General features: G+C 36.9%; 2 protein-coding genes across 2 annotated transcripts; both read right to left on the reverse strand.

Annotated features, from left to right (window-relative positions):
• Positions 1 to 69,706: 69,706 nt before the first annotated feature.
• Positions 69,707 to 166,281, reverse strand: ADGRB3 (adhesion G protein-coupled receptor B3). Its single transcript, XM_059842659.1, has 15 exons — positions 166,109 to 166,281; positions 164,383 to 164,486; positions 161,577 to 161,679; positions 112,730 to 112,880; positions 112,113 to 112,182; positions 107,195 to 107,261; positions 104,921 to 105,006; positions 101,335 to 101,433; positions 100,851 to 101,022; positions 95,095 to 95,190; positions 93,717 to 93,756; positions 90,548 to 91,191; positions 80,851 to 80,886; positions 72,441 to 72,545; positions 69,707 to 70,529 (listed from the first exon to the last, which is right to left on the reverse strand). Exons 2-15 carry the CDS (start codon positions 164,481 to 164,483, stop codon positions 70,341 to 70,343), a joined length of 1,959 nt encoding a protein of 652 aa, XP_059698642.1. The 5' UTR covers positions 164,484 to 164,486; positions 166,109 to 166,281; the 3' UTR covers positions 69,707 to 70,340.
• On the reverse strand, positions 166,108 to 321,476 carry LOC132325728 (adhesion G protein-coupled receptor B3-like). Its single transcript, XM_059843306.1, has 12 exons — positions 321,212 to 321,476; positions 320,166 to 320,330; positions 313,408 to 313,509; positions 312,740 to 312,846; positions 297,808 to 298,002; positions 291,364 to 291,432; positions 286,989 to 287,097; positions 259,461 to 259,607; positions 258,656 to 258,731; positions 249,768 to 249,870; positions 243,838 to 243,881; positions 166,108 to 166,507 (listed from the first exon to the last, which is right to left on the reverse strand). The coding sequence occupies exons 1-12, from the start codon at positions 321,474 to 321,476 to the stop codon at positions 166,108 to 166,110; spliced, it is 1,782 nt and encodes a 593-aa protein (XP_059699289.1).
• Positions 321,477 to 576,716: the final 255,240 nt, after the last annotated feature.

Genomic DNA, 576,716 nt, shown 5'->3' on the forward strand with positions numbered 1-576,716 from the left:
GCTGCAAAGATGCTTCCCGAGTGACTGGTTTTGTGCAGAGGTAGAGAATAAGGTGTTCATTGTCTTCCACTTCTTAAGAGGCTTGTCTCTTGGCAATAAATAAGGTAAAGCTGAACTGACTTCTTGCTAATCTGTTGTTTCAAATATGTGAAGCCTTTTCCAGAATCATCTGTCCATGAAGTTATAGCTCTCCATAGTTGTTATCCTTATGGTCGTTAGGCAACCAGGTAGGCTCTTGGAATAACTGTCAGTTACTCAGTCCTGTTTTAGTAGTTTTTGGTGGTGAATTCATGGGTGTTTCCTCTTCTGTTTGTAAAACCAACCTTGTTTACTCAACATACTGTCCTCTTATCATGCAGTCCCTTATAATATGCAGGGTAGGTTTGATTCAGGGCAGTCTCGCTCTCCCAGTCCTATGTTTCAGTTGTGCAGTAAGAAAACTTGGAGTGTTTCCTCTCCTGCCTATGTTGTTTTACCCTTATCTACTGAGGTGAGGCTGCAGTAAGAGAACCAATTCAAATCATCCTTTTCTTAGTGTCATTGATACCTCAATGAGCCTGTCTTCTCAGAGCTTTATTTCATTTTGCCCTTTTTCAGAACAAAATCTTAATGTAATTTGCTTCAAGATGTTTATTGCTTCTTGGAGATGGTAATAGAACCTCTGAAATGCTGAGCTAAAATGACTTGCTATTGTAAAGTGAGATGATGCTGGCATTGTTTCATGAATTGCATGGATTTGAATTATGACAGCACTTTCTCAATAAATGGTTTTGAATTCTTAACATGCTTCACTTGACGTTATTTTTGTCATCAAAATTAGAAATAATTAAACCCAAAGAAAATTCTTTTTCATTCAAGAGCTCTGTATATGTCCTTAGTCCTCACTCACTCACACTTCATCTAGAGTTGGTAACCACCCATAAAAGAATGAGTGAAATGTGGAAAATTAATTCCACAGAGCTTCCAAGGATGACTTTCATGCTGAGGTTAAGATACAGAAAACTATTTGCTGTCTCTATAGCAATCAGATAAATCCTGTGGAGTCTGGATACCCTGTTGGAGATACATCAAAAAGATGATGTACTTGCATGCTCCTCCAAGTGCTTCAGGGTAGCACTCAGCTCCCACTAATGTTCACAGAATATCCATTAGGCTTGCAGCCACTGAACCTGACTCTGTAACTAAATTTTACTCATCAATGCCTAAACTCTGGTACCTTCAAATCACTTAGTTTCTTTCATATAACAGTACTGGTAGAATTGACAAGACAGACATTTTCTTTTGGAACACAGAAGTCCCAATACATGTTTAGATGGCATTTAACGAGATTAAGTGTGTATCTTCCCCCCCCAACCTTCTTCTTTTAGAGACCATTGATTTAGGAATCAGGGACTATGAAGTTTTTCAACCAGTCCTTAAGTTTTATTGTCTTGTAATAAATCCACTTTGTACACACTACTTAAAAATTCATTAAGTGAAAGACAGAAAGCAGAAAAGGCTGGGGCTGTACAGGCCAGTAGTTAGACTACCTGCTAGGGAAGCAAAACAGCATCATTTGATTTCCTGCTCCAATGAATACTTAATATAAAATACTGAAATATTCATTGGTAAGTGGAAATGGTATCTGACCACATAAGAAGTAACATGAAGTTAAAATGAAGGCAATCCTACAAAGAGCCTGAGGGGGAAAAAAAAGGTCCAGCATCTGACATAGTGTATAATTAGCTGGTTGTTAGGGAGTATTGAAAGAAAACTTACTGACAATGCTATTGGGAAATGTTTTTATGGGCTTTTGTTGGGAGTTGAAAATAATGTATAATTGTTATAATGTAAGATATGTAACTTATTTATCTTCTATCAGGCCTGATGGGACCATACAAAATATTATCAAAAACAAAAACAAAACCCCACAAACAAACAAACAAAACAAAACCAAAAACACTAAACAAAATTCCAAAACAAACAAAAAAATCCCCAAATCCCCCCGTTTTCATTCAGAATAAATTTGCCCACACCAGAACTGTAAAAGGGCCTCTGCATATTAAATAGCAGATTAAATCTTCAAAAGGGAATAGGGACATTTGCAGTGTGCTGTGAAGTGATGATCACTAAACTAAGTTATTTTGGTGGGCAATTTGTTATACTGCACATTAATATTTTGCTCCATAAAGTACAGGACAGCAGGCTATATATTACAGTGAACTAGAGAAGTCCAGGCTTTCTGTGAGGGCTGCATAGGTTAACTCATAAAAATGTGTTCCTCAGAGCAATCCAGGTCCCAATAATGAAGTGGATATTTAGTTATTGGGAAGATGGAAGCGGTAGAAGGCTGTAGATGGATGGGCACGTCACAGAAAGTGCCACCAAAATTGCCATTAGATGGAAACCTTTGTTGGTAGCTTCAGCTGAAAGGTCAAATCCTAAATGGACAAAGAAATTAATCTGGTATTTCTTTTTTGCCTGCTGATAGTAATTAGTCTGATGGATCTATTTTGTCCCTTTACTGATCTGAGGTGTTTGAACTCTGTGGCATTTTAAAAGCTTCACATCCCCTGTAAATTCTCATATGTTTGGAGTAGAGGTAGGTGGTGCGTAGGTAAGGTGAGCAGCTCATCACTCATTGTGCACTTCTACCCATCAAACACATCTCCTACTTTTTCCTCAGTGCAGAACACTGGGTACAATTTTGATCCTCTGTAAAAAACACTGGGGGAATGTTTTTAATAGCACAGGTAGTTAGCCTTTAGACATTACACTCTTCTTTGAAAGGAAAGTAATCATTAACTAAACGTGTTTTCTTCTTTGCCAATAGCCTCTAAAAGTTTTAAAACAAAGGTACTTGTCTAAAACTTGATAAACATGCCTGAAACTGTTTTTTCAAGACTTTTTAAAGAGTTCTATATTCAGGTAATTATTGTTTATTGAGAAATAATTAATTAGGGGTTTTCTTAATCTCAGACAAAGTGATATAGAGGTAATGATCTATTTTGTCCTCACAGTTAAATTTGGTTACAAAATTAGCTTGTGTTTAGTTACCATGGTGATAAGATTTTTTTAATACAGCTTTGTTCTTTTTCCCTTTTATTCTTTTAACGAGCAAATGTAAGCTTTGAGACTTTTCTTAAGCCTTTACATGAACAAAAACTTGATGTATAAAATGTTCATAAATTCCAAATGAAATACTGTACCATTGAGGTCAAGAAGAAATATTTGCAGATGTATCTTTTTTCATATTTGAAAGTAGCCTCTTTTTAAGCAATTGATCTAGGCAATATATCTCTTAAAAAAGTGCCAAAATAAGCAATTCAATAAAATGTGGTGATTTTGGCTTCCTCTTTCAAATGAACTGAGTATTCAGTGCAAAACTGAATGCATGACCACAGAATGTATGCTGGAAGAAAACTTGAGGGGTTGTCTTATCTATCTTCTGCTTCAAGGGTCATATTATTTCCTAGAGATGTTTCCTGGTTTTGTTCTTGATGGCCTGTAGCCAAAACTTCACAGTTTCTTCTGGATAAGAAGAAATGGATGAAGTACATGAAAATGCTTGAAACTCAAATGTGGTAACCTCAGATTTATATTGTTTATCTTTGCAGGCATGTTAGAGAAACCAAACTGGTTGGACATTTCTGCAACAAATCCTGTGCTATATAACCCAGCTTCTGTAGAAACTGTGCATGAAAAGAGGTTCTCAGAGACACCATGACTTTTGTGACAGTTTTAGGGAGAAGAGAAAGGAAGAAGGGGCATTACTGATGGACACAAGTGTAGGAGTCTTCTCTCAGAGAAAAGTAATATTCTCTGTAAGACTCTTGCAGTCTTTTCTAGTGACACTAAAGAAAATTTGATTATATCTTTACTCTGTAGCTTGATTATAAGATCCAAAGATGACAAGATTAAGGAAAATTCATATTAAATTTTGAGTCTTCATGGATTTAAAACTTGAAGACATACATGGTACTACTAACAATGAATAAATTGATTGGAGATTTTCAGGAGGATTCAAAAGCAAGATGTGCAGCACGTAGGAGGTGAGTGGTGTGGACAGAAATAGGAAATGACAGGCAATGTAAAATTGTAGAAGTAAAAATATTTAATTGAATTTTTGTGATTTAAATAGCCTGTCACTGAATGCTGAGGCTTTGGTGCAGAAAAAAAAAGTATTTCCAGTAGAAATGGACGCTGGTCTGTTTTTCACTTTGGTCCACACTTTGGTCCAATAAAGAGATACCTTATTCTTAAATCCCTGGGTGTGGACAGCCTTCTTAATTTTGTTTTGATTTTTCTTTTCCCTATTATCTTAGAAATTAAAAAAAAAAAAGGCAGGTTGAAAGTTCTTCCTAAGGTAGTATTTAAAAATACCTACTGTGCTTTTTTGTTGAAACAGACAGTGTAGAAACATGACAGATGACACAATTTTTTCAAATTTGGAACATTTCACTTAATTTCTAAATTTTTTTTCTTTATGTTTTCTTATATTTAAAAAACTCATTGAAATTGTTTTTACAGTCTAATTGCTTCTTTAAACTTTGCAATGATTAATCTTCTCAGCTATATCTGCTTCACAACTTATACTTTTCCCAAAATAGTATTAATGCCAGTATTAATAATATTAGTTGAATTTAAATATTCAATTTATTTATTTCATTATCTAAATAACATCTTAGATTTCCAGAACCCTGCATGCAGCTGTTTTTTCACACCTATGCATTGCAATCCTGTAGACCTGGCTGTAAATTCTCTCTTTCAGGAACATAATGTGTTGCACAGATGCAGAAACCCACCTGTAATCTCTGCAAGCATGATTTTTTAATAACCTTTAATACTACTACTGTAGGAAGACTAGATTCCAAAGGGAAAGTAGCTTTGACTATGCCATGGAGATGGCCAAGAAATTCCCATGCATGCCAGAACCTCTTAGTTGAGAGACTCAAAGGCAGCAACTATATTAATGTTTGAGTCCAAACAAAGAACAGACTTTGGAAGTGAATCCAAATGTGTTAAGTTCCTACTTGCCAGGCTTGGAGTTGCACTGTGAAGTGCAACAGAAATGAAATCTAAGGTGTGCTCCAGCCACGAGGAAGTGTTCACCCTGTTGACCACATCAGAAACAGACTGAATCAAAACCTTCAAAATTCTGGTACTGGGAACAAGTATGTTCTCAGTGCCAAATAATTAAAATTATACAAATTTGAATTGTAGGGATTCTACAAATCCATCCTGTAGCACAGAGCTACTTTTCAATGTAGATATATCCTGCCAAATCTCTGTTTCTGTCTGATCTGTTTACGCACTGTTAAAGGAGGAATGAACACGGTAGGCATGATTCCTTTCTCCAAGCCATATTTGATTAGAACTAACCATTTTCCAGGTGTGCCTTTAAGAGTAAATCACAGCCTGTGCACCCCTGACTTCCTGAATACTGTGGTAAAGTTTAACAGCAAAACCTCACCTCATCCTTTACGATTTAACCTTGTCACAATCGTCACAATCACTTAGCACTTCAGGTAAGAAGAAGAGAAAAAATTGTTTAAAATTAACCTCATTCAAAATACATGAAGTCATCTTTTTAGTGATGCAAAGGAAGCAAAAAGGAGTCAGTGCTGCAGATTTTTCCTGTTATTCGCTGAATTTTTTTTGTCTTCTGTTACCACTTGGCCAAGTGGAAAAATGGCACTGTGATATATTAGTCCCTTAATGGATTTATTAGGGTGCTAATCAGATGTTTGAAGTGGACTTTATTAGAATACCTTTAATGATTGAGCCCCTTAGCAATAAGAAAATAATACAAGTATTATTTTGTTACCAAGCTTGCTTTCACCTTGCAAGCACAGGGAAAGCATTCTTCAGAGAAACTTTCCTGCTTTATGATGGCTTTTTCAGTGATTTTTCATTAACTCAGTCACACAAAGGGTGAAGAAGTTTAATTTGTTTCTAGTTCCTAATTCAAGTACTGCATATAGCAATATTGTCACTAACAATCCACAGCACCCTGCTGTAAAAAATGGACCCCTGCACCACTTAAAAGATGTCCTGAGGCTGGGATCCAGCATGAGACTAATGGCAAAAACTAATTTTTATTTTTCTTAAGAGAAAAAAGAGAAATAAACAAATAAAACCAACAAGAGTCCATCCCCCACCAACCTTGATGTACCTGGGGAAGAAAAAGGTGTTTTGCTTTTGCAGCCTGTTTAAAATGGGAATCCTAAGGAGGGAAGAGATAATATGTGTCTTTCTCCAGAACAGCTTGGGCCTTGCACTCAGGGAACATGCTGGGAGTGTAGGGCAGGATGGGCTGGGAAAACCTACATGAGGACCCTACAGTGTATGCTCTCCATAAAAATATGTTGTTGGCAGGAATACACTTGTTAACAGACTTAATAAAATCTTTTTTCCCTTCTCTAGGTGAATTTTTACTACTAATAATTACATAATATATTTTAATTGTCTCCTATTAAGGTTTTGAGTCTACAGGGGCACACAGTGGAAGAAAGGGCATAATTTCATTTCAAGTCTTTGCAGTATTGGGGCAGGGCCTTCAAGAGGCCAAAGTCCCCTCTATGTCCCCAGCCCTGAAGGAGGAAGATGATCCTTAAAGAAGGTATCTCCTTTTTTCCATCCTGTCTGCACATTTTTTGTTGGTATAGAGAAACTTAGGTTTGGAGCTTTTGTCCTGGCTCTTGTACACATCCAGTAATAACTGATGATTTCTTAGAAAACAGCAGAGGATGTAAAAGTTCCTTTATTGCAATAGCAACAGTCCTTTTGTTTCAGTTTGTGTTTTCTGAATCCTCAAACCACCAAGTAAGACAAGACTTTTGTAGCCAGAGGACAGAATGAACCACAGAAGTTATTTTTGTCTTAAGTGGTAAGTAGAAGTGAAAACACTTCGCTTATCCTGCTAACAGCAGACCTGAGTTTATGTCAGCAGAGCAGGACTGAAGTTCACTGTACAGTACCATGGGAACCCACATGAAAACTCTGAGAACTTCTTTCAAGCACTGACATCCAGACCTTGTGTGAACCTGATTCTGAGCTCCCTTGCACTGGCAGAGCTGTGTTTGAATCTGTGAGGATTTACGTGCGCTGCCTTTGGCTTTCTGCCTGAGCTGCTTTCAGCTGCTGTCCTTCCAGTCTTTGAGTGAGAATGTGCATAAGCAGCCAAAAGATGATGGCTGTACCCTCAAGGGTTACAGGGGCCAGAGGAACATACTGCTGCCTGTAATGGGGGCCTGTGCTAGAAAGTTTGGTAACAATTTCTCACCCTGTGTTAACCAGAATTGTCAATTCCACTTCTCCTGTTTGAGGCTGTGTCTTCTCAAGGGACACAGAGATGACACTGCATGGTTGAACCAAGGTCCCAGCTCAGCCAGCACACACAGTGTTTGGCACTGAAGGTGTTTGGAAACTTGCAGAAAGCAGAATAGGACCCACCTGTTTAATACCCTGTCAGGACTCAGAAAATTATGACATGAGGTTGGTGTTGAGTTATTTATGATGATATATTTAGATATGTCAGAATACATGCTCTCTGACTATATCCTTTTGACCCTTCTGCCTTTATGGTCCATTTTCAAGCTTCTCCCGATAAGCAGAAGGGTCAGGAATATAAAATCTGTTTGTTGGGTTTTTTCTTTTTTTTTTAGTTTGGTTTTTGTTTGTTTTTCCTTGGTTATTTTTGTTTTTGTTTATTTGTTGTTATTGTGGTTTTGGGGTTTTTTGTTTTTGTTTTTGTTTTTGGTTTTTTTTGCTTGATTGGTCTGTTTTGTTTTGTTATGTTTTTCCCCTGGCATTTATTTTTAAACTTAATTTAAATTGGTAGTAATCTTCTGGTGTCTTCAGACAGTAACAAATATAAAGTTTTAAGATAAAGCCCTATGATTAAAATCTATGAACTGGCAACACCAAAAATTGGATACAGACGTTGTAATTTAGTCTTATTTTAGATATAATTTATATGGATGTCCAATATAATTCTTATGTCTATAATCATGGTTCCTCTTAATTTACTGCTTAGCAAGTGATTATCCCAGTAATTCCTGGCCTTTAATATCTGTAATAAAATAATGTTTGCTTTCTCTTTTCTGAGATGTTCATTGGCTCCAGTAAGCGTGGCCAAAGTTTTCTCCACAGCACAGAAAAGCAGCTCTATCAGTGGAGATTTTGTACATAATTAGCAGACTGTGGTTAGAATTAAAAATTATTGATTTTCAGGGTAAATTATTATTTGAAGATTTATGCTTAGAGCCATACATTCAGTGTTTATATCTGATGCCAGATTGCAGAAAAATACTCCTGACAATGTTTTCCTCATGCCCCTTACTGACTGATTGAAATTTACAGCTGACCTCCCTGACAATAATTCTGTCAGAGGATCAGTCCTTCAGGCAAATTGCCAACTCAGACATGAAAGTCAGAAATGGAAGAATGCAGAAAGCCTTTTCCTTTAAAGGGAAAAGATGTAAAGTTTCTGTAGAGATGTAAATTTTCCCTGACAAAGCTGGCATTGTGGGCTTCTTCTGCAGCTTTCTCCTTTGTCATTTTTCTTCCAACTGAGGAGAGGAAAATGATATTTTTCTTCTTCCAGAGCCTATCCAATCATACTGAAATGCGGTTGTACTAAATGCCAAGGACTCATTACTGTTCTTGACAATTTGTCTCTGTAATGGAAATTTGTGGCCTCTGAGAAAGTTTCAGTTAGTTCCCAATTCCAGGTATCAAAATTACTTCAAAATGTCAAAATAGAAGAGTTTCATTATGAATTTATCTAAGGGAAAGATTATTTTCATTGTGGGGTTTTTCTGGTAGGTCACAGCCCTTAAGAGCTTTATGGCTATCAAGTACAATGTACTGTAAAAAGTCCCAGTGATTCATTAGGACACAGTTTTTTATTAACAAATTGATATATGGGACAATTTCACAGGCATGATGTTTCTGAAGGTGCTGTTTTTTAAGCTGGAAAATACATTCAGCCATGTAACTATGTTCTGCCTTATGATTCACTTACAGTGTTATTAACAATTTACTTCTTCACCCTAGTTCTGTGTCCAGACTGTTGCTGTGTCCTGTAGAATAAATACTGTGTATCAAAGATCAAGAAAATGAATGCAGAGTTTAATGAATAATTAACACACAGATTTCATAGGTAAAGTGCCTTGTGTCGGAACTCAGGACATCCCTCTGGGAGTCAGGAGTTGCCGGGACCCTTGCCAGGGGGCTCAGAGACCTTGGCACACAGCCCAGAACACCAGTGGGTTCGATTACAAACCATGGAGCAAATTGCCACCTTTACATGAAGAGATAAAAGCCACAGCAGTTTAAATACTGTAAGAATAAAGTACTCACAGGGTGTAAATATAGGTTTTAAGATTTTTTGTATGGGAGTTTTTGGGGACAAGATGGAGGGTTTTGGGTGTGTCTAGCCTTTCTTCTTCTTCTTCTCTATCTCCATCTTCACCGGTGATGTTGTCACTTTTAGATTGGTTTAGAGTAGAAGCTCACTGTCTAACATAGGTGATAGGTATTGGAAAATAACTGTAAACATGTTATACAGAGTATTTAGTATATAAAGGTAACACCACCCTGGGGGCAGGCAGAGTGCCTCTGGCTGTCCTGCTGAGCGGACCTCGGCTGGGCAGGAGGAAAATTTTATAGATAAGATACAATAAACAACCTTGAGACCAAAAAACTGAAGAGCTTTGACTGATCCTTTGAAAGTATGGGCTGAAACAGAGACTTTTAACAACAAATCGGGGTCCCAAACCTCACGGGACCCCACACCTTGGAAACCCCAGGGATGAAAAGTGCTATGGAGAAGTACTACTCTGACAGGGTCAATTTATGTTGAAAGCAGACATGATCTCAGTCCAATTCCTGCTTCTTTTGGACCCTTCCCAAGTAGTTACAGGTAATTTATTTAAACTCAGGTCTTTGTGTCTGGTCCCTGTAATAGACCACTGCCCTCATGAAGGTGTTTTTCACAGAAGCAGTCAGGAAGATGAAATAAGATCCCTTAGAAAGGCCAAAAAGCTAACAGAAAACTCCCCCAAGCAAGAAGCAGCAGATGATACACTCAAATTTATTTTTCTTTTTTACCAAAAGTGAAGACATAATACATGCATATATATGGAACTTAAAATTTATTTTGATGCTGGTGAATACTTTAACCAAAATATACCAAGCATGTGTTATTAGTCCAGCTGTAGGAATACCAACGCTCATTGTCCACATTGATTGAAAAAGTTGAAAAAGTTGAAAAAATGCTTTTTTAGCATACTTGCATAAGAAAAGCTTGAAAATGTAGATATTTTTCCTTGGGTATCCTGCTTATCCTTCCAATGCAGCTTGGCCAATGCAGGCTGACAGCTTCCTGCCTCCTGGAGCAGAGGGGCAGAACGCGTTGTGACAAAGCGCCAGCATCCTGCTGTCCTCAGCAGGAGGAGAGTGATAGTCATGGTGGGCCTTTCTTCTCTTCAGTGGTTTCCTTCTCCTGAGCTGCCAACTGCAGCCTGGCAGTGGCCCCCAGCCACACACAAATGGCTATGGCTTGTCAGGCAGTGGCTGGGGGGACAGAGGCTCTGTGTGTGTCACCTCCTCCACAGCAGGGCCATTGCCAGGGCTAAAGCTGGAGCTGGGGAGGCAGCAGCCCCTGCCCCCAGCCCAGGGCTTAAACCAGCAACACTGCTCAGGTTGTCCTCCTTTCTCTCTATTCTAGGTTACTCTCTAGTTAGCATTTTACTAGTAGACTTGGAAGTGAGCCACAGATTTGTGATTAAGTCAAGTTTTGCTGATCTAAGCTTATACTTCTGGCCAGTCTCTTGTTTGGCAGCAGGAATGTTTATTTCATTTGTCTGATTTAAATACCTGGCTTGAAAAGCACAAACACTGCTTAGGTATGTCAAAATATGTATGACAAGTGATAGCCATAACATAAAAACTAAAGATGACATTTCTAACAAGAACAGTTCAGTTCCTGTCACCTCAAAATGAAAGTTTTAATCACAGGTAGTGATAATGTCCTTCCTCTAGGGAAAACTTCAGTGGAATCCAGAACTCATCAGGAAGCTTTCATTTGACAGTGGGGTACTTACAGGGAGTCAGGCTGGACAGGAGACCACTAAAATAGCTGTAGAACCTCGAAACCTCACCTGTGCTTGCAGGAGGTCACACAAGGGAAAGGCCCTGGTTATCTTTGGGCTTTGCTGTCACAGTGCAAGAAAGCAAGATAGCAAGATGCTGCTGAGAACACTGGGCCTGATGAGATGTACTGGCCAGGGCTGCCCCTGAAGGTCTGTCCCAGGGTGGCTCCAGGGACACTATCAGATGGTCCTGCCAACAAGAATAAGATCACCTGATCTTACTCTTCTATCTGTTTTCTACAATAGGATTGACACAGTCCTTTATACCATATTAACATTCAAAATTATCTCCTTGTTTGCCCCTTCTAGCTTAAGGGAAAAAAACTTGGTTCCATATATAGGGTGTGTTTTCTTCTATCTTCAAGATTTTTGATGTAACTCTATGTATCTTAAATTGCCTTTCCTGGAAACTTCACTGACTTGGAAACTGTGTTCTGAAGAGAGGTGCTTAATTAGCTGCTTCCAAATAATGAAAATCAAATAATTTAAAGATTTGTCTGTTTCATGGCAGAGAAAGACCCAGCTAGGTTTCCTCCTTCATATGTTGCATGTAAGGCACTCATCCAGGACGCTGAAGACTTGGTTCTACTTTCTCAAGGAAAAAGATTTCAATTCTTCTCAGTCCCACCTCCTTGGAGAATGTTTCACTTTAGGGGCTGAGAAAAGGAATTCAATTCTCTGCCCCACTTATGTCACTGACATAAGTACTTGCATCCTTGTGCCTCCAAGTGTGGCACAGCTGTGTATCCTACCTGGTTTGCACAGCTCCCTCTGTGGGAGAAGTTCTAGCTTTGACTTCTGCAGCTGGGTGGATAAAGTATGTATAGAACATTCACCATGAAATTGATAGAGAGACCTACAGACACAAAAAGAGGTCTTTATTTTTCATATGCTTATTTGAAATATGTAATGAACATCAGAAATCACAAACCTGAATCAATGGAAATCAGTCATAGGGATATATATATATGTGGTGTAAAAACACCTCCATCCATTTTTCTTGATCTACATGATATCAAGTTCATAAAGTACATGTATTTTAGAGCAGTCTTCAATCAACAGTTTTATGTGACCAAATAAAAAGGGATTAAGCTGAAAAGAGATAATTTGATTTACTGATTTCTTTTCATTGTTAATCTTGCTATTGCAGATTAATCACTGCGGTAACTGGTAGAATGTTCTGAGCCCTGGAATTCTGCATTTTGGTGGAAAAAATACACTGATGGATATAAAAAAAAGAGTGAATCCTGAACAATCAAATGAGATTTAATAACAAAACTTGCTCATTTTCCTGTGCAAATAGTTCTATTGACTTTTGCAAGATTACTATGAAGTGAAACTAGTAATTATAGCTGTCAATTTCCAAAGGATTAATCTCTTCCTGCAATAGAGAACCTTCCTTTCTCCTCCTGTGTTATACAGTTAAATAACATCCATTTCTAATGGGATGTTTTTTCTGCAAAGGAGTATTTCTGACTCACTTGTACACTTAGAGGAGTATTCTAATAATAAGGGTAGGTTTAGGTGAGATATTAGGAAGAATTCTTTACTGGGAGGAGGGTGGGGCACTAGAACAGGTTGCCCACAGAAGTTGTGGATGCCTCATCCCTGAAAGTGTTCAAGGCCAGGTTGGATGGGGCTTTGAGCAACCCGGTCTAGTGGAAGGTGTCCCTGCCCACGGTAGGGGGGTTGGGACCAGTCTGTGAGGTCCCTTCCCACCCAAAGCATTCTGTTGTGTTCTGTTCACAGTGCTGATGCTCCGGGCTTACACACTGACGGTCTGTCCTAGCTTCTTAAGATAGTACCATGACAGATGTCTGAGCTCTGTAAGACTGTCCCCTTGTAAATGCTATTTCTGTCCCTTGTTGCTTACAGTTATTCCATAACTCTATCTTTTGTGCTTTTGAACTTCTATTCTTAAAGAAAGGAGAAACAAAATAACTAGACAACTACAAACCCTGATGTCTGGATTCAACAGTGTGCCACACTGTAGGAGTAATTCTGATGAAAACAAAAATTGAAAAGTTGGAGGTGAAAGGGGTAAAATCTAAAATTAGGGGCTGTGTTGGGGCCCCTGTGAGGAAAGACTGGAGCTGCTGGGCATGACTAAGCCTGAAACTGAGGTGCTGATGCCTTGAGGAAAACATACTAAAGAAAGGGCAAAAAGTGCCCCAGGGAAAGGAAGGGGGGAACATGAGGTCAGAGAAAGAGAAGGCGCTCCATGGCAGAGCAGTTATCCAGGCTGCAGCCCTTTGCCAAAGCAGGTGGATATGGCCTAAAGCAGGTGCCACCCACGCAAAGCCCACACTGGGGCAGAGAAAAGAGTAACAAGGAAGGAGTAGCTAAGAGGTGCTGTTAGGGTCTGACCCCCAGACATCATTCCCTGTCCTCCTGTGTGGTTTAGGGTGAAGGAAAGGTGGAAAGTTTGAGAGGGAAGGAGGTAGATGTGAAGCCAGCCTGGGAATGGGGGGCAAGGGGCTAGGCAGTGTTGTTTTAATGTTCTTATTTTCTCCCCAGTTCTGCTGACTGGAAGGGAAGCAGGAGGGTGAGAAGCTGGGTGGAGGTTTGGCTTAGCCAAGGCTAATCCACCACACAGTTTAATCTTATCCCTTCTCTAATAATACTTTCTTACCTTTAGTAGCTGGAGTCAGAATTTGATGTCCTGCAAAAGCTCTGTTAATCTTACCTCTCCATCAGTTTGTTATGACCGCATGTGGAAATCCAGTTTAAATTCTGAGCAGCGAGGGAGGAGGTTACTGAGACTTTTTTTCACAGGATCATAGGATGACTGAGATAGGAAGGGACCTCTGGAGGTCATCTTGTCCAACATCTCTGCTCAAGCAGCTTCCCCTACAGCTGCTTGCCCAGAACTGTATGCACACAACCTTTTAACATCTCCAAGTATGAGGAGATGCCACAACCTCATTGGGCAACCTGCTTTGTCACTCTCACAGCGGACTATTTTCCTTATGTCCAGACAGTATCTCCTGTGTTTCAGTTTGTGCCTATTGCCTCAGGTCCTGTCTCTGAGCACCACAGAAAAGAGCCTGGCTCATCTTCTGTACACTCTCCCTTCAGGCATTCATATTCACTGATGGGATTCCCTGCTGAGGCTCCTCTTCTCCAGGCTGAACATGCTCAGCTCCCTGCTTTTTCTCACAGAGGAGATGCTCCAGTCCCTTCATCATCTTTACAACCCTTTGCTAGACTTTCCATTGTGTCTCTTACGTGGAGGGCAGCCCACAATAAAGTATCTCAGGTCTTGCATCACCTGTGCTGAGTGGACCGGAAGGACCACCTCCAAGGACCTGCTGGTAGCACTCCTCCTGATGTTTCTCAGATGCCACCAGCCCTCTTTGCCACAAGGGTGCATTGCTGGTCTGTGTTCAGTAAGGTGTCCACCATGCCCTCCCGAGCCTTTCCTGCAAGGTGTTTTTCCTGATGGTGGTTCCCCAGCTTACACTGGTACCAGGGATTGCTTCTTCCCAGCTAGAGGATTTTGTATCTCCCTTTGCTCTTCATGTGGTGAGCTCTGTCAGCCCATTTCTCCTGCCTGTTTGGGTCCTTCTGGATGGCAGCACAAACCATTGGCACTTCTTTTGTGGAAAGAAAGAGGATCAAAGCCGCTGGAGCATTAAAGCCAACAGTTTTCACTGGAGAGGGAACTCTCCACTAGCCACAGATGGCACAAATCCCATTTGAAGTTCAGTTAGGTAAGGTTTAGAGAGTTTTGTAAGGCATTTGTTTTGCCTTTGGCGTAATAAAGTAGTTTTTGTTCATGCTGGTTATCAAAAGAATAAAATGTTCATCTGGCAAAGGGTCTATATCACAATTTGCCCAATTGAGTCAGGGAGCTTAAATGAGAAACTCAAGTCTTTACAGAAATGCAGCCAGAAAAAATGCAGACCTGAGAACCACACCTGATGTGAGTTGCATACTAAGTATGCTGAAACATAAGTCACCTTGTCTTCTAGAATAAGCTGGCAACTTTAGTTAAAGACAAATAAAACCAATATATTTGTATTTGATTTTTCAAGAATTGTTTGCATAGGGGGAAATTGCAAAGGGAATATTGACATGGCAACAAATTAATGTGTTGACACCAGCTTGGTGAAGACAATTTCCATAATTAATCATATAATTCTTATATTAACACATTAGGTAGGCAAATTAAAATTAAAAACTATGCAAAATGAAGTGGTTTTTAAGAGTTTTTCTATCATTAGTGCTCCTGATTGTTGTGAATTCTTTCTGCTAGAACATGTTAAGGTAAAATAGGGAGCCAGATCTAGACACTGAGCAGTAAATTAGGTTCTTGATTTCGTGCAGTGTTTGCAATAACTTTATTCTGCACCGTCAGTGACAATTCCATCTGGTGTAATTGATGTTGTGTGAGCCCTGTCTAACCCCATTCTAGTTGGAACACAGCACAGGGAGAGTCTCCTCCAGACCTAGGAACATCCTAGGTCTTGTAAGTAAATCTGTATTGCCAAAGCAGCTACAGGGTGGTGAGGGATTGAATGTGGGGGCAGCTCTGAGGGGCTGAACAGTGTACATATGGCTTGATCCAAGCAATCTCCTCGTTTAGGAAATTGAAGGCTGCCTAAAGGGGTGGACTTCTTGGAGGATGGACAAGGGCTGTGTTGTAGATAACTCCACTGACAAAGGTAAATCAAAGTCCTACGTAGTCATGGTTTGTGCTGATTTTGTTTTCAGAGGCAATCTTGAGGTAGTTTAACTGAGCCTTTTGTTGATGTCAACAGGATGCTTGCAAAGAATAGTTGTTTCAGCTTTACAATATGTAGAGTGGAGTTTCATGGAGTGAGTTAGAAATATGTGGAAGAAACATGATAATCTACAGTGGTGAAAGTAGTATCATAGATCTATACATCAGAAGTGATATTTCTGGACTTACGAGCCAAATTCAGAAATGATCTGCTAAAGTTTAAGTGGGGGAATTTATATCTTCATAATATTCTCTAGTATATGATCTGTATCTCTTAGGCTAGGTATATTACAACCTTGTTTTATACCATTTTTTATATTGGCTCATGGCTTGCACTAGAGTTTTAGAATTTATTTGTTCAGAGTCTAGCAGAATGGTGTGAAACAATTGAAGCAGAATAGCATCAATTTAAAGAATGGCCCTTGAGTCTCTTGTATTCTCCTTTAGCATGGGAACATATACACCAGCAGAGATAACTTTGTAGTAGGCCAAATTAAAAAGGTCAGGTTTAAAGGTTGCAGTGTAAATGAATCAGATTCTGCAGGAGTAGAGAAGAAATAAAAGCAATAACTCAGTCTCCCTTTCACCCATTTGCATTCACCTCTCTTTTAAGCTCAGTGAAGCTGGGTTTTTTAATGAACCATGCACTCTGGTTTTAAAACACTTATGTAAACTCTTCCAGGTTTGATTAGCAGAGCCAGCAAGGTATTAATTTTTTAATGGGATGTTCTGTGTGAGGAAGATTTCTGCCAAAGTGTATCTTGAAGTTCTACTTAAGATGGAAATCTAAACAAGGTGCCAAAGGAAAAAATGAAATAGAATTGTCAGCTAAATTTTACTAGACAAGATTATATAATGAAGACTGTAATATTACATTACAGTGGAGTTCTACTCTAAGAATTACTCATAAAAAACTGAAGCATTTATTAGGCTTAATTATGCATATCTGAAACCATTTTGTGGAGCTGTTCATTTAGCCACAGTTTTTAAATGAGTAAGATTGAACAGATGCATTAACTCCATTGTCCACTTCCCAAGCCTTTATTCCACCATTAGGTTTGCTAAACTGAAGTCCTCTGTGCTTATTCTACAAGCCTCCACTCAGAGGATGGCTTCAGAGTTGGATATGGGCACCTCTCAATCTGCACAAGGGCTTAGACAGCAGCAGCAGTGCCAGCATGACACACATGGGCTGTCCCCATGTTTTGTTTCGTGCACTGTTGGTTTGTCACAGGCTGTTTGCTCTGAGTCATTGCAGAGTTTAAGAAATGGATGGCTGTTTGAAACTCATTTGAAATTTAATGGTCACCATGACAGGGATTAACCTAAAGTAACTGCTATATTCTTGAGTATACTGAGGATCATATTTAGGAAGAGATTCAGTGTTTTGATAGAAGATGAATTTTTCCCCACACCAAGACAATCACATCTTGCACCTAAACAATCGCGTCTTAAGTCACAAGTTTGCCCTTGTTTTATTTATGATAAAGAATTTTCTTGTTGGTTCTTTTATGAAGATCACTATGTCTGATTCAGTTTAAAAATTCTTTAACAGTTTATAATTTGTAGCCATCTGTCAGTGGCCTGGTAATGCATAATAACTGTTTTTTGTTCTCAGGCATTAATAGATTACTCTGAAGCATCTTTCTCCTAAGCTATATAAGTCATTATAATTTACCCCACATCCATTATGCTTTAATTACCTTATCAGCTGTGCAGATTATGGTTCAGTTTTAAAAATAAAAGGGAGATTCACAATGTTTGTCAGAAGCAAGTGCCCTTTTCGCACCTTCACCTGCTGTTTATGTTTGCTCCAAATTAGGCTGAGGTTCATAATTGGAAAAATGAAAGAGGTTGTGTGGACTGAAAATCAATTTGGTGTGCAGAAACACATGGCACAAAGCGTGCTTTCTTATGAGACATGTTTGGGTTTTGCCTTTTTGTGTACCCATAATTATTTATACTAATTATAGCTAAAATACCTCTCCCTTACATGCCCATGAGGCTGGCAATTAGACATGACCTCCAAACCCAGAAATTTGTAAGAAACAAGTTAGAATTAGAATGCTGCATCCAGGTGCGCATTTGTCCTGGAGCAAAGGCAGTGTTCTCTCTCCACTATGCAGAAGCACAATTTCAATTTAGAGCAAAGGAATTGGCTCTTCTAGTTATGTGCTCTCGCGTTATATCATCAGAGGACATGTTTAAAACCCCATTTCAGTTGAATTTAAGCCAGATCCTTAGCTGGATAAATTGTCTTGCCTCTGAATCCAACGGAGCTATGTTCATGTACCAGCTGAAGGTCTTGATGGATTATGAGCAATTGAAAGTACCTGATTACCTAAACTGCAGGGTGGTGGCCCCTCTGTGGTATGGAACAGAGACTCCCGTTCCCACTGGTTGGGAGCCCTTCTCTCTCACTTCTGGATGGCAGACTTCCCTGTTTCCTCATTCCCCTGTTCCCTCTCTTTGCTTGGGAAGGCATCTCACCCTGAAGATTTGGCCTGTGTCCCTATTTGGTCAGAGAGTCAAGACCAACAGCATTTTAGTGCAAGGTTCTAGCAAAATTCCTGCCATGTGAGTTTGAATCCTGCATAGAAATATGCCTTAAAGACCATAATGACCTAGAAATAAAACAGCACACTTCTGAGGCAATATTAGTATAGGAGGTAATATAAAATCTGTTCACTATTTGGAGGCTTCCAGGGCCAGATATGGAAAAGTTCCTGCCCCACATAGGGCAAGTACAGTTTTATGAGTGTAGCAAATTAGCATAATTGACAAGAATTCCCAATTAGAAGCACAAGTAATGAGGTAATTCCCCTCCTTGGTTCCACCTCTTCTGGAACCCCCCCTTTCTTGCTACTACCTGTATTAGCTGTTCTTTGTTTATGAGAAAATATCTCAAGAAGCTGGTTTTTACCTTGGTTCCCAGAGGAGGCAAGATAGGGGAGGAGCCTTTGGAATGTGTTTTGTGTTTTTCTGCCTGTCAGGGTAGGAAAAGTACTGGAGTTAGCTAGTAGCTATATAACTATACAACAGTAGTTTACAGAGCTACAAATATGTATGAAGGAAATAGAAAAGCAAAAATCATTTTGGTGTCACTGCTGAGAAACAAAGGAGAACCTGCAGAATGGTATTCTTTACTACTTTATTTAGAAAACTAAGTCAATGAAAGTAACTAAGATAACATAGATAATTTTTTTTTTTTTTTTGCCTTGGGAAGTGGCAGACAGTACCAAAATTATGGTGTGTAATTAGGTAATGTTCTATTTGTGCAGCCCCCTCAGTAGTTTTCACTCAACTTTAGTTGATGGGGTAGAGATGCCAAAGAAGTACGGTAATATCAAGAAGGCAAATTATTATTTTCCCTGCAACATATGGAAGCTGCCTTTGACCTCCCAAGTCCTACACTTGAGGGGATGGATAGGTGTTAATTTTAAGATCTTTCCTGCTCCATATGCTGTTCACCTCATGCTGTGACAGTAACTGCTCTACAGCACATGCCCACTGTGTCATTGCTCACCACATTGTTGCATCTTTACCGTTCTAGTCCTGCATGTTTTTAGCATTGGTTTGTTGTTTTTTATTTTGTCTGTCACATGAGTTCTTGTGGATTGTATGGGCTAGATGTATCTTGATGCAAATGGGAGACAGGAAGGCCACAATCATATAATTTTATACAGATACCTTGTCAAACAAGACCTGTGGCACATTGTGTCTGGCAAAGGACTGAGGCAGGCCTGTGACATGAAGCTACTGGCACCAATTTTGATTGCCAATAGACTATTTTGGAGAAGAGCAGGATTGCTTGTAGGGCTTGTGACCAATCCTACAGATGTGCATAATGGCATATTTCTGATAATTTTCTTGGCTACAATGCTGTTAGTCTCATAAAATAATAGATTTGTAAGCATTTCAAGGTCTGAGGATCATATTACATGGATGAAATAGTTCCTTTGACTGTAATGATTGAGAAAACTTCACAGTCAAAAAAAATACTTGACAGTCTTTACCAGACTACCTGGAATGCTTCACATTTTCATGTAAAATCAAATTTTTCTTGTAAAGTTATATGGTGAGGAGAATGAGTTATATGGTGATCGGCCAATAGCTGGAGTTATGCAATAACTTCAGATCTTCTGTACTACTAAGTTAAAAAAAAGCACAAATGCATTTGCTTAATTAAAGATTGAAGTTTGTATGTACTATGGTAATGAGACATAAATATTCTTAAAATCGGGTATTCCAGCCCCACTATTCAAGATTATATGAATAGAATAACCTTTTGAAGTGCAGTAAAGGCAAATCCAAATTGGTACTGCAAGAGCCAGCTGGGATCTAGAAACTCTGTATGTCTTTTTTTGCACAATGGACATCCAAGCTGAGACTGCCTGTTGGTTTGGATAAAGTGTCAGATGGCTTATTCTATCTTCAGATCTTGGTTGGCTGTCCATATTATATTTAAATTGTACCATATAGGATGACAGCCTTTTTCTTCCTTGGTGCAGGGATTTTTGCATCCTCCTTCACAGATGAAAGCAAGTGAAATGTTTTTTACGTCTATGCATTGAGCAGTGTTAGCCTGACCTGGATTTCAAGGGAATAGATTCCAATCTCCTTTAAAATGAAGGAAGATTTCATGAAAGATGATTCTAGTTTTATCCCATCATATATATCTGACTTTGATGCATATTATTTTTGAGGTATTAATGAGGTGTAATGATATGGGTGATATTGAATATTAAAAAAGAGGTTTATATTTTTCCCTGGATTATATGCCTCCATATTGCATATTTGATCTTGCAGGTACACTTTAGATGAGGGACCTGTTACTAAGTGCCAGTTTGAAAGAAAGCAGACTTTAAGGTGTACTATAACAAACAGATCCAAAAAATGCTGTAAGAGGCTGAGTAATGTACTGAAGAATGAACAGTTGTTGGTATCATAAACATATAATTAATATAAATTATAATTCATAATATTCCATGATAGTCCTAAAAGACCATTTCCTGAGGAGAAATGAGTAAAATGAGAAGGTAAGCTTATGACTAGTTGCTTGGGAAGATTAAATAAATTAAGTGTAAAGAATGGAAACATAACTTTTATGAGCCTGACTTACACATAGTCCTATTTCTTCCTACAAAGATAAATAACCACAAAACCCCGTCCACAAACTTCCCTTTTAAAATCTTCACCAGTATCAAGAATTTGCCTCACCAATGACTTTGTGAGACTGAGTGTCCTAAACACTTTTGAAAACAGTATGCTGGAGATAATAAAAGAGTGACTCAGTGCTTTGGCACACTCCTGAAAATGTGAACAGTTGGGACCCCAGCTATCAGCAACAGATGGGAAGTGCTCAGGCTTTGAATGTTCAGTAGGAGACCACAGTAATTCTGTATGCATGCCAAGGAAAACATCGAGTTGTAAGAAACAATTATTAGATTTCTCTTCTGGCTCTTTAATCCTTAAACTTGATATTCAATGCTTTCCTTCATGTCCACCTAATTATTGGGCCTTCGTGACCTTTTCTTATGAAAAGCAGTGGCAAAACTCACACCAGAATGAGAAGTACATCTCAATTTCCTACATCCTTGAAGAATTTCCACTTATGTTGTCTTGTTTGGAGACCGGCTGAGGATGTTTCTTGTGGAACTTGCGGAGTGTATGGACAGTTTATTATTGACAATATTAAAATCATTTTACACGGCTGGTGATGCTTTTCTCACAGCACAGTTTAATAATGTCCCCAGCAGTTTCATTTATAATTTGCCCATTTCTACCAAGCTGTGTGCTGAACATCCCATCTCCCTGTTGGGCCACAAGGACAGGTAACAATGTGGAAAAAACTGCAGTGATTTTGGTCTACTGACACTCAGCTTTCTATCACCATGCCAACCTAAGAGACTAAATACTGAGGCCATTGTCCAGGGGTGATGGAGGCACATTTGGCAGCCAGCCAGGGAGGGACCGTACTGTGCTCATGCTAACGACTCGGACAAAGCATCGGTCAGGGAGAAGAGGCTGAGATGACACTTCTGACACCTTTTGGACAAGACTTGTGATTTGATGTTGCATGTTTGATTGTGGCTGCAATACTGAATCCTTATTTTCTCTTGGATAATAATTTTGTAGCACCCAGGGTAGGATTTTATGGGCACTATTCTGTTTTCTGTGTGTAGACCTTGCCCCTGAGCCATCAACCATTAACTCAACCATTTCAAGGCTTCATTAGCCCTGGAGGTGTAACTACAAGTTTAACTTTTTCAAAACATAAACAGCTATGACAGGTGCAGCTCACCCATGAAGCAGAACCTTGCAGTGCTGCTTATTACAAGGCTACCAAAACTGTTTGGTGGTTTCCAGGTGATTGCAAGATATCAGTTTTCTCTAACAGAACACACACTGTGTGTGAGTAGTCAACTGGAGATAAAAAAGGCAGGATTCTGGAAACCCAATCAGTACAGCTAACAAAGTTTGAAATGCAATTATCTCACCAAATTCAGATGTCTAAGTAATTTGAACTAATCCTGAGTCACCACTGACTCTACTGGATAGATCTTCCTTGACCATAGTAGGAACTTGGACACCTTGTGTACTTGTAGACAGTTGAGTACACATGTAAAGGTAGGTGGTTTAGTCTGATGTCTAACCATTGCTTTTTTGGGTCATGTACTGTTAGAGTACAGAGAGTAGAACAGAGATTAACCTTTAGCAAAAAAATAAAGGCTTTTAAGATAGAACTATTTTGCCTAAACTTAATTTCAGTTTCAGATTTAGAATAATCTGTGTCCTGTGAAATTTCATATGTTTTGTAAAGACATGTCCTTTAGTGGGCACCATAAGAAGATCAAGTAGTATTTCTGACTGCTTGTTTAACTGTGTGTGCTTGTATTCTTTAACTCAAATTGGAAAATTCTGAATTAAAGCTTAACTATTTGAGTAAGCAATCATTCATTTCAACTTGTGAAATTAAAAGCAAAAGTAAGCCTGCATTTGAGAAGCATATATGTATGCATACCTAACTCTAAATCTTTATATAATTTGGCATAGTTTCCTAATAACTAATCATTGTTATTTTTTTCAAATTGGTATTTTGGAAAAATATATTAGACTGACTTGTCACAATATAGAGAACAATAACTTCCCTGTAAGTCTCTTCGGTTTGCTGGTTAAGTGCTCCAACTGTCAGGAATATGTATGGACTCAGCTCCAAAATCTACCATAAGACAATGTAGTGAGGATTCTGGATATTGTGTTCCCCTTGTGATGGGCAGAGGGAGCACTACAAGCTATGTGTGCCTCCCTGGCAACTTAGTCCCTCCCTGCAGAGACATGCGCCGAGAGATGGAATAGTTTTTCCCTTGAGGTGCATGTGATAAATAGTCATGACAGCAGTCAAAGGAAGGAAGATATTTTTAACTTTTGCTCAGCTTAAGCAATCTTGTGCAAGATAACGGAGAAAATCTGTGGTAGAATGGGAAAATGACTTTTGATACCCTGAGTCACAGCTCAAGGCCTTGCCAAGAACATGCTTTCCCTTCAGGGAAACTTTCCTCTTTTTCCATAAGAATACTTGTCCTGTAAAAGTAGGATGATGTCGGTTCCCTGTTGCTTTTTAATACTCCTGCTATTATGCTACTGCTGGTCAGACAAAGAATATCAAATAAATAAAACCACCTCCACATGTCAGTAATGTACTCTTTTATTAATCATACTGAAGGTAATTATTTTAAATGAAATCTGAGGTGGTGCATTTTTCTAGCTTTCATAATGTGTGGGAAAAAATTATTAATTCCAGCACAGACAATAAGTTAAAGATAAAAATGATCTGAAATCTATGTATTCCACAAGGAATGAGAAAAATAAGCAAGAACCCTGCCAGTCTGTTAATGAGGCTGTGGGAGGTAAAAAATATCAATAGAGACCAAAAGAGCTGATCTAAGCAATGATCTAATGAGCTCCTAGCATGAAATTTTTTTCTTTTAAAGGGACAAAGTTAAATAAAAATAAATAATCTTAGGCATGATCTTGTTTTAAGGTCATTCTGATTTTGTGGAAATGTCCCTAGTTATGCAAGTAGTTTTTTTTTCCCTAAAATATTTCACTTTAGGAGAAAGATAATAACTGATAAGATAGTAACTGCTTATAGGCTGTAATGTCCTTATTTTCCCCCAGTTTTTGTGCAGGAGCCAAGAAGCCTTTCCATATGCTTTTTTTTTTCTCATTTAATCTTAGTAATGTCCTTATGATGAAACCAAATCAATTGCTTGTAATCAACTAGGAATTACATGCAATTCAAATTTAGTAATTTAAATGGGCCACAGATCTCTTTCTGAAGTTTGACTAATAAAGAAAGAGAGGGGCATTTCATCCAGATCCTCACAGGTCCCCAGACTTTCTTGCATCAGAAATATAATAACAAGGTAGTGATTATACTTTGATTTTCCTTTGTTTAGGGATTGCTACTGTGACATCTACCTAATGTTTTGAGGTGAAGTTCCACTTGTTTTCCCTAATACTTTCTCTCCATCTCTCCTTTTCCCTCTCCCTCTCTTTCTCTCTCCTTCCCTCTATTTTCCTCCTCACCCTCTTTGTTCAGCCAGTGCTTCCAAAGACCAGAATCCTATTTTGCAGCAAAGGGAGGAGGCAAAAAAAAGATGCCCAGAGAAAATATAATTTTCATTCCACCTCTCGCCCCTACTGCATGAACAGGTATGATTATTCCTGAAATCAGTTGCCAGTAGTTCCACATGCAGCTCTGCTTCCATCAACACTGCCTTATGAAAATCAGTCAGATGCTGCTTGCACACTGCGCAGTCTACAGAGTCAGTATAAGTCAACAACAAAAAAGGCTCAGCCTCTCTGAGGGAAGGTCAGCCCCATGTTGAAAAGGAAGGAAGCAAGGAAAACTTCTTCTTGTGCTACCAGAAGTGAGAGGTTTCTGGAAAGGAAGTAAGAAGTGAGAGCCTGGTAGGAACTCTGATGTGGTTGAAGGAGGAACAGTGCAAATGCAGTCACCAGATTTGAGGCAAGGCAGAATGGAAGTGGTCCGAGCTGAACCTTACTTGGACTCAGTAGCACCAATACCCTGCAGGCCCAAAGGGGCTCCCAGAGGTGCTCAGAGTCCAGGGGGATGGCTGAGACATGTTGTGAGTGAGAACAGGAGTCCCATTGCCATGAAAGGATGTAATGCACATGGTTGGTGCCCCGTTCTTTCTTTCTTACACTGACAAGTTCTACCCACATAGGCAAATAGGAGATGCAGATGGTTGCCTTGAGCTACCCTAACAGATCAGCAGAAACCTGCAGAGCTTTCCTGGCAGGAATAATACAGAACACACAAATTGCAAGTGGTGGCAAATCAATAGGAATCCTATCACTGTCATTCATGTGTGAAATCTTAAATTTCATGGTACCTTAAGTCACAGTTATGTGTCACATTAACCTACCTTTGAGAAAGCAGTAAGTTTCAAAGAGTAAGGGGTGTCTTTAAATGGAAAAATCTATCTTATAGTTGGCCAGCTATTAATCTGAACAGAGTTTAAGACTTTCAGACTTGTTGATTCATATATCAAAAGCAGGGCTGTGATGTAAAGGTTTATGGCTAAAGGCAAGGTAGGTTAATTACTAACCAATGGGCTGAATCCTAAGTACTCTGCAATGTGATTTAAGTTTTATATAATGGTGATTAATTAATGCACAGTGTGGATTAAGACCAGGTAAAGGAGAGAAAAATGCTGGTGGAACAATAAAGATGATAATTTACTGTGGTTATATAGAAATGTTCTGTTCTGTTTTTCTGAAGTGCCCAGTAAGTCCCTGAGAACCAGGGACTTTTTGTAAGTAAACAAACCATATTTCTACTGCCATTTTACGCATATGGCATATTTTCCAAGGTGTTTCAAGATAAGTCTCAGCCTATAAACATGAACTGTCTTCCTCAACTAGCTCTTAATTATAACAGATTTCTAACTGCAGCCTGTTAACTTATCTGTGTGTCTTTAGATTTCAAGGTCTTTCTTACAGAGGTATGTTACATTTGCCCCAGATTCTGCACAATGATCTCTAGATAAAATTAAGGGTATTAATGGAAATAAATCCTCATTTTCAGACCAAGAAGGGATTTTACTGCTGGTAATGTCTTTCAAATAACTTTGTTTTTCTCCATGAGCTTTCAACCAAAATGTCCTTCCTCTGCTCAGTTGAGGCTATGGGAAAACGCTGTGTAAACTCTGATGGTTAGTATTGAATCTTACCAGATTGATTCATGATATAGATTCCCTTCCCTTCCCTTCCCTTCCCTTCCCTTCCCTTCCCTTCCCTTCCCTTCCCTTCCCTTCCCTTCCCTTCCCTTCCCTTCCCTTCCCTTCCCTTCCCTTCCCTTCCCTTCCCTTCCCTTCCCTTCCCTTCCCTTCCCTTCCCTTCCCTTCCCTTCCCTTCCCTTCCCTTCCCTTCCCTTCCCTTCCCTTCCCTTCCCTTCCCTTCCCTTCCCTTCCCTTCCCTTCCCTTCCCTTCCCACAAAGCTACAGCTAAAGGAATTGACCCTTGAAGACCATATTGTCTATTTAAAATAACTTAAAAATTACCCTCTGCTCTTCAACAACACTTTATAAGTGCTATGTTTGTTCTTATTATTGCACTTTTAAATATCCTTAGGTTTTTTTTCCAAACAAATGCTGAATCTAATCTGGATTCCTTATCTTGACAGCATCTGCATCAGACCACTGCCTATTGTGAGGCCAGGCTAGTGAAACCAGGAACAGCACAACCAGAGGTCATTAACCCAGCAGGAAAATTATTTGCCTCATTGGCTATGGGTGAGAATAAATTGGTGAGATAGTGAGCACAGATTGTTCCTTGTGAGTGGCTGAAGCCACCCATTTCTAAAGAATTGCCAGCAGGTTGGATGCAGTCATTTTAAAAAAATGACTGACTGAGCTTTAATTTATAGAAACAACAAATGATCATTTCAGCGATGCCATAAGGAAGGTATTCTCTAGCATAGCTTTGGATTCACTGCCTACATTGTGATTTGTTTTTATTCTTATGAAGGCAATATCCATAAACATTGATAGAACATATCTGGTGATTTGAAAGCAATAACTGCAATCTTGGGTGAAAATTTGCATCTTTTAGTGCAGTTGAAATCTTGAGTAGCCATCAATAAATCAGTGCAAAAAAGGCCCTAAATCACTGTAGATATCTATAACTATTTCTTTCTGACTGCACTCTAATCTATATTAAGAATATAAATAATGACTTTTATGCTTTATGTGATAACCTCTCTTTTCTGAATTCAAGAAATATGATATACAAACACAAGTTAGATGAAGTAAAGCTGTAACTCACACTCTATGCAGGGTTGTTTTATATTGAACAGTCATTCAAGTTCTGGTCATTTAAATTCAAAGTGAATAAAGATGGAGTGCACACATTTTCCTTTGGATGTCATTTCCCAGCCAAATAGATGTCAGTGTCAGAGATATTTGCAGATTCCTTGATTTTTTCCCTCCTAATTGGATTCCATTTCTCCTAATTATATAGACTTTTACTATTCTAAAGGATTAATTTTCTTTTAAAGAATGTATATGGGCATTATTAGCAAATTTTTTTTCAAAAAATAAGCTATGCTGTGCCAGTTTCAAGTGGTTGTTCGGCTCAGTATACAAAGACTGACTAATTTAAAATGTCATGCCAAATATCTGCAATATTTGAAGAAAGAATTAAGAGTCTTGACTGTAGCAGTAGAATGTCTCACAAAACTTAAAAACAGAGAAAAAAATATAAATTCCAGATTATTAAAGGAACTTTCCTTTGTTGCTCTTAACCACCCTTAACCTCATTTTCAGTCCTCAGTGCTTCAGAGCTGAAATCCTATGCAATTTTGTCTGGGAACCATTTGATTTCTATGTTTACAGCAAGTTCAGGGGGCTCACACGGGGGACCTTTTTCCTGTCTTTATGTCAATTCACAGCCCATGATGCCTCCTGAAGCCCATTTCTTTTTTCTTATGACAGGCTGGTTTGTCCTGAACATTAATTTTCCTTGCATTCAGCATACCTGGTGGAGTGTATGCCCGGGGAGGCCATGGCTAGTTCCATATGGCTTGGCCACTGCTTGAAAGCACACACAGCGCCCCAAAACTGCAGCCAGTTGGAGCAGCGTGATCCTTAGGTGTGTCCAAGAAAGGCTGGGAGCTGACAGAGGCAAGAGATACCTGTGAAGTCACCTGAGGAGTTACATGAGGACACATCTGAGACACAGAAGGAGAGGTGCAGATGGGGACATTTGCTGGGGACACAGCTGGAGTTTCACTCACAGTGAGGAGTGCTTGGTGACTGAGCTAGGGTGCCTATGAGGGACTGTGGCCATGGGTGGCCCATGCCAGAGCAGGGACACTCCTGAGGGGCTCCAGTCATGGGTAAGCTCTGGATGAGTAGAGGGCCAGTCAGAAGAAAATGACTAAGAAGAAAGGAAGGGCAGGGAGAAGCCATTACATCCAGACTCCAGCCTCCTGCTCTGTCCATCCCCTCAATCAAGGCCTTAGGAGAGCTGGAGTGCAAGCATACTGAAAATGTGGGAGCTGGGATGAGTAAGGGGTGAAGAAGAGCTGCTGATGGGAGGAGAAATTTGGGCTGAAGCTGGGGAATGGAGAGGAAAATTGTTTCCACTGGTACATTGGCTTTTATTTATTAATTTACGTCTCTGAATCAATAGATAAAAGTTTATGTATGTTGCCAGAAGTAAACTAGGTACAATTTATGAGTCGAGATTGTTTTGCCTGCTTGGATAAGGCCCAGCTGTGCAGGGGCTCAGCCTCACTGTGGCCTGGGCTGGGTGTTGCTGGTTTAGACCCTGAGCTGGTGCTGGGGGCTGCTGTCTCCAGCTTCAGCTCTGGGGTGGCTCCTCCGCAGTGCCTGCCTGGCAAACCACTGCCCTTCGTGGGGGTGGGACTGGGGGGCCTGGGGGGCCACTGCTAAACAGCAGCTGGCAGTCTGGGAGCTGGGAAACAGGCCAGGACTAAGGGGAAAAGAGCCCTAGCAGGTGGGACTTGTTCCTCCCACTGAGGATGGCAGGGTGCTGGTGGTTTGTCTTAATGTCTCCTGCCTCTGCTTCTCAAGGGGCAGGAAACTGTTACTCTGCTTTCACTAGACGTTGCTGGAAGGACAAGCATGATACCCAGGCAGGAAAAGGGGTCTGTATTTCTAGGCTTTCCTGTATAACAATTTTAGAGGTATTAAATGGGCTTTTTAAAGTCGGTTTGGACAATAGGTGTTGGCATTCCTGAAACTGGGCTAATGCTAACAGCAATATTTTTATTTGACTGTTAAACCACTCACCAACTTTGCAGTACATTTTTAACTCCTCAAATATAGTTTTTTTCCCTTTTGCTCTTTAAATTTTTGAGAAGAGCAATGGAGGGCAGATAATAGGTGGACTTTCTGCTTGCATATTTTTCAGGTGGGGCCCTGAGGAACAGAGATCCACTTTTTTAGCTTGTATGTCTCCTGCAAGTCTGGGATTTAGTGACAGGATTGTCCTTTGTTTCATTTGACCTTGCTCAGTGAGTGCAGCACCACATCTTTAAACTGCCAATGAAAGGATGTGCTCATGGAAATGCAGTGTTGGAGAAGACCTCACAGAATTATCCAGCATAATCCTCTCTTCTGAAGCAGCTTAAGGATTCATTCAGAGATGAATATCAGAGGCATCAGAAGCTTTGAAAGGAAGCATTTCTACAACTTTCCTATGTAGCATTTCACTCTCTGCATCCATTAAAGAGTTTATCATAACAGTCAGAATATTTATTGCCTTTGAAATTTCTGGTTTTATACATTTTTCCAGGTTTTCTGGACTGTGGGCAGCTCTGACAGAGCAATGGGGCACTAGCTCCAGTACAGATCAGTTGCCAAATTCCAAACATCTTGAAAATGTAGGCACGGGACAATGTTACAATGGATTCCCACTTCACTACTGCTGCACAAACAAAAATGTATTTATGTACTCTCTAATTTACCAGTGCAGATTCCTAATTTATCTGTGCAGATTTCTAACCTAGAATCCACTGACCATATCTGCCTCTCCAGCTTGGTGTTCCCTACCTGGCCTTCTCCTATAGGTGAGTATTTAAATCGAGATCTTACTCGGATTTTTGACTGCTCCTGTTTCTTTTTATCATACTTCACTTCCCATTCCCCTTTCTTTCACTCACTTAAACCCCTCTGACCTCTGGGTATATCTTCTTTCTCACCCTGCTCTTGCAGCTAAGCCTGAAGTGCCATGTCTCACACCTCCTGCTTTTGGTGCCCCAGCAGCTGCTGCTGAGCGCAGCTTGGAAGCGGCCTGGGTAGCACTGCTGTTTGTGTTTATGGTGTCAGAACAATCCATCCAGGTCATATTTCTTCAGCCTTTTCAGAAGAATGTCTCCAGACAGTTTCTAAGTCCTTGCTAAAGCAAGATACATTACATCTACTGCTTCCCTTTAATCCATTATGGCAATTATATTGGCAGACAAGGACATCAGGTAGGTTTGACATCATCAGTTCTTAACACACTCAAGTGAGCTGTCTTTTATCATCTTACTGTCTTCTGCTGCTTTTGAATTGATTGGTTAAGAGTTTGTTCCAGAATCTTTCTGGGAATTGAAGTCAATTGCTCTGTAATTCTCTGGATCCTTCCCTTAACCCCTCTGCCCACCCACTCCACACCTTCCCATTTTCAAAGATTCCTATTTCTAGTCCTTTGGGACTTTTAAAACTCAGCAGACTTCTATAATGTTCTTAAATCCAAAGGGATGAAAATGGTTTGTCCTAATTCCTTCTCCCTTGTGCTTTTGGTGAGTATCATAAGACCCTGCTGAATTGAATACATTTGTTTACTAAATATTGAGCCTCTTTTTTTGGCTTAGTTTCCTGCTGGTTGTTAAATTTAATTTTATTAAGCCTCAGCACACTAATTTTGGGAGGAGTGAAGCCCAGAATATAAACATTTTCTGCATCACTTGCCATTGTTCTTTTTTTCTGGTCCTTTAACTTCTTGACAGCAAGGGAATTCCTTTAATATTTGTTGAAATGTATTTTTCTCATAGAAGAAATAAATCCTGTTTGACAGACTGTAATCTTCTTCATCCTTCCTCCTTACATGCCTAAATCTAAGCAGAGAAACAGTCCCTTAGAGATGCCTAAGACCTTACATTTGAATGAAGCAAGTGTCTAAATGTCTGGATTAAGAGAGATAATTATACAAACATGGGGGAAAACTACTATGTGGAGATTAGGAGCAGCATTGTCTGTTGGGCATAATCACTGGCTTCATGCCTCTTTAACACTAACTTTGGATCTCCTCTGTGGTTAGATTGCTTCCATCTTTGTACCTTTCAAACAAGCATAAACATAAAATCCATATACATACTTGGGTTATTTCAGTCGTATACCTGGGGGAGGGCTGAAACAGTACTAAAAATAATCTTCCAAGTGGAGAGCAAAAGTGCCGTGTATGAGTCAGAAAATATTTCTGTAGGAACTACTATTCCTCTAAAATATGAATTTATATTTATGTAGCACTTTCCACTGAAAGAATTCTGTATTTTTGGAAATGCTAGTTGACTCTCCTGTGGTGAATCCTAAGAACTAGGAAGGAAACACCTAAAGTTTAGATGAGGAGAATCAAGAAAAAAGCATTGTGAAAAACACCAATCACTTGTTTTTTTTAAAATTTTAAAGGTTTAATAGTAAAAAAATAGTTATAAAAATAGTAATACCATTAGAGTAAAAATAATTGAGACAATTTGAATTAAGACAATATGAGACAATAAAAACAAAGAATTACAGACATCTGGGTACCTTTTTCTGGGCAGCACAAGCCCAAAAAGGACACCCATTAAGAAAGGATTAGCCCTTAAAAACAACAGCCTGTTGCATATTCATACACTTCATACATGATGCATAAATTCCATTCAAACACAGGATTCGGCCTGGTCATCGTCAACTTCTTCCGCCTAATCCTAACAGTGCCTTTGAGGTGGGAAGAAGTTGTTTCTTCTGATAAGAGGGCAATAAATTCTTTTTCTCTGAAAGATTTAGGTGTCCTGTGGCTGCTATCTCACTGCAAGTCCCTTCTTCAAAAAAAGTATCCCACATAGCATGCTTTCTATTTTAACAATTTTTATAACCTAAAACTATATTTAACACACTACTGAAGAGAATTAATACAGCATTACTTTCTAACACAACACATATAATATTAATTTTAATATTTGCCAAAAGCCAATCATAAAATACGCATTTTTCACAGCATGAATCACTTACCTGATGTTACACAGAAAGCCTCTGATGGACCAGATTAAAAATCAGGTTCACAAGTCTTTGTCTTGTTAGCCTTTCCCAATATAAATAACTGCTTATAGTGAAATTACCTTTTTTGGAATGGAGTTAACTGCTTTGATCTAATCAAATTAGGAAACTAACTAATAATAATAATAATAGAGAAATCTCTTTAGTACCCATCTGTTGCAACTTCCTTTCAAGGACCTGGTCTACAGAGAAGCTTCACTGGACATGCAAGATTCCTTTCTTTTAATTAGAACATTGATATTCCCACTGTTTCCTTAGCTTCTAAAGCTAATGTCAATCCGTCCCCCTCCAGTCACTTGGCAAAGAATGTGATGAGAGTATCAGGGTGAAGTTCTTTATGCAGGGCTTTCCAAGTGACAAAACATAAGGCTGTGTTGTTATACCTGTCTTTTCTTTTTTTTTGTATAGCAGTACCCATGCAGACAAACTTCACGTTATCTCTGTACCACAGCAGGATTCATCTGCTTTGCTCCTTCACTCCCCTGAGCAACATTTTCCTGTATTTTGAACTGAAGTGAATTATGTAACTGAACGTGTGTTTAAAATGGCTGCAATATAACAAAAAGTTTGCCTCTCCTAATAACAATAACAACAACAACAACAATAATAAAAAGCCCTACCAATAAGCATGTTGCTTAGCAACCTGACACATGGAGCTGAAGGGACTGCTGGAGTCCATTGGAATTGACAAGGGATCTGCAGGTGAGGGAGCCACCCTAGCTGGCAGCTCTGTAAAGCAGATGGAAAATAAAAAGAATTACAAAACACAAAAATTACTGTTAGGAGAGGGTGAAATGAGCTTCATTATGAGAGGGATAGTGTAATACAACAAAAGAAAAGAAACAGTAGAATGTAAGGAAAAAAAGTGAAGAGGAAAAGTGAGATAGAGTAAAAAAATTACTAGGACTCCATCCAAGCAGTTGCTCTGGACAGAAAATATGATTAATGTTCATCCCTGAACAATTACAGGAAATAATTCCCGGTGGTAAGTGTGAAGTGCCATGAATAGGAAGATTTGGGTATGAACATTTTCACAACCCAAAGTCCAGTGATCCCTGCACTTGTTCACTCACACACTTCTCTGGACTTGAAAGGGAGCTGGGAGTCATTAGCTGGACATGCTTTAGTGACCTGTATCCCACTCCACTGCTTAGAGTGGCAAGAGCATAGAGGTAGTGAGACAGTGTAGGGATTGTTCCTCTGTGCTCTGTAAATTTGATGTGCTTGAATATTCATACTATTTGAATAAACATGAAAACAGAGGCCATATCAGTCATTGTCAGCGTGTGCACCTTTGAGATCACAAGTCAGTCATCACCTGCTTTAAACTGAGGAATGACTCCCAGATTTTCAGCTCCAGTTTAGATGCATACAGCCACCGAGGGTGGCTGAGCTGAGCCAGGTGTATGCTAGAGCAGGTGTGGGAGTACAAAGCATGTTTTCATTCCTCAGCATTTGAACTGGCTTGTGCTATGTCTCTCACAGGATCCAGTGTTCCCTTTCTACAGTCCTTTGCAGTTTTTCAGACTTTCTATGTGCGAAAGCGTGCACATCGATAACTGTTAATACGCTTTACATTTCTTTTATTACTTCTTACCTGAGGGCTTTCAAAATGCTTTAGAGTTTTAATAAAAATGAATATGCATTGTGCCCAAATTCTGCTTACTCTAATGCCAATTCATAACTGTGTTTACTTTAATGGTGGTGCCAGATTTACACCACAGGATGTAAGCTGCTGTGCCTGCACTGATAGCTTTGGATGTGCAAGAACACAACACAACACAACACATGGTTTCTCTCTATTCCCCTGAAAGATTATCACCTCAGGAGCACAATGTGGCACCTCTAACAAAAGCACGGTGGCTGTTCAAAATGCACTAATAATCTTTTGGGAAACAATAAAAAAAACCAGTATGATGGGTTGTATGACTTCAAGAAGTGTACAAATTATGTATTTGATTTCAGATGATTAATTATAGCAATCCATTTTGTACTACAAGGGAAAGACATTTTAAATCGCATTTTTTGTAATTTCTAAAACTGATATTTAGTATTTTGACACGATTCATTATTTAGGTACTGATATAAATTTATACATTTTTTTTCTAAATGACAGAGAATACCAAGTGTCTTTACATTCGTATGTTGTCAGCTACTGCATAAATATGTGAAAGTGAAAAAAAAGGGACTTTCCATTCAAAGCCACTAAATACCTCTAAGTCAATGCCATGTTCCGTTAGTTATCTCAGTAAACATGGGGCTTAGAGATGCTTTCTAAAAAATTTTTTGAAATATTTTGAGATATTATTGAATACTTTCTGCATTGAATGTAGTGAAAACGCATGCAGTACCAGTCTTGAGAAACAGGAAGAGAAGATAATCTTGCCAATTGCTATGCTGGTTATTCAAACTTAGATCTGTTAAACAGTGGATCCCTGACTGAGTTTCCTTTCTCTTCTGTGGCGCGTTGGGTATAATATTTGAATGTCATAGCCCATTTATTTCCTCCTCTGAGTATTCTGTCCTGGTAGGCTTTAGTCATGATGTTTCTGTCTGTGATTAAAGCTTTCAGCTTTAATCGCAGTGTATTCAACACCAGTATTCAGGAATTTCTCACAGATACAGAGCTCTGTGTATTCAGTAATGCATGTTATCAGTGTTGGGCCTAGAGACTTCTCCTAACGCTAAGTCAAGCTCAGTATCCTGATCCCTGCTTGCCCTTCTTGTTCTCAGCTCAGAGTTCCTACGGTTATGTCAGCATTGCACAGCAGAACTCTGTGCTGTGGTTTCACAGCTGGCACCAAAGCAGCTGGCAGAGGGGAGGAAAGTAGATGTGGAAATAGGACAGTATGTCCAAGATTACAGATTTCAGGATACCAGCAGAGGTGCTGACACTGGCATGGATGCATAGGAGCTCCTGCAGAGAGAGGCTTCACTGCTTTGCTCAAACACAGACTAAAACATCTCCTGCCAGTCTGTAAAAACCAACTTATTAGTACCCTTACCCGGGTAAAAGTGAACCAGTAACTCATCTGTTCAGTGGGTAAAGTTTTGAGGTTGCTTTGAGCAAAATCTGCCAGGAACAAGGAATCACCTTTATATCAACCACTTTAATGCTGCCAGTTTTCCAGGGAAAGTACATGGAATGTATATTTTTCTCAACAAAACCACTTCCAAAATCTGGCAATCTGTAGTCTATGTTTCCTGCCTCCCTCTTCAGAGAAATCAAGTAGAAGCTCCAACCTTGACCAAAATTACTTTTGTTACCTTGTGCACTGGTGGCTGGTATTAAATTCTGGGATAGCAAGAATGGGATAGGCATTTCTGTGGAACCAACAACCCCTGCTTGCAGGCAGCTCAGCTGTGTCAAGCCTGGCTGGCTCCTGCTTGTGTAGGCTGCTTCTGGGGCTGGTTTCACTACTGGTGTCACTGAGATTGATGATGTACTGTGGGATAACTTCTGTTTTCTTACTTAAAAACAGCTTGTGTGACATAATGTCTATGGTCATTTTACCTAGAAGTTACCAGTTTTTAACAGGTGGCAGCTGTCATCTCATGCTAGCTAAAATGGTTAATTTCAGAGTTTACTGCATTTCTAGTCAGATTTGAAGAGATGAGAGAATAGAATGTACTTCCTGTTTCTGGTCCTCTATTTTCTTTCCCCCTTGCTATGCTAGTTTAAGTGCCAAATACTGTGCCTTTCTCTTCAAATGCCAGTCTAAATCTGCTGCAGCCTAGGGTTGCTACATGTGTTGGTCTGACACTCTCTACCTCTTTGGGCCATGTCAGTGCCAAGAACTGTCATCTCTGCCTGTTGCATACACTGTGTTTGTTTCTCACAAGTCTTTAAGATAAATAAATGAAAGAATTTGTGTAGGTGTTTTGTTGGTTTCTTTTTTTTATTAGGCTGTTGGGGATTTTTTTAAACTCAGCTGTCACCTCCTTGTTAGAAATGTTCTGTTCTTGGTCTTGAGGGAGATCTTAAATCCAGATATGGTGGGTGGCCCAGATGGTGCCTCAGCTGAAGAAGGAGGTCTGGAATAGAGTGGAATATAGTACTCAGCAGTGTACAGACCACTGCTGCGTCTCTCAGGCGTTAAGGGTACAACACATTAGCCACCTCAGAACAAATGAGTAAATGAACAGAATTGCTGAGGAGAGGGCAGAGAGTGCATAATTGGCATCAACTGTGTTATCAGGACATGCTTCAGATAAGAGTTTTCAAAAGACATATGAGAAAATGACCTACTTAAAAAAGACATGAGAAAAAAGCCAAAACCAGGCTTGTGCCCATTTCTGGTGGTTATTCAAATGGAAATTTAAAGATCCCTCAGTGCTTTCTGAAGAGAAAGGAAATACAGCTTTTCTGGCCTGTAATCCATCAGCCAATAAAAGTGACTTTTAAATTAAAAACTTCATGTGAGTTACTGCCAGAGCCACAGTAGCTATTGCAATTGCCAAAAGAGGCATTTACAATTCTGGTATCTTACATATTTCTATGAATCCCCCTGAGATGAAGACAGCACTCCACATAACCCTAGTCTTTATTGGAAATTACATTTATAGATACACAGTTTTATGCAGTCTTTCTGTTTTGCCCCCACTGTGACACTCAACCTCTCCTTGTCATATCAGTCTCCTGCAGGAGTAGATAGAGATGTTTCTCTACTTCCTTCTGTACTCAGAAGAATGTTGTACCTATTAGCAGAGCTTCTGATAACCTGAAAACCCAACTGAAAGAAATTCTTCCATCCAAGAAATTTGCTCAGAATGGTTGAACTGAATTTCTCATGAAATATAACTCTTATTTTACTGTCCATCAATTTCCTAAGCTTTCTAAGCTTTCATAAATTAAATAACATTTATCAAAAAACCTCATAAGAATTCTTTAATACAGTGTGAAACAGGTAGATAGGGACACTTCTCTCTTTTCCACTCTGGGTTAAAAATAGAGACACAATTAAATGCTCTTGTATTTTTACATTACTTTCAGAGTATACTGGATAACATTTTCATCAGCCTGTACAACTATCATAACAATTTCAGGGGAGCACATGTGAGCACAGCAAGAACAGCTCTGTGCACCCTTCACCTCTCTAACTGTTAATTTGCTAATGAAAGTCTCTTCAGTGAAAATGAGGAGGACAGTCTCAATATGACAGTGGACCTGAACGGAAACTTGGCTATGTAGATTGGAATTTTCCCCATTTTCATTTGAAAACTAGCAATGTCAAGTACTGAAAATGCTCAGGTTTGTAAATGTTTCTTTATTCCCAGTTTTATGTGGCAGATAACACTTGGTGCAGTTTCCAAAGGAGCTGCTTACAGAGCTGGTATCTGGCATATGAACATCCTGTGGGCTGGTTTCTGATGAAGGATGCATTGTCAGCTGTGGGCAGCATTCCTGACTGGGCTTCAAGAGTTTTCACCCTGCATTTGCAGCACTCAACACAATCATCACCCCCTCTAGCCTTGCATTGTGTCAGCTGTCATCAGCTGGGATATTGGCACTAGGGAAAGCTGGGGAGTGAGTTTGGAGGTAACAGTGAAAATTGAGACTGAGCTGGGAGATGGGTTTGGGAAACCAAGAGGATCTGAAGTAAAAAGGAGAAATGTGAGGAAAAATGTTACTTCAGGTGGAACCTCATTGTGAAGAGGAGCTAATTGGCTTCTCCTGTATTGTTGAACTAGCTGGTGGCAAGGCTACCTGGCCCAAAAGAAACTATATCAGAGGCAGTTCTAACAATTTATGGGTGTGAAGTATGGATGAAAAATTCCTAGGATCAATGTCTAGTCTATTTACTAGTACAGACAAAATCTGAAATAATGCTAACTGGCTACTGCAGCCAGTTGTCCACTTCAGGCTGCCTATGTTTTTTGCATTACATAATAGTTTTCCTCTTGATTTATATGACAGAAAAGGCTTCATAATGAAAGATAAAAAAATATATTAGAAGAGTATTTTCAAGGCGGCAAAATCAACCTTTCAAAAATCTGGAAATACTTTGATGGATATACATTAGCATAGCCTCCAACCACATAAATGCATGCTGTTTTATCCCAGGACATTTTCCTCACTCAGTGGGTACAGTGGGTAGCCTTGTTTTTTTTAGTCATGGTATCTCCCAGTAAACAGCTTCTATTACAGTCCAGGTACATCAGGTTTTTTGCTGACCATCACGAAAACCATCCGAGAATGTAATTTGTTAGTTTGTGTGGGGAAACAGTATCAAAGCTCAAACAGAGGAAAAGGTTATATATTAAGGGAGAAAGAACAATCAGAGTTATACGAAGTATATTCATAAGGATGTGGTAGACACTGCTGTAGTCAGTGTGGTGTTCAGCTGGGTCAGACATTAGCTGGAAGCAGCAAGCCCATCTGGATGCAGGAGTGATCACTGGACAGTAAACCCAAAGTAGCTGTGGCTTGGTATCACCACAGACTTACAAGGGCAATGTGAATGTGAGGGGGGTTGTAGCTGTCCCTGTAGAAACATTCACAGTGCTCTGGGGGAAGCTGTCAGTGTGGGCTTGTCAATTCAGCAGCACAGCCATGCTCTGCTTGTGCTCCCCTCTTTTTTTTTCCTCCTTGTTGCTGGGGTGCTAAGAGGACAGAGTTGTGTGGCCTGCAAAGAGTCAGGCTGTCTTGCCTTAGAGTTTGCTATGAAGAAGAATTATAGCTAACACAGAGGTTTTTGTTCGTCCGTTCTTTTTTCTTTGTTAGTGTTACTATTATTCTGTATTATGCTATGAACATATTTTATTATTATTCACAGAATCACAGAATCAACTAGGTTGGAGAACACATTTGAGATCATTGAGGATTACCTATGGCTGAACATCAGCTTGTCAATTAGACCATGGCACTGAGTGCTACATCCAATCTATCTTTAAACCTCTTCAGGGATGGTGACTTCACCTTTTCCCTGGGCAGATCATTCCAATGCCCAGTCACCTGTTCTGTGAAGAACTTCTTCCTTATGTCCAACCTAAACCTCCCCTGGGGCAGTTTAAGACTGTGTCCTCTTGTCCTGTCACTGGTGGCCTGGGAGAAGAGACCGACCCCCACCTGGCTACAGCCTCCTGTCAGGGAGCTGTAGAGAGGGATAAGGTCTCCCTTGAGCCTTCTTTTCTCCAGGCTAAACAACCTCAGCTCCCTCAGATGCTCCTCACAGGACTTACCCTGTAGACTCTTCACCAGCCTCGCTGCCTTTCTCTGGACACATTTCAGCACCTCAACATCCTTCCAAAATTGAGGGACAGAGAACTGGACACTGCACTCAAGGTGCAGGCTCACCAGCGCTGGGTACAATCACAGCCCTGGCCCTGCTGGCCACACTGCTGCTGACACAGGCCAGGATGCCATTGGCCTTCTTGGCCTCCTGGGCACACGCTGGCTCACAGTGGTTCAGCTGCTGTCAACCAGCACGCCCAGGTCCCGTTTTGCCTGCCTGTTGTCCAGCCACCCTATTCCCAGCCTGTAATACTTCAGGGCATGGTCGTGGCCAAACTGCCAAAACTTGATCTTGTTAAACCTCATATCATTGGATTGGGCCCATTGGTCCAGCCTTTCCAGATTCCTCTGCAGAGCTCTCCTACCCTCCAGCAGATGAACACTCTCCCCCAGCTTGTTGTCATCTGCAAATCTGCTAATGGTAGAATCAATCCCCTCACCCAGATAATCAATAAAGACTTTAAACAGAACTGGAGACATCACTAATCCCTGGGGGACACCACCAGTGGCTGGCTGCCAAGTTAAAGAAGAGCCTCTATTTCTAGTATTTTTCTTCAGGGAGTTCCAGATGACATTTACTTATGGATAGAAGTATTGTCACCTCCTCTTTCATGGGCTGTACCAGCATTCAAAGATCATCTGGCAAATAGGGCTTATCCGTGACAGTACGGACGTTTGTTCCAGCTGCCAGTGGCTAATTCACTGGTACGTACTCTTTAGCCTATTGGATTCTGCTCACTCTTTTACCTGCACACTGGTCTCCAATTTAGTTAATTACTGACCAGTCCTAGCAGTATCTTTTACCCTATTAAATTAATCAACTGCCCTTTCTTCAAAGCTCAGCTGGCATTCTATAGAAATAAAGAGTTACTTAATTTAATCTGAGCCCTTTTACAGTGCTTATCACATTCAATCTCTCTACCAGACTGTCTGTGAAGTTGACCTGGCTTCTCAGAAAATATTTCCTCTTTCCTTGTAAGTGATTTCTTAAGTGATGCCCCATTTTTGAGGAGACAGCCTAATTCTCTAATGGCTCTTTAAGAAATTAGCCCTCTTCTTATGGAAGGGTTGAAGAAGTCTGGGCAGCAGCTTCTTTATCTGGCACACTTCCCTTCCCTGCAAATGGTAGCTCTCTCCTCAAGCACTGATTCCACTACTTTGATGACTGCAGTCTTGACCTTTTTATGAACTTTTCTTCCATCTCCAGGAAAGTGTGTTTGAAAATTGTTTCATTTAATAGTGCCTTGCTTGACTGTGCAAGGTTTTTTTTTCCTGACAAACACAGGGGTCAATTAAGTACACTGAGGGTCCTCTATTTGTCCTTCAGATTTGCATAAGAAATTTCAGTTTTGAAATAGAAATGGTTTTGAAGGAATATAACAGGTTAGAATTTTCAGGTACTAATTTTTACTATACCTCTAACAGAATTTGAGGAATGGTCTCTCTTCCTGAAAAGCATTTAGTCCTTAGCAGCCTGTTACCATAACTAGCCTTCAGTAAGAACAGTCCTTTAAACATAGTTCTTCTGGAGCCCTTCACAACTCTCTAAAGATTCCCCAATGGTGATCCTAAATTGAGGCAAACATTACTTTTGAGACAGCCAATACTTTGTATGCAAAACTTCCTGACTTTAATAATTCATACTGAGCAGCATTCAACTTAACGGTTTCTCATTTGGCTGAATAAACAACATGGGGTTGTTTATTACAGCATGGGTAGCTCAGCTGGAGTAAAAGAGTATAATGTTGTTTCAGTCACTAGAGTTACAGCAGTTTAGACCAGCATAGGCTTTTGTAATGTAATTTTATTTAGAACTTTTTTTCATTTACTCTGGCATTCTTAACTGTAGGAGATGGCAGCTGACATCATTCATTCATCCAGATAGTTCCCTTGGGAGCTATCCCCTAACTGGTCCCTTTGGAAAGTAGGGAGGTATGGTATTCATTTTGCAGATGATCAACTAAGGAACAAAGTGATGCTTTTTAAAGACATTGATATTTCTAAAATGTCCACTGTCTTGATGCTATAAAAAATTTGAATCATGGGATTGCACAATCATAGAAATATTGTTTGGAAATGACCTCTGAAAACCTTGAGTTTGTTCACCTACCCAAAACAGAACAGGTTTGCCATTGCTTTGTCCAATCAAGTCCTGAAAAGCTGCAAGCACAGAGTCCATAACCTCTCCATAAAACAGGAGTCAACAGTGAATTGACCTTTTCATGATTTTTTTCCCCCATCTATTATTTAATTTCAATTTCCTACACCACAATTTATGGTGGTTGCCAAGCTTTATATCACTTTAGCTCCAGAACTTTTGTAATTGTTTAATGCAGTCATAGGCAGGTAGTTAAATCCCCTTTTACCCACTTTTCTGTTGGATTAAATCAGCCCAACTCCTTCCAGGTGTCCTTGCAGGCCATGTACTCTCAACCTTTGGCTATCTCAGTAGCTCTATACTGGACCTTCTCCAGATGATTAATATTGGATTTATCCATTATATCCTGCCCTTTCTGTACCCTAATGTCTTTTAAAATTCATTCCAAATACAAATACTGATTAATTTTCTCAAAGCCAACCAAGATAACTATTAGTAATATTTTCTAAGGAATTTCAGAGCCAAAAAAGATAGATATGATATTAGAGATATTATAGTTATTTTCAAAATTACTCAGACATCCATCAGCTTCTTCAGAATAATCTTGGCCTGCTTCTTACTGACTCTCAGGCAGACTTTCACTTACTGGCCCCAGTGTAACTGCATATGAAGCAAAAAATGGGTGGATATAGATTAAAATCAAGATCAGGGCACTGTTTGTGGAGAAAGGATACCTACAAAGGTTTGTTTGGAATGGTTTACAATGACTGATGACCTCCCAAGTGTTGGATTCTTATTGAATCCACCAGAATTCATTTAACTATGCTTGCAAGTATTGCTTCAGTCTGGATATTTGTTGGTTTGCACACAGACTTTTAACATTCTGCACCTTTATCCCTGTAAATATCCCCAGAAATGAAACAGAGGTAGTGTATGATTGTTGGATATTGTTCAATCTCTAGAATGAAGTGACTAAGGTTAATAACATTGTTTAGTTTATTTATACTGCCATTGCCTCCAGGAGCTGTAATCGTTAACCAGAGGATCTACTTCAACTCCATGCATTTTGTTTAAATGGAGAACAAAAAAAAAATAATCCCTTTTCCAGCCTATATGCAGCATAAGCAGGAGGAAATAGGAAGCAGATGGGTATAAATGAAAAAGCAGGAAAATGACATTGGTCAGAAGGAAAAGCAGGACTCTGTAGCCTCTCTCCTGTGGCCGCGGGGGCTGTACGGGAGCCCGGCTGGGTGCCCCGGCCCGGCCGAAGATGGCCACACGAAGTGCCACTCCCGGATTCCCTCCGGAACCCTGGGTAGGGGTTACCGTCTGCGGCCTGAGTGGCACAGGCTGGATCTCGGCTACGAGGTACCGAAGAAAAGGAAGGAAGAGTGGATGCCCGTATAAATGCCAAGGATCTTTCAATCTTCCCCGCAGGGATCATGGACAGGCGACAAGGACGAGAGCTTTCGGTGGGGGCGCTGATAAAGGGAGCGGGTGTGATGGGAGGGGACACAAAGCTAACCAATAACGAGGACCCAGGGAGGAGCGTGGGTTACAGCTAAGGCACTGAGGATCACACAGGGGAGGGGAAAATCCCCAGGGGCAAATCACACATCGAATAAGGGATGACTGACACAGAGAATTCTCGAGATAAGGGGGTGGTTACCATGACAGGGGGTTGGGGGTGGGCAGCAACTCCAAAAGGGAGGAAATAGGGAGAAACCATTGTGAGGGAAGTACATGGGGGGAACCGAGGACCAAACCATTATTGAGTTACAAAAGGAATAACCGATTCTAAAAACACACAATGCCGCAGGACTCTCAGGGTACCGGAGGATATATGAATTTTTGTAGGCATCACAGTATTGGAAAAGGAGTGAGGTTCTCCTTTGTGAAAGAAAAAGGGGATTGAAGTAAGGTGTCTGAGAAGAAAGAATAAAGCTTTGCATCACATTTTTTGGCATAAACTGATGACAGAACATCTGTCACAGGACTCCTACGTGGCAGTGTAAGGTTTTAGTAAGGACACCGTAAAGAAGATAAAATTATCTTTTCTGTTTCCCTATTGTCTGGTGTAAACAGCTGCTGGGGGTGCAAGTACTTCTGGTTGGAAAGGTGGAAGCTGGGACTACCTGTGGATAACTGCTGTCTCTGAAAAAGAGAATGTATTAAAACTGTGGTAGATAGCAAAGAGCCAGGCATGTGAGCAATTAATCTAGGGCACTTTGTTTTAACCTAGGAAAAGGTAGGAAGCAGTGAGGACAACCATTTTGTAGAATACTGGGTTTGTCCCTCTTCTTTAAGTTGTAGCACTACTATAACTTCTCCCCTTGGGTGTGTTTGGCTATATCAGCTTGGCAATATTTCTCCTTCAACATAACAGAACAACAGAATCATGGAAATCATTAAGGCTGAAAGAGACCTTCAAAAGCATCCAGTTCAACCATGGACCCAGCACAACCATAATCACTCCTAAACCATATCTCCAAGTGCCACATAGAGACACCTCTTGAACACTTCCTGAGGCGATGATTCCACCACCTCCCTTAGCAACCTATTCCAATGACAAATCACTCTTTCAGTGAAAATTCTTTTTTCTAGTGTCAAATCTGAACCTCTCCTGGCACAACTTTAGGCCATTTTTTCTCATCCTTTCACTTGAGACATGGTGGAAGAGACAGATGCCCACCTCACCACAACCCCCTCAGGTAGTTGTAGAAAGGAGTGAAGTTCCCGCCAAGCTCTATCTGCCCCAGGTTAAACACCCCTGGCTCTCTCAGGTGCTCCTCATGGACTTGTGCTGCAGACCCTTCACCAGCTTTGTTGGCTTTCTCTGGGTTTGCTCCAGCACCTCAGTGTCCTTTTTGAAGTGAGAGGCAGGGCATGATCCCCTGGTTATCCTGCACATGCTGTGGTGGCACCCAGGATGACCTTCCGTGGTACTGAAGTCAGGCTGACAGTACTCTGGATAATATTTCCAACCTTTCTTGTAGATGGTGTTGCGTTTGCTAATTTCCAGATTACTGGGATTTCCCTGGTGAACCAGGACTGCTGCTAAATGCTTGAAAGTGGCTTGGCTCTTTTGCCAGCTCGCTCATTACTCTCAGGTGAATCCCATCTGGACCTGTAGACCTGTGGGTGTCCAGTTGGCATACCAGGCATTTTCTCCTGGATTATGGCATCTTCACTCATCTCCCAGTCACTAACTTCCAGCTCTGGGAACTGAATGTCCTGAGGGTAACTGGTTTTGATCTTGAGGACTAAGACAAAGAAGGCATTAAGTACTTCTGCCTGTCTCAGCTGTGTACATTCTGCAAGGACACAGAGTGAGTCCTGCAGCAGGCTGCCGTGCTCTGTAGTGCTGGTGGCATGCAATGATGGCAGTCACTCTCGTCCCTTTTGCTGGTGACTGCTGAGATGGCACCTAGTGCTCAGGAGCTGCAGTGAAATTTTGACCACCTGGATAAGTTTCTGTCTCATTAACCCCTTGCATTATTTCTCAGCTCTTAGCATCAGGAGGTGAGCAACAGGAAAATCACAGACAAAGCAGCCATTTAATTAACACATTAATGCACCATCTGCCATACCTTCCTGACTCATGAGAGAAGAGCTCTGCTCTTGCTGCTCTCACTCTCCTTACTATAAACTCTAGTAAGAGTTGAGAGATGGGGTATGTTAGGCATGAAATGCAGAAAAAACCAGAGAGGCTCTTATTATATAATGAATGGCATGCTGAAAGTGAGGTTATATCCTCATAAGGGGAGGAAATGGAAAACCAGGGAACAGATCTAGCGGAAGAGTGGTGGTTGTATGAGGGGGTAAGAGTTATCCACACTGATTAATGCCTCTCTCAGACTTATTACAAAAATCATTGTTTCTTTTGATATCAATTAGCAGGAAGTTGGGTTCCAGCTGGCCCTGGGTTTGCCTGTATGAAGTATCTTTGTTAATTGAACCACTGTGAGACAATGGAAGTATGTAGATTATTCTAATATGATAAACCTAGACATGTACAGCTGAGGTAAAAAGGGTTTTATTTCAAATTCTAAACATTCTTCTGAAACTCTGAGATGTGCCTAGAAAATTAAATATGTCTTCTTTCTGTGGGCAGCCTATATTTGAAAATTATTCTTGTGGAAATTAAAGTATAACTAAAGAATTTAAACCACACCTGTGAGGGTGGACCCTGTGCTAGCTATTGTATTGAGGGAGATTTACTTCTTAATGTTTTCTCTGGGAACATCAATAGCTTTTGAATCTCTGAAAGTGAGTTCTATCAGAATGTGTACATTAGAGAAAATGTAGTGTGAGAAGGAACAGAAGAAAGGGGCACAGTAGGAAGATGTTGGCCCACAGGAAAAAGGGGTCAGATATTTGGGCATTATCCGAGGACAAGTCTTTCAATGACATCCTCAATGACAGTGCCCTTTGAGTTTTGTGTGTATATCTGCTCTTTGCCTTTCTTACTATCCTGCTGGCTTTCGCTACTTTTGCAAATCCTTTTTCCCCTGAGATTTCCTGAGTTAAAGATGTTCTTGAGGTTCTTACTCTGGTACTGACAAGGCTGACCCTTCTTGTCTTCTTAGAGTGTTTTGCCTGACCCACAGTCCAGAAACCACTACTGTTAAGCCCAGGCACACCTACTACTCTTTTCTGTACAAAAGAATGACATGGAAACATATTACAAAAATGAAGAAAAATATATGACATACCATAACTGTGAAATAACATTTACCTGCAAAATCCTTCTAAACATACCAGAATCCTCTTTGCATAACCTCTATCTTTTGCAAACAACGTGGATGGCAAAATTAAAGAAAAAACACCTACAGTTAGCTTATATTATTTTAAAATAATTTTCATTTAAAAATGGTGTGAAATGCTTATGGTGATAAAGTCTAAAACTCTTTGATCTTGAATAAGATGTAAAAGATTTGAAAATAATATGCATATTAATATGTTATTCTTACAGGTCTTGTTGAACTCATGTAACTCCAGAATAAGACAAGCATTTATAGACAGGTTAAGTCACCTAGAATGTTTTTCTAGCTGAATAGTTAGTGTTTTGAAAGGTTATAGCAAATGAAGATTTCTTATTGTAAGCCAACTAGTTCTCCAAGGTGTGTGGCATTTCAAATAACTTTGTGGAACAAAAGAAAAGGAATTCTTATTGGATTTGTCTCAATTTTGTTGCTGAGTTTGAGGCAGAACTGTGTGACAAAGCTCTGAAACACACTTATATTTGTTCTTTAACCTCATCTGAAGATCTTAAGATTTTTTTCCTGCAGCTTGTCTTTCAGAAATTTCTTTCTAGACAGCCTCTTGTTTTCCCCTTCGATGTTATGCCTCTCACCCAGGCATCTAGCACAAAGCCTTAAGAAGTGTCACTTTAACACATGTAGTCCCTGCTCCAGCTCACCCTTTGCTTTCTAGCCAGGCTCAGGTTCTCCTACTGCTTGTATATAACATGATAGGGATAATCTTTGCTTGTCTGACCCTGACTATTTTATTCTCATCCTCCAGGCATTTTGTCTGATGTCTGATACTATCTGACATGACATTCTTTCAAGTCCCTAGAACCAATGTGCAGTTTTAGATACATTGCTCTGTCGTTTCATTTCACCTTACTTTGTCTAATTTCTTCTTTCTGTTCCTGAAAGCCTCTATTCTTACACTTGGTCTTACCTGCTAGAGGCTTATATTAGCATATCCTAATTTTCTACCTTAAAAAAACCCAAAAAAACCCCAACAAAACACTGTGTACTAAATCTACATATTGCTTTTCTGACATGAGTTTCTTACATCAACAAACAAATTATTTAAGGAGTCCAGTATTTAGATTTAGGAGCATATATTTCTTAAGTGTATCCTAGTTCCTCCTTCATCAAAAATGGAAAGGCACACTGTCACTTACATTCATATTTTAAAGCAGAAAGGTCAAGAAAAAAGTTTTTATTTTCCCACCTTGTCTAAGAATGACAGGTCTGGAAGTCTTCAAGGAGTTGAAGGTGTTCTTTATTAAAACTATTGGTTTTTTTCTGGGCAAAGCATAAAAAATTAGACTGACTATGCAGTGCTGCTTTTTATTTGCATGAAATAAGACAAAAATATTAACAGACCAGTTAGGCTGTCTTCCTGTAAAGTATTAGATGTATTAGTAGATTACTACTGATGCAGAGAGACGATTCCTCTTCTGTTTTTTATCAAATACTCTTCTCCTCTGTGTCTTTTAAAACCTCAGTTGTTTGCTAGAGCTGTACAGGAAGTCACTGCAAACTGTTGCTCTTGAATTACTAAACATTCAAAAGTATACTAATAAAACATTTTGTTATATTCCTGTAAAAGTCACCATGGCATAAAAAGTCAAACCCTTAAGCCATGTAGCACTTTTGAAAGACTATGGCCATACCTCAGGGAAGCAGCTCACACTGTTGCCAAGATGTTTATAATACATTACATTACATAATTACTGGAGATGTTTATAATAATTTATAATACAACATGTCAAGAACAGACAGGCCTTGCATTACAATTTTTGCATTGGGCTACATGCAGCAAGCAGTGCATAAGATTACTATAAAAGCACAGATATGTTGAAAGAATATTCATCTTTTTATTAATGGTCCTTTGAAGAGGCTTTCACATTCTTTCATGTATTTTCTTGCATAAACTGTCCACTTGATCTATTATATGCAATAAAGAGACCTTATTTGCATTGACAGCTGCAGTCTTGGGAACAGACAAATGGAAGCTCTCAAAATTAATGTATCAATAATGGTTATCTTTGTACTCTTAAGTTCTGGTGTGTCAGAATCCAACAACACAAATGGTTTTAACTAATCTGAGGGGAAACAGACTTTATTTTTGTTTCATATGGTATTACTGACACGCTCTGCATTGTAAAAAAGAAGTGAGCTGTTGCAAAGGGCTGAGTTCCGTGCCCTCCAAACCCAGGTTGTCAACCCTTCTGTGTCCTGGGGAGCAGCTGCTCACTGGAGTAGTCTCTGACTTCAGCCAGTGGTACTGAGCAGATAATTGGTGCCCACAAGTGACCAAGGACATGCGGACTTGAACCCAGGACATGAACTTGAGCCCAGGACATGAACTTTCTCCCGAGGAGCAATACTGTAAACAACTCAAAATACAATGCAAATCAGAAAGTCTCCTGACCATGAGCATGGTGTTTTATAAGAAGATTTTAAGTGGTGTTATTCTGCTCTGAGTCCAACAGCAGTGCAAGCTATTGGGTAAGCCTCTGGAGGTTACATGGGTTTCAGGTCTCTCTTACCTTAGACCTTGCATTGACCTTATCTCTTTAGGTCAAATTTTTAAATGCTGCCTTTATTTTATTGCCATCTTTTGCTTGTATATTTATGAGAATTTGAATCTTTTCAGAGCAGGGACCTCACATGGGGTACAGGTATTGTAGATGCATGACTTGCAGGTTTATTCTACTGTCAGATAAGCAATAGTAATTCAAATTATTCCCGATGTGCTTCATTTCAAGTAAGCACCAAGCCTTTTCACCCTAATGTAGCTCCTAGCAGATCTCTATCTGCTTATAAAGATATTTAGGCTGGGCAAGTACAAACGCTTATGCACACACAGTAATTCTTGAACAGTCTAAGTATGGGAGATTCATAGCTAATAATAAGTGACTGTGGAAAGGGATGCTTAGGGTCATTACAAAATTACAGACTGAGTCTGCCAGCTATTTGGTGGTTCTGATCAGTTCAAACATTTGGTGGTTTGTCTTCATTCAAATAAATGTGTTTATACATGCTGGTCCTGGCTGCCAGATGTCACCATAGATCTGAAACCTGAGGGAGGTTTTGATGCAGAAATGACTTTAGGGAGATGTGGTAGAGTGGCATGGAGTATTCATCATTGCAGTAATTAATGTAAGCAGTAATGACCTCCAGGTCAGGTAGATTCTTATACTTAATGACTGTCTGAGCAGTGAACACTGCCTCAGACCATTAGCTCCTCCAGACAGTCATTTAAGTGAGCCTTAACTGCCAGTCATTCTTGCTCAGCATTAACAATACTCATAACTAGTTTCCCAGACTTCCTTATCATTCAATGGTATCGGGTTCTACACCTTCTTCATCCACAGACAGTTTAAAAGCGTGCTATTTTACATAAAATTTCCTGAGAAAGTGATTATCTGGCTAATAGTTCTCAACTGACTTGTGCCGTAGTAGAGTGGATCAGATATTCACCATTTCCCAATACTTAATTTAATTTGATGAGAAAAAGCATTCTGAGACTAAATAATTTTGTGTGGAAATAATCTTCCTGGGACATTGTAGCATGGAAAACAGCGGCAAACAAAACTGCGTTATGATGATTCGCATCTATTCACATTTACCTGAGTACATAGCAGGTACATAAAGGTTGTTGTCTTACTGTTTGGAAACTAGTACTGCCTGAGCTCATTTAATTGCTGTTTTTAAAAGTGGACTCAGGTACTAGTTTCTTCTACTGTGAGGGTTTAAAGAACAGTTTAGCGTAGCATTTGTTCCATTACAATAACTCTGCACATCTTCCTAGAAGGTCCTGGATAGGTCCAGGATATATAAAAGAGCTGCAATCCTGAAAACGTCCAGGATATATGAAAGAGCTTCATTCCATTCTGCAGCAAACAAATTGAACTTATTTCAATGGATTCAAGATTAGATGTCAAGATAACATTTTCAAAGGTAATTCATGTTACCTGAAAAGGAAGAGTTTGCAACTTCCCTGATATTTCTCTTATTACTTTGCCAGTTCAGGGTCTACTTAAGGAGTCAGTTGTTGTCTGTGTTCCCAACTGAACTTTCTCTTCTGTGACAGTGTTCTTGTTTTTGAAGAGATCATGTTGGTCTTCTCATTTTGAGAGAATAACTAAATAAGCCTTTGGAGCTTATAATGTTATGACTAGCATAACATTCAGTTAGGTAGTTAGAAGGGAAATTTTCAATACCTGTTTCTAAATTTATTTTGGTGAGATCATTATCTAATGGTTTCACATCTTGGTGGGGGAATGGGTGTCATTGACATGTTTTATGAAAAATCCTTTCCTTAGGATTTTTTTCCTCCTGAGAAGCTGAGAGGCCTCAGGAACAAACTATAAACAATTCTTATCTGCCGCTGTGGAATGCACCAGGTGGATCTGTGATTGGTCTTATGTGGTTGTTTCTAATTAATGGCCAATCACAGTCCAGCTGTCCAGACTGTCTCAGTCAGAGACAAGCCTTTGTTATTCATTCCTTTTCTATTCTAAGCTAGCCTTCTGCTGAAATCCTTTCTTCCATTCTTTTAGTATAGTTTTTAACATAATATATATTCTAAAATAATAAATCAAACCTTCTGAACATGGAGTCAACTTTCTCATCTCTTCTCTCATCCTAAGACCCCTGTGAACATCGTCACAGAATGGGAATGGGAATCAGAACCAGTCATACTAACTGGGTGTTCCAATTCTGTTCTATTTTCCTTAAAAAAAAAAAAAATTGTTGTTGAATGGCTCATTTGCAATCTTAGGCTAGGTCAGAATTGATTAAAAATAATAGAAATGGACTGCAGAGGTTTTGGGAGTCTTCTGAGAAGATTCTGGGTGTTGACATATGAAAAGGTATTGAGGTAAAACCAAGTACTTGCATTACCGAAAACATAGATTTCTTTTATTTAGTGATGATTTTATGACAGGTGAAGCTGACAGTGAAACTATGTAATTTCTGGCTTGTAAAATATCATTATTAATATTACTGAAGATACTCTCTTTGCCCAAAGCAAAGTAACTAACTTTTTATTAACAAATAAATTAGTGGGAAACTTCATGTTCATTGAACTTTGTATACTTTGAATTATTTTTTCCATCAGTTTAAATAAATGAAAACAGTCCTGTTGAAGATATACTACTAAAAATTTTTAGTCACAATTCAGTAAAAAATAAAAAATTAAAATATTTTTAATATTATGTTAGATCTATGAAAATTCACTGATTTGGGAAAATGGAAGGATTTTCTGAATGTTACTGGCTTCAGATATAAATTGGAAATGCAAATCTATGGATTCTCTTATCTCCTTAAATTTTGTAAAATATATGTTCTACCACTATAGTTAAGGTACCAGGTGTTGTCAAAGGCTCATGTCTCTTATAAACGTATTTAGATGTTTTTTAGCATACTTGCTGCAGCAAATCATTCTGTAGTATGACTTATCTCCCTTCATGAATTACAGTTGTCTTCTATCATTTCTAAAAAGATTTAAAAACTCAGGGGAATGTAGTGGAAATCATAGTGCTTTGTTCAGGCGTGGTATCTCATCAACCCTTGCTCCTTTGTTTCACACAGGTTTGAAGCTTCTGACATTTTAGTCAAAATGTTAAATCAAACCCTTCTGGGTGAAAGTAGAAGTGCCTCTGGCCATTTATGCAATATCTTTCTGAACGCTTATTTTAAAGCACAACTTGCAATTATATTAGCTTTTAGGTGCCTATCTACTTCTGGGTTAAACAAATAACACTTTCATCACTAATTTAATTTTGGTTAAGGATTCCATTACAAAGAAATGCAAAGATGAACATTTTGAAGATGTCACTATTTCTACTTCTGCTTCTTTCCATTTCCAACTTCAACCCGTCATTAACTTTCATATTTACAGAAAACAGTGTTATTTTTTGTACTTCTTTGTAATGAACTTCTCTCTCTATTTAAGTTTCTTGGAGTTCATTTTGATTTTTCCTGAGATGATTTCCAGCTTTTTGATGACACTTTTCTTGCTCATAGAATATGTTTGACTTTTGACTTTATAGAATTTCTTACCATTTTTTAAACACCTAGGGGTTAAAGCTTTAATCCCAAATGCTTTTTGAAGCGTCTTTTGGTTCTAGTCAACATTTATTACACTCTCATCTTTATAAGCCCTTGTTTATCTATCAAAAAATGAAAAAATGAAACTATCCTCCCTGTCCTACAGTGCCCAATTTTCTCAAGAATCTCTTGCGATTCAGAAGCATCATGGATTGTACTTTTGTGAGATTGAAGGGAATGTTGGTAGGAGAGGATTTCTAGAGGTCATCTTCTACCATAGAGGTAGATCATATGCCCTAGAACTCTGAATGTCTTGGAGACTTTCTCCACTTTCTCCTAGACTTCTGAATGTCTTAGAAACCCTCTCTGCTTTCTCCAGATCCCTCTAGAACTGTGGGGGACCAAAAGTAGGCACTAAAAACTACTTCAGATGCATTTCAGCACTGCTGAGGAGATCGAATATAGTTTCCCTTTCGAGCCATGCTCCTGCAAATGCAACTTGCAATATGAACTGCTCTGTGGTGGGAGATCATCTTTTCACCTCAGTGCCCCCTCTCATCTCATCTTTGCAAAGGTTTTCAAAATACAGTCTTCTAAGTTTTTGCACTCAGAAGAGTAAAAGCAAGCACATGGGAAACAGATTTGGGGTATGATTAAATGGTGGGTCTGTACTCAAGGAGTCAGTCTTCTTTCTCTTGTGGGATGTTGAAAATTTGCTGAAAATAAACTAATTTGGCATGATGCCTTTTTCTCTGCTCTGTGTACATAAACAAAAGGTTGGGGTTTCTTTTCCTTAATTCCATGTGAATGACTTCCTTCATATGCATGTCTCAGCAGCAAGCCACATTTTTAAAACACTGTATTCAGTAATATCAGCCTGTTACCCTGACTTGTGTTCCCAAAGCATTCAAGGGCACTAATAGCCATAGCTGTCAGAAATCACATCACTCACAAATTGTGTGTAGATTTAGCACATCCATCTAAAATTATTGCTGCTAAACAAACCAGCCCCAGCAGATTTGTTAGGCAGTATTGTCTTGTTTTAAGTTTACCAAAAGTGCCTTTTTCTTCAGGCTGGAAATAAAGGGCATTGAAAAATATTATTCAGATAGGTGAACATCAGGCTAAGCCTTCTAAACCCCGGGTATTGGAAGATAGTTGGGGTCATCCAAAATAAGTCAATTTAACAAGAATTCATGTGTCATGAGTATTAACTCTAAGGGAGCTCGAGTAGCTGTTTTGCTGAAAGGGACTAATTATAAAATTGTATTGAATTGTGCTGTATTGTGCTAAGTGCCTAGTTTTTGTGCCCTCTGGTTCAAGAGTGATGCTGCATAACAAATGTCAGGCAAGTCATTCCCCCTATATCTGCAATTAATGTGCACACTCCACACAGATTATTCACAGCTCTGAGGTCCAGAGGGTGATAGAAATGTTTCTCAAGGTTGTGAATGACTTTTTTTATCTTCATAACTGTTCTTATCTTTCATTGTCTTCATCCTCATGGCTACTACAGACTTCTGAAAAGTTTTGAACTAGACCAGTGTTTCTGTGGCCTCATGGCAATATATTCTTATTGCTGTGAGTTTGGGAGGCAGGTCAAGAGCAAACAGAACTGTTTTTGGTAGGAGAGGCTGAAGGAAGTGACTTTCCACTTATTTGCAAAATCTCACTTTGAGCTTTTTTCCTTCCGATTTAGCTTCCAGTTGCCTTATTTGCATGGCAGCAAGTAATTTCTGGATCAGCCCAGCAGAATGTGAGTTACTTTATTCAGCTTTGAGGGACAGGCTGCTGTTATTTCAGGTCACTTGTGCCTGAGCATTACCTGATATGAGGGCTAGATATTGAGAAGGATATTGACTGCTTGTTGCCAAAGACTGCACTCACAGTTACCAGGAGTGAGCAGATAAGCCTGCGGAGATTTCAGGAACCAAGGTCTTCTACTGCCCATTTGAAAATTTTTAAGTCTTTATGCAGGGAACAACCTCTGTACCTTGAGATTTTGAGCTATAGGCTGTGGATCCCTCAGTGCAAACATTAGGTTGTCTCTTTCCCAATTAGCAGTCATGTAATTTCATAGCAAGTGTTGGGATTTATTTAATACATTTATATAACATTTTATTTTATTTTATTTTATCTTTTCTTTTCATGAAGTATTTTATAAAAATTCATGGTTTTCGTGGAGTCTCATCTGCTTTTAATAATTTTAAGATTTGGAGAAATATGTGTCATTGGGAATTTCAGAGATGAGTTGCAACAACAACCAGTGGAAACAAGCATTGTCACTTATGCTGCATGCTAGTCCTTTTCAGCTCTGTGACTGACAATATCTGTACTTCCACCTCACCTCTCTATTATTTTTGTGTTCACATCTTGCTCTGTTGTGTAGCTCCTCTACTATAACTTTTATCATGTTATCTTGCAGAGTGCCTGGCCTGGGATCACTCTCTTTTTATATTCTGTTGAGTCTCCCTGGCAGAACCACTCATTTGTTTTCTTGTCTGTATGTGCTATTCTCAGCCTACATCTTTTTATATTCATCTTCACTTAGTTGGATATTTTTTCCTTTTTCTCTTTTTTAAGAACCTCTATGCTTCTAATCCATAAGTCATTGCAGGAAGGACACACAGATTGAAAATCTCTCTCTCCAGGCAGAATGGTAAATTGCTTTTCATGATATGAGTCAGATTTCTTGAAGTCTTCAATTTTACCTAGATCCACTTTTATTGAAAAAACCACGACAACATCCACAGCCAAACAGACAAATCAAAAATACCTTTTGAGAATGATGTTGAAAGTAAATATTTTATTTTGCATATATTTAAGTGAAATTTATTGCAGGAGTGCAAAACTGTGATTTTTAAAGGCAGAGTAGATGTGTTTATTGCTAAAAACACCCTGATGATTTACTAGCATGGCAAAGAAAAATGCAGGGGAATTTCAGAAGTAGTATCTTGCATGGCAGCAGTAAGGATTGCGTCTTGCCTGGTGTTCACAGTTTTGCTTGCAGCAGTTTAGGAGTAGCTGGTTGTGGGATGCCTCATGCTCTTTTTTTTAACTTGATTTGGTGAAGAGCCAAAGGAAGAGCCCTGATGTCAGTGTACAGGAATATGACTTTCTGGAGTTATTTGTGGAGCAAAATTGTTCCTGCACAGATGCATTTCTTTTTTTGATTCCATTGGTCATGGACTAATGAATTTCTTTCAAAAGACCAACTCAGTTAGTCAGGACAAAGTTGAATTTTGATTTTGTAGATGAAAATTGAGGCATTTCTTAGCCATTGAAAACCATAATCTGTTTTTGAGGGTATGGAACAATGAAGCAAATAATGAAATTGTTGTCAGATATGGAAGAGGTAGGAAAGCACATTTTAGTATCTTCCCTAATGTCTTTCTGGAAAGAAATATGCTCACAAATTCATAAATACTTGTAAAGGTCAGGGAAAGCCTCCAGCAGCTGTGGAAGTTAATTTTGTTTCATTCTATTTTTAATTTTTTTTTTCAGTTTACTGCAATTCCTGAGCACTTGCCCTATCTGTGAGAAGCTCTAGGCAGAAAATAATTTCATAGCCTGGTACATTTCATACACCTATTGTACATTGTCTCCTGCCCTCATGCTTGTACCAATCTGTTAGGATGGCATAGTTTCAAGTTGGTCAGACTTACCCTAGGAAATTAAAGAATCTGCCAAAATTAGTATGAAGCAAAGAAGAGGATGCTAGTGACACTTTCCCCTCCTCAGAACATCTCAGATCTGCAGTATCAGTGCACTGGAGGCTCGTAGGGTTAAATTCTGTCCTGTGATTCTTCTGCAAAACAAGAGGAGCACATTACATGCTCCCTTCCAACTCTTCAGATTACACATGCACTGATCCAGGAGAACCTCAGCTTGAGCTAAAATCATCCAAACCTGGCATATAGCAAGTTTGACTCAAAGAAAGATGTCTCAAGTGTAGAGTTCAGGTGAAAAGCTGGGTTTTGTCTGCCTTTTCTCTGATCTTGAAAATCTAACGGGTTGAGGTCTGAGTGACTGTATTCAGGATCAGACTCTCCACATAAAATTGTTCTTACTTACTACAGGTTCACTTGTCTCGAAAAGCCTAATGCTTGACACTTAAAATAATAGCTTTGCTAGGCAGGAGGTGCTATTTTTCTGCTTCTAGATTTTAAAGACAGACTGAATGCACACAATAAAAAATTACACAGATGTGTATCTGTGACATAATGTATCTAGGAAACACTGCAATTATGAAAATCTAATGACTAGCTGTTAAAATTGTCAGAACCCTAACTGCAGGTAATATATTTATTTTTTTATGTTGCCCGAAAGGGAAGATTTTAGAAAAGTTCCAAACAAAACTGAAATTCTCAATGTTTCTAGAATGTTTCATATGGTATTTCGGACATCAGCAAGGATAGCTGGAGTTCAACTTCTGCCTCTTGCCAATGGATTGTCCTTGCCAGAGTCTTCCTTTAAAACAGGAAAAGGAAAACAAATGTATTGATGTATTTTCCTGATGTATGTGAGAGTACTATACATAAAGAGAGATTGATAGAACACATTTAATCACTTTATACACACATCAAATGTGAAAATCTCTGTTTACCCTACATGGGAAAAGAACTAACTAGACTTTTCTTGCTTTGCTTACACTTTTATGAATAAAAGACAGCTGTGATAAAACCTATGGATTTATTCCAGATTTATCTGGTATTATGAAGAACAAAACCTGTCCTAATTTGCATATCTCTTCAGGTAAGGTGATCTACCTGCAGTTCAAGTAATTTCATTTGCAAGCTTTCTCTTTTTTTGGAGCAAAATTGTTATGGTTCTTCTGTAAAAGAGAAGGATTTTCCAATACTCAGGAACTTGAAGCAATCAGTTTATGCATCTACAAGAATACTCTGCTGAAGTGTAAACCCTGAACCTGTGAATTTCAGAGAGTACCACAGCAAATGACACATCCCCTGCTGACCAGAGCAGACACTGCTGCTCCCCTGATTAAATGGGTTCCAAATTTTGATGCTTATACCTGCCTCTTGCATGTTGGAATTAATCCCCCATCTGACTGTAGTAGAGCTGACAGCCCTCTAGGCCCCTCCAGCTGTCACCAAAACAAATTCTTCACCAGCCTTCTTGCCTGTCCAGAATGCCTCAGGCAACAGGGCATGCATTTTTCTTGTTTGTGCCCATCTATGGTGACAGAGATGACAACGAGGCTGCAATAAAGCTGAAGCATTCCCTGGCAAGAAGAACTCTCTGGTTTCTTTTTCTCATGCAGGTTAATTTACTTTTCTTATTTGACTCTGATGCTGTGGATGTGTAGCATGAAGCTAAAAAGCCTTCTGGCTTCAAAAACAGATGCTGCTGGTTGCAGTCAGGGTTGCTGACTGGTGTTTCATAAACATCCACATCCTGGGGAGAACTGTGGGGTGATTTTATGAGCTTTGAAGTAGAAGTGGAACTAACTAGCACACCACTGTGTGTCAGTTCACGGAGAGGGCAGATAGACATCTGGGACACAAAAAACAGCTGCTGAGATGAGGCATCCCTTTGAAATGCTAGTAAACTTTGCAATAGTCACTTCTTGAACCAGGAAATCAGTGAATTGTAATAATTTCAATTTCTGATCATTGAAATTCCTTTGATGACTTTGATGAGTTGCTAAAGGTTTTTTTGGAGAGGCTCTTGAGATAAAAATGCCATTTAAACAGCCTTACTTAAGTCTTCCTGTCTTCAATCTATTTTAGACTCTCTTTCTCTTGTAGACCCCTTAATCTTTTCAATACTTTTCTTCAGGCAGCAGGCCAGAAAATAAGAGTCCACAACAAAGCTCTTAGTAATTCCATCATTCTTAATTCTTTAAAAAGAAGGATGGGATATTTGACTCCTTTTTTCCACTAAATGGCTGAGACAGTTCACTTTGTTTTCCCATCCTTCTTACATCTAGACAATCAGTTCTGCTGTCAAGAAGGTATGGCAGGAAGGTCAGTGGCAGAGGTGGAACCATCAATTTGCTTCTGCACATCCCAGATGTGTGCTGCACATCCCAAAAGGTGCCAGGCAGAGGTAATGGGAGCCCTTCAGCAGTTTTAGGCTGGAGAGAAGGATAGAGGATTAGAGCCTTCACTTCTCTCATGCTTTGTAATAAGGACTAGCACCAGCAGGATCTTCATGCTGGAGTGCAGCAAGGGTATCCAGTCATCTCCCCTCAGGGTCAGAAGGATGGGAGTGCATAATGGTAGGATATGCTGGTGCTGGGATTTTTTTCTCTTCTCTCATCTAAGTGTTGTTTATTGCCTCCCTTCCACACGGGCCAGCAGAAGAAGGAGATGGATTTAGGCCTGTCCCCACACCAGGGGCAGGAATTTCAATCTGGTGGTGAAAGAACTTCAGCGCAGGTGGAGAAGGACATGGTGACTAGCACCTCCTGGGCACACATCTGGCTGTATTCCTAGTGGAGTTTCAGTATGGGAGGGTGGCAGTGTACAGCTTCTCCGGAGCTGGGAGAAAGAATCAGTTTCTGTAAAAATGAACAAGCAACCTCCTGGTGACTGACAGGTTTGCTGCTGCTGGGCCATGCCTTCCGTGTGACACTGCTTCTGCCTTGGCCTTCCTTCCCTGCCTGGGCCTGGCAACCTGCTGGGATACAAAACCACACTGTGTGCTGTCCTCTGCTGTCATACAAGCAGCCAGCATCTTCCTGTGCCTTAGACCTACAGAGGCTTGATGAAGTGATGGACAGAGCATCACCTGAAGTGCACACCTGCTCCATCCTGGAACAAGCTCTGGGGACTTTGAGCAAAAACCTTCCTGCCCAGCCTTGGCACTTCCCACAGCAATCTAACTGCTAATAGCAATATGGTATATAACACAGTTATTGTGTCAAAATAAGATTCAAAAATATTCATCACACGTATTTGAAAATGGATATATTACCATCCTGAAATATTTTTCATACAGAGTTTTTTATCATTATTGGTTAGCATATTTTAAAAGAGATATTTTGGAAGAATGGAGAATTTATTAGTATTCACTTTCAAAAATATAAAAAATATATCTTTCTTAGTCAACAGTGTAATGAATGTTAAACCCTGTCATCTGTCTTGGATGGAAAATCTGGAAATTTGATAAAAGTGGTGACTGTATCAATATTTACCCTATAAAAGACTAGAATCAATATCTAAGTCACAGTACAGGTCACAAGTAGTCAAAATACAGTGATTAAAGAGAGATAAATACATCCTGTTGTCTTTGGTCTGTGTGATAAATTTGAATGTGGATTCAAAGCTGACAAACATTTCCTGATAGAGCAGCTGGTATGGCAGCAACTATTTAATTATCTGAAATACATATTTGCAATTAGACATGTTTCCTCAAATAATCTTGCTTGCTCAATATTTTTACCTGTTCAGTGGGTCTTCAAGCAATGTGTGAACTGCAGCCTGGTAAATTCCAAATATTATCTCAGGAGATCCATCCTTGCAGAAGGGAAATGGTTTGAAGATGTGACAGCTGTAGGCGCTGATTGTTTTTGTCTTATTTTTGGTAGTGATTACAGTTGAGCAATCTGGTCTAGTGGAAGGTGACCCTGCTCAAGGCAGGGGTGTTGGAACTAGATGATCTTATGGTGCCTTCCAGACCAGGACATTCCATGACTCTATAATTGTACCCAAGCAGAGATGCCAAGAGGATGGCAGTAAATGGATGGGAAGCCAGGCGGGTAAAAAAATTGTTGAACTCAGAGAGTTTGTGGGTTTAGAGGCAGATTGTAAATGCAGCTCTGCAGGGGTCTCTTTTGAGACCTGTCCAATTTGTCAAAGGTGCAAGGTAATGCATTCTTATCAGGTTGGCAGATGGCATCAAACTGGGGCAAGGCGCTGGTATGTCCAAGCAGGGCTGCCATGCAGAGAGATAGGAGGCATGGGACAAAAGCACTGTTCAGAAGAGATGTACACCAGGATCCTGGGCTTTTTTTTTTTTTTCCTTTAATAATATGCCTTTTATCACAAATTATTCAAAATCAGATAACATATCTTGAAAAAAATTATCTAAGCACTAGCTTTAGAAAATTACCCCTCTCCAAAATGTTATCTGCTTATGTCTTTGCTTGCTAATACAATGCCACAGAGCTGACCAAGACTGGAAGAAAATGTTCTGAACACAAAATTTCAAAATGGTAAAAAACATAAAAAATTACCTGAGAACCCAGGGTTTTGTTGTCAAGTACTTACCAGCTAATAACCCTTACAAAATGTGCTATTGATTTCCATACCTATTGTAAACTCTGTGGTGTCTTCAGATCATTGAAGTTTCCAAAGTTCTCCAGTGCTTCGTGATTTTAGGTGTACTGAAAATGGAAGAAATGACTGTCTAACAGAGGTCTTAACCTCCTATTTAGATGCAAAACCTGGATCCTGTCTTGGGAACTCATTCCAAACAAGATGAATAAAGGATGTTTTCTTTCTAACTTTTGGAGACTTTTTGCATCGAGTTCTTAAGAAGTTCTGATGCATACTTTGAAAGCTGTCATCCTCAAAGAGGGTTCTTTATCAAAATAGGAGACTTCTTGCTATGCAAATATTAATTGCTGAGAAAAGAATGATCTTTCCTTCTGTTATCAAAACTAATCAATTTCTTTACTGCCATCACAGTTTTAGAGAAACATAGGGTGTTAAGTGACCATTGTAAAGTAAACTAAAAAAATTACTTAAAGTCTTCTGTTAATTTAATACACGTCTTTGTAATGAGCTTTCTCAAAAAAATAAAAATTTCAGGTCAAAGTTAGTCTCTTCAATTTGAATATATGTATATGTTGTAATACCTTTTAATTGCCTGGATAATTGTCCCTGTTGTGGTTTAGCACCAGCCAGCTGCCAAGCACTGCACAGCTGCTCACTCTCTCCTGCACCAGTAGGATCCATCAGAGAGCTGGAAGGGTAAAGCTACAAAAATCATGGGTTGAGATAAAGACAATTTAAAAGGGAAAGCAAAAGCCATGCACATGAGTGAACCAAAACCAGGAATTAATTTACTGCTTCCTGTGGGCAGGCAGGTGTTCAGCCATCTCCAGGAGAGCAGGGCCCCATCACAGTAACAGTGACTTGGGAAAACAAACACCCTCACTCCAACCTTCCTCCTTCTCCCACCCACTGTACACACTGTGCATGATGTCCCATGGTCTGGAATATCCCTTAGGTCAGTTTGGGTCACCTGTCCTGGCTGTGTCTCCTCCCAGCCTCCCATGCAGCCCCAACATCCTCACCAGGCTGGCAGAACAAAGAGCTTTAAAGGCCTTGGCTCTGTGTAAGCCCTGCTCAGCAGTAACAAAAACATATCTATAATTGATCAACCCTGAGTTCAGCACAAATCCAAAACACAGCTTCATGCCAGCCACTGTGAATAAAGCTAACTCTACCTCAGCCCAAACCAGTGCAGCCCCAAAAGACAGCCATCATGTTATAACATGGTGCGGGGACAGACAATTTGGAACCTTTTTTCCTTGAAATTATGTATGATGAAATTATGTACAGTTATTTCAGACCAAGAATTAAGCATGTTTTAAAAGTTTATAATATTCTCTTATTTTCTTAGTTGAGAGATAATGATTTTTTAAAATATATTTTCCATATAAAACCTGAAAGTCACCATTTGTGGCACAGATTAGGGTTGGACTGTAATACAAAACACTATTTCCTCCTTTCTCATGCAATGATAATTGGAGGGTTTTTTGTGGTGTAAGAGATATTCCTTTTTACTTCTGTGTAATCTCTCTTGAGAACTGGCTGGTTTTAAACTAATTGGTTAAGGAAGCCCCTGAGAAACCATCCTTATGTTTTTGTGTCAATCACAGTGTGTAATTTTTTTCTCAGATGGCATGGCCTGAGTCTAATCACTAAATGCTAGTGGCTTTATCTGCTCTGAGGGGGGGCTTGCCTTTCCTTCTTTGCATAATTATTTGCTGGTCAGAAGTCAATATAAGGAAGCTGGAAGGCGTCCCCATTCTACTCTTCTGAGAAAGGCTTGAACCACCACCTTCTGAGTTTCAGGAAGGCATCACACAGGATCCCTGTTAAACATACTTGTCATCTCCTCCAATCTGGCCTCTGTGTCAACAGAAATAAGAGAATTGGAGGGCTAGAGACCAAAAAAAAGTAGCTTGACTGTTGCCCAATTGTTAGGAGGTTCTCACAGAGTGAAAAACCAGGACTGCCGTGCCAGGCAAGCATTCATATTCTAGCACACCATTTGTGGCTAAACAAAATCTAACATCAGCTCAAAGCATAACAATGTAATTTTCCTGGCTCTGTAATTCTGTCATGCCTGCCTGACCCATATTTAATCTTCCAGAATGCGCTTTTTTATAGCCTACTGATACTTGGCAGCCTAAATTTTCCTGGGCTGTGGTCCTTTGCCTCTCAGGAGGATGAGAATCTGGATAATCCACACAGGATTTAGAGGTGTAACAATAAAATTACAGAGAAAGTGATTGTTTAAAAGAGGGGCATGCAAGATAGATTCTGATTAAATAGTGGCACTATATGATAGTGAGGTAGCTCTGACATTCATAGGAAGTTGGGAAATCTGACATGGCACCTATAATCCCATGTCTTCCTTAATTTATAACTGGAAGCAGGATATCCTGGAGCATCTGAGAAAATCTTCCCCTGGAGTGGGACTCCCATGTTAAAACTAGTATAATTTTAGATGCAGGGTGAAGTTTCCATGTCAGTGTGCAGTCCCCATGTAAATATTTCACAAAATGTGGGCTATCTCATTTTAACTTCGCATCCTTCTTCTAGTAAGCTGAACTGCCTCTTAGACTCCATTGACTGTATTGACCTGTTCTCCAGTGATTATAATGGGAGTTTAGACTTTAGCTCACAAGTTAATGTCTAAATCCTACTAAATCTGGTGCTTAATTTAGAAGAATTTTATTGCCCTCATGAGGCTTTTAAATTCTTTGCAATCAATCTGTACTTAGAGAACTGGCTGAGTCTAGCTGGGCTTCAGAGGTGCTTCTCTTTTTCTACAGGTTGCAAAAATAACCTGGATAGCTACAACAGGCAGAGTTAGATTGCCCTGCAGAGTTCTGTGTCTGAAATATTGATAGGATGATGTTTTGGTTAGAATTCTAAATTAGATAGAAAGAAGTCTACCTATCTGTCTTTACAAACCATATATAATTCTTGTTTGATTTTGGAATCTAATTACTAAAAAGAGCTCTGAAAATCTTTTTCTAATACATAGCTCTTGAAAAGAACACAAAAGAAAGTAGTTGGTTCCAAGGAGACACCAAATAAGATGCTGAACATCTACATATATACATAGTAATCAAATCCAGTTTGGTTTTTTTTGTTGTTTTGTTTTGGTTTGGTTTTTTGTTTGATTTTTTTGTTTTGTTTTGTTTTTGTTTTAATACTGTGAGATCCTTCAGGCATCACTTTTTCTAATTTCCTGAATGATTAATTTAGGGACATAATTCAATAAATCATTCAACTGATAATAGCAATAAACACTGTTTTTATTTTTTTGCTGTTCTTAAAACTGGATTCTGAGAACCAGATTTTTAAAACATTTCAATTCTTAAGGATTTGATCCACAAAAGGATCCTGGAATTTTTGTTGGTCAGCATTGCAGTATGTAAGGTTTAGCTGCCTGTTTTCTATGCTTGCCTCCATGTGTTGAACAAGGCACATTATCTGCATATACAGTGCATACAAAGTAAACATCTCCAGCTGGGCTTCCCAACGGCTGCCCAAGATAATCAACAAGAACACAAACACTGAGGCTAGAGATGTTCCTTAAATCCCATCTCTGCTGAGGACCTTAAGTCACATGGATGAGCAGACACGAGCAGCAGATCCCAAGCCCTTCCCTGTCTTAGATGCCCATTCTATGTTTTCAAGAAGAGTCAGGAAGTGATGGGCATCACTCTGAGCACACAGCTGGAGGAAGGAGGTTCACCAAAACTGAAATACAAGCTGAGAATTCAGCTACTTCCAGGGTGTGGGAAACAGCTCCTACTCCATCTGAAAGGATTCACACAGTCCTTGCTCACTTTTGGACTGTCACCTAGTCAGTGGGCTGTAGGGATCTCTCTGTCAGTCTTGGCGTAACAGTGCAACTTAGGAAAGAGAGTCAGCCTTCATGTCACCAGGGAGGAGGAGCAGCAGAAAAAAATATTTCAGTGCACTCATCAAGAGAATTACTTAAGAGAAGCTGCTGATGCTCATTTTTTGCTCAAAGAGATGGTGATGCCTTTTCCATTAAATGGTTAGAAAAAAAGTAAAAGTTTAAGTATTTCTGAATTTTTGTTTTCTCCTACTGAATAAAAAAGAATTTTAGAAGCTTCCTCATTGAGGTTTTCCTTTTTCTGCATGAAACAAACAGAATACTCTAATGAGTTTTACTGAGAGAATACTCTAATAGATTTACTGAACTCATTTAAGAACTTAAGCAGACTTGAAAAAGCTGTAAAGAACACAGGGACAGCTGAAATCAGAGAAGGGTTTCTACATGGGAACTAACTGAGCATGGGTTTGTAATCCTGAAAAAAGAGGCAGCTGTGGGGCCAATTGCAGTAACTTATATAGTTGAAGGAGGAAGTTGAATTTGTTAGCTATTAACTGTTCCTCCTAAGAAGTAATGAGGTATGAAATGACACCAGTGAAGAACAAACAAGAGGATCAGTACTGTAGCATAGTTAATTGGAGTAACTCAGTGCCACAGGATGGTCCAATGCAGCTTAAGAGGCAATTTTGTCAACTCAAGATAAATGGCTCTTACTTTATCTTACAATTGTAATTAATGGACAAAACACTTCAGTGGGAGTGCTAGGGTTGGAAGTCATGCCTATCTTATCAGTAATTGAATTTCTCTTAGTGAGGCCACTTGTGCTTTCCTTGCAAAGAAAGATGTTTCTAAAAAAGTAAGTAGAAAATATTACAGCATTGCACCCTTTGATACCTGGCTAGAAATGAACCACAGCTCCCCAAGCACATATTCAGCTGGGTACCTCTCTGGATTCCTCCCTCAGCACATGAGAAGGGGTTGGATTGCACAAGTGAGCCCTATGACACTTTTTTGATAGAAGGAAATAAAGTTTGCTCCTACAAACTGCTTCTGGTGCCTTATCCAGAGATGCAGCACAGCCTGGAGCTAATGCCTGAGGAACTGAGTCTGCTATCAGTGCATGTCTCCATCTGGTGATTGCCAACAGAGATTTCCATATCCCCTGGTATAACCCCATGGAAGGCACACTCCTGATGCTGTGATGGATGCCTGCTTCCAAGGGGGAAGCAGGCCTTTTGTTAACCTGGTCTGGCAACTTTGGGAAACAGAGACAAGCCAAAGCATCAGAGAGCATTTTTCCTGATGCAGCTTGGGGCTTGGATTTTTTCTTGCTTCATTGTTTGTTTTTGTTTGTTTTTAAAAGAGATCATCCCTGTTAAATCCTGTGTAAAACAATATTAGATGATTTATGTCTTATCATCATGGAAATGAATGATGATCTCAGAGGAGGAGTGTCAGGACAACACTTCCAGGAGCACTGATACATTGTTAGAGAAGAACTCAGACTCAGGAGCTAATTAAATGGAAAAGATCTCTAGCTTTTTGTGTCTTTTGTCCCAAATCTTCATCATAAACAGTCATTAGCTACATCAGATATATGCCAACATTAAACCACTGGTACTCCAAAGAGGCGTCAGAATGGCATCAGAATGCTATCCTACCTATCATCCCTTGTAGCATCACTTACACTCTCCTCCCTTCTTATCTCCAAGAGATATTCTAGAGCTGAAGAGAGTTCTAGAGTTTCTAGAGTTTAATAGTGACTAATTCATAGTTTAAGTTTCTGGGTTAAATATCATCACTTTGGCAAAGGCCCATTTTGGTAGCAACACAAAACCCCTTTACACAGCCTTGGATTTGAAATCCTGGACATCTTGAACTCTTGTCTGAGTGATCTTTGGCTGCTTGGCTAGATTTCCTTTATGCATTGCTTCCCTACACTGAAAAGTCCAGGCCATATTTTGTCTAGTTAACTTGCCAGTTAAAAAAAACCAACTTTCCCTGAATATGCATGTAAGAAGGAGACAGAGGAACTGCACAGGGTTTCATAAAACTGTTAATGTGTATTTAAATGTTGAGAAAATGATGCCTTTATCAAAAAAGATTTTTGTCTCTTGTTTATACATCTAGGGAATATGTATTTTGAGTTGCTTCTGGGTAAACTCTGGGCTGAGCTCAGCTGCCTCAGTCTCCTGCAGTGCTAGTGACAGAAATATTGGCTGAGCCCTCAAACACCTGAACCACCCTCAAACACCTGAACCCTTCTGTAGCTGCAGCTGGACTCCAGCTGAGATAGCCAGGCCATGCAGAGTGGCACTAGCTGGCAGGCAGATTCAGGGCCCCCTGTCATGTCTGTGTCTAGTATGATTTAGGAAGCCCTGACTTAATTCTTATTTGCACATAATAAAATGCCAAACATCTGCTCAGTGCTTTATCAACATTAAACCCGGTGCATAAAAGTTTGTACTCTCCTGCTGGGCTCAGTCTGACATCCATCTTTTCAGAGACATTGAGCAGAAACTGCAAGTATGAGTGGCATCCTGCTTATGAGAAACAAACTCTGCTTTAATGGGAAGCAGTCAAATCAGTAGGTAAGTATACTGGGTTTCAGTTTTAATTTCTAAATGGGAAATATGTAAGAAAGTAAAAATGCCTAGAATTTTCTGCTCAGAGCAGCAGCAACTCTAAATAAAGAGGCACTGAATGTTGCTGCTCATACACTGAAAGCACATCTGTGACTGCTGTGTGATACACAAACACCCAGGCTAATGCTAAACCTGAACCCACTGGGTTATTAATAACAGCACAACTGGGTTAGCAGCACATTGAGTGCAAACTGATTTATCATGTTTCCTGGATAATTTTGCAGCCTACCCTGAGCTTTCTACAGTTGTAACTAGACCATCATTGAACTGGAGTTAGGTGATATAAAGATTATACAAATAATTTCTGCATTACAGTTATTGAAATACCAAGGTATTCAAGATTTGTATTATGTTTAGATCAGTCAAGGAGAATGCTAAGGCTTATATCTGGATTCAGGGGTCTAGGCTTCCTCATTTGGGCTCAAAAATCATAAATTTTGTAAAACATGGTCTGAGACTTCTTACCATATGGAATGAAATCCCTAAAAAATGTGCAGTTTCTGTTGTATATAGTGAGAGGTTTTTGGTGCACTATCTGATCTGAAAAGTTGGGAGGCTGCATAGCCAGCCTTGCCATCTGCCTCCTTCTGCATCAGCCTCTTGAAAAACGGCCAGTGCTGTTTGACTGATGTATCACAGTGTAGAATCATAGAAACATTAAGGTTGGAAAAGACCTTGAAGATCATTAAGTCCAACCTTGACTGAACACCACCCTGTCAATTAAACCACAGCACTAAGAGACACATCTAGTCGTTCCTTGAACACTCCAGAGATGGAGACTCCACTACATCCATGGGCAGCTCAGTCCAATGCTTAACCACCCTTTCCGTGAAGAAATTCTTCTTGATGTCCAACTTAAACCTCCCATGATGCAAGGGAGGCCACTTCCTCATCCTGTCACTGGTTGCCTGGGAGAAGAGACCGACCCCCACCTGGTTACAGCCTCCTTTCAGGGAGCTGTAGAGAGGGATAAGATCTCCCTCAAGCCTTCTTTTCTCCAGGCTAAACAACCCCAGCTCCCTCAGCTGCTCCTCTTGGGACTTATTCTCTAGATCCTTCTCTGGACATGATCCAGCATGGCAACATCCTTCCTAAATTGAGGGGCAGAGAACTGGACACAGCACTCCAGGTGTGGCCTCACCAGTGCAGAGGGACAACCACAGCCTGGTCCTGCTGGCCACTCTGTTGCTGACACAGGCCAAGATGCCATTGGCTTTCTTGGCCACCTGGGCACACACTGCCTCATGTTCAGCTGCTGCACCAGCACCCTCAAGTCCCTTTCTGCTGGGCAGTTTTCCAACCACTCTGTCCCCAGCCTGTAGCATTGCAGGGCGTTGTTGTGACCCAAGTGCAGGACTTGGCCCTTGGCCTTGTTGAACCTCACAGCTTTGGCCTCTGCCCATGGATCCAGTCTGTCCAGATCCCTCTGCACAGCCTGCCTGTCCTCCAGCAGATCAACACTCCTGCCCAATTTAGTGTTGTTTGCAAACTTACCCAGGGTGATACGACTACATCATCTAACCTCCAGGCATCTAAGCCAGTTACTAGACCAGTAATAGACTAAAGCCTGGTACCAGGCTGGTGGCTAGTTATTTCTTACTTGTTTAAAGATTTAGGCCCTGAGGCGTTAGATTAGAGAGGTCTTCACTCATCATGAGCTGCTTACTCAAAGCAGGCAAAGTCAGGCTCCCTTTTGTGACAAAAATATCTTATGGCCGGGAGAAAAAATTGTCAAACTGAAACAGTTTCTGAAGATTGGTCCTAAGGTAGATCCTAAGTACTTTTCTCTTAACAGATGGATGCTGATCTTCCTCTTCCAACTCTCTGGGTTAAGTTCCCACTGACACGCCTCTATTCTTATCTTTTCTCTTCCTAAGCAGATTGGTGGTCATGTTTTCTTCCTCTCCAAGATCTCTCCAGCTAGTAGGCTGCAGCATATTCACTTTTGTACAGCAAGAACCAAAATAGTTTTTGAAACTTTTTTCTAGAACTATGACTCTGAAGATTTGAGATATCCTTCCATCTCTGTCCCCCACAGCTATTCTGTAAATGAGATTTTTGAAGATCTGGTTTTGATTCTATGCATGGAAAAGAAGATTTAATCTTTCTATTCCTAATAGTTTAACTATATTTTCAATACAAAGAATAATCATATTCTGCTTGTGATTTATGATGAAACTGACTCAGTTTTTTGAGTTTGGTTCATTGTTTTGGTTTTTTTTTTAAATCTAAAATACTTAGGAACTTTTTTTATCTTGAGATCATTTTTTGTTATACAGCAAGAAGACCATGCACAAGATTCTAAATCAGTGGTTTTTTTGGGTGCTGTGCAATGAAACTTAACTTATTTTCCATTATTTGTCTTTCTACAACTAGACAAAAATTCTTATAAAACAGAAAAATTGTAATAGTAGATAAGTCCAGTTTATATGGTACATTGTTGGAAAAAAAAAAACCTAAGAAAACGCAGAATGGCTACAAGCCTACTAATATGATTTAAAAACTTTTTGCAAAAGCTACATACAACGCGCTATTAAAACTGCAAATACATATTCAATACTTGCATTTTATAGAAAATTGTATAAATATTTAAATTTAAGACAAACAATATGGAATAAAATGCACTAGGAAACTGATATGTAGACAAAGGTTTATTTACACCATACAACATTTTAAATATTTTATACACAGCTGCAGCAGAGAAAGCTATTCTGAGCTTTCCAGAGAAAACTGCAATAATAAAGATGTGAAATATATTATTCATATAAAAGTGAGATTATTACTTTATTGCATTTAAAGCAATGAAGAATGTAGCTCAACAGACATTCATTTAATGACAAAAACTTTGCTTTTATATTATAAAGTAAAAAGTGTAGTAATGGCCAAACAGACTGTTATAAACTTTAAAAACTGCATAAATATATACATTGTGCTTCATGGTGAAGTTTTTTGAAAACTAAACCAAATGAAGCTGTTACAACATGAATCGTTGCTTGAGGTTTATCTATAAAGATTACCTTACAAATCCATTCCACGGGTACTTACAACACACGATGGTAAGAATTGTACACCTGGTTCTCCACTAGCCGCACTAGTGGGAATATACTGTACGAAAAACCACTGACATTTGGCACAGGAAGAGCCTGACATAAAGGAGTTGCAATGTTCAGACAGGAGTGTCAGGATCGTCAGGATTCCCAAAGTCTTTTTATTGTCAGTGCAATGAATAATTTTTACTTTGTTTCTGTTTTGTTCAGTTCATTTTTGTTAAACTTCTGTTTGAAAGTCACCTTCTTGCACGTCTAAAGGCAAGTTCAGACACTTCTCCCATTCTGCTGGTCTGAGTTCTAAAGCATCTTTTGCCTCTGTGTCTAATACATTTATCGTTGTATAGTGTTGGTAGTCACCTGTGGTTTTGAAACTGTCCCATGGAGCCTTGCTCGGTCCTGAGTTCTCCTGAAGACCAAAGAAAGAAGAATTAAAATCAAGGATGAAATAATGCAGTTTCCATCTATGAGGCTGATTGCTGACGTGCTCTCATGAGACACAGAAGCTGGAGAGGGGAAATGGCTTTGCAGGGAGCCAGGCTGGCGGGTGCTCGGCACCGCTGCGACTCTTTCTCTGCGAACAATCAACACTTTGGCAGGCTCCTCACCTGAGCTGCCAGCTAAGCCCTTTCTTTCACAAGAACCAATGTGAGAGGAATGGGCTGAGAGATCCAGTACCAATAGACATCTTTCTAAGAGTGGGAGAAAAGTGGGAGAAGAGAAAGGATGGTAACAGAGAAGAGTTTGTGGCTTGAAATATGGAGTGGTTTGATACAGAGACTGCCAGCTGGATTTTAAATCGTGGCAGGTGCATGGCAGAATGACAGAAACCTTGAAAATGCTGTGAGAGCCACCTTGCCTTGCAGGTGGATGAGCTCACGTATATTAGGATTAACAGACTGAAAGGTGGTTATTTTCTACTGAATGATTTTTTATTTTTTTAATGCTACCTCTTATAAGGTAAAAGACTTTATGGACCAATTTAATTAGAGATTTCTGCTGTAACATGATGGGTGGGATTTAGTTGCTAAAATCCAATATATTTGCACCATCTAAGATGCCTTTGAACTTTCTGCTTGATCTCCAACTGTCTTTCACAAGAGGTGCAGATCTCCTTTGAGCCCTGTATCATTGCTGCCTGTACTGTGCTGTAAACCAAGACCTCTGTCTAAAATAGCCTGAGATGCCTATATTTAGGTACCTGGATCCCTCTCTGACTGTCTCACAAACAGACCATTCCTCTAGGCAGCTTTTATTAGCAGACTTTTCAAAAGCACAGCACCAATGTGAAACAGAGTAAACACAACTCTTCCACTGAGATTCCCTTTGAGATTTTGAATTAATTCAAGCTTTATGTGAATAGTAAATCTCAAGTAGGGAGACAAATGAAAATGTTACATGTCAGCTGATCTCAAAAGGGGGAGTGAGTCAGAACTTGATACAAAGTAACACATATCACAGATAAACGTTCATCAAAGAATCAGGGCTAAATTTCTGCTGGATTAAGATGATGTAAAAGATGTAAATCCACTGGCCTCACATCTGCTTAATACCTCTTCTTCATGTCTGAAAGCAGCTCTTCTGAAAAAGTTATAGAATACAATAATTCTAGCTCAGTTCCATTTAATATAAAAGTTTTGCATTATAAAATTATATAAAAATAATTACTAATCAAAATATTACTGATAAAAATATGTCAGACTAAATTAGCTGTTTTAATTAGGTAGAATAAACTATTTCCCTGCTCTCATTATCAGGTGTAGTCAGAGTGTTATGCATGTGTGTATAAGTGTGTGTGTATAAATTTGAATTATGATGATAGCAGCCTCAACTCAGGGTGATTTAATTTTTGCTTTTCCCATGGTAAATATTTATAAATCTATTTTGGTAAAGACATGGCATTACAGAGATCTTGTGAGATTTCTGGACAATTGCACATACAGGTAAACCCATCTGGACTTGTTTGCAGTATCGTACCTCCTTGCCTAGCTAGAGGAAAAGCCTTATTGGTCAAGTTATATCAGTGAGCTGCTTTCTCTGTATGAAGGCCCTTAGACACAGCAGGCACATACAGATTTGAAATGCATTCCCTACAGCTCAATTACTTGTCATCTATAATGATGTTAGTGAGTTAGTTATGGTCTAATTGTAGAATGTAATGAGTCTTGTCATAGGCTGGATTACTGAAAATAGCTTCGGTTCTCATTTCTGAGGTACCTAAAGGTGAGGTCTTCTTGGGAAATGCACTGGAGTCAAAAGGCTCTTGTTTCACTGTTGTTTAGGATCCACCATATTTTAAATATAATAGAAGGACACTTACCATACTGCCTGATTTTGGTACATCCCGAAATCTGTCCAGAGTCTGAAATTTCTGATTTAACTCTTGAAACAATTCCATATGCCTCTTTCTTGTATGCATGACCTTCTGCAAAATGGAATATACTTGCTTATATATATAATTGAATCTGGTTGTTTTGTTTTGTGTTTGGTTTTTTTTTTTTTTTTTTTTTTTTAAGAGAAGCATTACTTTTTCCAACATAATAAAGTAAATTGAATTTGGTGGGGTCATCTTTTCCCTATAGATTTGACCAATGGAAGTTAATTGCCCTGGCCATTCTCTCTCTGTGTTTAATGCTCCTCCTGTGTACAAGAGATTGTTTTACCCTACATTTATTGAGTTGCTGAAATTAGGGGCCTCTAATGTTAGCATGGAAGTATCTTGAAAGTAATGGCAATTTCTCAGAAGAATATTTCTCTTGCATATCAAGAATATTCTCTGGAACTTCTGTTTTCAGCATGGATGCTTAAATTTTAATTTCTATAGGAAAGCAATAGCACTTTTTAACGGTCCCTGTTGGAATAATTTTTATGAGAATGCTGAACTCAGAAATCTTGCCTCAAAATGGAAAGCCCCGAAATGTTATGTCTTTTTAATTAGAAATCTTCTTGGCATTCAAATCATCATAAAATGCAGTTGAAATTGCATTCATATTAAGAAAAGTAGGCACATTTTTTTCAATTTTACTTGCTTTCTTATTTCATGGACAAAGAAATTGGAAACTGCCCTTGCTCTAACCCATGCCGAGGGCACTCTTCCACAGAAACTAATTATTGGCATTCCTGTCGAAGAGGGGTGACCCCAAAGAGCCCCACAATGCACACCTCAGTGCACAGGCCTCAGCCATGTATCTGCCTGGGCAGCTACTTGAAGAGTGAAGCAATCTTGGCTGTTTTCAAGCCTAGATTGTAAGCTATGCTCATCAGAGCTGTTTTCAAAGGAATTCATACTCAGTTATGGATTCAGAGCAACCTCTGGAACCAAGCTGAAGGCTGCTTACTGTTTGACCAGTCTCATGGTTCTGTGGTCTGGATGGTCTGGGGATGCGAGGGTCTGAGGATGCTTCACCTCAGTCCAACAGTGGATGTGCTTGGCTTTGCTTTTCTTAAGCTTTGTAACTGCTTGAACTTGAATTACAGCCAGGGCAGCAGCCAGGAATGCTGACACACAAGGTGCAGGACACAGGCCTTTGTGCAAGTCCTGATTTTGTGTCAAGCCTGATTTTCCCTGGAGTTGTGAGTGAAACCCTGAAAACTTATGTATGTGGTGCTTGAGTGTGACCCTTTCCATCAAGCAACACCCCTGCCAAGCCTAGGTTAGTACCTTTTAAAATGGAGTGGCAATAGCTGACTCCCAATATTCCTTTATCAATGCCAACTTTGTCTTTCATTTGCATTATGTCTTTAGAGATTTCTTGAAATGTGGCTGCTCTTTTGGGCAGGAATTTCTGTGGCTATTCTCTAATACCTTTATTAACCTCAGTAAAGCCACACAGTAGCTTGAGAAGTTGTTCACTTCTGAGGAAAGAAGTTTGGCAATATGTCTCACAAAGAGACATGAGACATCAGCAATTAAAGACCTGTTAACTTGAGTTGTGGGGTGAATAAGGGAAAACCTTTTGCAGTATTTGGTAATCAACTCCTTGAAAAAGGTAATTTAACTAGACATAGCTATCAAATTTTATGAGGGGAGTTTTACTTAAGTGACTTCCTAGGGATTATTTTCAGATATTGCTGCTATGGTAGACAGGAGTGTATAGCAATTTTCATATACATAAAATTTTTCAAAAAGGGTTCTACCTCAAATATTATTATTGGTTTAAAAAAAGGAGACATGGTCATGGGAATAAAACAGTTTTGGTGGGTTAAAACACTAGCTCTAAAAAGCAGGAAATAACATAAGGCTGTGAAACAAGTATCTCCATTTGGAAACTTTTTAGTAGAAAGCTGGGAATATAGAGAATGCTACTTTCTGATATCTTTTCCTTAATCATGGACCCAAGATGTCATTAAACAGCAAACATGAATAATGCAAATGTCTTACTCAGTTCATTACATTATTCCTGAGGAGAAGCAGGTGGGAGGAGAAATAAAATACTTGCACCGGGAAGTCTGCCAGAAAAAAAAATCTTTACATTTTATTCTTAATAGCAGCATGACTGGTATGAACATGTACCCATGGATCTTTTGGTTACTTTGTGTTTTCCTGGCTTCCATTCCATAATTCCTACCCACTGACACCCACTCCCTCCCTATCGCTTATAAAGAACAATCTGAACTGAAGGTGCAGCAACTCAAATTTCCAACTTTAACGGTCAATTTCTAGACTTTTAAAAAATTTTTGGTTAGAAAGCACCATCTCATCTCCTTTCTAGAAAATATGCTTTCTTGGGTAACTTTTTCTCTTTTATGAGAAAACAACCTACAAAATATTTGTAGAGTGTTATTCTGTTTTCTCTGTTAAATGGGCTATGTGGACAACACCCTTTTATTAACCTTAGAAATACTAAGTTTTAACAATACAAAGCTGGCGATCTTGACCACTAATACTAGGATGACTGTAGTAGCATCAGGATCTGAAAAGGATTGGAAATGACCTTGTGCTGCCTTTTTTTCTTTAGGTGCAGCTGTGCAGTTGCCCATTGATGCTGCATCCCTGCCAGAAGCACCAGAGTCAGCCACCAGGCTGCAGACACACATCTTCTTGCGGTGCCTCCTGAAGGTTCCATAACTCTTGTGCCCACACCCTAAAGGGGGTCAAGCTGAATCGAGACTCCTTCCACATTTCTACCCCCACTCCTAAGTCAGATAGAGTGTGTGTTTTGAAGAGTCTACGCCTTACTCTGATGATTACCTACTCACAGAAAAGGATTCAGAGTGTGGATGGCTGTCAGCAAGATGGGGAGAACTTAGGACATAACTCTGTAACCCAGCTCCCTTTTTTATTTATGACAGGGCTTGAGCTGAATTCTAACTGAAGACAAATATACTCATGAATATTTATTGGCACCCCACCAGCAGTACCGTATTCAGCTTTGGGGTTCCCAACAAAATGTTCATGTTGGAATGAGTGTAGTGGAGGGTGACAAAGATGATCACAGGGCTGGATGACCTCTCCTATGAATTCAGACTGTGAGAATTGGGGCTGTTCATCTCTAATAGAGATGAGAAGGCTTTGTGGAGATCATACAGCAGCTTTGAAGTACCGAAGGGGGGCCTGCAAGAAAGCTGGAGAAGGACTTTTTATAAGAACATATAGTGACAGGACAAGTGGTGATGGCTTTCAGCTGAAAGAGGGTAGGTTTAGATTAGATATAGAAAAAAGACTTTTCTGATAAAGGTGATGAGACACTGGAACAGGTAGCCAGAGAAGTTGTCTATGGCCCATTACTGGAAGTGTTAAGAGCTGGGCTGGATGAGGATCAGCCTAGTCTAGTGGAAGGTGTTCCTGCCAGGGTCTCAGGCTTGGTTCTTGGTGACTTTAAAGGCCCCTTTCAACCTAAGCTATTCAGTGATTCTATGATTTCTGATCAATCTCATAAATAACAATATCATCATCATCATCATCATCATCATCATCATCATCATTATCATCATCATCATCATCACCACTACCAGGTAATTTAATTTGCCTTGGAGATTTTCTGCATTGTTGCAGTTAAAAATGTTCTCTCTCAAATCTTGTACAAAGCAGCTAAGTTGAAAGAACAGATGGGGCAATGCCTTCCCAGCCCTCTAATGGAAATGTGCTGTTGTTTCAAGATCTTATAGGTATGATCAGTTGCCAAACTTGAGAACTGGAAATAATTTTTACCTGCAGGCATATTTTTTTTTACATTTGCCTTAAAGAGATGTCTTCAGGTTGGTAAGAGAATGATTTTAAACTTTTGTGAGTTATAGTAGTATTATAATAAATAGCTATGGCAGGTGAAATTCTGAAAGAATGCAGCTCCACCAACCAGTGATCAAGTTAGCATTACTGTTGGTGCAAGTCTACTGATTTGTGGAAAGAAGGCAGTTTACTATTTACGTTTGCTCTCTGTATCCTTGCTATCCCTCAGAGTTAGAGATGACTTGAATCCTGGTGATCAGGGTAATAAGGCATTTTCTGAATTATTTGGTATAAATGTTGTTAACAGAGTAGATCCAATGAATGGCTGATAGAAATGAGAGAGTGGGGTGACTGGGGAAATCCAAAAGTCAGAGTTTCTCATAGAATGTAAAGGTAATTGTGATCTTGAATCCTAAAATGCATGCCAATCGTACTGTTTAGCTCTCCTGTATGTTTTTGTAACTGCCAGCATTCACCTATTATAAAGCCCTCCTGGGAATTTCTACAGCATCTGTATTTCTGTTCAACATAATTAGAATGAATTTTATTTGATCTGACAGCTAACTGTTAGTGCTGAGACTTAATGAAAAAGCTACCTGTCCAGCTGTAGAGAAAAAATGACAGAAGGTGGAGGGCACTTAGCTGGGGTTAGCACAGCCTGTGGCAGAGAGGATCCAAAATGTCCAGACCAATAATTTTGCTCATGTTTTGGACACCAGACTGCATGAATGAGTCCAAACTTATCTTTATTAATAGCAAGAAAAGAGCTGTAAGGTTGTTTTATGTTGACTGTTCATTTAGCAAACTCTGAAGTTCAACCAGATTAATCAGTGTTTTGCAAAATCTAACTGTGGACAGTATATTATGTAGCAGAAATACTTCCTGCTGACAGACTAAGCCCTGTTTGTTACACTCTGTCTTTTCTATTTTCTTTTTTTTTTCTTTTTCCTACATGAAAGGATCATTTAAGAATATAATGGCAAGCTATTTAAAAAGGGAGAACAAGATACAGGTGCCCAGTTTCGATACCCCCCTCTCTAACCACCTTGAGATCTATGGTAAGTGCGTGCCAGTTTTGATGCCCTCCTTTTCTCTCTCCTTTTCTTTTGACTGAGACACATTTTCTATAACAGAACCCACACAGTCATGGGACTTTCATTATTTATAATCCATTGCAAAGGCCCTTAAAACTACTCTGTATTTCTGCATGTATTGAGGATAACAGAGACAGAGAGTATTTTGTGATGTTATATAGTCTTAGTCTAGTTGTGTTCATATTGCATAGCAGATGGCTTTGTGTTTCTTCTGTGGCTCTTGGAGAAAAATGGCCTTTCTCATGGTTTTTTAAATGTAATTTTATTGCTTTTCTTTCAAATTATTTATATTAAGGTGAATGTTCCATTGGAAGCCACTAAAATAATCTTTTTTTTTTTTTTTTTTTTTTTTTTTTTTTTTTTTTTAAAGTATGAAACCATGAGTAAGTATATAGTAATAAGACAAATGTCCAAGACTATTTTCTGGAAACATCTAACATGGAATGGTGTCCATGAATACTAAACTCTATCAAATTCTCTTAGTCTAAAAGCAAATTGTGTATTGTGAATGGTACCCAGATTGAACTGAGTTCCTTATTGACACTCAAGAACTTCTTGGAGAGACAAGGGTGGTCCAGATGAAAATAGTGAAGGTCTTTCTAAAAACCAATCCATTTAAAAGCTGGCATTTTTGGCACACAGGAATATTCCCTCAAATGTCTAATTTATTAAGATAGACATAGCTGGAGTATTTGTCTTGAATGTATACAGAGACATGTGTGAAAGGTTGAGGGTGTAGAGACTGCAGAGAGCATTAAAAGGAAAAGGACAGAAATAGCCAAACTTGTCCCACCCTTGTCCACACCGCATACTTAACATTTGTTATCTTCAGAACCACACCCATGTCATTTTATGATTTGGAATCCTCAGAAATATGGAAGGGCATTGTCTCAGAGAGTGCCAGCTGGCACTGGTCACAGACAAAGCAGAGAAAGTGTTAAACATTTCAGTAGTATGTTCAATCCCTTTGGCTTGATCTTACCTCCATTTTGCAGTCAAGCTGCTTTGGGGTATCCAAAGAGCAGCATTTTGGCCACATTACATTATCTCAACGTTTTTTGGCTTTTTTATTTTATTTTACCTTAGACAGCCATGCTATGTGTAAGAATACAGAAAAGTCCACAGATTTAATCAGAAAACTCATAAAGCTCGGGGGTGAGATGGGGTTAGTCTGCATCAATACTTGTAAAACACAGTAGCAACTGGCACAGTATTGCTGATGCTCTCAGTTCCTCAGCACTCACTCCCAGTGGCCCCATCCTTTCCTTTTTACAAAAATGTATTTTCCTGCATTTTAATAGTAATTCTAAAAATACTAGGCCATTGAACAGCAATATTGCAAACGAGTTAATAAAAAGGTGTAAATAAACCGCAACACACAGCTGGGAGGAGGGGCTGATACCTCAGAGGGCTGTGCAGCCCTTCAGAAGGATGAGGAGACATTGGAGAGGTGGGCAGAGAACTGTCTGAAACTCAACAGAGGAAAATGCAGGATCCTGCACCTGGAGAAGAATAATCCCCTGCACCAGGACAGGCTGGGCGCTGACCTGCCGGAAAGCAGCTCTGCAGAGAAGAACCTGGGTGTCCATGGACAACATGGAGGAAGGAGCATGGATAACAAGTTCTCCATGAGCCAATAGTGCCCTTGTGGCCAAGAAGGCCAATGGTGTCCTGGGGTGCATTAGCAGAACATTGACAGCAGGTTGAGGGATGTGATCCTGCCCCTCTACTTGGCCCTGAAAGGTCACATTTGGAGTTCTGAGTCCAGTTCTGGGCTCCTTGGTAAAAGAGGGACATGAAGCTGCTGGAGCAGGTCCAGGGGAGGGCAACAAAGATGATTAAGGGATTGGAGCATCTATCTTTTGAGGAACTGGGCCTGATCAGCCTTGAAAACAGACAACTGAGAGTGGACCATATCACTGTCCATCAGTATCTAAAAAGTGGTGTTGAGGAGGTTTCCAGGCTCTTCCCAGTGGTGCCAAGCAACAGGTCAAGAGGCAATGGGCAGAAACTGATGCACAGGAAGTTCCACCTGATGATGAGGAAGAATATCTGTTGTGCAGGTGACTTTGCACCGGCACAGACTGCCCAGAGAGGGTGTGGAGTCACCCTCACTGGAGCTATTCAAGAATCATCTGGACACAATCCTGTGCTCTCGGATGACCCTGCCTGAGCAGTGAGGTTGGACCACATGACCCATTCTGTGATCCCTTCCAACATGACCCATTTTGTGAGTCTGTGAAACCATGTGAGTCGAGAGAAAATATAAAATGAGGAATCCTGTTTCCTGAGAGCAGAATGTGTACCACATCATTGGTGTTTGTTTGGTGTTGGATTATGCTCCTGAGTGACAGGAAGAATGTTTTAGTATCTGTTGCCACAGAGAATGCTCTCACTGTATTATTTCTACTTTTCAATGACAAAAACCACTAAAGTTTAGAATTCTTTATTTCACTACAGTTATAAAACTTCTGATTGAATTTAATTTTAGAGTTGCTTGCTCATCAGAATTTTGTTATTGTTTCTTGTATTTCTTCTTCCTTTCTATGCATTTATCCTAAAGCATATTTAGGGTAATTGCAAACAGGGGAGTTTTTGAGTTATGGTTGATATGTGCTGATCACAGCCTTTCAAATTTTAGCCCACAGTTTGTTCAGTTTCTTTGGAGACATACAAAATGTATTGTATCAAACTACTTCTATGCATGAATAGACAACCTATGTGAAAACCTCAAATTATGAACAGCCCCTTGAAAGCTAACTGCTGTATTCCTTCTGGTAGAAATCAGAGAAAACTTCAAACAAACCTCTAAGAGACTTAATCGTATTGACTGAGAACAAAATGGTCATTAATGAACACAACTAAACCTTCTCACTTGACAGGATCTAAGTCGGAAATTATGCATATCAAACCTAAAGAACCTTACATGAACTTAATTTTTTATATAACATGTGATCCATAAGCTTTGACACCTGCAGCACTACGTCATTCAAAATTTGACACATTCATAATCATTACTTGGATGTGAAAGTCGTATTTCAGTAAAGTAGTATTGAAGAAAGATGAAAGAAATTATTGACTATCTCTTGAGCAAAGCAAACTTCTGCTGTGATTTAGCCTGTCCTATAAAAGTGTCACGCTTTTTCAGTAAGTAGATAGCCAGCCAAAAAAAAGAGAAAAAAAAAATAAAAAAAAACAAACCCAGATGAAAATGAAAAGGCAAAGAATTTAAAAACTGAAATCATGATGGTTAATATTGCAATATGACAGTCTGATCTCAGAATATTTTGCAAACAAGTTGCACCAAAGTAGTTTTAATGAATTGTTCATCATGTTCTGTACAGTACCAATTGAACAACCCTATCGCATTTACTATGCCAGAAGGCTAAAATCTGCTAAAATGAACACTTCACATTTACTTTTAGGAAAATACTTTTAATATTCAGGAATAATTCAGTAAAACTTACTTCAAAGTCAAGGTCCGAATAACGTGATTTTCTTCTCTATTAAGCAGTAAAAAAAAAGAAAGAAGAGGTTTTATTAACAAGGGGACTATTCAAATCATATTAATGAGTCTAAATAACATTCTTTTTTTTCCTATCAGGTATATAGTAGGTATTTTGTAAGAAGATAGAGATTTTTATCTTGATAATTTGAGAGTAATGTGTGACTTTGCATAGTTTATTAGACCGTATCATCATATTTTCTCTGAAATAAACCTGAATGCATTTCAGTGGGATGCATAATGTGCATGTTATTTGCATGCAATTGAACCTGTTGGTGTATAAAATATTTCTATACTTTCTGTGGTATTTGAAAATTATCATCATATTTATACATTTTTACACAGGTACCTATACATATCTATGATTTAGACTTTTTATAGGTTTACAGAAATTGATTCTTTCCTACATCAGGCTTACATTGGTACAACTCCATTGATTTTAATGGAATAAATGACAGCAAAATCAAGCCGAAGCCATAGCTTCAGCTTGTTTGTTTGCAATGGCAATCTGAATGGAGAAAGCAATGACTTTGTTTTAAACTTATGACAAATCTGATTCAAAGCATCTGATATAAAGCAAGAATGATTTACTAGTGAAGTAATCACTTGTATAAAATGCAACAGAATATGATTGCTTAGACATGTTACGAATAATTTAGCACAGAATTTTTTAGATCCAAAATGAAATCAATTATAAAGTCAAATTATAACAAAAGGAAGCAGAAATATTATAAGGAAGAGATAAAAATATATTTTTTCTTTAAAGTTGAAAATTAAATGGCTTGCAATAGATTAAAGAGATGTAGAAAGAAGAAGCTAGGTTGTGAGAGCTGAAAAGAATGAAAAAAAATTTAGAATGAAAAAAAAGATACATTCATCTTCAGAAAGGAGGGTTAAAGAAGAAAAAAGTACTACCAAACCCAAAAAAGGCTTGCTGCTGAAGCTTAACCCTAATTTTTATGAAAGGTTATGATGGCTTTAAGTAACGGTGAAGGAACCTTTTCACACGGCATTTAATTTCTTCAGTGAAGAAGAATCAAACTCACTAAGTCAAGAGGAAGAATGTTTCTGATTTTGATTTTATTTGGTTTAACAAACCTGCAGGTTTTAGCAAGCTGCTTTGTTTTCCTGAAATTGAAAGGAACGTTTTTACAAGTCTTCCAGCTGTAAAAGTGGAAGATGTTTGGTCTCTGAGCCCTTGATTATACCACTTTGTGACATTTGTCTGGTTTTGTAGTAAAATTTTAATGCTCCAATCCACAATAATATAAGGAATATTACTGCAACACTGTTGGCACTCTGATGCCTAAAGGGTTCTGAGGCTCTATAAAATAACAGTCTAAGTTAAAACAACCAACAAAACAAGCTTTGGAGAAGCTATCTTTAATCACCAAGGCCTGATTTAAAGAGAATCTATGCATTTGTGATGAGGAATGATCTACTTTTAAGGTACAATTAGACTACATCTACCACTGAAAAGGCTCAGTGGCTACAAAATAAGAAACATGTACCACAGATAATGCAGTGAAATTTCCTGAAGTAACTTTGAAAAATGTTTGCAAAAGCTACTTTTAACTTAGAGTTCAGCAATAAACTGGATACCACTGAATCCTAAGTAAAAATATAGCCAGTTTAGGAAAAAAAAGTTCAGTTGGCTAGGTACTGTGATTTGTAATTTGTATATTTCTTTGAGTCCTTGACTGCAGTGAAAATATTCCTGGCATAGCTGGATTATTAGGTTTTGCACCCAGACAACTCTGTCACTGTCTACATGGTTAAAATACATAACTAACAGACTGCAAAATATTCAGTTGTGGTACTGTCAGAGAGAGGCAAATATTGCGATTTTGCTGTTAGTTCACACCAGTTTTGAGCAAACAGATCATATACCACAGATCATATACCACAGGTTTTTCTCAGTGAGATTTTTCTAGGGCTCAACAAGAACCTTTCACAAAAACATTGATTTTAAACTTAAATAGTAAGGAATGTCTGTTCTGTGCTTGTGTTTCATGTTTTTTGCGTGGCTGCACACAATGAAATACAGCACAAGTGCTGCCTGAGCATAAAACATAAAATGTGGGCAACTGGCACAGGAGCAGCAAAGTTCTGCAAGTTTTGAAAACCAAAGGATGCTGGTTATGAATGTGATCCTGAACCATGGAAAGTTCTTTGCAGTATTGTCACTGACACCACTAGGTACACAAGCAGGTCCTCCTGGCTGCTATGCCACTGTCCTGAAATGACAGCAGTGTTATTTTTTGAGAGGGGCAACGTATTCAGAAGCATGAAGTCATTGGGAAACTTACAAGGATGAAGGAGTTTCCCTTCAGCCTCAATTGGAAGTTGAAATTTTACTCAATTGTTCTAGTTCCTGTATGATGTATAACAGCTATTAAAATAATTGCATTAATTGTGACTGCACATATTCTTTTTCTCTTATATGAAGTTTGTTATGTCTTTTTTGGCTGATGAAAATGTTTTCCACACGTACCTAAATGCTTTCAGAAATCAACCATCTAGCTCATTCTACACATTAAACTGACAAAAGGCAACTGAGTGGAGTAAGGGGGAAATTTCCTTGTGTCAAATAAGCTGCTGAACTGGTCACACCAATATGTTTCTTTCCAAAAGTTGTTCCCTTTATGCACCTGCAAAACTGAGAATTATTTTAGTCACACAAGAATTACATTGGAAGTTGGTAGGTTTTTCCCAAGAATCAGTTGGAGATTCACTTGAGTATTAATGTTAAAAGAATACAAATAACAAAAAACTGTAAAGGATATTATCTATGGTTTGCCTCATTTAGTATTTTGTATTTGACCAGGTCCTGCTATGATGTTTCAGGAATGATATAGAGAAGGGCAAGGATAAAATCACATTTCTACCACAATAACTTCCGTAAGTCTACAGTAGTTTCAGATTTTCCTTGGGAGGAGCTTATTCTGAAATCTAAAATGTGCTGGGGTGGTGAATTCCACAGTTTAAATATGTAAAACATGACAAAGGAAATGATGTTGTTTATCCCTTTAACATTTCATTGATGTTCCTTTTTTTGATATTATAGGATATATGAATAACAGTTTCCTATTTGCTCCTTATTCATCTGTTCTCTAAGCTCAAGAGCCCCAAATGCTGGAGAACTGCAAAGGTCAGTAATAAAGGGAGTGTGTAGCATCCCTAGGAGTGTATAAAAACCTGAAGATCCATGCAATTATTCAGTGGCTGGGAGTTAGTTGGTATAATTCTGAAAAAAATGAGGGGTATGGGTAGGCTTTATCCCACGTACAATTACCAATGCTACAGAAAAGGGATAAATTTAGGCAGGCAAGGGTGTGATAGACCTCTCTGTCAACTCCAGTGACAGTTCTGCATTGCTGCTCTACACTATAAGCAGCCAAATCTTACCCATAAACTGGGGAAATTTCAGAGGAGACTAGCAGCAAAAAGTACTTTTAGGAGGAAAGGATAAAAGAGTGATGCAGATTTGTGTAACTTTGTCTCTGGAAGAAGCTTGTATGGAAACTTTAGAAAGATATAAACACTGATAAACAAAACTGGTATTGGAAAAACCTGGAAAAAATCAGAATTGGTATTGGGAAAAAAAGTAAGTTTATGTAACTATGCAATGATTACTAAGGGAAACAGTGGAAGCCCTTCACTGTAGTTTTGAAAGTGAAGTTTGACTATGTTTTAGAGAAATATATCATAGAGTGTTCTTGCATTGATAGAAAAGATGACCTGGCAAGATTTTTTCCATCTCTGATTTCTATGGCTCTTTATTCTTAATTGATAAAACCCATTTTATGTAGAAAACAACCCCTTACCCTTCATGCCAGAGCCAAAATAAAACTCTGTGAAAAGAGATTTGTGGTAGTAATTTATTTTAAATCAATTTTACTTTGTGCTGATCATGTATAGCTTCTCTGTGTAATTCCAGAACAACTTTAAACTCTGCTGAGGGACAAAAATAGAATTTGGAAGAATAATTTCCATACACCAGCACACACTAATCCACTGGCACCAGGAAAGAGCTGCTCCTGCTTAAAGACTAATAAAATCCCTCTCCATGTCTGTAAAATGACAAATGCCTGTTTTTCTCCTTATTCTACTCTGCATTACACCACCATCTGATTAATTACATCAGATACTCCTAAAGATATATTTCATTGTGCAAACCATAATTGAAACCAGAGATACCATATTATAGAGAGGGCTAGAACCATGCTTCCATTAATATAAAGTCTTATTATCAGCAGTTTATAATTTGCTCTGAGATGAGATTTGACGCACAAGATCTTAGCCTGAGGAGGATTTTTTCCCAGAACAAAAGTAAAGAGAAATCTTATTTGGCCCTCAGAAATATAAAGGTGGAACATGGAGAGATGTTTTTGATTTTAAATGCCTTTTGTGTATATAGAACTGAAAAACACTCTAGTTTTAGAATAGAAGATTGTTGGCTACTAGTTCATAACATGAGCTAGACATAAAGCCAGCAAATTTTAATGAAAAAAAGAATTTAATGTGGGAATTTTAAGTCCTTAAAACACACTAGCAAATTTAGTAAGCCAATACACAGCATAAACATAACTTCAGAGATCTCACTTTAAAAGTATTCTGACAAATAATTGTGGCCTGCTGCTCCCAGTTTTTATGGGGCAGCCTGCACATTTATTTACTCAATCAGCTAAGACCACTTGCTTTGTGTTTCTGAATGCTTTGAGAGAAAATGTAGCACTTGTTAAATAGGCAATAATAATATAAAGTCTGCAATATATGCTGCATTTTACAAGACTGACTAAAATTTCAGTCCTTCACATCTTCAGTTACTACAATAAACTCTGCCTGATTCTACCCCCACTTCTGTAAGATACCCTGAAAATAAGCTGCATCAGTTTCTGAAGTCAGAGGACTCTGGGACCTACACACTCAAGTGAAGGAAAGAGAGGGTTGTTATAGGGCTAGACTTCATTTTACTGAGAGTCACAAAATTGGCAAGAGCTGTCTCCACAGCTTATTGAAGAATGAAATGAAGAATGGGAGGGATAGAAATCTGAGATATAGAATGTCTGAAAATAAATGCAATGTGGAAAAATGATAAAGAAGAAATTCCTGTGGTGCTCATCTCTATATTTTTGTTCTTTTTTTTCACTTCTCATGTCAAAATGACTTCACAACATTTTGCTTTTTCTTTTCTGCCTGATGCTCTGGTACTTTATTGATGAGATTGACTATTTTAACTTTACATTTTTTCCCTTCTTTTCCTGGTGTGGGGATTTTATTTTTATTATTTTAGATCTTGTTCCTTCCCTGCTGTTTTTATCTCATTCTTCCTAATACCTTCATTTGTTTTTTCCTCATTTCTGCCCTATTTCCCACCTTTTTTTTAATGTATTTTTAACGTCTTTTTTCTGCTCTTTATCTTTACCTGTCTTTAATTTTTCTTTGCACTTCACTGTCTTAAACATATCCCTTTATTTTCTCAGCTGTAACAGTATTTTCTTCCTTAAATCCCTTGTCAGTGATTTGGCCAAGGACCTACAGAGTTGACTGCCTTTGAATGTATTAAGAGCTCTCATAAGTGAATACAGAAGGATTAATTTGGTCACAAAATCAACTTACTACACATAAAGATCTCACAGCAGAATATGAGACAGAAAAATAAAGAAGGTAAGAGTCTGGAAAGAGAATTCCAGTTTTTTATGTGACAATTTGTGAAGTCCTTTCCTTCCTGTTCTTGTAAAGCACATGACCTTTCTCCACCCCACCCCTTAATAAATGTTTCTATTGCCTGTGTTTGCATATTCTTAATTTTATAATTTTCTATAGTCTTTGTCTTCTTTCAGCTCCCTTCCATTTCGGCTCACACTACACTAACCATAGTTCCCTTCAAAGAACTGTTCATTCTTCTTCCACAAAGCTAACAATACAAGTCTCTTCACTGGTATCTACTTCTTCATCCATTTTTTTTTTTGCTCAATAAAAATACATTAATTACTTTTCCTGGAGATATGCTTCCCAGATCAGCTTCTTCCTCTACATTTAAACTTCCTAACTTTCCTCTGTATCTAAGTGTCTGGGAATGCAATACTTCACTTCAAAGTAATTTCATTTTAATGAGCACAACTCTCATGTACATTTTCAAAACAAAAACCATTCCAAAAGACTGTATTGAGTGTTCTCTTCATTAAAATCAAAACACTTTGAACTGAAGGAGCATACTACAAGCCACTTTGATGCCAAGGTAGCAAAGCCAGTTTTAATCCATGCATATAAGGAATGTTCAGGAGATTAACCAGATGTTTGATTAGTCCTCCTCAGAAACTCAGTGTTAAGCTAATATGCCTGCCTGTGCCTATAATCACATAAGTACTGTTGGGTGCATACCAAATAAAATGAAAATCACTTATTTGCACATTGTGAATCTGCACATCCTTAAATTTATACTTATCTGGGCAATACTTGTATGTAAATATTATGGCATTCTCAAACTATCTTTTGCAAACTAAAATTCCTCCAGATATAGTAAAGCATTTAATTGTTCACATCTAAGCACTTCCTTCAGGAAAAAAAAATGGATATAAAAGTTTTAGAAGAAAGTTTGTGACCAACAGTAGGATGCATCTGACTAAATTTAGGACATCAACATTTCTGATGCTCGTGTTTGAACTACTTATTCTGGCTTCCTCTATGGAATCTGAAAAGAGAAACATGCACTGAGGTATGTAATTTACTTCATCCTGGAGCAGATGTCTAAAAGTGGCCTAAAAATGGCTATTTGTCTCAATTGACTCTATAGGGGAGCCAAATGTGAAAAGCTCTTTTCCCATTTCAGAAGGGGAATGTCTACATTTAGATATTTAATGGTAGGGTTGGTGGATACTCCCTTCAGGGTTAGAAGTCAGGATATAAATTTTTTGTAGTGATATTGTAGCTGTGTTCCGACTACAAGCTGATAGGAGGGGGAAGCTTTCTGCTGCTCAGATCTTCTCCTTTAGTGCTGGTCTAATCATGCTCTGTCAAGAAAGAGGTGGGCAGGGTGATCTTGAATGTCCTGCTGCAGGTTTTACTGCTCCATAATGTCTGACAAAGCCCTGTCTTTTGAAAAGTCTTGCAATCCTCCAAAAACCAAATCCCTTGCCCTCCCATTTTTACTTTGTTTAAGGCAGCCACAAAAGTTAATCCAGCTGGTCAGTTTCAGCCAGTAACATTTGGGCTTTGCCTCAACCCTTGCTTCTTACACACCTGCACAGTAAAAACACAATCACATTCTTTATCTGGCTGGATCTGCTTATCAGGATCTGCTTGTGACTCTGATTTTCTTCTACAGACAATTTTCTTTCATGTTCCTATCTTCAGTTTAGTGCAGCACATCCTTATCTTCAGTTCAGTGCAGCACATCCTCATCAAGTAATGTCGGGAATCACAAAGGCAGACACAAAAGCCAGAACAGTTTCTTTCATTTCTGACCTAATATCTGTGCTTTTTTCCTAATACATGGGATTATGCTGGGTTTCGTGAGGTTTACAAACATAACTGGCTTTCTGGACCAAAATACAGCCTGCTAAACCTAGTATGCTTCCCAAGGTAGAAGAAGCTACATATTTACTATCTTGTAATATTTTACTGCATTTTCAACTACAAACTTAGTAGTCTCTCCTGAGTGTAAAAATGATATACAGAATGGTGACTGAGATTCCGTGTCTACATCCCATGTTAGAGGTAAAGTTAAAATATGATTCAAATACAGTTAGAGAAATAACTTTAAAGGAGCAGTACATTATACCGATCGATTTTCAGGCCTATATTCCAAAGTGGTGTCAGGAAATATACTTTTGTGTACTATTAAGTAACTATTGTCACAATTTTTACAACTTAACTAAGATCTGATTTTTTTAAAGGTGTTCTATATGAACTTTGTCACCAATGGAGGAATAGAGGCATCACCAGAAATTTATTTAGAGTGGGTTTGGTGGCATATATTTCCATCTTCTCAAAGAACTATGAATCTTCCTCACATATCCATATGTCTAATAGCTGGGCTGGATTTAAGCCTCTATATCTGAGAAAAATGATCTGAAAGATGGCATTGTAGATAGCTGGGAGAGGATACTGCTGGAAGGTGACCTTAGCTATTCTGCTTCTGGGGTTGCATTAAATTTGAGAACTCCTGTGCACCACCTAAGATCTATTAACTAATATACCTGAACTGAAGGCAATAATTTCTTTAACAATGCAGACTTGCTTTGAAAGAGCCTGTCTATCTGAGCATTGAAAGGGCAAGCACTTAAACTATCTTTTAGAAATAATTTTGAAAATTTGTTAAAGATTATATGTATTAACTTTAACAACAACCAAAACATGGATAATTTTTGATTCCTTGCAGATCCACACACGTCATTTTCTATTAATTTTTAAGTTAAATCAACTCTTGTAAAAACTTATTGTAGTACACACACAATATAAACAGCATGAAAAATATTTTGCTTTCAAAGCCTGTAAAGATATCTCTTAAAAAGAATCTAAATTCTGATCTTCTGCCCAAACTCTTCATAAAACTTCATCTTCATAAAACTTCAACTCCATTTTAAAAGAAACATCCGTAAGTATCCACCATTTATGAAGTATCAGCTACAGTTGCATCTAAAAAATTGAAAAATAAACCTGAGTCTCTGCTTCCCTACACAGACGGGTCTAAACATTGTAGAGTAATAGCTAATGGCTTCAAGTTTGCACAATAAAGTAGAATTTTTTCCATGCATAACTTCTTTCAGAGAACGAGTGAGTACCATGTTTTTCTCATTTGTCTTTCTCAGTCCCACAAAATGCCGTGTTTCACATTTGATGCGCTGGTGAAATGTATTCCCAGTTCTTAAGGAGGTCCAAGTATGAAATAAACTCCAGCTCACTCCTGGCTTTCACAGGTAAAAGCTTAATAAGAATGGCAGTATTTGATGCTTAGGTCTTAACCATTGATTTCAATAGTTTTCCCTTTGAAAGTGCTTAAATCCCACGGACAGATTGTAGTAATAACTGAAAGCCTTTAAAAGGCTTTTCAGTTCACTTTTGCAATCTGACTGGAAACTGTGATAGTCCACACGAAGCCCACCTGTACCTATTGCACACATCAGTTGTACCAATGCCTGCATGCACATGCAAACAAAGCTAAATCAGTAAATGGTGAACTATTGGATGGAAGAATCCAAGATTTACACCAATGAGAGCAGAACAGACCTATCATATCTGAGACAGATATGATTGTCAACAATAAAATGGCAAATATTTTCAACTGCATGTGCTTGCAGGTAGGGCCAATGATTAGCACTTGTATCTTGCAGGAATAGTTTTTCTTCTCATAGCAACACAGAATTTTCCAGTGGACTTTACCTGGTAGGTCACGAAATCCTCGGCAGTCGTGTGGAATGTTAAATCTCCAGAACTATATTGTTTCATACAGACTGGCTCTGAAACTTTAGTCTTGTTTTCTAGGTATAAACACTTCTGATAATAAGAGAAATATGAACAGCAGTGTATGATCCCAAACAATAATTTACACTGAATTAAAACATTAGCTTCACCCCTTAGACACAAGACACAATTTATTGACTTATCATGAAATTAGAACAACAGAGCATGCAATTTGTTTATGCACCACTGACCTCTAAAGAGCTCATTGATATTGTGGATCCAGTTTCACTTCTTGATAATCCTGCATTGTCATCCAGCTCTGAGGCAATGAAATTCTTCACTGCTGTGCGGGGCTCAAACGGCAAACTCTGCATATGTTCTTGGGTGGGAAGATGCTGGTCTAAATTGATGTTAAATTGGTCCATTACAGAGGGATTCATATTGAACTCGGGATTAACTTTGTAGTGCAACAGCCTTTCATGAGGCAAGGTATCCATGCCTATATTCATTTTGCTTTCATCTTTCAGGGATGGCTGGGTATTTACGGAGCCCCGGGGCATGACTATATAGTCGCTCTCTATCATCCGCTCTTGAGGATGGACTATGTCCATATCTGCACCTCTCAAATTATCATCAGTGCATAAATACACAGTCCTCCGCAGCTCGCTGTTGTCTTTTTTCAAGCACTGATTGGCCAGTTCACTCATACTCATAGGCATGTGGAGACCTGTGGGCTGCTGGATGATGACTTTGGAGATGATGTTTCCAGGCAAGGTTGAATAGCTCATTCCTTCTGGGTTTGGTCCCTTTTCCTCCTCTTCATCATTTAGTGAAATTCTAGAAAGTGTTCCTGTTATAGTGGCTGCTCTGCAAGGTCCAATGTCTTTATGCAGAACTGTGGGCCAGAGAACAGGATTCTTACAGCATGAAACCATATCAACCTAACACTGCTTTTTCTTGTGGCTTTATCTAGCAGTACTTCCTTTACCAGTGCATCTTCTAAAATATTTTCTTTCTACTTATTAACTTTCATGTTATACATATTGTTTTTGGAAAAGCTTTTCTGTGGAGTTGGGTTTTTTGTTCTCTTAATTTACTGTGTATAACTGACACTGATCTCTGACTAGCTTCAGTCATTTATATGAATTAAAACCACTTCATTTATTCCTACTGACTTCTATAGATTTTAGGTGACTTACAGTTTAAGCACAAGCCTGCCATGTGGAACTCATTAAGTTTTCCAAAAAAATACACTATGACATCCCTACTGCCATTATTAACTCCACATAACCTTCTGGAAAATGTCAAACAGATTGTAAGGCAGAATCATTTTGTCAATCCATTGTAATGACCTACCATAAGATTAAAACTATGAGCATGTGTTCCTAAACTCCTAAATGTTCCTTTTCACTGACTTTTAAAAACTCTTCTCTGTTAAATTATGTTTTAAGTAAAAGTGACAAAAGAATTACCGCGCTGGGAAAAATTTCATTGGTATCAGAAAAAATATTTTACTGTATCTAGAAAGGTTATAAAGAATAAAAACATGTTTTATAGCAGTCATAATCCACTTCTGTTCTAGGCCTAGACCTTCCTGGTCAAACTTGTAGCAACATTCAATGATTTTTTTGGGGGGCGAGGTTTACATGTAAAAGTTACTAATCCTGTTATAAAATTCAAAATTTCCAAAAGCATTGAAGAATGGCTTCAAAAACAAAGCATCTATTTAATCAAAATTATTCATATTACAAAAAATGAAAACAAAAGCAAAAAAAAAAAAAGAAGAAAAATGTAAGTCTATAATCCAAAATCTGTAATGAAGAAAAGAATTAAAGTAATCAATTACTGGGCTTATTCCTGCTGCCTACAGGGATTTTCTGGTCCTGGTTGAAAATATTTTCATTCACACCAGTGCTGTTTTATACAACAAAACCCAGCTCATGGGCTGAGACAGAAAGACAGACTCAAGTATCTAAGTTTTATGTTTGCATCTATTCTGGTTGCCCATGGGCTCTGGTGACCCAGATCCCCCAGTACCCGCCTGCCAGTTCGCTGCCTTTTTCCACAGCAAGCAGCTCATAGGACATCGGACTCTCCTTCCTCACACTAAACTAACTCTCATTTTTTTCCATTATGAAAATAATAATTTGCTTCTAAACAACAGTGCACAAATACCTGAATTCGGTGTCTGCTTCATTGTTTCCAGTGCCACTTGTTCAGACATTTCAAACAGTGAGCTATCCTTAAAATTTTCATTATCTAAAGTGAGTTCAAATGCTTATCAGGTAAAGCCTGTTCATAACAGCATTCAGAGTCAATCTCCTTTAGGACACCTCTGACAAGGCCCTCTGTACTGCAGAGCTATGTTATCAAAGTGGGAATTGCATGGGTCAGTGCTGGATTTTTGTCTGCAGTGGATGGTGACACACAGGCATTTGTGTTACAATGCCCTATTCTGATTCCTCAAAAATACATGTGTATATTAAAACTGATCTGTAGGGAATAACTAAGTCTATATAGCAAGAAACTCAACTGGCAGTTTTTTAAAGGTGGGTGACTGGAAACTCAAACTTCACCTTAATGAGATCAGCTTTCTTGGCTCTGCATTTAGCCAGTGAAGAGAAAGTGTCCTTCAGGTGGCTGATGCAGAATAGCTAAATCAGGCTTCTGCTCTGACTCACCCCATAGAGAGGACACACTCTCTCTTTCTCTTTCCCTTTATTGAAAACTGAGGGTGTTTAAGCAAGATTGTTTCCCTAGGAAAAACTGTCCTTTGGAAATATCTCCTAGATTAAAATATTTCTGTAGAGTTTAAATAGTAATTTATTTTATACTGCACTATTTAAACAAAGTTGGGAAATAAATAGCTGAAAATGTGTTGTCTTTAATATATGGAAACAAACATAGGCAACTGATTAAAGATCACACTACTGAAATATATTTTAAAAACCTGCAACTCTTCTCATTAAAGTGGAATAAAACTTAATTTGCCTAAACTATTGTTGATTTCACTTAGAATCCTAAAAAACATACCCTCTTTAAAATGAATGCAAATTGATGCATCCTTCATATACACAGCTGTCAAGATACACTATTTTTTTGTTGTTGTTGTTAAAGTAAAATGATGTTTTCACATTTGCTTGGGAAGGAGAGCTTAATGATTAAGAATTTTCTTCTTTCCACTACTATTTGCTTTCTAATAGACAGTCACATCTCTGACTGCTTTCCAAATGCTCAAGTTAATGGCCTTAGTAACACAATTAAATAATGTATTCACAAAGTGACATATTTTTTTACTTTTTTTTTGGTTTAAATTAATAAATATTTCCTACAAACAGCTAAACCCCAATATTTTTCTGGTTTTCACAAGGGACTTGTACAAGACTATTTGTTGGCTTAATACTCTCTCAATGTTCTTACCTGACCGACAAGCAATGTCTACATCCTTCTCAAAATCAGTCTGTAACAAGAAACAGTGAAACAGAACAGCCATTAATAATTCAAAAATAAATCACAATACCTTTCTGCCAACTAGCACTTCCAAAATGTCCTACTTACAGGGTCATAGTCTGTTAAAAGTGGTTTCTTGTTGCTGAGAAGGTGAAGTGTATTGTTTTACAACAGCAGAGCTTTATAAAGTTTCCTAAAGTATAACTGGGTGGTTTTCAAAGTATGCTGCCTGACCAGAAAAAATAAAATAAAATGGGTGGAAGGAGAGTATATAATTTTAATAAAATGATACAGTGTATAGTTTTTAAGATACATGGAAGAATAACTTCTACATCTCACCAAAGGATCTTCTTTAAGGAAGATTTTCATGGTAATGTCATGAAAAGAAGTATGAAAAATATCCTGCAATACAAATTACTGTGAATAAGTGTAATTCTAATAGTCCATCCTGTTTGAAACATCATTAATTTGTGTAAATGAAGTGGTTATGTTATGAAAAATTCTGTCATTTCTTTCTATTAATGTAGTCATATAACATTTTTGTACTCCATGAAAACAACTATTATTTATTTCATCATGCACAAAATAATTTTAACAGTTAGAAATCAAACCACACTTTTCCTAGTTAAAGAAAACTATTTATTCTGTTAGAGAATTTATTTACTTTTTCTTTTTATTTTCACAAGAAGTTTATTCCATGCTAAATGTTCAGTAAAACTGAACTCTTTCTTGCTTGTGAAGTCCAAACATTGAATTCTTTTTTTGAGTCATCATTTTGAAGGGCATCTGCTTGCTGTACCTTGCATTCTTGCTAAACCTTGCATGTATTTAGGGCCTGATTCTGACCCCATTATAGTCTATAACAAGCTGATGTTCAAAGTGAAGAGACCATTATGTTGTATTAATTCATTACCTAATAATATTAGCAAAATTCGCTATCTCTTAATTTAACACACTAAATAGATTCCCCCTGTAGAATTTCTATCACTTTCTCCTTATCTTGTTTGAGAACATTTTTCAAGACCTCATGAAGGGAAATGTATCAGTACTCCTTGCAGAACACTAGAAAAAGTCACAATATATTAAATTATTTTTTATTCCCTTATATAAGATTCCTTTGTCCTAAAGAACACTGATGGAAGATACTAACTCACTGTGCTCCACTAAATAATCACACCAATAATTTAAAGCTAGCTAAGATATTTAAGCAAGCAAGATGATAACCTAAACAGTCTTTTGCTTAGGTGTTAATATTTCAGCCATGCAAACTTGCCACATACAATACAATAAGTTTTTCTTTCTGTTAGGAACACTAAATTCATAGTCAAAGAAGAAAATAAAAGCTAACCATGATTTGAGCATGTCCATTAGGAAAAGAACTTGAAGAATCTGCATTGATTGGATCCTGGCAATTTCTTAGCCGACATCTGAATGCATCTTGAACCTGTGAAAAAAATATCTTATACTGATTCTTGTGAAACATCATAGACCCCTAGTAGAGATTAAATTAAATCATATGGAATATGATGCATGACTTTCCTTCAGCCCACTTCATAAATCAGAGGCAATAAACATAAATGCCTATTTCTGTCATTTCATACATTTTTTATACCTTGTGGCTGCTATAAATTTGTCAGTCTATCACATCATACCACAGAATTAGTTTTATGTATGGCCAGAATGAGCTACTATTTAAGCCACATTTGTCTTGGTGATAGTATTTGGCTTTGTTTTATTCACGTTGGTAGACGTCTGCTAACAGGATTAATAGATATACAGCTAACCATTGCAAGATACAGTGTATCTTCTTCTTGATAAATGTATGATTCTTGAAAGACAGTTCTGTACAGTTACTGTAATCAGTCTCTGAAATCAGTTCTTAACAATTATTGTAATCTCCTAATTGTACTTTAAAGAATAAGTCTATTTGAAAGATATTACTGATTCCAATAATAATCTTTAGCTCCGTGTACAGGGAATCTAATGCATCTCTTCTAGGAGTAAAATTCTCCAGATGAAAGAAGTATCTTCAATAAGAGCACATGAAGAAAAGTGGACTTTTTGCACTTAGACAGATTTCTTGAAAATATAAAAGCAAGATGTGACTTGGGAAACAGGAACTTGGTAGAGTGATCCAGTTTCTTGTTCAAATATAAAAGTACTATGAATGAAATGCCTATAAAAAACTGTGCTCCATTTATTATCTCTAAAAATTACTTGATGTCTTATTCAGAATAATCAAAAGGGATAAAATTGTCTTCTACTCAAGGACATTTTGTGAACAACAGAAGAGGATATTTCATCAATTGTTGCTGGTGAGAATCTGTCCCCTTTAAATGTATCATATTCTAATGTGAGTTGTTTAGAAGCTATCACAAAAGCAAAAATGAAATTTAAAAAAATTCTAAATAGAAAGCATTTTTTAAAGGGCTCAACCGTTAAATGAATAGGAGTGCTTTGCAGTCTTGATAAGTGACTGTTGCAGGAGGAGAGAGCCAAAAATAGGGCAAAAAGAAGAATGAAGCAAGGTGGGAAGGTTTGGATTGATTTCAAAACACCAAGACTTACCACACATTGTAATTTAAAATGTGCTGTATTGAAACTCAGATTGTGATTTTAGGTCACTACACTTGGTTTGGTTTTCCATGTTTCTGATGTTAATTTAATTTGGCATCTCCCAGTTGCTGCAAATTTAATCCAAGTCTTCTCTCAATTTGTCAATGCTGAAGTTAGGTCACACTTACGAGTTTTATACTCTTGGATAAGCACTGGCACAGTGATTTGACAAAAAATATAATAAAAAATGCCTCCTTCAAAGCATCCCCAGCTGTGCTGAATCTCATCTCCAGGTACATGATGCTTGACCCCAAAGCATCGTTACTTCAGAACAAACTGTTTATCTCACTCCACTCTGTACAGTGGGCCTCCTAATTTTTGGGACTCTTTGTTCATGGAGGTTCCCCAGTTCTAACAGGTCTAGAGATCTCAAGAATCTCATGTCATACTTTCAGTGCCTTCTATATTAAAGCAGTGAATCTTGATTTTAGGATCCTCTTAAATGTGCATGTTTCTTACAATGCTGCTGAAGTGCAAGCAGCATATGATCTGAACATGTTAACAGAATGTAAAAAGTAGCATTATTCAGGATACTGACATATGTTTCAATTTTTAGATGTCCTTACCCAAGTCAGAATCAAAATGGTTGAACTTTCTAAATACCAACTTGTTCTTCTAAACTGCTTGTTCAAAATTGTTTTTTGAGTATGTAAAGACTGTGCTGTCTTTACATTTTACTTTGAAACATAATCTTGTTTTCCCCCCTGCCTTTTAACATCAAGTTACAAGATTTTCTTAGAGCTGGGCAGAGAAGGAGAGACAGATGTGATGAACGTGCGGATACCAGGGAAGTGGTTTCCTTAGCAACAGTAACCAGCTCCAAGCTTTTATAACTTACCCTTGCCCTACTCATGTACTTTTTATTTTTCTCCTGCAATTCTGAAATGTGGGCTCTAGACGCCAACGATGAATTTAATCCAAATGCTTTCTACGCTGCAGAGAACAGCTAAAGAAAAAATTACATGTGGGTTCCTCCCATCACCAGTATTAACATAAGTTACTAAGTGTGATTCAAATCAGCTTTAAAGCATCTTGTGTTCAAGCAGATCAGGCAAACTGTTTTGCTGAGATAGATAAGCCTCAGTGCTGACCCCTTGTATCGTTCTGTGACATATCCATCACCATCTTCCAATGCCCAGTTAGTTGTTTAAACAGCAAGGGGAGGAAAAAAAAAAAGAACAACCCTAGGGTCTCTGGGCTAAGAAGGCCAAATGAAGCAATAATATCTAATTACTTTGCATTTTTCTTCCAAAATTTCCAAATAATCTATGAAAGGTCTTATGCTTAAAAAGCATCATATTCTTTTTAGAAGTCAGGAAATAGAAGTTTAGAAAGATGTAATGCCTGCCCAAAAGACACTGCATTGATGGTGGACAGAAATAGATGACACATCACTTAGTCCTCTTCCAGTTGTACATCTCAGTTGGGGAAAATCCCTGGCTTCCTAATGCAGCTTCTGCCACAAAAGGTCTTCAGTACAGTGCATTAGAGAAAGTAACAAATATTTCCATCATTTATCTTTATATCAATACAATAAAGAGAAAAAAAAAGGGGCGTTTAAATATAATTGTAGAAGTCTGTCTCTTTTTGTGATGTAATGACAATAAAGGCATAGTAAAGCAGGGCTGTCCTCTTTGTTTGAATTTTATGGAGATATATTCCTCCCCAAATTTTTTTCCCACTGACAGTCAGAATTATTGTTTTGCCTGTGCTGGCATGCTATAAATATTAGATCAATCTTATAGGCTATAACTGAGATAGCTTTCTAGCTGTCATCAAGAGTGACAAATATTCTGGCAGGATTTCCTTGACAGGCACTGGCAGAGCTAAATGCTTTTGCAAACAACCAGAAGTACCAGACTATTCTTTCAGCTGGGAGGCACCATGTGCAATGCAAAGATGGCATTGCCCACTCAGCATGATGGCCACTCTCTTGGTTTGTACTCACCTGAGGGTCTCTGGAGCTGGAAAGCCAGACTCCAGAGTCAGACTGAAACATATCTTACTGGATTTACATCTCTTTCTGTGTAGTAGACAACTATGACTTTGCTGCTACAAACTGAACCAACTGTTTGAAATTAAAAATTGATTCAAGAGCATCAACTTTTACTTCTTTGTGCCTCTTGAAGAAATTTCTATGAATTTTTTCTTTTCCCATATGAAAAACATCACCTTAATTAATTCCTCAAGTATTTTGACCAGTTTGCAATTTAACTCTGGAGGACTAAAGAAGATTGTGTTCTGTCAAATAGAGTTCAATTAGCAATATACTAGGCTTCCTTGTCTTCCACCAACACCATTACCATCATTTTGGCTGGAGATAATCTGCTGATTAGTGAATAAGTTGTCTCTGTACATTTACTTCTGCCTAAGTTGCCATGGCTGAAGAAGAAACACCTCCTCCATTTTAATAAAGCAGAACCTTATCAAACCTTGGCACTTTCTGGGCCTCACTGGGAAGTCTTCTCATGAGGTAATTTTTTAAAAACACCATGCAAATAGATTATTTAGCTACTTTATAAAATGCCTTTTTTCTAGCATTTCCATGTTAGAACTGTGATGTGTAACTGCTAAGACTGACTTGCTGGAGTAATTTCTTTTAGTTGTTAAACAGAGTAAAGATTCACTGCAGTTATTATAGATTCACTGCAGTTATTATATAGATATACATATATATGTATAGATATGTGTGTGTGTGTGTGTGTATATATATATATATACACACACATATATATACATGTGCGTGTGTGTGTGTGATTTGCTAAGCAAGCAGTGAACAAAATAAACCATAACTAGCTGATTTCCTACACATAAACCTAAAGAAAAGATTTCTTTTCTAAAGACAAAACCTAAACCTAAAGACAAAAATTTCACAGTGAAGAAAACCAGTATGAAACCACTATCCTTTCTACTAAAAATAGATGCAGTGTCTTACCATTATACTAAAAGAATATATGAAATGAGTGCTTTCAGATTTACAGACTACCCTCTTTCCCAGATGTAAATCATATTGGGAAAGAAATTGCTTAAGAAAATAAGGGGATTGCAAGACAGTTCTACATAAAATAGATTTTTCTGGAGAATTATCTCTGATTCTGCACATATTTTTATCCTAAATAAAAGGAAAAGTCAAAGGAAGAAAAAAGAAAATGTATTAAATGAGGTAAGCCCCTTCCAAGATGAGAGCTGATTAAACCAAGAAATACAAAAGTTCATTGCTCCTAACAGAGTGATTAAAGTGAGAAAGAATCAGCACAATATAAGGTGCTAATTTTTGCAAGACACTGATTTTTTCTTTAAAAATTGAAAACTTCATTATTTGATAAGATAATCACATATGCATACTCTGAAGGATAGTGATATAAACCTCATGCAAAGTGGCACAATGCTGAAAGAATTGAATAAATTATGTCACTCATAATTATTTTCATTAATATACCGAATTTCAGTGTTTCAAGGCTGTCAGTGCTGAAAAGGGAAACCCCTGTGTGAGATTCCTCACTCAGCATTGACAATAAACCTTTCTTGAAACATCTTCCTTGGTTATTTTTCAGTCCTGAAGTTTTCAAATAACTCTTGCCCATCCCAGGGAAATATGCTGGACATTATAATCTGGTTTACAGGTGTGGTAAGAATCCTGAAGTTGATAAATGACTAGCACATAGGTATGCCCATGGACCAGGAATTACTCTCTAGTCCAGCTCCACCTGCTCATTTTTGACGGAGAGCCCCATTACCACAGACCTGCCAACAAAGCTTTATGCTACTGCTCTCAAACCCATCTCAATAAAATGTGGGGTTAGTTAGCAGGTTAGGCAGGTTAGAGAAGCTGTCACCAGAGCCAGATTAAAGAGCACTTGTGTAGGAGCTTTGCCATCAGATTTCAGTGGTGATGAATCCTGTGACAGGTGGCACTGAGCTGTGAAGGGCATGCTAGGGTGCTGCTAGTCCTTGCTGATCTCACAGCACTCATCTGTCTTCATCCTTGCTGTCTCCATAACTTCAGTATGTACCTGAGTTTGTAGATCTGAAATGGTAGATCTTCAACATAACACATCATCTCCTTGTGCCCTCTTTCAGGGACAGCATAAGCTGAAAAAATGTTGCGTTTGATCCTGTTTTAGAGAGTGTAAAAATCTATAGCTTTTGATAGAGCTTCAGAAGGGCATTCATGTTCATCTTTTCCAAAACTTGTTGGGAAAAACTAACACTTTGAAATCCGCTGTACTTGGGATTGATTAAAAGACAACTTGAATTAAGTTGGTAAAGTTTTATACTGATATTTTGCACTTGGAATTAACTTATCTTCCCCCTCTCTTCCCCTTTTTCTCTTTTTCTCTTTCACTTGTTCCTATACATCTCACCATAAATTATTTTTCTCTTTCTATGAAATATATTTCTTCAGAGCAAGCTGTATATAACATTAAAGAGCAGTTGAGAGATTAACAGGAGCAAAGCCCTTTGGAAAACTGGGAAGCCATTTCTCACCTCCCTTCGGAGAATACAATGGACCATGACAATAACAAAGCCTTGTAATGAATCAAATACTGCAAAAAGTATCTGAAATAATATTGATCTTTTGTCTGTCATGGCCAGAACTGCAGACATCCAAGTCAGTGCTAGAAGTGGCAACACCACACAGGAGCTCCAAAGGGATGCCCTATTGAAAAAAAGAGAAAAGCAGCATATTGAAAAAGGATATTAAAAGCTCACCATTAAATAAAACATATTTAAGGATGTCACTTTATCAATTTAACTTGAAAATCATAGACAAGAATGTAACAGTTGTACTTTACGTTCTAAAGAATATCCTGTATTCAGTTAATAAACACATTTGAAATTTTTAAAAAAGTATTTAAATGTGCTTAGCACTTTATACAGTGTTAGCAAACACAGTTGTCATCATCAAACTATTGTCTCACATGCACTGTATAAGATTTGTAACAAGAAGATGTAAATGATCAGGACTAACATGGCATTACTGGCGGTGGTGGCTGACAAAGCTGTTGTTGAAACTACTCCACACTTGGCACATTTGAGCGTCAAACCGCTATGAGGCTCACTCATCTGACTGCAAACAAACAGAACACCCACAAAAAGAACAAAATATTGAATTGTCACCAAAAAACGTTGCTACTGAAATTTAGCTTTTAAATATGACGTCATGCAGAAAAAGTAAGTAGACTTATTCAAGATGAATGCTCTATATTGCTGCAAAACTGTATTTTGTACTTTACATTACTGTTAGCTTTACATGTTAATGTTACGGGGCTTTATTTCATGCAAACTCTATTTCTTCCACTTAATCTAAAAAAGGCCCCAAATATGATCAAAAACTGCTCAGTACACTGAAGTAAACATAAGCACGTGCTAGGATAGACACACAAAGTGAAATCCCTCTATTCAGACCTGATGAAAGACTGCTGCATCCCAACATGCTTGAGAAAGAGCACAGGTCACTTAAAAGAGAAGTGTGAACTACGGACCATTACAGAAAATTAATAGGGAAAGAAACCTGCAAAATTTATTCAAGCCTCAAATCAGTATGTCCATACTGTACAGACAGATTTTTACTAGTGATCTGCATGGCCCACTAATATCTGGAATGGTTTTATTCATGTCATGTGAAGGTCTGAATACAGGGCTTGAAACGTATGGAATCTGATGAAATAAGTATCAGTCGGTACTAAAAAAGGGTGACCTGTTTTGCCTTTTAATACAACACAGTACACAAGCATTAAGCTCAAAGCATTTTGTATAGACAATTGTACCTCTGCACCTGTCAGAAGAGTTAAAGGATAGAACCTGGAATTTAAGTTTTCCATACAGCATGTAATCAACTTCTCAAATCAACTAAATAAATATTTTTCCTATTCCTTCTCTTTCTGCTATCAGAAACAGGAGTAACCACAGCTGAATAAGATGTGACATAGCTGACAGGAAGGATGTTTTACTTATTCCCAGCTGGAAACTGGTCAATATGGTGACAATAAGTAACATTTTGGGGTTTTTCCCAGATATTTCAGCCAACTGAACTCTTTGCTATTGCCAAACCCAGCACTCACAAGATTTTTAACATACTGTCCAAAACAACATTGAATTTCAGTGTTCTCCACTTTGAAAAACAAAATGAAGATTTTCCATTAAAAAGTGCAAAGTGTATTTTCCATAAAAAGGCAGTTTCTTCTGTAAGAAAACAGTGAGAACCAAGATCTTTTATAAGATGGTTTTGGGCTGAGAAAATAATTCAGTGAATCCACATCAGTTGGTAACAATTAAAAATATAGATTAAAGAATGAACTAGAAAAATGTCTTAGGTAAGTATAAACTAAGCTTGTGAAAGTATTTTCTGTCTTTGCCTAGCTGTGCTTCAGCATTATTAGACTGGATTATTCTCTTCACCTCTACAAAACTGCTCTGGATCTTGCAAATAATAATAGAACCTAATGTGTGTATAAACCAAACGTAAATTTTCAGCCTGGGCATTTGCATATGCTTCCTCTTTTACCAGGAAAAGGATTGAGGTTGTGATTGAGATCCATCAACATATTTTTTCCCACTTGTTGATTTTCCATATGCTTATTAAGGTGATAAAAAGCATTTGGAGTTAGTGTATATTGCCCCCATTCACTTGTTTTAAACCCTAAGACTGAATATTTGACTGAACTTTCAACAAATATAAGTTGAATGTTTGCCAGGAAGAATGAAGTTGCTTTCCTGAGAGTGGCTGGCAAAAGATACTTGAGGAATGACTGACCATCACCTTTCTAGAGGAGATCAAATGATGAACCAATTTCTATGCCCCAAAGAATGACTCAAGAGATGTCATCTGCCAAGCAGTATCAAGGAATGCTGTTGCTAAGCCACCATCTCATAATATCACAGAAGTTAAGATTGTTTCTCATTAGGGTATCTGTATCTTTTCCCAAAATAGCTGGGTTGTTTCTAACAGAACAATCTGTAATTCTTTATCCATTTACTTTAAAGATAGATTATTTTAAAATAAAATATTTCTTTACTAAGTTGCACAATTAGAAAGCAAGTTATTTGTTTCATCAAGAAAATAAAGTATAAGCAAATAGGTTTCTATAGCCTACAACTGAGTAGCTGGGGAAAAAAACCCCAAAGCAGTTAAATCTAAGTTTGAATATCCCTACAAAATTTACAAAGCCAAACCTGTGGCTGTTCCAGCTCCTTTTATCACTGAAATTGAAGCATATGTGAATTTGAATTGGTGATTCCTAAGTCATTGCTACTTTTGAAATAATTTGGGTAGTTTTATAATAGTCTAGATTTCACTAGTGTTATTACAGAGCTCAGAATGTTGATGGAGCAATGTAGACAAAAGTAAGGTTATGAAATTAATGCTTTCTAATGAAAACAGATGAAAACAGAAGAAATAAAAATACAGGGTTTGGTACATGTTTGTCAAAATGATGGTGGAAGAACTGAAAACCAGAAACACTTGATTGCATTAATATGAAATGCAAATCACACCAGCTAAAGTATTTATTATAAGTGTACTCATCAAACTTATTAGGAATGCTGCTGTTAGTTACATGTAATAATGTAATCTGAAAATAAATAAAAGTGAATCTGCAATAACTTTGCCCATAGCAGTAATACACAGAAAAATGAAAATACCATCAGTTATCATTGTTAGAAACACAGATATTGATGGAGTAAACTACAACCTGGCCCAAAATACAATACTAGAAAATACAACTGTAACAAATCATTATTCAAAGTTTAAATACACTTTCATAAGCACTGGGAAGGTGATGATGCAGTTGTGAAATATTTTTCTTCAATATGCAATGAATCTAGGTTAGCTGCTGCAGTACTTCATTGTCACCCACTGTAGAACAGTTTCTGATACCACCACTGTCATAATCTTTTCTTCTCTTGATAAGAAACAGAATTTTTGTGTAAATACAAGTAAATAATCAATAAAACACTTTTACCTTTTTTTTCTCTTTTTTAACTCTTAAACGACAGGGATTTTTTTACTTTGATGTTCTTTTACACTAAATTAGAAAATACACCTATGTAGATATTATGTGATGCAAGAACAAAGGCAAATTCGTAATATTGTCAAAATGGCAGAATAACATTGACCTATGTAAGGGCTATATTGCTGTAAAACACATTTTATAACTATTAACACAAATAAATAACATTTCTTGCCATATTAATTAAATTTGACAGCTAGACAAAAATAATCAGTCCCTTCATTACACACAGTTCACAAAACTGTTATGCTAACTGCAACAGCTTTACACATGTAACCATCTTGTAAAACCTCTGTTCAGATTTGTAAATCCTTATTCTTATTAACTTAATACTGTTGTACCTGTGTTTTGTTATATTTAAATTTTTAGTCGCATTCCCTCAGGATAATGCAACAGCAGCTTTTGAGATTAATGGAATCTGTTAGAAACACTGTAACACTGATATAAAAGTTCACAGCATAATCAAATTAATTTTGTTGACTATCTGTAATTGAAAACTGGTGATAAAATTTTAATATGCTTTAAAATAACCCAGTTGTTGCTTACCCCGCTCTGTGTTTGAGTTTTTTATCTAGGATTCCATCTCTGGAAACAAGTTTATTAAATACCAAAATGCCAATCACCATATTGACCTGTCAAACAGAAAACAAACAGTTGATCTTTCAGTGCCTAAAATAAAATATTGTATCCTGGCTGTATTGTATCACAGGCCAGCAAAATGCCTCCTCTTACATTTCCGAGCATTCCTTCAAAAATTGTGTAGCAACATCCCTGAACACATCAAAAGGCTGTGACAAAAAGGTGACATACACACACAAACACACACACACACACATACACACACAAACACACACACACACACACACACACACACACACATTGCAACAGGCTCGTTTTGGGACCTTGAATTATGCCTGGTATCTATATATGTGTACATGTCTGATGGCCAGAAGCTTGAGTAATATAACTTTAATGTTTTGTCAGTTTTAATTGCACCAATATATATCCTGTTCCAGGAAAACTGCTGCAATTTGAGTTCTCTGCACAGGGAAGAGCTAGTCAGAGCACAGTTCCTTTTTAAACATTTATGGCCCATGTGGGTGTTCCCACTTATGCAGAACCTGCCTGTGGTTTTCCATATCTTTCTGCACCTAAATCACTATCTATGTCATTCACCATTCATTGCCTTTGAGCTTTGTTTGGCTGCAATTTACTATTTTTGTGGACCAGATAAATTCCTGGGATGTCTGTTTAGCCCCACTAAAGTAAATGGTGTTATGATCACATACATGGGTTGAAGATTTAACCTAAAAAAAAAATTCAAATGTTTTAGCTGTCGGACTTTGGCACTTAATGGACATATTAATGGCATTTAATGGACAACTTAATGACTGTTATTATCCATTTGTATTATTGAACTGAACTCTATTAACCCATCTCTGCATGGCCCTACAAATAGGTAATACCAATTTTTGAATCTATTAAATGAATGTTCCTTTTTTTTATTTATTAAAGAAAGACCTTCCCTTCAAACTGGTTTTTCAAAACCTGTGCCAAAATACCTAATTGTTGCTAGTCTGCCCTGCCAATTCTTTTTCAACTTTATTTTCAGCATTAACATTTTTCAGCTGGTGTTATATAATTCTTTGGCTTCAAACACTTAGGCTTAAGTGGCTGAATGGAACAGCTCCTTTCCACAGCTACCAGCTAATGGTAGCACAAACTGCGACTGTGAACTTCCAACATCTCCGAACAAAGACTTGCCAATTAAACAGAGAACATACAGTTACTTCCATGTGAAAATTATAACTGGCTTTTTGTAAACATCCTTGGCTCCTCTACCATGACAGGGACTGTGAGTTGTACAAAAGGATCCTGGCTTGACTCCAGGCAATGATGAGACAAACTCTTTGGGAGTAGTAAACATCCATTTCAGGAAAATTCACGTAGATGAATAGTTTTATCTTTGATGACTAATAAGACTGATTCTCTTTTACAAGAGAAAACCAGAAATAACCAGTGCTGATAGAGCTATCACAGTATAAAATTTCTGGAGTGGGAAGAGGAATTAGATTCAAAAGGGAAAAATGCTATATAAATTGTTGTAAAAAATCCATACAGGCTGCAGAGCAGATGTCTGATAGCCGATGGCACAGGTAGGATGTAATTCATCTTTCCTTGCAGAAGACAGCTGAAATACTTCTGATGGTTTGATCTCTAAAAGTATGTATTTTTCTTCACTGACAATGAAATATGCCTGGGATAACTGACTTAGATGCAGAAATCTACATTGCAGATAGCTATGATTAGGCAGAAATGAATCCTACACCTAATTGCATGTCCAGAGATATGGAAGAACAATACACAAACGAGTAACATTTCCCAGCTATGACAATTTTTTCTTTTCCTTCAAAAACAGTAGCCATGGAGAACTTGCTGGCAGGCTCCACTCCTTCTGTTGCTTTTGCTGGCACAGCAATCCACTGCCAAGCAGCACTCTATCAAGACTGTCACTGAGTTTTACAAGGCAGGGACAATTGCGTAGATGCTGCTGATAATAACTCAGTGATGCCTGTAACAAGTTTTCTGTGCCACTAATCAGTACATTACTCTTTCACAGCTTACCGTGTAAACACGGAGAGATAATTGAGTGATTGATTCAAATGAATCATGCATTCAAAATACTGAAGGTATGTTAAATAGCAATGATCTCAGTACTTACAGCAAAATGCAATGTTGCTGTATATCTAAGCTTTTATAATAGACATAGCACTTTCTATCATTTCATACAAAAATAGTGGGAATTATATTAATGTTTACCAGGACAACGGCAGCTGCAGGTCCAACGAAAGCATAAAGCAGCCCTCCTTCCAGAGACAGCCAGCAGCTGGAAAGAACATTAGAGAAGAACTAACACAAATTAAAAATAAGCATAACACACTGTCAAGACAGCATTAATATTTAATAGAGCATATTTTTCTGATGTATGAGATTCATGTGTACACACAAAAAAGAGCTGCTTTGTTGATATGAAGATGTAGAGGTAGTGAAAGATAGAAATGAAAGATATTTCCATTACCAGTGGTTAACATTTCAAAATCTTTAGCATGAGTTATACATAAACTGAAATGGCCAAAATGTATGAAGACCATAACAGAAAGTCCGTTTGCAAATATTTATTGAATCTCCTCTAATAATGTATGACGAGTTAACTGAACAGGCCTTGCCAAACAGGCATCTGAAAACATTTCTACCATACCATATTTCATACCATATCTCATAGTTCTATACTGAAAAGTGATGAAATGGTCAAGCACCCATAATACGGAACTTCAGAAAAAATCCGGTTTCTACATATCCTGTCATTTAATAATTGCTATTAGAACTACACCTTAAAGACAATATATCCATTAGAGAATAATAATATATGATATATGATCATAATATATGATATATGATCATAATATATGATATATGAATAATAATAATATATCATATATGATCTGTTCTGTATTCCCTCTAATATTTTGCAAACAATTTAAATGTATATTTTAAAGCATGTGAAAACTGTATTTTCTGGAGACCTCCTAATCTCAAAGAGTTTGTCATTCTGCATCAGGGCTTTCACTAAAAGCCATCAGATTTCCAAACACAGAGCACTTACAGAATCAAATTCTAAATATTTGATATGCTATGATGTAAAGCTTTTCATATCTGCAAAATAACAGGAGCTTCACACACTGAAGTAAATGCAGCTGTGCTATTTTCCCAGTGATTACACATTCAAAGAACAGCATGTTTATTTGAATGCATGATCACACCTACATATATGGAAACTCCAGCATATACATTCAAATAATTAACTTGGATTTCATATCCAGAAACATTCTCATCAGAATCAAGCATATCTTCTTTTCCAGTAATGCTTTTGTACTTTCCAAAACCAAGTAAAATAAATGCAAGCTCCTCATAATATTAATGGTCTGTTAGGGCTGGTATTCTCACTGCAAGGAACAAAAGCGTTTTCCATAGCAATGAAGTCACGTGAGAACTGTCACATGAATGCAATGGCACCAGTGTGCTAAATTCTGGAATGATAAAAGGATGCAAATAGTTCCTATCTGCTTCACAGTTAAAAAGGTAGTACATGCCAAGCTATTTTACATCCCGCTTCAAAAACCACCTACAACACTAATGTTCAATTTATTTTTGCAATGTCAGAGAAAAATGCTTTCAAAATTTTCTGCAATATTTTCCAAAAGCTAGGTTATTATTGTAAGTCTGGGACACAGACTTCTGAGAGGGGGAAATGCATTCATAGTGCACTTCCTTAGCAGTATGAACTTTCAAACGTAGTGAAGATAACCACTAAGAGGAAATAGGACTTGTAATTAAAATTTTCATGTTTATGGGAGACAGAAACAGCAGTTCATAAAAATAGTTGATGTATTGTAGTTTGAAAATAACTTCAGTTACCTGTGCTGAAAAAAGGGTCAAGAACAGTGTTTCCTAAATAAAAAAGTTTCTATCACAAAACACTTTGAGAGAAAGGAAAAATGTTTCCCTCTCTTTTCCATGTTATCAAGTAAAATGGCTGTTCAAAAGTGATTTCCACTTAGAGGCAGAGCTGCAAAAAAAAAAGTAGAAGTTGCCCTTTTTTTCACTTAACCTTGTTTTTACACTATCTGAATTTTCAACAGTCTGGATCTTCACCAGTGTGTGACATCATTATTGCAATGTATTCGACATTTCCTAGCTGATGACTGAAATTAAATTTTCCTCCATCTTCTTCTTTTGAAGACTGACTGCAGGCAGATTTTCAGGTGCCTTCCTACACCACGAGGCAATTCTTGATTTTTTACTAGTTTTCCTTCTCCTCTTTCTTTGCCCTGATAGTTTTTTCCCCCTGTGTTTTATAGTTGTTTTTATTTTGTTCTCATCTTCTCTTCTTTCTCCCTGATGTGCACATAGCAGAAAGCCATATAAATTGATTAGTGTTAAGAGCAGCCACTGGTGGCTTTATGGGGCCATGTTACTTGATCATAAAATTCTCTTGAATGATGAAGCATCTGTACACTTGCTTCTGTGTCCTGTACATTTTGTGAGATGTTTGATACTCTCCAGGAGATTGGTCCCTTCTCTTAAGAGAGCATAGCATGAGTATGACTATGACAGAATTTTAATTTTTCCTGATACAATAAATTCCTGGAATTTATCCGCACTGTATGTTAACATGAGCAGTTCACGCAGATTTATTAACTGTAACTTTTAGTAGTGATGCTTTCCTAGCTCTGATTATCTGAAAACAGATAGCAACAATATTACTAGATAAAAGGCTGGAAAAAGCTATTAAGCTTTCAAACACACTACTCTTTTCCAGATAACCTGAAATATCTAAAAACTTGCCTCTGTGGGTTTTTAAATTATTTTTAGGAAATCCCTTCAGCCTCTATCTCTATCCCTGTATCTTTACCACTACAAGTATCTGGGTGAAATATTTTTCTCATGTAGTTAAAAAAAGACAGAAATATAACTGCTAATAATTAGGACTCAGAAAAAAAGACAGAAATCAGAGATTGATGATCATCACAGAACTGGCTCCAGTGTGAACAATTTGAGCACTCTCATCATACATATACCATAGAGAACTGAGAGGAGCTGCAAAGATTCCTGGATCTTCCCCTTTTCCATGAATCTCTTCATGTGTGGAACTATGGAAGTGGAATAAATTCCTTAATTTTCACTTTAGATGTTCTCAAAAGGAACATCTTCAAGAGCATGAATAGTTTGCAACAGGGTTTGTTTTTGATAGCAGCATGCGTGTAATTGACTGCAACCAATTAGGCAAAATATAGTGCAAGCAATTAAAAAACTTACACAAGTGCTTTAGTTATGGTAGGAGGACCAGGACAGGAGCTCTGCTTTTACACTGCCCAACAGCTGTCATGAGACACAATTCTTTGCTCCCTTCTGGAGTGGGACAGCACATCAGCTGGTGATGGAGGAGGAATCTCCATTCTTTGTCTTCACTGTTTTCTTTATGTAATTCTGATGTTAAATTCCAAGAAAATATATTTGCAAATAAGACGAGAAAGCTGAATTATGGTTCTATTTGTCCCTTGTATGCCTTCATTTGGTCTTTTCTCCCATAGTACCATGTCAGCTGGATTTGGATCCTGGGAGAAAAACTGTTACATGTACAGGGACCTACTCTTTTTTACTTTCCAGGTTACTCTTAATGAATGATTTGTTGCTTTGTCTGAATATTTCAGAAAAGCCTCTTTTAAAAATGCATTCAGCCCAGGAAGGAAGCAGGAAGAAATGTTAACTAAAGCAAGTAGTCACACATGAATGATTTCAGTAGAGCAAATGTAATGGGATTAATCCTGCAAGGGACAGAGCTACATCCCCAGTGGGGGTCTAGACGTCCTTATTTAGTGATTTGTAATTCTCACAGCCCAAATGGTTTTCCAGTTGTGGTTCAAGGATTAAATAATAAAAAAAAGCCAGCAAGATGAGTACATAGTTAAAAAAAGAATTCAGTGGAGTAGGTTCTCAATATAACACTCATAAGGGGACTAAGACAATTGTTGCACTTGCCAGCTCTAAGTGTAATTAAGCATTTCAGTTACATAAGACATTCCTCATTAAAAAACACAAGATGCACGTTGTCACAGTTTATAACTGCAGAGCTTAGTGGTTGGAGCCAGAACTCAGGAGGAGGTTTGGTTTTGTATTCTTACCCACCCAGAGCTGGAGTGCCAAGATGGTGAGACATACAGGGAAGGGAGGGGGAATCCTGATCTCACTCAGTGATGATGCTAAGGAGAATAATCAAATATTCATTGAAGTGAGGACTTGACCTAACTCATCCACATCACTGATGAATGCCCTCATTACCAGTCTACAGAGTCATATTTCCTCTTTCTGTCCAGATGCACACTCAATTTCTTAGGCAACGTGAGGAGAGCTCCAAACAGGCTGACCAAAGGAAGCACACTCTTGCATACATAATGGTGGTTGGAGTGCTCCACTGGCAGGAGGAAGGCTCAGCTCCTTCTTCATCAGAAGATCAAAGGGCAGTCTCTCTGAGGAGTTAATTTTCCGAGGTGCTAAATACACACTGGAACCAGCCAGGTGGCTAAACTGGTACTGTATTAGTTGAATGTAAATGAAGCACACAAATTTGCTCCTTTCTGTCTCTCAAATACAGCACAGTCCAGGAAATGGGCTGGATCACGGTGTCCAGGAGAGAGGGGATGGATGGGAGAACTGTTTTGAGATGTTTGAAGGTCTTTGGCTCCAAGCTGTCTAGGGACACTAAATTTGGGGTACCTGCTTGGTGTGCAGAAACCTGACTGCCAAAGACACTCTTGCCAGTAGAGTTTTGGACATGTTTAAAGGTTGGCAGAGGCTACTCAGAACATTTAACATTCTCTTTTGTAAATCTATATAAATGTAAGGTGGGTGTTTACTTGAACCTAATGCTCAATGCTTCTTAAAAGCTTGCTATTTCAAAAACTCAAAGAAATATGGAATTCCTGGTGCTTTGCTGAGTTCAGTCCAAGACTGGCATGCTGTTTTCTCTTTGTTCTTATGTGGATCACTCAGTGACTCTTAGGGCAATTTCAGGTGTGAATGGATACCTGAAGAGGCTTTAGAGTGTGCTATGAAGTTCCTGATGGGTATGACAATCTTGGTAACTAAAAACATAGTTTATCATTTCAGATTGACTTACTAGTGAGCTGTTCCATATCCTTTTGTCTTGGTAAAGCCTATTGATATTGCAACCACTAATGCTGGCAGTCCTGAAAAAAAACCAAAACAATAATAATCAGCAGATGCTGAGTAAAATATTGCTGTTCTGTCTGGACGAAAAATGACAGGGCAAGCTAATGCAAAATGTGCAATTTTACATGGAATGAATTATTTAATGAAGCACATTGCTGTTGTAGGGTTTGTTTTTCTGAAGCACTGGCAGGGAGGAGGACACTGTTTTCTGCCCATGGTGTACTGCTTTGATGTAGCTAAATTGCTGGTACATTTGACAGGTCTTAACTAGAAAGGGGTTTCATGAATATTCAGGAGATGCTTCTTTCTTGTTTTGATTTCTTACCTTGCTGAAAATCTTCTAAAATTTTGTTAAAACATATTTAGAAAAGAATGCTACAATATACACCAGCATACCTTGGGCTTGAGATACAGTGGAAAGGCTTCTAACCTAGTTTTCCTTTTAGTAACATGCTGTCTACTGTCTTTCAGTTTTACTGAAGAAAATTCTTATATTCCTGACATTGCCACTGCATAAAATGTTTAATTCCAATGATTCTTAGGAAATTAATTTTACTGACTTACCCCATCCAAGGCACAGGAAACGCTTCCTTATGAGTCGTGTCCTAATTTTTCCAGTAACAGCCATATATGACTGCCACGCTTCTGTCAAAACCCAACAGAATGAAGCTAAGAAGAAGAAGTGTAAAAATGCGGTGGTTGTGGTGCAGATGCCCTGCAGGGAGCAAAGAGAAGCTCATGCTGAATACTGAGGGACACTCATTTCTGTTTTCAATTCAAAGAGTTGTCATATTCTATCATCTTGACCTTTATCCTTAGCATCAACTCTCCCTTTTCTCCCTTTATGATGTGGTGACCACAAAGAGCAAGAGAAAGAGAGAGAAATGTTGATGGGGATTAGGCAGAAGAGGTTTTGACTTGTTTTCTTAAACACTGAGTGTTCTGAGCAGGGACAGAAACACAAAATAAACCACTCCAGCAGATTTTTCTCTACACATTTACTTTGACCAGGGACCATCATAAAGCCATTCTGGTAAGCCAGTTACAAAATTATTGATTATAAAATCAAATAGAGCTGTACAGAGAAAATATGGGGATATAAATGCTTCTAATTACCAGTTACATTTTATTTCCCTCCATGAAGAAAGACCCTGATTATAAAATTTAAAGTTGATTTTTTTATTTTTTAAATTTAAATTTTATAGAACATTAGCTTTAGATATTTTTAAGCAGGTCTAAATATCATAACCTTTACAATTGCCCTGGATATCGTTTTTATGGGTATCAGTCATTTGTCATCTGAAAAGTATTTTGAGCACATGCAATTGGCTTTCTTTTGTCACAGTAGCCCTTAATTAAACTTGACATTGTAGCTTGCATAAATGAGCTTCTTGGCATAAATGATCTGTACTCCACTGTGTTGCTTAAAATGCCAGCAGCAGGCTATAAAATACAGTCTGCATAGTACCCCAGTACCAAGACCACACCAGTAATGTTGAGAATATCACTAGCACAATTTATCCTTAGCACAACTTAAAGTGTCCAAATTATGTTAAGATTAAAAGGAAGAACTGTTCACACCCCCAACATCAATGAGGTAAATTAATGAAAAAATGAAAGATATTACTTTATGATTATTTCTTTATGCATCATACACATCTAATAGCTACCTCACGCTTAGCCTTGTATTAAGGCTAGTCAAGAGCTTTTACTAAAATCCTAGTTGAGCAAATAATTTAGGGAGAGAATATGCACATCCCTACTTATATATTTCGGTGCTTGCATATATTGCTGATTCCAGGCTGATAGGAAGGATATGACATATATGACACCCATGTACTACACCATCCATGCTTTTCAGTTCTTTTTACATTCTTAATTACTTCCCAATATTGGAAGATTTGGGTTGAATTTTCTGTGATGTTAATTTTTCCAGATTCTTATCTGAAATCAGTGGTGCTGGTCAACTTCAAGAGTGTCTTAAATTAATAGCCGATATCAGTTGACATTAGCATTAGCTGATGTCTGAACTTTCAACATTTATGCACTTGAAGAGTCAAAATGTAATGCTTTCTTGCTTTGAATTTACAGATGTGACAAACACCTCATCTTCAACCCCTGAGTCAAATTGTCTATTTAAATCTAGAGGAAAGGGGTTCTGTATAATTATATACAACAGAACTGTTGTTAATTAAAAAAGCAAGAAACCAAGTAATGTAAACTGGAAAAAAACAACAGATCCTGAAATGGCAGTAGGTATTCCATCCTAGGCTTTGCCATTAATTCTTATGTTTAGATGTCCCTAAGGTATATGGATTCATAAAATCTATCCAGTTAAGTCTGACTATTAGCAGTATTTCCTGTATATGAAAAAAAATACTCCAAACCCCACTTATTTAAAATGAAAGTTCCACAATGAAACACCGAATAAATACAATAGAACATTCATAAATGTCCTTTCTTTAACTAGCTGGTTCATATGTTATGAATTCCTACTATGCAATTTTAATTTGCTTTCCTATCAATGCTCTTGCAAAAGCTAGACAGTAGTGTTGGAGCAAGAATTTGACAACAAAATTACTTTTGAGGAACAGTACAGAATCTTTTATGGAGGAGCTGCATAGGTAAAGACACACCCTAAAAAAGAAGGTGAATATAGTCTTTCCCTTATAAAAAATGTAAATACAAACAATCCTGATCTTTTTGGTGAAAATGCTGCTAGTTCTTATTGTCGACTTGAGTGCCCACTGTAAGATTTAATTCATAATTTATCCTCTATATTGAAAAAAAAGAGAAGATGATGATAATCTGAGACAAATGTGGACATGGCTACTGTGGAAGAAAGAGATGTGATGAAAATGTTAATGATAATGTTGAACAGAAAATGAGAAAGACAGAAGCAAGTTTTATGAGAAGCGATCTGTGCTCTAGCTGGAATATATGACTGCTGATTATATCTAACTCTTCTGAGCAGCAGACAGGTCTTTAATGAACAACAATGGTAAGTCTGTACCACTGATAGAACAGTGTATTTGCATCACATGCTATCAGAAATACGCAAATCAGCCTGCAAACATCACCAAACAACTGCTGTGGGGTTGTGATGACAGGTTTGTGTGCAGGCAGTGCTTGCAGTGAACTCAGCTTCCCTCCCTGCAAAAAGAGCAGTCCTGGCAAACAAACCTGCCCCCTCCCAGGCATAGCCATGGGCTCAGCACAGCTATCCAATACCCCACTGGAAATCTGGCTTTTATGTACTTCCTTATTCTTCCCCTTTGATAAATAAATAAGGAAACAATGCTGTTCTGTCTGGGAAAGCAAGGCATCTGGGAAGTCAATTTTCAAATAGAAACAAAAATCCATTTTCACTGAAGGTTGTTGTTAAATGAGCCCTTGGATATGTCTGATTTTAGAAATATATAGCATTATTTCTTTCTCACCAGGTTACGGACTACTGCCAATTGCTCCTTCCTCTCCTCTTCTTCCTTGGCCAGGGACCACCACCTCCCCTCACCTTCCTGCACAAGCAGCAGCCTCACTCAAACCTTGTGGCCCACCACTCACAGAAAGCTGCTGTGTGTCAGCCTGCCTGCACCAAGAGATAGTGGTACACATCTTCCCCATTGCTTTAGGAGGAGATGTTTCTCATTTTCTTCTAACTCTAGTTTATTAAAACTCACTGAATTAATCACCTGTGCTAAGGACCTGTCAACCTGCACTAAAATTAATTTTAATTTAATTTATTCACTATTTCTTCACGCTTCTGAAATTAAGTAAACTTTTACTCTAACCTCCCCTTCCTCCCATTGCTTTTTTCTTGGCTCCCCATATTTACTTATAAGAGAGGGGAAGGAGCTTTTCTGTCCTCAGAATGCACGGTTTCATGGACTTTAATTGAGTATCAGGTGTTAAGCTACCTGGAATATCTAAGAAAGACCATTCATCCCTTTTTTAATAAACAATATACTATTGAAAGCAAGAACACACATCAGGCATCAAATTATTTCCTTTTCTCATAATTGTAAGACACCTACTTCAAATGAGTGTATTGAAGCACAGCTGAGAAATCTAAAAAACAATGGAAATTCAAAGCTACATTTTCTAATGATTAATATTTTTATAAAATAATTACAAGTGAAGTAGAGAATACATCAATTTTTATGACCTGCAAAAGTAGGTCACAAATGTAACCTCAAAATAAGAAATTTTCAACATGTTTTGAGCATTTGGATGTTGTGTTTTGGGTTTTTTTTAAAGAACAACAGTATTTTTTTAATAGAAAAATATGTGTTTGTTTTTCTTAATTGCAGAGTCTTCTGCTATAGATTTTTCACACAAAGGCAAAGAGGGTTAAGTAAGAATACCTGATTTGTTTTCTGGCCCTGAAACCAGTTCTTTTTCCTTCAACAAACTTGTTGACTCTCTCTGGATTCTGATAAACAGTATAAAAATCAAAGCTATTTGAAGATGAACATGAAAAATGAAATCTGTATTGGTGGTAGCAAAATGAACAGGGCTAAAATTGACTCAGATTATTTAATGAAGAAGAAATAAGAGGTAGTAGAAAAGCATATAAATAATAAAATTTCTTAGAGATTGGAATCTTGCCTTTGACTTCTCTCTGCAGAGATAAGCCTAAGGAGATAAATTAAATGGGTGCAATTCTTATGATATTCTGATCATGCACTGAGTTCACAAAGAGCACCGAAAGACCAGAATTATGAATAAATGAAACAAAGAGCAAAAAAACCAAACATAAGATAATGCAAAGGACATAGTAAAAAAGCATAAAAGTAATTCTATGACAAAATTTGTATATTTTATTTCCTTTTAGTCACTCTTAAGCCATCTGCTCTCAAACACTGTATCTTTCCCTTTTTTAAATAAAAAAAATTTAATTTCATTTTTACATAGTAAGATACTGCTTATTATTCTGATTTTTATTTTTTTATTATCACCTATTTTTAAACTGATTTGGACAATACAGTATCTTTGCCTCAGGAGCAGGAGACTTCCAGAATACAGGGATACAGTATATTGGTAGAAAATATTGAAATATTAAATACTGATTTATGGAGTAAAGTGACATGTTAAAATAGACTTTCAGAGACTGTGGGACAAAGAAGTAAGAACTTTCTTTTCAGGAGTGGCTTTCTGGAAGAGAGACATGTTTGCAATGAGAAAAAATATGGCAAAAAGGCTGTTTCTTCAGTTGCAAATTTATTTGAAACTCTTAGGATCTTAAATATCTGAGAAATCATAGCTGAAGTCTTTCAGGTTTCTCTTCCAGAATCCCATGTTCCTTTCTTTTGACAGACTGTGCTGCTAACACCACTTGTTCTAATGAAGAACTCAGGAAATCAGATATACTGATATTGTAAATATCAATATAGTAGAAATAATTGTTCTGAAATAATGTTATTTGTGTTTTCAACCAACATCTATGAAAGAGTTTATTTTAATTAACACAAATGAAAACTTAGGGGTCTTCTAAAAGTCTTTTCTGGTGTCCTTAGCAGTTGAAGACTCAACTTGCGTTTGTGTGATGAGATATGCACAGTTAATTATTATACAGAAGGATTCTATATGCAGTACAAGGCAACACGAATGGGAGACTTTACTTGGATTCTTAAAGCAAGCTGTTTTTGCAGTGTAACAGCAGTAATCTTTGAACAATTAGGTGATCTGCCTTACAAAGATAATGAGAGATCACGAAGGACACTCAATTTTTTTTTCTCCTTCTACTCAATCATTTTGTTTACCCACAACAAGCAAGATGCCCTTCTAGGTTCTGAAAAAAAAAGCATATAAGCTGGCTGTAAATGACCCAACTCTTTCTGCAGTTCCTTTGATTTAGCTTACAGTTATGCTCCCATCTTTATCAACAGCATGGCAATCTCACAGCAAATGTTTTTCAATATCAAATTTAATTTTCTTTTCTTTTTTGGTATAATATGCAAATTACCACAATAGCTGCTAAACTCTGGGACCATTTTATGTGCCCAGTCTTAGGGTGCAATATAATTTGTTCAGCTACTTTGATTTAAGGTTTTTCTTCTCTTCTGGAATCTGTCCTTCTATCTGACAATGTAATCACAGTGTTTCTATTGCAACAGTATAAGTGTATCTGGAAGTAAACTTACACATTAAATTGTAATTTTTCTCTGCATTTGTGCTTTCAACATACACTTCTGATATCCTTTTTACTATTTTCTCCTAAAGTTTCCTCAGATTTTACTAATAAATTCAGTTCCTGTTCCTCTTTTACCAAGATTTACCTTGAAGGTATTTTTAAAAATCACCCCTCTATGAGTAAAGCATTTACAATCCCTTTTCACACTTACTTATGAAGACTAGTCAGAATGGCTCCTATTTTTCCCAGGTGCACAGTTCAACAGAAGTGTGGTTTATATGTGATCCACTAGAAGTCTATGGAGCCTTCTTTTTAACTTCTGCCCTTTGGAGTTACTTTTCTTCAAAGTTCTCCCTTGATAGCTGTCACCTCTACCACTCATATCAACAACCTCTGCATTTAAATTTTGTGTAGCATAGTTGTACTGCAGCATCAGTTATGTCCATGGAGAACTGCTGGCTTTTTTTCAAAATAATTCCTCTGCTAGCCACTCTTCTTCTCCAGATCTTATAATACATATAGTACAAAATAATACTATCAACTGGATATGAAGAGACAGTCTCCTGTCTTTTGAGGTAAAAAAGAATTTATTTAAGTTTCTAGCTGCAGGTGCAAACCTTTCTCACCCTGTCATGTGGCAGAATGTCTTCACAAGCCACTGCAAAGGTATCCTTTATGCACTGGCATGTGCATGAATTGTTAGTAAATTCCTTGGCATAGTTTTGACCTGGGCCAAAAATTGCTTTCCCAGCCCAGGCTGACACAGAGACTGAAGGAGAGCCTGAGCCAGGAACCCTTCCTGATGGTCAGCTTGCATTCAATGTCCTCCTGCACTGGAGGGCTCGGCTGTAAGGGATGGAAGCTGTCTTGTGCTAATTTGCCTTGGGGCTATAGAAATACTTGTGTCTCATTTTGGTGACTAGGAGGGACAGAGACAAGATGTCCAGCCGGATAATTCATATTATGCTGAGCTATGATAATATACAAGACAGTAAAATTCTTTCCATGTTGCTTGCAGCATTCTCTGGAGATTGTCAGTACAAAGCTCAGGCTTGTATTGTTTAAATCAGAATTGCTTTCTTGGTGACATGCCTACAGTAAATTGAAAGCCAGGTGGAAGACAATTCTCATACAATTTCCTTACACTCGTACTCATTTTAGTCCTCTGGTTTGGATTGTTATTGCCAGGTTCTATTTAAGCAAATGAGCTCTGCACAAGCAGTATCACAGAGCAGGTTACTCAGAAGCAATTTAATTTCTTCGATTACAAAATCTGGCAACAGAATCTCTTCCCCTTCTGCCTGTGTGCTGTGAAGATGTGTATTTTCCTGGGCAGGCAGGAAAGGAAGGAATAGGATCCTCTAATTGTTTGCAGGATTAATTCAGAAGTCAGCAGAAAGACTCCCATTTATTTATACTGGGTGTTACACCTATAGAATAAGGGATGAAATGTGCATGAGCAGAGGCTTGTGATCTCACTTCTTAAGTGCTTTAAATTTTTACAAAGTATTGGATGAGCATTTTTTTCTGGTAAGTGAATATGGCCTACTTCACATCATGAGTATGTGGTGTTGACTTTGATGTTAAACACTTTAAACAAGGTAAACATCAGCTCTGTCAGGACAAAAAAACTTAATATTTTAACTGTGACCTCAAATAAGTGTGTTTTGAAGTCTGTAAAGCTCAGAACAAGAGATTTACAGGCAGATGCAAAAGAAAATAAGAAGCCCTTTAAAATTCCAAAGCATAAAATAAATTTATATAAATTTTTTTTCAATTCTTGCTATCACAGTACTGTAGTAATGATGCTCCCTGTACCAGAGAAGACCCTTTTCGAAGTGTCTTCTTTTTCTTGGTGTCTTTCTTTTTTTGTTTGTTTGTTTGTTTGTTTGTTTGTTTGGTTTGGTTTTTTTTTTTTTTTTAACACTTCTTTTGAACTCAAAGTGATGATGCTCAGTTTAGGTAAAAAAGTGGAAATTGCTGGTATGCTTTCGTGAAACAACTTCTTCATTACTGAGCTGTTGAGGAATGAGAATTAAAAAATTAAATTGAAATTGATGGTATCTTGAAAAATTGCTCTATAAAAATAGCTTTGCAAGGTTTTGTATTATTAAGTCTGAAAGAATTATTTTTTAAAGAAGGATAAAATGTAGATTTGTGATTGTTTTTTGAATTGATGGGCAAGAAAATATAGATTGTTTTTTGAATTGATGGGCAAGAAAAATCAACCTGGTCTCTGAAAACCATTGAAAAATTAAGTTGTATATCATTGTGGGTAACATCAATACAGAAGCAGAACTGAAAGTTCAGTGTGAACAGAAGGGACTGGATTCATATGGATGGATGCGCAGTTTGACCTGAAAAGCCTCTGCAACTAGGGAACTAGTGACTCAGAGGAGAAAAGAGAATGCATGCTGGCTGTCAGAATGTTTCTACTGGGCTGTCAGAAAGACTTTTACTTACTTGGGAACTATGCAAACTAATGCATAGATTATGGATCAGTAATAAAAAAGCTTCACTGATGTTATTACACTTTGGTTTTTAGGACAGTTTTTTCTCAGGAACTGTTTTCAGGCTCTGAAAATTCCATATTGCTTTAATTTTAAAATATGGAATGTGTACTGTGCTCTCTTAAATGAAGAGAAATGCTCTTGGCAGATTTGAAGAGATAATGATGAGACAACTACGTTAACAGTGAAGAAAAAGCTGTTTTGCTGGAACATACGATGTGCTATATAATCATTTCAGCTTACTAGGTAAAGATATTCAGCGTTTTAAATCTCTCTTTGGATTGTTGCAAGTAATATTAAGTTATAAGAAATATTTGTTTACATTAGCTATATGGCTATACCTGTTTGGAGAACAGAGAACAGAAGAGCTAGCAGTCAATTAGCGTGATGACCAACCCATGTTCCAAAGGTCCTGAGTCTTCCCAACTTTAATTTATTTAAAAGTTCATGATGGGGGCTATGTGAGTAGCTAGGGGCAATGAGCCAGGATTGGTAATGAAGAGGTGGCTGAGCTAAGCACAAGGGTGACATGAGTCAGCAATGTCAGCAAAGAAAAGAGTGGTTCAGAGCACAGTTGAGAGGGATCTCCCTACAGAGTTCTGAGAAAAAAGAGGAGGAGGTGTCCAGGCACAGACAAAGGCAAGGAATTGAAGGAGCTTCTTTGAAAAGATGGCGTAATATAAGAGAGTAGTGGAATGGACATTGATATGCAGGACTTCAGAATCCTACATGAGGATCCAAATGAAGCCAGTGCAAACTGATGTTCTGGTGAAACAAATTACCAGGAAAAGCCACCATTAGGTAGGCAGAAAATACTGCCTTGTGTTGTCCCCCAGTGCAATACATTCTTCTAAAAGAATTTTTTCCTCTAAGAAAATGTTCTCATCACTTGAGTATCTCTAGTCTTAAATCAGATCATCTGTTTGCTCTATTTTAGATTTTGATGTTATTTTCTAACAATAAAATTGCTGTAATTTTAGGGAGTTTCCTCAGCAATCAAAATGATGCCTAGAATGAGAAGTTCAACAACAAAGCCTTCAGTTGTCTTTCAGTTAGTCTGACTGTGATGCTTATAATCCTGCCACATGAAAATAGTCCATCTTCCTGTCTGGGATACTGGTGTCAGCAAAGATTCCTTCTCTGCATATCTGTAAGAGTTTCATCCCTTTACATGATTGACTGAAACCATTGAAGCGATAGCTTTGCAATGCTATTACATCAGTGCTATATGTCACCTACCTTTATTCTTTTTCTCTTTTGGGTTTTTTTGTTTTTGTTTTCTTTTTTTAATCATAGTGTATACATATGTCAAAGTCTTTATATAAGAATAATAATGTGAAAAGGATGATTTTGCCCCTAAGAGCATCCTCAATTTCAAGCATGCTCAGTTTTCCTCCAAGGACAACGTCTTTTAAGATTAGCAGTATGGACACAGTAAGAAATGGTCTTTTTGAAAGAAGTAGTTTAAGTCCAAAATACAAAGAATCCAGGAAAGGGAGATAGTTTCTACATTATTGCAAACCAAAATCTTTTCATACCACATAACTTCTGTTTATTTTTCAAAAATAACAGATAAAGCAATTTTTTAAAATATATGCTATGGTTACATCTATTTGTACTTGCTAACAAAATGGATAAGAAAGCATTCACTCATCCTGCAGCTAGCTGGAATGGTACAGAAAATGTCTATGTTAGTAAATTTCTTTGTACTCCAAAATAAGGTGGCCACATCCAAACTGGTCTCTTGTCAGTTCCAACTATCCTGAGCTTGGGGATAATGCTAGCTAGTGTGGGACAAAATCATGCCAGGAGGCATGCTAATTATTCCAGAGTATGGATGACTTCATGCTAGTGCTTGGGGTCATGCCCACCTACAGAGGCAAGTAGAACATTTTGACTTTGTTCTCTTACCCAGTAAAACATGAAGTGGGCTGGAGCAAATGTGGTGGGCTGACCTGGGCCAGCAGCTAAGCACCTACCCAGTCACTTGATCACTCCCCCAGCAACATGGGGAGGAGTATCAGAACAGCAAAAGTGAGAAAAACCTGTGGGTCGAGATAAAGATGGTTTAATAAGTGAAGGGGAAAAAAGCCTGCACCAAGTGATGTAAAAGCAGTCACTCACCACCTCCCACCAGCAGACTGTTGCCCAGCCAGTCTCCAAGCAACAGCCACCTTTAAAAGACCAGTGCTGGTTTTATTGCTGAGCATGTTGTCATACAGTGTGGGATCACCTCTGGTCCTTTGGGGTCAGATGTCCTGGCTCTATTCCCTCCCTTCAAATTCTTGTCCACCTCAGCCAACTCACTGCCAGGGCAGCTGAGAAACAGTGAAGGTCTTGATGCTGTGTAATCACTGCTCAGCAATAGCAAAAACATCAGTGTGTTAGCAACACTCTTTTTATTCGGAAATCCAAACCATAATACCATGCAGGATTCTGTGAGGAAAATTAGCTCCATCTCAGCCAAACCCAGTACAGAAACCTAAAAAAGAACCCAAATGCAGTGTGTGTGTGTGTATGTGTGTGTCCCCACACATGCTTACGAACAAAAGGGAACGACGCTTTTGAACGTGTTCATAGAACATGTAGACATACACATACAAACAGGCACTTAAAAAAAATAATGCAAATGTTTCTGAAAGTTGTTTATGGGATACATATATGTATATATGTAGTTCAACAATTTCTATTATTTCTTTTAATTGGAAACCAAATTTTTTTTTTTTTTCAGATATATCTATTCTTTCCCTGTAGCTTTAAAATCACAGCACATTATCACACTAGAAAAGCAAGTGGAGGTAGAGTGACCTTTGGATGGATAATGCATTGCAAAACAATGTTCTCAGCAGACAGAAGACAGAGGAGACTGCTTTGCAGCTCTGTATCACATCTTGTCAACCTTGTATGTGACAGTGAATGCAGAGTGAGGAGAAAGAACAGAATCTCCACTTTGGGGAACTGGCAGTTTCAATGCAAACTTATTATACAATAGCATCATGAATCACATTAATTCCTCTTATGGTAATGATATTAATTTCTAATGCCTTTAATGCATTAGCCATGGGCTGTTTCAGAGCCCATCCACTTTTTGTTCATGCAGAGATACACATAATGCCAATGAAGCTGCCTCATCCTCAGGATTAAATTGCATCTGGAAGAAAGAAATTCCTAATAGAGGGCTTTATTTAATACAAAACACAGCTATAAATAGGTTATAAATTTAGAGTGCTTCTAAATACAGAAGAGGGAAAGCATTGAGTAATTATGTGTTTGTAATGATATTAATGAAATCAGTGATTTTCACATTGATGGAAGATTGTAGAGCTATGGATACCTATGCACACTGAGAAAATCAAAGAAGGCAGTTTCTTGTCATTTTTTACCATGGCTACTGGAATTAAACTAGGTAATTAAACTAGGTAATTCATGGAAGTTGAAAGATAAAAGCGATAAAAGCAATAAAAGTATCCACAACTAGAGAGAAGAGACTGTGACCACACATGTATATGGAAGTTTGATTGAGAATGGGAAGGAGGACAATAGGTTAAAAAGTCAGCTAATATTTTGACATTAGTTTCTATTCATTGCTTGCACAAGAAAGAAAAATGTCAAGAATTCTTTTCGTATAAAAGATGAAACCATTTATGCCATTAATGCCTTAGCATTGTCTTCCAGAAAGGAGGAAATTCTGTGTGGTATCACATTCATTCAATTCTCTTTATCTGCTATGTTAAACCAGTAGAATAAAAGGTTTAATATTTATGAAAAAGATATGGGAAAACTCTCACAGTGATTGCTTTAGCATGATTTTAAAAATCTGTAATGTTGTGATTATTAAAGAAGAAAACTATGACAACCTGGTTGTTTTAAAGGAATAAAGGACGAAATGGTTTTGTAGAACACTCATATGCAGCAGAAGTTGTAGCTAATAAAAGCTCCTCTATCATATTACTTCAAGCCAGGTTTTTTGAATAAGGGAAATAGCAGTCTTTTTATTGGCTCTGGCTTTCATGCCTATATTCCACTTCTCTCTGCTTCTTCTCACAGAGCTACAGAAAAGGTTTAGCTGAGGTAGTCTGTACCTATGATGTAAGGTAATATGTCAGCACAATCTGGAGGAGGAATCTGGGACATCATTACTTTTTGGATTGCACTGGTTCCTCATAGATACCAGTAGGAAGAATATTCTTCCTCCTGTTCTAAATACATTCTCCCTATGGAAGTCACTGTAAGGGGCCTTGTGAGGACCCAAAGCTCTCTGCAAGGCCTCATACCTACTGGTTTCACTTTTGTTTAACTCCCAGGGAGTCTAAGAACATAAGCTTCCTGCAGGGAACAAAAGAGGAAGGAAAAAATTTGTGGAGAGAGTGCGTAGAGATTTCAGCAAGATGATCTACAGAGAACTAGTGCCTAGCAACATGATAGCTTTCTTCAGGAGGGCATTATCTGTGCTCTTAGGTAATGCTTTCCAAGGAATTTGAAGAGCATGCCATTAAAGATGCCTACTGCAATAAAAGACTTACAGTGTCTCCATATTTCAGGAAGCAAGAGGAAACCAGAAAGTCTACAGGATCAATTTAATATAAATTAAATCCAATATAAATTTCTGAGAAGTGGACATCTAAACAGTGACAAGAGGAAGCAGGCAGTGTAAAAATTCCCCATTATGAACATTTGTTTAAAAGGTATTTTATTCTTATATCACATGAAAGAAGATGGTCTGAGATTCCCATAGTAACTTGAGCTATTTAATCTGCTGCTCCATTCAGCAGAACAGTGGCCACTTAAACACACACAGAGAGAAGATATTAATGTTTTATAACAAGGTGATTTGTAGTCTCTAATAATGTGCATGAGATCACTGTGTGAATGAACATATATTTTACCAGAGAGGATGGACTTACACAAGCCTACACCTTTATTTCTTTCACTTCAGTGTTGTGTACTGTGTATGCTCTGTGCCCAAGTCAGGCTGCAGTCTCCTTTAGAGAGAATGGCCTGGTGCTCTCCCTCTGTGTTGGTGCAAGACCCAGCATTCCAGGACACCTGATAAACATGATTGCCAATAACATATTCACCCAGTGCCTTGACAGAAGTTTAATTCCAGTAGTGTCTTTACCCCAGGGTATTTAATTTCACTTTTGACATAAATACATCAGTGAAAGTCAGGTAGGAAAAGAGCAAGTGCATTTCTTGAAGTCCAGTTTTACATATTAGTCAAAGAGCAAACAGAATTGATCAGTTCACAAAACTGCCAATTTGTCTTCAGCCCACATATCTGGAGAAGGACTGATTTTGCAGTGTTACTTACCCAAATCTATCACTGCTTAATAAATTACTCATGTGTGTCTGCCTGCCTCTTGTCATTGATTTTAGCTCTAGTCAGCTTTAAGTGTGCTGCTATTTCCTCATTCTTTCCTTCATTAATATTACCTTCTCAATCCATGCTAGCAATGTAGTTGCTAAAGATAAATTGTTTTCAGCCCTTGAAGGTGGCAATGCTGTGATGGCTTTATGGTAAGTGCTTGCTACTAATTACTTTAGAACTGCTGTTGAATAAACTTCATCCAGATGAAGTGGCTATTTAGTGGCTTTCTTTTCCTCCTCTCCTGTAAATAACTTTGCTAATTTTAGCAATTAAAATATTTTTTAAACTATTTTTTTACTATTTTATTCTACATTTAGTTGGCCAATTGTAAGCCAGCTTGCTGTATGTGGTACGAAAGGACTGGTTGATATTATTGACATTCTCTTTTAAAAAAAACTTTTCTGTTGAGAACACCCATTTTAATTACTCAATTGATCTCAGTAAACTACCACCAAGACATTTCATAACTTCCTCTTAGAGTTTCTCATTCTAAATCAAAAACTATCTAATATTAAATTTTCAATTAAATAAATTGCAGAGTTTATAGTATTTGTGAGAAAATTGCTGGTGCTTAAAAATATAAGCCCATTCTGATGAAGCTGAAATGATGACACTTTGGCTTGTATCACAGCACTCTGGGTTTTGCATGAAACATAACAGCCAACAGGATGTAGCCGATCAACTGCAATTTTGTCTGAGTGTTGGATACACATGAATCAGTCTCATCTGTGGTGCTTTTTAAAATTTACTTCCAGTTATTGTGAGTGACTGTAAAGACAAACAACTCTGCTCAGGATACAAGTGATGTAATTTGCATTCAAATAAAATTTTAAGTGTTAGAACTAGGATGCTCCTATTATTTGATTTTTATGTCATTGATACACAACAAAAATTGAAATGTGGAATCGCTGCTTTAGGATTTGAAGGTAGCCAAAGCGATAAATGAGTTTGAAGTGGATTAGAGAATAGCCTGACTGATGGATGCTTTGGATACAGTCCTGGCTCAGAAAATCTTTAAATTGCTGACTGCAAAAAGTCATGAAGTGGTATCGGAGATAGGATCATTCATGCTCTGTTTCTGTAGTCTTTCCTGTATGTCTGGTTAATGTAGACAGCACAGTGCATACGGCAGATCACCGAGCTGAGCTGATACTGCTGTTCTTACATTCTAAAGCTGGAAGGTAGCAAAATTATACCAGCCAATTTTAAAAATCAGGTCACTTCATGAAGGATAAGAATTCTTCCAGTGTGAAGAAAATCCCTTTCATCTGCATGGTGAAAATAAGCACTCCTCTGCTATCTGTTTCACCAAGGTCCAGATCCTCAGTAAAACTCTTCTGCAGGAAGCCCAGACCAGCACCAGCCACTTTCACTCCCATACTGCACAGGACTATCATCCCCACATCATTACAGCCAGCACTCTTCAGTTTATGCTTTTCTTCCTCCAATAAAAACCATACATTTCAGACTTACAATTCTTACATGAAACTTGGATTTATTATAGCTAAATAGGATTTAAAAAAAAAAATTTCCTCCACTTTCATAAAGATATCTTTTTCTCAGTGAATTTACCAGCCTTTTGAGACAGTCATTTTGTCAGTTCTTGGGGTATAGTCCTATTTCCTGCTTGTTTGTGAGCATTTTTCATACAACAGCAGAAGGGACAGGCAAGAATATAGTGAGCCACATATATAAACCTGCCAAATAAGGAGAGCTTAGGTACAAAGTGTAATATCAGAAACCACTTGTTAATGTACTGAGAATGTGTAAATCCGCTACTACAGTAAGTGAAACTGCTAGCTGGTTGGATGACCTGGGAAAACTATTTTATTTTCCTGCCTGTATTTGTCTGCCTCAACTGAAAAACAGCGATGATGACACACACACCACCCTCTTCAAGCACAAACCCAAAAATTTTTATGTCTATGCATGTTTAAAATAATTGGATTGCAAGTTGAATATATCTTTCTTTTTTCCTAGTCATTTTTTCTCAAAGAACGGGAAAGAAGTTTAGTGGGATCTTTGCAATATCTGTTTAAGCAAAAGGTCAAATGTGAAGCAAAAAGGTGCCTATTCTTCCAAACTCAACAGGTGTTTGCATGTGGACATTGTGTCTATCAGTATTTGTCACTCAACAGAATAGGAAGAAGGGAAAGAGAGAGACAGAGATTTAAAAAAATCTAAATAGGTTAAAAAATGTTGCCATAGAGACGGATTCAGACACCATAAAAATAGCTTCATGTACTGTTTATATTGTCCTTTTGCCTTCTGCTATTTTATCTGACTGAAGTAGACAGCCTCAGGAAGATGCCCAGAGTCATAAAAGGCAAAGTAAGGCAAAGTAAGGCAAAAAGGCAAAGTAAGAAGTCAATGAAGGATCTCCCAGGTTATTTTGGATCTGCATGGCTATCTGAAAATCTGGGTTTAATTACTTGATTCAAAGCCTAGTAACGGAAGACAGACTAAGAAATTTGGCTATTTATAGCTATTTTGTTTTATAGGAGCTTCCTGAAAATTCTATAAATTCTCTTCTTTTAAAATGAAAAACTGTGTGTACTTCTATTTTGGGGTTTGGTTTACTTTTCTGAGTTGAAAATATAAGTAGCATTCTTGAAATTGAGGGCTGGTGATATTTATCTCATAGTCTTCTTGCATACTTGTAGCCAGTCAAAGCTATTTGGAGGTTTGAGGGTTTTTTCCTTTGAGTTTTTTTTTCCTCTGGGTTTGATTTTTTAATTGTTGTTGTTTTGTTTTTGTTTATTTTTAGCAAAAGGACAAACTGATGATAAGAACATTAAATTTTCTGTTAACAGAAATACTGGGTTTCATACTCAATTTTCATACAAGAATTATTGCCTGGTCTTCCTTGAATGTGATAGACACACTTCTTGACACATTTTTCTACTTTAAAAATATATATTTCTTTGTATTTCATTTGTAAAGTAAGTTTTTAGGAAAGGAATGCTTGGGGCACTGAAACAGATGTCTTCAGAAAGAAATTATTCCACAAATAAAAAAGAAATGGATTGTATATGTTTCTAATAAAAATGCACAACTGAGAGTAGTAGCTGCACTGCTTCTCACTCCTCTTGTGGCTTAACCCCATTAACCAGGACCCAGCGAGCCTTGCACTTGTTTAGTTTATCCCAGCCATTGGACTGTTTGTTTCACCTTGTTGTAACCCCATTCTCTAGTCCCTGTTTTGAAATTGATATGACAGGCATATTTATACATCACTTTTTCCAGAGGTGAAGGATCTGAGAAATGTGCTATGATGTGTTAACAAAGCCACTAAAATTAATGGAATTATATCTGCCAAAACATGGTCATAAATTTTGAAGAAGTAATCTTCGTAGGGCAACTGAAATTGAATGGGCCAGATCTTTGCTCTCTCTGCATCTTTTTGTACTGGCAAGGGGATTGTTCACCACAGGATATTCCAAAGCCAGAATACTGGCAGATATTCCATCCTCTTTGCCTGTGGGGTTGAAATCTGGTGAAGGGAAGTTTGCAAGGCTCATCTGACCCTCACAGCTGGGCCTGGGTTAGAACTCCTGCCAGATACAGGTGAGTTTGAGTGCAAAGCTCACCCTGATCCACAGCTGTTGCCCATACTGTCTGCTCAAGAGATTTGTTTTGACTATTATTTCTGGTTTTGGAAAATTTCAGTTTGACCACTAGAAAGGAGCTGTGTCTTTGTATCCGCAGATGAAACAATGGGTTGGGCAGTGGTCAGTGCAATTTTTTAGAGGAGAGGACTCCAACCTGCAGAAGAATGAAGACAGTAAGCAGAAAGAAAGTCCATTTGAGAATTTTTTCAGTTGAAGCTCAAATATTAGGCATCTTTGTTATGTGGCCACCTACAGTGACACAAGAAGTGGAAAGAAGCTTGTTGTCCAAAGGAGGAATATAGAAAAAGAAACCTTGCAACAGCAGGGCAAAGATGAATGAAGGAAAAAGAGGAAACTTCTGAAAGAAACTCAACTCCACCTCCCTGCAGTAATGAAGCAAAGATTACAAATGTCTGTGTGATAAAGGCTACTGTGAGGGCCTTGCTCTGTCTAGAGAAATCAGCAGCATCAGGGGCTTGTAACATAATTGGCAATATCAGGAAAACATTCTGATCCATGACACAGGTGACATTGCTGAAGACCCTATATGTCCTTTCCTAGAGAGTCAATGGAAGAAAAGGATACAACAAAATACAAGGGATTTTTCATATTAATAGGCTAGGGAAAAAAAAAAAAAAAAAAAAGATAATGCCAAAATGCCAAATCTATTGGAGGGTTCCAGGAGTAAGAAAAGGGGAAAAAAAGAAACAGATTTTAGCTGCTGCAGTTCAGTCTTGCTGAACCCTGCAAAAACAGAATGTTAAAAGCAGACACTAATAAAAGACAAGATAGCTGTTAGCATCAGAGATGCTAGTTTGCCAGCACAGCTTTATTTAGACCCAGATCTCACACCAGGAAAAGTGAGGTCTCACGAAGCCTTAAAAAATAGCAACATAGTTTACATGTTAGCAGCAAAAGAGGGATTTTATCAGGCAATATTGAGGAAAAGAGAAAGTCACAACTGTGAAGAATTAACCAAAGCCCACCAGGGAAGTTGTGCCTTTATAAGGACACACAGACAAAACCATTTGCTGTCTGTAGTTCACTGGGCATTAAATTGAATGTCAGTGACCAAAGTGTTCTCACAGTCAGATGTTATTGTAGGTCCCTGGCAAATCCACCCAGCTAAAGAATTGCTGTACACCTGCAGGAAGGCCCTTATCAGGAAGCTGTGTATCTCATGGGTGTTGGTCATGGACCTTCACCACCTGAGCACCTCTGGAACCATCATTCAGACTGTCTAATTGCAGTGCTTGTCCACTCCCTGTAGGTAGAACTGGTTGTGGCTCAGACACAGCTCCATCTATAGCTCTCAATATCCAAATATATGACCAGAATATGTGCATTTACAGCAGAGTTGTTAAAAATATGGTACATTATTAAATACAGATTTGAGGTCCAAAAAATGGGTATCTTTCTGACTGGAAATATTCATTGGGAAATTCATAAGTGTGACATAAATAAATAGGAAATTCAGACAATTTTAGAAAAACCTTTACTATCAAGAGTATTTCTAATATAAGACAGTACCTGGCTATGATGAATAAAGGGAGAAGATTTCAAAAACTAGTTTTAATTCTTACATTTATACTCACACATGTGACTTAAAAAAGTTACAGAAAAAGATGAAAAGAACCATTTTAAGGCTATATTTTCTTACAGAGTTTTTCTATAATAGGAGCAATGTTGGGTACAGCATCTTGTAATCAGCATGCCATAGACAAACACATAGACAAAGTAGTTGGAAGAAGACCAATGAAGAGTTATGGCCACGAGAAAAGTCTTTCCAGAAAAGGACTGATGAAAGTGGAAATGGAGATACTAGCAGTTTGGGTTTTTTTTTTTTCTCCTATCACATTACGATGAAAAAAAAATTGAATGCTCAGTGGAATTCTCTGGTTCAAAATCTTTGCATCACATGCTACATCAGAGTTCAAGATTTTTACTGATTTTTTTTTAGCACTGAATGCAAAGGCAAAAATATTTATGACAGTGGCCACTATCCACTGCTTAAATTAAGCAGCTACCAACAAGGAGAAAAGGCTTTAAAGAAAGATTTTCAGGTCTACATTGACCTTCTCTTGGAAACAATCCCAGTATTTGACAGTTAATTTCAGCCAATTAAGAGATGAATAACTAATGGACTAGACTTGCGAGAAACCTGCCAAATTCTGCCAAAGATGAAAATATTAGTGAAGTCAGCACTTAACAAGCTTACTATTGTTTTGGAAAGATTGAATTGATTGCACAAAACTGATGGCCAAATATTGAAGAGACAGCACTATCTAATCCATATTGTACTTCAGGAAGAGATCTCTTCCAAAATTTGAGACATCTGGATCAAGCAGAGTCAGCACACTAAGAACAATAACCTATATGGTAGCTTGTTCTGATTGAGCTCAGACACTAGGAGAATAAGGTGATGGAAATAAGCAAAAAACCAAATATACCTTGTCAGATTCTAGAAAACTCTCTGGCAAGGGGCGTGGAGACTTTTTAGTGCTGTTTTTTTAGACTTTACTTTTGGACTTTTTTTTTTGTTTGTGGTTTTGTTTGTTTTGGCTTGTTTTTCCTACAAAGAACACAGGAAAATTCCTGGAGCAGTGACTTTGCTAGATATACACACTTGATTACAGTTTCATGACTTCATCACATGCACACAAATCAAGTTAATCAATATTTCCAAAATGGAGACCATGACTAGACTAACAAGCTAAGGAGGGAAAGGCTGTGAGTTCCAGTAGTATGGATAGGCAGGTGACTATCCACACTGGTGGAATCCTGGCATGATCTTTGCCATGGTCTCTGCCAAGCAGTATCACTCTGTGTGATACTCACCACACTCCACTGGACAGCATAGGCCAAAAGGCTGCACAGATACACCTTGCTTCTTCTGGAATGCAAGAGTTTTTATGGCAAGAGCCAGAGAAGAGCTCCTGGCTCATTTATTGATTGCAGATGTATAGGCAAAGCCAAAGTCTCTGAAACCCTTGTAAAAAAACATGGATCTTTTATCTTTCTGAAAACATTTGATTAATGCTTCTCCTACTGCCTCTAGGCTTAATTTGGAAGCCAAAATTTTCAGAAAGTTTTCTATCATTTCTTTTTGCTCAAACATGCCTGGGTACTTATTATATGAAATATAACTGATAGCGCCTCTCTCTCCCTGCATTTGCAAAGTGAGAAAAATAATATTTCCCTCCAAAAGTACTGTAAGGACAGATACAGTGATGAATGTGAAACTCCCAAACAATGAATTATGAGAACTACATACTTTTCTTTAAGTCAGAGGATTTTACAGAATTTTAAGACAAAACCCAAACAAATACTTTTATTAATTATCACTAGTATCTTAATGGAAAATGTTATAAAAACATACAGCTTGTTTTGTCCTCTTCCAGATACATGCTGTCAGGAAATAATCTATATTTCACTTACATACTAGTTACAATAGATATTTTTTGTAGCAAAATACTTATATTCTTTTCAGTATTTCCAGATTCCTCAATAATAACATTTGTACTTCTTCCCTTACCTTGACTTTGTATTACCCATGTATGGCTCAATTACAGCTGTAATCTTTTCAAAGTTTCTACTACTTGAACTTCTCTAGCCATTGCACATCTATGTACTTATCCTTTCTCTTGATGAATAAGCACTAGATGCCTCTGCATTTAAATACCTATATATATATATTTCTTAACTCTTGCTAATACGACTAAGAAGCAGAAATACTGTTCTTATTTGGTGGTACTTAGACCCACTTTGAACAACAATAAATGGTTATGTGGAATTTTTGGAAGTAAACAGTCAAGCCTTCTATTTAATTCTTCTGAATAACTCCTATTTTTCATAGTATAGCAGTTTTGGCTAAAACATTCTGGATGTCCACAATGCATGTGGCAAACCCGCATTTTTAAAACAAGACCTTTCTTTCATCCCTGTCCTGTTGTGTGAGGTTGCTACAGAATTAAATAGAGATTTGGAATATAGCAAACCTCACAGTCCAGATTCTTTCAGTTTATTGCCCTTCTTAACTGCTGATACTATTCAAGATGTATTACTCTACTAGTGCAGAATAATTAAACTGGAATATTATGCAAAAGCACTTTCACCTTTCCTAAAATATTAGTGATAAATTATTCTTTTTAGTCATTGTAGATGAAATAAAAAAATGAGGAAAGCAGGAAAAATTTAGTTCATCTAATAAGAAAAATCTTATACTCATGTATTTGCATTTACATTAGACAATAACAGAAGCATCAATATTAAAAGATAAATATTGTTTGTACAGGTGACAATATAATAAATATTGTTTGTACATTCAACACTAGTAAGGTAATTTGAAATGCAAAATGATGGATAATATGGTGTCAAACAAAAATCTGAAGAACTGCAATTAAAGGCTTATGTAAAGTGTTTGTAAAATGGTCTTAAATTCTGCAGTGCTCTCCTTGTTTGAAAACTGCTCTCTATTTGACATGGATGGCCAGTAGCAGTAGCAGTTCACAACAAACTAGAGAATAAGCAAGTCAAAGTAGAGATGAGAAGACCAAGTCTGCATCTATAGGCTGAACTTCTCACTGATGCACCTCTAGATGCCTAAGGACCTGCAATAATTTGGTCTTCCCTTTGGAAAACCCCTCCTGTATTACACAGGTAAATCCCCTTCTTTCTGGAGGGAGTGTGTGTGTAAGGGTGTGGGTGTTACTTTGCTTTTGCTACAAACTCATTTCTCATACTGGTGGATGGATGATGGTTGTGTCAGATGGCTTTTACAGAAGAAAAACAGGAACATTGTTTCTTCCTCTTCTACAGTAGTGGGCTTTGCTGGTCGAGCAACTTCACATTTCAAATTGTACTGTTCTCTGTTGATACAAAAGTCTACTGTACAGCAATGGAAAGCATCCTATTTATTACAAACAGGGGACAAGATAGTTTACTCAACCCTAAAAACTACCCTGGTCAAAGTCACTAGGCTATTATTGTTATTGTTACTGGCTATTTTATGCCAACACAGTTTCACTGCTGCTTCACTTCATATTTGTATATCTTATGTCTAGAATTTTATATTCTCTATTCTCCACTGAATAAAGAAAACTACAGGCTTGCCTCGAAGACAATAAATATTGATGTCTGGCTTTGCACAATTTTGATACTTGTATATTCCAAGGGTTTTAACAACAGTTTAAAGCAATAATAAAATTCTATGTGCCTTTTACATCAACATTAACTTTTTAATTGAACTTATGTTTTTTTTTTCTCTTTAAAAATGATTTTTCTTTTAGTCTTTCTAGGTTTTATTTAACCATTGTTATTCTATTCTTTCCTTAATTTCTGTTACAGCTATCAATCTCCTCTGAACAGTCTGTTCAGTACTGACATTCTCCTTCTCTCCTCTATTGTCCTTTTAGCCTCATTTGCCCCTGGCATACTTCTCTGTCATAAAAAAAAAAAAACCCAAAACACCCTTAGTATTTTTTACGGAAATCTCAGATTCTTAATCAGAGAGGGACACAGCAAAAGAAAAAGGGCATATTTATCTAAAGCTTCATTCAGGAAAGATGGGTTTGCAATTTATATCCTATAAAAAAAACCCTTATATTTTACCATATAGATGTGACCATAATCAATGAAGTCTTGCAATCATTAAAGAAGGACAATACCCCGTCATTCCAGAATTCTGACCTAAAAAGCCTGAGGTTTGCAAATTCTACTGCTAGCTCCTACTTGTTCTTTGTGTGTTATTGCATTTTCTCCAGAAACCAGATTTCATGACTGATGGATAACACATCACTGCACTGGGAGCCATAGCAGGTAGTCAATGGTTTGGTACTCATTCTCTATTAATGGTCCACCCACTTTACATCATCTTCTCCACTTTCATTTGAAATGATTGAGTGTCTCTCCTGCAGTGTCACTAAACAGATCTGTCCACTCCCTCCACAAATCAGGGGGCTGGGCACTCAGCAGCCATATGCTGTTCAACAAGGGAAAGTGTTGGATTCTGCACTTGGGCTGGGGCAACCCTGTATGTGCAGACAGACTGGGGAATGAGATGCTGGAAAGCTGTGCAACCAAAAAGAGACCTGGGGGTCCTGGTCAATGGCAAATTGAACATGAGCCAGCAGTCCCCTGGCAGCCAGGAGAGCCAACCCTGTCCTGGGGGCATCAGGCACAGCATCACCAGCTGGACAAGGGAGGGGATTGTCCTGCCCTGCTCTGCACTAGGGCAGCCTCACCTTGAGTGCTGGGGCAGTTTTGGCTGCCACAGCATATAAAATACATTAAGCTGTTGAAGAGTGTCCAGAAGAGGTCAATAAAGATGGTGAAGGGCCTTGAGGAGGCTATATGAGGAGTGACTGAGGTCACTTGGTCGGTTCAGCCTGGAGAAGAAGAGACTGAGGGGAGACCTCACTACAGTAACAAGTTCCATGTGAGAGGAAGAGAAGGGGCAGAGACTGATCTCCTCTCTGGTGACCAGTGACAAGATCCAATGGAATGGACTGGAGTGTTTTGTATGTTGGATTTTAGAGAAAGGCTCTTCCCCCAGAGGGTGGCTGGGCACTGAACAGGCTCCCCAGGGAAGTGGTCACAGCACCAGCCTGACAGAGTTCAAGATGCATTTGGACAATGGTCTCGGGCATGGCAAATTGAACATGAGTCAGCAGTGCTCTGGCAGCCAGGAGGGCCAACCCTGTTGGACATGGTGTGACTCCTGGGGCTTGCCCTGTGCCAGGCCAGAAGCTAGAGTGAAAGATCTTTGTGGTTTCCTTCCAACTCAGTGTATTCTGTGGTTCTGTCATTCTGGGATTGTGCCATATTAAACTTCTTTCAATTATTATGATAATCTTGCTGCTTAGGTAGGAATTTAGGACACCTTTGTTCATCTGGTTTTGGTTGTCTGGCTTGCCTTGTGGCATAAATGCTAATATATGTGATGTGCTTACATTGATCAAAAATAGGAAGAAAGCATTATGGAGCCCTGACCTTGTTTCACAGTTAGAGAACTTGCATAAGATAGTAGAAAACTTCACAGATATAAATGGACTTTTGTCTAATCATTTAATTAGAGAGTTCTGAGGTTAAGTTGCTTCTTTCTCTATTTGTGCAGTTTAATTGACAAATCTATACAAATATGAGAATCAGATTTTAATGGTTTTTCCAAAAGCTATCCTTGTCGAACTCTTTAGTGATATGGAATTATAATGAAATATTTAAAGAACTTCTTGGTTTTAAAAATGCAATACAAGTATGGCTTATTTCTTTAAAATGTTAAAAAAAAAGTTTCCTTATTGATCAGTTGGGTTCTTTTATACAACAGTCTTACAACATTTGGTAATGAGGTATTCAGGAAATGATGTAAATCATATTCTATAAGACAAATGGGTAAATGAGAAGAGAAAAAATTCAATCCATCATATCATACTCTCTGCACAGCAACTCAGCCAAGCATATGTGAACAGGTAGAAACCCCGTGTTTTACTTTCTATAAAGAAGGTGGGGGAATAGTGTTCGGACCTGTACAAGAAGGATAAATAATATTTCCCATGTTAAATTTTGGGTTTTGTGCTGTAAGGTCCTTCAGTTAGTCCTACCATTCAACTGATGACTCTTAAGACATTAACAGACATTAACATTATAGAACTTCAGGGGCAGCTATGATCAAGTCATTAAAATATTAACTGATTATGTCTTTTGCAAGTGTAAAAAAGAAAAATTTTGCTGCCTCCCTCCCTCTGAGAAAATTCACATTCACTCTTCAGATTTTATAAATAGTGAGCTATGAAGCTTACTTTCCCCTCACCAGATAAAACCTGAGCTAGTAAGACCAGCCCAGAAGATCTTTTTACATTTTAATTTTCAAAAGAGTGTACAGTTTTTTATTTTTATGTGTGTGAGTGATGCGAATTTTTGTAATGACAGAGCTACAAAGGATATTACTTGCACAGCATGTGTGGGCATGCAGAGAGAAAACTGCAGGTCTGATTCTTGGAATGGAAAAGCTTGTACAATATTGTCAAGATAAGGACAAAGACTGTTATAAGAAGGGATCTGTAGGTATGAGAGAACACAATATTCCCAGTATTGGCAGATGTTTCTCTCTGAGTCGCTGTCATTAGTCTGTAAGTATGTGAAAATAAAACTGTCATTCCCTACTTTGGAAAGGATGAGTTTGGTATTTGAAAAAAGCACAGCCAAGGTGATAGTGGGATCTCATCATTAAGCTATATAATGTATAATAAATTAATTTTGAAAAAAACATAAACTTAAGGCTTCAAGAAATTGTCAGTGCCTGATGTTTGTTCAGAGAGATTTGCTACGCAGTTTACTCTGCAAGCCTCAATACACTTCTGTTGCAATAAGTCTTCTTTGCAAGTTGATCAAAGAGAAAATTGAGAGAGAGTGGCTATAAAAAAAATTTGCCAGCAGTTGATGGAGTGTAATCGAGTGTAGCTGATAGAGTACCAATAGCTTGCTATGCATTCTTCCCTTAAAACAAGACACTGCTAACGATTCAGGCATAACAGGGAGGAGTTTCCAAACTTCATTTACCAGCAGACTGAGCCAGTAGCTTTATAAGCTAGTGTTCCTAGGTACTCTAGTGCTAGGATGGGGAATTTTATTGCACTTGGGTCTGAGGAGGCTCCCTATTCCCTGGAGGCTCTGTTGGGCAGGCTCTCTCAGACAAACTGCTCTTCCTCTGCCAGCATTATGGCCTTATGCTCAGCCTGCAGCTATGTGTCTTCAGGGAATATTTCACACCTGGGTCTTTTCTCAGTGGGGAAGACTGAAAATGGGTATTTTCGGAATGAAACATGAAAAGGTACTTCATTGCAGCAGATTAGCAGGATATACACTAGCAATAAATCTGTAAATCACTAAATAGCTGTTTCCACAAGGCTTTGTATGGTATCTCTTCTCATCAGGGCAGGACACTGAATGAGTTTCCCCATTTGACTTGACAAAGGATGAAGGTGGGGGAAAAAAGCTGAGTGAATGAAACAAGCAATGTACTACAGCCACACTTGTTGCATCCTGTTCTAATTGTGTTTGATAGGATGGAAAAGAAAGGTATCTCCTGCCATTGTAATGCTGAATTAGACAAACTGAGAGACCTTGCTGCCTATACACAGGTGGGTAATGACAACTGTCATTGCACAAGTCCATGCTGATATATTATGGTATCTGGCTGTGACTTTGCTATGTTCAGGTCTTCCATTTTTCTCAGTTAGTCAGGTAAAAATTAATAATTTCTCTCCATTATTGTGTTAGCCTGTATGCTAGAAGGGATGAATGGAAATAAATGCAGAAGTGGAAGCTTAATCAATTACTGAAGACTCAGTAAGGCTTTAAAGATGTGTAGAAGATACTGGAGAGTGTCCTGAAAGGAACATGTTGCCATTGATTTGATTTAGTCATAAACAGCTGTGAAGATTTGCAGTAAAGCAATATTCGTCTTACAATCTCAGTAGTTCATGCTCAGACTTGTCTTCAAGATATTTTAGAATAAACTTGACATTTATGGAAAATATTCTGGCAGTAACTGAATAATTTTGATTTTGAGAAACAGATCCTTTCAGAGTTTCCCCCTTTAAATGTCAGAATGTTTTAATCTTCATTATTTTTATACCTGGAAAGGATATAGGAAACCTCAAAGAACACCATGACTGATATTTTTACTGATCAAATGAGAGTGCAGGAAAACTTGAAATCAATGTGGAAATATAAAACAGGAGATATAATACTGTGCTACCTATGAGATGGTTTTCTAGTTTTACTTTTCTCTCACAAACTTTAATGACTTAAAACAAATTTTTAGTGCAACTTTTCTTGTTAATTGCTCTTGCAAGAGGATGACTGTTTCATTCTGCTGTGACTCCTGGGAGACTATCAGATATACTAACCAAGCCTTCCTAGCTCACCTTGGCAGGGAACTTGTTAGCTCTCTCCAAAGGAGGTAGGAAAAACAATTTCTTCAGATATCTGAGAATGCAGCCAAAGAAAGGGAGATGGAACAAGCTGGAGTTCATTGTTCATTTCTGATTAATTCTGTGCTAATACAAGTTTCCAGTAATGGGATGAATTCTGATCCAGAAAAGCCTGTGTTGAGACCTTAAAGACCTTCTGTTCAGAAATTATCACAGCCTTTAATATATATTTTTTATTTTTTAAAGACTTTAAATTATATTTTCCAAATAGATTAGGTGCCTTCTCTAAGGTTTTAACTCAGTAGTTTCCATTAATACTGAGGCACCAAAAAGTCAATAATAACCATAAAATGTACTATAATTTGTTCAAAATTCACACTCAAAATAAGAGACAAGAATGGTCCTGCACATTAATGAATTGTGTGCTGTTTGTACCTGCACAGTTCCGCTTCTCTGCTTGTCACTATGTTTTAAAAATATGCCCAGTGGTTTAATCTTATGGCCAACACATGAAGACCCATACTGGAACATCTGAGATTTACTAATTACATGCATAATAAACTAAAGGCTACTAAATATTCACAGAAGTCTAGTGACCAGTACCCTGATAATGCATGTCCTCTGCATCCTTATGTAATTACACACTTTGTAAACATTTTCCCACATTCTTTCACAAAAGGTGGAAAACTAGTGCGTGTTTTCTCTCTGTTTCAGGATTCTGCCTTGCTTTAAGAGCCACAGACTGGTCTGGCCTCAGCCTATGTATCTGTTTTGAAGTCAGAGGAGTGAGCTTATTCCATGAAAGTGTAAACTCCAGCACTGTGTTTTAATTCCACTGGTCACTAGACTTCTGTGAATATTTAGCAGCCTTTACTTTATTATGCATGCAGTTAGTAAATCTCAGATGTTCCAGGAAGGGTCTTCATGTGTGGTGACAGTGTAAAGAGCACAATTCAGGAACAAATACAACAGGAGCACACACAAAGAAGCCCTTTCCCTGTAATGAGTTTGTGCTAGTCTACACATGGCTGTTGTTGGAACATTCTTTGAATTGGTGTATCAGAAACAGGGCTGCTATGGTCCCACCTGGAGCCCTGGTCACTATGGGACAGGACAAAGGGAGGAATGGAGAAAAATGTCCCCTTTTTCTTATTCCTATAATCTTGGCTTTGAGATTGGTCTTATGCTACTGAAATAATACCACACTGGGCTGAGAAGATCATACTGAAATGATCCTACGAGGGGTGCTAGACATAGCCTTCTGGCCATTTTAACTCTGATGATAGAGAACTGCACCATTTCAGAAAAAAAAAAACCCAAAAACAAACAAAAAACTCAGCATGAGCAGCCGCCTTTAGTTACTAACCTAAAATTGTTAAATCAAAAGCAAATATGAAGACTGATGGGATGTTCTTTGTCAGATGAAATGATATAACCCAAGTCTGACACTACAGAAATTAGCCCAATGCTGGCAAAGTCAATGGAATTTAGCCTGCTTATTCCCATAATCTACTTGGCCCAGTGCCTTGTGGTCTTGCCTCATGAGGCACTCACAGCACAAAAAATGCTCCATTTTAAAGAACAGTGATCAAACATGCAAAAGTAGATGTGTATTGCTTAAAATATGTTGTCACCAAAAGGTGCAAAAAGCAGGAAAAAAAAAATATTTACAGTGCTTGGTGAGATCAAACAGAAAGGGTCAAGGCAATTAAAAGATTTCAGTGGATTAAAATTTTGTCACAGGATAACAGTCTCCCAGGGATAGATTCTGAGGATATTTACCTTCAAAATAAGAAATATTAAACAGCAGCAAAATACTTAAGCCATCAATTATTTTCTACTGTATTGAGGAATTAATCAATTAAAAAAGAAAGATAATAAATTATTGGTGGTGGATTGGTGGAGTTACCAATTAAATTAAAGATGATTGGCTAGGTTGAAAAATCATGTTTTGTCTAATTAGAACTCAAGACTCGCACACAGTCGTGACAAGGCAAGATGAGAGCTAGGGACAGAAATAAACATGTGTGTCTTGCTCCCCCCACAAAGTGGGAGGACTGACCTGAACTTGGAAAGGGTTCTTTATGATTTTAGAGCAAGTAGAAGTGCTAAGCTTGCAGTGGTGACCTGCAAACCTCTCCTCAATGCCTTCTCATCTTCCAGTTTAGACATTGCTGACTCAGCACACTGATATCTGTGCACACACTTTTTCAGGACTCCCAACAATTTATACAGTTTGAGCAGTGGAGTCTAGCCACCTTATGTAAGGGCACAGATGGCATGAGCTTCTATGGCTTTTCTGACTAAGAACTTCCATATTATACTGAATTAACACCGAAATTCTTGCTACAGATCACGGCCTGAAATAACATAGCTGGCTCAAACACTGCTTTATAGTTACAAAAGATATGGGATTTTAGAGTCATTAAACTTATTCAGTACAAATTAATATGCATAACATGAGAAAACATTATGCACATTACATTTTATTTGTGTATGTCTGTTGCTTTAAACCAGTTATTTTTCAGGTTGGTCATAATTTTAAATTCTTATGCAAGACAAAACTATTAAGAGGCCATATTTTTTAAAAGAGTATAATAGTTGGAATTATGTACGACTATATTCCTACTATATAAAGGGGATATATATATACATGGAAAACAACCTGGCAGAAATTTAAATAAAAATAATATTTTGGGTTTTTGATAACTCAGATACCATGTTCTAATGTAATGTATACAAAAGCAGTTTAAAATACACTTCTAAAAACTCTACAGAGATCTTTCCCCAATATCTTCCCACAGTGAAGAATAAAACTATGAGTAAGGTTCATAATAAAGTTCAGAGTCAGCAAAAACTTAGGCTCTCTAGAGTCTATTCTCTGTGCTGCTACTGCATTAACAATGGTATGCTCATTTAGCATTTAGCAGACGATTGTACTTGACATTATATACAAAAAGCTCTAATACTGAAAGCTTCAGTAATCTAAAACCCATCCCTGACAAGATTTCACTGCTGGAAGCCTAATTTCAAAATGTCAGCCAAGGCTGAGGAACCATATATTGCATGGTCATTAAATATAATAAATCCATTATAAAATTTTCCTGCAACCCTGGAATGGTTGTGAGACTGTTCAAAAATGAAAAAATGTTGCCTTTCATGCTATGTAATATATGAAAATTAGGCTATATAAGGCTAACTGCTTTCATTTGCTTAATTGTATAGGCTGTAGCCAAGGTTTATGTTTCTGTGAATTAAATAATACTTAACTATTTATGTGATTGGAAATCTTTAAAAGCTCTGGCTTAAAACAAAACTGTGAAAGTTCAAATTTTAAAAGTATATTTCTTTATCTCAGCGTCTATCATCACAAGAGAAAGACAGTAATGGTAAAAATCTAGAAAGAATCTGAATGTCAAGAGCTTTATCAGCTTGATTTCTTTTTCATTTAAATTAAACTTGACACTGAGACTAAGAATCTAAACAAATCCAACATAAATGTACCATTTCAACAGTCATATCTTGTCACAAAGTGTGTATAGAAACCAGTGTTAGAAAATAACACTGATGAGCACACAGACTGGTGTGAAAAACAGGATACACACAGTTAGTTCCCCCATGTGCCAGGGAGCAGTGCTGTGCACCAATCCCAAGGCATCCCTGGATGCAGCACTCCACCACTGGGGCCAGTAGGGTTGTGTACAAATCTTTGACCAAGGACCAGCCTAACTGCTGCTGAAGGAGTGCAGCTGATAGGTATTTAGGTAAGATTGAAAACTCTTTAAATATGATTAAATCCTATTGCAATCAACCAACAGCACATTCCTGTTACGGAAAGATAATTAATATCAACACTTCCATGCATAAATGCTTGGTATGTTATAATCCTTGTTTAAGAAGGTGTTACTGACAGGCAGTTTGGTTTCACACAAGTTCAGAAGAGAAAAACAGTTTTAAGAATTTAAATTATCTCAAGTTAGCATTTGAATTCCACAGATGATGCTCTGTATAAATTAGCCCTGAGTTTTATCTTCCAATGGTTTCAGAAAAGCAGGAGACTCCTAACTATATTTTAACATGAATACCTGTAGTACAAAACCTGACAGTGGGAAAATTTGAATTTTTCCCTTTAGCAAGAGCATAGCTTCAAGGGAGTCAAAAAAAAGCAGTGGTGGGGTTTTTTTGTTGGGAAGTTTGCCCTGTCACTGTAGAATTGGTGTGCTCTCAGAACACAGAAGAGGATGAGCCCTTCAGAGCTGGTGCTTCGGGAAAATCTGGTTTCTGTATCATACATGGGTTTGGAGGCAAGCAAAATGCTGACCAGTTCAACTCCATAGAGGGGGAACATTTTGAAGTAAGTCTGACATTGTAACCTGGAAGTCATGAGATATAAAAAAAATATATTCTTAAAAAAAAATAATTAAAGGTGTCTGGATTTAATTTCCAAATATAGTGCAGTAACCTCAAGTGTTTCAGTCCTTCCAGAAAGGACAAAGTCATGAAGCTCCTAGAGCTGGCACAGAATTTTTGCTAACTTCATTTAGTCTAGACTTCTGTAGTTCAAATGACATTTCACACATATCACGGGGGACGTGCCCTGTGGAATGTGCTTAATACTTAAAACACAAGCAATTTTAAAGCCCCTTGTCTATGTATCTTTTGCTACTACATGTTAAGCTGCCACAAGGTAAGTGGATTTCATTACTAGTATGCTTGAATATTAGTATTTACAAGAAAAGGGTAAGTTATGAATACTATCTTATTAAGAAAACCCAAGTTAAATGCTAAACACTCTACTAAACTCTCTAGTTAGATAAATAAATAAATAAATTCTTTCTACCCTAAAGACAGATAAGGTACTGAAAACCAGGCCAAAGTCCTCTATGTTACAAGAACTACTGGTGCTTATACATGGCAAGAGCAGTAACAGAAAAGCTGCAAACTCAAATCAGTTCAATAGTGGATTGCAAATCTATACTAATGTTTCTCTTGCTGAGATGGAGGAATCTAGAAACATAAAGAAAGTGGCACAGTCACTTAAGAGAGCCCAGCTTGTAATTTCTTTTTGTGAAAGGATTGGAACACCCACTGTCCCCTGGAGCCTTTAGGCAAATCAGCCCCACTAGCTGCTTAAAAATGTGAATATGGCAGCCCTGTCAGTATTGTGATTGCTCACAGAAAAATTTAATAGAAAGAGTAATAAATTCATCTGGATATAATGTCATGAATACTTAGCAAAAAACATGACTGGATTGTCAGATCACTGAAAAGCAACTGCATCACTGTGCAAAATAAGATCAATTCAAGCTGCTTGCCCACAGATCTGTAACATGTTCACAGTTTCTTATAGCCATAAAAATTCCTGAAAGTTCTAACAAAAACTAAAATTCCATGAATGTGAGACAAATGATATAGGAAAACACATGATGTATAGAACCAGGTGTCAAATATGTAGAAAGATATCAAGTGTGCTGTTAGAGTAAATATTTCACCTGTCACTGTCACCCTCTTTAAAAGTTGAAACATTATTTTTAACTCTGAAATATTTCTGAACTAGGGAGGGCTTATTATTAATTGAATTCTATTTGGTTGATACAAACCTCACATGATACTGAAGGGATATATAAATAATATTATGAAATCATATGCATTAGAATATTGCAATATAAAACAAATTTTTTGTGCTTTGATTTCAAAAGAAAACCATTTAAATTATTTTCAAACACATCTTCAAACAAAGGAAAAAAGCAAAAGAAAGCATACTACCTTTTTATTTAACAACATAGATAGTAGGTTCCCCATATCCCTGTGTTCTGACATTTTTGTGAATTGGTTATATGTATCTGGCACATTGTCTTTCTTTACATCATTTGCTCATATTGGAAATGCATCAATTAGCATTTTGACTTCAGGGTTCTGTGCCTGCTTGATCTAGTCACTAATTAATTGTATTCTCCTCTCACACTTGTACATCCAATAATAACCAAACAAAGTTGTTTATTTAAAAAAAAAATTATATGCCCGATTGCTATTTGGAAAATCCTATATATATCAGCATACACAGGCACACGTGTACACAGATATACATGCACAAAGAAATCTCCACAGGGTTTAATGGAGGATTTTTTTAGAATTTATTCCAAACTGCTCTGGAATTCTGTATTTTCAAGGGATGCACTGAATAGTCCCTAAAAATCTAAAACAACGATACAATATTTTTTAAAATATTTTTTTAAAGAATAATGGAAATATGAAATATTTACCCTTTTGAAAGAAATGTGCAAAATTTTCAAAAGGGTGTTAATTATGTGGACTGTGAATTACTGAGGAACAATGACTCAAAAACTAATTGGTTCACACAGCTGATGTGATAATGTTACTTTAGCTTTTTTTTACCCTGCCACAATCATTTCAACAAAAGACCTATCTTAAATGGAATTTTTGCACAGGTCCCCGAGCTTTGGTGGGGCAAGTATTTACTTCAGAATTATGGTCTGATTCAGTTGTAGGTGCTATTGACTATCACATTGTGTTGAATCAATGTCCTACGTACTATAGCTTTGTACAAATGGTTAGATCTTTTAATTTCAAATCCACTGTAACTCAGGATACAGAAAACTGTCCTATTAGAAAAGATGGCTTAAAAGAATTAAAAAACAAAAGGTATTGCTATATGCATTGCAAAGAAGAGCATCCCACTGGAAAACAAGTTAATACAATGCAAATATAAATTTTGCTTCTGTGTTGGATCTACCACAATTAGGTTTTTCTGACAGTTTGTAAAAGTATAGCAAATGTATGATATGCTGTTATTTTGGCAGGCATAGTCAATAAAAAATGGTGTTCCTTGAATGGGTCCTATCTGTAACACCTTAATCCTGTCCCAACAATATCTGTGAATCTCCTGGGCCTTTCGCCACTCTTGTTCCAACATTTTGCTAAATAAATAGCCATCATTTCCAAAGCACTGCAGGGTTTTCAAGTTAAATTTCAAAGCTCGGCAGGATTTCATGCTACACAGCCCCCATTATAATCTGGGGGTATTGTGCAACTTAGAAGGCACTGTATGGAAAATCTGCCCGTAAATGAAAGCTGGTAGGGAATAAATCCCATATTTGGAATTAGAGAAACCAAGGGAACAGCACCTATTCTATTACTCCTTGACAAGCAGCTAGAAGAAATGAAGAAGGATATACTTGCTAGTGTATTCAAGCTACTTTGTGCTGAACTCTTGAAACAAAGCAATTCTAAACTAACTGCTTAACTAGGCAGCAGAGGCTTCATGGCCTGTTTGCATTTTGAAAGGAATGCAAAGGAGTTGAATAAGACTTCAGGACTGATTTTCACCGTTTTTCATTTTACCTAGTGATTCATACTGATGTGTGCTGATTGTGATGGTTTTCAAGTAGTTCTGCTGTTACACTTTTCACATTTTGCAAGGCTTTACTGGCTGCAGGTATAAGTTAACAACCAGTCCTGTTCAATATTCTTCAACCAGCCCATAGTTTAACGTTGATTTTAAAAGGTAGACAGAGAAACATGGAAGTGACATCATGTTCTGAGCATCAATCTAATGTTTTCAATCTTTGATAACACAGAGATTAAAAAAAGGCCCAAGATTAGCCTGGAAAGTGGGTGTTTAATAAACAAGCTCTTTCTTTATTTACTGAGTTAAGTTTTGTCCCTTTCATTCTGTTAACAGGTTATAAAAAATCCCACAATTTTGTAAAAGTAGATTTGATTTTTAGAAGGTAGTATTGGCCATAAATTAAGCGAAGAATACCTGGCCTACTTTAGAATGTAACAGAGTACAGCAAGGGAGATAGTGGTGGTCAGCTTCCAAAAGAAATAAATGCTATAGTGTGATTTCCCATAATAGCATAAAGCTGCACAGGAACAGAACAGTCACATGTTAGAATGGATGGTTTCCTGAAGGGACTTCAGAACAGGCTCTTTTATCATTAGGTTATTTTGTACCTGTGCATGAGGCAGTTTCTCAGTCCTACTCTGTGCCAGGGGACTGCAAGAGTGTCAGTGATGCATTAGATTGCTGTCTGGCTTAGGACATAACCCCTAGCCAGGGCTACTTAATTTTGAGTGGAAGCCTCCTCAACAGATTCCACAATATGCAAAATCTACTATATATGACATCATTGCACACTACAATTCCATATTAAGTATAAATAGTGATATAATCTCTGCTCCCCACAGCCTTCTAAACTGTAGCTCAATAACAGAAAGAAGAACGAAACATTTCTTGTGAGAAGCACTGCAATGGAGAACTCCTTGCACACAATATACGTCCCACTGGCACATCAAAAGAGTCTTACTGAGATATCACATCTCATAACCACACGTTATTTCTCATTTTTCTATCTGTGAGGCAGAACTACTGCATTCAGTTTTTATAACCAAGCTTGAAATGTTCAACTTATCCTCACTGAGAAAGGGAATTTGATAATTTGAAAGCAACAACAGAAGAGGATAGCCATTACTCTAAAGAGATTATCTATTGAGAAGATTGACAGTTGAGTGAAAAATTGGACAAGAAATGTAGAGGGACAAAGTGAAGGAAGATCTCTGCCTCTTAACTTGGAAAATTAAAGAGAGGCAGAAAAAGGCGGTGGAAATAGAACAGAGAAGGAACTTTCCTTCTAACATATAAATCCTTAAGGATGTTGCTTCTGTCAGTGTCCAGGTTGGAGCATCCAACAGTCAGGAATGTGATGAGCTCCTCTATAATAAATTATCTAGAAACAAAACATGCTCAGTTGGCCAGAGCCATTAAGACTTGAATACTGTAGTTCAAGGCTGCTTCTCTTTCTTAGGAGTTTCAGTTCCTTGCTATCATCAGAAAAATTTTCCCCAATGAAATACAAATACTGAAAAAAACCTATATGATCAGAAAGTAAAGCTGGTACCCTGTAAACTGTCTTTCTATTTGAAAATGGAGAAGCCCTGTGTAGATCTCCATGAATTCCCAAATATTGGCTGTGATCATTATGTTGGATGACAAAGAACTGGCATGAAACAACAGAATGGATAAGAAAAGCCAGACCAAAAGCATAAGATCACAAATCATAAAAGCAAGGCAAGCAATTAATAAAGAAAAAAGATAAAAGAACTGAAGGGAAGAAAAGAAAAAGAAACCACAACTGATGAAATCAGAGTCTATACAATAATATTTTTTCTTTCTCAGTTTTTAATTTGAAAACAGATTATTTTTTCCACACACAAGTCTGAAAGAGAAATCTCCAGTCACTATGAACACTCCTTGCAAGAAGTTAGTAAGAATGGAAAATGCAACCTTTAAAACTAGGACCATGCTCCAGAGTAAAGGCAGTGTAAAGTGGTGCTTGGCTCCTACCAAGACAGGCTGGCTGAAAAATTCTCTCTCCTTTCTGACAGTCAGTGAAAGACATACACTTGCTCCTGCCCAATAATCATAAAATCATAGAATTGGTACAGTTGGACCTCTGAGATTATCAAGTCCAACTGTCAATTTAGCAGCACCACCATGCTCATCAGTTACCTACATTTTTCACACTAGGAAATGAACTAACTAGGAAATAAAATAATTTTACTGTGACTCCCTTCTCCTCAGAATCAGAAGTATCACAGTTCTGTATTCACAAGAAGGATTTTTTCTTGGAGCTCAAGAGGAGAGGAATGGGTGGCTGTCTTGTCTACTGAGCATGTTGATCAGCTCCTCTCCACTCAAACTGTCTATGGCCTGGAAGGCACTGCATACAACTGAAGACACAGTAACCGTATTGCTAGTAACACATTATCTTAGTTTCTAGTATTTTTCTTCCTAATTAGAAGTCATTAGCATATATAAACACTCTTTTTCTGAAATGCTTTGAGCTCTGTTCCAATTTAGATTCTGTTATTTTGAAAGGTAAATAACCATAAAAATATTAAGCAAAATGCAACAAGTCCCATAAAGCTCAAAGAAACGTAGATGTTTACCATAGAGCTTCAGATGGAAAGCAAATGCTTCTGTATTGTTTTGAGTGTGTGTGACTTCAAATTGTTCCTAAGTAGCAAAATTATCATTGACTCAGCCCAGGCATTTTATTATATACAAATTATGTCTTATTAAAGAATGCATTAGTAGCCTTTTAAAGGAAATACAATCTATTCATTTATTTTAAGTCATTAACCGCATGGCTAACCACATGATTAACCCCTGGCTCTATGTCTCACTGAGTCTTGTATTAAAAATTTCATGTATATGGGATGCAAACAGTTCTCATCTAAAACAATATGTACTAACAGACTATCTGCAGAAAAAAAATAGTGCCTCAGCAGGAAGAGATGTATTTTTATCTGGCACAGAGCTATCCATGTGGAATGCACTAAAATCAGAGAACATCTGAGAGCACGGAGTATCTTAGGGAAAGTAAGAAATGCACTCAACTCGTGACCAGACATGTGGCCTTCTAATTTGTCATTCTTAACTTTCTACTTGTAAATCCCTAAAAAGGTGTTTTCTGTCAGATTCCAGGCTGGAGCAACAGACAAACCCTACAAGAGTCCACGAACACGGTGGGCTCCTTTGTAAGAAATGCCCAGCTGGCAAGAGCCATTAGAGATTTGAGTACCATAGCTGGATGCTGCCTCTGTTTCTTATGACTTCCTATGCTTTACTGTCATCACAAAATAGTTCAATAGTGAAATTGAAATGCTGAAAAAATCCTAAAGATGGCATGCTGTAAGCTGTCTTCTTTATTTGAAAGTGGAAAAGGCCTCTGTAGAAGTCCCTGAATTACAAAATGTTGGCTTTTATCACAATATTGTCATTTGCAAGCATAAGTTTATAGACTAGAAGTTGTGACCTTTCTTCTCTCCCATGTGTTTCACTGGTATATCAGCTTTTGAGGCCTAAATATTTAACCACTCTAATCTGCTCTGCATGTGGAGTGCTCAGTGGGTGACACTTCCAGACCAGTTGGAAGCCTCTGCTAATGCAAAAAAAATAAAAATTAATTCTATGGTTCCACCCATGTGTGACTGTAATCAATAAGAGCAGAGTTTGTCCCCTTCACAGCACTACTGCTTCTAGTACAGCTTTTCCCTGTAGGTGACCCTACCCTCACTGCTGGGTGGAAAAGGAGCGTCTTTTTTGCACCATTTTATCTGTCAGAGTTTCACATCAGCCTTCTTCAAAACATCCACTGTTTCTGTGTATCAATCAACATTTCTGTGGTCAAAATCCTCATTAATGGAGAGAAAACAGTCTTAGTATAACTGAACTCTGTTTCTAAAGGAGAGCTGGCAGATCTCAATGTGATGACATTGAGAAAAGAGTGCAAGGCTGACACATTTACTCAAGCTTTTTCCTATGGGAGGGGCAAATATGAAATAAGTTGAGGTTCTGACCAGAGGGAAAAATAAAAGAAAAATGTTTATTTCTATTAATAAATCAAATGGAAAATTTGTTGATGTTGGAAATACTCTCAGAGCCTTAATGATAGGTTTATTTTTATCAACAACAACAATAATTAATAATTAATGCTTTATGTCTCTCAGATCCATCTTGGCAACTAAAATTAGCAAGTATAAAATGTAGCATTTTAGATTATATTCTTAGCAGGGATGTCTCCTACAAAATCTTGCAGACTTTATCCATGTCTTTCACATTCTGGATGACATGATATAGCCAAATTACCTCTGGAAAGTTTATTTGTATTCTCTCTGGTCCTCTGCAAAGAATTCCCTTACTGATGCTCTGTGACCTGCACAGATCAGATAACTCTGCCTGCAGAGCCAACTAAAATCAGTGCCATCCTCTGAACATGCTGGTACATACAGGTTTAGAGCAGTCTGGCTAATGTTTTATTATAGATCTATTCTCATATTTTAAAAGCTACAGAAAACAAAAGCCTCTCACAGACCATGGTGAGAGAACCAGAGTGCCACAGGGGACTATTGTACATCTGAGCCTAACAAGAAGTTTGGAGAAGAAGGAAGCTAGGGACTGCACTGGAGGGCTACTTGTTTTGTGCATTCATAATCATCCATTCCTTATTCCCTAGCTTTCAACACCATTTAGACAAATTCCTTCCAGAAGTTTAAGCTTTTGTAGCACACTGTCAGATTTCTGCCCATCAGTTTCTAAGGGAGGCAACTGAATCCAAGTGCCCTAAACCAGTTCTTCTAGATGACACATGATGACAGGTTTAAATATAGAGAACAGAAGGACCATGAGCTGAGATTAGAAAAGCCCATCTGAGTTATTATTATTTAACTCTAAGAGAGTGTCACTGACAGATACCAAGGTCTAGTTGCACCGAGTGTAGCATACACATACTTTGAATGGCAATTCTGCAAAAAATCCGGATTTGTTTCTTTGGCTCTGCTTTGCTCATCATACCTATCCACTGAAATATTGAAATTTCACTGAACTGAGATCTCCAGAGGCTCCAACACAAAATGAAGTCATCATGGCATAACGAGTGTCATATGCACTGTATCAATAACTTGTGTGCGTGCTCCTAGCCATGGCAACTGAAAGGCAACACAATTTGGCTTAGTTCTGATTCATTCCAGGCTTTGCATTTGCTACTGGAAAAATGTGTGCACTGGGACTAATGCCACAACTCGAAGTTTTGGACACTTCCTATTTGCAATCAGCAGGAAATTTCCTACAGTTAAAAAGATACGTTTGATTGTTTAATGCCTAATGTTAAACAAGGACAGATACATTCTTTAGGTATTCATGGACTATGATTGAGTCTTCTCATTAAAGTGTAAAAACCTCTCTAAAATATATTTCTACTAGAGTTAGGTATTATTGCTGAATCTTCTTTCCAAAAGGAAGAATCCTTTAGAAGTGAATGGAAGCAAACACTTGATCAGGTATGTCTTGTGTATTTTTTTTCTGCAGTGATTTTAGCAGCTGCAGTTTCTGAATGACTACAAGAGTCAAACTGAGTCTAACAACCGTTCTTGTCCATCATTAATGCTGTCTTGATACCAAGGTCTAACCATTATTCCTAGCAAAACCATTTTTCTTCCATTGTAGTACAACTGCAATGCCTTGTTGGATCATTCAGTTCAGTAAAATGTTATTACTATTCTGTATTTACTTTAAAAGATAAGCAGTGTCAAAATTAAGGTTTTATAGCAATAATTAAATTGCTAACACTCAAGCATGAATTCTGATTGATTTGACATAAGAGGATATACAGTAAAAGACAGAGACTTAAAAGCCCTCTTAAATATAAGAAGTGTAATATCTAAATGCAAATAACAATAGCTTTACAATTAATCCCATCTTTTTAAACCCCGAGTTTCAATACCTGTACATTCTGACAGATGAGGTTTTGTTGTCCTGTATGGCTCAGCTAAGCTTGTTAAGGAAGCCATTCTCTTTCTAATCTTTCACCTAACTTTAGGTGGTATTAGAAGAATAATACATCCATTTAGATTTCTAGCTTAAAGAAATTATTTAGCAAATATGTGATAGGTTGCAAATGCAATTTTTCATGAAATGGAAAGCAAAGAGCACAAATTATATGCCATGCCACTAATTAGAGACAGATATATAATCACTTACTAATGGAACAACATTTTGTGCCAAACTTATTCATACTTCCTTCCAACTGCTGGACTCCTTGTGCCAGATATATTTCCATTTTCTTCAGGAGAGATAGATACTAACATGTTTTCCATCCTGTTTTTAAACCCAGAAGTCCTAGTGCATACTGAACTTTCTTGACATTACAGGAATTCTATCAGTTTTAACAGCTTGAGGCCTTTTTATTACAAACATGTACACTTCCCTGCAGGGTTCTGGAAATCTCACAATTACATTCATTAAAAATGTCCATGATTATAGCCAAATGCATGTTTTGTAGATTTACCTTTACAGTTTCCTTTCAACAATTATTCTGAGCATAACTTTCTATTAAATTCCACAAAATACCTACTTATTCATCCAAAATGTCAGTTTGATATGAATTTTGACAAAACCATTAGAAGAGAAAAATACCAGAGCACATTTACTGTCAAATTTGTCAGTACCAGGCTTAATGTCTATGGTATGACTCACTGAGATTCAACAAAATAAGCATGTACGTCCATGAAAACAAGTATAAAAAGGTCATGTTTCAGCAGCAGTCTAAAATTAGAAGCATTACATGCCTTTTACATTAGTATCAAGAAAATCTCTAGGTCCATAATTTTGGCTTCCTGGTCATACCTAGTAGTCCATTTATTTAACAAGCTGAGCATCCCTCTCATGACAAAACCCTACTGTAATTCAGAGAGTCTACCAGTGCTGGTATTTCTCATGTCATAAATATGCTCAGATCACACTTGCTTAATGCTGACTTCATTGACTTGGGCACACAGTGACCACCCTTTCTTTCTCAGAAAGAAAAAGCAGAAAAAGTCAGAATTTGTGTGATCATTCTTGTCTTTCCATCTTATTGTTAGCCTCTGTCTAGAACAGAGATTTGCATACTGCTTGTCTCACTTCCCATGAAATTTCACTTAACATCACCTTAAAGAAAAGATAGAAAGTGGAAGTGAGAATAAAACTCGGATCCGACCAGTCAGAGAATCAGATCAATCCAATAGTTTTTTTCTGATAAAATGCTCTCATTGATGTGATTGCAAGATATAGGGCCTAAAAACTGTGACCTAGGAAAATAAAAGGAAAAAAAATGCAAAACTGTACAAATGAACTTCATAGTGCATGTCAAGGTTAAAGCATACCATATGTTCCTATAAATATGCAGACCCAACAGGGAGTTGTAGCGATGTATAAATAAAAATCAGTACAAGAGGTGGACAATCTTTTCCAAATTTACACTAGTATTTGTTAAACGATAGTCCTTTAAAAGTAACTTTGTTTTCTATCGTTTCATTCTCCTATACAGAAAGACTGATGATGTAATAATTACTGTTGTAGGGTGGAAGATTTATGTTGCATTTATCTCAGAGCTGTGATTTTTGGTGTATTATTTTACCAGGTATCAATTTAAAAAAATCTTACTGTGTTTCTGTATCTCTTTAGGTTTACGTGACAAAGGCTTTCTATGCCTAGATTCTTAGAAAGGGTAATTCACATATGAAAATCCATCGGAAGTTCAACTTTTGTATTACAATGAAAATAACCAAGTAACTTGGTTTTGATGTTGCTGTTGTTATCATACTTAATTAAACCCTTTAGTCTTGTGATGTTAATTGCCATGGTAACTCCATTATTAAAATAATTTTTTATTATTGCTTAGAATTGTCTATTGTTTCCTCTTTCTTAAAAGTAAGATCATGTAAGTGAAAGACATGAACATTTAACTGTTTGTAGATTGTTCTATTTCTCGTTGACTACCTTTCTATTTCTATTGAAATTCAAATAAATAGGCAAAAGAGAAGTGTGAAAAAGGTGTGCAGCCCAAAAATAGCTACTTGAGTCATCAACAGATTGTCTGAAATAATTCAGAAAGGTGTTTGTTAGAGAATGAGCTATTTTCCTTAGAGCTGTGGGGGTGAATTCTAGAATAGAAAAAACTACTCTAAACAGGTTGTGAAGATCAAGGAGGAAAAACCACACAATTCTGGAAAGAGTAGCAGCAGAGAGTTACCTCAGGAAAGTCTGAGCTAGCAGCATGTCAGAGCAGCCTGTCAGTGTCTATAGAATGGTCATTGACAACATGAAGCCAGGTTCTTCACAGAGATGTATAGTGGGATGACAATGGGCATAAAGAAACAAGAGGAGGTGCATGCCAGAGATATGGAAACACATTTTGACTGTGAGGACAGTCAAGCTGTGGATCAAACTTCCCAAGGAAGATGTGATGTTACCATGCCTGGAGGTTTTCAAGACTTTTCTGTTATATAAAGTCCTGAGCAACCCATTTTACCCTAACAGCTGACCCTGCCTTGAGAAAGAAGTTGGATACATTTTCCAACCTTAACAATTCTGGGATTCTAAAATAGTTCTAAGAGCTTTTTAAAAGGTTCTGGGGATAGGAGACAGAGAACACATGCTCCTAAAATCTAACCAATTTCTTCCCTGTAACCTGCTTACAATCAAAATGTCTGTTTTGTTTAGATACAGCAAAGTGAATGATGAAGTTGATGTATTTTGAGAAACAGTCTGACAGGCACTTTTGAGAAGAATGTTACCTTCTCCTCCGAGGCAGGTAACAGTAACATGAATGACAATGTGCAGTGATCTTGGGTAAGAAAGATCTGCTCCCAGAGGTTCTCTTGAGAATCTAAAAGCAGGTAGTTAATTCAGCTGATGTTAACAGGTTTTGTCAGAATTTGGCATGGTAAAACAGCATTGCTTAAACAGACCTACTCCTGTAATAGTTATTCAGCTAAATTTGCTTTTCTCCCTTTGGCTGTTTCTGAGTTTCGAAACACAGCAGACAGATGTGTGTGGTGCAGTGCACTCTGACTCCTGACCTATTGACTGCTGTGTTTCTGGGATGGATGACCCATACCAGAGACCCACTGGGTCAGCTGTTCAAAAAGCTGTTACATGCACAAAAATAGACGACAATCAGCAGAGTAGCTGTTAATTTGGAAGTCAGATATTGATAAAAATGGAAGGATATATTTTCCCAGGCTTCAGCTTCCTAAATGGAGGGTATTCCCTTGAAGTTCTACAGAAAGGCTTGAAATATGGAGTGCTACTGCTTGACATACTGTATTCCCTACTTCCTCATTGATTTTCTAAAACAACCTTAATGCTGTGTTAGCATCATTTCTCTGTTCATTCCATCTGCTCTGAGGTCTCCCCCGCTGTTTCCTAGGAGATATATTGCCACGATGCCTGCATCTGTAAGTCAGTGGCAGATATGGGGCAAGAGCCACGTGGCTAAAGGCAGCATTAGTATCACCTGAACATTTGCAGGTTTCTCAGGGGATCCCACCACCCACCATCTCTCAGAACCTGAGGGAGCTCTAGTTTTGCAGTCAGCTACTTCAGAGCACTATGGGAATGGGATGTTTGGCTTCTCAGCTTCTTTCCACTTCTACTTGTTTCTTTCAACATAACACCTCTATTAAAAAAATACTAAAAGTGGGTTATTTTTGTCCAGTCGGTCTATTTAGTGAACATTCTAATCTTATTATCTACACATTTTCATGGTGTTTTGCTTGTTTACAATGTCAGGCTACTGACAGTTTATGTTATTAGATCAGGACAAGCTTTTTTCATATCCTTTAAGGTATGGTCTAAGAGATGAACTTCAAAATACAATAGTAAGCATAATAAACTGGATATTGCAATTAAACATGAATGACACAGAATATCAGAGTTACTAAATCTCGCATTAACATCTTCCCTGTTTATTCCATACTAGGCACACAGAAGTCTGACTATGGATTAACAAATGCACTGTATCTTACAGCATTTTACAAGCATGTTTTAAAAATATTTTAAAATATGAGACTTTTTCACCAGTGACCCAAACATCAGAAATGAACCATTAATTATAGCCAGTATCAGATTATATAGAAAATAATTAACTTTTTCTCACATGTATAAGTAATTCTATTGTTTTTTTTCGAAATGTATTTAGCTTGGTTTACTTCACAGGAAAAATAAATATACAGGAATTGTTTATATCAAAAAGCAAATGTGTTTTTGTTTAGGCAAAACTGTGAACAGTGAACAAACCAAGATTTTTTCTGAACGTATACAAAAGGAAAGAGAATTTATGAAAAAAATCCACATAATACTAATCCATAACTTATGGGGGTAGAGAATCTATTCATTAAATGAGATCAGAAGCCTAGTAAAAGTTTATAGCTTAAATGTTAAAGGCCCACATGTAGAAGAAATACAGCCATTTTTCTAGATGGCAAGAAGAACATTAGGAAGCATAAGTTAGCAAGAGTTATGATACAGTGAAAGCTACAAATCACTGATTGATATTTCCTAAAAAATACCTGTCAGTCTATTCAAAGTAAATATTTTTACTTTGAAGTAATTGTAATCTATAAAGTAATGCTTTTGTAGATGTTAGGGACATCTCTCAGGTTTTGTGAAATAACAGATATTTGAGCAATTAGTTATAAATGAGAAGTTTTATCATTCCTTAATTCAGGAGACTTAATTTCAGAGTTAAAACTAAATTCAGTTGTTAAAGTGTAGCAATTGCATATTGTCAAGTTTAAATATGATTATGTGACTAACATTTAACAGTGGAAAGAAAATGAGACAGAAAGAAATACTAAAGTAAATTAATATGCTTCTCATGCACAGTATAACACCAACTATATTTAAACAAGATACATAATTAATTTAATAATATTTTTGTAATTTCAGCCTTCAGTGACCTGTATTTCAAAACAGGATCTGATGGAACAGAAATATTTTACACAGTCTGAAACATTAAGAAAGCTTTGAATAAAGTTCTGTTTTCAAAGATTTAGGGAAACATAATGAAAAAATCAGAACGTTTCTCATCTGTGCCCTTCAACAAAATGCAAAACATGTTTTGCAAAGAAGGAACTAAGGGGCAAAGCTTTTCTCTCCACAAAAGGCATTTTGCTATCCCAAGCAAAACCTTACAAGGGAAACTCTACTCCCCTCCATGACTTCCCTCACGAACTGCTCTAAAACAAGCTGAAATCACCCACGACCTCAACCTCTGTTCTACTGTTGGTATCCTCAGGTTACTTAAAATGGACTAAAAAAAATCACTTTTAAACAGGTAATATGTGAAATGGAAAATCTTTTGGAGTTTGAAAGAATACAAATCTCTTGTACATGTCCTCAGTAAATATTTTGTCAATTTCTGACCATGGGAGGTGATCTATTTTACTGAAAAAAAGGACACAACATAGTTGAACCAAAAAGAAAGCAATTTTCAAATTCACTTAGCTTTCATTTAAAGAAACTTTTGCAAAAACATTGATGATATAATCAGCTTTCAAAAAGCAGAGATAAACCTAACATTATAGAATATCTATGATTTTTTTAAACCAGAAAGAAAATAACAAAAAACCTGTGCTTATCTAAACCAAGACACTCAGTGTTTTTTGCTATGTCATAGATGTCAATGGGTGTAATTAAAACAAGCCACAGAAATTCCTTGGAGATTGAATAGCACTGAAGTAAATAAAAGTAGTTTGTGAAGTGCTTAATACAGATAAAAGAAACCACAAACTGCAAAGAAATCAACAATATGCCGTTTGCTATAATACATCTTTGGTATGCTTAATTTACATTCTGTTCAACTTTAAACTGGAATTCAGCTTTGATGACATTTACGAGGACCTACTCATAAAGGGAATATACACAAATAAAGAACTACAGAAAATTTAAATTCAGATCAAAACTAAAGCACAGAAAAATGGGATATGCTTCAGCACTGTGAATATTAACATCATCATGTGGATGTTAACTAGCTGCCCCAATAATATAAGAATAGTGTAAACAGAAGAATGCGAATGGAACACAGTAAACAAACTCAAACTTGGTATTTTGTGTTTCTCAAATGTTCTTCAATACATTAAAAAAAAGAGAAGAGCTCCTCTTGTTGCCATAAAATACTACTTCAGCATTTATTCATCAGTTTTTGCTGACTTGGATATTATATTGTCTTAATAAAATATTCCCAAGTTTTCTCACAAAATTTTCAAACACTAAAAACTCATATGGTTTCACTTCCAGTAAATAATAAAATCTCAGAAACAAATCTAGGATATTTTTAATCTTAAATCACAGGTCATGACCTGATTCCCTTTCTAAAGTTTTCATGTACGGATTGAATTTTCCAGCTCAGCAAAATGAAAATATAATTTTTCCTACAGTTGCCAGTACTGCAATTTAGATGTATGCACTAAAAATCAGATGCTTCTTGGGATCATATATGATCTTGAAAATGAAAAAAATCAGAACTTGAATTCAAATACATCTGATGCCTATACACATCCTTACTTACAAACAAAGTAAAGTCATACCCAGATATGATTGCTTTTATTTGAAAAAATCCTCACTAAACAGTGGTGTTAGCTGGCCATTTTTGTTGATGGTACATTCACAGGCCAGCCTCTTGGAGTTACGATATATTCATGTATCAGTCAACATTGTGATAAAAATAGTTTTGGTTTGTAATAAGGGATGTCTTGCTAGATATAACAGATGTATTTTGCCTTTGATCCATTAGAAGTGCTCCCTGGCTAGAAATTCCTGGTTGGTAGATATATCAAAAGCAAGATGTGGGCTCAAAAAGAAGACAAATGTAGCAAGAAGTGTTATTTTACAGTAATTTTTCAGACTGCATATTAAAAATACAAACCTTGTGAAGTGTTTTTTTCTGTCAATTATTTCTTTTGATATCTGCATTTTTGGATCTGTTGGTCTCAGAAATATCTCAGTGTAAAATCTCTGTTTTGAGAAGTTCAGGAAGCAGAAGTGAGGGAGCTCAAAGAGATTAAGATTAATAGAAAGCAACTGGATTAACGGTGTGTGTTAGTTCAGAGCTCCCTGAGTCAAGTATCAGAGGAAGGCTGCCAGCATACCTAGGAAATGTGTTCTCCAACACAGTTGCTCTGATGCCCTCAAACTCTGATTCCACAGTGGCAATGTACACAGGAACTCGCATCTACTGAAACACATCTATTCTTGAAATGCATAATAAAATAGAATATATGACTATGTACGAAATTCCAGGGAGGATTAATTCTGTACTCTGGTATACTGAAGCTGTTAGCACATTGCTTTTTCCCCCCTGAATAAAATCTGTGAGAGTTACATGTCTTTCTTCTGGAAATCCATATTTTGTTTATTTGTACCTTTACACACTTTCAAAACTTTAAAAGCATATTAATATCTTGACTTCAATAATTTTGTTATCATATGTGCTGGAAATTTCTATGCTTGGTTTGGATATGTTTTACAAAGTACAGCTATGTGACTTGCATTGAATTTATGAGAATTCTGGCAACTAAACTGCTAAGCACTTATTTGAACAGAAGTAATGATTAATTACTGGTGTGTTGTAGAAACATCAGTTCCTATAGCAGATGATGAACATTATTTCATTTGATATCAGAAAAATGAGCAGTGCATTAAGTAGTTTAACATGGTAGGAAAAAAAACTACTTTACAAGCATTTGCTTTCTCCAAAACTTCACAGCATTCTATCACATATTGCCCAGTTAACCAGCTTCATCCTATTTTCTATTCCAAGCAATCCTGTAGTTATGGTTGATTTCAAGCAACCACTTATTGACACTTGTTAAAGCTGTCTACCATCACCAGGCACTGGGTGATTCCTCAAAACACTGGCAAGCCTGCTGTTCTACAGGAGAGGCACAAATGACAATGATGTTCCAAGAACAGATTATTAATAATCAGCAATACATCACTAAGTAAGCCATGTAGGGTTATTACCTTCTTATAGCTACATCAGTCAGAGATCTAACTGTTCTATGGCTTGTTATGATGTCTGTTTCTGCACATTTTCAAGAATCGTACTCCAACTTCTAAGCAATTTCTACTTGCCTTTCGAGTACCAGTGTGTTAATAAAAAGACAAAAACACTGTAGCGCAATCCTATTACAACTATTATAATGAACCAGAATTTGTGCTTTTGATGTTGAGCCTTTGAACTTTTTTGCTTTGAAATTTAGTTATAAAACACACAAGTCTGCCACAGAGAACACAGCTTATCTAGAGGGAACAATACCAAAAGGGATTTTTGGAAGGGAAATAAAGACTATGCAAAATGGTAAATATTTTCCCTTGTCTCTTAATATTTTACCAAAACCACCAAGTCCTATGAGTATAGGACTAAATGGACATAATTATTTTAAGCTAAAAACAAATAAAACAATGGTATTAATCTTTAAGGGAAAATTTAATACAATCCATCTCATACCTTGTTATGTGTCTGAGTTTGTCCAACAAGGATAAGGATATTTGATGAGATAATTGACAGGCAGAAATTTATTAGAATTATGGACCTCTCAGATCTGATGTACCTGTTAAAAAAAGGAAAAAAAAAAAAAAGAGAGTACAAATTTTATAAAAGTGAAACAACTACTAAGTCACACAAGCTTTGATTTATTTCTTGCATTAAATATTGGAGATACTGGAGATACTCTGAAAGAGAGGTGTTCCCTTTCATGTGCTCAGAAAGAGTATTAGAGAGCTATAACAATACAAACATGAAAACCGTGATATTTTGATAGATATTGCAGAATTTCCTCTTAGCATCTTGATGCATTTTAAAAATAATCTGCCAATGATTCTTTTGAAAACTGCTGGCAATATGGTTCTAACACCATACTGACAATAATGGGCTTACATGCATTCATGTCAGGAACTTCTTATGCTCTCTGCTTGTCCCTGGGAATATCCACAGCTGGCACAGACCACTCATAATTACTAACATCAGCAAAAATATGGTGACTTATATAAACAGAAGATTTGATCCACGATGCATAAATAAGATGCGGTTTGGTGGATGATACTATGGCAATGAATTTTGAATTACATTATTTGGACAAGGATAACATTAATCTTGATATACCAGTAGTACTGTAATATAAGACTGAATGCCAAAAAATATCCAAATGTGTACAGAAAGATTAAATTACAGCAGTGAACATCACATTCACCCATGCAAACTTACTAATTTTACAAATATGTTTAAAATGAAAAAGTCAAAAAGCCTTATCACATATTTGATTTCAAGATGCATGTGTTCTCATTTTTCTGTATATAGCCTCTCTATATGCTACAGGACAAAAAGAGAATGATTATGGGTACAACGGAAGTACCTTTCTGACCTGATTTTTAGAGCTGTTAACAGTAAATGCTGACTACTAAAATAAATGAAAGTTAAGGGTGGTCAGTTCCTCTGAAGACCATGCCATATCTTTATATATGACTACTCCTATATGCTTCTCACTGGAGTTCAGTTAATATTGCTGTTCCTCCTGGGATGTACACCCATAGCTGACTCTGAGGAAGTAATAAAAAAGGCTGTTGAACCCACAAGAAATGCTGAGCTTTGGACATGAAATAATTATAGTCCTTCTTGCTGGCATATCAAGAGATAAAGATTTACATTTTTCTAGTTAGACAGAACAACCCTAATACCACAATCCACATTCTTCCTTAAAATATAGCAACATTATTAAGGCTAGTTCTATGTATTTGCAAACAAATACAAGAAGTCCAGTGCCTTTGTTCACACAGAGTGCACACTGCTACTTTCTAACTTGTTAACTATTGATTCACCTGGGCCAATTCCCAACACTGAGTGCCCATGGATTACAAAGGACCTTAGTGGTTGAGTAAATACAGAGCAAAGCATTGACTTAAGCCATAACACATAGCATTTTATCTCCACTTAGAAATTCACAGAATCATAGAATCATAGAATTTGTTGGGTTGGAAGAGAACTTAAAATCACCCAGTTACAACCCCCTGCCATGGGCAGGGACACATTCCACTGGACCAGGTTGCTCAAAACCCATGCAAACTGGCTTTCAACACTTCCAGGGATGGGGCACCCACAACTTCTATGGACAACCTGTTCCAGTGCCTCACTACCCTCACAGTGAAGAATTTCTTCCTTGTATCTAATTTAAATAATGGAGTAGACCAGTTACACTGAGCATGACAGTATTTCTATCCAAGTGCTAAATATATTAAGCAGTGCAAAAATAACACTATAATTCTTTAGATGGGAATTATATCCTGAAATACTCTCATTCTTAGTTTTGACAGACAAGAACTGATAATTTTTATAGTCTTTTATCATAACTTATGTAACTGGATATTCTTAATAATTATATATATATTTCTAGTCCTGAGTCTCTGTGGTACATAAGACTGATAGAGAAATGGGTGTAAAATTATCAAGCTGCTTCTAAAAGCAAAATTCTATTGGTTGATTTTATATTATTCTAGAATTTATTGTTTCATCCCCTTTTTTCCTATTACTTTCATAAGAATCTATTTTACTTTAATTATTGAAAAAAAGTGAAACCAGAATCCATGTTCACTTTTTAAAAGCATTTATTACTTTGCAGGACTTTTAATTTTATTTTTCTGCACTAAGACGTTATGCTATTTCTCATTACTTCTCAGATTAATTGACTCCGTAAGTATTTATTGCACTTTTAAGTCAATATAGTATTTTAATATTGCATACTCCGGACAGAAAGAAAAATCCATCACTGGGATGTACCATGACACTATTTAAGAGTATTTTATTATATAGTCTTCTTCCAAACTTATAACTGATGTGAACAAACTCAAAACCAGCTGACTGAATCTCCCTAAATGTGTCACTTCAATTTTATTTTATTTGTAAGTTTTGTTAAAAAACGTAAATGGGAGAAAAGCAGCTAAAGGTATAGGCCAGAAACCTCACATGAAATCTATCATATATAGGAACCCTGCATTTAGCACTATGAATACCCCACCAAATGAGGAATATCATTCCCACTGAAGTGGAGAAAGAGAAGAGTGGGGTCTACCATCATTAGCAGGCCAAAGCAGTAAAACTGATCAGTCTCTTTAACAAATGCATCAAAGTATACACTACATTTTCCTCTTTTTTCTTCCTCACTTTCCAAACAATAAATGTGGGCTCTAATGCTCTTTTTAAACTGCAATTCAAATAAATATAACAATGTATTTCCATTTAGCTTTCTCAACCCATTACATACCTCCATAATGCTGCATAGACAACTGCTAGAGTGATCAAGGCCAAGCAGGAAAGACCACTGCCTACTATTAAGGTCACTGAGGGTGTACCAGATGATTCCATGATCTGTAAGTTACAACAGGCAACCATGAAGAAAAAATATCCTCAGCACTTAAACCAACAAGTCAAATGAAAAAAAAACCCAAAAAGAGCAAAATTAAAAGCAGAAAAACTACCACAGATTATTTCAGTAATATTGATTATGAAGAAGAAATCAACTAATTTCCAAAACTGATCCCTACATAACTCTGAGATCTGCTTAATACATTCCTCAGAGGCCTCTGAGTTTTAAAATTCCTTGTAATACCTGCCAGATACTTTGAAAAATAAACTAGTAATATTACAGTGTAACAGGAGACTATGATGTTAGCACAAGTTTAAATGACTCTCCAGTTAACATCAATTAAAAGATATACTTCTCTTCAGAATTATAAATATTTATAATTGTGCATTAAACATACAGCTTGGTTTCACTCTAATATATTGAAGACCGTCCAGTAATTTGTCCCATAATTTGATTCAGGCTTGTTGCAGAATGACCAAACTTTCTGACTTTTAATAACTTTGACTTCAATCCACTGCTCTTACACGCTTAATTTACTTGGGCCTAGAAGGAATGGCAGGATATCTATGGCAACAGTATCACAATGCCTTCATTTTAAAAAGCTACAAATTTAGAATTATTTCATTTCTACTCTGTGTGTTAATAAAAAATGAAAATAAATTAATGACCTTGAAAACAAACTAGCTTTCCCTGCTCTAAGGGAAACTATTATCCTCAGATATCAGGTCAGTTTTTTCCTCTCTCTATATATGTGCTCATATTCTGAAATAGACATGGGTTTTACTAATAAATATGGAAAAAAAAATTAAATCTAAAAGTTCTAAAGGATATCATGCCTGGTTTATCTAAATGATTTGAAGCTTCAGGGACGTATTGTAAATTACATTTATCAAGATATCTTTTGCCACCCAAATAGGATATAAGACAGATGTACTTTTAGGCCAGATCTCAGGCAGAAAGTAGTATTTTATTTCAACCACTTTTTTTCCCAAATAGATTTACTTTGCTATTAAAAAGAGTCTGTTCGTATGTTTCCAAAACCAGGAAAATGAAATCATGCTTTAGCAAGATCACAAATATTTGCTTTCCAGCTATTTTTACATCCAATAATATTAGGAGTGTCTGCTCATACACTTAATGTCACCTCTTTCTCGTGAAAACTTGATTATTTTTCTTACATCATATCAACAGACTACACAGAAAATCTGTGCTGAAAATGCCCAATGCAGATCTGCAATCTGTTTAACTACAGTATCTAGGGTTTTCCTACCAAGAGCAATAATAGAGACCTGTTCGTTCCCTTAATCGTTCAATACAAAAGTTTTCTACACATTTGCACCACAATTACAAGGCTTTCTCTAAAAAATTTATAGAGTTCGAGAGCATGCAAATTTCACTAGGATTTAGTTGGATCACAGAATCTGGAATTCATGTATCTGAGACACTGAAGACACCAGGAGACTACCGTTTGACTACCTGCAATATTAAACAATTCCTCAATGCAACGTCTGCAATATACCTGAGAGGAAAGCTGGACCAGCTCCCCCCTCCCCCCCGCAGTTCCCCCCGCATTCCCTTTTGCATTAAAACTGGATTTCCCCCCCCCCCCCTCTTTGTTACTTACTATTTCTCTAGGTTGCTGAGCCAAAATGGCGAAGGTAGAGAGACGATCACATAAGCATTTCGTATGGGATGCATCGGTAAGCACAGTTTTACATCCCTGGGTGGACCAGGTTCCCAAAGAGTCGTTCCTGCAAAGGAGAGAGAGAGGAGGGGGTGGGGGAAACGGGGGTAATTACGCCTGTCGGCCGGTTCCGTGAGGAGACAATGCCGCGGGACCGCGAGGAGCGCGCCGCGGAGTTCCCGGACAGCGGCGGGGACTTGTTGTGGGGCAGGGCGGGCGCGGGCGCGGAGCTGTCCGGGCGGCGGTGCTGAGCGGCCGGGCGCTGCTGCGCGGAGCCCCGCCAGCCGCGGCAGCAGCCGCCCCCTGCGCTGCCAGCCACCTCCGAGCCTCACCAGAGCACTGCGAAAAACTCATCAGGGGAAGAGGGGGAGGCTTTGTTTCTCTCTCTCTCTCTCTCTTTTTTTTTTTCTTTCTTTTTTTTTTTTTTTTTCTTTCTCCTTTCCCTACCGGCTCTGTTTCTGGCCTTTTGTGAGAAATGTGATGTTCTGTAGTTGCGGTGTCTTTTTTGGTCCCTTTCTTTCTCCACTCCCCGCCCCCCCCCCCCCCCCCCCCCTTTCGTGTGTGTGGCTAGGTTAAAAGCATGTGGTTCTCAAACGTCTGCCTGGGTTATGCCAGTTGGACCGGGAGATGCCGGATCTTCTGTTCTAACTGCTATTTTTGCTAAGGATTTGTGATTTTTTTTGGTTGTTGTTTTTAGCTAGCAGCCTTAGAAATTTCACCCTGGAAACGGCAGCATCAGATGCCTCCAACTCTTGCCTTAGCTCCAGCAGAGGGGTGGATTTCAGTACAGCAGCACACATCACCAAAGAGACACACGAGTTCGCCCTCCAGACATCACTCAGCCAACTCGCCTCTCCCCGGCTCCCTCCCGCTTCTCGAGTCTTTTTCTTGGGGTGGCAGCACCAAGCTAACCCCAAGCCAAAGCAATCGTTTGGTGGCACCTTTCTCCAACCACCCCTAAACAAAACATGATGATTAACACAGCCCCCGAATTCAATTAGACATTCAATATGCTAATGCGAGGTCTGAAACCCACCCCAGCAGAACAATAAAAATGGTATCAACCCACGTTTTCTTTGTGCAAGCAAGGAGAAGGAGAGGGAGAGACAAAAAATCATCTCTCCTGTTCCCTGAACTGCAGTGGGGAGGGGGAAATATTTTCTACAGGAAGAAGGGGTTGGTTTCAACTGAAGCAAACATATTATCTTTACATGTGTTATATTTAGAGAACAACTGGGTTTCTTTCATCTTTTTTCCACTCCTTTCATGTCCAAGGAGCAACTGCAGTGACTCTGCTGCCAGCAGCAGCATGTGTGCTGTCAATTCCTGTCCATTTCACCTCAGGTCACTAAATGACTTTAAAAAAAAGAAAAATTAAGGTTGAAGAAAGCAGGAGGGGGAATAAAAATTTCCAGACCCTGTAACCACCCTTGTTACACCTCTTCTGCCTTGACAACACACCTCTGTAAGTCATTCTATATGCCAGGGCCCTCATGCAAAGGCAATTTGTTATCCCAAAGCCTGCTCTCAGAGTGCAGTTCACCCCAGGCCATCTCAGCATTTTGTGCCACTAGTTTTTGAACACACCAGATGTAACCCTTACACACTATTGTCTTCGAAACAGAATCCTGTAATAAACAAAACAAACAGTGACTGAGAGAAACAATTGAGAGAAAATCACCAATTCTTCAAGCCACTAAAGCAGTTTATTAGCTTTCCCTTGCAAATTGTGTTTTTCAGAGAGCCACAGCCTAAATCAACATCCACTTTGAAAAATTGAGTTACATATTTTAAACTCAAAAGTATTATCTTCTGGATAACATAAACAATTTATTTTATTAGCTTTCTTGTCTCTACTCTTATTGTGGCACACAGTTAAGACCAAATGAAATGCGTTTATCTTTTCTGATTAAATACTAAGGATTGATGGCTTAAGAGAAATTGACATATTTAAAAACAAAAGGGTGGTATTATTCATCCTGAGAATAAGATTTAATAAATTGAATTCACCCTATGCTGAAAAGCACTGGATGCACAATATATCCAGTTAGCACTAAATCCTTGCAGAGGGTGTCCAATGCACAAGAGTTAAAGAAGTTCTAATTATGAAATCACAGACACCACTTTAGTTTAAAACAAAGTATCTGTAAAAATTTTAATTATCTTTAAAGTACTAAAAATCATGGGCAGGCCAGCAGGTTTACACTGGTTCATTCAGTTCTTCAGGTCACTTGCACAAATAGAAATTTCCAGTCAAAGAGTAACTGAACCACAATTCAATACATATTTTGCAAAAATTTTTCAATACTACTGAAAATTTTGTTGAATTTCCAAAAGCAGTCTGAAATGAACAAAGCAGTCTAATTGGATTCCAAAATAAGACATCATGGCAGGAGCCAAGTCAGTCTAATATGGACGCTTTTTACATTTTATTGTTCATGTTTTTCAGTGGTACACTTCAATTTCTTGCTTAACAGCACTATGTTTTTATATGTTGCAGATCAAAATTCATTAAATAAGTCCCTTTTCTCTCTTCTAATCAGTGCAGTTAAAAAGGAAAAAAAGCCTCATTAATAAATATATTTGTAGTCTGTTGAAATTATGGCTAACAGAAGCTGCACAGAATGTTACACTAAGTCCATGAAAAAGACTGAGTAATGAAGAGGACCAGAAGAAAAGTATAACTGCAATTTGTTGCATGAGGCTTATGCCAGCAGAACAGCAAAAACATGATTACTAATTCCCTCAGAGATGCTGGTAATTTTTACTTGACATAAAGTAATGATTTGGTTTTAGGTGTAAGTAAATAAAGAATGGAAATACAGAATAAAAATGGATATATTGCATTTAGTACACCTCAATGCAACACTTTTTATGAGGTACTCCATCTATGATCTGTCTCTCTTGTAATGCAACTCTTCTGATATAACCAGAATCTATCTCACACTTAGAGGCCTCATTCCTCTTCAGTGTGATTTTCTTTGACTATGTGTCTAACATTTAGGGTTATCATATGAATATGCAAAAGGGCACCTATTATTCCTGTGGATCTTTCTTGTTATGCAGAAAGCTATAAAGGAGTGACAGGTACTATTAACACATGTTCTATTTATATCAAGGGAAATTATTGAATTGAAAATATCTAGCAAATATAGATGTAGGTTCATGCCCATTATTGGCAATTTTTGTACTCTTCTACTGAATTACAGATGATTTAATCAACTTGGCAGAAGTCCCATGATAGAAGCAAAGGAATTCCCAAGAAGCATAGATTCACCATTGCAGATCTTGTGTCATCCTGCAGTTGAGGCAGGGAAAAAAGCAGAGGAATAAGGGAAATAGGGGGGGGAAAGTCTAAATAGGATGTAATTTGAGCCTAAGGATTTATGGCTAATACCTCATATGGACCAAGAACACCCTCAGCTCCCACACTTATCTCTAACTGTGCCCTTCTCCAAGGAGTCTTGCAGCTAGTGGAATATGGGAGTGTCTTTTCAGTACCTTTTCAGAGTTTAAGGTGAACTTCCTAGTTCTATGCAACAAAAACGATGGCCAGATGATATACAGAAATTTATTTTAATAGCATATTACATGGAAGGGAAAAAAAGCAAGTTTTATTCACACAATGTATTACGCAATATGCTCAGTACTGAAAAAAACAGTATTACTATCTCAGATATCAAAATGGAAATGTTGTTTTAAGACAGGACCATCTTTTTAAAGCAAAAATTTCACTCATGACACAATTATTTATCTGACAATGACAATAAGGCCACATTTTATATTCTAGAAACTGTTTCCTTTATTTTGCAGTATTTGACTTGGTCTCATGATGGTTATTAACAACTTACTATTTTTTTATATAATTAATAATATACATATTTTACTAATTGCATTGGTTTGTTTACTTTAACTTCCTGATATGAAAAAAATCAGTTCTGACTTTGTTATCAGACACACTCACTTTATAAAGGACTTCACGTCATACCATAAACTGTCTACTTTATTAGTGTATTTTGAAGAAATATTTTTCAAATGAAAGATTTTAACTTTTTTATGGAGGTTCTGTGAGACAAAGGGGCTAACAACACCTAAGCAAACACTTTTCCCCAGACTAGCAACTAGTGATCCAAGTAGTTGCCTGGGTTTTGATAATCATAAACAAAGAGTTAACATCTTGCTATACCTCTAGGATAATAGCCTACTCCAGTAATTTCTTTGCTAATTGGTAACTGGTTAAATTAGGATAAGAAAGCTTTTTGTTATATTACTTAACAGCAAGGAGCTGTTATTTAATTATTTAATTACAGCTTTGTAGAAAGTAAACCACACAGAATTTAAGAAATTATAATATTATTTCCACTGAGATGATTTTAATTCTTCTTAATTCTTGTGTGTGTACATTTCTATAATTTTATTTTTCTGTTCAACTAGATGCTATTTTTCTTTTGGGACAGAGTTTGGTATTCCAACTTTATTCTCAGTAAAGAATGACATATAATGATAAGAAGCACATGGAAAATGCAAACATCAGAATTTTTTAGCCAGCAAATGGCAAGAAAAAGCTTGTGGCCCTTATGAATAGCAGGTTATAAATATCACTGGGCCTGTTCAGATGTTCTAGTTGGCATATTAGTGAAGATGAAGTCCTTCCCACACCTGCTTTCTTCTTTACACCTGGCCCTAAAATCCCAGGGAAGTCATAGAGAAGGCTCAGTGGCAGGAGTCGCCTTTCATTTGTGCATGTTCATACACCTGAGACATGACCTAACTCCTAGCATGCAAAATTTCTTCTGTGATCAGTCCTATTCCTACCAGCACTATATGGCAACATCTGGTTTATCACCACAGTCTTTCCTAAAGTAAAAAAGTAATATAAAGGAAAAAGAGAAAAAATGAAGACAAAGAATATGTGGATATGAACACACTTTCCTTAATAATGTCACACATAAAACTGAAGTTTATAAAAGTACTCTTTACCCTGAAACTGTTAATATGATTAACATTGGGTCATTATGACTTAGGGCTTTCTTTCTCATCACAGGAAAAAAAAAAAAAAAGGGCATGAAATTGTGGGAATATTAAAAAAAAAAAAGGTGAAAAAACCAACTGCCTTAAGACTACATGTCTAAAATACTGCAAAAGTCACAAAAAGGACGTCTATGTTTGGTGGTATCAGAAGAAAACTGGGAGATGACTATCTTGCAATTGGATTTCCAACCAGAATACTGTAGGGAGTTCATTTTCCCAAAGACTAAGGCCACTTTTCCAATTCAGACATTGAATTGTTTAATTTTGCTCAAAGACATACTTGTGAACATCTTTTTTGTCAAAGAAAACAGAAATCTTTGAAAATTTAATTTTCTCGTTGCTCTTTATATTAAGAGTAAATCCTATATAAATAATTGTTTTGTAAAACAAACATGCATCTGGGCTGAAAACCAAGTTTTATTTTAATATGATTTAAACTAGAGATATTAAACTGTAAAAAGTAGGATTTGCAACAGAGACACTGCAGTTATAAGCATATATTGTTAGATTACCTTTCTAATAATGTACAACTTAAAGAAAGTTCCATGGGAACGATCAAAAATTGGCTTGGTTATCTGTTTGGCTACAATAAATAAATGATTCATCAAAAGGAGAATTATGGAAGTGAGTATTAATGTTTGTGGTAATATCTTATTAATCACTATATTTCCCTGTCCATACAGTTTTTGGTATGATCTAGCACACAGTATGTTTGAACTGGGCTGTAATCAATTGTTGCTCTGCTAATAGCATATTGCCAAGTGTAGCAATGTGTAAAATGAAAAGAAATTCTAAATAAATTAAATGACAAAACCAGGATGAAATAAATACTAGAAGTTTCTTGCCTCCTATTGCATAGTTTTTGATTAGTGGTCCTCTGTACTACGGCTACTACGTAGACTTATCATTATTTGAGTTATGGGATTCATTCATGTTTTTGAACAACAATGGATAAACAACAGTCCTTCAGCTCTATTTCTGTGTCCTAACAAGCCTAGTGGATTGCATTTGAACAAGACCATTTTCCCCCTTTCTCAAAATTATAGAGAAAATCTCCTAAGAAGATGGGTATTGGTGCATCAAAAATTTGGATGGAAACCAATCACTTTCTGTAGCTTTACGTCTGTCTGACTCTGTAGATGGTCTCGGAGAAAGAACAATTGAAGTACTGTGTATACAATGCCAAAGGATGTTGGTGTCTATTTAGAATTTTTGAGAACTATGTCTTCTTTCCTCATGGACCTCCAGAATGACTGGTGCAGACAAGACCTCCCGGGTTATCTTGTCTCTTCCTATCTTATCTAGGAAATCTTGCTGAGTTCTTAGAAACTATGTGAAGCAAAGTTCTAATCAAACTAAAACAGACTTATTGTGTCAAATTGACAAATCATACTATTTGTGAATCTGTGTTCATGAAAGTTCCTTTTAAACTTCATGATCAGACTTCGTGTTTTACAAGTAAACCACATTATTTGTGAAACTGTGTTCATGGAAGTTCATATTGACCTGGACCAGATTTATAGTGTTGAACTGGTAAATCACAAAATTGATGAATCTGCAATTGAGAATGATTCCCACAGTACTGGTATATCTGAGATCTCATTGAATTCAATCAGACTTAAGAGTACTGAATTGGTTATAATCAGAAATTAAGCCTAGCTGTATCGAGCCCTTTTGATCTCTGAGGACTAGCTGGAAAGTAAAAGGGTTTTTTTTCCTCCCAACTTCTACACTCTTAATGCAACACACTCCTCACAAAATCAGTAAAATCTTTCATGTTCTTTTGTTTACCTACAGATATGTATGTAGCTTTATGATGAACTAAGGAAAAATTGTCGTATGGTGCTTTCCAGTTGATCAACCTAAAAAATCTTTTGTACTGTACTAGTATTGACATGTACTCCTAGCAAAAAGAAACCTTGTAAATTGTCTATGGCCAGAGGCTGGGAAAGGTTAGGGGCTCAGAAGTTTATCCTGGAAATTAAGAATGTCAAACTTGGTATCTTTTTTTAATGATTCTTCCAAAAGACACGCGATAATGCACAGTATCAGCAGCTCAAGTTTCAAGGCCAGCATGACCAGCAGGGAGAGGAACAGATGTGAAAAAACTGAGGGAAAGAGAAGAGATTGAGCTTCCATTAGTGTTGCTGTTACAACATCCTATGCTATCCTACATTATACGGGCAGACAAAACTAAAACCATTACATGTCCAACCTCCTCAAAGCACGCTTTGGATCAGGCTTCAGAGATACTGGCCATAATGTAGGAAAAAAGTTAAGACACATAATAAGAATGGTAGAAGAAAATATGTTAAGTGTTCAGACACTGAAATGATGCTCATTGTTGTGGTGATGCTTGTGAGAGCTGAGTTCTTCTTTGGGCTAGATATTTGCACACTACCTTTCAAAATCTTGAGTTAGGTTCAGCTCAAAGACAGTCAGTGGAGAGTCTCCCTTTTATCTCCCAGCTCAATGGTTCTGAAATGCGAGTTCAATTTCATACTGTTTCTGAGGGGTGTTGAAAGGATAAGGATTCGCAGCAGATGACCTAACCCCAAACTACAGCATATTCTGGAGTAAGAGTACCCTCACGCCTTCTTGTTGAAGTAGAATTCTTCATTGGGCCAGAAGGTAAAGCAAAGCATGGACTTTGTAGTCATAGTGCAAGGAGACAGGGTTTGGCATCTTCATTCTAGTTCCTGCCATATTCAACGTTACTTACTCTGCAGATTAAGCATTCAAATTTCAGTATTACATGTTCTCTGAAGATCCTCAGATTTCATATTTGTTCCTTCATATCTTAGCTGTATGACTAAGAACCCTCATAGTTGTCAGCATCTCCTCCCCTGTATCTTGTGATACCACCTGCTGCTCTTACACAATCCTACTGCATATCCTACAAATGTTATCCATGGGTTCTTTGAAGAACATGCTGTGGGCAATGGCAATTGGAGACAAAATATTGCCTTGTGTACAATTTTAAAGAAAGAAGTAAAGACCTTTTTCTGTCTCCTTATACTTCAAAAACAAACTTAACTTAAGCCAGATTTAGATAAACAACCAATCAAAAAATAGGAGACAGTTACAAATGTTTATAAGAAAAAAAAAGAAATGAAATAAACTGACATTTGCTCTACTGACATGGAGATTATGTCTTCCCTTTTATCCAGCTGTTGGTCTGCAAGATTTCTTAAAAATCCAGTTTACAAAGAGTTCTATCTCCTATATATGTAAGGCCTCAGGTTATGTCCTTTTTCTTGTGTAAGACACTTGCTTTTTATAAACAATCTTTTTTTTTGTAAGTCCTTCCCGGAAGCCTAAACAGATCTAATCTGTTTTTCTTCAAATGCATTGATTTCTTTCTTATTTGGGAGATTATCTGACCACCCCTTTTAATTAAAATGAGTATTCTTTGTCTTCCTTAGAGATGTCTCTTTTTTAGATGAGATGTTATCTTTTGTACCTGACTGGCCAATTAACAACTGCTTCAATAAAAGTAATCCTTATCTCCCTATTCTCTCTTTGATGAGTCAGCATACATCCTGGCTGAATCTGCACCAAATCTTTTACTGGTTATCAGGCTGCACATTATAAACACATTTGATACAAATACCTCAGTAGAAAAAAGGCATATAGCTTGCTATTGGCTCTTGGCTGAGATCAAACACATATTAATAAGCCAGTAACAAGGGATTGTAAGGATTGATGCTTTTCATCTTCAGTTAGGTATTTTCTCTTCTGCAAAAACCTTAACTATAGAATGTAAAACAGAGCAATCTTTCCCTTTCAGATAGTCAATATTTAGTTATAATAGGAAAGAATAAGATTACTGGTCAATAGAGGGAATTAGACTAGCCTCCTTACTCCAAAATTCCCTACAGCCTTACAATTTCATTCCTATAGCATGAAGATTTCGTTCTTGCAGCAGAGAGATTCACTCCTTTTGAAAGGGTCCTAAACCTCACAATGATAAGACCCCCACCTTGGGTCTCTCCCATCTTGGGTGAGCTTTCTAACTATTGAACTTCCAGACAAAAAGCCTACAGTACAGGGCTTCATATATGTGCTGTCCATGTTTTATGCATCAGCCAATTCACTGTTAATAAAGGCCACAGTCAAGACTGACAGAGAGATAACCTGCTTAAATACTTTGAGGAGAGTTGATGCTAAGGTTTTTCTGAGCATGTTAGAAGAAAGACTTGATGGCCAAAACAGCTTAATATAAAACACAAAAGATCCTCTGGATTTAAAATTCTCCAGATTTGTACAATGGCTGGAGAGGAAGTCTGGCAAAGCCCATTAAGGATTGAGTAGTGGGTGTCCCGTATCTCATATAATAACTCAGACTTAATTTAAATGGGGCAATGAAAAAACTCAGAGCAAGCAGTTGAGATGCACTGACTTTGTATATGCCCAGTAAATGCAATGCAATACAGCTAAACACAAAGCTTTTTCAGAGATTTTATGATCTGGTTAAAAACTGAAACTAAATAATCCAGATGTTGCTAAGCTGGTAGATGAAAGATGCATATTGAAAACTCTCTAATTCACAGAGCTAACTTCTATATCACTATAAAGTAATGTGTCTTTTTTGTCTTAATAATTTTCAGTTTTATTTTAAGATGTGGGAAAACCACTGTGGTTAGAGTTAAACAAAGTCAAGTACAGATTTAGGAAACGGAGGTTCTCTTGTTAAAAGAACAAGAAAATGCAAGAGACACCTCCTTAGTGAATTTTTTAGCCTCTTCTAAGTTAGTCTTAGCACTGACGTTCTTGTCTTTTGGTCAGGTTTATTACCTTGGGACTCATTAATGCGTCTACTTAGCTTCCAAACTCAAAGTAGCTTGAATGTACCCTCTTTGGACTCCAGCTATGTGAGGTACTGCTCATCTGAATCTTCCTGAGTGTTTGTATGTACAAACCAACTACCCAGAAAGGTAAATTACAGCTAAACAATGGTTTTAATACCTCTTCACACCTGTGTAATGGTAGCATTGCCTAAAAAAAAGCCAGCTGATGATGATAATGTCTGGAGATAATACCCAAAGTGTTTCAATGTGGTTTTGGCTAGGAGTGCATGGAAGAAGGATAGGTGCATCACACTGCACAAAACATGAAAATAGATGCTCTGGAAAGAGTGATGGTCTGCATTGTGCCATGTCTGAACAGTAAGCTTTATGTACTAGGGATTGTGACCACTCAATAGTAAAAGGGCATGTGTTGCAGAGGAGGCCACTGTGGTCTCAAGGCCCACAAGTGGATTCTGTGCACATGCTTCAAATCTGCACATGTACAATATGTTTGATGCATTCACTATGCAACAGGTAATTTGCATTTTTAATAACAATATATCTGGAAGTCTAAGAAAAATTTACTGCACTGAATAATACAGAATTTAAGTCATCTTACTCCTCTGGTAAATCCATTTCAGCTAGTCACATGCCAGCTAGAATGTTTAGACAAATGTGACTGCTGGCATTAAAAACTGAATAAATTGTTTAAGAGATTGGACAAGTGCTTTTTTTTCACAGTCTAAAAAAAGGGAAGAGAGGAGGTGTTGGGGAGTATGTGCCTTAAGTAGGTGCCAAGAAAGTGCCTGAACAAATGAGTAAAGATTACTAGCCTATCCACTTTGATCTCCTCAGAAATTTTTTGTTTGTGTGAGCCTTCCTGATGGAAAGCAGCACCAATACTCTGCAGGTACAAGAGTTGTAACAATGGGGTTATCTTCTATCCATTGACAAATTTGGTATAGTCTTCAGCCTTCAGATATGATAGAAAAGTACTGAAAAAGAGTCCTACAATAATCAGTGTTAGTACATTAATGATTATGTAGCTTTCATCTGAAAGCCTTGAAACAGACAGTGTCATATTAAATCTCAACATAAGGCAGAGATCACCTCTACAACTAAAGGCCAAAACCAAAATATGAAGATAAATTTCTTCTGTATTCAAAATACAGTGCTATACTTACTTCCTTCTAGTTTCACACAGAAGCAGAGATGCTTGCAGTACTTTTGATATTTATAACACTGTATCACTTAGGATATTGAAATTATATGTATCTAAAACATATGCAATAAAATTATTCAGTTAATATTGCATCTTTTTGTTCTCATTGGCATGAAAGGCATATCTCATCACGTCTGCTTGTCTGTGGTGTGTCACACAGATGTGGCATGCTTTAGCTGGAAACTCCCAAATCTGAAATGCCTCTCCCTTCAGTCAGACATAATATTGTAAAGAGAAACTGCTAGAGAGCCTTCTTGCCTTTTGAAGTAATTTACATTCTGTTATGTTCTCACACTACTTGATGTTTTAAAAGTGCAATAAAAAAGAAAACAATTAATTTGGATTATTCTACTTGATCTGAATTACACACAGACTACATAGTACATGAAATGTATTAGCTAGAATATATCTCCTAGAAATTACATAATGAGAGCAGTTGCAATTATTGTCTGTGCATGCGGTATTCAGGAAATGTCATGGATCCACCTCATCTCTGTGCATGCTGTATATTGATTGGACCTGTCAACTTCAATGGAATATCCTCAGTATAACTCACATCAGAACCTGGCACTATATTTTGATCTCTCAGACAGCTAAATGATATCTAAAATTACATATAAGCAAACATCTTTCTATTGACTATGCATTGGAGAAAACTCATGCGTATATTTTAATTCAAAGATGCTGGAGCATGTCAAGTGCATGATGTGTTCTTCAGTTATATTAGTTTTCAGCAGGGGTTTGGAAATAGCAAAACAGAAAATATGACTACGCCACTCTAAAAAAGTCTGCGTTATGCCCACATTTTGAATGCAGTACGCAGTTCTGATCTCTTCCTAACTCTAACAGATCCAGTTGAACTAGAGGGATCTCTGGAGAACATGGGACAGCTTCTATAAGGTAAGTCCCTCCAGTCTGGGTAGGAGGTGGTTGAGGGAGCTCTGATAATATTTGTAAGAGTGCCATGGTAAAAGTGAACCAGAAATTATTGTTATTTCTTGTAAAATATGATCTAAAGGCATTAAACGAAGCTATTAGGTTGTGTACTTAAAACCAACAATAGGAGGCACTTTTTTTTTCTCACAGGGCATAGTTAAATGATGGAAGTTGTCACCACAGGAGGTTATAAATGCCAGAAGATTATGTGGACTGAAAGAGCGATTAGATAAACTCACAGACAAAAAAAAAAAATCTTTTAAGGCTACAGCACACAAAGATAAATCTGACTGTACATCCCAAATGTGTCGGAATTTAAGATGCATACCAGGAGAATAGCTACAATAGCTACTAAATAAGTACCTTGCTATTAAGTACTCTTCCAGGCATTTGTTAACAGGCTCTGTAGCAGGCAGGATGCTGGGGCCAGACTAATCTTTTGCCTGTTCAGCCCAGCTTATGCTTAAATTATTATTCCTGATTTAAAGGATTTGCTTTCAAATGAATTGCATTTCAGTTTGCTGCTTGTTTCACACTGCATGTAAGTCATTGAGGGGAGCATATCCACTGCTGGCACAAATGGCAGTGGTGCTCTCTGGCACAGTGCACAATGGGGTTTCCCAAACCAGGGGAATATCAGGGGAGCTAAGAGAGCTGCCAGAAGCCTGCAGCTTGTGTGGTAGTGGCTGACAAGACCTGGGCAGGGCCAGAAGCAACAGTGAAAAAGCCCCCACCCTCCCCCCCCCCCCAAAAAAAAAAAAAAAAAGAAACCCTCAGTGCTCCCAGGGAGCACTACCAGTCAGGGCATGGCATGGCAATTGGTGCAGGGTATTCAGGAAGAGCACAAAACCCCCACAAGCTCAACCAGGAAGCAGTGGAATCCACCTAGCAAAAAGCTACAGCCTCTCTAAGCTCTGCACCCAGCATGACAGATGCAGCTGCCCACGGTGCTCCAGGGAACATGCTAACACTCAGGAGTCAGCTGCAGGGTGTGCTCTGCAGAATGGAGGAGTGAGCACACCCTGGGGTTCTGCCTGGGTGCACCCAGGTAGAGGAACTCCTCTGATTACTGACAGAGCATGAAAGAAAGAGAGACACACTGGATTTTCACCCTACTTTCCTTGTGACAGGCCTGACAGGCAGACAGGATGCACAATATGGAGGATTCCCTGTCCACTTTCACCAGGCAGAACACAGTTAATGTCGAGAACAGCAGACACATTTTCTCTGACTTTTCAGGTGCCCTGGCGTAATAGTGTGAGGCTTTGCAAGTGGACCTGAACAACAGCAAGGACAATGGTTCCTCTAGCTTGGAAGGGTCACCAAAGCCCTGAAGGGAAAAGGAGTCCAGGAAGACCAGACATTCCTCAAGAAGGAAATCTTAAAGATGGAGGAGCAGGCCATTACCAAATGCCAAAAGACAAACTAGAGCAAAAGACTGCTCTGTTTGAACAGAGAACTTTGGCTGGAACTCAGGGTAAAAAAAGGAGTGTATCACCTTTCAAAGAAGGGGCAGGCTACTCAGGAAGACAAGAATGCTATAAGGTTATATAAGGAGAAAATTAGAAGGGCCAAAGCCCAAGTAGAACTTAATCAGGCTAATGTTGTAAAGGAAAACTAAAAACCACATCAGCAACAGATGGAATCTACTAAAGGGTACTGAGGGAGCAGGTGAAAGTGTGCACCAATATATTTATCACCAATTTATACCAATCACTGATTATTTACCAGCACACCTAGCTAACCAGGGCAGTGTCAACTGACTGGAAGTTGGCAAATGTGACTTCCAGCTACAAGGTGAACCAGAAGGAGGATACAGAGAACCACAGGCCTGTTAGTGTCGCCTTGATGGAGCAGATCATGGAGCAGATCATCACCTTCCTTGATGGAAGGTTATGGAGCAGATCATCCTGAGGGCCATCACACAGCAAGTGCAGGGCAACCAGGCCCAGCCATCATGGGTTTAGGAAAGTCAGGTCCTGCCTAACCAACCTGTGACCTGCCTAGTGGCTAAGGGAAAGGCTACAGATGCAGTTTTCCTGGGTATTAGTAAAGCCTTTGACAATGCCTCCCACAGGATTGTCTTCAAGAAATTAACTACGTATGGCTTGGATGGATGGACTATTTGCTACATAAAAACTGGATGGCTGGGCCCAGAGAGAGGTGGTCAATGGAATCAAGTCCTGTTTGCAGATGGTCACTAGTGGAGTTTCTCAGTTCTCAGTATTGGGGCTGGTCCTGTTTAAAGTTTTTATCAATGTTCTGGATGAGGGAATTGAACTCAGTTCACAGATGACACCAGTTTGGGTGGGAGTGTTGATCTGCTGGAGGGTGGGAACGCTGTACAGAGAGATCTTGACAGACTGAATCGATGGGCTGAGAATGACAGCATGAGGTTCAACAAGGCAAAGTTCCAAATCCTGCACTGCAGTTACAACAAAGCAGCACCACAAGCTTAGGGTAGAGTGGCTGGAAAGCTGCTCAGCAGAAGAGGAGCTGGGATACCTGCTTGACAGCAGCTGAACATGAGCCAGCAGAGTGCCTGGACAGCCAAGAAGGCCAATGGCATCCTGGCCTGTATGAGCAATAGTGTCGCCAGCAGGGCCAGAGAAGTGTTTGTCCCTCTGTATTTGGCACTAGTGAGGCCAGACATTAAGTCCTGTGTCCAGTTCTGGGCCCCTCACTCTCAGAAGGACATTGAGGTGATGGAGTGAGTCCAGAGAAGGGCAACAAGGCTGGTGAAGAGTCTGCAGCACAAGTGCTGTGAGGAGTGGCTGAGGAAGCTGCAGCTGTTTAGCCTGGAAAAAGGAGCTGGTCTCTACAACTCTCTGAAAGAGGGTGTAGTGAAGTGGGAGTCAGTTTCTTTTCCCCAGTAAAAGTGACAGGACAAGAGGAAATGGCATGAAGTTGCACCAGGGGAGGTTCAGATTTGACATTAGGAAAGATTAGGCTAGTCAAGCAATGCAATAGGATGCCCAATGAAGTGATGGACTCACCCTTCCTGAACGTACTTAAAAGACTTGTGGACATGGCATTTAGGGACACGGTATAGTTGTGGACTTGGCAGTGATGGCTTGATAATTGAACCTGATGATTTTAGAGTTCTTTTCCAACCTCACTAATTCTGTGATTCTATAGGCATATTAAACCCAAAACATTGGGCTGAGACAGCAGTATCTTAGCTCATTATTATATTATCTCAATATAAAGTGAGGTGCTACGACATCCTAAACTTACAAATTTAATTTCTTGGCACCACATAAGTGGACATTGAACAGAATTTAATCTTTATTGCTTTGAATTAATGTTTTATCTCATATGAGAGAAAATATCTTATGTCCTTGAATTTATAGTGTAGACTTGGGATTTTACAAGTACATTCACATCCTGAAATGTATTATAGTATTCTATTAGGATATGTATTTGTATATATATATATATATATATATGTGTGTGTATATATATATATATATATATATATATATATATATATATATAAAGAATTACTTAATAGATGCTGCAGTAGGGATATTTGTTATTGTATCTTGTCTGATTTCAATATATTTCATAAAGTCTACTTTTAGTATACACTGTCAATGGCTTCACACTTTTTATTCTGTGCAGGAGCTTAACTGTTAAGCACTTACAAAAATATTTGCTACTTTTCTTCACAGCGTTGCCTTTTTCTCTATAAAATTATACCTCCTGACCCTTAGAATGGTCAAGTTTTAATCCCAAGCCAGTAGCATCTACTCTGTATTTAAAAATGTCACTGCTTTTAAGTTCAGTACCTACTAGTCCTGCAGGGCTAGAGGCAATAACTTGTAAAGGGAAAAATCCTCATCTTTGCAATTGGACTCACAGACCTTGCTTCTAACCTTGCAGTTTTGTCAGCTATCAAACTTTGAAGTCATGGCATTTTAAAGAAAATGTACAGAGGAGTTATTTTATAGGAACTGAAAAGCACTTTTAACTTACCTCAGAAAATTTTTATTGTTCTTTCTTGCCCTATACTTTCAATGAGTAAAATATCTAGTTTTACAGGTGGGTGCTCATGAAAATAGCACTAGTAAATGCTTTAAAGAGTAACTCATTCTAAAGGTTACATGCTAGAAAAAAATATGCAAACATGCTAGCACTTTTGGAAAAATGGAGGAATGAAACACTCACTCCAGGTCAGAAATACAGAAACAATGGCCTCAGCTATGACTTTTCTTGTGTTTTAATGTCTAATATCTTTTTATCTTTCAGGCCATCTAACGTTAAAACTAATTAAAATGATTGCAACATTAGTTGAATTAAACCATCCTTCATTTTCAATGGTATCCTTATTAATACTAATATATAGTACAATGCAAACTGTAATTTCCTGCAGATTTCTGTGGAAGAATTATAAGAATACTAGTACTAGTACTTTTTGATGAGATTGGGAAGAAAGTCTGCTTCAGAAAAATATTAATACAATCACTTTAAAATGTCAAATATTTGACAGCTCTATTTTTCTATGTTTCATAAATTTCCAGTTTTTAACTCAGTTGACAATAAAAAAAAAACAAAATGAGAAGATTTTAAACAGAAATAATTCCACTTTTACTGAACTTACTGTCTTCAAAGTCTGGGCTGTTTTTCATTTCATCAGTTTTAACTCTGGAATAACTTTCTGTGAGTAAAATTCAGATTTTTAGTTTAGGAAATAGAATTCAAAAATACCATAATCCATTACTTCTGTGAGACCACAGATCAGCATAATATTTAAATATGTCTATAACTTCATATACCAGTGATTTCAGCAGATTTCCTCATATAGTCAAAGGTATTAATATGCTCAAGTTCCATGTGAAATCATAGATATTTTCATCTTAGAATCACAAAATATCAATGGATTAAAATTCAAAAGTAAGGCTCAGTGGTCACATATTCTAGATGGCAAAATACTATGCTGCCGTACTTGATAATCAGAGCAGATAATTCTTGAATTTTAATCCTGATGACCTTTAAAAAAATGTAAATTCAAATAAATGATCTTTATAAAAATACTATAATTTTTATTAATAATATAAATTATTATTCATGATTAAACTCAGACTGCAGCAAATAATGTAAACAGATTTATGCTAATTTAATAGCTTCTTGCAACAATTTGCAGAATTAGCAATCAATTCCAACTTGATTGCAAATAATAATGAAAATCACTGAAACATGCCTCTCTATCAAAACCTGCTTTAAAGGCCCCTCTGTACATGTAATGCAATTCTTCTACCTTATCAGCCCCTCCTCACCAATTTCAAAAAGAAAAATGACTGATAATACATTCCAACCTGGTCATTTCCATGATCTAGAATATTTGTCTTTATGTTTCTCAAATGCTTCAGTTCCTAAGATAAGTCACTTGAAGTCCAGAATACCTATGCAAGATTGTTAGTATGACTTGTGCTGAACATTCAGGAAAAGACTCCCCACCTCATATATTTCTTGACAATATCAATAGGCAATTAAATATTTGCTAGTCGTTGCAAAAAATCTTCCTTTGTTAAGCAAAGTTCATGTTAACATTGTCTCATTTAATTGTCAGTCATTACTGTTCAATGTCATCGGGAAATGTACATTTCCTAGGAGAAATGCTGGTACAAGTCCTGGCAGAAGTCAGTAGATGGCAAGAGAGATCGTGCTGCTCTACTTTCTACCTGGACTCTTCCATGAGTGAAAGCATCTGAAACTCATGTAAAGTTTCACTGCTGACACGAAACGGTTTGAGCAGAGTCAGTTTCATGGAAGTTCCTATCAGAACAATAAACGCTTACACCTGAGGAAACAGTAGTATTGTATTATTGATGCAGCTGCCCTTGTGCTGTTCATAATGTTAAGTGAGAACTGTGGCAGGAAAGGGAGGCCTTATTGACAGAGCACAGCTAGGCATACAAGGATGGCAATGCAACTCGAGAAAGACCATGGCCTGGAGCAGCTCTGAGGAAAAGAAACACTGCACTGCTTGTGAGGGGTGTCAGGAAGAAGCAAAGCTTATTGCATAATGCCTCTGTGCATATTCCGTCCAAGAAATTCTTTTATGTCTGTACATAGCAGATGGCACTTTAATTAAAAGTTCTGCAAACTTTCCTAAAACATCTTTGTGATTTCTGTGTTCAGCATGTTTATGTACCTCCCCCAGCAAATTAACAGGTTTTCAAATATCTTATCCTCATTTAACAGTGATGTATGTGAACTGCTTCACGATGAAGGACCAATCCAGCACTATCTGCATGATGTTAAACTAAGTTTTGCTCAAGCCTGTGGTAAATGTGGTGTTTATGAAAGGTGATTGCAAAAGTGAAGAATGGGATAAGAACATGAGGGAAAATGGTCTTGGATACGAGGGATAAATATTTAAGAGTTTTGGACAAATGAATACCAATTAAATTATTGGCTAATACCAATTTATGTTTGTAACAGCATTAGAAGTTAATTAGAAAAAATAGGAAAATTGTATGAATGGATGTTCTGTCAAATAAGGGAAAACAGGTGTGTTTGTAGGCGCAGTATTTTTCTCAAAACACCTCATTTCTGATTTAAAAGTCAATTGATGTAATCTTTTAATCAACTTTGTAAAAATTACTTTAGAGATAAATGTAAAGACTAAAAAACAAGCTGCAACATTATATTTCATGAACTCTTCAAAAATAGTCCGCCATTAAATCTTGTTTTTCTCTTGAAATTAAATTGTTTACATAGTATTTTCATTCCTTTGAATTGAGAAGGGAAATCTTGATATACAGGAAACATCACCGTTCATATAACTAAGACTCTAAGCATTCACACAGTTGTCTATACAATGCTATACATGTAGATAATCCATCTTTACATACTTAAGTTCATGAAGAATCTGGTTCTTATGCTACCATGTATACAATGAAATGGTGTTTTTGAAATCTGAAATGCAAACAGCAGCAGCAACCTGATTGTTTGGTAATTCTGTGGATTGTGCCACAGAACTTAAGAATTTATGTGAGTATGTCCTAGTGTAGTCAGCACACAGTCTGCTTCTTTATCTGTATTCATGTTTAGAGATTTCCTGTGAAATTGCTGCCAGAACCTGCAAAGGTCACACTAAGGTTTTGTGAAGGTCTTTCTCGATGTGTTGCTTCTGTGTCTGTGAGGCAATTTATCAAACATAGCCATAAATGCATGTAATGTAGGCACTGCTTTCTGTGACAAGTGATCATATTAATGAAAGGAAGAGGCCTCCAGCTATTGTGTGACTCCAACATTTTTTGTTTTACCTTTGGGTCCTTTCACAAATGTACACCATGCATTATATGCAGAGAATTAGAATAATCGTTTTAACTGTTTATTTTTTATTTTGGGTAAATGAAAGGAGGTGCTCCATGAAAGAAAAGACAGCATATAAAAATACCAAAGCTTTATTTTGGAAAAGCAAATTCTTCACTAACTCCCAAGGGAATTGTGTGGAAAGCCCATGCACACACAAACAGAATGTGTATATATTTATGACTCAAGCTATGAAGGAACAGCAACATACTGTATTTCATTTTGTATTCACTATCTACCACAATTGCTTCTCTTTCCAGCTAATCTTTCATCTCTGCAGTTCCTCTTTGGAATCTCATTACCTTAACAGGTCACTAAAACATTGTTTGATCATATTATTCAACCACTTCAGCTTATGAGTCAACTCTGCAACATATGAAAGCCACATCATTTTTGCACTCATTTCCTGTAACATATTTTAAAAATTTAGAGCTAAGAAAAGATCTATTTCTTCCCACCTTCTCTTCTATGTCACAAGGTAGTAGGTATTTTAGTTCGAGACTAACATGAAAAATAGCCAATTACACAGAATACAAACTCATCTGACTGAAAGATGTGCAAAATCCAGCATATAGGAATATGCAGAATATCTGGAGGATATGCAGAAGAAATTAACTCTTGAAAGACAAGCAACAGCAGCATGAACTGGATACTGGAATCTTATGATGCCCAAGTAGACCTACATCAATAGCTGGCATTTGGCTATATATTGTTGACAAACTTTGTGATCTGATATTTGGTCTAACTATGTTCTATTCTGCTTAGTGTCCCAAGAAATGTGAGACATGAAATATTCCCCTTCCTTTGCAAGTCCAATGAAAATAGAAATATATATGTGTATAGAGAATATTTTGATAGTTTAATCCTCTACTGAAACCAAGCATCAGGGCAATGTCCAATTTAAGACACAATGCTTGATGAAAAGGTAAAACAATGGGAGAGAGCACAGAAGAGAGCAACAAAGAAGATAAAAGATCCAGAAAACATGACTATGAGAAAAACTGTAACAACTGGCATATTTAATTGAGAAAAAAGAAAACCTGAGAGGAAACATGACAACAGTTTTCTCATGTAAAAGAGGTTGCCAGGAAAAGAAAGTACTGTCCTGTTCTTTCTGCCAGAGACTGGAAAAGGGTGCTTAGACTGAAGTAGGAGTTCCTAAGGAAAACTTCCCAGCTGTAGACACAATGAAGCCTTGATCATACTGCCTTGGGGAGCTGCAGAATTGCCATCATCTCAAGTTTTTAAGCCTACAAAACATTCCACTGGGAATGGGTCAGAGGCAAAGGTAAATGATTTCTTGAGGAACCTCCTTTCAATATGTGCTACAAGCCAGTGATTTCTTCTAAAGGGAGCTGCACTACTGAAAGTGCTGAAGTGCCTTCCACTACTAATGACTGTAATAGGACTGTGCTGTAGCTGGTACATTTGAGCACAAACTTGGGAACTGGACAAGGTAAAACTTGGCAGTCTATCCTCATGGCTTAGAAAGCTGTATGACTTTTTTTTTTTTTTAATTGTTGTATGCTTGTCTCAGAATTTGCACAGATGTGACCTATTAGATTTCAGAACTGAGCTGAGCTGTTTTACAAATGCAAATGTAAGATCCAAAACCAGCTGAAGTAAGCAGAAGAGTTTCAGCTGGCTTTGATGGCTTTGGAGCAGGTTTGCAGTGCGTGTGTTCAAGGTCGTACATGGGCTTCTGTATGTGTGTGTGCTGGGGAAAGGAAGAAGGAAACATTTGTACAGCCACTTGCCCTGACTTTGAAGTGTTGGCTTTGTGTAATTGACTCAGGGGTGTATTTAAACTGCCTCATCCAGGAATTGAAATTACTGTGGCATTCTGGCTAGAAACAGAAAAATTGAAACAGCCTAATCTCTGGGGCGGACAGGCTCCCCATTTGCCAGTTAATAGACTTAATCTCTACGCTTATATGAAACACTTATCATAATCTGAATACATACTTTACAATCAAATTGAACATGTTTTTAAGCATTGGGCTTATCTTAAGGGTCTGAACAGTGCTTCAACAGGAATATAATATGGAACATAAACCAGAATATCATGACTCACAAAAAAGGGAAGTAAAATTTAAACATTTAAAAGGTCATATTTCATTTTTAGATGATGCAGAAACTATTTTATATGTTCATAACAATCAATTGGAAACAGTTGAATTTTTTAGTAATTTGTGAAGCTAATTAGTTGACACACTGAGAAACCCAAGCTATAAAGCATCAAATCAATGATAATAGGTATTTTTTTAGTTTTTTATTGTTCTACACAGGATCAAAATAATACTGCAGAAAATTGATTTTCTGTGGAAAAATTCTCTTGTTAAGCATTGTATTCATGATATTGAAAAACAATGAGATTTGTAAAACAGACTAATATCAAACAGTATTAGCAAAGTTCTTTCCACCAGAGATAAACTCAGTCTGTGAAACTGAATCATGAAGTAGGTCAGTGACCAAAATCCTAATTTTCTTACACAATGACCTCCTGTGAGGTACAATGTTCTCTGTGAAGTTCTTTAGAATTGACAAGCCGTATCACCTGTGGGAAAGTACATAAGGCTCTATATTGCACATTTTGTAATTCTGAAAAAACCTTTTATTTTTTTAAATCACTGACCTCTGCAAGCAACTCGTGAGTTAAATAGAAACTTTGTGGACCAAAGAAGATATATGCTAATATTGTAGTATATTACATATAAACAATTAAAAAAACCCAAAGCTAAAGAGATTGGCAATTACAAAGGACACTTTTATAAAAGTTGCATTTACTTAACAAGTGTCAGAGCCCTATATTCTCCCAATTTCACCATGATTATTCTGATGAATTTATAACTGTGTTTTTATACAAACCTCCTCTATGACCTTTTTTCTCCCAACACTTCCCAGAGGTTTGGCTTCCTGTGCTCAGGGTCACTTCTGTTCTGCCACAACTGTGTGTCTTTTTGACTGCTGCGAAAACACCTCTGCCTTAAGACAGAAGGTGTGAAAAGTAGGACCTCCCAGGACATGCTTCAGCTGTTGTCCCAGGGGCTGTGCTGAAGCCCAGGCCCCTGCCCTTGGTTCATGTCTGTGCTATGCTGCTGCTATGATGTGCTTAGCCTTGCACCATGCCAGTCCTGACCTCGCCTTGCTGACTTGACTTCCCAGCTTGATCTCAGACCTGTCACATCACTGCAAGCTGTCTGGTGATCAGTGGGGTATGGCTGAACCTGCACCTCTCATCAGTGGTTTTGCTGTCAGCTCCACCTTCCCTCATGGACCTCCCCACTCCTGATGCTCTCTGAAACATGCTGTACCATAATCCAAGTACATGTAGACAAGGGACATGTATAATAAGAATAAGAATTTTTTCTCATTTTTTGTCTTAATCCATTGAGGGCAATAAAAAAGCTTCATCACCTTTCTGAAGAGGCTGGGATCCTTATTAACCAGCTTTAGGAAAAACTGCATTATCCAGCACAATGAGCAATGTTATGCAAATTAATACAATACATTGAACAGGGAAGGACCTTGAGATGTCTTTTCCTATGGTATTGCAAGAATGGATTACAAAGGTCCATTAATTAATTATGCTATTCACAGCTTTTTTTTTTTTTTTTTTCCCTATATCACAGGAAACATTGAAGTTCTATTTGTTCCTCCATACTTTAAAATCTTGGCAAGGCAGCAGGATAGGGTGCTGTCACTCAAGGCTATTTAACAAAAGAAAATCCCTAGAGATTTGCATACTAACAGCACTATGATAATTTCCCAATGCATCCCATTCTATAAGCTGACCCCAGCATAACTGAAAGCTTCATTTGTACTAGTAAGATTTATTTTTGCTCATTTAAGAAGAATTTTCTCTATGACTCATACTCTACACATCTATCCTGAACTTTGGTTTAAGGCAGGTCCATAAACACAGGGCTCCATCATAATCCTATATACAATGAATCCCACAGATAGCTTCAGCATTAATAGGAAAGAACTACTTTCTTAATGGAGGTGAGATGAATATTGGAAAATTTCTCTTTTCTCACTTCTAAAACATGGTGGGAAGCAGTGTAGATGCAAGGCATCTCTGGTTTAACTTGTTGAGAATGATTGGAGAATGCTTAGCAACCTCAGTTTGCTGTGACAGACCTAAGGCTTTTCGGATGGGATGGGCCCTGGATGATGCAGGACTACTGGGTAGGCACTGTGTATTTATTTTGTGCTGATCTCCTTAGCACAGGAGGAAAATCAGGCACAGAAAGTCATAATTTTGTTGTGTGTGAGGGATGTGCCCTGAAATATTTGCACTGGCATTAGTACAAGGGGAAAAAAGTATTAAGACATCTATGTGTATTATAAAGGGGAGAGAAATTTCTCTTATTTTTGCTCTGTGTAGGGACTGAGTTACCTGTATCTCACCCTCCAGGATAGTGAGCCTAGTAGCACCAGGCTGCAAGTAGAGCCCCAGGCACATTTCAAGCTGAAATGAACCACAGACTGAACACAAGAATTATGGAACCAGTAAGTAAAGTAGAATATGATTGTCTGTAGAAAAGCAGGTATGCCCAATTCTTGCAATGTGAAACAGTCTTGGACTGTGGCCCGCTTTCAGGGCTATGTCAGAATTGCTGATGCAGAAGATACCCTGGATGTGAACATGATGCAAACGTGCCCAGAATCCAGAATTTTCCCCTCATTCTGTTTTCTTGGAAATCAATTTGGCTACAGAAAAAGAATTTATGTAATTTTATCCCTCTACTCCGATAAAAGCTATTTTTTTTTCAGAATGATTCAACTTCAACAACAGTAAATGTGGTTGTGGTTGAAACTTTTCTTTGAGAAGGAAGCTCCAGGCATTCAGAAGGAAAATGAGGAGAGAATTACAGCTTCAAAAGCAAATACTCTTGAAGGCCATCACAGAGTTCATCGTATAAAAGGCCATCATAAAAATCCATAATATAATAGATGTGTGCCTCATTGATCCTCCTTGATGAAAGCAACTAGACAATTGTCCATAAACATGTAATGTCATCTACGACTGTAAAGTATTGAATTAAGCTTCATTGAGATGTCTGATTCTCCATGTCTATTTCTACTTATGTACCCAATACTGAAAAGAAAAATGTTCCAGCTACTCTTCTTCAGATTCCATACTGTCTGATGTAGTCATCCCTCTGACCCCTGCATTGCCTATTACGAATCACATTATGAGACGACAGTTTTCCCCCTTCTCTGTTGATTTGGTTTTCATCCTGTTTTTTTTGTTTTGTTTCCTCATGTTGTTTTTGGGTTTGGTGTAGGATATTTTTTGTGGGTTTTTTGTTTGTTTGTTTGACAAAATAATTTCAATTTCTCTAACTTTTGCCTTAATCCTCATGTATGAGGCACTTGTTCTGGTTTTGCTCAATTGGAACAAAGCTGGTGAAGAATATTTCAAGTCTTCCTTGAAGTTCCTCCTAGCAGATAAAAAATGAAAAATGGTCTGCTGACAAACTGTGCCAAGAGTTTTCCTTTTCTTTCCTTTCTCTGTAAGTTTACTGCAACATTTGATATTACACACCGTGAAATTTTGTTTTCTACTCCTGAAACATGTCTGGTAATTACTGCATTACACTTGAATGCTTCTAATGGATTTAACACCCTACACACAACTTTTAATCATCCATGTGGAGTCAGACTTGAGGCATTCCCAGTCTTCAATAATCAGCCCTTTGTTATCTACTATCAATGTGTAACCACTGGATATTTATCAGGCATTACACTAATTACAGCATGGGAAAACGCTTTCACTTTTGGGCATACACTTACATGGATTGATTGATTCCTCTGCTGCTGTTGTAAAAACTTGAAGGTAACCTGGGAGTGCTTTCTAGCACCTGTGACAAATTTCTTTGATTTTCTTAGTAACAAAGTAACATGCTCTCAGATGCTCTCTATTTTTCTGGCTAGGATTTTGGTACTTTTTCTCTTCAAAATAGCAGGTGATCATGTCCTCATTACTCTTCATGTTTTCTCTATACCTTGTACTCAAGCTGATGGTTAAACTAAACAGTGTTTCAAACCCAAGGAGATATTCACTGTCAGGTCTTCTCAGAGAAACAGTTATCAATTTGATAGACCAGAAATCATGAAGCCAGCAGGACTAGGGAGTGATTGTCCTTATTGTTCTCTGCAACTGCATGAAAGGAGGGTATAGTGTGCTGAGATCCCATCTCTTTTTCTAAGTAACAAGTGACAGGGCAGAGGAAATGGGCTCAAATTGCATTAGGAGGGGTTTAGACTGGATACTAGGAAAAATTTCTTCACAGAAAGGATTGCAAGGCATTGGCATGGGCTACCAAGGGAAGTGGTTAAGTCAGTATACCTGAGGTATTTAAAAGATGTATAGAGGTAGCACTTAGGGACATGGTTTTGTGTTGGATTTGCCACTGTTACAGTAATGATTAGACCCAATGATCTTAGAGGTCTTTTGCAATCTAAATGATTCTAAGATTCTATGTGATCTGTTAATATCCTAACTTGGCTTCAGGAAAACTTACTCATACTCATGTTCATCACTGTAAAAATTTGTAAAGGACCCTAAAATTAATTTTAACTTTTATTTCTCTTATAATTGGATGATTTATTTGAGAATCTCGTATTTTTCTACTAGTTCTCTTGAACTGGTAGTTGTTTTATTTGCCTTCTGATAGGCACTTGTTCTTTTAGGATTATTTTGGTTTCAGATCACAATACATTACCAAGCTTTCATCATTACAGTCACCAGCAGTTCCTTGAGAATCTAAGCAGAATTTTTCCTAGTTAGCCTCCAACCTTTAATAGCTGTCTTTGACATAAGTAGATATTCAGTTCTTTTTAAGAGGTGCTTTGAAGTGTTATTTCTTGGTTCTACTTAATTCTATACAAATGAGATAGTCTTACCTCCTGTGGCTTGATCAGTTCCACAAAAATTTCTCTGCAAGTGTCACACTGGTTTCTCTCCTCAAGGCCCTGATTTTTAATCTCTACCTCGTTCTCTTTAATAATTTGATCTGTCAATGTTGGCCTAAATTTCATTTGTATGCTGCTGACAGACAGATTGATGTTATAAAATTAGCCCTAAATATTCCTACTCATCTGTGTTGCCTGCATGCCAAGCTGATTACAAGGTTTGGACATTTAGAAATTTTGTACAATTTATTGGCTCAGAAATATATGATACCTAGGGGGAGTAGACACCATTTAAAATCCTCATTCTTTTCTAAATCTGTCATTGTGGGCTCACTTTAAAGAATTCTGCAACAGTGAGGACCATGAATCAGATTTTACAGCACTAAAATCATATGTATCTTTTTATATATCACAAAGTGGTGGCAAATGTGTGGCACTAGAGTTCCAAACCAACATGGTACACACCCAATAACAGTAATCAGAATAGCCACTGGCAATTTTTAACTGAAGAAACTGAAATTAAATTCAAGAACTATTTTGGCACAATTTTCAAAGTATCTTTTAATTTTATTGAATTATAGATAGAGACTTTTGGATCATGTGTTTTAGAACTTATTTTGAGAGTTTCAGTGTTCTTAAAATGATTTTTACACAACAATTAGATTAATATTAGTAGATGGCATGAAACTCAGATGCAATTCAAGTGGACATACATCAAAGAGCGTGTACAAAATATAGTTTCTGGCAGAGCTCTTCTTGAAGAGGTTGCAGTAAAATCTGAAGCCAGATTAATGTTTTCTCGTTTTGTGCTTTATCTGAATATAAAACAAGAACTGTTGAGTTTTGCTTACTCAACAAATAGTCACTTAGTTCTAACAAAAAGCAGAGCCTACTTTTTCGATTAATTCATAGTTAAAACAATGGAACGTGCCAAAATCTGAGGAATTTTAGTCTAAAATTTGAAAATCAATGTTTCTTTCAATTGGGTCTGGAATTCAAGGCAGACTGAAAGTTTGCATAAAATTTACAGTCTTCATTTCCAGCTTTCTATCTCTTTACATGTGAAATAAATTTCTAAAGGGTCCCCAAACAAGCCCATTAAAGAAATCTCTTATCTCTAGATGTAAGGAGGTCAGCTGATTATAGGTTCTCCTCTCACATGTCAGAATAAGAACAGTATGTTCGGACAGTCTGCTATGAATAAATGCAACATGTATTTTTCATGTAACAAGTTTTTGTCATTCTCACATAAGGCTTACTGAATATGTAAGGTTCCCCCTGCAGATTTCTAGACAAGAAATTTTTAGGTATATTAAGTGATTCCCTCTTTTTCAGAATGACAGAGGAATTATTTTCCTTTCTTTTTCTGAAGCTTGGGTATTTAAGACCTAAAAATCCTGAATATTAACCAAAATTGGCCCAAAATTATCTAGTTATGGTGTTATTGATTTTTCTTAAACTCTATAAATTTGTAGAGAAAAATGAATTCAACCAATATTCCAAAATGAAAGCTTCTATCAACATGTCTTATGAGCAAATATTCTTATTGTGAGTAGTTCTTTCTCCTGCTGCACATCTGAATAATTTTGTCCCTTTTCTTAGTGCTTCTCTTTGTAACGGGGAATAGGGAAAAATGTCTGGAAAACATTGGGAAAAGAAATCCTAAAATAACTATACTGCTTGCATGTAATTTCTCACATCCTTTTGCCCACTGCATTGATTTTCTCTGTGTTAAAAGCAGGCTTTCCTGTTCAAACAGAGCTGATGGTGGCAGAGAGCCAACTTGCAGCTGGGCTGGGGACTCCCACAGGCAGGTCAGTGGAGTAGGAGAGTTTAAAACAATACATCACTGCAATGCCCTTCTTTTCCTGGTGATAACAATGGCAATGGGTTCAGGATCTCATAAGGAAGATTCTCTGGGTCAAATCCACAGCTACAACATGATCCTTAACTGTAAGATTTTGAGTTAAAGCCAGCAGGCAAAGTGAGTAATGTGGTTACTGACTGAAGCTAGACTCTCCAGAAAAGAGAAGAGGAACAAAGAATGTTGGGAACTAATTAATTTTATCTACTTACAGGCATCATGCAAAAAGACATCCATCTCCACTTCCAGGATAAAGTGTGAGCATTTTGGAGGCACCTTTGGTGGGAAGAAATGTCACTGGGTACTGAGTACATGCAAAAATATTGATCCTATGTAGTCAACCTAGGCCATGAAAACTGTACATTCATATGCCTGGATATTCTTGGAATTTATTCATAACAGCAGCCTGTACCATCTCTGGTATTGAAAAATATATCTTTACAGCAAGTTTTGTAATCCACAGTCTTAAATCAGCCTCAGGCAGTTCACAGCTACATGGAATTTAGGCTTGGAAGGGAGGGCAGACAGCTGAGAAAGGGGCTTTACCCCATTCTCTAAGATGAAAATATTTCGCTACATTTGTGTCCCTTATTCAGATAAAAAGTCTGAACTTTTGGTGTTTATGTTAACATATTCTTTTAAAGGTAATGGAAAGTATATATGGATATAAAAAAAAGCTTTAACAAGAATGAAGAATCACTCCCAATTACTTCTGGTTAAGAGAAGACATAGAAATCCATTTTTAGGCAGGGTCAAATAAAACTCAATACCACAATACCTGCATCTCCTCAATTTTGATGCTAGTTGCTTAGCTGTTAAACCTAATGCCTTTTCAATATTATTCATAATATATCGAGCCAGTTTCACTGGTGTGCTTTGCTTTGCTTGTTTGTACCTCTTCAGATATGCACAGCAGGCATGAACTGAGTTTATTTAGCTGATTAAGGTGATTGGCGTCAATGGAGCACTGTGAGACAGAATGTACCAGTAAGTGTGGCCCCTCTTTAAAAAATCAATGTCAAGTGTTGAGATCCCTTCTACCTCTTTAGCAGGCTAAGGAGGAATACATTGTTTTTTTATTTTACATATAAAGAAGGTCACATACTTGCTTACATTTTTCTGTGACAATGGCAATGTCTTGTAGTTGAGTGAAATTTTGGGCAATTTGACACATTTATGGGGAATGTCGTGTGTGTATATGGCAAATTCAAATGCTAACACATCAGCTCAACAAAGCATGCATTCAGATTTCACTCTTGTTCCCTCACATTTCTGAGCATTCAGTTGGTTTTATATGAAACTATAGAAGTGCTATGCATAAATTTTTGTGTTTGCATGGAATGCTGCTCCACACTCTACATTGCAAATGTCCAGAAAATTCTGGGTCAATGGTTTTACACAAAAAATATGCATAAAAGGGCTGAGCATCCAGCAGATTGTATCTGAATAGTGGAGAAACTGTTTTCTCTGATTATATTTGTTTTATGTATAAACACTGGTGCACTACGTAGTAGTCCTTCATAACTCAGGATAGGTTGTGGATGGACAGCAAAAATTATGCATATACATCACTAAAACTTGCATTGTAAAGCCTTCAAAGAAAAGCTTCAATATGCATTCTTGCTGTTGTGCAAGATAAAAGGAAGAACTGGGGAAAGACTTGGTTCTTCAAATGCTGATCAGCTCCTGCCTCTGGCTTTCCCAGCCTACCACAGGAGATCATCACATGGTTCTGTCAGCGGCAACTACAGATGAGTTTTTGTGGGCCACATATAGGAAAAACTTAATAACCTGCAAGTAGTCTGAGGTCTATACATATTGTGTGAGAGAAAATGAAGAAAATGTCCCTTTCAAAAAGACGTTAAAGAACTCAGCTTTCCCCAAAAATACTTTGACATTCACAATAATTAAACAGAAAGGTTTTAACATGAGTGTGAAAAATTCAAGAGCATCAGAAATTGAACATATGAGTTTATATTATGTAGTTGGTTCAGATCAGGATTTTTTAAATTACGGATTTAAAATAAAACTTAATTGTAATGCTAGTCATGTATCTGTAATTTAATTCAGAATTATTTCAGCAGTTTAAAAAGGTCTTCACTTTGGAAAGTTTAGGATTTGGATCTAGAGTACACAGCAGTTTAAAGTTATTGGAGTGCTTCACAAATTGGAATTCTAATTTGGAAGAATGAAGGTCTCCTAAAAATATGAAGCACACCAATAATTTTAAATTATTTTCTCATTTACAAGCCAAGAATCCCTACCATTTAAAAGAAAGTAATGTATTACAAAAAGTGAACTTCTGCAATAATTTCAAATCAGTGAGTATGGTGTAGAGCCATCCTGAGGCACTGAAGTGCACCACTTTTTTACGGAAGACATTCAATCTTTAAAAAAATCTAGAGTCTAAGAGTTTCTTCTTGACAGAACCAAAGACACAGTGAACCTGTTTGAGATAAGCAACATCCATAATACAAAGGAGTGAGCAAACATTTCAGATTGATTTCATATGGGTATCTGTGAATTCAGCTGATAGATTAGTTTTCATTATTTATAGGTGTGCTCATTTATCAGCAATTGTATTACATATAAAATCAGCAGATCAGCCTAATTTTTCATCCTCCACCCGATGTTTTTCTCTCTGTGTTAAACTGTCACTGTTTCCCTAGTTTTATAGTTTTGTAAACCATACATATCTGACATCATAACCTCCAATCTCTTCTTATGCAAAGCCAATGATCATGCTCCCTGTTCCCTGACTCGGTTTTACAACATAGATTCCTTGATGATTTTTAAACTTCAATTTCAGTTTTCACTCTGCTCAGAACATTTCTTTTACAGGTTCTTTAAGATCTATCATGTGATTCTGATTATAGCTTTCTGAGTTTTTTTTTCCTTCCACTGTGTGTGATCTCAATAGTATTGATCTTTCTTGAGGATCTCAAAAAGAAGGTCAATATCTACAGCTTTTTCATCTCTTTTGAGCCTCAGCAGCTAACTGTTCTTTAGGCAGCTTCTTTGGAGTTCCTGCTTTCTTTGCCCCATCAATTATGAAAAGTTTGAAAGCTCTCTTCTTTTTCTGCCATATGAGTAGCTCTAAATATCACATTCATTCAGGTCACACTGACTTTGCAACTTTTTCAAGTTTCTTTTGCCTTTACTGATTGTAAGAGAAATATTTGGAAAAAATAACAGGGATAAATCAGATAAAGTAGGCCAGAGAACAAAACTGACCTGAAGAAACTGATCACCTGATCACTGAGTGGAGTTAGTTTATAACTAATTAAATAAGTTTCTTTTAAAATGAATGAACTCATCACCAAAGTCACTAAAAATGAGGGAAAACTACAGAGTTGTACAACTTTGTATCTGAAAATAATTTTGTAAGTGAGGTCAACATTATTTTTATGTCAGATGTGATAAAGCTTTGGTACAGAAAAGAGAAGTCATTTTCCCAGAGTCATTGAATATTACTGGAATCTAAAGTGTGCTCCCAGCCAACCGACCTCTTTGCTTGGCAACTCTGCTACCAGTGCAATCTATCCATATCACCTGCAAAAGTACAAGCTTCAGAGGAAGCAGAGACAAGAAAAGAAAACACCATGAACAAGTATTCACTGTGTTATGAGTAATAAAGGGTTTACCCATTTTTTTAAAAAAGGTTGCAGAGTTACAAGTTGAGCTGGGAGCTAGTTGCTGGCAGAGATCTTCGTTAACTTCATGTTCCAATCACCTGTTATGAGTCGGTCGTTAACTCTCTATTGTTGAGAATTCCCCTTTTTGTCAGTATCACCCTGCCTGCTGCCAGGGGGATGGCCCTTCTTGGACAGTGAAAGGAGGGGACATGGAAGACATGCAAAATAACCTCAGACCCAGAATGCAATGAGAGAGGACTCCCACCACACTTACCGAAAAGACCCCAAAAACAACGAGCCAACCCAAAATTAAGAGATCAAAGTGATGTGTAGACTTAAGGAACAAAGTCCAGAGCCTGTAGAGACACTAAGACCCTTTTTTGTCCCTTGCCCTGGCCATGAGGCCATCAGCTGGAGCCAGGACCCTGGACTTCAAACCGGAAAAGGTGGGCAAGGAGTATGTCTAGTGCTCTTGTGAGGCCAGGACCCCCAGCTCTGCCTCTCAGTGGACAAAGCTGCACCTTCCTCTTCCTCTGAGCCGCTCCTGGGAGTGGCGATGGCGAAACAGTGGACCTGTCCTGCCTCCCAACCTGAGCTGATCCCTCTTAATACAGGCATTAAAAAGGAGAAAGATCTCTTGCCCTGTTCTTTTCAACTGCATTCAATAGTGAATCCCTGAGATACTCAAGAACTCCAGAGAGAAAGACCAAAACTGGAATGATAATGCTGGCTTCAGTTTTCATGTTGCTGGAGTGAACAGATTCAGGAAAGCACTGGAGTATATAAATGAAGAACCTGATAGGAACAATCAACTTTTCACTTTTGAGAAACTGTATAGCTCACTAACAAAGTTACTATAAAAAAAAAATCCATTAGATTTCACTTATGTGTATGTTACACTTTCAAAAGGGCAAAGGCTTAAGATTAGGCCAAAGTTTATAACTGTATTCTGTTTTGCTTCCTTTTCCTAATTCCACTTTCTAACTGAAACTTTCTAATTCCAGTTTCTACCAACAACGGCTAACTCTGACCTTGTTTTTCTCTCCCTCTGCCATTCATTTGATTAACACTTCTTTTCCAGGCCTGTCCTTTCTACATATCTCATCTCTAAGTAGGTGCTTAGAGATTGGTGGGGTAGAAGCCTTCACTTCTACCCCACCAATCTGTAAATGTTTCTTCATGTACTTTTAGTCACCTTAATTTCAAAGCCATGTCTCCTGTCTGTGACCCTTTGTACAACCTATACAAAGAAAAAAGTACATACTTGGAGCATCTCTTGAATATATTACCAAAGAAACTCTTGATGCTTCAGCAAGAAAAACAGTTCTGCTTCCAAAACCTTACGGTGTAAGAGAGAAAAAAACCCTATCAGTGGTTCAATGTCTTAAAGTAATTCAATTGATACAGTTTTAACTTTGCTTACAACATGTTAATTTGGGTGTCTAGCCAGCAGAGTCTGTTTTCCACAGAAGTTCACACTTTGTTTGAATATTTTCTTTTCCTGAATACTTTCCAGTTAATTACAGTATAAGACACTTCTCCCACAGAGACAGGTTCTCAGCCTTGCCTCTAGCACACATCAGTGTATCTTGTCAGCATTATGTTTGTTGTTTTCCATGCTGTGCCTGGAGCCAGTCCAGCCTATTGTCTTTCTCTGAGTCGGCTTTCAGCCTCACCCACCCTCTCTGTTCCTTTTGTCCCGTCTGTCTGCCACTTCGAGTTGTGCTTTTATTTCTACTGACCTAAATACTGATGACTCACCTTTTCCCCCTGAGTTGTTTCCCCTTAGCTCCCATAAAAAAACACCCTTGCTTTCTTTATAATGCATGCTATTTCTGTGTGCTGAAGATCTTTCTAAGAAGCACAACATGGATTACAAATCCAGTACTAATACAATAGAATAATAATAGTACAATAATAGAAGTAGTTAAAGATGCAGGTACAGTTTTGTCAAAGTTAATTAATTAACTTTTAAATTAATTGTCAATTAATTTTAAAAGTACAGGGAGTTTGACTACAAAGATAAAACACAGGCCTGACCTCTCTGAATTCAGGGATAGTAAGATCTGTATACCACAATCAGATCTTTGACCACCAGATTAGTACAATGAATTAGGTACTCTGACCTTCTTCACAAACTCCATTTCTGTTGGCTTTTGAGTGACCTGAAACTTGTACTTCACTGTGTTGGAGATGCCGATTACTGCTTTCGTGTTTCTACCCATTTGTCTAGTATTTCCTAAACAAAATTCTGAAGGAATAAACTAAGAATAATTTAATTTTCCTCATTTTTAGTGCAGATATACAAAATGGAATTTCAAGAATTCTTTTGACTTAACTTCTGGAATGCAAACACAAATTCTGCCTATCTCAAAGCTATTGTAAATTGAATTTACAAATGTATTGTAATACAAGGCAAGAAGAGCTGAACAAGATCGAACAGCAGCCAGCAGCAACTTTTCCATTTGTGTCTGTAAACACCCATTTATACATGCTGGTATAATGAAAACATGCCCTGAAGTATGAACAGTTCAGTACTCAAAAAAATAAGAGTTAATTTTTAAAATACATTTATTTATTTATTTATTTATTTATTTATTTATTTATTTATTTCAGTACAACTCCAGTTAGCTTTTGTTTGTTTAAATGAGACTCAACTTCATTTTATGTATAAAACCTTGCTAGAGAAGTACACAGGAGATCCTATTGAGCAATGGCCTAATCAAAGAGAATTCATTTACATAAGTCATTTTTTGTACGTATTTTGCCACCATTTTGCTACTTAAGTGAATAAATTTCTTTTAATTAAAAAAATTATTATTAAAAAATCTCCAAGAATTGTCTGTTGACTGAGGAAAAGTGTTATTCTTCTAGACATTTTGTGTCAGAGAAGTAGGTAATGAATCTCTTTGATCTATCTTTGGAGCACTCCAGAAAATGGCAAGCAGGTTGAGTCAGATGTCAGACAGATCAATAGCTTAGAGGTGATGGAGTCATTGGACAAGCTCAGCACTATCAGAAGGAAAGAAATGGTCACAGGGAATGTTTATGGGGAAACAGAAGTGATTTCAAAGTAACATAACAAAAGAAAATTAAAACTGCTGTTAAGGATAGATTCGGTAGAACTATAATGTACAGTCTCTCTCCAATGTAAACTAGGCTCCCACTAAAGATGCACAGTGATTTATATAAAACAGGGCTGTAAGTGAGGATCAGAAGCAGGTGATCAAAATAAAATATAGCAAACTGAGAGTGTTTGGAAAAAAATGAAAAGCTCACATGCTGTTCACCACCTTTTAGTATTAGTCTTTACATCTTTGTATTAACTATATTGAGGTTTCCTGGACCATCTCCAGCTAAAATATACTTTCTTAATAGTGAGCTGACCAAAATGATAAGTAATAAAGTAAAAGTCTTAGAACACCAAATGCTATGCAAACACTTGTTTAACTTGAAGTAGACTTTTCTCATGTGGCCACTCCTGTACTATCTGCAGAGTTTTGTGAAACAATTAGAGATAGGTTGTGATTAATGATGCTTGGAGATATGAACTTAGATTAATATGAACTTTTTTTTTCTTTCATTTTATGTTGAAGTGCCTATGAAAATATCCTGAAACTATTTGCAAATGCAGGTTGAATTTGCTGGGCAGATGTGTTTGGAAGAAGTATTGCAGAGAAAATTCACAAAATTTGTAGTTGAAGAGATGTAGCTCTCTTTTTTCCTATTCCCTGGGTTAAAGCACTGCCATAGGGTACAGAAAGCCTTGGGTCCCATTCCTCTGTATTTCTGGAGGAATCAGAATGCCCTACTTCTCAAAAGAATGTCCTACTGTTCTGAAAGAGAATTTTGGTGTAAAACCTCTTAGTGCCTCAGGCTGAAGCAGAAGACATCAGCAGTCACTGTAACAGAACAGGCATGTTTCACCAGCACTTTTACCTAGAAGTTAGGAGGTAGGTAATTTCCCATGTTAAAGGAGGGAGGTTTATAATCTATTCTCCTGTGAATCTCTAATTATAGGTATGAAACAGAGCTGTACCAATACTGACACTGAGATCATCTTCTCACTTTCATTAATTCAGCTCAGTAAGAGTTGTTTATAGTTTCAAACACATCTTTTTGCCCTTACTATTTACATAACTAGCTCTCTTCCCTTTCTCCATCCTCAAGACATATTCATGGTCCCAATTCAATTCCCCATTGTGTAATTGTGATGTAGAGCTTTTGGGAAACAGATTGCTGGGTTAGATCACCCACAAAGAGAGGTTATCTTAAATCCAAAGGTGCTTGTTAATTCCCAGCAGCATGTTTCCCTTCATGGTACTCCATTTCCAGACTTCTTTTTGGTTGTTTTTGTAGTTTTAAACCATGGTGAGACTTGTGAGCCTTTCTCCACTAGAAAGATAGTATGAAACTGAGTGAAACAATATAACTAAATAATCATGGCCTGATAGCTTGACATTGCAGTTCAACACTTCTAAATAGAACAGCACTGATACACAACAATTTTGTGATGCATCTATGGAACATTAAGATACGTTTATCAGTAAGTTGTAATTGGGTATCATTTCACCATGACTGGCTGCAATTTCATCCACTGAAAAAGTGGCTCTTTCACGGCTGTGAGTCTCAAGAATTCAAACTCAGTACAGCAGAATCCAACTTCCTGACAGTGATGTACACTCTACAGAGGACACAAAGGATTCCTTCATATAAAAGCAAAAAGAGCAAGCTATTTCAGTTTTTGTCAACAGGGAAATAGCACAGTTTAAAGATATCCATATCTAAAGATGCAAACTTGTACTGGTAAATTCACACAAGCTGTATTTGACCTTCTTTGTGTTGTTTTGTAACAGGAAGACAGCTTTTTATGAGTATAACCTGTCTTTAATTATAAACACTGCTACTGCATTTTATGCAAATTTTCTTGCATTCAGACTTTTTTCTTCTGTGCTCAGAATATGTTTACTGTAGCTTTCTTACCTTTGAGACCACACTTAATTTACTAGCTATAACCACACTGTGATCTGAATGAAACATTTGATCTCTCTGATGTCTCTAAGCGGGGCCACATAAGAATCAGTTAACAGAAATTATGAGTCTGAGACAATTTTTCTGCTCCTATGCAGCTGGAAGATCTTTGTCATCTCCTACAAGAGCTACTGATTACTAACTTAGTTTGAAACCTACACGGGGTTTGAGGGAGAACACAACAATACAAGTGTTGTAAGCATTCTTCCTGCTCCTAGTAATTGGAACACCAAATAAATGCTTTTTGCTGAAATACACTACAAACAGTTCTGCAGCAACAAATGGTTATATTTTTTAACCCTTCTTTTTTGTAATAATGTAATTATCAAAAAATATTTATGTAAATGTTGTATCCATTCCTAAATTGATACTTTGACAAATTTTTACTAGGAGATGTATTTTTAAGATTGACAGAATTCAGCAGGATTTGTCTTACTTTTAGGTTATCCTTCAATAACTTTGGGACAATTTAAACCAGCATCAGCTAAGTTTAACATGATTTCAGGGGAATTCACCATATTGTCTGGCAAAAAACCCCACTTACAGTTGAGGCAACTCCAGTGATGTGTGCATTTAGTGTAACTGTGCTGGCAAATTTAACTGAGGAATGTCTTACTTGCCCAAGTCATTGTGCCTGAGAGTTACTTTCCCTCTATAATAACTACACTCAGAAGCAGAGGAGCTAGTTAGGCATTTCCAAGGCTACTTCATACCATGCTCTCCATTGGGGAGGAACTTCAGTATGTGTCATTTCCTGAAATGCACAGGACTGGATAGCAGGAGGCCAGTTGCTGTTACGTGTTTTCAGGAGATAAAATTCAGAGCAATCTCTTCTCGAGGTCATTGGATGCCTTTAAAAACCAGAGTGGTTTCCATGCATCCCTGAGCATAAGGCCAACAACTTTGCTTGGATGTGACATGGAAATAAGTGTACTTCAGTACTGCAGTGGTTTGGAGCCAAACACAGTATCTACACTCGAAAAGCTGAAGTTGCTCTTCAGCATTTTAAAAATGCAAATGGTTGCTACTCAGGGCAAACCACATGAGATTCACTCCACCTGCTTTGCACAAATCTGACTGTACAATGCAGCTGGGCTTACAGATGTTCTCCATTGCTGAGACAATGCAGCACAGCCAGAGCACACCAGTGAACTGAACTCAGAAGGTAAAATTAGCATAAATAGTTCATGTGGGTTAAGGAAGTATTTTTTATGCTTGACACTTATTCTCTGGTTGGAAGAATGGACAATAATGGGGCACAACCCTTGCCTCACTAATTTTTTTAAGTCTGAAAAAACTATGGAGGACCCCTAACAACAAAACTTCTTTCACTATCACCAAGAATGTAACAGGTATTTGCTGCACTGGTTGTACAGACAGGGCTAAGTGGTTAAAATATTGCAGAGTAGCTTCCCTCCCTCCAAATTAAAACTATCATTGCTCTCAAAAATTAAATTATGAAGGAGTCAGCTTTTAAAAAATGCTTTCATGTCATTAGGACCAAGTAAAAGTCACTATTACCATAGTGGGAACTCCCCACTAGAATCTGTTTATTTGTTTGTTACCAAGACAAAGTAATTTTTAAGTGAAAGAAAAATGATCAAATACTGTAGACAGGAATCACTCTGAAATGAGTCTTTTACAACACTTGTAAGAACATGACTCTACACAGTAGAGCAGAAAAAGGTCTAATTTACCTCAGCATCCTTTCTGATGTGGAAGACAGAAACAAGGCAAGCCTATGGTGATATATCTCTGGACATCCTTTGAGATGTCAGGGACCTGGGGACTTGCTGACCTGGAGGTTCCTTTTGAATCCGCTGAACTTAATAGCATTTATAGACCTGACATCAGTGAACATGCCTAGGAGGTTTTGGAATTAATTTCGATTGTTGGCTTCTAGAACATCCAGCACATTCAGCTCCACAATTTAATTACACACTAAGTGAAAAAGTGCTTTGTTTATTTTAAACCTCTTATCTGATAATTTCATTAAGTGCCTACTCATCTTCCATTATTGTGTTTTCTGCCTTTGCAGTATTTCTAGTTATTCACAGTGCTCCAGAGCCACTGCCACCATCTCATTTGGTTAATTGACAATGTAACCTTAATGTCATATTCTTACTATTCAGGCATTAAAGCTCATTTCATAGAGACCCTATGTTCTGACATTTTGAATCAAACTTAACCCACTCTATGTTATACTTTAAGGTAATAGGGAACCCCACTATTACATTACCATTATCATTCACTCATAAAATTCCTTACATATTTATTATAAAGAAAGTTGCAACTCAATTCTTGCATCTTACTGCTTAGGCTCCCAATATATTTAAAAAAAATTACTGATACCACTGGTGTTTTGCTACCTTTTTAATTTAATATTTTTCATTGGAATTTTTTTTGGTAGTTCTTCACTGCTATTCTTTTTTTTCCTAAGAGAACTTTACCTTCACTTTTCAGGTATGTATCATTATTAAATAAATGCTGTTCTATACCTTCTTGTTCTTGTTACCTTGTTTAAAGGACTGATTCAGATCCAATGGATTCTGAGTATGGCCACAAAGGCTCTGAGTAAACTTCCCATGCAACTCAACCACTTATAGCCAGAAAAGAGGATTGCCAGACACAGTGTGACTGACTTTGAGGAAGAAAGTGTATATTAGGAAGAAATTAATATTCTTAGGGCTTCTTCACTACCAGAAGATATTCAGACATTTGTCTTTTCTCCTTGTATTTTTGGTTACAATTCCTCAATTCCAATAATTTTCACCAGTGGGCTTCCTTCAATCATATAAAAGTGTCAAGGAAAATGTTTACTTTTGAAAAGATCATTAAGGTTTTTTAGCTGGAAATTGAAACTAGAATATTTTTATTTAAAATTTACATGGAACCATATATGTTTATGAATTTAAAGCCACAGTCTTGTGAAAAGATGGCAATAGTCTCTTGTACTACAAATACATCGAATTCCTAGCTACTGCCACTTGCAATATACTACAATAATTACAAGAGAAACAAGAAAGATGAATATGAAGTCCAGTATTAAATAAAAAACCCTCAGAAATATGATATGTTCTTGAATTACTCTTTTTGACCAATGTGTATCTAGCAGTTAAAATAAGGCTAATATAATGAAATTTTAGAGATGCATGATGGACAAGAATGAGATGGTATATGTGGCCATTTGGCTTCCTCTTTCATTTTTGAAATTCACAACTTGTTGAGAATCCAAATTCCACTAGATAGTGCATGTGATTCAAAAAAGTAGTGAAGAGTCAAGTCCTGTGAAGCACCAGATCATAAATGATACTTAAGAGTGTCAGGTGAGAAAACATGGTTGTTTTCAGAGTCCATGAAAGTTGTTTTCCTTTTAGACAGTACCATTAAACTGACTGAATAAGATGGATAGAAACATCTCTACACTTACATGCCACTAATGTTTCAATTTTTCTTTTGCCTTTAGTGTTTTTTTCCTTAATAAAGTGACAGCTTACTGGTCTTTATTATGAGGATTTTATAAAGCACTTTCATAAAGCATCAGTTTTTTCATATATATAAAGCAGATACATTTATGGAACTTAGTGACAGCATCAGTTACCACATTATGCAAAGTTAAGAAAGCTCTCCAAGAAGTGCTGTCATTTAGTGTGTCAGGCAGAGCAAACAAACAGCATCTACCTGGTGACGCTGGCTGTGGTGTGTTAGACTGAAGTACAGAAAGCAAAATTTTGTGGTGATGCTATTTTTTGTGGTGATGCTATTTTTTCAGTAAATATGCCGTTATTATTTAAGGCCACAAGGTTTGCGTTAACCAGGCAATGTGAGGACTCAGGACAGGTCTCCCTATACTGACTTATTCCAGTTGTGAAAGCAGTTTTATAGCAGCCTAAATTTGCTTTTGCTTAGTTCACAGTAAATGCAGGTAATTATTTTGTGAAGTGAACTTCCTATGGAGACACTGGATAGCACCAGAATTCCCAAGAAATGCAAACTGCAGTTAATACAGCCATAAAACACAACAGTCAATTAGTGGTCACTACATGCTAGTGGCTTTGTAATCAAGTAAATCCAGAAGTGGAGGTTACAGAGGTAAGTGATTGATTGGGAACCAAAGAAAAGAAAGGGCATGTGAGCAGACTGTGTTAAAACACATATAAAAATAACACCAAGCATACTCAACACCAAGGAAGCAGCAGCTTCCTCCCTGAACATTGCACTTCTCCTGTTGATGCCCCAGAATACTGATATCTCACTGTAACCCTTCCCCCTGTTCTGCTTGAGGAATAGAAACAGCATCATCTTAGGACACAGAAATATTGTTCAGGGAGTCCAATACCAGAGAAAAGGTGCAGCTAGTATGAAATTTTCTATAACAATTTTATCTGTATTTCTAATGAAGTTTTTCTGCATTAGTTTGGTTTGTGATTGTTTGTAGCATTGTAGCCAAACTAATGACAGATTTTTGTCTTTTGGTAAGCCTCTTAAAATTTCAATTAGATTAACACCTTAGTTTTATATATACTTGTTACATTTTGCCTGCAACAAGATTTTGAGTGTTAAAATAGATACCAAAATGGGAATGGAAGATATTTCAAAAGTTTCACCTGGTGTTATCCACAGAGTAAATTTCAGATTATTAGTAGTACTTGCAGGGGAGAGGGATGATTCTAAGTAGCTGCCTGAATGTAATCCATACTTCTGAGTCAGTCACACAGTATAATTCTGTAGAAGATGCAGATGACAGTATGCTCTTCATTTGGATGGATGAACCTCAATTAATTTTTATTTTTTTGCAGCTATGCTATGTTTCTTTCTTAGAATGGGGCAGAACAGCTGGCAGAAATGTAACTTCTTGCTTTGTCTTAGCCATCAAAGTGGCAAGGGAGTCTCTGAAGAGAAGGCGGATCATTTATTGTCCAGCATCATTTGGGCACACACAGCTATATCTTCTAAAGGTGCAATAGAAAGTGTGACGGCTCAGACAACAGACTGCCTGGAACAAGATTTAAGGAATCTTGAAAAGACAAGAGCACACACACAGACTCTCAGGTGACATTTTAGAAAGAACTTTTCTAGGGACCCAGCAGGAACAATAGTTTGCTGTAATGCATCATTTGCCTTTAAAAAAAATATTTATTCATTATTTCTTGCATTACTTAATATCACATATGTTATTCCTCTTTTACTCTACTCTCCTTGGTGACGGGAGATATTTAAATTTATTTAAGCACAATATTCATACTTAATTCATAGTTGCATCTGCCTTTTTGAGATCTCATGTTTTCTAAGAACAACAAAACAGTCCCTACAATAATAAAATGTCCCCGGCAATATTCATTCAAGGGATGCTTTCATCACTGGAAAATATACAAAATGTGGTTTACCCTAAGTATGTTCTATCATCTTTTAGTTTGAAAACTCTTCAGTGAACCAGCTGAACTCTGATCTGGTTTAGTCATTGCTTGTACATTATTTGTCTTAGCTTCCTTATTTAGCCTTTCCCATGCAAGCACCTCTTTAACAATATGTCTTCCAGCCTAGTTGCCCCACCTGAATTGAAGCATGTTTTCATGCACATTTGGAGAAACTATTGTTCCTGTCCCATAAAGTCACAGTTATGGGTACCAATGGTAATACATCATGGAATTTTCTGAATTTACCTTCTTTTTAATAAATACCAATATCTTCCAAGATATCAGTGTTTCAGAATCTTACCTCAAGGGGAAGTGGCTTTCATATTTCTAAGATGAATAGCATTTTCCAGTTTTACTCAATCTGTAGATTCTCAAGTTCCTATTAATCTTTTTTCTTTAATTATCTGCACACTCCTTCAAATTTAATATCATCTTCAGATTTCATTAGAGTGCTCTTTTCTTTTTCTTTCAGACTACTAATATAGAAATTAAACAAATATAACTCTTGCCAACTCTTGCTAACAAATGCCAACTTTTAGATTCCTTTTCCTAATATGTTGCTGTGGAATATTTCTGGTTTATGTACTCACTTAGGCAGTTTATAGCCCGCATGGTTATGATCTTATTGAAGGCAGTACTGAATCAAATTTTAAAACTGGAAATTCTGAAGGTGCCATATCAAATGCCTCACTAGAATCCAAATGCATATGATCTACTTCATTACCATTGCCCATTAATTTTTTAATTGCATCAAAATAAGAAATGATGTTTGACTGATGAATTCTAATTTCTCACTGCCTACTGTTCATGGCTCTCTTTTCCCAGCCACTAATGATGGAATATTTATTTAATTGCTTTACAAAGCACTCATATAATATTTATGGCATCATAACTGTCAGTATCAATCATTTCTTTTCAGGAAATACTTACATTTATTTTTCTCAATCTATTCCACACATTTTCCTTCATCTATAAGTTTTTAGAAATGAACATTTGTAGGCTTACTGAAGTTAGTTATTCTTTTGGTCTAAAAGAAAGCATGTTCCTGCTTGTGCTTGGAGTATATCAACAACATCTTCATGAACAGAGCTTTTAGAGGGCCTTCTTCCACAAATATGTGAGATGCAGGATCAGCTGTGGTATAGAGAACATTAATCCATAGATACTGATCCTGTGTACAAATATATCAACACGCTCTTAAGAATAAATATGCCAATTTTCACTCTTAATTGCCACATAATCTCTAAAACTTGACAGCTCTTCCAGAACATAAGTGTAACCGAGCATTGGACCAGGCTGCTGGGAAAGGCTGCAGTTTCCATCCTTGTGACTATTCAGAACTTGACTGGACCTGAGCAACCTGCTTTAAGTGGAGCCATTCGAGCAGATTGAACTAGATGACCTACTGAGGTCTCTTTCAACTAACATGATTCTGTGATTTTATGAATTTAATTTCATGAAGGCCTAATTTTCAGTCTCAAATGTTAATGAACTTCCTGCAGTCATTCAATCCCATGTCAGTGTTACTTGTGCACACAATTCTATTCCTTTTCTGGCACTTAGTCCCCATTATAAATAAAAATATTATATATATATAATTCCAGCATTAGCATAATTATTAGCCTAATAAATCACAGCATATACTTTCTGTGATAACAGGTTTTTAAAAAGGTGCTTTTTGTTTTTTTAAGGTATTATTAATTTTGTCTTTTCCTAATGCCTTTTCCCCCTCAATATTTTTCTCTAAAAACCACTCTGCTAATCACTTTCAGTCACTGATATTTGACTCACTATCTAGGCTAAAAAGAATACAATATAAATGTAAGTATACATCATTCAAATGTAAATTGAAACTTGATGATATTTTATATTCCCATCTAATTTTGTGCATCATTATCCACTTAGCCATCTAATGTGTGCATAAATAAGATTTGAATATGCCAATTGTTTCTAAACCATGTATTTAACTATATTACACATTTCAGGACTTTGAATCAATAGCTGGCTCACATACTTATTTAGGGTGTGAGAACACACAATTTGTGGCATATTGGATCAGTTCTCAAATTAATATCTATCTAATGATTCTATATGATTTGATCCACAAATCAAGATTATGAGCTAGAAGAAAATCCTTTCAATAGTGAACCCTGCCCTGCTAAAGTGGAAGGAAGCTGCTCTTGTTTCCCAAGCTGACTGCACTGTAGATGTGTAAGGCAACCAAACTCTCTTATTCAACAGAAACAAAGTAAGACTTCTTTACACTGCACAATCTTAGTAAGTTCTACTGTCTTATGCTGTTGTTCCTAGCTAGATTGTACCACCAGACAGTGCAAAATTGTTCCAAATCTTTTCACTGAAACTGACACTGAACCAGCTCTCTACTTAATATCTTGACCCCTTCCTTAATAACTATTATTTTGGCCTATTAACATCTCTCAAAATCTAGACTACATTGCAATTAGAAAACTTCTCAAATAGGAAAAATTGGTTATCTCTGCCCTTTTTAATTTGTAATCAGCTCATATACGTATGCTATGCTGTCAACCCAGTCCTCTCACAGCTGAATCACTATAATCTGCAGGCTGACATCTCCTCACACTTCTTAACTGAAAACATATTGTGTAAATATAGGTCTCCATTTTTTTTTCTTCTTTGTGGAAGAATAGAGCTAAACAGTTGAAAACTATTGAGCTTGAGATTTGTGTATTGCAAGCATGCCCAGCTGATTGGAGGCACTTGCACAAATTTCGATCAGAGAAGAATGTAGCACTGTTAGCTCCATACCATGTACTCTGAAAGAAAGTCAGGCTTGCTGAAGCATAAATCAATTAATCTTTGAAGTTTGATATTCTATTACTTGTTTCAACAACAGCTACTTCCATCTTTCTATACTTAGCACACTTCCAAATATGTCTGTAGTTGTTTCCTTTATTTTGTGATACATTTATGAGATGTTCAAAGTTTGAAAGTAACTTTGAAATGTATGTTAGAAAAATATTTATTGCTAATCCTTTAGTACTGACTTCCAATTTGTACCTGCAAACATCTCTGAAACATTATTTTGTGCAACTCGTAAGTACAAACCATTGAATAAATATATATAATTGCTATGATTATTATAAAATTGCTCAAAATACTTTTCTAACCAGCCAGGTAGTTATGTAGCTCAGGTAGGGATTTGCAGACTGTTTAAAACTCAGCCACATAACTATGGATAAAAGAACATTTTAAAACAGCCCCAACTTTACTTATGTAGAGAATCTCTTTGTTTAACTTTCAGACATGCACTTACCATCAAACTTGTTTAAATTGGATATAAAAATTAAAAGCTAGTCCTAAGAGCTACAAAAAATGTTTGCTAGAATATTTAAAGAATAAAATGTGCTTTGGTTACATTCATTAGTGGCCAAATATTATTTGAAACAAAATTACAAGTCCGTTACATCAGGATTCACTTGATTCAGGGGAATATCACTGGAATTACAGTCATAAAAGGAAAAAGCATTAAGGGTATTGTAGTGACACAGAATCCCTGTAGCATGCCTTAAGGACTATGACAGCAGAACTATAGCTGAATATTTTCCCCAGTGCAATAATTAATTAACTGAATTCTACTGAGTCCTGTCTATTTTTGGAATTTTCATATGCCTTTTACTTAACAAGAACATAAATACTCATGATACTATCATCTGCAGAAACTTTAAGATCATTTGAAATTTATTTTAAAATTAAAAGAAAATAACCACTTTCTCCGTAAGATTATTTATCAGACCCTCTACTAGGCACAAGAAGTCACTGAACTTGCAGACTGAGCAAAGCTGACATGCTAGAAACAGACCTGAAACTCTACATTGTTCTACAAATTTATTTTACTTCTTTTCCACTGCTGTGCACTTTGTTACAGATGTAACTAACAGAAGTGCTTCTCTATATATACATTTTCAATACCTGCATGTGGAAAAAAAATATGCTCCTTCAAAGGCATAAGGAGGCTTAAAAGAATGAAGAAGAATTATGCCCAAAGATGGGCATAATTGTTTGTTATTAAAAAAAAAAACCTAATTTTTTTTTTCCAGGTAAACTTTCTATTACTCAACAATATCCCTTCTTAATTTACACCTAAACATAATTTCATTAAATCTGGGCAAAAGTACCAGTGCTGAGTTTTTTTGGACTTCTGTGGTGAAAATTTCTGAAAAATATATAGTGTGAGGTACATTTCAAAGGCAATATACTTCACACTGAAGGGTAATATTTCCTAGAAATTCATGTATGTATGTACAAAATAAATTAGGAAATCAAATTACCAAATGAATGTGCTGATAACAAAGTTCAGCTTAAAAGCCACTGATCTTTTTTAAATGAGACAAAAAATGAGTTCAGAACTATGAAATGACATTGTAGCACATAACAATTAGAAAATGTTCCCAACATTTAATCTCTTCTCTGCAGCTTTCAAAATACCTAAAATGTCCAAGAAGTGCATTCTTACAGTGACTTAAGCTATATTTAGTCCATTCTGCAAGAAAAATTAGCTACCTTAAGGCCCCAGAAGTTAAAAAAGAAGTTTTGAGACAGATTCTGGACATCCAATTTCTGAGAAAAATCCAGGTTGAGTCTCAGTGGTGAAGGCTGCACACATCTCACCTGGTTAAAGTACACAAGTTCTTGAATCAGCACTTGTGGAGGTGTGGAGGTGTTGGTTGTGGAGGTGTCTCTGCATAACTTGGTGCCCTGGCACCTTGATGATCCAGACTGGGAATCTACTGCTTGCACCATAGATAATTTCTGGAATTCATGTGCTTTTCACAGTGAGGAGCAGAGTTGGCCAGTGTACAAATGGTGTGAGGAGGGCCCTATTTGGCCTTGGATGTGGGACACAGGCTGGAAACATGCTTGAGAAACACTCCAGGAAACAGCTGGGAACTTATAAGGGGTACTGCCTGCTGCAAGATACCATGCCCCAAAAATGGTTTAGTAAATCCTGAGCAGAAGTCTGCTTAAATAAGCCTTACTACTTGGCAGTTTCCTTGGCTACAGAATAAAATCTAAGCAAAGCCATACCATTGGAATAGCTTGTGATCCTCAGAACCTTTAGTTTCTACAGAGGTCATGCTGCTAAAAAACCTTGTAAATAGATGCCTGCTCCCTGCCTCTCTCACACTAATTTTTTCTGTGCTCTGTGAATTTGAACTTGAATTTGAATTTTAACTGAAACTAACTGCAGCATCCCTGGTATATGCCTCTATTAGGAAATCAAGCCAAATTAGATGGCTTGACAACAATTAAATAAATAGGTTATTTAAAATATATGCATGTTTGACTGTAATTTGTTTTGTATTCTTTATTTTAAGGTTATTTCAATTTCTCTTAAAGATGTGTACCAATAATATTAAGAAGTGATTAAATACAGAATAAGAAGTTCAAAAAAGATCCTAATTTGGCACATAGTTATACACAATAAAAATTTTTTTAAGCATCCAAGGGGAATTCAGAAATAAGTCCAGAAGAAGGATGAGAGACAGGGAAGGAAGGGGATCAGGGATAACACAGGGCTCAGGCAAAAACCTTAAGCTTTGACCTGGCCAGGTATTACCACTACATTATAAGTTTAGGTGATAGGGTGCTGTGGAAAGTAAAAAGCACTGACTTTACTCAGGCAAGACTCATTCAAATTAATAAACTGGAGGTTTGAAAAAGGAGAATTTAGTTTCTTCTACCACCCTCTTCCTGCAAGGCTCCTACTCCACATTTCTAATTTCTGAGATAAGAGTCCTTTTAGTCTTCATACTCTGTTGACTCATTTCTTAAATGTTTTGGGAAGGGCTGGTAGTCCTGCTCTTTTTTTCTGCCCTTCTACTTAATATTTTTCAACAGTCTGTCTTCTCTTTTCTACCTTCAATTTCTCTTTCTTGACTCCCTTTGGATACCCCTTTTCCTCTTTTCTCCTTTTCTGGATTGCACTAAGCATATAATCTTTCAGTGTTTGCTAGTGTATTTAGTGATTTCATCTGCTCCTTGTTTGTTGTAATCTGCTTCACTTAGGCCAGTGAACACAGTAGAAAACCACACCTCTTGTTGGGTAACATTTACCCAAATGCTTCAGGAAGGAGGAATGCCTGAGTACTTGCAACAAAAGATGTGTAAAAGAGAAGGGGAGTGGAAAAAGAGGAAAGAAACCTGTGCAGAGCTGCAATTACTGGAAGTCTTTCTACTGATGTTGTTTGATGACAAATGTCTGAATCAGAGAGCCTTCACAGTAACAGGTGTGTAAAGCCACCTACGCAAAGTAACTCAGATTTTTTATGTCCTTCACAAATGCTCTCAAGCTGCACTATGGTTTGAACAACACTTACATTTACCTTTTGAAAAATGGTGTGAAGAAGAAGTATTGCCGCCACATTTACATTTTTATAGTATGGCTTGCTCTGAAACTGTTAGAGGAGATTTCCTGGCTTAAAGCCTGGCTCAATGATTCTTGGAGGATATTTTTTTCTGCAGTATCCAACTACCATATGGAGTGCCAAGAAGCATAAAAGAGATTTCAGAAGCAATTCCATGATTACAGTTACTATACATTAAAGGCACAGAAGAACTGTTGTAAATTATCTATATGGTTCTTGCATAATAAATTACTTTACTCACATCACAGGTGACAGGCTTCCATTACAGATCATTTTGTTTAAATGCACGGCAATCTTTTTAAACAAATGACTTCTAGCTTCAGAACTCCTGTGATTCTGACAGTATCTCATTCCAGACCTGCCATTAAATGTCTTCTGAGTGACCTTGAGCAAATTATTCTTCACCACACTGTCCTGGTTGTCTCACCTTCTGTGGTCTGCCTGTCTTAGGTATTCAGATAGGGACAATCTCTAGAGTAGAGAGATAATTTTATCTCTTTGTATATTCTTAATGTAATGGAGCCTATACTAGTCTGTAGGAGCTTCTGCAATAAATATTTAATAATGACAATTAATCATACTAATAGGATGAATTTTGGAACACGAGTTGCAAGAAAGAGTAAGAGTCAATTATTTCAAAGATTTGGACCAGAGGGTGAGTTGCAATGAGCAATGGTTGAGGACCATACAAGCAGCACCACCTGTGAAGGCTCTGATTGAAATGACTCAGCAGAGGGAGGACAGAGGGAGGATAAGAATCCTGTTTTCCATAGCAACCTTCAACTCTCTTAGATATGAAGCTATTCTTTTCTCTGCTGAAATTGTGTGATATTTTCTATGATCACTTTTTTGGCCATTGAAGGTATTTCTGGCCCCAACCATTACCCAGCTTCTGGGTAGCACTTACTGCTCCCCTTGGCAATCAGCAGACTATGTTCTATATCCTCCTCAGAGCCTCCTGGGTTTCTTTGCTTTCTATTTATAGTCTTTTGAACCCTTGCATTAATTGGACTTCTAGCTCTGTAAGTTCATGAAGTCTATAAGGATTTCAGACTTTTATTTAGGATAGCCCCAGTAAAAATGGACTCTCCAGTTTCTGGAAGAAGTGAAGTGATGTTCTAAACTTCTTGAGTAATTTGCAGAGGATGTGTACATACTGAGACAAGCAGGTGTCTTACAGCAAACAAGAAGTGCAAGATTATATAATTTAAAATTGCATCAAAGCACAAAATGACTGAATTAAGATTACACAGCTTCAATAGTGTCATTTTCCAACTGTCTAGAACTTAAGTGGTCACATGAATACTAGTTCTTTTACCTTAGGATTTTTTGGTTTTTTGGAGGTTCTTAGGTTTAAAAGATAAACAAGCAAGATTTCTCAACCTCTCTGTTTAAAATCCCCTTATACTTTACTGACAATCCTCTGAAATTTAGGAATTTTGGGTTTTTTTTTTCTCCCCATGTTCTGAGTGGACTCAGTATGAAGAGTCAGAGCCTTTTCACTTTACGGTGTATTTTCAGTGCACTTGTTTTTCATTTCTTCTTGTCCCCACTTCTGTTGCAGTCTCCCTTCCTTAAACACCTTTTACTCCCTCCCCCTCTACTGTGTTTCAAATCTGCCCACTTTGTTTCTCTTGCCAGTATCTCTCTCTCTCCTACTCATCATGCCAATATTCCTTCTTTACACACCCCCAAATCTTCCTCTTCACTCTCAGGCTTTGAAACTAGGCTGTTTTTCCCCTGTACATCAAGACACAAGAGGTTTCCTCTGTTGATTTTCTACAGCCAAGTTCCACACCAATATTTTGGTGCTTTCAGAAATCATTTTAAGAACATCAGTAATGCTTAGGACAGACTTGATCTTCAATCAGCTTAGCAATCAAACACTGATAAAACTCAACATGGTGTGTTTGGTTATTTTTCCCAAATTCTTATCTTGGCTTCATACAGTATAATGTTTTCAACTGAGGTGCCTACATGCATGTGTTTGACACTGCATATCCTATGCCACAGCATGTGAGACCTAAATCTTTTCAATGAGCTAAGTTTAGATACCAGGAAAAAAACCCAAAACCTCCTGTAAATTCTACACAAAGAAATGACTGATAATTTAGCTTAAATTTTACCCCCTTTACATTTTAGGCAGAGTAATAACTGACATACACATAATCAGTCCTGTCACACTTGGACAAAGTTGTAAAAAAATGAAAACTTGGTATTATATCAGAAACTAGAAGCTAATTTTAAAATCAATTAAATTTAGAATTGTGGGACTACCTGTGCCCCATAATGCTTAGATGTACACTCTAAGTGTTCATTCCTTCCCACACTGTGTTACCTTCTGTACTTGTCTGTGCAACTTTCCCTCCTGCCCCTGCCCAAGCACCTGAGAACTTTTAGGGAGTTGGAGGCTGAACTGCAGGTCAGCAGACCCTTCTCCTAAGTGTCTGCCAGCTATTGCAGTCTGCGGAGATATGGATTCCCATCTCTGAAGGTCTGACTTCTCTCCTTGCTGGAAAGAAACTGTATCTGAGGAACAGATGTGCTAAGAATCAGGGCCCCAAGGGCACTGCCAGGTCATTATGTCCCTGCCCTGCTACAGTCCTGGGCTTCCCCTCCACCTGCCCACATGCTCTCACCTGGGCCATCCACCTCTGCTCCAGTGACACCACAGCAGGGCTGGTGACCAGCCCCTCCTAGCCCTGCCCTGTCTGGCCTTGGCCATGATGAGCTGGGCTCTCCCCTGGGCTCACATCCTTGTCCCCAAGGAGGTACCAATGCCCACGGCTGGGGCTGCCCCTGACACCCCAGCTGCCCAGCTCCTGGCTTGGGCAGGAGGATGGGCCCTGGCTGCCAGACTTGACCCTGTGGGGACTCTTAGCTGCTCCTGGACTACAGCCCCAGGGAGCTGTGGGCTCCTGATGCACCCTGACACCATAAGCAGAACCCTGCCTTGTACTTTCATCTTGCTGATGAGAGTCTGAAACGTGAGGCAGCAGCAAGAGCAAACTTTAACACTGTTGGAAACAGTGTTAAAGTTTCTCAGTTTCTCAGTAAATCAGTTTCTCAGAAATGTAAGGAAAGCAATAGAAAAAGACAAAGTCTGCCTCATGATTTCATATGCTGAGGAATGGTTTAGGTGATGCAGAAATAATGAGTTTACTAGGCTTCAGTGATGAAAGGGAAATATTAGAAACTTGTAAGTGCAAGAAGTCATTGGAAAATTTCTTAGAGATAATTATTATGATGTCCTTGGACATGATACTTATTTTTCTGTTCCTGACATAAACAGAACATAATAAATAAAAAGGAGAAGGTCAATGCAATGCATCATTTATGTTGGTTTTAATATCTGGATTCAAGAAAAAAAAATAAAGTAGCTTTAAAGCAGCCTGAATATATGTGCATTTTATGGATCTTAGTCAAAAGGGTGAAATACACCCACATATTCACACATAACACAAACACAATTTTTTTCTAATTCCAGACTGACTTTTAAAGTACTTTCATTTTATTGGATGTAAAGGGTTTGGGCATTTTTTGTGACTTCTCAGGTATTCCTAAATTAATTTACTTGTTTTTCCTTCTAGATACACAACAGCATCTTCTAAATGGTAACACAGAGTATTTATTGCTTTCTGGACAGGGAGGGTAGTCATGATCCTAGGGATCCTCAGGAGGGAAGTTGGCAGTCAGCTGATGAATACATAGTGAATTATTTCCTGAAAAGTCAAGGGAACTTAAAAAAATTTTAGTTTTCAAGACTTCATGCCTAATATAAAAAACCGAAATAATCTAAGATGACTCTTGTCTGAATCACTGCAAAGAGTATGTATCTACTTTTTGTGACAAGGAAGATATATTTTGTATTTTTCTGTCTGCAGAATCTCACACAATTATTGTGGCAGAGAGAGAGAAATAGAAACTGAGAGAAAAGAATAGCTATTTTTTCAGCATTCTGGTTCTGTTGTCTTAGTGCTAAGTGGTGTAAGTAACTGGGATGAAGCTGTGAATTGCATTCATAAACACAGAGGATCTAGAACATCAGAACAGCAAGCATTTATCAGAGAAGAAGGACCAAATTAGAATTGCAGCTTGAAATATAATTTCCAAACAAGATTACAATTGCAGTCTTCAACATCCCCATGAGAGGAAGTGAAGAGGCAGGTACTGATCTCATTACTCTTGCAACCAGTGACACGACTTGAGGACATGGCATGAAGCTGAGTCAGGGGAGGTTTGGGCTGGATATCAGGGAAAGGCTCTTCACCCAATGTGTGGCTGGCCACTGGAAGAGACTCCCCAGGAAGTTGGTCACAGCACCAAGCCTGGCAGAGTTCATGAAGTATTTGGACAATGTTGTCAGGCACACAGTGTGATTCTTCAGGTGCCCTGTGCAGGGCCAGGAGTTGGACTCAGTGATCCTGGTGGGTTCTTCCCAGCTCAGCATGTGATATGGTTCCATTCTATGATTCAGTGAGAATTATCAGAATATGTCTGTCTTGCAACCATGAAGTAGCAGCCTATGCCAGCCATTATCTTACCCTCACTTACAAATATAACATGACTGCCAGTATGGTACCACTGCTTAAGAATAACTCCAGGCAGTTAAAGTGCCTCAAACTGCAACCTGCCATCACAGCCAGCTTATTGCTCATTTATGCAGGGCCACAGGAAAGTGCGGTATTTGCTCCTGTCTCTCAGTGCAGGCTGCTTTTGCTATGAGTGGCCAATGCCACACTTTCAAGCTCCTGATTGCAGTGGAAAGATGCCCATAATAAAGCGACAGTGGCAAAAGCAATAGAAATGCAACTTCCCCTTTGGAGAAACTGGGAGTGGAGAACAGAGTTTTGGATTGATCATTACTGACTTTTCTGAGCTAATGAATAAGGAGAAATAATTAAATCTATTTTTTTTTTTTTTTTTTGTAACTCAGGTTTCAACTGACAACTGAGAACCTCTAGGACATGAAGACAAATAGGCCACATATCTGTGAACTGAAGCAGTAAGGGCCTCATCTCAGAACACTGTAGTTAATAACACTCCTTCTGGTCTCAGAAAAAAACCCCAGAACCCAACAACTTAGGGACTTTTTCCTTCTACTCCCACTCCTATTCTCCACCTCCCACTCCTGACATATTATAAGAAAAATCTCAGACACATGATGGAACAGTTGATTTTTTTTTCTATGACCCACTCAATCAGAAATAAAAGAAGTGCCACTGGTAAAGCACCACAGTGTATCAGCACCAGAATAAACCTGAGTGTCTTTACCACAGTTGAGGGAGACACTGTAAATGAGCCTGTATCATCCTTCTTGTCATGTTGTAGATGCTACACAAAATTCTGAACTGAGAATTTGTTTTCTTGGATTTTGTGGAAAGTGGATAATAAAAATTATAGAAAAGTGGCCAGGAAGTGAATTTCACTTCCATGAAAAATGTAGAATATAAATGTCTCCTATCAAGTAGACAAAGTTAAGTCATCTTTCTTTCTGTCACTTTCTCACAACAAAATATGCAATAGAAAAAGAACATAAAAATTTCTCTTGTAGACAACTATGCAGAAATATTAAATAATTCACTAGATTGCTCCAGAAGACCAGCAGATGATGGAAAAAGAGAAATACCTTTGTATTTTCTCAGCGTGACTGGAAAGAAAAATATAATCCACTAAATCTGGACATAGCTCTGCTAATTTTTAAACAGGAAATGAGGAACAAGAATAAGAATTACTTTAGTAGCGCTCAAATATTTTGAGCATAGTTTATTACTTTGCTTATGTTAAAAGGTATCTATACCACTAGTGTTCCTCTAAATTAAATTTAAATCCTCATTGAACATGAAAAAAGCTGAGAAAGATAAAATGTCCTGGTCAGTCTCAGTCCACATACTTTAGAATTAATTGCCATTCATATGCAGTTTACTTAAGAGTGTAGCTCTAAATAATGGAAATTATGTAGGAAAAAACCCATCTATTCAATTTCATTATAAAAAGAAATTTGCATACATGCTGAGGATTTAATAGGACTTCAGTTCAAGAGAAATAAGTTCTAGGAGGTGATTCAAAACTGCCATAATTTTCAGGACGAGTTGCCACTGATAACTACTGAAGAAATGAGTCAATGATTGCTTAATGCTTTTATACTCAGGTCACGCTGTTTGATTTACTGGTTTGTTTCTCTTCCAACAATATAACTTTGCTGTCTAGGCAGAAACTCTTCAAGGGAGAGATCATCGTACTTGTGAAACATTGGATGTGTGTTTGTGCAGGTCCTACCACAAATCTCAATCCCTTCAGTTCCACCTAGAGGCACGAGTGCACAACAGCAGCAGGAATCAGCCAGCACGGACGGACGGACTTGTGCAGGGGAGGGGGGAAAAAAGAAACGACTAGACCACGAAAATATTATTTTTATGGATATGTGTCCTTTTGTCTCATTCTCAGACCCAGCTGAAGTTTTCTCTGTGTTAAAAACATTATAAGTCTGTTTCTGGGTAGAGCCTCTTGATGGGTGGAAGCATCAGAGCTGAAGGAGCCCCACTCTCATTACCCGGTCACTCAGTCACAGGGAGTGTGTAGGATGTGACCCAACTAGCTCGGGATGGGACACATCCAAGCACTTTCAGGTACATACTCGAGCAGAGAGGAAATCAGTATAACCACCACTTCGTGTGGCCAGTTTGGTCCATCTGAAAGGTCCATTTGTCACAGGAAGCAAAGACATTTTAAAAGGTCTGCTAAAATACACCTTCAGATTGATTTGGTTGAGGGTGTCTTTTGTTCTTTATGTACAGAGAACTCTGGAGTGCCTGATTAAGCTACTGGAAAGAAAAATGTTAAAATAATAAAGCATTTCTGTGATTTTTATGCCTGTGAAAAACACTAAATTTATGATTCCTAGTTTTCCTGTATTAATATCCAGACATACCATGACCACTATAATACCCTTTTGAATGTTGCCTTAATGATATACAATTAATGAGCTGCCAGATGTACTCGGAAATGAATACTGAAACCACACAGTGCTGAAGTTCACACATATTTGATTACACTTCAGACATACTCAGCACAGAGTTTACAGGTCACACTCCCATCTGATTTGGTCTGGTGTTACTTGGCAGATTTCAAGTTACACTTTATTATAGCAGATGAGAATGCTCCTCCATATCTATTAAAACTCATTAAGCCAAGCATTTTTACTGAAGCCTAGTCAATACATTTTAAAAAAGAGCAATTTCTGCATAAACTCACGTCGCTTATATTTGTAGTATTTCCTATCTCTTTTATTAGTCTTCTGTAGAGTTACTTCCTGTGGAAAATGGAAGGACAAGAGGTATTTCAATACTTTTAATACTTGACTCCTTGCATTTCAGTGTTTGTACCCTCAGCAGAAGTAAAACAGCTGCTCCAGAAGCTTCTCATACAAGGTTTCTCCCAGAGAAAATTCTTCACTTAAATCTGCACAGGTGAATCATCTTTTGGATCTGGTAAAAATTTTCCATATCTCCAGTTTCAACTGGAGATACTTTAGGAATTAAACAGTGTCTCTATTTATTTTTTTAAAATCAATGTATGATCACTAAATCCAAGGTTATTTCATGTAGGTAGCTGTTTTGCAATCAGTGTGCTTATTACTTGCCAAAATCAACTTTTGAAATGGCAACACACAGCATTTAGTTCATGAATATAAAAATTTCTATAAGCTCTGAAGTGTTGAAATAATGAAGTCCCACCATTTGTGCAGTACACTTCTAAGTCATATTTATCTCCCTGCTAACTTTAAAATAGCCTCATCGAAGGTCAAATCTGACATTTGTATTTAAGAAGCATATCTAATTCTATTTCATTAGAAGATCCTTTACCAGCTTTTTCCAAATCAATTTTGACTCAGATAGATTACCACTTAATTTTTTGTCCTCCTCCACATCATTAAAGTGCAATATTGAATCCATGTGTCCTACTTTTGTCACTCATGCTCAAGAACATGAATTCAGATTGAAAGTGCTGTGAAGAAAGGGTTACTCGATTTTCTCTGCCCTGACTATCTATTCTGAAAGAATTTCTAAATCTTTCAAAAGAGAGACTGAGAGATATTTGAGAACAGCAGGTATATTCACCGGAAGAATAATGACGGAAAAGAGTGGTTTAACCTGGATACTACCGGCACATAGACAAGTCACAGTCTAACAGGTTTTGTGATAGAGCTTTTATAACCAAACCTTATGATGTGATTGCCTGCCAAAGCTGCTTGCAGTGGTCCAGGAAGCCCTGTCCAATCCTGCTAGACACACAGTGAGAAAACAACATGACAGTGCTGCAATTAGACTCTTAGCGGTACCTTGAATTTCCACCCTCTCTTGCATTATTTTGTAAAGACAACAGTAGTACATGTTAATTCTTTTCTGGGTTTAATTTCTTCAAATATGAAAAATATTAATTAATGAACCATGTATACAGGAAACTTTTTAGCAACTTACTGCAGTAAAACAAATGTTAGGTGGTTCAAAGATGCATCTGTATTTCTGAAGAACAGTTAACTGAAAGTAAACTGGATTATGCTATTGCATATGACCTTAAAATCCAAATCAGCCCATCTTGAAGTTTCACCTCAATACAGGTAAGGTGAAAAGTTGTTTTGTCTCCTGCAAACATTTAACATAATAAATAAATTAAGTTTAAAGTGTGGTGAAATTTCTTAAATTTGAAATTAAATTTAGGAAGAAATATTGTACAGTTTAAAAATAATTTATCGTAGGGAAAGTCCATTATTGAAGAGACTCAGAAAGTCTGGATTCAAAATTATTCAAAACTCATTTCACTGACACCCTTGTAACAGAAATATATATGTTATAATTTAATGTTAGGACTGTTCTAACACCTGAAGGTGTGTGACATGCATATTTGCATAAAAGTGTATGAAAAAAATAAGAAGTGAAAGCTGAATATTTGTCCCAATGAAAAAATTTCTTTGGCTTCATTTTGGAACAGGTGTATATTTAATTAAAAGGTATTGTATGTACTTGTAAAATTCAAAGGGTAAGTGAGAAGAAAGTGGTACATGGAAGCATAATACTGGCTGAGTAATTCTGTAGCAGACAGTGCCAGAGGCAGTATTGTAAGTACCAGAACATCCACCAGAGGAGATAGCCACAGTACTGGATGTTTTCACAAGAGCTAGAAGAGACAAATTTTGAATTGTAGCCTTTGGGTCATGAATTTTCAGTCATGTACTCCATGTGGACTTTACACATGAAGAAGTTTTGGGGTAAGGAGGCAGTATAAAGGTCTGCTGTACAATTAAAAGTGTTAAAGCATATGATACAAGAAGGCAAATTTGGTTCTGCCTTTACTTGCCTGCTAGGTAGAGAAAAAATGCTTGTGTGTTTGGAAATTGGTTTAACTGCACTTAGGTGGCAATGAAGAAGGGATGGTCTACATGGAGATATCATTTGACTCTCCCAGCATGCACATGTGATGCACAGTTTTTCTACAATGTAGGTGGAAGTCACACAAGTCACAACTTAATGATGTTCAAATAAATATTTCCTAAGTCAAGTGCTTTTAGTACTTTTGTAAAGAGACTTAGAACTAAAATTAATAAGGAAAAAAAAAAAAAGAGGAGTAGAAAACTTTAGAGTAATCTAACTTCTTTGCATTTATCTGCTAACAATTTTCACTTTGGTAGTAACAGTCCAGATAATGGTCTATGATGCATGGAGAGCCAAAGATTTTTCAGAGTACCTCACATTAAAGGCTTCCATCCATTTCTTTCACCCTTCTGTTATGTAATAGATTTACATCTCATCTCTATATCTGAGGGTTTGGCATTTGAGGAGGATGGCTGAGTGGAAATATAATAAAATATTAGGAGAGAAATTATGCTATGCTACATAGACATGTGATTTAATAATTTGTGCATTTATAAATGGAGAATATTCCTTAACTCAAAATATGTACAGCGTACCTTAGATATTCCATCATTTATAGAAATAGTTATATTTATTTAACTCTACTCTTCTGAGTTGGGAATTATGCACTTTCTGCCTTTATGTTATAGGTCTACTCAACATCTTGGAAGTTGCAGTGACATTTCTGCATTTGGCTCTCTTCCTTCAATGCTCTCTCCCAATAACAAACTCCAAGCCCACCAGCATGATGAAGTATTTTGCCTGGTCATTTTTGATTTCTATACTAAGTTTCCATATGGCATAATAATAGGAAAAGAAAAGACATTCAGTATGATTGACAACCCCAAAAAGTCCTAGTTAGGAGAATATATTCAGCTATTGGAATCACTCAGAACTATATGAAACTTTATCCAAATGTTTTCATTGTGGTGTCTTTTACCCACCATAACAAATAGACATGATGTAGCCTTGCAAAAGGGAAGAGTGTATTTTTTAAGGTATTTATATATTTCAGAGGAAGTGACATTTAGATTAAATACATTGTTTATCAACATGAGAACATGATAGATGAATAATATACTTCTCTCAGATAATAAACGGACACAGTTTTCTGTAGCTTCTGGAACATTTCAGTATTTAAATAACTCTAATAATAGGAACCAGAGAATATTTGTTCTGAGCATCAGGGCACTCATGTTTAGCACTGTCTGGTTTACATTAACACATGCGTAAACTAGAAACATAGTTCAACTATTTGAATTCTCACAACATTATAAAAAAAAATACAAAGAATAAAAATAAGGATCCATATTCTACGAGTGAATATAGATGTAAGCTATAAAATTGCTACAGAAAAGTAAAGAAAGTGAGAAATACGAACTTTCCAAGGAAAAAGAAAATTACATGTAGCTACTTGAATTAAAGTCTTTGCTTGGATTTTTCTCATCCTTCCTTGAATGTACGATCAAAGAGATAAGAATTATCATTTTCATAATCTATTAGACTATATGGTGGACATCTATTGTATATTTCTAATGAATGAACCAGATTTTTAGGATGCCATGGGACAGGGAGAGAGAAAAATGGCAAGCGTTTCTCACAGCAGCTTGTGAGAAGTTTTTGGGAGTTGGAAAGATGTGATAACTGTTGACTATAAACAATTTGCAGGTGCTGTTTTTCTACTTTATTTTTCTGTTCCTCTCAAGGACAGTGCGTGAGAAAGATGTTTCTGTTAGTTAGCCACTAGAATAGAATCTATCGTACCACTCTATAAAAACTGCGCGGTTCTTTTGAATAAAGTCCTTCTTCGCCTTTGCTACAATCCTGCCTCTCACCTGTTCCTGCCTCAACCTTGGTGCAAGAGTGACAAGATTTAGTCTATTCATATACACAGTAGGGGAAAGAAGTGGCCTATGGCAATGCTCATTTTATATATGCCTAGCTGTATTTTTTTATAGGTTATGAATTTCAGTCAAACTGCAAAATTAAATTATAAAAACTGCTGGAGTATTGCAGGCTAAAATACGCATCTAGAAAAATGAGCAGATCTGAGTGTATTTTATAGCAGAGAGATAACATAATTTTCTTGATATTATAGATTTAAGATTTAAAAAATGCAACATGAATTGAAATATCAGGAAAAAAACTGCTTACAGGAACTTTTGCTGATCAGAAAAAGCAAAAGTATATTTAGTACAAGCAATGGACTTTAACAGATTACTTCTTACAGAACTGCTGACTCAAGAAGTTTTCTATGTTTCCTGCCTAAAAGTCCTTCTCTATAAAAACTCATCTGTCCAATCTAAGGGTTACTTTAGAGATTTTTTAAAATGTCCACAGTGTGAACATAGAAATAAACTCCAATATTAAAGCAACTTGCTTTTTTTAAACTTCCAAATTTCCCTCTGAAGTCACTGCTGGTACTCTGGAAAATATTTGCTCAAGATTTCCACTGATTTTATGTGGAAGACAGAGAAAAATCTCATGGTATAATAAATTTCTAACTTTTGGGTCCTAATTCACATCTTTCTATAAACTGCTTCCATTTCTGCTGCTCTGGATCAAAGACTAAAGGAAGGTAGGCAATTTCATGGTCCACATGCAGCATCTGCAGTCAGACTCCTCCTTTGGCAAGTCTCACTCCTGCATTTAAACACTGACCAGGACTATTGACTTTCTGACTGGGAGACCTCACTCTGAAACAAAAGAAAAAGCCCATGGAGACAAATACCAAATGTCCAACACGAGTGCAAAGTGTGTGCACACAAAAGCAGATAGTAAGTTATTTTAGCAGTACTTAGCAAAGTAAGTCACTATTCTTTCAGTGTTAAATACTGAATGAAATTAATTTCTTGAAATATATACTTAATATTATTCATATATCATAGTCTTAATCTAATATCATAAGCATATATAATTAAGAAATCACGATGGCCCCAAAAAGGGTATTATTACTTTAGTCTAAGAAAGAGTGTTCCTTTGCCACATTATAGCAAATACATAATGGCTCCCAAAAAAACTTTAGTTTACAGAATCAGAGAAAACTATGCTGCCTGTGCTGAGCTGTTTCTATCACAACTAGGCAGCTACCAGTATCCAAACCAGCAGCTGAAGGTAGTGTAGAATATATCAATTCCACACTGCAGTACACGGCAGTGACAAGATGTAGAAAAAGTTTATAATTATTAATTTTCCCTTTGCATCTAGATGTCTTGGGAGATAGCTGGCACCTGTAGTGATACTCAAAATATTGTGATCAATGTTACAGATCACTGGATGGGAAAATCAAGGAAACTAGAAATAGCAAAATGTGGGATGCTTCTTGGTAAGTGTTATTTTGCAGTTCATCACAAGTCCAACATTGAAATGTTGCCATTAGTCACATACTTGTTGCTGTTTTTATGCACACAAGAATGGCTAAAAATTGAAAAAAAACCCATCTTCCAAACTAAACACAACTATAATCATCTTGGTTTTAGTATTTTCCTTTCTCCAAGGGAGGGTTTTCCTCCTTACTTTCAAAACCACACAGAATAGGAAAACAACAGAATATATAAACCAAAAACTTTCCTCTGGAAGTTTGCATCTCTCTGTACACATATGGGAGAATACAGAAGGTTTGAGGATTTTTAATTGAAGACTTAAATACTTCTAGTTTAATTTGTAACAAAGCATATCAAAATTTCTTATCCAATGTTGAAGACAACTTCAATTGTGCAAGCTTAGAGATGATCTTGAACATTGCCCCCTGTAGATTTCAGATAAGGATAGGTGTATAATCAGTCTTAATCTAATACTTTGGTGAGATGTCTCAAGAGAAACTGTGAAGTGGGAAAGTCACACATGAGAATAATTTCTTACTGAACTAAAACATTAGAATCTCTTCGAGTTTAATCTGATTTTTAGAAGGCACCAAATGCCTGGCAGGAAAATCCTTGATTTGCATCAGATTTGGACTGATTCTAGCCCAGTGAAACTGTTGCTGTGGGGTAGGAGTTAAAGAGCCATGTGTTTAAATAACACGGTAATCAGGGCACTGAAAATAAAATTTACAAACCTGAGAGTTAGGTGTTTAAGTTTCTTTTAATAGTGAATAGGGGAGTTATGTGCTTCAGCACAGTATTTGCAGCAGCTTTGAATAAAACACAGATAAATGAATCAATAGAAAAACTGCCAAGTGATTGACACAGGGATTGACACCTGAAAAAACTTTCCATTCACAGATAACAGCATTGTACAGATAACTGGCTCATTCCCTTTTAAATAAAGCTGCCAGAAAGACACGAGCAGTGTTGTCCCAAACACCTTTTACTTCAAAGAGGGGAGGCCTGGATATTAGGTCCTCATCAGACAGAAAGAATTCACAAGCATCTTAACTCTGAGTCTGGAAATTCTGGATTGAAGATCACTCTTTTTACAACCTGTTGCACTGTGCTGCAGTCTGCATATATAGAATATATAAATATATTATTCATAGGGCCAGAAAATGACAAATAGGCACACTATACTAACCAAATGATGATGTCTCTTCTCTGGAAAGTTTGGGAATCCTGCTTCAGGGACTTCTTATGTACAATTGACACTACAGAACCCCTGAGAGTTTACATGGACTCAGAAGTCATGGGTTCGATGTCTACCTCTGAATTCTTACTGTTTCACCACTCTTGAAGTTCAACAAGCACATCTGGGCTTCAGATTTCTCATTTGTAAAGTGGAAATTATTTTCCTTTTGAAAATGGCACTGGCAAGGGCTAGCATATCAGTACCATCTTAGCAGCAGCAGTACCTCTTTTACCAACAGAGACCTCTTACAGCTGGGGAGAGCAAACTAAAGAAAATGTGCAGCTTCAGTACATGAGAAATCATTTTATGGTGTGCAGCTCTGGTGCATCTTTACCAATTCTGTGAATTCACTCGAATGGGAAGAATTATTGATTGGCAGAAAGGACACCACTGGACTTTCAGCTCTCTGACTGAAGTTTTATAGTGAGAACAGGCTGTTTGTCTGTTGTTTGTTTGTTTGTTTTTGTCATAAACACATCCAAAGTTAAAGTCAAGTCATTGAGAGAAGATATGACACTTCATAGTGCCATTCTGATGCAGACTCTTCTCTGAAAAGTGCTCTACTTCTTTTGCCCTTATTTGGACAAAGGGTTTCAGTATATTAAATTCTCTCCTGTATGTATTAATGAATTTAAATTTGTTCAAGGGCTTCTAGATGTCTTGCCTGGAGTTTTATCGAGGAAGGAAATGTACAATTAAAACAGAAGATGAAAACTTCAATGGTCAGATGGTCAGTAAGACTACTACAAATTATTTTTTCCTGTATAAGCATATCTCAGTTATAATGAAATCAAAAATTAATCTATCTCTTTATAACCTGGGTCTACTTATGACTACTTAAACTACTAAACTTTTGGATGGCATCACTGTTCTCTGTTCTTACCTGACAAATCCTTTTTAAGACAGGAGAACACTTGGTATTAAACATATCTATTTTCTTTCTTTTAAAATTTAGCTACAGTTGAACTGTGGCCTTTAACAACCTACTGAAGTTTTCTTTCAGCAGATAAATGAAAAAAGAACTTTCAGTTCAACAAAGCAGGAGCTTAAATTTAGGTAGACAATCAGTGCCAATAATTTGACAGACAAGCTCATTTAATTTTCAGATATTAAACTAAACTCACGTAGATTGACGATAATGAACCTACTTACGTAACTAATTGGAATGTCTGCTATATAGCATTTTCCTGTATTATGGTTTTTACATTTTTTCACTAAAAATTAGCAGTGGAGGCTAATCTGCTCTTCTCATTGTTGATAGAAAAAAATTGCAAGTGTCATTGACATAGTACTTGCAAAAAATTCTAACATTTTCACCCAGTTGGAGAGCAAGTTGAAAACACAAGGAACATTATCTGCAGGACTAAAAAATTACTTTATATGTCACTATCCCAGAAGATTGAGGAAAAAAGCACATAGGCTAAAATAAAAATAACTTTAGATAGATATTTCTAAGTTACCTGATTGTATGCATAAGAGCAAAATAATTAAATATTATTTGTTAGCCAGAACTTTTTTCCCTCTGGAAAGAATTATGTCCCTCATGGTATTCATTGCCTTTTACCACTCAAGTAACTGCCTGGGAGTTTCTACACGTTTCACTGATTACATTATTGGAAAGGGCAAAATATCCCTCAGACTAAAATTTCATTATTTTTACACATCCTTCTGGAAAGAATGCATAAAATGTAATAAAAATGTGATTTAATGATGATCAGAATTTATGTCCTGTACAGCATACTGAAGAAGAGACTCAAATATGAAGTGAGAACTGAGAGCAAGCAAAACCCAAACATGATAGCAATTACTCAGTGCATGGTAGAGAAAGCCAGTTTTGGAATATTTATAAGACACAATTCATTAAAAGCTTTTTATAATGCATCTGGTCATGTTTCATTGTTAATTAGTTTTCTTGCTATGTAGTCCTGTTTGCTGACATTGGTAATCCCTGCAACCAGGATGTTTGCACCTAAATGGGTTCTACTTGTAGGTGTGAGTGCTGTCTTATAAAATTAATTTCAATTTACAAGACAAAGTAACAGTGCCATATCAGTGGGTAGGGGAAAGGGGAGTGTGATGTCAGCCATTCAGCTACAGCTTTTATGTTTTAGAGTAAACTTCAATTAAGAAAGGTTAACAAGGTTATTTTGCAGGTTTTAGCCTCTAGGAACTAATCTGAGAGGCAATCAAAACCATTGAGATATAACTGGTATTAAAAAAAAAAATGGGAAGTTTGTATTCTTTATTTGTGTCACTATGCAGGATCAGACTAGATTTTCTGCTTCACAAAAGTCAGATCATCTCATTATTTAAAAAAAACAGAAGAGGAACCATATAGCCAGAAGTGTTCGCCAGAGTCAATCTTTGCCTGTGTAAAGTCATAAATGGTACATTGTGACAGGAATTAAAATCTGAAAAAAATTCTGAAAAACTACCTAAAACCACACAAAATGTTGTGTTGCAGTACAAAAAGGAAGAAAAAAAAAAAAAAGAAAAACAACCCAGAAAAAATCCCTACGAAAATGTTGTCACATATATGAAATCCTAGGCTTGTTCTCACTTCAGTAATACAGAATATAGGACCTACACTGCTTGCTTTTAAACACATACTGGAAAATTTTTTCAATATCAATTGTGGCATTCAAAAAGTTATGCAAGAATATGGTGAATATCAGACCATTTAAATTAACAGCTGTTATAATAATTATGGTTTGACTGGGTACCACTTCACCAACTTCATTGTAATCTCTGCTTTTTAACTGTGATAACACGATGGAAGAATGATAATACATAAAAGTTCTTTCACTTCATAAATAGGTTTGTAAACAGGGCAGAAAATGCCTCAAAAATGCTATTGGGAACACAATCAACCTTGTAGGATCACAAATATACATTTTTTAGTATATTACCCAAGTGTGGAGAGAAGGCAAAGCATTATTTTATTATATCCTGATTCTCACTACAAACTATGTGTTAGAAATTAGACATTATGTTTCAGAGCATGCCTTATTCCTTATGAGGACTCATTTCTCCTTTTATTTTATTCAAAAATGCCTATCAAATTGATTTCATATTTCCAATATTAACTTTACTGAATGCATTGCCTGTCCTCTGACAAGATATGACTATTTTGTATGTTGCCTTTGGAGGACGTTTCCTTCATAAAGTTACTGGTTGTCACTATGTCCTTTACAATGAATTTACAAAGTTGGAAAATGTCTATCTTTAAAAACTAATGACATAGCATGTTAATTTATTTCTGAACCTCTTTCTTCTACACCTAGTTTTGTAAGTTCAATGTCAATAGCATATATTCCATATTTTAAATTATGCTTATTATTTTTACACAGCTTTATGAGATCATTATTTGTAGTCTGATGGTCAGGGCTATCTTCTGGAAAGAAAAAGCTGTGAGAATCCCTAGTACATCACAAAAACTTTGACTGTGGGTTATTTTACAAAAGGTCATTCTTATCTCTTTATTAAGTATGTGTTCCCAAGGACAAAATTTGAAAATCCATATGCTGAGGTAGAGATTTATATATAGTGAAGAATTCAGTCTGATATTGAAACTTTTAAGTATAAGTACCTATAGGTATGTAAAATTTTTAAGTTTCCATTAGTCAAAGGACATCTTGCTAGTACAGTCTATAGGGCCTAGAGGACACTACTTGTATATGGTGCCCCATGACAGAGGCACTGGCAGCTATAAACATCTGAGTGTTTTCTCAATTATGCAATTAATTCTGCTGTTAGCAATTGATAAATTTCCTACCAAAGAAGCACTAATAAAGTACTACTAAAGAAGTCATCCAGTGCCTTCCCCTGCTTTGAAGGTGTATTTTCTCTTATCTGCTGTACATATATCCTGAAATTGTTCTACATGCTTGTATTAGGGTATCTAAACTGAGCCTTTAATATTAAGCCTTAAATTTAAGGCCTATTAAAACACATTAACATATTCACAAAATACCTTCTCTTTCACAAAACTGAAAAGAAAAGAAATCCAGAAGAGAAATTATTAAAAACATCAGCTTTAAAGTTGACCACTGATGACCTATACTTCAAAATCAAATACAAATAATAATAATAATAATAAAAAAAATTCATTTCCCCAGAACATTGACCTGGGTTTTTCTTGGTTTTGTGATATTTATTTTCTCAGAAAGAATTGGATTAATCAAAGTAAACTGAAAATGTAAAGGTCTAGCCAAACCAAAAGGAACATTAGTTGTACAGGTTATAAAATGACATTTAGATAATAGTTTGAGCTGCCAGTGGCACGGAGAGGTTGTAACAGAAGGGTATCTCTAAAATAGAATGCCCAGTATCTATAAAAACTCCATTCACAGCAGAATGTGTCAGCAAATGCCTTCTCACCTCACTCCCAGTTCTTCCTTGCTCTTCCCCACAATTGTCTGAACAAGCAACTTCTGTCTTTTCCAGAGATTAAGATGGCTTTGTCTGGGATTTCATCATGTCTCATCATTCTTAGATAGCTGTGCATCTACACACTAGTCTTTCATGGCTCCTTAAAATGACACACAAGAGATGTTTCTATTTTTGCAGGAAGGTGAGAATCAAGCCAGGATCACATGGGTCCTTTCACAAGTGCTAGACATATTCTAGACTAAAGAAAGACAGATAATTCTGGTGGCTAGGTCATAGGGTTGTGGACCTAAGGGCACCTTGTTCTCTAATTTTGGCTGAAACACTGACTCACTATGATATTTAAAAATCCATGTATTTCTTTGACTGTGATGAAAATTTTTCTATCTACTAGAAAGGCCTCAGAGGAAAAGAATGTCGTGTCTAATCACGTTTTTCTTGTGTAAATCAGTTACAAAAATATGAGGGCAGAATAGTCTGCTTCAGGTGAAAAAAACAAAAATAAAACATACCCTAACAGTCAACTGAACTGGCAAAGTAAGTAAGGAAAGATGGACTGATGATAGACACATGATAAACAAAGAGATATATGGATAGACAAAGAGAAAAAAGCAGGTGGTTTTGTAGATTTAGCATGACTTTTCTCTAGCATTTGCAAAAAAGCAGAGGCAATATACAGAGGTGTTTGCTATCTAATTTAAGATCAGTATATGTTCTCCAATATAAATTACATAGAGAGCATGTAGAACCTGACATCAGATAAATATACATTGCAGTATTCAGAGTATGTTTGCTGCATAATAAAAGAAAGAAATGGATGTTTAATATTTTTAATTGTACTTCTTGAGGGGGTTGTGGTAAATATTTTTTCATGCTTTATTCCTCAAAGATTTTAACCTCTGTGTGTACATGGAATGAAGAAGTATGTGTGTAAGCACACACACAACTTGTGTACCTAAAACATCAGATGTTTGGCTGTCCACTTACAAGAAATAGTGGGAGGGAGGGGAAGAATGGGCTGAAGATGTGATAGGCATAGAAAGAGATACTATCAACTCTTTCCTGTACATGCTACAACTTTTAGAGTATAAACTGCTTAAAAAGAGATTAGACTGCTTCCTGAATGCTGCTGACTCTTCCTCTCTTTTAAGAATTTCTCTACTAGCTGCAGGGCACTATATTGGCTAAATGCAATCAGAAGTTCTGCAAATGAAATAATTCTTTTTTGTTTTAAGCATTTTTGTTTGTGTTATCTCATACTTTATATATTTACCTTTTAAGCTACTTTGATGTATTAAAACCATAGCTTATTTTTGTGAATAACCATTTAAACTGAGCAGGTATCAAAGAAGGTATCAAAGAAGTACATACTGACATTTAAAAAAGACATTTATTAGCTCTATATTTCAGTCAAAATAGCAATTGTGACTAAATAAAAACCTAAAGGTTTTAAGTCTGGTTGAAATAATGTACTCTTTACAGGCTAAGCATACAAATATACCAGATTCATTATAAGCAGTGATCCTATTTTTCTAGTTCTCTGTTTCTCTACATGTCAGTATATGCAATCCCTTAATTATTGCCATTTATGTTGATGGAATGACTCTTGGATTTGTGTCAATACCTGTCGTGTGATTCTAGTTCTATTTTCCAAATCCATTTTTAAGCCTGGGCCATCTAAGGATTTATTAGTAAACTTGACACCAGGATCATAGTCATGTTAAGTCACGAACTGACAGTCACATGATGGCATTTTGATGCATGTTTTTTGTTACATGCAAAGATATTTTGCTTTGCTTCCATAGTTATGGATAGATAGAACAAAAAAGACAACCATTAGAAATTGCATCATTAGGATAACATGTAGCATCAAGAATTATAACTGTAGCCTGTGAAATTTAGAATTATATTACATACTCCATTACTTTGAATAATAGCACAATTGCAGAATGTTATTCCCAGCACATGCACTTGAATGTATATGTATATTACATTTTGTTAACTAGCTATACAGGAAATTTCTCTTACTCAACATTATCAGAGAAGATGATGATAACATTAAAAAACCATCACAACTGCACCATGCTTTCAGCTAAAAATCTATTTAGCCATAATCTAGCAGCTATTCAACGCAACAGTTTTGTTTTTTCTGTGAAATTGCTTTGCTCTGAGCTCTTCATCTAGCATATTACCTTCCATTTAAACTCGCTTAAATCCTGATATACATTTGTATTATTCTCATTAAGGTCTGGCCACCCTGCATAGCTTAAGCTTAATAAAAGAGCTTCTATTCAAATGGATAAGTTGTACAAATATTGTCCCTGCAATCTTTAAATAATTTAGAATTTAAGTTGATAAACCTACAGACATTATTTTTATCCTTGTTTCTGGTCACATCAATTTTATGGCTGATTCAATTCATATCAGATATATTCCTTTAATCAAAGGCCACTTCATCAAATGCAACATTGCCCTCAAATGTTTCTGTTTTAAAGGAATTAAACCAGCCTAGCTCATTGGAGAGAATGGTAAGTTGAGTTGCATCCTCACTAAGTAGAACTGGGTTGAATTAACAACAGTAAAAATATAGTATACGGTAAACCTCCTCCACATATAATCTGTCATAAATTCTAAGATAAATATGAGTACATATATACTCATGTTATGCTTTCTCTGTGCTAAGACAGTGCATGATGAAGTAGTCTTGTTTAATGACTTGATGTTCTTTTGATCTATCTGGTATATACCGAAGATATGCTTATACAGGATGAGATTTTAAGTACCACAGAAAAAAAAAAAAAATTGAATGGAAGCATGGAGAACTAAGGGAGAATCAACAAAAAGAGATCAAGAAAATTGTATATTTTACTGTAGATTTTATAACATGATGCAAGTGCATAGCTACTACTTTACTAATATTTCAATGTATTTTTCTGAATATTGGGATGCTTCAAAGCCTGAAAATCTTAAACCTGTCTTCTTTATCCACTCAACGCTGAATTTCATGTCTAGATTCAAATTCTGAAAACATGACTCACAAAAACAACTCTATATTTTAACGACTATGGCCTCTGGAAATAAACCATACAGAATTTTTTTTTGTATTGTTTTTTTGAAAGGGTTATTTTTTTCCAAATAAGCCTTTAAAATTTTTTTAGATTGAATACTGACCAGATTTTGTCAGTGAGGACATACAAATTGATTGACGTCATGAACAGGCACGTGAAGGTCTTTGCTTCCCTCTAGTGACTGGTCCAGGAAGAGATTTAATTGAATCTGCTCATTTTACTCAATTTTGGCTCAGAGATTCAGCAAAAGATTAATTATGTGTAAAGACACCTGAGAGGTCATTGAGATGCTGGTACAGCATTAGAACATGTATATTTGTGATAGTGATTGATAATATATGGCAGATTTACACTGGACACATATTTGACTGGTTTTGATGTAGTTTGCCAGTTTTATCAGGCAGAGATACAATTTCAATGTTGACAATTCAAGAACAATTGATAGGGTTGGAAGATGACTTCTAAGATGAATTTTAAAACATAATTTCAGATATTTATTTAAGGTCATTTTGCCAAAAAACACTTGTAGTACGACAGACCAGACTTCCGTGAATTACATGATGTTTGATTTACCAGAGGGAATACTTAGCAATTCAGGAGAATTAGATGTACACATTTTCAAGTAAAGACAAGCAAACCTACACTCTGCAAATGTTAAAAAAATACATTGCCTGATATTGTATTTCTCTTATCATATTACTAAAACTAACTATATTTATACCAGTTGTAGTTCTGTATTGCTGGGCTTTTTTTGTTGGTGTTTTTTTTTTTTTTTTTGCACTGACTGCAAATAAATTTTAAAGTAATAAATGATATGATTTACTTACAATCAATTTTATGCACATGATCTGTACCCCTATTTTCAAAGGAATAGGTGCACAGCTCTTCTCACATGGACAAGCAAATATCCCCCAGATTATTAATCTTCTATGGTGGCAAAAGCAGGTTTTATTTTTATTTAATGATGGTATAATACAAGGACCTTTAGTGCTTCTGCATTACTTCTATTAGATAAACAGAGCTAAATTCTCCAAAACAGACAACAGTCATGAGATCATCAGAATGAACGAGAAAAAAAGAGAAATATCATTATAAAACTATTTAAGCTTCATAGATCTGCTCCATGGCAGGAGAATGATATTGGCTTGGAGAACAGGTAGGGAGCATTGTCACATAGGACTCAGGAATTTGGAACTTGGATGAACAGCTTTGCTTTCATCATGCTCCAGTTTCTCCTATCCGTAAACCAGGGAGAATGGTATGAACCTCTGTGTTAAATTGGTTTTAAATTTGCAAGTGTAAAAACCTTTAAGAGGTACATGACATAAATGAGAAGGGTTGCTAAACTTCTGCAGTTGCAATAGTGCTATTTTGCACTTTTGGAAGCTGTGCTATTTGGTACACATTGTTTTTTCATAAAAGTCAGCCCAAGGCCAGCACCATGCTGGATCTCCAGATCCTGTTTTTTGCATTTCTTGGTGAAGTTTTATTAGGAAAAAACAATTGCATTTTATTTGACTTTGTTAGATTCATTAATTTTTCTGGAAACTTAGATACAAAACCAAATTATGACTGATTTTTTTTCTGTAGTGAAGTTTATTCAAATTGCTTGATTATCTTTTGTCCTCATTATACACTAAAAATCTGTCAAAAGTCTAATTATAATTTCTAAATTTGATTATGAAAATAGAATCACTGGCTCTTTTTAGTTACAGTCCAGAATTTAAATTGCCTGATATTACAAGAAACCACTATTTTTAGTTTGAGAAAAATCTACATTTACATAACAGCAATAAATAGCAATTGAATTCTCAACAAATGGAGTTGATTAATCACCCAGTAAAAATTAAAAAGTGAACTTGTTAGTGGGAATTAATTTGATTTCTTTTTTTTTTTTTTGTTATAAGTCTCAGCACACCATGTAAGCTCTGTTCATGGCCATGTAGGTGTTAGTGAAGAGCAGTGTTATAAAAAAAGTACTAAATTATAAATTCCTCCCATATATACTGATTCATTTTGTGTGACTTAAGCAAAGAAAATTTTGGTCTGACTCTTTTTCAACATAAAGAAACTCCATTTATATTGTACAATATTTCAGAATTAATTTTCTACATTACAGTATAATCTTAGCAGTTTGTGAATTAAAAAAAAAATTAAATTTAGGTCTTGCATGGCTTGCATGGTTCTCCTCTTGATCTGATCTGATTCAAATCAGTCAAAGCCTTTTGGTTGGCTGCAAAGGAGTTTGGATCAGGTTTTTCCTCTCATACTGTTTTAATGAAAAAGAACATGATTCTGTAAAGTCTTCCAAGTCTTTATGTAGGACTATCAGGAATACAGTGTGTAGTATGCTGTTACACAGGTTCCAGTATGGAAAGTTCATAATAAAAACAGGTTTTCCAGGAGGCATTCATCTTTCAACTTCATTAATGAACATAAGCATAGAAACTAATATAGAAAGAGAATTTTCTGCCTTGAAAAATGTGCCAGGAGTAAAGTCTGACTGTAAAGCTGGGCCAACAAGACTGACTGCAGTCAGTGGAAGAAGCAAAGCTTTATCTGGCATGTACTGCCAAACTATACTTCCTGTCATTCAACTTCCTCAATAACTTTCTGGGGACAAAAGCAATATGACTGTGAAGTAACAAAGTAAGGAGAGGTTACTATTAATATTTTCAGAAGAAAATTCTGACTTGGGATATTCTAATGATTCAATGATTAGTCCGACACATTTTGAAAAAAGTTATTAAGAGTTGGCAAACCTATTTTCAAAGGTCTGAAGGCTAGGACAAAAAAAAAAAAAAAAAACCTAAACCTTTAGTGGTCCGTTGTGCTAGTTTTAAAATCAAAGCGGAGAGAAAAGCGACATAGCAGATTGGTGTTCCCTGTAAATTTTACCACTGGGCAACAAAATACAGATGTTGTTTGATGGCGTGCATACAAGTTTATATTGAAAAGCTGAGTTGCAGCAAATTAGCTGGTAGACTCTCCTTTATTGGTATTGAAGAATTACTTTAATGGACTATTTCTACAGAGTTGTATCCAGGGACAATGGGAGAAAAATAATTAAAAGCTGTAGGAGGTAAATAAAAAAAAAATTGTAAACTTTTTTTAACCCTCTTTAATAGAGGATGCTAAAATATGTCTCAAGTGTAATAAAAATTATATAAATGTATGCATTTTGTCATTTTGCATTTTTGGGTATTCATTCTTTCATATAGCTTAAGGGTAGAAAATCTAAGCCCCTGCCCATGGAAACTTGCATAGCAATATGGAAAAAAAATAGAGCAGATGTACCACTTATCCTAATCTGAAACTGAACCAGGTCAAAATTCTTACAATATTAAAAATTTCAGCTAATTGCATTGTACTTCTTCCAACTGTATAGTCAGCAGGCACAAACTATTATGAGCACACATATGGTCAAATAAAATGCTGTCATACTGCTATGACACCCTTCTGCAGCAACTGGCAGAGAGAGCATCAGAATACTAAAGCCCTTTCCTTACCCAGTGCTGTGAGATGTCGTGTTGCACTGCATACAGATGTGGAGCACATTAGCAACAACTGACTCTGTCCTGTGGAGAGCACATGTGCCCACATTATGTCCAACATATTTCTAAAAGAACAAACACCAGCTGCACTATTTTGCTAATCAGTTGAAGACTCTAGAAACTGCCATGTGAGATATCACTTCCTCTCTGTGGCCCCACACATCTACCCCACCTTCCATGCCCTCACTGCAGTGGTGTTAGCTGAGGGTTGCATGTGAGGGAGGTACTTCCCACATTCAGTACTGTGGCACCTTTCCAGCCTCCTACTGTGTTTTGAATTCTGCTCCTGGTTAAAGATTCCTGGGGCTGGGTCCTCTAAAACAAATAGTTAGGCCTGATTTTGTCAGGCCAAACGTTCATAGATGCTAGAGATCCATTGTGCTCCTTTTGACTGGGATAGAATTAATTGTCTTCACAGTGGCTACTATGGAGTTATGTTTTCGATTTGTGCTGAACACAGGGTTGATAATATAGAGATGTTTTTGTTATTGCTGAGCAGGGCTTGCACAGAGCCAAGGCGTTTTCTGCTTTTCATGCTGCCATGCTAGTGAGGACGCTGGGAGTGTTTGGGAGGCTGAGAGGAGACACAGCCAGGACTGATGACCCAACTGTTGGTTGAGACTGTTTTTGCTGCCTCCCTATCCTTTCTTGTTTTCCTTTCCAGGAAGCTAGGAAGGACAAAAGAAAAGCTTTGAAGTTTTGTTTCATCTTAAAATCTTTAAAATCTCTTCTGTAGGGTAGGAAAGTCAGTGCTAGTACCTGACCAACTCCTTTTCCTTCTCTTTGTGGACTGAGACTCCTGAACTAATGTATCACAAACAGTTCCTGACAGCAGGGATTGTTTGCTCATGCTAGATAATGGAAAGAGAAAAGACACAACCCTTTTTGATTTTTTTGATTAGCTGGTTTAAGGAACTGAATTGTTTCTCCTTAGAATGTTAAGTAAAAATATTTCAAGAATTTTCCTATGAACTAGATGGAGAAGCATTCAGGATCCTGAGATTTTACTGAAGGCAACATCTGAATACATTTTCTGAAATGAGTAAATGAAGTTATCACTCATTTCTGAGGGGGAAAAATCACCACTTACACACAACTGATGCTACCAGCTTTGTGTAGGGAAGCTGGAAGTATCAAAGGAAGCACTAGAAATCATAAAAAAGCCTGGTTTCAATCAGCACAGAGAGATGTGCTCTATATTTTGGGATAATAAACTGAAATAAAATATTGCATTATTGGATTTAGTTTAATACATTACATATTATTTTGTTCTTTAGTTTCACTGTCTGGATATTGTACATACATTTGACTGGATGCCTACAAAAGGGGCCCAAGGCTGCCAGCTTGATAAATGGGAAGCCTTATAAAACATAATCAGAGGGAAGAATCACCAAATTGCATAGAAAGAATGGATGAAAACTACTTTTACCAAAGTTAGGATGACAAAATTGTCACAGATAGCAATGGCAGTAGAATAGGTTTGATGATCTGGTATGATTAAACATCTCAGATATTGAGAACTTTTTTCAAGGATGGAAGTCAGAGAACTGTAATCATTATTCAATCTTCTGAAAAGCATGTCCAAAATCCAGGTAGATAAAGTCTTCCTTGCTGCTGGAGAAGTATTAAACTGACAAGATCAGTGGAGGGAGTATAATTCACCAAATGTGAATTTCCAATGCAGATAAAGGTGTGGGAGAAGTGGCTAAAAAGGTGGAAAAACCCATTAGAGGTTGTTGCTGGCTGGATACCAATGATAAAAGCAAACACAGTTTTCATCTGAAAACCACTTAATTTAAAACACCTGACTCATGACAGACTATTGATTAGTTAAGCACCCTTAACTAAAGCAGACTACTTTTTGTTGGGTTTATTCCAAAATGCTTGCCAAATCCTGGTTAAGCAAAAATTATCCCGTTTGGAAGGACATGAGTACATCACAGCTCTGTAGGATTTGCAATGTGAATTAGGCTATTAATCCATGAAATCCAGTTGCCTGCTGGTGAAGATAACTAATTCCTGAGACTTAAAAAAAGTAGAAAAATAAAAAAAAAACAAGCCACCAAGAACCCAACATAATCATGAGCACCTAACTAATTGTATAGTCCTCTACATATTTATTTGTTTAGATTTATAATGATAGAAACTGACTCAGCATTACAGAGCTTTCCTAATTTAAAACTCACAAAGTACAAATTCTGAAAAATTCCTGACCAAATACAAATACAATGGTCCAAATGGAAAAAGAAACAAAATAACAAAAACTATGAAAATAAATTTTGAATAAGCTAACAGAAGAGATATTCTCCAAAGGGATGGATGAAAAAAGTTGAAGCTTGCTCTTGCTCTTGCACATTCTGATAAGGGATAATGTCATATTCTCAAAAAATATCACACATACATTTTCATAACAAGCTTCACTGGTGTCCCTGTAGACCTTGCTGCATCACATCTTATTGGAAATATTTCAGGGCTCATATCACTTTAAAAAATGGACAAATCTCCAAGAACACCCCCAGTTTTCCTATTTTCTAACATATTCAATAGCTAATATTAAATAATATGCCTAGAAAAGATATCCTTCAGAACACAAAAGCACATGTTTCTTCCTCAAAACATCAGACTATTTTATGTAAACTTTATGTAAATTTTAGATGTTTCATAAGTTTACTTTTCAATCTAGATTCATATTGAAAGCAGTACATATACGTAGCACTGAATGTCTCCATAAAAAATACTAAGAGAAATGCAAAACAAGTGGCAAGCACAAAATGCATTTGTTTGCAACTATTTCACACATTCCACCCAAATACCTGAATAAAATATTTTAATCACATTGTTAAATATGCAGCATGGTGTTGGGGTTTTTTTTTAGCAGTCTAATTACACTCAAATATGCCTGTGATATTCTGGACTGGAACAGTGACATCAGAGCATGTGCTCTAGATACACAGTACTGAAAGTAACCCATACAAAAAATTATAAACAAAGCACTGTATCACTCCTGTATAAGCAAAATACTGTGAAGAGAAAACAAAGAATGCTGTCCAGATCTTTTGCATTTCATGTGCTCCTAATAATGCATAATATGAAGTATGCACTTCATTCCACATATTTAATGGAATTTGAATACTATGATGTTACTGGCAAATAATGGTATTATGATTCTCTGCAGAGGCACAGACCATGGTAGCACTTGTATTTGGAAAGATTTCTAGTATCATGTCCAAAGTTTCACATTTCTGTACTATAATGTTGTTTCTCAGCCATCAGTGTGCTGATGTAAATCCAAGCTCAAGGATAAAAATACTCACAAAATCACAAAAATCATGCAATTCTAACACTGCAGATATGTCTGTATTATAAGATATATAATATACCTCGATAAGAAGTACAACATAATCTTTAAAAAACAATCACATGGCAACCATCTAGGGATCCTTCTTGAAACACTTAATCTGTATTGATGCAAAGTTCACCTTGACCTTAATGGGAAATTAACTGTGAAAGATTAACGCAGCAAATTACAACTGCACAAACTTGGGATCAATTTTAAACCACAACTGGATTTTACCAGTTTGCTTTCTTAGAGCAACATTTTATTTTTTGCTATAGAAGGGAAACACTAAAAAATGTAGAAGACTAAAAGTAAGATTTCACTGCTTAGTATAGAGCTATTATTTTAATAAACTTAAATGAAAATTTGAACCAACCAAAATGAAGATTGCTGTGGGGATCACACTTGAAAATTGTATTTCTCTCTGCAGTAATAGAAATGGGAGTCTTAGTTGTCTCGTTTATCCACTTGCCTGTTGCCCAGCAACTACCATGAAGGAACTACAGTCCTTAGCCATTCTAATTTTAACCTTGAAAAAGCAAATTAAAACTATGTGAATAGTCTCTTTCTGGTGAGATATTGCAAAATTTCAGTTTTTACATCTGCATAAAGGAAGCCAAATGACTGAAGAATTCAGTTCTTCCAGTCTGTCAAAGGTTCACGTTCTCTGCCCTTGTATCAACCCGTTTACTGACCAACTATTTAAATATTGTTTGGTACTTTGTAATATTTGAGCTATAGCAATAGAGGCAAAAATCTGTCACTTACATTCTTGAATCATCCCACAGCACACAATAGGGATTCAATGTGCCCTAAGAAGAAAACAAACAGATCTATTAGTTACTTGTATGTAAAAAAATATTTGTCATGCTTGACCTAAAAAATTTGTTTGGGTCTCCTCCAACAAGATCATCCTCATACTCTGATGAACTGATGACACTGAAATGGCAAAAGCTTAAGGTTAATTCTTATAGGATATTTTGAAGGCACTAGAACCTCAGAGCAGAGTATATGTGCATTCTCTGCTTAGATAAGGAAAGCATAAAGTTGTCTATTTGATACATCCTGGTGGAAGTAAAATATGAGATAATAGTTAATCTGTTAAGAGACCTGACTGAATATTTCTGGTGTTTTTAGAGGAAGAACTTTAGACCCCTTAGGAACTTGGATGTCAAAATCAGTAATGGTTTTAAAAACTTTAAGCATATGTTGGGCAAATTGTCTTGAAGTCAGGATTTCAGATTCACAGGCCCTACATTCAGTGTCCAAAGGTTTTGTCAATTAGGTCCTCAATCAGCAGAGGTTTTGCTCAAAATATAGGGTTTTTTTGTTTGTGGTGGAGCATTGCAATACTGGCTCCCATCTCTTCAAAGTCCATGGAAGATTTCTGATTTGATTTAGAACAGAATAGGAATCAAGATTTTTATTACAAATCACTGAACAATTTAGAACTTTTTGGGAAATTTAAAAATCTATAAAATTATTTATGTTTATTTTTTTGCCTAGGAAGTGTAACAAAAATTCACTCAGATTGACTTGGAAGTATTCAAAACTACTAAGCTATATTCCTTTTCACCATAAGCATTAGATGTTCCAAGGAGCCATGACTACATAAAATTTATATAAAATTTGGAATAAAAATACAGTTTTAAAAATGATAAGTGATTTGAAGAAACAGGTGGAATTCACTATTTTTGGATGTCAATGCTAGAGAACAGTGTAGATGCAGTAGATATAAAGGTACTTTCATATAAACAAAGCATACCTTAATATTTTATTCTTAAAAATGATTTATTTATAGAAAAACCTGGCAACCTGTAAAGTAAAAATCTATTAAATATTTAAATTATTCCATCTACTTCTTTGTCAAAGATAAAAAAGGTCCTTCTGGAGGTGCTTGTGAGAAAGGCATTTAGGGAATTTTTGAACCTCTACTTCAGTATTTTGCTGACTGCATTGAATTTTATGAGTAGAATATAAATATTTAAAACCAACATATAGTTATGGCACTTTCTATTTACATAGCACTGTACAAACATAAATAAAGGATGTTCCATCCCCTGAAGTATTTATAATATAAAGAAGAGGAAGGGGAAGAGGGCACAGGACAAAGCAGTGGATAACAGGGTAATTGAGATTCAGAGACCGGGTCCTGCATCACTTGGCAGGAGCTTTCAGATACATCGATGGACTAAGAGATAGAAAGATAAGAATTAGAAACAAAAGAATATCAGAGCAGAATTAAATTTTCCTTAAAATGTAGTTTTATAAAGAGTAATAATTTGTATAGTAAGTCTAAGTGAAGAAGTTTTACTTAAAATCTGATACAGCTATACTCATATTAAACATACTTCTGTAGCTGCATACTTCCATAGCTGCATCATAGTTAGGCTCTGCATCTCTCAGATCTAAGACTTGTCTTTCTCAGCAATGGACATAATACAGTTCATCCTTGCAATTCCCACAATGCAAATAGAATGAATAAAAAACCACTTTCAGCAAAAAATGTCCGTTATAAAGAAATCTACAAAATAGAGGGGAATAAAAACCTTTGCAGAAAACTGAAACACGATAAAATTGCTTTTCTCTCTTTGAAATGTATTTAAATGAAAAGAAAGAGTTTGTTTGGTCTTTGCAGTCACTAATGAGAGATTAGGCAGAAACATGGAAAGCAGGATAAATATCACTCCTGTTCCACAAGGAAGTCTTGTGGGAGGGTTTGCTCCACCAGCAGCAGCTGCTTGCAAGGGCACAGCACCCTTTCAGAACTTCTACCTCTTTTGATACTTGATCAAATACCCTCCAAGCACTGCAGGGACCACAGAGAGCTTGTTTCTGTGTTTGCTTCTTTGCCTTCAATCTGTTGCTCCCTTTTTCACAGCCTTTCTGGGGTACCTCTTGGCATGTTGCACTGCTGTTGCAGAGCTGCCCCCAACAGCCATGGCTGTCTGTGATGGCAGTGCTCTTACCAGCTAATTCCTCAGCTGCAGCTAAGGAAGCAGCTACTGTTCATTAGTGTTTTCAACTGCTGTAGCATTGATTTATACACTACTGTACATTATTTGGATATCTCAAAAATGGGCATATGTGTGTGAGTGTGTGTGTATCTCTGTCTGGCATATACAACTGAACTTTTGAGATGTGATTGGCAACTTTGACAGCGTTCCAGCACTGTGCCAACTGTGTTTTGTAGCCAGGGTTTTCAGTCACATTGAAAGCTTCCTGTCCTATGCTACTGCTGGCCCGTTATTCCAGTGGCCCTGGAGTAAACTTCTGTGCTGTCAGAAGGTGATAGCTCATATTCTGTCTAGAGCAAAAAGGATTCTGTTTGAGATGTATTTTTTTAAAAGACTGCTTTGGTGTCCCTTTAATCAAACTACTGGAAAAATGTGGCCACTATTCCTCTACATGTTCACAGTTTATAAGACCAAATATCACGTTCTCTAAAACACAGATCACAGAATATTCTGAATTGAAAGGGGTCCACAAGGATCATCATGTCCAACTCTTGAGTGAATGGCCCTATGGGGCCTTGGTAGTATTTTTTATTAGCACAATGCTCTAACCAACTGAGCAATGATGCATTGCAACCCACATTCCACTCAGGTCAGCTCCCTGTTATATCTGTATTTATCTACAAATCCAAATACCATGCAATATATTTCAAACAGCACATGCAGTTGTGGTTTGCACTTCCTCCAAAAGATAATCCTCCAGTTTTGTTAAAAAACTGGATAAAAAATTAAGACATTATTATAAATTTTGAATAAATTGTTATTTTAACCCTGATTTTAATTAGCCATATTAACTCTTTTTAAATGATCCATTTGCCCATCTTTTTTCATAATATCTTAGCGACCTAATTTAGTCAGTAGATAAGGAGGTGAAAGAACAAATGTGTGGATACACTCCTATGTACTGGTAGGCATGCTCTACAAAATGCTTAAAATATCATCATTAAATCAATTTGCAAACAAACTGTTCTGAATAAAATGAACAGCATTTGTAAGAAAAAAGGTTTGGAAAGAACAAAAATAACACTAAGAGATTAAAAAAAAACAGATGAAAGAGAACATATTTTATTTTCTCTTTAATAATTAATCTATTTAACTGACATAATGTTTAATCTGTGAGCCATTAATATATAATGTTCCAATATTAGAGATATTTTAACAATGGTTTTATCTTGCTGTATGTACATAAAGCTCATTCTATGGAAATATATTATAATAGAATAAATCCTTACTTTCAGCTGGGAAAATTACAGCAAAGATTTAGATTCTATCTAAAGGAATACTCAAATTTACAAATTATTATTTCTGTGCATCTACAGCCTTATTTTTTTATTTCCATTTATGGAAAAAAGTTCCATTATGAAGGCTAAGTCTTAAACACAAGTGACAAAATGTTTAAAGATAATAAAATTATATAACAGATTTTGTATTCACAGATTTTCTGGAGCAATATATTGTCATTGTATCTGCCACTCCAACTTGTATATTCAGATGTATTGAGATCCTACATAAATATAGCATGAATGAAAATTTGATCCAAGCACTTGATGCTTCTCTGGATTATAAGACAAAAACTGAACCAAAAAAAGAGAAACTATTTGATATGTATTGGAAAGGTTATTATCGTTTTGCTTTGTCAAGACACGAGCTCATACAATATTAATTAATATTCTGTTACTGAAAGATTGCCAAAGCAAAGTGACAATCAGTGTCTCTGATCTTTTGTAACAATGAAGTTTAATTTCCAAGTCTTTCAAACTTGGCAAAAACTTGCTCTGGAAATTAATCAAAAGGACTGAAAAAAAAACAGAAAAAGAAAGTGCTCTCTAAGAATTTTTTAAAATTTCCCCTTCTGGGGTGAGCAGGTCAACCTTTTATTAGTCTATTCTTGCCTGTGTTGTGCTTGTTTTATTAGCTTGTGTTTGGTCTAGAAATATTTTCAATGCTGATACATTGCTTATGAGTATTATTTTCTTATATAATTTTAAAACTTCTTTTCTTGCAGGTCACCAAATTCATGAGAATTTTTTTCTTACCTGTTACCCCTCATGCCACCTTACCTGTTACTTTTGCAAGTAGTGATTTCAGCTTCAAAATATAAATGTCATATTCTGCAATGTGTGTAATACCCCCTCAATCATTGTTAACATAATTGATTATAAAATCTAGCATTGAAGATAACCATAAATTCTTCTTAATAATGATTTTAGTAAAATCAAAACAAGTAGCCTGTTTCAAAGGTGATTGATGTTTTCCCCAATGTATAGAATTAATTTGTGTTTACTTCAGCAAATATTTTGTAATATTTTTAGTAAAGTATCTGACAGAAAGAAAAGTTATGTTAAAGTTATGTTTCTCCTAATATAGACAATGTAATTTAGGTTTGAAAGAAAATAAAACAAAACAGAAAATGATATCTACATGTCCTAAACCATCCTATAAATAAATTGAAACAGAGGACCATAAAACCCCAAATCAACACAATTCTTCATCAATACACTTTTAATGTTGTTTAAAGGTAATGAGTCAGCTCAGCTTATGATCTTCTGTTCTTTTTTCTCTGCCAAACTAGCAATAAGATGTTCTTTGCATTGGTATTTTTCTGGGAACTGAATGGCAGGTCATAATGACCATTAATGGCAAAATTGTTTTTTCTAACCTTGAGTAAAATGTTAGTGGAAGATCTAGAGTTCAAAAAGATTTCTTCATACTTTTGACCAGACTCACTGCTTAAATTTTGCTACTGAATGAAATATTTGGAACTTCTCTAGGTGCATTGTATCTATATGACCACTTGAGTAACTGGTTTGAACTTAAAAATTACAGCTTTAAAGATTTTTGCATACCAATACTATTTTCAAAAGCTTGAGTAACTGCCTCTTTTAACTGAATCTTTATGACTTTATTCAAAGCAAAAGCTAGCTCTTAACAACATAAACAGAGAGAGTTTATATATTGTGCCTTCACATAAATTAGCCCCATGCTTGCTATTTAACATTATTTTCCCAGTATAGTATATGACAAAAATTTTCCAAAAAAGATGTATTTTATTCTCCGTGTGAGCACTGGGAGACTGCTAAAAACAGAAAGAATAAAAAAATCCTTATTTCTTCATATATTTGGAAATAAAGTCCTTTTTTTTTCACATTTATAATCTTTTTAATGTGAGATTAAAGTCTGAAATGTATAGAATTTAAATGATTGCCCAAAAAATCTCAGGCATTTATGAAGACTATAAGCTAAACTGGACCCCAAGCATTTTTTCAGTATGCTACAATGGGTTAAGTAAAAACTGGCTTCTGTAAAATAATGAAAGAAAGGAAGAAAGGGCCTGAAGAACTATTGTAGCTCTATGACCTATGCAGGGAGCAAAAGGTTAAGAAGGCAGTACAATAATACATTTTCAATTGTAACCATGACTTCATTTAATGGAAACTATTCACTAGAAATTCCTGTTTAACAAAAACCCTCAACAATTCACAAAACGGCAATTAATTTTGTTTTGTTTATATGGATGTATGAAATAAGTACACGTTCCTTTCAAAGACAGTTACACTGTTCCTGGGCTTAAATTTTAGAAGTTAAACTGCTTTTTATTACCTGATATTTAAAACAACACCATTTTTCTCTCATGTGATTTGGCAAATACTCTTGTAAAAGAATATCAACTATCTGTGTACTTACATTAGACAGGTGGGCCAGTTCTATCTCCAGGAAAGAATCTGTAGTTTTAGGCTCAGGTCGTATAGTAACAACAATGATTTTTGAATTAACAACTGTAAAATTCCTGTAAGAAAATGCAAAAAATGGAAAATTTAAGTGTTCATAAGGTTAAAGGAGACTTCTAATACTACATCTTAGGATTTCATCAGGTATTTTCTGTGACTTTAGTTGACAGATATTAAGGAAGAATATAATTTGTTGAAAGTGGTAAAAACACTTATTTCCATCTGCACTCAACACGCTGAAGACTGAAAAGCACCAATGATGCAGAACTGAAATTCCTTAAATTACTATTTATTAATTAGAAGAATGCATTGATGACACAAACATTCTATGCATGTATGTGTGTATCTCATCTACTTCTTTCAACACAGACCTACTAGATATGTTTTATAAAAGACAGTCATTTTTCTTCCCAAGTGCTGTGCTGGGGTTTTTTCTGACTGTTAAGGGTAGGATTGTGAAGATGGATGAGTGCAATGGGAGACTGTACAGTTCTGTTGATTCTGTGCTCATGAAAAAAACATACCTTTTCCCAATTCTAAAAAAATTGTATTTGGTATATGAGTGGCCAACTTCATCAGCTAAATACTGCTCAGAATTTAAACCACAATTGTGCCTTGACTGAAATCCTGCCAAAATAAATGAATTTTTTCTCATATGCGAGATTAGATTTGGTCTTACGTTATTGTACCAGGTTATGCAGAATAATAACTTTCTGTCAATTTTTCTAATAATTTATTTTTTCATGTAAAATGTGAATTGCTATGTATCATAGCAACCTTTCCAGGACAAACCTAGTAATGCCAAGGTTATGCTAATACAGCCATAAAGACATGCTGACACGTTCATATCTGAGACCCTTGCTTCTTATGACCCCATCAGGTCTAGAATGACCATCAGTTATCAGCCTGACTGTTTCTGGTGATCATTATGGTATTTACTTTGTGTGTAATGCTGCTTTCCACACCTCACAGAAATGTTATCAAAGGATGTTATCACAGGATGTTATCAAAGAAGAAACAAAACAGTTTAGATGTAATTATAATAGACAGTATAAATATTTGTTTGCTTCTGTTGTTGTTTAATTGCTTCTTTTCTCTAGGGAGTTTGTGTTTAGGAGAGAATTCCATTTTGCTGGATCATTGAAACAGGAATTGCCATGGCTACCGTGATAGAAACTTAGCTCAGCAGGCATTTCATTCAGCACAAGGAATGAAATTGTACTTCTGGGGCAAGGTATGAGTTCTAGTCCAATTTTACTCAGCCAAATCACATATTGTAAATATAATGGAACTGACTTTATATTTGACTTAATTCCTATCTCTTTGCTTTGGTTAAACTTTAAAATCTTGCACATTATTGACAAAAAAGTATCTATCAGGTTAAAATTTAAAGTTAGCTAATTTTCAGAGCATTCTGTGGAATTACAGTAGCTGAATATCTATAATAATTAAAATAGAACTACCCCCTCCCCCACCCAATAAAACTCCAAATAAATACAAAACGTGATTTCTCATGGCAAGAGAAAATTCAGAGATTATGTCAATTTTGGAAATTCATGCAAACTATTGCAAATACTGCTACCTCAGTACTCTTTTACAGTTAGTCTTTGTGATTGAAAACATTTTCCTTGGTCTATCTCATTTTGGTACAGTTCTAACTGTTCTGGGGCAAGATCTGAAGGCACAACTAAGTACCTAGTTTGTAACATCAGTACAGTCATTTTACCTCAGTCTCATTAAAACTCTACCAATCCCCTTACATTCTCAAGAGCCCCTAGCAAACTGTTTCACAAGAAAATAAATATAACTGCCTATATCACTGTGAAATGAGAACTGCATCCCTCATCACTCTCCTGTCTGGGCTGAATGCTTACTTGCATATTTCATATTTAACTGCTTGGACAGTCCCTGGAAGAATACAATCCATCAAGTATATTCTAAAGTACAGTCTAAACTCACATCGCATATTAAGATGCCTCTAAATTAAGGCTTGAAGCTTTGTAGTCAAAAAAATTTCAAAAATTTGAAAAAAATCTCAAAACCACTGGGGCAGTGCCATTGCTATCTCTGTTAAAGATATTTTTTGTAAACAACAGCCTAGTTTTGAGAACACTTATCCAGGAATTTAAGTAATTGGCTTTTACAAAATGTCCTTGGATATTTTAGTTTCAGTCCCTCTTATGTTGTGAATGACATAGAATAGAATGATCCATCTCACCCTTCTTGGGAAAGTGTATTATATTACAGCTTTTTTATTATGGAGAGTGACTCTACCATTAGCTCCTTCTCCTTCATCAAAAATAATCTAAAATTCAACTTTAATGAGAAATTAAGTTTCATAGGATGATGCTCAGCTGACTGTCCAGAAAGATGCTCATCAGGCTTAAGTTTTGAAACAAATTATTCAAAAACAATCTATTAAATTTCTTGGAAACTATGGCTGAATAAATCCTTGAAGATTCAAGATAGCAAAGTGATGGAGTAAAAGCTCATGAAATGAGCTTTCCTGGCAGAGCTCGTTTCCTAGAGCATTTTTCTGACATGAGTTAATAATGATATTAATAAAAGAGTTATTTGATTAAGCTGTTTTCCTATCAGGGTATATATATTTTGAGCATATTCTTTTATATAAGGGAAATCATATTGATCGTATGTGGTATGAAATTCATGTTGTCTTCTCTTTTTAGAATGAATCTGTTACTTAAGAAAAATGAACTTATGAATAAGGCATGTTGTTATTCCAAGACAGCATGATCGAAGTGATAGATCAATGTGTAAAAGTTGTATGCATTACAGAAAAATTATGGATGCTAAATCTGTAATGTGATGCAATAAAAGCCTGTCTGAGGTACATCCTTAGTCTAACAAAGCTGACCCAAAGAAATTTAAGGCCCTTTTTGTTTGTACAGCCCCTGAAGTTCAGAGTTAGAAACAACATTTCAAATGGGGGGCAAAGAACATTTCAGTGAAGAAAATCTTAGCAGGAAATTTATGGTGACTGTTTTAGGGATGGAAAAAAACCTACTTGATACAGCAAAATCATTGATTATTTTTTGTTCTTATTTCTTACAGGAAAAGTTAAAAACTATCTTACATTATGGCAATATGCAATGTATTCCTTCAGAGTGCTCAAGAGAGAAATTATAGATAATATCTTTTAGATGAGTATTGTACTGAGAATCAATTTTCTGTGAACCTAACAATAACATAAATGTGCTCAAGGGTGCAAGAGCTATGGAAATAATACTCAGTCTAGAGTTCTGAAAACATTCGATATTTCAATATCTGCTATGAAAAAATCTGTAAGACATTACAAGAACAGTGCAATGCAGCAAAATATATTAGGAAATAGACTCAGATGTAGATTATTTACTTGTGCATGGAAAAAAACCCCATTATTCTATTTTAATAAGGAAGAACCTTTTCTTTTTGTTTCCCTAAACTCTCATTTAAATATTCATGGCAAAATTCTCTGAATGTACATGTACCAGTAGGATTAAACACAAGTCCAAAAACTTCTATATTAATGCAGTAGCAAGTTCCCATCTCACACTGTTTAGTAATTTTCAGTAGACTCTATGCTAGTAAAACTGAGAAAAATCAAACACATATGGTAAAATACAGCTCATTTTGGATTTTGTGAAATATATTGTATAGGCTGCTCTAGATAATGAAATCTTCATTTTACTCACAGAACACCTGTGATGTAGCAGATTGGGATTCTGTGGTTAGGTATTTTGAAAGACTTTCCCTAAAGATATACTGAGATTTTTGTTTGCTTGTTTATTTTTAAGAAGCAGTTCCTTGTGATGATGCAGAAGTTTGCATATCTCCGAGTGATAAAATTAAGGAATGTATTGGAATGCATGTCATCTTTATTCTACTGGAAACTATAACCAAATATTTTCTTTATTCCCACCCTAACTCCTGTAAATCCAGGAACTGAAATGACATGGGAACTGGTAAAGCTTTCTAAATATCTAACTGCAGCTGGTGGAAATCACCTTTATTATTAGGTTATCGGGTGTAAATGATGTGGCCTTCAAACTCAATCATGAGATCATTTTACTTATTTTACCTTGGTTTAGTTTTTTTCATCTTTGTTCTCACTCTTGCTATATATTTAACTGTCATTTTACATAGAAAATCATCACATAAGATATTTATCCAGAATGCTTTTTTTAATCCCTGTGTTGTACACTTCCAGGCATCATATTAAAAAGAGATGATGTTATGTTTCTTTGCATTGTATGATGCTAGCTCCACAGACAACAGTAATGCAATGAAGCATTTAATTGTGTTCAGCACTCATATGGTTATTATGATAATATTTATTTCAGTTAAGCAAGATTAGTACAAAGAGTAGCTGATATAAACCTGTGTAAGATATTTTTTCATTGCAAAATGTGAGCTAACTGGAATAAACCTTTTCCAAATGCAGTGGGATATACAGAAGCCTTCATTCATTTACCCAAACAAGTGTAAAATAATAAAAAACAAACCGTAATAAATATCACTTTAAAACCTGCATGTCAGTTCAAATTTTCACAGAATGTAAGAACTCAACAAATTCAGCACTAACCAAAGCTGCAGCTTTTTTTTCCAATTTCAATTTACAGAATCACCAGCATCACAGAATCACTTGGTTGGAAAAGACTCCATAGATCATCAAATCCAACCTTTGATTGGTCACCATCTTGTCAACAAGACCATGGCACTAAGTGCCACATCCAGTAATTTATTGAATACATCCAGGTCTAGGGACTCCAACACCTCCCTGGGAAGCCTATTCCAATGCTTAAGCACCCCTTCAATGAAGAAATTGTTCCTGATGACCAACCTGAACCTCCCATGGAAGGGATTGAGGCCTTTTCCTCTTGTCCTGTTGCTAACTGCCTATGAGAAGAGCTGAACCCCCACCTGGCTACAAACTCCATTCAGGAAGTTGTAGAGAATGAAAAGGGAACCCCTGAGCCTCCTTTTCTCCAGGCTAAACAAACCCAATTCCCACATCCTCTCTTCACAGGAACTGTGCTTCAAACCCTTCACCATCTCTGTTTCCCTTCCCTGGAGTCACACCTCAGTGTCCTTCTTGTAGTGAGGGGCCCAGAACTGAACACAGGATCTGCGATGGGGCCTCGTCAGGGAGCAAGTCAGAGTACAAGCAAACAATCACTGCCCTGGTCCTGCTGGTCAGACTATTGCTGATAAAGGCTGGGATGTCACTGGACTTCTTGGCCACCTGGGCACACTGGTGGCTCATGTTCAGTGTTATTAACAAACACTTCAAGGCCCTTTTCCACCAGGTAGGTTTCCAGACACTCTGCCCCAGCCTGTAGTGCTGCATGGGGTTCTTATGACCCAAGTGCAGGAGCCAGCACTTGGCCTTGTTGAATCACATACATTTGGCCTCAGCCCATTGATCCAGCATGCTCAGATACATCTGCAGAACTTTCATAACCTCCAGTAGATCAAGATTCAACTTTGTATCATCTGTGAACTTACTGAGGGTGCACTAGATCCCCTCATCCAGATCATCAATGCAGTCATCAAATAGGGCTGGCCACAATACTGAGCCTTGGGGAGCCCCACTAGCAACTGTTCTCAACCTGACGTAGTACCATTCCACCAGCCCAGGCCTGGAAATCCAAGCTAGTTTATTACCTAGTGAAAACAGTGTCTGTCCAAGCCATGGGTGGCCAGCTTCTTCAGGAGAATGCCATGGGAGACAGTATCAAAGGTTTTGCTGACATTCGATCTGAATGAACATTAAAATATCTGAATGTGTTAAAATGCATTCAATAGTACTGAGTATCTTCATTGACAAAAGGATCGAGGGCACCTTCAGCAAGTTTTCAGATGACACTACACTGTGGTCGACATGCTGGAGGGAAGTGATGCCATCAACATGAACCTTCACAGGCCTGAGAGCCAGGTCCATGCAAACTCAGGAAGTTCAACAAAGCTGACTGAAAGGTCCTGCATCTGGGCTGAAGCAATCCCTGGTATCAATACAGTCTAGAGAACAGAGGGATTGAGAGCAGCCTGTCAAGACATACTGGAGGATACTGTAGATGAAATATTGAACACGAGCTGGCAATGGGGGCTACATCAAAAGAAGCATGGCCAGCAGGGTGAGGAAGGTTATTCTGTGCCTCTACTCTGCTCTTGTGAGACATCACTTAGAGCGCTGTGTCCATCTGTGAAACTCCCAGCACAAGAAAGGCATGAAAGTGTTAGAGCAGGTCCAGGGGAGGGCCATGAAAATGACCACAGGGCTGGAATATCTCTCCTATGAGGAAAGGTTCAGAGGGCTGAGGTTTTTCATCCTGGAGAAGAGAAGGCTCCATTGAACACCTTATTGCAGGCTTTCAATTCTTAAAGAGGGCCTAAGACAAAGACCTAAGATAAAGATATTTTTACCAATATCTGTATGGATAGGGCAAGGCAAAAAGGCTATAAACTGAAATGGGATAGATGTAGATTACACAAAAGGAAGAAATTTTTTTATGAGGGTGTTGAGACACTGGAACAGGTTGCTCAGAGAAGCTGTGGAAGTCCTGTCATTACAAGTGTTCTGAGTCAAGCTGGATGGGGCTCTGAGCAGCCTGGTCTAGTGGAAAGTAGCCCCGCCCATGGCAGGAAGTTAGAATTAGATGATCTTTGGAGGCCCATTCCAATCCAAACCTTTCAATACTATACTTCTATGAAAGTAGTTTGAAATTGTGACTTTTTTGAGGTACCATTTTATGGCCATGAGATCATATTTTGAATATGACTGCCATGGGCAAAGAAATCCAGCATGATACACTTCCCAATGAGGTAAGAGATGTAAGCTAAAGTTTCAGTCTAGCTTCATTATAAGAAATGTTTTTCATTAAGGAAATGCAAAATGCTATATTCCAAAACAAAGAAGACATAAGAGATACCTGGGTATGTTTTATATTTTTATATCACAGACTAATAATTACTTTGATTCCTCATTCACATACATAAGAGAAGGTAATAGTGCTAGTTTCCGTTTCACAGGCATCTGAGAATTAGATTCAAATAATACTGAACAAATTCAGAGGCAAAGTAGAATACCTTTGTTTTTGAATTTCTAAAGACTTCATTTGTTAATAGATACCCATAGATTATTAGACCATTTTGGTAATGTAAGTCACAAAACCTATCTGTGAACTGAACTGTATAGAGAAATGGTTAAATTTGCATTTTAAATAAGTAACCAGCTGAAAGCAGAACAGACAAAAGCAAAAAAATTGGGAACCAAAAAACACCCATAATCCATAGTGTTTACATTGCTACACTTTATGTCCCTGTTCTGCCCTTGTTCCCACTACTTGGTATGGTATTGTTCCTAGGAAAATCCAATAAGGCATATCAACTTCACCTTCTTAATGGATGAAAGAAGAGCCCTGAAAGACTTTTATATAAGCAAATATTCAGAATTTAAAATTCACACCTTTTTTTCTGTAAATTAAAACTATTGACATGTGAAAGCTGAAAAGGCATGATCATAGACTGCAGTTTACAATGTAAAGATCTAAAAAGCACATGGCCGTATGGATGCTTTCCTAGGACTGAGAGATTTTTCCTAAGGTCTACCAAAAAGAACTAACTCCAATAAGCCAGTTGTCATGATTCTTTGAGTATGGGGTAAAAAAAATCTTTTACAAACATCTCTTCCTTCCTGGCTAATTTGAGAAACTGGTATAACAAATGGGAAATGCTTAGTGACACTTCAGAAGAGGACGAGCCGTCATTTATATCATGCCTTAAGCACAGATGGCCCTTGCCAGCACTTCCAGGCTTCCAGGTGTCCTGTCAGGACATCACTGTTCAAATTGTGCTCTACCTCAGAGACATTTTTGTCCCTAAGTTACAGCTCCTCATTGCACAGCACATTGAAACTTTGTTAGGAAGTAGTTTTTCAATTTTCTTAGGAATTTGCCTTTTTTTGTTTTCAGAGAGATTGTGGCAAAAACCTCTTGCTTTTCCATTCCTTGTTTCAAATCCTGACGTCTTGGCTAAGTAGAATAGTGATCTGGTGGCTTCCTTATTACTATCTTTTCTAATTATTGTGAACTCATTAGCACCTATTTTGACACAATCTGCATGTGCTTCTTGCACTGTAAAAGGGCATTAAAAGACCAGGATCATATAAAATAATATAATTATTGAAATTATCATAACTGGTAATTAGAAAAGAAGAGGTGAAATATTTATTTCCAAATTGTCTTTTGGCAAGTACAGAAAGAAAACAGTGAAACAATAGTCCTTCCTATATCTTTTTGTATGTGTATGGCCCACAAAACCGATACACTCCAGTTGCTCAGCACATGCATGTCTTGTTTCTAAAACAGATCTTCTCTATAGCACTGCTGTCCATTCTGAATACAATTTGCACTGAAAAAATATTTGGAAAACTACTGCTAGAGATGTCTGTAGAAGTAGAGCAGACAACTTTAGTATACCAAGTTATGTTGTCATTACAAGACCATTTGTACCCACTGGACAAACAGTAGATTGAAGCACAAGTGGCCTGAGCATTAATGTACATCACTGCATATACTTCTGATCAAACATTTCTGTAATTAAGTTTTATATAGATTACATAAAATACAAGTTAAGGCAATTTGATGAAAAGGCTACTTCTATCATACAAGTAAGTAATCATGAATAAAAGATTAATACAGGCATAAACCTTATAAATATAATTAAAAAAAAAATCCAGCAGCACTAATATGCAAATAGCCTTGACTGACTGCTTTTATTCTGACCTATAGTATATTTATTATCCTGAAATAGTTCAATTCATATTTTATTTATGAAATTTCTTACCTCAAAGTGGGCAAAATGAGTTCTAAATTTTTGTATAGCACTGCTCCAAGTACAAATACAGTTGATTCATCTAGTTCTGAAAAGAGTAAGGAAAAACATTTTAATATTCTCTTTCTCAAGTTTTCATCAGCATAAAAACCTCTGAATATCATTTATCTTTGCAATAAAAAAATTATTTTAAATAAACCATCATAATTTTGAATTATCTCCTAGAAGTCTGTCATAAAAATGTAGCACTCTCAGGAGCCTATCAAAAGATTTAAACCATCAAAAATCACATTTTCAAAAAAATCCGTCATTGTATGCTGACATGCATTCTAGCTCATTTACATTTATAATTAAACATTCTCAAAGAACGTCTGTAAATTCTCTAATGTCAGAGATCTGCACTGAAATGATATTTATAAATTGTACCTGAAGTCAGGCTAATTTGCCTGCTGAGCTTCCTTTGGTAAGAGTTAGGTTGGAATGACTGTCTGCTGGAACCCAGCAGCTTTAGGGGGTTCAGCAGAGCTGCACTTCAGCTCACCTCATATCAAACAGATTAAATCTCATGCACAATAACTAAGTAAATCATTGTTTCTTTGGTGTAGAAAATAATGTCTAGGATTTATGCAGCACTTTTTGTTCAAGGTGCTGAAATTAAGCCCATTCATTTCTCTCTAGGATATACTTATGAGTACTCTATTTCTTTTGAAGAGGAATAAAAGTACCACTCTCATATTATACAGCGATCCCATGAGACAGAGTCACAGTTGCCTTGCAAAAGCTAATAGAAAATTCACATGCTGATATGCTTTTTTACCTGTTGACATAGGAGTGAAGATATTTTTTGGAATGACAACCCTGTCTTCTGAGTTTCGTGCCCAATCAACCATTCCTTTTCTTCCTTTCATTGGGAAATTGATGTCAGTTAAAACAGATGCAGCAGGAAGCTTCTGAATGCTAGCCACTAGTAAGAGAAATCATAAAATCATATAAATTTGAAATTGTGTTTTGTATGTTAAAGCATCATAGAGTGACAACAGTACAGCAATAATGAAACTTTTAATGACACATTTCAAGTAAAGCAGGAATTCATGGGACAATAACTGGCTCAGAAAGCATATTCTTCTGTTTATTATGCAGTTCTACTATGGATTATTTGTGTGGTATTGATTGTAGCATTTTTCAGTCAGATTCTGATTAAATTTCTTAACAGGGATTATTGAATGTACCGGTTTATACCCTGAAATTCACACGTAAAGACCTTGTTGTGTCTTCAGAGCAAATTCTAAAATGATCAAATGTGACAATAAAAGTAAGAGGATGCTTAAAATTGCTTTGGGAAACATAACTTCTAGATACAGGCTAATGAAGCAATATAAGAACTTTTATCCTCCATACAGGCACAATTTCAAGATAGATCCATTAAGGAGATTAACATATTAAAATACCTTGTTTTCATACAAAGTAAAGTAAAGCAGTCTAGCACCTAATTTTTTTTCTTGAAAGAATAATCTCCATTCTGAACTCTTATTATATTTTTTTCCTCTGAAAAACACCAATACCCAAACAACATCAGTGTTATGTCTATAACAGATATATCAAGACAGAAGAAATAGGTGTCAAATCTAATAACAGTCAGTTTGGAATTTGGTTTACTCATTCTGTTTTTTTCCCTGTTTTCTAACTCCTGGAAATCAGTTTCAGCTTAGCTGTGAAATCAAAGTACAACTCCATGGCAACGGTCAGTGTCTAGTAAGACTAAAACTACTTTAAAGGAATTGACAGGGCTGCAAGTTTTTACACACAGTCAGAGAGATGACAAACACCACACTTGGAGCCCGGCTCCATTCTTAATGTAAGCCACATTGATAGCCATTTCCTGTGCAATGCCCTTCCTAATCAATTTATGCAGAGGCTAATTGTAGGTGGAAGAGTTTAGATATCAGGACTATACTTTGATCTGCCTAATGATTTCAGTGCAAGGACTCTGCAAGGGGGTTAAATATAAATACGGTGGGGAACAGCTGTAAAAACAAGCAGAACAGCAAAATTAAAGTAGAAAACCATTAGGTGTCTCATCAGAACTTTTTATTTGAAAGAAAACTGTAATTCAAATCCAAGAGAAGTGTAAAATTATAAAGTTAACAAGATTAACTCTACAAATATATTCCTTAATAACTGACTTATTTTCAAATTAGACTGGTTATGTATACAGAATCACATTAATGAGGCTGTATTTCAGGTTGTTTCAAACTTTCTATTATGAAACTATGAGGGCTTTATAATGCCAGTTACAATCCCCTCCAGGCTGCAATTGCCAAATCCATTCCCAGAACTAAGGGGATGCTTAGTCTTGTGAATTTTAAGGTGGTGTGTGGAGGGAATAGAGTTCAGGTGTTTCAGAATTACTGGGGCATAAAATGGATTGCGTGCTTTCACACGCAATCAGTGGTTATACAGAATATATTACCATTGTAAAAATTGATTTTTTCCAATAGGTCTTAAAATTTAAAAATAATTTTATTTTTCCCATAAATAAAATTAAACTAACAGTTATTTAGTTTTCAAAATTAAATACAGCCTGTATAAGAAAAAATTGGGCTGGTTTTTTTATTTGCACAGTATTTATTGGTGCTTCTACCTATCTAGCTATCTATCTAATTAGATAGTAGAGCCTTAATATTTCATTCCCCTTTTGGATGACAGTTCCTTTTATTGAAATAGGAAATCAATGTTATTCAATGGAATCCACTCTGCAAAACAGAAAACCACTTTAGGACTGGATAAATGGTGAGGGTCTAGGATAGCACTTTCTGTACTCTGTCTTTCTCTGTATTTTAAATAGGGCCATTTATCATGGCACCTAAACAATACCCAGAACGAAAAATTCCAAAATATTTGTTATTGTTTAGGTGATGAATAACAAAAGCAAAGCATAAAACCTAAAACTTTGACTTAATAAGGAAAAAAATATAAATATATGTGTTTATTGGGCAGTGTTGGGTTTACAGTTGGACTCAATGATCTTGAAGCTCTTTTCCAACTTAAATGATTCTATGATCCTATATATTCCCATTCATAGTTCAGAAAAGTTTTTTTACTTACAATCAAGTTAAAGTCTTGCTTATCAAGCCTGACCTCCTTTTTATGACAAGGTAACCTACCTAGCTGATCAAGGGAAGCCAGTAGATGCGATCTTCTTGGATTTCAGTCAAGCTTTTGATCCTGTCTTTTACAGAATCCTTCTGGACAGTATGTCCAGCACTCGGCTGGATAAACACATCATGTGATGGGTGAGCAACTGGCTCACAGGTCAGGCACAAAGGGTGATGGTGACCTGTCACTAGAGTATTCCACAGGGCTCCATTCTCAGCTCTGTTCTCATCAGCAACTTCAGAAATTACTTGGCGGCAGGACTGGAAGAGGTACTAAGCAAGTTCACAGATGGTAACAAACTGGTAGGAGCTGTTGAAGCTCTCCCTGCAGAGAGACCCTAAAAGAGGGCTGGGCAATCACTAAACATCTAAAGTTCAACATGGGAAAGTGCTGGATTAGACATGTGGGATGAGGCAAACCCTAGATTTCCATACAGACTGAGAATGAGATGCTGGAAAGCAGTGCCATGGAAAGGTACCTAGGCATCCTAGGTGATGGAAAGTAGAATATGTGTCAGCAGCGCATATTTCACATCCTTCAAAGTCTGCCTCTTACAGATCCACACAGATTATAAAGTCCTTTTTTTAGATACTTTGCCAAATGATTCTATGAGAATGTGCCTAATGTGGCTCTGATGCAGCAAGGTGTCATGGAATTCGACTAGAGGCAACTAGTTCAGGTCTATCAACATGACCAGGTGAATACATTAAATAGTAACCAGCTCTTCAGTAGGACTTTAACTGTGTTTTGTATTTTAGGAAAGCTAATATTCTTATTAAATACTAGTCTACGACTAGTTTCAATGAAACGTTTGCTCATTTCCATTGTGAAATGAGGCTCTCTACCTCAGGTTTAATCTGCAGCATAAAATAATTATTACTGTGAACTGAAAGTCAACAAGCCTTTTAGAGGAGAATGTATATAATTCATGTGCTGGGTCATTCATATGTCAGAAACTCAAATGCAAGGTTCTTATACACAGATAGTAAGACGTCATGCACTTTGCATGTTATTGTATTCTTTTTATGTCAGGTTTGTATTAGAAAACAAAGCTTCAAATTCTGGAACTCAAATGATTCAGTTCTGCAACTGCCACACAAGGACTATGTCTTCTCATTTGAAAAAAGCAAAGGTTTCTCACTGGTTTGGGTTTTTTTATTATTATTATTTTAAATTACCATACCAAATCATCATGTCCTGAACTCATGAGATGGAACACTTGGCAAACAAAGATACCTTTAGGCACTGTGATATGAGTATTTTTGCTTGTTTATACATACACACAAATTGTATACTACTGGAAAAATAGTAAAAGAGAATATTAATAATAATAAAATTGTAAAGTGGGGAAAAAAAAAAGAAAAAACAGAAAAAAAAAGACATCTAAAATTAAGATTACCGAAGCAGAAGCTGAGGAAAATCTTTATGTGTCATGTTAAATTAAACCTCCAATATGGAAAATTCTATTTTTTTTTTTTTTATTTGTGTCACGGCAATTCCTACGAGTCATGTCTGCTGTTTTGGGCACCACAATATAGGAAAGACATTAAGCTATTAGAGAGTGCCCAAAGGAGGGTGAGGAGGATGGTGAAGAGTCAAAAGGGGATGCTGTATGAGGAACGGCTGAGGTAATTCAGTCTGTTCAGCCCGGAGGAGACTGATGAGAGATCTCATTGTAGTTTTCAACATCCTCATGAAGGGAAGGCCTGAAGTTGCATCAGGGGAGGTGTAGGTTGAATATCACAAAAGGTTTTTGCCCAGAGGGTGGCTGGGCACTGAACAGGCTCCCCAGGGAAGTGGTCACAGCCCCAAGCCTGACAGAGTTCAAGAAGCACTTGGAAAAAGCTCTCAGGCTTATGGTGAGATTCCTGGGGTTGTCCTGCACAGGGCCAAGAGATGGACTCAATGATGGGTCTGCTCTAACTCAGCATATTCTATAATTGTATCATTCTGTGATTTAGTACAGGTTCTCACTGTGCACATCTGCAGTGCAAGCTGCAGGCTGAGCTCGGGGTGGAGGAAGTCTGAGACAGGAGGCTTCTTTCAGTATTTTTTTATGTACTTTGGTATAAAGTTCAATTACACATGAGTATACATGCATATTTGATGATTCCATGGTAATTATTAATTCAGAAGAATCCATGTAAATAGTCTAATCAATTTAATGATGCTGTGAACTGTAATTGATTGGTTCTTAATATCCTTTAAAAATATTCCTTTTCCCTTTATTTCATTTTCATGTTGCAGTTGCAGACAATCTGTTTGATACTGCTCTACTGAAAATTTCAGAGTTGGTAACTACTAACTGATCATACTAAAACCAATACAAAATATTGTTGCAACTGATGAATGCCAAGCTGATAGAAATAGACAATTTTCCATCACTATTAAAATGATCTGGTTACACACAATAACATGTGAATGATATTTAAGTAGATTATTTGGCACTGCACAAAAGTGGTTAATTAATGTGTAAAGAAAACTTGGAGACAAAAAAAATAGTGTAGTTCCTGTATGAGTAGCTTTTGGAGATCATGGCCCAGAAAAGAAAAGCTGAAATGTCTTGCCTTGATCCCTCTATAACCCTGAGTGAGTTATAAGCTGCCTAATGCAACTTCTAGTAGCTCTCTGATTGATCTGGGTTGCTAAAAAACAACAAAAAAAAATCCCAACCAAGTAAGTGTCATGAATAATTTTTCCCTTGTTTTCAGTATTCACACATTAGCCTCCTGTATTCAACAAAAATTAGTAAAATTTCAGAATTAGACCCTTGAATAAAAATAATAAATTTGAGCAGAAAATCAGATTCACTGAAAGGCATGACAGAGAAACAACTGGATGTTTTCTCATGCACTAAATGCGACTTCAGCTCTCACAATAGAGATTCAGGTTTTAAAATTACTACATGCATACGACATCTACCCCAAGAATCACACCATGAGCCTGAGAGCATTGTCCGGATGTTTGTTGAACTCTGGTAAGCTTGGTGCTGTGATGCATTTACCAGTGCCCAAGCACACTCTGAGTGAAGAACATTTTTCCTAATATCCAACCTAAACCCCACCAACACAGCTTTAGCCATTTCCTTGATTCCTGACATTGGTCACCAGACAGAAGAGTGTAGCGCCTGCCCCATCTCTTCCCCTCACAGGGGAGGCTACAGACCTGATCTACAGGTCACTACAGATCTCTTCCCTTAGTTGCAATACCAGTTCTGACTCTACTGAGTGTATTGTGCTTTAACAGCACAGTAACCACGTTGGTCTCTAATTTTCAATAAGTCATGATATAGAATTTGATTGCATTTCAGTTGCAAACAACAGAGAATGAGTATATTAGCAGTCTCATTTGCTATTTTCTTATCCTGTTTTGGCTTTCTCATTGATGATATACTAGGTACTTATTATTCAGCATTTAGTAAACTTGAGTTCATCACTTCACACATTTTGATTTTTGAAACAGACAATGTTTGACTGCCCTTGTGGAACAGCTCCTGCTAAATCTATTTCTGGGTAAAATAGTATTGCTATTGCCATAGATGATTTTAACAAGAATAAGAAGAACAAAGAATTTTAACAAAGAATATGAAAGGTTTTTATGTTGAAGCTCTGAACACTGAGCATTTCTGCAAAACATCTCTGTTAAGAAGACTCAGTTAGTAAAATATATATTCTAGAATTATTCTTTTGACCCTAAATGTAAAACCTTTGTTTTTTTAATAGAATAAGGAAGCTTATTGAAGTCAGCCCATGTTGGATACATGGGAAACAAAGTCTTGCCTGGATCATCAACAAAGAGCGAGATGGACATGTTGAAGAAGTGATACTTATTACAGACTTTCTCTATCCACTTAAATCCCATCATTTTAAAGAAAATTTACAACAATCACAAATGGTGAAACCCCCATTTAAAGGGGAGTCATTTGTGGATCTCCAGACTTGCTACAGAACTCTGCATGTGAGCAGGCTTGATTAAAATCCTTCTCCCAGTCCAAAGATAAACCCACTTCTTACCGCCTACAGGCTTACGTATAACAGAAGGACTGTGGTGAAGTGGCATCCTCTTACATGAACATGAGAAACACACATGGCAATTTTCCTTCTGTAAATAATATTAATGAAATCTCCTCACAATGAACCAACATTAAACTATGCTCAGAAAAAGGCTCCTAAGAAAATATAACCTAACAGATCTTCTACTTCTCATGGCTATCCATACAGCAGTGATAAATTCTTAAATTAGAACCTACTGCTCCATGGGCAGACAAGACAGGGATGTCCCTAGAAGCCTGCTGTACACTTGCATTCCTGAAGCTCATCAGACCAAAGAAGCTACTATTTCACTATTCAAGCTTTGGGTAGCAAGACACAGTACCAGTACAGGCAAAAGCAGAAATAGACACCTCATAGATATTTTCACTGATCAAGGATGAACTTAGCATGAATCCTTCCTTTGCTGTCAAGCAAATTCTGCCTTAAATAGACTCACTGTTGGAAGGCTAAGAATAATCCTTTGGTTAATCAAGAAGCTACCTTAACAGTGATCTCTGAATATTTCTCTTCTGTTTTCTACAGATAGTGCAGGGGGGAAAAGATTACCCATTACCATAATATATTATGACAACTTAAAAAGCAGCATGGTTTCAGGAAATGATCAGGATGCATTTAATAATAACTCAGATTTTTTCTGCTACTTACATAATTTTAAAAAATCATAGGCAGCAAGGCAAGTGTTTTATTTTGGTTGTGTGTACTTTTGTTGCTCAGGACCAAATTCTGTATTTAAGGAAAAACCTCAAGAATTTACAAATGTCATATGCATAGGCAGTCTCACAAGTGATTTCTGATTTCACATTCATTATGATAACTTTGTTTCAGGTATGGAAATCAAATTTTAAAATCAAAAGTTCAAACAATATTTAGACATCTAAAAATTGTATTTATAGACAATAAACCTTTCTTTAAAATAATTATGGAAAATATTAAAGTTTATTCCCTGAGAAACCTAATTAATGGAAATAGCTATCACATCATAGAATTTCTGTATGTTCCAGGTACTATTTCTGCATGTTCTGTGGGGCAGGGGGTGGGAGAAGTAGAAGCTCAGCATTTTTGTAAATTTTAATCATTTTTTACTATTTACTAATTAGTAATGCACCCTGTAAGTTTAATATGTCTATTTGAAGCTAGCACATGTGGAATGTAAAGAGCAAAATCAATCTGCTAATCTCAATAACAAGTATGAAGAAAATCATACTTGAACTAATGAAAATGTAAACAGTTTTTTATGAGCAGATGGAAGAAAATGTATTCTTGCGATAAATTGAATACTTCCTGAAATATGTGATAATCTAGAAAAACGCTTTAAACATATGGTAGGAAGCTGTACTTCTTTAATTAGAAGACAACTCCACCTTCTGGGCATTACTTTGAAGAAGATGAAGATATGAGCATTCAAACAGACCCAGAGCCATATCACATCAAAGGTACTCTGTTTCTGAAGAAGCTTTATTTGTTTCCCTTTCTCTTAGTAATACTGTGCATTCATGCTAGTAAAACTATGGTCTCAGGCAGCCTCTCCTGCCTCATCATAAAATACTTATTAAGGAAAAGAAAGACTCTGCATAAGGCAAGACAGAAGATGGAGACTGATGCAGGAGAATGAAGGAACTGGCATTTAAGTGCATGAGTTTTAATTTACAGACATAAAGTGGAAAACCATGGGCAATACTAAGGGGGCAAGGTCACTTACAACATAATATTTGATTGGCTGGGCAGGTAAGGTGCAAAAGCCAAACATTTTTCAGTCACTAAGGTGAGTTGATAAAGTGTCTGTGCTGATGATTCTAGCTGATAACAAGAGCAAAGAGAGTGAGACTGAAGGCAATGTTAAAGTAATAAGCTCAGAAGACGGAAATGATGATGAAGCAGAGAAGGGGGAAAGAAGAAAAGCTGAGACTGAGAGATCACTTACATGTTTATTTATCAAGCTTACTCATGGTTAGATATCCAATAAAAACCATTAAAGAAAGATGGGGAGAACTTGACAGGACAAGAGATCAGTAAGGAGGCAAGCAGGTATGAAAACCATTAGCAGAGAATTGATAAAAAATATTTTATGAACATTACATTGCTTGGGGTGATGTAGAGCAGAGTAGAATGATTGCTTCCCAAAAGCAGTAAACTGAAGCAAAGAAGAGATGGCTATACCTCTAGGGAAATAATAACTAAACCTATCATTCAGAAATCTATAAAGATGTGAACTAAGTTATACAGGATATTGAAAGATGATGTAAGAAGAAAATTTACAGGCATGGAGGCAGAAAATTTGATGTAGAAAAGCCACACAGAGGGAAAAAATAAATAATGGGAATCAAGATATGTTTTTAATAACAGCTTTTGTAGGAAACTAAAACCAGATGTCTACTATATTTCATTGTTGAACAGCTTTTTCATAATCATACAGAATGGCATTGTGAAGAACTTTCAGATAACACTACAACAAAATTAAAACTGAGAGAACTGTAAATTACTCTGGCATAGAAATACAGAGATTACTAGTATGAAAGCAGCTAGTGAACAGTAAAGATCAATTAAAAGCCATATCCTGCAAAACAGTGGATATGGAGAAAATGCTTGCAGCTGGCCCCTGTTTTTACAGCAATCCACCAGGAATGTATAGGTTTCTCCATTTTTCTTTCCGGAAGCAGAAGACAATGCTTTCTTTACACTTCAGCTCCATGAAGGTTGAGAAATTGGACAGATAAGATCCTCAAAAAGCTCAAGCCTTTAGGTATGTTTCATAACTAAATTAGTTCCCTCTTTATATGCATCTGCAGTTGCTTTCTATTTTAAAACCTTGGCCATGTCAGAGGAAGACTTACTGGTCTAACATTGCTTGTTAGAATACTGAGTTTATGTTTTGAGCACTTGAAGTAGAAATATCTGCATGCAATTAGGTGCCCCTCTGAATGTGGGGACCCCATCTGAAGGCATTACAAACCATATCTTTCTTACCTTGGATGAGAACATCCATTAGGGTTCAAGGCTATTACCATCAAAACTTACCCAGGAGGAAAGGAAAACCAACTCCCTATTTAAATATTCATTTGACCACTGGCATAATATATAAATCAAGGGTTCAGAAGGAAGGCAGGTTTGTTTTAATTAATCCCAGATAATAGTGTGATGTCTCAAGTTAGTGCTTTAGTAAATTCTTGACACTGGTAATTTAGGACACAGTATTTAGTCACAAGCTTAGCAATTCCTGGTCAGCATCAGATTAATTCTCTAGTGGATATCTACCATTCTGAGTTCGGCATTCAACATGATGCTCAGGCTGCCAGTACCAGTGCATCCCCTTTACACGCACACACGCACACACACACACACACACACACACACACACACACACACACACACACACACACACAGGCACACTACAGTGAAAAGGCTGTGAGAAGTGGGGCCCCACAGCCCCTTTACTCAGGAGCTGCACTTAAGCAGAATCTGCTGTAGCTGTGCACTGCTATGCATTTTGGTTTTCTCAGCCTTGACCTGTGGATGCCCTGTCAAGATTTAATGACCTTGGACCTACCTTATCACTATGGGCTTTTCTGAGGATCACTGGATCAGATCCTGACCCTGATGCTTTGATTTGACTGCTTGGCTTGATGTCAGATCTGCCTCATTGTTATGGACTTGTCTGCTGATGTGGAATATTAGCTGGGTCTGGCTACCATCACAGACCTTCTCTGCTCTTCTTGTTTGGATGCTGTGGGACGTCGCCTTTGCCAGTGAGGCCAGTGTGCACACCCTGCTGTCTCCTGTTTTCTCTCACAGAGCAGCCTACTCTGGCTTCTCCCTGAACACAGCAGCTAATAAGCAAATGCTGGAACACAAAATGCCTTCTCGACAGGCTTGTGCAGAGTCGCACAGAAAATATGAAACAGAACTGATAGAAACAGAGATCTCCTGTGTCTCAGTTTCATGTTAAGGCCATGATTTTAACCTACCTCACAGGAGTTCATAACTAGGTCTTTGTATTCTGGAGGCATGCCTAATTCATTGTGAATATTCTCCATGGAGGACATAAACTGGATTAAGATTTGCTCAAGGGATTGTAAAAGGTTGTCCTGGGGCACTGTGAAATATAATTTTCAGGATAATGCACACATGCTTTATTTAGATTGTTTACATCATGCATGGCAGAACAAAATCCAGTACCTCACTGGGACATATAGATGCTATCCAGTCTAAGTTGTAAGTAATACTAATTAGACTGAGTTTGATTTACTTGTTCACATTGTTGAATTCTAAATTAACTTTAATAACTCAGGAGAAATATCTCAGTGTTATTATGGTCATTTCAATAAAACAACTGCACAATGAGGAGATGCTTTAAAAAAAGATCTAACTAGAAAATTTGGCCTATAAAGAATGACAGAGCTTGGTTATTATGAGCTGTTATAACGCAATCACATGAATCACTATGGCATGTGGACCTTGTGCTCAGCTCTTGTTATCTAATTCTGGTCATCCCATCTCCAGCATCCCCCTCTTTTTCCCTCCCACTCCCCCCAAATGAGAGGCTTTTCTTGTTTATCAAAGTTGTGGGAGGAGGAATCAAAAAAGATCCAAGCATCTAAGAAATAAATGGAAACAAGCAGTCAACTAGTCAGCTAAGTCAGATGTTACACTATTACTGTTTCCTTTGTCAGAATTCAGGTGTCTTACATTTTCATTCATTTTGAGTGCAGTTGACATAGAAAGATAGAGATGCCTAATCAGGGTTGCTTGTGTTGCCTTCTCAGGGTTTTAAAAAATCATCTGAATTTTGATGCACAGTGAGCTTAAACAGCATATAGGGATACTGGATTAACCCTTACTTGTATTGATGAGTACATAAAACACACATTATTACTGAGCTCAATGTCAAAATTAAACACAGAATATGATCAAAACAACCAACTCAAGACATAACCTAGCATTATACCTGCAGCAGAGAGGCTTCTACGTATTAAAAAAAGTCTATTTGGATTCAGAACAAGTTTTCAGATGCCCTCAGTGTGCCTTCAGTTTTGCTTTTACATGCAGTAGAGAATGATCACTTGGGACAGTTAATGTGTAGAAATTACTGTGATTAAGAAAACATCTCGGGTTTTCCTGAGTTGTGACAGATACAGTTATAAGGAGCCACCACTGTGCCTGGCTCCATGACACTTGTATTCCTAACGCAAGCACCTGATGGGATACTGCTCTCTCTTTGGCACTATATCCTACCTGCAACCTTATTTCTGTTACAGTTATTTCAATACAAATTTGGCGTTTATTGCTATTGTTCTTTCTTCAATTTCTTGTGCTGTTCATTGCAGTATGTTTATGAAATATTTATTCAGAATGGGAGTCCCCCAAACTGGAACTATACTGCTTCAGTGAACTATCCCTTATTTTCTGGAAATATTGCCTGTAGGTACAAGTTCTGTAAAGTTAAAATGTGATTCTACATTGTGCAATATTCCAGAAAACACAATTATACCTACAAGCTAAGGTGAAAAGGAAGAGTTTGTGTATGTTATTACATAAAAATCATGATGAATTTTTTAAAAGCAATATCATAAACATGAAATATGGAAATAAGAAGCAGGGAAGGAGTTTTTTTGTTTTCCATTGATCAACAATAGAAAACAAAAAAACTTTTGCGACCCATCAATACAACAAAATGCCTACCTCCTTTACCTGAAACTCCTAAAAAAGAGTGACTGAATTTATATGCCAGAGAAGTTATAAATTTAGTGAAAATGTTTGCAAATTATTTTAAAAAAATAAGCTATAAATTCAGTCTTGCAAAATTATTCAGTGTCAAGTATTCTACACCTGAGTGTAGTTCTGCTATTTCTGCCATACCTTACTTGGGGTAGCTGTAATTATCTCCACAGCTAGCTCTAGGAGATTGTCAGAAGAAAACAAAAGATTTCTTGCCTTCCAAAAGTATTTGTATTGTAATCTGTAATAAAGATGGCTTTCCTACTAGAAATCATACCCTGGAGAACTGGACAATTAAAATGCGTAACTTATATATGATCCTTCTTGCCCACCATATCCTGATTACAGCATTTTTACCCAACAAACAGTATTTTACAGGATCCTGGAAAGAAAATTGCTTTTTCCCCCCCTTTGGTTATTTTCCTGTCTTTGCTCTGTGTTGTTTTTTCAGTGCTTTTGCTTTTATGGAATAGTTTTTATGTACTAAATGGGTTTTCTGTCTCTAATCCCAAAACATCTAAATGGTGCTTTATTGGAAACTAAAATGACTGCACTCTGGTGGCAAACATTCATAATAAAATTTCCAAGCTGAACAAAAAACGAACAAAGTTAGGGGTCAGTGTACAGATGCTCAGTTATTTGATAATATTTCAAAACAGTCCCTTTTTCCGGAAGCACAGATGTGGTCAGCATAACCTGGACCAATTTTGATGTATATTGTGGCTATTAATGAAATCTTTATGATTTAAAATCTGTGTTCTACAGTTACATGAAGTTTACTGCAAAGGGATATTTGCATTGCAATGAACCATTTTCAAAAGGTGCTCAAAGTCATCATTCAGTGTCATGTGCTGAGACAACGTACTGCTTCCAGTGCTTGGAGAAAGTAATGAATTGGACACAGAATAATTTTTCTCCCAAAACTTACACAAACAGCCACATTTGCAAGAGGGGTCGCAAAGAGGATCCAGAGAATTACAGGCCTGTCACCTTGACCTCCTCGTCTTGATGGAGCAGATCCTTTTGAGTGCCAACATGAGGCATGTGCTGGACAACAAGGGGATCAGGCTGAACCAGAATGGATTGAGGGCAGTCAGGTTCTGCTTGACTGATCTGGTTACGTTCTATGAGCAGGTCACTTGCTTAGTGGATGAGGGAAAGGCTGTGGATGTTGTCTATCTAGACTTTACTAAAGCCTTTGGCACAGTCACTCTCAGCACTCTCCTAGAGAAGCTGGCAGCCCATGGCAGGGACAAGGGCACTTTTCACTGGGTTAAGAAGTGTCTGGGTGGCCAGGCCCAGTGAGTGGTGGTGAAATGAAGTCCCATCCAGGCAGCAGCCAGTCACTAGTGGAGTTTCCCAGGGCTCAGCACTGGGGCGAGTCCTGTTTAATGTCTTTATCCATGATCTGGGTGAGGGAATCGAGTGCACCTTCAGCCAGTTTGCAGATGATACCATGTTGGGTATGACTGCCAGAAGCTGGAGAGTAGGAAAGCTCTGCAGAGGGACCTGGACAATCTGGACTGATAGGCAGATTAAAATGGTATGAGGTTCAGTAAGATGAAGTGCAAAGTCATGTACTTGAATCACAACAATCCCATGCAGTGCTACAGGCTGGGGGCAGAGTGGCTGAAAACCTGATTGGTGGAAAATGACCTTGGGGTGCTGGACAACAGTGGCTGAACATGAGCCAGGGTCTGCCCAGGTGGCCAAGAAGGCCAATGGCATCCTGGCCTGTGTCAGCATCAGTGTGGCCAGCAGGGCCAGGGCAGTGATTGTGCCCCTGTACTGGGCACTGGTGGGGCTGCACCTTGAGAGTTGCGTTCATTTCTGGGCCCCTCACTACAAGAAGGACACTGAGGTACTGGAATGAGTCCAGAGAAAGGCAGGGGAGCTGGTGGAGGGTCTGGAGGACATTGCTTATGAAGAGTGGCTGAGGGAGCTGGGGGTAGTTAGCCTGGAGAAGGGGAAGCTTGGGGGGGGGGGCTTATCACTCTTTACAACTGCCTGAAAGGAGGCTGTAGCCAGGTGAGGGTCATTATCATCTCTTAAATAACAAGTAGAAGGACAAAAGAAGATGGCCTCAAGTTATGCCATGGGAGGTTTTGATCACATATTAGGAAAAAAAAAATGAATGAAAGGTTTCTGAAGCACTGGAAATTTCTGCCCAGGGAAATGGTGGAGTCCCCATCCCTGGAGTTATTTAAAGATGTGTAGGTGTAGCATTTAGAGACATAGTTTAGTGGTAAACATGGTAATGTTATGTTAATGGTTGGACTCAATGATCTTACAGGTCTTTTCCAATATCAACCTTTTTATAGAGCTGATGAGAACTTAGTAGAAGTGACAAAAGAAGTAAAATTATAAAAATGTGAAGCAGCTCATTTGAGTACATTAATAGGAATAAACAAGTTTTATATTCAACAGAGGTAGAAATTATTTGGAATTATACACAAGATAGGGTAAGAGTAGAATGGAATCTTTCAAATAAAAATTTGCAAGTATGTTTTAATAGGCAAATCCTTAGGCTTTTAAATCATGATACACTACATTTAGGTTATCTTTATGGATTTTTATATTATGCCTTTTTTCACTTTTAGGTCTTTCTGCAACAGATCAATTCTACATGGGTGCAAATGATTAAACTGAGAACAAAGAAACCTCACTTGAATAGTAACTTGACTTTGTTTTCTTACATTCCTGGGAAAATCCTAGCCAACACCTACAGAATAATTTTCTCCTTTAGTCCAAATTTCAATATGTTATAGAATGGATCTAAATGAAAGAAAATTCTTCCCATTTATATACTTCTACTAAATGAAACTATTTCTACATGAAAGATTAAGACAACAATATAAATATTAAGTCCTAATGTTCTGTACCACTAAGATGTTCAAATACTGAGAAGAATCAAAATGGTATTTTGGCAATTTAACAATTTCTAGCTTGTCAGACAGCCTGTGATTATGGTCTAACACAGCTGTGAGGTAATATAACTTTGTTTAAGATTTTTCAGTGGAAGGTCTAGCTATATTTCCATGAAGCACTAAAGAAAAGAAAAAATTTAAAAAACCAACCAACCAAAAAAAAAAAAAAGAAGAGAAAAGGTTTAGGTTAAACAAATTCATTTCATGAGCAGATATAGCTAGGAAAGACCAGAAACATTTCTAAAACCACTGACAGTGCAGATTAATGCTGAGTGACAGGTGAAAATTTGGATACAGCAGCTAGTGATATCAATAAAAATTGTATCAATAGGGAAAAAGCCATTGAAAATGTGCATGTGGCTCTCTAGACAGAGACTCTGTCAAACCGTGTATTAAAAAGCTCATGAGTAAATATGCTGTTAGAGAATTTAAAGAATAACAAAATTATGAACAGAAGAAAATATTCTAACAAATGCCTACAAGAAACAAGAATTACCAAATTCCTACACATTTACTTGCCTACTCATTTTTCCATTTTTGAAAGAAAATTCTTAAATGCATTCTTTAAGTACATCCAAAGAACCAACACATGCAGTCAGCAAACTACATCTAATATCTTGTCAAATGAAATTACAAACAGTATCTACATAAACACTTCAAAATCCTCTGAGCTTTGCTGTTGCATACCATTTCTAAGTAGAAGAAGTCGTCCCATATTTGAATGTCTTGCCCTGTTGATGTGCAGTCTCTATGACATAGCTTTACAAGAGTTTTGGATATGTATAATTTTAACTTCTGAAAATTATTTCTAAGTACAACCACAAATGTTAAATAGATGATGCAGTATAAAATCACCAGCCATGTCTTCCAGCAGTGGAACTATTCATCCAAGAAACAGGTATAAGTTCAATTTGGCAATGCTAAATGACATTCATTTTGCAGAAATTAACTTTTCTTTGTGCATTGTTGACTGTGAATGGAGACCATTATTTTTCCTTGCCTAGATAGTGATGCAATTTTCAAAGCTAAATGAGCATTAAAAACATTCATTCTATGCTTCTGCAATGAACAATCTAAGATACCTAATGGCAAAACGAGACATTCCCTTTAATCTTTATGAACATATTCTATTCCCTTGAGGTTAAAATGAGAAAGGAGGGGATAAGTTTGCTATATTTTTGATAAATGTTTTTCTCACAAACAGGAGAAGTCTTGTATGTGCAGATGCAGCAGCCTGCCTGCTTGCCAATCCCTGAAGATCCAATCACCCTGATGATTGTCCCACAGTTCCTTCCCCTCGGGCAGGCCAGTCTCTTTTCATTCCTCTGCATTACTGGAGATGAGATTTTGGTGCCAATATAGGGGAAATATGTTTCACCAAGGGGCACAATTCATACACATATGGATGGGTTTCCAAGTCCTTTGATATCAGCTCACATTCTGGTTATGCTCCTCTGTCTACAACAGGACCCCAGACAGGATTTTCTGGAGAAGTGACTGTACCAATATACTATTTTCCCATAGGTGCTCTTGAAATCTATCTCATTTCAAAATACTTGACTACTGAGTAACAGTAGACAGCATGAGGCCATAAGATTTTACTAGCAATGTTTTACAAAAAAACAGCATATAGCTAACACTGCTAATAATTAAAGTAACTGGTGACCTAAGTGGAACATCTTAGATGTTAGAAAAAAATCCACAAAAAAAAATAGTCATTAAATAACACCATAAGCATTGAACCACAGATTATATGAATAATCTTTCAAGCAATGGATCAAATATCTTTTCTAGAAGACCATTTCCCAACCTATATTAATAGAAGATTTACAGAATAATGCTGCCTAGGGCTGATTACATGTCTCCATAATAGTAGCAAGTGTTTGCTAGACAAAAAAAGAAAAACAATCACAACAATATCAAGCTATTTGGTGCCACTGCAGGTGATTTAAGTATTTGTGCATGCATCTAGTGGCATTCAATCACTGCAGGCCACAGAGCTGTACCACATATTTTGAGTGAGGAAAAGTTCTTTCTCTGTCTCCTCCCCACTGTAATGGGGCTCAGAGCATGGAAAAAAATAAAAACATAAAATGTATATTCATCTGTAGTAGAACTAACCTCTGATTTTTATCACAAATCTTATCAAAGATTCTTTATTTCTACCTTCAGACAGAACAACAAATGAGGTCCTAAAACTGAAACCCGAAGCCAAGGGAAAGAAAAACTTATACTGTGAAATGGATGAACTCATGGGGTCAGAAATCACAAAGCACAAAATATGCATTAGAAATTTCAGGCCCTGTTGGTGATTTTAGCCCACAGACCCTTTGGGATGCTTTGAACTGATCTTATTGACACTTAGCTGGGTTGGCATTATACAATGTGACCTTAACAGAATGGCAGAGGCATATGCAGTCTCTTAGGTTTATATACTGAAGTCCAACTCTCCATCTCGAAAAAAGAAATAAAAAAATTACACTTACAGAAACACAATTGTGCAGAATTGTATCTGCATATGTTTACATGGCTTTGAAGCTTGACCTCAATATCTAACATTCTCACTTCCAAAATAATTATTACCATAAAAATACTCTTCTCTGATGTTATTAGTCCACTAACATCCTCCTGAAACTGACTCGAAAAATGAAATATTTATTTCCAGTTCATTACCTCAAGTGTTATGCTACCTTCAGGCTACGGAGTTTGAAAAAGGCAGATCTTTACAACTATTTGGAATTAAAACCTACAGGCATCACAAAGGAAATAATACTTTTTCAATACAGCAGGTTGATTTGTCAAATGTTATGGATGGAAGTTTTTCCCCTCCTTTTTCTGTTTTATTGCTTGGTTGGTTTTTTGGACTCTTTAGATTTTTATTGTTGTTGCTGTTTTTATTGGGGGGGTTAATTTTTTTTTGGGGGGGGCGGGGTATTGTAGTTTTATTCTTTATTTGTTTGGGGTTTTGTGGTTTTTCTTGTTTTTACTTTCCTTGCCCTGGAAAGGCCAGAAAATGAAAAAGACCTTTGGCAGTATGCCATATCATTAGATTGGTATAAACCATGTTAACTCCATATTCACAATGGAGCTTTTGGTAATGGACTTGTTTCTGACACAGTGCAAGTTTTGACAGAGCTAATAGCTGGCTTTATTCCTATTTTAACTGACTTATAATTTTGGGGGCTTACCTTAATTCTATTTAATTTTCCTTCTTTCATTTTTGGTGGTGAGTGAGTAACAAAATGCTGTACAAATCATTGAAACTGGGCCTGAACTTTGCTATTTGCAGTACTTAGCCACACCATCTCTAGCTAATGTACTACCAGATGATGGCAGGACACTCTTGTGGTAACTCTTTCAGGGCCAAAAAGTCCCAGAATGAGTCAATCATTCTGTATAGAATTGCATCTTGTTATTGGACTGTGGTACTCCTGTTTAAAGAAGGACTGTCTTGTCTTGACACTACACTCACTGAACGTGATTGTGGCCACTTGGCACTACCTTACTATGAAAGGAACTCTCTGGGGTATGCATTGAATCCATTACTGCATTAATGAAAAATTACCAGCACAGATGCTTAATTTCTATCCCTTAAGCCTCTTTCTACCTGGAAATTGCCGGAAGTCACCTAAAGGTCCACGCATCTGAGGCAAAGGAGTGAATAAGGTCAGGTATTTAATTTCTCAGGTCAATAGCTAAATGCACCAGTTAAAAAATGGCCTGTCATAAAAAATTGATTTCTTTAGAAAACAACAGCTTTTAATTGCTCATTTGAAGAAACAAAATGATTCAGAAAGGAGTTTACAGAGGCAGAAATTTAGAAATGATACAACAATATGAGATGCATAAATACTGTAAAAAGGAATTTCCACAAATAGGCTGTAGATACTACTTTCTGTTTCAATTGGAGACATTTTTTTAATGAGACAAGAGCCTGTATGTCAGCATTTTTCATAGCTTCCATTTGTTTAGAATGTTTTACTCCGCTTAATATAAGGTAGAGAAGGGAAACACTTTCAATTATTCTAGTTTCCATAGCACCCATCTAAAAATACTGAATTGTTAATTTATTTAGCTTTATCTCTAAGGTTACCTAATAAACTGTATACGCAAAACTAACTACAGAATTATGACTATTACTAAGAGTATAGCTAGGGAATCAAGTTAGGTTTTTATCCAAATTTGTGAAGACTAATAAAGATTCATATAGTTCTCTTCATATTTGGAATTTTCAATCTTAAGTAAGAGAGTTGTATTTTCTCAGGATCATTGAGTATGCAGGTTTAGAAAAGAGTGAAAAAGTCTACTCTTTTATGCACTGTTCACACCAAGTTTTCAGGGAACGTGAATCATTTAATAAGCTTATTTTATACTGAGAAAGAAATATGAGCTCTTGAGCATTTACTTCAGGCATTAAGTCAGATGCTGCAATGAGCTAGACCTTCAAAGTGTGCATGAAGTCTTTCCCCTTTAATCAGTGGAGAAAGCTTCAGTCTTCTGAAAGCCAACATATTGATCTGATCAAGGAATTGCTGAGACTGCTGCAAAGGAAATGATATGAATATATAGAGCAGAAGTATTAAGAGTATAAAAATTTGCAATTGACCTTTCTCTGTAGTTTCCCTATTCTTTTATCTATTTTTTTCTCTTCTGGAAGCCTTTAGCTATGGATTGTTACATATGGTTTGAGCAAGTAAAGAATACAGAAACAGGAGAGTGATACTGGCGGTGTGTAAATCCTAGGACTTGAAGGATTTTTCGAGAACTAAAAAGAAAATGTGATAGGTGTTCCCTTTCACATAAGTAGAGCATCTGCTCAATCAACAACATAGAGCTTTGGGGCATGAAAGACTGATGGCCTACATCTGAGTGTGAAACAAGGAGGATGAGAACCAGGAGCCAAAGTCATGAATGAAAAAAAAATATGTGGCAGAAGACAGAACTTCTCTGACCACCATGTTTGCAATCCAAGAATAAGTGTGACCAACTGTGCTCCACAGAACAAGGAGAAAAGCATGAATTCTGCCTGTGAAGACTGCTTTCTCACCTGGCCTATTCCCTGGATGATTCCTTGACAATGTTTACATATTTACATATGAAGTAGGACACACTACAAAGAGTGATTCCTGTTTGCCTTCTTAAAGGAGCAAGTACAATTCACACAATTGCTTAAAGGTGAAATTTTCCTTTGTGAAAACCTGGGGTACTCTGGAATAACTTGATGGAAACAGGAGAGAAATCTGAAGGGCTTTTTTGGGGCCACTCTACATGATCAGAAGGTTTTTTTGTGTGATAGGTGCAACTTTCTTTCTGTTAAGATAAAATGTTGAAATATTAGCAGCTGAACTTTTATTAACTATAAATACCCACTTTAAAATCCACACTGTGCTTTAGCACTACACAGACTCAGAAGAAGTAATTTAATTACAAATGAATTCTGAGTATCTTTGCATAGATTTATTGAAATACTTGTTTCCTTGCTAAAAATTTTAGACATTTTCTTTATACATTTGTACAAGTTAATATCAAGACTGTGCCTTTTTTTTTGTTTTCTTTAACATATTTGAAAAAAGACCCTTTCCAAATTTTATATAAATTCCGTCTCTTGGTATATTTTAGGCCAGCATGACATTTGTGATATATGAGTCAGAGGATCTCGAGTGCTGCATTGAAGACACAGATCACTAATTCTAATATAAAAAAGATAAGCAGACTAAGGCAGACACCATTCAGATAAGTAAACAAATAATATAATGTGAACAAGTATCTAGAAAGTATAAACAGGATTTACAATTTACAAGATGTAAAAGTCTTAGCCTGGGATAAGTTGAATGAACCCACAATCCAGCTTGCTTATTTTCTAGCATTCCCAATGCTCAGCATGTGTACCATTGCTCATGTCTTATAGCTAGAGTAGGTACATTTTCCGAAAGCTCCTTTGGTCACAAACATTACTAAGTGTCTCTAGCTGGGACTGGAAAATTTTAAAATACACTCCATATGCCTGCAGGATTCTTTTGTGTTTTCCTAAAATTTCATGGACATAACATGAAATGGGAGATTGAAGGTATAACAATAAGGTATGCAAAGAAAAGAGACAATGGACACTTTCAAAACATCTTCTGCCATATGGCATCCTAGACTGTCTGTGAAGGCAGAAATCAGACTTTTTTTCCTGCCAACGTTTATAAAACTTATGTAAGCAGCTCAGTTTCAAGTTTTAAATGAAATGTTAATTACTATACTAAATCAGATTACTCATCGGAGTACCAGTGTCACAGCAGCCATTTTTAAGTTGAGAGATAACAGGTTGATAAAAGTTGATTTATGCATGGAAATATGGTTTACATCTCTTCATTTTTTCATATAATATTATAGCTAGCTGCATCTACCATGTAGAATCAAATCTACTTGTTCCTATTTTGTACCTTGTAGGACTTTGACTTCATGCTTATTAGGAATTTAATGTGCTACAACAGAGTTAGGAATCTGTTTTTTCCTGTGAGCAAGATTAAGCAGAGATGTCAGCCTAGTTTCACTTTGTGTTCATTCTTCAGTTGTGTACATGATGTCCCTTTTAGCAATCTGTTCTCAAGTATCTGTTGTAATAAGTCCAACTCTCAATCTAATTTTTAATTATTATACTTTATTTATTTTTCATTATTTTGTTTTGGGTTTTTGATCATTCAGCTCTGAACCTCTCTGTGTTCACAGGTTTTATTGACTTACAAAAAACCACTCTTCTTTGCTTTAGATGACCTGTGTCATTGAAACATGAGCTAGTCACTAGGCTGCATTTACAGCCAGTTGAAGAAATTTCCACAAGGCAATCTATGCCCTTATTTTAGATGTCCGAGATGATATGAGTTGCTCTGCTGAGCAGTACTCTCCCTTGATTTTAAAGGAAGCTTAGGATGACTTTGGCAAATTTTGTGATGCTTAAAGTAAGTAAAATGAATCCAAGACATATAATCTCAATTTAAAAGAGTGTTGCAAGTGATAGCTACTGAAAACTGAAAAAAAATTCTGTATTTTCTTTAGACTGCTAGTTTTGCCCACTAATGCTGTTATTTTCTCTGAATGGCTTGATGTACTCCCTCTTAAATTCTCTGTCAAAACTGAATTTAATATGGCAGGTTATATCCTCTCCTTTTCATTTTGCTGTACCTCCTGGAAATCTTCAATCCCGCCTTTGACTAGTCTAAGTAACTTTATGATATCTGCACATTTTATAAAACTACTGCTCATTGAAACATCCATATTCATAAAATGAACATTAACAGAAAGTGGCTATTCATATGCTGAAAATTCTCATTTGTTTTTTCCTTTCAATTCTAAATAACACCCATGACAACATATTGCTCTTCAAGATTATTTGGGTTTTTATCAATATAATCTTAGAGCTGTAAGCTTGATTTTTGACAACAGAATGTCCCTTAACTATTTTTTTTTGGCTGCTGCTCTTAAGAAAATTTATTTGACAGCACCAGGACAATTTTCCCTTTCAAAAGAATCTGAATCTGCCATAGAAATATGCATTCCCTAATACTGCTCCCTATTTCCAGTTCCACCTGTATCTTTAAAGACAGCTATGCCTGTGGCACTTCAATCTTCCAGTTAGAAATTTCCTTTTTAAGTCGAAGTTTGAATATTTCTTAATTGCAGTTCACCCACCTTTTATTACATATTTTCAAAACTCCTAATGGTTCACTGTGATGAGAACTCAAATCAGCCAAAGCACTGAGATGATCTGCTCAGGTCTTTAGTGTTCAGAGAAAAATTCAAAAGGCTATTAAAAGCCAAGGTTCGTTTTTTAATCTAAAATCAGGAGCTTATCTTTAAAACAGACAAAACTAAAAGCTATTGGTTAACAGAGAATGGCAACATGGTTTAAAAGCTTTTGTCCCGTGTTGTATCCTTGCAGGTGGGTCTGTGCTTTCAGTGAATTCAGGGACACTGGGGGATAGCAAAAGCTTCTGTTTGTTCACACTATCAATTTCATGTGCCTGCTCAGCTGGTCTGGAGGAGGAGGAGGTGGAGGAAGAAGAAGAAAAAGAGCAGGATGAGGAAGGAGTCTTCTACCTCCTATCAGAGGCTTTTGTTTCTCCTAATCATTTCTTAAAGGAATATAATACAGAGTGCAATGATAAAACAAATACCATCTGTCCCCACCATGCATGAACAAAGTAAATTGTTGCTTTTTCATTTGTTACATTTTTCGTAATGTATTCGCTATACTTGAGAGGAAAGCTAATAGGATATGGGCCTTGCTTTAATGGAAATGATTTTGAATTGAGCTTCCCCAATAAAGTACAGATATTGGATTTTCTGGATTTGAAACCAGTCTTTGATGTTTTGTACAGAAGAAATGAAATATTTGCGTTAAAAGCCATCGCAATGCAAAGTTTAAAAGGGGCATGGCAACTGTCCTTTTGGTGTTAGCTATTTTCAAATGCATTATAATGTGGCTTGTGATAGCCTACTGTATAGTTAATGTACCTTTCATCACTTCCCGTTTGTCATCAATTGAGAATGCGCAATGGAAATTCATTGCAGCATGGCTGTTTAGTAACTTTTTAAGCCACAAGTACTGGTTTCTGTGTCTTGAAAGACAGAGAAAATAAAATCCCCTCTGTGGAAGATCTCAGAAGATTAGCATATCTGTGAAACACAAGTAGGTGCTCAAATTTTACATCAACTGCTATTCAATTAGAAATGTCATTCAAGTAGCAATGAACTTATAAACTGAAATTAGTAGAAGGAAACCAAGAACTCACTGCATTACTGTGAAATTTGCAACAAAATTGTATTTATTTCTCTGACAAGAAGCAGCAGTTCATATGTAGCTCATATTTAGCTCATATTTAGCTCATATTCAGTTCATATTTAGAGTAATTTTTCTAAACTTTAAAGTGATTTGGAAGTGGAAACACAGCAAAAATCATTTAAAGCATGTGAGCGACTATTTTATGGTAAATAACTATTGATTCAACAGGACCTCTGTCAGCCTCACATCTGTGCCTGGAAACCTCATAAACTATTCTAAGGCAAATGGAAGACAGGGAAGTGATTGAAGACAGCAACACAGCTTCACCTTGGGCAAGTCTTGACTAACCAACTTAGTGGTCTTCTGTGATGGAGTGACTGCATCAGTGGACAAGGCAAGAGCTATGGATGCCCTCTGGACTTCTGTAAAACCTTTAACACAGTCCCAACAACACCCTTCTCTCTAAATTGTAGAGGTAAGGATTTGATGGGAGGACTCTGATGGATTAGAATTTGGTTTGTCACATCCAGTAGCGGTTCATGGCTCAGTATCCTGATGGACAGTTGACAAGTGGTGTCCCTCAGGACTTTGTGCTGGGACAAGTACTGTTTAACATCTTCATCAATGAGAAAGGTATCAAATGTGTCTTCAGCAAATCTGTAGAAGGCACCGAGCTGAGGGACGTGGTTGACACACCTGAATGATGGGATCTGGAAAAGCTCAAGAACTGGGATCATGGGAACCTCAAGAGCTTCATCTAGTCCAAGTGCAAGGTGCTGCACTTGGGCTGCTGCGACCCAACCCCTGGCATCAGCACAGGCTGATTGAGACCAGCCCTGAAGAGAAGGACTTGGGGATACTGGGAGATCAAAAGCTAGACCTGAGGGCTTGCGGCCCAGAAAGACAGTTGTATCCTGAGCTGCATCAAAAGCAGCAGAGCCAGCAGGGTGAGGGAGGTGATCCTGCCCCTTGACTCTGGTGAGACCCCACCTGCAGTGCTGCACCCAGCTCTGGGGTTCCCAGAACAGGAAGGACATGAATCTGTTTGAGTGAGTCCAGATGAGGGTCAGAAAAATGATCAGAGGGCTGGAGCACTGTTGCTATGAAGACAGATTGAGAGTGTTGGCGTTCTTTAGCCTTTCAGAAGAAAGGGCTTCAGATAAACCTTATTGCAGCCTTTCACTATCTAAAGGGGGCCTATAAGAAAGATGAATAAACTTCAGAGGGCCGTTGCAAGAGGACAAGGGATGATTTATCCTGTTTAAACTAAACAGGATAAATTTAGACTAGATATAAGGAAAAGGCTTTTTACAATAAGGGTGGGTAAACACTGAAACAGGTTTCCCGGAGAGGCAGTAGAAGATACACCATCCCTGGAAACATTCATCGTCACATGCCACAGGGTTCTGAGCAACCAGTGAGTTGAAAATGTATCTTCTAACCCAAACTGTTCTACGATTTTATTTTATGAAGTATTGGATTTTTCTATTTAAAGATGAATACAGGTAAAATTTGGATCTCATTTATGCCCAGTATCTCCTTCCTGCATTAAATATGTTTGTCAACTTAAAAAAATATTATTATAGATAAGACTTCACATATTTATAAACTCTTGTTGGTATAGAGTAATTATTGCTGACCATTCAAAAACTCTTTTCAGTTGAGAGCAACATAATTATTCCCTAAAACCCAAGTACATAGGCAGTCAGACAATTATGCCAATGCCCTCAGGACAACTATACTAAAACTGAATTATTCCAGATACATTCCTTTCTTGTTAGTGAAAATAAGAAATTACTCCTTGCTGATAACAGCCTTCTGTCTCCATCTCAGCATGTCACCTGAGCTCAAGTATTCTGATCAATGATTTGCAACATAGTGACCCTGTCCTTTTTTGATGGCTGACCGAGCATAGGGTGGATAAACTCATGCCAATACATCAAGGCACAGAGCTAGGAAGTCAGATTAAACCTATAAATTCATTTCCAGTTTTCACCACTCATTTCTCAGGTTTTTTCTATTCCTTTGATGGTTTTATAGTTAAGAACAGACCTCCTGAGTGCTTAAAAATATCTTATATGTGGGAAGAGGAAGATAATCAAAAGAAAGACTATAAAGACTCAGTTATCTAAACCAGCCAGTGCACAGCAAAGTTTCTGATTCAATTGGAATGTTGTTGCTGTTTCCCATGTGAAGCCATGAATATGTAGAGACACAGATTATTTGAATGCACCTTCTTAATCTGAATGCATTTGCCCGTTTGATATTTTTTTCACATTTTTCAGAGGACAAACAATGTGGCAAGTGGCACACACTGTGCACTTTAAATAAGTTCATCTTTTTATTTTGTCAGAAAAAACTTCATAGCACAAACATTTAATAAAAGATATTTTTCTTTATAAATTTGTGCAGGGTCTAGCATAATGAAGGACTGACATCTGGAAGAAGCTTTAAATGGTATTACAGTGCAAACAGTAGTACCACTAAAATAATAAATCACTGGTTGAAATCCTACTGCAATGTTTTAAACGTTTTAAGACTGCCAGAGTTCTTTTTGGGGAATTCTTTGAAATGTCTCCAGTACAAGGTTGTACCTTACAGGGACTTGTGTTTATAGTACTGTCACTCTGTAATATGAACTGGAGAACAATAATAAATATTTACCATTGTAGAACAGCAAGCTAAATATTCAACAGGAACAATCCAACATTTTCCCTGCTTTAATCCACCAGCTAATTTCAAAATGACCCTATTTTCTTACTCATTCTAATGACTTGCTGAAAAACTGACCGACGTATATGTGCAGTAATATGCTAACTTAAAATATGAAAAAATGCATTGACACCAGAAGTTTTGTTATCAGACAAACATATATTTTGGATTTATTCCTTGCATGCAACTTCCTAATACTTTCCTGGCACTATAAGAATGCAGCTCCAGCAAGTTAATTGAATAAAAAAAGTACTAAACAAAAATAAAATTATTAGGGAATAGCTTTTCAAACTCATTTTTTAGTACAATTTTTAAAAAAAAATGCTTTAATTCCCGCTCATTTATGACACTAATAAGTGCAATTGAGTTACCAGGCATTTTTATATTTGATGTTCGTTATTATATGACTATTACCTGGCAACTCTCCAGTGGCAAAACAAAGTTTGAAAAATAAATCTGAATAAAATTTTGAAACTGTCACACATAGAAAAACTAACATAAGAAATTCCCCACTTTAATTATTTTGTCAACTAATGTATATTTTTTAAAATATTGTTTATTTATACTGGTTATAATCACACCATAACATGTGCAAAGACTCTTCTTTGGGAAAATGGAATATTAAAGGACAACGTCAACAAAATAAACACTTCTCAAGCTTTCAAGTATATGAATTTTAACTCAATTAGAACAATTTCATAAATTAGCATTTGAAACACTACATATCCTGGAAACACTCTAAAATCTACCTACAGTTCATACTATTCTGATGTGTATTTTCTTAATTTTGATTCTAAAACTTTGCATTTAGATCTTGAGGTATAATTATGAAGAAATCCAACATGTAAGCCATTCTGCATGTGCTTAACCAGAGAGAGGATAAACAAGCAACAGATAATCTGGAGGAGGAGGAGCAGCCCAATCTGGAATGTGTTAGAAACAGCAACTCTACAGTACATACTTAGAACTTCTGATTTCAATAGGTCATAAATTTGATAGAAAAAATTTCTATTTCTTACCTACATTTCCAGTCATTAGGTATGAATTCTGAAAGTCCATCATTCCCATTCCAACAATGTGTATAAAATCTTCAATCACCTGCATTAACTCCACTGAACCTGGATAGATCTAACAAAGTAAGGTCAGACATGACATTTACTGTAATATCAAAATGTCTACAGCTGCAAATTCAAATAAAATCTAAATGCCATCAAAAGCAAATTGAGAAGCAACAGTCAAACAGCTCTTCCTGTGCTTCATTGCTAAACACTTTCTGTTACTGTAAAATAATAATTTTGCTATTGAATTCTCATATAAACAGGCACTACTTCCCATAAAATTATGTGAAATCAGCTGTGCGCTGGAACTGTGGAAAATGCTTCTGATAAGTCACTGCACTTCTCAAAAACTTAGTGGCCATTACTTGCATTAATGCTGAAAGCATTTCATATTACAGAACTCTAATTAAATATTCTTTCTTCCTCTGAAGATATCTTCAGTAACTTCAGAACTACTGATAAAAACAGTAATGAAATCTTACTGTGGCCTTGCCAGTATGCCAACCTTTGTTGCATTAGTCAACATGTAAGTAAGTTAAATTTTTACTGGTACTACTATTTTCGTTGCTGATATGGAGGAGTAGAATCCTAGAATATTGGAGGTTAGAAGGGGCCAGTGGAAATCACCTAGCTCAAGCCTCTGCAGAAAGCAAGATCAGCTCTAGCAAGTTGCCCAGGAAGACACAGAGCTGGATTCTGAATGTCTCCCAGGAAGATGACCCCAGAGCTTGTCTGCACAACATGTTCTAGCATTCAATCACTCCCATCCCCACTTTTTCTTATACATGAATGGTATTTTCTGTATCTTAATTTTTGTGCCTTATTTTTTATTCTGTCAATGGATACCACTGAGACTTGGCTCAGTCTTCTTTACTCTTTTCCCTTTCAGGAACTTTTAATATTGTCATGTTTCCAAGCAAAAGAGTGTCAGCTGTTTCAGCCTATCCTTGCATATCTAATGCTCAAATCCCCTAAATGACTTCACGGTATTTTTCTGGGGTTATTCCATTACTTTGTGTTCTGTGCTGAGAAGCCCAGAACTGGACAAAGTAAACTAAAAGAAATTGCAGTAGCCTTGGCATTGCTAAGGTAGCCTCTCAATTTGGCTTTTAAAATTTTGAAAATACATTTTCAAAAAACAAAATTTATTCGCAAAGCTGTAAGCTTTTCAAAATATTTTTTAAAGCTTTTAAAAATAATTTTTAAAGCTTTTAAAATAATTTAAAATATATTAAACATTTTCTTTAATATTTAACAATAATGATTCATCAACAAAAAAGCATTAGAGATCATAACTGTTACTAATAAGACTAAAAGTTCTGTTCATATCCCATATATATAAAAAAAAAAAAAGGTTTTTATTGCCTGTTATTAACAAGACAATTTTCAGTAACAGAAAAAATAACAGATGACCTGTTCATGGTGTTTTTTCCTTCATATCAGTAAAATGTCCAAATTTCACTTTATAAGCAATATTCAACCCATTCTTTCCACTACTGCAGAGACAATAAATTCCAGCATGCTGCACTCCATCTTCATCTTGCTCTATATATCTAGATCCATAGTTGTTTGTTTCAGAATAGCTAATTTCACTTTTTTTGCTTGGTTTTCTACATGGATCTTTTGATAAAAGGTAAAGCAGTAATACTGTTTTGAAGAAGAATTTGTTGTGACAATTATGATCCTAACAGGTTGCAAATGCTGCTTCAGGTCACAGATACTTAATGTCCATTTTCCTAAGGATGAATTACTGAGGTAGTAAGTGTGGTTTTTGCATCCATCTCATTCAAAGCACACACACTCACAGATTATGTACTAAGGAAAAATTTCAGAGAGATTTTTTTAAACCCTCGTTCTTGCATATAAAATTGTATAGTAATAAACTGTTGAGCACTCAGTTGAACAGGTACTCTGGGTTTTTCAGAAGTTCTGAAGTACTGGTTAATCAATAGGATGCTGGCAGATCTTGATGAAGAATATGCAGAACAGCTCCCATGTTTTGAAACTCCAGTATAAACTTATACATTGTGGATTGAAATGGCTTCCTGTGTGCAGTGCTTTACATCAGCTCTTAAAAAAAGGCAAGTATTAAAGTGAGTGCTGCTTATCTGAATGGTATATAACCTGTAATTAATGGTTATCAACTGTTGGCATTTCAGCTAGAAAAACAGATGTGTTGAGGCATTGCAGCTGTATACTTGATTGAAAGTCAGCAATTTGCTGACAGTGAATAAGATTTTCTTTCCAGCAAAGAATCTAGAAAACAGGCTAAGAGATCTATGTTAACAGTAGCTGTGGAGTTTAGGAAAACTATGCAAGCTGGCAAAAAGGTTGGTCAGACTGCACCTAGGTTTGCAATTTTTTATTACAGAAAATTAAACTGAGTGGTTGAACCAGAATCACCTTTATTTAGTAGTGCCTGCTCACTCCTCCAATCTGGTTTGAAGAGCTACTTCCTTCTAAAGTTTCTTTGAGCCTGCTTATGTAACTGCACAAGAACAGTAATAAGACTGGGGCATTGGAGGGGGTCATATCGCAGTGGTCTAAGATTTAGTGAATCCCCTAGCTTTGCAACCAGGAACCTATGGTCCCAATACTCCTGGGTTCAGCTCATCTTGGTTCTTTTGGGTTTCTGCTGTACCTAGATCTGTGAGACAATGATTTAGCAGGCAGAGAGAGGGAGCTATGGAAAAGTAGAAACAACTTGTTCCCTCTCTGTTTTTCAACACTGCTCCTTCTATGAGCAGCAGTGAAAAGAGGGAACTGGAGATTTACTGTTGCCTCTTTGTCTCCACATTGTCAGAATTTCCTCTTAAGTGCTGTCATCCTCAAATCTCCAGTGTCAGACGGCTGACATGGCATGGGTAAACAGGCAAGATGGAGGTAGAAGACAAGGTCGATAACATCGGAGTGGTATCATGTCTGTTTATTAGTGGGATTAAAATAATTGCTTAATATTGCTTTCCTTATCTTGGTGTTTATAGAAACTGCCCACTATTATGTGATTTTGCAGCTTCCATCTATCGCTGCTAAAGAAAATGACACACTTTGTCTGTTTTTGTATCTGGCTCTTCTAGGGAGGAACAGAAAAACAGGAAAAGAAAGAATATGATTCCCAGCTGAATTGTATTGGGTCAGCTGCAGTGTCATGTGCCTACTGCAAGGTTTGAATTAGTAGTGAAAAGACCTGATGTTCCCTTTCTCAGTGATAACATAAACATGAACTTACAGAACTCAGGGTAAATAGCTTCAAAGATCTTTAAGCAGGTTGTGATTTATTAGGAATGACACAAAAAGTGAACAAAGTTCAAGTATCTATAGAACACAGTCACAATGACTGCACAAGAGTAGAGCAAAGATCTATGTAAGCTATTTTCTTTCCTTTGACAGGGGCAAAAAGCTGATTTCAAAAGAAGAGTATAAGGGGGCAGGCTTGGAAAGTCTTGCCCAGCCTTTTTTCCAAAAGACTGCCTTATGCAAACCCACGTTTTTTCTTTCATAAATTTGCCTATTTAACTTGTGTCACTTCAGCTGCAAGAAGCTCTGCAAGGTAACCTTCCACAGAATAAGTACCTCCTGTATTCATTCTGGATCTGCCACTATTTTGGCGTCCTTTAGTTATTTTACAAGAAACACAAATGAGTAGATTAGGTATTCCTGCAGCACATTCTCCAAACCACTCCTGCCTTTGAGAATCCCCACAAATTTTCCTCTTTACATAACTATGTTCATCCCCATTGTCAGTGTTATTTGTACCTGAATAGACCTGACAGTATTTCAGTATTTCAGTATTTCAATGGTCATGTTCATGAACACAAATCTTAACATTGTCCAGTAACTTGTTAGTATAAGAAGTTCCCATGTAGGAAATGTAGGAAATTCTTGTATCCAAGAAAAAAAAAAAAAGAAAAAAAAAAAAAAAAAAAGAAGGGGTTATTTGAATTTTAACTGTTTTATCACACATTCATAATTTTTGCTAGACTTTCCTATTTAATAAAAGCTTCTAGACCAGAAACTTTTCAGTCCTGAGGATGACAACTGTTCTTCTAAATACAGCCTTATATGACAGGTCTACTGTTTGCATTTCTGTAAGTTGTTTAGGGGTGTTGCATGAGGTCTTTGGGTGAGCTCTGACGTGTCGTGTTTAATAAAAGCAGCATTGCAGCTAGCCCTCAGCAGCATTTTTCAGCTTTTGTATGCACTTCATTACGTTGTCCAAAACAAAGATATAGTATTCTATAAAATTTTCTATCACTTAGGATTTCCTTTCAACTACAGCAGGATGAATCTTTAACCTGATTTCTGAAAACATATATTAAATTTTGTCAAATCTTACCTGTTGCGCATCTTCCCATTTCTCCTTGTTTTCTTCATCTAATAGATTACTTATGATTTGAAAGAAGTTCTGAAAAATCAATAAATGAGAGACTAAGTAAAATTATTTCAAAGATATGAACTACCACATCCTTAATCTGCCATTAAGAAAGCTTTCCTTTCTCTATTACGGATACAGTTCTGCAGCCTATTTTCTGTCAATAGAAGAGATGATGCAGTAAAATAATACATTAGACTGATAAGAGGAGACATATTTTATGGTAACTTTTTGATTCTTGTGTATATAATCGGGTTCCATAGTACCACTTTGTATGAAACAAGAACCATTTTCAACTTGCTAAACTTTTAAATGTGATGGTGTTCTATTCACTATTGCTCTCATTCCAGAAACTAGACATCTATAGATTTTGCAAAAAAAACAAAGTGCATTTAAGAAAGCACCTATATCAAGTCTTTAGTTTCTTCTAAAAATGAGAAAATGATCCTTAATAATCGTATATAGGGCATTCAATGACATTTCATTGGTCAATATGGTTTCAAATGCTTCTTACTTTTATATGTCACACTTGTCTCTATCATTTAGGAATTTCAACTTAAAAGGAATAAGCAGTTTCAGTTTCTTTGACCTTAAGCTATTAACTTCTTTTTCTGATTCTCCTATTCATTTAAGTATAAGGGGAAAAAATGCAGGACAGTTAGATACAAATCATACATTTAAAAAATCACTTTTCTCCAAATGTTTATGGAGAAATCTCCTCTCTATTTTTGTCTGCTTTCTCTAGCAATTTGTATTCCCAACTTCTTCATCCTTAAAAGCTAAGAATTTGTGCAGTCTGTTCTCATCTCTGTATCACATTTTGTGTAGAATGTCAATTTTGTCCACAGCCTGCCAATTTTAATTTTTCTGTTCCTTCATAAAAGATACATGTGGTTTCCTGTAACCTTAGCTGAAGAGTGCAATTAAGTTCCCCATAACTTCAAAAAACTTTAACTGGAATACCAACAATGTGACCTTGCTGGAACTCAGATTACTGGTCACTACCTCACCTGCACTTACTTTTTAGGCATTTTGGGGAATAAACAGGACCTAAATAAGGTTTAAGTAAGAAGCAACTTTAACTCACTATTAATGGAAGTACAAAGGATTCAACTGCACAATGACTGAAAGCAGAAAGGAAAAACTTCCAATATTAGTCTTTGGTGGGTATGCTTGAAAAGACATTTATTTCAAACTAGAGTGATCAGCGACATTTTAGGTGTCTCACAACTATACAAGTAAAACATTTTAGGATTCAAAATTGAAGAAAACATGTGAAAACTATTTTTTATAATAACATTTTACCAGTCTAACCTGGTCCCAACCATAAGCACTTGACAAGCAAGAGGATCTATTTTTGCCTAACCATTAGGAAGTTAACTATGCTAACTATAAAATTCACATGGATAAAAATTTCTTTAACTTAACCATATTTACTCTAGAGGTGACTGAAATGTTGCTGAACTTGGACAAAATAATCCTGTTCATTAACGAGGCTACAACTCTTCTCTCACTGAAGTCACTAGCAAAATATCCACAAGCTTCAGTAACACAACAAACTTCATGAAAAGAAACAAAATGGCTCTTTAAGCTCCTGTGAAAATTTTAAGTAAGCATTTGGACAAGATGGGAATTAATGATAGGACATAAAAGAAAAATGGTTTCATTATTTGATCCAATTTGCAGCAATACTAAAGAATTTCCAGTCAAGTTAAAAATAAGAAGAATAGATATAGTTACATACTGCTTATATACCTGGCATGCATTAATTCCTTTCAGACATTCCATAACAAAATAAAGCACAATGCAAGGACTTACAGTTGGTATTTGTTGTTTAACGAGGTTGGAAAATCACAATTCTGTAAATGCAGCTTCAGCTATGAAAAATGTACATCTTCACTGGTCCCCCAAGTAAAATAAACTATTGGTCAAAGCATGCCAGATTCATGGCACTGTAATCACACTTACTGTAAGGCATTGTAATTTGGTGAAGACTTCTACTAGGCAGAGTCAGACTTATGAAAGATTTTGCCTGAAGGAAAACACTTTTCCAAACGTGGAAGTTTTCAACTCTTCCAGTGCAATATTGCAGAAATGCAGCGGATGGAAATTTTAACTTATTATGGTATCAGTAGCAGTCTAGCAGCAGCTGCATGGAACTCAGTTTGGGATAATTTATCATACTAGAGAGTTGTTTAGAAGGTACTTTTTCATTACACTGCAGACACTGATTCCCCTGCAGCCTAAGCCTTAATTGCAAAAGTATCCATGTCTGTCTAATGAGATCTATCTGAGAGTCGCTTAGATTGCATGAAGAGCACTCGGGAGTTTAAAATGTTTCTTGTAGATGATATATTACATGGCTTTTCTAATATTATTATGTATTAGTTAAATTTTATATTTATTTTAGTTACAGAAATGATTAAAATTACCAATAATTGACAGAAATATATGTAGAAAAGTTTATAAATAATGCTAGACTCAAATATAAACAAAGAAGGAGCAATAAATTACCTAACATATATTTCTGCACTTGCCAAAGAAGTATAAATTAGGTGTATGAACTTAGTAATATGAATATATTTCTTCTTGGGATCTTTTTTTCTCTATTTCTAACCTTGGTTGGTGCCATATTTATGGTAGCACTGGAGGGTGAGATGTGTGCAGGTTTTTCAGTCCAAGCGATTTTTCAAAGCAATGCCAGTGCTTTTGAATTAAATGGAGATGAGCAAATAGATCTGCTGCTTCAATAATGAATAGATATGAGATGCATTTAAAAAATGTGACTACTTTGACTACTCTCTTGTTTATTGCATTAATCATGAAAGAAATAGCGTTGTCCTTTTAGTAAAATGATTGACAGGTGTGAAGGCAAAATTTTAGAAGCATTATGGATGTGATCTGAGGGAATTACTGCAGTGAACACTGGACCTCCCTGTAGAATCAAGCTTCTTTCTTTCATAGCTGGGCTTGCATATTACTGAACTGGTCACTATAGAAAAAGTTTGGACAGCCAGAACCAAATTTTGAAGTCCTTTATTTTTGCCCAGGCTTTTTTGATGATCATGCCAGTTACAGCTGGGAATGGACAACTACATTTTCGTAATTTAATTTCCTTCCTTTTAATTTTTTCTTCTGTAATACAATGGCTGCAGTTTTCTGTTCCAATCGAAATTCTTTGACCCTCTCTGCAGGCATAAAGCTGTCAGAAATCCTTTTATACAGTTAGAGAAGAATTCCTCCCCAGGAGGAATTAATGGATAGCCTTAAGTCACCTCCACTTTTGGACTTCAGCATAGTGAATGTGTGTGTGGGAGGGGGAAGGTGGAGGGAAAAAGGATTGGACAATCCTGTTAAACCCTGACTCACAGCAACAGTCCCTATGGCTAATATAAAAGGGATTAGACTGCTCGAACTTCTTGGGGAGAAACCTTTTTTCCTGTTGGTTGCTGCATCAGGGGATTGCAGAACTTGCTTTGCCATTCTGCCCTGAAATGTAGTTACTTTTCTGCCATCCTATCCTTTAGAGGGAAGTTCAAGCACTTTTAGACCAGTTCTGGATAATATTTCAAAACGTTGCTTCATTTTGTTTATTTAAAATTTGTATTTTCTTCCTGGTAGAATCATTCTTACCTAAGAGCAGTGTCCATCTCATAGCCTCAATGTACCTGAAGAGTTTATTTTAGAGAATTCCCATTTTAAATGTAAAACCTTGCTTACAGAAGAATTTAATGACTTGTCTTGCAATAATTTCTGCTACTGTACTGATATTCTCAGTCACTGATGCAAGACACCTTCTTGTTCAGCTGCGTCATAAGTGGTTATTTTTGTTCCTGACATTGTATGTGCAAGTATACACACATATTGTTGCAAAAAACAGTTAAAAGATGCAAAATAAACGAAGTCATGTAATAGATAACTCGGCACTAAATATGCATACCTTAAAAACTTTATTTTGTTCTTGGAATTGTCTGCCTAAACAAGAAGCATTTTCAATACAGCACATCAGGCAATAGCACCTTCATTTTTGACAATTAGCTGGAAAATTTCAAATTATATCTCATTTTTTTGTTCATTCATTTTGTTGTGGAGCCTCTGAATCACAACTCTTGCACTATTCATGAATATTAATACTGAATATAAACCAGATATTGTAGGCATTTGAAGGACTATCTAGATGGATGGAGTGTATAAGAAACAAATATATTCAGACATATATACTTTTTCTTTCTCAGTCATAATTCAAGTGTTGTTTTTGTATGGATCTTAAAAAAAACCCTGCTGTCCATAATTCATCATAACCTACTTTTCTGACATCACACAAAATGATAAATCATGGCTTTTAGGGATTTTAAACCTCACTCATGCATTTCTGATAATTTCTTTAAAACCAAAATACATCAAATAAGAAATTCTACTCTTTATTTAGTTAAAAATAAAGAATGGAATTAGAACACCACACAGAGCTTCTACATAGAGAAGAATTTTCATGCAATTTTAATTTTTACCTTTTTGACACTCACTTTGATGATGATCTAGGAAGTATGTAAGTATGTCTTAATGAAAATATAAAATAACTACAGTACTCTAGAGTAGGGTAGAATGTGACATATGTTTACATATGGAAAAATCCATGTTTCTCAGAAATTGGGAGCAAATTATAAACTTTCGTTACTGAGCCAGGATTTCACTTCATATCATCAGAAGTCAGTGAAAGGAAACTTTTTAAATATATCCCCTGGGCCAAACACATGCTTTAGTCTGATTTCACTTACTTTGCTGAATACTGTCCAGTTTTTGTTTTTTTTTTTTAATTTTACCTTAGCTTGATGTTTGTTCTTTTTTGTTTTTTTCGTTTTCTATTTGGCACTTTAATTTTTTCTGACTTGGACTTTGAGTGTCTTTTTAAAGTGGGATTAAATAACTCTTTGTATTTAGGCATGCAAATACTGAAATACAGTTGCCTTTCTTCAGTTTGAGAAATCCTTCAGAATATGGCTTACCAATTTTTATATTTTTAATTTCTTCATTTCTAAATTATTTATTAACATACTTAAAACAATATTTAATAACATTGTCAAGTTCTGCCAGAATACTATTAGAATTTTGGAAACAGCTCTACATTTTAGAATGAAGCCAAACTTTAGGCATTATCATTAGTAGGAAAAGAATCAAATTCTCTCTAACATATGTAAACTGCATATGAGCTGATCTGCTAGGCCCATGGACAAAATCACTCAAGATTTCACTCAATTCCTCAAGACTGATTCTAATAAAGACTTTGTTGTGCCTGTGAACCACAAAGAAGTCACACTGGGCTGTCAGACTCCTGACTGCATGAAAATTTTCAGTGAAAATTTCCTGCTTAATACTAAAACTATTACTGTATAGGTACCGTCTCATTCAATTAAAAAAAAAGAATTGTTCAGCAAACATACTTTTTAAAAATCACTGTTTAAAAAAAATACTTTCAACTGGCCAACAAAAGATATGTCAGTTTTACTGTGGAAGTTAATTGTTCTTTGTGCATAGAAAAGCTAGAAAAGTGAAATTATAATAGCAAGTCTTGAAAACTTAACTATGAAAAAATGTCTTTTCCAACATATCTCCCTTCATCTGCATGCATCTATTCTGAAGTGTATTTATAATTTATGCACAAACACTTATACATGACCTGCATTAATATCTTCATTAGTAATTTATGAATTATCATAATTTTTTTTTCATAAATTGTATACACATTTGGCTTCTTAGTTTTCTTTGTCAGTAATATACAATCTTTGAAAAGTGTCTAAAATTTTCACACATAAGATGAAACCATTGTCTTTATCCACAAGTCCTGAGTAAGAGTTGTTCAGCCCATTATGTAGAAATATTTTTATTTGTTTTAGCTCTGACACCATTTTATTTGTCCTCTTGCACAAAAAGAGTTAATCTAACATGTAAAATAGAAAATTTATATAAAATTCACTATCCATTACTCCTGTGCAATTTTAATGAGCTTTATTTATCTGAAATGAAGAACCAATGCCAGAATTACATAACATTGTGGATGGATTTTGAACTGAAATGAACTGGAACAAAGAGCAAAATTCTTAGTGCCAAAAAACACCAACACCTCCTATCAATCAGACCAAACCTTGAAAGACAAAGATACTGAAATGCTACAAAGCAAGCATTTTACATTTTTCACCTGCTGCATTGGTTTTGATATTTGTCTTATTAAATGTAGCTGAGTCTTCTTCCTATTTTACACTTGGATCTTAGTTTTATGCGAAGAATGCTTATGTCTATCATGTGGAAGACTTTGGTTTCCTCTGTGGACAAACCAGTTGCCATGCACTATACTGCAACACACAGACATAAACTCCATCAACTGAAACATTACCTTTACAATGTTTCTCTTACCTGCACCCCATCAGACGCAGGGATATAACTTGCTCTTTTAAATGTGTCTGTAACATTTCTGAGAATTTCCACAGAAATTAGAAGGTCCCCAGCATAAAAGTTTTTCCTCTGTGTTAAATCCAATAGTGTCTTGGTTACTTGGGACATGCCATCACCAGCCAACATCCTCTGACCCTTGGCAAGATGCTCTTTAATCTGTACCAAAAGAAAAAAAGCTATTATCAGAACCTACTTACTGAGAAAAATGTATGAAAAAAACCTAAACACAGCCAAAATATTACATTTAAAATGAGTAAAAAAAAAAAAAAATTGTCCCATTAAAGATAAGACAAAATAGTAGTCTACAGTGATAGAAATATTATTTTTATCAGAGCATCATTGATTTTATACCAAAAGCTTCTGAATTTGTTGTGTTTCACACATTTGCTTCCTGGAACTCCAGGGGCTGGACTGCAGCTTTAATTTGTTGTCATGATGCAGCAAGGAACTGCCCTTCCTCAGAGGAACATCTGTACAACCACAGCAGCCCCTCATTTAACAACTGAGACCTCTGAAAGGAATAAATGCTACGGCAGTACTTGTTATAATCTGATTTACAATAAGAGAGTAGACCTTTCACTTCTGCTAGCCCAGCTTGGTTAGTCAGTGCAAGAAAGGGGGTTTAGTTTGAAGCTGGTTATGGTGCTCTCTTGTGTAGCACTAGCACAAAGGTGTTAACTTGGAACAATCCTGTTTGCTTTTTCCAAGAAATGCAAATTAAATTATGAATAGCTCCTGTGTATCTGCCAAAAGAGCACACTTTAGCAGTAGCTCTCTCCCAGCAGATGTGTTCAGGGCTAGTGATCCAAAACAAATATGCTAGAAGTACCCTCCTGACAAGAACCTGAACTTGTGGATCTGGTTAATTCTCAAAGCTGACTCAGCATCCCAGGATGATGCATAGAGAATCACAAAGACAGGACAAGGCCAGACAAAGCTAAAAGAAAGAGCACACGGGTTAAACAACCTATTTTTAAATATACATTATAATTTAAGTATAAAAGCACAATTTCTTCTGAATTGAAAACTAGAATATCATAGAATCATAAAATATCGTGAGTCTAAAGATTTTTATATAAAGAGAATTAGCCAGACAGATCTCATTCTAAGCAGGAGGGCTGAACATACTATGAAACTGGCAACAAAAATGTTGTCATGGTCTTTAAAAATGTATCATCAATTGCTTTTTAACTTGCCCTATTGCTGACATATAATTTGCCTTATTTCTGACATATAGAGGGAAAAATTACTAATGGAACATACAGTTGAACTAGATGATATTGAAAGTCTCTTCCAACCTTGATGATTCTGTGATAATAGGGGGGTGATGTAAAAGGAAGAGTGTAAAGATACTTTTTGCCACTTCCAGATCTCCCCAGACACTTTGTGTCAATAGGCAGGCCTTCGTTATAGAAAACAATGCATAGGGATACACTATGTAATAAAACTGTTCAAAAGGTTTCAAAATAACTCCCATGAAAGCAGCTTAAAAAATGCAATCATCCTCTGACATACTAATTCTAAGCAGGGTGTGGTTTTTTTCATGCTGTTGGTTCATATTTTGGTTACATTCTCAACCAGTCATCAGATAAACTAGACATATGTAATACAGCTAGGGCTGGGCAAAGTGGCTGCCTCAGGATTGCTCCATGGAGGAAGCTCTTAAATCATCTTTAGGAGCAGCTGGGGATTTTTATGGACCACCAGTGCCTTGAAAAACTCAAACTTAAGATTTGGGAGAATACCTGCCTGCTGCATCAAGGACAGGGAATGATTCTATATCATGAGTACAGAGCTATGAGCAAAATGGTATTATTAATATTTAGAAAAAAAAAAACAAAACGGTGAGAACTAAGACTATGAATTGGTTTTTTGCTTGGTTGCATTTTTTAAACAAATATTTCATCAGAAATACTTCCTTTAGTCTTCAGAATACTGCAGTACATAATCAGGCAAGAAGCTTGCTTGCAGAAATAATTTTATGCAATTTCTATTTCTTTTTAGAAGGAGATTTTGGAGATAATTGTGTAGGAAAACAACACTGAAGAAAAAGGTGTGAGAATTTAGGAATGAAATTAATTTCAGTAAATTCAGGAATCTGATATTGTACACATAACATTATGAACTGCTTTCCTGGGAACAAAAAAAAGCAAACATGAACTTGATTTGTGCATTTTTGCTGAGAAAATTTTCTTGTGAAATGTTGCTATTTGTCTCATCTGCTCACACCTTGTGTCTCAGAAGCAAGTGAAAAGAGCATCAGCCAGCACAGTAACACCAAAGAGTAGAACTTTTGCTGTAACTCATCCACCTGTTCCTTACACCAGAACATATTTCCAGAAATACTCAGTGTACCTTTAGTCAAGCAAAAAAGACATAAAAGACTGTCCATATAGCTGAACTCCCAAATTTAACATGTGCCTCAGAATGTACTGTAGGAAAGGCATCACACAACTTGAAGGCAGGGTTTAAGAGAGAAAAAAGATGTTCTTTTAATATCAAAAGTAACAGCAATTGATCAGTCCTCATAAAAACTCTGCTGTGCTGTTACACCTGTACAAACAGTGTAGGAAGGCTGTTGAACTATTCAGCAAGTTATTTTGTAGTGAATTATTTTCTTTCCTTCTGCTTTATATGTATGTTCACTTACCATTTGTTTATCTATGCTACTGCAGGACTTTAAATTCACATTTTAAAGATGGCAGGGGCTAAGCTGTTGATGATTTTGGGACATAAAAAGCCCATGGAAGTCTTGGAAATGATCCTACTTTTTAATACTTTCAAACAAGTAAGGCTCTGGGTTTTTTGCAGATCTCTAACAGCAGAAGTAGGAGCTGTAGTATGGCCTATAGTGCGTTCAGGAAGACATTTTGGTTGCTCTTTGGACACAATGTTAAAAAAGGTCTAGCAAGTGCCCACAATGTCACAGGACTAAGTTATTAAATTTGCTTCAAAAGTAGCCAGGGTTGTGATGAAGGTTCAAGGTATATCAGAATTTACTGACTCTTAAAAATTACAGCTCAGTTTGGAATTCTTTTTTTGTTAAATGACATACCCAGAAAGCTTGATTTCCCAGCCCAAGGATCCTTTCTCCCTCATACACACCACTCATACACAGCTCCAAGAGCACCTTTCTTATCACCCTCTCAAGCTCCAATATGGAAGTTCCTTTCCCCAATCCCTAGCTTCCTCTCCAGACCCACACTGCCTCGAGTTAGACTAGCAGCATATCCTTACAAACAGCACAGCAAAACAGAAGGTTACAATGTGTTTAGCTGAGAAAAGTGGTAAAAATTAGAGGTAATTAAGACAATTTTTTTCTAAGACCAGCAAGCAATGTGCACGGAAAAACTAACAGCCTCTTTTTTATCTGTTTATTATGTAAAGTATTTTCTTGTTTTACGACGGCTTACAACTTCTAAACACAACTTTAAAATCACAGGCCATTCAATCAGTTGATGTAAACTGGCACAATACCATTAAAGTCACTGAAGATGTTCAGATTAGTATAAATTGAAGGCAGTGAATTATTGCACAGTTATCACAATAATCTTTCTGCATGAAAATATAGAATATTCTCATCAGTAGTTATTATAACGTCTTTCTCAAAATACTGCTTATTTTCTGTGCTACAGTCACTGTGGTATTACGCACTGCCCAAGAAATCTCTTTTGGTCACCACTCTAGGCCCTGAGTGAAGGTCATTTTTTAGTGGTCCTACAGGCAGGCTCATTAAAAATAAAGTTTATGAGCCGAGAGATAGTGAAATGAAGCAGCTGTTAAGCTGACACTTCAGTTGTCAGCCCAGCCGCTATCAGCCTGCGCTGGGTGGCTGCATACTTGAAAAACTGCTGAAATGTTTAACTGGACTTTGACTCAGGGTCCAGATGCCTTTGTGCCCCGATTTATCAGAAAGTATGATTTAATAAAATGCCTTTTTAGAAAGTCAGATCTCCTAGGCTGTTGGCATTGGAGTACAATTTATTACTGCATAGTAATTACCATAGACTTAACAGCTAGATGTAGTTTAAAAGGACAGAAAACAATGAACCCTCAAAAAACCTGTAAGAGACTGAAAAGAATTATTAATTTGAACAGTAACTACAGCACCAACCATTTTTCATTATTTTTTAGGATGATATTGGATTCATGGCCAGGTATTACTAATTATGTCATTAACACATTTTATGGTAGGGGGAACTATAAGAATCCAAATTAGTAAGCCCTACAAAGAAGTGAGGAAAGATCATTTGAAATAAAAATATATCCTGAAATTAATAATAATCTGCAAATCACTTTGCTTTTCAATTTCAGAACCCAAGACTAATATTTTGTAAAATATAATGCACTTTAGATATAGAAATTGTAAGAATATTCACACCACACCTGTAATGTAAGAAAGTTGTTCATATTTGACAAAGTTTCATTATAAGAAAGTTTTTCCTATTTGACAAAATCTTCATTACCGGCTGTTTTTTTCTGATAATCAATAGACAGTCCTTTAACTGTTTTGGCACAGAACTTTATTTTCCCTCAACATAATAAATTATTTACTATCTGTTTGTCTATTTTCAGGCTGTTTCAGTGTTTGAGAATATAATTTCATCCATCTTTTAAAAGAAACAGAGTAAAGTCTAAAGATAGGGCTATGCATCTTCAGGTATGCATTCAAATATTTATAACCTAATGTCATGCAAGAGATGTTTTCTATATATTCAGTATTTTATAAAGGAAGTGCCTCAAGCAATACAAAGTAATTTTCCACTTTTTCATCAGTGAAATTAGTTAGTAGTCTCAATTTCAATCACGAGAACACACTATTAAATAAACATTTTGTGCAAAGAAGAAGGCAATCATATATTCCCTTTGTGTGCAGCAGTAAAGGGAAAAAGTAATTTGTATACATTGTGTCAAGGAAGATTCAGGATATAAATTAAGGAAAACTTTACAACTGGAAAGGAAATGATGTACAGTTTACCTGAACACACTATGCAGACTTCCATACTCTAGGCCTTGATAACAGCCAAGAAAAAAAAAAAGCTGGAATAACACAAGTATAGCTGATTCTGATAGGACACAAGTTTGGGCTGGATGATCTCATGAATTTCCTTTCAGCTCTGTAATACTGTAACACATCCCTGCAAACGTTTTGAAACTAAAGCCTCCTATAATTTATCCCAACCAGAAAAGTCAAAGTTTAAGGAGTGCTCTGAAATTGAACTTCAGCCTTCCTGCATTTATACAGTCATGGTGTGCAATCTTCTGAACCAAGTTTTTGAAGAAACTGTGCATCAATCTGTGGCTCTGTGCACTCAGCTGAAACCACTACAACCTAATGCTTTAGGGAACTTATATAAAATGTATATAGATGGAAAAAGATTAGGATCACTGCATTATATCGAAACAGTCATGCCACTGTCATATACTTCCAAAAATTTTTAAGCAAAATGTTCCTTAAAATAGGTATTTGGTTTTAGAGAAAAGAAGGTGGGTCATTTACACAGAATCCTTCTCTGTTTTAGACATTAATCTCAGGCAAATGAATATCGGCACAGATGAAATTGCATGTGCCCTTCCATATGTGATCATGTTTATAGAAGAATCTTTGAAAAAAAAATCTAATATGTGTGGAGGTAAAAGGAGTTTTTAGAAGAATGTTAACAGCTCAGAGGAATGCTTCACTCTTTCTGTACCTTTTTTTCCTCTGTCCTCTTTTACAAGAAGACTCCTACTATGCAGTTCAAGAGATTTTACCACTTTAGCCCATAACATAATTCCTTTTTTTAATCAACATCATCATCCTCATATTCATCATCATCAACATTGTCAATTCTAATCCTTGAGCTAGAGCCACTAAATAGGTAACACAGAGAAAGTAATTACACATTTTCAGTATTTTGATTTGTGCACAGATCCAACAAAACATTTTAATAGATATTTTGAATAAATAAGACTACTCTCAGTAGAATAACAAATGAGTCTCAGGATTAGGACTGAATAATCATTGAACAGATAACTTTTTTCTTATATTTATTTTTATGTTTGTTGACCAAGGCCCATATTATTATTTTATTAAGCACTGCTCTTAAATATTCCAATTATCTGTGATTAAATCCTGCTCACATTGGCATCTTGTGTGAGAGATCTTGTTGTTGTTACTGTTGTTTCTGTTTTTAACCAGAGGGCATGTCTTCAAGATTTGTGTTATCTATGTATAATGCAACCTGACAAGAGCAAGAGTTGAGAGGAAAAAGAGAATGAGGACTCTGAGAGGGTTGTTTTCATTTTATGACAGACATAACATTGCTTGGGGTAAAGTCTCCTGGTTTTCCATAGTGACTGAATGGCTGAGGTTACAGGTCACAAAGGGATGTAGCACAAATGAGCTGTCTTTCATTTTTTATGCTACATGGTCATCCTTGTCAGTATATGTCCCTAAACCATAAAGCTCTGATAAATGCTTAAATTGAAATGCTTATTTGATTATAACCAATTTCTATACTTATACCATTTTGCTTTCCATACAGTAATTTCCATGACACTCACTTTTATTTGCAAGAATAACCAAGAAGTTTTTTTTCAAGGAAATTATCATTATTTGGGAGTCCTAATCTCTGCAGTGGTGTGCTGCATAAATAATGGACAAGAGAAAAATCCTTTGACCCTCATGTACTTAATAAAACATGGTGGGGGAATGCAATAAATGAAGTAGTGAACAAAAGCAAGGGAATAATTGTAAGTGTAAGATGCTGTGACCATTTCTTTGTCTCCTGCTGCCAAGCCAACTCTTGCAGTCATCTGGCAGCCAGTGCCACATTCAATTGGAGCGGAGGTTATAGCAGTTCTGATAGACTTTAAGGGAAAATTAGATGAAATCTTTCTTTACCAAGCTCTTAAATGGCTTTCTACTGTTTTACCTCTGGCCATACCTCAGTGAAGTTCATCTGTGGCTGCAGTGTTGGTTGGTTGGTTGGTTGGTTGGTTGGTTGGGAAGATCAGTGTGATCAGGGAACACTCAGTTGCTCACTACTGCAGAAGAACCAGCAGCAGCAGCAAACTCAGGAGCACATTTCATTTAACGCACTTATTAATCTTTGGTAAATGTGTATGTTCCAGATATGGAAAAAATTATTATGGACCCTGAAATGATAGTGGGGACTTTTAATTTTATAAGTACGATTGGTTGGCTATTAAAAAACAGATATTCAAAAGCAGAAAGGAAGAAAAGAAACTCCCCAGTTTGAATAAAGTTATGATGTGCTTGTGCAGAAAAGCAGACAAATGTTTTCTCCTACTGTACAGTGTCTCTAAGACTGAGGTGCATGTATCTGTTGACAAGATCATAGAATCATAGAGTTATTTATTATTTAGAATTATTGAGGTTGGAAAGGACTTTTAATATCGAGTCCAACAGTTATCTCAGCACTGCCAAATCCACCACTAAACCATGTTCCCAAGTGCCACACCTATATGTATTTTAAATACCTCCAGGGTTTGGGGCTTGGCAATCTTTTCCAGGAAGAACTTTTCCTAAAATCTAGTCTAGAGCTTCCTTGGTGCAACTTGAGGTCATTTCCTCTTATCCTGTCGCTTGTTGCCTGGGAGAAGAGACCTCCTTTCAGGTAGCTGTAGAGTGCCCTCACCATCAAGTCAACAGTGACTAGATTTTTTCCCCTAAAGTTTTAATCTTCTCCTGGGTAGAATGGGAAAATGTTAATGAGGCAGGAGAAAACTGTTGCCTGTACAATCTCTAGATCAGTTGCTCTCTGATGAGAGAAAAAATTGTCATCCTCCAGACAAGATAACGGAAATGACAAAACAGAGCTGCAGATTCTGGTCTTACAAGGGAATCAAGGAAAGAAAAGCAGATCATATATTGACACCCCTGCCTATCAAAATCTGTGAAGGCAAAGAGGAATAGCTGGCATATACCAATATAAGTATAGGCTGAGGAAGAAGAAAAATGTTGTTTTTTGAGGCCTCTGCATTCAAATCTATAAAACTAAGCCTGGCTGTTTTGCTCCATGGCTATATAAAAAGAAATGAAGCACTAAACTAGCAAAAAAAAAGGAGCAGTAAATTTTTTAGTAGGAAGCCTTTCATTCCTCAGAGTACAGCAGTCATTTCAGTGAGAAGTACACGGACAGACTGATACGCTGCCCTTGTAATGTAATTTGGAAAAACAAAATCATCTCTAATGAGCTGCAGCTGAGCAAATCATTATTCACCTCAAAGCTCTTTTTATCAAATTATATTTTAGCCAAGCACTTGCAAAATTGTGAATAACGCTGCTGTGGAAAAAGTTGAAACAAAATTATAGTATGAGCAGAAGCAGCAGAAATGCATTTTTATGGCCATATTATTAGTTTGGTATGTAAAGATTCACCTGCATAAGTTCCCATGCTCCTTTGTAAGTGCTAGTATTTTGACATCAATGTGGTAATTCATATGTAGATTTTTACTTCCTAACTCCCAAGAGTTAAGATATATTTTACTTTTTCAACTTTCTGATAAAAAGCAGCCCATTTTGCATGAATGCATATTATATTAGATGTTATATCACTAAAAGTGGCACTATTTTCTGGGACCCCCAACATAAGAAGGGTATAGATCTGTTGGAGTGAGTCCAGAGAAGGGCTATGGAGATCATCAGAGAGATGGAGCACCAGCTCTATAAGGAATGGCTGAGAGAATTGGGATTATTCAGCTGGGGAGAAGGCTCTAAGAAGATTTTATAGAAGCCTTTCAGTACCTTTTTACAAGAACATGTAGTGATAGGACAAGGGGGAACACCTTCAAACTGAAATAGGGTAGATTTAGATTAGATATTAGGGAGAAATTCTTTACTGTGAATGTGGTGAGGCACTGGAACAAGATGTCTGGAGAAGTTGTGGATTCCCTGTCCCTAGAGGTGTACAAGGCCAGGCAGGATTGGGCTTTGAGGGACCTGATCTTCTGAAATGTGCCTTGCCTATGGCAGGGGGAATGGAATTAGATGTTTTTTAAGATCCTTTTAAACCCAAACCATTCTATGATTCTGTTAAAATTCTGCCTTATTTTTATCACAGCAGCTAAATACAGAATTTCATCATCTTGGCTAGAAAACTGTGCTATACAGGTTTATAAAGAGGGTCTGTATTAGTTGAGATTTTCTGATATTTTCTGATACTATTGGAGATGTTTTTCACGAACAAAGTTTCTTGAAAACAGGCTTTAGTCTTCATTATTTATGAGTGTAGTTCAAATCTCTTCCAAATTAGAGCATGCAAAATACATGTAGAGAAAAACTGACTTTAGGCAAAAGGGCTATTTCAGTATGGTAAGACAATAATGCATTACTAATACTTTTTTAAGACGATCCCTTACAAAATATTTTTTCCTTTTTTTTTTTGGGTAATTCAATAAATCTTATTGCTTAGTTTGAGTGCATAACAGAACAGAAAAAAGAAATCACCTGTGTATTCAAGTATTTCCTCAATTTTCACAGAATCAGTTTCTAAAGTTCCACGGTAAGGATCTATGTATTAATGGTTTTCATTAAAAATGGTCGGAAAAGCTTCAATATTCAACTCCTACAAAGCTCATAAAATGTGAAATCTCATTGCTCTTCTACACCTAACTATTTGAACCTCATTTTACTTTTTTCATTAGTCCCCATTCAAGCCTTTTCTTTCCAGCTTTTTTAGATTTTGGACAGTTAGGGGTGAGGTGAGTGGTTTCTTGTTTCAGTTGGTTTAGTTTAGTTTTGTTTTGTTTATTTTGCTGTGTTTTTTTCTAATTTAGGTGGCTATTAACCTCACACTGTATTAAGAATACATGAAGAATTCTATATTTATGCTTCTTGGAAGCATGATAATGTAGGGTATTCCCAATTCTGAGGTCTTGTTTTATAGTCTTATTGCTTGTACCATACCAAAAACGATAGGCTTCAAGAGGATACGAAAGGAAAATGTACTCTTATTTGAGGCATTTCAGTAATTTTTTTGTTCTTAGATACCATCTGAAGTAGGTCTGTGGGGTCCTAATCACTGATTCTATTCTTGGTCCTGCAGTCACTCGTAAACACAGTACAAATAAATTTTTAAGTCTCAGGAAGGATTTTACCCTATTTATCCAAAAAAAACCAAACCCACAAACCACACCTCAGAAGATACTAGTCCAGACTAGCCAAGTATTGGGTAAAGTACACAATTCTATGTGAAATAATTAGGCATATAATTTTCTGCTTCCAGATGAAAAGAAGATAATGAGCAATGAGGAACATACTATGTAATATTATACAGATGAAGTTTGGGTCATTAGATCATCATCTAATTTGCCTTTCTACATATAACAGTCCATTAAGCTAGCAACAGATACACTTTAAAGAGATTAAAATACGTTAGTTAGACTGAAGTAGTTCAGTTTTCAGAAAATGAAACTATATACCAAGGGTAGAAAGAGAAAACAAGCTTCAGCAAGGTCCATAACTTCTGCTATAGAAGTAATTGATTTGGTAAAATGGCCTAAAAACCCAAATTATGTCTATCCTACAGGAAGGAAAAATCCTCCAAATTCTGAGAATTTATTATGGAATTAAAGATAGGAAAGAAATTCCTTACTATTAACAAACTCTGGTAATCAGTATGTGATTAAGAACTTTCCAGAAGGAACTGAAGAAAGGATATCCTCTGCCACTAGAGTTTATTAAACCTTATGACTTTACTTCATTTCCATCCACAATAAAAAAGACACTTGAAAGAATTTCTTGTTATAATCCCCTCTTTCTCAAGAATACATTTAAAAAATTGCACATAATTGGGCAAAACATTCTTCTCAGTGACAATGACTGGTAACAGACTCAAGACAATGTGCTTGACTAAGAACATTTTCTTAATGCAAAGCTGCAGACACAATGGGACAATGTAAGAAAACCAGAACAAAATTTGGTATATGATCTGTGGTGTTTCTTTTTCTGCTCATCAAGTTATTGCTTGATCCTCTAGGTCCAGGAGGCAAAGTCTACCTGTTTATCACTCTGAATTTTCCACTTATAGTGCTTTAGGGGGAAATAATCCTAACTAGGTTCTTTAAATATTATTATTACACTTAAGCAAATAATTTCCTAAAGGCTTATTTCATGGATTTGGGCATTTTTGTCCTTTAATATGTTCAGTGAATAAATTCTCTTATTAGTCAACCAGCTGTAAAAGCTGGTCAAACAGTATTTGATGACTGACTTGTACCAAATGTAGGATAAATTGTACATGACTAATTGGTTCTGTTATTCAAAGAGATCTAATTATCATCCCTACCTTTAAAAGGAACCTGTACCACAGTGCACAAGGTAAAATAAACTAAGAGAAGTACAGGCTGTACATTTGTAACACAGCTGACATTCATGATTCTCTTATACTGCTTTTTCTCAAACTCCTATTCTGTAGGACACGGTGCCCTTGTAAGTCATAAACTGAGTGTTGATCTCCACAAGTCAAACCATACCCCTGTACTATTTCATCATGTTCAAGTGCATAATCTCTTTAGAAGCTTTGTGTTTGTAATATTTTTTTCTATGCCAGGAATTTTCTGAGTTGCCCCATGGACATGTAGGAACATTAAGAAGAGTGGCTAAGCACTAATTCAGAAGACTTGAGATAATTTTCCTGCTTAAGTGGTCTCAGCTCTCCATCAACAAAAAATGCATATGTAGTACAGACTCATCTCAAAAACATGTTGTGGAGATATATTATTTTAAGACTGGGAATTAATCTGAAACTGTTGCAATAGAATATTAAGCATAATATTGATATATGTATCAAAAAGTGGTCCACGAGTCCAGACAATCCCATTTTCCTCTGAGGTGCCATAACCTACATCTGAAGTGCCAGGGCATGCAGTAGAGGCAGTAATTCTGCCTGGCACATTCTGTAAGTGACTGGAAAAAGCCATGTTATTCATGGTGCTGGGGATTACGAGCAAAGTATATTATCTTTAGCATTATGGGTGTATTTTTAGCTTTAATGACTCTCCATCTTTACAAATAGACTTTCAAATGGATTTTAAGATTAAAATATGGTGCCATTCTAGCATGATTTACAGAGCTACCATGTTGGTCACAGTACAAGTCTTGAGTCAACCTGAAGAACACACAGCACTAACTGGGTTTCAGCTTCTCTAATACTGCTTATTAAGGGTTGAAATTTGTCCCATGTCAATTCTGGCTGAGTAATAGAGAAAACAGTAAAAATACAAGAAGCTTTGTGCGTGAGGCAGTGAATCTACAGTAGTTACATACAGTAAGGAAACAGTCTTCAGGGGTCTATCACCTGTGGTTATGTGGTAAAATTCTACACTATATATAGCGAAGAATTGTGGTTTCCTCACATTAAACTCTCTATCCCTCCTGTGTCCCAGAAAATCATGTTTTTATTGCCTGCTGACAATGGCCTCTCTGCTATGCTATCCTCTAAAGGATGGTAGGCATTGTTTGGGAGAGTTCTCACTGGTATGGTCTGAACTGGCATACACAGTTAAACTGTGCAGATGACTACAAGGATGGCTTTTAAGCTTAAGTTCATTTACTAGTACAACTCTAAGCTTCCAGTTCAGCACATGTGTAGCCAGGTTAGCAGGGTCTATGGCCACAGAAATCTCCTCTGGCTCCCATTATACCAAACACTTTTCTTCAGATAATATTTTCTTAGGTATAGCATCATGTGAATTCTACTACGTGGTTTCTGGTTCTAGATCATATGCAGCTTGATTGGAGGGCATAAAGACAGGGACTTGTCTGCATTCTATGCTTTAATGTATTAAATATTGAATTTATGGATATCAACTGCTTTATATCAGCTTCAGGAACATCATTTTTTGAGAACTGTGCATCTGATTTTCTTTTATCTATTTCAGATAATAAATGAAAGAGATTCAGCTCAGATTTTATAAAAACATTCAGAGAACTGAGTGATACCCCACTCTATTCCTGGTCTGCATTGGTAAAATAACTTTATTGGTAAGTTAAGCACTCTGAGACAACTCATACATGCTTTCATAAGCACACATATTTATTATAGCAACACCGTCTGTCAGCAGCTTCCTTATAAAGCCCTATTTTCAGGGATTTATGGAACTGACATATGTATCGTGGGGAGACAAGCCTACACTTGCAGGGCAATGACCTTATAGGTCTTTACCTTTATTTTCTCTGATTCTTTAAATATGCTGCGTTGTTCACTTTGAGAAGCAGAAAGATGTAAGTCAGACCAATTTTCCTTGTGAACAGTTCCCAAGTGTAAAAGAAGTCCACTTTAATTTGTATGCACATGAGCAAGGCTTAAATTTTGTGCAGCAAAAAGATATGTTTAGGTGCTTCTGTAATTTTAAACAAGCATTACCAATTTTTAAATGTTCTTTGGCAGAAAGAATATTTCACAGTGTAATTTACTTTTAATAATATTTCAAAAAAGGAAATTAAAAAAAAAGATAAATCTGCTCTAGGTTAGAAATATCTTTTGTTCAACAAGTCAGACTTGAAGTTCTTGAAAAATCACCAGTGCCTACCAAAGCCAGGTAAGTCATACCACTGAAACAGCATGAAACAGCATTTAGCATAGTTTTTGAGCCGCAAACTAGCACAGAGCTAACAAATTAAATTGTTGCAACAGAATAAAATACTGAAATTATTAAATGAAAAAATGTTATAGCCAACTTAATGTGTTTTTTGAGCATGAACACGAAGAGATAAACGTGCAGGCAGCTGTGTAAATAGAAACTTCTGTGTAGTTGGGAAAATTCCTTTGAGAATCTATTCTGTCCTCTCTTAAAAATAATTCTTGCTTTGGCCTACCCTAAAACTGAATCCTGGGCCTCAAATAAATTTGGTCTAAAAAAAAGAAATGCAGCTCAAAGGAATTAATCAAAATCTCCTCTAAGGAGCAATCCAGATTTGAGGAACGGCAGCCAGGCTACTGCTTTTCAAGCCACCAAAGAATTTTAAACATGCTACAGAAGTGTTGCACTTGGTTGAGAAGTTGGGAAGTTATGAAGCACAGAGCTGTATTAGTGTGCTGCTGCTGAATGATAAACGGAGCAGTGGCCTTTGGAAAAGGATGCAGAGTAATAAGAATGTCAGTAGAATATATCATGCAGGGAAAACCCATTGTCCATGAGATTCTTCAAAGGCTCATTTCCCACTACAGTATTAACCTGGCTGAATGCTTCAGCTAGGGACATAGAGGGTAACTAATATACCTAACATATCATGGTAACACATTTATAAAGCAATATACATTATGTATTACATCTATCCATATAAACATGTTTAGGCAGTGCATAATTGTATAATGCCTATGCTTTGCAAAGAAACTTTTTGTTAGGCTTTTTGAAAAAAACTCACATAGTATTTCTTCATCCACATCTACTTTACCTTTTCCAAGACACTGCGATAGATTTACCCTATAATCATTTCCTTTTGTTACATTCAAATGTGAAGTTCTAAATTTGGGAGCAAAAAGTAACATTCCTGGCTTCTTACTCTGCAATTAAAGAATATACAGTATTACAGAATTCTCAGCAAGCTGCTCTTCCAGTAAATCTCCTTTATTCACATCTCATTTTCTAATAATCTGAAATATGTCTTGCCTCTGGCCCCTACAAAAATTTCCCACAGCGGACATGAAAGAAGTGAATCTGATTCATTTTTCCACTTCTACAGTAAAACAAGGCCTATTTCACAAACAACAGCATTGTACAAGATCAAAATAATATCCATTAACATAAATTAATCTTTCTCAGATCTGTTTTCCTCTTGGTATTGCTTAACAGAAACCTGAGAGTAAATAAGTAAGTTTCTTTTTTACGCCAATGATTAGTAATGAATAAACAGAGCAAGTATTAAAGCTGACTTTGCACCTACTGAATGCTGCAAGTGTCTGTACTCGTTTGATATGCATCTAGCAAAGCTTGGTTGTTCCCAAAAGGCCACTCCATGAACACTGAGAGAGCAGCGTCTGCTAGTGGTGCCTGTAAGACACAAAAGAGACAGAAAATATTTACATAACTGAGAGCAACTGGAAAGAATAAACCTTATTTAATCTATATTCCATGGTATTTTAAAGACACGCAGAGAAACAATTTCATGCAATGATCGTCGGTATATAGAGAGTAGTATAAGATCCTGAAACACATTTCAATGTTTACTTGATTGGTTTTTAGCAGTGTTTCCTTAATTAAAAAGATTTTTATGTTCTCCTTCATTTTCATCACTTTGCCTGATAGATCCAGGCAAATTGATTTCTTGTCAGCTTTTTCTTTGTGGCTATAATGCTCACACGTATGTGTATACATATGTATATATACAGATAAATGTACATATATCACAGACCCATGCATGTAAGCTGTAAGAGACATCATATGTACATGTGTACATTTGCATGCATATGCATAAGTCAATATGTGATGTTTATACAGATATATTCCTATAAATGCATATTCATATCAGTCTAGTAATAGTTTATCTAAGACACAAAGCAAAATATTTCTCCCCTTTTTTTATCATCATAAGATTTCCAAGTAGTACTGTACCTGTGGCATTGAGAGGACATCGATTGAATGCCATGTCCCCAGCTGGGGTCCTTTTCCACACCATTGACATCAAATAGTCTTCAGGACATATTTCATAAGGCGCTGTCATTTACAAATGAGAATGTAAATAGAAACATTAACATATTTTATATCAGAAAAAGAAGTGTTCCGTTTCATCCTGATTTTTCCTGAGATGTATATGTTAACATAACTTGGGTTAATTTTAGATTTGAAGTAAAAAAATGAGAAGCCTGAAATTTTGCATATCTGTCTTTGTAACAGTCTTTATTTCACATAACCCATGGATTTAGTCTCTCCAGCAAGCAAGAACTTTTAGGTTGTAGTTACAATGTTACCAGGTTTGACTCTTTCCTTGTTGCTCTATTTTCATCAGTAACACTAAGAAACTATCAGAAGATGATGAGACTTAAACTGTGATAAATTATAATGCTAATCTTAAACTAAAATTTGTAAAGATTTTTCTAAAACTGAATCTTTATGCAAAAGAATCAGTCCTGAAAAGACAGTTGAAACATTAAATGCTCTGAAGGTGCTAAATGAGAATTGTGTATTCTGAAGGATATTATAAAACCAGGCTATTTCTTTGAAATGTGTTTCAGTATACAAGCTGGTAATTAAGAAAGTATAGTCAATAATGTGGGACTGAATGTCTATAAAGCAAAATAACCTTTTACTGGTTTTTGCAATACCATTTAAAGGGAAAAATACTGTCACAGTTTTGTACTAACAGAACTGCATGGGGAAAAATAAACTTCAGCAAAAGCTTCATGTTTTATTTTCCCATGGTCACAACAGCAGATTCCTCTTGCTCTTTGTACGTTACTGTATATTCCAGTTTATGATTTTTAAGTAAATTAGATTAGCACAGAAAACATCTGGCTGTAGTCATCTCATAACTCACATCCTTGCCTGACATGTTACTTAATGAAATCTAATTCACTCCAAGTTCAGCAGAGATAATCAGGAATTGTTTATTATTGAATGTATTTCCAGAAAAAAAAAAAAGTAACCCTGCTGTATTACAGCAAAGTGGTTAGAAAACAGGAAAAAAGAAAAGAGAAAAGAAATTCATTCTAGCAGATGGTGTGATAAGGCAGAAAGCAATTCAATGATTCACTCATGGTTGCATGGGAAATCTCTAGCTGAGGCAGGAACAGACTACAGATTTTGCCCATCCCATTATCTAACCCATAAAATCGTCCATCTTCCCTGTTTTGTACTTCTGCTGACGGAAGTGTGAGCAAGGGAACTGAGTAGACTTTTGCACAAAGCTGTACCCTCTCTTAGTAGAGGACAAAGAATACCTAGCAGATGGCTCAGTAATACTAATATGAATCACAGTTGGGCAGAAAAATTGCTTGCTAAATTTGCCTCACCATCAGCATTCCTGAATCGTAAATCAAGACAGTTGGTGCTGCATAAAACGCAAGAGATCCATTAATGGCAAACCCAAAGAAAGTCAGTTAAATTCATAATCTAGAATACTAGCCCTGCTTCAGATATGCCAACAGAGTGAATGCATCAGGACAGTGATACACTGGGAAAAAACAGATTTTGATAAACATAAGCCATCTGGTGACATAAGCAAAAGCAATTACCATTCTATTATGACCTTATAAACAAAAGAAATGTTCTGTTTTGAGGAGCGTAAATTAACATAATAAGGAGGTTATATTATAAATTACATAAATTTGCTAGAGCTTATAGCTCTGTGAGAACTATATTTGTTATGCAGCTGTGGCCATTTCAAATGTGTTGTGTTCACTAATCAGCTCTTTAGGTGCTGATTCTCAGAACCAAAACTCTTCTCTCCACTTACTAAATGTTACATAGGAGTTTTTTTGCTTTAAAAAAATATATATACATGCATCTCTATGCCCGCTTCAATACACCATATTTTCTCTTTCACATTAGCAAGCCTCAGGTAATATCAGAGATTTCCCATCTATTTGGAAGGGTACTAGTGTGCTTTTGAATTAAAGTTTTCAGAACTCAAGATTATATTGAAACTTAAACCTAGTGCTGGAGATAAGCAGTGCACTTTGTTGTGTTCAAAAGTAAAAGGCACTCCCAAGACCTAGAGTCATCAGGAAAGAGGGGTGCGAGGAGCTGCTGGAACTTGGAAGAAGTTTTGTTTAGCCCAGGCAAAGGTCTTTTCCTGCTCTGGCTGACTCTTGGCCTTTTAATGCCTCATACAAGGATCAAGGAATGCTGCAGATAAAAACAAACTCCTTCTTCCCGAAGCTAAAACCTATCTGGCAGAGATTACTCATCAGGCATTCACCCACATTAAAGCATCTGTGAGGCTGCAACCCATGTCGCTCATGGAGGCATTATTGGCACACTGGAGTGGTACTATATCTGAGTTAAAAAGCCTTGTTGATCCTCAGAACCAGTTCAAGTATTTCTGTAACTATGGCACAATTAATTCATAACACACCCACAGATAAATATGAGTTTGCTGTACAAAATCACAGAGAACTACTAGAATTTAGAAGCAAATAGCAAATACTGAGGTAAAATTTGCTATCATTGGCAAATAAAAGGCAGGCCTCTTTCACTCTTGATGTGAATCACCAGCATCTTCCCACACAGAGCATGCACTCAGATGTACCACGTTACACCCCTGTAATGATAGGCCTGAATTCATCCCACCTAAGCACAAATATTCAACAAAGTCAATGGTCTAGAAGCAAAGTCTTCTTTTGACATTATTGGAGAGAAGACATGCATCTCCTAGAGGCAATGAACCCAACTGGGATCTGTGGAAGCTCAGCAGAGCACACAAAGCAAGAGACACATGCAGCCTCACAGAGTCTACCATCTACACGGGCAGATAACAAATATGGGAGAGGATAACGAAAGGGTGAGACAAGTTAGCCTACAGCACACAGTAGCTCAAATGATGGTAGAACTACAGCTCCTCTCCTGAATCCTAATTCAATGCCCCAGGCAAAGTTATCATAAACAAAGGCAATAGGAAGAAAGCTTTCTGATGTCTCATAGAATAGTGTTGTGATCAGAGACAAAAAAAAAAAAAAGAAAAACCTCCACAAAGCTTTTATTTTATTATTTAGCTGAGTATCATTTGAATTATTTGAATCTTCTCCCTTCTCCTATTCTATCTTATCTATTTAATACTTCTGTGAAAAAAACTTCTATCATCGGTGGGAAATCATTAGCCAGTCTTTGGCTGTTGGGCAGTCTTGTCTTTCTGTTACCTAATAAGATAGTCTAGCACTGTTTTCAGTTATACTTTGGTCTAAAGTGCTCCCATATTAGGCTTCATACTACTGAAAATATGCTTATAAGAAAAATGCTGAGAATCTTTTTTGAGTAAAAACCAGGTTAAGTATTAATATGGGAAACATGTATAGAGTTAATATAGATTTAGCTATTAAGAAATTAGGTATTTATGAAAATCAATACTGTATAAAAAAAAAAAAAAACCCATGATACATTCTTCTGGCTGTCATAAGAACACAGTCCTATTTTTATAAAAATAAATTTATAGAAGTCTTCTACCCTGTATAGTGCTGCACTTTGGTTTTGACTCTCCCATCTTTTAATTTTTACTGACACATTTGGTGGAAATTGCCTTATTTCTCTTATAAATTCTTCTACAAGTTTCTGATCATCTTGCCATGCAACTTCCTATCAGATGCATTTTCTTTTGTTATCTAGCTGTCTCCATTATTCTTATGGGACAGACATATTGTTCATTCATCTCGTGTAAGTTTTCTGCTGTGACTCCTGAGTGACTACCTGTTTACCAAATACAGAAGCATTTTTTTTTACTTCCTCTGATTTGTTCCCGATTTTCTGAAGTTATCCTTCACAGAAAAATCTTTTGAATACAGAGTAGTGGTGACCTACTAGGAGTGAGGTTTAACTTAAAGACATTTGGGATGCAACAAAGCAGCAATAACTGAACCCAAAATATCTTCAGATCTTTGTTTTTCATTCCTAGATTATTGCAATGGAAGGAAAAAACAACAGTTTTAAAATTTATGGCTGTGAATACAAACAAATCACAAAGAAAGATGCACAAAATTTGTTCAGAAACCAAGCTTTCTTGAGAAACCAATTTTCAGATAGCTGTTGCATATAGGTAAAACCTTACAAAGTGAAAGCCATGTAAAATCATGGCTCAGGCCTGCTACTTTGGCTAAGCAGAAAAGGACTATGGGAAAGTGACTCAGCTGAATTAGAGGTAGAAAAACAAGTTATGTAACCATCGTGCATTCACATCGTGGTGTATGGTGGTTGGTTGAATTATATTTGTTATGATTTTCATCTATGTAGCTGATAACTGGCTAATTGCTTAAAAAGGCCAGGTTTTTTTAATAAAGCAGCTCTCCCTTGCACCTGCCTTGGGACTCTGTGTTGCTTTGCACCCTCACCTCACAGATAGCACTTCTAAGTCTGCCTCTCTTAATGCTGCTGAAAGTAACTCAGTTCATGCCCCAGCCACTTGAAGGGAAGCACTGAGAAACTACGAAGAAAATTTTGTATAATACTTAGATAATGCAGAGCTCAAACTACAGAATGTCCAGGCAACATTTTCAGTTATCACTGCTTGCAAAGCATCTTATTAACATCAGTCACTATAACAGAAAAAGGCTTTACTTGCCTTTTGCTCACACAATTTAAAGCAGCTATAATTTAACTTTTTTTAAGTCTGTAGAGCTCTGGGTGATACAAGCAGGTGCAGCTTCATACCCTTAACAAAAATATTACATGGTTCTACAAACCTGAGGATCTTGTTTTATGCAAAACAATGCTAATACAACAAGAAGGACCAACATTTTAGTTTCTCACATTTTTCAGCGGCTTACATAGATCAAGAAACCAGTGAGACAAAAATAGCTTTTCTGAGCTATTTCAGGGCTAGGAAGAAATGCATACAAATAATGAAATTTCCTTATACTTCAAACAACTCTGCATAGTACCTTCCAGTTCTACTTATTGTTTACAGAATGTAATTTGTATATATAAAATTTAATTTGTATTCATAAAATTTTGGTAAATTATCTCTACATTTAAATCTGTGACTCTTCAGTAAATGTCAGTCTAGAGGCAAATAAATCTGTAATTCATGTCTAATAGTCTGCACAAGCATAGCTTGTTAAAAGGTGCTTTAGGTTAGAGTTTCTATAAGCACACTAAATCTAATCTGAAATTAATCAAGTAAATAAATAAATTCACCAAATGGCAAATTAAGCTCTGTGTGCATTTGACTTGTAAATACATCTGTAAAATATTTTATTAACAGCAGGTGGCAACCTTTGAAAATTGGACTGCAGCAGTATGGTTTTACTTTTAAATATACAAATGCAAATTATTTCAAGAATGGTTTTATAAGCAGCATCTAGTTCATCTGACTGCTTATTGAGAAGATTCATATTAATCTTCTATTAGTGTTGTGCTTTATAGAAAAAGACTGCATTACCTATGGAAATTAGTTTGCTTAGGAATCCAATGCAAATACTATTTTGTACTGCTTTCCAAATGATGAGATTTTTATTAAAATTAAAGAGATCATTTAAAAAGCAAGGTAAATTCAGTTAGCTTCTACAGTATAGTGTTATAACTTTCTAACTAGAAATACTCTTTTTGTTGTTCTTTGAATGCAATGAGACTAATTGTTCCACTGTACTGCAAGTACCTTGAAAACTGTCCCTTGATGTCTGTCAAGGGATCAATAGGCTGCCTATGAAAAATATGGGCTTGATAACACAAAATTCACATCTGATAAATTTCTCATTTCCTGACCTAAAGCATCCCTGCCATTTAAGTCCTCCTCTGACCACCAGAGAACACAGCCAGCAAAAATGTCCAGAAGTCAGATTGCTAGATCGATTTTTTGCTGCTTCCTGGCTTGCAGTTCAGATTACACAATTTCCCAAGTGGATGGCTTAAACATCCTACTCTACTAACTAAGTACTTTTTTTTTTTAATCTTTCACCTGTCCAACAATACATTCTTTTACTTTAGGACAATGTGTATATGATAAATACTATCTGATTCACCAGATATTCTTCTTTATTCATAATCTTTGAAGAAGCTCAAAAGTACACTTTGGTTAGATTTTAGTGGAAAAGACTTAAATCTGTTGGTAGGGCAAAGTAAAGAGTGATACAAAGCATTATATTGAAAAGGTAATATTTAGGCATTATATTAATGCTTAATAATAGAAAGATGCATCTTTCAATTACTTTCCCTTTTATAAAATGTGGATCACATATTCATTCATTCACTCTCTACACTATGGTAAGGCTCACTTTATCTCTTATTTTTACTGCAATGGAATTTACCCCAAATGTATTAGAGATGTCACTTGTGCACTGGATAAAAGGAATTCCAGATAACAAAACCAGCCCTGATATTTTCAGATACAGGGCACTAAAGAGATATTCTGTAGCAAATTGTTCCTGCTGCAAATACTATAGGCATTCCTAGGCAATCAAGTATTTTTTTATAACTGTTTTTGCTATGGTATTTTGCTTTGCTCAAAACTTGATGCATTGCTCATATGTCTAATAGGGCTCATTTGCACTTATCTGCATAAAGAGAAATCTACTGAGAAAACCAGCAGTGACTTGTCTAAAGCAAGGCCAGATACGGCTCCTTATGGCTATTGCTCTACATACATTGATCTTGTTTTTCCTAAAGATGCCCATTAGGTAAGCCCTATTGTGGTGTAAATAATAACAGCAATTGTATTTTTATCTCACCAGGACACCTCTGCTCACTGCACCGTCTAACTTCCTCTCCGGTTCCTTCACACTGCTGCCCAGTCACAGCAGCGCCTTGACAGATCCTTATCCGCCTCTCCCAGCCACCGTCACAGGATTTGGAACAGCCACTCCAGTGGCCCCACTGGTTCCACTGGCCATTTGCTGTTTGGAAAAATATAATTACAGTGGTGATATGATGACAGTCATAATGGAGAATTACTCTTTTCTAAAATTGATTTGTACAGTGCTGTTGTACAGTAACAATACACATTTACAATATGCCTAGGTACCCTTAAAAGAAACTAATAAAAAAATTTTTGTGTGCAATATTTTAAGATCTTGATTTTACATGTTCTCATATGTAAAGCCTCAAATGAGGCTTAAAGGTAAGTCCATATAGAATCTGCACAACCTGAAAGGCTGCTTTTGTACTGTCAGGGGACCATGAAGAAGTCTCAGCCCAAAAGGGAATCAGTTCATATATATTTACTTTTTAGGTTCATGAAAAACTTAAGTTCTTTAGGCTTCAAAAATATCTGCCTAAAACTGCTGAATGTCCTTCAAAGAGCAATAAAACCAAAAGGTTGATGTGCAGCCTTCATGCAGCCTTTCAGGGCACATTCTTCAGGTTTTTTCATCATCAAGTAAATCAGAATGAGGTCTCAGGACTCACTGAATCACAGAACTGTAAGGGTTGGAAGGGACCTCTGGAGACCGTGCAGTCCAAACCCCCTGGCAAGACAGGGTGACCTGGAGCAAGTGACACAGGAACACCTCCAGGTGGGTTTTGAATGTCTCCAGAGAGGGACACTGCACAGCCTCTCTGGGCAGCCAGTTCAGTGCTCTGCCACCCTCAATGTAGAAAAGTTCTTACTCTTATGTTGACACGAAACTTCGTGTGCTGTAGTCTGTGACTTTTGTTCCAGCAGCTGCTCTGTCCCTTGCAGCCCTGAGGGGAGGCCCTGCAGGCCCCGCTCCAGCGTGGAGCCGCAGCCGGGGCAGGCCGCGGTGCCCGCCCGGCGCCAGAGCCGCTCTCTACTCACCGGTGCACTCGGGGTTGTAGCACTCCCGGCTCTCGGCCCAGGGCCCTCTGCACTCGGAGCCGCCGTGAGCCGCCGCCGTGCACTGCCTGCTTCGCTGCTGGGTGCCATTGGAGCAGGTCACCGAGCACTGGCTCCACGAGCTCCACTCCTGCCACTGTCCGTCCACTGCCGCCGCGGCCACAAAAGAGATGGACACAGCAGAGTTACCGCCGGAGCCGGGCCGGTGACCGCAGCCCCTCGGGCTGGGCCCAGCCTGGCTTCTCATGGCAATCAAATACAGAAACCAAGGTTATGAGCTGCTTAAAACTAATATAAAACTGTTTTCCTTTCTCTTCAAGTAAAGAGCGTCCCATCTCCTCTAATTGTACACTGATGTAAAAAAGGATAAAAAATTATTTCAGTCGCATAATGTTTGAGGGGTCTTATTAAAAAACAAGACTTTATAAAAAAGACTGGTCTTCTTAGGCAAAAGTGAGAGCCTTTCTTGTATCATGTAAATAAACCCTAAGCCCTCTGAAGTGATTTGTAAGAGCTGCAGTGACAGTTCAGATAGGTCAGATTATAACGTTATTGGTCCTGATGGTGAACCTAGATGTCTTTAGTTGAACAGGAAAAGGAAAACGGGAGTTACCACTTGGCCTCACATACAGTCTCTCGTCTCTCTATTCCCAATGCTGAATATATTTTTATCATTCATCCTCCCTGTGAGGGAAATGATCCCAGTTCTTCAACATTCTTTTGAGATAAAATGTAGCAGGACAGAAACTGCCTGCCTTCCTTGCTTCCTTATCAGATCTGCTGTTGTGTTTGCATATTGCATAATCTTCTTTCTGAATTTGACAAGTTAAATGTCTAAACAAAATGAAAATGGTGGAAATGGCTCTGTATTTAGTAATTTGTATTAGCCCATGCACTTGAGTTTGGATGAATATTCTCCTGAGTAAAGGTTAATGACTGTTATTAATAATTTTGTATATCAGAAAGCTTCTTGAGGTAAATGAAAATACTAAAACCCAAGGTAATGAAAAAACATAAAGCAATTATGCTTCCATACAAGTTAAAAATTATATGGTCGATAATAATAGGACTAGGCTGTATGTTTAAAAACAGGCAAGCATTATGAAATGTGTTATGACTAATTGTGCTAATTCAGGATCCTGCATTCATAGAGATTGTGGCAATCATCAGTTCCTCATTGCCCCTGCAGTTAAATATAATCTCAAAATGTAGGTTTTAATATAATTTTGATTAATACTTGTCCTTGAAAACCTGGTTCTATAACTACTAGTGCTATATAAGCACCACTACTCCAAACAAGGAATTTCACTTGGTGCACTTGCCAAACCCTGTTTTCAGGATTCTTCTAAAGGGGAGTTGGAATAGCAGCTCCCTAAGCTGATGGTGTTAATATCTAAAATAGAAAGAAGAATCTTAAAGTTAGTGATTAAACATACTGTTCTGTATGGGTGTGTCACTGTTGAGTGAATAATGGAGGCAAACTATTTTGCTAATGTCAGACATTAACAGCAGAACATTTCGAAGACGCTATCCATATCCTGGGCCCAGGATCTCAGCACCAGTGAATTACAGGAAGAGATTTTCCGAGGCTTCTCCCTGAAGTTCTGCATTAAATATTCCGTGTAATGCCTGGTTGTGAAGCACTTCTCAATGCAGATACCTCTGAAGCTATGAAGCTGAGCCCTGATAATTTATTCAGAAGAAAATGGAAATCTTTCCAAACATGGATGGTAGTTCCACTCATTAATCATAAAAGGTTTATGTGAAGAGGAAAACATTATGGAAATTACATTTCAATGTACCCTCTTCAGTTTTATTCGTTGCTATATAGTATTATTTAGGATAGGAAAGATGAAATCAATTATTATACCGCCTTTGGAGAAAACTCATTCTGTGGCTTCTCATATATATTTCATACATCTCTCATATTTATCTTTAGGAGAAAAGAGCATGTGAGTTTTCTAATTCAGAACTACCCTTTAAAAATAGAGAATCCACATGAAGATTCCCTTAATAAATTGAAAATGCAAATTGCAGCAAATCTTAATATTGAGCAAAGACTTAAAGTGCTACTTTTAAATGTAACAGTATAGAAATGCCTCTAAAAGTCATGGAGTTACAAATGATAGTTCAAAATCCAGAGTTCTCAAATAATTTTTTTGACAGACTAAATAAATATCTTTTGTGTTTCTTCCCAATATTGAAGCGAACTAGATGCATTATATGTATACATGCATTTTGAAAAAGTTGGTCTAGATTAATCACAATCTGAAGACAAAAAGTTGAAAATCAATTTTCAAAGAACACTTTTTTTAGTAATCTTTAATTTTAGTAAATGGACAGTTTAACGTGAAGCCCATGCATTGTTTATTTGGTTAGTGGCAATTTTTTGAAATTGTTTTCGCACATGACTACCAGAAATGAGGCACCTAAATCTGTTCTACAAGGACTTAATGAGTATTCAAATAATGCCCTAGCTTGTGTGAGCCTTTCTGTCTGTACACATGTAAACAATATCCAATTTGGATAAATTAGCAATGTAAAGATTTTGGTTTCACAAATATGTTTGTCGTAGGCTGAATAAATAATTACAGTGAACCTCTAAGCAAACTGTAATTTGTAAACTGTATTTTGCATTCTGTAATTTGTACAGATATGGGGGACACAAACTATGTGACCTCTGAATGTCTCTCAGCCACTCATGAAGTTGTTAGCCTTTTGGCTCTCTGAGACCCATCCTGAATCAAGACTTCCTACACAATATACTGTGCCCTACAGAAAGAGTACCTCAAAGAAACTAAATATTGTTTGCATCTGTCTTGAACAGTTACCTGACTATACACTTTAACCATTACAGTCAGAATTATAAACAACTTTACTCAAGCTAGAAACTTTGGATAATGTTTTTTTTTTCCTATGCGCAAAGGGCTATAAAAGAAACCACAAACAACCCACATTAAACGCACTGTAACAAAGCAGAGAGTTGCTGTATGAGCTCACCAGGGCAGAGTGCAATATTGCAAGGTTTGTGCTGTGTTTCAGGTCCATCACATGATCTTCCCCCATACTGGGGAGGTATACATGACCTTGTCCTAGTTCTTTGGCCTCGACCACATGTGAATGAACACAAACTCCAAGGTGACCATTCCTCCCAAACGCCATGTACTGCAACAAACCATACAGATTTTAACCAGAAACAGACACACAAATAACAAAAGGATTTAAAAATAAACAAGATCAGCATTTTAAATAGGAGTTATTTTGCCACCTTCCAGAAAATCAGGTTCATAGGTAAGCTTTATCATTGGAAAACACATACTTTTAAAGCTTAGTTGATTTTAATTTAATCATCTTTTCTCTAAAGTATATCTAAAAATATACTTTGAAACATTTTCTCTAATATTTAAACTAATCTCACTATCACAGTTTCTCTTCTTTGACTGTTTTACACAAGATGACTTTCCTTTTCAGAAGTTAGTTATGACACCTTTGGTCCCTGACTTGTTATGTTTAAAAGCCCTGATTTTTAGAAGGCTAGCTTTTGTGAAAATCAGGCAGATACTTTCTGTATCAAGGCAACTCCAAAATCTAGAATGAATCAAAATTAAGCCTTCTTTTGAAATTATAGGAATAAATGCAGTAATTTCGTTGTAATATAACAAATTAGGGAAGTAATCTTAAAGTTTTTTCAATTGTTTAAATTCTGGTGGAAATATGGTGGCAGATGTGCTTGATTGACTTCATCAAAAATTCCAAGACCACATAAGTAAAAGAGACATATACCATTTCCTTACATGAACATATTCATTGATTTAACAGACCATAATACATGCTTTACTCTTGGAAAAAACATTAATTCAACAAACCGCAAATACCTTCAGAGTTCACAATAAATTACAAACTTATACCACTATTTTTACATACAAATATTTGATAATAATAATATAAGGAATCATAGAAGGTGAATCTTTCTCTACTTTAAGCATTTTCTACTATAGGAGAAGCTGATATACTATGTCTATGTGAGCTTACATACTATATGCAACCCCTTTACAGAAAAATTCAGTGAAATTGTAAGGAAATTCTCTACACATGCATTTGTAAAACAGTTCTATATAAACTGAATAATACTGCAAAGCAAACTTTACCTATTTTTCTTCCACTTTAATAAGAGCAGTTGCATAAATTTTAATTAGGCAATGTCAGAACAGGAATGTAGTGATGAGAACTGCAGTAATGTTAAGCATTTAAGAGAAATCCAAAGACTTAGTGTCCAGACTGAACATCTCACCCAGTATCACATAATTCTGTTTCTGAAGCCTTGCCTGTTTGCAGGGTGTCTAGAGGGGCAAACTGTGTATAACATCTGAGTGTATCAGTAGTAATGATTCACAACATTACAGAAGAAATAGATTTTCTGTTTTGTCCTCCCTTTTTTCATCACTGTGAAAGAACTTCTCATATACAGGTTTCCTTTGCCCTGAAGGCACATATCCCCTGCCCAGTTTCTACAAATACAACCCTTTTCTTGCAGGAATCAGAATACCATTTCCCGAGGTGAAATTCAGTTGCAAGGCTGTCCAAGGACATTCAGCTCTCTGGCACATAATCACAAATTCATCAGGAAGATCAAGGGGAATTCAGAAAGTAGGTAAGTTCTATTGCCTTTCATTTAAAGTAAGAAAAATTGTCATTTCAGACACTATGTTGAGATAAAAAGTTTGTTAGTTAACTTCTGAGAAATTGTACCTGACAGAAAATGTCAAACTTTATTCAGGGAAGATTTTAACCCACTGAACAACAGCTCAATCAATGAAAGGTTTTCATTTGGTCACGTAAAAGTGGTCAAAAAGACCACATCCTACAGTCTTATTATCTTACTCTAAATATCATACCCATCTGCATTATATTAAAAAAATAACCCTCAGGAACAGTCCAAATTAATGTTAAAGTGACAGATTTTGGTCTAGTTAGTTCAGAAACCTTGATTAATTTTGACAGTTTTGTCAAAACCAGAAAGTCTTGCACTTTTAAAAATAGTAAATTTATGACTATACCTGCCCATAACTTTTAGTTTCAGCTGTTCTCAACAAGTATTATACTTCTACAGCTGTTTTTATTCAGCTATATAATCAAAATATTATTTTTTCTCATTGGCAAAGTATTAGATTATGAATCCAGACACATCTCTAAGATTCCCAATTTTTTATCTCATGAGCAAAATTAATGAGAAAACTGTTTGCCAGATCAGATTCCAAACAATAACCATTAATAAAAATATGACATAATTTCATCTCCTATTACAACAGTTGATTAAAATGTTCAGATGCAACAATATTTTTAAAAAGTATAAAGCTTAGCTTAAAAAATTGATCCAAATTCTAAAAAGATTATTCTCTAGAAAAAAAAATTAATCAAAAAGGTCTTTACTCTATGTAGACATAGAGTGGAATTTTTCAGGGCGCATACAATTTTAAGCCTATTGCTTAATTTGGAATTTTGATTTTATGCTGTCAAAATGTTCTAAGTTAGTTGTCTTTATTTGAGAACTAAAAAAACATGTGCTGAATGGCTCTTTAAAGGTATTGTCTTTCACATCAAGCGGATGTGTATTTCTTCAGGCAAGAGTTGACTGCATGCTAGCAGCAGCACAGAACAATTCCTATGCGATTTTGGAACTCAACATACGCCAAAACAAAATGTTTCATTTTGGGTGGACTGAAAGCAGCCTCTGTCTGTTTGTGGTTTAAATTAAGATCTGCCAAAAATCATCTTCCATGACAAATTTTATCTCATTAAGTAAAACTTTCACAGCACCTTCTTCCATTTGTAGACTTTTATATCTGAAACTAGTAGTCCAATAACAAAATCAAGGATGGAATAGGCATAACACTAAAACAACACATTACAAAAGTGCCCAGTATTATCCAGATTATCTTTAAAAGAATATCCTTATTTAAAATTTTTTACCCCTGACTTTACTTTCTGGTATTTTATTTACATCTTCTTTCTTTAATGCTATTTTCTAAATGCAAAAAAAAACCCCTATAGCATCTGATGAATTATAGCCAGATGAGCTATGCCAAATTACACCAGATGGAGAGCTGGCCCGCAGAGGAGTTACTGTTTTCTATAACACAATTTCAGATGCAAGATTCATTATTTGGGACAAAAATATTCAGATTATTGCCAGATTCTCTGTCAAAAACATTGCTAGCACAACAAGTTTGGATTACTGCAAAGCATCTTTCCTATCTCTCTGCCACTCTGTGAACCTAATCATGTTGAAGTGAACACCCACAGTGTTCACAACACACAACTGCTGTGAAGTGGAAGGAGGCGTTAGGCCATGCTGGCCTTCATCCTACAAACATATTTTGTGAGATTTTTATTGGGGTTTAAACACTTTTGATTTATTCAGCTTTAAATTGAACAGATATTCAAAAAAATAAGGCCATCATCATGGTGCAGTTAGGTCCATACTGTTTGATATCTTCATCAATGACACAGATAGTGGGACTGAGTGCACCTTCAGCAAGTCTGCAGACAACACCAAGCTGAGAGGTGTGATTGAGAAACCTGAGGGACAGGATGTCATCCAGAAGAAGCTGGACAAGCTGTAGAAGCACGCCCATGTGAATGCTATTAGGTTCAACAAGGTCCTGCACATGGCTTGGGGGCAACCTGTTTTCAACACAGGATGGGAGATAATAGGATTGAGAGCAGCCCTGCAAGGAAAGACTTCATGCTGCTTGTGAGTGAGATGTTGGACCTGAGCCAGCACTGTGTATTTGCAGCCCAGAAAGCCAAATGCATTTTGAGCTGCATCAAAAGTATCACGGCCAGCAGGGTGAGGGAGAAGGTTCTGCCCCACTGCTCCACTCTGCTGGGACCCCACCTGGAGTGTTGCATCAAGCTCTGGGATCCTCAGCATAGAAAGACATGAACCTGTTGGAGCTGGTCCAGAGCACTGCAACAGAGATGATCAGAGGGATAGAACGTCTCTCCTATGAAAACAGGATAGAAGAGTTTGGGTTGTTCAGCCTGGAAAAGAGGTCTCCATGGAGACCCAGTTGTGGCCTTTCACTGCTTAAAGGGGGTGTCTAAGAAAGATGCAGACAAGCTTTTTGTCAGGCCCTGTTACAATAAGGTCAGGGAGAGAAAAAGGGAGGTAAGTAAAACTACCTTAGCAAATAACACCAGCCAAAGTATAGCATTTGAGAATACAAATGTTTGAAATGGCTTAGTGTATTCCTGAATGAATATTAGTGTATTCCTAAATGAATACAGTAGCACTGCAGTAATTGATCATGAGGTGTCTCCACTCACAAAAGGACCAGTGACAATAAAAATTATCTGAGCTATATTTTGTTGTCTACTATGCTACACTTCTCTAGAATTGTATTGGTCTGAAATAAATATAAATAACCCAAATATTATGTAAAAAGTGGTTCCTTCATTATTTTGCTTGAACTATCAGTAATACCATTTTGAAATTTAAATACCTATTCCAATACATACATATAGATGAAGCTGGAAAATCCCATTTTCCAGATTTTCCAGGACACTGAGATCACAGAGAAATATGTTCTCTAACATTCCAGTGAGTATCTTGGACAGCATATAAAATATGTTAAAGTGTATATAAAGAATATCTAAAGGCAATAGAAAAAACAGTCTGAAAGCTTTGCATTAGTATTTGCAAGTTTAACAGGTTCCTTTGAAGCCTATGGATAGATGCATGAAGTACAGTAGATCATTCTGCATATTTTTTTATGTTGAAGGGGCAACTTTTTGATTAGGAAACATTCCAGCTCTTACAATACCCCCAACCCTTTTACTAATCATTTTGTCAAACATCTGTTTTAAAAACACTAGTATACAAACTATATATTTTTTTTTTAATGGATGGATCAGGGACCAGGAACTATGCAACTTTCTGAGTCAGAATACATAACAGAATGAGGACAGAAAGTATTTGGGCTAATAATTAAAGGGATGTTAGAAAAATTAATTGAACTGCGCCTAGGAAAAGCATATTTCTAAATTGCTAATCTTGCACACTGCTACACAGTAGTGACCCTGTAGTCAGAGAAAAACATAAATTAATAAGGTATTGTAACTGCATGGAACAATATGCAAGATTAAGCCCAGAAGACTGATTATTTAGGAAAGGTAACTCAAGATACATAGATATTGTCAAAATCAGCTGTGATGAACTGAAAAAGAAAATATGCTTGCAGTGTAGACAGTAAGAATTGGTAGAGTCTTTGCTTATACTTGATATCTGAAAACAAAAGCTGTATCCTGAAGTGTGAGGATATAAGGACACAGCTCCTTTGTGACCTGAGAAATATGGAGTAGTTTTAGGGTGAGCATTGTTAAAAGTTTTTGTGACTATAACATCTAAGAATTAACTTCTTTCCAGTCTAAATTTGACAGCAAATTAATTACCTTGATTTTTGCATTACCTGGATTTTTTTGTTTTGCTTTGCTTTGTTTTTGTATGAAAAACAAAGCAAAAAATTCTCTTGCTTTCTGGAAAGAATGAAGACAAAATTCTGAAAATTAGGTGATTTAATCCTCTTTCTTCTTCTTAGTTAATACTAATTAGCAAGAAATAAGGCAGAACTCATTGTGAGAGACGGACTGTGTTTTCATGTTCATTCTTCACATAGCTTCAAATGAATATTTAAATGTATCTTTGATTGTTTGCAATGTTTGTTTACAGTTCTCTTTCACTTCATTTTTTTTGTTCTTGAGAGTTCCTTTGCAGTATTTCTCACCTCTGGCACAATCTAAGCTACTCTGAATGTTTTAGAAATACTGCCATTTTTGTATGGAAACACTTCCATGTGTAATGTTGTACCACTTCTAAAGTATTAAAATTCATCTCTAACTAGGCATTTCTACTCTGAAATATTAGAAAATTTCATGTGAATTGATTGACTTAAGTACAATAGAAAACATTAGGTGTTGAGAGCAATTCTTGTTACCATCATGCATCATCTAGAGACAATCTAGTAAGCTGATTTTCATTACAGAGACACCCTAAATGCTTATAATGCTGATACACAAACTAATGGGATCACATGCACTTTCCATTGGCCATTTTTAAACACACAGTAACAACATGAGAGTTGGATTTTACATATTACTGCTCATTGAGATAAAGTCCAACAGTTCTCTGTGTATGACAATTTAGTTTATTTCAAAAATGTACTGAGATTCCCAGAAGCTGAAAATGGCTCACCACCCTCTTGGGATCAAATGCTACAGAGACCTGAGGAATTTATACTGAATTTGTATGGTATATTGTCTTTTTCTTTTTTTTTGCATTTCAGTCACAGCAGAGGAAAAATAATGTAGTCATGAGGCATATGCCTTCCCTCTTGCTTCCCATCATAGATTCCCATCATAGATCCACAGGTAGAGTCTAAAGAAAGATGTGCCCTTTCAGCAACTAACTTGAATATGCCTGTCTCTTCTCCTTAGTGTATAACTACTGCTGAACTCCAACGATGTCCAGATCTCTCAGACAAAAGGAGTAGGAAAACTGTGATGCAAGACACTGATGACCTTTACCGTGTGTCAGATGTAAGAGAGTTACTTTTGTCTGATCTTTTTTCCTTTGATAGGTAGCTGTTGCCCTTTCTTGCCAGAACAATGTAAAGGGAAGTCCATGAAGACATAACTGTGCATAGAACATTGTCTGGCCCATTGCCTGAAAGAGAGTATTCTAAATAGGAAAATGATTGCAGTGCCAAATAATATATGTTAACCCACCCTCTTAATTAGTCCCTGCTCCTTAATGTATTCATTACCTGGATTTCTTCCCTAGTTTGTCTTTGTACTCATGCTACCTTTTCTTTTCTGAGTGAAAATTAGAGAATATAGAGTTTTGAAAAAAATATGAAACTGTCAGTAAAAAGGTGCTCTTGTTCCATATCTTGACCGTTCTGAAAATAAAAACAATAACCTACATGAAAAAAAATTCACAGGTGAACAGAATCACAATTCTCTGCTTTAATTGAAATGCCCCTATGAAATCCATGATAATAATAATAATAATAATAATAAAAATATAGTTTCAAATTCTTATCATTATACAGTTCAAAAACATCCACAATTTTATTTATTGGCTGCTAACACTACCTGGACAGAGGGCAGTGTTATTGCAAACCCTTGATTCTCTTAAAGGGCCGCTGCAGTGTGTCCCGTAAGGTGATACACAAGTTCTGGTTCGCACCTGCGACCCTTGACCACAAGTAACTGAACACGTACTCCACTGGGCCCACTCTTCAACACCAGATTCACCTGTATTCAAGACAACAAACAAACATGAATATAGACATAAGTATTAATGACACAGGTTGTTGGTTTTTTTTTTATTTTGCTAAAGCTCATTATCGTCAGCTCTTATAAATCAAAGAAAAAGGTACCACACCAAAATAAATATTTAAAGGTTTATGGAGTAAAGCAGCTGTGAAAATGTGCAATGAATAGAAAACAAGGACACCTACGATGCTGCAATCACACAACGCCTGTCAGAGGGGAACACTTTGATGTCTTAGCGTCATTTACAACTTTATGAGAACTGCTGCCCTTCAACACTTCAGAAACAACACTACCCTCAGGATTCTGTAAGAACATAGACAACTCTTTTTACATAATAGCAAAGGATTTGTCTTTGATATTTATACTTATCCTTCTAGAATTAAGGCTCAGTAACAGTTTAAGGAGCCCTACCAGTAAAGGAATTCCAATGAAAAAAAGCCCAGACAAACCAGCCCCTAATGTCTTATATTTTCTTCAGCAGAGTCATATAGCATTTGAATGAAGTTCCCTGACAAAGAAAAAAAATTTGTTTACTAAACTTTAACCTGAAATGTAGGATGGAAACTTTGATAATTTGCTGCATAAATTTACTCCTTGCTTTTGACCTACAAGTATGCTGAATTCTTGGGTGTGCCAGACCTCATTACTGCAAGTAATACATACTACTATGTTAAAAAATTGTCAAATGTTATTTATTAATACTGCATATTAGAAAAGAGGATTTTTTTAAAATTTTTGAGAGATAGAGTATTAATTTTTTATTTTTTGAAAGCAAGTAATGCATAAAGCTTTCTTCCATGGATGCTCTGGAAAGAATGCTTGAATTTAATTCTCATGAACAGCCATACACACAATTCTGGAATTCCTTTCCCAAAGGAATTCCTGTTCAGAAAAATAGGTCCTTTGAGTATTCTCAGAAAGCAAATGCAAAAATAATGTGAATATACCTCACTGAACAATTTGAGTAAATAATTGTGCATTGATGCTTAGCTTCTTCTGTTAAAATTCAGCATGTAATGTAAAATGGCAGCTGAAATCCTTACTGCATGCTTAACTTTTAAGTGTAAATCCTTTTTTGAAACAAATGGGACTTTCTGTTTTAAAATAAACGGCATGATAAAATCTGCAGACTTGAGGAGCTTGCTTGAAATTTCAGTTATCTCAGTATACTTCTAGTCTACCAAAAGTTCTGATACTGATCACAGTCAAGGGACTGTCTGCAAAGTAGGAATATTCTGGTGCTATCTTCCAAGAATGCAGTAAGTGACATGGTATTTCTTCAAACTGTGGTTTGTAGCAAGAATCTGTGAATCTCTCCAAGCTGTCTTTCTTTTTGTTGTTTTTTTTTTTTCCCCAGAGGTCAAGCAGGAAGCCTTTGCAAAATGATTGCTTCTGCTAGACTTCTAAGATTTAATTCTGAGACTATTCAATGCTTTTAAAAAAAAAAAAAAGTGCTTCTTATTCAGTAAAAAGACAGAATGTGTTATAATTAACACACAAATCCCTGTTTTTAATAAAATGATATGCAATTCTAAAAATTCCTATGGAAAACCACAAAATTATGAGCTTTCTACACATAAAAATTCACCAGTGATTTTTGTAGTCTTTTCTTTATTTGTTAGGTGAAAAAAATGAAAAAAAAAAAAAAACACTGATTATTGTTTTAAGAGTTCTTGTGACATGAGTTTATCACTTTGATTAGGCAGTTAGATGGCTTAGGTTCAGGTTAGATGACATAACATGCTAAATATATTTAATATATTTGTAGACATTCCCAACTATAAAATATGTACTGTAAGCTCTATATGCATGGTAAAAAGACTTGTATTACTGTGGGTTTCTAGGCTAATACTTTTTGTCTTTTCCTACATGTTTGAAGTTTGACTTTGCCTTTGTTAAAATGGTTTAGATAAAAGGTCAAGCAGCAGAAAAAGTCTCAACTATGTTTCTCGAGATGTTCCTCATTATGTAAAAGAGTTATATATACTCAATGTAAACAACCTGTGTTTTTCAACACGGACATATTGACAGTACACAACTAATAAAAGACAGAAATTAAAAAAAAAAAATTTTTTATATATTAAAGTGATAAAAATGTTCCTCTAAACCCTGGGAATATGATGGAAAATAGCAGCAACATGATTATTAGGCTGTTGTCAGACTGTTGTGTGAATGTATTGAGTGGATTTTGAAATTGGTATAAAGCATTAGAAGTTCTGGGAATTTATGTACTATTCATTCACAAAAAGTATAATCTCTTAATGTACGTCATCAGATGTAAGGAAGGCTTAAACATTAGCTGGAGGAAGATCCTTCATTTTAACATGCAGTGCAAAAAAGAGCAAAATGAAGACAAAAAAAAGAACACACTTATCTCACCAGCTGCTTTGCTTCCTTTTATACAATGCATTATGATTTTTTGGGCAATTTTTAATTTTTCAGAGTATTTTATACTGCTTTCAGGATGAGCATTACTTATTTTAAAAGATTTAAAAGAAGGAAAATATCTTTACATATATATAATGTTAATTTACCATTTTAACTTCAGCACATAAAGACTGCTATATTTTCTAGAATAAATCTAGGTTAAGTACATAATCTGCAAATACATCTTCCATTGTTTGCTCTTCTCTTATCCATTCTTTTTCTTTTCTGCAACGAAAATTTTTAACAGGCTACTTTTTATTTACCTTCTTGTTTTCTGTTATTTGAGAACTCTTAAATTTTTATATCAATCATATTAAATCTACAATCTCAAATTATTTCTTAGCAAGCTACCAAACTCTTATTGTCCCCTGATGCTTGACATGTAAGAGGAAACAAAACTTACTGTATGGAAGGCCTCATTGATCTGTGTAAAACTTACCTGCATTATACTCTCTAAATCCCATAACACCTAAGGGAAGGATCAATCCAAACACATAAAATGACAAATATAGAACAAGAAATTATTCACACAGTATTTTTAATAAATGTTTTTACTGCTTCACAATACTCTCCAAAACCAGAAAAATGCATGTTTTAATACCACATTTTAAAACTCTTCAATTTTCAGCAAAATTTGGTGGATTTAGTCCACACACGTTTCAAACAGTATTAAATGCTTTTCATAAATCTTTTCCAGGACATTTCTCTATTCCTATCTATCTGCCTTTTAAAAACATACAAACATTTTGTTGCACTTTTTATCTGTTTTATTATTACACAAAATAAAATATCAAGGCTTAAAATATAAAATCTCATAAACTCAGTAACCAATTACAAATAATAATTCTTAGTGAATAAATTAATGAGATAGATATGTTAGGGAAAAAACCTTATGAATCGGTTTAGGAAGATATCACAATCATTTTATTGCAAGAAATATGAATGCATTACAGGTGAAGAAAATATGCAATGATCACTACAAAGGAAAAACAAAATGAAGAGATGAAAATTAGTATGTCCAGAAAGAGCACAAGTATTACTTAAAATGTATTAACCTGCAGTATGGAAAATATATATTTCCCCAGTCTCTGGCATCTAAATTTATATGCTCATACATCTCACATGCTTTCAGAACAGGACCTTGAAAACCAATCCTGTATAATTTTGAACGCTCATCTCCCACTCCACACACACAATGTATTGGAAGGTGATGGTATAAGGGCTGCACTTGTAATGCAGCTCTCTAACAACCAGAATAGATGCACTGCAAAGCATGACTAAAAATTATCAAATACAAGATTTGCATGAGATTATTAAAGATTTAAGGATTTATATGGGAAAAAAATTCCAGATAATTTTACTGATTTTTTGAGTAATTGTATGAATTCAAGAAGCAGCATAAAAGCAAAGGTGTTATTCTATGTAGTAAGCAACTAACATTATATGTCTGAGCTAGGTATGTAAGTGATAAGTTCTACTTTCCTAAACAAAAACTGCATGGAGACCCAGAGAATTCTAGGCTCCCTTCTTCTACAGCATTTGCTTACAGTGGTATCTCGGAGTTAGCCATAAAAGCAATCCTATAGATTAATACAAGGGAAACAGCCTTTTTCCCATTCTAAATTTGTTATCAAACAGATCTACACTGATTGGCTATACTTAGATTGTTTAATATATCGATTTCTGCAAATCTGTTAAGTAAAGCACTCTACCACTAAGGAAGTCAACATGCAACATAACTAGAAGCAATTATAGCTCTTTTACTGAACTACATAAAAACTGGAAGCATTATGTACAACTGATGCAGGGGTATATTCTAGGTTAGTTACTATGGGATACAGAGGAAGTTGTTTCAAATCCATACAACAATTATGGGGCACAAGATTGTCAACTCAGTAACTTATTGGAGTTAAGTGTGTAGGGTACCAACAAAGAGTTAGCTTTTACCAACAGATACATGGATCATTACTGAAGTCAAAATGGGCAGTAGTTCTGGTATATGACAGCTTAATTCAACTCACCACAAAAATTTTATCATTGACCTCAAAGACAGCTGTGGTAACTGTTGGTAAACAGGCTAATCAGGCTATATATATATTTTTTAAATTACTTCAGTTCCAGGTTTCCAATATAATCTTGGTATCTTTAGATAAAGAAGATGAAGTTGCTCAAACAAAATTAGAAAATATGTTTTAGATTAAAAACTGTTAGATAATTTGCACATTCAATTAAAAACTACTTACGGCCAATTCCATTTAGCAATTATGAATCTGGAAACTAGAGAACAGAGCATCGTGTGGGGCCAAAGATAGCAAATGCTGAATGCATGCATGTTAAAGTCACCCCAGTAATTAATTAATTTGATAAAAGGCTAAAGCTGGGATTAGACAGTCTGTTTATAAAGAAATTCCGAAGCATGTTCTTTGTAAAAAAGTTACCATGTCACAGTGAGCTGTCCTGTGTTTTGTACATGTGAGACTGCTTTCACTACTAAAGAAATTCATGCTTACACTAAATGATTCAGTATTCACATTCACAGTGCATGTTTTTGCATGATCTACCTAACTCTTAGCTACTTTATTTATGGACTTTAACTGGTGAAAAAAAAATAAATGATTCAAAAAAAGTATCAGCTTAGAAAACTGACAAATATGCAGCAAAAGATTATGGAAACATGCAGTGGTCTTGCTAAAATTAACAACAGTAAATAGAAAAAATGTAACTGATGTATTACCAGTTTGTGCCATAAATTTAGCAGCATCAGCTTGTTCCTGAGGGACCCTTTTCTCATGAACAGATCGAGGTCGCTGACTTTTAATTGTATGATCTCCCATCATTCCAAATTCTAAAGACAGAATAAAGGTTTATGAAAGCTTGTGTGTAGACATTTCTCAAAAGTCACATACTGTCTCATGCAATATGTTCCTAAACATACCTGTAAGTTGCTGGCAAGAGTCAGGCAAGTGATCATGGCAGTTAACATCAACTTAACTTTGCTACACTCAGCTTTCAATAAATACTTAAATTCATGTCTGCAGATTTTCCAATATGATTTTATTTTATGAACCAACATTCAATGTAGTGACACATTTTATAAATCAGCTGTATGACACGGGACAAAAACAGTTATTCAAATGCAGACATTCTATTCCTTTATTTTAAAGCCGTGCAAATCACACCAGAAAATGACTGACAGTGTTAGGCATTGCTGTCCTGTGGCAGAGCCTGCTGCTCCTCCAGAGGACTTCTATTCCTGCACTCATCTTTCAGGCTGATGAAACCTTCAACAGAGATAAAAAGTCATCTTTGGGAATGGTGGCAATGGGAAATGATAAAAATTTAGCCAATGAGCTGTTTAATTTTTAGGCTGAATACAGCAGAACAAGTGCTTGTGATCTGCTTCCTTCCTGAAACCTCTAAGTTAAAAAGACTATAGATTGTATCTTATTCTCCACATTGATTTTAACAGGGAAAACCTATGAAAAATCAGTGACATCAAGCCCCAGAGTGTGGGAGATGAGTGCTTTAGTTGTTTATCCTGTTATCACTGCTGTCATTTACCCTCTCTTGTCCTGTGCAAACCTCCCAGACTTCTACCTTAGCTCTAGTTTTCATTTCTCTAATGAAATGCAGAAAGTCTTTTGCACTTAGAGGGGGACTGCTGTGTCTTCAGCACGGCTCCCTATGATCCTCCCAGGCACACACTGCTGTCTGCAGCTCAGTGCTAAATATTCTGTAAAAAAAACACCCCAAAAACTGGGACTCTAATTCTGGAAGCGTGTGCTGGGAAATGTGGGTTAACATTGAAACTACTTCAACTACAATCACATAAAGTTTCTGATGAGGCAGAAGGTGTCTGAAACACATGGAACAAAAACATTAAAAAAATACCTTTGTGCTGGAAGGTTACCTTACAAATGCAAAACTCAAAATTCTCCCCAATTTGTAAAGGCACGAAGATAATAAAACTTACCTTTCTGCCTCAAAAGCCACAAAACATTATATGATATGTAAATTTCCCTAATAAATATTATTTGCAAACATATTGTCTTGATAAATCATTTAAAACATTAAAATTTCTATTTAAAGAAACAATAAAAGGTAAACTTATTTTTAAGGGGTCAATCAGAAGAAAGAGGTTTTTTCCTTTTCTAGTAAACTATTCATGTATTTCTCCAAATTAGCGTTTCTTTTTGTAAATATTCATTACTGGCACCAATTAAAATATAAATTTAATTATTCATTTGAGAACAGCAATGTAGTTCACATTCTAAAGAGAATATCTGAAAATATAATTAATAAATTATATTTTGAGGATTAAACATTCAACTTTTTAATACATGCCAGAAATAAATATAAGATAATTAAATGATATGTGTATATATTCACATGCAAATATATTATATATATATATATATATGTATGTGTATATATACATATGTGCATTAAAAATTTTAGTAATAAATTTTTGCAATTACAATACACCTCTTCTACATCTCCTCTGATTTAAGATAGCTTTTTACTCTGTGGAAAATCTCTTATTACAATTAATATTCTAATGCAAATTGTGATTAGAATATTTTTACAATTTTTACAAGGTGCAGTACAGATGACACATTTAAACTGTAATTAGTAGCATGGTAGTGGCAGGAGACTTTACACAGCTTTTCCCCTGAAGAGGCTGTCACAGCAAGGCATGTTTACTCTGAGTTTGCTGCCTGCATGATCTCTGCTTGTCAGGCAATTTAGAGGGTATGGCACCATTCTTGCAGAAGACTTAGTTCTACTTTTTGAGTTACAGAGTGCAATAATTGGAGACCTTTGCTAGAGGAAGGCTTTCCAGAGGCATACAGGGAGGTGATGAATGTTCTGGTCCCAGTCCTGCAGCACCTTGTGCTTGCTGTGGGCACATGCAGTGTCCTGCAGGACAGGGACTGCTGGTGGAGAGGCAAAGGGATGTCTGGGAGATCAGTTCTCTGCATTGTGGAAAATATCTGATGTAGCTCCAGTCATAACGACGGAGCTACAAATACCACTCAGCATGATTATAATGCCTCAGTTTTTTTCATTTTTCCACTTAAGCAACAAAATATTTTCAATTCACTTCAACTGTTGCTGATGGTCTTTGAGATGCACTTTTCAGCTAATCTCCCTTTGATATACTAAGCATTTATATAGCAAGTACATACTAAAGACAAATTTTTCATTACCCGGATAAAATATTTTTATAAGTTTTCTCAAAAAAATTGAACCAGACTTATCTAATGCTCTTATTTTCATATTCAGCTGAAGTATTTAACCAAATGCCACATGAGAACAAAAGCAGTACCAGGAAATGCAATGTACTGGCATGGGTAAGACCTCATTAAAATTCAGGCCTCATGAGAGAAGAAAAAAAAAGGGTCAAGTGCATTTTTGTAATGGGATCAGAAATGTCCACTCTCTGTGCAAAAGTACAAACAACAGTCTCAAAATTGCTTAATCTAAGAAACTTAAGAGCAATGTATTTTTATGAAGCATTTTTAATATAATATCTTAAGTTTACAAAAAGTTTACAATAAATACTAAATAGAATGAAACTTTCCTTCATTTTCAGATCCTAGGTAATAAACACAGAAGGTAAACCCATTATGCTGGGGTTTTTTCCCTTAATACTTCACAGAGAAGCAGTATCTAAATGCTTTCTGGGCTGGGAAAGCATTTTAACCCAAGTCAGCCTAGAGTATGACTAAATGGCACAGAAATTTAAAGGATCTCTTTGTGTGGGAGAGGTGGTAAGAACCATCCTAATGTAGGCAGTATCTGGCATAGAGGTGTCCTGCAAGGTCAAGCCAGCATGATTCAAGACCTGATATCTGGATATAATATTGGATATTTGAATTGACATTCTGAGTAAATTAATTTTTATCATTCTCACTCTTTTTACCTAGTTCTTGCTGCTGAAAATAAGTTTTCTAACCCAGAAGAAGGTATTTTTGTAGACATTAGTTTCTGAAGAGAATTTTTTTGGTGATGTCTGGCCTAAATTTTATTCGGGTGAAACAGGACAGTTCTTCTCTGCTTTTATCTCTAACATTGATATTAATCATGTTGTTCCATTAAATACAGGGGGAAAGCAAATCCTTTCAGCAACAAATAGGTGCATGGTCTAATTCAGAAATTGACAGTGTGACTCTTAGTTAGGCCTGGAAACATGCAAGGGTTTTAAGACTTTTTATTGCATTGTTAATGCTATAATCTACACAGCATGAAGATAAAACCCATAAATATATCAAAATGTAAATAAAAATAGCATTATGGGGAAACCTTGAATCATTTTAACCAGCCCAAGACTTATAAGAAATCATAACACATTCCAAACATTTGTGGTAGAAAACCTCAGATTCAGTTATCTGATAAAAGAATTTATTCTGCTGTCAGTAGTCCTTTGGTGGCTATGGAAGTACAAGGGATCACTGCAATAGGATGCCTATTTTTTTGCTCCTCAGCTGGTCATAATGGATCAATACTTCAAAGCATTTTAGTGATGCATACATTTTAATAAGGATGTGATGTATCATTTGGTTAAGCATTGGAACAGACTGCCCAGGGAGGTGGTGGAGTCACCATCTCTGGAAGTGCTCAAAAATGATTGGATGTGGCACTTAGTGCTATGGTTTAGTTGGCATGGTGGTGTTTGGTCAAAGGTTAATGATCTTGGATGGCTTTTCCACCCTAAGAGATTATCTGATTCCATGATTTCATTTTACATATAAGCTGAGGCATGTAATATATTTCCATGCTTCTTGGACAGAATAAAAAATTGCAATTCCCAAGTTTACGGTTTAGTATTATTTACGGCTCTTATCACTAGTCCCATTGGCTTTACCTTTATTGTTATGTTATGTTTGTTATGTTATGTTATGTTACGTTATGTTATGTTATGTTATGTTATGTTATGGGATTTTTATTCCTATTGAGTAACCTTTTTAGTTTTTAAAGGAGAAGCTAAAATCTTGCGGCCAGTGTAGGTGTGCGTTTTTAGAAGAGGAGAGAGGTGCCATGTGCTCTCTGTAGGAATAAAGAAGAAAAAAATCTGTTAACAGTGTAAAAATGCATACTAGGACAACTGAGAAATACAAAAGAAAAATACCAGCTTTGCAAGGTTCTACTCACCAAGTCTTTGCTTTTTGACAAGTGGATATTCTTTGAAATTGAGGTGAATATCAAACACATTTTAAGACTCTTTTATGATATTTGGAACATATATATTTGTTACATATATATCCTAGTCATCAGATGACATTATAAACCATATTGGTCTGGCTTTTATGGTTATTTTTTATCATATTTCATGGGAACTTCTGAGGACAAATGTATTATGGTGTACCATCTACTATGAATTGTGCTATTTATGGTGCAGGGCACACTGGCATTAATATAAAAAGCCTTTTTAATCATAGAAGTTGGTGATGACATCATAAATGAACTAAAAAAAAAAAAAAAAAAGTGGTTCTGAGACCTCTAGGGTTACCCCCTTAGGACACATACAATGTCAAGGAACTTCTGAGAGTTGCTGAGTGTCCTCAGCTTGTACAGAACCAAGTAGAGCAGTTTCCTGAAAGCTTTTCAAAACCTTAAAAGCAAAAAGAGGCAGTCAACTCCCAGTGACTGTCATTTTCTTTCACCCACAGTGTTCCAGCAGCGTGATTCATACTACCCTACCCACTCCTGAACTGTACCTAGCCAAACAAGTGTTTTCATTTACTCTTGACTACTGAATGAACAGAATAGGTCTTGCAGCCAGAATGTGCAATAATGCAAACTGTCTCACATGCAGTAGCATGGCATCCTCTCTGTGCTAACACACAAACGTTTTCCCCAGAAATTATGCAAAATGCTGATTTAAGTCCCAGGTGAAGGGGGAGGAGGAGAGGGGAAAGGAAGAAAGAAGACTACAGAAATACATAAAGAATCAGTCTGTTAAAATCAAATTTTGGGCTGCAATATTAACTAATTTCAGTAGATCTGATCAATTTCTGACTTCCCGGAGCATGAAAAAGTTTTCTGCACATTTTTTTAGCCCATTTTAGAGTTCTCCCACAAAGATACACAGCAGCAGCAGTACTTGGGGTTTCTCATCACATTGGCAACTGCTCAGTACAATTTCTTCTGGTCACTAGATGGCAGAATGTGTGTTGACTTAGAAGCACAATTTTGCATTGACTTAAAAAGCTGACTTTCTGTTTCATTTTCATTATAAAATTAACTCATATTTATACATAATAAATATCACTAGTTTCAAAGGACTGAGGGGTTTTTGTTTTCTTCTTTATTTTTAGTTAGGTCTGAAGATTACTAAACCCCAACAAAACACCGAAAATGAATTAAACACGAATTGCTGGGCTTTTTTTTTATTCTGTTTGTTTTTTTCCCCTTACAGTAAGCCCTATGACAGAAGGAAATCTGAGGAGCATTCTCACTGTAGCAAAGTACCCAGACCCCACAAGGAAGCACTTGTTCTCTAATGCTGCATTGGCAGGACACAGAGCTTCAGGGCATTAGTGAATGCCATCACTCTGAAGTACAGATTTAAGCTATAGATTTCTATGGGAACCCCTTAAAATGATATTTCCTCATGAGGCAGGCAAGTTGCCAAAGGGTAACGTAACTATTAGCTGAATTAGATTTCCATGGGAACCTCTTCTAAGTGAATGTGGAAAGGGTTCTTAAAACAGCCTTTGCTTACTTCCTACGTAGATCCTGGTCCCATAAAAAAAGTCCCCTTTTGGCTCTCCAAAACAGTATAGAAGAGCTTTGATCAGTTTCAAACTGAATGGAATAATTTCTTTCAATAGAGTGAATTAAGATCTGAACTGAACTGTATTCATTAAGACAGTGAGAAAAATATGCTAGTACTCATGAAAACGTGGAAAGGATTTTATGATAATGGAAACATGAAAGGCAAAAGCATCTGTACTAACATAGTATATTTTTTAAATTGAACTAAATTATTACATTTTATCAAATAAAACTCAAGTAAACATTTGTAAGAAATTAGATACAAGACTTATTTTTGTCTCATAGACAGAGATATCCTAATACATATACATATGCATTCTTTCATCTCTCAAAAAAATAGGGAAAACAATTATGTATTCTAAACAGTCAACATATTGAACAAAGGTAATTAGTTTATAATAATCTCTAGGGAGACCCATTTACTCCTAGGACATAACTTTGGATTAATACTACTGCTGGTATTTTTAATGACATAAGAAATGAAATATTGCTGAATTAAAATATAGATGATAGCACAAATCCCAAGGAGCAAGACTTTCTCGTGGCAATGCAATCTCCTGTCTCTCTGTGCATCTCTGCAGTGACTCTCTTGGTCAGCCATTATCTTTAATGGGATCTGAACCTGTTTATTTATGGTTACAGATTTGATCAGTGAAGAATATCATAAAGATGTAATATTTCTTCACTTTCAAAGTGCAGAGAATGTTGAAACTGTGCAAACTCTATTATTTGCCTTCCTGACCCCAACTGCTCATCACCATAGACCTAGGCAGGAGAAACTGAGCATAAAAATCTGATAAGTGACTCATACCTGTTCAAAATGAATGTAAAATGTCACCATAGCAGGTAGTGTGTTTTCACATGGGCTTTGCAGAATTATAACTAAGCAAAGAGGAAAAGAAGGGGTGGATGGAAGCCGAAACTGCAAATTCGCCCCTTTTTATTTCTACCAAATCTGACATTTATAATTATCATGGCCAGGTAGGCAGAAGACGTCTGTAGTTCACATTTTTCCCATTCAGATATTTCCCTAGTAATCCATCCCAAAATGGTTGTATTCAAATAAAATTAACAATACTGATAAAAGCACTTTACATTTTCAAGTTTAACATTTAAATCCTGTAAATACAGCAGTATGTTATTCTCTCATATTCCATACTGTTTTCTCAAAAGATTCATGAATGTAATAACACATTAAAGAATGAAAGCACAGGGGCTTACCTTTATAAATTTTTGCTTTTTAAAATGAAATGCACTCTTAATGCATTCTCTTGTAGTATTCTCATCATTTGAATGTTTCTACTATAATAATTTATTCATGTGTAGCCTTTAAAAATTTAAATCATGGTATAATAATAATTCTTCAGAATCTTCATTTCTTCTTTATATTTCATACTATTTTACTTCTGCATTAAGTATTTTGCTTTGGCCATATATTTAATTAATTGAATTACTGATACGGTTAGCCAGTGGAGGAGTTATTTCAGAATGGCACCATTTTTATATAAACACTCTGTTTTCTGCAGCAAACTACGTGGTTATTACACACAGGACAGTGTGTGCCTCTTTATTGTTCTGTACAATTAAAAGTCAAGAGGTGATGACTGAGAACAACCTGTAATTTCCTAAGCTATTCTTGAATTCAATAATTCTTATTTTTTTTTCTAGAAAGACTTAAAAAGAAGTAAACTGTGGAAAGCAGGACTCACAAGGACATCTCGACTATTTCCTTGCCCTGCAACTATTTAGCACAGACATTTCTGCAGATGTTTGCCTAATCTTTTCTAAATGATAGAAGCACTCATTAAAATAGGAGATGAATAATCTATGAATTTTTGACAGGGAAGTTTACCCTCTGTGAAAGATTCTAAAGCTGTATGAAGGGAAGGAACAAGAATCAATATTTTAAATAACAGGTACTGCAAACTGTAATCACTAACAACAGTTAAACTGAGTGTGGATGCTTTTTTAGAATGGTAAAGCTTCTAGGTGAAGCTAAATGATATTGCAGGCCTTTTTAAAAGCATTTTCTTGTCCTTGTTTAAATCTCCTAAATTGTTTTTATGAGAAAATAATAAAAAATGGAAGAAGTGTTGCTGGATGTGAATTTTGCACATTACATTTTTATCGTCCGTGATACCACAAAGCTGCCTGTTTTGTATACAGACATCATGAATGGCTGCTAAATTTTATTCAGAGAAGAGAAGAATAAAAGTATAGGACAAGAGCCTTGGCTGTTGTAAAATGGCCTCATTCCAGCCAGTCAGACTAAAGTTTGTAAGAGAAGGTGAGAAGGTGCACTAGGAGGTGTTTACCAAAACAAGAGACCTACTACTCTGAGTTAAGAGGTTTATATAAGCAGTTCACAAGGGTATGTGCCCTTGCCAGCTGTCACTTGCAGGTTAATTAACACACATGTGCAGTTGCAAACATATTGTTCCACCCAGCTCAACATGGGAGATCTGTGTATGGCACACTGCCCTGATAGGAAGGGTGTTGCAGTGGTTTCCAAAACAGACCTGGAACCTCTTAAAAGGTGTGTTATGGTGCCATAAGCCCTCTCTAAACTCCTGTGGGACACCTGTGGTCTTAAATGTGAGTCATAGAAAACTCTTCTCAAGTCAACAGAATAAACTTTATGGGAAAAGACAACACAAATGAGAGGAAACCCAGTGATTCAAATTTAAACCTCAGATAAAATTTTCACAGTCATAGAATCATAGAATTGTTAAGATCAGGAAAGACCTCTAAGATCACCTAATCCAAACATCATCCCAGCACCACTATGATGTTCACCTCTATACCATGTCCTCAAGTGCCCATATCCAAACATTTTTTGAAAACTTCCAGGGATGGTGACTCCATCACTTCCCTAGAGAGACTGTTTCAATGCTTAATAACTAAAACTGAATCTTAAAATAAATCTAAATCCTTCTTTCAGAAATACATGCACGGGATTTTAAGTAGGAAAGCACACAAGAGATCTAACCAAAGACTATCAATGAAAATCTCTTGGACCTAGATATTTTGGGATTTTTTGTAAATAAAATAGATGTTTCCACTGGCTTTAGTAAAAGCACTTTCTATATCTCTGAAATTCTGATTTCAGAGTCAGACCCAGCAATTCATTTAATGTTTTTAAGGAGTCAAATATCTCACTAAGGCTAAAACCCAATGTTCTCCTTCACTCTTACTGCATAATCCACACTTGAAAAAAGTATCTCAGTGCATCTGCTAACATGTGCTTCCAAGCTCTATGGGCCAGTGTCAGAGAGTTCCATGGCTTATTTTACAGGTATTGCCCATGCAATGCTTCTATAAAAGCAAACTAACAGTTCAGCTGCAGATCTGAGCTAAACAAAGCACAGTTTGTCAAGCACCTCTCATAGAATTTCACCCTGAAGCCTGCACTAAAGAACAACTGAGGTGCAGGATTCCTCACCTACTTAACACCAGAAGAAATACCTTAAGTCAAAATATAAAATAATAAAAAACCTGAAGAGCAGATTTGACCTAGGAGCAGATGTATTCCATAGGCACAATCCATCTGTTCACAGTGTACTACTCTTAACAGAGGAACAGCACTTCACTGGATTGAGCAGATGAATCCATTAGAATTAGTGAGACTATGATAATGATGCTCTACAGGTTTACCAAGCACATAGATTACCCTGAGACCCATCAATATATTGTCTGGCTTTTGCAACATACATATTTTAAAAAAAATGTTTTAAAAATGCTGTTTTTCAGCCATGCCAGAGATTTCTACTCTGTCATAGCAAAGTGCCTTCTGGGCCACTTCACTGATTAAATTAGAGAGCACTAGAAAACACAGTCTAGTTGACACAACATTGATACTCATAGGGAAAATCATGGGGATGACACTACTGAAGTGGAACATCCTCAGAGGTGGAAGAGCATGCTTGTCTTTCATCAATAAGCATCAAAATAATTTATTTTAGTATTCATGTTATTCCTACATTCTGGCATGATATTACACACTTGAATCATTTAAAATTCTCATGCATGTCATACAAATATTACTGCACCAATCCATACCTTTTGACCTCCACAATGATTAACTGAAGTGTACTCTGTAGAGCTTCTCCTACACATCTCCACAATAAAGATCTTTTAGAAGTGTCTATTCCATGATGGTTACATAGGATACATCTTACATAATTCATTTCAGCTTGTCAGCATAACATGCTTTGTGGCTACCTAAAAGCTGTCTTAGCCCACCATGGACCATCATTTGCAGAAATTATGCCAATAGTTAAGATATATGAATGTGTGGAGATTGCAAGCAGGGAATTTTTTTCAGTGAAGGTGTTTCGTTCTGGATTTAGAACTATAGAGTTTGCAATACTCATTATTCTGGGATCTCTGACTGTAACTTACATAAATGCATTCTCAAAATGACCTATTGCTTATGGAAATAACCCCCCCCCCCCCAATATAATTTGGAGAAGCCTGCAGTTTGTTGTGTTTTACTTAGAGCAAACAGACTTTCCCTTAACAGCTAGAAACCTGTAACTGGGATGTATATCATGGGATGTATATCATGGGATGTATATCATGGTCTCTAGGAGACTTGAATCTCATCCAACTGCTCCTAAATAGAAAACTTTTTTGAATAATCTACAGTGCTGCTTACACATCTGCCCACAGATAGCCTACAAATCTCTCCAAATGCCTCTACTCTGCTGCCTAGAAAGGGCTGGAAAAGAATGGGTTCACTACAGAGCTTAATAAAACATCTTTTTACACAAAGCTATTTTCAAACAAAAAATTGAATTTGTCTCAAATTAGGCCTTTGCCTCTTTGGTGTTGGCTTTCTGAAAATATCCTAATTATTTAGTTATCTGAAAGAAGTCTACTGTAGGCATGTAGAGTGGAATATTTACATTAAAACATTCTGAATCAATAAATTAAATTATACTCACTAGAGACTTATTTTGACTGTCCAACTAACAGCAGAAATATAGGTATGTACTTAGATGACCATGGTTCCAACACTACTACCATAATGAACAGATTAGATATATTCCATATTCACTTAAGTGATTAACAGGTAACTTCAAAAAAATAGTAAGGCACAGGAGATCACAAGCTCAGAAAAGTCAGACAACAACCCACTATCCTGACCACAAAAGTTATACAGCATTCAGTCAAGAGCAGGTTAAGTAGGCTGAGAAGCTTATGCTGAAGCTCAAAAGGTAGCAGTTCTCAAATGACCAGAAAAAAAATCCTAGCTTTAGACCCAATACAGACTGCTCATTTTGCATTGATCTTGTGGAATTTTTTTTTACATTTTCCCAGATATATAAAAGTTTGATCTGTTTTTATTTAAAATGTTATTTCAACTTGATATTAATTTACATCTCAGAGTAAATAAACTAGTTCTAAAGGCTAAAATCTTATGATTTTAGCAACAATTTTCAGCAGATGAAAATACATTTTTGGTTTTTAAAAATCATTATTTCCTTAATATATAAGTAGTACACTCAACTAAAATCTGTTTAAGGAATCCTAGGTTATAAAATAACATGCCATTATTTTTAATGAAGGTTTGAAAGTAATGCAGCGATAAGTCTGCAAAGCCTGACTGAACTGGAGTGCTCTGTGCCAGAACTGACTCTGGACTCAAGGTACTTACACAGGCAGTCAGAGAAGTTTATTTCCCAGGATGACAGCAGAACCCATTGATGCAAGATGTGGTTATACAAATGCCCACATGCTAACATATGTAAAACATCTCCAAAGGATAGCCTGGGTGCACAAGGTCTACCTCTGGGAAAAGGGCTTGATGCTATATAACTGCACATGTATAAAATCTGGACCATAGAACAGATGTTTCAGTTTGTCCTTTCATGCAATTTATGGTTTTCAAAAATCGTTACAGGTTCCCAAAAGACATGAAGAAGCAATTTTTTATGTAAGAGATTTTGTCCAAAAATAAGTCGTTAGTTCTAATCTACAGCCCCCTATACTTGTAATCCAAGTTAGTACATATATAATTTTGATCACTTTATGGTGCATTTCAATGATTTCCCACTATCAAAAGAATAGACTTGTCTATTTTATTCTACCTCATGTTGTGGTTTTAATACATTAGAGTAACGTTACCTACAAATTACAATACTTTGACCTCCACCAGTGTAAATCAAAAGTAATGAAATAACAGAATTAACTGTACATATAACTGCTGTGTGAGCAGTTAATTTATCTGGTTTTGAGCAGAACACGGGACTGCCAGACCCATAATAATGATTTTCTAGCTTCTAACGCTATGTTCTGTTAGAACATGAGGATTCTTCTACATATCCATGCTATTTATTGCTTTAGATTACATGAACAATTGCAGCAAGTTAAAGAGTGATTTCACTAAATCCTTATTCATGATGAGGTCAGCTTGGATTTGCCTCTAAGTAGCAGTTTTTAAAAATGTAATCACAATAAATTATTCCCAGTATTAAAAATGATACAGTGCAATAACCCAGGAGAAAAAGTGCCAGTTGGGACAATGTTTTTCTTGTTGCTGTTCTTTACTATTCCAAGGCCCATCACTGTTACTGACTTGAAATGTTATGGTTGTATTCACTGGGTATGTACTAAACTGCAGTTAGAAATATCAGCCTCTACATCTTTTAAACATTTCCATGGCAGGGCCTCGGCAGCTTGCTAAATTAGCAAGAATTTATTAAAAATAGTAAAACATTTGAGCAGAGTAAAATTATTATACAGGACCACTCGAGAATTGGAGCTCATCTAAACAAATGCCTGTATCAATAGAGCAGTACACAAATTTTAGTCTGAGAAGAAGATGCTATTCAAAGTACATAAATAAAACTGAAAAAAACCCCCACCTGACCCTAGAGACAACTCTTTTTTGTTTGTGTAAGGAAGGATAAATCCCTTACCTGGTATTTATAGCTGAAGCAAATTTTAAATTGCACATCAGTTTCAAAAACTAGCTATAGATCCAGACTTGAGACTAACAGTTGGAGAGATGCATTATTTCCATGGTTATTTAATTACCTAACCCTGGTAGTCAGAACATAGCTTAGGAATTCTGATTTAAAAGACTTATAAATTGAGGATCTGGGAAATATTTATGACTAATTTGTAAAGAGTTCGCTGAATACCACTCTTTTAAGATGGAGATTGTTGGCAGAGTTCTTTTTGGTTTCTCTCCTTACCTCTGCAAGGAGTAGACCCTCTTAAAAGTCTTGGAAATCTTGAAAATAGAATTTTACTTGTTGGACACAGAATTTGGTATAGCAGAAAGAAGACTTCTGCAGGCTTCAGAACAACAGGAAAAAGTAGCATTCCTATGATTAACTAAACAACATCTAAAGAAGAAAATCAGCCAAGCAGAAAAATAGATGGAGAAAAAATAAAGAAAAGGAAAAAAAAGAGGGGGAAAAAAAAACCCTAGCCAAAAAACCAAAAAAATCCCAACCAACCAACCAACCAACCAACAAAAAATGCTAAAGGCATGTCTCTCCAGAAGCAAAGAAATCACATATGCTTACATGTCTGATCAGGGTCAGTCTGGCTCTGCTCAGCCCAGGAAGATTATAGGGTTGAGGAAAACTGAGTAACTCAATCATCAGGGCTTCTGTTTTCACTGGCTGTTCATGAACTTAATTCAGAGCATCCTCAAGGTATATAAGATGAATAGCACCAGCTTTTAACTGCTCTGCTTTTAACTAAAATTTTAGTATGCTATATATGCACTCATTTAATTTTATTTACATCATTGTTTACTATTATCTCTAAGCTAAATAACCTCTCTTAAAAATGTCACAAGAAAAATGCATGTGACTATATTGATTCATTTTAACATGATTCAGTATAGGAACAGGTAAACATTAAATCTAATTCAGGAGAGACTGTATCAAAATAGGGAATTCCACCTGGCAGTAGGTGATATTTTTCATTTACTTCATAAGAAAAAGCTGTTTCAATGTCAGAATTACTGGTTAATCTAAACTAAGCTAAGAGTTTCAAACAAAAGGGAAGAAAGGAGAAAGCAAGAAGAAGAGCATTTTGAAAAAGTTGAAATAGCTTTATTGTGTTATTTGTGCTATAGCTATGATTTGAATTTTAATTCTAACCAAATCCAAAGCCCTTTCTCAGCTACACATTTAAGTCAGCCCTAAATATATTTGTGTCATGAAGCAAAAAATCAGTTATTCCAGAAAATATTTCAGTGAATAATTTTGGAAAAATAAAATTAGTAAAATAAAAGTTGCATCTATTCAAACACACTAGGATTTAAAGTAAAAATAAAATTTTACCTCCTACATTTATTCATAATAAAAAAAAAATATCAACTTTACTTAGTGAAAAAAGAAATAAAATAATTATGTGGGATGTAATCCAAGAATCATAATTACACTGAGCACGCAGAGGAATAAAATCTTAGAGACAATAACCTAATGATAAGCAGCTTCAAACCTGCTCATCCTACCCCCTAAGGTTGTTAAGAAATTAACAATGCTAAATTTATAACAAGTAGGAAATAGCAGCTCAGAATCTTTGAAACCTATGTATCTCTTCCCAGTTCCTATTGTATAGAATCATGTGCTGATGGAGGAGTTGTTGGTAATTTCTGCACGTGCTAAGGATGAATAAACGAGCCACACGGAAAGTGAGTACCTAAACCAGTTAGCTTATTCAGCTTCAGACCTGGCATTCTGTTTCATGGCTGTGAATTCTTATCATATTCAAGCTATTGAGGCTGCTGCTTGTCAGCTGCAGTTCTCATTAGGAAAAAGGAATTTCAGCTGACTGTAAGGTTTGTAGGAGTTCATAAATATTCTGCTACTGTTCAGAACTGATGCAATGAACTGCAAGCAGACATATAGACACATTTTTGATCCCACAATAAGCCTCAGCTATTAGCCTATAAAGCATGATCATTCAATGTGTTAATTAAAGAGTAAAGCCTTTCAAATCAAATATGGCATATTTCTTCTGACCTGGTTGATGGCAAAATAGCAACTCAGCTCTTCAAGTTTTTTCTTCTAATCAGATACTCTGCATCTTCAAAACCCAGATGTTCTGTATCTTCAAAACCCCTTCAACGGGATCTCTCTACATACTGTTTTTGGAATGGCTTTACAAAGGAAGGTGTGAATAGTGCAGGTTCATCTCAGCTCCTGCTTCCTTTGGTGACTCCAGCAGGGAGCTGACCTGTGCTCAGCGGGGACACGGGACTAAGTGCAGTGCTCTGCATGCTTAGACTGAAGGCTGAGTGCCAGGCTGCCCTCAAGAAGCTTGTTCTGGGGCCACTGACAGCCTGGTAGGACATCTTCCTTGATCATCAATATCATGTTCCCTAAGCATCTTCTGCTTGTACATCATTCTAAGGTCACTTTGATATAAATAACCAGTGACAGATGAGGCCAGTGGGGTGCTTGTTAGAGAGCCAGCGGTAGATATTTTATTCTAAGTCTGATCAATCGTGGCACAGCAAGGTTCTGGAGATCTGTGCATGCCACTGAAGAACCATAATAAGATCTTTTCATCTTCAACCATCAAGTCAACAAAGTGTGAATAAGGGCTTGTACTCCTGCTTACAGAGAGTTTAGTGAATCCAGTTGTCTTCACCTAGAGAGAGCAAAATTACCCAGGCCTGGCAGGAGAGCACTGTCTCCCTTGTGAATAAGAGCAACTTCATTTGGACCAAGATGACCAAATTTAGGGAGACAGATCTGATCATGAAAATGGGAACAATGGCCTCTCTTCTCTCAAGGCAGTCAGTGTGGCTGTCAAAGCAGCCTGGATAGCTCCTGCACCAGGACAACAGAGAGGCCCTCCTCCTCTTATCTGCAGAAAGCTGCCACTCACCTCCAGAATGCTCACATCTGCAGAAAGCTGCCACTGCAATGGCCCTTGGGTATTAGGAAGGACAAAACAAAAAGCTGTTCAGTGTTTTTTGCTATAAGTCAACAAACACAAGGGAATATTAATTTAGAAATATAGCACACGGCAGAGAAGCTGGACCTCAAAAAATGAAAGACAAATAGAGACTTTTTTAAAAATAGTGTTTTGTTTGGGCTTTTTTCTTAAAAACAAGTGGTGGCCTGTTTTCTTCTACTTATGTCTTTATTATTCACTTTTAGAGGACAATCATCCCAGAAGTAGTTTTTGAAATTTGTTTGTGTCATTTAGAAATCTTTCCTTTAATAAATTTAACATATGTACTTGTGTGATTGTTTCACTGGAAAATTGTTGCCCAGCCAACTCAGGTAGTGTAGGCTAAATTTTGGAAAATGGAAGACCCTATTTTAACATCTGAATTCCTCAGTTTTACTTTAACTCCCATTGATATTTGTTTCATTCTTTACTGTTATAGTTTTCTGTGATCACTTAATTTCAGAGACTTTTCTCTGCATCCACTCCAGTTGTCAGTTTTCTATTATAAGTAAGAGCCTCTGAGCCATACACAGTTTTACTTGTTACCAGTTATAGCCATGAAAATGCTTCACATTCTCCAGCTCAGACTCTATCAGCCCCCTAACTTGCTGTTAGTACACCTAAAGTCTCTTCCTGCCCCTTCATGTACCAGCATCACACTGTGTTCACATTATTAACCTAAATCACTCTATTAACCTATTAATTTTTCTGAATTCTCAGGCACATCTACAAGCAAAGGACTAGATTACATTAGTAAAGCATTGTACTCCAAGATGCTCAAGTCATCCAAAAAGACTGCTCCATTTTTAGAATTACTTGTTTTGGTCAGCTGTGGCTGTATATTTACTCCTTCTGAAATACTGAAAAGACTCAGATGTGGCACTGAACACTGTGGAAACCCAAAGTTAATCAAACTGCTTTAAGACCTGCTGGTGGCTCAAGTTGTGTTTCATTTAATTTTAATGCATCTACTTATCCACAGCATGTAAAATAACTGAATCTATAACTGAAAAAGTAAAAGTTTTGCAGCCCATTTTCTGTTTCATAAATGGCAATAGCATATTCTTGCAAAGAAAATAGTATTAAAAATTCTACACTAAACCAGTTATTTCTACCATTTTTCTTAGGAAATATATATTGTGTTTCAGAAAAATGTCCAGATAGACACTTTGGGTTACTGAAACTTGCTTGGCAAACTATAGAACATTTGATGACAAAAGGAACCACATAAAACTCCTTTTCTTATCGGATTTTTTAGACATTTTCTCTAACATCAGTGCAAGCATTGTAGTATTTCATTTTTTGCATATTCTGTATCCTGCTTTGAAACTTTTTTTTTAAGCTGAAGCTCTTTAAACAGGTGCACTTGCTAAGACAGAAGTCAGGATTAGAATAAAGTATTTAACATTATGCATTATCCTGTAATTAAAAACTTGCATGAAAAATACCAAATTACTTCAGGTAGGAGTGGTTATGCAAAGTCTAAACATTTAAGTTAGTACAGTGTGTTAAACAGCATATAAACTATTTTTTTTTTTCTGTTAGAAGACTTCCAAAGTGCAAGAAATGAGCCAGTTGGAATGCACAGGCTATCTGAAAAGGATGGGAAATGGCACTGTACTACAGCAGCAAATGCAGAAAGACAACTGCATATTTACTGACTACTTTGATCATGTAAGGAGAGGAGGAAAAGCAATGTTCAGTATCAATATGAGGTAAAAGGAAGGAATGAAAGTATATTATTTTTAGTGCATAGGAAAATATACTTAGTTTTCCTTGCTAGAATACATGAAATATAGTTCTGACCCAAGTTACTACTTACAGCAGAAATATTACATGAATAATGGCAGCATTTTCAATGTAATTTTCAATGATAAGTGTTTCTCATCTAGCAATCTATAGAAATGAATTAGGACACACCCCCTTTAGACACTAAGGCAAAATTGATTATTGGGCTGTCAGTTCCATTTGCATAAAGGCTTTCTGCAACTTCCTTCTAGGGAAAAGAGCTGATGGTTACTTGCCAGCCTAAGTTCATTAGGCCTCAGAAAAGTAAAGGAAAGTTCCACATTTGTGTTTAGCACACCATACATAGATCTTAGCAATGGGAAATTTTCTTGTAAACTTTCAAACCCATATATCCATACATTTTAAAGAGCCCCAAGTTTCCACTAATATCAATACATCCTGTATCTATAGCACATGTTCAGGGAATTCTTTCTTTCTTGAAACCAGATTTTATTTTATATGTTATTTTATTTTATTTTATTTTATTTTATTTTATTTTATTTTATTTTATTTTATTTTATTTTATTTTAATGTCTATTAAACAGTCCTACTTATTCAATTAAGATAAATCCTTCATACGCTAAAGAGCGATGGTGACACAGCAGTGTAGCCAGAAAAAAAAAAAAATAGCCAGAAATAGAAAACCAGTTAGCAGAGAAAAGTTACAGCTGTAACTTTCCTTTCAGTTGCCCAGTAAGTAAAATATGCACATACTGAAGGACATACACATGGACATAAGAAACCTATGAGAAAGAACCACACCTCAGATGGGAAGAATTGAATTTTTGGAATATTTTCTGCTCAATTGGTAATCGGTATAGAGCAAAAAAAGTGAGATGACAAAAGTGGAGAACAGGGAATTCTTATGAAGCAGGCAAGGAGGTATAAAAGGTGGTCAATGAGGATGATTTTGAAATGCGAAAATAAATGCAACTCTTTTTATATTAAATTTGCAGTGATCTCGCCCCATATAGGCCAGTCAAAGTGAATAAATGAAGTTGGTTGAAATGAAACACTGACAGCTCTGTAACTCTTCATCTTCTCTTTTCTCTTGCCTTAGTCAAGATGATCGTACCAAGATGGCTAAAAGAAAAAGGAACAATGTAATGGGAGCAATACTGTGATTTTACAAAGACAATATATATTTTTGAGTTGTCTTTAGGATGTCTCTTTGCGAGCCTCTATGTGCATTTGCTCATTCATGTCTCACACAAAACCACAGTGTGCTTATATTTGGGAAGCAGTTAATATATAAGCAATTCATATTACTTCATGGTACGTGTATTTTGTTCCTGTTTTGTAAAAATAGAGTAAATCTCTGAGAAATTTAATCTATATTTTTCTTCTTCACAATATGTTTCCTCCATGATCACAGTCTATTTTATTGTAGTATTACAAAGAAATATGCCTAAAATGACATCCAGAATAAAGTAAGCTCCTTTTTCCAAAGGTATATCAGATCAGGACCTTGACTTTAAGAACATGATGTTACAGATCATTAAGTATATTAATTATTTAAGAATACTCAAAATATACTTGCCACAATGTGAGCCAGAGCTGATAGTCAAATTAACAAATACTGCAGAATGGCAGCTGTGTAGGTGATGAGCACAGAACATTCCCTTATCTTGAAAAAATGCGAGTGATTTTTCCTTCATGTTCTGCAAATATCTTTCACACTACTGTATCTTCCACTAAAATCACGGTAGAAACATATTTAAGACTTTAACAGCTGAGTCACGGCTTTATTTACATAACTATTGCTTCAGACCTGGCAGATGTTTGCCTATAAACACATAAATTTTCAGGACAAATTCCTTAGGCCTTTTGAATAATTCTGTGCTTTGCACAAGTAGATCCTATGATACTTTCTATAAAAGTGATAAAAACTAAGATATAGTAATAAACATAATGACATTAACCCATTATGCACGGACCTGTATTAGACTTGTCAGCATGGCTACATTAATTCCAGTGGTGTCAGACCTGACTGTGTTATAAACGTGTAAGTCATCAAGAGAAACACAAATACTGCAACTACATTCTTTAGCAACATTGACTTCTTCATAGGAGAGTTTCCAATCTTCACCTGATGTTACTGTCTTTAAAATTGCCAGAGAAGTTGAGATACTGCATATTGTACATGACAACAAAGTCATCAATGTCAATCTCATTCTCTGAACAAGTGTCATCTAAATTAAAGGGAAAAAAACTAAAAATCATATTAATATACTTTTGTGTCCATCTCATTGTGACCAAATGGGTAAAAAAGTTCCATGTTGTCATTCCCATACGTAGGCAGCTCTGATCTCCTTTGTCTCACTACTCCTTCACATAACTCCATCTGACTTACCATCCCAGCTTTCTAAATATATAATTATGTGTTCTATTGTAGTAAAGATATATGCTGATACCGAGTATGAAATTAGAGAGAAAGTGAAGTACCATATTTAATGGCATAAAATGTTGGGTCTTAAACCTGTAAAAATTATTCATTTTTGGATAGCAGGTTTCTTAATGCATGTTAGACTTGGTTAATTAAGTACATATCTGTGATATCATATATTAACCACTGGTGGGAAAAATATAATTCAGAAGAGATAACTTTTCAACTTCATTTAGATTCCTTTTTGTGGTTGCAAATGCAAATGAAAGGGACAAGTACACTCTGTCTCTTGCTGCCTAAAGCCACTGCCCATTAAGCAGTCTAGTTGCTAGGCTTGGGTTAGCTCATGAATAACTACCAAAGCATTTCACTTAAATTGGTGGACTAAATTATTCATTCAGAATTAAAATGGCCCTAATTCATTTTAGCTTACTTGGTAAATTAAGCTAAAAAGAATTAAAGCCATTCTAACTCTGAATAAGACTTGTCCACAAAGTAGAATAAGTACTTTATTTCAGGGTCACACCTTCAGCTGATGCTGAATTATTTGTGGCATTCCCACAAAGACATGTCTGGAATCTGCCTCCCTATCTCACTGCATGCAGTCCTTGTTTATTCTAACAAGGCATCTGTTTTGGGGTTTTTTTTAATGTTTTATAATAGTACATTTAGATGTGGACATCTAAATGACAGACTTAAATTTCTATGATTTGCAAAGCAGTAACAGGCAGACATCCAATAACTAGTGGGAAACCTGCCTATGTCTGATTTATTTTTCTTCCATGCAACCTCATGGTTTTATTGTGATCAAACTGCTGCAGCATTTTGATATGGTTCTCAAAAGAATACAAAGCTGAATGCTTATCTTTAACATTCCTTTTGTTTCAGTAGCAGTTTCCCATGTACAATGGAGAATAGGAGTTAGGAGAAAAAAAAAATGAATCAAACTTTGAGTGTATTAATCACTATTTTGTCATGGCCACAAAATTTCTTTTCTGATCCTTTCAATACGACCTTGCATAACAAAGCCACCAAGACAGAAAATATTATTTAGGCAAAGGTTATAAAACCAAGTCTGTTTTTAGCCTTTCTCTTTTGAGTCAAAGTACATCAACAGAAGAGATTGAAACAATACTATCTCAAAATTGCCAGGTGGACTTTTTCTTTTTCTTTTTTTTTTTTCTAACTGATTGACCTGGCTCTCATTTCTCCTTACGTGGAATAGACATGCAGCTCTCCTCAGAAAAGTTCTATTATTTGACCAGTGAGGTTCTACACATTGTGAAGCAGATCCTCAAAATCTTGTTAGGTTTTTTTTCTTTGTGTGTATAGTTCAGTCAGCAAATTCTAGCACTGAAGCATGTAGCTGATTAATTTGTTAATGCCTATGTAGACTGTATTACAATTATACAGTCAGGTTTCTGACTTTCAGCATTTGAAGAATTGTTTGCAAATGTGATTTATTTGAATACTGCATGGTTATGTTGTGACCAAGAAGCAATTTAATGGACTTAAGCTTAGAACAAGTCAGATTTAGGGTAGATATTAGGAAGAAGTATAAATACTGAAATAGAAGTTATCTCAACTAGTGTTGGGACACAAAATTTCTCTCACATTTATTAGAGATTATATCTGTCAAAGGAGATGTAGCAGTACCAATTTCCACTCTGCCTATCCCACCATACCTGTCCACCACACAAGAACATCTCAATCTCCATAAAGCCAAGGATGTATCTTTTTTGAGTACCTATTTCCATGACATACAATGCATATGAGAAATTATAAATAAACCTTGTAGATATAAGAAATACACTACCCAACATGAGATACATGCTGTTCATTTAGTTTTCAGTGAATTAAAATAGAGAAAAAGTTTTGTGAATATTTTAAAAATATCCTTTTGATCACACCATATTCAGGAAAGCGTGATTTCAGCATTTTAAAGAGACTGAAAGATAACCAAAATGCAGGCTAAATTAAAGACCCTTTATTTCTAATTTCTTTCTTAGATCATAATTGATTTTTAGAAAAAAAAGAAAAAAGAAAAAGGAAGGAAGGAAGGAAGGAAGGAAGGAAGGAAGGAAGGAAGGAAGGAAGGAAGGAAGGAAGGAAGGAAGGAAGGAAGGAAGGAAGGAAGGAAGGAAGGAAGGAAGGAAGGAAGGAAGGAAGGAAGTGGCGGAAGGAAGGAAGGAAGGAAGGAAGTGGCGGAAGGAAGTGGCGGAAGGAAGGAAGGAAGGAAGGAAGGAAGGAAGGAAGGAAGGAAGGAAGGAAGGAAGGAAGTGGCGGAAGGAAGGAAGGAATAGAATAAAGGATTTCACATTTAATAAATGTGAAAAAATTCTATTTTGATTCAAAGCATTTTCAAAAGTTATGCATGTACATGCATTGGTAGAAATACACTTCTATATAAAAAATACATAAGTTACAGCAGAAGTGTTAGGAATGAACTGGTTATGAACAAGCATATTTTTTAACATTTTGAATGGTTCTGTATAAGCTTTGCTGTGTCTTTGCTTCGAACTGCATATTGAGCAGAGCACCTACATGCTTGGTCCTATCTATTTATAATTCTTGCCCACGAATAGCATTCTAGATGGTGGTCAGCCCACAACGACAACTGTTCTCAAATGCTGCCACCTAAAGGCTGAACCGAAGTACAGTTAGAAAGAAAACAACCCAAACTGGCAAAAAACGAGCATTTGGGAAAAGGTTCCCGAATGTGCAACATGGAAGTAATCTGTAACACAGCAGTTGCTGCCTGTATAACACGTACAAAATGCATTTGTGTTTATTCCTGTGTGCAGGATTACCTGGCAACAGTTTGGTTTTACAGTTATAGAAATATTAAGTAAATAAACACTAGATTTTGTGCGAAAGAAGAAAACTAGGCTCTGTGTTTGGAGGAAACGAATGGATGAAAAATCTGAAAGTGTGAAGTTCATGTACCATTTTATCCCTCCTGATTTTAGAATAAAAGCAAAGCAAGTCCTGCAGAGAGAGGCAATAGCTCCTACTGCACCAACCAATGAAATTAGAAAAAATAAACACAACTTTGAGGTTTCCCACAGAAGAAACCTCCCTGACCCCTTTTTAAAAATTTTTTTAATACCATCCCTACAGATCCCCAATGCATCTATTGCTGAGAATACATTTTAGACCAGAGGGTTGACATTCACAGTAGTATGTTCCCAGTCCTGACCAATCCTTATATGTCAGTGTCCTTCTATTTCACAGAAAGGGAAATAGGGACACTTGACTATGTGCAAGGCAAATAAAATCTGAAGGAAGAAAAATAAGCTGTTGAGGAGTTTGGGTTTCTTTAAATTATAATGAGCAATTAACCAGTTGCATTGGTATTGAAGACTTTGTCAAATATGTCCAGTTCTACCACTTTCATAGACAGTTTTTTGATATGTAAAAATTGAGTTTAGGAATAAGAGTATCCAGATTTATTTAAATGTGGTCTAAAATTAAATTTGAATTTAATTTTGTATGAAGAAAAGCTGATATGAAATTTCACTAGTTATGCTTCATTATTTTCTTGTTGATTTTAGTAAGTTATTTCCAATAAACACTTTGAAATCAAAACAAGAGTTATTTCCCCAAAAAGATGTGTCATGCAGCCTATCAATGTACAACAAAGAGTTTAATGAGAAGTTACGAAAAACCTTGTTCATTAGGAGAAAATGTTAATATTTTGGTATATCTATACCTTTATTAAATCACTACAGTGATGACAGCCTCTACAGAACTGCCATTCTGTATGTGAATACCTTGGTGTCCTTCATGTACCAAGGAATTTGCGTTTTATTTTTATTTCAGGTCTAGCTTCCTCTTTTAGGGCAGTAGCCAAGCTACGTCTCCTCACCAAAGGAAAAAAAAAGGAATCAGTAAGTTTAGATATTGTCCTTTCAGGTGGTTGATGGAACCAGTCCACAATGCTGTTGACATGAGTGATGATAAGGTAGGCATGCAGGATACCTAAGGAGTACTCCAACCTTCCACAGTTCCTGTCAGAGGTCAAGTACAGTAACCCTCTGTACTTCCTTCTGGCCTGGATGTCTGCTTCCCTCCCTGGAGGGAATGGGTTGTAGACATAGGACCAATCTGGAATGGGAATCTGCTTCCAGATTCCCATAGTTTGGACAGATTTACTCAATGTAAGAAAAACAGATTTTAGATACAGGGGGGCTAAAGCAAGCTTTTAGCAATATTATTTGGAGAAATTAATGTTACTTTATGTTTCCTATAACAGTGGATTTTTTTAGCAATTGCTCTAGATAAGAAAAAAGTTTTCATTATATATGATGGTCATTATTATTGTCAATGTCAATAGCTCCCATTGTTTACATTTGGCCAGAATTTCTTTCAAGATTCTTAGTAGCAATTGATAATGCTGTGCAGGGCAGGAGTTCCTACACTCAGTAACAGTGTGCAGCACACAAATCCTCAGTCTAACAGCAGCCCAGCTCACTGAGCTGGCACACGACAGCACAGCTGCACACACATACAGTAGGGAGGGTCCAGATTTAATTAAAGAAATTCTGCCTCTGCAAGACTGAGAGTTAGGTTGCTTTACGAATGCTACTCTACTGATTCTGATACTGGGAGTGTTCAGGAAGAATTGTCTGGACACTTCTTCACACAGCACAGCCATTAGCACAGATCACAGAACACAGATTTCAGAGTGTGCGCTGCATGTAGACAAATTTAATGGAAGGAATAAGAAGGCTTAATCTCTTCTTTGGGCAAAGTACAATTGAAAAAGTTCTGATTTGATCCTTCTCATGATAGCCACTGTGAGATTTGAGGTTTTTCAAGTTTCTACAGCTAATAGAGGATTGAAGAAAACAAAGCAAAACTAAAAAGTGTGTCCTCTGCTACACTGCAGTTAGAGATATTATCCCAAAAACTTTTTTTCTGTAAAACCTGGATTGTTTTAAAAGTATAGTGTGATAGACTGATAAGGAATCTTGTAGCCTTATTCTGTAACCCTCGTTCTGGCTTAGAAGGGATGTCCTCTAGCTGCTTAGAAATAACCATGAGCTTCTCTCTGATTTATGTGGATGTATTTCACACACTTCTTTCAAGTGTCATACGGTACCTTTCTAATTATGTTTTGTGGGGAACACATTTATACTGTCAATTAATTTTCTTCTTCTCATTAGCTATTTCCATCACAAAGAAGAAACAACAAAAATAATAGTTAATTGCATAAGAGGCCAATTCAGGACAAATGCAATGTTTTCCCATCACATCCCATCACACAAGGTTGCCATTTCTCCACTTCTTAAATGTCTATCCCTTGCTGCTAACACACAAAATTGAACACTGCCTGTGGCATTTACTGTACCTTCATCTGCTGGATTTAATGTTGTCTCAGCTGCTCTACTCTGTCCCTCAGGGACCAAACCCGTTACCATTCAGAGAACTCTCAGCAGCAGAAACAGAAGAACACCAATCTCTCATCCAAACTAACAGCATAAAGGTGATAACTCACTACAATACTAGTCTATTCACCTTTTGTCTCTTTTTTTTTTTATGTTTTCCTCCTAGTTTATAGCCTTTTTGATATCAAGCAGGGACCTGAAAGATTAACCACTCTTCAAAATTCCTGACCACATTTTATTAGAAATGAGCCAGAACCCAGATCTGCTGCTGGGCAGAGCCTGTGTCAAGGATGGAAATTTTATTTCACATAGGATTAACAGACGTACAGCCCCAGAAGACAGGGCAATGGCTCAGTGATCCAGGAAATGTTTCTGGTAAGATGAAACCTTTTCATCTTACAGTACTACTCTGGAGATTTCAAAGTCTGACTTGATTCAAAGTCATAATGGACAGCAACAAATTTCCAAGTTGTCCATGGAGGAAAAAAAAATGCTTTCAAGTGTTTTAGTTGAAACTGCTTCTTGTGCAATTTGATGAAAGAATCATTTGGGGAATTGGCCTTGGACATCTTTCAGTTGCCTCACTGATTTCTACCCCACATCAATCTGAGAAAAGTGACTCGATTTCATTCCTGTTAAGGCAGAGGAGCTTACTCCAGTAGTATATAATGGTGCTCAAATTTCCAGAGAAGTTTTGCAAAGATGTAAGTGTGGAGAAAAGCTGTAGCTCTTTAATAAACCAAATTAAACTCTACAACCAGATACTGCAACCAGATACTGGCGCTGGGAGAAACACTGAAACTCTATGGCTTGAATTCCTCTTGAGTTGTAAGAAGTCAAACTGGAACAAGCTACTGACAACATATACAGCATCACTTTATTTCACTTGAAAGGTTTTAAAAGCATGCAAACAAAGAAAGGCATTAGTAAAATCCTACAATCAGTGGTTTTTCCTTTAATATGTTTCCTTTTTATTTACCATTCTGAAGAAAATCCATATATTTACCTAAATATTTCACATCTCACCATTAAATGTAACACAAAGACTGCTAGAGTCAGTTACCTCATAGCAGGGCCTTGGACAACTTCCAAAATAACAGTATCTTTAAAGGAGTCTTAATAAGAATATGAAGATTTACTCAGTTGGGTCTTCTAACCATGAAAGCAGATGTTTTCATTTTTGGAATAAAACTTTAAGTATTTGGTAGCAGACGGAAATTTAGGTAAGAATTAAATACTGTGAAATGAGAGAGGGGAGAGAGGTTCTTTTTTCTTCATAATCCCAGAATCTCATAATATCATAGAGTGTGGACCATGGTCCCTGGCAACAAAGTAGAGAATGAGAGAGTAGGGAAGGCTAACATAACAGTAATTTCCTAATGTCAAAAATTTCTCTGCTTATTATATCTGCCGTAGGCATTACCCAAATACCTTGTTCAGGTAGTCACCTATTCCTGAATGATAAGCAATTCAAAAGAAAATACAAAGCAAGCAGAAAATTCTGCATATAATTTCAGTTTAACTTGAAACTTCTGAACTTCATTAAACTTCAATTAACTTTTCAAAATTATCATCTGTCTTTTATCTTACTAATTCAACCATAACCTAAAGCAAGAAAAAGAAACCATGAGAGAAGCTATGCTGATCATGGAGAACACTGGAAACATTACAAAGAAATCTAATCTCATTTAACTTCAATACTGTTTCAGAACCAAAAACCTTGGCATGAGCATCATAAAAACCTGCAATATGCAAATAACACAGGAACTGAAGTCGCCGAAGCATGTGGACTAGCTTTTGCCTCTCCCCATTTGATTATCTACTGATTCACATAATGGACATGAATCAAAACATTCTCAGCGGAGTTCAGACCCTGACCTCCTTCATTGGGTAGGTTTCTGGCTGATTTTGTTAGGGTATTTTTCTCCAAAGCTGATTCAGTTGAAAGCAAAAGAACAAGAGGCACAACCTTGCAAACAGTCACTCATGTTTTTGGACTGGAATTCATTATGAAGTCCTACAGCCAGTGCACATATGTGATGTCTGCTGTCTACCCTCATACTCATCTCAACTTCAAAGCTCAGTGCTTGTTTACAAGTTCATCAAACCCTTCCCCGGGGATATAGGTGTCAAGCAATGAAAGGTGACTGCTTAGATGCCAGTGAACGATCTGTTTAGAGAGGAAACATTTCCAAAGTGGTGAACAAGAATTTAAGAGTTGCTCTTATCTGCTATGTTAGTTTAAGTTAGTAATTATGACAGATCCTCAAAACATAACCAGTTTCTACATTCATTACTGTTTTACATATGGATGATATTCAAACACTACCTAGGTATAATTTTCCAAAAGTTTTTGTTGCTCTTTTACATTTTCTCCTCAACTTTGAATAGCTTTGTGTGAAGTGTACTTGGTGATTATCTTCTACTTCTGAACACCTAATTTTGCTTTATCTTCTGAGGTTCTGTTGAATTCATTACACTGTCACTAGAAACAACCCTTCACCTTTATCTGTTTCACCTCTCCATTCCTCCCTTAACTTTTTCTCTCCTTTCTCAATATTCTATGGTTCTGAGCTTCCCTCTGAAATTTCACATATTATTTATTTCTTATTCTCCTCTCCCCTCTTCGTTTAATATTTCCTTATGAAGCCCAGTCACCCTCCTTTCTCATCCACCTTTTTTCCTCCTGCCAGCTGGAGTGTGGCTTTTATTTTTCACTTGTTCTGTTATGAAACTGTTCCCACCATATTTCATGAAAATAACATCAGAGTCTTCCAGCAGTTTTCATCTTATTTTTCAGATTCTGGTTGAGTGGGAAGGGTAAGAGCAGAAGGAAGAAGTCTGATTCTAACAAGAAACTACTGCTAACCATAGAATCTCTCACCCTCTTCAAAAACAGTCCTTTTAAGGACTTGTACAAGCTTTTACCCATCATCACTGCATGCTCCCTATCATGGATAATCACACCTGTTGATAGAGCACCTGCCAAAATCCAGTAATATAAGAAAGTGAAATCTGGATTTCATACACAATTGAGAATGCCAATACAGCAGACTGATTTACAGCAGGTGCCTTAGTGACTCACGATGGCCCCCTGACTCTGCCAAAAATGTATTGAGCATGGTATCCTTTGTGGAACCAAACCCCTGCTGACAACAATACCAGCTGCTGACATGCACTGAAAAGGAGTAAATCTAGCAGACTTCAGTTTACAACTTTTATTGTTGAAAAAAGTTCAGTAGCAGAGGAGAAGCTGGCTGCTTAGCACTACAGTAAAATACCCAATTCCAGATGAATCAGAATTTTGCACTTGAACAATTCTCAGGTAGGATGAAGCTGCATCTTGCAACACCACCTCTCCCCCTTCCTACAGAGCTTCAGGAAACAAGTAGATGAAGCCAAACAAAACAAATTTAGAAGTTCAAATGTGTTGAACTTGTATGGATGCATAAAAGGGTAAAAAGTGGAACCACCCTGAATGTGGTAAAAGCACAGCTGGTTTTAAAAGGGAAAATCCATCTACAGCCTTCTTGAATAACAGCACAGTGCCTTACATAATGGGGCTTGAATCTCAGTTGTCCCCAGGCACGACCACAAACCACTTGATTAATAATTAATCATTAGCAATGTACATGTAAAATTCACTTTATAGCTGCCTGAGTAATTCTGATTTGGTGGAGCAGCACTGGAAACAGACTAAATACTAGAGTACACACTAGCCTAAGGATGCCAGTGAAACAGACCAGTGACCAAGCACAGCAGATTATTGTCCGAGATGGCATCAAACAGACCTGTTAGCTCAGAGGGAGCAGAAAGGCAATCCTGGTATTTTGTGTTTTATTTATTATCAGCTATGGAGTTACTGTCAAATCTACCTTTGAGTGCCTGTTTTTGATGTGTTAATGTCACTACTGTTTCAAAGTGAACTCTTGAGTCAGGCTGATTTTAAGAATATAGAAAGAGTTATTGATTTGGAATAATGATCTTGTATGCTAGATTAGTTAGACCTGGGAATTCTAGACAGCTTCTGTATAATATCTTGAGTGTGTTTTGGATCAGCACCAAGTGTGACCTCTTGGGATGTTTATGTTATTTAGATTTATAGTTGTTCTACAATAATTCTTAATGTGCAAACTGCAAATCTCTGTAACTCTAAAGCTGGGAATTTAAATTACTTCTGAAAAATCGTAGAGGATCTTTCTTCTTACAGGTGTTGAATTAATAGTAACTTGGATGACCAAGAACTAACTCCTCTACTTCAGGGTTATCTTGCCTGCAATCAGCCAAAACAATTGCTAGAACATAGCAATGTTGCCCTCTTTGGTCTTCACTTTAGATCTTTTAGGCAGATTTGGCACCAAAGCACTGGATTTTTAATCAAAATCCGTGGGAGGTCTGCTTGTACACAGGCATAGAACATGTACTTGTCCTTAGCAGCTTTTGGTACTAACAATTACTAAATGTGGATCTGCATTACAGTTCAATACCTAAGTTTGCTTTTTAAATAAGGCTCATACGAAATAATATTTGTATGAAAGTACGGTATAAAATGGTCTTCATAGAACACTAGGAGAAAAAAATAAGAACTAAATTCTGAAGGAGATCTTGCTTTAAAAATGCTGTGAGCTTTTTCCTCTCATTTGCAATATTTATAAATTAGCTGTCAAATGGTTTTTGCTATGTAAATATTGTTTACTCCTTGTCACTGTCACCCCTCAGTTCCTATCACCATGAGCCGAGCACTTAAAATCCAGCTTTGAAGCTTCTGAACAAATGTTAAAAATGTCTTCCATCCTGGAAAATCCAAGGCTCCCCACTACTAATTAGTGCTGCTAATATGTTTGTGGCTTTTTTCTTTTTCAAACAGTGTTTGAAAAACATTTGGAAGTGCCTGATATATTTCACCAATCAAAATTATCATGTGTATTATTTTTTGTATCTTGGATCAAAAGCACCATTATACAAATAAAATCAGCACCCATCAAGTACATTTAATTTAGAAACTAGCTGTAGCAGACACTATAGCGGCAAGTAAAGATATAGTTAGTCTTCACCAGAAAAATAAAAATAAAACCAAAACCTCTGAGACAATTTTCATATTCCCCTTTTTCATTCTTATATAAATGTGCTAAAATGGGAACTAGATAACTTATTCCTCTGACAAAAAGGATTCTGGACTAATAGAATTGCAAACTTCCTAAAACTGCTCTCTTCCTAATATTCTTCTTCTCCAGCACACTCATTTATCCACAACAAGCTCCACTGGCAGGTAGGTATACATCTTGTGGCTTCAATTGTTTCTATTTTATGGTCACAAAAAAGACTACGTGCCACCTTGAAAAATGTGCAGGAATTGAGTCATAAAGTGGGTATACAATGCATAAAGATGTTCTTCAATGGACCCAGTGATGCTGGTGGTTTGTGCTTGTAATTCGGGAGCAGTCCCCTGAAGCTCGCTGATCCTCACAGGACTGATCTTTCAACAGCTTAATACTTTCTAAACTATTTCCACCTGGACAAAGTGAGCATAGAAGGCATGCAAAGTAAGAATTCTCTGTTCATTGCCAATTCATACTCACTTGCCATGTTTATGAGAAAAGGCTATGAGGAGCAGAACAGTGGAGAAACAGACCAGTGTACTTTTCTGTTTTCTCCTGAAACATGTACCAGCAAAAACCTGGTTAGAAAGAAAAATTTGTTCTGCCTAATAGGAGCTAGCAAGGAACATATGGTATGACATGGATTATACACATTGAGGCATCAGTCAACATGGCAAGAAGCTGAAGCAACATCCACAAATTACAACCTTAATTGCTAAAAATAATTAAACAGATAGGCAGACATTTTAAAAATCACACATAGACATCTAGTAGCCATGGAAAGTGAGTAGAACTTGGTGATGTAAATAATGATCTAATTTGTAGTTTAAATGTTTTACCTATTATTTGAAATATCTGTACTGAAGAATTGAAAAACATTTAAGTCCTGTTATGCCCAATGTTGACTGGGATAATCTTCACTACTGCACACAGTAATTTTAATTCATTCCTTTCTATCACTGTGCCTCTACATACTATATTCTGTTTTTTAATAGTTGGATATTTATTTTTTCCAAGTTTTCCAAAGTATTATGCACCATATTTGTCTGTAAACATGCAAAGTATTGTAATTTTTAAAGGAAAGAAAAAAGATGAATTTTTTGGGAAAGTAAAGGTAAAAGCAAAAGTTATTTTCATTAACTGTCAGGAAATTAAAACCCCAAGTAAATATTCTAAAGTGTTTTTTTTTTTGTTTTGTTGAGGTTGGTTTTTTTGGTCATTGTTTTTTTTTTGTTGTTGTTGGTTTGGTTTTTTTCCCCAACTATAGCCTGATGAAATCTGATTTTTAAGAAAAAGAGACAAAGTTCTGAGCTCATTTTTTCCTTTGATCTTTGACAGGAAGAGTGAATATGTTTAAAGGAGAAGGAATTATATGCAATTTTTAAAAAAAACCTATTTGTTTAAATAACTGTCTCAGAGATTGAAGGAACTATGGACAATTGTACATGCTTCCCTGAAAAGACATCATAGTGTTATACATATAACAGCTGAGTCTAGATAGAGAAACACAGATAATTTACTAAAAAAAGGTAAAACCTACAGCTTTCCAGTAAACTTTCTCATTGCTGAATTAAATGTGAATGTCATGATAAATGAATAAAATAGAGCTGCATGACAACAGCACAACTAAATGCCTCCCTATTTCTTTTCGAAGATACCCCGCCAAATTAGACTTGTCCATATTCATGACCTCTTTTTCCTCCAGCTCTTCATGAATATTCAGTAAACAACTTTTCTTCAACAGAATATTCATAGTTACGAAAAATCTCTGCAAACCAGTATCTGTAGGAGTATTTGCACTAGTATGCTGGCATATTGAAGAGCTCTTTTATTATTTGCACAATAAACTCATTAACTGATTAAGAACATTCAGTTCAATTAAACATAGAGGGGGCCGTCACCTACTTGGAAAGCTTGGGTCATCCAACCAGAGTGCAACTGTGCCACATGGCTTAGGAATCAGTCTAGGAAATAATAAATAATGCAAACTAAATGATCGGGGTTAGCACACGATCTAAAACACTTCTGTGGGATCCATCTACCGAGCCACTCAAAGCAATTTGATAAAAAAAAAAAAAAAAAAAAACAAAACAACCAACAAACAAACAAACCGCAACCGCCCACGGAGGATTCGGGCACAGACAAGGCTTAGCTCCTTAGGAGGCAGCCGTCACCAGCTCTGCCGCAAACCTAGAGCCGCGACCGCGGGCGGAACATCAGCGTTCCCGCACCGCAGCGCCCCCATCCATTCCCGCAGCGCCCCCATCCATTCCCGCAGTGCTCCCGTTCCCGCAGCGCCCCCATCCATCCCCGCATCGCTCCCTTTCCCGCATCGCTCCCTTTCCCGCAGCGCTCCCGTTCCCGCAGCGCCCCTATCCATCCACGCAGAGCTCCCATCCACCCCAGCAGCTCCCCCATCCATCCCCGCACCGCTCCCGTTCCCGCATCGCTCCCTTTCCCGCAGCGCTCGCCCCCAACCCGGCCACCGCTAGTCGGAGCCGGGAGATCGCGCACAGCCGCCGCCGGCCCAAGGGCACCGGCTGAGACTGATCGCCTGCCCCCCTGCCCCGCCTGGGGGAAGGTGGCATCCCTCCCTCCCGCTGCTTTGGGAGCACTCGTGGCTGTAACTGTTGGAGAGCCCAATCCTGTCTCCTGTTTCATAATTAGAGGGTTATGGCCTGAAAAAAAAAAAAAAAAAATCACAACTGGGTTTTTTAATACGAGTTAAGTCATCATGCTCTGGTGATTTCTAGATGTTTCTCTTCCTAGCCTCGCTTCAGTTTTAGAGGATCCCAGTGCTCCAGTGTCACAACTTCTCAACTCCAGTGTCACAACTTCAGGCTGAGTGACAGCAGGCCTGGTAAGGATTGGTTTGGTTTCTGTGTGGAGGCTCTGGTGGTGTCCTCACTGCAGAATCTGGCCCGCTGTTAATTTAACACTTCGTTAACTTTCAAAGTGTTAATAGGATGACAGCTGATGTTTACGAAGGATACTGAAAGGAAATTCAGAACTAAATGTAGTTCTTAGTATGTGCAAAAGGTTTTGTTAATTTATACTGTTCCTTTTTCCCAAAACTCTTACAAGATTTTATGGAGGTGTTGGAAAAAAACCCCGTAGCTTAAAAGCCCATATGACCACCAGACAGAGCTGTCTGAGCACAATTGCTCAATAACAATTTTAATACCATTTCTGAGATAAAATCTGCAGTCATAAAAATGAAAGCTAGATTTCAGGTGCCTTGTTCTAGTCAAGTATTTTAGAAATTTAATTTACTAACTGCAGCACTTTATGTTAGCATGTTTGTGAGAAATATTACCTTACACTCATATTCAATTATTTACCTCATTATTATGGTTGCCGGCAATAAAAAATTGTTTAAAAGTAATAATGAAAGAGACTTATTTCCAATTTTCATGTGCATATGGCTTTATATTGTTATTATTATTGTTATTATTGTTATAACTATTATTGTTATTATTTGAGATTATTACTATTATTTGAGATTTTCTTAAGTGTTAAAGAATGAACAGAACTGGGAATGAATTAAGGAATAACAGAGTCAGAAAGATGTCAGAAGACACAAATTCTGTACAAAGGATGTCTTGAAATAGAGCTGTTGAGATTAGAAAAGAAAGCTGTCACAGTCTCTGATAATTTCTCCCTGAGAGAAAATCAGACACCTGTGGTGAGAATACTTTCACTGTTACCTTGTACTCCTGAAACCCAGTACTGCTATCACTAGTATGAGACCATAAGCTTTATACTGAGTTTACAAGGCCTTGGTTTTGTCCTGTCTGAACTCTTCTTGACTTGCCTGAAGCTGGGTTTTTTCCCACAGAAATGTTTTTGGTAGGAGAAGGATAGATCAGGAGCCTACAGCAAATGACAAGTTACTCCTTTTACACAGATACCCTGCTGAAGGTACTGGCTCTAAGATGCAGAAGATGAGTGGAAGGATGAACATAATGCCAGGAAAAGGCAACAGTGAAAAGGAAACTGGCAACAGTGCATTTAACAATTTAGACTAGAATACTTTTCAGACTTTGTCTGTATAGAAGATTTTTTTTTCTGTAATGGTGTTAGGAAGGTACTAGCTGATTGTGGTAGAAGGAGGATAAGTACAAAAAATGAAGTCCAGTCACGCAGGCAACATAGCAATTTCCTGAGAAGTTTCAAAAACTGTGAAGTGGTGGGAAGAAAGAAGGCATACAGAATAGAAAGCAACACCAGAAGCTTTCCATTTAAAATAAGTCAGCAATATATTAGCAGCAAAGAAAAAAGAGCTGTCCATAGGGATTACTTAATAAATTATCTTGAAAATTACTAAAATATCTCAGTGACTGAAATGTTTGCATTGTTATGGTTTTAGGATGTCTTAAACATTTCTTGTTGAATAGAAATGCCTACAGTAGATCTCCACTGAGCTGTGACTACTGCTTGTCCTGAAAAACGACAAGGCCTTATGAAATTGTTGGTGAAAATGGATCACTTACTCATGTCCTCAAGGGTCAGGAGTGAAATAGACTTTTTCTTCTAGAGCTCCGTGTAGCTGTGGAAAATTCAGTCCCCAGTTCTTCCTTTGCCTGTTGACAATTGGGAATTTGCACACCAGACATAGGTGAATCTGCCATATTGCTCACTAGCTCTAATACAGGGCTGTGGTCTCACTTGTCACTTCTAGATGTCTTTTTGGATAAAACTGCATCTAAAGCAACTAAGGCAAGGGACGAGTGGGATGAAAACAGTTACTCCACAACGGCAAATTTGTTAGAGATATAAAGGTACTACCAAGATACAAATGCGTCAGTTAGTGCTACGCCAGGATTTGCAGCTGCCAGGATTTATTGGAAGCTATCCTAATCTAGCAGAAAGGGCCAAAGCATGGGATCAAGTACTGTCCTGTAGCCCAGGCAGTGCTTGACATGTCTTTGACCAGAGTTCGATTGTGCAATCCCAGTCCCCTCCTGGGCACGGCTGTAAGAATAACATGGGTGTCAAGGGGAAACCAGGCACCAGCTGCAGAATTTTACTTCAGTTATCAATTGCTAACCAACACAAATTGCTGGTTACTCCTCTAAGTACTGGGAAAGAGAAGAGCACAGACAACTAAGGACATATAAATATCTATCCTCCCCCCTCCACAAACTCTGCTTGCTGTATTTTCTCCACCAGGTACATCCAGTTGTCCAAAATTTCACTGGAGAGGGGACAGACAGCAGGGGAAGCTGAGCTGATATGCATGTAGTTTACTGCTCTAATGCATGTAGGTTACTGCTGCTCTAATTGGAATGTTTCACTACTGCCCTTTGGTCTGTGACTCCCTCTCAGACATGAATGGGGCCACAAGCTTCTCAGTCTCAATGGTTGTTTGATGCTCAATGGTGCTTTTTCCATTGGTCCAGGTTTTGAAGGGAAGAGCACTTAGCCAATGAATGAAAACTCTTCTGCCACGTTCCCTCAGGGTCAGAGCAGACCCTGATCTTCAGAGTTTACTAATACAGACACAGTCACAGTGACTGGCTACTGTATTCTAAATACTTTGACTGCATACTCTAAAATCACTTGCTACTTAAATTTATGTGAGCTGCAAAGGCTTATGTAATGGGTTTAAAACATGAGTATTTTCCCTCTTCCAGGCATGCCCGAGGAGTTAGGTCATTGCTATAAAAATAAGTGTTTCTATATACATATAAATATACATATTATATAAGAAGAATCAAGTGTCTTGGAAACATTCATTAAGTGTTGAGACAGCTGGGCACTGATCAAGAAAATAACCATCCCAGGCAGATGTCTGACAGTCAGCCTTCTTTTGCGGCGTGACACAAGGATCCTTCCTCCTTGCTTCTGTTATTCAATACACACATTAAACAGGCTGCTAGGTGGGATGGGCTGCTCTCTCATATACAGCTTAACCCTCATTCATAAACACTGCCTCATAGCTCTGAGTAAATTAAAGCTGAAATAGATCTTTGTTTATATTTTAGTGTTTCCTTTATGACTCGTTCAGATTTTTATTTCTGTACAAAGTGATGTGAGACCAAATAAAATAGGATCTAATCAAACTGTCAAAGGGTATACCCCTGGGGTGATATTCAGTTACATAATGATGAGTTGCATTTATTTTCCCCAAGATTAAAATAAAAAAACCTAATTGCTTCAGCCCTAACAAACAAAATGCCCAGATATTTCAGTGAAGAGTTCAAGACTACAAGATATGAAGTATTATTCTTCTCTTACCCTCATCGCAGATGATACTTAAGGATGCATTGCTATGCATAATCATACATTCACTCAGTCTCCTGCACTGTACAGTACTAGGTCCTGACCTTCACGTTGCAGACAATTTCAGTACTTTTGCTTTGTATTCCTCTAATATTTCTATTTTCATTTTTACTTCTCCAGGGACTACCATCCTGTTAAGATTTTTCCAAATATATTTTTTTAACTAGTGGTAAATAGTTGTTCTTTCTTATTATAAAGATCCTTTTGAAGTTTTCAGTTATAACTGTATCATGTTTTATGACTTTGATTCCTTTTACTTATCCTCTTAATTTTTTCATTATTAGAAAACTGATTTTATTAAACATTCAATAAGAAGAAGTCTTTCAGATTTAATGAAATGCCAATAATTAAGTTTATGGTTTTGGTATTCTTAAAACCCACTCTGCCTTCCCGGACTTCTGGAGCATACAGAATGACTCATTTGTGTATGGTTTTTCTCACCTTAAAAACTATTCAACAGACCTGACAGTTATTGTGAGATTTCCATTTGATATTTAATACTATAATTCAGAAATGTATGTGTTTGTTCCTGGTGTAAGAACTGTAGTAGTTTATTTTTTTGCTTGATGTGTATAGCCAAAGAATCTATCAAGTGAAAAATGGAAGTCACATACCTACTTAGAGAAAAATAGAACACAGTTATAAAAAGCAACTGAAAAAGTAATTTTTCTGTCTATCCTAGTGACCTAAATAATTCCTGACAGGTATTTGTCTAACCTTTTCTTAAAAGCATCAAGTAACAGAAATTCTACATCACTGCACTCCATTGAAAACCGATCAGTCTTTCCTTTAGAACGGTTTTCCCAGTGTCCCATGCTGCCCTTGAAGCCTGTTATTTGAGAGCAATATATCTCTTTTCTCATCATAGCATCTATTTACTTATTCAAAGACTACTATGATATCTTCTCTCCTTTTTTTTTCCCCAAGACTTAACAACCTCAAATGCCTTCCTCAGCAGCCATAATTTACCAGACCTATGGCCAGTGTCATTGCTTTTCTCTGGACTCTGTAATTGCTTTATGTCTTTCCTGAAGCTTGATGGAGTACTTGAGCTGAAACCTTACTTCTGCATTAAGCAGGACAGAAGAATTACTCCTACAGGTTATATTCCTGTTGACAAATCCCAGTAGGATATTTGCCTTGTTTGCAGCAGCTTAATAACATTGAGTCACACAGAATTTGCCATCCCCTCTGAATCCGAGATATTTTCCTGCAGAACTTCTACCTACATAGTTGTTTACTTTCTTGCACTAAATAGATGATGAGTCCTGCAAACGTGCAGAACTTTACATTCCTCTTAGCAGAACTGTATCCACTACATCTGTAAGATTTATTGACAAGACATATACACTTCTGAATCCAGTGTTTATAGATGCTCATTGGGGAGCAATAACAAAACATTATAATAAAATCCTATCATGGAAGCCCAGCTTTCAATTTCATTGCTTATGCTGACACCAATAAAGCTTTCAGCTACTGGAAAAAAAAAAAAAAGAAAATCAGTTAATGTATCTGGAAGGGAACACCATTAAGGTTAGAAGGCTCGGTATTGAGATTTTTTTTTTGTTTGTTTTTATTTACAAAAAATTGCTGAAGTGACAGCCTTGGGCAGCCAAGTCTCCTTATTTATCTACAGAAAATTTCTGCCTGACCAGTGGGAGCATACACTTCTCCACTAATGTGTTTCAAATCTTGACCCTGGAGAAACAACTCCTTGTAGTACAAAGTCAAGTCATTTTCCATATGCACTCAGTTCCTGGTCAGTCTGTCAGGACTGCCTGCGGCAAGGATTTTGGAATATGGACAATGGTTCTGTGAGGACCATGGGAAATGAACAAGACTACTGATTTTTAGGGCTGATGTGCACAGAAACCTTGCACTACTTTAACTATACTGACGCAGTTGAACTATTTAGCGACTTTTTAGTATGGACTCCCTATATTTTTACCATCAATACAGCCAAAATGCAAGGCAGCAAGGACACTCTCTTGGTTTAATCCTACATTATTATGTTCCATATTTGCATGGTCAATACAGTTTAAGGGGTTTCAACTCCCCTGCCTCTGTGAATTCCCCCAGCCCTGCTCTGCACCCCTTTTCACCTCCCCACCCTCCTTTACCTTGATGTAACCGTCTCGGACTGCACTGCAAAGTACATCAGTGCTAAAATTAGAGGAGTTAAAAGCACCAGGTTTTGGTGGGCTCCACTGCTCCTATTTCCAGCCCAGCCATGCAAGAGTTGCCAAGAAAAAACTGAAAGGGGGTAACTTGGAATGCCTGGTGAAAAAACATGGGTAAAAAAGGCAAGTAGTGATAACCTTCTGAAACACATTCCCTGCTGCAAAACTTTTAAAATCATGCTGCTGACTGACTCTCTAATCCACCTGTTAAACTGCACAGCTGGGGGGATGGAAATCAGGATCAAAGTTTCACTTCAATGAATAGTTAATTGTGCAAGAAGAAACGGCAATAAAAATGACAGGGACTGAAAAAAGATGACCCCCACAGAACTGAATAGTTTAGCTGCCTGGTGGCTGCAAGCCTGTTTGAAATCACACCAGTGAACCATTTGAAAACTGCCATCTTTTACCACTGGGTACAACAGGTAGGAACTATCTCTTTCCCAGGAAAGAGGTGATCTGGCTTTCATGCATAATCCAAAAGCCCTGAGCCGAGTCACATGCCTTACTCTGACCTTCAAAGGGCAGAGTTTATCCCCATTTCCTTTCATGGTGTTTTCTATAGAGTGGTTCAATCAGCTCCTTACTCAGAAATACGTAGAGTTTCATCAGGCCCATTGTCAGTATCTGGCTTTACTGCAGAGGCTGACAGTGCTGTGTGAAGATATCAAAGTCCATTTTAAATGCTTCCTACTGCAGGGAGCCTATATTCTCAAGGTACATTAGTCTGCACAACATGCTGTACAGTGGACTGTTTCAGTACCCAAGCAGGTATTTCTACACTGGAAATCTGAAGGACAAAACCATAACATAAGCATACCTTTCCCCAGGTGCCTCTCCCCTGTGAAGCATTGAACAGGGACTCTGGATATCTAATTCAGTTGAAATGATCTGATTTTGTTAACCAGTGGGATATCTAAAAATGTAAAATTACACCAACTTTCTTGCACAATTAAACTTTCTTTTTATGGAACACGGGAGTATTTAAGAATGTAAGACCTGTACTTTTCAATAAGATCGAGCATCCTGGAATTGTGATACTTAAAGACAGAGAGTGAATTTCTACTGAGCAAGGGAGAGACTAATGCTCTTACAGAGCTATACCTCTGAGATCTGGGTTTTATAGATGACATTGAAATAAGGGCATAGGCATCTAAAGTGGGACATAACCAGGATTTAGGAACTGAAATACAAAACACAGATGCCTGGAATATCTAATTTGCTGCTGCCTACTCATGTCTGAAATCTGCAGAGCTCTATGTTTCCCAAATCAAAGCTCTCATGGCACCTGAAGTTCTACTTTGGAATTTACTAAAAAGTGAAGCACTGATCTTAGACTAAGTCCTATCAGGCTTCACAAAATAGATTATCCTCTACTATGTTTGCAGAAAGGCCTCAATCTCATAAACTCTACCAGAGCAGACCTATTGTACTCTGTTTTTCTAATGACACTGATATGCAGAGTGGGATTTTTGAAGAGTTAAAGCACTCAGTCCCAATAGAGGTTACAGAAGCTTTCCTTCCCACATCTTTCAGAGGGAATTTTAACTCTTGAAACTCTTCTATAAAAGCATTTTACACAATAGCCATACGTTAATGGGTGGTCGGGGTGGGAGGTGGGGAGAGAAAAAAAGGAATCATCTCATTACTGCTGAGGCTATTCCACCTTGCATATAGTAAGTTGTGAGTCCAGAACACAAGAAGTATGACCATAACTCTTAAACAGTGGCTTAAAAACCAGGTCTTGCAAAACAATAAAATATGAAAATATTTAGATGAGGGAAATGCAGCTCTCCTGTATCCCAGGGTAGCCTGTAACCACTAGAACACTCCACACACTAGTGAAAACATCTACATTCAGCTTTGTTTGTAAAATTTATTTTACAGTTAAAGATTGTTTTTAATAAAGAGTTCAATAATCATTAAGAAAATATTAATTCTGTGAGTATGGGCTCCATGGCTTCCTATAATAAAAGAGGCCATGTTGACCACTGGCATTTGATAACCATGTCAGTAAAAACCAGTTTTAAACAGCAAATCTCCTTGGAGGTCTGATGATTCAATTGGCAAAGTTAATTATTTTCTCTCACATGATAGTCTTTCAATGAGAAGGCTGAGATGCCATATTAGAGAAGTTCATCATCATTTGCATTGCTTTGCAGCCTGTTGCAAGGACCTATACAAGTATTCCATTTCCAATGCTGTCTATATTACAGCTTGCCTTGATGCTAAACACACTTAAAATAAAACATGCCTTCCTATATATTACAGAATTATTTTTCTCTTCATTGACATGCATCATGGTATGAATGAAAACTAACAATTACCACCCCCCTCTGCCCAATTTCCAAAGAAATCTCTTAGTCTGTCATTTTGCAGAGTTAAGAATAGTTTGTTTGGCTCATTAGTTCCAATTATAACACACTGCTGCTGCAAATACAATGACAAACCCTTAAGCATTTGTGCATTCTAAGGTGAAATTCAACTTTAATGAAGCAGACAGGTTTCTAAGAAAGAGTGAGCTCTACTGGAGACACGGCTGCATGCTTTGTCTTTTTTTACTTTGCTACATTTAAATAAAAACATTAAAAAATTAGAAGTTAGTTACTGCGCCTGAGGGTTCCCAGGAAACAAGAAGAAACAGTGACAAACAACAAATCAAGAAAGTGATAGCAGCAAGCCATACACATCCCAGACTGCTTAAACTCATGGATTTGAATTCTTTTTTTAGTTGAGACTTGATGTCTGAAGTAATTTACTAAGCAAACATCCCAGTGATGAAAAACTGTCTGATCAACCAATTGAATATGTTGAGACTTTCACCTATATACACTAACACAATATATTACTTTTTTATTACTCTTGAAACAAGAGTAGGAATCATCTGATTAAATGTGGATCACCTATACAAAGTCGATATTTATAAATGAGCTACCCAGCTAGAATAATTTTATAATCAGTGAAGAGAAACATGCACTTTTAGGGTCTGATTCACCTTGTGATTCATTTTGTGTTGAGGAAAGCAAACCACATATCATCCATAAAGCCTGCTGGAGGCCTAAAGTGTGCTATGCTAAATTCTAGCACATAGACAACTGACATATGTTATAGACTATTATGTTTACATAGATGTATATGTCACTGTTTTACTGAAAGCATATTAGACAATAATAATATTTACAGTGTCACATAGCTTTTCCTACTCTGTTACTGCAATTCTGTAAAAACCAAGATGTGTTAAAACCATTAGCAAGAAAGGAATAATTTTTCTAACCTATAAGCTATTGACTACAAAGAGAAATACCAGCTTCATTTGTTTGGGTACCTTTTTTTTTCTGTTGGATATTTTCTGTGAATCACCTGCAGTCTACAGATGACTATAAACATTATCTTTTTCAAATAAACTATTAGAAAAAAAAATTAACCAAACAAGACACCAGTTTAGTCTTACATAAATCAAATTGAATCTGCTGCAGTTTAATTACCATTTTATCCAAAATTAATTTTATATGCTTTGTGATTATACAGTGCTCTAAGGAACTTCAAAATAATCACTATATGAAACTAGAAACTATTTTAGCATTTAAAAAATCCCTAGGAGTTTTCTTAAACTTTGTGATGATACATGGATTATGCTACAACTTTAATGACTGTATTAAGGTAATAAGTTAATAGAATTGCAATAATTTTCCAGAGATGCTTCCTGCCATTCTCTTATTTACGTGCTAAGCTGGCTCCCCAAAGTCTTTCAGTGGTTCCTCTGACACCCACCCTCACTGACTTTGCTGCCCAGTGTGCTGTGGAAGAGCACAGCCATTAGCAGCCAGAGTTGGAAGAACAGCATTACAAGCAGAGTAACTCTCTGAAGGACCCAGGCTATTTACCTAGAATATGAGTTACCCTTTACCTACATAAAAAGTCAGATGATGTTATAAATACAAATTTGCTGTCGTTCCTTTGTTTCTCTTTGCTACATGAACCTTTCTACTTTCAATTTTTCCATCTTCTGAAATACAATCATCTTTAGCATTGCTGAGTAGTACCAGAAATATTGCCAGTATTCATAGAAAAGGACGTGACGGTAGAATCTGGAGTAGCATTTCATATTGAAAAATCCAGTCTTTCTAAAAAGAAGATTTTAAAGGCTAAACTGAGAAATACATACAACATTTTTGCAGATGAGAATGCTTAAATGCTTAATAAATGATGATTTGAATGCCCATTTCCATCATAAATATTATCTACCTAGCAGAGGCGACGACAGCAGAGAAAATCTGTCCCCTGCTCACTGCGTCTGCACTATTCACAGGACAACAGACAACAGAAAAAAACCAATTACAGATTAGTCTGGCTGCTACATGACAGAGCTTACCAGGAGCTATTCACTCATGAAAAAGAAGTGTCTTCATGCAAATTGGAGACCTATCACAAAATATTAGTGACAGTCTAGTGAGTATGTCCAAGGTTCTATGAAGCAACATGCAAACATTTATGGAAATACGGATTTCTTCATTGTTACATTTTGTTAATGCTCTACAAATTTTAATCCTGATGACTTTGTTCACTCTTTCCCACACAGGACTGAAGAGTGAGAGCAAACATCCCACCAAGGTTGTCACTTTATATTCCAGTCACACTTGGGGACATGGCTTCCCAGTCCTGGCATTTCAGCCTGTTGAGTCTAAAGAAGTAACTGTTATTATTCTGCACTCAAAGCCAACATTTTCCATTTGAGACAGAATTCCAAAAAAAATACTGTCAGATGAGAAAAGAGTTAATTTGTTTTCCAAGTAAATTGATTATCTAATTTTTGACAACTTTTATTGTTTCCATGTGCAATGCTGCAAGCAAGAGAAGCCTTAAAGGAAAAAAAATAAGGGGGGGAGGAGAGATATTCTACTACTGAAATATGCACAGAGAGCATTATGGGCAGAGCAGGCTACTTAAAAAAAATGTCACAGTTCCTTTTTGGCACTGGCCCTAGCCCAAGTGGATTATATGTGCATTTCAGATTTTATTTAAAAAAAAAATCAGTACGTCTCTCTTACGAGGAAAGCTTAAGTATATTTATTTAACTCAGTTGAAAAGTAATTCCTGATAGGTATCGTGGGATTCTTTTGTAAACCATATGAAAAATTAATTTTTTTCTCTCATAATACATTACCCTAAACTACAGCAAAACTTGAGATACAAGGTATACAGAGACCAGATATGAAATTAATTCTAGTTTCATCACTTCACCTAAGTCATTTTATATGTATATATTTCCTTCCACATAATTTAAATATCACTTGCAACTTTTTACTGAGTGCCTAAAAAATTTCCAAGTTTTCTTTTGTTAATTGTTTAGAGGAAGGACTACCATAATGAACCAAATTATTTATTTTGTGTCTCATATGAATATGACTATTGTGCATGTCACACAAATAAGACATTATTTTAAAAAACCAAAAAAAAAAAAAAAACAACCCCAAACCAACAAAACTGGCGATTAAGAGGTCTTCACTGCTGGTTTACAATTCCAGCTATTTTTCAAATACTTTATACAGAAGGAGGAAAATTACAACTAGTAGATCCATTATAAAGCAATCAACTATAAAGTTAGCATTTAGCAATACCTTCCTGAGCTGGAAACATAAGGCTATCTGAAAAGTAAAATTATAGTGCTCCCACTAGAAAATATAGTTATGAAACCAGTGAATTTACAAGGCAATTGACTTAAATAAAAACTTCTCCCCACACTCTCCCCCCAAAAAAACCCCAAAAATGCAAACCTCAACACCCCCCTCAAAACCAAAAAACAAAGAAACAAAAAAAAGCTAAACGAAAACCCTTACAGTTATTATACTTAATACTACTGAATTTCAGTAAATTCAGTGAAAAAAATCAAGAAGACATAAGATCCAGTTGAAGATCTCTATCTGAAACAGCCTATGTAATCTAAATAAAAATTTATACAAATTGTATTTATCTACATTTTCTCATTGTGTGTGATAAACAAAACAGCTTTAGTGCTAGGATATGAAGAAAAAGAAATGTGTTCATATTTTTATCTATGGATTCCTATTTAATAGTACACCTAGACACCAGAATTGTATATCATATGTGAAATGCATATGTGTTATGTGAAATGAAGCCAAGTTATGGGAAAACAAATGTCCTTTATTACAATTCCATATTCTTTTTTCACAGGAATAGAAGTGTTATTCATGGAGTCTTGACTAAACTCTAATACAGGAACATCTGCAAATCTAAATTTTTCCTGCAACTTGAATAATGCAATTTTTATTTCTCTGAAGGAATAATGAAATTGCTGGAGATGGGCACAGGAGAATCCCTGCTTACATTTAATTTTGTTGGCTAATTAATCACATCCCTAAACATTCCCATAAAGTGACTATTCCAGTCTTTAGATGCGGAAACTGATATAAAGGAGTAATTGACTTAGTTGAAGAGATCAAATATTTTAAAAGCAAAAAAGCACTAATATAATTAAAAACTGAGCTTCCAGTTTCTTAAATGAAAAGAAGCTGCTAGTTATAGCCCTTTACTAGAAGGACATTGCTGGAATCATGTCAGAAGCAAAGTTGAACTCTATGCCAGGGAGAGCCAATATTTTACCAGTTTTCAGAAAGAAGAAAACAACCTTTGTTATTCCCTGAAATGCAGGAAAGTACCTCCCATTATAGCAGCAATTACCAACCTGGCCAGCTCATGGGCATCTCATTGACACATGCTGCAAGCAAAATCATAGTTTACTCATCTGTTTAATATCCTGTGAATCTGATAGTGTAGGAGGGTTTCATGGACAATATCTTTCATGTGAGTTGTGTGTCAGGTTTATTAGATGAGTAATACAGCATTTTTTTTTTTTCTAGTTTATGGCTACTGTAGCATATATTATTCATAGGTTTCCAATTTTGGTGTACCTGGTCATGAAGACATTTTGCAAGCCCCAAATTGTGGCAAGTTCCTGCTTCCAGCTGATCCAACATGAGAGACTACTGATTGCAGACAAATTCTGTGCATATTTTCCACTTTTCCTATCTCTCTTGTCTTCACTAGCCATGCTCCAGCTAAATGATGGGATGAGACATTAGTACACAGCAATGCTCCTGTTCTCCTAGGCTCTCTCAGGAAGGGAGAAACAAACTTAGATGAAAATGACAAGCATTGCCTGACCTGAATAACCAAGAGCTCAGGACTACAGGGCCCGCAAAAAAAAAAAAAAAAAAAGTCTTCCCTGATATGTGGATATATCCACAGATGCTATCAGGAAGAGAAATATATTATTTAAAATAATTTCAATAACTTTAGTCTAGAAAGAATTGAAACTGTTTTCTTTCCAAGTGCTATGAAGCATAATAACACTTAGTAATGAAGGCCTTGCATCAAATAAGAAAAGCTCTATTGTTTAAAAAGAATATTGAACAAAATCAGGTTTTGACATGATATATACCTTTGGCAAGATTCCAAGGCAGACTTGTGTTCTCCAAAACTGAAATATGTGTATAAGCTCTGTTCTTGAGGTAAATGAACCTTTCAAGATCTGCTGCATTCCAGAGCCTCTTCCCAAGCACAACATTCAATTTCATATTTGATGACCAGCAGATGATGTGAATGCCTGGGGGCAACTGTGGCCTATCCATGCTGCTCCAGCTGGCTCATAATGGATTTTCAGTCTAGTAAACACCATCGTTCAGTCTCAGTTCTGCAGAACTTCACTGAAAAAATACCATCCCGTATTCGTCTTGGAGAACACAAGAAATGAGAAAATTGAGACTGAAAATTACACCATGCATCTGATTTCTCCCTTTCTAAGTAATGCAGTTCTAGTCCTGGGTTCTTCTGTTCCTGGGGGTGGACAAATCTCATGCAGGTACATGTTTTCTTTTAAATGAGAAACTTTGAATTTTAGTTTATAGAGGACTAAAATAACAGATCAAAGCTCTTATAGTCTGATTTCAGAAGATCACAAGTAGCATTAACACTTAGTTTACCTGTAGGTATTGGTACATTTATCTAGGGCAGTGATGAGCTATATGAATAAATTATAAAGAAAAGATGGCCACAGTTATTCACTGCAGTGAGACTATACATTATTAATGAGGCTGCTATGCAAATTAATCAGTCAGTAAAAAAAAATATAGGAACCCTTTGCCAAAAACTTGATGCAAATCAACATCTGGTTCAGTCATGGAGGAGAGGCAGTCCCATCTGGCTGAAAGTAAGCCATCAGATTTCAAAAAACTTAAAAATCAGAAAGGAGCCTTTAATTCCAATCTTTCCTATAAGACAATCAGTCCTGAGGACCAAAAAATTATGATGTTAAGGTTTGAACTACTCAAACTGAAAGATAGTTATTAAAACAAAACAAAAAAAAAAACAAAAAAAAAGAGAGAGAGAGAAAAAAGAAACTAGTATAACATTGGGCCTGCTGGACACGTTGTTTAAACTACTGAAGTTGAAAAACTCAGCTGTGCTTCCATGGATAGGTTCATTTTGATGAGCTTCTTGATCCCTGAGTTAAAAACCTTTATAGCAGATGCAAGATATGTGGATGGAAAAAAAACGCTATTACAGGGCACCCCTGCTAAAGAGGGTTAATTTTTTAAAGCAATCTGAGATTCCCAGTCCCTCTTTCCTTTTCTCAAGAATCAGATATTTGCCCAATCTGTGCCCCTGAACAGTCCATGTTTTCACAACAGGACTCCTTTTCACCTCACCTCCAGTTAAACAGCTCACACAAACTTTCTGTCACCTCCTGAGCTTGATTATGGTCCTGAGCAGACATTTAACTTCCATCAATAATGTTAGACAGAAATCCATAGTATTTTCTTCTCAGATTCCCCACAGGTTTCAATGATTCCCTCTTCATTTACTGGGGAGACAAATCAGAGACCTGAGCTCTGGTGCTCTCAATATTCTCCTATTGATGGGCTGGTGGATGTCTAGACAGTTGTTGTGCATCTGTACTGCATTATAACACAGACAAGATATATCTTGTATATGTAGGTGGAAAGCAACTCACTTAGCTGAATCTTGTCTCTTCAGAAGAGAAAAGTGAATCATGATGAAATTTCTCTATGTTAATGTATTTAACTCTAATGTGCTTTCTATATATGAAATGTTTACTTTTAATTTCAAAAATGCTGCACTAAGGAGAAGTCATGTATTGTAACAATTTTTTCAAGAAGCATCTACTGATTATTTACAGTAATTTTTATTGCAAATTTCTATTCTCAGCTGCAATTTCATAAAGGTTTTTATTTATGCCTTCAAAGATGCATAACCATGATATGTTTCTATTTAAAAAATATCTCCTGGAAAAAAAATTGGTATTAAAAAAAATCAAATCAGGAAGATAGGAAATAATATAGAATTATTTAATAGTGCATAGTGATGCAATTAATTTTGAAAAATCCTTCTTTTAATATTTTCTGTCTCTAAACAATCACTGCTTTCAGAGAAGAGATTGGCCTTATACGTCAAGAGTGCAGATTGTGATGCAAAGGATGGTGTCAAACAGGGAGTGGCTTTTCCAACAAAACTACAATATTAATTTTAAATATTATGCAAATCATATAAGATATATTATCTATTTCATGTAGCAAGGCTATAATTCTAGCCTATATATAGAGGTAGCTTTCATTTGCTAAGTCAGAATCAGGGTTCATACTCCTGGTGCTAGTACATCAAATATGTTCCTGTGTTACATGGATTGTTAACCTTTAGTGTTGGAGGCCTACAGAAAGCAAAAATCCTCTCCCTAATAATACCCCTTAAGCAAAACTAAATGCCTAAGATCACTAAACACCATACAAATATGAATGCCTCCAGATTAGCTGCAGACTTCATTATCACATTTTAGACATGGGTAGTGAAAAGCAACACAACCAATTAAGTAACTTTCAGACAAAAGAAATTAATTTATATAATTTTCTATAGTACTGTCTTTAAAGCCTAATCACGAAGTGGTTATATGGTAAACAAAGAATATAACCCAAGCCTGTGACTGAATGGATTAGAAAGCATTGGTGGATAGCTCTGTCAAACCAACTACATTGATCCCACAGTTGCTGTAGGATTTAAGTACCAAATTAGCATCATTAATTTATTTTTCTTCCCTAGCCCTTCCAGAAGAATACTATCAGCAAAACAGAAATGAGAAGGCCTTGATGAAAAATAAATGACAAATTCCACTTCAAAATGGATAGAGGCAATTTCCTGTGTAGGTAAGTCCAGACCCAAACACTTCAGCTCTGCCTGATATTTCAAAAGAACATCTCATGTTGATTATCTCTAACAATTGTTTAAGAATTGAAAACAATCAGTTAAAATTCAAGTAATTTATGCAGGAAATATATTGAATGTGTGAACTGTGAAAATCTATCTGCTTCTGTAAAAGTCTGCAGTGAAAATTTTTTTTCTTCTGCTACAGAGAATGTGCCTTATGCTTTAGCTAAACATAAACATTTCCTATTCTATAGTAGTGTCACTATAGTGTTTTCAACATCACACATGAAATGTAGGTTATTACCATACTTTACAATAAGTTCTCATAACATGGAGTGATTTTTATAGGGGAATATTTAACTCATTGTCTTATCTCCAAGGCATTTACATTTGCTTTGCCCTGGACACATGAATGAATAATTTCTGATATGAAAAATTCATTTCAGAAAAGGAGAAAAGAGACAATCCAAAGCAGAAAGGCTTACCTTCTCAGCCCCTTAATTTGACATGTAATCACAAGTTTAAAGACTTCTCAGACTGTAGTGTCTTTCCATTTTAAGGAAGGACAGCAAATCCTCATAAAATATTAGCGGATGATGGCAAAATGAATTACTGTATCATGTGGATACATTACAAAAACCTATTGTTTTCAGATGAACCTCTCTGTGCATATTTCTTTTCTAGGATCACACAAATACACATTCTATTGGTTACATAGCTTTATGACTTAAGAATTTACATTTTTCTCTTGTATTATTTTCCCCTAATCCATCTAAAGTGTACAATCCTATATTTTTTCAGATTAACTACCCACCTAGTTGATGTCATCACCTCTTCTCTAGTTTTGCTAAAGGCTACTTATGTTTAATATATCCTCCCTCTTTGAATTTAATCATTCTCAGTGGAAATAAGTCTAATCAAAGCATCACTTAAATTATTGGAATACTGGTATGTCCTCAGGATAACTACATTTACATTCAGTAAATATTTTTAACCACTAAGTATCACTGTCTTTTCACTACCACTGTGGAAAAAAAAATGGTTCAGCCACTTTCAGAACAGGATTTTAATTTTAATTTCTTGCCATTACCTATAGGTAAAGAGAACAAAAAGTAAGTATTTTGTTGTAGTTCTGGATTGAATCTACTGGATACTTATTTTGTACACATGCAACATGCATTATATTTAACAAGCTACACAAATAGATATATCTTTTATATATAGAATATAACTGTTACTGAAAGGTCTTTGTTTTCAATCAGCTTGAACTCCCAGTCAAGGCCAATTCATAGTCCTTAATCCTGTCACCATTTCTCTCCTTGCACTCAAAGATGTCAGCAACCTCACTCAAGTGCCAAGTGTGCAGGGCCACAGGTCCATGGTTTTGTGTTTTCCAAGTTGAGATGCAGTTGCAGTGGAACTGTTTTTTCAAGCATGGATATAATTCATTTTAAGAGTACAGTGATATTACTTCTGTGCATCTAAATATTTTAGAATAAGTTAATAATGTTACATACATTTTTAAAACAAAGTTAATTGTAGGACATATTTAACTAATTGTCTTGGCTCCCAAACATTTATATTTACTTTGCCCTGGACCTATGTATGAGTAATTTCTGATACGAAAAATTACTTTCAGAAAAGAAAAAAGACAATCCAAATAGAAAGGTTTACCTTCTTAACCCCTTAATTTGACATGTAATTATGAAAAGATTAAAGACATCTTAGAGCATGACAGCTTTCTAATGTTTATATCCCAGCCTGAAGCAGAATCTGGCAATGGTGGCTGTTCTGACATTCTTCTCCTGCGTTTAGTCTTCCATGACACACCTGGAACAAGATATCTGCTTTTCCAATTTTCAGGTTGGAACACTTCAGATTAATTTGATTGAGAATTTTTTATGTGATGGTCTATATTACTATCTGTTCCACTTCAATGGAGAGACACTTAAGCTACTAGAACCAAAATTACAAACCTGAACACTTTGGAAACTGCAGGGTAGAAAGTCCAGGTATCACCCCCTGCCTGTAACCAGGCTTGATCCACAAGCCTGATGGAAATAAAGGGGAAACTCATGGCCATGTTGTGCATTGGAGAAATTCCATAGGAACCATTTTACTAGAAACTTGCAGGCTTGTGAAGCACCTTTAAGAAAAAAAACCTTTTTTCAACTGCAAAATCCCACAAAGGATTCCCAGGAAAGCAGGAGCATGGGAATCTCATTCTAGCACTGGAAAGCAAGAATATGGCAATATTTTGTAAGCCTCCAGGATGGAACAGGCAGAAGTCAGTCAAAAGAAGATAACTGTGTCACTAATGAAAATACAGCAAGAATGTCTTGTCTTCCTCTGCATCCTAAGAGCTACACAGTGAAGATTCTGCAATGAATAAAAATGGAAAAAAAGAGGCTTTTAATATCCTCTTCAAAAAAAACCATATAAGGAAATCTCCATTTGCTGTCAGCTCTCAGATTTGTAGCAGTTCAGCATGAAGCACTTTCTTTAAAGTTTCAGTGGAACCCTTTACATATTATTGCTACAAAAGGGACTTGCTGTTCTACTGTTTACCTTTCTTCAGGAGTGCCTCCACATTGGCTCTGTACTTGAACACATTGCCTATTATGATACTTCTTGAAGACAATTTTATTTAAAAATAAATAATCATACTTCTTTATCATTCACCCAAACTGTGTTCAAAAACTGGAAACTGGAATAAAATTAATATATATAATAAGACCAAATTTGATCATATGAGAGTCACTAATACATTTGTCTATGCAGCAACAGAAAACCTGCCTCAAATACAGTGTATCTATTAGCTTGCACATACACTGTGCACTCTGTTTACATGAGCATCACTCCACAGCAAATCTAGGCCAACTTAAAAAAACATATTTTTGATATATATACATTTACATATCTATTTGTGAACGTGTATACAAGGTTGCAAAGAAAGTGTGAGTGTAGATATAACACCTAAACCAATGTAAAATTCAATAAAATGCCTGCTTTGGCAACTGCATCTGCTTTATATCTTTACTGCTGATCTTAAGTACCTTGGTAAAACATTTGTTCTTTGTACTAATTTTCAAAAGGTTTTGTAGAGGTTTTGTATATCTAACCTTGACTACAGTCATGGTTGTGCTAAGCTGAGTGCCAAAGACCAGAACAAGTGCCAGGGATAAAGTTTTCCTATTAGGAAACCTTCAGCAGTCAGGATGCTTATTGACAGGGTGCTGATGTAAAGTATATCAGCAGAGCCAAACTCAGCTTCTTATAGTACTGTTTGTCACACGTTTTCTGTTTCACAGTATTTGTAGTCATTTTACTATGACTTCACTCAGTGTTCTGATGCTACATTAAATGGAAGAAAAGAGGACATTCTCCTAACTGGACAGTGGCTGGAGATGGTCCATATTCAGGGAAAGATTGTAAGTGACAGTAAAAGAAAACAGAATGAAACTACAGGCCTTAATTTTTATTTGCTCCATTTTCTTCAATTTGTGCCATCTTTCTTTAAAACACAGGTATACATTATTTTACAGATATGTAAAAATAAATTGTTTTAAGAATCTAATTTACTTTTTTTAAAATTATGGTTACTGTGCTCTATGAGATGTCTGTAAATTTCAGCTGTGTACCTGGTTCATAGCTAAGGGTATGCTGATGTACCTTCATCTTATTCACTATAGGAATCATTGATACCAATCTCCACCAGAGAAATCTGCTAGTTCAATCAGGTCATATTCTGGAGGAATGTGTCACACCAGTTTGCATTCCAAAACTGCACATTATCTATACAAACACCTTTGCATAATGTATTCATTCCACACCATCATCCTTAAGATACAAGAAATGCAAAATTCATTTTATATAGAGAAGGCTATAGAGATCAAGAAGTGCAAAAATGAGTACTCTGTCTGGAAATTATTTATTACTCGTTCTTTGTGACCACCAGATATTCAGATGATAATAAGATATGGCATCATCAGTTTCCCAGTGTAAGGGAGTCCTGCACCTAGCAGAAGCTAGCTGGTTTTCAGGGAAGATGTGCTTTTGACAGATACTAGAGCTGATCTTGCCCAGAATGCACAATTTCCTATTCCTTAATGGTGAATCAGTACAATCATATTTAGGAATAAACAGATTGACCTGTCAATGAATGGAAACTATTATGTATGGAAGGTGGAATATGGAAGAAAAAGTTGAAGAAGGAGGAATATGGGATTTTCTGTGATAATGGTACAGTGGTCTGAAATCTGAACCCTTCTAAATCCTTTCAGATACAGTTTGGAAGGGGATGGTAAGAGTAATTTAATTTTAATTTTAAATTATTGTAATTTCTGTCAGTAATTATGTTCATCTGGCAAACTGAACAGCTAGAAACAGGGAGAACAATAAACAGAAATGACTAGCAGCATCTTTCTGAAAGAGAAGTTCTGAGAAACTGAAAAAAGAAGGTATGTGGTTTCCTGGCTGTATTTATTTTCTGTGAGCTTGTGCTCTCTGAAGTGTTCTGCTATCAGCAAGCCATTCAGAAGGTAGTTCAGATATCTTACTTTGAAAATGAATGATGATTTTATGCTACCTCTACAGTGCAAAATCCACTTAATGTGTCCATTAGACCAGCTGTTCCATGTCGCTCCTTGTCACTTTGTCTGACAGGGGTGGTCCCTTTTACACTATTTCAGTTCAAATCATTCTCATCTAGAAACAGAATTTAGAGGGATAAAATAATAAGAGGAAGGAATTTTTGTGTCTTTTTGCAAGAAAGGACAAGTAGTTCTGTCTTCAGACATTTAAAGTTTGAAAGAAAGATTGGTCCCCTATCCATCAGGTTTGTACCCAGCCCCCAGACAGTCTTGAACAAAGACCAGGCTCATTTTTCAAGATTAGAAAAGCTTCCATATTGAGGTGTCAGGGAATATGCCTGAAGCCCAAGAGCCATTTGGAGAAGTCTTAAATGTTGCAACACTCTGGAAGCATGGCTTAAAGAGGTATTGGACTTGGCAGTGAAGTTTGACAAACATTCATCTTTCATTCATATTCATGTTTCTGCATTACATCCTGCCCCAATCTTCTTTTTGCTCTCCAGTGATTAAAGCTTCCTCTTCCACATTAGTACAGTTCCTTCTGGAGCTGTGCCACAGCCTGCATCACTGGAATGATACAGGCTACAATCAACTTATTTTGGGGAGATAAATCTATACAGTAGCTTTTGTCCAATTACACTTTCCTTTTTCCCTTTAGAAATGGGCGAGAGATTGGGAAAGACATGACTGTGTCTCTGGGGTTAATTTGTAATTTATGCTGTCTGGAGAAGTCTGTGTACATTTGAGTGATGCTATATTCTACACAGGCCTGACAATTCCTTTTGTGCAATGCCATCATGTGAAATATAAAGGAAATGAGAACTGAAGTTGCAATTTACCACTGTGAAGAGTCCTGCTCCTTGTGTTGTTGTGAAAAAGCATGTAGCATGAGAGAAGATAAAGACATATCTTTGCTTCCAGTCTGCTAAGACACATTGCAGGGATTTTTTAGCTAGAATTTAACAGATTCTGTATTCAATTTCCAATACAAATTTTCCCCCAAGTGAACATTTCTCCCTTTCCTTTCTCGTTGAAAGTTCAGGGTGTTCTGAAAAAGTTCTGCACAAGTTAACAGATAAATAAATGGATTTGTACATCAATGGTGAGTATGAAATCCTTCTCCACAACATCTCTTTGATGCCCCACCAGGAGATTAGTGGGATTTGGCCAGGAAAATGTAGTGTGCATATTTTCTCAGATCAGAGAAAATTTTGTTAATTAACCTATGAATGTTGTTACAAGTATTTTTGTTATTTTCTAGCTCCTTAAGAAAAAAAAAAATTTCCTTTTAATATTCTCTTACTCTATCCAGAAAAATCACCACTGACAACCCAACCTGGTAATTGTACCATATATGCTAATGGAGTTACAAGAACCAATATGGTACAAGATTCTGCCCACATTTATGGCTTTGGAAATGGAGAGGTAGCAGCAAGCAAATGAAGAAGAATTTATGACATCTTTGTCATAAGTAAATGGTTATAACTTTGCAATACTCAGACTGTATCCATCTTTTGTAGTACAAATTACCCATATTAAGAGGATAGCCAAAGAAAGGCAGAGAAGCATAGTTCTATTCAATTTATCAGCTGAGGTACTCAATTACTGCTTACATGAAAAAAGAAAGGAACTGATCCGTCAGCTTTCATTACTGCCTTTTTGTCTGAGTGGGCAGAGCAACCTGAACTCTGTCTTTGGTATTTCACTCTTTACATTTTAACACTGTCATCCAATTGGGGAAAAGTGTGACTGGACTATAAACTGGGAGCTGGCAGACTTAAAAAGAGACAGACACCTGCCTTGACCTGTATAAAACCAAGGGAGGGCAGAACTCTGAAGAACTAAGCATGTACTGTCTTAGAAATCAAAATGATCAGCTGCAGTTTGCATGTGGCACATAGTCACAGACCTGAACTGCAATGCAGAGAAAAATTGTATCCTAAAGCCCATCAGCTAAGTTGAGAGACCTCAGTTTACAGAACTGTGCAGACAGATCTGGTCTTTACATGGAATGTTGGTGTGGATCTCTGTGGCTACAACACGAAATGATAAAAAATGTCACACCTTAACTCCAGGCAGCAATTGAGAACCACACAACTGTCCATTTACCTCCCCCATCCCCGGGGAATGGGGAGAAGAATCAAAAGTAAAACTTTTAGGTGGGATAAGAATAGTAAAATAATTGAAACAAAAGTAAAATTAATAGTAGGAAATATTAGTAATGATAATGAAAAGAAGATCAAAATCAACGGGGAAAAAGTGATGCACAACACAATTGCTCAACACCAGCCAGACCCTGTCCTTGCATCTCCATCATCCTCCCTTCTGTATTACTTTCCCATTTTTTATCCTGGGCATGATGTTCTATGGTGCAGAATATCTCTTCAGCCAGTTTGGGTCACCTGTCCTGGCTTTGCTCCCTGATGGCTTTTTTTTTCATCTCCAGACTGGCAGAGCATGAGACAGAAAAAAAGTCCTTGACTTAGGAGAAACACTACTTAGCAGCAACCAAAACATCAGTGTGGTATCAGCATTATGCTCATACTGAATCCAAAACACAGCACTTACAAGCTACTAAAAAGAAGTTAACTCTATCCCAGCCAAACACAGGACAGAACTGCAGCAGTTATAACATCAAATGATAAAAAAACCCCTGCTTTGAGAGGAAGTACATGCAAAGTTAATCCATTTGTTTATTAAATAACTTATCACACATACTTTTCCTTTGGTATTTTGTTCTTCCAAAGGCAGCGAAGGGCAAGGTCTTTTCTTTATGTGTTGAAACTAGGCTAAGTCTAGAAATGTCAAAAGTAATATTTGTCAGTGAAGGCTGCTAACTGATGCTGATTATGATAATGCATCGGATTCATAAAAAGATGAAGCCTTTTGTTTTAAATAAAAGCATCATCTGCCAGTATTCTGTCTGAAGGTCAGCATTTTAGTGCTTTCAAACACAGCTATTTCTTCAGTGTGCTTCTTGGCACTTACTGTACTCCTTATTTCTTGACCTTCTGCAAAGTAAATTTTTTGCCCACTTTTTTTATACTTTGGAAAAAGTATAATAGAACTTTTGTGTTCCATTCTAATTAAAGACATGGAGCTGTGCTACTTCCAACACATCTTTGCCTAAGCTTTCACTTATGGTCAATTTCATAAGGAGATTCTGTCTTTTTTTTTTTTTTTCAAATAAAATCAGTTTCATCAACACTAATTACAATTGATCATACAAAAGAGATATGAAGGACAGCATGAATCCTTTTACAATAGAGTCTTTCTGCAGTTCCAGTCTAAAATTGTGCACGTTACTTCCCACAGAAAGCAAAGAGGATCACAAATGCACTTGCAACTTTCTGCTCTAAGGAGGGGGAAAAAAACCCCAACAGCCCTTTTTGACAATCTGATCTTGCCTTCAGTAACACTGACACATAAATATGAATATATTATTATATATTTTGCAGATACATATCCACATATGACAAAGAACCGTTAAAAAATAGCAACAAATATTCTACAGAAATACCAAGTGTTAGAATGTATTCAACATGCAATAAACTATTGGAAGATGCTAACAATACAATGTGTCTAGTATAGGAATTTTTATAGAAAGTTTAAACCAAGAAAAGAGATACTCAGTTTCACTTTATGTCTTAACTTTACTAAAATTTTATTACAAGGGTAAATTGTTCAATGTAATTTTGATTGTATCTGAAAATTGAACTAGGCTAAAACTCTTCTCATAATTTTTCTCCAGCCTGTTTATGTAGAAAGTGCTAGCATGAGCCTTACTGACTGAGTCTAAAAGGTAGTGTGGGATGCTTTCTAAAAATTTAGCTGTTTTTTCTGTATTATCACTATTTGATATTAACACCATATTAAGGAGAAAAAAAAAAAAGAAGGTATGTTTTTTATACTTTCTCTTTAAAAAAGCCTTAAAAAAGAGAAATTTAACATGATATTCCCTTTGACAGCAGTGCTCTTCTTTTTAATTATCTGACTTATTCTAATAAAGATAAAGATAAACAAATCATCTTAGTTCATAGGCATGAATATTATTCCCTACATTTTAAGTGCATCACAATGAAAATTTCTTTCCTTATGAATTTTTTTTTTTTCAGTTAAAACAAAGTGCATGACAACCAATTTCTCTTTTTATATCTGAGTACCTCATTCTCCTCTTTAGTCCATTTAAGGATATTTAGAGACAGAATTTGCCTCCCTTGGTGCACAAAGAAAGATCTATATTAGTATCTGAATAACTGTGAGTTATTCCTGGGTCTGAAATACATCTGGAGAGCCTTAAAACAGATGGATCAGAGATGCTGTGGAACATCAGTTCTTGAAGAGTGTGGAAATTTGACAGGATAAGACCCTGAACAACCTGATGTAGCTTTGAAGCTGGCCTTGCTTGGAGATAGGAATTGAATTTGACAGTCTCAAGGTTCCTTCCAACCCTTTGTTCACACAGTAATCATCCTCCCTTCAACAGATTAGCTGCTTTTTTGGTTTTGTTCTCACTCCTCCTGTATTTATGATTTAGGATTTCTGGGTGAACACACACTCTAAAAAGCAGAGGTTAAAGCAATTTGCTACAGCTGTATATGAGTTCTCACCCATCTAATGGTTTTGAAAAATGTACCAAGGTTCAGAAACAGCAAGGTAAGACATTTTCTGCCTAGATTATACATTCTGTTCAGAAAACAATTCTATTAAGCACTATTTTTGGTCCTCAGACATAAGGACAAAGACCTAAGAAATTTCTTTCTACCTCAGAAAATCAATGTATTGAAAAAAAAAAGCATATCACTGTACAAATACTTCTCTGCAGACCAGTAGGAATTTTGATCATGACAATACTGCATACCAGCCAGACAAACAGTGCTCTGATTTCACATTTGCAATCCAAACCTGAGAAACATGCACAAAAAGGTACTGGGAGAAGTTATCACTTAGGCTGTAGAACAGCTTTGTACTGTCAGACCAATGATGGATACATTCATTTTTAAGAGAACCAGGATAGCCTTTCAGATGAAATGTATTAAGTCTTCTTAGGGCATCCATAACAATTATTTATAATTTATTTATTATTTATTTATTATCCATATTATAATTTATTTATTTATTTATTATCCATAACAATTATTTATAATATATTTATTTATTTATTAATTTCAGTGTTCTGAAACAGGACTTAGACAACTAATACTGTCAGGAATTGCTTTCATATCACTGCTGCATTGGTTTGGAAGGATAAAAAAGTATTGAAAAAAAGAGGGAGATAGTTATTTGCAGTTGTCCCTGCTAAAAGTTCTGTGTACCACAGAATCCCTGTCTACACCAATAACTTAGCCAGGGTTCAAACTCTGTAATACAGCTGTCCCTGCTTCTACACCTCCAGCACAGATGTGGCTTGGATCATCTAGCAGACCTCTTCAGTCCAGAGTCCAGAGCAAGGCTTGAGAGTCACCCTGGGATAAGGTTCATTTCCAACAGGCAGAAAAATGAGACCACTCCATTTTGGGTGGTAAAACCAACTGTAGAGATTTAAGCTGAGCTTTACCAGCCAGCCAGAGAGTGGTGTCTTGTTCATCTCATTTACTGCCACACACATAGGCAAGGAAATGAAAGTACTTAAACAGCCCACTATTCTTAGAACAGTTATTGTCCTCAATAAAATAGAAAACTAATAAAGAGGGCAAGGACAAAATATTTTCTGTTGTCAACTTAAAATATATATTTGATTAGTTGTTTTCTCCAAGTAGATCTTAAAATTTGCTCTGATTTCATTCTGGATCAGAAAATGTGGGCTTTTTAGTTTGTTATGTTTTGTTTTGTTCTGTAGTTACTGAGAAAATCTCAACAGACATAAAAGTGTTGTTATTTTAAGGTAGAAATTAAGCAAACAATCAAAATTCCCCCAAAACAGTATTTTTTCCTGAGTTAGAAGTAAGGTGCTGCAATTTCATCGAGGAGCCTGAGGGTACTGCTACCATGTCAGCTCCAGGAGGACCATGAGAGAAAGGTTAAGGAAGAAGAATAAACTCACAATTTTCTGGCAGATCAGGCTGAGATAAATAAACAGCTATCAGTTTCAAAATTTAGAAAAACACTGAAAGAATCAAGCATTTGAAATAAAGAATGCATGAGAGGTTTGGAGAAATAGTTACATCCTTGGAGAGCAGGAATTCTAGTACAGATTTATAGATTAAAAACCTATTAAATGAAATTTCTCAGAATTTGTCATTGACTTTGCTGAGTGGGCCTTCAATAAATCTGACCAGGTTTATAGTATATAATAGCAATTTACTCCATCTGGTTTCAGCCTTTACCCTTCTCTCCCTCCCCAGTCCCATCACTTTTTAAATTCCAAAATCAGATGATTCATTCTTCTGCACCTAAGGAATGGCAACACAGAGAACAAAGTGCTCAGAAACCTGAATGTTAAGAATTACCTTGGACCAGATAAGAGTTCCTTGTAAATAGATAGTTTGCAGCTGACAGTAGCCATTATCAGATAAGCTTTTAGAGCAGTGTCTCCAACTTTTGTGAAGAAAAATACTTGCACTTACAGACTGCAGGCAACATCATACTTCCCTTTTCCTGTCAACCTCTGTTTTAACTTTCACATCTCCAGCAGCCACAAGCAAATGTCTGCGATTATATACTCTTCTCTAAAGCACCAACCCTTCTCTTAACACTGCAGAAAATAACTTAAAACTCTATTAGCCCTTTTCTTGACCCCATGTCCCTTGGCTTCACTTTTACCAGTATGACTTGAATCTTGGTTTAAAAAAAGGCATTTTGGAAGAAGTCGTTTCATTAAAAAAAGATTGAGCACAAGTGCTGCAGAGAGCCTTAACAATGCAGACTGCAAAGCATGGCTTCAGCAGTAACAGGGGAAGGCAAGAGACCATGGGAATAGAGGAGGAGAAGCCACAGAGGACATAGTTGAAAATGTGGAAACATCTACTGAAACTAAAGAGTAATTCAAAAAATACGTCAAAGTGATAAAAACATACAGAATAAAGGGACTGAAAAAGAATGAGAAACAGCAAAAGAATTCTGCCAGGGGCTTAAAGATTTTTTTTCAAATTGGTGTAATTATTAGAGTGCAAAAGTACATTTTTTTATTAATTGAAAAATTGGCTTATACATATTCCAAATATTTTGGTTACACTTTTTTCTTCCATGTAACTGCAGGGTGGTATGACAGTGACATTTCAATCGGATCTGATCCTACTCTCCATGAATTATAGCTGTTTAATTTCAGCTACCACATTGTAATCTGGCTACCGTAAGATGACGAAAAAATTGTCAAACTTCACAGCTGCTGCAATATTAAAATGGCTTCTATATTTTTCTAAACAATTTATTGACTGAAACTTGAAGAATGACACTTAGAATTTAATTACAGCTTTATTTCAAAGTTCTTGCCATAATATTTTTTTTTGTTCATTAAAATTACTAGGATATTAAAAAGTGTAGGTTTCTTTTCCTGTACCAGTCTATCAGCATAGGCCTCAGAGGAAACAACTGGACAAGAGAATTGAGTTCAGCACTTCAGTTATGCAACTGTGCAATAGCATTTTAAACTGGAAATAGGCCACAGAACATCTATCCTGCAATTTGCTACTCATTGCAGGTCTCAAATCTCCTCCAAACATTTTTCAAACTATTTTTAGATTTGCAGGGTAAAATAATTCCAAGTAACACAACAGCTATCTTAGAGAAGGTAAGCAAAAGAAGTAACAAACTTTGGCAAGGACAAAAGATGAAAGCAGTCCAGAAAAACAAAAGGGCATATCATACAGCATACCAGCCAGAAAAAAATTAATTCATGGCCAAATGCACCCCATGCCAGCACCACTAAGAGTAGTGCAAAATACAGTTATCTTTGAAACAACATTCAGCTTGATAACCTAAGTACCAAAAGAGGTCTTCCCAATGCAACACAATGTCTGTTCTAAATTATTATGCTCTGATCAGAAGTAAGACCACTTGCAGAGCTAGAACTGGTCAAAATGACCTCAGATAGTGCAACCCCCAGAGCTGGTACCACCACCACTGGGGTTCTGACACAGCAACTATATACAAACATTAATAAAATATACACAAACATAAAAAGTAGAAACTATGTAAAGGACAGACCTGTGAATGGTTGCACTAAACTGAAAAGATGTTACTTGAAAAATCAGCCTTCCATATAACAATTACTCTGCTAAAATTTAGCTTTAGTCCAGATGACAGAAATCACATGATTTAGGTTGGAAAGGACCCGTGGAGGTCAGCCCAGTCCAACCTCACAGATATAACAGTTGCCCAGGACCATCTCCAGGTGGCCCACAAGGAGAGAGAATCCACAGCCTCTTTGGACAATCTGTGCCAGTGCCACCCTCCCAGAGAAAAAGTGTTTCCTGATTTTCACAGGGAACCTCCTGTGTTTCATTTTGTACCCACTGCCTCTTTTCCAGCCACCAGTCACCACTGAAAAATCCTGTTTCTGTCTTCTTTGCACCCTCCCTTTAGACATATTTATAAATTGCTAAGGTGCTCCCTGAGCCTTCTCCAGACTGAACAGTTCCAGATGTCTCAGCCTTCCTTCACAGGCGAGGTACTTCAGGACCCAAGTTATCTTTGTGGCCTCTCCCTGGACTAGGTGCTCATCTCTAATCTAGGCCAAATGTGTTCTCTGCAGGTGATGCAGTTGTCAGGTACTGCAGATGGGCAGCACAGTGGGGAGTTCCTGGGCAAGACAAGGGCTTTTTCTGTACCTCCTGTGCTTCTACCTTCATACTTAGAGAGAACCTTAATCTATGAGTATGTATTCTCACACAGAGATGTGTGTGTAATGTGCACAAATTTACATCTGTGCACATTCCTACCCTCATTAATAGATTGTGCTATGCAATGTCACACAAACAGTGACTTGACAATGGAGGAATAAATCAGGATTCGATTATGGAAGGCAATTAATCTTCTTAGGTGTTATATCTAGCATCTAAAAACTTCAGCTCTGGGGAACATGCAAATGTACCACATTAGCTGGTTCATGCTGTTGCAGCTTATGTAGACAGCAAACTGTATCAGTAAACTGGACAGAGCTGTACTCTGAGAACTCCCAGCTGCAGGCTGCTGTGGATAGTTCATACTCAACCTACTTCAGAACGTCTGATATCTGTGAATGGCAAATGCTACCACATTTCTTTTGAGGTATACTTTGAAATCTGTGGTCAAATTTATGTTAAAAGTTGCCAATAGAATGGTAGTTGCTACCTGCTACTACCATTCTATTTGAGACAGTTTGTGTGATTTTCTAACTGGGGCATGATCAGCTTGGAAATGAAAGTACCCTTGAGAAGAAGGGAAATATGGTTGTACACTAGAAACAGTTCCTTAAAAGTAACAAGGATTAAGTTCTCCATAAGAAGAGCTGAAGCCAGCAGGCTAGAAACATGTTCAAAAGCTCATGAAAAGACATGACACAACAATCACACTTTATCTGGTCTACTCCACTTTTTCTGGGCCTCCTCCTTCTTGCTGAGCAATTTGCATTAAAACTAGATTTAATGGCTACCTTTTCTACAGAAGCAAGGGAGCCAAGCAGCCTGGGACTATGGAGATAGTAGGTTTAAATCTCAGGAGCTTTTAGAAAAAAATGGACAAAGTGTTTCTAAGCAGCCAAAATTAGCTTGAGGCAGCTGTATCTCAGTGCAAAGCTGTGGAGCCTGGAAACAAGTCCTCTCTTTCCTATCAAAGAAAGCAGAGACGAAGGAAACATCTGATCTGTGCACCTCTCAAACACAGAAGTGTGAACAAAAAGTCTGCTGCCAAACAGCAAAGAAACATAGAGAGGATTCATGCTTAGATAGCAGAAAAGGGTTTCACATTTAAATACAAATGTAGTTTATTTGAGAGGGAAATCTTTCATGTGAGGAGTACACCTAACTCAGTACTTGAAGAACAACTTATTCCAGTGAGGACTTGTGAAGATTAGGCTTTTGTTCACTATAGTAATACAGATAAGTAATTTTTACAGGAAAGACAGTATGGAAATGACTTGAGTTAATGAACAGGTGTTAAAACACATTTTACAAAATGAAGTGTATGTAAATTCATCATGGGGCAAAGACCTTGGGACGTTCTACAGCTATTTTCTCTGCACAGCTGCAACCAAGCAACCCTAAAGTGAAAATTTATTGGTGGTCCTGGAAGACAACAAGGGCATCTGTGCACATCCCTTGAAATTCATGGGGCCTGAGGAAAATGATACAAGCTAATAAAGGACTTAAAAAACATAGCGGTGTCTTGAAGTGCCTCTTAAATGTCTGTCCTCTTCTGTATGCTGTGATCCCTCCAGCTGCAGCTAAGGAGGTGAGACAACACTAATTAAGCCTTTCCTAATCCACAGGAATGGAGATCCTTCCCACTCCTTTCTTAAGTGCTCTTGCTTCAACCCTTATGGAAAACTTGGCAAACAGGTAGGGCTTTGCAGCATATCCTGAAGGTCAGCAGTGAAGAGGGAAAAAAAAAGTAAAACTTGGCATTAAAACAGCTAAATAAAGGACTGACATCTTGCCACCATTATCTATTTCCATGAGAGGTAAATGAGGTCATGCCTAACTGCATTTATATCAAGCTAAGTAGCCCAAAAGAACAGCTCAAAAAACCCTTTAGGCTTGCCAAGGTCCTAAACGGTCATTATCTTACATAGGACAAATTAAGGGACATTTATTGAGGGACTAGGAGAATCTTTAATTAAGGTGAAGAATAAATCCTGACTTGCAATCCTTATACTCGTTTGGTTCCAAATTGGAGCATAAGTAAAACGGGTAGGTTAAAAGAAGAAAATACTTTCTTACAGGGGAACCTGCATGCCTGTGAAAAAGGCATGCAGGTTCCTATGTAAGCAAGTATTTTCTTTCATGTTTTATGTCTTTTTTTTATGTCAAAAAGACATAAAACATTCCAAAATAACATTGATTTCTTAAACCAAACAAACAGAAAAGAAAAATGTCTTCTATTTAATGTTGTCCTAATTAATTCTGCAAGCATTATTTTTGTGCTCCCATGGAGTTAATTACAAATCAGTTTAGTATAATTAGATATTAATATCCTCAGCAATATTTTCTAATAACTCTTAACAGTATCATTGCTCGATAGAGATGTTTTGTAAGTGTAGGCCAGGTCCTACAACCCTGCAATGACCATCTGATTGCTTGCTGAAGAAATATTAGACAGAGTTTCAGAACCTGGCCTTAATGTTTAAACTTTTCATATTACAACAGGATTTAATACATTGTTGTTTGGAAGCTGTCTGAAGAATCCAGGTGCACCAGGTGCACAGTATTCATGTAGAATAATGTCAGTCTTTTTTTCCAAATTCAGAGCACAGTATGAATTTTCAACTCAGCATTTACAAATACATGGGAAAAGAATAAACTATGGACTGATGTTATCTAAAGCAAGATTACTGACCAGTTACTAGAGTTCATTGGGATGTGTGATTGACAGGTAGATTTGTCCCAGCCCTTATGGCCCACTCTGGAGGCATACTAGCACTTGAAGCAAAGTATGGCTGCTACCACTTCAGTTTCCTCTCAAATGCAGGATGTAAGAGAGAAATTCTAACCAGAACTCTGCAAGAATGGGAGGAACATAATGAGAAGTTAATTAGCACATGAACAATGTATCTTCCAGTGTAGCGGGTGAATACAATCCCTTTTCTGTCTTTTGGCCACCACCATCCCACAGCTCTTTGAAATTCCCAGCAGTACTTCCCATATGTTCAGTAACTATGAAGTTTCTTACTCCATAATTACTCCTTTCTTCCAATTCTTGAAGTAAATCACAATTAAAAGATCAATTTATCAAGTGCTGCATTAGCTCTGTATACCATAGACAGACACAACTCAAGGCTGAGAGAGCTCTGAGTATCTACTAGACAAACACCAGTCTTCAAAACATGTCTAGGAAAGTTGGAAATACAAAGAGATAGCTAAATTGTTTTCTTACTCTGTACATTTCATTACAGACTTCAGTCCATACTTGGCCTATAACTGTTATATAGACATCAAGAATCTCTTTACTTTGAGAATGTTAACAACCATCTTAGCTAAAGGAGTTTGGTGAAAAAAACCCAAATGTGTTGCTATTGGGACAACAAGTAACCAGTACTTTTTTACACTTCAGGATAGAAATTATAACTACAAGCTCATGACAGGTGGATATATGGAACCTTGTAAAGGGAAGAAAATCAGCATTACTCTAGTGGAGAACACCAATAACTTAAGGTTGGTGGGAAAGCAGTGTGTGGGAAGCTAAGGCAAAGAACATGGCTTATTTAGCCCAGCAAATGTATGACTCTTGCTGAGGCTAGTAGGCACCTTTCTGCAAGAGATTGATATTCTCCCTTAGTAAGATCCATCTATATATCTACATCTGTCCTGTGCTATAGAACAAGATTAATTTGGATAATGAAGTAGCCTGCATTAGAGGATGTGAGAAATTGAGCTGAGTCCCTTTACTCTTGATTGATTTCCAATGGCTCAAATAGAAAAATTCTTTCAGCTACAGAGGACTGTCTGTGCCATTTGCTGACATTCTGTGACCAGGGCTTTCTGACCCAGAGGTGTCAAAGGGAAATTAGAATTGTTTGTTTCATCAGAAAGCCAGGATCACATCTGACAGGGGCTCTCAGCACTATTCTGTGTTTGAATGGCCACTAGGGTCTGAGAAAATCTCAAGTTATTTTCAAGTGCTATTTTTTAGGACTCTACAGCTTTATCTAATGATTCTTTTATTTGAAGACAGGGTACACTGCAGAGGAGAAATCTGGACAAAAAAAAAAAAAAAAGACTGTAGCAGTGGAACAGAAGAACAAATGAAAAACAGGAATAAAGAAGAGTAGAAAAGGACTATGTGACAAGATTTTTTATGTGAAAAAGAAATTCTACCATGAAATATTTTTGGGTCCCCACAAGGACTGATCATGCAGAACTCTGCTTCAACCCAGTGGTTGATAGGATCTGTCATTGCACTTTGTGTGCTTGCCTTAAATTGTTCAGGCTTAAAGCTTGAGGAAGGAAAGGATCTTTGACATCTGTAAGAGTTAAAATATAAAATTTTGCATTTGCATGACAAGGCAAATGAGCAGCCACTCTGTGAATGTGTATGTGAACTTCCCTGAAAGAAAAATAGCAGAATTTGTCACAGCTCTAAACTGAAAAAAAAATATTGGGGATGAAATATGGTAAAATATCAGTATCTCAAATTTTAATTCTAAATCATACAGAAAGTTGCCAGAATCCTTCATGGAGTGCAAACAGTGTTATCCATGACCCAACACAATCATACAAACTTTTATCTAATTTACAAGGCATGAAAGAATTGAGTCATTCTCCAAAGCAAGCACAAATTTTAGTTAGGTCAGGAAGACAGAGATACCATTGATCTGAAACACAAGAAAAGGACAAAGAATATATGGACACAGAAAGTGGAGGTACACCAGTTAGATGACTTACTGTCGGGACAAACATTCATAAGAATGTAAGCAATGAATGTAATCATCATGGAAAATCACTGTACTACTGTACATGATTTACTACTGTAAATCATGGAACATATAAAACAATAAAACACTTGAGTGCTCATAAGTCAGTGTAATTCCAAGAAAAGGCTCAAATAAGTGATAACCACCAACCCCACCACCCTCCAGCTTTTTACCTTTATCCTAATATCAGACAAAACCACTCATCATAATGGAATTGAAATGGAAATTTCCTAGAGTCCTTTAGACTCACCTTTTACACAACACATTTCTAGTTCATAAATTTTCCATTGGCAGGAAATACTCTACTACATAAGTAAATACTATCAAGCTCAGCATCTTGGTGGGTAGTTTTAGAAATAAATTGTGTTATTGGTAAAGACTCCAAGTGATGAATTTACTACTTTATTCAATAAACCATTACAATGATTAATTACTCTCACTCTAAGAAGGTGTGATTTATTACTGATTTCTCTTCAACTAAACTCTATCATCAGACATTAGAACTCATGGTTCATTCATTTAGCTCCATCTGCCCTGACCAAATTTCTGCTCCTTCTCTGAAATTTTTCACAATGGTTTTCCATTTGCTGTACATGATTTCTAATGTGTTCAAAGATCCTGTAGCAGCTTTCCAAAGTTAAAATAGCCATCATCAGCTTCTTTCTCACAACATAATTTAAATATTTTACACTTCATATTGCATAGCATAGCTGTGTATTATTGAAAAATATTTTGCTTCACCATCAGCTTATCCTTAAAGTGAAGTGGTCCTTTCACATGTAGGCAGCATATAAAGTATTCTGAGAAACACAAAAGTGAAAATTTGAAATACTATTTATTTTACATACTATATTTGAAAAACAAAGTAAGAGTAAAATTTCTGCAAAATCTAACAAAAATATTTATCATCTAACTTTAAAAAGTTGCTCTGCTTTTTCTTCACTCTTTTTAAACTGAATTATGTCTATTGCTCTCCTGATTTACACCACACTGAGAGCTAAACTACAATCCAGCATTTTTATCTTTTTACAGGTTTGTACATAATTTACTCTTTTACATTTAATATCATTAAGCATGGACTCAAAATACTGTCTGAGATCCTGCCTTGAAGGTATTTTACTACATCAATGTTTAAGCAGGAAATTTGCTCAGGGCATTTTTTCTGCCGCTAAGTTCAATATAAATATTAATATCCTACTAGCTTTATTTTTAGATTTTAATTTTTAGCTTGCAGAGATACACTCCTAAACTTTACTACTATAGCCAAGTAAAATCCACTGTGCTATTTATCATAATGTATTTTATGATGTTTTCATCACAATTGTTGAAACTTGAATTTCAGAGATCTAAATACTGCATTATTTCGACTTCAATCTTTTTATGGCTTAGCCACAGATATATTGGCAGTCTTATACATGTTTATGAAATTACATTTAATCTGCTCCTTCCTTAAAAAACATACTCTGACATCCAAAAGGGAATTCAACTTAAAATAAAGACATAATCTTTGTAACTTTTTCATAAAAAGTCAAAAATTTAAGCATCATTTTTCAGTGAAGGGTAGAGATTTTTCACAGTAAATTATTTTTTGCATTATTATTTTTTGGCCCAGCTTTTAATTATCTCTTTGCCCAGGAAGGAACAGAAATATTGTTCAGTTTGTCAAATATTTGGGGTTTATACAATGGGAGGAACACCTAAACTATAAAATGTCTATTTAGGGGATTTTAAAATACAATTCTGTTGTAGCATATAGAAATGTGATTGTTTTTATTTCAGTGTATCATTCCTGCTAGCCAAAATGCCAGTACTTCCAGAGATAGTTACCTATCACTTTCCAAAACATAGTAAGGAGGATGCCGAAGCCAAACTCATTTTTGTGTTGGGGGAAAATGCCAAAAAAATTGATGCCTAGGAGTCTCAGATTGGACATCAGGAGGTAACCCACAACTCCATAAACACACGTTTACATAGATACATGTGGAGCAGACAGCCCAGAAAGGCTGTGGAACCTTCATCTCTGGTGGTTTCCAAGCCTTAGGTAAATAAAGCCGTGACTCATCTGCCCCTGTGCAGGGATGCTCCTGCTCAGAGCTGGTACACCAGGCAACCTTTGGGGGTCCCTTCCAAACACCTTTTCTGTGGCAGTGATTCTACAGTTCCATACTGCCCTTATGCTGTATTGCCCTCTCACTGTTTAAAGTAAAAGGTAGATGAGCTAGGAAATGGACCCAGAAAGAAGAAAGAGTGGGACCTAACCAGAGACTTTATCAAGAAGACAGCAGTGATGAATCTGGTGCTTTAGATGCTGGTATGCAAATGAAGAATAATTAAGGTAATGATTTATTGAAATGACAGATGCTCATAAGAAGAAAGAAAAAAGTGTATATAGAATAGGAATAAATGAAAGTTTAATAGGAAAGAGACAAAAAATAAGGTAGCAGTACAGGCAGATATAAAGCTGACAAGATAACCCCATTCACTAAGTATCAGTAGTCTCTGATGGATGTGGAAGGATATATCACAGGCTTGCTAACATGCTCTGGTGTCAATTTGGGTCTACCTTTAAAATATTATCATTAACAACATTTATGATGGGAAATTGAAAGTTCTTGTTAAGACAGCAGATGGAAACGAGGTGCACAGATATTTCAGATACACTGGAAGACAGGATTAGACCTGAAAAGTATATTGAAAGTTTGAGGAATTTTTTAAAAGAGAGAAATGCAAGATGATCTTTATGGAAAAATCAACTGTGTCACCACAAGACACAATAAAAGAAATTGCTAAGTAGATCTTCTCCTGGATAAAAAATACCACACTTTTGTAAAGAATGCATACACCATACTGGTTTGGTTAGACAGGAATGCATCTTGCACACCACATGAGTTCATCTTTTTGATAGTCTCAAGATGGGTAATACCTGAAATGCAGGACAGTTTTAGGCACTGCAATTCAAGAAAAAGATAAGTACCAGCTAAAGGATGATAATAAGAATCATCAGACCAAATGTCTGCTAACCAAATCTGAAAGAACTGTATTTGCTCAGTTGCAGAAAGAGGAAGATAGGATAGTAATATTCAAGGATGTAAAAAATTCTTGCCAAAAATAAGGAATTTTTTTCTCTGTCCAGAGGTGATGGAAGAAGGAACAGCTACAATAATAAGAAATTGAGTGGCAGTAAGGATTCAAACAAAAACTAGTAAAACAAACTAGTATTGTGTAGCGTTGAAATTTATTGCCCAGGAACACTTAAGAAGGGATTGTGGTGGTGATGGTGTTGTCATAAAGCACAAGTTCAGGAAATGCCTGTCAAGAATAAGTGTCATGTCACACTCTCGCCTGGAGTACAGAAGTTGACTAGATGACTTTGTATGGTCCATTCCAGCCCACATATTATGCATATATGATGTGAATTTGGTAATTCTTTTTGGTTTGGCAGGATTTTTCTTATTGCTTATGTACAAAACTTTAAAAAAATGTAAGGATTTTTTTTTCCCCAAAGCTTTTGTTATGCTGGTAGGCTAAAATTGTCAACTGAATTCTTCAGCTGTAACTAAAAAACAACTTCCCGGATACAAGTGTGCATGCAGTTTAGAGTTTCAAAACTTACTTTTGTAAGTTTTCTCTACTTATGTAGAGAAAATAAAAATTTAATTTTTGCTTTCATGATTTTTTAAGAAATAAAAAGTTGGAATATAGCTAAGCCTGTATCCTATTTGAAACAATATAAAGGACAGACATTTTCTCTGAAATCCTTCAGTGATCCTTTGCTTTGTCTCCTTCTCTTCTTCTATAAAGACTTACAGTGCTTTTACAACAGACTTTAAAATTTCTAAACAATTTAAAAACACTTTAAAATATAATTGCCAATACACTTAGTTGATATAAGTTGCAAGAAAATACATGAATATTGACAGAGAGAATAATGGAAGAAAAGTTGTGTTACTAAAAACCCCATGTTGAATGGCAAAAGTCTTGAAAATAATGTCTGGAAGGGAGTGAAATCTCTTATGGCATGTGTTAATGATGACCAGACAAAATGCCCATATTCAAATGCTTCAGGCACACTACTATAAAAGAACTGAACTTTTCACTAAATAATTTATGCTAAAATATGTATTTTCTGACATTAGTTTTCACTGCTTGGAAAAAATTGACCTGATTTACATAATATTCTTATGCTGAGAATCTGACTTTTTTTAAGTCCCAGCTTAATAAAATGTTTTTTAACAATATTTGCCATTACATATATCAAGTTAAGTTTCAACCTAGAGTATTCTTCATCAACCAGTAACTATGGACATAAGTATTAAATGATCTAAACCCAGACAAATGTCAGAATTATGTCAGTCATTTGAGACAATTAATACTAACATTGTTAAAAAAAAAAAAATTCCAAATGAATTTGTCAGCATTTCAAACAAGGGAATCAGAACAGCTTAGATTTTCCTGCCAGATTTTCAGTAACTCAGCAGCACTTATTGCTTGACTGAAATAGGAAAGACTAAGGAAAAAACTCCACTCAAGTGACCAAAAACACTTCTACATTTCAGGAGTCTACATTGCAGCACTTTACTCAAAACAATATTCTTAGAAAGTGCTTGTCCCAGTCTCATTTTCTTGAGGTGAAACATGCTTAATATCTAGCACTTCTATGGCACATCCAATCCATAGACACTAAACTATGTTTTCCAAAATTATTCTCATTTTTTAAAGATGGGAAGCTGAAATATTCAGTAGTTGAGTTCTATATCTAAAGTACCCATGTGAATAAGAGATGAAGGCAGAAATAGAAATAGAGCTTCCTAGATATTAACCCAGTACATATGATGACACCTACAAGACACTGTTTGGAAGCCAAACAATCCACATACTATAAAAATGTATTCTTAAAGTATATTGAAAGGATCATGTGCTGTCATAAAATCAAGGGCTTTATGTGACTCATTAATGTAGGGTATGTAGGCACTGACTGACAAGAGACAAGCTAGCAGCACATAAAATAGATTATGCTTCTGCTTGGTATCCACTGACAAGTTGATGGATGATAGTATCTAGCTGTTCTCTGGTTCACAATTTAATTATGCTTTAGATACATTTAGAATATCTGAAAGAAATCTAAGGAATAAGAAACACTAATGTTTAGTCATTTCCATACAGACCCTAAAAATAAAATCGGATCAACTTTAGATTTCAAAGTTGTACACAAATCTTGATAAACCTATTATATTTATTCCCATTTTTGAAAAAGAAAAATAAGTGTTGAGAAGAACAACTGGAATAAAATCACAGCAGTTTAAAAGCCTTAGAAGCCTGTCTGAAGTGCCTTTCTTTGTTGATGTTCAAAGAGAGTTTCTAACATCTTCCCCAGTTGCCTGTGTATTTTGTCTGGGCTGAAAAGGTCTGATTGCCAAGGTGTCGAAGTATACAAGTTTTTCAAGTACAAAAGTCAGAAATCACTTCTGTTGAATGAAATCTTTGTCAATACAGATAAAAGGTCAGTGCAATTTTATCTACTATATAGGCTAAGGTTGACCCAGGAAGAAATGCTTTGTTGCTTTATTGGCTACAAAACACAGTCTTTTGACACATTAATTCCTTTCTCAGCCTTTTATCTGAAAAGGCATTGGTGGATGTTATAAAAATAAGACATTCAGTGTTATGTACCCTTTCTCTTAGGAAAGCTCCGTACCATCATGTATATTTTTATTGACTGGTTAACTATCAGTTGGATGTTCTCCATTTCATAATCATCACTATTTCACTCATCTATATTAAAATTGCAAGCTGTGAAAAGGTAGGTCAGTATTATGAAATAGGAGTTACAATTTCAAATCCTCGTAATAGTCAATGGGATTCACTTAACAAGCAAAGTTTTCAGGAATATTTAAACATATAAATTGCCCTATGGAACACAAAAGACTAAGGTCCACGTGTGATGTTTTTGGACAAAACAATTATTAGTTTCCCCTGCAACTAAAGCAATACATGCAATGTAGACTGCAGTCACTTATCTAAGCAAGGCTGCTGTCAGATTGCCTATGTACAAAAAATATGACTAGCTCTAGGTAGGCATGTCTGAAAACACTTGCCTAAAGCTTCTCATAAATAATAGGTGACTAAGTGAGACTGTATTAGATCTGTAAGTACTCCTTCCTCTTCCAAATGAGATAAGTATTTTTCAAACACATAGCTGAAGGCAAGGGGATATAGATATCATACATGTATACCTCTCTGTACACACTGAGGTTTACAGTTGCACTTCAAAGATGTTAGTCTTTGTGTCATGTGAAACACAATTTTAAATTATAAAAAAGTTTAGAAAAAAATTAGAAGAAAACAGATTAAAGCAAATTAATTTGTGACTAAGGTATAAGAAAGGTAACCAAACCTTTGGTACACAGCCACCTTCAAAATCAGTCTTTACATTATCCATTTTCAGTACCTAAAGCTATAATTTAATGCCAGTCAAGGGAAAAAAAAATTCTAAATTACATAATCTATGTGTGAATTATTTTTAAAACTACAGCACTTAATAGGTGTAAAGGTTTTATAGGTTTGGAGAGCATTTTATAATTAAAGAAGAGGAGGCTACACTAAACTCATGCAGTAGCATTAAAGAGTGTACACTAATCAGAACTGTTAATGAGAAATTACACACACAGCTTCTTTTATTTTTAATGGAATTTTCATGCTTCATTCTCTATGTGCCAAGTAAAAGATGTAACCCTTAAAACATTGTTTAAAGAAGGTGCTGCAAAATGATGTACTGCAGAACAAGGTGCAGCTTTGGAGAGGTTACGTGTGTTCTATAGGTATCAGCAGTTATCTCATGTGTTACTACTTTAATGAATTTTAAAGAAGTTGCATATATTTCACATGTCTTTAAACTCCTTGTGCAGTTCTTGGGTTATCTCAGCTTGTAACTGAGCATCTGGAAAGCACTGCTGCATTTAGAAGGCCTTTGTGCACATTTTTTTCCAGATGATTTTTACTGTATGAATAGAGGAGAGATTCATTCTCACTGGCAAGCTGAGATACTACAGTGCTTACTTGAGGCACCTAAATCCCCTCTTCCTTTTCCAAATTCTCCTCAAAACAAAGATCCTAGATAACTTTCACCCTGTGAAATTCACCGAGGGACCATTTGATCTGTCCTGCAGATACAACCCCCAGTGCTCATCTGTCACTCCACTGTCACTCATTTGTCCACTGTAAAGACTGAGGTCTTGCTAATTGCTACTGCAACTCCTGACCAGCTGGCATGTGCTCTTTGGGCTTCTACCTAACATCTCTATGAAATCTGTGCCAAGTTCAGGCTCTCAGCAATCACATTTGCTGCATACCCTTAAATGGATTTAACATCTGTTTGTAGTCCTGTGCTAAAGCCCTTACCTGCATGGGCACAAAAAAAAAATTACCTTGGCAATTAATCCCAGTCTTCCTATAAGCTTTGGCTACAGAACTGGAAAAGTAGGGTTTCTTTCACCTGAGAGTCATGTTTTGGGGCTTTTTTACCTATGCAAAACCTTTTTTTTTTTTTCATTTTATCTCAAAATGTCATACTGTAACACTGATTATTTTCACAGCTATACCCATATTCTGGCCATAAATTCAGCTCATTGTGGATTTTTGCAGTATGTATTAATGATAGGCATAACAGTTCCATGGCTATAGTTTCCCTGCTACCACAAAGTAGCAAGCATTGGGAAAAACATTGGCTTTTACAAAATTCATTTGTCTTTGGTATTTGCAGTAACCATATATTTCATTTATCCTAAACACATAAGGCTCCTAATCTCTCTTTCTTGTGTTTTGAAGTGCATTGAGGCATGTGTGCAATCATACTTTTAAAAAAAAATGTATCATTTGTTCAGCACTTAAATCTAAACTGTCCAAATACAATCAAATCTTTCAGTGAAACATTTTCACAGCTGGTGAACTAGGTGATTTAACTCCATAGCTTCTGTACAATACACTGCCAAACCATGCACTTAAAAAAGACAGTGCTGCTGAAAAAAAGCAGTCTTAGCACACCACAACTATAATCTCAGCAAATAAAGGGGGTTTCGCTGACTTTATGCAGGATTTTTTCTCCTACAAGCTGCTTAAGTGGGTCACTATATCTTATTAGTTTACAGGCCCAAGAGCAATTTAAAAATTTGACTGAATTTTATCAGTCTATATAGTACTTTAATCTTATTCTCACATATTTATGTTAGTCACAGAGGCAAGCTGAATAATTTCGTTGTGATTAGAAACTATTGAAACTCACGAGGAAATCAATGCACCTCTGGGAGCTCTAGCATTGAGTGAGGGTAACTCTTACAAATGGCATATGCACTTTGTAGGAGAGCTCTCATTGCCTCATTGGATCACGTTTTTCCATGGTTTTTTCCTCCTTCATTCTTTCCAATTACTTCTGATAATTTAACTGCACCCATTTAGTCAGCAGAGTCATTATAGCAGCAAGTTAACTCCTTCTCAATCAATATGAGCTTTTCTGTACTTTTTTGTGACAGCAGGATCAGACCACAAAAACAAACACGACTAACAGACCCTCTGGCCAGCTGACACACCATTATAAATATGTAACTTTACAAAAACCTCTGTTTCCTGCAACTACAGCTGCCAGGAACAATTTGATTTTGTCTTTCTTCTACAGTGTGCAAAGGAATAAATACAGGATATAGTTCTATCCCCAAATTGATGGTGTGACCAACAAATGCTCTCATGTTCAAAAACAGGAGCAGGGATCTGCATGAAGAGTGCAATTCTTGTCAGGAGAAGTAAAACTTTAATCCAATGGAAGTTAGTTTTAAATGACACTAAAGAATTTTTGGATTAAATGAAAAGAGCAGTGGCATACACGTAATTAAAACTGTAGCTATTACCTGACATAAACATGTAACACCTGATGTGTTATAAAATTATTTTTTACTTAAAAATGAAGTGAGACATCAGTACTGTAAGGACAGACTAAACTTCTGAAACTGTAAGGTACCTGCAAACAGACTGCACTCCCTTGCATTAGCATTGAAAGGAGAGTTTTCTAATCATAGGTAATACGCACGCAGAGATTTTTGTGTTTGAAGAATAAGACAGCAACAGAAAGCCATCAGACTCAGCTATTTACTGAATTAAAGAGCAATATGCATGAGGGAGAAAGAGGAGTGGGGCTGAATTTGAGCTGCAGTGTTGTCTGAGAATCTATTTGTCCATGCATCTGAGCTAAACTAGATCCTTCTCTAAACTAGTGCAGAGGAAGAGCACAACTCTGGGGTTTCAATCATAATATTTTTAATAATTGAAAGAAGATGGGGCACTTTTTTTTTATTAGGAACAAATACTTACAAAATGTACTCTTTTACTCCGAGGTTCTACCATTAAAATGGCACTGCTTGAAGCTGTTAGCACTTACTTATCATCCTCAGAAATTCTACTGATAAACAACAAAGTCAAAATAAGAACTAGTCACCAAAATAAAGCAATGTAAAGCTTCAAAGCTCAAGTATTTCTACTCAGAAATAAATATTGAAAGCTATCCTATTCAAAACAAGGGGATTAGCAGACAGAGAGAAAAATTAAAACCACAAATTTTTTGCATAGCAACATATATTGTTTGAACTGAATTTAAAAAAGGGAACAAGAGAAAGATACAGTGTTTAGTGAAGATGATAGTGAAATAATGAAATACATTAGAGATGATCACATCAAGACCTACATTCTTACTACATGAAGGTAGGTATTTCACTTTGTGCTTGGATATTTTTTAATTGCAAGATAACCTAGCAGAGCAAGTTAGGCCCTTGTTATAGCCTCCATTCAATCTTCAAAAACTGATACTGGGATTTAGTTGTTAATTGCAACCTTTCTAAGAATTATTGAGCAAAATGTCCAAAGACATTACATGGTAGGAATGCACTTCAGACAGAACGTTAAATGCAAGTTCTATCTTCTTTCGCCCTTCAGGAACTAAATGATAATGTGCAAACTTAAAGGTGTCAGCTACATCTTCAAGAAATTTGTATGTGTTACCTGTTATCCTTTTTCACTGTGCTTCAATGTGGAACTGGCATTAAATGACATATAATCCCAAGCAGGTGTCAAGGGCTTGCATTAAAAGTAACATGGATCAATTCCAAAATCTCTAGCACCAAACACTCAGCAAAATAAATAAATTTTTATGAAAATTGAACAGAATTTCTGACTGAAAGCCTAAGGTTCTTCCTCTTCTATTCACTCTGAAACAAACCTGTGGGTTTGTTTCACTGATTCTCTTGGGATGGAATTAATCAGGCTAAATTTAGATATCTCTAGTGGCTTACGATTGAGAATATCTCCATAAGATTCAAATGGAGCAGTATTATGTAGTTCCTCTGACTGATTGAAAAGTCCAATCATTGTGAATAGAATCCCTAATTGCTCAGATACAGAAATGTTGCACACTCATAGGATGTATGTCAGAAATTGGCAGTTTATGGAGGTACTCTTGATTCTAATCAATCTATCCAAGAAACTGTTTGAAAATAAATACTTGTACAAGTCCTGAAAGAGGCCAGCTAGGCTGCATAATTGAAGCTTGATGCAGATGCTATTCCATGCATGTGATATATATCTCTAATTTAGGATTTTTGTAGACAAAATTCCTGCAATCAGAAACCAACTTGTTTCTCATAACACAGAATATTTCAATCAGTTCAAAATTCAAGAACCTAATGAGTAACATCTTCCAATTTTACAAGGACTTAAGCGCTTGATTTCCAGCTTTCTGTCTAGATTTAAGCAATTTGTGTGTTCCTATTTTCACATTTTTAAAATCTTGTATGAAGCAAGAGCTATTGTGCTGCTCTTGAAGAATAAAATATTATTCATTTCTTATTTGCTGGTGGTTTTGAAACAAATTGAAAATAATTGTATCTATAGGTTTTAGTGATAGAGAACATCTGCATTTCTAAAAGGAAAAAGGATGAATGAAAACTACAAAATCAATGATTCCCCATGTATTTGACATGAATAAGACAGTTCAGAAAGTCATGTTGCTGCCTGATTCTTAGTCAGTTGGCAGTTTGCAGCACCCTTTTGGTCTAGATCTAAAGAGATTTTTGACTTCTGGAGAATGAATATTCAGGATAACTCATAAAAATGCTGTTAAAATATAGAAAATGTGTGTACATATATGCACTAGAATCTTCTCCTTTCAATCTTCTGCTAATAATTTTTCTTTTTGTATTCTTTTATAAGCAAGCGTCATGATTTAACTCCAGCTGGCAACTACATCTCATGCAGCTGCTTGCTCACCCCCTGCCCCCACCAGTGGGATGGGGATAAAAATTGGAAAAAACACCCCAGACACATGGTTTGACATAAGAACAGTTTAAATTGAAATAAGCTATAACAATAATAATAATGATGATGATAATGACAATAATAATAATGTAAAGTAATAATGAAAAGGGGAGGAACAAAGAGAAAGAAAGAAATAAAACCCAAGGAGGACAAGTGATGCACAAAACAACTGCTCATTGCCCTTTGACTGATGCCCAGCCCGTTCCCAGGAAGTGGCCAGTGCCTCCTGGCCAGCTCCCCCCAGTCTGTACACTGGGCATGGCATTCCAAGATATGCAATATCTCTTTGGCTGGTTTGCTTGGCTGTCCAATCTCCCTCCCAGCCTCTCAAGCACTGCCTCTCTGGCAGAGCATGGGAGATGAAAAGTCCTTGACTTAGAGCAAGCACAACTTAGCAACAGCTGGAACATCAGCGCGTTATCAACATTCCCGTCACTGAACCCAAACCACAGCCCTGTACCAGCTCCTGGGCAGACTGGTAGCACTGTCCCAGCCAAAACTGGGACATCAGGGGGAAAAGCTGCAATTTATAGAGTCATATAGAGTCACACATTTCTAGCTTGTCAGATTTTAAAAGAAATAATGGTAAGAATCAAGGATTGATGGCAGGAAAGATAAAGAGGAGGACAGCACCCAAGGATGCCATCTTCAAGCAGACACAATCAACATTTTAGAGGTCTGTGAATCTGCTTGTGAAGACACTTAAAATGTGTCATGTGGAATGTTTCCTGTATTTGACAGATGTCCTATCTGCAACATTTTCATGCTAAAAGGCAGCATATTTTTTTCTGTATGTCCACCTGTACACAATATATTTGCTTTATATTGTCACCGACATGTTTTATGAAAAATCCTTTCTTTAGGATTTTTCCCTCCTGAGAAGCTGAGAGACCTCAGGAACAAACTGTAAACAATTCTTATCTGCTGCTGTGGAATGCAACAGGGGGAATCTGTGATTGGTCTCATCTGGTTGTTTTTAATTAAGGGCCAATCACAGAGCACCTGTGCAGACTGTCTCGGTCAGAGACAAGCCTTTGTTATTCATTCCTTTTCTATTCTTAGCTTAGCCTTCTGATGAAATCCCTTCTTCTGTTCTTTTAGTATAGTTTTAATGTGGACAATACTACATTATATCATCAGAAGAAATCTCACTTTTGCCTGCTATGACTTTGAATGAAAAGATCTACAGTGTCTCTCTGTTTTCCTTCTGTGATGTCTTACAGGTGGTGGAGAAAGGAGGAAGAAATACAAAATATCCAAGGCAATAGACAAGCAGACAAAGCACTTTTAAGTGATAGCTGTTTTCCCCCAACACTGCACTCCTGACATTTTAGCTTTCCCTTTTTTCGCCAGGGGTATGGTTTACTGCTTTACCTCTGGCTTCTTCCCAGTTGTAATCCAGAACTGAAGCTTGGGAAAAAACACTCTCTGTTTTTGAGGTGACCTCTCTGATTATAAGATGGATAATTGATAAAATAAAAATTAAAATTGGCACCCACAGTTAATTTTCAATTTTATCTCGCTGAGGAATTGTCTCTAATCATTCGTGCAGATTTGTGACTTACAAGACTTGATCTCTTCTTTTTTTGTGCTGTGCAATACAGAATGAGGTATTCTTTAAAAAAAAAAAAAAATCAAATATTTTACCTAGGGATGGTCACTTTGTGTTTTTTACTTAATCAGAAGTTACAGCTTGTTATCTACCTCAGATGGCTGATGAGGGAGACAGCAACTGGATGTGGTCAAAAATTCTATCATTTATCATGCCACACAACAGAGCTGGAGGGAGTTATTTTGCTTTAATTTTGCTATTTAATACCTAATCTCTATAACTCTTCAAAGTATTTCTTTTTGTAAGGCTGAGTACTCATTCAATCAGCTTCTAGAGTTTTTCTGTAGCATTTCACTATAGCATAGTGACCTAATTTTCAAGATAAGGAAAATGCATAGGAAGGTAAGAAAAGGTACCAGCTCATTCTTAGAACCACCATGTTAATAAAAAAAAAAAAAAAAAAAGAGAGAGAGATGAAGTAACAGAAAGAAATGACAAATACAATCTAATTGCCTAACAAGACAGGATTCTGATCATGGCTTCCGATCCCTTTCTTCCTCATCAAAAGTTGTTTAATCATACAAAATCCTTGTGGGAGGCTTTACAGCTATGTGTGGTAATTTTTTCAAATGTTAAATCAATTCTTTAGAAAAACTTGAATTATAACTTTAGAAACATGTAAGCAATTGTGGAAACAAGTCAAAACAGTGCAATGTTAATGTCAAAATTAATGGCACTGAGTCACTAAATTCAAGAACAGTCTTTGTTTCACTTATTTTTGTTATGCTTCATTGTATTTGTAGCTAGATCAATATGATGACAAATTAAATACAAGCACAGGGTATAATAAATAAGTAATAACTTTGTCAGGATATCTTTTTTGACTATTTATACTCCAACACAGAGTGCAAAAGACTACAGTAATACCAAACATTTAAAACTTATTCCTAAAAAACAGACATGTACTAGAAATCAAAGTTCCATTTTGACCAAAATAATAAACATAAAAAGTTACATACCAATATTATTTCTACCATGCTGCCCTTCAGTACTTAAGGGAGGTCTGTAAACCAGATGGGGATAAATGTTTTAGCAGGGCCTGTTACAGTAGGAAAAGTGGTAATGGCTTTAAACCAAAAGAAAGCAGATTTAGATCAGATGTATGAAGAAATGCTTCCCCATGAGGATGATGAAACATGGGAGCAGGTTGCCCAAAGAGGTGGTTTATGCCCCATCCCCAGAAATATTCGAGGTCAGGCTGGACAGGGCTCTGAGCTACTGACTGAATTGATGACACCCCTGCTTGTGGCATGGGGATTGGACTAGCTGACTTTTAAAGGCCCCTTCCATCCCAAACTATTCTATGATTCTACAACATGTTGCTTTCCTTATTTACTTTTCAGTTTACTATTTTTTGTGTTGCTAAGAAAAAACTGTCTTATCTCTGTGGAGTGATTTATTAATGACATTACTCATAAATCTGAAGATCCAGTGATACCTGTGGGAATAGAGTGCACTTAGGCATTTTCACAAGAACTGTTTATATGTGCATAAAAATTACTGAGAAGGGCGAAGAAAAAGCCTGAAACTCTCTCCCTTGTTTAAGACAAACAAGTGAGTCTGCTAAAAATGAAGCAGCATTTTTCAGCTTCCTTTTTGTCCTTGTTTTATATAATGAACACCATTTGGATGAGGATCCGATTTCACCATCTTTCCCTTTCTCCCTCTCATCCCATCTCTCAATTTTTGCACCATCCTACATGTCTGAGGTTTAGCTGTTTAGCTGTCTGCAAACAAGAGTGCACAAGTTTGTCTTAACAAGAAAATCACTTGCTGAGAAAGTGGCTAACTGGCAGTGGGAACAATTCAGCTTACTCTTCTGCCCTTCCCTAAGGACAATGCAAAAGTTAAAGAAAGGACAGCGATCTACAGTTGGTGGTGTATACAGACATTTTCTTTATTATCTGCTAATAGACATCTAATGCTTTGGCAGCCTTCCAAATATGCATATATAATACTGGGAACCACTTTTCTTGTAAAAAAGAAGCATTTGCTGGCACAAGTTTCAGACTCAGTTGAAAAAATCAGCAACTAAAGCTCAGCCCCGTCCCCACAATCACGGATAAAGTGGTCTTTGTTAAACTGGCAGAGCTGAAAGGAAGAATTGAAACTTGCTCTCTCCTCCCCCTTGGCTTTGCTTACATCAGAACTGCCTTATTAGACTTCATTTTCATTCTTCATGTGTGCTTTTCTGAATTATGAGCTTTTTTACTTAAATGATATTAGTTTGCCTGATTTTGTGTCTGAAAAAAAAATAAAAACTAACACTTCACTCAGATTTCCCAGATTTGACTGGACCGATGGTTTTGTGAGTAATAATCAGAAGTCATTGCTTATTAGAAGGCAGTTCAGTTGTGAACTCTGACTGTGGTCTCAGGCCCAGGAAGCAGGTTTTCACAAATCACATGCAAATCCTTTGCAAGTGGTACTTGTTAGCTTCTTTCACTTGAGAGGGTGAATGGATATGGAGATGAACAGGCTGAGGAAACGCAATCCTGTGCAAAATTCATACATTTATAAATATCAGACAGCTAGTGACCCAAAAACGATCTTCCAGCCTGCCATATAGTTTCTCTAATACCATGCTAAACAAAACACAATGCCTGTAGATTCATGAGTCACATGGATTATTAGTGATTTTTTAATCAGGTTTTCTGTTGCTTTTTTGCATCAATTATTGTTAATTCAATTTTCTCCCTAATCTAATCTAAATAACATTGTCTATCCCTGAAGTCCTTCAAATATGATAATTGTCTTTGAGAAAAGTACCTCAGGCAAAGAGAGGTTCCAGGTACCAAAGGTGACAAATGTGGAGGTCAGGTGCATAAACACATGCTCACCTCTTTAACTGCATGTAAGTTTAATTGAGGCTTGCTTTTAAAACAGAAACAGTGGCACCAAAACTAGATTGCACAATTTCATTAGTTCCACTTACTGTTACCTGGGCCATGGTGAAGAGCAGCCTGCAGACAGCACCCTGTAGCAAACAGCAGTTTCTGCCCGGGCTGCCAAATCAGTCCTTCCTCGTGTCGCCTGCTCTCCAGCCTGGACTAAAATGAACACACAGCCTCCTAGAGGGCAGACAAAGGGAGGGCCCTGACTTGGGTGTTAGGCCATTGCAATGCCACCAGCTGGGATAATGAGGAAGCCTCAGCCAGGAGAGCTGGTAGATGAGCACAGGGGTTGCCTGGTAACCGGCCTCTGTCAGGTGCCCCTTATCGTTTGATGAAAGCTGATCGGGGAGTCCTGCTGCAGGATTGGATCATTAGAAGAGAACGGTAATTTGCCCTTATGCCTCAGGTTGAGGGATCTGATGCAGCAAGTGTCTACAGAGATAAGAAGTAACTTTTTTTTTTTTTTTTCCTCCTCTTCTTTCAGTGTAGAGGGAGAAATTATCTTTTTATCTCACCTTGCAGGGAAAAGACTGAGCTAGGGCACTCTGGAGGGTTGTGCTGATCCTCCAAAGGGCTGTCTGGGTGCCTCCTGGGCTGCTCTAGGCACTACACTGAGGCACACTTAGTTTTATGCTGCTCTGTGTCCTCTTCTGCTTTTTTCTCAAGCAAAAGCAATCATGATTTCAGAAGCTCTACACCATACTCAAATAAATAATAAAGCATTACTAAAAAGGCTCTGAACTTCACTGCAGTTTAAAAGTGTGGGAGATGCTAGGCTGAGCTTTATACATCTAAACCTGAGTGTTCCTGTACCCAGAGATCCAACTGAGTATTTCAGAATTAAAGGCAATCTCTCTCACACTGAGCAACTCCCAGGTGATCAGTGACTAGGTACCCCAGCAGCTGTCTAACAGATGGGGTGCAGGAACTGCTCAGTCAGTTGCTAACACAGAATTCCGTGTTCTAGGCTAGGGGATGCCTTCTAAACATTGGGAACTGTTCTGTCATCTTTCAATGGCCTCTGCAGGACTTACGTTTTGTTATACTATAATTCAGGGGAGCTATAAATAGAGCAAAGGGCAAGACCCAAATAGTGGGTGCAGCCAATTTTAAATTTAGGCAGAATGCTTAAGAAAATTATTTAACAAAAAAACCCTAAAAAGTACTGCAACCTGGACATCTATGTGTTCCCTAAAACTTGTCAAGGTTATGCAAATGGGTATTCCTGTGCCTGGTTAAAGAGTTGACTTGCCCAGCTAAATCAAGATCACAGTTGCTCTAGCCTCTTCTTTGACTTTATTTCAAGGGAAAAATAAAAACTGAGACAGTAACCAAGCCCTGGGCAGGTTTTGACAAAAAGGAGTGGACCTGCCTTCCCTGACAGGGAAACCCCAGCTGTGAAAGACAGCCCTGTGTCTCTCTGACTCACTCTGGCTGTTCCCAACACACACCAGCTTGTCTCCCTATTCCTGCTCTGCTCCTGGTCATGCTGCCAGACCTCCTCCTTCAGCCTTGGCTTTCACTAAAGACCATTATTTGCTGTTTCAACTCACTGAATTCAAGGAAAACTGTCATTCTTTTCTTGCTGGTTTAGTTTTCTTCCAGAATAGTGAACAAAATTAGATCCAGAGGAGCCTGAAGAGCTACAGAGCAGATGGAAAGTGCATGTCAGGAGTGGAGAAAAGACCAGAAAAAAAGAGAAGTTTCTCTTTTGCCAGAAATGCAAGGTTTTGACTGCCTTACTTCATGTCAGATAATTTTATTTGAAATATTTGGCCTAACAGGTCAACTCCTCAATCTGAGTTTATCCAACTTCTACTTTAAGTCTTCCTTAACCAGTACTGATTCCCATTTAAAAGACAGATGCCTAACTTCTAAGCATATCATTCCTTGCACAAAAGGACCTTTACTAAAGCTCAGAATGAATGCCAGAAAGCCCCCAATAAAAATTTCTAGAGATGTTCACTCACGGAATTCTGCAGTGTAGTTCCAGTTTTGAGCAAAAGAATTTTAGTTATAGAGATGTCAAAGAAATCACATTAGACTTGGAACTTGAGTTGTTGCACTGAATGGTGAAATATTTCATGTAAGACAGAAAGCAACTTGATGACAGGGTTACCAAAAGTCCTTGATGCAGAGGCACTTAAATGAGACAGTCAAGGCTCTGCCAACACCTTTGCAGGAAGAACCACTCCTCCCCATACAATACTTTGTGTGAATGTCATGACAGAAAATTAATTTCAAAGTCTTCATCTAGCCAATAACTCTCGTGGCAGCTTAGTTTCTCCAGAGAATGTGACTTTGGAAAAGACTTCTACAAAACTGGAAGAATTTAAGTTGTGCTTTTTTCCCTGGAAGTATATTTATTCCATCTTATGATGCTCTTCAAAGGATTGCAAAGACCCAGTGTGTCATTCTACCTAATTTGAGGCGTATATCTTACTTAAATTTGAGAAAAGTATTGATTTGTCTGCTTTCTGTGAGCCAAGGGAGAGATTAAATTTTATTTGAAACATTCTTCTTGTATTATTCTCTCTCTAAAAATCTTTCATTTGAGTGACTGGAATGTGCCTAGTGCGTACTTAGCAGAGTCTGGATCAGAAATCTTCCTAAATTTCTATTTTATTAACACAATAGCTTTACTTTTTCCAGAATTGGTTTTCAAAGTTATTGAGGGGTTTGAAAATGAAGATCAACCACAATAGGATTGAAAAATTTCCTTGAACATTCTGAATTTCTTCCCTGCTGCTGAGAAATGTCTGACAAACGTGTTTATCTGAATCCTTAAGCATCTGATGCAGAGAAAGGAGTTGAACTCAGTGATCCTGATGGGTCCCTTCCAACACAGCATATTTTATGATTCTGTGGCTTCTTTATATTTCTGCAAACTAGCCCTCTCTTTTGGATCTGAAGCACATTTTAAATGTATTTTGCTTCATGTGTTTCTCAGGTAGCTGGGCAGTGGTGTGCCCAGTGGATGTACCACAGTACATTTTACAAGTCAGCTTGTAAATGGCACAAAAAACAGAAACAAAGGAGCTTTTGTTGGCCATAGCTCCCATAGGCAGTTGTGTTCTTTTTTTTTTTTTCCAGTTTCTGTACTTTTTTTAGTAGAAAATAATGAAAATAATAAAATCAAACTATAATTGGTGGTTTTTTACTTGGATATTTCACCAAAAAAAAAAAAAAAGAAGGAATTTAAACAAACTGTGGATTAATGTGGATAAACTATTCCTTTTAGGATAGAATAAAAATTCATACATGCTCTTTTTGCTCAAAGCTACAAGTTTAGGATCATCTCTCCCTATAAATCTACTGATATTAAGTGGATACAGATGATGAACTGTTCAGTATGATCAGCTGTTTTAACTATCTGTTGTTTCTTGAAGAAAAATATATTTGGAAGTCTTCTGTGGAAGGATGTTTTCTGTAATGAGGTCTGACTTTCCATACCCCACAGACAACTCTACCATATCCCAGGAGCACCAACCCAATAGGCTTCAAGAGGCCTCTTAAAGGGCTGTGTTCTTCAGCCACTCCTCAAGACAAGTCTACACATGTAGCTGGGGAAAAGGGGCATACACTCTCTTTATGTCATGAGAGCTCTGTCAAGCACTGAAAAACTGTCAGCCAAGTTCTGCAGGGGAACCTAAAGGTTTAGGCAGGTTGTTAATCAAGCGCCTCCTTCGTTTGTCAAACTGAGATTTGCTCCTTGCCTTTGTTTGCAGTATCCAAAAGAGGAGCAAAACAACTATTGCCAACAGAAGTTTGTGCATATGTTTTATGTGCTTATCTGTTTGTGTAAAACGCATCACTTTGTGTGAAACTGGAGCTGAAAGAGCTAAGGCAATGAACAGAGAGAAGAGACTACTGTATGCATAGTTAGGAAACTCATATCTGGTACACTGTATGCTACTCTGAGGTCTGATCTGCTGAAAAATATTGAGAGATCAGAAAGGGGTTAGAGAAATGTCACAAAATGACTTCAGGTGAAAACATTGAGGAATGCCACCTAAAATATTACTCAATCATGCTCTGTAAAAGAATAAAGTAAAGGTCTCTGTGGCCATTGAAGGTCATGAGAGACAAACTTTTTCTAGAAATTAGGAGAATACCTGGAATAGGGGTTGTAGCTTATCACTTCACCATGTGATGAAGTGGGTTTTTATATCCTGAGGGATTATTAAATTAGTAAATGAAGACAATAAATTAGTTTAGTTTATTTTGTATGCTTTGTTTTGCTTTTTCCCCTCCAAAGCATACTCTAGTTATGCAGCTAATTATTAGATTCTGTGGAGGACCAACAAGTGAATAGCATAGCCCTTTACTCTGTAAAAGTTATGCAAAATGAACATGCAGATCCCTTCTGAATTTCTATAAAACACTGAGAGAACTTCAGTTCAACATCAGGCAAGTAGCAGGGTGTGGTGAATATAATATTACCAATATAAAGAATATTGTATGTTGTTATCTTTGCAATAACAGAGAGAAAAATTCTGTAATGATTTGTCAACATATTTTTGAAAAAGAAATCCGCTTGTCCACTTTGAATTCACTGAATCCATTTTTCCTATTCAGTAGCAAAATAATTCCTGTTTCTTCAGTAGTTCATAACTGTTTCATGTTAGAATGGCTATAATTGTGCTAATTTTAACCAATAATGATGGGATTTTGATTTCCATACTTTTATGTCTGAGACAACTAATTTTTTCTGTTTTTCACACAGCCTGTCAAAATGCTAAAATATATACAGGTAAAGTTAAGCAACGTACATTAAAAAAATCCTAAAATGCTTTACAGTACAAAGAAAATAAATTGGAATAGAAAAAAATCTCTCCGAGAAATTTCATTTCATCTGTCTCATATTCTATCAAAATAGCCACACAACTTCCTCAAGGATCTTTAGATGTGCAAGAATTTTCAGAGAGCTCAGAACTGTCTATACCTGAGGCTCTGGTCCAACAAGTTCAGAGAATTTAATGTATGTTCTCTGGTACAAAGAACATGCCTCCACAGGCAGCTGTGACTAAGGGTCTTCACGAAATGTAGTTTTGAATTACCCTCCTAAGGCATGCACTCATCCATTGGCCCAGCCATCATTTTTGGTGTCCAAACAAATGCCTTGAACTTTATTATTTAGGAGGTGGAATCAAAAGCAGACACATGAGAGATGTTCTCATCTGGGTAGACAGAGAAGAGCTGAAGTAATTCCAAGCCTCAGCATCCTCCTCTGCCTGTTTAACAATACTGCACCATAAAGCTCTGTGCTGTACAGCCAGTCCCATCTTCTACCAAGAGAGGTGGCTGCATTTCAGTGATGCATGAAGTAATTCATCTACATAGCTTATAAAGCACTTAGAGCTCCTTTGGGATAAAAAGCACTTAAAAATGTAAGGTATTAGTATTTCTTATGTGTTTAAGTTGTCAAATCTTCTTACTTTCTTATCACTCAAATCAGCTTTAAAATTCACTTTTGCAGCGAAACGTACAAATGCTAATTCACTTCAATTAAAAATCTATTGCCTGCACTTCATTTTTAATGGAGGCAGGTGCCTGGGAGAAATATGCCCTCAAATGTTACTCATGATATAGGCTATAGGCCAGCTTTCCCTGGCATTTCCATCCACAGGCTGGAGCAAGCAGTTCTTTTGACTGTGTACAATCGAAAAGTCCTTTTGCTGGGGTCAAAAAATCATTGGGATTTTTTTACTTTCCTTTTTTTGGGATTTGCTACTGGAATGGTAAGGAACATATGTGAGGGTTTGTTACACACATAGTTTTTTTCCCCTGTTCCTCTTCACTCTCCTCCCATTCTGCAAGGTTTCACTGAGCAAAGGATGCCACAAATGCCAGTTTCTAACCCTTCACCCAAATGTCATTTCAGTAATTCTAAAATTGCTGTAGAAAGCTTGTACAAGATTTTCTAGTTAAGTGCTGTAGTGGATGGGACTGTGGCTGACATTTACATCAGCACTTACTGTGATTTAAAAGGGGGCAGAAGTGCTTGGGGTGGAGGGACATTAGCATAGGTGCCTTCACTGCAGCTGCACTGATGAAGTTGGAATTAGGCTGGATATGGGTAGAGGCTGGAGCACCACAATGAAGATTATTTAATATACACAATATTGTATGATTTTGTGAAATATTGTTCACTTTAAATTATTCTGTGCAGTCAGAGTGAAAGAAGCTTATTAAAAAAAAAGCCAAAACAAATTAATTAATTTTTTAATTTAGAAATTTGTGACATTCAAAACACTACACTTTAGAAAACAAGTATTACAGCCTAATAGCTCTTTTGACTGCTAAAACTGCAAGTCACTGTGCCTTGAAAACCAGCTGTAACAGCATGATCAGAAGAAACATCTCTCAGATCTAGCCAATAATTTGCATGTAAAGCATCCTAAGAATGAGAAACCATTTGGTCAATAATAATCTATATTCTTTAAGATTTATTTCTCTTTTAATTAATACTGAAGCTTCAGGGGTAGAAAAGGAATGCCTAATGATGTACTCTGAGTCTTCTTAATGGAGGACCATCATGGGCATTACCCCAGCATAAAAAAAGTCAGCTGGCATCAGAGATTTAGCTTTCACTCTGAATTTCCTGGGTTTTTCAAGCTCAAACAAGACCCTTAATGTTGCTTTAATGTAGTTTTTGGTGGTATAATTCTTCTTAATTCTGTCCATTGCAGTCCTTTGATACTTTATGAATTACTTATCTCACATTAATAAGGCTTAACATGGAGTATTAACCTCCTATACATTCCTAATTAGTTTTTAATGAATTTTAGTTTTCTTGTTAGAAAAAGAGCTGGCTAGCTAACTACCACAAATTTAATCTCCATTACTGGAGCATAAGACAACCACCCCTGGGGATGCATGTCCTTGAGATTTTCACGTTAAACAAGAAGCTTTATAAAAGAAGCTTAATATGGGTGTCTTGGCTTACTCCTCAGCTTTGATGGTGTAACAAGTCTTGGACTATTTATAACTAGTGACACAATACACTATGTAAACTTTCAGAGATTTCTATAATATGCTATGGTACTAGAAAAAATTTAACAGGCCAAACTACTGGCCCCCTGACAGCTGGAGTAGGAGGAGAAGAGGTGAATTAGTGTATTTTCTTTTTATTTAGTTCAACAATAGCAACAGTCATGATATGATACGTAATGGAAAACAGAATTTTCTTTTTTTTTTGATATGATAATCACATTTTTTCCCCTTGAATAGTTTTTTTTAATGTGGATGAATTTTATAAAATGCGTGTATGAGCTGTAATTATTTTTTGTATGTAGTACAAAGAAATATGTTTTAAGTAATTATTTTGCAAGAAAGCCTCTGGAGTACAAGTTACAAAAGCTTTTTTTTTTTCATTTGTGCAGGGCTTTAAATAAATATAATTGTGGGTAAAATTTATTAACTAGTACATTGGGATTGGTAGAACAAAAAGAACAGCATCATGCAGTTATGAGCTGCAGCAGTATGTCAAGAATGAATCACAGAAGTTCTCAGTGGCAGTGCACAGGACGGTGCTGAAGCAGCACTCAGTGCTGGCCCCAAATCAGAGAAACACAAACCCTCAGTGCCCTTTGGCTCTGGTGGGACAGTGCTACAAGAAGGATGTTCTTCATCCCATTTTCTCCATCTGGGGGTCTGATTTCCTTGGTGATTTACCAGAGCCCTACAATTTTGCATCCAGAATATCCTGCAGGAGCTTTGTGTAAGTCCCCCATGCATGACCTGGGGAGCTGGAAGAAGGTGTGGCTCTCTGGAGTTGGGGTAGGAGGTCTGCAGGGGAGAGTTCAGTTTCTTACACGCTTGTCTGCTCTGACATTGTTCTATCAAGTACACAGGCATTTTTGCATATCAGATATTTTAGAATAGGAAGGCAGCTGAAGAGCTGTAATTGAGTGAACATCTATGTTAAAGTAGGCTGCATTTGCATATGTTGGATAGGTAGACATTTCCTTTCACTAACACAGATTATATTTGATTAATTTCTGTTTGTCAGCAGTCAGAAGCAAAAAGCTATGACAGTGTCCCAGACAATAAAAACATATACATGTAAAAATATACATTATTAAAACATTTTAAATGCAGAAATCTAGGATGACATGTAGAAATCCAGTATGAAATGCAACTCAAATAAATTAAACCAGTATTTTTCTGAGTCCTGGAGTTCTTTCCATAGCATTTTTCCATATTTTCAATTGGAGAAAGTTTATAACTATGTTATGCTCATCGTTCACTATGGGGGATAATCACCATGCTAGGAAAAACCAGAAAGCAAAGTGTTTTAACAAGTGAATTTCCAGACCAAAAGCATAGATGCTTGAAACTCTGCATATGCCATAGATCTTATTGGGACAGAGGCCTGGCACTGTGGTTCTGCATCACTACTGAATTTCACTCATTAGTCTTGTACTTTAAAATAATGGTAATAAATACATGGTTATCATTCATTCATTAATTAGACAGCACATTGCAAGTTTCATGTTGAGACCCATCACTGTGGAGCAGCTGATGGGAAACAGAACAGCTGAAAATGAAAGGCTCTACAAATCTTTGAAATGCTAGAGGCAGCTTAATCACCGAGCCTGACACACAAAGTACAGGCACCATATCCAGATGTGGTTTAGCAGAGTTCACAACCTTATTAACTTAATTCTAGGGGTTAGCAAGCAATAACTTGTGCAGAGCAAATCATCAATCCTCTCCATTAAAGACTGTCATCAGCCCACGACCCATCCACCACTGGCCTCAAATAGCATAAGCCTGTCTTGCTCTCACTTTGTGTGATGGTTCAGGGAAAAGGGAGTATCCTCTTCATTACACACAAAAACCACAGCAGCTATTGTAAAGTGCTCCTTTTGCCTAAATCCAGCATAGGTGATCAGAGTGTAGGAAGCAGGCTATTGCACTGGACAGCTGCTGTTGGAAAGAGCTATTCATTCACTTACTTGCCTTCATCAACCCTGCAGTTTTCTAGAGAGTTAAACAAACGGTATCTATCTACTTCCCAGTTTGAGAGAAACATCACTTTTTCCTCACACAATTCTGAAGATTAAGGTAGAACTTGGACTATCAGAAGGGCTTACATGTCCTTCCTTCTGTTATGCAGAAGATTGTTACTGCTCTTTTTCTCCTCTTTTCTCCCACTGACTATTCCTCTTCACTTGCAGAAACAATTGCTGACATAAAAAGATATTTTCACTCCAGTCAGTAATATTTCCAGTATTTTTTTTAAATACTCAATTTTCTGCCTGAGAATACTCAGGTCTTCTTTTAAAGACAGAAGATGTAGATCTGCCTAGGATAAAGGTGAAAGCCAATGAACTTTTTCAAACTCTCCTTTTGCTTATTTCAGGTCTATGCTGGTAGGGACAGACAATATTTTCAATGACAGTAACAATATATGGGGCAAAATCTTCAAAACCACTTTATTTCCTGTAAAAGAAACATATATACACCAAGGCTAGCTTTAAATACCTACAAATACAATGGACTGAGTGGCATACAGATTTTTTTCCAAAGGAAAAATGGGAACTGCAAAAATTCTTTTCTGCAGCTACACAGGCAGATGTCTATCCCTCATTCCTGTTGCTGATCACTTTCAGGGAATTTCTCCTGGAGCTGACCACTAGTTTGATCAGTAGATGAACATCTTGGGCTTTCAGTCATTATGAATATTTTGTTTGTACATTCACTTTTGATCTGTAAGCACATCATTTTACTGAGAGAAACCAGGTTGATCCAGCACTCAGTTTAATGTAACACTGTTGTGTTTACTACTCATGAATCTCCTGTATATGCTTTATTACATTTCAAATAGTTCCTGGCAGGAATTTTGAGAATTCATAAACACACTCTTTTGTAGAAGCTTCTGTGTGCTTTACAGAAAGCCTATGTTACCTTCTTGCAATGATTACTACAGAGAATTCTGATACTTCTGTAATACTACTTTCCTTGACTATTACAGCTGAATTGGATTGAAAAGGCACAATCTTTCAAGCTATTCTAAAAGACTAACACAACACTACAGCTCTTCATAAATTTGGGTACAACAGCACCAATAAAAATGGGAAAATGAAAAATACAATTTTTAAAAAATGGCAGCAATAGCCTTAAGTGTTATAATTGACACTGCAGCTTTTTGCAAGTCCTTCAGCAAATATTGATATTTTAAGATTTTTAGAAGCTTTGAAATATGTGGCAAAATCCTTCTCATTTAGACTAATCAAACTTTCTTCAATTGAACACATTTCTTACTGAACAACTTGAGAAAATTGTCTAGTAACTGTTATATGAAATGATGAGAAGCAAAAAAAAACATAGGTGCACATTGCCACATGGATACTCACCTTTTAAACATAATAACACAATTTCCTACGAGGCAGGAAGGTTCAGGGTACTGCTACAGTCACTAGGTGTGCACTATCCATCAAAGATCATTTTTGAAGACCAACTTAATTAAAAGTTGGAGTACTGGAGCAGGGTGTGTATGTGTGTGTAATGGACAACCTTCACAGATGCTTTTTGACCAAAATAATTCCATGCTTGTGAAAGACTTCAAAGAGGAAGATGAAAGGAATAAGGAAGAGAAGAAGAAAAAGTGGAATAACTAATGAGGTGTTGGTTTGGGATAACAAGCTCCTCCATCAGAACGAACAGGTAGTTGGCAAGTGATCAGCATGTTCAAGGAGAAAGAATAAAAAGAAAATAGCTTGACATCAATGATTTCCAAGGGGTGTATAGCAGATCCTTCAGTGTCTGCTTCTGTTAGTGGAGCTTCAACTTCAACTCTGCTTCCCACCCTTAATTTCTTTCTTCTTTAAGCTCTCAGTGTCTTCAGGGAATTTTTCTCTCATTGAGATGATTGCTGTTGTTTGCAGATCCTTTTCTCCACAGTTTTAGGATGACAGGAACAATAAAATGTTTTGAAGGTTATTCAAATGAGTTCTTGACATGACACTGAGTCCTCAGGAGATTATTGAGGTGAAGGCTCGTGATTGAATGCTAAAATCAGCAACACTGATTCTATCCTCCACACTATCTGAAGATTTGATTTTACCTTTTGAAAAGTTTTTAGTTTTCTTTTTTTTTTTTTTTTTTCCTTTTTCTCTGCAGCATGTTATGCCTTGACTTTCTCCATTTGGTATTTTTCTCATCTTGATCCATACAATCCTGTGCTGAGTTTTGCTGCATATTTATTATGGCCAGACTTGTGCTCTTTGGTAAATCTGAATTACTCATAAGGTGCCATGTCCATTTTTTGTTTTGCTCTGTCACAATCACAAACATATAATTTCTGAACCACAAGTAAGAAATGTTGTTGATTTATGAGAAAGGCCATGGCATCTCCAAGATACATAAATGCTGATGTTGATCCCAGGGGTGGAATAGATAGGTGCATACTTCCAGTGGTGCTTAATTTACTTCCCTGTTTGCAGTCTTCACAGTACTACCACAACATTATTATTTAACAGATTGGAGAGAGACTTCACACAGCTGAATATTCCAGTGATCTGTTTCCAAAAGTGATGAACGGAATGGGATGGTTGGAAAGGCATCTGTGCACAATCCCAGTGTGTACACTGCTCAGTTTCTTGCCAATTTTGCCAGTAGGCTCCTAAACTTTCACATCTAAAATGTTTAAGGAAAGTTTCAATTCATGTTTATTCATGTGTCATTTTCAAATGCTTTTGGATAGCATGGTCTGAAATCAAAGACTCAAAACAAATCCACATGCAGAAGTTTAGAACTTCTGGACTTTGGTTTCAATTGGTTTATTTCACACTGATAAAAAATAAAACACTAGAAATGCAAAAACAGAACATGTGCCTAAAGAAAATAGCACACAGACCTGTTACTAAAACTGATTAGTTCAGTGACTGAAACCTTATAAAGACACTTTACTATTGAAAAATCTTCTTAAAATAAAAGAGTTCCCACTAATTTCAGAATTATTGTGGAGGCCAACAACATCATTAAAAAGGAGAAAGACAGGAAGAAAGAGGGACCAGTACAAAAAACATTGAAACTTAATAAAAGTGCATTTAAAAAACCCCTACAAAACCAAACCACAAAAACAACAGCAACAGTTAAAGTGGAAAAAGAACAACCAAAAACAAACAACCAAAGAAAAGGATTTCCTTTTTACTTAGCATATCCAGCTTCCTGGAAAATAATTTTTACAATAATCTGCATTTTAAATACAGAAGACAGAGAAGCATCTCTCTATATTGCTATAAAGATTCCCTAAATAGAGAGGCAGCTTTCCTCCTCCCCATCCTGACCAAATAAATTAAATTAGCCCATTTATTGTCCATGGAAACATCTTTATACTGGAAAACTACTGGACAAGATATAGTTGTTGCTGAAGCTTACAAACAATTATTTGGTTACTGACGTGTTTAATATTTTAATTTACTTGAAATCTTGTAATATGAGAAAAGGCTCTGAAAATTTGTAGAGCAGAGGAACTTATAAATAAACTGATAGTGCCAGTAATATCTGGGAATCTGATCCATATGTAGTAAATCATAGGTCAAGCCTACATGTTCACACAGCTTTTTTATTCTGCAAACAAGAAGGGTAACAGATCTGTAAAATGCAAATGTTTTTGTTTTAGCCAGTCATAACACAAATAACACAGCACATTAAATTCTTATTCAAGTCTACAGGTTGCTATCTCTATATTTCAGACAATTGTCTTGAATATATATCCCTTGCCTAGTTAAAGTTACTACCTGTAGTATTTATTCTCAGAGAGACCAAGACTCTGAGTCAGAGAAAAGGATTGCTCCACATGACTCACTGCTTTGATTAATTTTTTCCAGCTAGTGGTCTCAACTTACTGAGATACACTCAAATTAGCCTAAAAAGCTTTTTCCCCTTAAAAAAAAAAGAAAAAAAAAAAAGTTCTTTATAAACCATTGCCAGTATGCCACAACTTGTACTGATTTTCCTCCTGTCAGCTGTATGACAGAGGTATAACAGGCAAAGTTTGAGGTCCAATCCATCCCCATATTTATGGGATTTTCAGATCTTTGGTGAAAAGCTACTTCCATGTCAAGTTGACCTATTGAGTCAAACTGTCAGTATGATTTTTCAAAGGAAGGAAAAAGAAAGAATAGCTCAAAGCAGATGATTTCTATTCCATGAGATCTCATTAACTCAGCTTTTTCTACCAAGGATGTCAGGCAGTACTGTAGCACACATCACTGCAGCTATTAAAACTTTCCTTAACTGCTGAATTGCAGGTTAATTTAAAGGTAAACCAATATGGGCTGAATGGAAACCTGGACACTCCCTTTAAAATTATTACTTGAACAAATGCTCAGTCAGGCAAGAACTGGTTTTCTCACCATTTTAATGTCAAGAGAAACTGAATTACTTACTAATTTCACATGAAACTATAATAATTAATTTTTTTTTTTTAATCCAAACATTTGCCTGTCTTAATATAGCAAGGTCAACCTTATGGACCAAATCTTACATTCTTCTTTTGAAACCATCCCTGAAAAAATTAGGTGGTCTCTAATTTAGCTGGCATTTCAGCTACATCTTATCTGACTTGAAGTTCCAAAAAGAGGTATTCTGTTTGCCTCATTCAGTGGTCTAAATCTAGGCAATCTGAGAGCAAATCCAAAAGCATTACAACTGTAGACTTTATTTAGGTGTATTTGTCAATCTCCACAGGTAAACCCATCCCACTGAAGTGATGGGCAAAGATTACTCACGCATACAAATAATCAACAGGAGCCTTCTGAAGCCAAATCTTTCTGATCCAAGCCTGACTTATGGATCTAGATGCCCTGGGGTCTGTCTATAATTGCAGATTAAGCAGAATCTTCAATTTTTCTTAAGTACCTAACACAAACCCATGGTAAAACACAAGCTGGCTGCATCTTAATCTAGTGGTAGGAGTCATCACCAAGGGAGCACACAATGTTTGTATCTTCTGTTCTTGGGAAGGTTACACATTTTGGAACATTAAATACAGAACAAAAACAGGCCTGGGAGAAGCTTTTATTTTCCATTTATGGAATGGATGTATCAATCAAATCTCAGGATCCATACAACTCATAGCCCTGAAAATGAGCCCTATAGGCTGATATCTTGGATACTGAAGTCATCAGCAGTTTCTTGGTAGATTGCAAGTCAGCTAATGTCAATACAAGCTGCAGGACAAGCCTGTAATTCAAGATCATATATTCACATTATTATCACAGATTGTTTTTTCAAATACCAAAACAAATATTCTATCTCCTGTGTTACAGACAATGAAAAAGACCACATGCTCTGCAAAGGGAACTTGATGGAACAGCTGAGCTAAGGATAATAGAAAGGATTAGAGAGTAATATCATATCTTCAGCTGATTAGAAAGTCAAAAGAACAGGGGAGAAGTGTTTAGATTTCAGGTCATGGAGAAGGAGATTAGTAAAGGGAGTAATTGCTGACCTTCCTTCCTAAGTAGTTTCCCTTTTTTGAGGAAGAAGACTCCATACAAGCATCAGTACTAGTCACCATAAAAAAGGATAGTAATGCTGTTATTTTCTGCACCTGATGGTCAGCATGTACCAATAAAGCATGAAAGACTGAGCAAGACTATTTACTGAGTATCTAATTTAATACCTGTATGGTAGTGAACAGCTGAGTCTTAGATCTATGTCCCAAGCAGAATAAAATTTAGAAAAGCATAACAAAGATCTTAGCCTATCACTGCAAGTAGACTTAATTTTCATTATTTATAAACTTTTTTTTAAGATAAAAATTTAGATTTTATGGTATAATAAAATAATAGTACTAAGGGCAACCATGTAAACAAGTAATTTTGTATTTGAACTAATTAAAAACGTAGCATACAGTCAACCCACAATTACAAATGTGGTTAACAATGCATGGTAAGAGCAGGACTTTTTCCATGTGATTTAAGAAGAAGCTCATCTAGTTGACATGATATAGCTTACACTGACATGAATCCATATTCATTACTTCCATTATTCAGGATAAGACCACAGCAACAAAAATAAGTCTTGAGTCTGACTGTCTAATTCAGTAGCAGGAAGAAAACCTGTGCTTTGAACTTGATACTTGTTGGGTTTAATGTTTTCAGTAGCAATGATTTCTCTTGATTTAAAAGAAACTAATCACAATAAAAAAAGGTGCCACAAGTCAGCAGAGGAGCTGCCACTGCTATGTAAAGAACTTTGGACTCCTAGAAAGAATCTGAAATAATGAAGTAAACAGAATCATCAGAACAAGGTACCATCTGAAAAACTGCATCTCCATGATTATCCATATTGTCACCATCATCCATACTGTCCTACTGACAGCACCAAGCCTAGTACTGGTTCAAGCCAAAGAACAGTCTGTCTTGAGTGAACAAGCATTCCCATTGCACACTGGTGCTGCACCTGATGTGCTTTGCAGAGGAAGAGATTTACATGAACGTGGGCGATGCCCTACCAGTGAGCCTTGGTGTAAGAGAATGGCCCCTGGATGCTATAGAAACAGCCCTAGGAAGAAACTGTCCCTCAAAATTTGTGAGACAAGATCTCCAACAAGTGTTACAAAGGTGAGTAAGGAGGCAGTGTGATGCATGGTTGGTAGAGTGTCCTCTGCATCTACTGACCTTGGTAACTTCTGTCTTCAGATACAGCAAAGCCCAATGCACCATCTCACACTCCAGCAGTTATCTTTAAGTTGCTCAAAGTGCCAAATTCATATATACACAATATAAAGGAAAAGGCATTTGCCGCCATCCATCATGCTACAAAAATAGCACAGGAAGCTCAGATAGCCACAGAAGCCTAATGAAAAATTTTAACTCCTCTAGCCTGCATTTTGCAGGATAATTTTGCACAGTCATGATCTCTTCACTGTCTGTGATCACATCGCAGTTGAGTCGAACACACTGTGGTGGAACAGCAGCTTTACTTCTTCCATTAGACACTAAGCATCCATTTAAATTGAAAGCAGTACCAAGAAAAAAAATTTAAGTCAGCAGGTAACATGAAAATAAAAACAATAAGAAATAATAACAATCTTCCCTTTTCCCCAGCTTTTTGTGTCTAGTTTTCTTTAAACACTGTAAATTGTTAAACCAAGTTTTTAAAAATAACTTTAATTTACACACCTATTGTCTCAGCATATTGCACAATCAAGACAGCCATGATACACAGAATAGTACCATACAATTTCAGAAAGTTTGAAGCATTTGCCCATACAGAGCAACATCACACCACACCAGAAGGCTTCAGGTGTCTGCCCCCCTTGGTCTTTAGCCCAACCTTTTATACCCCTCATGTTCATGCACTGCACCTGTGTGCCCTCTGCTCCCTTAGGTGGTTGGACAGTGCCCCTGGGCACTCCATGGCTCACTGCTGTCAGTGCTGCTCACCTGCTTCTCACAGCTGTACCCATTGGGGATGGAGCTTGGCTGCAGCCCCACTCCCAGTTACCACAAGCTGTGTATCTACAACTTACCTTCTATTTTTAGCTCTCAACTTTTAAATTTGGAGGGGATTTACAAAAGTACGGTTATAAACAATACAATATATAAAACTATTGTTATTTATGTGAGCTTGTCCAAGTATAAACAGTCACATAGTATTTTTAATTTGGAGTATTTGCAGTTAAGCTAAACCCCTGAATAATTATTGCTCTGAAGTTGTTTCTGTAAATCAATCTCATAACTTAATCTGAGGAAAAATTCAACGAAGCAACGGATTTTTAACATCAGAGGCTCAGAAGGAGTGATTTCCTTATTGTTTAAGCATTTTCAAGAGCAAACATCTGAAGTTATGCTCTGGACTAATTATCTTTTCTAGACTCTTGATTCAATTTGGACTGACACTAATTTGAAAAACATTCCTTATTCCCTTATCTTTTATATTGGACATTTATTTTTCTCTTTAATTTGTTTCAAAAAAAGGATCTGTGGCATAGTTCAGATTCTATTATCTATTTAATGTCTTAAACTGTTCTTTATTTTAAAATACTTTTATTTGTACTAAATTTACTTCATTCTTCAAACTTCCTAACAGAAAGTATTATCTGTAACAACATCCTTTACAGATCTGTGGGTCCAGCTGATGGGAACCATCAGTAATGTAGTTACTTCTGTAGTGACACATCAAATTAACCAAGTCACACCTGAAGAACTCTAAATGAGATAGCAACCTGCTTTATACTTATTATGATGTCACTTGGCTTGTTAGTCATGCTTTAATCATTATATTTATGTCCTCTTGAATAAGAAAAGTTATATCTTCTTTTAATATGTATTTTACAATACTAACAATGAATTGAGCATTTTAGTAGGCTAAAAATATTCTCCCTAAATAATACATTGAGACAATTTGGTAGATTCTAGCTGAAACAAATTTAGGAATCCAAAAGGAAGTATATAAAAAAGGAACCTATTTCAGAAAACAGGAATGTGGGAACAGGTAGAAGAAGAAACTATTCTTTGTAGCTAACAAGGAGAATATTCATAGAACAGTGACTCCACATAGGCACAATATAAATCTGAATATTGCATTCACCCAAACCACATGAATAAGTGGTTTTCATCTCAACTCTTCAACCTGGACCTTCTTTACAACCAAGGAAGAGAATCAGGCTGTTCTAAAGTGCAATTCATCTTTACTACAGAAATAATGGCACTTTAAAATTAAAGGTTGGACCAGATGATCTTTTGATGTCCTTTTGAACCTGGGTTGTTGTATGGTTCTATAAATTTACTTTTTGTCTGTAAGACATTGACAATAAACAGGGTTCAGTAGATCAAGTCAGATCTTTGAACTGAAGAGATGAATCTCATTCTCCATCACTAAATTCCATATAATACAAAAATGTTTCCACTTGCTTTCTTTCATACATTCTTTCCAATACTTAAAAGTAGCCATGCTATAGAAAGCCCACATTAATATGTCCCAACATCCATCACAATTTCTGGAAATTGTGATGACAAGTAGTTGTTATGCTCTGATGAAAATTACTATTTATGAAAAATCTAGTCCCTTTATCATTCAGTGTCTTATGAGGAGGGAGGCTGTGGGGTTTTGTTTGGAGCATTTTGTTTATTTTGTGGTTTGGGTTTGTTTTTTTTTTTAACAACTTGGAAATCTCTTCACAGCATTGGTACATTTCTGTATTTTCTATTTACATGAAGATAGATAAAACACGCAGCCTAAAATTAACTGCACATCTGCTTTTTCACTCCCTCTCAACCCCACTGCAGAGGGACAGGAGAGAAATCAGAAGACCAAAGGAAAGAAGATTCAATGGTCAGTATGGAATAATAGATGAAAAAATAAAAAGGAAGAAAAACTGAAAGAAAACAAAGGATATGTTGCAAAGTTACTACTCACCATCATCCACAATAGACTGCAAGGCTATCTTCCTTAAAAACCCCTCCCTTCAGTTGTGTTTTTTTTTGTTTTTTGTTTTTTTTTTTTTGATGAATGTAGATGGAATATCCCACTGGCCAGTTCAGGTCCTTTCTCCTGGCTGTGTCCCCTCCAAACTTTCTGTGCACCCCCAGCCAACTCTCTGGGGATATGGAGAGGGAAAAGAAAAATCCTTGATGCTGGCTAAGCATTGCTCAGCAAAAGCCAAAACACTGGTGTGCTACCAATGCTGTTTCCATCATAAATCCAAATCACAGCAATATGGGCCTGCTATGAGGAAAATTAACTCTGTCCTAGCCAGACCCAGTAAAGTCTACAAAGTTATGATCATTACCAATTAGATGATTACTCACCTACCTACTCATGCCTGTAATTTATTCCCAGGGAACACATGTATTTGCATGAAATTAAGTTTCAAGGTGCCAGTAATGTAGAAGGAAAAAAAATATTATGTTGTATTCCCAATACCAGCCATTATGAAGCAGAATAATGATTACCCTTACAGAAGTCTAAACATATCAATATACAGAAATGCATCTGAAAGACTAAAATAATTTAAATCCTGAGTCTTAGCATTGTGCAGAAAATGTGCACAATGTCATAGCATTGTGCAGAAAAGACAGTATCTGAGAAAATTTCATATTTGTATTCAGATTAAATTGAATATATTAAAAAAAAAGCCTTTCATAAATAATTCTTGTTCTTTTGTGATTGAAAGAAAAAATCTTTCATTTATTTGAAAGACACCAGGAATACTGTGGATATAGCTATAATAAATACAGACTAACACAATTATGAAATATTTTTCTTCTTTGCAAGTATGGAAAAAAAAATGTTTTGGGGAAAGGGACAATTTACAGGTTTTTTTTTCTTTACATTTCATACCTAGCTGACCTTTAACTGAAGGATTATACAGAGGAAAAAAGCAACGATGCTACGTAACTACTCAGAGCTCTTACTGGTGGGTTACATCTGAATGGTTTTCTTGGAAATGAGTCCCAGAGCCAACCTCTGAACATGACAATGGAAAAGCAATAAAACTGTGTCAGTATGATGAAACTTCTTCCCCTTAGAATTCGCTAAGCTGTTTTATTTCCACTGAAAAGATTCTTAACAACAAAGATAACATAGAATTATAGAACCATAGAATAGCTTGGGATGGAAGAGATCTTCAAGGGTCAACTAGTCCAACCCTCCTCTAGACAAGAACATCTTCAACTAGATCAGGCTCCTGAGCCCATCTAGGATAACCTTGAATGTTTCCCAGGAACATGTTTGGTGAAATATAAATAATGCAGTTACAAATTTATATGCATCATAGCTCAATGTTATGTACTATATATTTGCGCTGTCATTATTGTTGTTTATTCTCATAATCCAGATTCTTGAGAATTTAAATCAAATATCATTGCTTCTAAACACTACCAAGTTAGATCTTTTCTTTTGACAATAACAACTAGCCATGTCACACTTATTTTTGAGGCATCCCTGATGCCTTTATTGCAACTCTTGTATTCTTGAAGCCCCATGTGCTTGTCAGCGTGGACTGGCACTGCTGTCGAACTGCTACAAATGACACAAAAAAGCTACATCAAATAAACCTAACTCTGTCTATTCAGGTGTGCCTCTCAACCAGACAAAAGCAATCTTATCCATTAAATTGTATTGATAAAACACAGTAAGACATTTTGTTTTTTCTTGTTACTTCAAATGACTGTATTTGGCAATTACTTGAGCTGTGGTAAAAGACCCAGACTGGCTCACACAGAGGATTCAAGAGCCTTTTAAAATCAGATGTACCTTTTCTGTGCCCCCAAGCCACAAAGAGCTGGAAAGCTATCTGGCATTGACCTGGTTCTGGACCAATGTACAGCCTTTCATACAGAATTCCATTCAATTTCTTGTCCCTACTCTGAGATGGTACAACAATTTTTTCATGCTTAACATTTCTTCTAGCCCAAGGTTAGGGTGTCATAATAGAGCAGCAATAGATCAGGGGTAGCTGAATTAGTCTACCTTGAAAATGCCTCAAATGATGAAGAACAGATTTTGTCATAACCAGCTGACTTTTCTAATCTTCATTTTAAGAAAATAAAAATGTCAATAACTAAATTTTTCTTTCCTAGTTTAAGCTATTAAGACTCTAATTCCTTCTTCAAAAATATTTCCTGTGTTCATCCATTCCATTTCTAATAAATTAAAACTGTATGTAGTGAAATTAATTACCAGGGATCTAGAAAAAGATGTTTGCTAGAAAGTTAGATAGAGAATGCTGTCAGCCTGGACAAGAGGAAGATGAAATGGAATGTGCCTCCTATCATCCATAACAGGAGCAGCCTATAAGTAAAATGAAAGAAAATCCTTCCATGCATCATTTGTTTAACTGAGATTAATGCAGAAACATGAGTGAAATTAGAAAATTAATGACAGATCTTTACTCTGAGGCATATGTCTTCACAGTGTATTTATACCCAAACAAACAAACAAACAACAAAAGGTACAGTGCAGCTGTTGACAGTGAGGCAAAAGAAAAATAAGGCCAGTAAAAGCAAGGCTTTTTTTTTCCATACTGAAATGTTTGCTCAAAGTAAAGCCAGAATTTCTCCTTTTTAATAGCAAAGTACGGCCACTTCACTGTGTGCATCTTGAGCTTAATTTCATTTTAGTCTTGAAAGGGGTCTTCTAGAATGTCACAGGAGGAGAAGCCCCACTTAATTCTTGCATTTTCCAAGTTGGCCTGGAGTGTAATGGACTTGCATTTAGGAAAATGCTGTTTTCATGGATTATACTAACACAAGCATTAGCATTTTTCATTCCTGTTCTAGCAGCAAAATATAAGGTAAAAAGCTTAGATCCATATAAAAAGGCTTTCCAAATTTCAGGACTTTGGCCCACAGATGACTCTGATGGTGCACCACTGAGCACTAACCTCTGAATGGCACACTGCAAACTGTGAGTAAAGGGCACACAACACAAGGAAAGAAAAAGTACCCCCCCAGTGGTAAATCTGTGGTGGTACAGATAACCTGGTAGGCAGCCTTCAGTAGTTTTATCATGTAAAGCCTTCTGAGATTGTTGAACAGGTTTTACACCACTACAGTTTTTCCATCAGGACACTAAAATACATTAAGGCATATAACTGAGCCTCTCTGATTCCTGCCTTCCTGTACTGTTATTTTACTGCTCTCTCATTTTAATTAGAAAACTACATTTCTGAGAATTGACCAGTATTAATTATTAAATATTAGGGCATAGAAAGCAGGGATAGTGGCATCAGACATATCTAGACAAAGATCTTTTCTAGAACAATTAATAAAGCTTTGTTTTCAAATGAAGCTTTTGACCAAAGCTAATAGTTCTAAACTCATCAATACATCCACAAAGCCACATTGCTTCAGGGGACCCTTCCAAAAAAAAAAGCCCTACTAATTTATATTATTCAAAAAGCTACTGTATTTTTGCATACAGAGGCCACGAATCACAGGCCAGCCAGGGAGCTGGAATAATATCAGATTGCATTCAAATCATGCAGGCAGCTATGGACATCAAGATTTCAGTATTTCCATATTATGAGGTTCCAGAGCAATCTGTTGAGAAATGACAATGGCTTCAAATCACATTAATACAAAGGGGGCAATAAGAACTGGTACTGTCACAATTTACTAATGAATAGTCAAGTACAAATAACTGGAAATAGGATGAAGAAAGGAAAGAAATCCAGGCTAGTGGAAAGAAGAAGATTACACTTTAAAGCACTGCAATGAATTTATCATTACTGACTTCAACCTCAGATCATTTTATTCTGAATGTTGTTTATTATGTCTCTGTTACTAGGGAACTTACCCAATTTGAACCTCTGACATTCTCATCTCTGGAAATTGCTGGAAAATTTTTGCATTCATTAACCTTAATATGCTTTTATCGGTCTCAGAACTAAACACAAACAAACAAACAAACAAGCAGCTACATCCTGAACAGTAAGAGGTTCAGCTGCAAAAACCAGTCTGCAACAAGAACAAAAGGTGACAGTAAAAACCAGTTGATGAACTAGCTAGTGAAAGAAGACTTGAGTAGAAATGACTAAGGCTGGAATAAAGTAATCAATTACCAATGGCCAATGGGCATTTGATATTTGAAAAGAAGCGAGATTTTCTTTTTCAGCTATTGGCTTTTTTCCCCATATATACAGAACATACCTTCTTATAAGAATTACTGTTTTCATTTTAGGGGAAAAAAACCTATTACAAAACAAGCAAACAGATAAACAAAAAATCTCCATGAAAAACACTATGGACAGCTGTTTTGTATTGGATAGCTTTCAAAAGGTAAAGATGCTTAACAGGAAATATTAAATATTTCAAACTTGTAAGCAAAAATTTGGTTATTTCTTGCCTCCTGGGATATCTTGAGACATTAAATTCTGAGTAACATTTTTGCCAACTTTTTGCAGCCATGCAGCTTCATTTAGAACCCAAAGTAAAACAATTCTATTCATTTAAAATTCACAACAGGTAAATGGTTACTAATTTCCAAAAGTTTTAAAATATTTAAAATGAAAGTTGACATTGAGAATACTCCACAGACTTATAAAATGCTTACTGAGCCTCAGAACAGAAGGTCTATGAAATGACTCAGTAAGTCTCTGTTAGGTGTCTCCATACTGGGAAGTTAGTCTTTACACTTCTGCAGTGGGGATTTAATGTTGCTGTCACTCATACTACATAGATCCTTACTTGTTTGCACATTCTGATCTGGGACAATTATTTTCTGTGGAAAAGTCTGGGTGACAGCTTTCATGCCACTACGTGGATACAATCTAGGATGTCAAACTCAGTCCAAGCACCCTCCCTGCCATGGATAACTAGTACATTTCAGTCCTAATGTAACCTACTTTGAAATTTCATTTTATTGTAGCATCTCTCTGACCGTTGAGTAAGATAAGGATGCCAGAAATAAGAGAAGGAGGAAGGAGGAACAAGAAAGACTGGCTTACAATTCAGAGGCCCTTCTGGTTACTTTCTGGGAGTATCAGGCATATGATAACAGATGTATACCCTATTTTATAAAGTAATAATCATTTACACTTGATTTTTCACTGAGGGAGCTCTCTGTGATTCTAACTTACGAGCTGCTTAAGACATAAATTTTGGAATGGCGCAGATGAGGCAACTGTGAGTTAAAGAAATAACACAAATAGATACATGAGTTATCAAAACTTTTATGATGTGTGGCACATCAGAATAAATGCAAGGTGTGTTATTGTCATAACCATTTCTCACTAAAAGATCAATTATCCCACCCAGAACTCCTTTAGGAACTCAGTTCTGATCTTCATTTTCCTACTGCATGCTAGACTGAAATTACAAAAAGTATACTATAAAAAGAATGTTTTGTGTGCTTTGAGCTTTTAATATTTCATTATCAGTTTTGCAGTTTAGGAAAGTGTGCTTTTATTCCTTTATGCTTTCTACCTGGCTCTGTATGCCTGGGCCACAGAAACAACTCTAAGAAATAACCTCAGAAGACATAATTTTTCAAATGTTCTCCTTTAGGAAGGATTAAAATTATAAAACAATTTAAAATTTCAAATTTTATTTTTTATTATAAATCATGTAGATAAAAATATTAAAAGCAACTGAAGTTTGATTTTTCAGTGCAAATGCGTTTACTTCAGTCTGTATTCAAAAAGATGTCAGGCCTCCAAGTTCGATGTCTTGAGATTTTTAAGGTCCAAGAAGAAGCAGTTTCAAAGCTATCTGAATCAAAAGAAAACCTGCAGAGGTTTTCTACCACCCTTTTCCAATCAATGCAAGTTATTCGTATACTGCAAATAAAGGAGTACAGGCTCCCTGGGAGAGTCCTGTAATTTTACCTGCACCCTAAAATCTGAAATTTCAATACTCACACCATATCACAGGCTAAAATAATGACACTTGACTTCAGAGAGCTCTTTCAGTCTGCTATGTATTTCATCATTTAAGGATTTTCCAATTAAGTTCTCCGGTTAGTGAAAGAAATCTTCATGCTGACCCTGTCTCTAAAAACACAGTTAAATCTAATGAAAGGTTCCTGAATGTTTGAAATTGCAAAATCACTCAGACACTGAAACTGTGAAGTGAGTTTGAGCTTCTCGAGCCACCTGCTGAGCATCTCCACAAGTGGTAAGGGAGGGCTAACAGCTTCACAAGGGTTTATTGAAAAAAAAAACCACTGTGGAGAAGACTCTCCTGAACCAGCCAGTAAAAGTGCTGACTGCAGGTGTTTGATCTCCTGCATGTGTTCCTCCTTGTTTGTGTGCCTGACCTAGTGCTGAGAAAAGGTGCCTCTGTCTACTCAGGAGTAAATTCATTGCACTGACTTTCTGCTGAGGGATTCTGAGGTTTTAGGCATACAAGAGCCTTCTTTTGTTTTTTCACCTTTTTTTTTGTTGGGGGGGTTTGTTTGTTTGTTTAGGGGTTTTGTTTTGTTGGAGATTCTTTTTGTTAAGCCTGCAGAAACATGGTGAAAGGAATATGAGATTCATGGCAGTAAAAATAGAGACAAGGAAACAAAGTCTGTAGCCTTGTGCAGTATTGTGATAATCTGTCACATATATCCCATTGGTCCTAAAGAAATCAGAAGATGCTTCATAAAATTACTACAAAGAATAAAACAAATGACATCTAAGCACATATTCCCATGTAACTGGCATATGTCACTGCCTCCACTTGGCTTTGGTTAGAACAATCACAATTACCCACGTGTAAACAGAAATAAAAGTGGGATTTCCTAAACAAATACTCATAGATATCTAAGGCAGCAGAAAACAGAATGGTCTGTGGATATTTCCAAACACGTCCTAAATCACCAGGCACACAGTCTTGCACTTTCTCCTGTCCTCCTCCTTTCAGTAATGCTGAAGTCACTCTCAGCAGACTCTTCCAGCAAGACTGGAAGTCAGTCTTGCTCTCCAGGGTGGGAGGAAATCACAGCACAAGTAGCTCCTTGCTGCCATGATCAGATTTCTTCTGGGATGTTTTTTCAGCCCTGGAGTCCTTCAATCACTACATTTTATCCTTTTCCTTTAGCACGGGCATAGTTAACTCTCTTTTCTCTGTGAATCTACTTGCAACATGAAACCAGCTGCAGGTGAATTTTAAGAGGGGTCCTATCGTGTTGGGAGGCCAAGGAGAGCAGCAGCTGTCCTCTGCCCATCCCCTGGAGCTGGGGAACCTGGAGTGGAAGGAGAATGTGTGGCTGTGCCTGGCTCTGGAGGTTTTTTTTACCAGGAGCAGAGGACTGCTGCAGACCAGCAGCAGGGCACTTTTATTGCCAAGCAGAAAGGCACAAAATGACTTCTAAGCACTACCCAGGTTAGGCACTGCTGAGCAGGGGGTGTTTGGATTGCCTGGATACAGCCTTAAACCTAAAGTAACTGGCTTCTAACGTGAAAGCTAATTCTCTGTGATGTCTCAATGTGCCATTTGTGCTGTGCCACCAGGGAACTCAGACATGCTGCACTTGCCTACCTGATATGAATTCTCTTTTGATAGTTACCAGATTGCCTATTAGTTAAAGCAGTGCAAATGTAATACATGTGGTTTCTATACCACCTGCATATTCGCAGTTCTGGCATGAATTGAGATTCAAAAATTGGAATAAAACTTTTACAAACATTGATTTTATGGCAAACTGCCTCTGGGGAAAATCACATCTTTTGTTAAGGCAACAGCCTTCTGCCAAATGGAAACCATGTTGCTGAAAATCCCCTTCTGCATTGTCCATTTAATCTCTCTTTGTAATTTTTGCAGGTTTTTTGTTTTTTTTTTTCAGGGTTTTTTGTTTGTGGGTTTGGGTTTTTTTTAACCTTTTATGTAAACAATAATGCTCTCAGCATCAAAAGATAATGCTGAAATACATCCGGCAATGGGGTAGATACAAAACAAGAAATATTAAATACTGTTGGTTTTTTTCTATTCTATGTGTCTGCTTTCTATGTGGTACAAGTTAAAATACCAGTCTTAAAAATAAGGTTAGGATTATCTACTGCAAACCACTGCAGTGCTTAGTATTACAGTTTGTAGGATTTTCATTTACAAATATTACTTTTATGAGGATACGTGTGAAATGAGATGGCAAAATTAGGCAGTGCTTTTATTAATGCCAATCAGTAGCATTAAAATTAAAATCAACAACTAATGTACAGAACACCTGTCCATAAATTTTAGTTTAACTGAATGCTGTATAAGAAAAAGGATAAAAAAGAGTGGCTGCAGTATTTCCTAAAGATAATTTCTCTTCCTCAAGTTCAACTGCAAAATACCTACTGTTGCTTCCTCTCCTGAAACCATTTTGTCCATATTCTGTACACAAACAGAATATGGACAAAATGAACTGACAAATTTAAGGTTTATGTGATCAATTGTAAAATTTTTAGATTACTGTTCTTCCATGGAGACGGCCCTGACTCAGAACCCCACATTTCTGTCTCTAAGAGCTGGGGAAAAAAAAAAAGGCAACAAAAACTTCTTCCTCAGCTAGACATGATTAGCAGGTTCAGACTTGAGACAGTATAGTGGGAACATTCTATAGCAAGTGACTTTCTCCTTGACTTTTTCTACAATCTCAGCTACTCAAGGCAAAGGGACATCACCATGATTATAGAAATTAAATAAAGAGGTTGAACTTTACAGCATCCTTCCTCTGCTCCTTCTTCTATGAAGAAAGGGAGTATACAACTGAAAAGCTACACAGGAAAATAAGTAATGTATTGTAAATGGTGAACAAAGTATCCAGTCGTCAATAAACTCTCAGTCTGCAAGAGCACTTTTAATCTTTCAGGTATTGCATTGCTATCAGGATGCAATATTGTAATTCAGTGTGACCAATGGAAACAGTATTCAGTACTAAAGAGCCAGCAAAGCAGCAGGTCCAAACTATCTGCATCTCATTTCAGATTTAATTATTGCAATAACATCTCATTTGCTTCAAGGTATTATAATTATCCTCTCATTTGAAATGGAGTGGTATTTTAATATGAATGTAGTTAATGAGGCAATAGGTTGAAAATGTCCATAACATTGAGCTTTAAAGTAGAACAAACTGTTTTAAAAATTGGTCACTGAAAGTTAAGTGCATTTTCATTCTGTCAAATGCAGAGTATACACTCAAGTGATTTACAATAATTTTTACAAATTGAAGTGGTTTTTAGTTAAAAATTGCTAATAAATGCAGGCATTAATTAAGAGTGCTTCTGCTACATTTGCCCATTTAGACTGTATTGGGCCATGATTTAAAATGTAAATGCTCATTTAATTTGAGGACAAAGAAAGAAGAAAAGTCTGTCACAGCAAGCTTTCAGTTCTCTTGAACATTAATAAAATATTCTGGTACAGTTGTAATTTATCTAGATGGCAAAAAACATTTCTTCAATAATGCTGTGTACAAACATTAGCATTTTTTGTCTTAATTGATATCAATTGGATTATGTAGTTAAACATATATTATATATTTATTTTTAAAAATAATACTTCTAAAATTCTCTGTAGTTGATTTTCAATTATAAAGTGTTCTCTTAAAACTTAAAAATAAATAATTAGGATGATGATGATGATTTGAGATTTAAAAATCTCCCAAAGCCCAAGGAGACGTTTCTGCATAACTATGTTATAGTCCTGAAACACCCATATTCATAACCCAGGATAGGATGTTCCCTAAGAAAGTAAATTCTTTCTTTTATGTGACTGACAACATTTTGTCATTATTTAGTAACCTATGACAAACACCTCAACACACACTAGTTATTTCCCAACGGATTACCTTAAGATGATGAAACCGATCGCAACCATTTGCTAAACCCTTTCTGCTGCCTGCAAAGGCCTGAAATAGTTGGTAGTTTGCAAGTTGACAATTTCTATTTGGCCATTAGAGACTTTAAACATTTAAAATTTTAAAATTTTTTTGTTGTTTTGGAGTTTCTTTTTAACCACATGTAAGATGATCACATACTCAACATAAGAGCTTAAGATGACTCAGGACTACAGCAAAAGTGCTTTGTTCCTTGAGCTTCAGGAAACAGTCACAGGTAAATGATCCTAAGAATTCCTCGCCCCCCAACCCCCAACCCCCCCCCCCCCCCAAAATATGGCAAAGTTATCATTAAATTACTAGATTCTTTTTGTTCCTGCTCTACTTACACTTTGACTTTTGACTTTCTTCCAAATTCCCTTCAGAAACCTGAGGGTTTTTTCATCTGAATTCCTTACTAGCATCCGTTCCCCATGTTCTATTTTCCACCCAATAAAGAAAACTACAAGCCAAATAATGTTTATGATTTTTTTTTTACTTCACTTTATGTGAATTTCTGTAATATTTCTGACTGAATGCAACATTGCTATTTGGTAAAATTTCATTCTCTTCCAAACCTGCAGAATTTACATCAAAAGAAATCCATGAGGAGAGAAGCAATATGGTGATGGACTCACAGTGATTATTTTGTCTACACCTCATATGCTAATACCACCTCTGACCCTAAAAAAAAAAAAAATACTTGGTAGATTGCTTGCAATCACTTCTGTGTTTCTGTTGGTTATTGCCTAGATCTGGTGTGCAGTTTCCTAAAACATTTAGCTGTAGCAGATCCCTTTGAATCTCTAATATATTTTCCCTTTCCTGGTTTTCCCTTCTCCATCTTGACTGCTATAAAGCTTTCTTCTTCTTCTTCTTCTTTTTTCTTTTTTTTTAAATCTATGAAAAACTGTTGCACACATTCATCCTAACCTTCTTGAATCTATTAGCAGAAACTGCAAATCCCAATGGAACATAAATGCTTTTGCAGTAGCTCCTGATTAAGATGTCCCAGAGGTACAGCTCTGTGTTCCAAAAATATAATACATTTTTTGTATATTCTGCTCTACATGACTTATGCCTGCTGTGCTAATCAGTCATATCACTCAATAGCTATTTTGAGTTCTTACTGCTTATTTTTTAAAACTGAAAAATTGATTAAATCAGGATGATGCACAGTAACTGTTTCAGCAGTTTACCATTGTCCAGGAATGTTTAAGCTGTGGAACTATCATAAAGACACTGGCTATCATGAAATTCTGCAGTTCTTTGATTCTAAACCTCCCAGCACTGAGATATAGCAACATACTATGTGAACAGTTTGGAGGCTTTGCCCAGAGTTCTCACTAATGAACATTTGTAATTTGAGAGTTCAGTTTTAACAGCAGGATAACCACTGCTAAGCTGGTAGAACCACTTCATCCTGAATGATTAAGCCAAAAGCTTTTCTATATTTGGCTACAGCCACAGAAGAATTGAGTCTTTCTAAAAAGTGCACTCCCACAAACATCTGGTTCTTCTTTTAACTTTCCTGCCATCAGTATGCTTTCCATCTTTTCACCTGTCCAGGAGCTCAAAACAGGAATGTAATGGGATCACCCATGTATCTCACTGTTTCAAATGCTCCATGCTGTACTACTGGGGTCTATTATTTTATATTCTTGCCTGGATACTGATTTACATTCTCTTGCCCACAAATAAGGCCAAAATTTAGACAGGTGTCAGAATAACTCTTTACTGTTGCTTTCCACTTCCACTTCTGAAGCATACATTATTTTATCTGACCTAACCCACTAGAATCAGACTTCACTTTCTTCAATCTGATAAACATGATACCAAATCCTACTACCTTGAGAAGAAAGGTTCTCTAATTTTAGTTCTTTGTTCTTCCCTCTTTTTAAGTATTACCATCTTTGGCCGTTTTCTGCCTCACTGTCGCAGCTTATGACATGTACACGAAGGATGGTAGTTAAAATGTTTTCATCCCACTGAACCTCTCCTGGATGGATGTTGATATCCTCATAAAGATACCAGAATTTTTCTTTCCCTCTGTGCTTGTGCAGAGCCATCTGTAGTGACAAAATAGCATTGCAAAGACATCAGTGTACTGAACATTTCATCCAGCTCTATGTGCAAAAACTAAATGTCAGGTGCCAGATTTATGACTCCACAGGATATAAATATTCCCTCTCTGGAAAGGTCACACAAGATTATCATCAATATATAAAGCAGACACTGACAGCCATGTCTGTTTCAGTACCTTCAGTTGTTTCTAGATCTATAATTTGCTGTGCAGTTGTTTTACAACCACCATAATGATTAGTCAATATGGGGTAACATTATTTTCTGATTCTACAGTAATGGTCTTTCATGGAGGTCAAATCACAGCTTTGCCAGGACAGAGCAATTTACTTGGAAAATGGCTTCTTATTTCTGGTTGTATAGAGCTGATTTCTTGTACATTACATATGGAAGTTCATGAGTTTTCTTCAATCTCTGCTCATTAGGATTCATTCCCCATTAGAGTTCTCTAGAATTGGTTAATTGCTTCTTGGCTGTTCCTCACTCAAAGAAAGCTTTTATTGTTTCTTTGTTTGATTGGTTTTTTCCACATTTTTAAATTTAAATGATAGAGTTTTTTAAAACAATTGTGCTTGGTTCTAATTCATCCTTGAGGATTCACACTGATTGATCTGATGGAGTCTTATTCTGCTTCTGCTTTGACTTTGACGTCATATCTAGGTGTTTTCTTGTCTAGAGTATTTAATCTTTTTTATGTTCTAGGACTGAGGACATTCTCTGATCCCACATCTTTTCCACATAAAATTTTGGCAAAATCCTTCCTTGACTTGTTTCAATTGCACCTGATGCTACCATAGCTCTCTGCAACGAGGCACTTTCCATACTTCCACGCCATCTGTCTTAGTAAACATAACTTCTCCCAGCATGGATTCCTGTCATTTGTACATAGTGGGAGGGAAGCTAATGCCTCACTAGTCTTGGTTACTCATCCCTCCAGGATTTTCATTCTTGCCTTTCTATGTATTTGTATGTGAAAACTGATTTAGGATTAAATTCCTCTTTCAGATTGGTTTTTCAAATGGTGTCCCCTGCACCAGTTTCCTTAGAATGCTCCCATTATGTGACAAGAACTATTTACAATAGTAACTACTCCCCCATACTTGCTATGGATACTTCAAGGATCTTTAAAAATATTTCAATATTTCCAATTAATATTTCCAATTGCCAATACTGAAGCAAAGACAAGCTTTAGGGAAATGCACACTTTCCCTTAAAGTCCTCCCTTTTTTTGCACAGTGAGATCTATGACCTCAGAACCCCACGTCCACTGAATTTTCATTCTGTTTCTGTCTCTGCTGCAAGATTCAGACATCTCAGTCCTTCAGATATGCCAGTACTTCAGGGCTGCAATGAAAAGTGCTGCAGTAAGCACAACTGTAAGAAACGGAGCTTTCATGTGCGTACAGCAGTCTCAGACTCAGCTGTTTCCAACTACATCAAAAACAACTTCAATTATGCCCTTAGTCCACACTAATATATGTCCTTCATGAAAACTGTTCTTTTTTCAGTTCTGCTATAACCTTCGTTATCTTTCCCTGAGAAAAAAACCCAAAACTGTTACAGCTGTGAATGCATATCAAAAACTTAAGATAAAGCACATGATAGAAAAACTATAATTGTTTCAATATCCCCAAAAGTCAATGTGAAGGTTAAACTGAAAAGAAATTCAAGTTTATTAAGGAAGAAATGCACAGCATAATACCCATGCAATCTAAATTCTTGTACTGTAGTAGCACCACAAAGAAACCATTTGGTTTCTGTTAAGATTTTCAGAGCTTGTGATTCCAAATCTTGTGAAACTGATTTTTTTGAACATATTGTCTTCTTTTTTCTTGCTAGTTTCACACTAGTGAAAGATAATTCACACATTTCTTTACCTTGGCACGTCTCAGAACAGAGTGAAGAATGCCAATGTTTTAGTGAAAGTACATATTTAACCCCTCCACCACTGCTTTCCAGTGGCATTTCTAAGAATGCCTTTTAAGCAATCAAAAATGCAAGACAAAGTTTATAAGCAGATGATGACGATTACTATTATTATACACATTATTTTCTCCATAAATTTGAGAGCTTTTAATGCATGTAGGCTGTGTCTGGAAGCAGAAGCTGCAAGCCTAAAACTTAAATAGACAACAGGAACAAGCTACTTAAATGTAAATTTGTATTTGTCTTGCAAAGAAGTTTAGCTGAAACTGATCTATTGAACAAAATAATTGGTGCAATGGACTCAGGGTCCACATGTTATGCATTTTGAAGATTACTTTGGATTCATTTTAGTATGGTCCAGAAAATGGAAGGCCTTAAGTTCCTACAGTTCATTTTCTGGTTTTCTATTAGTCTGCCAGACTACATGGTATGAGTTCTGAGCTCATTCCTAGCCCCAACTTAAGTACTGTAAAGTGGAGATGATTTAGGGATCCTATTCAAAATTGTCCACCCAATCTACACTAAAATGATCACATAAGTGCAGGCTAACTTGCCTCACTGATCCATCTAATTAGGTTGAGCTTATAGGAGCAATCTTGCTCTGTATGCCTGAAAGCTTATCTCCATCTTGCCCCCACTCTTTGTTCCCTCAGCTTGTACAGTAAGACATAGCCTTTTCCTACAAATCATCCCACATTTCTGTACTTAGACCCTCGTGGCTCCAGCACTGCTGTTTGTTAAATGTGTGCGTGTTTTTCCAACCATACAGCTAAGGAAGATGGGAACCAGCTACCTGCACTCACTGTTCTTTCTCCAGCTAATTTACTGGTTCCTACTAAGAAAAATATGGTCAGAAACTAAAAGGGTTCTTATCTGAAAGCATTAATTGGCACTCTTACAATACTCAGCCCATAGGTTTGGAAGCGCATGGCCATTTTTTTGCAGAAACTGTTGATTGTTGCTAACAATATGAGCAATTTTTAATTTTTTTTTTTTTGTTCCTAAAAGCTTCAAATTAGAGGGCAGAAATGGATTACATCATTTACTTCCTACATATCAAGCTTCTTGGTTTTTTGCCTTATTTTTCTTTCTGAATGGGTAGAAAGATTGTATTTTGCCTTGTGGAGTATGGGCAGTTTTCCTTCACAAAGGAAACTCAATGAAACAGCAAAGAAAACTCCTGCAGGACTAATCTAGTACCCCAGGCAACATGGGAACAGCTGAAAAGCACTACTAGGTACCTCTGTCACAAATGTACTAATGCATGAGTAGAGTATCCTCACAGCAGGGAAAAAGGTACTGTCCATTGTTTACATTTGATTTTGTACACTGCCTAATATTTAACATAAAGGATTTCAGTTATATTTGCTTCTTCTATCATACTGTACTAAGATACTTTTCCTTTGCATTACCATTCCTCCTCCTGGCCACAGCTGTCCCATCTCTCCCAATGCAAGAAGCAGAATGGGTGCAGCAGACTGAGTGTGGGAAGCACGTATTTGACAGAGTTCTCTTCCGGACTGCTCCAGCACTCCCCCTCACTTCACTGCTCTGGCTTTGTGTCTTGGTTTTTTTTTTGTTTTTTTTTTTTTGTTTTTTTTTTTGTTTTTTTTTTTTTTTGTTTTTTTTTTGTGTTTTTTTTTTTTTTTTTTTTTTTTGTTTTGTTTTGTTTGTATGCCTTTTATGATAAGCCAAATACTCTGTGTAGAAAGGCTGTGGGTGTTTTGTGCTTGATCCGGCAGCACGACTGTAGAAAAAAAACAGTCTAAAAGGTTTTTGTACCTTTATAGGAATGACCCATTAAATTTTGTGAATCAGTGATGATGCACACATACTTTTAGGGACATTGCTAAACTACAAGGTGTGCTGAAGTAGCAGAACATATGATGCACTTGTCTACAAAGCAGACTTGTCCACATCTTAACAATTATATAAGAAAATCTCAAAATTTAAAAGATAAAATTTATGTCCTAAAAGTACAAAATTGTCATTTAAACAAAAATGTGTTGTTAAAATTATTCTAAACAGACTGTCTCTATTAGATTTTTCTTAGAACTATATTAGAACAAGTATTGTTGCTGGCCTTTTTTTAGCCTGACCAAACCAGAGCAATTAAGTGTCTCTATGTCTTGCACTAGTGGAGTATGTAGTGTCATCCTTCTCTAAAAACTGGAAAACAACGAGAAGGCTGTGCACACCTCACTGTATATGACTCTCTTAAGCTGAAGCCTTGAATTCAAACAGTCAAATGATTTTTTTTTTTTTTTAAGAAGACAGCATCTTCTGCATTATTTATACAGACGAGCAGTAATGCAGTAGACACCAGGTATTCAGAATTAGTTTGCTGCATTTGTAGGACTAGAGACCTGGATGAACACTGGCTCTTCTTGGTCAACTAAGCATTCTCAACAAGACAGGGAGATCAATAAAACAAAAAGGAAAAACCACTCCAAAACAAACAACCTTTTTTTTTTCATTTTGCAGTATTTTTGGCATCAATCAACAACAGCAAATGTAAGCTTCAGCAGATTTAGGTATTGTTTGAAAGAATTTCAAATGTTCTGTATAACATCATTTGACCAAAAAAGCATACACCAATCACAATAATTAAGTTCTTAGTAGCTCAATATTATTCCCAAGATTGGATAAATTCAGTACCAGCAAGTTAAGCTGAAATTGGAATTCACAAAGAGTAAAAGCTGCCATCCTGTAAAAAATCCTGGCAATCTGATATTTTATTTATTCTAAAACTTCTTTCTATTTTTTAATGTCAGTATGAGTATTAAAAAATATCCCACTTTGATATTTTTAATAAATTTTTTTCCAAATTCAAAATATTGCATTTTACCTAATGTAGACTCAAACTCTCAAACCCCTTAAATCTCTTTCATGCCATTAATGGTGTTCAGACTTCCTCCAAAAAATAGTAAGAACCAGCAATTTACTAACAATGGTGCAGAGGCAGTCTGAGAACCATTTATGGCTCTGATCTTAGAGCATTTGGAAAAGAAGTGCAATCGTTGAGATGCATCACAGACATAGCCTGCCACAAATGCACAGATGTGATTCAACCAGCTCAAAAACTATAGTGGATTTTGACATATCAAATCCTGGGATGGAAGGCACCCCAGCTCTAGTTTTCATGAGATTGTTCAAACTTGTTCAAACACAATTAAATAATGGACCAACTGATCTAAACTAAACCACTTCAGGTATATCAGGTCAAGAGATTTAACTTGTGTTCCATCATGACTTGAAGAAATTTTTTAAATTACTTTTTCAAATTTAAGTAAATTAAATCAATGTTTTTGTCTGAGAAACCTAGTTTTGCCTAACCAATACTTTGTGCTTTCAACAACTAATTTTTCAAAGCATTTAGAGTTTGACAATGCCTGAGGTTAAAAAGGAGTCAGGAATAAAGCTCAAAAAAAAGAATACTCCTCAAGTCACGTTATTAGCTACAGTTTGTATTACAAACAGACAGAAATCAAGTTAATTTTTGGCAAAATGCAAGGTGAGGAGGCTACCTGAAACTCTGAGTTTCAAGAGGGGAAGCAGGCAGGGAACCAGCCACATGTTTCCAGGCTTTAGGGGCTGCCTGCTTGCTTGGCAAAGGCAAAAGAGCTTGTTTCCAAAACACTGACAAAAACCCCAGAATCTATGCTCAGATTGTGAAGTTATGCTGGCATTTTCTTGACTATGTTTGTAAGTAGTGATCACTTAACATAAAGATATGCCAAGAATCACTGGAAATTACTTGGGCAAAGTACCACAGGAACAGCTTATAAAATTTTCAGAAATGTCTTTGCATCAGCTACAAGAAGCTCACTGCAGGAAAAGAACTCTGAAGGAAACAGGGCTTCAAGTAATGCCTTTATCATGGTCTCAAATGAGAAAACGAAGGGGACTCCATCTTAGGATGCCCTGAGATACTAAATCTGGATGGATGAGCTACAGAGCAAGCTCTAAGCAGTTGTCCCAAAACAAATTAATCCTCTTCTCTCACAAGAGACTTAAGGTTGTCTAAACTTCAACTCCATCCAAGAGTTTGTTTTCTTAACTGCTGGTATCTGGTTTTGGCCATTCCTTGGTACATTCATTCATACAGTTTAGTTTTCCAGCTTTTCAAGAAAGGGAAAAAGCAGCGATGACGAGGAGTGATTTTTGCTTTGGAAGTCCTTTTAGCTGTATGATTCAGCCAAAAATAAAAGCACATTCACCTCTAAAAAAGCGCAGAGTGCCCTTAAGTTTGCCATGCCTACTCTGAAAGGTAGGATTTGTGTAGTGCATTGACAAGCAGCCCCCAAACTTCTGTGAAATGACACAAAAGGCTGAGCTCGGCTGCCTGACAGCTCTGTTGTGAAATGCAGCTCTTATGATGCTTTCTGCCACATGTGAAGCTATACAGGGACATGATGAAACAAATACCCAAACAGATAAAAAAGTAAAGAGTATATATCAAGTAGCTAGCCCCAGTACTCAGAGCTATATTCTTTTTTCTTTGTCCTCACTTTTGTTTAAGTTATTTTTTGCCGTAACATTGAGCTATCTCCTAAGAATTCATCAGCGCCCTGAGCAATTACAAAGAGATAAGCCCCTGAGCACTGCTCACCCCAAAGAGCCACATCTGTTTCAGTCACTACGCAGCCACAAATGAGCAACAACACAATTATAACATAGCTCATAACAAGGGAAATTCAAAATGCTGCTTACATTGCTGCTCGCAGTGATAACAAAATTATGAGAGCAACAACAAACACTGAAACTGCTCAAGCAAAAAAAGTAGAATTCATGTTAGCTTTTTGTGGCAGCCACATCCTAGTGCTTTCTCCAGGCTTTCTTCCTCCCTTGATTTAATTTTTCCCTTTGACTACATCTCACTTTACATCAAAAAAAGTCATTCTTTCTTGTAAAATGTGCAAATTGGATGTATGGTAAGAGATGAAGAAGGGTAGAGGTAACAAGAATCCTAAACTGACAAATAAAAGAAGGACTGGAAAAGAAAGTTAACCCAAATAATCTACTTGCACGTATTCAGAACTCTTTGAAGAGCAATGTGCATATTGCAAGTTGCAGCAGGCCTGCAGGCAGCTTTAATTTGCATGAATGGCTGTAGAACAGAAGCGAAGGGCTGGATGACTGGACGACCTTGGCAGCATTCTGAGGGTCACTGAAATGCAGTTTCTTCAGTCAGGCTCAGAGGGGTTTCTTTGATAGGCTGTATACCAGTGTTTTCTTCCAAGAGATTTTTCTTTTCTTTGACAAACATAATTACAAATGTAGTAAAGCTGAAGTATTATCAGTTCAATTTTGCCTATCAAAAAATTTCAATATTTCTCTCCCTGGATGCTATTTCACTGTATGCTATTAACAGAATGTATCTTGAGATTTTTAACAGTGTTTTGGGATACTTAGCAGGCCATTGCTACTCATCATGATGTTAGTCAACATAAGCTGTGTTTCTCACTAGATTTTGATTAATTATCGTAAAACCAGCATGCCCTTTTTCCTCCCACTTCTGAGATACAGCAGCATGTAAATGTGCAGGTAGTGTGCTTCAGGCAGCAAATGTGACAGCATCAACAGTTAGATACCTATTTTCTAATTAATTCAAACAGTTGATGCTCACTACCCCCTGATTAAGTCTGTTGCAATTTGGCTGAATACCATTAAACTGAACAAAGTTCTCACCATGCTTTTACTATAAATAAGGAAACCAAGCCATACATGAAAATATCCTCATAACAAAAAATAAATAAAGATTTTAAAATACTAAGGGGACAATGCATGTCCCTAAAATTTAAACACAAACTCAGTAAGCTTCTATGAAGAAAACATCTGAATTCCTATGTTAACAATGTGGAGTTATCTCTTTTCTTGGCGACAGTTCAAGTTTGCATTTAGATCAGTGTATCTCATGGCTAGGAGGATGGGTCAGATAAGTGCAGAGTCAATAAAGATGATGAAACACCACAAGTTGAAATGCAAAACATACAAAGAGCTATACCACTATTACAACATACTTCATCTTCTAAACAAACCTGAGCATAGCAAAGATGAGACTACAAGATGACACGATGCAGAGCAAAAAGCCCTTGTTATACTGAATTTCACCTAGTTTTCCTGACCCAGCAATAATCTTTCACAGGCTGAGACTCGTTCTTGCTTTGTAGATTACTGTACCTCTTAGAAATGGAGACAAGCTTCTTCAAAAGATTCCATTTAGTACAAAACAGTAGAGTTTAACTGCACTACATTGTGCCTGGCAAAATGGATTGTCACAGACATGCCACTTTTGCAGACTCTTTGTGCTAGATCCTCCTGAATTCAGAGTCCTGTTCAGGGTCTGTGTCCTGCTATTCATAGCCCTAGGAAATAATTCTTTTGTGTAAGGGGCCATTCTGTTTGAGTAATTTCAGACAGCTGAAAACCGCAAAGTAGACTTGAGAAAAAAACTAATAAATTGCAACAGGAAAACTCTGATCCACATTCATTGCTAAAATATCTCTAAAAACTGGAATGGGAAAAAAATCTCTTCCTCATATCCACCAGAAGGCATTTTTTCCTTTAGAAGTGACCGCAAAATATGCCTGATTTAAGTCTACCACAAAGGAGAACAGCAAGGCTGCATCCCACATTGGAACAGTAAATGTGATGTAATATTTCAAAAAGAAAAAAAGGAGTTAGAATTTCTCAGCACTTTGTGTAGGACTCAGCTTCAAATTAGAATATGTAAATGTAAATGTCTAATTTTGAGTAATGCATCTAAACTCAGTTTATAGCCCTTGGGAAGCTGGTACAGCCAGCAGAGCCTGGAGAGAGAGTCCAATGCTATCCTGTTGATCATCATTTTGAAAAATCCACATGAGTAATTCTGTAGCATATTCTCCTTAGCCCAGAAAATCCCCTAGCAAATATAAAAGTGCTATTAATTTTGATAGATCCTCCCATCACAAATCAGAATTAGGCTATTCATTAATCCTGCTACTTCTTAAAGTCTTTCAGTTTTATAGCATATCTCACATAATACTTTCTCCTTAAAACTCCAGATTTTGTATTCTCTTAAAGCCATCAATACCTTTTAACTCTCTTTGAAAAAAAAAAAACCCACCCTAATTTAGGTATGAAAAACAACATGAAAGCATGAACAACACAAAAAATAGAAGTGATAGGAAACACAGTCATTATGCAAAGGCATGTCATCAGCTTTAGTAAAGTTTTCAAATATCAATATTTGCAACCAGCAGCGCTGGTCCTCCTTTATCCCACAAGCTCCAGTTATTCAACGTGTTATGACCATGAAATCCCCTGTATTTCTGATATATTTAGTTTACCTTCCAAGTCCACTTGACACAGATACCTCATCAGTATTGTCTGGTTTGAGAGCCCAGCTGATCAATATTATTCTTTACAATTACGTGTATAAATTCTGATGACAGACCATTCCCTGGGTGATGTGGGAGAAACTTATGTGATGTGGGAATATTTGTTCTGAACATAAGTTACAGATTGTATCTAGCTCAGATTTCATGTTCAGCAAAAACTGGCAGCTTCTTTTCACCTACACCTTTAAGAGTGATGTTCCACATTTGATTAGGAAGCACTTCAACATACATGAGCTTTTCCATCCTTTAGAATGATTGCTTCTTAAATATTTTTATCACCTCCTCTATATTTTTTGCTTTATATTAATTATATTTTCCATTGTGGGTAAATAAAGAAGCATTTTTTTTCTTTTTCTATGTCTTTTTAATATTTCTTTTCCTGTGTTTTCTTCATAAGGCAGCAGGATTACCTCAGTTAAGAAATAATTCTCTGCACAATAATAATGATTCGAAATGTCACTGCAATTTTTTCCAGAAAGAGAAAGACAAACTAAAAACTCTGAAATATTCTTTTTGAAGCATTTTTTTAAACCAAACTTTTCAATTTTATTTTAATTACCTTCTGCCCAGATTTTTAACCAAGGTCAAAGTACCACTGGATGTTTAAAACTGTCAGAAGATATTTCCAGTATTTTTCTCATAGAAGATGTGTTTTTTCTCTCTGATTTCAAACAGACTTTAAAGTCAAGGAAAACTTAGAATCCTAGAATCGTAGAATATTAAGGGTTGGAGTGGGACCTTAAAAATCATCTAGTCCCAGCTCCTCCTGCAATGAGCAGGGAAAGCACCCACTACACCAGGTTGCTCAAGGCCTTATACAAAATGGCCTTGAACTTCATGGTATGTAAGCTGTACACTCCAAAAAGCCCTACTTTGAGGTCTGTCCAAAATATTGCTTGGCTTATATGTCTTTTGTAAGAGGATCTGTCATGGAAAAAAATCTCTGGATAAGTAAAAATCTCCCTACTCTAATATGCTGCTCAAACCATCCCTTGCTAAAACTGCAAACTAAACAGAATAGTTTTGTTTGCTGTTGTATTTGGTGGCAGTTATACCATCATGAGTGAACCACCTAATTATATAAACAGCCATGATATTTCTGGGTCAGTGGACAATTGCATTTGGAGGCACAGGAGTCCCAAGGAGTATCTGAAAGCCATAACTGGCAAAAGCTACATCTGCAGTATTTCTCTATTTAACTTAAGGGGCAATGATTCAGTCATTCAACATTTGTCCACCAAAGGCCAAGTCATTACTTTAAGCCTCTGGAGTTAATATGCAGATGTGATTTTGTTCCTTCAGAAACTAAGCAACATTTCTTTCAGATTATTCTCAGCATTTATTACACAATACAAAGGCTTTTTAGAAGCAAGATAAAATCAGAAATTCACAAATATATTAAAAAACCTTGCCCTTATAAAATATGAGAGTTGAACAAGCAAGAATAAGTACACAGTGCAATGAGGGTAAGCTTTTAATGTATATCTATTACTTAGCTTAACAGCTAAAATTCTTCCCTGTTCTCACAGAAATTTCAAGTTCATTATTCAGAAATATTTCTCATTTGCCACTGTTTAAATGAGAAGAGAATTAGTGCCTTTTTTTTGTTATTTGAGCACAATGTTCTTGATTCAGAAGATCTGCTGTAGAGATAGAGTAACAATTTACCTTTTTTTTTTTTTTTTTAAGAGGGGGATTGCTGTCTACAGAGTTACAGTATGGAAAGGGCCAGCTTTCACTCTAGTGTGAACAATGCAGGATATCTGTCAACAAAAACAGCTAAGGAGAGTCTGTGATCTGCTGAATCTCAAGCTGGCCTTTGTCATGCTGCTCTTTCTGCAGCTGCATTCTACTACTACAGCCTAATCCTGTCCTCGATTTCTCCCTCTTAAGTAACACTGACAGGAATTTATGGCATTATAAGATATCAAAACCCTAAGGATGGAAGAAGAAATATTTTATGCAATTTTGTGTTTGCAGCACAGTTTATTCCACTGTTTTTTCCTAGGTACTAATGGCACAAACATGAAAAATCCATTAATTTGGATGCAAATAATGCAGTATTTACTGATCAATCTCACTTAAAATTTGTTTGCTTTATTAGGATTAAATTTAGTCCTTACTCTTTAAAACAAATAGGGAACTCCCTCCCCGCTTTCTGCCCATCACTAAAAGCTTTCAGTTGTAGCACTTGAAGTAAAAGGCACATAAAGCCCATAAATGAGTCAGACCAAACTGCCACTTTAATCAAACTTGTAGCACTTGGCTGTAAAGCACTACGAAAAAAAGTAAGAAAAACTGAAATGCCCTTAAGGATAATTGCACAAGCCAGGACTGCCATCATACAGAGAGTAAATATTGGAAAAACAATAATCCAGAAAGGCTGATGCCGAAAGAATTAAATTAAATACCCACGGAAGTTAATTACTGGGAAAAAAAAAAGCGTATTGCAAGGAGCAAAAGCGAAGACAGACAAATAAACCTGCTACCTGTTAAACTTGATTCCAACTATTTCTTCTTCTATTCCCCACATATTACGTGGGTACTCTGACAGGAGCATATTACTGCAAATACTGCAAGAAGAATAAAAATTTAGCCCACACTTTGTCTACTTTATTGAATTTCACCTGTGTCTGCTTATTGGAAATCTTGGTAAGCACCTCAGTGTTGCAGATTAGAAAATGACAGAACTTTTCCAAATGTATTTTTTTCTCATTTCAACATGAGTCTTTGGAGAAGCCATCCAGTGTGCTGACACTCCTCTCTATAGGCAGTAAAGTGACAAAAGCACTTGGGGCAGTCATTTGGTTCTCATTCCTTCTCCATACAGGCAAAAACCTCCCTCTTCTGGATTATGGGTATTTATTTAGGATTTCACATAAAGACAAGACAAATCTAAGATGACATGAGAGCATTATCTAAGGAGAGGGATGAAGAGTATAAATTGTCTGTACTTCAACTGCAATTAAGGCTTCTCCTGCTTTTGGAAGAAGGACACTTATTTCACAGCAGTAGCTGGAAGCTGCCCAAAGAACTCGAAATGGAGTATGAGAGATAAAGTGAGGCTACCCAGAAGACTCCCATACACTGAGGAGTTAGAGATCCATGTTACAGGCTACACTCCATGGATAGCAGCCCTCGGGCCTGTGTTGTGTTACTTTTCCTTGGCTGCTGGATAAACTTGGAGGACTGATTGTAGCAGAGGAGGCTGCAGGCAGCTCACACGTGGTACTGGTGATTGCATCACTTGTGTAACCTTTGTCTTTGCCTTAAAGGGAACCTGCAAGTTCTTATGCAAAAGTCCATTTCTTTCACAGCAGAAGCTGTGAACAGAAGAACTTTCCTCTAAGAAAAGGCCAGAAGAACAATAAAGACTACAATTCTGGTGAACTTCTGAGTGTTGTGCCCTGAGCAGCTCTGCATCCTGTGACTCTCTATACCTTGGAGTTCTCATATGGGAAGGACCATGAGGCTATCTATTGTCTTGTTCCTTCCTTTGTTAGCTCCAAGATGTGGGAGTCCATTTCTTACTGGGATCACGATCAACACTGACACGAATGGGGTCTTACACAAAAGCCATATAAACATGGAATTAAACTGCTCTGAACACTAAAACTCTTGCTACAGTTCTGGTAATATGATACATCTCAGCGCAGTAGAAACATATTTTGTTCTCCTTTAAAAATTCAGGTATGAAATTGATATGCATCTCACAAATTTACAAACTTTCATTGTAATTCTAATGTTCACTTGTTCTCAAAAGTATCTGAATTAAATACCAAAAGCTTATTTCTTTGAGGTCCCATTTTAAAAGAATTGAGTTTAAAAAATATGTTTTGGAGAGCTGAAATGAGCTATAAAGATTCACATAGAAAAACTTTAATTGCCTTTCACCAACGTATTTCAGTGGGGCCCTATGCCTTCAAAACTACTGCAAGAAATGCAACATTCTATCATGCCATTGAACACAGACTGCATCATGGTATCCATGATACGTGGATGGGAGCAGAGTGCATGACTTAATAGAGTCCCATGACTTAATGTAAACAAGGAACCCTTTGACACTGTCCCCTATAATATCACTACAGCCAAATACTCAAATGGGTAAAAAGAAACTGGCTGGAACGTTGACTTCATAAAGCTGCGATATAAGCACCAAGTTCAGCTGGATACATCTCTGGGATTGACAGGAGGGCAAACACCCATTTGGGTGGGTCAGAGTCCCCTCTTAAAATGTTTATGGGAAACACCAAAAACAGACTTAGAGGTGGACAGCAGTATGAGAGACAACAGACACCATTTGCAACACAGAATCATAGATTTCTGTTGTTGTCAAGGCGGTCACAACACAAAGCAGAGACCACAAGCAGTCTCAGATGGCAACTTTTTATTATTGAACATGGCTGACCTTTTATACACTTTCTAATTGTTTACATTTCTTCTACCCTAACTATTGGCCACAATAAATCAACATAACACCATTGGTTAAAAGTTACAGTGATTTCAACTAACTTTCTAAAAATACTTTGTCTAGTTGCAAAGTTCTCTTCTTATCTTTCTTCAGTTCCTCACTTGAAGTCCTTAGTTACAGCCTTGGAGAGAGCTCCTTATCATCTTCTTGCTTCTCAGCTTCTTTTCACTCCTTTAGCTAACAGGCCCACTGTTAGCCCCCTCCACAGATTTCTACATTATTTTGGGTTGGCAGGGAGCTTCAAAGTTCATCTATTTCAAATCCCCTACCACAGTCAAGGACATTTTTCATTAGATCAGGTTATTCAAAAGTCCCATCTAACCTGGCCTTGAACACTTCCAAGGATGGGGCATCCACAACTTCCTTAGGCAACCTATCCAAAAGAAATCTGTCATTTCTCTGGGAAATTTCTGTGGACAACCAGCATCTCACCACTCTCATCATCAAAATTTTTTTCATTTTATCCAATCTAAATCTATCCTCCTTCAATTTAAAACCATTGTTCTTTGCCCTGCCTCTACAGGCCTTGGAAACAAGATTTTCTCTGTCTTTCTTACAGGAAACTTTTATGTGTTGAAAGGCTACAATAAGGTCTCCCTTGAGTCTTCTCTTCTCCAAGCTGAACAACTTTCAACTCTCTCAGGTCTACTTCATAGGAAACACAGACAATTCTAGCTTTATGTACAAATTCACCAGGAGTGTGGGCAAACACTGTATCCAGATGTGTGGCACAGATACATCACTGGAGATACTAAAAACTCAGATGTAAAAGTCCCTGAACAATTTGATATAATCTGCCTCCCTGGGTGGAAAAACAATAAATATTTAACATGTCTAAAATCTGAATCTTCCACATATTACAGTGCAACTAGAAAATGAATTCTCCTGTCATCCTGTGAATGGTTCAAATATCTTAAATATACTTCCTATCTTTTAACAGAATGTAAAAGAAAAAACATTTTGAATTTTCAGAAAACATTTTTTTAAATTTGGTCTAGGTCATTTGGTTATGACCTTTAAACAATTGTTTCACTAGGATTAGCTTATTTTTCAAAATGTCACTTGTTGGTGAAAAAAAGTGAGGTCTTTCATTTTGAAAAGGTCAAAAAGCTTTGACCTTTTCAAAACTCTTATAAGAAAAAAAAACTGTCAAAAAAGTTTGTTTTGTGAATAGCTGAAAGTAGTTGTTACAACAAAACAAGAACAGACCCACTGCTTATGTTAAAAACTTTGTAGCATGGTTTTCAGTAAAGACACATGGTCTGACTAAAAAATGTTGACTCACCTTTCTTCTGCCTTCTTAAAGCACAACCTCACTTATCTCCATGAATAGCAGTAATCTACCAGGACACTACAACTACATCTCAGCAATTAACATAGTTTTGCTTCCAACCATAAATGGAAATAATAACTAGTAATAAAAATGCATATAATTATAAATATTTAAATAGTTTTAATATAAAGTATAAAGAAAAGAAACTAAAAAGTTTCTTGCTCCACAACAGTGAGCATTCCTGTCTGACTTACAATGTTTTTCTCAGCCTGTCAGAATTGCAGCACCTCTGGGCATGACATTTCTCTTGGATGAATGTCTCCTCCACAGTTTGTTAGACATTGCATACTGATGTGTTGTTTCCCCAAGGTGACATCATTACAAGAGGTGTTATCTTTTTCATGTTGTCAGAAACAGTGTCCAGCTTATTTTTTTAGCAATCTTCTTCTCTTATCTTTCATTTTATTTTCCCCCTTCATTTCACAAGTATTTCTTTTAAGAATATTTTAGACATTTATTGGCCTCTTCCGCGACTTATACAAAATTTTCTCATTCTGAAACCCGAGGAACAAATTCTCCACATTTTAACTAATTATTATTTTTAAAATTTTTTTAAGGTCTTTTTGCTGTTTCCACAAAAATAGGCTACTGCAATTTACTAGTTCATGTGTCAGGCTAGTAAGTTACTTTCATTGTGGTAGACCCCAAGCTACTGGAACATTCTAAACACCCATATTCTGTCCCAGGCTGCCAATTCCATTTCTGAGTTACAGGTTCATAAAGAAATTAAAGTAACCAGAATTTATGTAATTTCATTCCAGTTTGTAAACTGCATCTATGAAGATGAACTTTCATTCATCTGTACACTTTCCAATTCAGTCTTAAGTCACTGAACTACGCATAGGCCCATAACACTGTCTTGGACTGCAGTATCAGGATTAAATAGTTAAGGATTGTCATGTAAGAAATGAATTCTCGAGAACTTCTTTGAAAAAACTGATAAGGTTTTAGCAACGTTATCTCAAAAACTATCAAACTGCAAGAATCACTCATAAGAGGACAGAAAGGGGCATTTGCCTGGCTCACTACAGACTGTACTAAGAGAAATTAGGAATTTGAATTCCCTGCACTGTCATACAGCAAGAAGGAAGTGCTTGTAGGACAGCAGTTCAGAAAACCTAAAGTTAAAGAGCAGATGATGTGAATACCGTTTATTTGTTTAGCAAGCAAAGGCAATACAATGGATCAGATGTATCCATAACCTACAAATACAAGCTTAAATTGTCCATAGTAATAGAATCAGAATGGGGTAAATCTGGCAAAAATGTCAAATGTCAAAACTGCAAAGGGTTGTCACATTCATTTCTGTACTTTGCTGCCAATATCCCACGGTTTTGATGTACAGCAGTATCCCTCATCTAAACAAAAGCTGTCAATTCTACCACACTACCATATATAATTATAGTGGTATAGTCACTGCCTGATAAGCAACAGACCTTTGTGTCTGCAGGCTCTGACAGGGAAACATAAGAAGAGCTACAAGTGGATACAGGGCTGCAATGTAAGGGTCTTCAGAGCTCTCCCTGGGAAAGATCTAGCTCCCTAAGGCACCCCAACTTCTCCCTCCCACAGCACTGGTGTTCCTGACCTTGCTGCAAAGAAGGACCATCATAGCAGCTCAGAGAAAGGGTAGTTATTCACAAGTCTAATTGTATAATAATTTTGAGAGTATTATTCCTAGCAGAGTTATACTGTGTTACTTGGGTACTAAACCCTACTGATTATAGTTGGAAAAAATTCTCTGTTTGGGGTATTTCAATATGAATGTTCTCTTTCCAGTTAGGCTAACAATAAATTCTTGTCTCCACGTACATGTGATACCCAAGAAAAGATTTTGAGCTTATAAATAATTATTTCATGAACATTTTTCAATTTTTTTCTTCTTTTGTCTTCTCATACACTAGTTCTGAAAGATGTAGCTATGCAGCACCCAAAGCACCAAATCACCTCTTTTTTTCTGAGGAAAACAAGCAAAAACAAACAAGCAAAACCACCAAACGTACCGAGTGGGAATTCTGCAGATGTATTACAGCCTTTTTCAAGACTCTCCCTTTGTATGAGATTTTTAACAATATTAGCTGTAATATTAACTGCCATGGAAACTGCGACTGTTGCTGCAGTGACATCAGCAGTGGTCAAAACGGCGCTTCAGACAGAGAAATGCAAATGCAAGCAGGATTCTGCTGCTAGGGATTTTGTTCTGTTTTGTTTTTCTTGCAGAAATGTACCACATGGCTCTGAGATGTTTCAGACTGGCAGAAACCAGCCACCAGCCACCAGCTGTCAGGGACTTGGCATGCTGTCATCGTGGCTACGGCTAGAACCGCTTGCAGATCAATCAGTGGGGGACAGCAGAGGCATGCACAGACCAAAATTTAGCACAGCACCTCCTTTTTTATTATGATATCTCAGAGTGTCGTGACGCCACCTGGAGTGCAGCATCCAGGTCCTCAGCACAAGAAAGATGTGGATCTGTTGGAGCAGGTCCAAAGAGGGTCGCAAAGAATATTCAAAGAGTAGAGCAAAGACAGGCTGAGAAAGCTGAGGTTGTTCAACCTGGAGTAGAGAAAGCTTTGGGGAGACCTTATTATGGTGTTCCTATACCTTAAGAGGGCTTATAAAAAGGAGAGAGAGCAACTTTTTATATGGGCAGATAGTGACAGGAAAAGGGGCAAGGGTTCTAAACTGAAGAGGGCAGGTTTAGATTAGATATTAGGAAGAAATTGCTTACTTGGAGGGTGGTGAGACTTTGGAACAGGTTTCCCAGAGAAGTTGTGGATGCTCCATCCTTGGAAGTGTTCAAGGCCAGGTTGGATGGGGCTTTGAGCAACTCAGTCGAGTGAGAGGCATCCCTGTCCACAGCATGGATCTTGGAACTAGATAATCTTTAAGGTCATTTCCAACCCTAACCATTCTATGATTCTAAGATTTTATGAATTTTCATTGTATTTGCACTCAGTGAGTGTTGCTTCTCTCTTCTTCCCTCCCTGCATCCCAAGGAATAACTTGGAATACTTTGTCACCCTGCTCCCACCAGGGCTGCAAAACCAGCTCTCACTTACAAGCTGGGCACACCTGTTTATTGCTTCCTCCTATAAGTGACAGTGGCAAAAGGAAAAACATCACTACACAGATCACTTCAACTACATAAGCAGAAATTAATATCAATAATCTGAATGCAGCTCCTCTGTTTAAGGTAAGTAATTCAACCTTTGCCTTCATCTAGAGAAGATCTGGACACAGGAACTAAGAGTTGTAAGAAGGTAAGAAGAATTTCTACCCTTTATTTTGGTATGTGTGTGTGTTTTATGTCATAATTTCAATAGGTAGTTAGAACTAAAAACTCTATTTAAAATAAAAACAAAAGGGAGACATCACAAATTTCAACCTGCTTATTGTGACTGAGACCAAGAATAACACTTGCCCTCTTTTTTTTCAAAGAAATAACTCAAATGCAACTTCCAGCTGGGGTTTTAATGCTATGCAGGAGGCCTGATTTGCAACAGCTGCTCTCTCCTCCCAGTCCTCACGGCAGGAATGGTCATTCTGTGACCAGTGAGCCATAACTCCACAAATCATGCATGAAGGTTGCTCTCGCCACAGTGCTGGCAGGAGGCAGGATGCCACAGAAGCCTGGTTAACACTTCTCAGGAACATCCTTAACCTGGTGCTACCTGAGAGTCCCTGTCTGCACCAGAAGAAGAAGGAAAGACACGAGAGGTTTTCAAATCCAGTGAAGGGCCAAGCATCAAACAGAAAGCTTATTATGAGGTCTAGGATTCATTGCTGCTGGAGTTTCAGTAAAGGCAGATGTAAGTAGGGATGTCATTGGATACTCATTTCCTCTAAGTTACGGCCCCGATGCAGCCCATAGAAGCTTTACTGTGGTTTCTGAAAAACAACCTAACTGAATTATCAGTATTGCATTTCTCTCAAGAAAGGACAGCTTAAATAAAAGTAACATCTGACTTTTCTTGGTAAGCAATGGGGTAATGATCCAATTTACAAATATATAGGAATAAAATTTACTTCTGGGACCAGCAAAATTAAATTGAAATATGTTCCAAATGTTACTTTTTTCACTAATTCCATCTGTTCTACAAATTAAATCCTGAGCTGGGAATACCACGAAAAACTGAACAGGGTGCAAGCCATCAGGAGCTAATTAAAAGAAGTAATTTTTAAGAACATCTTATACAAACACTCTATATTTATGAAGTTGCTATAAACCAAAACAAATGAAAATGAGATGTTCAAGACATGGAATCAATCTTCAGCTAGTTTTATGACTCAGCAAAACAAAAATAAATGGAAGTCATATACCAAACAAATTAATATAATCAAAGACATTAGATTAATGTTTTTCTGTTAATTTGGTTGAATAAAATTAATTTTACTATTTTCATTGGTTTCCCACAGTCTGCTTTTATATAAAGATTCAGTAGCTGGTTTAGTGGAGCTGTTTTTGGAAGCACAATATATCCTAATGACTGACAGGATGACAGAAGAGGTTTGACCTGACTACCACTTTCATAATGAAGTTTCTCTACACATAGAAAAATGTAATTGAAGAGTTGTATTACTTCTTTTGAAAGGAATCTTCCATACTTTGAAACACTGACCCCAGTAGACATTTTTTTCCCAAGACTACACACGGACAAGGACACAAAGGAAAGAAGCTATTTCAAAGAAATTATTGCCATGTTGTAGGATGGCTGTTTTGTCAGAATACTGATCCAGGGATGTTTTATGAAGCTAAAGAAATAGGATTAAATTTTCAAAGTAAAAACACTTTCTATAGTAAAAAGACAACAGAAAACATTTCTTACTTTGAGAGGACTATAAACATTACCTTTGTTTGCTGGCTGAATTTCAATTGTTCCTGTAATAAATGCTAAAACACATTTTATAAGCAACATTATATCTTTACAAAGATACAATACTTTTCCAAAATTCATTATAATTTGTAGCTAAATTCTTAATAATAGAATTATAATTAGTTGCAGTCAATGGCTGCTTCTTGAACTATAAAACTGATGAAAAACTGATACTTACTTTTAATACATACATCTTATGTCTTAAATTATAAAACTGCATTAAAAATGAGTAGATTTTTGGTATATGGAAGTAATTAATCATTGTGCATAACTAAAATTAATGGAAAAAAACTATTATACACAATCTGATTAAAATATGTTGAACCAAACTGTATTGGGAAAATGTGTGCTTAGTCACCAATTGCCATATTTTTCCTCCAGCATTTCTTTAATTTCCCTTACTGAGATTAAGTCTACCTAGGACAAGGATCAACTTTCTAATATCCTAAGATTGGAGCTATTACATTGCTCTAGTATCATGGGAGGAGTAAACCACACACACAAAAAAAAGTATGTTATTGCATGAGTAACACACTGAGCAACAGTAAGACACAACTTAAAATTAAACAATACAGGTAATTACTGAGAATCATATGTCCTCAAAAAAAAAAAAAAAAAAAAAGAAAAAGGTTTTGCACAATGATATTTTTGAAAGCCTTGTTGTAATTTGTTCTATGAGTAGTGATCTAAGGTCTATCAAATGGTTTTGGCTTTAGGGTCATCTCCTAAAAGATTCACTCACTTCCTACATAGAAACACTTCCACTAAATCTAATGGAATTTTGCCTGGGTAAGGACCCTTAGGACTCCTGCATTAGTGTGTTATGCCCCATTTGATAAGTGAGAAAGTAATGACACAGAAAATGCTAATAATTTTATTTGGTCTGCTCACTCCTAAATGGCTGAAAATATCCTCCATTTGAAATTCTATTTTTCATAAAACCTGTGTCTTTAGAATTATATTTTTTACCAACATTAAAAAAAGAAATTAAAGCTAAAGAAGGTGACAACTTCATTTTGGTTTTAGGCTTGCTTATATGATATCTTCAACTACAATGAGAAAACCATGGGTCCTCCAGATAAAACTGCCATAGCAAAGTAACAGCTCTAAGTTCTCCTTTAAAGAAGCAGTAGAAAAATACCAGCTCAACCAAAACACAAAACATCAACGACCTTGGCACAGCCATGACCACCAGCCAGGTGGCAGAATGATGCAGCACAGCTCTCATGTTTACTATCAAGGTTTATTACTGAGGCAAATCAAGGCTGATCTCTTCTTCAAGAATAATCTTCATAATGTTAATGGTCCAAATTTTTGTATTTCTAAACTCTGAAATAAGGACATCCATAATGGAATGTGTATTAGAAGGCACATAAGAAAGAGTCTTTCATATAAATAAGGTATTTTTCTTTCTTTCTTTCCTACATCTGTTTGCACAAGTTGCCTAGACATTGTGCCCTCCTGAGAAGACAGCAGCTCCTTAATTGTCTAAGCATTTATTGTTGCAGATTTTCAGCAAGCATCCAATTTAGCGGTCAGGATGAAAAAGGGAAAAGAGTACTCAATATGTCTTTACACAGGATTTCTGTGACAGATCTATTAACTCTCATTCTATTGCCTTCAGCAGAAAACAGCTTTCCTGTGGTCATTTTGTAAACTTCTTTCTGTGAGTAAATCAAAGCGGTGCTATGAAAATGACTGAAGAAGTTTTAATTACCTACTGCTGATGCACAACACATTAAAAAATAGGATGTTCAGAGCAATTCTACACACTTGGGATGCAAGAGATGAGGGGGTTTTGTCCAAAGTCTATAGTAAAAAGATTTGTATTGCACTGATTAAAACAGAGAAAACGGAATATAAAATGGGTTTAGAAACATTATAGGATAGTTTTTCTTCTCTAGGTAATTTACAGATTTTATTATATAAAGAGTAAAAGCAGATATTGAAAAATACTGGCATTTACACTACTACTTACACAATACAGTAATTTCATCATAGATATTTAAACCTAAAATAATGAAATTCTGGTTCATTCAAGTGACTGAAAAGTCTTCTCAGATTGAAATCTTCTGTAATACTACTGAAGTTTTTTTCTGGAACCAACAGATCTTTAATTACTTTATGAAAAATGCAACAGCTTCATCCGAAGGGGGACTGAACAAACAATTCAGCCCCACCCCAGACACATCTATACCTGATCATTAGGCCATTCTTCCCAAATATAGGAGCTTTTTTTTTAATTTGACACTGGACTATTGAAGAAAAATGGGAAGTCATGAGGTTAGCTCCCAGAAAGAAAGTATTAAGATCATTTATTTATGTATTTGTGTATTTAATATATTGAAGAAACACTTAGGTCAGGAAACGACTCAGGACTGAAATCCCCAGAGCATGGAAATGCTTCCCAGTAGTGCTGAGTAAGGTGCTTAAATCTCAAAGAGATATCTAATTTAAGATGTATTTCTGTGTTCAGCATTTCCTACTGCTTAACTCAGTCTCCCTGCTCAGCGTGATGCTTTTTCCAAATCCTTTTCAGAGACTCCAAGCTCTGATCCATTCTAGAGGAATTCTTTGTATTACAGTAGCATAGATTTAGATATCAGCAGGTTACAAGTTAGGAGCTACTGTGCTACACAGCTGTGTCTCATCCTTTTGTGACTCCACAATCTTACAAAACTCCTTAAATTTTGATTTTTCATCTTATATAAACTTTTTCTACTATATCAAGAGAACTATATCAATTTAGATGAGTGAAAGGCTAGTCCTGACCATGCATTAAAAAAATGTCCTTGTTGCAGTCCTAATAAGCACTCAATCCCAATCCATATATGAAAGAGCAGCCAAAGTGATTATTGCCTGAAAACTGACACAAGAACCCTGATTTCTACACAGACAACTTTAAATAGCAGGGAAGATGAACACCAAATTGATGATATGGCTGTTTTCTAGATCACAATTTGAACACAGGCCATAACCAAGACCTGACAAGTGATTTGTACAGCTTACCTCTTAGCAGAGGAAAGAGGCACTCTGTGAGAACAGCTCAGCTGGTAGTTGTCCTGCTACAGAATGACAAGTGATCAGATTGTGATACACAGCATAAGTGCTTTGTTCTCATTAAAAATGAACGTGCTGTGGGAGACTTTTACCACTTACTCTACAGGTACCCGCAGTGAAAAGCTAAGATGTAATGAATACATAATTTGGATATGTCTTTTATGAAAAAATCCAAAGAATCAAAAATAAAAAACCAACTTGGGAAGAGCCCCAAGAGTTAGATATAATTTTGTCTGTTCTACCTACAGTTTCAAATGAGGTGATTTGCTGTCCCTGAGCAGTAACACCCTTTCTTCCAAATACTTATGGGATTGCCATGTCATACCATGGTATGGGGTCCTATAATAAGATACACAAAGTATCTGTTACATGTTATAGCTGGAATCCTATTTCTGCCACAAGAAAATTACAAAATCTTTACACACATCATATAATGTACATGTGATTTCTGTGGAACTTTTGTTTATATCCTTGTCTATTTTCTGAAGTCTGTCTGTAGTGGTGATGCCTGATATTCTAATCATCTGGGCAAATCCTACAAATACACTATTTTAGGAAAAACAGTAGCACAGATTAACTTCCTTTTCTTTTTTTCTTTTCCCAGCCTGAAATACTAACACTCAAATGTACAATTAAAATAAATTAAAAAATTCCACCACACTTTAACTAAAATGCAAAAAATGGACATTTACTGCTTATAAAATGAAAAGTTTGTAATCTTGTGATCATGGAATATCCCAGCTTCAGCATTAGTTATACAATAGCTATTTACAGTATTGAAATGGTCATCAATTCAACTTTTAGTCTGTGAAATACAGTGTTATAAACATTACACAACTTCACCATGATTTTTAAATGTCCATCCAAGATGTCTGCAGTTGTATGTTTGAAAACTAAGGCATCAGAAGCCTTACAGAGTAACAATGGAAGCAAGTAATTTTTTGTGGGGTATTTTTTTAAAAAATCCTATTTTTGTAAGTATCATACATAGAACACACAGAATGTGAGAAGTGCCAGAGCTGTCAGAAGTCTCTGAGTTACATTTGGCTTCCTTGGTCATTAGCTCTGTAGCCACTTCCATGCAATTATACACGCCCATCAAACCTGCTTATCTGACAAAATGCACACAGTTGTCTACAACCTTGCATCAAATCTGAAGCACAGCAGTAGGCTTGAGCATATTTAGAGCAAGAGGCAACATGCCATAATGCTATCACATTTTTCCAGGATCAACAACATTAATTTTCACTTCTCAAAAGGTCAGAAAAATAATTCTTCTTTTATTTTCAATCACGGAACAATATATTTGGACAGTGCTGAAATAGAGTCAATTAAAATATTTTGATACTCTCCGCTACACTTGAAATTAAACAATTTTAAAAGAAAGCAAAAGCTATTAAGGCAGCCAGATTGTCTCCTTCATGGAGCATAAAGCAAAAGTCAAAAGCAGAGCAAATCAGAGACAGAACTAATCAGACACACTAAGAAAAAATTAGTTTTGTCTTACGTTCAGTAGATATATCTTTATTTGGAAAGTTAATAGACTCTATCATGAACAGTTCACTGCATTTAATTGTTTTTAACACCCCAAATGCACCTACACTCAACAAAGCACAAAGGTACTGGAAAACCCATGGATTTGAGCACAGGCGCCACTGAAGAAGTTCCTTTTAGGACAAATTTCCTAATCTGTCCAGATTTCCTCTATTGATAAGTTCTATTTCCTTATAAACCAAAACATACAGAATGGAGTTCTAAAAACTCTGCAGCAAGTTCTAGCTCATAAACACAGGCTTACCAGTAGTGTGGAGGTGGCAGGTGTGCTACCATGCCTGTTTTCTATTGTGCAGTGGGGTTGTGCTCTTGGTCTGGAGTCAGAGATTACTTCTTTCAGGTCTAATAGTCCCAATCCAACTTTGCCCTCATCTTAAATGATCACTCAGCTACAGAAAATATGTACTTTGAATCTGAGTAAAATTACATGGCATTTATGTTGTACTGCAGTAAAGATGTCTTCAAGCATTAGACCAAACCACAAATACATAGGAAGTGCTACATGGTGTCTGGTCAACTTCATTAGTTAAACGATAACCATGACTAATTTTGTGTATCTGGAACCCAGCCAAAACTCAAGCAACCTCAAGCAAGAAGGAAATAAAGGAGTTTCCTCTTTTTCTAAGGCCTCTGCAAAAGCAACACAGAATTGCAGCAGTCGTAGCCAGCACACAAGGGAATATATGGATTGCGGCCAAGCTCTCTACTCAAGAGCAAAATACAAACCAGGAAAGATAAAGAAATGTGGAACAATAGCCTGCCATGGCCTTGCACTGATAGCCACTGGCCTGCCATGCTAGAGATCACTGGGACATGCCCCCCCTTTCAAGGGAAGTTACACTGCTACCGTGCAAAATGTCTTGTGTCACAATACAGCAGCGCTGTAAATTTAGCTCATGATGATTTATGGGAGTCCTTCCAAAAGAAAATAATGTTTCTACAGCTGGGAAGAACTTTCAATAGCTCATAAGTACAAACCTCAAAAGCATAGTTCTCACTGAGGTGCCTCAGTGCCACTGAGGGACGTGTGAACCTAGCTAATTAGAAGTGTGGTTAGTGTGAGTACCTTTAATCTTTCTCCATCTAGTCACATGTTAAAAAGAACAGTAGGATTTTTCCTTCAAATTAAAAACTAATGTTAAGAAGGTTTTTAAAATTAGTTAAAAGCCCATAGATAACTAAAATGCCATTTATAAATTACTAAGTGAAAAGAAAACCAGTATGCTCTCATACTTATCTTTATGGTTAAAATGCATATGCATTACACAAACATTCAAATGCATGAAGTAAACCAGAAGTATTACTAGTTTGAATAAGGATGAGGAAATGGCAAATTTGACATAAGTGATCCTTGCATAGGATCAACAGTGTCACTAGGCACTATGTGAGTATAAACTCTGTCAGTAAATTCACTTTTTAAAAATAATTTATCCAGTTATCAAGAGTTTATCTCCAGTGTTCTTCATTAAGGAACCATTATTAATATATTATTTTGATATTACCGTCTATAAAACTGTATTTTTTATATTCACAGGATCTATTTCATATCCTAAGACACCATTAATATGAACTGTATAAAAAATTATATTTATTATTGTAGATTTAATATGCTCAGCTACTTTTCATGAGACATACAGTATTAGAATTCAGAGGTCAAAAAACTTTTATTAAGATGAATAAAAGAAAAAAGGTTTTACAGGATATTATTTTATCTCAGTATATAATTGGCAAGTGTTTAAGATCTCATCATCTATATAAGTGCAGTTATTTTTAATCATGAAGATCAAGGATTAATCTCTGATATTCTTTCATCACATAAGCTTTTATCATATGTTAATAATATAACTTTATGTAATGTTAGATGTTGCAACTCATCAAACAGTAGGAAGATTAAAGCAAGAAAAAGAAACATATGTAGGCCACACTGAAAAAATATAGATTGAAATTATTAGAAACTAGGAAAGTAAACAGACACAAAATGCTAAGAAATGAATGCCATCAAAAGAAATTTAAACATAAACAGGAAAATCTATCACACACAAAATTAGAATACCCCTAGAGAGCACACATTCTTAATGACTTCATAACAAAATAATCATTTTAATAATTAGTTGAGGAGGTCCTTTACATTGGTTTGCAAATGTAAAAATTTATCCTTTAAAAAAAAAAACCCAACCTGTTTTAAGCAGGGTTTATTAAAAAGTGCAACCCAACAATATGTTCCTTAGGGAAAGAGGCTTTGTAAATTCCTAAACTGGTGAAGATAATGGAAGCTTTTGAATGAAGAAAAAAAATGAGAGTACAGTATAAATGTGATGATTAAATATCAGCTGTGTTGTGAAAACTGAAATGGTTTGAAGTACCACCTAATCATACCCTTACCTAGAAGCTACTCAGTTTGAAAAACTTACCTAATTTTATTACAGAAATAAATTCAGGTGTAACCATTTCACATTTATTTGTTATTGAAACACTAAATATAAGGACAAGAGTACATCTAATGGGAATATTGTGAATTTTAAAGCACCTGAGTGAATGCAAACTGTGTTTGAGTCTACAAAAGTGTTTCTATTCCAGAAGGAGAAGGTTTCTGTCCCTGCCTGTCAGCAAGCAGCAACTGTCAACCAGAGAGAGCCCTTATCTTTTTTTTTTCCTGAAGATGGCAATCAAAAGAGAAAAGGTAACCTCCTATTGTGAATTACAAGCATGCTGCCTTGTATTCCTACATCTTCCCTGCTGTCTGGAGACTATCATGGCACTGTGACATCTCCTAATGTTTGATACTCTATTTAACTCTCAGCTACTTAAAGAATTTGAGAGGAACAAATACAGAAGGAACAAACACCCTCTCTGCAGCCTCACACCATCACAGTCTGTCACATCAGGAGCGTGAAATCATCGTTTCATTGGAAGGGGTGAGACTCTGCAAAGGACCCAAAAGAGGAACATGGGGCTGTACAAGTTGGGAGCTTGCATGCATTTGACACCTTCAGCTGCTTAAAACACATCACAGTGTTCACCTCTGGAGCACTGACAAAGAGAGGATGAAAATCATGTGGCAGGTAAGATCCTTCTGCCTGCTTACCTTTGTGAAGGGACAGTAACATGCTCTGCCTTAGTAAACCTGTTCTCAGAATCTGAGGGAATCAAGGGAAAAGCAGCAAAAGCATGATCATGACTTTTAAAGTAATGCCAGATGATCTGATCATAAACAGGTCACTGCATGTCTAACAGTTTGGTGTTTCTTTGGAATAAAGTATCAGAGAACAGGAGAAAGTTTCTGTGACATGCGTAGTCCAATATTTAGAATGAAAACTTCAGAAGCTCCCAATATTCACATCTTCCTGGTGCAGTTAGCCAAAGTACTAAAGCATAGAGGCTTACACCTCACTTTTTTCCATAACTCTAAAACACTTTATTTTTTTTTTTTTTTCTTTTTTTGTCACGGTAACTCTAACTATAAACTTCAGGTTTGGTGGGGATTTTTTCTGTTCCAAGCAGATACAGATCAGAATTAGAATGAAGCAAACTAAACCAGAATTCCATAGAATCATAGCAGCATACAATCACAGCATCATTTGAGTTAGAAAAGACCTCTAAGATCATTGAGTTTAACCATTAAGCCAGCACTGCAAAGTCCATTATTAAACCACGTCCCTAAATGTGACACCTACGTGTCTTCTAAATGCCCTTGCGGATGGTGACTCCCCTGTGTAGGCTGTTCCGGTGCTTTACAAGCTTTTCCATTAATAATTTTTTTCTAGTATCTAACCTGCACCTTCCCTGATTCAACTTGAAACCATTTCCTCTTGTCCTATTGCTTGTAATCTGAGAGAAGAGACTGCCCTCCATCCTGCTACCACCTCTTTCCAGGTAGTTGTAGAGAGCAATAAGGTGTCCCCTAAACCCACTTGTCAAGTGTCCAGATTACTCCTCCCAAAGTGCATATTCATGTGTCTACTAACTGCCCAACTAGATTGGTTCTCTCTTCCTGACTAAGCCAAGTTACTGAATGACCTCTGACCTCTGCCCAGAATGGAACTGCACGTTTGACATAATGGCTTCATTTGAATGGCTGAGAAAAACATATTATATATGTAATACCTGGACTAGCAGAGTTCAAGCCTCCAATCACAAACGATTCCTCAAGCTGGTAGACAGAGATTCGTAACCAAATCTTGTATTACAGAGGATTTGTCTACACTTTGAACTTGAAGACACACTCTTAAATTCCAAGTAATTATTGAATGTTTGCTTCCTAAAGCCATTAATTCCCCATTTTCTCCTTGATAAATTAAAAAAAAACTATATAGCACAGATTCATCATCACTTTCACATCAGCATTATGTCTTTCCTCTCTCAACAGAAATTATTTCAAAACTTTCCCACTCACCTTTCACTAAACCTTTTTGTAACCCACCTGCCAGTATTGCTTTATCTTCCCCTGAGCTCTGGCAGAAGGAAAAAGTTCCTACATACAGGGTTTGCAGTCCATAAACAAATAGTCGCTGTAGCCATGTATGCAGTCAAAGGAAATTTACAGGAACAGCATTCCAGAAGTTAAAATATCCTAAGTGTTGTCTATTAGGATACTCTGATTTTCTCATGCCTGACCCCCAGGGAGCCCTTGCCACTAAATGACAATAATTGGTATAGGTGGTCTTTCTCCTGCCTACAGGTAGCTCTTAATTCATCTTTCTTGTTCTATACTGACAAGTTCTACAATAAATGAGTCTTGTCTTTATTTTTCATTCAGTGGTTCAACAATTGATGAGTTGAGATCTACAAGAAGAAACTTTCATTTTTGATAATGCACCTTCAGTTTGTTTTACATTATCTGTAAGCTTCCCATGCTCACTGAGGAATACATTTGGGGAGTCTCCTGGAGACAGCCTATCACATAAGGTTACATACAGTTCATCCCTTATCTTCCTTATCCCTGATCTCTAGCAAATAGGCTGATGATCCCAAAGCATTGTACAGCCCACTGCCCACTCATTCTTCTTTACCCTTCCTTTTCATAGATTTTTCATAGATTTGCCTTACATTGGTCTTTGCCACTCACCTCACAACAGGAAAGTTAAAATCCTACAGTTCTTACGTAGCACATAAAGACATGAAAAGTAAGTTCAGTAACAGTTAAAGGGGAACATATTTTAATGTTCTTTGATTTTATTTTACAGGCCAGGTGGCAGTCACATCAACACAGCCAACCTCTACAATGCCAAGATGGTAATCACGTTTAAGTGGACCCATTGGCTACCTTAATGGAACCATCTTTTGTTTGCTCCTGTGTATAGAGAGATACCTCTCCTCTCTGATCTTAGGAAAAGCCCTAAAAATTCATCTATTTTAAAAGGTTACTTATGGTAAAGATAGCAGATATTTAGGATTAGAGACCTCAATAGCAATTACTAATATCATAATACCAAGAATCTTTTTGTTGTTTAATAATGGCATAGGTACAAAATGTACTTTCAGATTAAATTTACTGTATATCCTGATTTGCTCTAGGCACAGTAATTACCTTGTAGATAACTCTTAACACAAATTGATTTTCTCAGTTTTCTAAGAATGTGCTCAATTTCATTCCTAAATAAAACACTGTACTTAATCAGAAAGCGGAATTCAGAGGGAAAGCAAGTAAATGGTACATTAGGCAATGCTTTTGGAGAGACAGGACAATGTGCAACTGCCATCAAAGGGAATGGAAGCATTTCACTCCCCTTAGGATTTTGGATGTTAGTTATGAAAGCATTTTAGTTGGTATTTGTCTCAGTGAAAAGATGCAAATCTGATTATAAACAATGTCTCTTATAAGGAAATGGTAACCTCAGTTAATGGAGGCATTGCCAGTAAGACCCTGATGCTAAGTTACCATTTCTGGTTTGCTTTTTTTTTTCCTGCTCTCATGCTTCTTCTGTCTATTTACTTCTTTGATAGAAGCTTCTGTTGTTGTGATAAAATCTAAAACTATATAAATCACCCAACTACTGCCTGTTCCTCTTTATCTCTTTCAAACCTAGCAGCCACACACTAGGAAGAATTGCCAGGAATATCACAAAAGCCACTCAATTTCTGGCATGGATTCAAGTCTCTTTCATACATCCATTTACACTTCTATAAAAATTCAGAAGACTAGATACAACTCAACCTTTACACAAATACTAATATTAAAATACCACCTTCTGCTACTCTGTCACTGTTAATAGGAATAAAAGTTCCCCAATTAAACACAGACTTCCAATTAAGTCCGTAGTATTATAAACTGCTACACTGCTTTTCCACAAGAGAAAACAGAGGATTAAAAATTATCCTGGAAAACCCTATGGGTAGTCTAAAGCTGATAAAGGGAAGAAAACAACAGTACAAAAAAAGGTTAAAGTCTTTCACACAACTGCATTTTATTCTGTAAAGAGGACACTATTAAAAACCCAATGTCTACCAACAATTACTGCAGTTCAGCATCTGATATATTATTGCTATGCCTTATTTCTTTAGCAATACAGAAAAAAAAAATTGCCAAATTTTTACAGAACCTGAGGAATCATACTTAGTTTAAAGCTCAGACTGTGTGAGACTGGCCTGTCTTTCCAATGAATGGAAACTACTGACACCACCTAAAGTAATCTTAAAACAGACTGAACAGTGAGAACAATACATTTGATCGCTGAACATTTTCTCTGTATGATTATACCTTACCAAAATTGGGTCACATAACTAACATTCTTACCCATCCCCAAATCTTCCATTAGTTTTGCTTAGTTTCTCTACAATATTATCTCCTGAAAGGATTTTCAAGTAAAATTTACTGACAGTGCAGTTCTTCTATTGACTGTTGTGCTTTTAAAGAAAATTAAACTGTACCAAAACCTCCCAACTGCAGATGCTTTACTCTGAATACAGGGCAATTTATAAAAATTATTAGATGTAGTAGATCAAATAATTCACAGTTCTCAAAAAACTGCATACATTTTGTTATTTTCTCATAATTTATAGATTTATCAATGAGGTTTCTGAATGTACATTAAAGTTTGGCATTAGTTTAACTTCTGATTTCCATTTTGCACTTCTTAAAAGCTTCTTAAGAGGTAAAATGGCTCTTGTGAAAGTCACCCCATTAGTCTATATTGCTCTGATGAACAAGCAAGGCAGAAACTCTCATTTGTCCTCCAAAATACCTTCCTCTAGTCCAGAATGACTGTTTTCTCTGATGACCAGACCTGAGGACTGTGTGGCAATCAGGGACAGCTTAGCTCACAGTGACTGGTGAGGTTTCACCTTGCACTTTCATGGGGTCTCCACGCTGTTCACATCCTGAACCTCTGGTCTGCAGGAGTGGCACAGCATAAAATGTCATGATGGAAGCTGTGACAGTTCATCAGCTGACTGACAGGCAGCCCAGTATCTGTGCAGTGCAGGTGGCAAAAAGAGATGGAAGCAATAATGTCAACATCCATTAAGCTGTTCCCTGTTGTCATCCAGAGCCTAAGCAACCACTCAGCTGTCTGGATCATCCTGCACAGTACAGTCAGCAGAAACTTGCCAATTTTAATATTTATCCCAGCAAAATATGAAAGAACTTTTAAGCAGCTCCTCATCTAAATTGATCCTAGTTTCTCAGAAATCAAATTCAAGAGTGGGGAGCAGGGATAATCTGCTCAAGAATCAGGGGGGCATGACGGAGACAGAAGTGACAGTGACACAAGGTCAAAAGCTCCACTAAGACACAGCTCTGGTCACCAAGCTATTGAAAACTAGCTCTGCTGAATACATTAAGAATCTTCACTTTTACAGAGCAGGCTAAGTGTATTTCATGATAAGGTTTTTAATACTTCTAGCAATATAAAGAATTTACCGAAAATGTCTTTTAACATATAAACAAGAGAAAGAATGTGGATTTAGGTATTAAGAAGATGTTTAAGATTGTTATTAGCCAGTAAAGAGACAAAACAAAACCAGACTGGAAGAAGCAATGAAATAGAGTCATCTCCTTTCTTTTATTTTGCAGCCCAGGTTGGAAAAGGTGGCAGTTCTGTTAATGCTTGTTTCCTAACTTCTGAACAGATGCCCACATAAGGTTAATTGCACCAAAACAATTTTTTAGGGTTAAAATGGTATTTTTTTAACTTGTAGAGCAGTGCTGCTAAACTTAAATGTCATTTTACCCATCAGTTGCTGTCTTGTCATGACTTTATCCCCAGCCAGTTGTGCCATGGATATTTTTGGTGAGCTGCTGACACGCTTGTCAGATCATCTGATGAGGAGACAGACTCTCCCGATGAAGCACAAGCCACCAAAGCTAGTTTTGACTTCTATTAATGTTATAATTTCTTACTTTTTTTTTTCCGTGTATGACCTCTTGAAAGAGTGGAAGGGTTCGTTTATTGTAGGTGGTGGTTTTACTTTTATTTAATATAAAAACCAAACTGAATTTATGAAACTTTTAAAATCTGATGTTTGTTTCTGAATTTTTCTTGTTTAATAAATTGATAATTCACTTTCCATAAAACCTTCAACATAGTGTACAAACTAAAAAGTGATAACTATTTAACTATTGCATTATTTTCATCAAGTAGGCTGAAAAGATTTCAGTTTCTGAAAAAGGGATGTTTTCAGTCCTTTTTATAAATTCATGGAATGGTCCACAAACACCGCAAATAATGCTGCAAATATTATTTTTTAAAATTAGAAGTTAATAAAGAGAGGATATCAGCAACTTTAATAACTAGTTATTTTATGTAAAAATCATAGGTAAGGCCTAAGGAAAAAGTACTTCTTACCTCATTTATACATGGTAGCAGATGAAAGCCATCATATTCCCTTTATTATATTGACTAAATTTTTTAGGGCTTTTTTTTCCTGAGATTGTGTCATAATCTCTGTTTGGATTGTCTTGGTCAGACATCTTTAAGCATGGCAAGGAGGATAGATACAGACTGAAAGTATAAAGTAGTTACTTATTGCCTAATATAAACCAAAGATAGATCAGATTTAATATGCCAGCAAACTAAGCATTAATGTGCTCCCCACATCCAATAAAAAACCTCAGCATTCTTTGCTGGCATGGTGGGCACCGGGAACAAAAGCTGGCCTGAGCTGGTCTCAAGAAACAAATCTTCAATATTGCTACATTGCATCATCCATCCCATCCAGTCCCCACCAATGATGTTGACTGGCCATCAGAGTGACAACACAGTTTCCCGGCTTTTTACTCACTGCCATGGGTAGGGACATCTTCCCTTAGACCAGGTTGCTCAGGGCTCCATCCCAACATGGCCTTGAACACTCCCAGGGATGAGGCACCCACAACTTTTCTAGGAAACCTGTGTCAGTGTCTCACCACCCTCATGGTAAAGAATTTCTTCCTAAGATCTCATCCAAACCTACCTTCTTTCAGTTTAAAGCCCTTACCCCTTGTCCTATCCTCACATGCCCTTCTAAGAAGTCCCTCTCCAACCTTCTTGTAGGTGCCCTTTAGGTACTGGGAGGCTGCTCTAAGATCTCCCTGAAGTCTTCTCTTCTCCAGGCTGAACAGTCCCAACTTTCCCAGCCTTTCCTCATAGGTGAGGTGTTCCAACCCTCTGATCATTGTCATGGTTCTCATCTGGAATTGTTCCAACAGGTCCACGCCCTTATGCTGGGGGCCTCAGAGTTGAAGATTGTACTCTACTCTAGGAGATAAGGGCAAAATAAATACCAAAGTACCTTCAAATGACTGAGTTCTGTAAGCTGCTAAATACAATAGTTCAAAACTATAGTTCAAAACTATTTGGTATTTGCAGCCATGGCTCAATGTCCAAACAGAGATCGATAGGTATTTCAGCTGTCAGCATTGTTAACCATCCTTACTAGAACAAGGTACAGTGATAATCAAAACTGTAAGTTGGAGAAATTGCTTTGTATTTGGCATCACAAGTAGGAGCACTTAAAAATACCAATATTTTATCCTTCTTCCACACCTCTAGCTCATATGTATAAAGAAATCAATCCCGAACAGCTTACTTGAACAAAAAAGCACAGTCAAACCCTCATCATAACCATGCCTAGGAATATCAGTGGAGCAAAAATTCATGTTTGATTATATTCTGAATATCTGTGCAGGCTGCTAAAAAAAGATTTTCTGACAAACACAAGAAAAAAATGTATTTTTTGAGTGAAGATGGAAAAGCATGATGCTGTTCTCAAGTTTCACTTTTGTTCATAGGAATCAATTAACTTCTTTGTGCTCATTACAGTCCAGGAAATTATTTGCTCTGCTCCCAATTAGGTACTTGATGTATGTGCTTCGTTACCGAAGGTCTTGTTTGTATGGATGGGTGCAGACAGAACTCCATTCATCCTCCACATAGTCAGGCATGAGCCCATTTTGGGCCAGAAGTAATTCAGTTGCGTCAGAAAAATGGCACATTACAGCAAAAGGGCTTTACAAAAGGGCACAGAAATTCACTCTTATGGGTACACTGATTTTGGATCAGAGCTGGCTCATATCCAGATAGTTTAGAGTATAACTAGAGGAGCTCAGGTTCCCCCTCATCCATTCATGTGGATGTGCCTGAAATCATTATGTTGCTTCTGCTCTCTGACAATACAACTGTATTTTTCTCCCACAGGACACAACTGGGGTACAATAAAACTCTAGTGCAGAGGGTCGACAAATATCCTATACACTGCTTCTAAATTATGGTATAATTTACTTAACCGAAAATGGGAATTAACTTCAAAAGCTTCAGCAAAACATAAATTGCAGTACATTCAGGGCTGTAAAACTGTTAATAAATAAATCACCTCTTAATTATTACCTATCCACAGGGTACTATGACAAACAGATACCCATTACGTGAAAACGGACAACTCATAGGGATATTGCTTCTCTTTTAGAATTTGTTTACATTATTAAACTGCATACTGTTAATCTCAAAAAAAAAAATGCTGCCCTGCATATTGTTTTTTTGATAACATTAACAATAAGAATGAGGAATTTAGACATCTTTCCAAGTGTTTGACTACAATTAGGAATGGCCAGAAAAACCCCAAGCAAGTATGTAGGGAGTGACAGGACAAGGTGCAATGGCTGTAAACTGAGAAGGTTTAGATTAGCTATTATGAAGAAATTCCTTACTGTGAGGGTGGTGAGGCACTGGAAAAGGTTACCCAGAGAATTTGTGGATGCCCCATCCCCGCAAGTGTTCAAGGACAGGTTGCACGGGGCCCTAAGCAAGCTGTTCTAGTGGGAGGCATCCCTGCCCGTGGAAGGGGTTTGGAACTAGAGTATCTTTAAGGTTCCTTCCAACCCAAACCAGTCTAGGATTCTATGTATAAACACAGTTGTCTTCAGCATCTACAGTAACAAAGAAAAACAAACAAAAAAACCCCAACAGTGACCTTCATTCCAGGTAAGAAAAACCAGCTTGGTATTCAAAACTATTTGGTATTTGCAGTCATAGCTCAATGTCCAAAAGGAGATCAAGAACAAGTGGTGTCTTCCCATGATCTATAAAGGAACCAGGTGTGCTATCTTCATTAATGACATAGCTTGTGGCTATTAATGCACTCTCAGCAAGTTTGTGGATATCTCAGGGGTGCAATTGATTCATTAATGGGAATCTTGTGGGATCTTGACAGACTTGAGGAGTGGGCCCACGTGAACCTTATGAAATTTAACAGGGCCAAGTGTAAGGTCCTGCACCTGGGTCGAGGCAATACCCAATGTCATTACAGGTTGGGGGATGACTGGACAGAGAGCAGCCCTGCACAGGATGACTTGATGATACTGTTGGATGAAAAATTAGATGTGAAACAGCAGCGGGCACCTGCAATCTTGGAAACCAAGTACAGCCTAGGGTACATAAATTCATTTATGGCCAGCAGGCTGAGGGAGGCTATTTCTCCCTCTGCTCTGCTCTCATAATACCCCACCCAGAGTACTGTGTCCAACTGTGGAGCCCCCAGCAAACAAAAGACATGGATCTGTTAAAGCACATTTAGAGGAAGGCTACAAAGATGATCGGAGGGCTGGGACACCTCTTCTGTAAAGGAAGGCTGTGAGAAATGGGGTTGTTCAGCCTAAAGATAAGGCTCTGGGGAGATCTTATTGTGGCCTTTTAATCCTTAGAGGCAGGGGCTTATAAGAAAGTCTGAGGGATTTTTCACCAGGGCCTGTAGTGACAGGACAAGAGGCAACCATTTTAAGTTGAAAGAGTGTAGCTTCAGACCATACATAACAAAGAAATTTTATATTACGAGGGTAGTGAGACACTGGATCAGGTTTCCCAGAGAGGCTGTGGATGCCACATCCCTGCAACTGCTCAAGGCCAGGCTGGTTGGGACTTTGAGCAAACTGGTCTGTTTGAAGGTGTCTCTGCCCAAGGGTTGGAACAACATGATAGTAATGGCTCCTTCCAAACAAAACCATTCTACGATTCTGTAAGTTAGCAGAAGAAAGAAAAAGGTCCAGATAAAACCATCATGATAAAACAAATGGCAAACATATTGGAAAAGGTACTTAGAAGTAGTGGAATCACTTATGACTTCCAGAACAGAAAGCTTTATTAAGCAAAATGCTGCAGTGTTGTGGGCTCTGGTTCTATTAATATTTTAACAACATGGGTAACACTAAATATGCAATAACTCTCAGATGGTAGGAAACAATGAGAATTCCCAAATTTCTTGGGACAAATAAGAGCAATTACAGTGTTCCTTATTTAAGACCCACAAAGACATTGGAGGAACAAATTATGAGGCAGCAGTTCTTAGGAGGAAATCTGGAGGTCTTTGGAATTTTTACTAAACCAGACCGAGCAATATGCAGTAGTTCTCAACTTAATGTAATACTTGTCATCTGTGTCATCTGAAAGACATGAGGAGTAATATGTTTGAACTAGCAGGTGGTTTAAGCTCTGCATCTTGCTTTGAGAATTGCTCTTGCAGAAAGCAGTTTATTTGGAGGAAATCCAGAAGAGAAAAACAGGAATTATAAAGCTGTAGTGAGTGATCTGCATGGAAATGCTGAAGAGATTGGAGATAATTAGCCTAGAAAATGGAAGAGTTATGGTTGGAAGGATTTATTTAAACACATTTTTTTCAAGGTTCTATCTAGCGAATTTACAGTCTTCAGTTACATAAAAGAAACCTACCAAGAAGAAGGAAGTAATTTTTTCTTTAGACTCACAATGATAACAGAAGAACTTGTTAATAAGAAAAATCTTTTAAAAAACAAAACCAAGCCAAAACTGTTATTAAGAACAGCTTTTAAAACAGGTATGTGGTAGCTGACAAGTTTTAGTTCTGGGTAGTGTCTAAAAAATGGGGTAGATGGACATCTCTCAGGAACATTTTAGATAATGTTCAGAATTTTTTGGGGGGGAAAGAGAAAAGATACAGTGACTTCCCAAGGTCCTATTATTTCTTTTGTACAATTCAGTTTAAACCAACTCACTAAGGTAGTGAAACAGAACATCAGTTTATACAACAGAGAGTACTAAATTTCAGACACAGAAGTTACACTACCATTTGCAAAAACATAAACACTTCAGACACACTTCAAAGTTACCCTAAAGTATGAAGTGCATTGCTCCATAGTGCAGTGACACCTCACCCATGTATAACAATAGCTGGTACATCAGAACTGCCAACATGACCATTTAAAGGAAATAAGTACAGTTTGTTCTGACAGGCCATAAACATCTCTCTCCTCCAAACCATATGAAATGTAAGTATTAAGTAGGATAGAGGGATAAAATATTTCACCTCATAACGTGCCTGGATATTCTGTTTAGAAACCAACCAACCAGTAAAAAACCACAGGAATTTAGAATATAAGCATTGTAATACACTTCTTACTTTCTATACTTACTCTGAAGTCTACATACAGCATCTAAGAGATCTTGGACAATCTCTTATACTGAACATAGATTGACTCTGTCATTTTGAACTGATTAGTTCAACTTCCTGAGAAATGTCACTTAATATAATGCAAACATAATCTGCATTCAGATCATTGTGTAGATAAGGAACCAACTCAAAAGTAAAACTTTTTTTTTTTTCCCAGGTTCTACATGAGGCCAGGACAGACTTAAACTCCATGGACTTTCCACAAAAGACAGACAATACAGAATTTGCTATGTTTGACTGTAGGTAATATGGGAGATCATATTCACATCCCTAAATTGCTCATGTCTTTTACTGTAAGAAAATTTCACAATTATTGGACTAGAGAGTTACTGTATTTCCCCTTCTCATAAACTCTATTTATAAAAGCAAATAGTTTCAACAGCAAAAATCAAAACAAACTTGCCAGAAGTCTAAAGCCTTTGAGGGACAGACAAGCATTACTCTGTACAGAATGACTGGGGGAGTTTCATAGAAGCAAGAGTAGAGACCACAGCATTGCTTTTACTGGCGCTCTAAGTTTAAAGATTCGAGATATCAAAGAAAGTAAGGCATAGTGCAATTTACTTCTACCAGACTCAAGGGTAACCTGAAGACTTTCTTCTGCCACTGGTTATTTAAAAGACAGAGTCAGAGAGATGGAATGACAGCTGTGAAAATTCATGTCTCAGGATTTTCAAAGACAAGTTGTACAAACACAAAAATGAAGATTCAGATTGTGAAATGAAAATACGCTTCTACACACACACTGCGAGTCACACGTTCTCACATATGGGTTTTAAATGATTTGATTAAATGATTTGATTTTCATTTTCAACAGTTTTAAAAATTCTTTCAAGTAAGGAACAGAAGAAATTATGTTAGTTATGTAAGCAATGACTGGCAAATGGATCAAATCAAAGACTGAAAGATAACAGAAATAACAATTCAGTATTTAGAAAATAATGCATTTAATAAAATCCTGATTGGGTCAAAAGCTTGCCTTTAGAAAGGATGGTGAAACTTACCTGTAAACCTTGTTCATTAAAAAAGCATTCCCTGAGTTGTGCTAATAAATATCATCTGTAAGAAGTTAAATTCTTTTACTGGTACATTAGTGCATCAAATCCCACTATCATTGTCTTCACAGGGAAGAAAAAGAGTAAAAAGCAGTTTACATCAAGATTGGGATTTATTCAGAAAAGGGTTATATAATACTTTTGGAGGTTGCAAAACCTTTCAGAAAAAAAAAATTCATAAAATGCTGAGAATTTTACCTTAAATTGTTTATGAATCAATGCAATGATGGCATAGGACATTTATTTAACAACAGATTTGATTAAAAAACTACAGTCAAAAATAAAATATGCCAGCAAACTTAGTGTTATGTAAGCTTAGATTTTTTATGTAATCCAATGATTATTTTATTTACTGTGTTTTTAATATATGTTCTTCAACAAAAAGGCAACAAAGCCCATCTATATTCTCTTGTATAAAACCTAATGTCAGATTTCAGCTCTGTTTCAAAGCCTGCTTCTCTTGAACTGAGTATCATGAAGAGTAATATAGACTAAATTCAGACATTTTACAGGAGGTTTATATTCTAGATATTGAAATAACTGTTAAAAATTAATACCTCTATTAATGTTTTCAGATTGAGATATATATATATATATATATATATATATATATAAATATATATAAAAATAGATAGAGAGATATAACATTTGACCTTAAGCCTTGAGCCTGTTAAAGTATGAAAGTCTGTTACTCTGTTGGTTTTATAAATCTGACAGAATCTAAAGTGAAAGGCAGGATTTTACTGCAGATAAATCATTGAAGAAATATAACTGATACTTTTACCTCAAGAAACCAAGGCAGGATTTTATTTGAGAATAGATCAACAACACAAAAGTGGAATTCCTCTTATGAACAACAGGAAAAAAAAAGAAACTCTTACTTAATGATATCTATGTCTGGAAAAGAACAACTTTATTCTTTTTTCTCAAATATAATGGTGGGGGTTTTTTTCTTTCTATACATATGCATCTCTATTCTGTATTAAAGTCCATGGATTTTTGTTTTCATATTTTCCTTGTTCTTGAAGAATGAACTAAGAGCAACCTATGAAATCTAACTTGTGAAAACCAAGAATATACACAAAATGCTGTTAAAGTATTTCTCTGCTAGTCTAATGAGTTACAGATGTAAATGAGGTACTCATTATCATTATAAAGTATACTATGGAAAGGGTTTTCAATCTGCTAAAAAGATGAGACCTGGTATTTTTCCATTGCAAATACTTAAAAAAGATTTGTTTTCTCCTAAATTAAGAACTTTCTATATGGTTTTTCTGTAGAGAACACATCATGTTGGGAAAAAAAAGGAAAAAAAAGTAATTTTCTTGACATTTTTCAAAGTCTAAGACATTCCTTCAGGCATAAAGTTTATTTTTATGTCTCCCCAGCAACCTACCCTGCAAAAGACTCCCATTTTGTTTTGTTGTTTGTCTTTCATTTCAGTTTTCTTTTTTTAAAAAGAAAACTAGTAGTGTTTGTTTATTTCTTGTGTATAACAACTGAAAAATATGCAGGTCTTTTGAATGACTGCAAGAATAACAGAAAAGTTAAGACTTCCCACTGAAAGCAGCTCTCTGTGCTCTTAAAATATCAAAGTGTTTCCAGGACTTGTACTTCCATGTTTTATATCCCTTTCATTTCAGAGGCCATTGTGTCCTTATAAATGGCATTTCATATTCCCTGGGAGGAAAAAGTAAGTATACTTTTTAAGGCAGATTTTTGTGAACAAATACATTACTGTAATCTTTTGTAATGCTTCTTCTAATAAAGATTTCTTCTGTCTTCAAATACAGCCTCACTATAAATCTGCTCATAGGGGCCTAGGAAATACCATGTTGGATATATGTGGATATGCCCTGAAAAGGGTATACCTAATTTAGTGTTCTCTTACAAGAAGTGTCTTGCCAAGGAATTACATGTGTTAGAGATTTGAACTTTCTATATACTAAGAATGGAAGACATCTAGATTTCAGTACAACTCAGCTGACATATGCCAGAATCCTAAGTTTTCTTTAGCATTGAGTTTTGGAATATATCAGACTATACCTGCTAAAGACACTTTAAATCTAAGACAAGTCTTATGATGGTTGAAGAAATCCAAAGCAGACAAGTCTTTTCCAAACATCTAAAAAGTAATTTATTCTGTGCCCTAAGAAACGAATTAAACTTCTCTCTTGTATAACTGGGGATGTTCTCTTTTATTCCTATATCTGTCTAATCCTTTTTACCAACATCTCAGTCTCAGTGAATTAATTCTTTGCTTTAGTGTGACATGCTTGGTGTATTTAGCCCTAAGACAATCTAGGGGTGACATAGGAAATCATTGCAGGCTTTCCCCAGAGTATATTCTTCTCTAGTCTTCAAGGAATCAATCCTGCAATGAGAAATTGAGAAGAAAAACAAGGAAAAGTGCTGGAGGCTGACTGAAAGACTGCCTTTACCTTAATAGCAGAGAAGAAAGTCCTGCAAAAATACTCTGGATTTCTGAGTATCGTGTGACCCCTTAAGAATCCCTCCAGGTTGATGTAAGCTGCTTTTTAAATGAGAAAACAGTGATCCCTGGAAAGGCTAGGTTTGTTTTGCAGGCCCAGAATGTTTTCTGGAGGTATTTAGGATAGAGTTCACCTTGCAACTGAGACTCTGGAAAAACATTTATGCACAAGATAGGCTCCATTTCAATCTTGCTGCAAGCACTGAAATATACAGTTCTTGGGCTGATTTTCTATTTTGAAATAAATGACAATTTAATACTCACATAACTCAATGAACAGAAAGGCTCACCCTGGGGCAATGGTGATGGTTGGTCCAATTTGCCATCCCATAAGTAATTAAGTCTTCCTACCCACACTGAGGTTTGTGTCATTCATGCCCACTGGTCCTTCCATCATTCATGATCATCCTTATCTGTCATTAAGATGTCATTATCTGCATCCTGGGCTGCATCAAACAAGGAGGGACCAGCAGGCTGAGAGAGGTGAATCTGCCCCTCTACTCCACTCTCATGAGACCTCACCAGCCATTTGTGTCCAGCTCTGAGGTCCTCAGCACAGAATGGACATGGAGCAAGTCCAGAGGAGGGCCACAGAGATGATCAGAAGAATGGAGCAGCTCTCTGACTAAAACAGGCTGAGAAAGCTGAAGCTGTTCAGCCTCGCTAAGAGAAGGCTCCACAAAGACTCCACGAATTGTGTACTTCCAGTACTTAAAGTGAAGAGCAATTTTTGACACCAGCAGACAGTAACAGGACAAGTGGGAATGGCTTTAAACTAGAAGGAAGACATTTAGAATTTATGTTAGGAAGAAATCATTTCCTTAGAGGGTACTCAAGCACTGAAACAGGCTCTCTAGAGAATTTGTGGATGCTTATCCTGGGGCCCTAAGCAAGCTGGTCTAGTGTAAGGTGTCCCTGTCCATGGTGAGAGGGATGAAACCAGATGATCTTTAAGGTCTCTTTCAACCCAAGCCATTCTATGATTTTATAATGAAAAATACCAGATAATTTAGCAATTAAATTAGCCTACTGTGCCTACAATATTTTAATTACTTCATGTTCAGAGGATAGATATTTCCTTTCATTAAGATATTTATGAAATCATGTAATTCTTTACTAGCTGATCATAGAGGTTTGAATGGAATGCACAATATAGATAATATATGTTACAGCCTCTAAGATATATCATCAGATTTATTGATATATATCTATATTTATAGTGAGATAAATTGGTCAGCTTATTTATTGAGTAAAAATGAGTAGCAATAATGCCTAGGATTAGGAAAAACAGAGAAGTGTGGAATGAAACTACTACATTATATTATTCTGTGATTCTATAAAAAGGAAAAACTTGTAAACATATATCCAGTTCACAAAGAACAATAAATTTAGCTAGACCTTTTCACTCTTTGCTTACATAGGGACCTTTTGTTATGAGTTCCAAATCACTCTTGACACCTCTTCCTCTCTGTAATTAACTCCAAGCACCATTCACTACTAGTGCTTTCAGGATTTTCCCTTCACATTTTATTTCCATTTATTTCTAAGACAGAGCACTACAGAATTATACAGTATTGTGAATTATATTATCATATGTCCTCCCCATGTTTCTAATAGATATAATGCCTTCTTTTCTCACAGTCTCCAACACTATTTGCATTTCCTCCTAATATATTGCTAAACTCCGAGTTTCGTCAATTATATTATTTTCTTTGTTAAATCACTACAGAAGATATAAGTTCAAATATTAATTTATGCATATTTCAGTACACCATTGATATTAATTTATAGTTTTCATATAGACCCCAATCCACTTTTGAATGTGTTAAAACCTAAACCAACACAAATTAAATTTTATGGAAATATGAGCAATATCAGTAACTTCTCATTTAATACTTTAGTTTACCCCTTTTACAACTCCCCCCCTCAAAAGCTGTGTAATGTTTATAGAATTAGAATTAAGTAAAAACAGAATGCCATTATAATTAAAAACATTTTGTTACTTTTACACAGTGGTATCCTTTCAGGGTTTTTTAATTGTTTTACTAATCTAGAAATTGGATTCTTAGAACACTGAAGTTAACCAATTTCTTGTTAAATACTAAAAGATGATTATACTATCCTGTGTTATTTATTTACTTCAATAGTCTATAATACACATTCCCTGGAACATTGCATTCCTGCACATTCAAATTCCTCACATATGACCCTATTTCTTGTTTGTCTATTCCTCCTTACTTTTAAATTGTTCTAGAATCCTAATCCTTAATTTCTCATTCCTAAAAAGAAGCTTTTTAACTAGATATTTTAAATAAGATTATTATCATCCCTTTCAGTCTTTTCGGCATTTGTTTTTTCCCTATGATGTTGTTAGAAAATCCTTATTATCTTAACCCCTTTGGCTAGCATTAATCCATTTCTCTTTTTATACTGCCTTATCTTTGCCCTACAAGCTTTAACTTCGAATATTTTTGTCTGGCTGCCTCTTCTCTTTCCTCTTTCCAGAGCACTATTCAATAGTGATTGCTTATCTTGTCTTTCAGTGCCAGAAGCTACCAACAGCACAGTACAGCTGTGACATATCACAAGCAAAAGGGAAGGCACACAAACATGCCTCACTTTTTGAGGATGATGTAAAATACTGTAGAGAAACTATTATTTATTTTTTTAATGCAACCTCTTGGCATCACTGAACCTGACTTGCTAAATACCAAATGGTTTCAAAAATCTATACATTAAGGATAGCCATGATTATTTTTGGAAAACTGTCTCAGGAATTTTTTATAAGCTGTTCTTCAGATTAACTATTTTGGCTCTTCTGCCCACTGTCATTGTGGTTTAGAATTAGAATTAGCAATTAGAATACTACAACCTGAAGCATGATAAAGAATAATTGAAAAAACCCATGGTCTGTTACAGTGACTGACAGAAATAACAAAATTCAGTGACAACATACATTCTAAATTTGATTATGGGTCTGGCTATTTGCTGAATCCTGACATACGTACAAACTCTTAGGGATCAAAACAACCTCACCATGAACTAAAGAGAAGACTGAAATAAAATACACAACTCAATTAGCTTCACCCTGAGCAAGGGATTCAACTACATGGCCATCAGAACCTTTCAAACCTAAACTTACCTATGAGTCTATTTCAGATAATTTCAAAAGCATTTTTTTTAACCTATCCACAAAATAGGTCAACAAGTAAAATTTTAGCCTCAAGGTACTGACCTTAAGATTTCTTCAGTTTATTATCTCATCGGTTAATATGAATACAGTGAACTACTCTCAAATGTGAAAGAACCCCAAAATCTTAACATGCATTCATATATTAGATATCTCAGCCAGAAGCTGGAAAACCTGAACTCTGGTCTTCTGTGAGTGCTCAATACCTGAATCCTGTGCACCACATCACAACAGGGGAATGCTAAAATATAACAAAATTGTGAATATGAACTCATAAGTGATCTTCCAGGGACTGCCATCAGTTCTAGACGTTCACTTGCAATAAAAAATGCCCAGCTGGTGTTCTCACCCAGCTGATCTTGTAAATGATTCAAGCTTCCAACCTGACTTATCAATTTTTTCCAGAGGTTACCCAATTTTAACTTTACTTTATATCCATTCAGAGCAGAATCTAAAAAAAACAACCAAGCAAAACAAACAAACAAAAAACTCCAAAAAGTTCCCCCAAAAACCCCAAACCACATCCTGCCAGGAACCTCCCCAAAAAAACAACTCCCCAACCAAATAAAACAAAACAGGAAAGGAAAAAAAAAAGAAAAAGAAAAAAATGAAAAAAGAAAAAAGAGCAAAAATCTCCCTAAAAGTAAAGCTGCTATGTTTACAAACATTTTGTTTTTCTAAATGGAGAAATAGAACTGTTTCAAAGAACACCAGCACTTTAATAATTTATGTTATAAGCACTGAAATAGTTGAGGGTAGCCTCAGATAACATGATCTTCTTATTGTCATAAACTTCTCAGACTTACTAGTGGAGGCATAAATTACCTTTTGGTCCATGTATATCATAAATTTAGGCAAAAATATAGAAAACAGTCTAATGCATGTATAAAGGAGTAAGATTGACAACAAATTCAGGGAAAAGTAAATTTAGTTTAATGGCACTGGAAAATATGCTTAAACATTTTAAATGCATATTTTTAGTGAGTTGGCATTGATTTTTTTACAGGTTACCGTGGATTTGTACATTAATGGAGCACATGATTGCTAGAACTATGCAACCGAGTTCTTTGTGGCTGTGCTTATCATAAGACTGATCAGTGGTGTACACAGAAATGAAATTTCTTGAGAAACAGATTGGTGAACTCAAAGGTTGTAGGAGATACCTAGGTGGACAAAGACATTTATGTATGATATCTGGCCAGAGTTCAAGATTCATGCTACTAAATATTCACCTGGGAGAACTAAAATTACTTTATGTGTGGCAATGTTTCGGAGACAGAGGGACTAAAAAAAGGGAGGGGTAATTTAGAGCATTTTCTTGAATAAAAAATAAGCAGCTATTCACTAATTAAAATGAAGATTAACTGAATAAAGGCAGGTCCAAGCACAAGAGGGCTCCTAGCACCACTGCCAGTCAAAAGCACATAGATGTAACATTGCCCTGAAAAGGTCATCAGTCCATCTGTTTCTTTGGCAGAGGTGACAACCAGCCCACATGGATTACTCTCTCCTAACAGTATTTAGCATTCCATAATCCTCAAACCAAACAGAGTCAATCCCATAAAAATCCAGGGGACAATCTAAAGAATTTCTATTGTGATTATTGCCCACAATGGGCTTGAAGAATCACAGATACTATTCTATGGTAAAAAAAGCACTGTTTTTAAAGGTCTCTCATCACCTAGGTCCTCCAAATGAAATTGTAAATGATGTCTCTATGTAGACAATTATTTCCATTTCTCTCAACTCATAGTGAGTTTTATTATAAATACTTTAAAACAGAAAATGTAAACACACATTGAACTATTTGTTTTAATCATATCATTTTTATCATGCCCATTTTTACTCACAAATGAAAGTATTTCCATGTTGTTTATAATTCACGTGATTTCAGAGACTTAATTCCTTTAGATTAAGGTATTGTCAGATTTGAGTAGACTCCAGTGCATTTACCCATGACAGATTTATTAAAAATGTATTGATTACTTGTGATACTGAAACAACTGCAGTAAGAAAAATAAAACCTTGATTAAATAACACCTGTACCTTTGACTTATGCTTACGACTAACTAGCTTGTAACTGTGCTTCTATATCAACATGGAAATTAATGATTGCTATAAAAAACTAGAAATTTCACTGTGAATTTCAATTTTAAGAGTGTGGCTCATCCCAGCAGTTCTTGTGCTTAATCTGATAAGCACCCAAAACCAACGAACACGAGACTCTATGACTAACCTTCTTCCCTTCAATCCTACTAACATCAGAAGACATTAAATACCAATAAAAGCAAGGCTTGACAAGTAACATCATTAAAATCTCCAAGATTACTGCAAATGGATTAACTAACAATATTTGCACATGGTCTAGATACTTGCTAAAAGAGAGCTGAGCATAACTGAAAGCTGTATTTCAAGCAAGCAGTGCAGATGATCTGAAATTAGCTCCTGAAGAGCCTGTGTTGGAACATTCCTGTTCCCAGTGGCCTAAATAAAGGCTTCCAGGACTGCACACTGAACTTTGTTCCCTCTGTGAGCTTGGTCAAGGACCTAGGTGAACACACGAGTCTGCGGTGTGACAGAAAAAGGTACATGACCTGCTGTTGACCAAACCTCCACACGCTCTTGGGCAATGCTATATATCTGAGAGAATATTGGGCTGATCCCAAAGAATTTTTGCTTTCTTAGAAGAATACACAGCCACAGAAAAAGATGGAATACACCCTTCACATAGAAACATGCTACTTAAAGGAAGTAACTCTTAGGGAGGAAGAGTTGCATGTTTGTGGTTGTACTCAGCTTGAGGAAACTTAGGCCCTTGTTTTTTCTGGAATACCACTCTCATTAGTAGGAAAAGGGCTCATGTTAAGTGCCAGTAGCTTCCAGAATTCCTATGAAACTACAGCACTGCAAGACATAAGAAAGCAAGATTTATTGGGTCAGCAGAAGCAACTTAGAAGAAATACACTGTGTACTGGAGGTTAAAGTGATTCCTGACCAGGGGAACACTAGGCTGTGGGACACATTTAATTTGCATCCCTGTTTAGGCCACTGCAATTTGGTTGCCTGACTACACTCTACCATTAGAGCAGCAACAGGCCTTGCAGAAATGAATGAAGCATAGGCTGGAAGGCATATCCTGCCTTTGAAACCTTCTTTGGGCATGAAACCAATGGAAAAAACCAGTGGAAGCAGATGGCACAGGGCAATGGGAGAAAAGGAACAGATTTGCTGAGAACACAGAGGAATGATGGGCAAACTAGAGCTGGGAATACTGGGCTCTTCAGTAGCTTCAACTGGTTGTGCAACTGGTGTAATGAGAAAAAAGCAAGCAATTAAATACAAGGATTCTATCACCTTTTCAAGCCTGTGCACTTCTCAGGCTAGCTGAAATAAGACAGGTTTTTGTTTTCAGGGTTTATTCATTTGTAATTCCTGTGAAGCTTCTGTGTTTGTTTACTTCACCTGCTTTACGCCCCAGATGTGATAAACTGTAAGCTTAGAGCACTAATAAGACTGGTGTTCTGTGAAAGTGCAAGCTTCTGGGAAATCTGAGGGTTTAGCTGAAAGAGTAATGTAAAGAGCTACCAACCTAGACACGAGAAAAAGCACAGGGTGACCAAAGGGGAAAAAAATCTAAAAATATGCTTAGAGCCAGTATAATTTCAAGGGAAGCTTAAGTGTGTATCAACTTCATGTTAGGAGCTGCAAACCAAGAAGCAAGCTCACTATTTAGCTCCACTGGGGCAATGTGACAATTTCTAACAGAGAACTACAAGTTACAAATACCAAATATGCTGAAACGGACTTTGTGGCCTGAGGGTCTGTCTTATGAGAGGAACAGTGTGTGATCATCCTTCAAGTTAGCATGCACATAATGTATTCTCTGATCAACACAGCACTTTGTGTCTTCGCCAGCACATCGCTGCTACCATGAGCAATGTGTGTCTGCCAAAGGAACAAAGAAGAATACCGGGAGTCTTTTTAACGGCGTGCCAAAAGGATCCCTGTCCTGAAATGGCAGAACTCCCGACTGTACCACAATACCAGCCACAATCTTGGTGTCATATCGCAATTGTGTCTTTCAGCAGAAGAGATTTCGCATCTCCAGTATTTTTTCGTAAAGAAATCTCCAGTCTACCCTCGGTCTATTCACCATTGTTTAATTTATTTATGCATTTAAAATTAATCCACATTAAAAAAAAAAGACTTTCTTAATTTTTATTTTTTAAGTTAATTTGAAATCTGATTTTCTTCATGTCTGCATAGACTTCAGAACACAACACCGATTCTCCCTCATTTGCCAAAAAAAGACGACCTTTCATTATTTGCCTTTAAAATGTACAAACACTGTAAGCAGTCATGACACATAAGCTCAGGACTTGTAATGATAACTGACCTGTGATGAAAGACTGGACAGAACTTCTAAATCCTTGGCTGGTTTCAGACATGTAACAAAAACCTATGTTAAAAGAGCTATGCAATTCACAACATTCTGTTCTGCTAGCAAAATACCTTCCATTTTTTGAGATCAGTCCTAGCCAGAATAACAGTAACCAGATCTTCAAAAGTATCCATATTTATTTTAATGTAAAGTTATTTTCTTTGATTTTCTATACCCATCTGTTTGAAGTGAAATACTGGGGTTGAAGTATACACGCAATAGAAAACAAACTTTTAGATATGTAAAAAATAATTTGAAGTTATGCCACAGCATTACTGCAAGATACTCAGTTAGGATTTTTGAAAATGGAAGTTAGTAATCTCTGAAACCTAATAATTGCTATACAATGTTTCTGCAGATAGCCAAAACAGCTTGCGTGCTTGTTTTGGAGTTCTCACCTCATGACATCTGAGTAAATTACAAATTCTGTTGTTAAGATGATCTTTGTGTTGTATTTTTTGATAAATTCTACTATGTATCCTAGCATCCTTTACCAGCATATATTCTTCCACAATTCATATTGTAATAAATATCATCTTCCAATACTTCATCATTTAATGCCCTCTTCTTAGGATGAACTGCCTGACAGTGGCTGTCATCTCAAATGACTGTCAACTTTGTGTTCAGACATGTATTCTAGAGATAAATACAACCCCAAATTTACACAAAAACAAGATTTAAAAAGTATCTATTTTTACAGCAGTTGTAAGTCATAGCCAAACATCAGCCAACTGCTCCTAAAGAAATTCTTGTTTTTAGCCAGATGTGTCAAGTGTGATACCATTTGTCAAATAGAAATCAACAATGTGGCATTACTTCCTTCTTTTTATCTAGCAAAGAAATGATGCAAGTTTAAGAATGCTAAAATTTTGCAACAAATTCCATGGCAGTTTCTGGACACTTTCAACAGAAATGGGAAAAATTGTAATGATGATAACCACTGCCATTCTTCATTATTCTAAATCTATTTTAGTTTAGCCCTATACAGCAATACATACAGCACTGCAATTGCCATTAAAAGGCCTCAGGACACATCAAGTATTGTCTGAACTTGTTTTGTTCTTTTTGGAGCTTTATTCAGCTTGTTTAATGATCAGACAGCTATTGCCTGATTTGTTTAACTTTTGCTCATCTTAGTAGAACCATATTCTTTTCACAGAGGGTAGCAGCAAACAGTCGTTCTGTATTTGTAACAGTGCAGTGTGGAGGAGCACAGTGCTGGCAAAGAGCTTGGGAGCAGAGGTGTCCAAGCAGGAGACAGTGGGTGCAGTGTGGGTCTGGAAGGGCCAGTGAAAGGCAAAAGATGGCTTTGGGATCCCAGAGCTAATGAATAATATACTGGTGATCATCTAAAGCTGTGCAAATCTGGGAACGAGACAAAACTGAGCTCCAGGGTAACAGAAGCAAAAAATATTTATTGACCTTATGTAAGGCAGTAGATATATAGTAAATTAATTGTTATTATTGATATTTATTGATACTGATTTTATTTGATTGCAATTTATTATTGTTGATGGGATGAACTTCTAATAATATTTAGAGAAAATATTTTTTAATAATAAAATAATGGCTTCCTGTTCTAATATTGATTAGACGTATTTCAGGAACCCACATCTTCAATTGAGAGCATTTACCAGCAAACCTGCTTTTAATTAAATACCATTTACATGAGTAATGATGTTTATTTATATACAAGGGAACACAAAAGCAGGAATTTAGTAATGTCTGAAAAATATTTAGATGCTACATCCTGGCACGCTTGGATACCCTGTCATGTCTTATTTATTCCAGAAATTCAGTTATTGTAAAGTTACTGTACATATAATGTTACCAGACTAAAACCTACTTTTTGCAACAATTCAGATTTCACATGGACAAAAATCCATTATCCAAAAGCTTAAAAACATGAAATAGCAGATAAATGTCAAAACCCTTCATTCTTTTCATCTGTTTCATCTGACAAGCAACCAATAAACTCACACATTCACTTCAAACACCAGAAAACACTCAGGGAAAACATGGATTTGATTTTCATCAAACTATGAGGGGAAAGAAAGGCTTTCAGGTTTAGCAGTAATGGCATAATCTATATACACTAAGTAACAGTGTGACACTGATAGCCAAGCAAAACTTTAACGTACCTTGTAATATTACCAGAAGGGAAAGCAGTGCTGTTATAGCAACACCATGGTAAAGGAACATAGGAAAGCATGTACAAAAGAAATCAAGTAAGTTTGCACGCCTCATCAAGACCCACATTGAAACTGAGGACCTCCAAAATGTTCATCCCAGGGCAGCCCACACCCACTGGTGTTTCAGAGCCTCGAGGCGACCTGAGCAAGGTGCACACAAGGGTCTGGGTGTTGCCTCATAGAGACAAGCACCAAACTCCTGAGAGGAGTGATTCTAAAAGGTAGTCTTGGATTATACCAGCTTGACCAACCTTTTTACAGGGCACAACCAGAGATGGCTTCCTACTTTTATAGGGACACCTTCCTTTTATAATCTGTATATGAACTGTCAACCCAGACCTGAATGTCCTGTGAACAACTGCAGCACTTGGAGCAATCTGGCTCTGCTTCTCAGACAGTTCTGTCTGGTCAAGGAACAGAAATATTGTTGATTTTTCCCAATTATGAAGCTGCTTCAACTTTCATGAAAATATTAAAAATTCAGTGAATACATAATTGAAAATTCATTTACAAGACAGGAAAAATTCATTTGCAAGACTGGGTTCAGAGCAGGCTCCAATTATTTTTAGGCAAATTTAACTCTCCCAGGACAATAAGCATCAAACTTTTCTGAGTATAATTCTGCTTCAAGAGGTATAACAAATATCTATTGCATTTATAAACCTAAATAACAGCATAATCCACAGAAGCCCTATGGCCCCATACATAACTCTCACAATCTTATCAGTTGCTGGGATTGGCTAATATCCCAGCCTTGGCACATCTCTCCCTTCCAAGGAGAGTGAAACTTTATGATATGCTCGGTATTGTTAGTGAATTCCTAGACATTTGATGCAGACAGACCAGCAGGACAAGGCTGTTGTACTCACATTACACCTGCAGTGCTGAATGTTTTCCCTCTTCTCCTTTGTCAGTGTGAAGCACATCTATCAACCTTCAAACACACCAGTACGGAGCATCTGTATGTCTGCCAGTTACTGCAGATATTGGCCAATGCCACAGAACAAACAAAACACTTCCAAGGATAAAAACACAACTTGTTACAGCTCAAGCTGAAGTGCCCCGCTTAGTAGACAATTAAAATCTTCCATGTGTACAGTACAGAAGGGAATGAAAAGAATAGGACAGAGAAGCAAACACTATTAAAAAAAAAAAAAAGTGAACCATTTAGGATTCAAAGAAATATTTCACATGGAATGCTCAGATGTCAGGTTTTCCAAAAGCCTTTCTGGAAAAAGTAGTCTTGCACGAAGCAATATTGTTTCTCATAATCAGTGAACAGCATGAATTAGATTCTCTGATTTTCTAATCTGTAATTTAAACCCTTTCTAACTGCACTACTGGAATGAGCTGCAGAGGCTTTGCCGACTTATCCCCAAGCACTCCGAGCACACTTTCATAGCGTCTGCACCATTCTTTAATCGTCAGTGGGAAGCCCTGGATAAACATGTATCTTGGACTCTATTTTGAAGGATCTGCCAGTAATACTGTAATCAAACATGGTGCAACTGCCTAGAAACACAGTATTATGGAATTGGCTGCCAACTTGTGCAAAAGAGCAGGCAAGGGTAACTCATATCAACCACTTTTTGATAGACTTTGTACCCAAGCAAATTGAAACTGTGCTGAACCAGCATCACTGCTTCTCCCCATCTCTTTTTTGTGCCATTTTTAGGTTCCAGTGGAAGCTTAGCTGGGCCACTATAGCACACTAGCCCAACATCAAGATCATCCATCTAAAAAACCTAAGGTGAACAGTTTTCTACTTGGCTGGTGTACTGACACAAATCAGCAAAGGGAAAGCAGTAAAGCCACAATGGGGCCTCAGACTGTCACAAGTAACATGTTATAGCATACCTCAGAGAGTGACAATGGTTAAGAAATTCCTATTTAATATAAGGACTTTAGGTGTATCCCTACATAATAATTATATTAATAATTATTATTAACTGACAAATGAGCTAGCAGTACATGAAAAACAACAGGTACCAGTCAGCCCCCAAAATGTTTCACGCGTCCCAAAGAATTAAAGAGAGCAAATTAGCGAAAATGTCCCAAAAGTGGGTGACACGTTCACCCCACTGTCACCAATTTTCGATTGAGCTGCCAGAAAATGGATGCTGTTCAAATTTTGTATTTTTGTTGTGGTTTCTGCCATTTCTAGGAGCTATAAATAAAATTTGGACTTAATTACTGAAAATAGCTTGCTTCCAAATTTCAGCTGCATGCATTTTCAGCACCATCAAAGAAATACTAATTTGAGTGCATCATATGCCTTTTTTCCCCTCCAGATAATGAAAAAGAAACTGAAATAAAGCACACAGAGACAGAATAACCAGCTACAACTGAAAGAAATGCTGGAAGAAGTTACATAAGTGAGCTTTCTTGACAGTATGTCTGCTTTGCCCCACCAAATGTCAAGGATGGCTTCAAAAGTAAAACTACAGGGAAGAAAAAAAGAATTTATAAATAAAAATTACGAAATAATTTGCTTTTGGTAGTACAAACACGTTATTACTGTTTCACACCTTTTTCGTCAGGTCTAAGCTAATCTGTGTTTAGACCAAATTATATTCATGGAATGGTGAATTTGTCTTGAGTAAGGACAATAACTTGGCCTTTGCAGAGCAAACTAACAACATGGATTTCATGTCCTGTTATTACTGATTGTTCCTATTAATTCTGATGGCGGCTAGTCCATCAGAAAACTGTGTCAGTAATTTGACAAAAACTTTATTTATAACTTCTCTAAAAGATTAACAAAACTGAGAATGACTTTGAAAAATTTGACTGTCTTCCTCTTGAGATTAAACTAACATCAGAAAGGCTGAAACTCTGAAATATTCATAAATCAGTGATGCATAATTTGTAAATTTGTATTTTATATAATGTACAACTTTCTCTGTCCAAAAGAGCATTTTATAATTCTTGTTAACAGTGAATGCAAATAATGCTCAATGGAATTCTGCAGTGACCTTTGTTTTATTACAATTACTGCATATTTATAAATGAACAACTAAACTCCAATTTGAGAGCTACAACAACTTTGAGTTGGAATCCTTTGATAAAACACAACTGAATAAACTTCATAAATTTAATTCCCTAAGAAGAGAAAAAGAAAGTCTCCTCTGTAAGTTCCTCTGTGTATACCCACAGACAAAGCAGATTTTTCCATGCTTTTGCAAGCAGAAAACTAAACAAAACAGCAATATGGACAGATTTGAACAGAAGAGGATAAATTGCTTTAAAAAGAGCACAGGAGAACAGATTGAATATAAAACATCATATAATCACTGTATTATAAAAATGCATAAAATAGAAATACGCAGGTGCAAACCACTGCATAATAATAAAAAATGCAGTACCTGTGTTATGTCATAATATAATTCCATGTAATATCACTAAGTCTTAACAACTGAAATCCCACTATGTGAGCAGAATCTACATCAACTTCTGCTAATAGCTGTTCTATACTGGAACACTTCCACATTTTTCAAAAGCACACGAAAATCAGAGGGCAAGGTCCAAAATACAGTACACATATTGTGGACCTTTCCCACTTAGACAAATGGTAATTGGAAGCATTTGAAGACAAAAGGTACAGCTTACTGGTACCAGAAAGGCCAACAAAGAAGGCATGATAGGTGTGAAATACCTCATGGTACAGAACTCAGTATCATAAAGCACTTGTTCAGTGGAGGCAGCAGCAAAACAGTTTGAATTCTGTCCCCAATTTGGATACTTGCTTTGACTTCATTCTGAGCACCTAATTTCTTTCAATACCTTGACCATTCTTTACCACTGGTTTCTATTTAGGTCATGCTTTTCTTAGAGCGGAAGTTTGTAGCAGCATTAATACCCAGTCTTCCAATGTTTGAGCGCAATAATGTACACAAACAGAGGTTTAATTCAAGCAAAAATGACAGGTTGAGAAACTAAAATCCTGGTTTGGGTCATAACATACTATTCAACTGAAGCTATGAATATTTTAAACAAGCAGTGACCTGATGAAAAACTGCTATTCAAATCCTATACAAGACACCTGTGATCCCTTCTAAGGCAAACATTAGACTGAAGCCAGCTGATATTTCCCAAAAAATAATATGCCATCTCATTAGTGTGTGAGAAGTGCTGAACAAAATACTGATAGAATCTGTAATACCAAAGAAATTACCACCTAGAGAGAGAAGTACATTTACTAATAATGTATTTAAATAACTGGAAGCAAAGCCATTTTTATAGGCTTCTTTGCTTTGTAAAGGAAAGGGTCTGGGTATTTTCCTTTTTTAAAGCATAAGAAAATTCACTTATGGATTGATCCAAATCTCACTGAATTCCATACACATACATGAAGTGCTGATTACTCTTGCACACAAACTTCTAAACTTTATGCCAAAACACGAATCTTCATAGTTTACTGAAGTAAATCAGGTGGAAGTAATCAATACAGCACAAACTAAAATACAGTCATTAGTGATAATCACATATGATAATTTAAAACAAAGCTAAGGCCTATTAAAGGAGGTGCTGATCATAACTGATTTTACTACAGTGAACTGCTTAAAAAAAAAATAATTTGAAATCAAACTCACGACTGTGCTAAAGCACCCTATTGCAAGTGATTCAGAATGGCTCAAATACGTACTAAAAGCACAAAGTTTTAGGGCGAGCATTTTCTTCTAGCAAAGTAAGTCAAAATAGGGCATATTATGTAGCACATGGGAATCCATAGGAGATTTAAAAATATTCCCTTCTATGGGGAACCAGACTCACAAACATGATCTTTTTAACTGATTCTGTTAATGTTCCTATGATGTTTTTGGCCATGAGCAGTTTAGCAGGAACAATATTTATGTAAAAAAAAATCACTTGAAGTGAAATTACTTTTATTTATAGTCTAAATTTTCACTGAGATCCAACAGTTCATTACAGTGTAATAACAATTTTTTTTCAAACTGCTCATAACCTGCATGGTTTATCAGTTTAAAGTTTTTAAACAATATTTTATAAAACATAAAGAGAAATACTCTTCACACAAAATTCAAAAGTGTGTTTTTCCCTTAGTGCTCATCCTCCTTTGTCCCCTTGAACTCATGAATAAAAGTACCACTGTAGGCAGAAGGATTTAAAAGTTATTAAGCCTCTTTCCAGTGTTACTGCACTCATTCAATATTTTGGGCAACTGTTCTATTTATTTTTGATTTTCTAAATTTTACTTTAGTCACAAACAGTTGTTGCACACTAGAGATTAAATATTCCTGTCAAAGTATATGGTTGTTAGACTCCATTTTGCAATTTTTGATCTTACTAGACAAATCCTTCACTGATGTAACAGTTTTAATCCTGTGATGGAGCCATGATATGACATGCTATTACTGACTATGACTTCCTGACTAGGGATGTCCAGCCTACTCATCAAGCTAGTAACCTCTGGGTATGTGATGAGTATTATGAATTCATCTCAAATGAGTGCAACAGGAAGTGGGCATTCATGGAATGGCATACAAATAAATGCATACATGTCGTGAAGGTTCTGCAAAACTGTCTGCATCCTACATCTTACTCTTATTCAACAGTGTGACATAAACTGTTATTTTAAAGACACATCTATTACACTAAATCCTCTGTTAAGATCTCTGTGTTGTCAGATTTGAAATTAGGAAAACAAAAATCCATTGCTGAATACCGAGATGCTGGTACACAGTAAGCTCTCAGAATTTCTGACAAAGTAGACCAATTCTGTATTTCTAGCATAATAAAATATCCCTACTGAAATTATTTTAGACCATCTGAACATGAAATAGAAGATTAAGTCTGGAGCTCCAAATGCTGAGATTTAATAAATGTGAACATCCTTTATCTTTTCCTCTTGGATGTAAGTAACAGGTCAAAGAATTATTTCCATTCTTTTAGGAGGAACCCTGCCAGATTTGGCAGTAAACACAACAGGAAACTCTCTATAGTTTCTGTCTAAGCAACTATTAAAAAACCCCACAATAATATTATGGCCACAATAAGAAAAAAGATATTTGGATTCCCTCTTGGATTGACTACATACAAAGTCTTTACATGTTTACTAGACTTGGAACTGAGCCCTGTCTTATTGACAGAAACTTCATTACATACTTCTCTCACAGCACTGAAGATCAAGACGACGAATTCCCCACAGCCCTTAAATTTAGGACCCTGCCAAAGTATTCATTGAGATCTATTTGCCAGTTCTTTGATCCAGGGTAAGCATCCCAAATGTAAGGCCACAGAAAAGGATCTAGATACAAGGAAACTGGGTCTATGTAAAACGGTAGCAATTTTCAATATTGCTTTAATCAATGATACCAAAGATGATTCCTACAGAAGAAATGCTGAATAAACCACATATTTCCAAACCATTTTATTAAAAAGCAATAGTTACAGCTTCTACTTTTTTGACCTAGATCCTTTCATTGTTCAATACTTCAGAACATTTAGAAACACAACGATCTATTGTATACTTGTCATGTCTTTTGTAAAAGGCAACACTTCTTAAAAAGGAAAAATACAGACCTTTATGCATTTTCCTAAGCCTGTTATCATATTCAAAATTGTAAAAATCTTCAGAGGTTCAAAACAGAAACAGTTGGCTTTAATCTAAATGCTGTCTATTTACATAAGAGTTCTAAAATGTGACTGAAAATAATTTTGGGAAAAGATTTTATACGTCATACAGTCAAGATTGATGAAAGCAAATCTGATGGATAAGAAGGTTTGCATAATACTTAGAAAGCTGTCAGGTCCTTCCAATTCCTCTCCAAAAGTCATTTCTAGGCCACAATGTCAGTACCAAACCTCAAAATAATGCACAAATTCATGAAACACGGTCTTACCAAACCTAGAGCACTCTCTCAATAGTAAATTCCATTTCCCTTAAAACTCAACTTACACTAGCAAAACTGTACTTTCAGTTGCCACTATGAACCCTAACAACCATTTCTTAGCTATTGGTCTATCTTATTTATGCTATCTTTGCCAATCTAACTTGAAGTAGATTGTCTGTGAAAACAAAATTTGTATTTCTTGCCTTAATGTTCACTGACAGAAGTGATGAACTGCATCACGTCTGTAGCAAGACGTGATTCTACATTTTGATCCCTCAATAAGGCCTTGAGCTGAACCACAAACTTGCTTTTTACAAACAGATACACCTGACTGATGTGCTTAATGAATGCCACTGTATCTACAGAACACAAAGACTAAACACACCTCCTTTGCAGATTTTTAGCCTTTTGAGGAAAGGGAAAAAATGCTTTAGACACTGGAAAACAAAAAGCCTACTGCTAACTGAGAAGTACTGTGAGGCTAAATTGCAAACTGATTATAACTTTGAGTAAAAAGCTGATGAAAAACTTCGAAGTAATTGAAGATATTCTAATAGTGTAAAAATTGTTGTCAATACAAAACTGGCCCCACTAAATAGAGTGGAAAACAAGAAAATCAAACCTTTCACCTACCAAAAGAAATTTCCACCCTCTCTAACAATGCCATTTCTCAAGCTCATATGCAGGAGAACCCAAGAGTAGGGAGAAGAATCAAAATATGTCTAAAATTAGAAGCAAAATATTGCTGGAAAACTGTTTCAAAATTTAAGGGAAGAAAAAAAAAAATCAAAGAAATGCTTGCCCTAAGCTTCCTCTGTCCTTTGAACGTTTCTGAAACAGATGCTTTAGCCGCGATACACTTATCCCCTTGGAATCTAGTGTATTTTGGGGAAAGATGCGAGGCCCCCCGGCGGGCCGCGCACCCAGTGCGCTCTCGCTGCCTCGCCCCCAGCCCCACGAGGGAGCCGGTGCCCGAGGACGGGAATCAGAGGCAGGGAGGAAGGACGGGGGCTGTGAGCGATGCGCGCCCGCCCCTCGCAGGGTCCCGCTGGCCCCGCGCACCGCGCCCGCGCTTCCTGCGCGCCTTCCGCGCCGCGCTGTTTGTGTTCCCCGCCCGGGGCCGCGGCTCCCCCGCGGTTCCCGTGACTCACACGGCGGAGGCTGGAGGGGCGGAGGCGGCGCCTCTCGCCCAGCGCTGCGGCCGCGGGCGGGCGGTGAGAGCCGCCCCGCACCCGCGCAGCGCCCGGGGCTCCCCCGGCTCCGCCCGCTGCTGCCGGGGCTGCTTCTGCCTCCCTGGGCACTGCTCAGCCCTAAACGATGTTAACTACCATCCCTGCCACTGAACGAGCTTCTCTAGGGGATTTTTGCGGCAGCCGGGCCTCCCCCGCCCGTCAGAACGGTTCTGGTCCCGGGCTGGCGGGAGAGCGCGGAGCCACAGGATGCTCCAAGCGTCCCGCTCGCCAGCCTTCCCCTCCCCCGGCCCTGCCCTTGGCCGCTGGCACCGCGGCAGCTGGAGCAAGTTCAGCTTTTCTTCTCCCACAGCACTGGGGCTTGGCTGCCCTTAAAGAAAATCCTCTCCTAACAACGTGTCAATGTTACATTCCTCCACAAAGCAACTTCTATTAGGGGGGCTGGGAGCTTGGCACTGCCTCGCCACAGACTGAGAGCTTTGTGGCTATGCAAAAAACAAGGAGAGAGGGAACATTTCCTGCATTAAAATGCAATACCCCAGGCTCGATGATTTATCCTCACCCTCCCCCCATTCCTGCATGGCAGCTCTGAAAGACCCCCTCGCCAAGAGCCTGCATCCAGAGCCCCCATCTATGTTCAACCCACGCTTTCCCTGCCTCACAACCCTTCAAAGTCCTTCTAAAAATCACCCTGCCACCCCAACCTCTCCAGAATGTCAGGCTAAAACAGGAGGTATGTAGCAGAGGGACTAGGTGGAAGGCTGCCGTGTAACTGCTAGACCCCTGACTTCCCACCCTTCCACAACAGCCCCCTCCCCTTTTTCCAGCAGGGACATGAAGCAGCTGCTGGGACTGGAGCAGCTGCTGGGAATGACACATCAACCCCCTCCTCGCTAATACTGCAATGAGATTCTGAGCCTCCATCTCCGGGAGCTGGGACTACCTGGGGAATGGGTGCAGGAGCAGCTACCGGCCCTTTCCCAGAGCTCCCAGGAGGTTAAAGCAGCATGTCCTGCCTGCCCAGTGCCTCGCCTCTCCAGGCATCTCAGGCAGAGGCTTCATCCTTAGGAACTGCATTTGCTCTTGGTTTATTTGTAGGTTGCTGAGGTCTGGCCCAGGGACCAGGTGTCCTGAACACGGTAAATCTCTTGGTCTTTTGGTCAGGTTGCCTGCATGCCTTTGGAAATGTTTTCCTTGCAAAGCCGAAGGGATCATATCAAGAAGGCCAAGGTTTTTTTGCAGTTGGGCGGTTGCAGTAAAGAGATGGTGAGGGGGAAGAGTGATTTCTGGCTCACCACCTGTGGGCATTACTGTAAGTGAGGCCTTAGAACAGATGGATCCTACTTGTGAGGAGTTTCAGCGGTGCTCAGCAGAACTAAATGCCGTAGGTTAGGCCAGTTTAGAAATGAAAATTCAGCCTTCCCTGCCTTTAAGGGAGTGTGCATCTTCTCCAGCCCTTTCACCTCCTCTAGAGGAGAGCCAGAGTGGAGAGCAACTGAAACGAATGTGAGGATTAAGGAGAGCTGGCAGCAGGACTTACACACTGGCACAGCATTCAGCCCCCCCTCCAAGAAGCACCTACCTTCTTTTGGCGGCCGCTTGGCTTCTCTGGTGAGATTGCAGACCTGGGTGGTTTGCAGCTCCTGGGTCAGGCAGCCTTCCGTCTGCTCGTTGAGGGGCAGCACCACGTTGTTGAGCAACACCAGGGACTGGTCGTCTATTCCCCACTCTCCCAAATGCTGAGGGCAGGTGCATTTTGTATACATGATCCCACAGGACTCGGTTCTCCCATTTTCAGATTTCAAGCAGCTCTCCAACCAAGTGCATAACACATGGCACCCAAACTGGCTCGGGCTCACCTTGTTCAACACCAAAAATTCAAAGAAGGATTTGTGGTCTTCTTCTTTTTTGTGTAATCCTGGGAAGTTGATAGGATAGACACGACGTATCTGAATAAAATTCTTATCATACTGCAGAAAAACAAAAGCATTCTTGGAGTTGCAGAGCTGCATTATAGAATGGTTATTTTTTAAAAGATCCTTTATTTTTTCATGAGAAAAATGATCAAACTGATAAGCCAAGAGGGAAAAGTTGGAGCAGCTGAAGTCCTTTTTGGAAAATTTCAGGTAAATACTATATTTGGTTGGATCTGGATTTTCCAGCGTCCAAGTGCAGTTTGTGAAGTTTTTAGGAAACATTTCACTTACAGAATACGATCCATAAATGACCCCCTTCACCAACGTGGAACACCAGAAGTCTTGGGCAGCATTAAATCCAAACATAACCAGTAGATAGGTGGAAAATATATAAATCAGCAAATTACGAACAGCCTTCATCCTATGTCATTTGGCCTGCAGGAGATGAAATGAAATAAAAATGCAAGTAGAATTCTTCACGCATAGAAAACCAAACTCCTTCCAATATTCGAGCCAGCTGTTTTCAAGCTTGCAGTTAGAACCCCTTTCAGAAAGAAGGGCAGGTAATTTTTATTTTATAACGCAAGGGCCGGGGTTGCTGCTGTGTGCACAGCGCCATCACGTGGCCATCGCCACGGACGCGTCTTCCACAGACAAATTAAAACTCAACATCTATTAGATTATTAATAGGAATGTCCTCTCCTCTCTAGGATTTAGTCATCATGGCGTGGACTAGAACTGTTCAACTTAAGTAAAAACCTAGATGCCTTACCTGACAGACCAAGAGAAGAGAAATTTATTTATTTATTTATTTATTTATCCATTCAAAAAGTAAATAGCTAATCTGCTATAGTTGTGTACGTGCATATACGATATCCACATGCAGAATTTCACCAAAAAAGAACAAGAAAGCCGGTAGAATTTGTTATATATTATTTTTCTCTTATGTCTGAGAAGTAGCTGAATTATTACAGCTGTAATTTAAAAATGTTCAAATTACTATTTGTTACAGATAGAACATTATCTCCCATATGCCTACATGTCTTAACCCTCACTGCCTGGTATACAGGTCTCTAAAAAGGCAGAAAATACTGAGATTAATGTATTAATAAAATGTTGACAGTATTGAAGGAAGAAACAAAGACAGATGGATATAACTACTGCTGGTCAGACACGATCACTAAGTGCCAGCTTTTTAAGATAATAATTTCAATGTACTTCTGCCTCTAAGGATATATAAAATGGATCACAGCATTAGTATTACAATCAGTAGCTCTATGTAACTGGCCATGCTACAGCAGGATCTCTGCACCTATTGGACTGCACTTGCCCTCTGATTACTAATTACTTGTACTGTCTGATTAGCTCCTGTGTTTTGCAGCCCTCCGCTTGAACAATGAAAGAAAATATTACATTTTCTCTGCTACCATCTCCAGATAAAGCTGTTTCACTGCACCTGCCTACCCTCAGAGTCTCCACATGCTCTGTTTCTTTTAACAGTGGCCTAGGTTCATACAGTGAACCTGAGTTACATTTATCTCCGTAATGATATCCAAAAATTTCAGGTTGAAGGTTTTCAGCATTAACCTTTGAAAAGTTGCTTATCTCTTACAAATGAGTAGTTTTTTACCCTCTGCTCTTAAATGCAAGCAGAAAGAAGTGATACCAACCTAATTTCAAAACTCTCTAGACTGCAGTCTTTTCCACTGTTGCTCTGTAAGCAGAGGCACACATAGACACACAGGCACCGTTACTGAGTTTTGATGTGTGTCTTTGCCTAGCTTTTCATCTCCTCACCAAACAGCAAGGCATCTTCTGTTTCCCATTGCGTAACACACAGCAAGTCACCGGATTAAGCTCCCTTGAAGAGATTTTCCTATCTCCTAGATTATAATGCAAATTCTGAATCCTGAAACGGGCAAAAAGCAGTACCAACTCTAACCCTCTTTATAGCAGATTTAAAAAAAAAAAAAAAAAAAAAAAAAAAAAAAAAAAAAAAGGGCTGCTGCTGGGTCTATCCACATGGTCGGATTTTCTCCTTTCTGAGCACCCATCTCAATGAATAACATGGTTCTCCTTCAAACAGGGCTGGTACAGCATTTAAGGTTTTAAAAAAGAAAAACTTATTGGAAATTCTGGAAACAATTTCCCCTTTGCTGAAACACTTTGCAGGCAATGCAGTTCTGCGCAGTGTTATTCAGGATGGTGTAGGCGTTGAAAGCCAATGTGACAATAAGTGTCTAAATTAAGAATTCCACCCATGAAAAAGGATTAATTTTATAATCTGGAAAGTAGAAAGGGAGCTTATTTGCTTTTCTGTTTGAAAAGGAAAAAAGCCTCTGACTTTTTCCATCCTATGTAATATCTGCACTAGAAAAATAAAGCCCTCTGCAGTGCTAGGCTGTTTTCTATGAAGAAATGTAAAGCCCTCATTTCAGTTGAGCATTTGTTCATGCACGGCTACTGAAACAGAGCACTGTCTTAATCCCTCTCTCCCTGTGTGCATTACACACGCACACATGCACACACACACGAACTGAGTGTGCCGGCAGCGTTCAGTTAGTTTGTAGCATTGCTAGATGCAGAGTGAATCCGGTCGCTGGAAGGATTAAAACACTCAGATTAAAAAGATCTTTCTTTTCCATGGAGGAGCGAGTTAAAGAATGGCCACAGAGGCTTAAGGTTGCCTATTTGGGAAGGGGGAGAATTCTCTTCTGCTGAAAAGAAACGGGCATTTAGTTTGGATATTCCCCGAACTGATTTTCTAGGTGACACTGTAGTTTAGCCGAACATAGACGGCGCCATCACTCCATTTATTTTTTTTTCCCCCAACAGAAGACCCACTGACTTCTCTTATTTTAACTTCCTATTAACCTAACAATTCCCCCCACCCCCCATACAAATTACCCCAATCGTGCACAAACCTCAGGTTTTCTCGGTCTCGCTGGAAATTACTCTCAGGGAAGCAGACCTGTCGCAAAACGGACTTCTCTAACTTTTAAACTGCAGCGCTGAAGTAAATGCGGAGATCATTTCGTATGTGCTGTCTCTCTCTCTATCCTTCAGCAACAGCCTGTCCCCCTCCTCCGCCGCCTCCTCCCCGGAATCCCAAACTAAAAGCTCTCCAGTCGTAATCCCTGGAAATGGGAAATGGAAATGCCCCGGGCACCCTTACCTTCCACTCCGAAAGCTGTCAGGCTATTTCTCTAAAACACTAGCACCATAGGCACACGTCCCAACAACAGTGATGGAGAGATTCCCCTTCTGACGGAAGCACCGTTTCCCATTTTTCCCGGCTCAGGTTCAAAACCAAGATTTTAAAAAGCAGCAGAAGATAAAAAACGCAGCGAGAAAATCCCCGCACGCCACACGCACACCCCACCGAGGAAAAAAATCAGCTTTGGCTCCGGATCCACCAAATCCAACCACATGGAGGGAAAGAAAACAGAAAAAAAAAAAAAAACCAAAAAGAAAACCAAAAAAACAACCACCTCAAACCAGCGAGACTGCAGGGGAAAAAATGGAAGTGGCTGAGCAAGCGAAGGTTTTTTTTTGGTTTGGTTTTTTGTTGGTTTTGGTTTTTTTTTTTCTTTTTTTTTTTTTTACTTGAAACAAAGTCTCAGCACAGCAGCCCGATGCACGGCGATGCCAGGCAGTCGACGGTCTGAGAGAAGGACTAAGGCGCTAGTGCGGATTTGTTGGTGGGTTTTGTTGTTGTTGTTGTTGTTGTTGTTATTACTAATAGACTTATTCCTCCTTCCCTCCTCCTCCTCCTCCTCCTCCTCCTCCTCCCCCCCAGGCACTAATGGCCGGACAGCGGCGGGGGGTCCTCGGCTGCCGATGTCGGGGAGCGGTGTGAGCGCCGGGCGCGCAGGGAGCACGGCGGCAGCGGGAGCGCGTCTCTGCCGCTGCGTGTGGCTCTGCCCGTGCGTGCGTGCGCGCGCGCCCGGGTGCGCGACCGCGCGTGCGGAGCCCGCCCGCCTCCGTGGGAGCCGGGCCGGGAGCGCGCGCATGTGCGCGCGCCGTGCGCGCTCCCGGCCGCCCTCCGGGGGAAATGGGGGGGAGGGGTGCGGATGCGCGCGCCTGCTCCCCTCTCCGCGCGTGCCCGCGGCCCCCCCCCGGCCCCCACAGCCGGGCCCGCGGAGCGGTGCGCGCGCCACGGCCGCTCGGCGCCCGCCGCGTCCCAGGAACGGCGCTCGCTGCGCCCCGCTCCCAGCGCTGGGGCCGGCTGCGCCCCGGCGTCAGAAAGACCCGCGGGCGGGGAGCGAGGCAAACGGGGACGCCGGGGCGGGAAGCTCGCACTTGATCTCCTTCCTCTTGTTTTTTCTTGCAAAGCACAACCTCCCCCTCGCCGCAGCCCCGGGAGCTGTCGGCTCGGCCCCGCGATGCAGATTAACTGATACAGGGCTCCCGGGATAAACCCTCTCAAACTGCCGCCCGCCTCTGACTAGAAACAATAGCAATTTTCTCAGCGCGGCTGCAATTAACGCCGTGTTTGCTCCCCGCCAGAGATAAGGCTGTGCCCGATCGCAGCCGCATCCATTCCCTTGGCTGCCGCCGGCCGCCCTCTTCGCACGGGGAAGGATGGAGAGCGGCCGGGGCTCGCCCGGCGCGGTGCCCAGTGCGGGAGCGACGCTGCCCCAGCTGAGAGCGGAGTTTGCGAGGCGACAGCGGCTGAAGTGGCACCGTCGGCGGCGGGTGGGGTCAGGCGGGGGAGGTTCATGAAAAAAGCTTTGCCGCAAGCGAGGCGCTCCCCTTTTTCTTTTGTTTTTTGTTTTAAATTTTGTTACATCTGAGTATGGTTGGGTATGCTGTTTTTGCCCTCCCCTCCCGCTGTGTCCCTCCTGCACCCCAGGTCGGGTTGGGTTGTCCTCTGGTTCTTTCTGCTGGCGTGAGATATCAGGGCAGTCTGCACGACAACAGATATCCAGCGTGAAAATTAGGAGATGACATTTTAATAAATGCTGCTGTCAGTCAGCAGCTCTCAGCCTGGCTGTCGTGTGCTCCCACTGCTGCCATTCTGCAGAGAGCACAAGGCCCTGCTGAGTTCGTGGGTCAATACAGCCACTGCATGCCTTCAAAGTTCATATGAATCATGGCTGTGTGGTTTTGGACATGACCTCCCACCCCGATGAAATGAAAGTTTAAATTTCAGGACAACATCCAAACCAATCAGTCCTTAAAGCAAGTGGTTTTCTCTTCTGTGGTCCTGTTCTAGCCCCTGCAAGTTTTGAATTCCAGTAACACAGAGCTTTTATGATTACAATTACATGCTGCACAAATTCTGATCAGAGGTATTGCTGGTCACAAATCGCTTTTGACCAAAATAAACCTAAACATGGTTATAGCTTTTTACTGTATTTTCCATAGGTATAAGCTGTAAAACCATATCCCTGCTAGCTTTTACACTCATAAATATGTTATATCCCTGTTATCAAAATAAAACAAAAAGTATCTACCCGAAGCAAGGAAAATGTGTGAGAAGTTCAGGGTCTGTGCCCAGCAAATGCAATGCAATGAAAACTGAACTGTTGCTGGCTTAGAGATAATCAAATTCTCTCACATTTGGTGACATTCCATACTATCTGTGGGTGACCATCATGTCACTTAAAGTACTTAAAGGGAACTTCTGTTTATTGATGGGGTGATATGAGCAGAACAAATCAAAGGTGTACATACAATATTTGAATAATTTTTTAATCTCCTTTACGTTAAACGAAGAACTGTAAGGTAAATCACAAAACAACTTGAATGAACTCTCTTACCTGTTTTCTATGGCATTGGCAAGTTGTAGCTCCTTTAATTGTGAGTGGAAATTAAAAAATATTGAATATACAATGTATGGTAAGCAATTGTATTTAGACATCTCCTAAGTATTCCAACCCAGTGATTTACTTGAACTTTTCAATTTTGTGAAGACGTGGCAAAGCTGGAGAGGAGTCTGGGATGGAAGACTCCTTAACCTCTTGTCCACAAAAAGAAGGAAAGGGTGGAAATTGCACAAGTCATGCTTAGATTAACTATGGTAGCTGAGGGGCAGAGGGATGGGATGTGATGGGACAGGGTAGGATGGGACGGCAACACAGAGCACTCAAAATTTCTTTACGAGATTTGTACAATTTGACTTGAACAATTCAGGTTTTAATGACTGGAACTAAAATAAGCTATACCGTTTTTCTGAGTACACTATCAATCTACAATCCACTTACAGGTGTTTTTCTACTGCAATTGAGGCCAATTTGAGAAAAAAAAATTGCTTGCCAGGTGTCATGCAGCATTTGAGATAAAAGAAAAAAAATATTTTGTATATATATATATGTTATTGATAGTCAAGAAGTGAGAGTCAGGATATGTTTAAGTCTGCAAATATAAATAGGTAGAAATGTGGCAATACGTCTGTTTAATTTAGGCATGCGGATCACTTGTGTTCAGAATGGCCCTATTTTGTGTGTACATTTATTCCTAAGCTACAGCCTGAAGGGCAGATGCAAAGTGAACCTATGCACATAATTTGGAAATATTGAGTAGATCAATCTTGTTTGAGTACCTCTGTTAAAACCTAGGAGTAATGCATTAATGCAATCCCACACTGTTTCATGGGAGGGCTGTCAGCCCTGCATGGTGCACGTGGTGCCATCTGTACTACAAAGAAAGTATCAAGGCACTGAAAGAAGTGTTATGTTGCTCAGTAGTAGTGTTGTAGGGATAGGCACAACATAGTGAATGCTAAATTTATAGTGCTGCTTTCTAGACTTAATGCAATTGTTTCAGCAAGGTTGGGCTTGATCCAAACTAGGAAAGAGGGAGGAAAGTAATTTTTTTAAGTTATGTCTGTATTAATGAGAAAAATGAGGCTTACCCAACTTAATATGTTGGATGGAATAAATTAAAGGGCTTGTTTAGTTGGGTTTTTTCCCCCAGATCTGCAAAAGCACTTTAAGATCTTCGATATCTTGGTGACAGCAGCTAGATTATTTCAGTCCAGATTTTAGTGAACAGAATTCAACTCAGTTGGAATTGGAATTACCACTGACAGTTCTGGTACAAATTTGAAAAGGAAGACCACAGTTTAAAGCAAGTGGCTTTGGAGAATGGACTGCTCTCTTACTCAATCACCAGTCACTCTTAGGGGGACTCTTTTCAGGTAAAGATCAGTGTTGCAGCCTGCAGTGTCACTCCTTTGAGCAAATAAGACAGTCTGTCTGCAGTACTGAAGGCACACATTAAAAAAAAAATCTTAAAATTGTTTTCAACAAGGACTTTCTTCAATATTATTATTATTATTAATATTATTAATATTATTACTATCATCATCATCATCATCATCATCATCATCATCATCATGATGTTTAACTGACTCCAGAGTTACACTTAGACATGTCTTCTGTGTACACAAGAAAGGAAGCTTGTTATAGACTCAATTTACAGATAAGAGTTGAAAGATAGTTACACTGAGCCTCTTGGCTTATGTAGAAGGGCCACTGGTCAGTTTCCCACATCCCACTTTTTGCAGATATGCGATGCCCTTCAAAATCCCCTTTGGCAAGAATAGACTTTCCACTACTCTGCATTACATATTCTTCTGCAGAACACCAAGCTGTATTTCCCATCTCTAAGCCAGGAAAATATTAAATCCAAAGCTGGTGTGACCACTTCAAGAGAAATGTTATGCAATTTGGTGTGAAGAAAATAAATAAAATGGAAGATACTGACCATATTACAGGTATTGCAAAATTCACTAAATACCTAAATAAGAAGAGAAGAAAAATATTTTGTTCCAACAGATTGAGAACAAATGCAAAGTGGAAAAAAAAATTAATGGACTTGCACTTGTTTTCTGTTCCAGGATGTTACAAACCATTAAGATTTTAATGCATTTCTCTATTAATTTCAGATTCTAAGTGAATTTCATCAGTATTAGTTTTCTCTCTGTTATTAAGAGGAAAGAATAATTAAATAAATAATAGGCTATGTTCTGCCTTCTCAATTTTAAATATACTTGGAAAGATTATACAATTCTAATTAATTTTATTAGAGAAGTGATTCATATATTCATAAATAGCTAATTAATAATGCAGCACCAGTAGATGGTGCTCAAGAATATACAGCATAACTGGAGGCATAGGTGAATAAAATGTTCTATTTTAAAATTGAAAAATTTTGGCAAAAATACTAGTTTACTTTTGGGGAGTTGATTTTTCATCAATAATGTCACCTTCCAAATTCAATCAAACCTTTGGTTGGTTGACAATTTTCAAGTTCAAAGAGTCACTGATTTACTTGCTTGTTTGTTTTCATTCTTTGTATGGCTTCTTCAGCAAAGGTTTCCACAAGTAATTCTTAATTGTGCTACTAGCTTTTAGTATTCTGGTATTGTCATTCAATCCAATAAAAATAGCTGGGCTAGAAGAAGTGAAACTCATGCAATAGGTGACACTAAGAGCATGGGCAGATCTGAATCATGTGTAAGGCCTGTACAGCATCCTACCACAGATGGTGGCTCTTGAAGGCTCCTGAGAATGGTGCAGAAAATCCAGAATGTGACTGTTTTTGACAATCTGACTTCAGAAAAATCTCACCTAGTCTCCAGTATGCAGAGCTCTTTTTAAGTGTCCAAATAAGTTTAAGTTCCCCTGCAATACTCATTTAACTAGTTTAACTCCGTGCATTCTTGTTTTCTACAAAAGCACCTAATTGCTTTCAATCTTAAATTTTTTTTCTATCTCAACATTATCAAATGTGTCCCACAGCATACAAACTAAGTGAAAACTGATTTTCTGTTAGATTTGCTTGCTTTTTATTTAATTCAACATATTAATATGTCATCGTATTCTTGTATTAATGCAGGGAGAAGTGAGATTCTGGCTTACTTCTAGAAGTTTTGTCATATTTTTGCCATGCCTCTATTTAATATCCTTTAAATATTCCACTCTGTTTCTAAAAAACCCTGCTTCTATAATTCTTGTCCTTTTTCTCTTAAACACTTCCTAGTTTTCAGATCTTTTTCTAAGATGTAGAAATCAGCACTGCACACAGCAGTTCATATCAGGCTTCAGCTCTGATTTTTATAACACTGTTTTTCTTTATCATCTCTTCTTGATTCCTTTAATATCTTGCTTCTTCTGAGAGCTGCTACACTGAACAGAGGTCTTCAGTTTGCTGTCCATGTCTATTCTTTTTATCAGTCTCCCATAAGGAACTTTGTCAAGCAAGTTTAAATAAATGATGTCTATTGGTTTTCCTTTGACCACTTGAGTAGTTTACTGATATGTTGAAAATATTCTAGCAGATGAGTGAGGTTTCATCTTCCTTTGCACAGATCTATCATCTCATGGTCTTGTGAGACTTTTATTTTGTTATTTTTTATTTGTTAGGTACAGAATGTAAGATTTATGAATCTTTCATTCTATGAATTGTTCTAAACTCCTTTTATGATATATGTGAAGCATTTGCTATTCTCTAACCTTCCAGTAAAGGAGTTGTTTTTCAATTAGAGATTGCATAGTTCAACTACTTGTTCAGGATTTTCAGTCTTGGTGGCTTCCTGCTTTTCAAATGATTGATTTGTTCCAGCACCTCTTCATCTGATAGTACCTAATTCTTATTACCCAAGAGTAGATATCTCCCTAACATCCTCTATTGTGAAGACTGATGCAAATAAATCTTCAGTGCTCCTAGCAATGTCCTTCTCCTTAATTGCTGTCTTTATTCTCTGAAGTTCCCAGAAGACAGTTACTCTTAAAACTTTCTTGCTTTTGATATATTTAAGGAGGTTCTTTTAATTTGTTTTTATATTTTTAACTTTTTGCTTTTTATAAAAGCATATATAAGTGACCTTTGCTACCCATTTTTCCCCTTTTTACATCTTTTTTATTACAGTCCATGATAATTTCCCTCATTTCCTGAAAGCTGCCTTTTCAGATTATGGCAATTCCCTGCTTAGCTCAAGTAGCATCTCAAATCCTTTCATTTCACTCCACTGGTTTGCAACTTACCTTCCTTGTTTATCTCCTCCCCTCCCCTATATGTGCATTTATCAATGGAAATATTCTTGGGTTTGGAAGGAACACAAATGCCACATTTTGACTAACATGCATTCTATGGAAGGCCTTTGTCCAAAGGTTAGTGCTGAGACATTTTTTTATGTATCTTACATCTTGTTAGATGTGTTTAACCTCATTATTTTAAGACCACTTTACATATTAGTTTGGATATCCTTAATCCTTGACTTCTTTCTGCTTATTGCAATTGAAGTCTAAAAATATGTCTAAACTCTGTTTTAATAATGGTGTCCAGTTTATCAAGCTGAGTTCATTGATTTAAAGCTGTCTTAGGTCTTGCAAGGTGACACTCATTTCTCAAAATAGTTTTCTTTCCATTATGTGCGGTTTCAAGAACCAATTTCCTATCGTTCTGAGAAACTATATTTTCAATCTTTGCCATTTACATATCTGATTAGTTTCTAACTGGGTTGTATAAAATTTATTATTATCCTGCTTTGTTACATATTCATGCTTTTTTTCTTTTTCTGTGCTGCACCCTTAGTATCTTTGACTTGCATTTTTCGACAAGTGTCTTTTTTTGTCTTGAGCTTCCATTCTCAAGTACAGCCCTCTTCATTTTAAAGACTTTTTCACACTGGAGCTTATAGAATCTTTTAGGTACAAAGCAAAAGTCCTCACAGAACTGGTTCATTCTGTTATTTTGGGGCAGTTTACAAGGCATTGTAGGTTTTTAAAAAAATTATAGCATAAAGGCTTCTTCTATTGGAAAGCCTTCTATTTCACTTATTTTACTTTTAATTTTTAATTTTGCATATATATTTGAAGTTCTTTATTTTTTACCAGATGTCATTCTCTGGCACATTTCCCGGATTTGTGCTTCTTTGGTTGCATTTTAAGTGGATACTCAGAAGTATTTGTATTATTAGTAACATTTGTAGATTACTTGTTGTTCTTTACCTCTGCTGATTAGGTGTTTGGGAAAAAAAACCTTCTAGCCCTTCAATCCATTAAATCGATATTTTCAATATTTTATGTCTTACATATATAATTGCTGTCATTTGGTAAAGAACCTGCTGCTATTTCATGTATGCACATAGTCTGGTGGTGAAATTCTAACTGGCTGTACTGGTAAAGTTATGAGAAACTCATTGCAGTCCCTACATGTGGGCTAGATGATAAACTTTAAAAAATTAATTGGAGAATATTGATGCAAAGATCAAAATAAAAATAAGGCCACAGTTTCCATGTTAATTATCTAAATGCACTGAAATCCTCTTTATACTGGGAGGAGTACAAATATTTTAAAAATGCACTTTCATCTCTGATGTTATTAATGTACTCTAAAATATTGCCTTGTCATTAATCAAATTGAACTTTGATAAATACAGAAAACCACACAAACCCTGTGTCCTTTTAGCTTGTTCTACTAAAAGGAACGAAATTCAGAGTTAATATTGAATCCGTCTTTAATGCTCTTCATTTTGCTTATGTAGACTAGAGAAGAGTAATTTTATGTACTTTGTGTGTCATTAACACCACTAATCACAAAGGGCAGTGTTAAAAGGTGATGTCTTGTGTTGAGTTTTTCCTTGCATTAGTGAAAATGAAGAACTGATAAACCTGTCTAGAGTTTAACTTTCTGCTGTAAGAGTTTAGTGTTTAAAATGGTGATGGTTTAATATCTGGCAGCTAAGCCCCACAGAACCACTCACTCACTCCTGCCTCAGTCCTGTTGGGGAAAGAAACAAAAGAGTCAAAGTGAGAAAGCTCATGGGTTTAGATAACAATAGATGAAGCAAAGTCTGCACAGGCAAGGAAAGCAAACCTAGGAATTAATTCGCTACTTGCCATGGGCAGTTGTTCCGCTGTCTCCAGCAAAGCAGGGCTCCATCAGGTGTCATGGTTGCTTGGAAAGACAAATGCCATCACTTCATATGTTTCCCCCTTTCTTCTACTTCCCCCAGCTTTATTTACTGAGCATGACCCCCTATGGTATGGAATATCCCTTTCCCATCAGCTCCTTGAGCACCCCCAGCCTCCTCTCTGATGGAGTGGGGTGAGGAGCAGAAAAGGCCTTGGCTGTGTACAAGCACTGCCCATCAATAATGAAAGCATCCCTGGACTATCAACACTGTTTAAAGCACAAATCCAAAACACAGCTGAACACTTTACTACTGCTATGAAATAAAATTAGCTCTACCCCAATCAGAACTAGCATAGAAATGCACAAATTATCCTGCTTGTCCCCTACCAAGTTCAGTTGTGATCTGTTTTAAGGTGTTGATCAAGATAATTTTACAGAATCTTGTTTAAATAAGTTCTTAGTGGAAGTCTTGGGGTGCAGTTCATTTTTTGAGGGTTTGAAACCTGAGGTTTTTCCTTTGTATAACTTTCTAAGCCATAGAAAAGGACAGCAACATTTGTTTAAGGCTAGAAACAGCTTTTGTTATTCCTCTTAGGCCTCATTCAGGGACACCCAGACCACAATGTCTACTCAGCATGAAATGCAGAAAGAATTTTCTGAACTAGGATCAGAATCCAAGTGGTTCTTTATTCTCTCATGTCTTTGGTTCTAGTGAGGGGAAGTGCAAATGGTATGGTGGCCATCACTGCTTTGCTGCTGCTGACAGAGTATGGCCTGTCTCTTAAATAAAGTTTCTGTGAGCTTGATTTGAGGGGAGGATTCAGAACTCTGTATCCTGAGGATCCGGAAGCGATAGTTTGATAATGAATTTTGGGAGGTTTCAAGTATATCCTTTGTAACAGTATCCCCAGTTATCTGGGGCTTTAAGATGCCCCTCACTAAGAATTATATTTTTCTGAGGCACATAGCTCTTCCCAAGAAACTTAGTGTAACAAAAAGCTGCCTCGTGGCTCAGGCTTCCAAATTCCATGCTAAAGAACAGGAATTAAAGTCTCAGCACAGCCCTCCCCTGCATACTTCTTTGACCCAAATGCATATTTTTTTAGAAAAAAATTAATTAATATGATGAGTTTGTACAGATGATATTTTCTCAAATACCCAGTATTTCCATGGAAAGACCATTCAAAGATTAGGTAAAGCTTCACCCTGGGAAAGAGAAAGGGACGTGTTATGAGACTATGGTACTGCAGAGTCAGTATTGGCAAGGAAATGTAGGCTGGGGATTGATAATTTACTGTCAAGCAAAGGAACAGTAGGCATCATAAAAAGCTGAAAGGAGTCATGCTCAAAACAGAACTGTTGCTCATGAAACAAGTTACTGACCTTGAAATTCCTTGCCAAAGGATGTTGTAGATAATAAAAAATAAATAAAATACAAATTTTCGTGAACTCAGGGGCAAACTGGGCAAGGGTATGAAAGAGGAGTCCAGGGATGGTGGAGGTTGTCAATAAGTGTGCAAAATCAGATCCACTTCAGCAATTCCCCTGTGCTGAAAATAATTAGAAGTTGGGAATGTATTAGGGGAGAATCTTAAGCCTCCTTCAGCATTTATAATAACTTCTGAAAGGGAATGTGGGGCTGGATAAATCTTTAGGGCAGTACAACCATTTTGATCTTCACTCTTTTTGGATATTTTAGCAGCGAATGGAGAGGTAGGTTTTCACGGGTGAAAATCGGAGATGTTTTCTCCAGAGATCCTGGAATGGTTGAAATTTGGAAGCGAGCACTGAACATTATTGTTCAGAATGTCAGGACATCTATTTCAGTTTTAAACATTGGCTGAGTGCCCATAATTGCCTTAAGTGAATGCTCACATTTAAAAATTTGAGGATATAGTCCAGGTTCAGAACAAGCTGAGACCCAGAGATGAAATTCTCAAGGTCTTTTTTCTCTGTCTAAACACCATTAGTTTTGTAAACACATTATCTGCAATTCCCCATGTCTTAAAGGAGGAAGAAGTTATGTCTTATTCTAAAATTGTCTAGTATCTAAAATTTGATTGAATGGGCAAGGCTTATCTTAAGCTAAACAAATGTTTTAGAATTGGGAATAAAAGATATACTTTATAATTTTGGTAGAGAGTACTTGGGAGAAGAAAAAAATATGCTCTCCTAATTTCCAAGGAAAATCATTTCCTTGGCTGCATGGTGGGTGTCCAGAGTAAATTTCTTCATTGAAGCAGTCTGTTTAAAAGTTTATGTATATGTCAGACAGGCTTTTTTTTTTGTACTGAAACGCTCGGTATTTCTTTTTTGACATCATATTGTAAAAATTATTAAAATATCTGAAAAAAAGGAAGCAGCAGACTAACAGCCAAAGTCATGAATGACAAATGCTGCTTATTGACGTGGTGAGGATTTCTCATATGATTGTCAATAAGGGATTCATGGTCCACACTTCTGCAAGGAGGTGCTGTGAAGCTCAGCTGCTTGAGGAAAACAGATGTGAATGTATCATTCAAATTCTAAGAAATGCAGCTTTTTGGAATATGTGTTTCAGGTCATTGTATTAGTCTTCCAGCATGGAATTTTAGAGAAATAGCTAAATTTACCAAGTTAGAGGGTTGTATGTTGGCAGTACCTCAACTCATATCAATGGCCTTGTATCAGTGTAAAACATATGTGAGAATGGAATCATGCTCTTGATATGTGCTCTGGGCTCAAGCTGGGGAGTGTGAGGAGAGAAACACATTTATATTACAGAAGGGCAAAATATTCTGTAAAAATGTGGGGTATTACTGTTAGGAACTACAGGCGGCTGTCATCATTCTGAAGAGACACATTTTGACAACACTATACAGAATATGAGAGATTGCAAGGAAAATAGTTTCCAAATTGTCAGGCACAAGGAGGGCGTATCTGGAGGGTGGGTTTTTATTGTTGTTTTTAAAGATGAATTGCTATGGGTGAGTGAGTGAAAGGAAATGACAGAGATGTACTAATTTATATAGCTATCTACCACTGAATCCCAAAAGGCCAATAAATAAAAGGAATTAACCCAAACACAGTATAGAGCATCTACTCCAAATATATTAGACCTCCTGCTAAGAGCCATAGGTTTTTGTCTTTCATAAATTCTGGCAATGTTCTCTGTCCTCTCCTGCCAACAGTGTCTGATTGCACTGAAATATTTTCCCCCTCTATTTCTCCCTTTCTTTCTCTCTTTTGCCTTTCTCTCTTCCTTCCTGTCTGCACACTTGAATCTGTTATTTCACTGTTGTTAATCAGTGAATCCTAGACCTTTTTTTTAAATTATATAACCAAAAACTTCTGGTGAATAATTTATTGTTCTGTTCTTGCTGAACATTGCTGACTGTTATCACAGTAAATGTAAGTAATGTCACTGAAGTCAGGAGATCTATGCTGAATTAATCAGTATGGATTCTGGTCCTGAGAGTCATAATTGATAAAGTCGTTTGTGTGCTTGAAACAAGTCGTGAATGGATGTCTCAGTACAGGTTCCTTAAAACTGGCTTAACTGTACATTTAATTAATTTTAGAGGGCGTCACCTTCACAAAGAGCAACTCAGCTTCAAAATATATTTGGTCTTAGTAAAGGTATTTATAAGGTGATTATTCATAAACTTTATTTTTGTTTATTAGAATTAGATTTTTGTCCATGCATTACATTTTGTGTATTAAAAAACAGGCTTTTAAAATAAGTAGGTTACCTTGCAGAAGGGAAGCCAACAAATGGCTGTAGTTTCAAACACTTCACTGTGCTGTATATTCAAAAGTGACACAGGGATAAAAAAACCCAGTAGCTTGTTTTCAGCGAAATGCTTCAATATGAACATATTTCTATTTTATACCCATCTTAAATAAGTGAGAGAAAGATACTGAGAAATACTTAATGATGAAACTACTAAAACATGATATTCAAATATACTGACAAGAAGCTGTTCTAATCTCTTTTCTTCCTGTCTTTTATATGCCTCCTCTGACTTCTCTCTTCATATATTTAATACAATACTTTTATCCCAATTACACAGCCTTGCCTAATCTTTTTTATTATATAGTTCTTGCACTCATTTTTCTCTCTCAATCATGAATTTCTATGTCTTTTTTCCCTTCTATGTATTCAGTATTTCTTCTCATGCTTCTCTTATGCATGTGCTATTGGCTTCCTATAAGCATCTAAACTGTTAAACTGTTTTCCATATTCTAATTTTATCATGTATTATTGCTCTTTGAATTCAATTCCCAAATTATTGTTTCAGCTACTGGAAATACAGATAAAAGTTCAAGGATATTGCTTATTTAAACAGCAACTTTCTTAAGTTACCAGTAACATCTGACAGTGAAGATCAAGAGTCCTTCCTTGACTGTTCCTACAAGATGGAAGTAGTTCTCAGTCCCTTTCTCCCCACCATTCCTCAGAAAACTGTCCCATTAATGGGATATGCATTGGAATCCATCTTCCCAATTTTGGACGGACTGCTAAAATGCAGATAGATGGATGACATCTTAAATGCAGATGTGTATATCTGGGCTGCTTTTTCCCCTGGTATGGTCAGCAAATAGAAACAGGTGATTCTAATAATGTTTTTTATTGAATCTTGCTCTGGAACTTAGAAGTAAGCTGATTCACATGCTCATAGTTATTCTTTTCCCTGTTCTGATGTAAGTTTCTGAGGCTGTGTGAGATAAATCATTTCTGCTATTTCTCATAGTGAGCTGATAAAGTTAATTCTCCATTTGACTTCCCAGTTTTTTTAGGTATCCCCTTCCCTAAATCTGTTTTTGTGTCTAATTTGAATGGAAGTCAGACCTTTTATAAAATTTCTTTGCTAGAGACTTGCTGTTTGTAACAAGACATACTTAAGCTGTGCCTTTGAACCCTTCAAGGAAGGTCTCTGAAGCAAGATCCATTCCTTTCAGTCTGGGGGTGAGGACATATCCTCCCAAGTCCTAGTAAGAATTCATAAGAATGTCCACATCTGTCTCCATGTCTTTTCCTTCTAGCAGCGTAGTATTTCTGACCCTGTTTCCATTTTCACTTTCCATCCTGTATCTCTTGGTGTTTCCAGTGGGACCACACCAAGTTGGACCAGGGCATCACTGCAGCAGTGGGGTCACACTCTCATGTCTTCCTGCAAGATGCATGTCTGCATGTCTGTGTTCTGACTCCTCCTGGCCCCAGGAAGCAGAGAGGTGCAGGCAGGGGGCTCATGCCAGCTTTCTGCCTGGCAGAAACCCAGGGGAGTGCTGAGGTTCAGGCAGGATCTCTGTGTTGCTGCAGTGCTTGCAGTCCCCCTCCTCCAGCATGGCAATGGTACATGGCTGAAAACCATTCCCCCTGTTCCTGTACCTAGCTGCTGTCAGCCACAGGCTTGGAACCCTGTAGGCAGTGCAGTCTGTGCTCAGGGATCCTCCATGCCTGGAAACAATCTGCCACTGCTTGTAAATTAACAAAAATCAAAAGTACGGATAACTGGCCATTGATCACAGGCTTGGGAGGAGGAATTTTTATGATTTAAGGTCTTCAGAAGCATCACTGAATGCAGGAGGTATGTGGTACACCTTAAGTCAGGAATTCACATACCAGTTCGTATGAAGGGTTCTGATACCTACCCTACCAACTGTTGCTGTAGAAGGACTTGCAGGAGTCAATGTCTTTCTTTTTTATTTGACTGCTAGTCTGTTAAAAATAGAGATGATATTCTGGGTTCTCCTTTTCCCTCTGCTTGTCTTCATTAATGCAGTGTTCTTCTGCCTTTGTCTCCTTTCTTGAGTTATTGTCTTCCAACGTGTCTTAACAAGTTTCTTTAAAGCTATGAACCCTTTGGGGCCAGGGACATGTCTTGTTAAAACTTAAGAAGTGGTGTAGAAAGGATTTTTACCATGCTAGAATGAAATTTAAATATAGATATGAGATATAATAAAACTTTGCACTCACCTATGTGGCCACTTTTGGAAATTTACACTTGAGAGCAGAACAAGGGGCATAGTCTGCAAAGGTCAGGCCCCTAACTGTGTATTCAATAATTAGTAATAATCTTCACATTTTAAATGTAACTGATAGAACTTCACCATACATTTTTTGTGGGGTTTTTTTTTTGTTTTTGTTTTTGTTTTTGGTTTTTTTTTTTTGTTTAGAAGGTTTGGTTTGTGATACATTAATGAGTACTTGTCTAAATTGCTTATTGATTAATTAACTTTATGGATCTGAATATACGCATTTTCTTCAATCTGATCTTTATTATGGAAAACCCATGGAGCAGTTAACTTTAATATAGTAATTGCTACTGAGCACGTAAAAATAAGGATGTAGGTGGCATGTCTTGTGAGTTACCAACTGGCATTAATTATGAAGTTGAACTTTTGCACTGAAGTCCTTCTACCTCTGTGGTTTTAATATAGAAACCATGTATCTTATAAAAACATATTTTTAAAATGTTCATGTGGATTTTTCTCCTTGTTGTATTTTTAGATGCAGGATATTAATTAGAAAACTTTAAAATTGTAGTTGGGGCAAAGAAAGATGAATAGAGGCAAGTTTAATATATAAGAAATCTGAACTCTTTCTATAGGCTCAAAATGAAAAAAAAATGTAAAGCTCAGTTATTAATCACATGCATTTTTAACAATAAAATTGCTAATTCTTCTACTGTTAGGGGAACCTTCCACCAGAGCAGGTTATTCAGAGCCCCGTTTAGCCTGGCCTTGAACACTTCCAGGGATGGGGAGTCCACAACTTCTCCAGTAAACTAGTTCCAGTGCCTCACCACCCTCTGAGTAAAGAATTTCTTCCCAACATCTGAACTAAGCCTGCCCTCTTACAGTTTAGAGCCATTGTCCCTTATCATGTCACTATCTGCCATATAGAAAGTCACTCTCCCTCTTTTTCAATCCCCCTCAAGGTACTGGAAAGCTGCAATAAGGTCTCCCCAAAGCCTTTTCTTCTCCATGCTGAACAACCCCAACTCTGTCAGCCTTTCCTTACAGGAATGATGTTCCAATCCTGTCATAAACTTAGTGTCTCTCCTATGGAGTCATTCCAACAGGTCAACAATTTTCTTTTTCATGTTAAGGAAAGCATTTTCCCATTTTTATCTTAACTTACTGTGTTTTAATTTTAAACACTTGCTCACTTGCTCTTTATTCCTTCTGGTTGGTAATAAGGTGGACATAAATGTAAAATCTGAGAGTTTGGAGTAAGAAGATGACTATGAAACATACACAGTTTTTATGTTTCCTGACAAATCAGATGGAGATAAAGTGAAAAGGGAAATGGGCATGATTGCCTGAAATGAGAAGAGAAATGAAGTACTTCAGAAGTATTTCACCCAAGTAGGTGTGTCAGAATTACTTTTCTTACAGCAGCATTTTGCCATTGAGAACATTCCACATTCAGCCCATGACACAAAATTCTAATTATTGTCCTTCACGGTTTGACTTGACAGTTTATACTTGACTGAGCTATAGCAGTGGATGAACAAATTGTTGACCATGGAGTTAGTGGAGTGAAGACATACAAGGCTAAACAGCACAGGTAGTCTTTAGTCAGAAATAAAAGAAAAGGAAGTTGTTGTAGTGTATTTTATAGTAACAGTTTATAATGCACTGATGAACACACAAACATTTTTAAAGAATTTGGTATACTTATGTACAATTCAATTATCTGGAAAGCACTGGATTAGCAGTCTTGGCAACTACTAAATATTTACCCTACTCTGATCACAGCAATGTTTGACTTCTTTAGTATTCCCTGCAGCTGCAGATGCCCTGTCTTATTACAGTGTTCCTCTCTTTAGCATTTTTGAATGTAGTGCCAAAGACACCTGTGTAGCGTCTATGTACAGGAAAAAGAGGATCTTTCAGAAAACTCTGCAGCACCAGGATTTTGTTTATTGGCCCCTCTTTCCTTTCCCACTCAGCAAGTCAACCAGGCTATCCTCCAGGACAATAGCCAGGTTCTTGTTCCAGACTTTTCCACCCTGAATGTTTCCATTATTTGTGTTTCTAGAGCATGGAGGAAAAAAAAATGAAATATTCTTGACTTTCAGCTTGTGTGTCTTCCATGTAAGATGATTCTAAGGAATGGGAATTAACAAGAATTTTCTTTGGACTGAACAGTATCAGAGTTAGTCTTCAACACCCTGTATTGATTAGTCAGTAGTTAGATGTGGATTGCATTCTGCCTTGGGTACTCATCCCCGATATGCACTTTTACAGATTTGTCTTGGACCAATGTCAAAGTGATCTTTTGAGAGGCCCAGCCCTATAATGGGTGAAAAGCCAAGCTACAGGACACACTGTGAAGTAAAAAACACAAATGCAGGAAAAGAACTTTAAGCACAGGGGAAGGACTTTTATTGTTTGCTTGTGTTTTTGTCCTTAAAGAAAGTTTAAGGCAGCCCTGTGAAGATTTCTTTTTGTGTAAAAAACCTGAATGGACAAATCTTGTCTTTACAGCATTACCTTGAGGAGCAGATTAATTATGACATCCATTGGCTGATTTTCTATAAGCTTAGGGTGATACACCAGTTCTGCCAATTAATTCAAGGGATTTCTAGTGAGAAACTGCCTCTTGATTATGTTGACTTTCTTCCTGTCTTCATCTTCCCTGCTGACTTAGCAGTTAGTACTCACTCCAGAGCTGAAGCTGGATGAGTTGGTGGAGCCCTCTGCATGATGCCTTGAGCAGCTGCTTTGAAGAACACAGGGCACTGAGTAGCTGAGCACTAGACCCCAGTAGCCCTTTGTCAGTTCTTTGGCCATGAGCTCCATGAGTCACAGTGAAGGTATTTTACTGTACTATATTTCAATTTCCTTAGGAAAAAATAAAATGTACACAATACTGTCTCCTAAACTGACACTATGAAGGAATGCCTTCATTTAAATCTTTTGCTTCCTACATATCTAGGACCATATATGGACACACATTTCATCCACATGGCCAGTTCAGAAAAGGGCTTTCTGCCTCATCACTATTTCCTCTGCCTGGCCTGTGATGTGTCGCTGGGTGTCTGTAAATTGAGCGGCTTGCTAGTCTTTATTCAAAAGACACAGTGATGAGGGTAACCACAGGGCATTTTGGTGTGTCTTAGACATGAAAGGTGGAAGAGTGGAGGGTGAGTTAGTGTTCAAGAGCTCAAGTGAGAGGAATCTACAGTCTGTAGATAAAGCATATCTTCGGTCTCAGACATCACCGCCAACAGGCCTTTAGAAGGGAACGGAGAGGCAAAACTCACCAGCCCAGGTTTCTTCCTGTTTCCAAATGTTTAATTTTGTACAATAAATTTTGTTGAACAAAATTAAACAGCATCTCCCATGCAGTGATACCTGGTAGATCTCTCAGATATATCCCGGAGCAGGTTTTTTACAGGCCTGCTTTAAGAGCTTATGGGAGGGATATAATGCCTGAAGGCTCCTTGTTTTCTGAGCTCTGGATGTGCTTGGGATATGCTGGTGTGATCATGGAGGCCTGAATAGAACACACCTTATGGGGTTGATTTTTGGAAGTGTTTAAAGCATACCATCACATAGTCACAGATAACCCAGATAATGTACTGTTCTCTGAAAACCCTCTAATCAGTGATTATACAGGGATAGGGATGAAACACAATGGGCAAGGTTGCTTGAGTAATGAATATATGCACCCTCTTTCTCTGAGAGGGCTGCCATTCAGTTTGAACTAAATGTTCTTTTTCCTTATTTTTCTAGTATTTGGCACATCTCTACCACTGCCAATATATGTGTCACTTTGTTCTCTGTTTTATTTTGTGTTATGATTATCTCTTTCATAGGAATGAGGGATGGGGAGTGATCACTGAAGTTCAATTTCATGAGCGAGAAAACGTCCAGATGCTGTGAATGAAGCAAAATGAAGGAAACTTGCATTATTTTATCCCAACCACCCCCTTTTCATTGGATCTGTTTATTTTTAAATAGTTTTTCCTTTTTTCCATTTTACTCTACTCTCATGTAATGTATTTATGATGCTACATTGAATAAGCATACCTTTTTCAACTGTAGGTTTGAAGTGTTTCAAAAGATGTTCCAGTAACTATATTCCATAGACACAAAGATGTTAAATTACTTTGCCAAGTTAACTAAGGAGAGAACAATAATAAAAATGAGAAAAGAGAACCTTTTCATACTCTATTCTTCAATGACAACCTGTGGTGCTTTTAGTACAGAACTGTGACAATGGATGCAGAAAAGCTGGGATGTGTTCATAGATGGCATTCAAGAAAATTAAAATTATTTGTAATAGAAAGGGAATGAATACCCTGACCTCTTTATACCTTTATGCACATTAAATTTTATTCATGGGAGTAATTTTTCACAACTCAGTAGAGTTATTCATTTGGTACATAAAGTTAAGCATAGATTTAAGTACCTTCAGGATGAAAGCATTGTGAATAATATTTGCATTATCAGAGTTGTTTTCTGTTTTCTTTCTGAGCTCATACTCTTGACTTTTGCTTATAATTTTTTGCTTTGGTGTTTTCTGTTTTTTTTTTTTTTTTTTTTTTTTGTTTTCTTTTGTTATTGCCTGCCCTTCATAAAGAATTGTTATAAGGGAACAGCTAGTCCTTGTCTTCTGTACTAGGTGATTGCAATTTGATCTGAAACAGATGAAAACAGTGAGTTGAGAAATAAAATGCAGTAGGAAAATCCATTAATATGGGAAAGTTACAGCATGCAGTTAAAACAAATAAGAATCAAAGCCTTTACTGCCTTCTATGTAAAGGATAAGTTTTAGTTTAAGTACACAAGCACCTAGCTTTTTTACAGAGCTCTCACTGATGTGTTTTTGCTAATTTGTCTATTTGTACTGCTTTAATATATTTTGCAAGCCATTTTTCAAGGTAAAATTTGATATAACTAAATTTACCTTTGAAAAGATTACATGTAAGTGGTTTAAAATGGGTTGTTTTAAGGGAACACCATCTGGTACATGGTTATTAAAAAAGCCCACCAAAATATTGCATGACAAAATTAATACACAGCTAAATTACCATAAAACCTAAATTAACAAGCCAGTTCAAAATGCTGATTATGATTAATTTTGTATATAAGTTTGCATAATTTTGAATCTCTGTTATGACCCCCAGTGAGATGTAGAAGAGATTTTTTGTAGGACACAAAATATAGCAATATTTGAGGGGATTAGTAGTACTTGAGGGGATAAGAACCAGTAGAAGTCACTCAGCATTTTTTTCTATCAGGTTACCCTATTAATAAACATCTATAATAATGAAAGAATTGCAAAATTGGATTTTTGAGGAGGTTAAGTGGGATTTTTATAAGCTCACTTTTTATGAGAGACTTAGAGGTACACTGAAAGTTAGGACAGATATGAAGTTACTATGCATTAATGTTTAATCTAAAATACTGATCAAAATTTCTTGGACATTGCATTTTTGTTGACATTTCATATTATTCTTGCCTTGGTCACTGAAATCCCATTGCTCTATATCTGTGGTGAATTATGAACAGTCCCTGTAGTATCAGGCTGATTAACTTAATAGGAAGCTATGTGCAAAATAAGCAAAAATAAATAAATAAGTAAACAAAGTGCACAATCCATCCCTGTCAGCATTCCCAAGACATTAAGTGAAGGACAGTATTGCAATTTCTTAGTGTCAGCGGTTCTGGTTTTGACAAGGTGCAAACTTTGGTTTGACAGAGATAGTCTTCAAAGCGATACAACAGTTAGCAAATACCCTTATATGTTTTGATTTCTAGGAAATTGAAGGTCACTTGTTACAAACTGCTTAGGGAGACAAGCTGTCAGGAAGATAAAGGGAGAATGCTCCGGGAGCCGAAAGATGGAGGCCTTCATCCATTTGAGAGCAGCACATTCTGGTGGGGAGGCTGAAGGTGTGTGCAATGAGACAGGCAGCTGCTAAGGCAGGGTTCATGAAACGAATACAATTTTTCTTCTTGCATGCCAGCTTAACCCACTGTTGTAGCACCGGCCTTGTTCAGTGGTTCAGCATCTGGGAATGTCCTGCAAAAGTGTCAATGTGATGCTGCATAGGTAAAAGCCTGATAAATGGCTGACAATACCTTTCAAGGCAAATTTTAATAAACTGGTAAATATTTGATGTGTTCAGAAAACATGACAATGAAGCCTAGGTAGTAAACGCTGCTAGCAATATAGAGGGTGGGAACCACTCTGGAGGAGCCCAGGCAAAGTTGGATGTATGGTGTCACCTACCCACATTCCTGTTTTTCACCTTGTCTCTCTTGCATACAAATGCTAGAACAGGATATCTCCCTTCCTTGGACTCCTCTTTTTTTTTTTTGGCCATTCACCACAGGGGCAGCCTATGGTGAACTACTTTGGATCTGTGTTTTAGATGGCTGAAATAAGGTGAGATAAACCATGTGTAAAGTTCATAAATTCTCTTTCCACAGTCTTTCTCCGCTCCACTCTTCTTTCTTTCTTTCTTTCTTTCTTTCTAAATTTCTTTCTAAATTTCTTTCTAAATTTCTTTATTTCTTTCTAAATTTCTATATGGATCTGAAGTATAGACTTCACAGGTGTGTGTGTGTGTTTATGATCACTTACACAAGCACATTTGTCATATTTTTTAAGGATGTGATTCAGCCTTTAAAAAACAACTCTTATTTATACATGCTATATCTCGTCTGCATATATGAGAATTTGAAAGGCAAAGAATCACCCCTTCCCACAAAATTTAAAAATTCTATCAGCAAATGTTTTTACAGTTCCCTAATCAGCAGCCTTCTCTCTGTTGGATCAATGGTAAACTGCTCCTCAGCTGTTGTAATAAAAATCTGTAGCCTCTCCCCAAACTGTCACAAGTGTTGTGATCAATACACAAAGAGTTTGTTGGATCTCTAATTAGCTGGGATTGTTTAAAGTCCTGTCTTTCCCCCACAGCTCAGCTCACAAATAAAAATATATAGGTTTTAAATAAAATATACAGGTAAAATACATGAGTAAGAAAATATTTACAACTCACAGGTAAAAATAAAACTCTTTTCCTTTTCTCTTGCTCTTATTTTAATTGCTTTAAAGAGAAGACAGGACTAGGGTTGCCTTACCACTTTTGAGGAGGTGAGCACTGTTTTTAGGGTATCCTGATGGCTGCATTGTCATTATGACTGCACAAAGGTTTAAGAGCAGAAGTGAGGCCCCCTGCTTACCACCTGGAGGATATTGTTTACATAGTTAAGATGAACAACAGGTTATCTAAGACTGCATAGCCCATCCTCTGTACTTCAGTCTCATAAATTAAGGAAGGAATAGTGTCATGGTATTTTTACTTTGTAAAAAGGAAAAAAAAAAGCTCTGATCCATAGTCTGTTTGGGGGTAATTTTATGGTAATTTTGGCCTGGTTTAGTCAAATTGTGAATTATCTTCTGGGCTTGAAGTTAAATAAAAAAAAGGCAGGTGTGTCTCCAAGCTCAGCAGGAATTGGCTACCATTGCAGTCAGAAGGAGCTGAGAGCCAAGACATCTGCTTTCACATCAGTAAAATCCTGTCTAAGAGGGAGGCATGAGGCTTATAAGTGCTGAAGTAATTGGTAGCTGGAGGCAATGAATTTCTTACTCTTCCAGAAACGGCATGCTCCTCTAAGAGGCAGAGCTTCTGGATCCAGGCACCTGTTGAGTTCTGAACTCCACACAAATTTACAGAAGCAATGTGGTTTCCAGTTCTGTAGTTTTAATTATTCTTTCCTACTGGTGGCAGCACGATGTAAATTCCTGAACTCAATATTGTTCCAGGTGAAGAAACAAACCAGTATGATAAAATCCTGTAATATTAATATAATGATTCAAAAATAACACATTTTTATATATCAGGTTTCATGGCTTGACCCCGAATTCACAAAACACCCTACTTTTTGAAATGTGTGATTTCTGGAAAAATCAAGTTCAGCTAATCCTTCCCACTTCATCACCTGCCCATCCCCATTTCTACAGTGGCTGGGATTCCTCTGTGTCTGTTTTGTAAGAGCTCTGATTTTAGCTGGGCTCTGACAATCCTTCCTCTTAGCAGCTCATCTCTGAAGAGGTTACTCATGGTCTCCTCCAGTTTCTTGTCACAGAGCTTGGTCTGCTCACCTGATACTGCTCAGTGTTCACTGCCCACGGCCAGTCAATAGTCGAACTTGTACATAGAAGTGAAGAAGTTAAAACAAACAAGATAATTGTATTTTCAGTAGGCTGGAGAATTCCTTAAAGAAACTCAGTCTTATATTTTAATATTTTAGTTACCAGGGTCAGCAATTTTAAGTCTTTGAAGTCATTTCAGTCTCTTGTGTTTTTAAAATAGGGTACATTGGATACAATTCAGTGTATTACATGTTAACTTTTAACATAAGCCCTTGAAAACATCTTTCTCTGTGCAAACCTGATACATGGACTGTTAACTTTGACAAAATAAGCAAGTGGATTTGGTATGCTTTACAAAATTATGTCTGGTTTCTCATTTATTGCATGATGTACTCTTGACCTGCTAAGACCTGATGGCTGCCCAAGGGAGGTGATGTTGGATTCACCGACAAGTTGAAAAGAGCTATAGTTTTTCAACAAATTAGTGATTCAGATAATTATTTAGCAAGTTTTACTTATTTGCACCATCTGAGGGCTGATCTTGTGCACTTTTTTGTTGTTGTTTTGGCTCTAAATGTCTCCTTTTCTTTCGTTTCCTTGCCTTGCCTTGCCTCTTGTGTTAGCTCAAATCAGTGCATACAAATCCTCATAATTAAAGTCTATTTTAAAAACATTCACAATATTTTTTTTCAAAATATGTGTACTGCTGAATTAAGTTGTTTTTTACCAGCATATGATTATAATTATAATCAGTGATAAACAATGCCATGTGTGGACTACAAGGATGAAAGAGGTCCATCAGGGTATTTTTTACCAAGCTTTTTAACACACAAAGCTTTTGCCTTTATATTTCATCTGAGATTTTGAATTACAATTAGGAAATGCATAATAATTCATCAGTACAGTTTACCAGTTCTGCCTGTTACAGTCCTATTCATATACACCCAACTCATGCTATCTTACTCTGTTATGGAAAATAAAATGAATATTAACAAATTTTAGTGAATAACTTAAAATAAATTCCATTAGAATTATTTGTTGTTCTGGGATTTTGAAATATTTGTGTGGCAAATATCCATGTTTTTTCTGTTACAGATGAACAAACTGCATTCATGGTTCAGTGTGATCCATTCATTGGTTCATGGAGCCCAAAGTCCTTCAGGAAGTGTGACAAATCCACATAATTTCCCTGAATGCTAGGTTGTGCATGTTTTTTATCTGATTAAGTTGAAAGATGTGTTAAAGAAACGTAGAAAAATCCTCATGTATAAAAATCCTCAGACAGCTCCCAATAGCAACATATCTTAGAAATCTCTGGAGCTTTTTGTTATTCAAAGCAAAATTGGCAGTAATTTACACTCAATAAATTGGTTCCAGATCTGCCTCTTTCAGATGATATCACAAGGACATGATTTTATGTGAGATTCCCTTACCTTTTGTCAAAGTGTGTTCTTTTTAAGAAATTTGCCATGGCAAATGCAGATGATAAAGAGACTCCCTTGCCTTGCAGAGCATGAAATAATGTAATGGATCAATAGTTCATATACAAGCTATGTTCTGATCAAATAAAATCATCATTTTTCTCCCAAGTTTTTTGGAAAAGAAGGTTCTGGATTCATGGAAAAATCATAATGCATTGATAAAGGCTCCATTTGTTACAAACCACACAGTCTTTGCAGAGAGGTGCGATAAGTTTTGATTTGTAACCAGAGAAAAGTGAAAATTAAGTTTTTTAGCAGTCAGCCATTGACTCTGAAGAAGTAGTTTTTTGTACAGTTTTAAGTTCGCTGCTATTTAACAGCTTTACCAAATAATAGTTTGTTACAAAACTGACTAATTTGGTTCAGGATTTTTTTTAAGGCAGCTATGAGGAAATACAGCTTATCTGTCTGAAAGTTGTAAATTCATAGAAAAAAAGTAGATTAAAAACATAACAAAAGAAATTGTAAATAAATATGAAAGAGGGAAATTAAGAAAATGAAACTTTAGACTGAAAGACAAATAGTATTCTTATGGTAACATCACTTAGACTTGAAACTTTAAAGCAAAAATATTTGAAACGAAACAAAAAAAAAGGAAAAAAAATCACTGTCTAGCACTGGAAAAGGATAGCTTAAATAATGTAATATTTCCTTTATATTTTGAACATACCAGCTCTGTGATTATGAATGGTTGTAATTTTAGGAGAAAGAAATGAAAATGTGTTTTGTTCAGATGATAGTGGTACTTTGTTGGTTGCCTGCATGTGTCTGGGAGAAAAATGCTGTTGTGAAGTTGCTCACATCTCTATACATTCTATTATTTGAAGGAAAAAAATACTTTCAGTGGAAATGCATTAAAGAGACACCCATTGCTTGATCCTGGTTTAAGTTGCATTTGCAGGATGAGGTCAACAACATCTTGTACCTCTGGTACAAGCATACTTTGTGACTTGAAATCAATGAAGTATTGGAAGCAGCAAGCATCTCTCCTGTCCTTATCTCTTTCTATAAAGGAAAGCATCAGATGGCTGATAAAGGTAGTGTTTTTATTATTTCTGTCGGCTTTGTGCCACTTGAGGAAAATCTGGTTTTCCTATTGCAGTCTAAGTTTAACTGAATGTAATACCTCCACCTTTGACCTTTATTACTTGTCTTTTTTTTTTTTTTTTTTTTTTTTATTTCAGAAAAGCTTGAGGATATGCAGGATTCCACTATATTCCTGGATCTCAATACTTATGTACTCTATTTCTCTTAATCTAGGGAAAAATAAATGAACTTCGCACTTTTTCCTAGTTACTGGCAAAGACATGTTTGTAGAAGCTTTTTCTCTTTTTCTATCACAACATTTTGATAAGTCTTACTGCTAGAGTATAATATTCTTGCCCCTTTTTTCACTTGAAAAATATTTATTTGCATGTATTTGTCTTTCTGTTCATATTATAGCACGGCAGCTAGACTTTAATTGTTGACATGCTGCTTTATGGAGCTCCTCAGAAGTACATCAGTTCTATTAGAAAGATCATTGTGCAAGACACCTTCATCTGAAACAAAACTGATCCTACTGCTTCTTTATATGTTTACGTAGGCTATCCATAGCTGTCTGAAGATATCAGATATCAGGAGCAACAGTCCAAATGTAAGACATTCTCCATTCCATGTAAATGCAAAATATAAAAATAATGCCTATTTACATGGTACTAAATTAATTTTCATTTGAGATGTTTTGTGAAAATTATAAATTAGCTTTTTCCTGGTCGAAAAGGCATTTATATGCAGGTGTTTTTTGTTTTTCTTGCTTTAAATAAATAAATAACACAGAAACCCAAGTTCTAAATCAAAACATTAAAAGAATAGTGAAGCATTTTTTCCCTGAAAGAAATCATAGTAGATTTGTGCCCTTGTTGTTCTGAAGTGCCATTTTATATAGACTTATAAGGAAATAAAACCAAATACTAGAACTTTTGAATACTGAAAAAGAACCTGTTTAAAAATAGCATGCAGATATGGTCAGTTTATTAAACTTTTGGTGCACCATGTCTGAATATTCTGTCATACAACTAATTTTACAAATTCTTCTGGACACCATGAAAAGAACTACTGTTTCCTAATTTTAAACGTCTATATTATTCTTTACCTATAGAAAAAAGTCCAGGCTTTCTTAAAACAGTATAGTGGGTTGGCAAGGCTCTGGTAGTGGTAAGATGCAGGAATGGCTCCTGTGAGAAGTTACTAGAGATTTCCTCCATGTCAGATAGAGCCAATGTCAGCCAGATCCAAGATGAACCCATCCCTCTTCAAGGCCAAGCCCATCAGCCAAGGTGGTAGCACTTCTGGGGTAATGTATTTAAGACTGGGAAAAAAGTTATTGCATGGGAGCAATTGCAGCCAGAGAGAGGAGTGAGAACATGTGAGAGGAACATCTCTGCAGGCACCAAGGTCAGTGCAGAAGGAGGGGTAGGATATGCTCCAGATGCCACAGCTGAGATTCCCCTTCAGCCCCTGGTGCAGCCCATGGTGAGACAGCTGCCCCTGCAGCCCATAGAGATCCATGGGGATGGAGAGATCCACCAGTGGCCTGTGTAGGATCCCCATGCCAGAGCAGATGGATGCCTGACAGAGGCTGTGACTCCATGGAAAACCCATGCTGGAGCAGGCTCCTGGAAGGACCTGTGGAAAGAGGAGCCCATGCTGGAGCAAGTTTGCTGGGCAGGATTTGTGACCCTGCAGTGGACCCACACGGGAGCAGGCTGTGTCTGAAGGACGGCACACAGTGGAAGGGACACAGGCTGGAGTAGTTAGTGAATAACTGCAGCCCACAGAAAGGACTCATAGATTGTCTCCCATAGGAGGAACATCACACTGCAGGAGGTGAAGAGTATGAAGAGTTCTTCCTCAGAGGAGAAAGGAGAGGTAGAGACAATGTGCAACGAACTGACTGCAATCCCCATTCCCTGAGAAGTCAGGAGTAAAGCTGAGCTTGGGAAAAAAGGGACAGGTGGGGAGAATGTGTTTCAAGATTTGATTTTATTCCTCATTACCCTGCTCTGCTGTGACTGGTAATAAATTAATTTCCCCAAGTCAAGTCTGGTTTTGCCCATGACAGTAACAGCTGAGTGGTCTCTTCCTGTGCTTATCTCCACCTGTAAAGCTCTTTAAATTTTTTTCTCCCTTGTTCAGTTGAGGAAGAGGAATGCTAAGAGTGACTTGGGTGGGCACATGGCATCCAGCCATAGTCTACCCACCACAGAAACTCATTTATGGGATCTTGTGCTTGTGGCCTTGCAGTCAGCAGCAAAGTAGCAGGTTAAATATTGCTGCATTCCCATTAGTACCAGGTGGTTACAGCTTCTTAGCTCTTGCATCTTGAGACCTTTTAGGTAATAATGCTGACTTCTTGCTACAAATTTCTCATGAGATGTTGTAAGAGGGAATCATGGTTTTATTTTAAATTCATGCTCGTACACACATTCTCATAACTAGCAGAGAATTTGTTTGACCAAATAGTCTGTCCAACATTCAAGGATTTACAGGCATGTACTGAGGTGGCCTTGCCAGGATTCCTTGGAGGGCAGTGAGCATACTGAGTCATTGCCATGGCTCTCAGCTTTTTCCTATGTTGGCAGCCATGATAGTTTTTTATCTCTGTCTTATATCCCTTAGGAGCTGACCTCATTTATATTTGTTATTCTGTCAATTGTTTTATTGTCTCTGAGCCCTCTCAAACTTTATGCATCATTTTGATTAACTTTCCTTTCTCTCTGTACCTTTGTATACCTTTTGTATCTCTTTGTACATTTGCCTATCCTGTTCAGGGTGTGGGCTGTCCTCAATTTTCTTCTCCTTAATTTTATTCTCCTTAGTACACTGCATGTACCAGCACAGAGGTCTTTCTAATTTTCCTATCTTGGTGCCATAGACACTAGATTTTTTACATCCCTCTTTTGTGTTTCAATATCTACACTTTCAATATCCTTCAATTCTCCAGTATCATTTCTGTTGCAATTCTGGCTGGGGGGACAGGACAACATGAGGACCTGAGATTCATCAAGGCCAAGTGACAGGTCCTTCACTCTGGCTACAACAGTTCCATGCAGCACTACAGTTTGGGACAAGAATGACTGGAAAGAGGCCTGGTGGAAAAGGACTTGAGGGTGCTTGCTGCGAGCATCTGAACATGAGCCAGCATGTGCCCAGTGGCCAGGAAGACCAATGCCATCCTGGGCTGTATCAGCAATGGTGATTGTCCTTCTTTACTTGGCACCGGTGACACCCCAAATCACAAACCCTGTGTCCAGTTCCAGGCCCCTCACTGCATAAAAGACATAGAGGGGTTGGATCAAGTCCAGAGAAGGGCAACAGAGCTGGTGAATTGTCTAGAGGGTAAGTCCTGTGAGGAGTGACTGAGGGATCTGGGGTTGTTCATCCAGGATGAAAGGAGGCTTGGTGGGACCTTATTGTTCTCTACAACTACCTAAAAGGAGGCTGTAGCTGGAGAGGAAATTAATCTCTTTTCCCAAAAAATAAGTAATAGTACATAGCCTCAAGCTGAGCCAGGGAAGGTCCAGGCTAGACAAATCTCTTCACTGAAAGGGCTGTTAAACAATGGAATGGGCTGCCCAGGGAGGTGGTGGAGTCACCATCCCTGGAGGTGTTCAGGAAACAACTAACATGACATTTAGTGCTATGGGCTAATTGGCAAGTTGGTAATCAGTCGTAGGTTGGATGTGATGATTTCAGAGGTCTCTTCAACCTAAATGATTTTGTGATTCTGTGCCATTTCAGGACCAACTTTCAAGCTGCACTGTATATTTCAGCTGAGGTTTTAAAACTACTGCAGTCAATAGAGTCCATCACTGTGAAGCCAAAGTCTTGTTCCTTTCAGTAGAGAAGGACCAGCAGAAGAAGGTGATGATTTAAGCAGTTTTAGTCCAGTATTGCATGAAGCAGGAAAACTATACACAGAAAAATATCCAGGATGGTTGCAGATTTTTTTAAAAGAAATAGGTTTTGCAGGTTCATTGGTTCCCTGAAAAGAATTTTGGTGATTGTCAGTCTAGGCTAAATGGACACGAAAAGAGCCCTTTTCTCTGCACCATTGATTTTTTCATGTTTTTACATGTCATGGAAATCAGGAGATTTATTAAAAGGACCTCACATTTCTTAACCTTTTGTTACAGATATCCATTTATCATAGCATCCAGAAGATTTTACTAAGTTGTTGAAAAATATATGATGCATTCTAAAAAGAGCTGAAACTGAAAAATAATTTCTGAAGTGAGTTGAACCAGTGTAATGTGTGAATACATGAGTATGATTTCTTGTGACATACGTCTTTGACCAAATACTATTAATAATGGTATGCAGGATAATATGGCATTAGTAGTAACAATAGGAAAATAGCCTCTTCATTGGAAAATGAGAACAGACAAAAACTCTAAATACCTGTCTACACAGTGGTGTCTAATTTTTCTTCAATCAAGTCTTTAATGATTTTAAGATGTGAGTATAGTCACAGCAGTTCCAACCCCCACATTGTAAATCCACAGTGAAATACAGCATATGTAAAGAATACAATTTAACAATCCTTTAATGCTATTTTGAACAAGGCAATTGTAGAACTATTCTATTTTTCAAATGACCTGATAGGAACTGTGAGTTTTATAACTCATTTTGTGATGGTGTTACAATTGTGTTGTCCTCTTTTATCATTAATCTGCAGAGTTATAATCAGAAATTTGGCTTGATTAAGAAAAACCATAATGTTAGACATTTACTCAAATAAAACCCAAGCCTTGAGGTTTTCTTTAAAAAAAAATTCTTAATAATTCTTGATTTTTTTAAAGGGTAGACAAATGGCATAAAAATTTATTTAAAAAGCACTTCATATAAACTCTAGAGTTGTACATAGTGTTCATATCTATTCTTTCATAATTCTGCCAACTTATTTTAATGTGTATAGCAATATATCATAGAGAGATTAATTAGCAATTGCTACTTGACTGAGAAACACTTTGCATATTTTTGGTACCATAGAAACCACCTATTAAAACTACCTATAAACATTAATAAGGGTTGTAAATAAAAAAAAAAAAAAAAACCTGTAGTAATTTTTAGCACATTTCCACCCAGATGCAGTTGGAATTATAATAACAGGGTTGAAAATATTGTGGAGTTATTGTCATGGATAAGTTCATTGCCATGACTAATAACATCAGTGGGAAAGAAATGCAAGACCTACTTAGATTACATACATATACAAAACAGTAAAATGAGGAGAAAGTTGGAGAGAGTAAGTGTTAAATTGTAATGCTAAGGATGAGCAGCATCAGACTTGCCCTGGAGTTGTTGGAAAACATGTTGAAAAAGATGCCTTGCTGTTTCTCATTTACCAAATTGTTTTCTAAAATGTGCATAAATTAAAATATTTCATAGAACTCTCTTTTTTATTACTCTTCATTATCCTGTAAGAATGGAAAGGAATTATAGTTAACAATTTAAAAATATTGTGCCATTCAGAATGAAATCTTGCATCTACATATAAAAAGAAAGATGCTTGTATATTATACTTCTTTTTTGGCAATTTTTTTCTATATAGAATACACGTTGGCAAAATATTTACAGCTTCTTAGCCTACTGCTAACTAACTCCTTTTCAAAATTACCCATATCCCATAAGCTAAATGGCTAAGCCAGATAAATAGCCACAAACATAAAAGTACTTATGCACATATTGCAACCCCTACTATTTACTGAGTAAATGGCATATTTAGAATTATAAAATTATCTTTAAAATTGCCAATTAATAATGGAAAACAAAAAAAAAATCTATGCTGGACAACTACTAGAGGTATTAACTTATAGTAAAGTGTTTTATTGTGTGACACTGGAAACATAGGGACTGTGGCTAATGGGAGAGCAGAATTATGCAGCATCTTTCAAGCAAGGCACAATCTCACACCATCTCTGGTGAGGATTAGGTGTTTATTTCAGGTCTACTGGGGTCTTTACCAAAGACAAGGAGAGGTCTTGTTTCCCTAAGTCATTCCTGTATTGACTTGGAACTGAACCTTGAATTGAGCTGAACTGAACTGTATTGAATTAAACTGAACTGAACTTAGAACTACAGATGAAACAGAAAGAGTCTGGAGAGTAGTGGAATGGGTTTAAAACTTTTGAACTCCAAAACATTTTTGAATGGGCACATCTTACAGTCATTAAGTATTAATACAAGAACAAAATATTATATAATTCTGTACTACTTGATTGTGTGTTTTAATAGCTATCTATATCCACTTGTATAGAAGTATAGGATACCAATAGGTAAGAGGAATCTAAATACTTTGAATTTTAAGACCTTTTTTTACTTTCCATGTATTTCTTTATATTTGTTGATTTGGGCAAGGAAATTCTATTACTTTTACTTTAAATCTGAAAAATATGTAGACACTGAGCTGATAATTCCTGTGGAATGAATGTGAAAAATCCTTCTTTCTGTTTACATAGAATGCAAACAAATGAACAAACCAACCCACCTCCCCTCTTTTGTTTTCTTCTTTGCTTTCATTATCTAGCCTTTGACATACTGAAGCAACTTTCCATAGTATTTTAATACTTCAGAGGCAAATTTTACTTTCCATTTCCACCTGGAAATACTCGCCAAACTAGAATTGTATTTCAAGTGTTTTTAAGGTTATATGGCTCATCTCCTTGCCCCTTCCAGATCAACTTCACAATTTCACAGAAAATTCCTTCTCAACAGGTCTTTGAAGGAGTATTAGAGGCAAAATCCACTTGTTAATGCTTCTCTCAAGCAGTTGCTAGCACTATTGCAGTCTTTGAGTTTCAGTTGAATTTGTAGTGCAGGTTAGAATGAGGATTATTTTGATATAGGGGCCATGAATCATTTTTTTGGGCTAAACTTAGATATGCATGGACCTGATCTCATCTAATATAAGTTTTTATTTCTTTTTTGCAGAAATTTTTATGGTTTAGCAAGCTCTTCTAACAAAGTAATTTTGGATGTTCTTTTGTATGAAGAATCTTGTTGTTCCTTAACTATTGGTATGTTTCCAAGAAACTAAATATAGAAGCCAGTGGTGACTATATGTTTTATACTGTGACAGAAAACAAAAAGAAGCCTGGAATGCTGTGTGAGGAATCTCTGACAGGATACGTTCACATCAGGATTTTAGTTAAGATCAGAGAAGTATTTTTGAGATCAGTCTTGCAGTTAGCTCCCATTCTGTGATATCATTGGTGTCATACAGGCAGGTGTGGTGCCACAGAGCAGCTGTCCTGTGCAGAAGTGATGAAATTAAGCTGACTGTGTTGGGTTAGGCTCCTGGAATGCCTATCCCTGGCACCCTGGCTGCTTAGAATCATCTGATTCATGGGACCAAAGCTGTTTTTAGAGTAATCATCTCTGAAACATGTATTTCATCAATATCAGGTCCACAGCCCCAGCTTTTTTGCTCTACCAACCTACTCCTACTGTGCACCACTGCCTGCTGGTTGTAAAAGCAGAGGACTGTCATCCAACAGTGACCATTGTAACAACAGAGAAATGTGCAAGTCTGAAGAAGCTGCCAGCCATGTTGCTGTGCAAAAGGAGGAAGCCAATTTTTGGTAGCCCATTACTTGGATTGCCTGAACCATGGGTCTGTGTTTCTCAGTTTTACTATAAAAATTTAGGGACCATATCACTGGTTAAAGTTTAATAGTTCTATGAGGGTTTGAATGCTGCTGTTGGTAAAAAAGAAAAAAAATTCTCACTGGAATAATGTAGATTAGATGTAGATCCTTAATTTGTAAATGCAGCCCTTGAAATACTGTGAAAAACATTTCACAAGCACAAAAGAATAAGGAAATGAATATTTGTGGGTCTGAGAGGCTGTTACTTGATATAATAAATAAAGTATATGTATTTGTTACAGCCCTCTAGTTATGTACACTTATCAGATGACTGCCACACAAATTAGAAAATCAGAACATCCATGGGGTCATTTAGGTAATGCTTTTTTCAGGGTATGATTCTTTCTACAAAGTGCTGTCTAGGTATTTATATAGTCCAGTTTAAAATGACTTAAAGTCTTCCAGATTTCACACCAGGACATTGCTTTGTAATTGAATGCATATCATTCTGAGATTGCTTTACAAGTGATTGGCACTCTTCAGAATATATTTATAACACAGCTCTGGTAGAACAAACAAGTATACTCAAATTAGATCCTGAGGAAGCTAATTTTCTTTCCCAGCCACTGCAGTACATCTGTAATTCTCCTCACTATTGACACAGTGTTGTTATGCTCAGGCATATATCTCTTAAAACCTTATAATTCACCTGTAACCTCTGTTTTATTCTTTTCTTCCTCCTAACTGCTTCCATGTAAAATCTTTATGTCCAATGTGTGTGTGCTTCGACTCCAGACTCAACCGCATGAGGTATCGGCAGAGTATTACAACTGGTGAAGATATGGAAAGAGGCATGATTTTCTGTTAAGGAAGACTTTTTTTCTGTCCAGCTTGTAGTAAAAATGCAGCACTGTTTGCATTGCTGAGATGAACCAAAAACATTTTAGATGTTTTCTTGCCACACAGAAGAATGCAGCAAAATTTTATTTACATTTGCAAGTCTACAAGGAACAAGGATCAGGAAGAGGCATTTGAAATATTCAGGCATTAAAATATCTTGATGAATTTTATAGGAATGGGTATCAAATAAATGCCTCTCTAGGATAAGTGACCACATGTCATGTTGGTTATGATAGTGGGATCTTGCTCCTTGGTTCAGCTTTCATGTTTCAAGTGTTCCAGTTTGCATATGGGAAGTAATGGCATGTTCTTGCTGTAAGCATGAATGAATCCTTCTTAATTATCTAAAGCAGAAAATATTCAGTGTCTTTGTCAGAATCTTCCTTCATCCTGCTAACATAGCTATTAAACCATACATAGCAAGAAAGCATGTCAGTTCTGCTGCTCCTGCAGCTTGATGTGTGCTGGACCCAAAGAGAGCAGAATGCACAGGTGAACAGGCTAAGAGTGGTGCTGTCGGAAGCCTTAGGAAAAACAAATACATTTTTTCAAAATATCTCACAAAGTGACTGGATAATTAAAAAAACAGAATTCCAAAGCAGCTTTACAGTCATTGCTAGTTCATTGGTTATAGGTTGACCTTGATGCGTTGCACTGGGTTTGTGTGGGCAAGTTTTCAAAGTGTGGGGACTGCAGAGTTGCCTTGTGTGAGAAGCTGGCAGACAGTTCTCTTCATGCCTAGCAGAGTCAATTCCAGCCAGGTCCAGGAAAGATCCTCCTCTGGCCAAGGCTGAGAAAGTCAGGATGATAGTAATGTCTGTGTGATAGTATATTTAAGAAGGAAATGAAAGTTATTGCACAGATTTAATTGTGGCCAGAAAAAAACAGGATGAGAATATGTGGGAGGAACAGATCTGCAGACAGCAAAGTCAGTGCAGAAGAAGGAGCAGGAAGTGCTCCAGGTGCCAGAGCTGAGGTTCCCCTGCATCCCATGCTGCAGCCCATGGTGAGGCAGCTGTGCCCTGCAGCCCATGGAGTTTCACAGGGAATGCAGAGATCCACCTGCCACCCACAGGGGAGACTCATGCTGGAGCAGATGAATGACTGAGAGGAGGGTTTCCCATGTGACCCCATGGGAAACCCATGCTGGAGCTGGCTCCTGGCAGGGACTGCACACCTATGGACAGGGAAGCCCATGCTGGAGCAGGTTTCTTGGTAGAACTTGTGACCTTGTCATGGACCCACTCTGGCCAGGCTGTGGACAGGACTTCACCCCATGGAAGAGTGACCCACGTTGCAGCAGTTCTCAGAGAATGGTTGCCTGTGGGATAGACTCATGATTGAGGAGTTTGTGCAGGACTGTCTCCTGTGGGAGGGACCCCACAGTGGAGCAGGGGAAGTATTCCTCTCCCAGAACCATAGGAGAAACAATGTGTGATGAGCTGGCTGTAACCCCCTTTCCCTGTCTACCTGCACCATTGGGAAGGAGAAGGCAGAGCTGGGAAGGAGAGAAGGATAGGGGGAAATTGTTTTTAAGATTTGCTTTTACTTCTTATTGTCCTGCTCTGATTTTGTTAGTAATAAATTCAATTAATATTCTTTAATTGAGGCTGTTTCGCCTGTGACAGTATTTGGTGTGTGATCTCTCCTGGCCCTTAACTCACGAACCTTTAATTACATTTTCTCTCCCTTGTCCAGTTGTAAAGGGGAGTGATAGAGAGGCTTTGGTGGGTGCCTGGCATTCAGCCAGCACCAACCCACCATACAGTTGCCCAGCAAACCACTCTCTCACCCCCCGCCTTCTCAGCTCGACAGGGGAGAGAAAATAACAGGGAAAACAGCTCAGAGGTTGAGACAAGGCCATTTACTAAAGTGAAAGTGAAAGGTTGAATATGCACATGCAGAGGAAAAAAATCCCAAACTTTTATTCTCTACTTCCCATCAGCAAGCCATGCTTAGCCACTTCCTGGGAAGCAGGGCTTCAGCATGTGCAGCAGTTACTCCAGAAGGCAAACATCATAAATAATGAATGCCTCCCCTTCTTCCTCCTTCTCTTAGCTTTTATTTCTAAGCCAATGTCCTATGGTATGGAATATCTCTTTAGTCAGTTTGGGTCAGCTCTCTTAGTTGTATCCCTTCCCAACCTCTTGCCTGTCCCCATCTCACTGATGAAGGGGTGGAATGTTGGACAGTGCTGATGCTGAGGGAGCACTTCTCAGCAGTGGCCAAAACGCTTGTGTGTTGTCAACACCCTTCTAGCTGCCAGTGCAAGGCACAGCACAGTGAGAGCTGCTGTGGAGAAAATTAACTCCTCCTCAGCCAGACCCATCCAACATCTGTCTTGTGCTGCAGAAACATCTGGTGGGGAGTGTGTGATCACTACCTGAGTGTAAATGCTGAGTGTAAAAGCAAAAGCTATTGTTGTCAGACAGAGAAGGGCTGGGAAGCCCCCGCTCTCCATTAGGACTTCAGAAATCCTGGAACAAAATCTAGGTACATTTCAGCTGCTCTTGATTCTGGAGCTGTAGAGGGTACAGGTGCCCTGGTGCTGACAGTGGAGTGTCTGTGAAGAGATGCCAGGTCTTCCCTGTGCTGGACATTGCTTGTTCCAGCCAGCTCCCACTGCTGAGCTGAGCACACTGCTGAGGTGGGGGCACCTTGGGGGAAAGGTGTTCAGGGGAGATGAAAACTTCACGGAGGGAAGACGAAGGAACAGGAAAAGTGAGAAACAGCAGAGCAGATGCCAAAGTGAGAGAATAAGAAGGAGGAGGTGGGGCTGAGGGAAAGAGTTTAATTTTTGTCTTTATTTCTCACGATCCTACCCTTTTGTAGTGGGTAAGAAATTAAATTAATTTTCCCCAAGCAGAGTCTGTTTTGCCTGTGATGGCAATTGGTGAGTGATCTCCCTGTCCTTATTTCAACCCACGAGGTTTCCATCTGACTTCCTCCCCACTTTCCTGCTGAGGAGGGGAGTGATTGACAGGGAAGATGGTGGAGGTCTGCAGCCATGCAAGGTCAGACCACAACCCACCACCCGCTGTAGGTATCCGCATGTGATCTTGGCAACTCTTGGCTCGTGTATCTGGGAGTTCAGATCCAAGAATATACCTGGGTGTGAGTGAGCGGGAAGTGTTTCAGGAAGAATAAATTGGTTTCCCTGGAAACCATACAAGCTAAATGCTGTATGCAGTCAAGGTCACGGAAGAAGTGGAGTCTAGATGGGGGAAAGGGCAAAGGTTTACTGTAACATCATGTGTGTACATGTTATGGCACTTCAGGATTCTTTTTTAATTCATTCAAACATAAAAACTAAATCCTTTGAAGGCAAAAAAAAAAAAATTCTTCATTGAAATGAAATCTCATGCTACCTGCTGTTATAGACTAATTGCTCACAATCAATGAACTCTTATCTTTTTCATTTCAAAATTATTAACACTACTTTGGTTATTAGTGTAATTTGGTGTTATCCTTTTTTCTTTCCAAATTAAAATGCACCATGTTATGCTCTAAAATGGATAAGAAGTTTAATTATTTTTCCAAGGGAAAACATTCAATTTAAGTTTATATTCAATACTCCTGTGGAATACATCAGTATTATCATAAAAAGGCAATTTTGGTGTGTGAATAAAATAATTGAAAAGTGTGTGGGGTGTGTATGGTTAAAATGCTCAGCTGACAGTAAATTGGTGCAAAAATTCATCAGTATCTCATAGTCTGTATTCTTTCTTTTAATGAACATTCACTGTAACTCAGCTTTCCTTTTGCTAAACCATTCCTTGCTTCTGTCTGATCCTTCAGACACTTACTTAGACATCTGGTCTCTGAATCTTATTTAGTGAATCAGTGGCTCCCTTTTGAATAACAGACAAGGATCCCATACTTAATAGTCTGGTCTCTACCTACTTTTACTTTTTTACTTTTTACTTTGGCTTGTCACAAGAATCACAGATATCTAGTTATCTATTAGCTCTTTCAAATTTCTTATGAAAAAAAAATTGCCTTCATAATTTTTTGGCTGAGATTAGCCAACTGCTAAACTAGCCTTTTCAAGCAAGTTTATTGAATCATTAGAGATAATGCCATTCCTTATCTTCATACAAGTTTTGGGATAATCTTGTGGGCTCTTTTGAATGTGACTATTGATTTTTCATGAAACACAGGTAATATGGTTTTGTTGAATAAATATTCAGAATGCTTGATTTTGTTAGAATGCTCAAATTTAAAGCTAATCTTACATGTTTTTGCATTTTTAAAAGATGACAAGACCTAATTTAAAACTTTATTTTTTTCATCATCATCATCATTATTATTATTAGTAGTAGTAGTATTAGTAGTATTAGTATTATTCTATTTAATGGTGATTTTCAGATTTTCTAATCCACTCTACCGCACAATGCTTCCTACAGTAAAACGTCTTTATTTGCTCATTTCAGTCTTGGCTGGTTTATGACAGAGAACAACCAGTCTGTATGGAAGTCAAACATCATTACACTCAATTCTAATTAGTCTGTTCTTCCATTTTCACAGGAATGTACCTCATTCATTTTCATTGTTTGACTGCATCTCACTTTCCTATTTGGTCTTACAGGATAGAGTCTTTCTGGGTATAAGATTAAAGGACTTTTCTTGACCTCTATATTACTTCCAGATTGGGTTTCTGATATTAAAATCTGAACTTTCTTCATTTTCCTTATATATATATCCATTTTGCCACTTCTGGATCCTTGTCAAAACATTGAACTTCCTATAACAGTAATTGCAAGTCCCTCTATTTACCATTTCTTCAACATTTGCATTCTATAAAATCTAAGCCAGTGAAGCACTTAAGAGCCAAGGGGTAAAATATCTCACCACCATTGTGATGCTGTACAAAATCTTATGGTTATGCAGTTTCAATTATGCATTTGGACAGTTCACTGAATTTTTCCTTCAGTACTCCCTGCAGCTATAAATTGTCTCAAAGGAGCTGGAAGGGAATCAGAAAAACTTTATTCCATAGAATTAATGGTCATGTTTGTTCAAAAATCCCTAAGCTGGAAACATCATGAACCTGAAGGTGTCTCTGCCTCTTGTCTGGGCCAGCATCACTATTTCAATATGCATCTCACAATTCTGTTCCTTACCCCTTGAATCATTGCTCTCTGACAACAGTATCGAGGTGAGACTAATGATGTGAAGAAAACAGGTGATTTAAATTGTCTTGTGTCTATAAGCTTCAACTTCCTTGTGTTGAAATGTGCTTATTTCTTTAAATTAAGTAATTTTTGTCAGAATGGAACTAAACAGGACTCTTTTTCTGAAGTACTATTTCTTTGACCAGATAAGATTTTTTTGCAAGTGAAAGAGAGAGAAGATGTTTTAGAAAATGATGAGAAAATGAAGACATGGCTATGTCTTTATATGTGTAAAGTATAGATGAAGTTAAAAATTGTACTGACTAGGTCATTAACCATAATGAGTGTGTATAGAGAACTAGAGGAGCATACGTTATCTGCATTCCAGCTGTTTCTCAGTGAGGATGAAGGAAAATGAAACTTCATCTGGGAAATTTTGTTTCTTTTTTCCTGTGATACGTTTAAAGCACATCTGTTACAAAGTTAAAAAGGATATTATGTCAGAATTGCCAGGAGAAAGAACTGATTGTTCTTTTAATTTTACAGTGGCTGCAGGTAAAGTTAGATTCTTTAGCCTAGCTAAATGTGTTTTGAGAGAGAATTATATGTTCTGTTCCATTTGTTCAGAAGTTCTTCAGAGACTTACTGTTACAAAAGCAACCTAGAATCACAAATCCAGTGAGAGATAGGCAAGACGTCTTACTTCTCATGTCTACTATAAAGAAGTTCCATAATCTGAGATCTTGCTGTCCTAAGGCTAGTCTGAAAGATTATCATCAGCCACAGGATATACTTGCCTATGTAACAGGAGCTGGAAGTAGATATGGAAAATGGGAGTATGGTTGGAATACCAGGAAGAGATATACAATGATGCTCTGAACATGCTGAAACAGAACTGAAAGAGAAAAATTCAGATAGAATTACAAATGGAAATAGGAAGGAAAATAAGTTATGAAGGAGAATATGAAAGGCTCCTAAAGCTACATCAGAAACAAAAGGAGAACCAAAGAACAATTTTGGCATATTGGATGGGGTGGTTTTTCACTAATGAAAGAAACAGAAGAGTTTCCGAAGTCCTTGCTACCTTCTTTTACCCTCAGTCCCTGGGACATTATTAAGAAAATTCTCTTAGAAGCCAGCTCAAGACACATAAAGATCAAGAAGGTGGCTTGAAACAATTATCGTTGGTCAAGTAAGGGCACACTCCTGTATCAATGATTGTGCCCTCTCTGAGAAGGCACTGGGGAGATCAGAGAATGACATTTGCTTTAGTAGTGTCTAGACTTTGACAATGTTGCCCATGGCATCATTGCATCCAAGCTGGCAGATATGTACTAGATGGGCAAATTATAAATATGAAAAATTTGCTGTACCATTAAGGTTAATGTTTGAAACCTAACTGGCAGCTAATTGTGAGTGGTGTTTCTTGGGTAATACTGAAGTTAATGCTACTTAAGATTGTAATCCAGTCTGCTTAGGGGACAGAATATTTCATTATGAGGTTGATGTGAGACCTCAGAATGGGAGGACTGCTTGATACACTGGATGGCAGAGTTTTCTTTCACAGAAACCTTGACATGCTAAAGAAAGAGTCCAACAGAAACTCAGTCATTCAGGAAAGACAAAAAGTTCTGCTGTCTGAGATGGAATAAACTCACACAATATTACAGCCTGCCAGCCAGGAAGATGCACTGCAGAAAAAGATTGTGCAGCCCTGGTGGACAAACACCTGCATCAATGAAAGCTAACTGCATACTGTGCTAGTAGCAGTGGAGTCAGTGAGTCAATTATTCCTTTCTCTTTGACACTTCAGGGCATATATATGATACTCTGCCCAGTATTGTTCCTTCCTATACAAAAGGGAGATTGACAAGCTTCAGAAAGTCCAATATTTGGTTAAGAAGATGATTAGATAATGGAGCACATGGTGCAGGAGGTGAAGAAAGCTGAATAGAAGTTTTTCAGGTTGGAGAAGAAAAGATCAAGGAAATCTAATTGCAGTCTTCTAAAAGTTGAAGGGGCTTATAGAAAAGACATAACTAGACTTCTGACAACCATTCACAGTGAAAGAACAGGAGGCAACAGACACAAATTGCAGCAAAAGACCATCCAGCAGGATACGTAAAGAAAAAAAGTCAAAAATCATAGTGAGAGTGATTAAGCATTAGAGCAGTTTTCACAGAGAAGCTGTGAGAACTCCATCCTTGGAGATATTCAAAGCTTGACTCGACAGGGCCCTGAACTGCCTGACCTAACTTTGTTCATGATCCTGCTTTAAGAAGCATGTAGACAAAATGACTTAGAGAGATCCCTTGCAACCCAAAGCATTTTATATTTCAAAAACATTTCAGGATCATTGTCTACCATTATTTGCAGTGTAGTCAAGCTGCTTGGGTTTTTTTCCTGGACACAAATTCATTCAACTTCCCATCTGGCCCACACTCTGAGATACTACAAATCCTATTTCCTCCTACTTGATCCACTATTATGCTTGACTAATGACTTCCACAGCAACTCTTGTGATAGCTAGTTCTTGATACCTGGTAAGCCTGAGTTTTGGATCATTAGATGTCAATTATACCCCTCCACCCCAGAAATAAGTGGTCTGAGTGTTAGCCTTTGAGCAACTTGTGTCTTCCCATTAATTTTCATCCTGTCAAATATCTATATACCCATGTATGGGCTTCTATACTTACAGATTGAATCCTATACTTACAGATTGAATCATGGATTTAATAGTACTTACATGAATCATACACCTTTTACAATAAGCTGTATTTTATGTCAGGTGTTTGGGGTTTTTTTAAGCTTTCAAAGGATGTCGGCATCAGGGGAATTATATAACATGCATGATCTTAATGAACCATGCATGGCCCACAGGTTTCAGCTTTAATGTTAAATATGCTGATCTGACAAAGTTTTTATTACTCTGGCTTTTTATTGACATGTTCCTGGATAGGTACATTTACCTGCTGTAACTGTGAGGGCGGTCACATGGGTTATAATGCCATGTCTTCCTTGTTGAACAAAGGCACATTGCAGAAACATTTCAGAGGAGATGTTTTGGATTGGACAGAATGATATAAATTTCAAACTGATATCTTTGCTCCTGTCACATAACACATCTTTCTTACATTACAACATTTATTTATCCTTCACATATCTCTCTTATTCCATCACTTGGGAATTCCTTACTAACCCATTCAAGACTGAAAACTGAAGTTACTGAGCTATTTATTGTAGGAAAATTTATTAATAAGACAAACTAACATGCCATTATCTTTCTTCCCTGCATATAACCAATATGAAATGTTTTCTATGTTTCATGAAATCTATATTTATGGATCAGAGATTTATTTTATTTTGCTTTTATTTTTTTTTAACAGGACACAAAAAAGGGAACTCAGAGCCCAGTCTTGTCAGTATTTTACTGACAGCATGAAATTGTCTTGTTGTCCCAGAGGTTAATAAGAAAAAAATCTCTTATCAGACATCAAAGAAAATGCAAAATTATCACAACAGAAAGCAATATTCTTTCATTCTTTAATAATAAACAGTGCACGTTGCTACAGGAAACAAATGTACCCAACTGAATAGATAAATCCATAAATAAGAGCTGACTTTTTGCTTTAGCCAAGAAACAAATTGAAAAATATTCTGCATATGGCTGCAGCCAAACTGTGTTAGCAGTTGGGAGATTTACTGGAAAACATGATGCTTTTAATGGTCCTTTAGCCCTACCCACCAACACATTGTGGAGACTTAAAGTAGAAAGCAAACCTCTGGTTGGAGAGCTCTCCATTTTAAGACAAGTGCAACACTAAACACTGACAGTATTTTCAGATCAACTTCATAACTAGAAAGAAATCAGAAATTATTAGGATGCAATAAGAGGGTTCATGCCCTTTCAGCAGGCCTTAGAGAGAATGTATTGCCTAAATCCAAAACGGTGTTGCTGAGAAACTACTCAGCTGCTACTTAGCTCTAGACTTTCATAAACTTTGCAGCCTATACTTCCCAGTAGTGGGAAATGAGAGGTTTCTCCTGGATGTGTTTTGAAAGAAATGTGTGAGCCCTGATAGTGCTCAAGAATCAAGGTTATAGTTCATATTTTCAGGGAAGGCTTCAATACTATGAATGCTGAGTACATCATGTCTCTTCATAAATTCATCTGGGTAGAGAGGAAATATGCTGCATGCACTCTGTTCTCAGTGTTTTCTTAGAGACCAGACTGTTCTGTACTGCATTTGGAGGGCTGCAAAATGCCTTCCCAGGGCCTGTTCAAATTTGCCAAACTCCGGCTTGGGACTTTCAGTGATTATTTTTGGGCAGATGTCTAAATGCCCATCACTGGGGAATCCCAAGCAGCTTGGACAAAAGGCAACTCCAAAAGAAACAACTGAATATCTGTCATCTGAACCCTAACTCTTTGCTTTATCTTGAATCATCTGGATTCTCAAAGCATATAGGTCTTAATAAGATCTGACTCGTTTTTCTATCATGAAAACTCTAATAGATCTTCTTTTTGATTCAAAGATTTTTATTTAATTTTAGATTTCTCACTTTGATAAGGCACTATTACTTGCATTTGATTTTAGTTTGCTGGTATTTTTCTTCTCAGTTCCATTTAGCATCAAAGAAAACAGTAAACCAGCTACCAGGAATAATTTCAATAATAATTGCAAAAAAAAATTCTTGCAATGCCAGAAATAAGCTAGGACTTCACTTTACTAGTGCTAATACTTTTTTACCTTTAATACAAATAAAGCATCTGAGCTTTTCCATCTAGAATTTTGATATTTAACATTGTTATCACCCAAGAAATAAACAATTGTTTAAGGAAATGGGTGAGAGTGGTTCTCAGTGCTACAGTGCTGAGTCAGTCATGCAGAACTAATTTCCTGGCTGTCTCTGAATGCACATAAAGCTGCTCTGTAGATGCTGCTGACAATGAACTAGTGACTGGAAAAAGGAATCTTAAACACAGTCACATCTCTTGACTGTTAAAATCCTTTACACAAAGCATGCTGATCTAATGTACTGTAGTAAGCAGTATCCTTTTTTTTCCCCTGCTTGTTAGTAAAAGAAGTTTTAATACCTGAAGCTGTTGCTAAGTAACCAACTGCTTCCAAAATACATCCTTCTTGATAATAAAACCGGTTTGTTTTTCTGCTAATTAATATAGCTACATTGGAATTTCAACACTGGTATTACGTAATGGGAAAAATACCCTAACAATAGAAGATTGTCATGCATAACTGAGGATGTCTCATTCATGTGGGGAGCATATTCTAAGTCACTTAATCAGAAAATCTGTATTTGAATACAACTGCCCAGCAGTTCAGAAGCAAAATGCAAATAGAAGTAAGATGCCTGTGTGAAAGATGCCTGTGATTCTTTACCTACATCATATGGTGCACAAAAAAACCCCTGATGCCTGTCCATAATATTTGATATTTAGAGCAGGCTCACAGATGTTTTTGCTTTCATAAATAAAGTGAGCTTTTTTGAATGTTGTTTCAATGTAAAGATGCTCAGAACCAAAAAATCCAGAAACAATCCACCAAAAAAAAAAAAAAAAAAAGCATTCCTGTACATAGATTAACTAAGTCTGCAAGAAAACAGAAGATGCCACAAGTAGCAATAGTGCTTCTAGCTTAATGTTGGTCTAGCGTTATTCTTCAAATGAACTTTAATGGCTGCAAGAAGAAGAAGGTGGGAGGAAAATGCACTCAGATCCAAGTTTGCAGTGTAACAGCCCACACAGGGATGTAAATGAAGATTTGGACACAGGATTTGCTCAGCGAAGCAGAAGGTTTTACTGCCCTCTAGTAAAATGCAGTTACGAAAGTGTCTTTTAAAATGTATGCATGCTGAGTAAACCATTTCAGTTATTGTTACTGAAAATGTGATTAGTCGTGGATTGTCATCTCATTGTTTCCATAGTCAAAGAATAAAACATTTATGTTCAATCTAGAATGAATTATTTTTGAATTAAGGAAAATAGCAGAAATGAAGCACAAAAGCAAGGTCTCTGTGGCTGCATCTGCATGAACAAATCTCATGCCAAATTTTCAGCACTGTTATTAAGAAAGGACTCAGTGGTAGCACAGGGCAAAAATTCCTGAGTCCTAACTACAGGGGAACTTACCCTGTCGTTAGGATTGTATCAGCACTGAATTAGCAGCTCAAGAGTGAGCATGATTTGTGTCCTTTAATTTCTGCCAGCAGCAACTCTGAGAATTAAATGGCAGCAGAACTCTTTACCTAGTGCTACAGAGAACTGGAAGGTAAGTTGTAGGGAAGCTGTAGATATTTAATGGCCTGACACACAGGAAAAAAAGAAATGAAATGATGGTGTTGTTGCCATGCACATAGCTGTTCCATGCAGTGCTGTGCCACCGGATTATTCCTAACAAGGATGGCACGAAAGGATGCGCGAGGCTGTCACCGTAAAACGCCTGACACTGATGGCCATTGTTGTAACTGTGTGCACTGTGACTTGCTACTCAGTGCAGGCTCTGCCTCTCCAACAGCAGCAGGAGAGGTGCTTGGGAAAAGGCAAGTGCTAACTGCAGGCTCTCAAAGTACCCAGTACATTTTTCCCTGCATCTTGCCATCCTTCCTTCCTTCCTTCCTTCCTTCCTTCCTTCCTTCCTTCCTTCCTTCCTTCCTTCCTTCCTTCCTTCCTTCCTTTGTTTCTTTCTTTGTTTCTTTCTTTTCTTCCTTCCTTCCTTCCTTCCTTCCTTCCTTCCTTCCTTCCTTCCTTCCTTCCTTCCTTCCTTCCTTCCTTCCTTCCTTCCTTCCTTTCCTTCCTTCCTTTCCTTCCTTCCTCTCTTCCTTTCTCTCTTTCTCTCTCTCTTTCTCTCTCTTTTTCTTTCTTGCTCTTCCCCCCCCCCCCTCAAATGTAAAGTATAAAACTGTCAGGTTTTTCAGGAGCCACACAGGCCTTCTGGGAAAATTATATTTTCAATTTTCAACATCAGTCAAGAAAAGTACAAATATTCTGTCAATCCTACCACTGTGTTTTTATAAAGGAATATTCAATATCTATATATTCTTGTTTATATAGCTGCATAAATATTCAAATACCTGGGGAAAACCAGGCTAGAAATGGGACTGTCGTTCTAAAGTAAATATAAATTAAAATAAACATTAAGAAATAGAAAGAGTTTATACTCATTCATACGAAAGATCCAAGTGGTGGGTAGTGTAGCTTATTTCTCCTTCCTCTTGCCTCCTCTGAAAAGGACAGAGAATGCCAGGGGCAATATCCTGTGCAAGGACCACCACAGAGGAGGGAGTTTCCACCCTGTGATGCTACCTTTGCATACTCTCTCAAGGCCAACACATTACTTGAATCTAGAAACTCAGTCCTATCTGTACATTGGTGGTGGTCTGGGATCAGAGACCTGCAGCTGGTTTTGTGACCTTTTCTCTTGAGATCTGCTGAGATGTGGGTGAGAAATCAAGCTCTCAAGTGCTCCAATACTTTCTTCTATGCAGGAACAGATGCAGAAAAAATAGAGTTTTCAGCATTTTTTATGAAGGCTCTCAGGTCATTTTCCAATCCAAATCCATACATCTATACTAAAAGAGGTCTGGAAGGGGCTGTGGGAGACAAACTAATGCAAGCTTCATAAAAAAGGAGAATAATTTGTACCTCAGTCGTTGTTGACAAATGCTGACACTAACTAGCCTGTCCTTGAAAACCTCAAATAGCAGCTACTCCAGGCACTTCAAGGTCTTTTCTGTCTTCATTAGGTAAGATCCCTGATGAATCTTTACTTTTAACTGCTCTCCTGTTCACAAGCTACTTGCCTCTTTATCTCATTGACTGAGTCCTACTCCCTTAAAAGCTGTTTTACATTTAACTCTCCTAATGATTTATACTCTAAAACAATAAGGGGGAAAAATATATTTTTTGAGCTTCCTGGAAATACTAAGCTTACTTTTTAAGCACCCTAGTTTATTTGAAGATATATTTTTGCCCTTTCACTAAACTTTCTTAAATAAGAGAACATAGTCTATTGGTTTTCATTTTAAAATTATAATTTAGTATGTATATTTACACTTCATTGTGCATGTGACAGATATTGCATTATGATCATTTGACCTTCCATTGTACATTAGTAGCATTATTTATTAACCTTTTGTTGGCTTATTGTTCTGGTACTGTGAGCATATTTTGGGGTTTGAGCTGTGTGAGGGCTTGGTCAGATTTATTTCTGTTGAGCTTTGTACAATTAGTAGGCCATTAGTTAGTGCTGTTTCATGTGTATGAAAGAAACTTAGTCTTGTATTAGGCACTAAGATAAAAATACCTTCCATGATTTTAGACAGCTCTATAATCTTATATTTCACCTGAGTTTTGAAAAGACCAAATGTGCAATGGTGAAAAGCAAAGACTTCAGAGAGCCCCCTAGATAGGTAATACAGACACAGCTGTCACTATAGTCACCTTTCAGATTCGTGTTAATAGCAGCAAAATATTTTTTTCATAGCTCCATTCAAAAATATGGCCCATATGTCTATGTATAATATGCAGTAAAGAAAGCAGTTGCATGCTTTTAGCTGAAAGAATGATAGGCATAAGCATGTAAAGTGAAAAAGTCTCAAACTGTTTTAATTTAAAGTCAGGCTGTACTGATGAGGCTTGAATGTCTTTATTTAGTTGCATTATTTTCAGAAGTCACCATCACTTTTGTATGTGCTTGCTTACCTAATCTGTATTTCTGTCCCTTTTCCCCAAATTCTGTAAGTAGAATAAATAAATAATTTTTTTAAAATGGAGGACAGTTTTAAGAAATTCCAGAAATATTTTAAATTACATTGTGAACACAATGTGGCCCATATATTTCTTATCCCTGGAGATCTCAGAGTTTTTAAGTTCTCAACAAATCATATTGTGTGACAAGGTCGTAACTAGATCTGAATGATCTACATTCTATCAACGTGTTAAAATTTTCCTATCATGAATCATATGAAGTTACAGCCTTTGGATTTTTTTTAGGAAAATAAAAGTGTAAGGAACTTGCCTCCTGTTTGATGCATAAACCACAGTTTCCTCCCTGCCCATTCAGCATTTGATTGAAATCTTGGCCTCATAAGCCATCTTCTGTGTGAACATTTGATGAGGAAAGCCCTGGAGTGTAAATGGTGAAGTGCATACTCACATCTCTGCAATGCCTGATTTAGACCAGAACAGGGATTTTCAGCCTTTGCTCTGTAGACCCCTGTGGATTTCAGCAAAAAAAACCACAGTAAATAAAAAGCCAACTTCTTATATGCTGCAGAAATCTACACACGTGTGATACCTCTGAAAGGATCCACATCTCCTTTGGGAAATTTATGCAGGTAAACAAACTGAAAAGGACTGAAAAGCTCTGGACTAGAAATTTGGGTTAGTCACTCTGAATGGTTACTAAGTTCTCATGCTGTTTGGAAGCTCATGTGTTTTGTTGGATGAAATGTTTTTCTTCCTAAGAAGGATTGTGCATTCACTGAATGGGTGAGGCAAAGAGTGTCTTTGAAGTCTCTGCAAAATATAGGTATGGAACTATTTAGACAAAGTTGAAGAGCTTGAGCAGATGCTTATCTAGAGCTTAGATGCTGTTGTATTCTTTTTATTTCCTTTGATTTTCTTTTTTTTTTTTTTTGAATCAATGCTCTACAATAATTAAAAAAATCTTCTGCAAGAAAAGAGAAAGATGAAAATTAAATCACTTCCAAGAAAATGGTGAGATCAGGCTTTCTGTATATTTATGAATCCTGAAAAAATGCTTGGATGAAATCAGCATCACCAATTCACTCCTGTTGTTCTCCCTCATACTGTGAGTCTTTCCAAATCAGTAACAAAAATAGGAATGATTGAATCAGTGAAGCTGTGAACATTACAAGATGCACACTCCAACAAACATAAAATGCGTGAGTGCCTGGTGAGCATTAGGAAATCTGTCACTATGAACAATTGAAGATGACAAGTTTAAATAGACCGAGGAATTCCAGTGTTAACTTACTTCCAAACAAAGTATTTTCAAAATTTTCATGACCACTTTTTTTTTTAACTGAAGATTAGCTGCATAAAAATAAGTTCATTTAAATTCCTTTTACATAAATAAAAAAAAAAAGATTTTTGGAAAACCATTAAAAATGGACACAAAAGCATTTGTGCACTGATCACTTTTCATTTTTTTGCTAGAACTTTCAAGAACACCTTTCCATACTCTTAATCTGGATGACTAACCCAATATTACAGCCTCTCATGGGGTACTGATGGTACCTCGGCTAAAAAGTCCTCAGTTTTCTGTTGTTTTCTTGAAAAGAAGATGATGCTATATGTTTGAAACACCTACTGTTTTCATAAATAACTTGTGAGAGTCTTGTGTGAGAGTGATTCTATGCTGAAAGAGTTCAAGCCCTGCAGAGACACCCATCAGGCAGCTTCAGGAGCACCTACCACGCTGGCTTTCACAGCAAAGTGGCAAGCACAGGGAGCGACCTTTAAAAGCATTACAAGCAGTTTGCCTCCAAAGTATTTTGTTCTGAGAGTTGTTTTAGCTGGTTAAATTCTACAGAGAAGAAGATGGGAAATGATAATGAGGGCTAAGGAGAATGGGACTGTCTTGAGATAGTTAATACCCCTCTCAGTAGGCAGATAGATTATCTGGAAGGAGGAACAAAAATTGCATTTTTTGAAAGCAACTCTAAGCTTCAGGGAACCAGAGAAATTGTTTTCTGCTGTATTTGTGGGCACACTCTCATCTGCAAGATATTTAAATATGAGTACCCTTTAGCACATAACTTCTCCTCTTTTAGCTTTCTAAATAGTTTTGTTGATTTTAGTCTTTAAACTTTAACCTAAATGGTAAAAGCAGCATACCAAGGAAATCTTTGTAGTGTCTGTGGACATAATAAGGGTAAAGTGTCAGAAAATAGGTTTCTGTCTTTTGTACAGTTAGTATATTCTAGTATGAACACTTCGTAAATGACCTGTGCATTTTCATATTTCAACTTTCTTTCTTATACTGCATGTTAGATGGAAGTGCTAACTTTAAAATTAGTCATCCTAATGTGCAAAGCACTGCAAAAAGATGGATGTTGTGAACATAACAGGCTTTACATTAAACTCCAGCACAGATTAGATGAATTGTGGAATTATGTCTAATACTCTTAAGGGGTTTTAGTGATCAAACACACAGTAGATCCATGCTGACATTAGGTCTAACACATCTAAAAAACACATAATAGACATCCAGCATCCTACAGGCCTGCAGTCCTTCTGGTCTATGTTTAAATGCTTGCAGTGTAAAAATGTTGACTGAAAAAGCCCATTTTTTATAGTCAGCAGTAACTCCAGTGGTGTTTCTGGTGTTCCTTTCCCCGTGTATTTCACAGACTGTATGCTGTATGTATCTACTGCAATAATGTGTGGCCCTCTTACACTGTAAGTAGACTGATACTTGCAAATTATGCCTATGTGCTAAAAATATTTTTGCCTTCATATTAGGACATTGACATAAAGTCTATTATGATAATGTATGAAAGTCTATACATTTGTAATATTCTATTTTTTGAAAGATTTCAATTAATGTGTTTTAAGGACCACTTATTTGCTAGTGTTCACTTACCACTGAGGAATTCTTTTCCCATCCACAGTATGGATTTAATCTCAGGAATTTTATTCTCCTAGACTATTTCATAAGATAAGGAAAGGCATCCAAAGCCCATGGCATCCAAGACAGATAAACCCCTACCTGAAATCTCCTGTCTCTGTCCAGGACTAGACTTGTCAGCTGAAGTTAAGTGAGATGAATCTTGTCTACAGTATGGGAGCTAGAGCAGAGCTTTAGATCCCTCAAGATGGGAAGTATTTCTCATGCTTGCAGAGGAATCTGAGACTTTACTTGCTGCCAGAAGTTACAGTGAATAGTTCAGTATGGTTAGGTACAGTGACTAATGAAAAAGATGGTCAGTTTGAGTTGCAAACAGATCAATTTTTAGTAATTACTAGGTGTGAGTATTCACAGTAAAGGATGAAATTAAATAACCATTTTTACTAGTAGTCAGGCTGCATAAAAAAATAGCACTGTCTGGTATTGCCATCAATGAATATGTGCATTTTAGACATTTCTAAAGTTTTTTGTTCATGGGATTTTTTTAAATTTTTTTTTTTATTATTCTACAGCCTTACTATGTAAGGTGAAACAAACTGAAAAAACAAATTTGATCTATGTGGCAAAGTTTTGGTATCTGGGGGCTGTGTGAGCACCTTTTGTGGGGAGACACCAGGAGCTGCCCTTACATTAGAGATCCAGCTGGCTCCAAGACAGACCCACCACTAAGTAAAGCTGAGCCCATCAGAAACAGCAGGAGCACCTCTGTGGTAGCATATTTAAGAAAGAGAAAAATGCATCCATCAGAGGCTGGGATAGAGGAGTGAGAATATGTAAGAGAAACAACTCTGTAGGCCCCAGGAAGTAGTCCAGGCATACAACCAGAGCTTCTCCTACGGCCTGCAGAGAGAGTGTAGGAACAGGTTTTTTCTTCCATCCCATGGATATCCTCTGTGGAGCAAATGGCCACCTGCTGCCTGTAGACAGCCCCACGTCACTGTGGGTGAATAGCTCTTAAAAGCAGCTGTGAGTCATGAAGGGCCTATGCTTGACCTCCTGCCAGGAATTGCAGCCCATGGAGAGGACACCACACAGGAGCAAGTTTGCTGTCAGACCCGTGACCCTGTGACCAAGGACAGCACTCCACAGCAGGACCCACGCTGGACCAGTCAGCCTGTGAGAAGAAATAATATTGGAGAAGTTCATGAAGGACTGTCTCCAATAGGTAAGCCCTTGTGATGGAGCAAGGGAAAAGTGCGAGGAGGAAGGAACAGCATAGATGGAGTATTATGAAACAACTGCAACTGACCCTTCTTCCCATCCCACTGCACCACTTGAGGTGCAGGAGTTAAAAGAGTTGGGAGTGAAGTTGAGCCCTGGGAAGAAAGGAAAGGTACAGGGAATCTGGTTTTTTTCTATTTTTTTCTTATTTCTTATAATTTCATTCTGCTTGGTAATAACTTAAATTTATTTTCCCAAGTCCAGTCTGTTTTCCCTGTGACAATTGTTAAGTGATCTCCCTTATCTCCATCTATGTGTTCTTCATTGTTCCTCTGTCCTGTTAAGGAGCAAGAGTGATAGAATGGCTTGGTGGGTGCCTGGCAACTAGCCAAGGTCAACCCACCACAGAATAATAAAGAATTTTTTTTCTGAACCTGAGACTGTGGAAAATAGATGTCAGGAAGGAGACAGAAAAGTAACCTATGAACAAAGTCCCCAAAACACTAAGCTTCATCTATGCACTAGGTTATGCAATGTAATTAGATACATGATTAATCATGGCTCAGTTACCAATCTGAATCTGTCCTGATGAAACAAGATTTAAACTTGCATAAAAATGTCTGTTCATGCGATAGGATAGTTTAACTAAGATGAAAAAATAAGAGAGTCCAGTAGAACTTGATGGCACAGATGAATTTCAGACTAATCTAAAAGCAGCCCCTAAACAGAAAAAGATATGGAAGGCTTCTTTTTTTAAAATAAATTTCATAATAAATTCTTTAGTCAAAAACGACTGTGTTTGTTCCTACATTTTTTTGCATTTTTAAGCTTCTCATATTGTATTACTTCTGTATTCACCTGCATGACTCCTGAATCACTCAGTCTGTGTGAGCCACGGTAGACATGACTGTAGCATTTGAATATTGAAATTCAAACATCTGAATTAAACTTCCCCTTGCAGAAACACTTGTCAGTAACTGAAGTGATCTGTTTCCCCTGTGAACTGATGCATTAAGGAATTTTAAACATGTGCCACTGAAGTGCATTTTAAAGGCTGTTTTTTAAAAAACCTTTTGTACAACCCTGAAATGTATTTAACTTTCTCTTTACACTGCTTTGTTGGGCACTTGCCAAAATAAATTTATAATGCAACATGTATTATCTGGTTTTCTAGTTTGGAATTTTGTCTATGTCTGCATCCTCAGTATTGATAAAACTGAGAATTTTCTAGGAAAAAGGTTAAATTCTAAAGGCAATTTCATGGCTTTGATCTTTGTGCACCAATCCCAGTAACAGAGAGAATAACCACAAAGAGAAATGAGGGTATGCTCCAACAACAACTTCATACTTTGGAACAAAATGAGAAAAAGGATTTTGAGGAAATGAAGTAAAATAGGTTGATCCTCAGAATATACAATGAATGGAATATATTACATTACAGGTAATATATCACCTGAGCTTATTTTTGCCTGTGCCAGGAATTGCTCACTTGCAGACCACACTGATCTGCATCACCCAGTAACAGGAAGCATATGATTTCCTTTGGAGACAGGCAGGGGAGCTCTTCACACTGACATAATGGAAGTAGACACTTCAGAAATACTACAGAAAAACCGATAAGATGGATTCTATAATTCCTCAGAAAGTGTTCAGATCTTTTTTGAGTAGCTTTTCTAATATGCATGTCAGAAAAGAGAAGGGCTATTTCTGATCTCCATAAAAGAAATGTATGAGTTAAATCTGGCAGTTATTACTATTTCTAGACTGAATTTTGATCTTAGTGCCATATTGCTCTGGCTGTTTTGTAATTAGGTGCCATTAAAAGAGGATGTCTATCAAAATGTTAACAAGGATGGTGGTCAATCTTGTCAGATTTATTGAAAGCAAATACATTTACAAGTTCCATCATAAATCTTGGTCAAATAATGAGATTCTCAACTTATTTTCCATAAAGCAGTTATTGCATTATGCAGGCAAAATGTCATGGTACACAACAGTTCAATTTCATCAGCTCTTCACAGGGCAATGAAATAATAAACCAGTACTGCTCAAATTTTGATTTATTTCATTGTCATATATTAGCCTAGAATACATGCCTGTGTGGAGTATTTTGGCAGAGTATATGTTAAAAAAACCCAATAATTCTCCTATTTCTTTTGGAATTCTAACAATAAAATGCCAAGCTCTTATTTAATAACAAAATTCAGTATGGCAATTTTTAATGTTTTGTTTTGGAATGATGAAATCAGTATTTGAAATAATTACTAGATTTGGCACTAACACTGAAATTAATGCATACAAATAATGTGGAGAACCAAATTATGCAGAACTACTTCTTTAATTTCTTAACTTTTAGTGAGCAGTTCCAAACAAGAACTTGCTTTCTCTGCATATCTGAAATAATTAACTGTTTAATGCAACTTGGAGCTCAAGGTGAATTTTCAAAGTTCTGGGCTATGGGCTAATATTTACCCATATACTCAAAAATGTTTAGGTATTTTTCAAAGATCAATTTTTACTTTAATGCCTGAGGAAGCCATATAAGGGTTAATAGTTTTTTTGTGAGCACACTTAATGAAGAGGTAGGAACTTGTGTCTCATCTTTCTGCACTGATCAATGACTGAGCAATCTGTTCATATTTAGGGAATTCATATAACTAGTATAAGCTGTGGTTTTGGATTCCCTCAATTGGAAAAAAGAAACTGAAATTATTTGCTACTATTCAAGGTGTTCACTTCTCACAGAATAAACAAAGAACATAACGTTAGAGCATTGAGCATTCAGTCCTCCACAGTATTATAACTTCTTAATGCTTCCACCTAAAATTATGCAGGAAATTTGGGTTAAATTGACAAGTAGTTTGAGGAGAAAATAGTAGGTTGTTTAAATGAATACACTGCAGAAGAAGAAATTCTCCAAGACAAGACTATACTTATCTGTGTGGGTCTAGTTACATCTATATTGAGTGTTAGGTTTAACCATAAATTTATGTTTAAGCCTATAACTGCTGATCTTGGGTAAAAAAAACCTACCTTAGTCCACCTACAGCCACCAACAGGTGGCTGTACCCCAAATTCAGCAGCATGTGGAATGTACAAATGCAACACAGTGGTGTCTATTGGCCCCTCCTGCTGTGTATGAAATTCATCCATATACTGAAAGTCATAGCTGCAGAAAATCCAGCAATGGTGGTTCTGCAATTTCTTGGTCCATCATTTCTAGCCTTCTACAAACTTTTATTTCTTTTTTCTTTACTTGTGATTAGAGCAAGTGGGGAAAGAGAAAGAAGGCTCAGTCCTAAAAGGACTTTGAAAAGAAGATTGTGGATCACTCTAGGGTGTGTCCAAAGCAATGGATGCAAAAATGTGTATTTTGTGTCTTGAGTCAGGTGGAGATGACTTTCAGATTAGACCCAAGGGATAGCTGTGTGCTATATTATTCGATGGATGTTCCTGAAAGGTGTTACTGACTGCTTTGTTCTGCTTAGATGAGCAAAACAGTCAGATCAGGATTGATGTTTATGCACTATGCATTCATTTGTGGCATAAATTCAGTTTAATGTTCCCATTGTATATGTATTTTCAGCTCTTTTTACATTCTGTAAAAAGACTGCACAGAGACAATATTGTGAAATTGAGGAAGAATAGTAAATCAGTTGATTGATTTTGATACAGTTTCTGTCCAGAAAAATTTTAGACTCGAATTAAGCATCTGAATAGAAGTTGTATTTTTCCTATATAGTTCCATGTTTGAAATGCTGGAAGTGAGCCACAATTTTCTGGATTCCCAGTGAACCACTTCAGATCAATATTACCCTGTCTGAATATATGTTATATCTTGGCTGACTCGACAACACAGTTTGGAAGTTATCCTACAACTAGATTCAAGAACAGATCCCCATTTATCATGTAAGTAAATATATAATTTGTGTTTAAATGATTTTTTTTTCTTTTCCCTGCCCAGGAAAGAGGACTTTGATGACTTGCTGAAGGTTTCAGAAAGCTTCAGAGAAATGACTGCTACACTTCATGATCAGTTTGGTCACACAGGATTTATGTACTGTGATAAACATGATCTGGCTACCTAGAAACATTGCTGTTTGCAGTTTTACTGGCTGAAGGGCAGCAGCAACTACAGGGCTCACAAAGTATATAGTGGCATATTCTCAAGCATATGGTGTCTTTTCTGGGGGTTCCTCTTAAATTTTGCTGTGAAGAGGATTAAAGGAGAAGAAAACATATTTCCTTGGCTTAAATTCTGCTCACTCATAGGAGAAAAGGTCCAGAATTATATCCTTTCCCTACTGAAAGGGTATTGTAACCCTACAGTGAAAACTTTTGCTCAACATTGTTTCTATAAATAGTAGATTGCAAATTGGTACTGGACAGCCCGTTGGTGGCAGCTCTGGGTGGCAAGTGTTACAAAACTAAAGAGTAATTGAAGTAAGCTAGTAGTTATAGTTGTTCTTCCAGAATTCCAAACTGGGGGAGAAAAACAGGGACTGGAGTCAGAAGGATCAGGGAAGCAATCAGGAATGAGGTGCAAGGGGAATAAAACAGTGTCCAAGACAGAATCACATATGATGCCATGGCACACTGTTGCCCTCTCTCTGTAGCCCCCCCACTGCTGGGGTTTTAGCTGCTTGAGTAGGGAGTCCAGCTTTGATACACTCCAGCTGTGTAACCTTGACTCAGACTGCTGAGCCAGAGCTGTGAGACCGTCTGTACCGGGATAAGAAAAGGAAAAAATTACAGAGAGCGGCAGGACTGCTGATCTGTGGTAGCTGGGAGAACAAGGACTCAGCAGAGAAAACATCAACATGAAATGCTAACACCTTAAGGAAAATAAATGAAGGTAGCTGAAGGCTGGTCTAGTCAGGGACAGTCAGGAACTGCCAGGTTGGGGTTGATCCATCGGTGTTGATGGAGGAAGAGGGAGGAGCAGCTCTGCCCCATGGTGGCTCTTGGGAGACACGGCCACCAACCCCTCACTCCTCAGCAGCACCTGCCTGCCTGGTGAAGGCTTTCCAGCTGCTGTACTGGACTGTGAGCACCCCCATGCTTAACCCCACAGTTCACTAAATACCAGCTGTGTTTTATGCGTACTGGCCAATAAAGAATTGCTTTACACCTGTGAGTTATCCATATTTTGCTTGCAGAGTATTTTTGTGCCAGGCTAATGATGCCCAAACAAACTGACTATAAAAATATTTTGTAGAGGCTAAGAGGTGATTTTATTATTATGCTGGGAAGCCAACATGAATATTTGAGAAAGTAGTAGCTTAATAGGAAAGGAACATCATCTTGGAAGAAGTGATTTACATTTCTAGAATTTAAAAAAAAAAAGGTCATCTAGCAGAAGGTACACTGTGGCTGGGATGGATGAAGAATCCTTTGCTGCAGCCATACATCTAGAAAAGCTCTGATGCTTAGAGCTATCTGACATTAAATCATGTCAAGCAGAAGCAAACAGCAATGGAAAAAAATCATTGATGTTTTTAATTAGGTTGTCTTGAACGCTCATCTGCATTCTAAAAGCAAAGGGCTTATTTCAGTAAAAATCATGGCCAGCTTCTGTAGCAAGGAAACTGGCTGTACTCAAGCTGAATTGGGCCCTAAATTTGTTGCTTGGCAAGAGCAGGGAAATGTTTTGCTCTGGTGTCTGACTCCATTGGCAGTGGTGCTTGTTAATCACACAACCCATTACAATGCACTGTACAAGGAGGACTCTCAAAAACATCTTATTGCTGAGCTAAAGGCTATAAAGTGCAGTCTTTTCTGCTAACCAGATTTGTGCTCTGTTGTGTTCAGTGGTGGTTGTGCCAGTCTGTGATTACTCACAAGCGGTGACTAGAGACTGTGGCTGAGAACCCTGCGTGTGAGTGCAAGGAGGGGAGGACCTCAGAGCTCATGCTTTGAAGCAATATTTAGGCTAGCTTAACACTGAGCAATAAAATGAAGACAATAACATGGAAAAGGAAGGCTAAAAATGTTTAATTACTTTACCCTGATCACTCTTCTCCTTTCCAAGTTGGCAAGCAGGAACTGGAACTTGCCAAACATGTTTTATTTTTAAATCTTTTATCCATTGGCAAATCTGCATATTGCATCAGACCTCATAAAGGTGTTTTACAGTTTTGAACAGTTTCCCAGCCTGTACAAAGCCATGTGTTCGTGCACACACTTAGAGAACTGCTGCCTAGAGGGGCAATTCTGACTGTAGGGTGTGTGGGGGTCCATTCCTCACTGAATTTTGTAACTAGGCAAAATCTCTCTGAGTCATGCTTCCCCCTTTTCTCAGTGCAGCAGCAGCAGCCTTAGCAAGGCTAGCACCAGGGTGAGCTCTGCAGCCCACTGGAGGCAGTACTGTGCACCCATGCATTCCTTTGAGGGAAGGAATCCTCTGACCCAGCACTTTCCAACCCTCCAGCTAGAAAGCTCAGGAATTATCTACATAGAGAGTGGTTTTTTGTATGCTGGATGCTCACTCTAAACACTGCTCTAGGATCTTGTTTAATGTATAGCAGAGCATGTGAATATCAGCAATGTTGGAGTACTGACAATAATGAGTAAACGGAGAAGGGGTTTAGTCTCATAAAAAGTAGATATTGTTACTGAAATCCTAGTCCTGGCACAGCACTGCTGACTTCTTTTCATCTGGGAGATGGGAATCACTGCAGCTGTGTACACTTTCATTTACATTGCTCAATTCATGTTCTCCTTTCTAGTGTATAAACAGCCCAACTAGAAAATAACTAATATTTTTTGTATATCAGCATTCTGGTGAGTGTGACATATAAATTGGGGTATTGGTTAGTAAGCACTGTCTGGGATTATCTGATGGCTGGTAGCTCAATGGAGTGGGATCTTGTTTGCATTGTTAAATTACTTTCAGTTAATTTTCCATTGTTTTATTCAATGAAAAATAAACAGGGACAGTAGTTATTTTTCTGGGAATAAGATATTTTAAACTCTTTTTTTGAGGTGCCACAGATGAATGTCACTTCATCACTGAAAAGTTAGAGCTAACTTCCTAGAAGGATTTGTGTGCAGTGTGTCTGTTTCATGCATCTCTGAACGTGCTCTTCCATGCAATGTAGCATGGTCCAGAGGTGCTAGCAATGTTTTGTGTTACTGTTGTGACTGAAATGTGCTTTCATTATTACTATGCTCTGGCTGATCTGCAGAGAAAGTAAGAAGTGTCCCAGGGTGAAAAAAGACCATAACTTATAATTAAAAACAATGCACTTAGGGAGGTATGTTTATGTAGTTTGTGTATTTTTAATTTTCACAAAAGCTAATTATTTATTACCAATGCCTGGCTCAAAATTAATCCTACAAAATTAATTGTTTCCAATCCTAAATATTTCAAAATTACAAATCAAGATTAAAAAATGGAACCTAGTAATAAAAAAAGACTTGATTACCTTTAAAAGATCCCTTCCAACTCAAACTATTCCTTGATTCATGCATATAGAATCTATCTCTAATTTTGACACTATTCTTATTTTTGTCTTAGTTTTTAATACAGTTCCTTTGCATATTCCAACAAATGACCCATGTATATTACAATCATGTCAGTTCTGCATCCAATTTATTTTTCAAATAGTCAGTGTGCTGAATCACAGTTATCTTAAAGACCACATTTCTCTTCATTACTTGTCAACAGACTGTGCTCCATCGCAGCAGCGTGGCCAACAGAGGCCAGGAAGGATGAACTCCTGTGCATTCCATAGCATATTAACAGCTTTAGGTCCATGTCTTCTCAGATAATAACCCACGTATTTCAGCCAGGTTCTAGGCCTCTTCCTTTTCTGGTAATTTTTCTTCAGTGATGAGAAGTTTTGAATAGCAATATTTATCATTTAAAAATTAAATTAAATACTGGAATGAGTGACCCAGAATGCAGAATAAGACTCTGAGATATATATAAATCATTATTTTTTACCCTGTAGAAATAAGATTTTCTAGATATAAAGGAAAGTGGATTTATATACATATAGACTAGCAACTTATTTTGCCTTTTATGGATTTTGAAAGAGATGAATTTTCATGTAAGGAAACATAAAAAACATAGGGAACATTGTAATCTATCAAAGCTCAGATTTCAATAAATCCTTATTCTAAAATATAGAGGTTAAAAAGGGGAATTTGAAACTACAAATGGTATCTAAGAAGAAATAATTCTTTCCCAAATCTGCAGTTCTTCCAGGCTTACATCTTATTGCAACCAAGTAGAGTAAATTTAATATGTTAATAATTGCAATATAATAAACACACCATTTTTATTTCTCCTTCTACCAATATTTATATTTTTTTAATGTGGTAGTTTAGAGACATAATTCTGAACCACTGTAAATCTGAAGAGATTTACAGTGGTTCAAAATTATGTTTAAGACTTCTTTCCAAGAGATTTCTTTTGAGATTTTCAGCTACTGGCATAAAATTTGAGTTGGTCTTTTGTAGGGCCTGTGCATACCTGACAGTCTGATGCAGCTATCTTGGAGACCCTAGAATATTGCAATAGCAACTGGCTTCAGCAGCTGTCTTTAGTCAACTGTATTTTCTTTTTTAGATAGATTTTTATAATATTTAACTTCAGCCATCAGAAGTACAGAGGAAGGATTCAATTCAATATCGATACCTAAATTAGGTCCTTACCCTGTCATGTGGCATATATATCATCTGTGTGCAGACAGACAATTTAGGAAACCTCAAGTGGCACTAAGTGTAGTTTTGGCAATTGAATTTGTCTATTCAGTTGCCAGTATTCGTACTGAAGCCTGGTTGAAAAGAGACTTAAGTGCAATTCAGTGTTTATTTACCAACTGGGTTTGTCCTGCCCCATCTGAGTATCTGTTTTAGGCTGTTATTAAATATTTATGGGAGTCACCAATTTATGGAGAAAGACATATCAAATTAAGATCTTTCCATACCTTAAAAGTTTAAGATAAATTTAAGAGTTTAAAGAAGAATACCTAGGGTTTGGATAGTTTAAGACAGAAAAGATAAAAAGATAAAATATCAGAGGTGCTAAAGCATTCAGTCTCTTGTTGCACATTAAAATAAGAATGATCAAAACTCAAGATAAAGCACTACTTTTATTCTGAGTAATTCATTCCTCATTATACGAAATTCAACTGTCGACCTTAGCTACACACAGAAAATTATAATTTCTGAGAGCTCTGACATGTTTTGCAATTTCCCACTGCTGCAGTGTATGAGGTTATTGCCCTAGCTCTCTGTCCTAAGCAGGCAGTCTATCTGTTTCTTACTGCTTCAGCTAATAATCTGGTATGTAAGCTCAAAGAGTTGCTAATTGCAATGACTATCCTGGTCTGAGAGCTGCAATGCTACACAATAGATATCTTGCCTACTCCGTGTCCCTGCAGCAGGGTAACAAACAGTTGACTACTGTAACCTCTTCATAGATTGCAGCATAAAGGTAACAGGTCAACCCCCTGGCAGACATCTCACTTATGGAAAGAAAAACAAAAATAAAAACCAAATTAAAAAATCCAAGCCATGAAAGTCAAAGCAATGAAGGACATGCATTTGGT

Source organism: Haemorhous mexicanus, chromosome 3 (genome assembly GCF_027477595.1).
Source record: "Haemorhous mexicanus isolate bHaeMex1 chromosome 3, bHaeMex1.pri, whole genome shotgun sequence".
NCBI lineage: Eukaryota > Metazoa > Chordata > Aves > Passeriformes > Fringillidae > Haemorhous > Haemorhous mexicanus.

What these genes read in the sequence shown, in the direction of transcription:
- ADGRB3 (XM_059842659.1), bottom strand. Translation starts at nt 164,483, where the DNA reads ATGGAATCATCTGGTACACCCTCAGTGACCTTAATAGTAGGCAGTGGT. An exon ending in AAACTCAAACACAGAGCGGG is followed by an intron (nt 101,434 to 104,920) that starts GTAAGCAACAAC and finishes GTTTGTTTGCAG; the next exon opens with TCAGATGAGTGAGCCTCATA. An exon ending in ATGGACATGCTCAAATCATG is followed by an intron (nt 93,757 to 95,094) that starts GTTAGCTTTTAT and finishes TTCTTGTTACAG; the next exon opens with ACTGATTTTGAGAAGGATGT.
- LOC132325728 (XM_059843306.1), bottom strand. Translation starts at nt 321,476, where the DNA reads ATGAGAAGCCAGGCTGGGCCCAGCCCGAGGGGCTGCGGTCACCGGCCC. An exon ending in ATGTCCTCTCAATGCCACAG is followed by an intron (nt 312,847 to 313,407) that starts GTACAGTACTAC and finishes TGTGTCTTACAG; the next exon opens with GCACCACTAGCAGACGCTGC. An exon ending in AACTGGCCCACCTGTCTAAT is followed by an intron (nt 243,882 to 249,767) that starts GTAAGTACACAG and finishes TTTTCTTCTTAG; the next exon opens with GGCACATTGAATCCCTATTG.